Below are 518,180 nucleotides of genomic sequence, written 5' to 3' on the forward strand. Positions count from 1 at the left end.
AGGGGCATTGTGGGAAAAAATATTGTTTCCCCATCTCAGTTCTAGCCTTAGGAACAGACAATGACAGGATAGACTATGAACGAAGACTGTATTGAGTGACTGATCTGGTCAGTAAGCAGCAGAGATAAAAAGGGAGTTGTCCTATCAATGCTTTGTACACAAAGGTATACCAGTGCTTTAGCCTCCTGGTGGAGAAAGAGGTCCATTGCACCATAGCATACAAATCACAGTGATGGGTGAGTGATCTAGCGTTTGTATTAAATCTTAAAGCACCATGATACACTGTGTCCAGAGTTTTTAAGGTACTTGCTAAGGCCTGCATATAATATCACCATAATACAGCACTGCTTTGAACAAGATCCTTTCTGACTAACATTGAAAAACAACATTTATTCCTAAAATAGAAACTCAATTTCAACTTCAGTTTCTTGGTCAAGTTATCATGTGCTGTTTAAAATTCAGTTTTCAATCTAGCCAAATCCCAAGATACTTATAGGAGTTGAACCTATCAATTTGCTGGCATTTTATAGTTAAAATCTGCAAGTGACTCCATCTGTTTACTTTCAGAGAAGACAAAACCATACATTTATTTTTCTTGCATTAAGCACAAGATTCAATTTGAAAAGCTGCCTTTGAATAACATCAAAAGCCAACTGTAAGTCCTGAAAAGCCTTCTCAATATTAGATGCGCTAGAATAAATAATTGTGTCATCAGCATGTACATGGACATTTGCAAAGTTAACAGTCTTTCCAATATAATTTACACACAGTGGGAAAAGGATCAGACCTAAAATTGAGCCCTGGGGAACTCCTTTTGTAAGCCTTCGAAACTCATATTTTATAGCCTCCTGTGCTACACACTATGTTCTGTCAGAATTTTTGGCACTAAACAGTCTCCATATATACTTCCATTTACTTCTTCAACTGGTACCGGGGGACCATCAGATGAGTCTTGTGAGGCGTGTGGGCATCCTACAGCAAAACAACCGACATGTACAGTACTAGTCAAAATTTTGGACACATTTTTACTATTTTCTGTATTGTAGAATAATAGTGAAGACATCAACTATGAAACAACACATGTGGAATCATGTAGCAACCAACAAATCAAAATATATTTTATATCTGAGATTCTTCAAAGTAGCCACCCTTTGACTTGATGACAGCTTTGCCCACTCTTGGCATTCTCTCAACCAGCTTAACGAGGTAGTCACCTGAATTCAATTCAATTAACAGGTGTGCCTGACATAAAGGTCAGTCAATTTGGAACATTTCAAGAACTTTATTCAAGTGCAGTCACAAAAATCATCATGTGCTATGATGAAACTGGCTTTGATGAGGAACGCCACAGGAAAGAAGAACCAGAGTTGCCTCTGCTGCAGAGGATAAGTTCATTAGAGTTACCAGCCTCAGAAATTGCACCCCAAATAATTGCTTCACAGAGACCAAGTAACAGACATCTCAAATTCAACTGTTCAGAGGAGACTACGTGAATCAGGCCTTCATGGTTGAATTGCTGCAAAGAAACCACTATTAAAGGACATCATTAAGAAGAAGAGACTTGCTTGGGCCAAGAAACACGAGCAATGGACATTAGACCAGTGGAAATCTGTCCTTTGGTCTGATGAGTCCAAATTTTAGATTTTTGGTTCCAACTGCCGTGTCTTTGAGACACAGATAAGTTGAACGGATGATCTCCACATGTGTGGTTCCCACCGTGTGTCACGCCCTTATCTTTTTCACCTGACTTGTGCTTGTTTCCACCCCCCACCAGGTGTTTCCCATATGTCCCCATTATCACCTGTGTTTATAACAGTGTTTTCTGTTTGTCTGTTGCCAGTTCATCTTGTCCGTCAAGTCTTACCAGTGTGTTTTCCCGTTCGAGTCATTCTAGTTGCTGTTTTCTAATCTTCCTGGTTCTGACCATTCTACCTGCCCCGACCCTGATCCTGCCATTCTGTATCTCATTGACTCTGCCTTGGATTACTGACCTCTGCCTGCCCTCGACATACCCTGGTCTGTCCCCTTGTATAATAAACATTACGAGAACTGTACTATCTGCCTCCTGTGTCTGCATCTGGGTCATATCCTGAGTCGTGATACCATGAAGCAAGGAGAAGGAGGTGTGATGGTGCTTTGCTGGTGACACTGTCTGTGATTTATTTAGAATTCAAGGCACACATGACCCAACACACCTCGAGGCTGTGTAATGGCTATTAGACCAATAAGGAGAGTGATGGAGTGCTGCATAAGATGACCCGACCACTCGACTTTAACCCAATTGAGACAGTTTGGGATGAGTTGGACCGCAGAGTGAAGGAAAAGCAGCCAACAAGTGCTCAGCATTTGTGGGAACTCCTTCAAGGCGGTTGGAAAAGCTTTCCAGGTGAAACTGGTTGAGAGAATGACAAGAGTGTGCAAAGCTGTCATCAAGGCAAATGGTGGCCACTTTGAAGAATCTCAAATATAAAATATATTTTGATTTGTTTAACACTTTTTTGGTTACTACATGATTCCATGTGTTATTTCATTCTTTTGATGTCTTTACTATTATTCTACAATGTAGAAAATAGTAAAAATAAAGAAAAGCCTTTGAATGAGTAGGTGTCCAAACTTTTGAATGGTACTGTCATGCAAGTCTCACCTTTCCACATCATATTAGTGTGTAGCCCAAACAGTTCGGATGCTACAGAAGTTGGCAGAACGGCTGTACTGACTTCAGAACAGTACCAAGACGCTTGTGGGAGTCGTAGAGCAAAACGGTGTCATGTACTGTCATGTTGTGTCTTGTCTCTGTCCTTTCCCTTCACCCTGTCTCCCTCTGCTGGTCGTTGTTAGGTTACCTTTTCTCCCCCTCTTTCCCCCAGCTGTGCCTTGTCTCCTCCTAACCACCTCGTCACCCCTTTTCCCACCTGTTCCCTTTTTCCCTCTGATTAGGTCCCTATATCTCTATCTGTTTCTGCTCCTGTCCTTGTCGGATTCTTGTTTGTTGTGTTTCATGCCTGAACCAGACTGTCGTCATGTTTGCTGTAACCTTGTCTTGTCCTGTCGGAATCTGCCGGTCCGTCTGAGCCTACCTATGTTTGGTAATTAAAGAAGCTCTGTTTAAGTTAATTCGCTTTTGGGTCCTCATTCACGCACCGTAACAGAAGAATCCGACCAAGAATGGACCCAGCGACTTCGGATCCTCTCCACTCAGCCGTCGGGATCCAGGGAGCGATGCTAGGCAGACACGAGCAGGAATTGTCTGCTGCTCGACATGCCGTTGAGACCCTGGCCACCCAAGTCTCCAACCTCATAGAACAGGTTCACCATCTCCGCCTCGATCCACCGGCCACTTCCAGGGCTTTCGAATCTCCGGAGCCCAGAATCAATAACCCGCCGTGTTACTCTGGGGAGCCCACTGAATGCCGCTCGTTCCTCACCCAGTGTGATATTGTGTTTTCTCTCCAGCCCTACACTTTCTCCAGGAGCACTGCTCGTGTCGCCTACGTCATATCTCTCCTTATTGGACGGGCTCGTGAGTGGGGCACGGCAATCTGGGAGGCAAGGGCTGAGTGTACTAACCAGTATCAGGACTTTAAGGAGGAGATGATACGGGTTTTTGATCAATCTGTTTTTGGGGAGGAGGCTTCCAGGGCCCTGTCTTCCCTATGTCAAGGTAATCGATCCATAACAGACTACTCTATTGAGTTTCGCACTCTTGCTGCCTCCAGTGGCTGGAACGAGCCGGCTTTGCTCGCTCGTTTTCTGGAGGGTCTCCGCGCAGAGGTAAAGGATGAGATTCTCTCCCGGGAGGTTCCTTCCAGCGTGGATTCCTTGATTGAACTCGCTATTCGCATTGAGCGACGGGTTGATCTTCGTCACCGAGCTCGTGGAAAGGAGCTCGCGTTCTCCGTTGCCCCCCTCTCCGCATCACTACCATCTTCCTCTGCCGGCTCGGGTGCTGAGCCCATGCAGCTGGGAGGTATCCGCATCTCGACTAAGGAGAGGGAACGGAGAATCACCAACCGCCTCTGTCTCTATTGCGGTTCCGCTGGTCATTTTGTCATTTCATGTCCAGTAAAAGGCCAGAGCTCATCAGTAAGCGGAGGGCTACTGGTGAGCGCTACTACTCCTGTCTCTCCTTCAAGATCCTGCACTACCTTGTCGGTCCATCTACGCTGGACCGGTTCGTCAGCTTCCTGCAGTGCCTTAATAGACTCTGGGGCGGAGGGCTGTTTTATGGACGAGACCTGGGCTCGGGAACATGACATTCCTCTCAGACAGTTAAAGGAGCCCACGGCCTTGTTCGCCCTGGATGGTAGTCCTCTCCCCAGGATTCAGCGTGAGACGCTACCTTTAACCCTCACTGTTTCTGGTAATCATAGTGAAACCATTTCTTTTTTAATTTTTCGTTCACCTTTTATACACCTGTTGTTTTGGGCCATCCCTGGCTAGTTTGTCATAATCCTTCCATTAATTGGTCTAGTAATTCTATCCTCTCCTGGAACGTCTCTTGTCATGTGAAATGTTTAATGTCTGCTATCCCTCCTGTTTCCTCTGTCTCTTCTTCACAGGAGGAGCCTGGTGATTTGACAGGGGTGCCGGAGGAATATCACGATCTGCGCACGGTGTTCAGTCGGTCCAGGGCCACCTCTCTTCCTCCACACCGGTCGTATGATTGTAGTATTGATCTCCTTCCGGGAACCACCCCCCCCCCCGGGGTAGACTATACTCTCTGTCGGCTCCCGAACGTAAGGCTCTCGAAGATTATTTGTCTGTAGCTCTTGACGCGGGTACCATAGTCCCCTCCTCCTCTCCCGCCGGAGCGGGGTTTTTTTTTGTCAAGAAGAAGGACGGGTCTCTGCGCCCCTGCATAGATTATCGAGGGCTGAATGACATAACAGTGAAGAATCGTTATCCGCTTCCTCTTATGTCTTCAGCCTTCGAGATCCTGCAGGGAGCCAGGTTTTTCACTAAGTTGGACCTTCGTAACGCTTACCATCTCGTGCGCATCAGGGAGGGGGACGAGTGGAAGACGGCGTTTAACACTCCGTTAGGGCACTTTGAATACCGGGTTCTTCCTTTCGGCCTCGCTAACGCTCCAGCTGTCTTTCAGGCATTAGTCAATGATGTCCTGAGAGACATGCTGAACATCTTTGTTTTCGTTTACCTTGACGATATCCTGATTTTTTCACCGTCACTCCAGATTCATGTTCAGCACGTTCGACGTGTCCTCCAGCGCCTTTTAGAGAATTGTCTTTTTGTGAAGGCTGAGAAGTGCACTTTTCATGCCTCCTCCGTCACATTTCTCGGTTCTGTTATTTCCGCTGAAGGCATTAAGATGGATCCCGCTAAGGTCCAAGCTGTCATTGATTGGCCCGTCCCTAAGTCACGCGTCGAGCTGCAGCGCTTTCTCGGCTTCGCGAACTTCTATCGTCGTTTCATCCGTAATTTCGGTCAGGTGGCAGCTCCTCTCACAGCCCTTACTTCTGTCAAGACGTGCTTTAAGTGGTCCGTTTCCGCCCAGGGAGCTTTTGATCTCCTCAAGAATCGTTTTACATCCGCTCCTATCCTTGTTACACCTGACGTCTCTAGACAGTTCGTTGTCGAGGTTGACGCGTCAGAGGTGGGCGTGGGAGCCATTCTTTCTCAGCGCTCCCTCTCTGACGACAAGGTCCACCCATGCGCGTATTTTTCTCATCGCCTGTCGCCGTCGGAACGTAACTATGATGTGGGTAACCGCGAACTGCTCGCCATCCGGTTAGCCCTAGGCGAATGGCGACAGTGGTTGGAGGGGGCGACCGTTCCTTTTGTCGTTTGGACTGACCATAGGAACCTTGAGTACATCCGTTCTGCCAAACGACTTAATGCGCGTCAGGCGCGTTGGGCGCTGTTTTTCGCTCGTTTCGAGTTTGTGATTTCTTATCGTCCGGGCTCTAAGAACACCAAGCCTGATGCTTTGTCTCGTCTCTTCAGTTCTTCAGTAGCCTCCACTGACCCCGAGGGGATTCTCCCTGAGGGGCGTGTTGTCGGGTTGACTGTCTGGGGAATTGAGAGGCAGGTAAAGCAAGCGCTCACTCACACTCCGTCGCCGCGCGCTTGTCCTAGGAACCTTCTTTTCGTTCCCGTTCCTACTCGTCTGGCCGTTCTTCAGTGGGCTCACTCTGCCAAGTTAGCCGGCCACCCTGGCGTTCGGGGTACGCTTGCTTCCATTCGCCAGCGTTTTTGGTGGCCCACCCGGGAGCATGACACGCGTCGTTTCGTGGCTGCTTGTTCGGTCTGCGCACAGACTAAGTCCGGTAACTCTCCTCCTGCCGGCCGTCTCAGGCCGCTTCCTATTCCCTCTCGACCGTGGTCTCACATCGCCTTAGATTTTGTCACCGGACTGCCTTCGTCAGCGGGGAAGACTGTTATTCTTACGGTTGTCGATAGGTTCTCTAAGGCGGCTCATTTCATTCCCCTTGCTAAGCTTCCTTCTGCTAAAGAGACGGCACAAATCATCATCGAGAATGTTTTCAGAATTCATGGCCTTCCGTCAGACGTCGTTTCGGACAGAGGTCCGCAATTCACGTCTCAATTTTGGAGAGAGTTTTGCCGTTTGATTGGGGCTTCCGTCAGTCTCTCTTCCGGCTTTCACCCCCAGTCTAACGGTCAAGCAGAACGGGCCAATCAGACTATTGGTCGCATCTTACGCAGTCTTTCTTTTCGCAACCCTGCGTCTTGGTCAGAACAGCTCCCCTGGGCAGAATACGCCCACAACTCGCTTCCTTCGTCTGCGACCGGGCTATCTCCTTTTCAGAGTAGCCTCGGGTACCAGCCTCCGCTGTTCTCATCTCAGTTCGCCGAGTCCAGCGTCCCCTCCGCTCAGGCTTTTGTCCAACGTTGCGAGCGCACCTGGAAGAGGGTCAGGTCTGCACTTTGCCGTTATAGGACGCAGACTGTGAGGGCTGCTAATAAGCGTAGAACTAAGAGTCCTAGATATTGTCGCGGTCAGAGTTTGGCTCTCCACTCAGAACCTTCCCCTTAAGACGGCTTCTCGCAAGTTGACCCCGCGGTTCATTGGTCCGTTCCGTATTTCTCGGGTCATTAATCCTGTCGCAGTTCGACTTCTTCTTCCGCGATACCTTCGTCGCGTCCACCCGGTCTTCCATGTCTCCTGCATCAAGCCCGTCCTTCGCGCCCCCGCTCGTCTTCCCCCCCCCCCCCCCATCCTTGTCGAGGGCGCACCCATCTACAGGGTCCGTAGAATTTTGGACATGCGTCCTCGGGGCCGTGGTCACCAGTACCTCGTAGATTGGGAGGGGTACGGTCCTGAGGAGAGGAGTTGGGTTCCCTCTCGGGACGTGCTGGACCGTGCGCTGATCGAGGATTTCCTCCGTTGCCGCCAGGTTTCCTCCTCGAGTGCGCCAGGAGGCGCTCGGTGAGTGGGGGGGTACTGTCATGTACTGTCATGTTGTGTCTTGTCTCTGTCCTTTCCCTTCACCCTGTCTCCCTCTGCTGGTCGTTGTTAGGTTACCTTTTCTCCCCCTCTTTCCCCCAGCTGTGCCTTGTCTCCTCCTAACCACCTCGTCACCCCTTTTCCCACCTGTTCCCTTTTTCCCTCTGATTAGGTCCCTATATCTCTATCTGTTTCTGCTCCTGTCCTTGTCGGATTCTTGTTTGTTGTGTTTCATGCCTGAACCAGACTGTCGTCATGTTTGCTGTAACCTTGTCTTGTCCTGTCGGAATCTGCCGGTCCGTCTGAGCCTACCTATGTTTGGTAATTAAAGAAGCTCTGTTTAAGTTAATTCGCTTTTGGGTCCTCATTCACGCACCGTAACAAACGGAGAACACCATCGTTCGGACGCTACAGCCGATTTTGTGAGAAGATCCATTTTCGGGAAGCCTCATTGTCTGACAAACACCGCTCTAGCTCTGTCACCTTTCACCTCAGATGCGGAAGTGCGATATCTGCAGATGCAGTGAATACATTTTTTTTTTTTAAGATACTGTATCCCTAGCTTAAACTGACAAATTTATAAAGGGATTTTTTTAGTATGCTAATTGGATTTATATTGGGGCGTGGACATCGATCAGTCCTCAACTGGCAGCTTCCTTAAATAGTACCTGCAAAACACCAGTCTCAACGTCAACAGTGAAGAGGCGACTCTGGGATGCTGGCCTTCTAGGCAGAGTTGCAAAGAAAAAGCCATATCTCAGACTTGCCAATAAAAATAAAATATTAAGATGGGCAAAAGAACACAGACACTGGACAGAGGAACTCTTCCTAGGAGGCCAGCATCCCAGAGTCGCCTCTTCACTGTTGACGTTGAGACTGGTGTTTTGCGGGTACTATTTAATGAAGCTGCCAGTTGAGGACTTGTGAGGCATCTGTTTCTCAAACTAGACACTCTAATGTACTTGTCCTCTTGCTCAGTTGTGCACCAGGGCATCCCACTCCTCTTTCTATTCTGGTTAAAGCCAGTTTGCACTGTTCTGTGAAGGGAGTAGTACACAGCGTTGTATGAGATCTTCAGTTTCTTGTCAATTTCTCGCATGGAATAGCCTTAATTTCTCAGAACCAGAATAGACTGACAAGTTTCAGAAGAAAGTTCTTTGTTTCTAGCCATTAGAGAGCTTGTAATCGAACCAACAATTGCTTATGCTCCAGATACTCAACTAGTCTAAAGAAGGCCAGTTTTATTGCTTCTTTAAATCAGGACAACAGTTTTCAGCTGTGCTAATATTGGAAATGAGTTTTCTAATAATCAATTAGCCTTTTAAAATTATAAACTTTGGCACAACGTGCCATTGGAACACAGGAAAGTTGGTTTCAGATAATGGGCCTCTGTACACCTGTGTACATATTCCATAAAAAATCTGCCATTTCCAGCTGTATGTCTGATCAATTGGATGTCATTTTAACCTCTTGAAGCTAGGGGGCACTATTTTTATTTTTGGAAAAATAACGTTCCCAAAGTAAACTGCCTATTTCTCAGGGCCAGATGGTAGAATATGCATATAATTGACAGCTTAGGATAGAAAACACTAAAGTTTCCAAAACTGTCAAAATATTGTCTGTGAGTATAACAGAACTGACATTGCAGGCGAAATCCTGAGAAAAATCCAATCAGGAAGTGACTCTTATTTTGAAACCCCTGTCTTTCTATGCATCCCTATTGCCCATTGAAAGGGATATCAACCAGATTCCGTTTTCTGTGGCTTCCCTAAGGTGTCTACAGCCTTTAGATGTAGTTTCAGGCCTTTATTTTGAAGAATGAGCGTAAACGTCCACATTGCGTAAGTGGTCTGTTGTTGGCTCTCAGTGTGATTTTTGCGCAAAACAGTGAGGTAGCCATTTTTCCTCCCGTTCCTAGTGAAAAGCCAACTGTCCCGGTTGATATATTATTGAATAAATATTTGAAAAACACCTTGAGGATTGATTATAAAAAACGTTTGCCATGTTTCTGTCGATATTATGGATATAATTGGGAATTTTTGTCTGCGTTGTCGTGACCGCTAATTCCGGTGGATTCCCTAGGCATAACGCATCCAACAAACGGAGGTATTTGGATATAAAAAATATCTGATTAATTTGATTTCTTTTCGTGACCGCGTTACCAGCCGCTAGGTGTACATCATGTTTTGCTAGTATATCGATAAACTTACACAGATGCTTGTAATTGTTTTCGCTGTAAAGCATAATTTCTAAATCTGAGACGACAGAGTGATTAACAAAAGGCTAAGCTGTGTTTCGCTATATTTCACTTGTGATTTCATGAATATGAATATTTTCTAGTAAGATTATTTGACCGTTGCGCTATGCTATTTAGCGTAGTTGATGACAATTATCCCGGATCCAGAGCAAAAGATGTGCATTTCCTTCACAAACAAGGACATTTCTAAGTGACCCCAAACTTTTGAACGGTAGTGTACATAATTCTGACGATTATGTTGAAATTAGATCTGTTATCCAGGTTGTCATTGTATTTACAGTGCATTGGGAAAGTATACCCCATAAACCAAAACAGATTTGTAGAAATGTATGCAAATGTATTTAAAAAATACAAAAAACTGAAATACCTTATACAGTAAGTATTCAGACCCCTTTGCTATGAGACTTGAAATTAAATGTAGCTGAGGTTTATTCTGTTTCCATTGATCATCCTTGAGATGTTTCTACCACTTAATTGGAGTCCACCTGTGGTAAATTCAACTGATTGGAGATGATTTGGAAAGGGACACACCTGTCTAAATAAGGTCCCACAGTTGACAGGGCATGTCAGTGCAAACACCAAGCTATGAAGTCGAAGGACTTTTCTGTAGAGCTCTGAGACAGGATTGTGTCGAGACACAGATCTGGGGAAGGGTACCAAAACATTTCTGTAGCATTGAAGGTCCCCAAGAACACAGTGGCCTCCATCATTCTTAAATGGAAGAAGTTTGGAACCACCAAGACTCTTCCAAGAGCTGGACTCCCGGACAAACTGAGCAATCGGGGGAGAAGGGCCTTGGTCAGGGAGGTGACCAAGAATCTGATGGTCACTCTGCCAGAGCTCCAGAGTTCTGGATACTTATGTAAATGTGATATTTCATTTTTTTATGTTTTAATACATTTGCAGAAATGTCTAAAAACCTGTTTTTGCTTTGTCATTGTGTGTAGATTGATAAGGGGGAAAAAATAGTTTTTTATGCACGTGATGTTAGAACGTTCTTTCCATTCCAGAATGTGATTGTTACGCGACAGTACATTTAATCCACGCTGCCCTCAAACAAAGGCACGCAGCCTGTTTTTATTTGTAAGCGGTTTTCAACTTGTATATTTCAAATGATTTTCTAGCAAGTTTTTTATTTTCTAAGAACAGTTTGAATTGAGGTGTGTTCCTCCTCCTCATTCATTCACATAACAGTAGTCCTTTCTACTTTTGCGGACAATACATTTTTTAGACATTTCTGACCCGGAAAAGATTCTCCAAGCACTTCCCAATTGTTTGTGCATTTCAAGTCTGCAGACATTTGCGCATCTCCTGTCAGAATAGGATCTGCATACACGTGTTCACATTTTCTGTCTGTTGCCCACATCGCAGTCGTCATTTTCATTATCAGTAATAACTTTGGAAATGTGTGCGTTTCTATCAAAGTAAGGGCCTTATTACATTATAATAGTTTCTGTATGTCATGCTGTTTCTACTGTATCTCACTGTATGTATGGAGCATTATATATTTGTGTATATTCCTTATATTCGCGGACACGCGAGGTAACGTTACTCATTTCGTAACATTTATTGTGTTATATTCAACCGTGCTTCTTCCATTAGCTCTGTAAAACAATGCTAATTGCGTCAGAGAAGTATTAGCTTGTGTTGTATTTTGAAGCTAGTCTGGCCTTATGACTCCCAAGTGGCGCAGCGGTCTAAGGCACAGGATCTCATTGGTTTAAATTCAGGCTGCGTTTCTATCAAAGTAAGTCCCTCATTATCTTAATAGTTTCTGAATGTGAACTGTACGTCCAATTACAAAAAATACCTTGTTCAGTAATCATCTCACCTGTTAGTTGGTGGTGAACTATGTGGCCATTGAGGGAAACAGTGTCAATCAGATGGAAAAATATCTTGTTATACCACTTAGTCATTTTCTGAGTGCATTTCACAAAGCTGTTTATCATGTCCGCCTTATCTACTGCCCCCATTTTGAGGTTTTAGTGAAGGTGGTCCACCTTTAGTGAAGGTGGCCGACATGGTTGCTGTATGGACAGTGGAGAGGACATGGACGTCTTGTTTGTCATGCCACTTTACTGCCAACTGTTGACCGTTCTCCTTGAACTCCACCTCCCCTCTCTGCATCTTCCTGCATCTGAATGCCGGCATACCCTTCCTGTTCGACCTGACTGTGCAAAAAGGCCCCTGTGCCGTTGGAGAGCAGATGCTGGAAGAGTGTGGGACTGCTGTACCAATTGTCCACGTACAAAGTGTGTCCCTTGCTGAGATGAGGAGCCAGCATGGTCATCACCACGGACCCGGACACCCCAAGCCCCTCATAATGTTGGATGTCAGTGGTGGACCCTGTGTAAACTACACTGCTCAAAAAATAAAGGGAACACTAAAATAACACATCCTAGATCTGAATGAATGAAATATTCTTATTAAATACTTTTTTTCTTTACATAGTTGAATGTGCTGACAACAAAATCACACAGAAATGATCAATGGAAATCAAATGTATCAACCCATGGAGGTCTGGATTTGGAGTCACACTCAAAATTAAAGTGGAAAACCACACTACAGGCTGATTCAACTGATGTAATGTCATTAAAACAAGTCAAAATGAGGCTCAGTAGTGTGTGTGGCCTCTCTACAATGCCTGGGCATGCTCCTGATGAGGTGGCGGACGCCAACTCCTGGACAGTCTGTGGTGCAACGTGGCTGGAGCGAGACCTGATTTCCCAGATGTGCTCAATTGGATTCAGGTCTGGGGAACGGGTGGGCCAGTCCATAGCATCAAATCAAATCAAATCAAATCAAATTTCATTTGTCACATAAACATGGTTAGCAGATGTTAATGCGAGTGTAGCGAAATGCTTGTGCTTCTAGTTCCGACAATGCAGTAATAACCAACAAGTAATCTAACTAACAATTCCAAAACTACTGTCTTGTACACAGTGTGAGGGGATAAAGAATATGTACATAAGGATATATGAATGAGTGATGGTACAGAGCAGCATAGGCAAGATACAGTAGATGGTATTGAGTACAGTATATACATATGAGATGAGTATGTAAACAAAGTGGCATAGTTAAAGTGGCTAGTGATACATGTATTACATAAGGATACAGTCGATGATATAGAGTACAGTATATACGTATGCATATGAGATGAATAATGTAGGGTAAGTAACATTATATAAGGTAGCATTGTTTAAAGTGGCTAGTGATATATTTACATCATTTCCCATCAATTCCCATTATTAAAGTGCCTGGAGTTGAGTCAGTGTCAGTGTGTTGGCAGCAGCCACTCAATGTTAGTGGTGGCTGTTTAACAGTCTGATGGCCTTGAGATAGAAGCTGTTTTTCAGTCTCTCGGTCCCAGCTTTGATGCACCTGTACTGACCTCGCCTTCTGGATGATAGCGGGGTGAACAGGCAGTGGCTCGGGTGGTTGATGTCCTTGATGATCTTTATGGCCTTCCTGTGACATCGGGTGGTGTAGGTGTCCTGGAGGGCAGGTAGTTTGCCCCCGGTGATGCGTTGTGCAGACCTCACTACCCTCTGGAGAGCCTTACGGTTGAGGGCGGAGCAGTTGCCGTACCAGGCGGTGATACAGCCCGCCAGGATGCTCTCGATTGTGCATCTGTAGAAGTTTGTGAGTGCTTTTGGTGACAAGCCGAATTTCTTCAGCCTCCTGAGGTTGAAGAGGCGCTGCTGCGCCTTCTTCACAATGCTGTCTGTGTGAGTGGACCAATTCAGTTTGTCTGTGATGTGTATGCCGAGGAAATTAAAACTTGCTACCCTCTCCACTACTGTTCCATCGATGTGGATAGGGGGGTGTTCCCTCTGCTGTTTCCTGAAGTCCACAATCATCTCCTTAGTTTTGTTGACGTTGAGTGTGAGGTTATTTTCCTGACACCACACTCCGAGGGCCCTCACCTCCTCCCTGTAGGCCGTCTCGTCGTTGTTGGTAATCAAGCCTACCACTGTTGTGTCGTCCGCAAACTTGATGATTGAGTTGGAGGCGTGCGTGGCCACGCAGTCGTGGGTGAACAGGGAGTACAGGAGAGGGCTCAGAACGCACCCTTGTGGGGCCCCAGTGTTGAGGATCAGCGGGGAGGAGATGTTGTTGCCTACCCTCACCACCTGGGGGCGGCCCGTCAGGAAGTCCAGTACCCAGTTGCACAGGGCGGGGTCGAGACCCAGGGTCTCGAGCTTGATGACGAGCTTGGAGGGTACTATGGTGTTGAATGCCGAGCTGTAGTCAATGAACAGCATTCTCACATAGGTATTCCTCTTGTCCAGATGGGTTAGGGCAGTGTGCAGTGTGGTTGAGATTGCATCGTCTGTGGACCTATTCGGGCGGTAAGCAAATTGGAGTGGGTCTAGGGTGTCAGGTAGGGTGGAGGTGATATGGTCCTTGACTAGTCTCTCAAAGCACTTCATGATGACGGAAGTGAGTGCTACGGGGCGGTTGTCGTTTAGCTCAGTTACCTTAGCTTTCTTGGGAACAGGAACAATGGTGGCCCTCTTGAAGCATGTGGGAACAGCAGACTGGTATAGGGATTGAATGAATATGTCCGTAAACACACCGGCCAGCTGGTCTGCGCATGCTCTGAGGGCGCGGCTGGGGATGCCGTCTGGGCCTGCAGCCTTGCGAGGGTTAACACGTTTAAATGTCTTACTCACCTCGGCTGCAGTGAAGGAGAGACCGCAAGTTTTCGTTGCAGGCCGTGTCAGTGGCACTGTATTGTCCTCAAAGCTGGCAAAAAAAGTTATTTAGTCTGCCTGGGAGCAGGACATCCTGGTCCGTGACTGGGCTGGATTTCTTCCTGTAGTCCGTGATTGACTGTAGACCCTGCCACATGCCTCTTGTGTCTGAGCCGTTGAATTGAGATTCTACTTTGTCTCTGTACTGACGCTTAGCTTGTTTGATAGCCTTGCGGAGGGAATAGCTGCACTGTTTGTATTCGGTCATGTTACCAGACACCTTGCCCTGATTAAAAGCAGTGGTTCGCGCTTTCAGTTTCACGCGAATGCTGCCATCAATCCACGGTTTCTGGTTAGGGAATGTTTTAATCGTTGCTATGGGAACGACATCTTCAACGCATGTTCTAATGAACTCGCACACCGAATCAGCGTATTCGTCAATGTTGTTGTCTGACGCAATACGAAACATGTCCCAGTCCACGTGATGGAAGCAGTCTTGGAGTGTGGAGTCAGCTTGGTCGGACCAGCGTTGGACAGACCTCAGCGTGGGAGCCTCTTGTTTTAGTTTCTGTCTGTAGGCAGGGATCAACAAAATGGAGTCGTGGTCAACCGAAAGGGGGGCGGGGCAGGGCCTTATATGCGTTGCGGAAGTTAGAGTAACAATGATCCAAGGTCTTTCCACCCCTGGTTGCGCAATCGATATGCTGATAAAATTTGGGGAGTCTTGTTTTCAGATTAGCCTTGTTAAAATCCCCAGCTACAATGAATGCAGCCTCCGGATAAATGGTTTCCAGTTTGCAAAGAGTCAAATAAAGTTCATTCAGAGCCAACGATGTGTCTACTTGGGGGGGGATATATACGGCTGTGATTATAATCGAAGAGAATTCTCTTGGTAGATAATGCGGTCTACATTTGATTGTGAGGAATTCTAAATCAGGTGAACAGAAGGATTTGAGTTCCTGTATGTTTCTTTCATCACACCATGTCACGTTAGTCATAAGGCATACGCCCCCGCCCCTCTTCTTACCAGAAAGATGTTTGTTTCTGTCTGCGCGATGCGTGGAGAAACCTGTTGGCTGCACCGCCTCGGATAGTGTCTCTCCAGTAAGCCACATTTCCGTGAAGCAAAGAACGTTACAGTCTCTGATGTCCCTCTGGAATGCTACCCTTGCTCGGATTTCATCAACCTTGTTGTCAAGAGACTGGACATTGGCAAGAAGAATGCTAGGGAATGGTGCACGGTGTGCCCGTCTCCGGAGTCTGACCAAAAGACCGCCTCGTTTCCCTCTTTTTCAGAGTTGTTTTTTTGGGTCGCTGCATGGGATCCACTCCGTTGTCCTGTTTGTAAGGCAGAACACAGGATCCGCGTCGCGAAAAACATATTCTTGGTCGTACTGATGGCGAGTTGACGCTGATCTTATATTCAGTAGTTCTTCTCGACTGTATGTAATGAAACCTAAGATGACCTGGGGTACTAATGTAAGAAATAACACGTAAAAAAACAAAAAACAGCATAGTTTCCTAGGAACGCGAAGCGAGGCGGCCATCTCTGTCGGCGCCGGACAGAGATGGCCGGAAGCATCAATGCCTTCCTCTTGCAGGAACTGCTAACACACTCCAGCCACATGAGGTCTAGCATTGTCTTGCATTAGGAGGAACCCAGGGCCAACCGCACCAGCATATGGTCTCACAAGGGGTCTGAGGATCTCATCTCAGTACCTAATGGCAGTCAGGCTACCTCTGGCGAGCACATGGAGGGCTGTGCGGCCCCCCAAAGAAATGCCACCCCACACCATGACTGACCCACTGCCAAACCGGTCATGCTGGAGGATGTTGCAGGCAGCAGAACGTTCTCCACGGCGTCTCCAGATTGTCACGTCTGTCACATGTGCTCAGTGTGAACCTGCTTTCATCTGTGAAGAGCACAGGGCGCCAGTGGCGAATTTGCCAATCTTGGTGTTCTCTGGCAAATGCCAAACGTCCTGCATGGTGTTGGGCTGTAAGCACACCCCCAACCTGTGGAGGTCGGGCCCTCATACCACCCTCATGGAGTCTGTTTCTGACCGTTTGAGCAGACACATGCACATTTGTGGCCTGCTGGAGGTCATTTTGCAGGGCTCTGGCAGTGTTCCTCCTGCTCCTCCTTGCACAAAGGCGGAGGTAGCGGTCCTGCTGCTTGGTTGTTGCCCTCCTACGGCCTCCTCCACGTCTCCTGATGTACTGGCCTGTCTCCTGGTAGTGCCTCCATGCTCTGGACACTACGCTGACAGACACAGCAAACCTTCTTGCCTCAGCTCGCATTGATGTGCCATCCTGGATGAGCTGCACTACCTGAGCCACTTGTGTGGGTTGTAGACTCCGTCGCATGCTACCACTAGAGTGAAAGCACCGCCAGCATTCAAAAGTGACCAAAACATCAGCCAGGAAGCATTGGAACTGAGAAGTGGTTTGTGGACACCACATACAGAACCACTCCTTTATTGGGGGTGTCTTGCTAATTGCCTATAATTTCCACCTGTTGTGTATTCCATTTGCACAACAGCATGTGAAATGTATTGTCAATCAGTGTTGCTTTGATTTCACAGAAGTGTGATTGACTTGGAGTTACATTGTGTTGTTTAAGTGTTCCCTTTATTTTTTTGAGCAGTGTATAATGTCCTGGACAAATCCTGTCATCACTTCGCACATGGCAAAGAACTTGACCCCAAACTTGTGCCTTTTCGAAGGAATATATTGACGGAACGCCAGCCTACCTTTCCATAACATCAGGGACTCATCAGTGCATAGGTCTCTGTATTGCACAAAGATCCGACCAATTGTTGATGTCAGGCTGGTAAGAACATTTCCTATTTTGTATAATGGGTCATTTAGGATGCCAGTAGCATTGTTGACAAAATGCAGGCATAGCAGCAGAACTAGGAAGCGGTCTTGGAAAAAGATGGTGGCAAAGAAGGGAGTTAAGAACATAGGATCTGTGCTCCAGTATTCTCTTATGGAGTTCTTCTTTTACTATCCCCATGAGAAGGACTGTCACCAGGAAGGTATACATATCACTAATTGTGGTTTTATTTATTATTTTGGTTAGGTCAGGGTGTGACATGGGGGATTTATGTGTTTCGTCTGGTCTAGGGGTTTTGTATGTTTATGGGGCTGTTTCCTTTCTAGGTAGTTTTATATGTCTATAGTTGCCTAGATTGGTTCTCAATTAGAGGCAGCTGTCTGTCGGTGTCTCTGATTGGGAACCATATTTAGGCAGCCATGTTCTTTGGGTATTTTGTGGGTGATTGTCTTCTGTCTTTGTGTCATTGCACCAGATAGGACTGTTTCGGTTTTCACATTTGTTGTTTTGTATTTTGTAGTGTTCTCGTTAATCGTCTATATTAAAGATGTTGAACACTAACCACACCGCATCTTGGTCCTCTTCTCCTTCAGCGGAAGAAAACCATTACAGAATCACCCACCAAAACAGGACCAAGCAGCGTGGTGACAGGCAGCAGCAGGAGGAGCAGCGCAATCAGGACTATTGGACTTGGGAGGAGATACTGGATGGAGATGGACCCTGGATGCAGCCGGGGGAATATCGCCGCCCCAAGGCAGAGCTGGAGGCAGCCAAAGTGGAGAGGCGGCAGTTTGAAGAGGCAGCACGGAAGCAGGGCTGGAAGCCCTAGAGTCAGCCCCAAAAAATTATTGGGGGGCCACACAGGGAGTATGGCGAAGCCAGGTAGGAGACCTGCGCCAACTTCCTGTGCTTACCGGAGAGCGAGAGGGACCGAGCAGGCACCGTGTTATGTTGTGGAGCGCACGGTGTCTCCAGTGCGGGTGCATAGCTCGGTGCGGTACATTCCAGCTCCTCGTATCGGCCGGGCTAGAGTGGGCATCGAGCCAGGTAAGATTGGGCAGGCTCGGTGCTCAAGAGTTCCAGTGCACCTGCACGGTCCGGTCTATCCAGTGCCACCTACACGCACCAGCCATCCGGTGGCAGCCCCCCGCACCAGGCTTCCTGTGCGTGTCCAGAGCCCAGTACTCCCTGTTCCTCCTCCCCGCACTCGCCCTGAGGTGCGTGTCCTCGGCCCAGTACCACCAGTGCCCGCACCAGGCACCAGGCCTACAGTGCGCCTCGCCTGTCCAGAGCCGCCAGAGTCTCCCGCCTGTCCAGAACTGCCAGTCTGCAAGGAGCCACCAGCCTACAAGGATCCGCCAGAGCCGCCAGTCTGCAAGGAGCCGCCAGAGCCGCCAGTCTGCAAGGAGCCGCCAGTCAGCCAGGATCCGCCAGAGCCGCCATTCAGCCAGGATCCGCCAGAGCCGCCAGTCAGCCAGGAGCTGCCAGAGCCGTCTACCAGCCTGAGCTACCCCTCAGTCCTGGGCTGCCCCTCAGTCCGGAGGAGTTTGTTTAGTGAAGTTGGGCCCTTTAGTAGGGTTGCCAATCCTAGGTCGGCAGCGAGGGTCGCTGGTCCTAGGAAGAGACTAAAGCGGACAAAGACTATGGTGGAGTGGGGTCCACGTCCCGCGCCAGAGCCGCCACCATGGACAGACGCCCACCCAGACCCTCCCCTATGGATTTTTAGGTATGCGGCCGGGAGTCCGCACCTTTGAGGGGGAGGTACTGTCACGCCCTGGCCTTAGTTATCTTTGTTTTCTTTATTATTTTGGTTAGGTCAGGGTGTGACATGGGGGATTAATGTGTTTCACCTGGTCTAGGGGTTTTGTATGTTTATGGGGCAGCCATGTTCTTTGGGTATTTTGTGGGTGATTGTCTTCTGTCTTTGTGTCATTGCACCAGATAGGACTGTTTCGGTTTTCACATTTGTTGTTTTGTATTTTGTAGTGTTCTTGTTAATCGTCTATATTAAAGATGTTGAACACTAACCACGCTGCTTTTGGTCTTCCTCTCCTTCAGTGGAAGAAAACCGTTATAATTTGATCACTCACAGTGGGTCAGAAATGTACATATACTCAATTAGTATTTGGTAGCATTGCCTTTAAATTGATTAACTTGGGTGATGCGTTTCAGGTAGCCTTCCACAAGCTTCCCACAATAAGTTGGGTGAATGTTGGTCCATTCCTCCTGACAGAGCTGGTGGAACTGAGTTAGGCTCGTAGGCCTCCATGCTGACACACACTTTTTCAGTTCTGCCCACAAATTCTCTATAGGATTGAGGTCAGGGCATTGTGATAGCCACTCCAATACCTTGACTTTGTTGTCCTTAAGCCATTTTTCCACAACTTTGGAAGTATGCTTGGGGTCCATTTGGAAAACCCATTTGCAACCAAGCTTTAGCTTCCTACTTCAATATATCCACATAATTTTCCTACCTCATGATGCCATTTATTTTGAAGTGCACCAGTCCCTCCTGCAGCAAAGCACCCCCACAACATGATGCTGCCACCCCTGTGCATCACGGTTGGGATGGTGTTCTTCGGCTTGCAGGCCTCCCCCTTTTTCCTCCAAATATGTCGATGGTCATTATGTCCAAGCAGTTCTGTTTTTGTTTCATCAGACCAGAGGACATTTCTCCAGAAAGTATGATCTTTGTCCCCATGTGCAGTTGCAAACCGTAGTCTGGCTTTTTAATGGTGGTTTTGGAGCAGTGGCTTCTTCCTCGTTTTACTGTGGATATCGATATTTTTGTACTTGTTTCCTCCAGCATCTTCACAAGGTCCTTTGCTGTTGTTCTGGGATTGATTTGCACTTTTCGCACCAAAGTACGTTCATCTCTAGGAGACAGAACGCGTCTCCTTCCTGTGCGGTATGACGGCTGCATGGTCCCATGGTGTTTATACTTGCATACTATTGTTTGTACAGATGAACGTCGTACCTTCAGGCGTTTGGAAATTGCTCCCAAGGATGATTTTAATTTTCCCATGATGTCAAGCAAAGAAGCACTGTGTTTGAAGGTAGGCCATGCAAATACATCCACAGGTACACCTCCAATTGACTAAAATGATGTCAATTAGCCTAGCAGAAGCTTCAAAAGCCATGACATCAATTTTCTGAATTTTCCAGGCTGTTTAAAAGGTACAGTCAACTTAGTGTATGTAAACTTCTGAGCCACTGGAATCACCATCAGAATGTTTTTGTATTGTAATTATTTAAATGTGTACTGTTGTATTCACATGTTTTAAAGTACTATTGACAAATCATGTATTCCTGAAAATTGCATAGATTGTAATGGGCATAATATTACGTGTGTAAAACACAGTGCCTTGCAAAAGTCTTGACTGGTGTTTTTCCTATTTTGTTGCATTACAACCTCTAATTCAAATGGATTTTTATTTGAATTTCATGTAATTGGCAAAGTGAAAAAAATAAAAAAATGAATAAATAAATAAATTGTTCCAAGAAAATAAAAAAATAAAAAAATAAAAAAATGGTGCGTGCGTATGTATTTACCCTTAAATAAATTTGTATCCCTAAATAAGATATGGTTCAACCAATTACCTTCAGAAGTCACAATTAGTGAAATGAAATCCACCTGTGTGCAATTTAAGTGTCATATGATCTCAGAATATATATACACCTGTTCTGAAAGGCCCAAGGTCTGCAACACCATTAAGCAAGGGGCACAACCAAGCAAGTGGCACCATGAAGACCAAGCAGCTCTCCAAACAGGTCAGGAACAAAGTTATAGATAAGTACAGATCAGGGTTGGGTTATAAAAAAATATTTGAAACTTTGAACATCCCACGGAGCCCCATTAAATCCATTATTAAAAAATGGAATGAATTTGGCACCACAACAAACCTGCCAAGAGGGGGCCACCCACCAAAACTCACAGACCAGGCAAGGAGGGCATTAATCAGAGAGGCAACAGAGACCAAAGATAACCCTGAAGGAGCTGCAAAGCTCCACAGCGAGATTGGAGTATCTGTCCATAGGACCACTTTAAGCCGTGCACTCCACAGAGCTGAGCTTTACGGAAGAGTGGCCAGAAAAAAGCTATTGCTTAAAGGAAAAAATTAACAAACATGTTTGGTGTTCTCCAAAAGGCATGTGGGAGACTCCCCAAACATATGGAAGGGACTCTGGTCAGATGAGACTAAAATGTATATTTTTGGCCATCAAAGAAAATGCTATGTTGGCGCAATGCTATGTCTGGCGCAAACCCAACACCTCTCATCATCCCAAGAACACCATCACCATGTTTTTCATTGGCAAGGACTGGGAAACTGGTCAGAATTGAAGAAATTATGGATGGCGCTACATACAGGGACATTTTGGAACCTGTTTCAATCATCCAGAGATTTGAGACTGGGTTGAAGTTTCACCTTCCAGCAGGACAATGACCCTAAGCATACTGTTAAAACAACACTCGAGTGGTTTAAGGGGAAACATATACATGTCTTGGAATGGCCTAGTCAAAGCACAGATCTCAATCCAATTGAGAATCTGTGGTATGACTTAAAGATTGCTCTACACCAGCGGAACCCATCCAACTTGAAGGAACCAGAGCAGTTTTGCCTTGAAGAATGGGCAAAAATCCCAGTGGCTAGATTTGCCAAGCTTATAGAGACATACGCTAATAGACGTGCAGCTGTAAATACTGCAAAAGGTGGCTCTACAAATTATTGACTTTGGGTGGGTGAATAGTTATGCACGCTCAAGTTCTGTTTTTTTGTCTTATTTCTTGTTTGTTTCACAATATAACATATTTAGCATCTTCAAAGTGGTAGGCATGTTGTGTAAATACAATGATACAACCCCCCCAAAGTTATATTTAATTCCAGGTTGTAAGGCAACAAAATAAAGAGGTACCCAAAAATGTATGCAGCATTGAAGGCCCCCAAGAACACAGTGGCCTCCGTCATTCTTAAATGGAAGAAGTTTGAAACCACCAAGACTCTTCCTAGAGCTGGCCGCCCAGCCAAACTGAGGAATCGGGGGAGAAGGGCCTTGGTCAGGGAGGTGACCAAGAACCCGGTGGTCACTCTGACAGAGCTCTAGAGTTCCTCTGTGGAGATGGGAGAATCTTCCAGAAGGACAACCATCTCTGCAGCACTCCATCAATCAGGCCTTTATGGTAGAGTTGCCAGACGGAAGCCACTACTCAATTAAAAGTCACGACTGCCCACTTGGAGTTTGCCAAAAGGCACCTAAAGACTCTCAGACCATGAGAAACAAGATTTACTGGTATAATGAAACCAAGATTGAACCATTTGGCCTCAATGCCAAGCGTCACGTCTGGAGGAAACCTGGCACCATCTCCACGGTGAAGCATGGTGGTTGCAGCATCATGCTGTGGGGATGTTTTTCAGCGGCAGGGATTGGGAGAATAGTCAGAATCGAGGGAAAGCTAAACGGATCAAAGTACAACGAGATCCTTGATTAAATCCTGCTCCAGAGAGCTCAGGACCTCAGACTGGGGCAAAGGTACCCCTTCTAACAGGACAACGACCCTAAGCACACAGCCAAGACAACGCAGTAGTGGCTTTTAGACAAGTCTCTGAATATCATTGAGTGGCTCTTCCAGAGCCTGCAGATCCAACCTGACAGAATTTGAGAAGATCTGCAGAGAAGAATGAGAGAAGAGTAGAGGCTGTAATTGCTGCCAAACGTGCTTCAACAAAGTACTGAGTAAAGGGTCTGAATATTTATGCAATTGTTATGTTTATTTTAATTTTATATATACACATTTACTAAAATTTCTAAAAACCTGTTTTTGCTTTGTCATTATCGGGTATTGTGTGTAGATTGAGGGGGAAAAAAACGATTTAATCCATTTTAGAGCACCAGCTGTTCCAGATGACTTTGTGATCACAATCTCTGTAGCTGATGTGAGCAAGCCCTTTAAACAGGTCAATATTCACATGGCCGCAGGGCCAGACGGATTACCAGGATGTGTACTCAGAGTATGCACAGACCAAATAGCAAGTGTCTTCCCTGACATTTTCAACCTCTCCATGAACGAGTCTGTAATACCTACATGTTTCAAGCAGACCACCATAGTCTCTGTGCCCAAGATAGCGAAGGTAACCTTCCTAAATGACTATCGCCCCGGTAGCACTCACGTCGGTAGCCATGAAGTGCTTTGAAAGGCTGGTCATGGCTCACAACACCATCATCCTGGAAACCATAGAGCCACTCCAATTCAAATACCGCCCCAACAGATTCACAGACGACACAATCTCAATCGCACTCCACGCGGTTCTTTCCCACCTGTACAAAAGGAACACCTATGTCAGAATGCTCCTTCATTGACTACAGCTCAGCATTCAACACCATATTGCCCACAAGCTCATCACTAAACACCTCCCTCTGCAACTGGATCCTGGACTTCATGACGGGCCGCCCCCCAGGTGGTAAGGCTAGGCAACAACACATCTGCTATGCTCATCCTCAACACGGGGGCCCCTCAGGGGTGTGTGCTTAGTCCCTTCCTGTTCACACACACACACGACTGCGTGGCCAAGCACAACTCCAACACCCTCATTACATTTGCTGACGACACAACAGTGGTAGGCCTGATCACTGACAACGATGAGACTATAACAACGATGAGACTATAGGGAGGTCAGAGACCTGACAGTGTGGTGCCAAGACAAGAACCTTGTCTTGGCAACACAAAAGTTAAGTGATTTTGAACAAGCTTGAAGCATCATACCCAAAAAGGCTGTAATCGCTGCTAGGTGCTTCAATAAAGTAAACGATCGGAATACTTATGAAACTGTGATATATACAATACCTGTGTAACGGCTCTCGTTGGTGGTAGGAAGAGTAGACCAAAGCGCAGCGTGGAAAGTGTTCATGATTATTTCATTCAAAAACACTTCAACAAAATAACAAACGCGAAAATGAAAGTGCACAGTTCTGTCAGGCTAAGAAACTAAACAGAAAAAAAGATCCCACAACCTAATGGTGGGAAAAAGGGCTGCCTAAGTATGATTCCCAATCAGAGACAACGATAGACAGCTACCTCTGATTGGGAACCACACTCGGCCAAAAACAAAGAAACAGAAGACATAGAATTTCCCACCCGAGTCACACCCTGACCACTCCAATTTGCTTACCGCCCAAATAGGTCCACAGACGATGCAATCTCAACCACACTGCACACTGCCCTAACCCATCTGGACAAGAGGAATACCTATGTGAGAATGCTGTTCATCGACTACAGCTCGGCATTCAACACCATAGTACCCTCCAAGCTCGTCATCAAGCTCGAGACCCTGGGTCTCGACCCCGCCCTGTGCAACTGGGTACTGGACTTCCTGACGGGCCGCCCCCAGGTGGTGAGGGTAGGCAACAACATCTCCTCCCCGCTGATCCTCAACACTGGGGCCCCACAAGGGTGCGTTCTGAGCCCTCTCCTGTACTCCCTGTTCACCCACGACTGCGTGGCCACGCACGCCTCCAACTCAATCATCAAGTTTGCGGACGACACAACAGTGGTAGGCTTGATTACCAACAACGACGAGACGGCCTACAGGGAGGAGGTGAGGGCCCTCGGAGTGTGGTGTCAGGAAAATAACCTCACACTCAACGTCAACAAAACTAAGGAGATGATTGTGGACTTCAGGAAACAGCAGAGGGAACACCCCCCTATCCACATCGATGGAACAGTAGTGGAGAGGGTAGCAAGTTTTAAGTTCCTCGGCATACACATCACAGACAAACTGAATTGGTCCACTCACACAGACAGCATCGTGAAGAAGGCGCAGCAGCGCCTCTTCAACCTCAGGAGGCTGAAGAAATTCGGCTTGTCACCAAAAGCACTCACAAACTTCTACAGATGCACAATCGAGAGCATCCTGGCGGGCTGTATCACCACCTGGTATGGCAACTGCACCGCCCTCAACCGTAAGGCTCTCCAGAGGGTAGTGAGGTCTGCACAACGCATCACCGGGGGCAAACTACCTGCCCTCCAGGACACCTACACCACCCGATGTCACAGGAAGGCCATAAAGATCATCAAGGACATCAACCACCCGAGCCACTGCCTGTTCACCCCGCTATCATCCAGAAGGCGAGGTCAGTACAGGTGCATCAAAGCTGGGACCGAGAGACTGAAAAACAGCTTCTATCTCAAGGCCATCAGACTGTTAAACAGCCACCACTAACACTGAGTGGCTGCTGCCAACACACTGACACTGACTCAACTCCAGCCACTTTAATAATGGGAATTGATGGGAAATGATGTAAATATATCACTAGCCACTTTAAACAATGCTACCTTATATAATGTTACTTACCCCACATTATTCATCTCATATGCATACGTATATACTGTACTCTATATCATCGACTGTATCCTTATGTAATACATGTATCACTAGCCACTTTAAACTATGCCACTTTGTTTACATACTCATCTCATTTGTACATACTGTACTCGATACCATCTACTGTATCTTGCCTATGCTGCTCTGTACCATCACTCATTCATATATCCTTATGTACATATTCTTTATCCCCTTACACTGTGTACAAGACAGTAGTTTTGGAATTGTTAGTTAGATTACTTGTTATTACTGCATTGTCGGAACTAGAAGCACAAGCATTTTGCTACACTCGCATTAACATCTGCTAACCATGTGTATGTGACAAATAAAATTTGATTTGATTTGATTTGATTTGACTTAACAAAACATAGAGAATAATAAGGATATCTAAGGTCAGGGCGTGACAACTTAAAAAGTTTTAGAACACCTATTCATTTAAGGGTTTTTAATAATGTTTTACTATTTTCTACATTGTAGATAATAGTGAATACATCAAAACTATGAAATAACAGATATGGAATCATGTATTAACCAAAAAAGTGTTAAACAAATATAAAAATACATTTTAAATTTGAGATTCTTCAAATAGCCACCCTTTGCCTTGATGACAGCTTTGCACACTCTTGGCATTCTCTCAATCAGCTTCATGAATTAGTCACCTGGAATGCATTTGAATGAACAGGTGTGCCTTCTTAAAAGTTAATTTGTGGATTTGTTTTCATTCTTAATGCGTTTGAGCCAATCAGTTGTGTTGTGACATGGTAGGGGGTATATAGAAGTTAGCCCTATTTGGTAAAAGACCAAGTCCATATTATTGGAAAGAACAGCTCAAATAAGCAAAGAGAAATGACAGTCCATCATTACTTTAAGACATGAAGGTCAGTCAATACGGAACATTTCAAGAACTTTGAAAGTGCAGTCGCATAAACCATCAAGTGCTATGAAAAAAACTGGCTCTTATGAGGACCGCCACAGGAATGGAAGACCCAGAGTTATCTCTGCTGCAGAGGATAGGTTTCTTAGTTACCAGCCTCAGAAATTGCAGCCCAAATAAATGCTTCACAGAGTTCAAGTAACAGACACATCTCAACATCAACTATTCAGAGGAGACTGTGTGAATCAAGCCTTCATGGTCCAATTGCTGCAAAGAAACAACTACTAAAGGGCAACAATGATAAGAAGAGACTTGCTTGGGCCAAGAAACATGAGCAATGGACATTAGACTGGTGGAAATTTGTCCAAATTTGAGATTTTTGTTTCCAACCGGCACACTCAACCAGCATGGCTACCAGAGCATTCTGCAGCAATTAGTGGGACTATCATTTTTTGTCCTGTTTTTCAACAGGACAATGACCCAACACACCTCCAGGCTGTGTAACGGCTATTTTACCAATCAGAGGACCTGCATCAGAGGACCTGGCCTCCACAATCCCCCTGACCTCAACCAAATTGAGATGGTTTGGGATAAGTCAAACTGTATAGTGAAGGAAAAGCAGCCAACAAGTGCTCAGCATTTGTGGGAACTCCTTCAAGACTGTTGGAAAAGCATTCCAGGTGAAGCTGGTTGAGAGAATGCAAAAATGTGCAAAGCTGTCATCAAGGCAAAGGGTGGCTATTTGAAGAATAGCCATATTTTTGGTTACTACATGATTCCATATATGTTATCTCATAGTCAAAATAGTACAAATAAAGAAAAACCCTTGAATGAGTAGGTGTTCTAAACCGCCTATATTTATTTATATGTGTATATATATACACATTTGCAAACATTAAAAAACAAACAGTTTTTGCTTTGTCATTATGGGGTATTGTGTGTAGATTGATGAGGGAAAATAACAATTTAATCCGTTTTAGAATAAGGCTGTAATGTAACAAAATGTTGAAAAAAATCAAGGGGTCTGAATACTTTCCGAATGCAATGTATAGCGTGATCTATAATAGTGCTTTGGTCCGCAGTGTTTTATGCTAGTAACAAGCTGTAAAATACCCAGATGGCTTTTAGGGAAACATTTTTGACCTTCTCTCATTGAGTTAAGAAGAATAGCCAGCAATTACATTTTTCTGCGTCTGTAGGCCTACTCTGTCTGTGCTGGAAAGGTAGGTCTTAACTTTTGAAAGAACCATGCTCATATTCCTTATGATGTCTCAGATTTTATTGTTTGCAAACAGGGACAGTTTCATTGCGAACAAGACTCACTGATTTGGCATTGGAGTGATATGATAAGATGAACACATAGGCCTATCGCTCTGTCCATTCTTAGCCAGTAATTTTGATAATTTGTGTGGTATTAAAAAAAGATTCCGCTAATATGTAAAGTGACGTGGAATTGCATGACGTTTTTGTAAAATGCTATTTTCTTCTCAGCCCTCCAAATACAATGATAGATTCATGCAATGCTTTTACTATAAAGAAGATTTTTCCACCCCTACACTTGTCTATGGTTGGTCTGCGAACCCACAACCTTCGGGTCCGCAGCCCCGTGCGCTCTCAAAATTCCTGCATTGCCATGTAATGCTTTCAGGGTGAAAAACTGTTTCTAAAACTGCATATCTAAGGCTCTGTCTGTCTAAAAAGTGTGGGTAATGGTAGACGTGTTCTCTGCTATCTACTTTGTTTAATTATAATTTTGGGTACAGGGGAGGGTCACTTGTTTTTTTTAAGCGTTCAGGGAACGTTTAGGTCAAATATATTTTGCTGAATGGGAAGGCCATCCATTTTCATTTCAGGGAAGTCCGACATTCTCCATAATAATTAACATTCACTCCCTAATGTAAAACATCTAAAGTGTGGTATTCCGCAAGTGAGCTGTCACGGCTCTTTACTCTTCTCTATTTTTACTAATGAGCTACCACTAGCCTTAAACAAAACCTATGTGTCTATCTATGTACGCTGATGATTCAATATTATACACCTCAGCAACCACAGCAAGTGAAATCAGTTTTAGAATGGATAGCTGGTAATAAACTAGATCTGAACATAGCAAAAACTAAAAGCTTTTGTATTCGGTACAACTAATTCTTTATGTTCTAGACGTCAGCTGAGTCTGGTAATGAATGATGTAGCTGTTGAGCAAGTTGAGGAGACTAAACTTATTGGTGTCACCTTAGACTGTAAGTTGTCAGGGTCAAGGCATATTGATTAGAATGTTGTAAAGAAGGGGACTGCAGAATGGCGCGGGAGGGGATGCTGCTTCCGTTTTACAGGCTCCTAACAAACTTCTATTCTGTTTTTTTTTCTCGCGTTGCTTGTAACATATTGGTACATAATGTTTCTTCCACCATCTCCTATGACAATAGCTGACGGGCCTCAACCAGGTGGTAAGGGTATGTGACAACACATCTGTCACACTGATCCTCAACAAGGGTGCCCCTCAAGGGTGTGTGCTTATTCACCTCATGTACTCCCTATTCATCCACGACTGTGTGGCCATTGCACAACTCCAACACCATCATTAAGTATGCAGACAAAACCGGGATTAGGCCTGATCACCGATAACGATGAGACCGCCTATAGGGAGGAGGTCAGTGACCTGGCATTGTGGTGGCTTTGACTTGTCTTCCTACACACCTGGTTTCAATCCCATTCATTACCTGTTGTGTATTTAACCCTCTGTTTCCCCTCATGTCTTTGTAAGAAGATTGTTTTATGTTCAGTATTCGTGTTTTGTATTTGGTGCGCGACGGGTCCTCGTACCCACTTTGTTTCATTGTATTTCATGGTTTTGGAGTTATGTGTTTTAAGTTATTAAACTATTCCATTCCACCAAGTTTTGATTCTCCTGCGCCTGACTTCCCTGCCACTTATACACACGACTGTGACAGGTCAACACCTGTTGTATTCGGCGCATGTGACAGATAAAATGTTCTTTGATTTTGATTTGAGAGGTTTGTCTCAGCATATTTAACACCACAGTCTACCAAACAAGTCCTGCAGGCTTTTGTTTGATCTAATCATGACTACTGCCCAGTGATATGGTCAAGTGCTGCAAAGAAGAACCTAGAAAGCTGCAGCTGGCCCAGAACAGAGCAGCACGTCTGGCCCTTCAGTGTACACACAGCTGTCAACAGTAGGCATGCAAGTGTCTCTTGGCTCAAAGTAGAGGAGAGACTGACTGCATGATTGAGCCATGATCACATGGAAAACCCTTCCATCTCAAATTACTCAAGTAAACAACCAAATTAGCTTAAAAAAAACAAATAAAACAACACGTCACAGCACAATGCCTCTTCCCTATCTGACCTAAATAACTTGTAGGCATATGTATATTTATTGAAGTATGTATGCGTGTGACTGATAGATGCCACTGAATGTAAATGGAATATATGAAAATGTTATATATTCATGTATTTGGATGTAGGCCTAGAATAATGGGTATCTATATTTCTCTCAGTGCTGTGTCAGTAGGACGTTTGTTATTTCATATTTGTGTAGTTCAATCTTTGAGCTGTTCTTGTCTATTGATGTTCTGTATTATGTCATGTTTTATGTGTTTTGTGGATCCCAGAAAGAGCAGCAGCTGCTTGAACAACAACTAATGCGGATCCTAAGAAAATACAAAAAATACTTAAGGTTGAAGGAGGCTTTAACCCACCCATAAATGATGAGCCCAATGTTTGGTTTGTTTTTCTCCCGCACTGGTGGTGTTAGATCGGGGGAATGTAGCACCTCACTACCTCTCCCTCTCTCTCTTCCACTTCTTCCGTCCCTCCCTCTCTCTGTTTCCTGGGGTGTGTCTGTGGCAGCTCTTCTCTCCTCCACACGGTGTGTTGTGCGCTGCCCCCTTGTCTACGCTGCTGCTGCAGAGCTTACTCCCAGAATCTCTGCCTCCTCTTTCTTTCTCTCGCTCTCTCTCTCTCACTCTCTCTCGCCCTCACTTTCATTTAACAGTGATAGGGAAGGCAGTGTGGTCTCTGCCTCTATCTCGCTTTCACAAGCAAAAGCTTACAAGGGCGCACGCACGCAGTGTGTCGGAGAAGGGATGGGGCTGTTGTTGTTTGTCAGTCTGGAATCCTGCTGAGAGTGAAAGGGAGGAAAGCGCTGGTCGAGAGCCGTGGAGCCCACATCACTCACAGCGGAGTGAGCAAATCTTTCTATCTCTCCCAGTAGGCAGCCTTCAAGAACAGCAGCCGCATCAGTTTTTCAGAGCAGCACTCTTCCCCCTCCCCTCCTCTTTCTTGCTCTCTCTGTTTCCCTTGCTGTCGCTCACTCTCCCACTCTCACCTCCGTCGGCAATGTGGGAATGTAGCGGACTGATGTAGCAAACAAGCAGCCAAGGCTTTCAGATTTTTCTACCACAATGACAGGCGGTGGACAGACAGCTGGAGAAAGACGGACAGTCCAGGAGATCTGAGGGGAAAGGGATTGGATGGGGATCAGTTGGATTTACCCCCCCCCTCTTCCGCCCCACCAGCCACATCCAGACAGATCCTCTCCCCCACTCTCTCTCCAGTTCCACTGGCTCTCTTCATGCAGGATTACCGTTCACCACTACAGCTAAAACAACGCTGCACGGGGCTGCCTGGAAGGACAGCAAGGGGGAGGCTGACCCAAGGTAGGGAAGAATACTGTAGAGGAAGCCCCTGGACTGGAGCCTATATAAAACACCTGAGAAATAAAAAGAGGGCAACCCCTCAGAGCCACAGAGGAAAAGGAATCGAGGGCCGTGGATCAGAGTGCCATTGAGAAGCAGTGAGTTGGAGCCGCAGAGGAGGTTTGTTTCTCATTGACACACACACAGGATTTACAGCTATGGTCTGAAGCTTGCCACACCGTGAATCGATGTTCTCCTGCCTGCCTTTTTCATCAGCTTTTTTCCTCATACGGGAGTGAAGTATCTTGGGATTTACCGTTGTTTCGTTACCACCTAACTACAGCGTGGCTCGCCCCCTCCATTCAGCATCCTCACCTATCCATGTCCAACCTGTGTGTCTGTTTGTTTGTGTGTTTGTTTGTGTGTGTACTTAGCTAGCTCTGCGCCAGAGGGAGTGTATATTTGCTTACGTGTGCATCCTCGTGAGCTGCTTGGCTTGTAATTACTTGTACGTGTCTGTGGGTGCCTTCTTGTGTCTATGTGTGTGTGGGTATAAATGTAGACATTTTGTGTGGGTGCATTGGTAAGATGCCCACTGTTGGTTCTGTTCCCCATCCCCTGTCTCGTTTGTGCCCTTTTGTCATTGGGCCTCCGGTTTGACCCCTGAACTTTAACGGCATCGGCAGGATGAGTGAGCACTCAGGAACGAGCACTCTGGGGGCCATGACCCTGGAGGAACCCGGGGACGAACAGGCCTCCCCTCGGGCCCCGGGGCCTCTTCGCTGTGGGCCCTGTGCCGTGTGGTCCCGCCAGCAGACCTGGCTGTGTGCGGTGCCCTTGGTGATGGGCTTTGTGGGCCTTGGCCTCAGTCTAATGCTGCTTAAATGGATTGTAGTGGGCTCCATTCAAGACTATCTGCCCACGGACCTGGTGGATGCCAAAGGCATAGGGCAGGATCCCATCTTTCTCTATGAACCCAGCGCCCTGCCCAAACGACCAGACACTATGACCACGACTTCCACCACCAACCCTCTAGCGTCCGATGGCACGGCCCCAGCCCCGAGAACTCGATTTGTGCTGCCCTCCAACCACTCGGCCCCGCACCTCCACAACCGGATCGGCAGTGGCACCCACGTGATGGGCACCACCACCACTACCCGCACCACTCGACTTGTCCTGCCTGGGGGTAAAGAGATGACCCCGCACAGCACCACGGTACAGCAGAACGGCAACACGGGAAACAGTCGTAAGGATAAGGACCCCCCGAACTCACAACCTAGTCCAACATCTACAACTACCAAAGCCACAACCAAGGTGCAATCGCCCACTTCTCCACCACCTCCCCCAGCCAAGCCCACCGGGCGCTGGAACCCTGGACGCTCTGTGAAAGGTCCAGCCACACGCCCACACCACCGCTTCAGAACACGTAAGTCTGTTTTTCTTAAAGGGAGGGTGTGTTTGTGTCTGTGTGTGTGTGCAAATGGAACAAATGTTTCACAAGAGCTCAAGCATTTGTTCTAACTAGCAAATGGCATTGGAGTGCTCGTGGAGCTGGTGCCCAATTACCATACATTAATGTATTGCTGCTGAATAAGAAAAACCCCACAAAAGGCTACTTTGTATAAACCATAGTCTAAATATGTGCCGTATAAAGATTATCTCCTCTAACGGCATGAAAGGAGGCACTCATGCAACGTAATGGCATTCACACTGTGGCATTCATTAGCCAGTCCTTCCAGGATTTCGTGGGGATTTTCTGTGATATTTGCAGGCATAAATGCTTTATTTAGATGTGCCAATTCTGACATTTTGCATGGCAATATGCAATGATTTTGTCCAATTAGTTTGTTGACGTATGGCTTGAATGAAACATATTATGCAGTAAATGTGCAGAGCTCTCTTTTTGCGCTGCGATGCTGTAATATTGCACTTTTATGCTATAATATTGCAATGATTTTACTGGTTTATGCAGAAATAGTGTGGTGATTGGTAAAATGTCCAAGGCCTCGCACAATATGCAGGGAATTGTTGATTTAGCAAAAAAAAATAAAAAATGCCATCGCAGAATCCTCGAGGGACTGAAAAGAAATCTGGAGGCACTTGATTTCCTTCTCATCTTTATCTTTGACTTGTGCATTAACGCAATAAGAATTTCTCCTACTGCAGGCTCCACGCACTTGATATTAGTGTCATAAAAAAATGGTTGCTGCTATCTCTGTGACTCTATGATGGGTCCTGTGTCTCAGCTGAAAGCATCTTAGGCAAACGCTGTGACTGTGTACAACATATCCCTGTTTTGGAAAACAAATATGGAGGAGGGATAGAGGAGGAAACCGGGAAGCTCTCACCTCCTGTCTGCCTGTATCAGATAGTGAGGCAAAGATCCCATTTAGATAAGTGACGATATGAGCACTGCCGCAAGTGCAGAGGAGAGACTGCAGGACATACAATGGACAGAGAGAGGAGAGGGAGGAAAAGAGAGGTAGGGAAGATAGAGAGAGAGAGGAGTGGGAATAAGAGAGAGCGTTTGAGTGAGAGGGGAGGAAGGGAGAGAGGAGTGTGTGTGAGAGAGAGGGGAGGGAGAGAGAGGGGAGGGAATAAGAGGGACATACAGACAGAGAGAGCGAGTAGAGAAGGAAAGGGAGTTGGTGTCATTATTTAGGCTTGCATGCATATATTTGCTTTATTTTTGTGTCTATGCATTAATGTAGTTTCTTGCTTACTTTTCCTTTGATTGCATTTTGATATCCAGGACATAAATATCCTATTGGTTTATTAATAAAGCACATAGTTCTGTATAGTTTCACATAATTTACAATTAGTAGCAGTACACAAGATGGAATGGAAATGTATTACTAATTGATTTACAATTTGTCATGAAAAAGAGTGTTTGAGTTTATTCATGCAACAAGTAAATTATCAAACCCATCAGTGTTCTCTGTCAATATTAATTAATTATTTGAACGTCACAAGTGTTTGTCTGAATTATAGTTTGGCATTGAAACATAGAATATGATCAAAACACAGACGTTTACAGTAAGGCAACTGAACACCTTCATTTTGATGTGAACAACAAACCTATGGGCAAAACTGGTTAAATGGCGACAGTTTTGCTGTTGAAAATATATAATTTCAAAAAATGTTGCTTACTGGAAATCAATGATATTCATTCTTAATTGTTAGACACTGTGACGAAGTGAGATGAAGATCCGCTATCTTCACTGGCTTTAGTTGAATATAAAACTCCATTAATATATGTATAAATCGGGAGATGCTGTGCATGGCTGATGATGTCAGTTATGCAAGACATTGCGAATGAGGGGGCTGTCTATAGACTACATATTCTATGACATGGGTGGAGACTTCACAGAGAATAACATTTACCATTGATGAGACTAGGCTACCGACCTTACCATGACGAGGTGAGAACACGTCGGGTTGATGTGACTGATGTCATTTTGGCTGGTAGCCTAGTGGTTAAGAACGTTGGGCCAGTAACCAAAAGGTACAGCATACAGGAAAGTGTCATATTTGCACATAGATATATTAGCAGAACACTGCTTCTACTGTATTATGTGAAGTGTGGAACTGCCACACTTGAAAGTTATCAAAACATTTTGTTTAGAATATCTACATAAGTTTAGCAATTGCATTCTTCTCATATTACTCTGTAGGCTACTGACGATACAAAGCTTCCTCCTGGAGGAAGCTATGAATTGGTTAGTAGCGTACAGAGCAGTGGCGATTTTAGCATGTAAATCTTGGAGGTGCATACTCCCCCCCAAAATTGGGGATGCATGCCAGCAAACCCACTACACAACACAACACTAAACAATTAATTTGTTTCACTATAATGGTGACAAGCAGTGCGCACAAACTGTTTGGGCCTACATAAAGCTGTCCCAACAGCAGAGCTTTCTTTTCAGCACCATGAAGTGAATCCTTACCACCGCTAGACCTGGCTATCTTTAGAGCCTTGTCTGGCAGCGAAACAGTTAATTCAGCTTTGTTTACTGCCTTTTTAAAAAACATAGCTGATACAGCTGACTTGCTTAAACAAATGTGGTTCCTATGGAAATTTGAGATGTACAAACTATGGCATAAGGGAACAACGAGCGGATAAGAGGCATTCTGTAATTTCGATTAAGGCATTAATGAGCAAGCTAAGACGAAAGTAGTCAATATAACTATGTGTTCAGCACTTTTGAAATGTACATTGACAGAATGCAGAACATGGGCTGCTCTTACAGTATTTTCCCTGTACACCACGTCAGAACCGTAGGATAAATAAAGGGAGCATATAAGTAGACAATGAACGCTCTTACAATATTCGACGATGACATTTCTCAAAAACAGATTATAGGCTACATGTGCACCACCGAGTCAGAACAGTAACGTTAGGAAAAATGAAGAGCTGAAAATAGACCACATTTTTAGGGTGAAGCACATGGGCTACTAACAGCTTACTACACAACATACACTTTGTATTACTTTCTTAGATAGAGTATACATATCTTCCAGGCATATTACACAATTTATGCAGAAGAATATAAGATATTTTTGGACTCACTTGAACAGGAATGTGGCGTGGTGGTCCGTTGTGGACAAATTTTGTCATCAAAGAGAAAGAAGCCAGATTTACCATTCCGAGTTGGATGACCGTTCAAAACGTTTTTTTCCCAGTCTGAGCTCGTTTATTCCCGACTTCCCATTTGCAATTCACCGATTCCTTCCAAACCACTCACTGTTGAATTTGCGATTTCCAACTTGTTGTGTAACGTTTATGTCTAATGGCTGATGAGCACCGATATGTTTTATCTATCATTTCTCTTCATTATCTCTCTTCATATGACAAGCTTAAAAAGGATTTGCCAGTAGATTGTTTACTTGATTCATGATGATGACTGCTAGCTATGATTTTGAAAGTAAGATGTTGACATGATCAGTCCAGTCAAAGCTACTATATCTGTGGCCAAAGACCTTCAGCCTTCTTGGGCACTTGTATTATAACTATATGGCAGGATCCAAAGGGGTTACATTTTCAATGTCTACCCTTACATTTTCAATGTCCCCCTGACATAGTGTCCCCATGAGAGACAGAACACTGAGCCAATCACAGCGCAATGCTCACTTTTTTGCTCCTATTTTTCCCACCACCACAGAAAGCACTGAGCTAGGCTGAAAGACCTGCATTTTGGAGCTGCCTTACACAAGAAAACAAAAAAGTGACTATATTTGAATGCAGCTTTATTAACTCAAGGATATACAGTTGAAGTCGGAAGTTTACATAGACCTTAGCCAAATACATTTAAACTCAGTTTTTCACAATTCTTGACATTTAATCCTAGTAAAAATTCCCTGTCTTAGGTCAGTTAGGATCACCACTTCATTTTAAGAATATGAAATGTCAGAATAATAGTAGAGAGAATGATTTATTTCAGCTTTTATTTCTTTCATCATATTCCCAGTGGGTCAGAGGTTTACATGCACTCAATTAGTATTTGGTAGCATTGCCTTTAAATTGTTTAACTTGGGTCAAACGTTTCAGGTAGCCTTCCACAAGTTTCCAACAATTAGTTGGGTAAATTTTGGCCCATTCCTCCTGACAGAGCTGGTGTAACTGTGTCAGGTTTGTAGGCCTCCTTGCTCACACATGCTTTTTCAGTTCTGCCCACACATTTTCTATGGGATTGAGGTCAGGGCTTTGGGATGGCCACTCGAATACCTTGACTTTGTTGTCCGTAAGCCATTTTTCCACAACTTTGGAAGTATGCTTGGGGTCATTGTCCATTTGGAAGACCCATTTGCGACCAAGCTTTAACCTTTAAGACTGATGTCTTGAGATGTTGCTTCAATATATCCACATAATTTTCCTGCCACATGATGCCATCTATTTTGTGAAGTGCACCAGTCCCTCCTGCAGCAAAGCACCCCCACAACATGACGGCTTGCAAGCCTCCCCCTTTTGCCTCCAAACATAACAATGGTCATTATGGCCAAACAGTTCTAATTTTGTTTCATCAGACCAGAGGACATTTCTCCAAAAAGTACGATCTTTGTCCCCATGCGCAGTTGCAAACCATAGTCTGGATTTTTTGTTGCGGTTTTGGAGCAGTGGCTTCTTCCTTGCTGAGCGGCCTTTCAGGTTATGTCGATATTGGACTCATTTTACTGTGGATACAGATACTTCTGCACCTGTTTCCTCCAGCATCTTCATCAGGTCCTTTGCTGTTGTTCTGGGATTGATTTGCACTTTTTGCACCAAAGTACGTTCATCTCTAGGAGACATAACGCATCTCCTTCCTGAGCGGTATGACGGCTGCGTAGTTCATTGGTGTTTATACTTGCATACTATTGTTTGTGCAGATGAACGTGGTACCTTCAGGCATTTGGAAATTGCTCCCAAGGATGAACCAGACTTGTGGAGGTCTACAATTTTTTTTCTGCGGTCTTGGCTGATTTCTTTTGATTTCCCCATGATATCAAGCAAAGAGGCACTGAGTTTGAAGGTAGGCCTTGAAATACATCCACAGGTACACCTCTAATTGACTCAAATGATGTCAATTAGCCTAGCAGAAGCTTCTAAAGCCATTTCTGGAATTTTCCAAGCTGTTTAAAGGCACAGTCAACTTAGTGTATGTAAACTTCTGACCCACTGGAATTGTGATACAGTGAAATAATCTGTCTGTAAACAATTGTTGGAAAAATTGTTGGAAAAATTACGTGTCATGCACAAAGTAGTTGTCCTAACCAACTTGCAAGAACTATAGTTTGTCAACAAGAAATTTGTGGAGTGGTTGAAAAACGAGTTTTAATGACTCCAACCTAAGTGTATGTAAACTTCCGACCTTAACTCTCTCTCTCTCTCTCTCTCTCTCTCTCTCTCTCTCTCTCTCTCTCTCTCTCTCTCTATATATATATATATATATATATATATATATATATATATATATATATATATAGATATATAGATATATATATTATAATAATATAAAATATAAAAATGTGGGGCTCAAAACAGGTGGGTAGGAGAATGACGAGTCACCACTGCTACACAGTGGTATGAGAAGAGTGCCATTCTCCTGCATCACACATCTGCCTGTAGTTGCTGGTTACTGGCCTTTGCCAGCTGGACCAATGGGCCAAGGCAAACTCTGTCATATCCAGAATGAAGTGTCATGCACTCCACCGCTCCTGCCTCCATGGGTCCATAACCTGTAATACATTACATAGATTATATGGAAGGGACTTCACCCACTGGAGATTTGAAGACTTAACCTCACCCGAGAGCTGTGCATGTCAGTGTGTGGTTAGACAGCCAAATCCTTAAGATTTGGAAAATTTGACAAATAGAATGCCATTTAGATAGCTAAAGCTGTACCTTATTTTTATTTGCTTGGTACGTGTTTACATACTGTCTTTATAAGCACATTGATATGATATTTACAGCATAACATTTTTGTCTTTGTTACACAATCACACTCATAGATGTTTTTGTTTATAACACTCAAGCAGGATGATGTTTGTGCAATGTCCACATGTAGCCTACACCATATCAGTAGTTCTGGAATTTGTCCCCCGTGAAAGATCTAACACAAGACATAATAAGAGACGAGACGAGACAAAACTTGCCAGTTATAGAATATTGTGTTGTAGGACAACTGAGCTGACTCAAGACCAGGCATTCAACTCGCCGTTGATACCGTTTCCCTGTTAAGATGTCTTTACATGACGTGATGAAATATTGAAACTAAGTTGCAAGCTACTTTCATAGCAAGGTGTTGTAGAACGATTGTCTTATAAAACTCATTACAGGTGGACCAGCGGCCATCTTTGTGGTAGTACTTGGAAGTTAAAATTTCCATTCAATTTAAACTTCAATGATGTACCAACTAAATTGCAGCGGTATGAAGGGATATGTCCATTCTATACATTATATTTCTATGATTGAAATGACACCCACCCTGCATACAAGAGTATGCTGTGTCTCAAACTATGGTGGGCACAACACAAACACCTCAGATGGTGTAAATAGGATCTACGTGTATATTTATTATTTACATTAAAGGTAAACTATTATACTTCTCCATATTTTTTACATTGGATTTAGACATTAAATATACAAAGTGAGGAACAATACAGCAATTGTTTTTGTGTGTGTACAGAATGTATTTATGTTCAGGACCAATGCAAATTCCTCTGTGATTTCTATGACTGTTAGTGAATATAATGTTATATTTCTAGTACAAGGGCTCAGACCTCAGGGCTATGTGTTAATGCTCAAAATATGAGGTTAAATACATGTAAATATATATATATATATATATATATATATATATATATATATATATATATATATATATATGTGTCCTGATCTTTCTTATATCTCTCAGATATAGGAGAGACACTTCAAAACAAACTTAGTTTTAATATGTAGTAAATCTGATATTCAATGCGCTTGTAAGGCCCATTTTTTTTTCTCCATCAAATATATATTTTGGGGTGAATACTTCAAGGGGTCTTAACATTCTAAATTAAATAGCTAAAGGATCCATGGTATTACCTTCAATTCCATATAGCTTAGTAGAACCCCCCAACCCCCAGCCTTAGACTGTTTAGTGCCAAAAATAATGGGTTAAATACATGTCAGAAAAAGAGAAACGTTTTCTAATCTGTTTATGTCTCTCAGATATAGGAGAGGAACTTCAGAATAATCTTCCTTTTGATATTTTTTGGGGAGTATCTGTTGTTCTATGTAGTGAATCTGTTATTCAATGCGTTTGTATGGGCTAATAGCAGTAAGGCCCAAAAATATTCTTAATCAAAAAAACATTTGATATATTCTTTGATACTTCAAGGGGTCTTAACATTCTAAATCAAATAGCTAAATGATCCTTGGTATGATCTTCTAAAAAACATTCCATATAGCTTAGTAGACCCCCCTCCCCACCCCCCCCCCCAGCTTAGACAGAGTTTAGACTCTGATGGGTTAATTAATAGAAGGAACCATAAATTCTGCTCTGTGAGCTACAGCTGAAGTGCAGCTGGGTCATGCAGCAAGGCAATGATCAAAAACACACATCAAGTCTACATGAAAATGTTTAAAAAGCAACACATTTGACGTTTTGGAATGACCTAGTAAATGTCCTGACCTAATTCTAATTGAGATGGTGTGGCAGGAGTTGAAACAAACAGTTTATGCTTGAAAACCCACAAATTTCGCTGAGTTACAGCAGTTCTGCATGTAAGGGTGGGCCAAAATTCATCCACAGCAATGTGAGTGACTGATCAACCACTAGAGGAAGTGTTATGTTGGAGCCATTGCAGCTAAAGGTGTCACAACCAGTTCTTGAGTGTAAGGGGGCAAATACTTTTTCATACAGGGGCATTAGGTGTTGCATAACTTTGTTTATGAAATAAATGAAATAAGTATGTAATTGTTGTGTTATTTGTTCACTCAGATTTTGGTTGAAGATCTGATGACATTCAGTATCAATAATATGGCAAATTGGAGAAAATTAGAAAGGGGGCAAATACTTTTTCACGGCACTGTATCTCTATGGTGTCAATTGTTTGTTTATTGTTTCGGTTTGGACAATTTTGACTTATTTTGGACTTTAAAGAATAACAATAGCTTGCATATGTCTGGCTATCTTTCATTTGGACAGATGTACATTGCCGCAAACATATATTTTAGTTCCAAAACCATACTTTTTCTTGATATAATAGATGCTCGGTAGTGATGCTTCTTAAAAGGTTTACCAACTTGCTCACTCATTTTCTCTAAAATGTTTGCAGACAGACTACTCTGGAGAACGGTGCAATCCCATAATTTGGTGATATTTGTAGTGTTACTTTTATTTTGTGTGTTTCAGTAGTGATATCAATAGTGTTGAAATAAATACAAAACATTAGCTTTATTTTCGAAGATTAGGAGTCAGGGTTTTGGAGAGCCACCTACCTCTCAATACTAAACTGACTTTGTAAATTATGTTTGCTATTGCCTTTGATTGAATTAGAACATATCTGACACGATTCAGGAAACAAGGCGCATGTTGCAAGTCAGACTTCACAGGAGAGCCTTTTGAAACAGAATTAAATCTTTTTTTTTCAAAATGTGTTTTTTTGGCAAGAAATGCCTTCTTGAACGTGTTAACTTTCATGTGCCTTAATAACAAACTTGTATGCCATCTGTAAATACGAATTAAATTGTTAAATTACGAGCCTTGTTGGTTAAGCCACAGAAAAAGCTAGCAACCTTTCCACTAGCCATGATTGGCTAAGATAATGATTGGGCTGGACATGCTGAGAGAGGAGAGAGGATTTGTCTGCCATATTGAAGGCTGCTGTCTATTTGAGCTCGTCAGTTTGTGTTGGTAATCCTGTCGAACGTGGCTTTTAAAAAAAAATATTGTGTTGTGGAGCTTTCTGGAGGATCAAGATTTGAAATCAGCGGAATTAGAGTATGATAGCTAAAGAGATGAAGAAAACACCGGTCTCCGGATTACATCTTCAAACTAAGGGCAATCGTGGTATGGCATTCCTGAGAGGGAGACTCATCCATCATGCATGATGATGTATACAGGTAAGATAGTCTAGCTTCTAATTTCAAGCTAAAATGTACTGTTAGCTGGCTGGCTCCCTAGCTGATGTTATTATTTGTTTCCCAGAGCAATTTGCTTTTCTAGTTAGAGCCTAATGTTAGCTAGCTAACATTGGACATGGTGGGTTATCTCCCAGCACTGTGGCATTGTTGGCATTTTGTTCATTGTTGTTTAATTAGCTAACGTTAGCTGGCTGGCTCGTTAGCTAACGTTACGTGGCGTGTGTCCTCTTAAACATTGTTTACCTAGCTAGGTTCATTGTTTACCTAGATAGCTAGCTATATGTCTTAAGCTAAAGTGTACAGTTAACTAGCTAGCTAACATTAGCTGGCTGGCTCCCTAGCGGAAGTTATTATTCGTTTCCCAGAACTGTTTGCTTTTCTAGTTAGAGCCTAATGTTAGGCATTGTTGGCACTTTGTTCATTGTTGTTTAACTAACGTTAGCTGGCTGCCTCCCCACAGGAAAGACAAAATTAAGATAAGACCTCTTCTTAATCACATTTATTTATCCTAGACATGATTAAGCACAATTCAACACCGATATGAGATTTTGACTATTTTCTCATACTTCTCAAATACTGCTCCTGAGAAATAGTCAATCACTATGATCAAGCTATAAGATCTCAAAATGTCTCACAATGTTCATGGGGGGGGGGGTCTCATTCCAATGTTCTTAATGTTTCTCAAAACCTTCAAAGAGTGAGATAAACAGCCAGATCTAAAGATAAACTCTGTTGTCTCATTGGTGACTGTATCCAACGTCTCAAATATGTTTCAGTTATCACATCCAAGTCTCAACACTCAGATCTCTTACTCAGATCCAAATAGAAGATATTTTCTTAAACATTTCCTCACCCATTTATGACGGTGCAATTTCTCAAATATGTCTAACACTGTTTAATCTTCATCTTATTTGAATGATTTGTTTAATAAATCAAGATCTCAAAATGTTCTTATAAGTCTTATTTTGCATCAATGTAAAGTTTTGAATCAGATTTACTATATAAGGCAAAGTGGTGGTCATTTGCTCAGCTAGAATGTAATTTAACCAATTCTTTAAAATCATTTTTTTAATTATTTAAATAACAGCACAATTAACAACACATCCAATGTACAGTATAAAGATTTTGTGACGGTTGCTGCATCCCCAGAACCCCCCTGTGAAGTATCAGTCAATACAGCATGTTAATATAACTACTGAAATAGAAAACAAAACATCCTTGACATGAACAAATCAAGCCATATGTTTACAAAGCATTAATAACAAACAATAAAGAGAACAATGATGAATGACAAAGGAGTGTGCCGCCTTAGGCAGAACTGGCAATGCTGTTTTAATGACTTTAAAGCTTGTCACTTTCTGACCTTAGTTCCTTTATTATGTCTTTGTGTTAGTTTGGTCAGGGCGTGAGTAGTCTATGTTCTTTTTTCTATGTAGTATTTATGTGTTTGGCCTGGTATGGTTCTCTATCAGAGGCAAGTGTCGTTCATTGTCTCTGATTGAGAATCATACTTAGGTAGCCTGTTTTCCCCATTTTAGTTGTGGGTGATTGTTTTCTGTCTCTGTGTCTTCACCAGACAGAACTGTTTCGTTTTCGTTCGTTCTCCTTGTTATTTTGTTTTTGGTGTTCGATGTTAATAAATTATCAACATGGACACGTACCACGCTGCATATTGGTTCGATCTGTCATACTCCTCGTCAGAGGAAGACGAATTTCATTACAGAATCACCCACCACAACCGGAACAAGCAGCGTGGTAACCAGTGGCAGAGGGTTCTGGACTCCTGGACATGGGAGGAGATTTTGGACGGTAGGGGACCCTGGGCACAGGCTGGGGAATATCGCCGCCCCCGGGAAGAGCTGGAGGCAGCCAAAGCCGAGAGGCGGCATTATGAGGAGCTAGCACGACAGCGCAACAGGGACGAGAGGCAGCCCCAAAAATGTATTGGGGGGGGGGGGGTCACACGAGGAGTGTGGCTAAGTCAGGTAGGAGACCTGCGCTACATCGCAGCACCTCGTATCGGCCGGGCATCGAGCCCAGGGGTATATGGCACCAGCCCTACGCACGGTGTCCCCGGTTCACCAGCACAGCCCAGTGCGGTATGTTCCACCCCGCCACACTGGCCGGGCTACGGGGAGTATCCAGCCAGGACAGGTTGTGCAGGCTCGGTGCTCGAGACCTCCAGTGCTCCTCCACGGTCCGGTCCATTCGGTGCCTCCTCCACGCACCAGGCCTCCGGTGGCAGCCCCACGCACCAGGCTGTCTCTCCGTCTCTTCCCTCCAGGTGCTCCCTCCAGTCCAGTGCTTCCAGGTGCTCCCGCCTGTCCAGCGTTTCCAGAGTTTCCTCCTGTCCAGCGCTGCCAGAGTCTTCCTCCTGTCCAGCGCTGCCAGAGTTTTCCTCCTGTCCAGCGCTGCCAGAGTCTTCCTCTTGTCCATCGCTGCCAGAGTCTCCCTCCTGTCCAGCGCTGCCAGAGTCTTCCTCCTGTCCATCGCTGCCAGAGTCTTCCTCCTGTCCAGCACTGCCAGTCTTCCTCCTGTCCAGCGCTGCCAGAGTCTTCCTCCTGTCCATCGCTGCCAGAGTCTTCCTCCTGTCCATCGCTGCCAGAGTCTCCCTCCAGTCCAGCGCTGCCAGAGTCTCCCTCCTGTCCAGCGCTGCCAGAGTCTCCCTCCTGTCCAGCGCTGACAGAGCCGCCCGTCAGTCAGGAGCTGCCAGGGCCGCACGTCAGTCAGGAGCTGCCAGAGCCGCCCGTCAGTCAGGAGCTGTCGGAGTCTCCCATCTATTTGGGACCCGCTGCAAAGGTCCCCAGTCCGAGGTCGGCGGCGAGGGTCACCGCTCTAAAGGCGCCACTGAAGCGGGCAAAGAAGCGGGCAAAGACTATGGTGGAGTGGGGTCCACGTCCCGCGCCAGAGCCGCCACCGCGGACAGACACCCACCCAGACCCTCCCCTATAGGTTCAGGTTTTGCTGCCGGAGTCCGCACCTTTGGGGGGGATACTGTCATGTTCTGACCTTAGTTCCTTTATTATGTCTTTGTGTTAGTTTGGTCAGGGCGTGAGTTGGGGTGGGTATTCTATGTACTTTTTTCTATGTAGGATTTATGTGTTTGGCCTGGTATGGTTCTCAATCAGAGGTAGGTGTCGTTCGTTGTCTCTGATTGAGAATCATACTTACAGTGCCTTGCGAAAGTATTCGGCCCCCTTGAACTTTGCGACCTTTTGCCACATTTCAGGCTTCAAACATAAAGATATAAAACTGTTTTTGTGAAGAATCAACAACAAGTGGGACACAATCATGAAGTGGAACGACATTTATTGGATATTTCAAACTTTTTTAACAAATCAAAAACTGAAAAATTGGGCGTGCAAAATTATTCAGCCCCCTTAAGTTAATACTTTGTAGCGCTACCTTTTGCTGCGATTACAGCTGTAAGTCGCTTGGGGTATGTCTCTATCAGTTTTGCACATCGAGAGACTGACATTTTTTCCCATTCCTCGTTGCAAAACAGCTCGAGCTCAGTGAGGTTGGATGGAGAGCATTTGTGAACAGCAGTTTGCAGTTCTTTCCACAGATTCTCGATTGGATTCAGGTCTGGACTTTGACTTGGCCATTCTAACACCTGGATATGTTTATTTTTGAACCATTCCATTGTAGATTTTGCTTTATGTTTTGGATCACTGTCTTTTTGGAAGACAAATCTCCGTCCCAGTCTCAGGTCTTTTGCAGACTCCATCAGGTTTTCTTCCAGAATGGTCCTGTATTTGGCTCCATCCATCTTCCCATCAATTTTAACCATCTTTCCTGTCCCTGCTGAAGAAAAGCAGGCCCAAACCATGATGCTGCCACCACCATGTTTGACAGTGGGGATGGTGTGTTCAGGGTGATGAGCTGTGCTGCTTTTACGCCAAACATAACGTTTTGCATTGTTGCCAAAAAGTTCAATTTTGGTTTCATCTGACCAGAGCACCTTCTTCCACATGTTTGGTGTGTCTCCCAGGTGGCTTGTGGCAAACTTTAAACAACACTTTTTATGGATATCTTTAAGAAATGGCTTTCTTCTTGCCACTCTTCCATAAAGGCCAGATTTGTGCAATATACGACTGATTGTTGTCCTATGGACAGAGTCTCCCACCTCAGCTGTAGATCTCAGCAGTTCATCCAGAGTGATCATGGGCCTCTTGGCTGCATCTCTGATCAGTCTTCTCCTTGTATGAGCTGAAAGTTCAGAGGGACGGCCAGGTCTTGGTAGATTTGCAGTGGTCTGATACTCCTTCCATTACAATATTGTCGCTTGCACAGTGCTCCTTGGGATGTTTAAAGCTTGGGAAATCTTTTTGTATCCAAATCCGGCTTTAAACTTCTTCACAACAGTATCTCGGACCTGCCTGGTGTGTTCCTTGTTCTTCATGATGCTCTCTGCGCTTTTAACGGACCTCTGAGACTATCACAGTGCAGGTGCATTTATACGGAGACTTGATTACACACAGGTGGATTGTATTTATCATCATTAGTCATTTAGGTCAACATTGGATCATTCAGAGATCCTCACTGAACTTCTGGAGAGAGTTTGCTGCACTGAAAGTAAAGGGGCTGAATAATTTTGCACGACCAATTTTTCAGTTTTTGATTTGTTAAAAAAGTTTGAAATATCCAATAAATGTCGTTCCACTTCATGATTGTGTCCCACTTGTTGTTGATTCTTCACAAAAAAATACAGTTTTATATCTTTATCTTTGAAGCCTGAAATGTGTCAAAAGGTCGCAAAGTTCAAGGGGGCCGAATACTTTCGCAAGGCACTGTACTTTCTTGGCAAAAGCTGTAGTCATTGGACATTGTAGTCATTGGACATTCTGGAATAGAATTCCACAATAACATTGCCAAGTTTTACACTTTACAATTATTGGAAGAGACTGTACAAGACCAACAGCATGTACTATCTGAATAGGTATATATTGAGTGCCATGTATGATCCCTAGCAAATAGCAATTTTTGTCCTCAAAATGGAAACCTGAATGAGTCCACAGTGGCCCAAGGTCTCTAACACTGTCAGCTAAGTGAACAATTAGCAGCTTGGTATCTCTCACCATAAAGATTTTCTATCTGGGAGCAAAAGTTCAAGAGTAGTTTTTCAGCATGGTCAATCTGTTTAATTGATATGGAGTCCATCACGAGTATGAAAACTGCTTCAGTAAGAACTAGAAAATGGTTGCAATAGAAAGCACCAAGAAGACCCCTGAAAACAACCAGGTCAAAAAATAGCAAAAGGGACCGATATTCGGGTCCTTTGAAGAACATTATGTGTGATGTAACTGAGCAAGGACAACGCATCAGATTAGATGGTGGCAGTATATATTGTTACCGCTTGTCAATCTCACATGTCCCTTTGATCATGCTAAAAGGCTGACGAGAGAATTCAGTAGAAAGCCACAAAAACATTAGTAAGAGCATGACTCCAAGCAGTACAGAGTGTATGTAGTCAATGGAATTCACACAAATAAGGTCAAAACGTACACATTTACTGAGCCAAGTAGGACCCTTAACACCATGCACAGTGCTTTGAGTCTCAAAGGCAGATTATGCATCATAAATTAACTTGTCTTGTGTACACTGTGAGCCTTTTGGGTTGTCCTGCTGAAATGGGAAAGCATGCATATGTCCTCTCACTCCAGTTTTCACAGTCACTCCAGGCTGTTCACATTTGAGGCATTCAAACTGACCATTGAATTGCACAGTATTGGAGACCAATACCCCTGCAGGCCAAGTCACACGTTCCAGCGATGGTCAAAACTGTGCATAGAAAAGACTTTGAGGTCTTCCTGTATCTAACAAAAACACAATGCTCTTCAAGCTTATGTAAAGTGTTGCTTAAAGGCTTCAGGAATATCAACATGGAAGGTTTGGAGTCCCCAAACCAAAGTCCAGCTAAAATCATATTTTCCCTTTTATTGCGTTCACTGTAGCTCAACTCATTAATGATACAATAAAATGGCCAGACTGAGAATTTTGACGATTTAAAAATAGGCACTCCATCAGTGTTCCAGGTAAATTATATATTTCTAGGATCTCTTAATGGCCCACCGACAGCTGCATATTTTCTGTACACCTCTCCATCATATATATCCTCATTGTTATCTCTTCCCTTTTTCTGCCTCTTGAATCTGAAATTCAGTTTTTCTTTGAAACCCTCTTTTTGCAAACACCACCTGCAGTCGCTCCTCGATAGAAACTTCAATAAAAGAAGATGTTGCTTCCTCTTTCAGCACATTGGCACCACAAGATTGACATACGCTATCAACCTTCTCAACCAATACCAAATAAGGACTACAATACCTGTACAAGATATAGGACACTGCAGCAGAGTCGGGGGAAAATTCTCTGAATTTGTGTTATGCTGCTCAAACAACCTGTGGTATTAAATTGCTCTGGACAAAGCAACGTAATCAGTTTCAGTAATTCAATGAGGGCCTTTCCAGTGACTTTGTGACAATTTATATATATCATTATGATAAGATGGCACTCAGCAACAGTTGTAAGGGTATTGTCATAGAGTGGTTGTTCCACATTAATCACTGAATCATCCTTGCATGTTGAGGGAGCTCCATCTCTGCCAGCAACACTTTCAAATTCCTCATCCCAGTTTACACAATCATCAAAGGCAGACTCCTCCATGGTATCTTGAAACTCCTCATCCCAGTTTAGTCCATCATCATAGGCTGACTCCTTCATGGCAAGAGACTCCTCTTCAAAGACATGCCAATCTTCCTCAATGTGAATTTCCTCAAAATTTTGCTCTGTACATGAGGCTTCTGGTCTTGGGTTGGAATGCTCAATCTGTTGTGATGAATTTGTGAACAAGTGAAAACAATGTATAATGAAAACAACAAACTAAATACAATAACTAATCTTTACATCTACAAAATTGATAGATTAGGTCCAAAATATTAAGCTTTTCTTTTTGTGACAGAATTAATCTTTCTAATCATCTTGTAAATGTTGTTGCCATACAATAAAGCTATGCTGTATTTGTGAAAACCTGTGTGTGTGTAGCACATGTGCAACCATGCCTGTGGATGTGATACACCTGAGGTGCAAATGTGTTTTCACCATAATTTACTTGGGATCAGTAGGCTGTAGGCTAGTCCTAATAATGTAGCCAACCTGAACTTTGATTAGTGCTTTTCCCCAGGCTTCCTGAGTTATGCTCCATACCCAGCTGCATATACAGAAAAATAGAAGCAGGGATTATGAAAAAGTGGTTTGTTATGGTAAATATTCAGTCATGCGTTACCGAGAAACATATCATCATGGCAGTGTGCAAGGGGCTCTATTACTCATCACCTGTACATGTTCAGTACTATGCCGTCTATGTTGTTTCTCCAACGGCACGATGAGTCATGCCTTTCATCATTCTGGACACTGTAATTAAAATTTCCGAACAGCTATACCAACAACCATGGGGAAAATTGTAGTGTTAATAAGAAAATTATATTGGCATGCTTTAGGTAGCCTATACTTACAAGATAGTTTATTATTGTTGGAAATCTTTAGAAAGTTTTCTTGCGTCAGACTAAGAACAAATGAAAAGACAAATGCCTAGGAACATTAATTTGTTCCTAGATGAAACATAGAAAGTAAACATTTTGCCCTCTTGTTTTTGGTATTTAGGGATTTGCTCCTTAAATGCAGCGCCATATTTTAGACTCCCCTATTGGTTAAGTAAAAGCATGTAATCTATTCAACTTCATTGATTGGCGCCTGAGAGGTATGCAGACTAACGCTTGAGAAATGAGAAGCAAGCTACACTCGTGACTCCAAGTACTCAAACAACGTTAAACAAGGTGTGTATAACTGATTTGCATTTTTCTCCCATCAAGTAAGCACCATAATGTAGATTTAGCCGGACTAGCTATCAGCTAGCTAACGTTAGTTATCTTAGCTAGCTGATATTAGCTGTCTAACGCTAGCTAGTAACTAATTTATTTGGTTAATGTTACTAACGTTAGTGTTATTAGTTTGGGTAACTGGCTATGTGAGACGTGTTTTTATAAAGCCAGCCAACGTTACCTAACTAGAGCTTGTATTGAAAGCAGAAGTAAAAAGATAACTTTACAAATGTGGGTGCGCATTACAATTAGCTATCCTCTGCCACCTCTGCTAACTTCAATAGAGGCCTTTCTCAAACATTTGAACTGTGTGGTGGTTAACTAACCCCACAAGACCAAGCCACACAACAACCTAGTATGTGTTGGAGCTAGCTAATGCATCTGAAGTAGGATCATATACACTGCTCAATAAAATAAAGGGAACACTAAAATAACACATCCTAGATCTGAATGAAGGAAATATTCTTATTAAATACTTTTTTCTTTACATAGTTGAATGTGCTGACAACAAAATCACACAGAAATTATCAATGGAAATTAAATGTATCAACCCATGGAGGTCTGGATTTGGAGTCACACTCAAAATTAAAGTGGAAAACCACACTACAGGCTGATCCAACGTTGATGTAATGTCCTTAAAACAAGTAAAAATGAGGCTAAGTAGTGTGTGTGGCCTCCACGTGCCTGTATGACCTCCCTACAACACCTGGGCATGCTCCTGATGAGGTGGCGGATGGTCTCCTGAGGGATCTCCTCCCAGACCTGGACTAAAGCATCCACCAACTCCTGGACAGTCTGTGGTGAAACGTGGCGTTGGTGGATGGAGCGAGACATGATGTCCCAGATGTGCTCAATTGGATTCAGGTCTGGGGAACGGGCGGGCCAGTCCATAGCATCAATGCCTTCCTCTTGCAGGAACTGCTGACACACTCCAGCCACATGAGGTCTAGCATTGTCTTGCATTAGGAGGAACCCAGGGCCAACCACACCAGCATATGTTCTCACAAGGGATCTGAGGATCTCATCTCGGTACCTAATGGCAGTCAGGCTACCTCTGGCGAGCACATGGAGGGCTGTGCGGCCCCCCAAAGAAATGCCACCCCACACCATGACTGACCCACCGCCAAACTGGTCATGCTGGAGGATGTTGCAGGCAGCAGAATGTTCTCCACGGCGTCTCCAGACTGTCACGTCTGTCACATGTGCTCAGTGTGAACCTGCTTTCATCTGTGAAGAGCACATGGCGCCAGTGGCGAATTTGCCAATCTTGGTGTTCTCTGTCAAATGCCAAACGTCCTGCACGGTGTTGGGCTGTAAGCACAACCCCCACCTGTGGATGTTGGGCCCTCATACCACCCTCATGGAGTCTGTTTCTGACCGTTTGAGCAGACACATGCACATTTGTGGCCTGCTGGAGGTCATTTTTCAGGGCTCTGGCAATGCTCCTCCTTGCACAAAGGCGAGGTAGCGGTCCTGCTGCTGGGTTGTTGCCCTCCTACGGCCTCCTCCATGTCTCCTGATGTACATGCCTGTCTCCTAGTAGCGCCTCCATGCTCTGGACACTACGCTGACAGACACAGCAAACCTTCTTGCCACAGCTCGCATTGATGTGCCATCCTGGATGAGCTGCACTACCTGAGCCACTTGTGTGGGTTGTAGACTCTGTCTCATGCTACCACTAGAGTGAAAGCACCACCAGCATTCAAAAGTGACCAACACATCAGCCAGGAAGCATAGGAACTGAGAAGTGGTCTGTGGTACCACCTGCAGAACCACTCCTTTATTGGGGGTGTCTTGCTAATTGCCTATAACTTGTTGTCTATTCCATTTGCACAACAGCATGTGAAATTTATTGTCAATCAGTGTTGCTTCCTAAGTGGACAGTTTGATTTCACAGACGTGTGATTGACTTTGGAGTTACATTGTGTTGTTTAAGTGTTCCGTTTATTTTTTTGAGCAGTGTATGTTTATTGACCTACTAGCCAATGTCCTTCAGTTGTCTATATTGAGTTTGTTTTTGCAACAATATTTTCAATGTATATTCGGTATATAAAATGTTGAGGACTGAATTACACCACATAGGCTGTTAAAGGGGTGGGAAGTGTAAGTTAATTTTATCCTATGTTCCTCGGGTAAAAAAAAAGTTTGAACATGCAGAGAATCTATATGTCATGAGTTTCCGTCTCCAATCAGCTAGTGCATTTGAAGTGGAGGGGTTGGTACCAGTCTCCCAATTAGTAGCTAATAGCGTTACCCCATCCAGACAGTCGGTGTAATTCAGGCAAGTTGGGAGAAAATTTACTTACACTTTCCACCCCCTTTCAAGTGCTTGGTCTTCCAACATGATAGTGAGTCCCTGTCATGATTGGTAACCACACATCAAACATTCTGTGGCATGTGTAGCTATTCTTGTGGAAAACACTCTATACCATTGTCTTACTTATAGGCTCAATTTGCAGTACATTTTGCATCAGTGTTTTGATTGCATCACCCACCAGCCTGAAATGATCAAGAATGAACAAGCCTCTGCCAGCTAGAGAATTGCCAAAGAGACAACGCAAGCCAGCTCCTAAAGTGAGGGAGAGGGAGATTCTTCTCATGATGCTGATGACACAAGAGGTAGGTGCTGGCCACAACAGCTAATAGTATCTGTCAGAATTTCTTAAACTTGAGCAATTGTCTTTGTATTGGTTCTGAGCAGTGCATGGGATTGTTTTTTAAATCCCACAATGGTAATTTTGACTGCTTAGTTCTTCTAGTGTTAATGTATTTGTCTTTTCAGATCTGTTTGCCTTTGTGAGGTTTGAGGATGGATACTCAGCAAAGATTCTGAAGAAGATTCTGCTGCCTGATTTTATAGCAAGAATTTAGTACATCCTCTTCACTCTCATTCTTCCCAGCTTCACCTTCTATACCCCCCACCACACCAGGATGGTGCACACTCCCCCCCCCCCCCCCCCCCCTCCCCAAGCTCTAATGGGCCTACAGCCCCACCGCCTATTCTCCCCACCACACCAGTATGGAGCACACTTCCACCCTCCCCAAGCTCGACTCTTCTGGAGCTGGCCCAAGCTATTTCAACCTGGACCAGCAGGTTAACACCCCTTTGTTGAGAGATTTGACTCCCAGGGAGTCATTCACGGGCATGCTGCAGAGTCATTCACAGGCATGCTGCGGTCATCTGAGGAACCAGGTCCACTGAGTGCAGAATCCAGAGCTCCAACACCATTTTCTTCTGCTTTTGATGACACAGTTGTTATTGACCGCAGCTCACAGAGCGAATATGGGGAGCCCATGGAAGATGAACACAGACCATGGCAGCCATGCCAGATCTGCAAACAGCAAGTTTACAAACTAATGCAGGAAAATAGGAAAATGGAAGAAGTGCTGTTGAGCTTGAGTAAGATGTAATTTCATTATTTAACTTTGCTTGTCTGAGAAGCAGTAGATTATAGTTGTCATTGTCTCATAACACTCTCATGTAATGTTTTCTTACAGGCCCTGACCAAGTCAAAGCTGTGAGGGGCTTATATGACAGTCTTGAGAAATTCCAAGAGGCTGCATCCGACACATCTACTAGGATGGGCAAGCAGGAGCTGTATCCGGGCTGTGGTTTGTACATATCATAATTCAATCTTGCTGCAATTCATCAAACATCACAGCGTGACTGCCTCCACCTGTTCCATCTCCTGTTTGACCATTTTTTTCACTGACGAGTGTGTCAACGCTGTTGCCTTTGGATGGCATGGTGTCCTGAAGGCAAATCGATGCTGGACCAGGCCCGAGTGAACGCCATCCTGAGTAAGTTTAACCTTTGATAAACTAGAGAAACATACAAAATCCACCCATAGAACCTCACATCCATTTGGGTGAATGAGAGATGGGGGTACTGTTCAAAAGACTTGGTTTGAAATGTGATTCGGACATTTAAGGCTTTAGGTTTATACTCTAAACCAAACACTTTCTTAAACAACTTTATTTTCTCTGTTTATCAACTGCAGCTTATGTCATGCGTTATGCATCCATGGACGACTGGAAGGCGGTGGAGTCTGGTAAACTAAAGGCCTTCATTAACAAGTTCCAGACCGTGCTGAATAATCCAAACGTTAAAATAAGATAGGCCAGTTGGGGGATTGGGCTCTTAATTTAAGTATTGTCTTATTGTTTGTTATTTTAGATAATAACTACATTTGAGTAAGGATGACATTTGGTCAGTTTTTTTATTTGAAATGACCTTAGAATCTTCTAATTCTATCTGGGTTCTGAGTGATTCTGAGATATTAAGCATCAGAGTTTTCACATCTCAGCAAAACTGTTATTTAGTATATTAAACTTTTATTGCTCAACAAGGTCTGATGAGGCTGGTACCCTGAAGGTACCAAGTATCCACATTCTAGGACAATTTAGATATGCAAGTGATTTTAAAAATCTTAACTTCAGATTTTAGATCAACATCATGTCGATAACCCCCCCCCCCCCCCAAAAAAAAATGACAGAGTTCTAAGTTCACGTTGGTTAAGCTAAACTTGGTTATAAAAAAGGATACCTTAAGTCCATTTAAGCCCCTTGCACACTGCCTAAAAAACATCCCCAACAAATTCCAACAACCTCAAACATAAAACAGTGTTTGCTCAGTATTCAGCACCACATTTGAAACAGCTCTAGTTAAGCTAATTACTTTCTTTAAGCAACTGATTCTGGTCAGTGTTCCATTCTATTTCCCCATTAGCTTGTGCTGCGTCCAGTGTACTACAGTGCCTCTTGTGATACTATTGATCATAGCGTCTTAATTTAACAAATTGCTTAATTGGTTTCAACCTTAGTTGTCGATTAGGCAGTTTTGTGTTGGGTACTTGGTTTCAGCCTTACTGTATTCATCTTATTTTCCGTAGAAACAAGAGAACACTCATGTTCATTGTGTCTCTGTAGATCATGGGCACAACTTACAAGCGCTCAACATTAAGAACGTTACGCTACTGTGAATTCAGTGCTGTTACATTCAGCTTTGAAATGACATTTAATTGTTTCAAAAGGTGTGAATAAAATAATATTGTGCCTTTACATCACTGTCTCATTCATTCTCCATGTGTTGTCATGTAATTCTCAGGCTATTTCTCCACAAACAATTTTATGAGACATACAGTGGGGCAAAAAGGTATTTAGTCAGCCACCAATTGTGCAAGTTCTCCCACTTAAAATGATGAGAGGCCTGTAATTTTCATCATAGGTACACTTCAACTATGACAGACAAAATTAGAAAAAAAATCCAGAAAATCACATTGTAGGATTTTTAATGAATGAATACTTATTTTCCACCATAATTTGCAAATAAATTCATAAACAATCCTACAATGTGATTTTTGGGATTTTTTCCTCATTTTGTCTGTCATAGTTGAAGTGTACCTTTGATGAAAATTACAGGCCTCTCTCATCTTTTTAAGTGGGAGAACTTGCACAATTGGTGGCTGACTAAATACTTTTTGCCCCACTGTATCTGGATGGGAGAAATGTTGGGTTGTCTGAATTACAGTTGTACAGAACCTTTGGGAAGAAGTAAACTTGGTTAAAGGTTCTCTAGTGTCCTCGAGTTATTTACTCTGAAAAATAAGAACCTAACACTTCCAAACCATTCATTGTTGAATTTGCGATTTCCAACTTGTTGTGTAATGTTTATGTCCAATGGCCGATGAGCACCAATATGTACCAATAATTTTCTTCCTTATTTCTCTTCATATGACAAGGTTTTAAAAGGATTTGCCAGTAGATTGTCGTCTCAATTCATGATGATAACTACTAGCTAAGATTTTGAAGGTAAGATGTTGACATGATCAGTCCAATCAAAGCTACTGTACATATAACGTAATTTGACATTTTATCTGTGGCCAATGACCTTGAGCCTTCTCTTTCCCACCTGCCCTGAAGATGGGTTTTCACTGTATATTAAAGGTGTTGGCCAGAAGCCTGCTTCTCTGATAGGTGTAGTAGAGGGTTGGGGGAATCTTCCTTCACTGAAACATCATTGATATTCCAAGTATTCCTTCAAGGAGATTGGGTTAAGTTAGAAATGTAATTAACATGTAGCCCACCTGTGCGAAAGAGAGGCTATGAAGTCGCAGAGGCACAAAATGTCTTAGCTGATAACATGGAGTCTGAGCTTGCTAAACATATCCCACATTTTCTGGACCAGTTTCAAAGGCTTAGTAGACTAAAATGCAGAGAACTTGACTGAATTGGCACATCAAAACAACATCCCTGTCCTGGACAAATGGTCAAGAAATGGAAGGTTAAGTGATATTGAACAGAGAAATCTATCTGAATGTAGGCATACATTTAAGATATATAATGTACCACACCCACATTCCATGAACTAATGTTTGACCTACCACCACCATCCCCTGCCACAGGACCCCATCATCCACTTAACCCAATGTGGCTCAACTTACCATTTTCTAATACTCGAATTACCCCATACCTGGGGTAATTAGTGCCAAGACAACTTTTTTGGACAGGCTGTTTTCAAAACTGTTATGTTTATATGAATTCTGATTATTTTCAGGGATACACAACACCCTGAAATACTGTATATGTAGATATATTTGTTTGAAGGACTCCTGTATTTCCATTGACGTAGTGATGCGAAATGTTTAACATTTCTCAACTTACCCCACTCTCCCCTACATTGTGAAGTTATAAGCCAGCATTCTTTCCAAGTAGGAGAGAGCAAGTATCACACATAAAGGGAACGACAGATGGTGGGGACAACAGAATCTAATAAACACAGACAATGAGTTCAGACCACGGCACGAACACAGAGGTTTTCTGACACGCTGCTTTCATGTTCCCGGCTATGCATGTATCCCTGAGTAGGGGCAGTGGACCGTGTGTTAAAACACAAAGATACAAAGCCAGTTTGTTCTCTCTCCAGGGATGTCAGGCTTAGTCATGAGCTGCCTAGGCGCTGTGCAGATTCTCAGAGCTAAATACAGTACCAGTCAAAAGTTTGCACACACCTACTCATTCAAGGGTTTTTCTTTATTTTTATTATTTTCTACATTGTAGAATAATAGTGAAGACATCAAAACTATGAAATAACACATATGGAATCATGTAGAAACCAAAAAAGTGTTAAACAAATCAAAATATATTTTATGTTTGAGATTCTTCAAAGTAGCCACGCTTTGCCTTGATGACAGCGTTGCACACTCTTTGCATTCTCTCAACCAGCTTCACCTGGAATGCTTTTCTAACAGTCTTGAAGGAGTTCCCACAAATGCTGAGCACTTGTTGGCTGCTTTTCCTTCACTCCATGGTCTAACTCATTCCAAACCATTTCAATTGGGTTGAGGTCAGGTGATTGTGGAGGGCAGGTCATCTGATGCAGCACTCCATCACTCTCCTTATTGGTCAAATAGCCCTTATAAAGCCTGGAGGTGTGTTGGTTCACTGGCCTGTTGAAAAACAAATTATTGTCCCACTAAGCGCAAACCAGATGGGATGGTGTATCGCTGCAGAATGCTGTGGTAGCCATGCTAGTTAAATGTTGAGCAGTTGAAATACCGGGCGGTGATGCAACCGGTCAGGATGCTCTCGATGGTGCAGCTGTATAGCTTTTTTTTAGAACTGTAGAACAAATCTTTTCAGTCCCCTGAGGGGGAAAAGACATTGCCGTGCCCTCGTCAAGAATGTCTTGGTGTGTTTGGACCATGATAGTTTACTAAAAGCATTGTATTGGGACAAATCATTCACTAAACCCTAAACCTCAACTAAAACTTTTAATAAATCTTGTGGAAATTGAGCAAGTTGAGGTGACTAAACTGCTTGGAGTTACCCTGGATTGTAAACTGTCATAGTTGAAACATATTGATACAACAGTAGCTAAGATGGGGAGAAATATGTCTATGACAAGGCGCTGCTTTACCTTCTTGACAGCACTGTCAACAAGGCAGGTCCTACATACCCTAGTTTTGTCGCACCTGGGCTGCTGTTGCAATTGGTTCAGAACAGGATAGCACGGCTGGCCCTTGGATGTACAGAGTGCTAATATTAATAATATGCTTGTCAATCTCTCCTGGCTCAAAGTGGAGGAGAGATTGACTTCATCACTGCTTGTATTTATTGACATGTTGAATGCATCAAGCTGTCTATTTGAACTACTGGCGCACAGCTTGGACACCCATGCATACCCCACAAGTCATGCCACAAGAGGTCTCTTCACAGTCCCCAAGTCCAGAACAGACTATGGAAGGCGCACAGTACAAAATAAAGCCATGACAACATGGAACACTATTCCACATCAAGTAACTCATGAAAGTAGTAAAATTACATTTAAAAAAACAGCTGAAAAAAAAACACCTTATGGAACAGCGGGGAACCTGAAGCAACACAAACATAGGCGTATACGCACACACACACACACACACACACACACACACGATAGCATACGCACTATACACACACGTAGACATGGATTTTGTACTGTATATACAGTACATAAACATTCATACATATACACATATATATTAAAATACATACATATACATATACATTTAAAGAATATACCTTTATTATTCCCTGCAAACCCCTACCACCCCTCCCCCAATTGGAGTACAATTGGAATAAACTATAACACTTAGGCTTCTGCCTTCAGTTTATACATATTATACACATTTTACAGACACAATCTATTTTTACAATACTTATGTTGTAACTGGGTGGCAGATACCCTAGTGGTTAGAGCATTGGGCCAGTAACCGAAAGGTTGCTAGATCGAAATCCCAAGCTGCCAAGGTGAAAATCTGTTGTTATGCCCCTGAACAAGGCAGTTAATCCACTCACCGTCAATGTAAATATGAATTTGTTATGACTTGCCTAGTTAAATAAAGGTTAAATACAATATTTTATTTAAAATTTCTGAACCTATATACTTTTTACAGACCCCATATGTTTTACATTGGTTACCTTGATGTTATTAATCCCACCCTTCAGCTCCATTCAACCCCTCCCATATATCGCCGAACAACATCCATTTTGGATTTCTATTTGCCATATATTTTTCAACTGTGCTGTGATGCTTCACAAAAGTACTGAACCTTTCTTTTCTCGTAGCTTCTACAGATTGTAAATTTAAGATAAAAACTTTTGCTTAAATAATTCTTATATTATTGATTGACTATGACATTTCCAGTCACCCAGTATTGCTATCTGCAGTATTAGTTCTTGGTAAATGTTGCAATTCTTCAGCCATTCCTGGAACTGTGACCAAAAAGGAGCTACATATAGACAGTACCAAAATAAATGATCTAATGACTGCCTTCTCACAGCAAAATATGCAGCGCTGGGAAGATTGTATCCCGGTGATCCAGGTGAGATGATTACTGAACAAGGTATTTTTTGTAATTGGACGTACAGTTCACTTACAAATCACATACAGTTCCATTATGCAATTGTAGTGACAATATCTCACCCACCTACCCACTGCCTCATCATCCTCTCCCTTCCCCCATCCTCCCCACAGGTAAAGTAATTACCTACCAAAAGTACAGAGAAAACCTAATGAGAGACCTGCTGGAGGAGTACCACACCTCTCGGTGCCCATCCACTGGGGGCCGTCCTACTGCAGACAATCCCCTACTGCACATCATTTTCACTGCAAAGTCTGCCTGTCTGGCACCAAGAGAAGGAAGCAGAGGAGGTTGACAAAGTACATGTGTTTAGCTTGTGACACACCTCTATGTGTTTCACCATGCTTTGGGGAGTATCATATGCTCAAGCACTATTGAGTACATCTGCAGCAATTACTGACTGACCTGACAGGTGGTTTGACAGGTGACCTGCCCCCCCCCCCCCCCCCCCCCCTAGTAAAACAAGTTGTTGTTCAATCATCACCAATACTTCAATAAAATAGACGACTATTACATATTGGCCTATGTGTTTTCTTGCTGTTTTCATCCAGTAAAACTGTTAAGGAGTGTACGTTAGCATACAAAAGCTGGCCTCAATCTTCAGCTCGAAAGATGTCCAGCTCCAGTTATGATATTGGCAAATAATGTTTGTGGTTTCTGAAAGTACAGAATAAAGAATAATTATTAGTAATTAGAATACAATATCAGGATATAGCAATAAAACAATATTACAAAGATGTGACATAATAACACTTGCTAAAAAAAATCATATATTGCATTGACAAAAATCACACATATGAGTTATAACAGTAAGAAACAGTAACTGTTGAGCTCCACAAGGGCAGGGCAGAACAGTGCTATGCTAAATAGGCCAAATGAAAACAAACCATGGTCATAAGGTCAGGGTAGCTTCAAAATACAACACAAGCTAATACTTCTTTGATGCAATTAGCATTGTTTTACAGAGCTAATAGAAGAATGTAGCTAGCTACATAAGCACGATTGATTATAACACCGTAAAGGTTATATTCAATGAGTAACGTTACCTAACGTGTCCACGGTTATAAGGAATACACACAAATATATTATGCTCCATACATACAGTGAGCTACAGTAGAAACGACATAACACATCATACAGAAACTATTATAACACAATTAGGTACTTGCTTTGATAGAAACGGACACATTTCTAAAGTTATTATCATGTAGTAATGAAAACAACAATGAATGGGATGCGGGCACCAGACGGAAAATGTGAACACGTGTGTGTGCAGGTCCTGTCTTGACTGGAGATGTGCACATTTCTGCAGACTTGATTTGCGGAAACAATTGTTGCTTGGGGAAGTTTGTCTGGGTCAGCATGCCTAAAAAATGAATTGTCCGCAAAGTGAAATGGCCTACTTTTATGTGAATTAATGAGGAGGTGGAACACACCTCAATTCAAACTGTTGTTAGAAAATAAAAACTTATTAGAAAATCATTTGAGATTGTCAAATTGAAACAGCCTATAAATAAAAACAGGCAGCGTGCCTTGGAAAGGGGAGCGCTTATTAACGGCACTGTTGCGTAACAATCACATTTTGGGACAGTGAGCGCATTCTGACATCACGTGTATGAAAAAAACTCACGCTGGGGCGTCCGTTAGACATATTTGGAACTCACTTGTGAAAATGTTAAGAGAGTGTTGTGAAAATATTTTTGGGGGTTTCAGTGCATGTAAAGGGCCGCATCAAAACACAAAAACTGTGTTTCTCATACAATCAATGGTTTAGAAATGCAAATGGTTTAGAGTCTAAATATTGATTGATGATGAGGGCCTATGGAGAATATTTTTTTTGTGGAATTCCACCTTTATTTAGACAGATTAGAAACAGGATGGTCAGTAAAATGGGACATTTCGTTGGAATTTTACCCAGTCAACCACACAGCTACATAAATTATTCTGGGGTGGTTGTTTAAAAAAAATATATACATAATTTGTATTGTTTTTATTGTTTTTGTTATTTATTAAAACAACAACTATCCAACACAATACAATACAATGACAATATGAATGGTCGCTCCCATCAGTGGGTGCTCTGGTCAGTGGGTGCGCTCGATCCAGACACCGGCAGGGCAAATGACCCAGCCCAAATGTATTTACCAAGGACCGGAAGGACCAAGCCCTGCCCAACCCCTGGACAGGCATGGAAGTGAGCGCACCCATAACCAACATCTACTTAATAAAATGAATGCAAGTTGTGCAGAGGCCGTGGTCTAGCGGTAACGCACCCTGCTTAGACACGTCACCTCTCTCCCTACCGAAGACTGTGTTTAAATTCCCCACTCCAACCCTTCAATCTGTTTCTCCCACCTATCTGTATCCCCTTTGTCCTTTCATAATTGTCTCAATAAAGTGTCAAAAAACTGTATGCAAGTAATTTCAATGACAGTGTAAGAATAAATCAAATTTAATATGTTTCTCAAAATGTAAGTATCTTTCATGAGGATATCTAAAGACAAAGAAAACTGAGTGATTGAACTCATTGGAAGTCTTTGGATTTAATCACCTTGCATTTCCTATCTTTCCACGAGACTCTGTTTTTAGAGAATTGTGAGTAATTAAAAAAAATGCTTATGATTCTTTCACACAGTATTGTATGCATGTTTGAAGAAATAAACATCTATTTCTATATTAGTATTAAGCTTGTTGTACCATGAGGTGTATTGGATCATGATGAATGGATATCGAAACTGTCAAAAACATTATGTTCAATGAGAACAGCACGCATTCCCACATTCATGATTGTCAATGGAAGAGGTAAGTGCAGAATCCTCAAATCTTGTTCCATCACCAGTTATTTCTGGTGGTTTGAACACAGTTTGACAATTCCTTCCAAAACAGTATAAAATGGCAAATGATCAAATACATAAAATAATGTTGAACTTTAAGACACTTCATAAAAAGAGATCTAGGTCTGCACTAGACAGCATTCAAAACATCATAATGGTGTTTAGAAGCTTTAGAGAGAGGAAAAGACACCAAAAGAGAAGATATCTAAGTCTGCACTACACACACTCGTGCTAAGTAGAACCATACAGGGTTATTCATTTTGTCCCCATAGGGGAACCCTTTTTGGTGCTGGGTAGAACCCTTTGCAGAGGGGTTCTTCAAAGAACCCCCTGTATACAGTTCTAACTAGAACCCTCGATGAAGGGTTCTACCAATAAATAAATAACAAATTCATCTAAAGATTCTTCTTTTACCTTCTGTAAAGGGTTCTGCCCTTTTTTTCTTTGGTGGGTTGTTCCTAGAACCCTCTATGAACAGTTCCATAGAGCCTTTAACATTTAATTATTTATTGCAATACATCATGAAGCTTTTATTTGAGGGTAAATTATAACCTAACACAGTGGTGTTAGGCCTCTCCTGGTTTACAGGCCACATCAGGCTTGCAAAGTGATATATAATTCCTATTGGAATCCAGCCAATTGGGATATCCAACAAGTGGCATTGTTAGTCACCAGCAACCATCATTCAAAATGTCTGCCAGGGTCAAAAGTTTTTACTATTGAGACTACTTCAATTAAATAAACTGACACAGCCATCTCAATAACGGGTACAATAAATCCAATTACTAACAGATTGGATTAGCTTAGAAAACTGTGTTATTTATCTTCGTGTAACATAAAATTAATGCAAAAACACAGATATTCCAGTAAAACAAAATATTCAGAAAATCTCCCTGCAATAGAGCATGCTGGGAAATATTATATATAGTTTTATGTAGAACCCTTCTTGCCTTCCAAAGAATCATCAAATAATCCTTTCTTCCAAAAATGGGTCTTAGGATGTTAATGGTTCTAGGTAGAACCCTTTACCTTACAAATAAACATTGTCTTCCAAAAACTGTTTTTGTAAAAGTGCAGGACTCAAAACACCATCATCATGTTTTCAACCTTTTCCGGTAGTTCTCCCAGTCTCTGGCAAGGTGTTGCACATCTCTCGATTAACATATTAGGATGATGTGTTTCAATACTCAAGCAAAGTTAAGTGTTCATCTCCTTCAAGTTGGTGACAGCTCAGTTGACACTAGTTTTGGTGTTACAAAGCACTTCATTTTAACAGTGCTATAAGCTACCCAGGAAAGCGATAAAAAATAGCCCATATTAATATATGTACCCTCAATAACAAGGTTCATTAAACCAATAACTTGCTAACTTCAGATAACATTCATCCCTAATATTCACTTAGATAATTCATTTGACAATACATTATTAGCAATATCCATAGAAGAGACAGGAATAAATATGGTGAAGGTGTCGCTGTACATGTTCAAAGCCAAATTCCTGTGAAGCTCAGAGAGGATCTCATGCCAATAATAGGTCTAAAGCCTATTATTTTGGGGTGCTGCTATTGAGCACCAAGTGCTAACAGTCAGTATAATATGTGTGATGTTCACAGAGAGATCTATGTTCTGGGTGAGTTTAATTTCATTTTACCTTTATTTAAGTCAGTTAAGAACAAATTCTTATTTTCAATGACAGCGGGTTAGCTGCCTGTTCAGGGGCAGAACAAGAGATTTGTACCTTGTCAGCTTGGGGGTTTGAACTTGCAACTTTCCGGTCACTAGTCTAACGCTCTAACCACTAGGCTACTCTGCCGCCCCTGTTGTCATTGAGTTGTCTGCTCAAGAAGAAGCTGCTCACTGTAACTGTATTAAGGTTCAGGTCAGCCTACCAGGGTGTTTACAAATAGTACAGGAACTATATCATCCATGTGTATTGATCATATGTTTAGTAACACTGCAGAACTGTGTTCTAAAGCTGTATCCACACCCAGTGTGGCTGTATCCAGAAAAGCAAAAGTTCTAAAGGCTGGGCCTAACATAGTGTGTAAGAAATCATACAAAACGTTTGGTGGTGATTCCTAAACTGAAGATGTAAAGACGATTGGCTGTGTGTGTATATTGAGGAGCATCCAGATGCTGCACTTTATGCATTTATGAAATTGCTTATTTCAGTTATTGATAAGGATGAAACTGACTGTGAGAACTACTAAGGCATTGATGAGGAACAGAAAAACTGTATGGTTGAGCGCGATGAAGCAAAAGGAGTGGCTAATAAGTCTGGCTGTACATCGGATTGGGAAGCTTACTGTAAATGCAGAAGCTTATGTAACTAAACTGTACAAAAAGAAGAATCAGTATTATAAAATGTGGACAAATTATATACAGTAGAATATGATGGAAAAAGCTTGTGAGAACTTTAAATGAAATGATGGGCAGAAGACCGCCCTTTAATGAATCAGATAGGTCATTCATCATAAAATCCTTTGATGTGTCCAATTACTTCAACGACTACTTCATTGGCAAAGTGGACAAACTCAAGAATTAAATACCAACAACAAACTCTGAGCCAACATATTCATGCATAAAATACCTAAATATGAAAGAAATATATTTTGTAAAGTTAGTGTGGAAGATATGGAAAAATTATTGCTGGTAATCAATAATGAGCTCCCAAGTGGCACAGCTGCCTAAGAGGTGTTGCTACAGTCCCTCGTTCGCATCTAGGCTGTATCACATCTGGCTGTGATTGGGAGTCCCATAGGGCAGTGCACAATTGGCTCAGCGTTGTCCAGGTTTGGCCAGGGTAGGCTGTCATTGTAAATAAGAATTTGTTCTTAACTGATTTGTCTAGCTAAATGTAAAAAAAAAAAAAAAAAAAAACACCTGGTATTGAGAAATTAGATGGAAAGCTACGGAGGATGGTAGCGGAATATGTTAAAGCTCCTATTACTTGTATCTTTAATCTGAGCCTGAAAAAAAAATATTCTCAGACCTGGAGGGAAACTAAAGTCATTCAGCTACACAACAATGGCAAAGTTGTAACGGCTTTCTTTAGGTGAAGTAGAGGCGGACCAAAATGCAGCGTGGTGGTTATTCATGTTCTTTAATTTATAAAGACACTACACATGTAATAACTAACAAAAACAACAAACGTGAGAAAACCTAAAACAGTCCTATCTGGTGCAAACACAAAGACAGGAACAATCACCCACAAACACCCAGGCTACCTAAGTATCATTCTCAATCAGAGACAACTAATGACACCTGCCTCTGATTGAGAACCATACTAGGCCGAAATATAGAAATACCCCAAAACATAGAAAAACAAACATAGACTGCCCACCCAACTCACGCCCTGACCATACTAAATAAATACAAAACAAAGGAAATAAAGGTCAGAACGTGACAAAAGTGCTCTTTACTGGTTCTAACAGCTGACCAATCAGTCTACTCTAGGCTTTTAGCAAGTTTTGGGAAAAATGGTGTTTGACCAGATAGAATGTTATTTCTCTATGAACAAATTAACAACAGACTTTCACCATGCCTATCAAGAAGGCCACTCAACATGTACACTGCACTGACACAAATGACTGATGATTGCCTGAAATAAATTGATAATAAGAAAATTATGGGAGCTGTGCTGTTAAACTTCAATGCAGCCTTTGATATTATTGACCATAATCTGTTAGTGAAAAAACGTATGTGTTATGGCTTTACACCCTCTGCCATATTGTGGATCGAAAGCTATCTAATAGAACACAGTGTTTTCTTTCATGGAAGCCTCTCAAACGTAAAACATGTTGAGTTGGGTAGTAAACAAAGCATGTGTGTATATGTATGCTGATGATTCAGCCCTATACACGTCAGCAGCCACAGTAAGTGAAATCCCTGCAACTCTTAACAGAGAGTTGCAGTTAGTTTCAGAATGGGTGGTCAGCATTAAACTAGTCCTGAATATACACTAGATATACAAAAGTATATGGACACCCCTTAAAATTTGTGGATTTGGCTATTTCAGCCACACCCGTTGCTGACAGGTGCATAAAATTGACCACACCGCCATGCAATCTCCATAGACAAACATTGGCAGCAGAATGGCCTTACTGAACAGCGCAGTGTCTTTCAACGTGGCACAGCCATAGGTTGCCAACTTTTCAACAAGTCAGTTTGTCAAATTTCTGCCCTGCTAGAGCGTCCCAGGTCAACTATAAATGCTGTAATTGTGAAGCGGAAACATCTAGGAGCAACAATGGCTCAACTGTGAAGTGGTAGGCCACACAAGCTCATAGAACGGGACCGCAGAGTGCTGAAGCATGTAAAAAACATCTGTCCTTGGTTGCAACACTCATTACCGAGTTCCAAACTGCCTCTGGAAGCAACATCAGCACAAGAATTGTACGTCGGGAGCTTCATGAAATGGGTTTCCATGGTGAGTAGCCACACTCAAGTCTAAGATCATCATGCACAATGTCAACTACAGCTGGGGTGATGTAAAGTGCGCCACCATTGGACTCTGGAGCAGTGGAAACGCGTTCTCTGGAGTGATGAATCACACTTCACCATCTGGCAGTCCGACGGACAAATCTGGGTTTGGCGGATGCCAGGAGAATGCTACCACAGTGCCAACTGTGGAGTTTGGTGAAGGAGGAATAATGGTCTGGGCCTTTTTTATCATGGTTCAGGCTCCTTAGTTCCAGTGAAGGGAAATGTTAACACGACAGCATACAATTACATTCTTGACGACTGTGCTTCCAACTTTGTGGCAATAATTTGGGGAAGGTGTTTTCCTGTTTCAGCATGACAATGCACCCATACAGAAATGGTTTGTCGAGATCAATGTGGAAGAACTTGACTGGCCTGCAAAGAGCCCTGACCTCAACCCCATCAAACACCTTTGGGATGAATTGGAACGCAGACTGCGAGCCAGGCCTAATCGCCCAACATCAGTGCCGACCTCACGAAGGCTCTTGTGGCTGAATGGAAGCAAGTCCCCGCAACAATGTTCCAACATCTAGTGGAAAGCCTTCCCCGAAGAGAGGAGGCTGTTATAGCAGCAAAGGGGGAACGGACTCCTTTATTAATGCCAATGATTTTGGAATGAGATGTTCGACAAGCAGGTGTCCACATACTTTTGGTCATCTAGTTTATCTAAGACTATGAGCGTAGTATTGGGTACAAATCATTCCCTAAGAAGGTTTAGACCCTAGCTGGCTTTGAGCAAGTCGAGGAAACTAAATGACTTGGTGTTACCTTAGATTGTAAATGGTCATGGTCAAAGCATATTGATTCAAAGACCGTAAAGATGGCAAAAGGTCTGTCTGTGATAAAGAGACACTCAGTCTTTTTAAAACCCCATTCAACAGAACTCATACAGGCTCTAGTTGTATCTTATCTTGACTACTGCCTGGTAATATTGTCAGGTTCCGCAAAGAAAGACATAATAAAGCTACAGCTGGCCAAAAACAGAGCAGCTCGTCTTGCCCTGCAATGTTCAAATAGTGCTAATGTCAACAAAATGCATATTGTTCTTTCCTGGCTCAAAGTAGAGGAGAGATTGTCTGCATCACTTCTCATTTATGTAAGAAATATTAATGTGTCAATCTCCAAACTGTCTATTTAATCAACTAAAATAAAGCACTGAAAGACATTCATATTCCAAAAGACATGCAACCAGAAGTCTTGTCACAGTCCCTATAGCCAAAACAAATTCAAGGCAACGCACAGGAATACAGTGGCTTGTGAAAGTATTCACCACCCTTGGCATTTTTCCTATTTTGTTGCCTTACAACCTGGAATTAAGATGCATTTTTGAGAGGTTTGTAATCATTTGATTTTCACAACATGCCTACCACTTTGAAGATGCTAAATATGTTTTAGTGTGAAACAAACAAGAAACAAGACAAAAAAGCAGAAAACTTGAGCGTGCATAACTATTACAGCAATTACATCTCCAAGTCTATTGGGTATGTCTTTATAAGCTTGTCACATCTAGCCACTGGGATTTTGCAAAAATCTGCTCCAGCTCCTTCAAGTTGGATGGGTTCCGCTGGTGTACAGCAATCTTTAAGTCATACCACAGATTCTCAATTGAATTGAGGTCTGGGCTTTAACTAGGCCATTCCAAGATATTAAAATGTTTCCCCTTAAAACACTCAAGTGTTGTTTTAGCAGTATTCTTCGGATCATTGTCCTGCTGGAAGGTGAACCTCCGTCCCAGTCTCAAATCTCTGGAAGACTGAAGCAGGTTTCCCTCAAGAATCTCCCTGTATTTAGCATCATCTATCATTCCTTCAATTCTGCCCAGTTTCTCAGTCCCTGCCGATGAAAAACATCCCCACAGCATGATGCTGCCACCACCATGCTTCACTGTGGGGATGATCTTCTCGGGGTGACGAGAGGTGTATGAGAGGGGTATGCGCCAGACATAGCGTTTTCCATGATGGCCAAAAAAAGCGACATTTTAGTCTCATCTGACCAGAGTACCTTCTTCCATACTTTTGTGGAGTTTCCCACATGCCTTTTGGCTTTTGATTGCATATTTCTTTCTGGCCTCTCTTCCGTAAAGCCCAGCTCTGTGGAGTGTACGGCAACCTCTTGTAACTACCCATCCCGGATCCGAGAGCGTAATCATCAACTGACACTAATTAGCATAACGCAACGGACATAAATATTACCCGAAAATATTCCTATTCATGAAATCACAAGTGAAATATATTGAAACAGCTTAGCCTTTTGTCAATCATCCAGTCATCTCAGATTTTGAAAATATGCTTTACAGCCAAAGCAAGACAAGCATTTGTGTAAGTTTATCGATAGCCTAGCATAGCATTATGCCTAGCTAGCAGCAGACAACCTCGTCACGAAAAACAGAAAAGCAATCGAAAATTAAATCGTTTACCTTTGATGAGCTTCGGATGTTTTCACTCACAAGACTCCCAGTTAGATAGCAAATGTTCCTTTTTTCCAAAAATATTATTTTTGTAGCCGAAATAACTCTGTTAGTTCTTCACGTTTGGCTGAGAATTCGACCGGAAATTGCGGTCACGACAATGCCGAAAAATATTCCAAATTAGCTCTATAATATCGACAGAAACATGGCAAACGTTGTTTATAATCAATCCTCAAGGTGTTTTTCAAATATCTATTCGATAATATATCAACCTGGACAGATGGCTTCTTAGTAGGAAAGAGAGAAACAATGGCCGCATTTGTCCTTTAGTCACAAAACACTCTGAGAGACTTCAGCTGACCACTGACGCAATGTTGACGTTCAGGCTCATTTTTAAAAATAAAAGCATGAAACTATGAATTGTGACACTATATACATTAGGGAAGCCATAGAAAATGAATCTGGTTGATATCTCATTCACTGCTCAATAGGGACGCATAGGAACGCAGAGGTTTCTAAATAAGAGTCACTTCCTGATAAGATTTTTCTCAGGCTTTCGCCTGCAATATCAGTTCTGTTTTACTCACAGACAATATTTTTACAGTTTTGGAAACTTTAGAGTGTTTTCTAACCTAAGCTGTCAATTATATGCATATTCTAGCATCTTGTCCTGAGAAAATAGCCCGTTTACTTAGGGAACGTTATTTTTACAAAAATGAAAATAGTGCCCCCTAGATTCAAGAAGTTTTTAGTGGTCCCATGGACAGATACTCCAATCTCCTCTGTGGAGTTTTGCAGCTCCTTCAGGGTTATCTTTGGTCTCTTTGTTGCCTCTCTGATTAATGCCCTCCTTGCCTGGTCCGTGAGTTTTGGTGGGCAGCCCTCTCTTGGCAGGTTTGTTGTGGTGCCATATTCTTTCCATTTTTAATAATGGATTTAATGGTGCTCCGTGGGATGTTCAAAGTTTCTGATATTTTTTTATAACCCAACCCTGATCTGTACTTCTCCACAACTTTGTCCCTGACCTGTTTGGAGAGCTCCTTGGTCTTCATGGTGCCGCTTGCTTGGTGGTCCCCCTTCCTTAGTGGTGTTGCAGACTCTGGGGCATTTCAGAACAGGTGTATATATACTGAGATCATGTGACAGATCATGTGACAAACAGGTGGACTTTAATTAAGTAATTATGTGACTTACGAAGGTAATTGGTTGCATCAGATCTTATTTAGGGGCTTCATAGCAAAGGGAGTGAATACATATGCACGCACCACTTTTTCGTTTTTAACCTTTTAGAATTTTCTGAAACAAGTTATTTTTTTCATTTCACTTCACCAATTTGGACTATTTTGTGTATGTCCATTACAAGAAATCCAAATAAAAATAAAATGACAGGTTGTAATGCAACAAAATAGGAAAAATGCCAAGGGGGTGAATACTTTTGCAAGGCACTGTATATAAAGCCATGATAGCATGGAACTCCCTGCCATCTAAACCCCCCCCCCCCGAATAAAACAGCACATCACAGCACAACACCTCTGACCTAAATAGCTTGTCGCATTTCCCTCCCGAGCACATCCGGTGTTTGGGTTAAAGTTGAAGATCAGCTGTGCCCTTAGCATTAGAATATCAGGGCCTGCTAAGAGAAATCATTTGTAGATATGATACTCTTCTCAGCTCACTGACTAACTGATGTTGTGAGAATCTCTATGGTTTTTTAAACCCTCTTAAGGATCAGACCCTTTTTTTTCAATTTTTGTCTAAAATGACATACGCAAATCTAACTGTCTGTAGCTCAGGACCTGAAGCAAGGATATGGATAATCTTGATGCCATTTGAAAGGATACACTTTGATGTTTGTGGAAATGTAAAATGAATGTTGGAGAATATAGCACATTAGATATAATAAAGGATAATACAAAGGAAAAACATGCTTTTTTAAATCTTTGAAATGCAAGAGAATGGTCACAATGTACTATTCCAGGTTAGGCACACTTTCGATTTTGGCCACTAGATGGCAGCAGTGTGTGCAAAGGTTTTGACTGATTCAATGAACCATCGCCTTTCTGTTCAAAATGTTGTATCAGAACTGCCCAAATGTGCCTAATTGGTTAATTAATACATTTTCAAGTTCATCACTGTGCACTCTCCTCAAATAATAGCATGGTATTCTTTCACTGTAAATTGGACAGTTCAGTTAAATTAACAATAATTGAAGCTTTCTGCCCATATCAGATATGTCTATGTCCTAGGAAATGTCCTTGTTACTTACAACCTCATGCTAATTCTTTAGTCATCATACCTTGATCTGGTTTCATCCAAATATCATCACATTTTACGAAAAACATGATTTTGTCATTTCAGGATTTCTAAGGTTGAGAGCTGACACTTTATGAGACATAATTTTAACAGTTTTAGAAACTTTGGAGTATTTTCTATCCAAATCTACCAATATATGCATTCCTAGCTTCTGGGCCTGAGTAGCAGGCTGTTTACTTTGGGCACACTTTTCATCCGGACATGAAAATAGTGCCCCTTAGCCTTAAGAAGTTTTAATATAAGGAATTTGAAATGATTTATACTTTCACTTTTGATACTTAAATATATTTTAGCATCTCCCGGTCAACAAGGAGCTTGAGGACAGCAGCGGTGTTGCGGTGGACTTCAGGTGGACTTCAGGTAGGAAGGAAACCTATTCAACATCAGGAGGCTCCAAGCAACCACCAAGGTTTTGACGTAGCGGGTTCCAATTCAAAATTGGATCAAATTAGATCAAACAAGCATCATTGTGGTCCTCAGGAGACATAGAACCATGTTGTATTATTTCACTATTATACTGTGTTTGATCTTGTCTAGCCATCTTGTCTCAAGAGGACCACAATGGAGACTTTGTGTGTTATCCTCAATGATTTTATTAATATGCATATACAGCTTTTTCAAGTTGTATGTGTGCTTGTTTTTTTAAATAGTCAAATTAATAAACTAAACTAAAACTAAACTAAACTAAGCTGCCTTCGGAGAACTCAGACGCAAGGTTTTCCAAAACAGGGATCTCCACCTCCACACCAAAGTCACCGTCTATCAAGCCGTCTGCATCACCACACTTCTTTACAGCTGTGAAGCTTGGGTCACTTACAATCGCCACAACAAGCAGCTCGAGCGATTCCACGTAAGATGCCTTCAGCGCATCCTGGGAATCACCTGGTGCAACCGTGTGCCCCATGCAGAAATACCTGCTAAAACCAACTGCAAGAGTATCGAGGCCATAGCCACCCAACACCTACTGTGCTGGCTTGGGCATGTCATTAGAATATCTCAGGAGCACTTGCCGCGAAAGATTCTGTATTGCCAGCTACATCTTGTAGGGGGGCAGATACAGCGCTACAAGGACCAGCTAAAAGCATTGAGGAAGAAGTGCAACATCAAACCCACAGACCTAGAGGATGCTGCTGCCAACCGTTCCACCTGGCGGCAGCTCTGCCAGAGCGGTGTACAGAGGTGGGAGGAGGAGAGGAGCACAAAGAGATAGCAAAAACAGCTCAGGAGACATACAACCATGCCTGCCCCAACCAACGCAGACTGCATATGCCCCACCTGCACTAAAGTTTGTGGATCTTGGATTGGGACTTGGATGGACTACCATAGCTACTATATAAACAGATATACTTAAGTATCAAAGTAAATGTAATTGCTAAAATATGCTTGCTTGCTAATGGTAGTCCATCGTATTCGATGATGACTTCCATTTCTGAATTAACAGTGAATTATTTGGTGACTGTAGAGTCCCAATCCAAGATCCACAAACTAAGCAGTGTGTCGTTGCGTTTATCACTTTATCAGAAGTATGTCATCAATGGCATCGGAAGCTTCATCTGATCGTGTGCTTTTTTAAACCGTGTGTTGCAAAATGTGAAATCCCAATGATTTCACTGTGGTTCTGATGCTTTCTTCGATTCCAAGCTGCTTTCAAACACCGAACTGTACTCAACACCGTACTTATAAATGTTGTCAACTTTGTACAACTTTGTACAAAAAGATTCACCTGACCGGTAGCTTGGCAGGTAGAGTAGGGAACTATGGATCATTCCGGGAGATGAGGGTATGAGGTTGAATTCGTTGAAAGTAATTTTTTTTATTTTTTTTGAAACCACACTTTCTGCACTGTTGTTTAAATAATATGTTTCATTTAGTATAGTATAAGCTTGTCCTAAGCATCTTAAATAATGCCAAAAAGGAAGCATGATGTAAGATGCGAACCTGGTTTTCAAACCGAATATAAACTACTAAAGTTCCAGAGTTTTGCTGAAAACAGTGGTAAAAAACTCATATTTGATAATCACATGCTGCTATTTATTGTTGACCAGCAGTTGTCACTAATGTGCATTATGAAGGGATAATGAAGCGCTGAGTAAATAACCTTTTTTCAGCACAATTTGGCGAAAGCACCAAAGCCTTCAGAAAGCCTACCATTAACATGTGTTAAAAATACAACAGAACAGATTAATTGTAATGACATTTACACTCACAGTGGCCAAAATTAACTATCTGTATGCTGCGGCCTTCCTAAGCCACACTGTTATGCACATGAGTGAGGACCCAAAAGCGGTTTAACAAAAACAGAGTCCTTTAATGTCAAAACACAGGTAAGACATAGATCCTCTTCAAATGTATATGATGGCAAAATAAACAACCCGCAGAGAGGGCGACAAATGAAACAAAGTCCTTCTGAATATCACAGAAGAGTTCCCCTTCTAGCAGCAGAGGAGAATAGCTGGGTTGTAGAGGACAGAGGTACCTGATCACACGTAGCCTCAGATGAACAGGCAGATTCCGACAGGACAGGACAAGGTTGAAGCAAACAAGACGATAGTTTGGTTCTGGCATGAGAAACTCAAACGAGAATCTGACAAAGACAGAAGCAGGAACAGAGAGAGAAATAGAGACCTAATCAGAGGGAAAAAAGGGAACAGGTGGGAAAAGGGTGAACGAGGTAGTTAGAGAAGATGAGGAACAGCTGGGGGAAGGAGGGGAAGAGAAGGTAACCTAATACGACCAGCAGAGGGAGACGGAGTGAAGAGAAAGAACAGGAACAAGACATAATATGACAATACATGACAGTACCCCCCCACTCACCGAGCGCCTCCTGGCGCACTCGAGGAGGAAACCTGGCGGCAACGGAGGAAATCATTGATCAGCGAACGGTCCAGCACGTCCCGAGAGGGAACCCAACTCCTTTCCTCAGGACCGTACCCCTCCCAATCCACTAGGTACTGATGACCACGGCCCTGAGGACGCATGTCCAAAATCTTACGGACCCTGTAGATAGGTGCGCCCTCGACAAGGATGGGGGGGGGGGGGGGGAGATGAGCGGCGGCGCGAAGAATGGGCTTAACACAGGAGACATGGAAGACCGGGTGGACGCGACGAAGATATCGCGGAAGAAGAAGTCGCACTGCGACAGGATTAATGATCTGAGAAATACGGAACGGACCAATGAACCGCGGGGTCAACTTGCGAGAAGCTGTCTTAAGGAGAAGGTTCTGAGTGGAGAGCCAAACTCTCTGACCGCGACAATATCTAGGACTCTTAGTTCTACGCTTATTAGCGGCTCTCACAGTCTGCGCCCTATAACGGCAAAGTGCAGACCTGACCCTCTTCCAGGTGCGCTCGCAACGTTGGATAAAAGCCTGAGCGGAGGGGACGCTGGACTCGGCGAACTGAGACGAGAACAGCGGAGGCTGGTACCCGAGGCTACTCTGAAAAGGAGATAGCCCGGTCGCAGACGAAGGAAGCGAGTTGTGGGCGTATTCTGCCCAGAGGAGCTGTTCTGACCAAGACACAGGGTTACGAAAAGAAAGACTGCGTAAGATGCGACCAATAGTCTGATTGGCCCGTTCTGCTTGACCGTTAGACTGGGGGTGAAAGCCGGAAGAGAGACTGACGGAAGCCCCAATCAAACGGCAAAACTCCCTCCAAAATTGAGACGTGAATTGCGGACCCCTGTCCGAAACGACGTCTGACGGAAGGCCATGAATTCTGAAAACATTCTCGATGATGATTTGTGCCGTTTCTTTAGCAGAAGGGAGCTTAGCAAGGGGAATAAAATGAGCCGCCTTAGAGAACCTATCGACAACCGTAAGAATAACAGTCTTCCCCGCTGACGAAGGCAGTCCGGTGATAAAATCTAAGGCGATGTGAGACCACGGTCGAGAGGGAATGGGAAGCGGTCTGAGACGGCCGGCAGGAGGGGAGTTACCGGACTTAGTCTGCGCGCAGACCGAACAAGCAGCCACGAAACGACGCGTGTCATGCTCCCGGGTGGGCCACCAAAAACGCTGGCGAATGTAAGCAAGCGTACCCCGAACGCCGGGGTGGCCGGCTAACTTGGCAGAGTGAGCCCACTGAAGAACGGCCAGACGAGTAGGAACGGGAACGAAAAGAAGGTTCCTAGGACAAGCGCGCGGCGACGGAGTGTGAGTGAGTGCTTGCTTTACCTGCCTCTCAATTCCCCAGACAGTCAACCCGACAACACGCCCCTCAGGGAGAATCCCCTCGGGGTCAGTGGAGGCTACTGAAGAACTGAAGAGACGAGATAAAGCATCAGGCTTGGTGTTCTTAGAGCCCGGACGATAAGAAATCACGAACTTGAAACGAGCGAAAAACAGCGCCCAACGAGCCTGACGCGCATTAAGTCGTTTGGCAGAACGGATGTACTCAAGGTTCCTATGGTCAGTCCAAACGACAAAAGGAACGGTCGCCCCCTCCAACCACTGTCGCCATTCGCCTAGGGCTAAGCGGATGGCGAGCAGTTCGCGGTTTCCCACATCATAGTTACGTTCCGACGGCGACAGGCGATGAGAAAAATACGCGCAAGGGTGGACCTTGTCGTCAGAGAGGGAGCGCTGAGAAAGAATCGCTCCCATGCCCACCTCTGACGCGTCAACCTCGACAACGAACTGTCTAGAGACGTCAGGTGTAACAAGGATAGGTGCGGATGTAAAACGATTCTTGAGGAGATCAAAAGCTCCCTGGGCGGAAACGGACCACTTAAAGCACGTCTTGACAGAAGTAAGGGCTGTGAGAGGAGCTGCCACCTGACCAAAATTACGGATGAAACGACGATAGAAATTCGCGAAGCCGAGAAAACGCTGCAGCTCGACGCGTGACTTAGGGACGGGCCAATCAATGACAGCTTGGACCTTAGCGGGATCCATCTTAATGCCTTCAGCGGAAATAACAGAACCGAGAAATGTAACGGAGGAGGCATGAAAAGTGCACTTCTCAGCCTTCACAAAAAGACAATTCTCTAAAAGGCGCTGGAGGACACGTCGAACGTGCTGAACATGAATCTGGAGTGACGGTGAAAAAAATCAGGATATCGTCAAGGTAAACAAAAACAAAGATGTTCAGCATGTCTCTCAGGACGTCATTGACTAATGCCTGAAAGACAGCTGGAGCGTTAGCGAGACCGAAAGGAAGAACCCGGTATTCAAAGTGCCCTAACGGAGTGTTAAACGCCGTCTTCCACTCGTCCCCCTCCCTGATGCGCACGAGATGGTAAGCGTTACGAAGGTCCAACTTAGTGAAAAACCTGGCTCCCTGCAGGATCTCGAAGGCTGAAGACATAAGAGGAAGCGGATAACGATTCTTCACTGTTATGTCATTCAGCCCTCGATAATCTATGCAGGGGCGCAGGGACCCGTCCTTCTTCTTAACAAAAAAAAACCCCGCTCCGGCGGGAGAGGAGGAGGGGACTATGGTACCGGCATCAAGAGCTACAGACAAATAATCTTCGAGAGCCTTACGTTCGGGAGCCGACAGAGAGTATAGTCTACCCCGGGGGGGAGTGGTTCCCGGAAGGAGATCAATACTACAATCATACGACCGGTGTGGAGGAAGAGAGGTGGCCCTGGACCGACTGAACACCGTGCGCAGATCGTGATATTCCTCCGGCACCCCTGTCAAATCACCAGGCTCCTCCTGTGAAGAAGAGACAGAGGAAACAGGAGGGATAGCAGACATTAAACATTTCACATGACAAGAGACGTTCCAGGAGAGGATAGAATTACTAGACCAATTAATAGAAGGATTATGACAAACTAGCCAGGGATGGCCCAAAACAACAGGTGTAAAAGGTGAACGAAAAATTAAAAAAGAAAGGGTTTCGCTATGATTACCAGACACAGTGAGGGTTAAAGGTAGCGTCTCACGCTGAATCCTGGGGAGAGGACTACCATCCAAAGCGAACAAGGCCGTGGGCTCCCTTAACTGTCTGAGAGGAATGTCATGTTCCCGAGCCCAGGTCTCGTCCATGAAACAGCCCTCCGCCCCAGAGTCTATCAAGGCACTGCAGGAAGCTGACGAACCGGTCCAGCGTAGATGGACCGACAAGGTAGTGCAGGATCTTGATGGAGAGACCAGAGTAGTAGCGCTCACCAGTAACCCTTCGCTTACTGATGAGCTCTGGCTTTTACTGGACATGAAGTGACAAAATGACCAGCGGAACCGCAATAGAGACAGAGGCGGTTGGTGATTCTCCGTTCCCTCTCCTTAGTCGAGATGCGGATACCCCCCAGCTGCATAGGCTCAGCACCCGAGCCGGCGGAGGAAGATGGTAGTGATGCGGAGAGGGGGGCAACGGAGAACGCGAGCTCCTTTCCACGAGCTCGGTGACGAAGATCAACCCGTCGCTCTATGCGAATAGCGAGTTCAATCAAGGAATCCACGCTGGAAGGAACCTCCCGGGAGAGAATCTCATCCTTTACCTCCGCGCGGAGACCCTCCAGAAAACGAGCGAGCAAAGCCGGCTCGTTCCAGTCACTGGAGGCAGCAAGAGTGCGAAACTCAATAGAGTAATCTGTTATGGATCGATTACCTTGACATAGGGAAGACAGGACCCTGGAAGCTTCCTCCCCAAAAACAGAACGATCAAAAACCCGTATCATCTCCTCCTTAAAGTCCTGATACTGGTTAGTACACTCAGCCCTCGCCTCCCAGATTGCCGTGCCCCACTCACGAGCCCGTCCAGTAAGGAGAGATATGACGTAGGCGATACGAGCTGTGCTCCTGGAGTAAGTGTTGGGCTGGAGAGAAAACACAATATCACACTGGGTGAGGAACGAGCGGCATTCAGTGGGCTCCCCAGAGTAACACGGCGGGTTATTGATTCTGGGCTCCGGAGATTCGAAAGCCCTGGAAGTGGCCGGTGGATCGAGGCGGAGATGGTGAATCTGTTCTGTGAGGTTGGAGACTTGGGCGGCCAGGGTCTCAACGGCATGTCGAGCAGCAGACAATTCCTGCTCGTGTCTGCCTAGCGTCGCTCCCTGGATCTCGACGGCTGAGTGGAGAGGATCCGAAGTCGCTGGGTCCATTCTTGGTCAGATTCTTCTGTTATGCACGTGAGTGAGGACCCAAAAGCGGTTTAACAAAAACAGTCCTTTAATGTCAAAATACAGGTAAGACATAGATCCTCTTCAAATGTATATGATGGCAAAATAAACAACCCGCAGAGAGGGCGACAAATGAAACATAAAGTCCTTCTGAATATCACAGAAGAGTTCCCCTTCTAGCAGCAGAGGAGAATAGCTGGGTTAGAGTCCCCTTCTAGCAGCAGAGGAGAATAGCTGGGTTGTAGAGGACAGAGGTACCTGATCACACGTAGCCTCAGATGAACAGGCAGATTCCGACAGGACAGGACAAGGTTGAAGCAAACAAGACGATAGTTTGGTTCTGGCATGAGAAACTCAAACGAGAATCTGACAAAGACAGAAGCAGGAACAGAGAGAGAAATAGAGACCTAATCAGAGGGAAAAAAGGGAACAGGTGGGAAAAGGGTGAACGAGGTAGTTAGAGAAAATGAGGAACAGCTGGGGGAAGGAGGGGAAGAGAAGGTAACCTAATACGACCAGCAGAGGGAGACGGAGTGAAGAGAAAGAACAGGAACAAGACATAATATGACAATACATGACACACACCTCCAGTCTTCTGATCTGACCCTTTGGATCATAGCTCAATAATAACCCAACTAAGTGACCCAAGTGGCTGGGTCAAAAATAACCCAACATGTGTTCTGTCCACTATTTATCCAGTGCTGGGTTGGTTTTAATCCAGCATTTTTTAGAGTGTAACATAAATGACTTTCATTTTACAGGAGGTCCACCTGCCTGCAGGAGTGGTCGTTGCCAACTGGGTAGCCCCTTTCTTTCTCCTTCACAAATATTGTAATTTGCCAGAATAGGTTACATCTACACCAGCCAGAATATAGCATGAGCTTATGGTATGGCAACTTGGTATGAACTTTGAACTCTTATTCACTAAAAAAGCAATACATCCTAGACGTCGAGTTATCAGCAGCAGCTGTAAACATGTGTGGTCTAGGAAAGGATGGACAATTTCTTCAGATTGACAGGGTACTACAACGTATCCGTTCTACCACACGACGAAAGACTACAACGTATCCGCCCAGAAATATTATTCAAAGGACAAGGGAGTTTTCTGCTGAGCAACCCAGCCTTCCATCGTCGACCAATCTATCGAAGCGCAGCTCAGATAAAGACACAACACCCTGCTAGTTGGAGAGGACATCTGGGTGACACATGCAGAGAACAATATCAGGTATGAGTTTGATGTGACCAGGTTGCCTCATTCAACTGCAGTGGGGAGACTGTGGTGGATTTATATGCAGGTATTGGCTACTTCACTAACCCATACTTGGTGCTTGAGCGGGCCAGCTACTTTCATGCTTGTGAGTGGAACCCTGATGCCGTGGAAGCCCTGCAGAGAAACTTGGAGTTAAATGGAGTGTCACATCGCTGCACCGTTCACCATGGAGACAACCGCTCTCATTGTGTAACCTGGCTGACTGGGAAAATTTAGGCCTCATACCCAGCTCTGCAGATGGCTGGCCTGTTGCCTTTTGACTACTGAGGAAAAGCATGTTGCATATTCACCAGTCTGTTACCTCACCACCACATCATATTACAGACTGTGACACTTCCTCTGTCCCTGTCATGGAGAGAGTGGACATTTCTGGAGGAGACCAAGAAGAGGTGTCTCCTAAGAGGAGTGACAGAGAAGTTTGGGGTGCCTGGACAAAGGACAGCCATCCACATTGCCTCTCTGCTGCAGGACATCACTGGGGGACCATGGAGGACTGGCGTCCAGCACATTGAGCATGTCAAGTCATACGCACCTCACATTCACCATATAGTACTAGTCTTAGAATGCAGGCCACTCTGAGGAGACAATAGTCAGGGCAGGACTGTATGACTTTGTGTAGTCATACCAGTGGCGGACTGGGACCAAAATCTGTCCCTTTCTAACACACCAGACCCTTCTTTCCCATAGAGGCCCCCATTATTAGCAAGATAATGAGAATTTTGCAATAAAAACCCAAGTCAGACAGGCCACGAGGCTAAAAATGGACCAGTCCATCTGGCATACTCTGCCATTTGTGGTTATTAATAAATTGTTGCACACTAATTTAAATGATTCATAATTTAGTTTTTTTTTTAAGAAAAGCGTGATTTATAGATTTATACAATGTGAAAATTAAACTGTTGTTGACAGGTTGTTGAACTGATTTTACAAATGTTTATACATGCAATGACTGTGGCTGCTTTGTGTGATGTATTGTTGTCTCTACCTTCTTGCATTTTCTGTGCTCAATAATGTTTGTACCATGTTTTGTGCTGCTACCATGTTGTGCTGCTACCATGTTGTGTTGCTACTATGTTGTTGTCATGTCGTGTTGCTACGATGCTGTGTTGTCATGTGTTGCTGCCGTGCTATGTTGCCTTCATTGTTAATAAGAATTTGTTCTTAACTAACTTGCCTAGTTAAAGGTTAAATAAAAATAAATACATCTATAAAAATCTTCATCCCATAATATTGAAGGCGGTGACGCTATCTTCAGACATATAGCCAGTAGCCACCCAAACTAGGACTATATGAAATATGACAATGATCAATGAAATCACGAGGTACACTACAAAAAAAATAATGGGCTAAAAACAACCCAATTTGGGTTGTTTGGTAACCCAGCGCTGGTTAAATAGCGACAGATCACATGTTGAGTTGTTTTTACCCAGCCTGTTGGGTTGTGTGAATAACCCAACAAATTAGGTATTTAGCTATATTTTACTCTCATGCTGGTTGACCGAGAAGCTGGGTCTTTTTTAATATAATCCTTGGGTTATTTTTACAGTGAAGTCGGAAGTTTAGATACACTTAGGTTGGAGTCATTAAAACTAGTTTTTCAAGCACTCCACAAATGTCTTGTTAATTAACAAACAATGGTTTAGGCAAGTCGGTTAGGCCATCTACTATATGCATGACACAATTGATTTTTGCAACAGTTGTTTACAGACATAATATTTCCCTTATAATTCACTGTATCACAATTCCAGTGGGTCAGAAGTTTACATGCACTAAGTTGACTGTGCCTTTAAACAACTTGGAAAATCCCAGAAAATTATGTCATGGCTTTCGAAGCTTCTGATAGGCTAATTGACATAATTTGAGTCAATTGGAGGTGTACCTGTGGATGTATTTCAAGGCATACCTTCAAACTCAGTCCTTTGCTTGACATCATGGGAAAATCAAAAGAAATTAGCCAAGACCCCAGAAAAAGATTGAAGACCTCTACAAGTCTGGTTCATCTTTGGAAGCAAGTGCAAATCAATCCCAGAACAACAGCAAATGACCTTGTGAAGATGCTGGAGGAAACAGGTATAAAAGTATCTCTATTCACAGTAAAACAAGTCCTATATCGACATAACCTGAAAGGCCACACAGCAAGGAAGAAGCCACTGCTCCAAAACCGCCATAAAAAAAGCCAGACTACGGCTTGCAGCTGCACGTGGGGACAAAGATTGTACTTTTTGGAGGAATGTCCTCTGGTCTGATGAAACAAATTTAACTGTTTGGCCATAATGACCATCGTTATGTTTGGAGGAAAAAGGGGGAGGCTTGCAAGCCGGAGAACACCATCCCAACCGTGAAGCACGGGGGTGGCAGCATCATGTTGTGGGGGTGCTTTGCACAGTCACACTCAACCCCTTTCCCCCATAAACTACCATACACTCAGATGCTCAACAGTGATTCCATCCCAGAGCACAACTCAAGAAAGGCCTTGATTTACGAATGCATATACAGTTGCAGCTGTATGAGAAGGTATGCAAAATTTTAGCAAAAATGGGCAGAAATTGGGAGATTTAATTAACCATTGTCACGTCCTAAGTGATGGAGATCAGATACACCCCTTTCCCCATGGAACACCCACACGCGGTCCCCTGTTGTGACCATATTCCCAAGCATCTCTGTGCAGTCAGACCTTTTATGATTTTAATAATAATAATATGCCCCTTCTCTGAATGTTCGAGTGTGACCCCCTCCCCATGGGTTACTGCAGCTAGTGTTGCCAGCACTGCCACTGCCTGGGTGGGGGCACCCCACCAGAATCCCCACCAGCTAGGTACAAGGTTGTCAAGGTTCTCATTACCAGCTTTGAGAATTTCCTTGTATATTATGCTCTTCCATCAGGGGGATTTGGCTTTGTAGGACCAATCCTGCCAGGCAGGCTCAGAATCTTTAGGGGGCAATGCTGCTTTAGTAGGTCTCTGACCACATTCATCTTTCTAATTTGGCTGCGTATAGGCTACTTACAGTAGGCCCATAAAACAGATAAGGACTTCCCCTTAGTGTATGGGTCTCTCAGGTGGGTGTCTAGGGCATAGGGTTGGGGACCATTCCATCATGATAGGACAATAATTAAATAAATAAATAAATAAAACATATTTTAAAATGTTTATCCTATATCTGCACAAAATTGAAAAATCTCTCTTATAACCCCTGTTCACAAACACACATGGGCTCTGGGATTTGCAACCAGTATCCTTTTTCACTCACTTAACTTCACACTTTTCCAAACACAAAAACACACACCCCCACCTTCCATCACAATACATGTGCACACTTTTTGTATTTTATTGCTTTTCCATATATATATTTTTTATAACAATCCATACCATGTCGAGTATTGTATGTTCCATTATTTGACTCCTCTATGGGAAATTTTAAATATTTAGAATAGCCATGGAGTAGTCTTTGTGTCACTGAACATTTGGTTATCAATATACAGTTAATCGACTACGAGAGCTACACATTTCCCTTTCAATCTATTTTCCTTGCAGATTGGATACAGAACTTTGCGCCGTTCTGCTATTTCCTTCGGGAAGTGATCATTCATGCCTATTTTTTGCGCCTTCAAGTCTTGTACCCAGGCTTTCAACCATTATTTTATCTTTAAAGAAAGCACATTTGGCAACGATTGAGCATTCATGAGTCTCCCCTCTCTGTCCGAAACGGTGTACACGTTCAAGTTGGATTTTGTCGACAGCTTGGTGTGGGATCTGAAGCACTGTAAGGAGGAACTCCCTAACTACACCCTCAGGAACATCTCCTTCTTTCTCTTGGATACCAGTAAGTACCAGCGTTTCTCTCATGGAAGGCTTCTCTCAGAAAGATGTTCTCTTTTTTAAGTTCATCGGTTTCAATCTTATTGTTTCAATATTATTTCAATCTTATTGCACACTATTCCACTGATGCCTTGCTGTAGTCTACTTCGCCGATACACATTAAAGCTGCTGTTGCGAAACAACGCATTTAACCATGGAAAGTTGATTGGGAATATGGCCGAATATAAACAGTGTAGTTATTCCCTCCACAAGGCAATCAAACAAGCGAAATGTAGGTATAGGGACAAAGTGGAGTCGCAATTCGACGGCTCAGAAATGAGACGAATGTGGCAGGGTCTACAGGCAATTACGGACGACAAATAGAAAACCAGTCACGCCATGGACACCCAACTTCTTGCTTCCAGACAAACTAAACACCTTCTTTGGCCGCTTTGAGGATAATACAATACCACCGATGCGGCTAGCTACCAAGTGCTGTGGGCCCCCCCTCTCCTTCTCTGTGGCTGAAATGAGTAAGACATTTAAACGTGTTAACCCTCGCTAGGCTGCAGGCCCAGACGGCATCCCTAGCCGCGTCTTCAGAGCATGCGCAGACCAACTGGCTGGTGTGTTTACGGACATATTAAATCTCTCCCTATCCCAGTCTGCTGTTCCCACATGCTTCAAGATGGTCACCATTGTTCCTGTACCGAAGAAGGCAAAGATAACTGAACTAAATGACTATCGCCCCGTAGCACTCACTTCTGTCAACATGAAGTGGTTTGAGAGACTAGTCAAGGATCATATCAACTCCACCTTAGCTGCCACTCTAGACCCAGTTCAGTTTGTATACCACCCCAACAGGCCCAACTGCACACTTCCCAATCCCATCTGGACAAGAGGAATATCTATTTAAGATTGCTATTCATTGACTACAGCTCAGCATTCAACACCATAGTACCCTCCAAGCTCATCATTAAGCTTGAGGCCCTGGGTCTCAACTTCGCCCTGTGCAATTGGGTCCTGGACTTTCTGACGGGCCACCCTTAGGTGGCGAAGGCAGGAAACAGCATCTCCACTTCGCTGCGTGTGCGTGCTCAGCCTCCTCCTGTACTCCCTGTTCACCCATGACTGTGTGACCATGCACGCCTCCAACTCAATCATCAAGTTTACAGACAACACAATAGTAGTGGGCTTGATTACCAACAATCATGAGACAGCCTACATGGAGGAGGTGAGGGCAATCAGAGTGTGGTGTCAGGAAAACAACCTCTCACTCAACATCAACAAAAAAAAGGAGATGATCGTGGGCTTCAGGAAACAGAAGTCCACATCGACGGGACAGTAATGGAGAAGGTGAAACGTTTTAAGTTCCTCGGCATTCACATCACAGACAAACTGAAATGCTCCACCCACACAGACAGTGTGGTGAAGAAGACACAACAGTGCCTCGTCAACCTCAGGAGCTTTTTTGGCTTGTCACCTAAAACCCTGACAAACCTTTACAGACGCACAATTGAGAGCATCCCGTCCCGATCATCAAGGACAACAACCACCCGAGCCACTGCCTGATCACCCCGCTACCATCCAGAAGGCAAGTACAGTACAGGTGCATCAAAACTGGGACCAAGAGACTGAAAAACAACTTCTATCTCAAGGGCATTACACTGTTAAATAGCAATCACTAACTCAGAGAGGCTGCTGCCTACATACAGATTCAAATCATTGAACACTTTAATAAATGGCAATTTATTTATGCATTGAAAATGAATGTTAATGTCCTTATTAGTATTTGAGTGACCCAATTAGCATACAAGTAACAATTATGAAGTAGTTACCTGATTGTTTCCTACTAAAAGGCACTGTTACAGATGATTAGTCACCAATATGAATGTGTTGCAACACATTGTCATGAGACTCTGAGCACACCTTTATCCAAACCAAGAGCATGCCATGTGTAGCTCAGTTGGCAGAGCATGGCGCTTGCAATGCCAGGACTGTGGATTCGTATGCCAACGGGGGACCAGTATGAGAAAATGTATGCACTCACCACTAAGTTTCTCTGGATAAGAGTGTCTGCTAAATTACAAAAATGTGAAAATGTGAAACACTGTGAATTCTATATAAAATGTTCCTGCGGAACATCATAGGTGACACATCGTTCTCTCTTCCATTTGATGTACTTTCACTGAATCATTGATAGGACATCCTGAACAATCACGCTCTCATTCTTATAATACACCTGTCACTGGTAGACACAGAGTGAGTGGATGAGCAGTTTTGATCTGCCTAAGAGTCAGCAAAATGCACCAAAATGGGACCATATAAACTGCCAACAGAGAGCTGTCTGCTGTCATACCTGACATGCCACTCCCACGCTAGTACAAATCATTATGCCGTTTCAACACAGTTTCTCCCTCACTCACTATCGACCCAAGCATAATGGTCCTCATTCACTATCAGTACAAACACAATGGTCCCTAATTCACTATCAGCACAAATAAAATGGTACTCATTTACAATCAGCAGAAACACCATGGTTCAATATGCCATAAACTTGGAATTAAGGTCTCTCCAGATTATTATACGTAATACAAGGTTTTTGGGGTTCTAGGATCATTTGAAATCACATTTTTATGTAAGTATACAACTAAAATAATGTGTTGGTTAGGTACCTGTAGAATGCAGATTCATTTTAGATGAGATATGAGTGGGATTCCAAAATAAATTAAAGATGACCTCCTGCCAAAATGTTATTTTGATGATGTTCAATCCAATTGATCCCAAATTTAAAAAATTTACACAGCAAGATCTCCAATTTTTATTATTTCTATATTTTTTACACTTAGAGTGTTAGATCAATTCAGGAGGTGGGTTCAGGAGGTGGGATTATTAAGGGTATAGGTTGACATCACCCTAGTAACCAAGTACTGCCTAGTAACCAACATCAGAAAAGGCGTGGTTTATTTTTCTAGATAGCTACTCTACTGGCGCCAACATTTGACTGTGGGGTGTCAGCAACTACACTGAACAAAAATATAAACACAACATACAATAACCTCAATGATTTTACTGATTACAGTTCATATAAGGACATCATACATTTGAAATATATTCATTAGGCCTTAATCTATGGATTTCACATGACTAGGGGCACAGCCATGGGTGGGCCTGTGAGGCCAGGCCCAGCCAATCAGAATTTGTTTTTCCCCACAAAGGGCTTTATTACAGAAGGAAATACTCCTCAGTTTCATCAGCTGTCTGGGTGGTTGGTCTCAGATGATCCCACAGGTAAAGACGCCGGATGTGGAGATCCTGGGCTGGCTTGGTTACGTGTGGTCTGCGTTTGTGAGGACGAATGGATGTACTGCCAAATTCTCTAAAAGGATGATGGATGTTGGATGGATGCTTATGGTAGAAAAATACATTTAATTATCTGGCAACAGTTCTGGTGGACATTCCAGTCCCTCAAAACATGAGACATCTGTGGCATTGTGTTGTGTGACAAAATTGCATATTTTAGGGTGACCTTTTATTGTCCCCAGTACAAGGTGCACCTGTGTAATGACCATGCTGTTTAATAAGCTTCTTGATATGCCACACCTGACAGGTGAATGGATTCTCTTGGCAAATAAGAACTACTCCCTAACAAGGATGTAAACAAATTTGTTCACAAAATTTGAAAGAAATAAGCTTTTTGGAATATGGAATATTTCTGGGATCTTTTATTTCAGCTAATGAAACATGGGACCAACACTTTACATATTTTTGTTCTGTAGTATAATTAAAGGTTTACACTATTAATCTGGAAAATATACTTATATGTCTTCCCTTTCATCTGTGTCTGGTGTCAGCTAGTTATTGGCTAGCTAGGGCTTGTCAGCATGATACAAAAGGTGGAGAATGGTCATTCAAAACTGACGCTGCTGTGAACTGCATCACCAAGACATGGCAAATGGGAGATCTATATAATGTTTTACAACGTCATAGTTTCTATTTCAATTTTTTCTTTGAGGTGTTTTGTGTAACACCAAATTAGCTTGAGGTGACGCTGCCTAACGCTGCTCACTGCATCCAAGTTTCTTGACATACAGTGGCAAGAAAAAGTTTGTGAACCCTTTGACATTACTTGGATTTCTGCATAAATTAGTCATAACATTTGATCTGATCTTCATCTTAGTCACAACAATAGACGAACACAGTGTGCTTAAACTAATAGCACACAAAATATTGTATTTTTCTTGTCTTTAATTGAATAGATAATTTAAACATTCAGTGTAAGTTGTAAAAAGTATGTGAACCCCTAGGCTAATGACTTTTCCAAAAACTAATTGGAGTCAGCTAACCTGGAGTCCAATCGATGAGACGAGATTGGAGATGTTGGTTAGAGCTGCCGTGCCCTATAAAAAACACTCACAAAATGTATGTTTGCTATTCACAAGAAGCATTGCCTGATGTGAACTGTGCCTCGAACAAAAGAGATTTCAGAAGACCTAAGATTTAGAATTGTTGACTTGCATAAAGCTGGAAAGGGTTACAAAAGTATCTCTAAAAGCCTTGATGTTCATCAGTCCACGGAAAAACAAATTGTCTATAAATGTAGAAAGTTCAGCACTGCTGCTGCTCTCCCTAGAAGTGGTCATCCTGCAAAGATGACTGCAAGAGCACAGAGCAGAATGCTCAATGAGGTTAAGAAGAATCCTAGAGTGTCAGCTCAAGACTTAAAGAAATATTGGGAACAAGCTAACATCTCTGTTGACGAGTCTAAACAAGAACTAAACAAGAATGGTGTTCATCGGAGGACACCAAGGAAGAAGCCACTGCTGTCCAAAAAATACATTCCCGTTTGCTGTTCCACAGCGCTTCTGGCAAAATATTTTGTCGACAGATTAAACTAAGGTTGAGTTGTTTGGAAGGAACACACAACACTATGTGTGGACAAAAAAGGCACAGCACACCAACATCAAAACCTCATCCCAACTGTAAGTTTGTCCATCATGGTTTTGTCCTGCTTTGCTGCTCCAGGGCCTGGAAAGCTTGTTATCATTGATGGAAAAATAAATTCCCAAGTTTATCAAGACATTTTGCAGGAGAATGTAAGGCTATCTGTCAGCCAATGAAGCCTGGTTGCGTTTATTGCTGCCAAAAGAGGGTCAACCAGTTATTAAATCCAAGGGTTCACATATTTTTCCATCCTACACTGTGAATGTTTACATAGTGTGTTCAATAAAGACATAAAAACGTATAATTGTTTGTGTTATTAGTTTATGCAGACTGTGTTTGTCTATTGTTGTGACTTAGATGAAGATCAGATTAATGTTTATGACCAATATATGCAGAAATCCAGGTAATTTCAAAGGGTTCACATACTTTTTCTTGCCACTGTAGGTGTTTCAAAGAGCTGTCAGTCAAGCTGAGCTCATGAACATAAGCTCCCTGCCCAATCAGCCTGTCTTTTCTAACTTCCTGGTAGTTATCCATGAGACGAACACCCATAATTTGTTTTCATTTCGATCCCCCAAACAATATTATGTGTGATAGTTGAATCACTCAAAAAGCTATTTAACATGGGAATCAAAATGACTGTTCGGGACATTTAACACTATCATACATACAGTTGAAGTCGGAAGTTTACATACACCTTAGCCAAATACATTTCAACTCAGTTTTTCCCAATTACTGACATTTAATCCTAGTAAAAATTCCCTGTTTTAGGTCTGTTAGGATCACCAATTCATTTTAAGAATGTGAAATGTCAGAATAACAGTAGAGAGAAGGATTTATTTAAGCTTTTATTTCTTTCATCACATTCCCAGTGGGTCAGAAGTTTACATGCACTCAATTAGTATTTGGTAGCATTGCCTTTAAATTGTTTAACTTGGGTCAAACGTTTTGGGTAGCCTTCCACAAGCATCCCACAATACGTTGGGTGAATTTTGGCCCATTCCTCCTGGCAGAGCTGTAACTGTGTCAGGTTTGTGGGCCTCCTTGCTCATACACTTTTTCAGTTCTGCCCACAAATTTTCTATAGGATAGAGGTCAGGGCTTTGTGATGGCCACTCCATTACTTGACTTTGTTGTCCTTCAGCCATTTTGTCACATCTTTGAAAGTATGCTTGGGGTCATTGTCCATTTGGAAGACCCATTTCCGACCAAGCTTTAACTTCCTGACTGATGTCTTGAGATGTTGCTTCAATATATCCACGTAAATTTCCCTCTTCATGATGCCATCTAGTTTGTGAAGAGCACCAGTCCCTCCAGCAGCAAAGCACCCCCACAACATGATGCTGCCACACCCGTGCTTCACGGTTGGGATGGTGTTCTTCGGCTTGCTAGCCTACCCCTTTTTCCTCCAAACATAACGATGGTCATTATGGCCAAACAGTTCTATATTTGTTTCATCAGACCAGAGGACACTTCTCCAAAAAGTACAATCCTTGTCCTCATGTGTAGTTCCAAACCGTAGTCTGGCTTTTTTTATGGCGGTTTTGGAGCAGAGGCTTCTTCCTTGCTGAGCGGCCTTTCAGGTTATGTCAATATAGGTCTCGTTTTACTGTGCATATAGATACTTTTGTACCTGTTTCCTACAGTATCTTCACAAGGTCCTTTGCTGTTGTTCTGTGATTGATTTGCACTTTTCTTACCAAAGTACCTTCATCTCTAGGAGACAGAACGCATCTGGAAATTGTACCCATGGATGAACCAGACTTGTGGGAGTCTACAATTTTTCTCTGAGGTCTTGCCAGATTTCTTTTGATTTTCCCATGATATCAAGCAAAGAGGCACTGAGTTTGAAGGTAGGCCTTGAAATACATCTGCAAGTGCACCTCCAATTGACTCAAATGATGTCACTTAGCCTATAATTAGCTTCTAAATCCATAATTTTCTGGATTTTTCCAAGCTGTTTAAAGGCACAGTCAACGTAGTGTATGTAAACTTCTGACCCACTGGAATTGTGATAGTGAAATAATCTGTCTGTAAACAATTGTTGTAAAAATTACTTGTGTCATGCACAAAGTAGTTGTCCTAACCGACTTGCCAAAACTATAGTTTGTTAACAAGAAATTTGTGGAGTGGTTGAAAAACGTGTTTTAATGACTACAACCTAAGTGTATGTAAACTTCCGACTTCAGCTGTAAATATAAATACATGGATGAGTTAATGTCGTGCGGCATTGGCAAGATGCAGTAGATGGTATAGACTACTGTATATACATATGAGATGAGAAATGTAGGGTATGTAAACATTATATGAAGTGTCATTATTCAGAGTGACTAGTGATACATTTATTACAGACAATTTTTTTTTATTTTTTTATATTTCTTTAAGCAGGTAAGCTTGTTGAGAACAAGTTCTCATTTACATCTGTGACCTGGCCAAGAGAAAGCAAAGCAGTGTGACACAAACAACAACACAGAGTTACACATGGAATAAACCAGCATAGACTCAATATCACAATAGAAAAAAATAAAGTCTATATTCAGTTTGTGCAAATGGCGTGAGGAGGTAAGGCAATAACTAGGCCATAGTAGCGAAGTAAATCCAATTTAGCAAATTAACACTAGAGTGATATATGAGCAGATGGTGATGTGCAAGTAGAAATACTGGTGTGCAAAAGAGCAGAAAATTAAATAATAACAATATGGGGATGAGTTAGGTAGTTGGATGGGCTATTTATAGAGGGGCTATGTACAGCTGCAGTGATCGGTTGGCTGCTCAGATAGCTGATGTTTAAAGTTAGTGAGGGGAAAATAAGTCTCCAGCTTCAGCGATTTTTGCAATTCGTTCCAGTCATTTATTAGTGGGTAGAGATTTGAGGCAGTATGTTGGCAGCAACCACTCAATGTTAGTATTTTACTGGGTGACTTTTACTTTTAGTCATTTTCTATTAAGGTATCTTTACTTTAACTCAAGTATGACAATTTTAGTAATTTTTCCACCACTGGATGTGGCTGGGGGTTATAGCATTTCTTTCATATGACGCAATATTTCTGTTTCTGTTTACCTGGAATTTCCCCTTATTGTAGGCTACTACTTTTACCACTTTTAGTCTTAATCTTTACTACACTACTCACTGTTTAGCACATGACCTCACATGTGAATCCTTAAAGAGATGGGTGGGGCTGGCTAAAGATGGTGTGAACAATGCTGAATGGGTGTAGAATAAGAATTTATTCTTAACTGACATGCCTAGTTAAATAAAGGTTTACATTTTTTTTAAAGGTACCAAAACATTCAAAGGCCGTTTTCTCAAAAGTGTGTTTTTACAAGTTTATCAACTTTCAAAGCATAATTACTTTCCCATTGTTCCTCAAAAATGCAGTGTACGATATACGAATTTGGTATATCGAAGAATCTGAGTCTCTACTTCTATCCAATGTTAAAAACACAATTCCAAATTTTGCTACATAAGACCGATTTGAGCCGGTTGGTCACAAATTACTATACATTTCTCAGTGTGCAGACCTCAACAATCAACCTGATACCCCAAATAAACAATTTTGGATAAGCCTAAATCAATTCTGGACACGGTTGACCAGACCCCTCCCTCCCTCCCGGCACTCATCCTTCTGGCATTTCTTCGTGTTCTTCTTCAGATACTGTTTCAGTTCGTGCTCCCAATGGCACATGTTCAATGTGGATGGCCCTTAATAATGTCTCTCACCTGAGCCGCCACTGTCCTTTACAGTCCATTTTGTCTTGTCCATTTTACAACCAGTACACCAGCAAATTTGGATGTGATCTCTCTCCATACGGACTGATTCAGAGGGGTTGGCATTCAGCTGTACAACTGACTAGGTATCCCCCTTTCTGTTTCCCTTACCCATGTCGCACTCCTAAGAGAAAAGGGCATGAGAGAAAAGGCAGTTGATAGCTTTAGCTGGATGCTGTGTACAGGTTGCTGGCTAGGACTCAGGTCTCACGGTAAAATTGTTGCCATTGCGTCAGCCGGTTTGGGGGGGTTGAGATTCACACTGTTCATGGTCAAATTATCTCTTCCATGCATGTAGATATTTATTTTAATTATTTGTGTTTTCATGTTCCATTTAAATCTCACCCAATGTCTTTCTAGTGAGGGTGATCAGGCCTCACCAGGAAGTCAGAACAGAGGTCAGATGTCAGTCAGCCCTATTAAGTGAGTGTTTGTTTTCCTGTACCTCAGACATTATTTAAAGATATTTCAAACATTTCAAACATTTTGTGTATCAGGTTTACATTGGGGTTTTCAGTACATTTCTTCTAACCAAGAGAATTTACATGTGTGTACCCACAACTCTGTCAATAGAAACTTCAGAAAATGTCATTTGTGTACAGCATTCTAAAACCAAAATAAAAAGACCCACACAATAAATCAAACAGAGTATTAACCACTAACAAATATTCATTAACAGGTGGGTTGTGTGTAGGTGCAGGTGTGTATATAGTAAACATCGTAGGGTAAAAACCAAAATAAATGTCCAGGCCTTACTTAATTTAGGAGTCCGTTAGCAGCAGGATGCGGGTACCTCTAACTGCTCACCCAACGCTCTCGCCTTAGGAAGTTTTTTAAAGGGAGAGATACAGAATCATTGATAAACATGTAAAACCACGCTCTCACTTGGTAGCGGACATTCCATCAGTTGTATAAAGAATTATACTTCGGACACATCAGATGATACAGTGTCCCGACAAGCTGAATAGGCACCTTCCAAAGTAAACAATCCCAGAGCCTCTCTCTTGTAATCATTATCATTTTGACCTGTTGCATTGACATACAATTATGTACAAACTGTCACTGGGACATAAACTAGTCAAAATATAAAACCTGTTGTTAAACAAATCTGCTAGGACCTCTAAAACATTTAATTGGATCTACTTCATTCTGGACACAGTTCCATATGATGGAACTTACTTAAATCCCTGGTGCTACCCAAACTATAGAATTGAGTAGTAAATTGTCAAAACATGTCTTATACAATTATTCATGCCTCTGTTCCAAATTTCCTCACTATGTCTCTTACAGCCTGTTTGAGTTCAGTGTGTACTGGCGGCTATCTATTGTTCCACAGGAAGCTTATCTCTAACCCAAACAACAGATTACTTAAACATGAGAGCGGTGGACCAGGCCTTGAAGAGTGAGTGGCCTCATTTAATATCAGTCCCAATGCTCAATCCCACTGTCTGACTTCTTCAAATTACTATCTGAAAGTCAATTAACATTCACTTTGTTACTTTCAATAGTTTCCATATCTGTTTCCATCAACTGGGACTCCCTTCTTCCCAATAGGAAGACCTTCTCAATCTACTACTACTAAGACACATGGATCACTGTCAAACAACATTCTGCTTTTCCCTCTATTGCAAAGTTTAAAACAAAACAAAACAAACATGAAAACTTTCTCTGTGTTGGAAGGCGTTGTTTTCGTTTTAATTAACTTCTTGATGCTACCCATCCCATTAGCGGGATCATTTTCATCAGCAACCGCTGAATAGCATAGTACCACAGTCAAATAAAATTACTAAAACATTTTCATATTCATGAAATCACAAGTGCGATATTGCAAAACACAGCTTAGCCGTTTGTTAATCCACCTGTCGTCTCAGATTTTGAAATTATGCTTTACAGCATGAGCAATCCAAGCATTTGTGTAAGTTTATCGATAACATAACATTATGTACACTAAGCATTAAGTAGCTAGGTCACGAAAATCAGAAAAGCAATCAAATTAATCGTTTACCTTGATGATCTTTGGATGTTTTCACTCACGAGACTCCCAGTTACACACCAAATAAAGATTATTTTTATACCCAAAATACCTCAGTTTGTTTGTCACGTTATGTTCAGAAACCCACAGGAAAGAGCGGTCAAGACAACGCAGACGTATATTCCAAATAATATCCATAATGTCCACAGAAAAATGTCAAACGTTTTTTATAATCAATCCTCAGGTTGTTTTTAAAATATATATTCGATAATACACTGCTCAAAAAAATAAAGGGAACACTAAAATAACACATCCTAGATCTGAATGAATGAAATATTCTTATTAAATATTTTTTTCTTTACATAGTTGAATGTGCTGACAACAAATCACACAAAAGATATCAATGGAAATTTAATTTGTTAACCCATGGAGGTCTGGATTTGGAGTCACACTCAAAATTAAAGTGGAAAACCACACTACAGGCTGATCCAACTTTTATGTTATATCCTTAAAACAAGTCAAAACGAGGCTCATTAGTGTGTGTGGCCTCCACGTGCCTGGATGACCTCCCTACAACGCCTGGGCATGCTCCTGATGAGGTGGCGGATGGTCTCCTGAGGGATCTCCTCCCAGACCTTGACTAAAGCATGGAGCGAGACATGATGTCCCAGATGTGCTCAATTGGATTCAGGTCTGGGGAACGGGCGGGCCAGTCCATAGCATCAATGCCTTCCTCTTGCAGGAACTGCTGACCCACTCCAGCCACATGAGGTCTAGCATTGTCTTGCATTAGGAGGAACCCAGGGCCAACCGCACCAGCATATGGTCTCACAAGGGGTCTGAGGATCTCATCTCGGTACCTAATGGCAGTCAGGCTACCTCTGGCGAGCACATAAAAATAAATGCCAGCCCACACCATGACTGACCCACCGCCAAACCGGTCATGCTGGAGGATGTTGCAGGCAGCAGAACGTTCTCCACGGCGTATCCAGACTCTGTCACATGTGCTCAGTGTGAACCTGCTTTCATCTGTGAAGAGCACAGGGCGCCAGTGGCGAATTTGCCAATCTTGGTGTTCTCTGGCAAATGCCAAACGTCCTGCACGGTGTTGGGCTGTAAGCACAACCCCCACCTGTGGACGTCGGGTCCTCATACCACCCTCATGGAGTCTGTTTCTGACCATTTGAGCAGACACATGCACATTTGTGGCCTGCTGGAGGTCATTTTTCAGGGCTTAGGCAGTGCTCATCCTGCTCCTCCTTGCACAAAGGCAGAGGTAGCGGTCCTGCTGCTGGGTTGTTGCCCTCCTACGGCCTCCTCCACGTCTCCTGGCCTGTATCCTACTGGCTCTCTATACCTACTGGTATCCTACTGTACTCTCTACTGGCCTGTATCCTGGTAGTGCCTCCCTTTATTGTCAATCAGTGTTTATTCCTAAGTGGACAGTTTGATTTCACAGAAGTGTGGTTGACTTGGAGTTACATTGTGTTGTTTAAGTGTTCCCTTTATTTCTTTGAGCAGTGTATATCAACCGGGTGCGTAGGTTTTTCAGTAACACCGGGAGAAACAATGGCCGCTTTACTCTGCAGCACAAAACTCACTCTGAGAGCCCCCACCTATCCACTTAAGCAATGTGATCTTTCACTCTCATTTTTCAAAATAAAAGCCTGAAACTATGTCTAAAGACTGTTGACACCTTAGGGAAGCCATAGAAAAAAGGAATCTGGTTGATATCCCTTTAAATGGAGGATAGGCATGCATAGGAACAGAGGGGTTTCAAAATAAGAGGCACTTCCTGATCAGGTTTTCGCTTCAAATATCAGTGCTGTTATAATCACAGACAATATTTTTACAGTTTTGGAAACTTCAGAGTGTTTTCTATCCTAATCTGACTATTATATTATATGCATTTTCTAGTTTCTGGGGCTGAGAAATAGGCCGTTTCAAATGGGTAGTTTTTTTTTTGCCAAAAACGAAAATACTGCCCCCTACACGCAAAAGGTTAATCTACCCTACTCTTAATATTTTATTTCACATTTCTGTTGGTTATTCACTTTCTGCTTCAGACTTGTCATTGGAATGTTCTATCCATAAGGTTTCAAGCATCTGAAACAAAATATACTGTGAGGCAGTCTCAGACCCCCAGTCCTCCTGGGGGAGTGGTTCAATTTGCTTGCTTACTCATTGGTTTAATATCTCATCGTTCTTATGGCTGCAGGGGCAGTATTGAGTAGCTTGGATGAAAAGGTGCCCAGAGTAAACGGCCAGCGCCTCAGTCTCAGTTGCTAATATATGCATATTATTATTAGTATTGGATAGAAAACTCTAAAGTTTCCAAAATGGTCAAAATATTGTTTGTGAGTATAACAAAACTGATATTGCAGGCGAAAACCTGAGGAAAATCAAACCAGGAAGTGGCTTCTATTTTGAAAATGTTCCATAGCCTGCCTTTGCTCCATTTAAAGGGATATCAACCAGATTCCTTTTTCCTATCGCTCCCTCAAGGTATCAACAGTCATCAGACATAGTTTCAGGCTTTTATTTTGAAAAATGAGCCAGAAAGATAACATCGCGTCAGCTGTTCGCATGAGTTTTGCTCGTGCAACAGAGTTTGGGTAGCCATTGCCTTTCCCTCTACTGAAAAATACAGTTGCGGTTGATATGTTATCGGTTATATATTTTACAACCAACCCGAGGATTGATTATAAAAAATGTTTGACATGTTTCTGTGGACATTACGGAAACTATTTGGAATTTGTATGCGTTGTCGTGAACGCTCTTTCCTGTGGATTTCTGAACATAACACGTCAAACAAACGGAAGTATTTTGGATATAAAAATAATCTTTATGGAACAAAAGGAACATTTATTGTGTAACTGGGAGTCTCGTGAGTGAAAACATCCGAAGATCATCAAAGGTAAACGATTAATTTGATTGCTTTTCTGATTTTCGTGACCAAGCTACTTGATGCTAAGTGTACATAATGTTTTGTCGAGCGATCAATAAATTTACACAAATGCTTGGATTGCTTACGCTGTAAAGCATATTTAAAAAATCTGACACGACAGGTGGATTAACAAAAGGCTAAGCTGTGTATTCCTAATTTGCACTTGTGATTTCATGAATATAAATTTTTTTAGTAATATTGTTTGAATGTGGTGCTATGCAATTCAGCGGTTGTTGGTGACAGTTATCCCGTTAACGGGATTGCAGAGATAACAAGTTAACAGAAAAGCATGTTCAACATTCATTGGTTCTATTTATAGTTATATTGGTTAGGGGTAAATCAAGTCCTGTACAATGCTTTAACCTTATCATACCTCCAATGATCCATAAAGGGACCACTCTGAACATTTCTCAGAATACTTTTTCACCACTGGGTGTGGGTGTGCAAGTTGTATATTATTATATTACTTACTATTGATAATTGATAAAATCTCAACTAACCCATTATACCCAATATTATGTTACTTTATCTCCAGTAACCCATTATGCATTTATGTTACATCTCAAATTCCTTCTTTATACCAGTGTTCTATTCATACAGTGGTTTAAATATTCACTCTAATGTTCTATTCAACAGCATATTCCGGAATAATACTCTCTTTTTTCATATCTCCATACAGAGTATCCCTATATAACGTTATAAATCTTAAGTTATTCACGTCCACATCTCCGCAACGAACACAGCGCAGCAGCCCGAGAGGTACACGTAATCATGTTCTCAAATCTCAGTGTCCGGGGGCATCAATGGACTTCATTGTTCAGCCCTTACCCATCTCAGCTTACTCAGCTGTTCCCCTCTCAAACTTTTGAATGGCTTCTCCTGTCAGTGCTCGGTGTTGGACAGAACCCCGAGATAACGGTAAAGATCTAAAAACTCAGCTCACAGAACTGTCTGCGGTACCCATTCTTTCACGCATTCAGTAATCCTCTTTCAAACCATAACTAGTCCCCTGACAGCTCTCATTCACTCAGTAATTTTATGTTAAATTTCAATCTCATCAAATTTTCAATCAGATTTGTATCCAAATGTCAATCTAGGACTCCCTTCTTAATAGTTCTAATTTCAATCCAAATTTCTTAATATGTCATCTCTCACAATCTCACAACTTTCACTTCCACATTCACTTAGTACTATTTCCAAACACACTCAGTAGTCTCCCTCATTACCCCATGTGCATCTTCAACGATTCCTGTTGTTACTTGCTATGCATCATATGTATTTATACATATAAAATAAAATAAAATAAAATACATATAAATAACACCCTGTATTCAAAAACACCTTGCGCTTTTGTAGTGACTGCAGACCACATTGACGTTTCTTATACAGACAGCTGTCAGTGTCTGTATAAGACTAGTGAATAGCCTTCTATTAAGACGATCAAATCACATTTTATTTGTCACGTGCCGAATACAACAGGTGACATGCTTACTTACAAGCTCTTAACCAACAATGCAGTTTTGAGAAAACACCCCCTCCCCCAAAAAGTAATAGATAAGAATAGCAAATAATTAAAGCGCAGCAGCAAATAACAATAGTTGGGCTATATACAGGGGGTACCGTTACAGAGTCAATGTGCGGGGGCACTGGTGTCGAGGTAATATGTAAATGTAGGTAAAGTTTTAAAGTAACTATGCATAGATATTAACAGAGAGTAGCAGCAGCATAGAAGAGGGTGGGGGGTGCAAATAGTATGGGCCATTTGATTAGCTGTTCAGGAGTCTTATGGTTTGGGAGTAGAAGCTGTTTAGAAGCCTCTTCGACCTAGACTTGGTGCTCAGGTAACCAGTTCCTGTGAGGTAGCAGAGAGAACAGTCTATGACTAGGGTGGCTGGAGTCTGGCCATTTTTAAGGCCTTCCTCTAACACCGCCTGGTATAGAGTTCCTGGACGGCAGGAAGCTTGGCCCCAGTTATGTACTGGGCAGTACGCACTAACCTCTGTAGTGCCTTGCGGTCGAAGGCTTAACAGTTGCCATACCAGGTAGTGACTTAACCCGTCAGGATGCTCTTGATGGTGCCACTGTAAAAATATTTTGAGGATCTGAGGACCCATGCCAAATCTTTTCAGTCTCCCGAGGGGAATAGATTTTGTTGTGCCCTCTTCCTGACTGTCTTGGTGTGCTTGGACCATGTTAGTTTTTTGTGATGTGGACGCTAAGGAACTTGAAGTTCTCAGCCTGCCCCACTACAGCCCCAAAGATAAAAATGGGGTCGTGCTCAGTCCTCCTTTTCCTGTAGTCCACAATCATCTCCTTTGTCTTGATCACGTTGAGGGAGAGGTTGTTGTCCTTGCACCACACGGTCAGGTCTCTGACCTCCTCTCTATAGGCTGTCTCATCGTTGTCGGTGATCAGGCCTACAACTGTTGTGTCATCGGCAAATTTAATGATGGTGTTCAAGTCATGCCTGGCCATGGAGGCATGAGTGAACAGAGTGTAAAGAAGGGGACTGAGCACACACCCCTGAGGGGCCCCGTGTTGAGGATCAGCGTGGCGGATGTGTTGTTACCTACCCTTACCACCTGGGGGTGGCCCGTCAGGAAGTCCAGGATCCAGTTGTAGAGGGAGGTGTTTAATCCCAGGGTCCTTAACTTAGTAATGAGCTTTGTGGGCACTATGGTGTTGAACGCTGAGCTGTAGTTAATGAATAGCATTCTCATACAGGTGTTCCTTTTGTCCAGGTGTGAAAGGGCAGTGTGGAGTGGTATTGAGATTGTGTCCCAGTCCCTGCTGCTGAAAAGCATGCCCACAGCATGATGCTACCAACACCATTCTTCGCCTTAGGGATGGTGCCAGATTTCCTCCAGACATAATGCTTGGTATTCAGGCCAAAGCGTTCAATCTTGGTTTCGTCAGACCAGAGAATCTTGTTTCTCATGGTCTGAGAGTATTTAGGTGCCTTTTGGCAAACTCTGAAAGGGCTGTCATATGTCTTTTACTGAGTGGTGGCTTCCATCTGCCCACTCTACCATAAAGGCCCGATTGGTGTAGTGCTGCAGAGATGGTTGTCCTTCTGGAAGGTTATCCCATCTCCACAGAGGAACACTGGAGCTCTGTCAGAGTGACCATCGGGTTTATGGTCACCTCCCTGACCAAGGCTCTTCTCCCCCAATTGCTCAGTTTGGCCGGGCAGCCAGCTCTAGGAAGAGTCTTGGTGGTTTTAAACTTCTTTCATTTAAGAAAGATGGGGGCCACTGTGTTCTTGGGGACCTTCAATGCTGCAGAAATGTCTCGGAGCTCTACGAACATTTCCCTTGACCTCATGGCTTGGTTTCTGCTCTGACATGCACTGTCAACTGTGGGACCTGATATAGGCAGGTCTGTTCCACACCCACTAAATGGGCGCAAACATACTGTACTTCAAAGTCTGTTCAAGAATGTATAGGAACGTTTTGGGGAAATGTCATTCAGCACAAATCATTCTGCAACGTAACAAAGGTTCAAGAGAAGTGAAGGGATCTATGTGCGCTTTCTTCAATTCAAACCCAAAGCCTGGGTATTCATCAGAAAATATCTTGCTGGGAGTCCACATCAGCTGGTGAGTGTGTGTATGTATGTCCACATGTCTGTATGTACGTGTGGGTGAACAAATACCCGTTTGTGTGTGTGTGTGTGTGTGTGTGTGTGTGCAGGCATGGGTGGTTGAGTGTGTGTGTGCACTTGTGTGTATGAATAATGTACATGCACAAATTTGTGTCTCTGTGTGTGTGTGATTGCGTGTGCACATGTGTGTGTGTGTGTGTGTGTGTAGTGGGGCGGGATACCCGGGCCAGATGGGGCCAGCTGTGGATCTGGTGGCTTAGATAAGAGGATGGGTGACACTGGCCACCTTCATGTGGTGCCAGCAAGTTAGAGCCAGGGTTATAGCTTGGTGCTCAATGGTACAATATGCTCAGATACTCAAATAGCTCTCGCAGTCTCACGTCAGAATTAGACATTCATCCATGTTTCTCAAATGTAAAATGTAGAAGTTGTTGTTAACGTCAAATTTAGAAGTGTTTAAGGTTAAGTTAACTCTGAATGGTTAAAACCCATAGGGCCGGTTTCACAGACAGGGCTTAGATTAAGCCAGGAGTAGGCCTTAATGTGTATTAGTTAAACCAGGACATTTAAGTAGCTTTCATGAATGTGGCTTAAATTGGCTTAGTTAGTCAGAGACTATGGAGTCCCGGAGTAAGGTAAGTAAGCCTCAATGAGAACTTCTGGGTTAAGCCTGATTAGGTTAAGGATGGGCACATGCTGTTGGTCTAATGGTGCTCATAAAAACCCAGAATGGAATAGAAAACACCATTACTGGTGTGAATCTTGAGACAAAACAATGGCAGAGACAAAAATAATTTGTTCCAAAAACTTTGTAAGTCAGTTTGAGTTAAGACAGCTCAAACAGGCATTTTAGTCTGGGACTAGGCCTAAACCTTGTCTGTGAAACCGGCCCATAAGAGTCTAAGCCGACGGGGTTCTACTAAGCTATATGGAATTGTTTTAAGAAGGTCAGAATTTTAAGACCCCTTGAAGTATAAATGTAAAAAAAAAAAATTATGAACATTTTTATTTTTGCCTTACCACTATAAACCCATACAAACACATTGAATAACATAATCCCTACATGGAACAGCAGATTGTGCCAAGAAATACATGTAAAGGTTAATCTAAAAGTTTGTTCTGAAGTATCTGTCCTATATCTGAGAGATATAAGAAAGATCAGGAAACATTTGTATATCCCATATACTTCCATACATATTTTCAACTGGTGACATTCAGACAAGTTTTGTGAAGCCTGTAGGCATCCTTGAGCTAAACAACCAACATGTTCGTGTCCGTGAGAGTCTCACCTTTGGACTGAGGGGGTCTTCATATTTAGTGTGTAACACACAAACTGTTCGGACTCTACAGACAGAAGTTGTCAGATTGGCTGTATCGACCTTAGTGGGTTTTAAGGTAAGGGTTAAGGTTTGGGAAAGGCATAAAACAAACATCTCAAAACCAAATTTCTATTGCTGGATTCAAACTTGCAACTTTTGAAATCAGAGGCAGAACCTTATGCCCATCCACCATCCCCAATCCCCATCCTCAATCCCCAATCCCCATCCTCAATCCCCAATCCCCAATCCCCATCCTCAATCCCCAATCCCCAATCCCCAATCCCCATCCTCATCCTCGGCACCACTGAAACAGCACTCACTGTTGCCCCTAGTGGCTGGATTCCACGTCATCTCCCAATGTCCTCAGACATGGATGGACGTAGAACACTGACTTGTATCGCGGGTGACCTGGCTGCAGATACTACAGACCAGCCACCATTAAGCAGCAGCTGAATGCTCCAAATGCTCCAAATAAGGGCTGTGTTTAACACAACTGCCATAAGATGGTCCTGTGTGGCTCAGTTGCTAGGGCACAGTGCTTGCAAAGCCAGCAGTCATGGGTTTGATTCCTGCTATGACAAGAAAAAGTAAATTATGTGAACCATTTGGAATGACCTGGATTTCTGCATACATTGGTCATGAAATTTGATCTGATCTTCATCTAAGTTAAACTAATAACAAACTATTATACTTTTTCATCGCTTTATTGAACCCACCGTGTCAACATTCACAGTTTAGGGTGGAAAATGTTTGTGAACCCTTGGATTTAATAACTAGTTGACCCTCCTTTGACAACAACAAACTCAACAAAACATTTTCTGTAGTTGCGGATCAGACCTGCACAACAGTCAGGAGGAATTTTGAGCTGTGCCTTTTTTTCTCCACACATAGTGTTCCTTCTAAACAACTCAACTTTAATTTAATTTGTCCACAGAATATATTACAAGAAGCGCTGTGGAACATCCAGGTCCTCTTGTGCAACAATGTTTTTTTAGACAGCAGTGGCTTCTTCTGTGGTGTCCTCCCATGAACACCATTCTTGTTTAGTGTTTTATGTATCGTAGACTCATCAACAGAGATGTTAACATGTTCCAGAGATTTCTGAAAGTCTTTAGCTGACACTCTAGGATTCTTTTTCACCTCATTGAGCATTCTGCACTGTGCTCTTGCAGTTATCTTCGCAGGATGGCCACTCCTAGGGAGAGCAGCAACAGTGCTGAACTTTCTCCATTTATAGACAATTATTTTCCAGCTTTATTCAAGTCAACATTTCTTAATCTTAGATCTTCTGAGATCTCTTTTGTTCAAGGCATGGTTCACATCAGGCAATGCTTCTTGTGAATAGCAAACTCACATTTTGTGAGTGTTTTTTATAGGGCAGGGCAGGGCAGCTCTAACCAATTTCTCAAATCTCGTGTCATTGATTGGACTCCAGGTTAGCTGACTCCTGACTCCAATTAGGTTTTGGAGAAGTCATTAGCCTAGAGGTTCACATACTTTTTCCAACCTACACTGTGAATGTTTAAATGGTGTATTCAATATAGACAAGAAAAATACAATAATTTGTGTGTTATTAGTTTAAGCACAATGTGGTTGTCTCTAGCTTTGACTAAGATTAAGATCAGATCAAATGTTATGACTAATTTATGTAGAAATCCAGATAATTCCAAAGGGTTCACAAACTTGTTCTTGCCAATGTATATGAAATTGTATGCATTTAGTTTCTGCTAAATGGCATACAGTTCCTTCAGAAAGTATTCAAACACATCTTTTTCCAAGTGTTGTTGTGTTATAGCCTGAAGCTAAAATGTATTAAAATTAGATTTTGTATCACTGGTCTACACATAATGCCCAATAATGTCAATGTGGATTTATGTTTTTAGGAATTTGAGTCAATAAGTATTCAACGCCTTTGTTATAGCAAGCCTAAATAAGTTCAGGAGTAAAAATGTACTTAATAAATCACATAATAAGTTGCACAGATTCACTCTGTGTGCAATAATAGCGTTTAATATGAATTTTGAATGACTACCTCATCTCTGTAACCCACACATACAAGTATCTATTCAAGCAGTGAATTTCAAACACAGATTCAACAATGAAGACCAGGGAGGTTTTCCAATGTCTAACATAGAAGGGCTACTATTGGTCGATGGGTAAAAAATGTATAAGAAGACATTGAATATCCATTTGAACATGGTGAAGTTATTGATTACACTTTGGGTGGTGTATCAATACATCCCGTCACTACAGAGATACAGGCTTCCATCCTAACTCAGTTGCCGAAGAGGAAGGAAACCGCTCAGTGATTTCACCATGAGGCCAATGGTGACTGTAAAACAGTTGCAGAGTTTAATGGCTGTGATAGAATGAAAAGAAGGATGCCTGTACAGAATACAAATATTCAAAAACATGCTTCCTGTTTTCAAACAGGCACTAAAGTTAAACTGCAAAAAATGTGTCAATGAAATTAACTGTATATCCTGAATACAAATAATTATGTTCGGGGCAAATCCAACACAACACATCACTGAGTACCAGTCTTCATATTTTCAAGCATGCTGGTGACTGCATCATGTTATGCGTATGCTTATCATCGGCAAGGACTATGGGGGATAAAACTTTTTGGGGGATAAAAAATACCCCAGAATAGAGCTAAGCACAGGCCAAATCCTAGAGGAAAACCTGTTTCAGTCTGCTTTCCAATAGACACCGGGAGACAAATTCACCTTTGAGCAGGACAATAACCTAAAACACAAGGCCAAATATGCATTGTAGGTTACGAAGATGACATTAAATGTTCCTGAGTGGCCTAGTTACAGTTTTGGCTTAAATCAACTTGAAAATCTATGGCAAGACTTGAAAATGGCTGTATAGCGGTGATCAACAACAGCTTGAAGAATGTTTTATTTTTTTTACCCCCTTTTTCTCCCAATTTCGTGATTACGATCTTGTCTCATTGCTCCAATTCCCCAATGGGCTCGGGAGAGGCGAAGGTCAAGTCACACGTCCTCTGAAATATGACTTGCCAAACCGTGCTTCTTAACACCGGTTCACTTAACCCAGAAGCCAGCTGCACCAATGTGTCTGAGGAATAACAGTTCAACTGATGACCAAAGTCAGCCTACAGGCGCCCAGCCTTCCACAAGGAATCGCTAGAGCGCGATGAGCCATGTAAAGCCCCACCGGCCAAACCCTCCCCTAACCAGGACGACACTGGGCCAGATGTGCGCTGCCGCAAGGGACTCCCGGTCACGGCCGGTAATGACACAGCCTTGGATCAAACCCCAGGCTGTAGTGACGGCGCAACACTGCAATGCAGTGCATTAAGACTGCTGCACCACTCGGGAGGCCACTTTATATATATTTTTTTGAATAATGTGCAAATATTGTGCAATCCAGGTGTGCAAAACTCTTAAAGACTCTTAGAGACCCAGAAAGAGTCACAGCTGCAACCATTGCCAAAGGTGATTCTAAACTCAGCCAAGCCAAAGGGTCGCAAAATGCAACTAAATGGTCACATTCTGGAGCCGTGCCATGTGTAGACACATGTCTGAAAATGTGGGCACAATCAGAATGTGGACAAGATCAAGAGAAAATATGCATGTTAGAACCAGGTATAAATAGGGTTAGACAGTGGCCACCCCTGACCTTTCCTCTTTTTCTCTTTTAAATGGTCATCCTCAGAGGGTAGGTAAAGAGAGTGTTCCCCCTGAAGGGGAAAGGTGAGATTTGGGATTTCCATCCTCTGCCAAGGAACGGCGGGAGAGCCTCCACAGCCCAAGTGAAAGACAGATTGACAAGGAGGACTTTCATATTTTAGATGAAAACGTATTGCGGCTCGCCCTATCTATCCCGCTATCCTTCTCTCCCTTTCTCTCTCTCTCTTGGTAGTGTGAGTCTCTCTTACTGAAGGGTAGATGCCCTCGTCCAGAGCTTGCCGTTCTACACATTGTGACAGTTTAGCTCAAAGAGCGGAGGACATGAATGAGATGAATGGGGCCTCAGTGTGTCTTGGTGCAAGAATGTGTGTATTTGCACACATTTATGTGTTTGTGTGTGTGTGTGTGTGTATGCGCATATGAGTGTATGTGTGTTTGTGTCTTCAGTAGCAGGGGATAGAGCTGGGCCAGATGGGGCATGCATGTGTCTTGCCTGTTGTCTTTCTATCTACTTCTCAATCCATCAGTCTGTGTGTCTCTGTGTTTGACAGCACTGCATGAGAATGATCTACGAGCCTAGGTTAATTTCACTCTGTCCTGGAACCCACCTTTCCTTCTCGTCCTCGCCTAACTGTGGGCCACGGACATGTCATATTTAAAAATAAAAACGGTTTCTATTGCAATATTTGACCTGTGTCATATTTATCGTGTGTCACCTTTCATAGTGGCCTGATGCCCTCCATGCAGTCTTTTTCATTTTCTTTTAAAATCTTCACTGTATGTCTAATAGATCACTGTGTGTTTATTTCATAAAAATAACTCCAAATATATTTTTTATGATTTATTTCCCTGAACATCTTTTCATTGAAATGCTCAATCTGATCATACAGGCATGTTGAATTTTTTAAATATATATTTACATACAGAGCCCTGACTGGCGGACAAGATCGACTCTAGAGCCTACCCTGCTTACTCCTGCAAAGTAGGAGGGTACATATGCAAATAAAATATGACTGGTCAATGGTAAGAATAATCAGATCAGATTGTGATGCCATGTTGTGGGCCAAAAACTCCATCCAACCTGAACAGGCTGAAATTCCACCTCAAAAAGTATGAATAAAAGCTCTTACACTAAAAGGGCATTATGTCATTATTTAGACATCATAGTGTGGAAATATCATTACAAAAAACAGGAAAATCAATTTTGACTGCACTGCCCCTTTAAGACAATGGATTCACTACTGGAAATGGATGTGGGCTGTGATATATGATACATTTCCAACGGGCCTGGCAATTCGTAAATCCTGACTAAGAGGATTAGGTTTGACAAGTGCCCTCTCCATATTTGTGTGGTCTGGCCAGCATCTCTGGTGCCAGCAAGCTCCATGATACATGACAAGTAGTGATGGGGAAACTGAGTTTCCTGAATCATTGAGGCTTTCCAGCCAATTGTGTCAAAAATAGGTTTATTACTCGAGGCTTTGACCAACACAGTGTACACTATTGGCACCTGTTGGTCAAAATAATTTAGAGCAGCCAAATTATTATAGATGACATCCCACACACTATAGCATGTGCGCATAGTAGCCTTTTGGTTCTCTACCAAAACCAATGCCAAACGAATCAGGTGGTTGTTCGACAAAAGAAAGCTTCGGATGTCATTGAACACGTGCTTCTGATAAAGTGATACAGGCATCGGCAAACTGCTTTGAACTGAACTGCTTAGCGATTTCAACACATGCCTCACAGCTCCGGTATCAAATGTAACATCACTAATGACAAGCCTATGAAGAGACCACCGTGGGGCTCCCCTAAAGGCTTGGAGGACCATCTGCACCGGTAGTGGTCCTTTGTGGCTCAGTTGGTAGAGCATGGTTGTGGGATTGATTTTTGCTGGGGCCAACTATACGCGCATGACCACATCTGCTAAATGGCATATTTAATTATCATTACTATTATTAGGAACATCCTCAGCAGTACATCAGTGACAGACTGGCTATCATACTATCAAAATTAGTGAGAGTTCTGGCAAGAGCAAAGCCAAAACAACTTAATTAGCCATTTTCTTTCCAGGTGAAAAACCTGCTGTTTTTAAAAAGCTGTTTTGACCATCTATATGAAATTATTGTTTAGCAATGTCCTAGTGTTTCACTTTGCGGTTTGGAAGCGTAGCTTCCAGACAGCACCTTTCTAAAAGCTGAGAGACTACAAGCTGAGATACTTTTTTGTTCCATCTTAAGATCGGGGGAGGTCAAAAAGGTTGCAGGCAGGTTCGGTTCACCACAAGTGTTTTTCTCACCGTTCCTCCAAATCATAATGCGTACTATTTAAAATGCCATTCTCCGTTTACCTCTGGACCCGAGGCCTGGGGTCATTCTAGGTATTTTTGTTCACCTGACCTATAATCAAATCGAATTGTATTTGTCAGATGCGCTGAATACAACAGGTGTTTATTCACCTAACAGTAAAATTCTTACTTACAAGCCCTTTAAAAACTTCTTAGGGTTGCAATCCCGTTAACGGGATCGATATGACAACAGCCAGTGAACGTGCAGGGCGCCAAATTCAAAACAGAAATCTCATAATTAAAAGTCCAAAAACATACATGTATCTTATACCGTTTTAAAGGTAATCTTGTGGTTAATTCCACCACAGTGTCCGATTTTAAATAGGCTTTAATGCGAAAGCACCACAAACGATTATGTTAGGGCACCACCAAGCCAAAGAAAACTCTGCCATTTTTCACAAAAAGCACAAATAAAGATAAAATAAATCACTAACCTTTGATGATCTTCATCAGATGACACTCATAGGACTTCATGTTACACAATACATGTATGTTTTGTTTGATAAAGTTCATATTTATATAAAAAAAATCTCAGTATACATTGGCGCGTTACGTTCACAAGTTCCAAAAACATCCGGTGATTTTGCAGAGAGCCACATCATTTGACAGAAATACTCATTATACATGTCGATAAATACAATTGTTAGACATGGAAATATAGATATACCTCTCCTTAATGCAACTGCTGTGTCCGATTAAAAAAATAACTTTACTGAAAAAGCAAACCACGCAATAATCTGAGACGGCACTCAGAATATTTGTATTTTATCCGCCATGTAGGAGTCAACAGAAATCAGAAATAACATTCTAAATATTCCCTTACCTTTGATGATCTTCAGAATGCAGAATGCACTCCCAGGAATCCTAGTTCCACAATAAATGCTTGATTTGTTCGATAATGTCCATTATTTATGTCCAAGGAGCAAATTTTGTTACCGCTTTTAGTACAGTAATCCAAACGCTCGTGCAGGTCCAGCCGAATGTCGGACCAAAACTTCAAAAAGTTATATTACAGGTCGAAGAAACTTGTCAAACTAAGTATAGAATCAATCTTTAGGATGCTGTTATCATAAATCTTCAATAACATTCCAACCGGAGAATTCCTTTGTCTGTAGAAAAGCCATGGAACGCAGGTCGCTATCATGTGAAATGCGCATGACCAGGACCTGGCTCTCTGCCAGACCACTGACGCAAACAGCTTCCATCCGGCTCCACAACACAGTAGAAGCGTCATTCAAGTTTCTAAAGACGGTTGACATCTAGTGGAAGCCTTAGGAAGTGCAACGCAACCAATATCCCACTGTATATTCAATAGGGGCTGAGTTGAAAATCGACCAATCTCAGATTTCCCACTTCCTGTTTGGATTTCTTCTCAGGTTTTTGCCTGCCATATGAGTTCTGTTATACTCAAAGACATCATTCAAACAGTTTTAGAAACTTCAGAGTGTTTTCTATCCAATACTAATAGTAATATGCATATACAAGTATTAGCAACTGGGACTGAGGAGCAGGCCGTTTACTCTGTGCACCTCTGGGCACCTTTCATCCAAGCTACTCAATACTGCCCCTGCAGCCATAAGAACCAGCAATGCAGTATAAAGAAAAATACAAAAAAAAAAAAAGAAATAAAAGTATCAAAGAACAGCAGTAAAATAACAATAGCGAGGCTATGTACAGAGTCAATGTGTGGTGGCACCAGCTATACATGTGGGTAGAGTTATTAAAGTGACTTATGCATAGATAATAACAGAGAGTAGCAGCAGAGGGGAGGGTGGCAATGAAAACAGTCTGGGGAGCCATTTGATTAGATGTTCAGAAGTCTTAAGGCTTGTGGGAAGGAGCTGTTTAGAAGCCTCTTGGACCTAGACTTGGCGCTCTGACACCGCTTGCCGTGTGGTAGCAGAGAGAACAGTCTGTGACTAGGATGGTTGGACTTTTAGACAATTTTTAGGGCCTTGCTCTGACCTCGTCTGGTATAGAGGTCCTGGATGGCAGGAAGCTTGGCCCCGGTGATGTACTGAGCCGTACGCACTACCCTCTGTAGTGCCTTGCGGTCAGAGGCTAAGCAGTTGCCATACCAGGTGGTGATCCAACCCGTTGGTGCGATGGTGCAGCTGTAAAACATTTTGAGGATGTTGCCCAGTGACACGAGCATACCAGACGAGCTAAATAACTTCTATGCTCGCTTCGAGGCAAGCAACACTGAAGCATGCATGAGAGCATCAGCTGTTCTGGACTACTGCATGATCACGCTCTCCGTAGCCGATGTGAGTAAGACCTTCAAACAGGTCAACATTCACAAGGCCACAGTGGCAGACGGATTACCAGGACGTGTTCTCCGAGCATTCGCTGACCAACTGGAAAGTGTCTTCACTATCATTTTCATCCAGTCCCTGACCGGGTCTGTATTACCAAATTGTTTCAAGCAGACTACCATAGTCCCTGTACCCAAGAACACCAAGGTAAACCTGTCTAAATGACTTTTTACCTGTAGCACTCACGTCTGCAGCCTTTTAGTGCTTTGAAAGGCTGGTCATGACTCACTACACTATTATCCTAGATAGCCTAGACCCCCTCCAATTTGCATACTGCCCCCATACACCCTAGTCATAGACTGTTCTCTCTGTTACCGCAGGGCAAGCGGTACCGGAGCACCAAATCTAGGTCCTGAACCGCTAATCAAATGGCTACCTGGACTATTTGCAATGTCCCCCCCACCCCCATTTTTACGCTGCTGCTACTCTCTGGTTATTATCTATGCATAGTCGCTTTATCTCTACCTACATGTACATATTACCTCAATTACCTTGTTTAACTGGTGCCCCTGCACATTGACTCTGTCCCGGCGGATGCTGTATATCGCCTCGCTGCTGTTGTTTCATAGCTGGTCCTTAATTATTTGTTATTTTCCTATTATTATTATTATTATTATTATTATTATTATTATACTTTTTTTTTTACTTCAGTTAATTTTAGTAAATTCTTTCTGAAGTATCTTTTTCTTAAAACTGCATTGCTGATTAAGGGCTTGTAAGTAAGCATTTCACTGTAAGGTCTGTTTATACCTGTTGTAGTTGGCGCATGTGACAAATACATTTTGATTTGAAGTTAACGCATGTGGCACAATGGTTTACAGATTCAACACATCATCAACTATTGTTTATTTATTTTGTATGTTGACAATAAAAGATTACAAAGATGACACTAAGTGCAATTTAAACATATGTGGGCATAGTTAAATAAGAATGTGTTCTTAACTGACTTGCCTAGTTAAATAAAGGTTAAATAAAAAATTTAAGTTAGCTTGTTGTCTATATAGGGAGGTAGTGAGACGATCAAGTGACAGCGTCTCAAGAGAGGTACAATGTTGCCTCTAATCAACTCTAATTTTCTTGCCTGACAGACTAACTACAGAGTTGGCCAATGTTAGCTGATTAGTTACGTAGCTGGGACAGTTTCCAAATGAATTGCATCGGTAGAAAGAGGACAAAACAAGCAACTTGTTCGCTGGCAACTTAAAATATCAATATCACCGCAACTTAAAATAATATGAGCTCCACTGCACGGGCATCTACCCTAACATGACAGCTGAACTGTCAAATAATAGGAAAACAAGGAAATGTATAGCCTATATATATCTGTACCTAGCAAACATGACAAACCATGACCTAAACCCAACAGATAATCACAAATTACTCTAATCTCCATTTTGGTGGCTAGTTAGCTGGTTGTCTGTATGGCTAGCTGTGTTTTACACTTCGCAGCCCAAATTTAGCGCCGCACACAACTTTTCTTGCCTGACAGACTAGTTAGCTATGTCAAACAGCTTGAGACATTTAATTAAATTGGCAGAAACAACACAAAACAACCAATTAGTTAGCTTACTATACTTTATACAGCTAAACACTGCAACTATTTCCAGAGAGCAATCAATCAAGCTCTTGGTCCACCGCTGATGTGCTCGCCTGTACCAACCAAGTGATCATGACTTGCTAATCTGAGCGCTATTCCCCAAGTTTTGCAGCATCAAACATCGACAAACCTAAACATATATTTGCTGTTTACTTATTTCACTCCCGTCGACATCAGCGCTTTCAAAGTGCAAGGACGTTTCCGAATCCTTATCTCCAAGCAATGATACAGCCTCTTCCACAATGAAAAGTCGTGGTCGCTTGGGCGTCTCCATTTTAAGTAATGAAGTGTTTATTTATGTTTTAGTCACATCACAGCATACCCTGTTTCTGGTTTATGACAACAGCTATGCAAATATGACAACCAATAGGTTGTTAGCAAGTTAATTTTGTGATATTGACAAAGAAAGGCTGTTGATGGCCATTGACGGCCGCTATAGGTTTTTAATTATTGAAGCTACAAAAGTGTCTTTGCTCAACCTTCACATGTGATGACAATACAACAGAACAGATGAACCGGAATGACATTTACTCTCACAAGACTTGACCAGAAAAAGGATTTCCTTCTCATGGGCAGGTGGGACAACACCCGGTGAAATTGCAGAGCGCGAAATTCAAACTACAGAATTATAAATATTTAACTTTTATAAAATCACAAGTGTAATACTTCAAAATAAAGCTTGACTTCTTGTTAATTCAGCCGCTGTGTCAGATTTCAAAAAGGCTTTACGGCGAAAGCACACTATGCGATTATCTGAGGAAGGAGCCCAGCATACAAAAGCATGAAAAACATATTTCAACCAGGCCGGTGCGACACGAAAGTCAGAAATAGCGATATAATAATAGCCTTACCTTTGATGATCTTCTTCTGTTGGCACTCCAAAAGGTACCAGTTACATCACAAATGGTCCTTTTGTTCAATAATGTCCTTCTTTATATCCATAAAAACTCAGTTTCGCTGGCGCACTTCGGTCAATAATCCACCCATTTTCCCTCCCTCAAAATGCATACAAAATGAATCCCAAACATTACTAATACATTTTTCCAAACAAGTCAAACAACATTTATAATCAAACCTTAGGTACCCTAATACATAAATAAACAATAAAATGTAAGACAGAGAATTGTTATTGTCTTTACCGGAGAAAAAAAAACAAAGAACGTGCTCTCTTCCACGCGCTTGGAAACACTACAGCCAGAATGGGAGCCACCTAGAAAAACTACAATGTCTGGCTCATTTTTCCAAAAACCAGCCTGAAACTCTTTCTAAAGACTGTTGGCATCTAGTGGAAGCCCTAGGAATTGTAATCTGGGAGGATTTCACCTTATAATAAAAGTGACAGACATTGAAAGTAGTGGTAGGTTGAATTGCTGTGGATTGCTGTCGCAGGCATTGTCATTTTGCTGCAGTGGGCTTGGATGAGGCATCCTTAAGAAATGTTTGTAAAGACTGCATGCTTCTTAGAGTTGTGTAAACACAGACTGGAATCATTGGACAGACGTTTGCAATTTTTTACATACATTTGTGCGTCTCCAGGCCTTCTTAGTGGCGCAGCGGTCTAAGGCACTGCATGCAGTTCAAATCAAATCAAATCAAATCAAATTTTATTTGTCACATACACATGGTTAGCAGATGTTAATGCGAGTGTAGCGAAATGCTTGTGCTTCTAGTTCCGACAATGCAGTAATAACCAACAAGTAATCTAACTAACAATTCTAAAACTACTGTCTTGTACACAGTGTAAGGGGATAAAGAATATGTACATAAGGATATATGAATGAGTGATCCCAGGCTGTGTCACAGCTGGTTGTAACCAGGAGACCCATGGGGTGGCGCACAATTTGCACACCTTCGTCTGGGTTAGAGGACGGTTTGGCCGGTCAGGATTTCCTTGTCTCATCTTGAGCTAGCAACTTCTTGTGGCAGGCCGGGCGCCTGCAAGCTTAATCGGTCATCAGTTGGACAGTGTTCCCTCCAACACATTGGTGTGGCTGGCTACTGGTTTAAGCGAGCTGTGTTTCAAGAAGCAGTGAGGTTTGGCATGGTAAATTGGGGTATGAAAAAGGGGGTAAAGTAAAATAATATATATTAAAAAAAAATGTGTGTACCTGCATTACGCATGTAACATTGTGTTACAAATGCAATAAGACAGAAATTAAAGTAGTGAGGTTGGGTGGGTTGTCACGCTCGTTTAAAGATGGATTGGACCAAGGTGCAGCGTGGTAGGCGTGCATTTTCCTTCATTTAAATTACACCGAAAAATACAAACAAAATAAAAATACGAACGTGACGCTATATGCGGCGCAGAACGCAACTACACACAAACAAGATCCCACAATCTAAGGTGGGAAAAGGGGCTTCCTATGTATGATCCCCAATCAGAGACAACGATAAACAGCTGCCTCTGATTGGGAACCATACTAGGCCAACAAAGAAATAGAAACATTGATTCGCCTACCCAAGTCACACCCTGACCTAACCAAATAGAGAATAAACAAGGCTCTCTAAGGTCAGGGCGTGACATGAGTGTATGCACGACCGTCTACCAATCCTTTTTTTATACCTTTTTATTTGGCTTTTTATTACAATACAAAAACATACATCGACAAAAACAATAGACAACTTAACATTTACATACATACATTTCAACAAACATTAATGACGTCACATTTGCTCAGACCCACATTCCCACCGTATCCACACCCATCCTACCCTTCTGACAATAACATTTTCTCTTATTTCTCCTAACCACGCGTGTCAATTTTCCTCTTAATTCTCCTTTGTTGTTACCATGCAACAATCAACTGGGTCTCAGAGAAAGACGTATAATACTATATGTCTTCCAAGATGTATGATAAGTTGCTTCATCCAATTCGTATGATAATGTATGACTGGGTAAGAAGTATGATACTATACATACTCTATTGTATGACTGCTATTCCATTCATAACATAACCTAATTTAATATAAAATATACAAAATTGAGGGGTAAAAATTTGCCCTGAGGCCAGGTTGGTGAAATATGCCATTCAAGCCAATTCACAATGAAGGCTGCAACTCTAGAAAACATTTTTTAAGCACCTGTCCTGAAAAGAGAATGAATTCCTTTGCAGACTTTACTATTCCAAATCCTCTGTAAAATTGCCCCATCAAACAGAAAACATAATTATAGTAATAAATGTTTTGTTTTGATAACCGCTGTGCGATATTAGTTCATAAATCCAGCATAGGGGCGCCGTATCCCAAATAATTGCCCTTTTGAGAAAATAAGAGAGGCATTAGCAAAGAAAATTGGCACCTGCAGCTAAGTATTGATGCCTTACCCCCCAGCCTCTGCTCACCCTTTTTTGGGGAGGCAGATCATGCCTCTGTTTCCCCATCTATTTTCTATTTACTGCTTCAATCAACAAGTAATACAAACTCAAATCACCAATCACCCCCCGATGCCAATGTGATCTATCCATACACCATTATTGCTTGTGTGCTAATGATGATAGGCCTGCTATTACAGTAGGTGCTTATGGAGGTTATGAGCCCATTCAAGTGTCATCATTACAGTGCCGTTAATTATTGGGAGGACAATCAGTTAGATCTAAAAGCAAATGTTTTTCTCAGAATGTTTGGCTAAACAGCACCTCCCTGCCCTGACAAGAGAGAAGGTCTGCGTTCCAAATGGAACCCTTTTACCTATGTAGTGCACTACTTCTGACCAGAGGCCTATGGGACACAGCCAAGCAATCTTTTTCAAATGTCAGTAAACATCAACATGCTACATTAAGCATTTTATAGGGTCTTAGAGGGTGCAGAATATATCACTTGATCTAGTCTACACTGGCGTTTATAGGAGGAAATCAATCAAGATAGAAGAAACACTGGTAGGTTATTGCATTGTGTGTCCATAGCAAAGCAGAGGGCAAATCTAACAGACAGACTAGCATTAGCAGTCAAGGCACAATACAGAACCTTGTATAGGCTATGTTGCTGTGGTAAGGGTATGTTTTTCTGTTTACCAGATATTGACAGTGATAAGGAAATACTGTCTCTCCATGATGTCATGAACTTAGCTACCATGGAGCGTCTCCATTTCTATCTAGTCTCGAGGGGGAAGGGGTTACCATAGAATCCCTATTCCATCTCCATCAGACTGGAAGAACTCAGAACGAGAACAAAGTCTTGTTGTAGCAACCAAGACTTTGCACAGACTCCGCACACAGCAAAGCGAGAAAAGGAAAAAGGGATCAAAACATTTATTTTTATTTTTATACATTTCACCTTTATTTAAACAGGAAGGCTAGTTTAAAACAAGTTCTCGTTTGCAACTGCGACCTGGCCAAGATAAAACATAGCAATTCGACACATACAACAACACAGTGACACATAGAATAAACAAAACATACATTCAATAATACAGTAGAAAAAAAGAAATCAAAAAGTATATTTACAGTGAGTGCAAATGAGGTAAGATAAGGGATTTAAGGCAATAAATAGGCCATGGTGGCGAAGTAATCACAATATAGCAATTAAACACTGGAATGGTAGAAGTGCAGAAGATGAATGTGCAAGTCGAGATACTGGGGTGCAAAGGGGAAAGATAAATAAATACATACAGAATGGGGATGAGGTAGATAGATGGGCTCTTTACAGATGGGCTGTGTACAGGTGCAGTGATCTGTGAGCTGCTCTAACAGTTGGTCCTTAAAGCTAGTGAGAGAGATGAGTCTCCAGCATCAGTGATTTTTGCAGTTCGTTCCAGTCATTGGCAGCAGAGAACTGGAAGGAAAGACGACCAAAGAAGGAATTGGCTTTGGGGGTGACCAGTGAGATATTCCTGCTGGAGTGCGTGCTACATGTGGATGCTGCTATGGTGACCAGTAAGGCGGGGCTTTACCTAGCAAAGACTTGTAGATAACCTGTAGCCAGTGGGTTTGGCGACGAGTATGAAGCGAGGGCCAACCAACAAGAGCATACAGGTCACAGTGGTGGGTATTGAATTGGCGACAAAACGGATGGCACTGTGATAGACTGCTGTGGAAGGTGCCGGGCAGTTGACCGGGGTAGGGGTAGCCAGGTTGAAAGCAGGGCCAGCTGTAGAGAAATGCTAATTGAAATTCTCAATTATAGTGGATTTATCGGTGGTGACAGTGTTTCCTAGCCTCAGAGCAGTGGGCAACTGGGAGAACGTGCTCTTATTCTACATGGACTTTACAGTGTCCCAGACATTTTTTGAGTTTGTACTACAGGATGCAAATTTTTGTTTGAAAAAGCTATTCTCAGCTTTCTTAACTGCCTGTGTATATTTGTTCCTAACTTCCCTGAAAAGTTGCATATCACGGGGGCTATTCGATACAATTGCAGAACGCCACAGGATGTTTTGCGCTGGTCAAGGGCAGACAGGTCTGGAGTGAACCAAGGACATTATCTATTCCTGGTTCTACATTTTTTTAATGGAGCATGCTTGTTTAAGATTGTGAGGAAGGCACTTTTAAAGAATAACCAGGCATCCTCTACTGACTGGATGAGGTCAATGTCATTCCAGGATACCCCGGCCAGGTCGATTATAAAGGCCTGCTCGCAGAAGTGTTTTGGGAGCGTTTGACAGTGATGAGGGGTGGTCGTTTGATCGCAGACCCATTACGGATGCAGGCAATGAGGCAGTGATCCCTGAAATCTTGGTTGAAAACAGCAGAGGTGTATTTGAAGGGCGAGTTGGTTAGGATGATATCTATGAGGGTGCCCGTGTTTACGGATTTGGGGTTGTACCTGGTAGGTTCATCGATAATTTGTGTGAGATTGAGGGCATCAAGCTTAGATTGTAGGATGGCCGGGGTGTTAAGCATATCCCAGTTTAGGTCACCTAGTAGCACAAACTCAGAAGATAGATGGGAGGCAATCAATTCACATATGGTGTTGAGGGCACAGCTGGGGGCAGAGGGTGGTCTATTTCAAGCGGCAGCGGTGAGAGACTTGTTTCTGGAAAGGTGAATTTTTAGAAGTAGAAGTTCAAATTGTTTGGGCACAGACCTGGATAGTAAGACAGAACTCTGCAGGATATCTTTGCAACACCGCGCCCTTTGGAAGTTCTATCTTGGCGGAAAATGTTATAGTTTGGGATGGACATTTCAGGGGATTTAGTGTTTTTCCTAAGCCAGGATTCAGACACGGCTAAGGCATCTGGATTAGCAGAGTGTGCTGAAGCAGTGAGTAAATCAATCTTAGAGATTGGGCTTCTAATGTTAACATGCATGGAACCAAGGCTTTTACGGTTACAGAAGTCAACAAATGAGAGCACCTGAGGAGTGGGAGCTGAGCTAGGCACTGCAGGACCTGGATTAACCTCTACATCACCAGAGGAACAGAGGAGAAGTAGGATAAGTGTACGGCTTAAAGCTATACAAACTGGCCATCTAGCACGTTCGGAACAGGAGCAGGTTTCTGGGCACGATAGCATAGATTCAAGGCTTAGTGTGCAGACAAAGATAAGGTAGGATCTGAGTGCATTGGAGGTAAACCTAGGCATTCTCCTAGCCAGGAGCAGTCACCCAGGATTGCGGTTAGCTAATTGCGAAGATCCAGATGAAAAGGTTCAGAGTTTGCGGTAGGAATCTGGGGATATGGAGAGAAAAATAGGTCCGTTGTGCTTTGGTTTGAGTCACGTTGTAAGAACTGACAAGAGCTTTCAGAGCTAAAGGTTAGCTGATGACCGCTAGCAGTGGTTTGCTGGTTGATAGCTGGTAGCTAGTTAGCTTGCTAGATTCAGTTGAGGGATTCCAGATCCGAAGTAAATAGAAATACTTCAGGAAAAAAAAACAGATCCACGCCACATACAGGAGAGTATTTAGAAGTTGAGGTTGAGGAAAATATTTTTAAAAGATATACGATGAAAAATATATAAAAGATATATACATACAAGGGACACGACAGGTCAAAGATGTCTGACTGCTACGCCATCTTGAAACATTGAGTTTCCCTGCCAGTCAGATGTATTTTTAATCATACACCCAGTGTCGTTAACAATGAAGTGACCTCCCCTATCACATAATAATTTATATCTCACAACCCATCTTCTGGTGCCTATGAGGCTCCTGCAGTTGACCCCTTATCTGGAGGTCAGATCAGGGAATGCTGGAGCCCAAGAAGTGCTTTTCCATGTACACCATCTCCGGTTTTGAGTGAGAAGTTGTTGGCCACTCACCCTCCACATGAAAAATAAGCCCCAGGGTAAAGTGGAGAGGGTGAGAGAGGGGAAGAGGGGGAAAGGAGTGAAGGGATGGTTGGCATAGGTACTACTTATTTTTTATGATATCCATGAGATGGCAGCGATTCAATTCCAAGCTGCATTATTCCTTATAACTTTGTTCTAGATTAAGTGTCCTAAATGGTTGTTTTTCGTAAGATATTTTTATGGACACCACAATAACTTTTTAGCAAGCCAAAAACTGTCACGCACCTTTTCAATCAATTATCTGCCATCTTCCCCATCTTCTGATGATGAAAAGTCTCCTTCAAGTGACCTTGTTTTCAAAAGCAGTTAAAATGAAAAATAGGTCACTGTGCATATCTTCCTTTGAAGACCATCTGAGGAGGAATTTGAGATGTTGTTGATGGTACTGAGCTTGTGATAACCTTAAGAAGGAGCTTAGGCTGAGTTGCAAATGGCAACCTATTCCCTACATAGTGCACTAGTTCTGACCACATGGGCTATATAAGGAATATGAGTGCCATTTGGGATGGAGCCTTAGTGACTTTGTTGAATTCATGTTGGCTGACTCAGAGAATAATTCGCTTAATTCACTCAGAGTGATCGGGCCATCTATCTTCATCTGCATGATCCAGAATAATTTGAAAGACTTCCAATAGTAGAAAATGACTCCACCCATACATCTTTACTGTCTGAGGGCAAACAATGAGCCTATACCGTACCTGCACAAGCATTTCGCTACACCTGCAATAACATCTGCTAAACACGTGTCTGTGACAAATAAAATCTGATTTGATTTAAGTGTAGTTATTTGTAGTTTTGCATCATCATACAGTTTCAATTCGTCCTATAATCCAAAAAAGTAGATAGCACGGTGCTAACCCTGGCTGATGTGTGCTTTGAATCCAAAGTGAAATCATACACGAGCACTCAGCCTCTAACAATGGAGATCTCACAAAACCACAGCTGGTTGGATTTAATTCGATTTGCAATTCTTTCTGTCATGAATCCTAATTGGGCAGAATTTTACCTTCCCCTGTGTGTGTGTCCCTCTTCATATGTGGAATTATTACTCTCCTGTGTGTGTGCGTGAGTGAGAGAGAGAGAGAGAGAGAGAGTGTGTATGTGTGCGTGAGTGAGAGAGAGAGAGAGAGAGAGAGAGAGAGAGAGAGAGAGAGAGTGTGTATGTGTGGGTGAGAGACAGAGAGAGAGAGAGAGAGAGAGAAAGAGAGTCTGTCTGTCTGTCTGTCTGTCTGTCTGTCTGTCTGTCTGTCTGTCTGTCTGTCTGTCTGTCTGTGAGTCTGTTTGTCTGTGAGATTGAGGGTATGTGTGACTGAACTGATAAAACACATGCAGCATGGATGGTGGGAAGGCGGGAATGCAAAAATACCAGCAGAGATAGTCAATGGTAAGGTATTACAGAACAGTACAGTATTGTGAACAAACTGTAATAGAAACAGTGAGCAAAACGAGAGGAAACAATTTCTACCGTTAAACGTTCGAAAACACACATGCACTTTTTGTCTATGAAGCCATTTTGTAAAGAGATGCTACATAAAGGACTTAAAGACGCTGCTTAAAGATATCCTACTTAAAGGCCTACTACTGTTTTATATATATTTCCACACTAAGAAGTTGGAATAATACTGTGAAATTGTGAAAATTATAATAATGCACTTTTAGTGTAAGAGCTGTTTAGGTGAGATGGAGTTTTAGCCTGACTGGTGACGTCACCAGGCGGTAAATTAGTTAATAGACCATTAAGAAAGAGAGTTCCAAACCTCTCCTTAATTCTCAGCTAATTTTCTGTTTTCCCCTCCTCACTCAGACCACTCCCAGAGAGTCCTAGCAAAATTCTTGCTTAAGAAATTGCTCTTAGCTAAGAAGTATTTTTGTTGTCGTTGTACACAAACACCTGGCCCCCCATGTTCTGTTGAATGTAAAATGTCCCCCTCTTGCCTGGACTCTTCACATACATTTATATGGCGTGACACTGCCCAAGGTAAAATAACAGATCAGTATGTAAAGGAAATGTTTCAGATGGAAATCTAAATGCGCTCCTTGTTGAAGACATGTTTACTTCTCTATTCATTGTCCTCATGAGCAATGGGGTGAAGATAAGTGATGGGCTTACATGTGTGATGTATAGCGTAAATACTTTAACTGAAATGTAAGGTTATGTCTTGCATTTAAATAAAATTATGTGTTAGATATGTGTGTTGATATGTGTGTGTTTCCTCTTAACACTAACAGAAAACTGTAATGTATGTAAAATACTAAGAAAGTATTACACTGGAGCAAACTGTAAAATATGGTGAATTAAGGGAGAATGTTGTAGATGGGGAAAGAATTTGTGTATTTTGAATGGTACTGTAATTCCATCCCACAGAATACAGTACCGTATTGTATTTTTGGAGCACCAAAAACCCTTTGGCCACTAGTGGGTGCATGGTATTGTTGTTTCTGGCTCATTAACATATTCTGAGGCGTGTCTTGTAAGAGGCTATATTTGTTACAACTGTCAGTGAGCGTGCTGTACCAATTTAACTGGTATGTGGTAGTAGTGCCCCATCAAATAAGAATACATGTGGGGGACAGATTGGAGCAGCAACAAGTCTTACCCATTTAGGGCCTATTGCAACCATCGATGGCCACCAGGTTATTGCCAGCTGATATCTCATTAAACCATCAATACATGCTAAATTCACCCTCACACCTGATCTCAATTGGAGGTGGGAGTAGAGAACCTAGACACAGCTGTCTGACATGGCAACAACAAGAGATCAACTGATCTGCTGATTTATTCTTCTGGGTTTTTCATTGCAAGCAAGTTTGCATTTAAAACATGATTTTTTTTACTGGGACTCTGCACATTAATCAGTGTTTCAGTAAAAGTGCCAGTTTTAGCCAAACTGCTCATTTTCAACCGCAGTCCCTGGGCAGGCTTTAATCTCCCGTTTAGTAGCGTTTTAAAAAATCCAGCGAAAATGCGTAGCACAGTGCTACATTCTTCCTGTTAGTTGAAATGCGTCGTTAACGGTTGATCATTTTGCCATGTCCTTTTGGTCTGTTTTGATCTGTGGTTCCTGCCAGTTTAGAAGCCTTTGTTAAGGCCTTTAGAAGTGGAAGTGAAATAAAACACAAAATATTAACTGATATGCTGTGATATGTAAACACAATACATAAACATGATTCAGCCTGGGAGCCATTTTTCCAGTTACATAGAGCAGATTCATAGCGCATGCAGTGCACAATATGGATAGAGAATCCCATCCTGCAATCTGCATGTCACTCTGTGATGTACCCTTCTGCACAAGGCCACACACTCCCCCGGTTAGCAGTGGGTCTTTAAACACACAGCTCAGCATGGTCTCCGGTCAGCTATATACCTGAGATCCAATTTCTCTAGGTATTCATCGGTCAGTTCTCTAGATATTCATCAGTCAGTTCGTATACTCATACTACACACATTGACACACACACACACACTAAAGCATAGACACACTCTCTCTCACAGACTTGCTCACTATCGCATATTTAATCAACGGCTCTGCGCAGGTACTTCTGCACGTTCTTGAGTGGAGGAGCAATTACTGTCTGGGAGCAGAGAGCAATGCTCCTTGAGCATGTCCTCTCCGCTTTTTCATCTGCCAACTGAAGGCCTACCGCACATGATCCATAATTTAAGGCCTGGGAGAGAGGTCGAGAAACAGCAGCGCCACTCTGTAAAATCTATAACCTTGACTGATATTTTGCTCGATAGGTTAGATAAGCAATTATTGGTGGTAGAGGGTAGGTGGTATTGCAAGTCGAGATGAAATGTTCACGCCGCATGCAGCTGTGGTTGTCTCATTTGCATTGCAGTGGAATTTTTACAGCTGAAAAAGTTGACTTGTTACCACTGTGTGTTGTTTATTGTGTCTAAGTTTTGTTCAGAAGCCTCTTTTTTACAATGGTATTGCGAGTAGAAGCACAATAAAGAAACAAAAAAACACTAAAGCAGTGAGCGAAAGTAGGCATTGCACAGTATTGCACAGCTTTTGGAAGATTATGTTATGTTAGTTTGTTTGCAGCCATTTTGAATTTCATGTTGATCATTTGCAAAAAAAAAATATCCATTGGAGGCCTAGGGTGGTTAGCGGTCTAAACTGCTGCCTCTGGATAAAATAAACCACTATAGAAGGGGTTTGAATCCGGCCCTTCTCTACCTTAAAAGGTAGTTTTTTTCACCATTTAAGCATATAATCTCTTTGTAGATTTAGCAGAGGTGGAGTCATCTGACAGGAATAGTATATCAAGCCAAGTTGTATCCCAGCTGACATAAGGGGAGTTTACATTGCTTAAAATAAGTATTCACCCCCTTGGATTTTTTTCACATTTTGTTGTGTTACAAAATGGGATTTAAAGCAGAACTGACATCGATATTAGACCGAAACATTTATTCCAGTGCCAAAATTTACTAAAAAGTGCAAGTAGGTTAATTTTGGTCATAAAGTCAGCATTGTCCAAAACAACGTTTTTGGAGATTTGTGTACAAGAGTTTGTCATGACTTACTTGAGGATTGAGTTTTAATTTTGACAATTCCCACTTGCCCACTACCACGGGATGAACAGCTGTGGTGATTGCTGTCTATCCAATTGTATGGCAGAACACACAAACAGTGAGACACAACTGTCCAGGAGCACAGCAGATCGGACTTTGTTTACATAAGACAACACAACGCACATTTCTTTACTTGAGAAATACTGCACCAAACACCATAGCTTGATGTAAAATTACTCCTTGGCAAAAATGTTTAAATTAATTACAGATTTCTTGACTTGTCTTAGATTCATTCTATTTTGAGGAATTCATACTGGCTTTGTTCCTATGATGTCTCATGGGGAATGTCTCTTTTACACTACTGCTACTCTCTGTTCATCATATATGCATAGTCACTTTAACCATATCTACGTATCTATGTACATACTACCTGAATCAGCCTGACTAACCGGTGTCTGTATGTAGCCTCGCTACTTTTATAGCCTCGCTACTGTATATAGCCTGTCTTTTTACTGTTGTTTTATTTCATTGCTTACCTATTATTCACCTAATACCTTTCTTGCACTATTGGTTAGAGCCTGTAAGTAAGCATTTCACTGTAATGCTGTTGTATTCGGCGCACGTGACAAATACATTGATTTGATTTGAACAAACATCAGTAACTGCCACATCGAACTATACCCCCAATACTGAAATCTTGTTTTTCTTAATGAGCAACAGAAAAACATACGCAGAATCGATGCGTTCAGTCGCTTTTTAAATGCATTTAATTGGGATGTTTAGACGTTGATTTACACAAAATAGTCCGCAATGTCAAAGCAAATAGAAAGTTTTTATACATTTGTATACAATACGAAGAACTAAAATGGTTTATTTACTTTATTATGGCAAGCGCTTATTAGTTCAGGAGTAAACTTGTCCTGGCTTATTGTGACTAGGGGACAGTATTTTCATTTTCGGAAAAATAACATTCCGGTAGTAAACGGGATATTTTGTCAGGACAAGATGCTAGAATATGCATATAATTGACAACTTAGGATAGAAAACACTCTAACGTTTCCAAAACTGTAAAAAATATTGTCTGTGAGTATAACAGAACTGATGTTGCAGGCGAAAGCCTGAGAAAAATCCAATCTGGAAGTGCCTCATGTTTTGAAAGCGCTGCGTTCCAATGCGTCCCTATTGAGCAGTGAATGGGCTATCAACCAGTCCCTATTGAGCAGTGAATGGGCTATCAACCAGATTACTATGTTTTCGTGACTGCAATTTCCGGGCGATTTCTCAGCCAAACGTGAAGAACAAACGGAGATATTTCGCCTACAAAAATAATATTTTTTGAAAAAAGGAACATTTGCTATCTAACTGGGAGTCTCGTGAGTGAAAACATCCAAAGCTCATCAAAGGTAAACTATTTAATTTGATTGCCTTTCTGATTTCTGTGACCAAGTTAACTTGTCTAGCTTTGGCTGTAAAGCATATTTTGAAAATCGGAGATGACAGGGTGATTAACAAAAGCCTAAGCTGTCTCAATATATTTCATTTGTGATTTTCATGAATAGGAATATTTTCTAGGAATATTTATGTCCGTTGTGTTATGCTAATTAGTGTCAGTCGATGATTACGCTCCCGCATGCGGGATGGGTAGTCACTAGAGGTTTTAACAAATCACATGTTAAGTTACATAGACTCACTCTGTGTGAAATACTGTAATAGAGGTTGAGATGATTTTTGAATTGACTACCCCATCCTCTGTCCCCCATGCATACCAAAATCTGTAAGGTCCCTCAGTCAAGCAGTAGATGTTAAGCACAGGTTAAACTACAGGGACCAGGGAGCTTTTCCAATTCCTCAATAAGAAGGGTAGTGATTGGCAAATGGGTAACAATAACACACCAGACACTGAACATATATTTAAGCATGGTCTAGTTAATAATTAGGCTGTGGATGATGCATCAAACCACCCCAGACACAACAAAGATACTGTCATCCTTCCTAACTGAACAGACTTGCCTAGTTAAACAAAAATAAAATAATACAACTGAGCTGTAGGACAGAAAAGAAACTGCTCAGGGATGTCACCATGAGGCCAATGGTGAGTTTAAAACAGCTACAGGCTGTGATGGGAGAAAACTGAGGATGGATCAACAACATTGTAGTTACTCCACAATAATGACCTAAATGACAGAGTGAAAAGAAGGAAGCCTAAACAGCATACAAATATTCCAAAACAAGCATCTTGTTTGCAACAAGACCCTAAAGTAATACTGTGAAAAACACATTAAGGGATCAACTTGTTGATCTAAATGCAACGTGTTATGTTTGGGGCAAATACAACACAACACATCCCTGAGCAACTAATTTGAATAATTTCAAGCATGGTGGTGGCTGCATCATGCTATGGGTAAGATTGACATGGGCAACATTGGGGAGTTTTTCAGGATAAAAATAAATGTGAAGGTGCTGAGCACAGGCAAAATCCTAGAGAGAACCTGCTTCTGAGAGAGTCTGCTTTATATCAGACACTGGGAGAGGAATTCACCCTTCAGCAGGACAATTACCCAAAACACATGGCCAAATCTACACTGGAGTTGCTTACCTAGAAGACAGTGAATGTTCCTGAGTGGGAAAAATGTACAATCTATGGCAAGACTCGACATCGCCAACAACTTGAAAGAGCTTGAAGAAATTTGCGAAGATTAATCAAGCAAATATAGCACAATCCAGGTGTGTGAAGCTCTTAGAGACATACCCAAAAAGAGTCAAAGCTGTAATAGCTGACATAGGTTTTTCTAACATGTATTGACTTAGGGGTTGAATACCTATCTACTCAAGATATACGAGTGTTTTATTGTTCATTCATTAAAGAAATATAAATAGTTCAAGGACAAAAAACAATCACAATTAAATCAACATTAATTCCACTTTGTAGCACAATAAAATATGAAGAAGTCCAAGCGGGGTGAATACTTATGATAGGCACTGTGCACTGGATATATTCATCACAGCATCATCCCTCCCAATGCAAATATATATATATATATCCCTTTGTAAATTGTATATGTAAATCAACTTACACTCCAGAGTTTTATGTTTTAAGTTTATTGTATTTATATTGTATATTATGTGTGTTGACTATGTTAATTTTGTGTACAGTGTCTTCGAAAGTAAACAGACCCTTTGACTTTTTCCCAATTTTGTTACATTACAGCCTTATTGTAGAATTTATTCAAAAGTTTTTCCCCCCTCATCAATCTACACACAATACCCTATAATGACAAAGATAAAAATGTTCTTTAGAAATGTTTGCAAATTTATTAAAAATAAAAACGGAAATATCACATTTACAAACAGTGGCTTGCGAAAGTGGCATTTTTCCTATTTTGTTGCCTTACAACCAGGAATTCCCCCCCAAAAATGTTGTATCATTTCAAGATGCATTTTTTTTTATTGTGAAACAAACAAGAAACAAGACAAAAAAAAACTGAAAACAGAAAAAAGAGTGCGTAACTATTCACCCCCCTCCAAAGTCAATATGTTGTAGAGCCACCTTTTGCAGCAATTACAGCTCCAAGTCTCTGGGGGTATGTCTCTAAAAACTAGACACATCTAGCCACTGGGATTTTTGCCCATTCTTCAAGGCAAAACTGCTCCAGCTCCTTCAAGTTGGATGGGTTCCGCTGGTGTACAGCAATCCTTAAGTCATACCACAGATTCTCAATTGCATTGAGGTCTGGGCTTTAACTAGACCATTCCAAGACATTTTGATGTTTCCCCTTAAAACACTCAAGTGTTGTTTTAGCAGTATGCTCAGTGTCATTGTCCTGCTGGAAGGTGATCCTCCGTCCCAGTTTCGAATCTCTGGAAGACTGAAACAGGTTTCCCTCAAGAATTTCCCTGTATTTAGCATTATCCATCATTCCTTCAATTCTGATCAGTTTCCCCAGTCCCTGCCGATGAAAAACATCCCCACAGCATGATGCTGGCACCACCATGCTTCACTGTGGGGAAGGTGTTCTCAGGGTGATGAAAGGTGTTGGGATTGCGCCAGAGATAGCGTTTTCCTTGATGGCCAAAAAGCTCAATTTTAGTCTCATCTGACCAGAGTACCTTCTTCCATATTTTGGGGAGTCTCCCACATGCCTTTTTGCGAACACTAAACATTTTTGCTTATTTTTTTCTGTCCACTTTTCTGTAAAGCCTAGCTCTGTGGAGTGTATGGCTTAAAGTGGTCCTATGGATTGCTACTCCAATCTCCGCTGTGGAGCTTTGCAGCTCCTTCAGGGTTTTCTTTGGTCTCTTTGTTGCCTCTCTGATTAATGCCCTCCTTGCCTGGTCTGTGAGTTTTGGTGGGCGGCAGGGTTGTTGTTGTGCCACATTTTTACCATTTTTTAATAATGGATTTAATGGTGATCCGTGGGATGCTCAAAGTTTCGGATATTTTTTTTATAATGTAACCCTGATCTGTACTTCTCCACAACTTTGGCCCTGACCTGTTTGGAGAGCTTATTGGTCTTCATGGTGCTACTTACTTGGTGGTGCCCCTTCCTTAGTGGTGTTGCAGACTCTCGGGCCTTTCAGAACAGGTGTATATATACTGAGATCATGTGACACACAGGTGGACTTTATTTAACTAATTATGTGAATTCCGAAGGTAATTGGTTGAACCAGATTTTATTTAGGGGCTTCATAGCAAAGGGTTATATGCACGCACCACTTTTCTTTTCTTTTTTAAAATGTATTTATTGAAACAAGTTATTTTTTAAATTTCACTTCACCAATTTGGACTATTTTGTGTATGTACATTACATTAAATCCAAATATTGCAACAAAATAGGAAAAATGCCAAGCGGGGTGAATACATTTTTGCAGGCACTGTAAGTATTCAGACCCTTTACTCAGAACTTTGTTGAAGCACCTTTGGCAGCGATGGTAGCATCTAGTCTTCTTGGGTATGATGCAAAGCTTGGCACACCTGTGTTTGGGGAGTTTCTCTCATTCTTCTCTGCAGATCCTCTCAAGCTCTGTCAGGTTGGATGGGGAGCATTGCTGCACAGCTATTTCCAGGTCTCTCCAGAGATGTTTGATCGGGTTCAAGTCCAGGCTCTGGCTGGGCCACTCAAGGACTTTCAGAGACTTGTCCCTAAGCCACTCCTGCATCGTCTTGGCTGTGTGCTTAAGGCTGTTGTCCTGTTGGAAGGTGAACCTTTGCCCCCAGTCTGTGGTCCTGAGCGCTCTGGAGCATGTTTTCATCAAGGATCTCTCTGTACTTTGATCCGTTTATCTTTGCCTCGATCCTGACTAGTCTCCCAATCCCTGCCGCTGAAAAACATCCCCAAACCATGTTGCTGCCACCACCATGCTTCACCATAGTGATAGTGCCAGGTTTCCTCCAGATGTGACGCTTGGCATTCAGGCCATAGAGTTCAATCTTGGTTTCATCACACTAGAGAATCTTGTTTGGCATGGTTTGAGAGTCCTTTTGGTGACTTTTGGCAAACTCCAAGCGAGCTGTCATGTGCCTTTTTACTGAGTAGTGGCATCTGCCTGGCCCCTCTACCATAAAGGCCTGATTGGTGGAGTCCTTCAGAGATGGTTGTCCTTCTGGAAGGTTATCCCATCTCCACAGAGGAACTCTGGCGCTCTGTCAGGGTGACCATCAGGTTCTTGGTCACCTCCCTGACCAAGGCCATTCTCCTCCAATTGCTCAGTTTGGCCATGCTGCCAGCTCCAGGAAGAGTCTTCGTGGTTCCAAACATTTTCCATTTAAGATTGATGGCAGCCACCATGTTCTCGGGGACCTTCAATGCTGCATACATATTTTGGTACCTCTCCCCAGATCTTTGCCCTGGCACAATCCTTTCACGAAGCTCTATGGACAATTCCTTCGACTTCATGGCTTTTGCTCTGACACGCACTATCAACTGTGGGACCTTATATAGACAGGTGTGTGCCTTTCCAAATCATGTCCAATTACTTTAATTTACAATAGGTGGATCCAATCAAGCTGTAGAAACATCTCAAGGATGATCAATGGAAACAGGATGCACCTGAGCTCCATTTTGAGTCTCATAGCAAAGGGGCTGAATACTTTGTAAATAAGGTATTTCTGTTTTTAATTTGTAATACATTTGCAAAACTTCTAAAAACCTGTTTTTGCTTTGTCATTATGGTTGTATTCTGTAGATTGCTGAGGAGTTTTTATTAATTTAATCAATTTTAGAATAAGACTGTAACGTAACAAAATGTGGAAAAAGTCAAGGGGTCTGAATAGTGATTCTGATTCTGTGTCACCTATCACCTATCTCCATTAGGCATAGCCTACTACTGTACTTTCATACAGTGCTGACCTGCCATTATGGTGAATTCCTCCATATAACTTTAACCCTATTCTCAACCGGCTCCTAGAGCTTGTTTGACCAAATAGATTTAGAAGTGGATATGAAAAAAATCTTCACTTGAACTTGATTGGTCAACTCCCCCAGCCCTCCTGCATAACTTAACATAATTTGTATTATTTTGGGTTGCAGTAGTTCAGTTTTCACTGAGAGGGCAGTAAGACAACTCAAAAATCAGTCACCAAAGATATGGGATAAAAGTCAGGAATTCAGTTGGTGACCCAGATCACTGGTTGTAGCTGAAAAGGAGGAGGTCAAAAAGGGGATGCGTGTAACCTATGTGAAATGGCTAGCTAGTTAGCGGGGTGCGCGCTTATAGCATTTCAATCGGTGATGTCACTCCCTCTGAGACCTGGAAGTTGTTGTTCCCCTTGCTCTGCAAGGGCCATGGCTTTTGTGGAGCGATGGGTAATGATGCTTTGAGGGTGGCTGTTGTTGATGTGTGTAGAGGGTCCCTGGTTCGAGTCCAGGCAGGGGCGAGGAGACTGATGGAAGCTATACTGTTACACCAATGGTTAATATGTCTGGTGGTCAAGGATATAGGGTAAAACATATATATATTCTTGAATTGTTGACAGCACTATATTAGACAACATAAATTGGTTAAACCACATTTCATGACCCATGTGGTCAATTAATCAATATTCAGATTTAAGGTTGCCTATAGAATAATGCCTATAATAGTAATAAAAACTCCACTTTGTTATATAATTATCTAAAAATGTAGTCTGAACACATGAGAAACATGGTGGAAGAATCTGGATAATTTGAAATGTAAGAACCATTTTGAGTGACATTGCACAACACCACCTGAAAACACATGCATTTCAATGCAATTGAATATTCATATTTGGACATACAAAACTCCCATAATTTGTACTAATTTCAATAGAATTTAGTATTAATATTTGGACATACAAAACTACCATAATTTGCCTACCTACCTATGAAAGCCATTGAAGCAGACCTAAAGTAATTATTTTAATATTGTTGAGGTGAGTAAAAATGCTATGCAAATTGCCATTCTAATTATTATTATTATTGTTATTATGGCATTGCTCTTTTGACTTCTCAACCTTCTGGTAGGTTTCTGTTATTTCCAAAATAAACATCAAGTAAAAATGTAAGAAAATAAGACTATTGGAAGTTCTTATTTGAGTTGTTAGCAATTGGAATTTAAGGTGAAATACTTTTTTCAGCATGTTTTTCAAGAAGAGACAGTTTTTAAATGAATGTGAAGCCCTGCCAGCCCATGTGTGACCAGTCCATCTGCCACTCATGCTGACCAGGGACAGTTCTTCCCATGGGGGACTCACAAATCTGCTCAGCAATGCCTTCACGAGAACTGCCGATTTCCTGCACTAAGCTCATCGGAAGTGGTGAAAGTGTCCCTCCATGGCTCTGCGGCACTGGGAAACATGATGCTAATGTTACTGTCTGTTTGTATCAAGCCCTGGTCCTGGCCAATAAACCATCATCGTATACTTTTAAAAAAGCTTTAAATGGAGGGTTTGACCAAAAATATCAACATGTGATGTTTTTCCCAAACATTAATATGCAACACTTTTTTTTAAGTAAACATTTTAAAGTATTTGTCCAAAACATCAATATACAGTTGAGGTCGAAAGTTTACATACACCTTAGCCAAATACATTTAAACTCAGTTTTTCACAATTCCTGACATTTAATCCTAGTAAAGATTTGCTGTCTTAGGTCAGTTAGGATCACCACTTTATTTTTAAGAATATGAAATGTCATAATACTACTAGAGAGAATGATCCATCACATTCACAGTGGGTCAGAAATGTACATACACTCAATTAGTATTTGGTTGCATTGCCTTTAAATTGTTTAACTTGGGTCAAACATTTCGGGTAGCCTTCGACAGCTTCCCACAATAAGTTGGGTGAATTTTGGTTAATTCCCCCTGACAGAGCTGGTGTAACTGAGTCATGTTTGTAGGCCTCCTAACTCGCAAACGCCTTTTCAGTTCTGCCCACGAATTGAGGTCAGGGCTTTGTGATGGCCACTCCAAGACCTTGATTTTGTTGTCCTTAGGTCATTTTGCCACAACTTTGGAAGTATGCTTGGGGTTATTGTCCATTTGGAAGATCCATTTACGACCAAGCTTTAACTTCCTGACTGATGTCTTGAGATGTTGCTTCAATATATGCACATAATTTTCTTTCCTCATGATGTCATTTATTTTGTGAAGCGCACCAGTCCCTCCTGTATCAAAGCACCCCCACAACATGATGCTGCCACCCTTGTTGGGATGCTGCCACCCACGGTTGGGATGGTGTCTTCGGCTTGCAAGCATCCTCCTTTTTCCTCCAAACATAACGATGGTCATTATAGCCTAACAGTTCTATTTTTGTTTCATCAGACCATAGGACATTTCTCCAAAAAGGACGATCTTTGTCCCCTTTAGCAGTTGCAAACCGTAGTCTGGCTTTTTTATGGCGGTTTTGGAGCAGAGGCTTCTTCCTTGCTGAGCGGCCTTTCAGGTTATGTTGATACAGGACTTGTTTTACCGTGGTTATAGATACTTTTGAACCTGTTTCCTCCAGCATCTTCACAAGGTCCTTTGCTGTTGTTCTGGGATTGATTTGCACTTTTCGCACCAAAGTATGTTCATATCTAGGAGACAGAACGCATCTCCTTCCTGAGCGATATGACGGCTACCTGGTCCCATGGTGTTTATACTTGCGTACCATTATTTGTACAGATGAACGTGGTACCTTCAGGCATTTGGAAATTGCTCCAAAGGATGAACCAGACTGATTTCTTTTGATTTCCCCATGATGTCATGCAAAGAGGTACTGAGGTTGAAGGTAGGCCTTGAAATACATCCACAGGTACACCTCCAATTGACTCAAATGATGTCAATTAGCCTATCAGAAACTTCTAACGCCATGACATAATTTTTTTCTGGAATTCCAAGGTGTTTAAAGGCACAGTCAACTTTAGTGTATGTACATTTCTGACCCACTGGAATTGTGATACAGTGAATTATAAGTGAAGTAATCTGTCTGTAAACAATTGTTGGGAAAATTACTTGTGTCATGCACAAAGTAGATATCCTAACCGACTTGCCAAATCTATAGTTTGTTATTAACAAGACATTTGTTGAGTGGTTGAAAAACGAGTTTTAATGACTCCAACCTAAGTGTATGTAAACTTCCGACATCAACGGTATGACCAAAAAATGTATGACTGCCCAAACCACTGTAAATGCCCTAGACTATCAGTTAGGCCAAGGGATCGGCAACAGTGGTCCTGGAGGACTAAGAAAACTTTCTTCCAGGCCAGCACTGACAACTTACATTTTAGTCTTCGATTTTTTTTTATCAGGTCTGTCAGAGTTGGGCTGGAAGTAGGGTTGCTAAATTCCAGTAAATTCCCCCAAATTCCCAGGGTTTCCAGATATCCTGCTTAGAATATTCCTGGAATTACGATGGAATAACCAGGAAATCTGGGAATCTTCCAAACAGGATTTCTGGAAATCCAGGGAATATTGTGGAAGTTACTGGATTTTTTCAACCCTAGCTGGATCAAAAGCATGCACTGTGACTTCCCAGGATCAGATACACTCCCAACAGTGATTTATTGGCAACATTTACATCCCCACCAGGCTCTAACATCAGGACCAGTAAGCAGTAAAAACCAAAGCTGCTTGACTAAACTCATGACATCCAGTCATCTAGTCTGAGCGATTAACCAACATTTTGGTTATTTAAACTTCTTGTGACTAGCAATCCCGGATCCGGGAGCGTGATCATAGCCTCAAACGAATTAGCATAGTGCAGCGGACATAAATACCCCTAGAAAATGTTCCTATTCATGAAAATCGCAAATGAAATGAAATAAATATATTCAAACACAAGCTTAGCCTTTTGTTAACAACACCGTCATCTCAGATTTTCAAAATATGCGTTGCAGCCAATGCTAGACAAGCATTTGTGTAAGTTTATCATGGCAAAATGCTATGCTAGGCTCTGCTGGCAGCAGGCAACATTTTCACGAAAATAAGAAAAGCAATCAAATTAAATCATTTACCTTTGAAGAACTTTGGATGTTTTCACTCAGGAGACTCCCAGTTAGATAGCAAATGTTCCTTTTTTCCCAAAATATTATTTTTGTAGGCGAAATAGCTCCCGTTTGTTCATCATGCTTGGCTGAGATATCGATCGGAAAATGCTATCACTACAACGGCAAACTTTTTTCCAAATTAGCTCTATAATATCGACAGAAACACGGCAAACGCTGTTTAGAATCAATCCTCAAGGTGTTTTTAACATATAAATTCGATAATATATCCTTCGAGGCAATTGGTTTCTCATAAGAAGCGATTGGAAAAATGGCTACCTCCAGTATTTTACGCATGATTTTCTGCGGGAGACATCAGGTGACCACTTGCTAAATGTGGTCCCTTACGGCTATTCTTCAACATAAATGCGTAAGAAGACGTCACAATGCTGTAGACACCTTGGGGAATACGTAGAAAACGTAAGCTCATTCGTAGCTCATTCACAGCCATAAGGAGTCATTGGCATGAGGCGGTTTCAAAAAATGCGGCACTTCCTGATTGGATTTTTATCTGGGTTTCGCCTGTAGCATCAGTTCTGTTGCACTCACAGACAATATCTTTGCAGTTTTGGAAACGTCAGAGTGTTTTCTATCCAAAGCTGTCAATTATATGCATAGTCAAGCATCTTTTCGTGACAAAATATCTTGTTTAAAACGGGAACGTTTTTCATACAAAAATTAAAATATCGCCCCCTAGTCGTAAAAGGTTTTAAATATTTTTTAACAACTAATTGATCGATGTCGGTTGAATTTAATGAATCCCGTATAGTTATTTTTTTCCCGGTGAGCTCTATGCTCAATTTTTGTAGAAATAAATCAGATCAAGCCTGATCTGTGAGATGTATTAGGCAGTTGTAGTTTCCAACAGGCCGATAATCTACATAGTTTGAGATGGGGGTAGTAGCTGCATCCCAATTTGGCCACTGGAGTATGGGCGAGTAGGTGTGTCAAAAAGAAAGAAGTGGGCATGTGTACGGACTGGGTATGTCAAAAGGAAAGTAGTGGGTGTGTGGAAAGGAGTGGGTGTGTCGAAAGCGCTCTTCTATAGGTTAGATGGTTTTGATTTAGCTGTGTTTTTGTCTTCGGTTTCTTAACATGCAACTACTGTACATTGAGCTACCATACCACGAGTTTGGATTTCTGTTTTTAAGCCAGAGGATGAGACTGTCATATTTCACTGTTAGTTTTACACAAATAATTGTACATGTTCAGTTATAAAACTGATGATTGTTTATTTGTGATTTAAAGTATTGATGATGGGTGTACTGTTGCATCATGCGTTGTATGCGTGTGCTTACTGTGACTGTCACCCTGATATTGGCTACTAGGTAGCTACTTACCATTCCGGTTGCCGGACAGTAGTGCCTGTCCAGTGGGAGCGAAGGGCACTGTGTCCCGGTGTTGTTGCTGTTCATGCCCGCCCCATTGAGTTGTAGACTGTATGTACAATACAGTATATATCAACTCAATATATATAAACTTTATTTTCAGGAAACTTAAAACCTCTTAGAGCCAGGTGAGACGCCAGCGTCTCACCTAGCCAACAGGAAATGGAAGTGCGCAACGCCAAATGCTAATAGTACTCGATAAAACTAAAACTTTCATTAAAACACACATGCAGGGTACTGAATTAAAGCTACACTCATTGTGAATCTAGCCAACATGTCAGATTTTTAAAATGCTTTTCGGCGAAAGCATGAGAAGCTATTATCTGATAGCATGCAACACCCCGAAATACCTGAAGGGGACGTAAACAAAAGAATTAGCGTAGCCGGCGCTACACAAAACGCAGAAATAAAATATAAAACATTCATTACCTTTGACGAGCTTCTTTGTGGCACTCCTATATGTCCCATAAACATCACAATTGGGTCTTTTTTTCGATTAAATCCGTCCATGTATACCCAAAATGTCCATTTATATAGCCCGTCTGATCCAGGAAAAAACAGCTTTCCAAAACGCAACGTCATTTTTTTAAATTAAAAAAGTTGCCTATAAACTTTGACAAAACACTTCAAACTACTTTTGTAACCCAACTTTAGGTATTAGTAAACGTTAATAATCGATCAAATTGATCACGGGGCGATCTGTATTCAATAGCAGCTACTCTGGAAATCATGGTCCACATTCTTTCTTCCATTAACTTCCTGTTGTTTACTCAACGAGAGGAAGTGCCTATTTCTCATATCACCAAGGATTAACTTCAATAGAATTGCCAGTACTGGCGACATCGTGTGGAAGCTGTAGGAACTGTAAACTGACCGCTATCTATTTTCCCTTGCCATACAATTCAGAGACTGGCGGATGGATACTGTTTTTTTTTTTTGTGACCAGGTTTTTCTTGGGATTTCACTTGCTATTCACGTTCTGTTATAGTCACAGACATGATTTAACCCGTTTCAGAAACTTCAGAGTGTTTTCTATCCACACATACTAATCATATGCATATACTATATTCCTGGCATGAGTAGCAGGACATTGAAATTTTGCGCGATTTTTAACAAAATGTTGAAAAAATTCTAGAGCGCCTTCTGTGTAAATATTTGTATGAACATAACAAGATTCAACAGTTGAGACATAAATTGAACAAGTTCCACAGACATGTGACTAACAGAAATGAAATAATGTATCCCTGAACAAGGGGGGGGGGGGGGTCAAAATCAAAAGTAACAGTCAGTATCTGGTGTGACCACAAGCTGTATTAAGTTCTTCAAAGTAAATAAGGAATATTTTCATGACTGCTGAATACCAATGACTTAGATTGTGTATTTTCAGGTAGTGATACCTCGCACAGCAACTGCTTTCTATCCCTCTCACACATGCTCTCTTCTCTCTGTCAATGAGGTCCCCAATGTCTGCTCCACACAGACCGGACAAGCTGGTGCGCAATGTATTATTGTCATTGTAGTTAACTACCATGTTTTCTACACTCAACTATGCATATATTGGTAGCTGCAGCCCAATATGGTGATCGGAGTATGGTTGAGTTGGTTTATGGAAAGCGAATCAGCTAATTAGGCAGATTTGTTACTAAAATTGTCACGTTTCTTCAAAATCGAACCCAGAAGCAGACCAGGACAAGGAGAGTAGGAAGAAGGTGAGTATTTATTTACAAGTGAATGTGAATGGGTAGATATATCCAGTTGGCGTAGCGGGTAGCGGTGGTGAGTTGATGGGAGTAAATAGGTGGATCCAATGGGGAAGCGGAATCCTCCGACGACCAGGCGGGAATGGGGTAAATGATCCGGGTGAGTAACTGAAGACAGAACAAACGGAGATAAGTTCAAGGCAAGCAATACGTAACAAACAACAAAACAAATTCTATCAAACTTGAGGCTGATACTCTGGCACAACATACTGTTCATGGCTAACGATCCGGCAGGGAATGGATGTCAGGTCCGGGCTTATGAAGAGGAGAGATGATGATCAGGACCAGGTGTGCAGATAGCTGATGGGATACAGGTGCGGGTAATCAGAAACCCCAACTGGCTACATTGCCCGGCAACCAGACAGGGTGCGTTCCAGGACGCCGGAAAAAACACTCCAGGACAGAACATAGGCAAAAAACAGACTCAGGAAACGGGATTCGTGACAAAAATAGTGATTTTGTCAGACAGCATAGGCAGCAGCTCTATACAGATGAGATGACTTGGAATGAAATAATAGAGTAATCAAATAAAACCATTATTTTATTAAAGTAAATACATGTGAATAAATTAAGGTTAATAAGTGATGAACAGTAATGGACAGCCACTACCCTCATGGGACTTGTATTAGTTGTTTTATTCTATGTTGTTACATAATTAAGCACACATAATGCATAGTGCATTTAATGCCCCCCCCCCCCAAATAAATCTCAACCGAAATCAGAAACTGTGATTATTTTTTTTATAATCAAACCGAAACCAAACCAACCTAAGCACTACCAAGTGAATCTCACACTTGAACCAGTGGGAAATAGCCTAGTTCAGTGCATTAAGTATATTTTTTTCAAAGTGAATTTTCAACGCTTCAAATAGTGAGCTGCTGTGTTCACCATGAGTAATTGGATGAAATGACAGCCTGGACACACAGTGGATCTCCGGGATCGGTCTAGTGTGAATGAGAGGGAGTGTCCTTTGAGCACAGCTTGGTTCCAGGGGGCATATGACCCCCATGGGTGGGGTGCAATAACGAATGCATAGTTGAGGGAGCAGGTTCCCCTGTCTAACAGGTTCAATAAAATGTGTCTTGTGTACACAAGGTGCTGATGTGCTTCAGCGAGCGTGCTATAGCTTAGTAAGTAATGATGACATAGTAGTATAGAAGAGCACCCAATGCTCAAAATAGACAATACCACAGACACAAACACACACACACTAACACCATAAACCCCCAGCACCACACACAGACACATCCACATAGGCCTCCAAGTGCATGTATCACTATGCTGGGACACAGTTCAATTAGAACGGACGGATGGCCCTATACACAATGCATACTACAAAACATTTCCATGGCCAGCAAAGCCTCAGCGTCTCGTACGCTTCATCAACTACATTCAAATTGGCAGTGAAAACAGGTTTCTTCTATGGAGCAAAAATAATGATGGCGATGTTCTTTGTGTGTCACTTCTTCTTCCAATGGAGAAGGCACACTCGTCCCTAAAATGTCTGCTTTAGTTCACATATGTCGACAGTCCACCATACTCGTACTCATTTGTGTGCCACAAATGGAACAATATTCCCTATATAGTGCATTACTTTTGACCAGGGCCCATATGGCTTTGGTCAAAAGTAGTGCACTGTGCAGAGGATAGGGTGCCATTTTGGACACAAGTCTTTTCCCCATTCACTGCACGTCAGAGAGCTAGCAGGCAGTTCTAAAGTATAAAAGGACACACCGTATGTGCCAGTGTATTCACATGCACGCTTGCACACACACACCACACTCGCCACACTCACCACACACACACACACAAACACACAATTGTTCAGAAAGCACAACGTGAAAGTAGACTGCTTTGCTTGTGCTCTTAAAATAAGTTCAAGGTGAATCTTATCGACCCTCTGAAGGGGCAGAACCGAGCCATCTCATAAATTGTGAAGCAGGCTAGAGGTGAATAAATTGGGGAGTTGACTCATTACTCGCTGTGTAAAGTTGCAAAGAGAGCCTGGAGCAAGAACTGTAAACATGCAACTTACTGCAGTGGTGAATAGTGCACTCTGCTGAAGTGCTCAGTCTCTCTCTTGCTCTCTCTTTCTCTCTGCATTGTTCTCTCTCTTTCACACACACAACTTTACTCACTTCCTCTCTCCCTCTCATTTGCTGTCTCCCCCTATCTCACTTGCTCTCTCTATCCCTCTGTCTTGCTCTCTCTCACACACACAATTACTCTCTAGACTCTACCGTGCTTTCTGTCTCTGTCTGTCTGTCTGTCTGTCTGTCTGTCTGTCTGTCTGTCTGTCTGTCTGTCTGTCTGTCTGTCTGTCTGTCTGTCTGTCTGTCTGTCTGTCTGTCTGTCTGTCTGTCTCCTATTACTTGCTCTCTCTCCCTATATCTGACTCTTTCTTGCTTTCTCTCTTGCTCTCTTCCTCTTTATTTAGCTTTCTCTTTCTCCCTTTCCTACTTGCTCTCTTTCTATTTCTCTGTCTCCATCTTGAACACTGGCAACTGTAAAACATGCTTGGCATTTGAAGATATGGTGCGTGTTTCACATACGTCTCTCATTCTCATATCATCTGGGATTGATGCTATGACCCAAGGCATTCCATCTTTGATTGGCATTAGACATTTTTCCTGGATGACATCCTCTTTAGGTGGAGATTTCATGCCTATGAGAAGAGATAGAATGTAGTAGGATATATGTCTTATAAATTGACTCATATGAAAGTCAATCTTATATGATTATGGCCTACTTCTTATAAGAAAACAGAAGTTATATGATTATGGCCAACTTCTTACAGACAGAACATGTATGATACTTATACAATTCCTGTGTTCCCACTTATACACGTATTTGACAACACATATCTAAAACATGTGGTTATTGTAAGATGCCTGTGTATGATTTTGGCCTACTTCTTATAACACACTTTTTTTGTTTTGTCTAAGGAGTACCCATATTACTGTAAGATTAATTTTTTCATTTTTCTTTTATCTATTATTTGTATGTATTTTTATTAAAACGGCATTGTTGGTTAAGGGCTTGTAAGTAAGCATTTCACTGTAAGGTCTACTACACCTGTTGGTTAAGGGCTTGTAAGTAAGCATTTCACTGTAAGGTCTACTACACCTGTTGGTTAAGGGCTTGTAAGTAAGCATTTCACTGTAAGGTGAAATGTGACAAATACATTTGTATTCAATTTGATTATTACTATAGACTCTTTTCCACATGGGTTTATGAATAGCCACGAGCTGTTCTGAATCAAAATCAATGGATTTTGAAAGCATTAATAGTGTTATATGCATTTTTTGCATTACATTTGAAGTTATGCTATTGGTTTATGGGGATACGTCATACTGCCCATCTGCACATGTGCAGATCATTAAAAAAATATGTTGCCGAAGTGAAGCTGCATAATGGATGTCCTGCTGTTTATTTTCAGTGAAGTACACTTCCTGTGTCCTTCATGAATCAGGGTTGGGGTCATTTCAATAATTGAAGCCACTCAATTCAGTTAGTGATTTGAATTAAAAAAAAAAAAAAATGATTACAAATAAATAAATAAAAAGCTTCTAAACTGTATTGAGAAATCATTGAAAAAATGAAATTATTGAATTGGAATTGTAGATTACTTAATGAATTGACTTACATCAAATCCAATTAACCCCAATCCTGGACTACATTACTCCAAACCTTATCCTGAGCAACTATGAACCCATTATTACCTCTTAAATGGTCTTTATGCATTTATGAAGGCTTTTGTAAAGAACCATGAGCAGTAATAAATGTTATCTGGTGTTATGATGCAATATGGGGTGAATACATATATAGATATACATACTTTCTGCATTACACAGAGAAGGTCAACAAAGTGTGTTACCATATACACTCAGTGTTCAGTTTATTGGGTACACCGATCTAGTATGGGTTAGACCCCATTTGCCTCCAGAACAGCCTTAATTCTTTGGGGCATGGATTCTACAAGGTGTGGCATTCCAACGTTGCTCAATTGGTATCAAGGGACCTAACATGTGCCATGAAAACATTCCCCACACCATTACACCACTGCCACCAGCCTGTACTGTTGACACCAGAGAGGATGGAGCCAGCATGATGCAACAGGAACCAGGATTCATCGGACCAGGGGATGTTTTTCCACTCATCCATTGTCCAGTGTTGATAATCGCATCCCCACCGGAGTCATGTCTTCTTGTTTCTATCTGATAGGAGTGGGACCCAGTGTGGTCGTCTGCTGCAATAGCCCATCCGTGACAAGGACCAATGAGTTGTGCATTCCGAGATGCCGTTCTGCACACCACTGTTGTACTGTGCCGTTATCTATTTGTGGCCCACCTATTAGCTTGCGTGATTCTTATGATTCTCTTCCATCAATGAGCTGTTTTTGTCCGCAGAACTTCCGCTGATAGTTTTTTGCTTGTCGCACAATTCTCGGCAAACCAAAGACATTGTTGTGCTTGAAAAACCTAGGATGCCGGCCGTTTCTGAGATACTCAAAGTCGCTTAGGTCACTCATTTTGTCTGTTGTAGCGTTCAATCAAACAGTAACTGAATGCCTCAATGTCTGTCTGCTTGCTTTATATTGCAAGCCACATGACTCACTGTCTGTAGTGAACCATTTTCGTGAACGGGGTGGTGTACCTAATAAACTGACTGACATCTCATCTTGCTTGCTTGCTTGCAGTTACGAAGAGTTGACTTACTGCTTTCCCACTGGGATTTAATGTCTATTCGACGTTGGTTTAACGCAATTTCATTGAAATTACGTGGAAACCATGTGGATTCAACAAGTGTGTGTGCCCAGTGGGGCTGCAGTGCCTGTGTGTGATGTCTCTGACTTCATATCTGCAGGTACTCAGCAGCTTTGATGAAATAGGCCCTTTTAATTACAGCCAGCCATTAATTTGGAGATGGGATGTAATTAACTTATTCATAAGAATCCAGCTCAGCTCTGGTTTTACATCATTCCCAATTAGTTATGCTAGGTTATACTGTGAGTATTAGAGGGCTCCATCTGTTGAAGGTGTTGAAGTTGCCACAGGGAAACTTAATTCTATTAGCATACGGTGAAATGATTCAGCGGTTCTCACAAAAATGATTTCTTTGGTTATCCATCACCATTTCTGTTCCATTGTTTTTATACTGTGCAGCCAACTTAATATAAGGAGGCATCATTTACAATTTTCCTAGGCTAAGGAGAAGTGCGATTTGCATTTAGATTTAATCTGGAATTCCTACGCCACCTCAGAAGGTCACATACGACCGACCGGTGAAAGTTTCACACTCTTTTCACCCAAGATTAACACATTTAAATAGTGCCCCTTGGCTAGTGTAAAAATGTAGTCTTTCACCAAGATGACTTTTGGTCACAAGTTCACTGCCTTGAATTATATCGTATGCATGGCCAATTTTGTAAAAAACATCTGAAAGAAATCGTCTGTAAGAAAAAATAAGGCATCAGAATTTTAAGGTGGAGTGAAATGGGTTCCACAACAGATTTCAAATCTTTGGCATCCAAGTTAGTCATACGAATATGTCTTAAAGGGACAGTTCAACCCAAGTCGTCGTTGTCAGATGTATTCATGGATCAAAAATAGTCTTAAGTCGAGCTGAGTACACATTTGCTAATGCTGCAAATATTTCTCATTCATTTTGAATTGAGAGCGGCAGATTTCTCCTAATGCATATAACTGGATCTATGGAACGGATGTCGTTCGACTGTAATAACTTTAGATTTCCTCTAACTTTGAAACTATCCTCTGAAAGCATATTCATATGGCAAAGTTGGGCTCCTCATACTTTAAATCTTCCTTGCAGCATGTAAGATTTTGTATGCTGACTCACCTTTAAGTGCTAAATGTGTCACCCCTAAGGGCTTCTTGGAACTGTAGCAGTGGCTCTTCCTAGAAATCTACAATATTTCCTAGAAACTAGTATCAAAGGTCCCTGAAATGCCTTTATGTCAGAAAAGCTGGGAAACCTTGCAGTTAAAAGCGCAATAAGTAACTTTGTGGGCGACCAAACCGAATTCACATAAAAATGTGAGTTATAGATTTGTCATTCTCATTGAAACTAAGTCTGATATGCGGTATATTTGTTCTACAGTCCTCACCATATACAGTATATTTGGAGAGTGAAGGTCTGTAAACCGCATTTTGGATATGAGATCAAATTCAAAATTCAAATGTTTTATTCACCACTAGGTAGGTATCCACTGGTAGCCTAGTGGTAGCCTAGTGGATAGCTTGTTGGTTGGTACTTTATGGTGGTACTTTATGTTTCTAATCTGAATCATAAAATAATATTTTTCTTATCCTGAAATCAGTATTCTGTTTTTACTCTCAATATTACAGTTGTTCCTAGAGAAACATGATGTCCATGTACATGTACATAAAGGCCCAATGAAGCCGTTTTATATCAATATCAAATCATTTCTGGGTAACAATCAAGTACCTTACTGTAATAGATTTACATTCAAATGGGAAAAAATTTTTCTCATGAAAGAATTTTGCTGGGACTGTCTGGGAGTGGTCTGAGTGGGGAGGGGAAAATTGTAAACTTGCTGTTATTTGCAGAAAGGTTTGGAACTCTCTTTGTTATTGGTAATATTAACACTAGAACCGCTGGGCCTCGAGGGACCCCCCTTCAAGCTAATGAGCAGTCATTCAGTTTAATTAGTAGATTTCATATATGCTAGAGCAAAAATAATAATTTGGTTGTGTTTACTTAATTTAATACATCTGTTGTTATTTGTGTGAAATTAGTTTCAGTATAGTTTAGGTTCAGTATTGAAACAATTATCAGGGTGATTGTCAGCTGGGCACTGCAGTTTCAACTGTTGGAAGAAGGAGCGGAGCAGGTCCTACTGTCGGCATAAGGGGCAAAGGGGGAAAACCATTCAAAAAAATTACATCACTTTCTAAAAATGGTTATAACTCTAGTTCTGGTTGTGATATTAAGATTCTAACTGTATTTTCAACCAGAAACTATTAGGAAATAACACTGATAAAATGTTTAACACTTTTACAAAAACACAGAAAAAGCATAATTTTCACTGCACTTAAATGATATCAGAAGACAATTTTTGGGGTCTGGAAAAAACCAACACATTTTTGTGGAATTCCCCTTTAATTGCCATCTAGCAAGAGAGGAATGTGTTGGTCTAGCAATGTTCCTACTGCTGCAGCACATGTCAAAACCATTGCCACCTAATTCATACAAATATTCATGATATAGTTATTTCAGGTAAGCCTACTTTGCAGTTAACCATCTTGTTGTCAGTTAAATGTTATCATTAGCTTTGCTAACTGGCTACACCACACTGACAGACGGGAAATATTGCCGGAAACTAATTAGCAGATATTGTGTTATGTGTGGGTTTTTAAGCCAATAGTGTCTAACCAGGGGTGGGATAATGTCATTGTTGCTTTGATTGGATAGTAGCCTGGCGCTATATGTTTATGACAGTTTGTGATGGAACACATCAAAAAATGCATGTACTTTCAAATTGAATTGGTGAGCTACTCATAGGTGGGCTGCGAGCTACTGCTAGCTTGCGATCTAGCTGTTGGAGAACCCTGGTCTAAAGGTTTCTATTTGGTCCCACATGGTTTGCACCCAATGACTGAATCAAGCTTGCGGCTCTACAAACTTGTTGGGTGAATTTGCTGTTTGTTTTGGGACTTGTCTTTCCCAATAGTAGGGTCATTCCACGATTAGAGTACATTTTGCATTCCTTTGATATGTTAAGTAGAAATTGTGCACCAATATTGCATTTTTGTGACATGAGATCCACTCTACATACAGTAAAAAACCTCTGGGTCAAGGCCATTACATTATACAGCTTTACAGGGAATTAGTCATAGCACTGTCTTGTAAATGAGTAGAACTGTATTGAAAAGCAATAAACATAAGCGTGGATATTCTAAATGTGACTGTAGTTTATTAAGCAAAATACATCCAGGCTGCTGTTGACTGGTGACAATTTTTATTGACTTATGCCAATAAAAATAGTCAGACATGCACAGCGCACACAGAGATGCAGCACACTGCCGCACACGCACACACATGCCCCCCCCCCCCTCACACTCACACACACACACACACACACACACACACACACACACACACACACACACACAGAGAGGGAGAGATAAAGGGAAACACCTTCTCTCTCGCGCTCTTCATCCCCACGCACCACACACACGCACACAGACACACAAAATATGTACACCCACCACCCACACAATGAAGTTCCTCTTTATTGATGCTGGCACACACACAGCCAGGAGAGGTTGCTGCTTTATTTATCAGGGCTACAGCTCTGTGTGGAATATTCCACTGATGGTCCTTGCTATCCCAGGTCTTGGGACGTCCCTACCCCATTGAAGTGTATGTATTAAATTGTTAGGGTAAGGTAAGGGTTAGGTTAAGGTTGGGGTTAGGGTTTAGGGTAGGGTAGGGTCATCCCAAGATCCCATGTAGCACTAACCTTCCATTGAGTGGACACTGAATCTCACTACAGACACTCTGGTTCGAATCCAGGCTGTATCAAAACCGGCCATGATTGGGAGTCCCATAAGGTGGTGCACAATTGGCCCAGCGTCGTCCGGGTTTGGCCGGTGTAGGCCATCATTGTAAATAAGAATTTGTTCTTAACTGACTTGCCTAGTTAAGTGAAGGTTCAATAAAATAAAATTAAAAAGATACACAGGGTCTTTGATTTAAATCGGTTTGGTCTATTCACACTTTTCTGCTGCAGAGGCCCAGCCGGATATCTTAAAAAACAACATACCTCCATGCCTTGACATCAGAATGCCACAATATCTGCAAATCTTAACATTGTATACTTGAATGTCTAGATATGCTTGATATCTTATATCAGGGGGCTAATCCTGTTAGCAAATGAAAGACACTCCGAGATTCCGATCCCTCTGGGTGATAGAACGCAAGTTTTTCTGTTTGAAGCCGGAGTCCAAATCTCCAAGAGACAGAGGGAGAATGTTATTTTTGTGAAAATATATATAATTTAAAACTATTAATATTTCAGCATTCTTCAAATAGTGCTTCTTCTGGCTTGCCCTGGCCGAGAGAGAGTGCCTTTCAATCCCACACAAAGATGCTCTCAGAAATGCTTTATAGCATAAAAACCTTGGATAAAAATCTTATCAGTAAATTGTGTGTTCAGTAATGTGTGTTCAGTAATAGCTTCACAGTGAGACTTCAAAAGATAGTGGAAATAAGAAACAGCCAATGGGGATGTTGCGGCATCATCACAGTGAAAGTCAAAGCAGTCAGCCTACTCAGTACCGTTGTGACGACTGGATGACATGAAAATAGTGAAAATTATGACTTATTCCATAAATTATAGGTTTCCACTTCTAGTCACTCATAAGTAGTTTCAGTGGATGTGGCAAGCATTTCAAATGATTGCAGCATCTCTATGCATAAAGAGAGAGGCATAGCACTGAGAAAACCAGGAGCTGCAACTGTAAAAAAAAAAATCCTGTTTTTATATGAACTTATTGGTAAACAATTAATTAAGTTCATATAAACGGTATACTGTTACTATTTTTATGGTATACAATACTGTTACTATAATTAATTTTCAGTACCAATAATGCTACTGTAGTAATATTACGGTAACAAATATTCTTACTGTAAGGTCTAATTTACATATTTCCCAGTGCCTTGTCTTTCAATTGAATTGTAGAGTTACCACCCTTGACTATATTTGTTAGGGACAGAGACATGGTTGTTGAATTCCTTCATTTTCAGTCCTGTGGGCTTCACCAAGTAAGTTCCTAGGTGAATGTTATCATTCAAATTAAATTATTTATGACAATGCATTACATATCTCATAAGGCCTTATTTTGATACCTAGTTTGTGTCACGAATCCCGTTTCCTGAGTCTGTTTTTTGCCTATGTTCTGTCCTGGAGAGTTTTTTCCGGCGTCCTGGAACTGGTCTGGTTGCCGGGCAATGTAGCCAGTTGGGGTTTCTGATTACCCGCACCTGTATCCCATCAGCTATCTGCACACCTGGTCCTGATCATCATCTCTCCTCTTCATAAGCCCGGACCTGACATCCATTCCCTGCCGGATCGTTAGCCATGAACAGTATGTTGTGCCAGAGTATCAGCCTCAAGTTGGATAGAATTTGTTTTGTTGTTTGTTACGTATTGCTTGCCTTAAACTTACCTCCGTTTGTTTTGTCTTCAGTTACTCACCCGGATCATTTACCCCATTCCCACCTGGTCGTCGGAGGATTCCGCTTCCCCATTGGATCCACCTATTTACTCCCATCAACTCACCACCGCTGCCCGCTACGCCACCTGGATATATCTAACCATTCACTTTCACTTGTAAATAAATACTCACCTTCTTCCTACTCTCCTTGTCCTGGTCTGCTTCTGGGTTCGATTTTGAAGAAACCTGACAGAACGATCCGACCAAGAATGAACCCAGCGGACCTGGATTCCGTTTGCCATGCCATTACCCAGCAGGGGAAGACATTGGGACAACACAAGACGGCGCTACAGGAGATAGCGGTTGCAATCCAGAACTTATCTGCTAGCTTGACACAGATCCAGGATCAGCTCAGTTTGCTGGCGATTCATTCACCACCTGTTTCACCCATCTCACCTGCCGTGCCTGATGCGGTTTCCTTCCGTGAACCCAAGGTACCGACGCCTGATAAATATGAAGGGGAATTGGGAAGATGCCGTTCGTTTCTTATGCAGTGTGGGTTAGTGTTTGATCTGCAGCCCCATTCTTACACCACTGACAAGGCCTTTGTTATTGAACTGCTGCGTGGAAGAGCTCTGGAATGGGCTTCAGCCGTTTGGGAACGACAGGGGACCTGCATGGCTTCATACCAGGAATTCACGGGAGAGATGAGAAGGCTTTTTGACCATCCAGTCCGAGGTAAGGACGCAGCTAGACGTTTGTTCACTCTTCGCCAAGGAGCTCACAGTGTGGCAGACTTTATGATCGAGTTCAGGACTGTGTCTGTGGAGAGTGGTTGGAATGAGGAGTCACTACAAGCGGCTTTTTACCAGGGGTTGTCGGAGCAACTCAAGGACGAGCTGATATCCTATCCAGAGCCTAGTGACCTAGACAGCTTGGTCACTTTATCTATTCGGGTAGATAATAGAGCCAGAGAGAGAAGGAGGGATAAGCAGTGGGGCCCATCCAATCAATCAGCAACTCGGTTACCATTCGGTTCAGGAAGTGAACCAGAACGTATTGATCGTTATTCCCCACACGGGATTAGTGGAGGGGTCTTGCCACCAGAGCCTGAACCAATGCAAGTGGGGCGACACGGGCTAACTAAGGAGGAGCGCCAACGTAGACGTGAGACCAACAGCTGTCTCTACTGTGGTAGCTCAGGACATTACATCTCCGCTTGTCCACAGCGCTCGTTAAACTGCCCGGCTCGCTAGTTTTGGGAGGAATTTTAGCGAGCCAGATTCAACCTCTCAAGAATCCTGTCAGACCCCGTTTTCCTGCGACCCTTATGAATAAGGATCAGAGCTTAGAGATGAACGCTTTTATCGATTCAGGTGCCGATGGCAGCTTTATTGATGCTGACTTGGTGGAACAGCTGGGGCTTTCCAAGGAGCAATTGCCGGAAGCCATTGAAGCAACCACTCTGAACGGTAGTATTCTGGCACGGATCACTATGAGGACTGAACCGGTTAAGATGTTGTTGTCGGGGAATCATTCAGAGTTTATCTCCTTCTTCATTCTGTCCTCGCCCCATGTTTCTCTGGTTCTTGGTTACCCCTGGCTGCAGGAACACAATCCTTTGTTTGATTGGGTGACGGGTAAGGTAACTAGTTGGAGCATTGATTGTCATGCTAACTGTCTTAGGACTGCCTGTTCTCCTGCCATTTCCAGTCAGGTCAGTGACTCTGCTCCTCCTGATTTGTCCCTGGTTCCAGAAACATATCACGAGTTGGGTGAAGTATTCAGTAAACAGAAGGCTCAGTCCCTTCCTCCCCACCGACCTTATGACTGTGCGATTAATCTGTTTCCTGGAGCCGCCTTTCCTAAGGGACGGTTATACAGTATCTCTCGACCTGAACGTGAGGCCTTGGAGACCTACATCAAGGAGTCTCTAGCTGCAAGTCTCATTCGGCCCTCGTCATCACCTCTGGGAGCAGGATTTTTTTTTTGTGAGCAAGAAGGATGGCACTCTTCGACCGTGTATTGATTATCGGGGTTTGAATGATATTACGGTCAAGAACAAGTATCCCCTGCCCTTGATGAGCTCGGCTTTCGATTCTTTACAGGGTGCTACGGTTTTTACGAAGCTTGATTTACGTAATGCTTATCATTTGGTTCGGATCAAAGAGGGGGACGAGTGGTTGACTGAGTTCAATACTCCGATGGGACATTTCGAGTACCAGGTGATGCTGTTTGGACTGACCAACGCTCCTGCTGTGTTCCAAAGTATGGTGAATGACGTTCTGAGAGATATGATTGGTATTTTTGTGTTCGTTTACCTGGATGATATCCTCATCTTCTCGAATGAGCTTTCTAGCCACGTTCAACATGTCAAGCAGGTCCTGCAGCGGTTATTGGAGAACCGTCTGTTCGTGAGGGCTGAGAAGTGTGATTTTCACGCCCACACGACATCCTTCCTCGGTTACATTGTCTCCAGGGGAGAGATCAAGATGGACCAAGAGAAGGTTCGGGCGGTTCGGGATTGGGTCCAGCCCGGTACGAGATTGCAGCTCCAGAGATTCCTGGGGTTTGCAAATTTTTATCGGAGGTTTATCCGTGATTACAGCTGGGTGGCCGCCCCTTTAACTGTACTGACGTCTTGCACCAGAAAGTTCTGTTGGTCTCCTGAGGCAGACCGAGCATTTCTAGATATGAAGAGCCGATTCACCAACGCCCCGATTCTCTCTCAACCTGACACTTCCCGTCAGTTCGTTGTGGAGGTGGATGCGTCTGATGTGGGGGTGGGCGCCATCCTGTCCCAGCGTAGCTCCACTGATGGTAAACTCCATCCCTGCGCCTTCTACTCTTGTCGTCTTTCTCCAGCTGAAAGAAACTACGATGTGGGTAACCGGGAGCTTCTCGCTGTGAAGCTTGCCTTGGAGGAGTGGCGTCACTGGTTGGAGGGAGCGGAGCAACCGTTTGTGGTCTGGACTGACCACAAGAATCTGGCTTACGTGCAATCGGCTAAACGTCTCAACTCTAGTCAGGCCCGGTGGGCTTTGTTTTTTGGACGCTTCAATTTTTCCCTGACGTTCCGACCTGGGTCGAAGACCGGGAAGGCGGACGCCCTGTCCCGGATTTTCTCCAAGACGGAGGAGAGTGAGGCCAAGACTGAGACGATTCTTCCCCAGAACGTTGTCGTGGGAGCCGTTACATGGAGGATTGAGGAGGAGGTGATGGCGGCTCTTCGGACACAGCCCGGGCCCGGTAACGGTCCACCCGGTCGGTTGTTCGTGCCTGAGTCGGTTCGTTCTGCTGTCCTTCAGTGGTCCCATGCCAGCAAGATAGCTTGTCACCCTGGTGTTGCTCGGACTATGGTGCTACTGCGCAGACGATTTTGGTGGCCTGCCATGGGAGAAGATACCCGGAGGTTTGTTGCCGCTTGTCCTGTTTGTGCGCAGAATAAGAGTACCAATCGGGCCAGCTCTGGGCTTCTTCACCCCCTACCTATTCCCCGGCGACCTTGGTCGCATCTGGCCCTGGATTTTGTCACGGGGTTGCCCTCTTCTGTTGGTAACACGGTTATTCTGACGATTGTGGATAGATTCAGCAAGTTTGCCCACTTTGTTCCCCTCTCCAAGCTGCCTTCTGCCACTGAGACGTCCAAGATCTTGGTTAGGGAGGTGTTCAGGGTCCACGGGTTGCCCTGTGACATTGTTTCTGACCGTGGTCCTCAGTTTACCTCTGCTGTCTGGAAATCCTTCTGTTTGGCCATTGGAGCTACAGTCAGTCTCACATCTGGATTTCACCCCCAATCTAATGGTCAGGCGGAGAGAGCCAACCAGAAGATGGAGTCCACGCTGCGTTGTCTTGTCTCCTCTGATCCCACCTCTTGGTCATCTCAATTACCCTGGGTCGAGTATGCCCATAATACCCTTCCTTCATCTGCCACTGGGATGTCCCCCTTCCAATGCCTGTACGGATACCAACCTCCCTTGTTTCCTTCTCAGGAGAGGGATCTTTCGTCATTGCCACCGGACCTGGCATCGGGCCAGGAAGGTCCTCCTTAGAGTTTCTGACCGGTATCAGATCCAGGCGAATCGTCGCCGTATTCCTGCTCCCGCTCATACCATCGGAGATAAGGTGTGGTTGGCTAAACGGGATCTTCCTCTACGGACTGAGTCGAGGAAGCTGTCACCAAAGTTCATTGGTCCGTTCGTGGTGGAGAGAATCATTAACCCTGCTGTGGTCCGACTCAAATTGCCGGCAACGCTTCGAGTACACCCCACCTTTCATGTCTCCTGCCTCAAGTTGGTTCACCTCAGTCCTCTGTTACCCCCTCCTCCTCGTCCTCCTCCTCCTCGGATGATCGGAGGTGGTCCTGTCTACACGGTGCGCCGCATCATGGACTCCAGAGGGCGGGGTCGAGGGTTCCAGTATTTAGTGGATTGGGAAGGATATGGTCCTGAGGAGAGGAGTTGGATTCCTCGGCGTCAGATCCTTGACGATGACCTGCTTCGTGACTTTTACCGCCTCCACCCTGGCGCTCCGGGTAGTCAGCCCGGTGGCGTTCGTCGGAGGCGGGGGTACTGTCACGAATCCCGTCTCCTGAGTCTGATTTTTGCCTATGTTCTGTCCTGGAGAGTTTTTTCCGGCGTCCTGGAACGCACCCTGTCTGGTTGCCGGGCAATGTAGCCAGTTGGGGTTTCTGATTACCCGCACCTGTATCCCATCAGCTATCTGCACACCTGGTCCTGATCATCATCTCTCCTCTTCATAAGCCCGGACCTGACATCCATTCCCTGCCGGATCGTTAGCCATGAACAGTATGTTGTGCCAGAGTATCAGCCTCAAGTTGGATAGAATTTGTTTTGTTGTTTGTTATGTATTGCTTGCCTTAAACTTACTTTGTTTTGTCTTCAGTTACTCACCCGGATCATTTACCCCATTCCCGCCTGGTCGTCGGATTCCGCTTCCCCATTGGATCCACCTATTTACTCCCATCAACTCACCACCACTGCCCGCTACGCCACCTGGATATATCTAACCATTCACTTTCACTTGTAAATAAATACTCACCTTCTTCCTACTCTCCTTGTCCTGGTCTGCTTCTGGGTTCGATTTTGAAGAAACCTGACAGTTTGACCCTGAATTTACTGAAATTCTGATGGAAGGTTACCAGAATTCCTGCTAATTCTCTACTGTTTTCAGGACTATTCCAACTGGGATTTCTAGAAAACGTGAGAATGAACCAATATTTTGCAACCCTACCTACAGTACAAGTCACATTATGCAGGCTTGCAAAGTGATGCGTATGTTGGATATCCTAACTTGCATTCAGAATGATTGTCAGGGTTAAGAACATTGTGAGGAGACAACCTTAACCATTTTAATTGGAACAACCATTTCAATAAAGGGTGCAAATTATCTGAATACTTTCCGAATGCACTGCAAACTAGTCATCGGTAATTCCAAAAGGTCAAATAAAAGACACAAGAAAAAAGTACAAAATTACTTTTTCAGTACATAATTGAAGCGTCAAATGTTTTATATTTTATTAGCAAATGATCAAATGACAAAACATTAACAGGTCTTTCACATTTTATATTGATAACGTAAGACAGTTCAATGATCTGTAAATAATTTTTCAAATTTCTTCAAAATCAACAAATGTGACATTATTCTTGGTCAAAAATACAGGCATTGGCTGCTCATTTTAGCAGTAGAACTCATACAAATGTTCAGCCCAGGGCTCAATGGGATACACCAGTCATCCCTTATGCTAATATCCTGACCTGAGTCTTTTTATTCAGATGATGGTACATGGCATGGAAGGTTGTTCAGATGAATTGAATCACAGTACAATTGAGTTAGATTATATTGTTGACAGTTGGACGTTCAGTTGGCATTAGACTGGGATCCTGGTCTTGATTGGCTTGGGTTAGAATTGGCCAGCAGGTGGGTAACATAATATGTATGTATGTTTTTCCACAGGAAAACAGAAATGGCAAATAATAACAAATAATAATGACAGTAAATGGATGCATAATTTGTCTATCAAATGGTATAATATAATACATTGCTACATGAATAAAATTATTAAACATATCAATATCAATATGCAAAAAAAATATATACGTGATTAAGCTATGCAAATATAGCAACAAGATTGCATAGCAGTGTAGACATGTTTGTCGTTGTCCCATGTACATTTTTTATTTTTCGTATATTTTTGTATTTATTTCAATATTTTTCAATCTCTTTTTCCATTTTAAAATTAAATATACCTTCCGGCAACCCGCCTCACCCAACGGATCTGCTATTTTTTTAGACCTTTTAGCTAGAACCTCCATCAGCAGCCAGCCATTAGATGCTATCTAACCTGCTACTAGCTATTTAGTCATTGTTAGCCACTGCTAGCGGCCTTTACCTCTAGCTCAGACACCAGCCGCTTTTACCCTGGATAATACCCCCCAGTTTGCACAGCGCGATATCAACTCTGAGCATATCGGACTGCTTTTCTCTACCATTACTCCAGTTTACTCCATTACTGGACCATTACTCAAGATCATCACAGCTAGCTAGCTGCTACCGAGTGGCCCAGCCCCGAATCTAGACTTTGAGACAGGCCCATCTCCCTGCCTGCTCAGTGGACCCTATGATGACTCGGCTACACAGCTGAATCACCGGATTCCTGCCGTAAGCTCTGGAACTTTTCATCAGATCATCGCAACTAGCTAGCTGCTACCGAGTGGCTATAGTGGCTAACGCTCGTCCCGAAGCTAGCACCAGTTAGCCTCGAGCCAGGCGCATCTCCCGGCTAGCAAAGAAAATTACCTAAGCTACAATACCTCTTTTGCCAATTGGCCTGGACCCTTTGTTGACACGGAGCCCCGCCGATCCATCACGACTGGTGTGCCCTCAACCGGCCTCTGTCAGACGTCGGTGAAGGCGCTTCTGCTAGCCCCAGCCTGCTAACTTTATGAACGCTGTGTCTCCCGCTTGCTAGCGTAGTATCGACTTCCCTGTTTCATCTATTGCTGTTCTCTGGACCCTATGATCACCTGGCTACATAGCTGATGCCTGCTGAACTGTTCATTAATCATGGTACTCCATTTAGTTTATTTTGTTTATCTGTCGGCCCCATTCATCACCATTTTACATGTTGATGTTGTCTTACCCGTTGTTGTTTTAGCTAGCTCTCCCAATCAAAACCTGTGATTACTTTATGCCTCACTTTATGTCTCTCTCAAATGTCAATTTGCCTTGTATACTGTTGTTTAGGGTAGTTATCATTGTTTTATTTTACTGCGGAGCCCCTAGCCCCACTCAACGTGCATTTTGTTCCACCTCCCACACATGGGGTGACCTCACCTAGCATAACTAGTGCCTCCAGAGATACAACCTCTCTTATCGTCACTCAATGCCTAGGTTTACCTCCACTGTACCCACACCCTACCATACCCCTATCTGTACATTATGCCCTGAATCTTTTATTCTCTGTCCCCAACGCACTAGACGACCGGTTTTGGTAGCCTTTAGCCGTACCCTCATCCTACTCGTCCTCTGTTCCTCAGGTTATGTAGAGGTTAACCCAGGCTCTGTGTGTCCCCAGGCGCTCTCATTTGTTGACTTCTGTAAGCATAAAAGCCTTTGTTCATGCATGTTAACATCAGAAGCCTCCTCCCTAAGTTTGTTTTACTCACTGCTTTAGCACACTCCGCCAACCCTGATGTCCTTGCCGTATCTGAATCCTGGCTTAAGAAGGCCACCAAAAATTCTGAGATTTCCATCCCCAACTACAACATTTTCCGTCAAGATAGAACTTCCAAAGGGGGAGGAGTTGCAATCTACTACAGAGAGCCTGCAAAGTTCTGTCAGACTTTCCAGGTCTATGCCCAAACAGTTCAAGCTTCTAATTTCAAATGTATCTCTCCAGAAATAAGTATCTCACTGTTGCCGCCTGTTATAGACCCCCCTCAGCTCCCAGCTGTGCCCTGTACAACATATGTGAATTGATTGCCCCACCATCTATCTTCAGAGTTTGTTCTGTTAGGTGATCTAAACTGGGATATGCTTAACACCCTGGCCGTCCTACATTCTAAGCTAGATGCACTCAATCTCACACAAATCATCAAGGAACCCACCAGGTACATCCCTAAATCCATAAACATGGGCACCCTCATAGATATTATCCTGACCAACTAGCCCTCCAATTTCACCTCTGCTGTTTTCAATCAGGATCTCAGCGATCACTGCCTCATTGCCTACATCCGTTATGGGTCCGGAGTCAAACAACCACCTCTCATCACTGTCAAACGCTCCCTAAAACACTTCTGAGAGCAGGCCTTTCTTGTTAAGGTTTTCTTCTTCCTCCTCCTCCGAAGAGGAGGTGTAGCTGGGATCGGTCCAAAATGCAGCGTGGTTATCTTCATACATCTTTAATAAAGATAATGACGATACAATACAAAACAAATAAACGTAACGTGAAAAACCTAAACAGCCTTATCTGCTGCAAACAAACACAGAGACAGGAACAATCACCCACCAAACACTCAAAGGATATGGCTGCCTAAATATGGTTCCCAATCAGAGACAACGATAAACACCTGCCTCTGATTGAGAACCACTAGGCAACCATAGACTTACCTAGACAACTCTACTATACCACAATCCCATAACCTACAAAAACCCCAAGACAAAACACACCACATAAATAACCCATGTCACATTCTGGCCTGACCAAAATAATAAAGAAAACACAAAATACTAAGACCAGGGCATGACAGAATCCCGCACACCTAAACCCATAGGGGAGGGTCCGGGTGGGCTTCTGTCCACGGTGGTGGCTCCGGCGCGGGACGTGGACCCCACTCCAACAAAGTCTTAGTCCGCTTAGTCCTTAGATTGGCGACCCTCGCCGCCGCCCTTGGCCTAGTAACCCTAATCAAGGGCCCCACTGGACTGAGGGGCAGCTCCGGACTGAGGGACAGCTAGGGACTGAGGTAGCTCGGGACTAAGGGGTAGCTCAGGACTGAGGGGTAGCTCGGGACTGAGGGGTAGCTCGGGACTGAAGGGTAGCTCGGGACTGAAGGGTAGCTCAAGACTGAAGGGAAGCTCAAGACTGAGAGGAAGCTCAAGACTGAGAGGAAGCTCAAGACTGAGAGGAAGCTCAAGACTGAGGGGTAGCTCAAGACTGAGGGGTAGCTCAAGACTGAGGGGTAACTCAGTACTGAGAGGAAGCTCAGGACTGAGAGGAAGCTCAGGACTGAGAGGAAGCTCAGGCAGGTTGATGGCTCTGGCAGATCCTGGCTGACTGGTGGCTCTGGCAGATCATGGCTGACTGGCGGCTCTGGCAGATCCTGGCTGACTGGCGGCTCTGGCAGATCCTGGCTGACTGGCGGATCTGGCAGATCCTGGCTGACTGGCGGATCCTGGCTGAATGGCGGATCCTGGCTGAATGGCGGCTCTTGCTGATCCTGGCAGACTGGCGGCTCTGGCTGCTCCATGCTGACTGGCGGCTCTGGCTGCTCCATGCTCACTGGTGGCTCTGGCTGCTCCATGCTGACTGGCGGCTCTGGCTGCTCCATGCTAACTGGCGGCTCTGGCTGCTCCATGCTGACTGGCGGCTCCTTGCAGACTGACAGCTCTGGTGGCTCCTTGCAGACTGGCAGCTCTGGCAGCTCCTTGCAGACTGGCAGCTCTGGCGGCTCCTTGCAGACTGGCAGCTCTGGCGGCTCCTTGCAGACTGGCAGCTCTGGCAACGCTGAACAGGCGGGAGACTCTAGCAGCGCTGAACAGGCGGGAGACTCCGGCAGCGCTGGAGAGGAGAAAAGCTCTGGCAGCGCTGGACAGGCGAGGCGCACTGTAGGCCTGATGCGTGGTGCTGGCACTGGTGGTACTGGGCCGAGGACACACACAGGAAGCCTGGTGCGGGGAGCTGCCACCGGAGGCCTGGTGTGTGGAGGTGGCACTGGATGGATCGGACCGCGAAGGCGTACTGGAGATCTTGAGAGCAGGGCTGGCACCAACTGCCCTGGCTGGATCTTCACCCTAGCCCGGCAGATGTGAGGAGCTGAGATGTAGCGTACCGGGCTAAGCACCCGTACTGGGGACACCGTGCGTTCCACCGCATAACACGGTGCCTGACCAGTACCATGCCCGCCACGGTTAGCATTGCTAGGCGCACTGTAGCGCTGAGCTGGCTATGGAGGTGCACAGGCTAGGGAGGTGCAAGGCTAGGGAGGTGCACAGGAGGCCTGGTGCGTGAGGCTGGCACAATCTTCACCAGCCGACTAGCAGGCACCTCAGGACGAGTATGGAGAGCTGACCCAGGTGCCATCAAATCCCGACACGGTCCGTCGGGCGAATTCCGTGCCTCATGCACCAACATAGCAACTCCCTCATAACTCTCTCTTCCAATTTCCCCATGAACTCCTTCACAGTTTCTGCGTCGCTCACCTCCAACACCGGCTCTGGTTCTGGTTTCCTCCTTGGCTCCTTACGATAAACAGGGGGAGTTGGCTCAGGTCTGACTCCTGACTCTGCCACACTCTCCCTGTGCCTCCCCAATACATTTTTGGGGCTGACTCTCGGGCTTCCATCCACGTCGCCGTGCTGCATCCTCATACCAGCGCCTCTCCGCCTTCGCCGCCTCCAGCTCTTCTTTGGGGCGGCGATATTCTCCTGGCTGTGCCCAGGGTCCTTTACCGTCCAAGATTTCCTCCCATGTCCAGAAATCTGGATTTCGCTGCTCCTGCTGCCGCTGCCTGTCACCACGCCGCTTGGTCCTGTTGTGGTGGGTGATTCTGTTAAGGTTTTCTTCTTCCTCCTCCTCTGAAGAGGAGGTGTAGCAGGGATCGGACCAAAATGCAGCGTGGTTATCTTCACACATCTTTAATAAAGATAATGACGATACAATACAAAACAAATAAACATAACGTGAAAAACCTAAACAGCCTTATCTGGTGCAAACAAACACAGAGACAGGAACAATCACCCACCAAACATTCAAAGAATATGGCTGCCTAAATATGGTTCCCTATCAGAGACAACGATAAACACCTGCCTCTGATTGAGAACCACTCTAGGCAACCATAGACTTACCTAGACAACTCTACTATACCACAATCCCATAACCTACAAAAACCCCAAGACAAAACACACCACATAAATAACCCATGTCACACCCTGGCCTGACCAAAATAATAAAGAAAACACAAAATACTAAGACCAGGACGTGACATTTATAATCGACCTGGCCCGGGTATCCTGGAAGGATATTGACCTCATCCCGTCAGTAGAGGATGCCTGGGTGTTCTTTAAGTAATTTCTTTAAGTAATTTCCTCACCATCTTAAATAAGCATTCCCCTTTCAAAAACTTTAGAACTAAGAACAGATATAGGCCTTGGTTCACGCCAGTCCTGACTGCCCTCGACCAGTACAAAAACATCCTGTGGCGTACTGCACAAGCATCGAATAGTCCCAGCGATATGCAACTTTTCAGGGAAGTCAGGAAACAATACACACAGTTAGGAAAACAAAGGCTAGCTTTTTCAAACAAAAATGTGCATCCTGTAGCTCTAACTCCAAAAAGTTATGGGACACTGTAAAATTCATGGAGAATAAGAGCACCTCCTAACAGCTGCCCACTGCACTGAGGCTAGGAAACACTGTCACCACCGATAAATCCACGTTAATCGAGAATTTCAATAAGCATTTCTCTACGACTGGCCATGCTTTCCTCCTGACTACCCCAACCCCGACCAACAGCTCCGCACACCCTGCAGCTACTTGCCCAAGCCTCCCCAGCTTCTCCTTCACCCAAGTCCAGATAGCAGATGTTCTGAAAGAACTGCAAAACCTGGACCCATATAAATGAGCTGGGCTAGACAATCTGGACCCTCTTTTTCTAACATTATCCGCCGCCATTGTTGCCACCCCTATTACTAGTCTGTTTAACCTCTCTTTCGTATTGTCCGTAATTCCTAAAGATTGGAAAGCTGTCGCGGTCATCCCCCTCTTCAAAGGGGGTGACACTCAAGACCCAAACTGTTACAGACCTATATCCATCCTGCCCTGCCTTTCTAAAGTCTAACGTTTTTAAAAGCCAAGTTAACAAACAGATCACTGCACATTTTGAATTCCACTGTAACTTCTCCGCTGTGCAATCCGGTTTCCAAGCTGGTCACGACTGCACCTCAGCCACGCTCAAGGTACTAAACAATATCATAACCGCCATCGATAAAATACAGTACTGTGCAGCCATCTTCATCAACCTGGCCAAGGTTCTAGACTCTGTCCTTCACCGTATTCTTATCGGCAGACTCAACAGTCTTGGTTTCTCATATGACTGCCTCGCCTGGTTTACCAACTACTTCTCAGATAGAGTTCAGTGTGTCAAATGGCTCCAGGTAATCTATAAGTCTTTGCTAGGTTAAGCTCCACCTTATTTCAGCTCATTGGTCACCATAACAACACCCACCTGTAGCATATGCTCCAGCAGGTATTTCTCACTGGTCATCTCCAAAGCCAACACCTAATTGGCCACCTTTCCTTCCAGATTTCTGCTGCCAATGACTGGAACGAATTGTAAAAATTGCTGAAGTTGGAGACTTATTTCTCCCTCACTAACTTTAAGCAACTGCTATCTGATCAGCTTACCAATCTCTGCAGCTGTACATAGCCCATCTGTAAATAGCTCATCCAACTATCTACCTCATACCCATATAGTTTTTATTTACTTTTTTGCTCTTTTGCACACCAGTATTTCTACTTGCACATCATCATCTACACATCTATCACTCCAGTGTTAATTTGCTGTAATTACTTAGCTACTATGGCCTATTTATTGCTTTACCTCCTTACTCCATTTGCACAAACTGAATATACTGTACTTGCTCTCAACTGGTCTACCTGGTTAAATAAAGGTGAAAAAATAACAATATGAATGTCAAAAGTGGGATGCACCAACGTGGTGTGGTAGGCCAAAGCTATCCCTTGATCATGACTCTCAGTTCCATTACATTACACATCAGTCATTGGTCAAATGCATCTTCTATACAGGGGAGTTTTGTTAAGAGCCCTAACGCTCGGTCTGAACATTAAAACGCATCGCTTGTGGTACGGTTTTGGAAGCATAAGGACCTTATCTTTCATATCAGTGAGAAATAATTTTCTTAAAACATTTATAGGGTTAGGGTTCCCACACAGCCATATTTCCATGTTATTTTTTTTACTGTATTACATGTTGTTTACTTATCTCTGTATTGTACTTCGTGTCATTGCACAGTACTTGCTTGGAAAATGTATTAAGATTATGGTAGTGTACTGCAATATGCAAAACAGTAACTTACCACTAGTTGCCTGTAAGTTACTGTCAAATTCACAGCAACCACTTTACAGTGTATCCAGAGTTGGTCAGGAAGATGAGTTGGTCAGGAAGATGTGTCTTTTAATCGTCCCCACCTATCAAAAAATATGGGCACAATCAGAATGTTGACAGGATGAGGACAAAGGATGTATGTTAAAACAGCTATAAACAAGGTTTATACATTGAGTATACCAAACATTAGGAACACCTTCCTAATATTGAGTGGCACCCACCCTTTTGCCTTCAGAACAGCCTCCATTTGTTGGTGCATGGACAAAAGTGTTCCACAGGGATACTGGACCATGTTGACTCCAATGCTTCCCGCAGTTGTGTCAAGTTGGCTGATGTCATTTGGGTGGTGGACCATTGATACACACGGGAAACTGTTGCGTGAGAAAAACCCAGAAACGTTGCAGTTCTTGACCAAACCAGTGCGCCTGGCTCCTACAACCATACCCCATTCGAAGGCATTTAAATATTTTGTCTTGCCCGTTCACCCTCTGAATGTCACATATACACAATACATGTTTCAATTGTCTCAAGGCTTAAAAATCCTTATTTAACATGTCTCCTCCCCTTCATCTACAAAGATTGAAGTGTATTTAACAAGTGACATCAATAAGGGATCACAGCTTTCACATGGATTCACCTCGTCAGTCTGTCATGGAAAGAGCAGGTGTTCTTAATGTTTTGTACAATCAGTGTACTTCTAGCCTGTCACCATCAAGCCACAGAAAAACACAGCCATTTTTTCCAGCCAAAGAGAGGAGTCACAAAAAGCCGAAATAGAGACAAAATTAATCACTAACCTTTGATGATCTTCATCAGATGACACTCATAGGACTTGTACATGTATGTTTTGTTTGATAAAGTTCATATTTATATCAAAAAATCTAATTTTACATTGGCGCTTTACGTTCAGTAGTTCTAAAACATGCAGTGATATTGCAGAGAGCCACATCAATTTACAGAAATACTCATAATAAACAATGATAAAGATATGACTATTATACATGGAACTTTAGATAAACTTCTCCTTAATGCAACCGCTGTGTCAGATTTTTAAAAAAACTTTACGGAGAAAGCAAACCATGCAATAATCTGAGTACAGCCTTTAGACAACAAAGCAGCCAAAAAGATACCCGCCATATTGGGTAGTCAACATTACTCAGAAATAGCATTTTAAATATTCACTTACCTTTGATGATCTTTATCAGAATGCACTCCCAGGAATCCCAGTTCCAACATAAAATGTTTGATTTGTTTGATAATGTCCATCAGTTATGTCCAAATATCTTATTTTGTTAGGGCGTTTGGTAAACAAATCCAAAAGCGCGTTCAGGTCGCGCCGAACGTCGGACGAAAAGTTCAAAAAGTGCTGTTACAGCCAGTAGAAACATGCCAAACTAAGTATGGAAGAAATCTTTAGGAGGTTTTTAACATAAAACTTCATTAATGTTCCAAATACTGTTGACATCTAGTGGAAGCCTTGGGAAGTGAAACATAACTAATATCACCCTGTATGTTGAAAAACTACAAACCTCAGATTTCCCACTTCCTGGTGGATTTTTTTCTCAGGTTTTTGCCTGCCATATGAGTTCTGTTATACTCACAGACATCATTCAAACAGTTTTAGAAACTTCAGAGTGTTTTCTATCCAATACTAGTAATAATATGCATATATTAGCATCTGGGACAGAGTAGGAGGTAGTTCACTTTGGGCACGCTATTCATCCAAAAGTGAAAATGCTGCCCCCTATCCCAAAAAGGCTAGACCAATATGGCACAGGAGTGTTATTGCCTTGTAACTAGAGTGTTGATGGCTCGAGCCCCACTGCAACTACAGTACTTTCTCTTAATCGCTGCAATGCCTTTGTCAATGGTTAACCTGAATAAATGGTTAAACCAAAACCAGGGTTTGTGACTCAGATGCTGGCTGAATGTTTTTCACATGACCATTTTTGTCAGTATGCTTTTAATTATAATTTTTTTTTTTGTCTTAATCTTGTTTTCTGCAAAAGGATACGAGTGATGCCTCACACTTCGGTGTAGTATCTACATTAACTTGTCATTGTGACAGGTCTCTGAGATCTGTCAGTGATCTTTCTCTTTGTCAATCGGAACTTGCGGGATCCATCAGCTTTCTGGGTGTGCTGCCCGCGCAGATGTCCTTCTACACTCACACACATGGATGAATATTACTGCGTCACAAAATACATCTATTTTGGTCTATTTAACCATTCTGTAGCCAGGTTAGTCATATGAAAACCTCCAATGACAACCTGACTAAGATATGCTAGACAAAGAGATGTCATGCACCTCATTTCTTTGAGAGGGCACTGAAGGCCTATTCGATAGTTGAAATAAATGATGTGTGAAATACAATATCTTCTATATTTTCAGTGTTTAAATGGATAAAGAAAGGGAAAGAGGGATACCTAGTCAGTTGTACAAGGCATTCAACCGACAACAGGTTTCTGTGCGCCCTCAATTTCAATGGGCATGACTCTCCTGGAAATTAGAAATAACATTAAGGATAAAATGTACAAAAAAAGGTACATGAAGAGAGAGAAGATTTGTTGGTTTGTGTAAAATTATAATTATAGTATGTTGAGCGTCTACAGACGGACCATCAACGTATGTGCTACCACCAAGGAAATGTTATTTTCTATTGATGTTCTGTATTATGTCATGTTTTGTAGTTTTGTGTGGACTCCACAAAGAGTAGCTGCTGCTTCAGGAATACATGTTCTGTATTATGTCATGTTTTATGTGGACCCCAGGAAGATTATCTGTTGATTCCGCAAAGGACTCAGGTAGGATACACATGACAAAGCTTCGATGAAAGGTGGCTATCGAGGAGAGGAGGACACCCTTCCGTTCTCCTACTAACAAATTGACATCTACTCAACCACTCAACCAATTATCGGTTTCCAGGTCACGGAGGATGGAGGAGGGAGGGTGGAGGACAGACTTTTGCCCAAATGAGAAGAGGCCTTACTATTTTTATCTCTATCTTTTCACACACACACATGCATGCACACACGCAAACACCTACACAGACAGACACACACATACAGTTGAAGTTGGAAGTTTACATACATTTAGGTAATTAAAATCTGTTTTTCAACCACTCCACAGATTTCTTCTTAACAAACTATAGTTTTGGCAAGTCGGTTAGGACATCTACTTGTGCATGACACAAGTCATTTTTCCAACAATTGTTTACAGACAGATTATTTCACTTAAAATTCATTGTATCACAATTCCCGTGAATCAGAATTTTATATACACTAAGTTGACTGTGCCTTTAAGCAGCTTGGAAAATTCCATAATATGATGCCATGGCTTTAGAAGCTTCTGATAAGCCAATTGACAGAATTTGAGTCAATTGGAGGTGTACCTGTGGACGTATTTCAAGGCCTACCTTCAAACTCAGTGCCTCTTTGCTTGATATCATTGGAAAATCAAAAGAAATCAGCCAAGACATCAGAAAAAAAAATTGGAGACCTCCACATGTCTGGTTCATCCTTGGGAGCAATTTCCAAATGCCTGAAGGTACCACGTTCATCTGTACAAACAATAGTACACACGTATAAACACCATGGGACCACACAGCTGTCATACCGCTCAGGAAGGAGACGCATTCTGTCCTAGAGATGAACGTACTTTGGTGCGAAAAGTGCAAATCAATCCCAGAACAACAGCAAAGGACTTTGTGAAGATATTGGAGGAAACGGGTACAAAGGTATCTATTTCCAGAGCAAAACGAGTCCTATATCGACATAACCTGAAAGGACGCTCAGCAAGGAAGAAGCCACTACTCCAAAACCGCCATAAAAAAGCCAGACTACGGTATGCAACTGCACATAGGGTCAAAGATCGTACTTTTTGGATAAATGTAATCTGGTCTGATGAAACAAAAATACAACTGTTTGGCTATAATGACCATTGTTATGTTTGGAGGAAAAAGGGGGAGGCTTGCAAGCCGAAGAACACCAACCCAACCGTGAAGCACCGGGGTGGCAGCATCACGTTGTGGGGGTGCTTTGCTGCAGCAGGGACTGGTGAACTTCACAAAATAGACCAGGAAAGAAAATGATGTGGATATATTGAAGCAACATCTCAACACATCAGTCAGGAAGTTAAAGCTTGGTCACAAATGGGTCTTCTAAATGGACAATGACCCCAAGCATACTTCCAAAGTTGTGGAAAAATGGCTTATAGACAACAAAGTCAAGGAATTGGAGTGACCATCACAAAGCCCTGACCTCAATCCCATGGGAAATGTGTGGGCAGAACTTTAAAAGCATTTGCAAGCAAGGAGGCCTACAAACCTGACTCAGTTATACCAGCTCTGTCAAGAGGAATGGGCCAAAATTCACCCAACGTATTGTGGGAAGCTTGTGGAAGGCTACCCGAAACGTTTGACCCAAGTTAACCTCTCTAGGGTAGGGGGCAGCATTTGGAATTTTGGATGAAAAGCATCCCCAAATTAAACGGCCTGCTACTCGGGCCCAGAAGATAATACACAGTGCCTTGCGAAAGTATTTGGCCCCCTTGAACTTTACGACCTTTTGCCACATTTCAGGCTTCAAACATAAAGATATAAAACTGTATTTTTTTGTGAAGAATCAACAACAAGTGGGACACAATCATGAAGTGGAACGACATTTATTGGATATTTCAAACTTTTTTAACAAATCAAAAACTGAAAAATTGGGCGTGCAAAATTATTCAGCCCCTTTACTTTCAGTGCAGCAAACTCTCTCCAGAAGTTCAGTGAGGATCTCTGAATGATCCAATGTTGACCTAAATGACTAATGATGATAAATACAATCCACCTGTGTGTAATCAAGTCTCCGTATAAATGCACCTGCACTGTGATAGTCTCAGAGGTCCGTTAAAAGCGCAGAGAGCATCATGAAGAACAAGGAACACACCAGGCAGGTCCGAGATACTGTTGTGAAGAAGTTTAAAGCCGGATTTGGATACAAAAAGATTTCCCAAGCTTTAAACATCCCAAGGAGCACTGTGCAAGCGATAATATTGAAATGGAAGGAGTATCAGACCACTGCAAATCTACCAAGACCTGGCCGTCCCTCTAAACTATCAGCTCATACAAGGAGAAGACTGATCAGAGATGCAGCCAAGAGGCCCATGATCACTCCGGATGAACTGCAGAGATCTACAGCTGAGGTGGGAGACTCTGTCCATAGGACAACAATCAGTCGTATATTGCACAAATCTGGCCTTTATGGAAGAGTGGCAAGAAGAAAGCCATTTCTTAAAGATATCCATAAAAAGTGTTGTTTAAAGTTTGCCACAAGCCACCTGGGAGACACACCAAACATGTGGAAGAAGGTGCTCTGGTCAGATGAAACCAAAATTGAACTTTTTGGCAGCAATGCAAGAAGTTATGTTTGCCGTAAAAGCAACACAGCTCATCACCCTGAACACACCATACCCACTGTCAAACATGGTGGTGGCAGCATCATGGTTTGGGCCTGCTTTTCTTCAGCAGGGACAGGGAAGATGGTTAAAATTGATGGGAAGATGGATGGAGCCAAATACAGGACCATTCTGGAAGAAAACCTGATGGAGTCTGCAAAAGACCTGAGACTGGGACGGAGATTTGTCTTCCAACAAGACAATGATCCAAAACATAAAGCAAAATCTACAATGGAATGGTTCAAAAATAAACATATCCAGGTGTTAGAATGGCCAAGTCAAAGTCCAGACCTGAATCCAATCGAGAATCTGTGGAAAGAACTGAAAACTGCTGTTCACAAATGCTCTCCATCCAACCTCACTGAGCTCGAGCTGTTTTGCAAGGAGGAATGGGGAAAAAATTTCAGTCTCTCGATGTGCAAAACTGATAGAGACATACCCCAAGCGACTTACAGCTGTAATCGCAGCAAAAGGTGGCGCTACAAAGTATTAACTTAAGGGGGCTGAATATTTTGCACGCCCAATTTTTCAGTTTTTGATTTGTTAAAAAAGTTTGAAATATCCAATAAATGTCGTTCCACTTCATTATTGTGTCCCACTTGTTGTTGATTCTTCACAAAAAAATACAGTTTTATATCTTTATGTTTGAAGCCTGAAATGTGGCAAAAGGTCGCAAAGTTCAAGGGGGCCGAATACTTTCGCAAGGCACTGTATGCATGTAACTGGTCGATTTGGATAGAAAACACTCTAAAGTTTCCAAAACTGTTAAAATAGTGTCTGTGAGTATAACAGAAATGATTTAGCAGGCGAAAACCTGAGAAAAATCCATTCAGGAAGTAGTTGACTTAGGACTCCATTTACAGTTCTTATGCCTTCCACTAGATGTCAACAATCTTTAGAAATCATTTCAGGCTTGTATTCTTTTAAATGAGGGAGTAAGACCAGTCTGAATGAGTGGACCCTAACGTGACGCAGAGTTTTTTCAGGCGCGTGTGCATTTCTTGTTTACCTGTTATATTGACGACATTATTGTCCGGCTGAAAAACAACCTGAGGATTGAATATAAACATCGTTTGACATGTTTCTATGCAATTTACAGATACAATTTGGATTTTTTTGTCTGATTTGTTTTTACTGAGTTTGAGCCTGTGGATTACTGAAGAAAACGCTCTAACAAAACAGAGGTTTTTGGATATAAAGAGACTTCATCAAACAAAAGGAGCATTTATTGAGTAAATTAATGTCTTCTGATTGCCACCATATGAAGATCAAAGGTAAGGGATTAATTTTATCTCTATTTCTGAGTTTTGTAACGCTTCTGCTTGGCTGGTTACTGTTTGTAATAATTTGTCAACTGGGCTAGGTATGTTCTGGGCTAGGTATGCTTTCGCCGAAAAGCATTTTATAAATATGACACTGTGGTTGGTTTAACAAGAAGTTAATCTTTAAAACCTCTTACTCCCACCTGAGACGCAGACGTCTCATCTAGACACCTGGAAATGCAAATGCGCTACGCTAAATGCTAAATGAACTCGTTAAAACTCAAACGTTCATTAAAACACACATGCAGGGTATTGAATTAAAGCTACACTCGTTGTGAATCTAGCCAACAAGTCAGATTTTTAAAATGCTTTTCGGCGAAAGCATGAGAAGCTATTATCTGATAGCATGCAACACCCAAAAATACCTGAAGGGGACGTAAACAAAAGAATTAGCGTAGCCGGCGCTACACAAAACGCAGAAATAAAATATAAAACATTCATTACTTTTGATGATATTCTTTGTTGGCACTCCTATATGTTCCATAAACATCACAATTGGGTATTTTTCCCGATTAAATCCATCCATGTATGCCCAAAATATCAATTTGTATAGCCTGTCTGGTTCAGGAAAAAGCTCTGTTCCAAAACGCAAAGTCATTTTTTAAAATTATATAAGTTGCCTATATTCTTTGACAAAACACTTCAAACTACTTTTCTAACCCAACTTTAGGTATTTGTAAACGTTAATAATCGACCAAATTGATCACTGGGCGATCTGTATTCAATAGCAGCTACTCGAGAAAACGTTGTCCTTTCTCTCTCTTCCAAAAATCTTTTCCTGTATGCTGGATCTATTTGTCATTACACAAAGGATTTTTGTCAATGAAAATTACGTTTTTGGCGACATCGTGTGGAAGTTGTAGGAACTGCAAGCTCCCGGCTATATATTTTTGCTTGCAATAAACAATTCAGAGACTGGCGGATTAATCCTTTTCTGTGGTTTTTGTGACCAGGTTTTTCTTGGGATTTCGCTTGCTGTTCACGTTCTGTTATAGTCACAGACATTATTTAACCAGTTTTAGAAACTTCAGATCCACACATACTAATCATATGCATATACTATATTCCTGGCATGAGTAGCAGGAAGCTGAAATGTTGCGCGATTTTTAACAGAATGTTCGAAAAAGTAGTGGGTCGACTTAAAATGTTTTAAACCTATGTAAAAATATGTTTTGTTTTCTGAATTTTTATAATGAGCATTTCTGTAATTGAATTTGGTGCTCTTTAACCTCACTGGATGTTGGCCAGATGGGACGCTAGCGTCCCACATACCCTAGAGAGGTTAAACAATTTAAAGGCAATGCTACCAAATACTAATTGTGTGTATGTAAACTTCTGACCCACTGGGAATGTGATGAAAGAAGTAAAAGCTGAAATAAATCATTCTCTCTACTATTATTCTGACATGTCACATTCTTAAAATAAAGTGGTGATCCTAACTGACCAAAAACAGGGAATTGTTATGAGGATTAAATGTCAGGAATTGTGAAAAACTTAGTTTAAATGTATTTGTCTAAGGTACATGTAAACTTCCGACTTCAACTGTTCATGCTTCCTTTCTGTTTCAGCAGTGCCCAAGATCAGTAGTGCAGTCCCCTGTGGACAATAATATTATGCTGTGGCAGTAGAACCTGCAGAAGTCCCAATTGTCTACATATTGCCTTAGAAATATTAAAGGAATTCTAAAGAATGAGACTATACACCAGAGTTACAGTATACCACTGCAGCATAGGTCGAATCCCGCCCACTGCTAATTCAGCACACAATTTCCTCTCTATCTCTATCAAAGAAACCAAAAATATGTCCCACTCATTTAGAGTATGGTAAGTAAGGGATAATCAACAATGGTGTCACGACTTCCGCAGAACTCGTGTCCTCTCCTTGTTCAGGCGGCGCTCGGCGTCGCCGGTCTTCTGGCCATCGTCGATCCACTTTTCATTTTCCATTTGTTTTGTCATGTTTTTCCACACACCTGGTTTCAATTCCCTCATTTACTTGATGTGTATTTAACCCTCTGTTCCCCCCATGTCTTTGTGTGGGATTGTTTATTGTAGTGCTTGTGCATGTTCCCCGTGAGCGCACAAGGGGTTATTTTTGTGCCTATTTATCTTGTTGTTCTGGGTACCGTTGGTTTTGCATAATAAATCTCCGGTTATTACCCAGTTCTGCTCTCCTGCGCCTGACTTCACTGCCGCCAATTACGCACCCCACTATAAATGGTCATGATTAATTTTCATCTAGCTGCCTGCACAATTCGTCCGTGATTATTCAGCTCATGTTTTTTTCTTACACTTAAAAAATAATGTGCATTATTTTCAGTAAGAGTCATCATCAATACATTTTTTTGCCAGTTATGGAGCAGTAATGCCTTTTTGTAATGCAACTACTAAAACTGTGCATTAGCTTTAGTAAACGTGGCTATTACAAAATGAATGCACACCCTCTTGGCCAATCAGATTTGAGTAATTAACAAAGCTGTGCTGTAACAAATTACAGTTGCCTTCACTCAAATAATTGTTTTCTTATAGTGAAGATGCGAGAGAAAACGTTATACAATCTACAAGCTGCAGATAATAAAACCACTGGTTTGATTATTCATACACTCAACAGAGTAAGTTGACAAGACAACACAGCTGCATCAACAACAAAAAACACACAAGCTAAGCTGTCAAGTGACACTTAACTTCACTGTTGAAGTGGGCACAATAGTCCAACGTACACTGCCACTGCTCGCCATCACAATGGGCTGGCATGATACTCAGTGAATGATACCCTGGTGTGATTGGTGCTAATGTGTGTGGTCATTGACCCTGGAGTACTGTCCACACACATGTGGTGCTGAAATGCACTAACGTGAAGCCCCTTATTAGGAGCTCTGCCTCTCTGAGGCCATGAGGGAGTGGGAGAATGTGTGTGTGTGTATCCACTGGAAGCCTCAGTTGTGGCTCTAGGGCAGGAGTTTGTGTGTGTGTGTTGATTGGAAGCCTACTCAGCCTACTCTAAGGTAGGACTGTGTGTGTGTGTCACCTGGAAGTCTACTTAGTTGTGTCTCTACAGGACAGGAGTGTGCACTCACGCTTGTGTGTGTGCGCCTGGCAGTGTGGTGGATGGGTGAAATGTGTTAGTAATTCTGACGTGTGCTTGCCCCAGGTCCACATTTTTGGCCACTCCTCTAATATCTGTGATCCCAAGCAGGGCTGCTGACCACCGCCCAAAAAATCTGCTACTTACTGTATTGAAAGCTGACAAAATATCTGCTACTTAATGTAACGAAACCTGCCTTGTCTAGAAATAGATGGGATGCTCTAAATATAGCAGTGTCAGTCAGTCAGCTTCTTTCTAATTTTCCTTCCCTTTTGATTCAGTTAAATGTTCAGTGAAATGTCCAACATATATTTGTCCCTCATCAAGCTTGGCACACCTGTATTTGGGGAGTTTCTCCCATTCTTCTCTGCAGATTCTCTCAAGCTCTGTCAGGTTGGATGGGGCGCATCACTGTAGAGCTATTTTCAGGTCTCTTCAGAGATGTCCGATCGGGTTCAAGTCCGGGCTCTGGCTGGGCCACTCAAGGACATTCAGCGACTTGTCCCGAAGCCACTCCTGCTTTGTCTTGGCTGTGTGCTTAGGGTCGTTGTCCTGTGAGAAAGGTGAACCTTCGCCCGTGTCTGAGATCCTGACCGCTCTGGAGCAGGTTTTCATCAAGGATCTCTCAGTACCTCTGTGCTCCATTCATCTTTCCCTCGATCCTGACTAGTCTCCCAGTCCCTGTGCCACTGAAAAACATCCCCACAGCATGATACTCCCACCACCATGCTTCACAATAGCGATGGTGCCAGGTTTCCTCCAGACGTGACGCTTGGCATTCAGTTCAATATTAATGTCATCAGACCAGAGAACCTTGTTTCTCATGGTCTGAGAGTCCTTTAGGTGCTTTTTGGCAAACACCAAGAGTGCTGTCATGTGCCTTTCATTGAGGAGTGGCTTCCATCTGGCCACTCTACCATAAAGGCCTGATTGGTGGAGTGCTGCAGAGATGGTTGTCCTTCTGGAAGGTTATCCCATCTCCACAGAGGAACTCTGGAGCTCTGTCAGAGTGACCATTGGTTCCACCAGTCTAGGTTAATCCCTGGACATTATATGCATATAAAAAGTAGAAAATAAGCAACAAATAATGCCAGTTTACATAAATTACGTTTCAGAAGTGGGTTATCAAATGTATCATAGTAATGAAGTGGGTTACCTTCTGTATTTCTGCAAATGAGCCTGTGAAAGTTGTTGCCACTGACAGGTGAAGGTTGCTGGCCGGATACTTGACAACATGTGGCTGACTGTTCCATTCATGGGAATGCTCACAGTGAGTGCATGTGTGCATGATGGTGAAGAGAGACCCCTTTCTGGTCTTCTCTCTCCTGCATGTTCAGCTGCAAACTGGAAAGACTGAAGAAGGCAATCTTATGAGCTGGTGCTGCCTGTGACAGGGTGATATAATAGATAGTCCCTCCAGGATTTCGCAACCGTTTTTTGTGATTTCTGCGGCCAAAAATGCTTGATTTTGCGGCAGCTTTTCTGAAACTTTGCGATACATTTTGCGATGTTTTTTTTCACGTTAATTTCATATAAAGAAATAAAAAGTAATATGTGCTCAGTTTGAGGACGATTTTAAGCAGAATACATAATACAAAATCAATTACAAACACCTAAAGTGCTCAATTTAGTTTATTTTCATGAACAAACAGCTCTGTCATTTTCCACTCACACACACCTCTCCATCAGGCTTGGGGCTAGCTATCAACACGAGATGCACATCCCATTCCTTTTTTCTCTCTCTCTCTCTCTCTCTCTTTCTCTCAAAAAACAAAACAAATCGATTCAAAGCTTATCAAACGCTTTCAATTTCAGGATCAATATTTCTTTCTAATAACTTGTCTGCAAAATACTTGAGTTTGTGATTTTTTTCTGAAAGAGTCGTAAGGGAGATAAAGAACAGAAAACTTAAAAATAGACTATTGTGGTTGATATGTGCTATTCCATTTAAAAAAAATCCAGAAAGATTGTGCTTTCGTGATCCGTATCAAGTTTTACAGAGAGATTAAAGCTGTGGGAACTGTTCTAACATTCTCATATGCTTTGCTGATTCGAAGTGACTGTTGAATGTCGACTTTCTCTGGTTTCCAAAACCTTTTTGGAAATTTTCCGCACGATAATTAGCTGTTATTTTTGTTGGCAAATGAGATGGATTTCTATTCATTTTACTGCCTGTCAGTCATCAACAGTCACTCATCATCTTCGCACGTGAATACACTGACAGGCCAGGGGGGAAAAACTCTGTTGACGTGTGGTTGGATTGGGACATTTTCAACGGTAACAGTGCAGTAATTGGTAAAAATTATAAACCCACTTTTGATTGGACCCTTTTATGCGCTAAACGTGCGGGAATTGGTCAAAATTGCACGTTTTCGCATAATGTGCGCTGATTGGCTGATTTTGAATTGAATTATGTAATCGTGGAATCGCGGAATCCTGGAGGGACTGAATAAATAGCTAAGTGGTACATTGCATTTTGTTCTAAATAAAGGACAAAGCTTTTTGCTAATACATTTCACAATCACAATGATTTTACTAGTTGTATCTGCTTGGCTGGGGAATTAGCCTACTAGATTATCAAGCTGGATATTTTTCTATTCAACTTTTCACATTTCACATAACACACATTACCTATCATTGTTGTTGAAGCCGTCTGTGTCATCAGGGCATTAACTCAGGTCACTATCAGAGTCCTCATGTCCTTTTCATAGAAGACGAAGGAGACTCTGGCAACAATGGAGGTGTCACAAAGGTACTTGTGTCGCATTAAACTTTTATTCTTAGGTCTTGCCTGACAAGCTGTGAACATAGCAAGTGAACAGTGAATACAATTATTTTTGGAGGTTGCTAAACCATTGCTATCACATTGCTGGACATGTTATGATACCCATCTTTGCTCCTTCTGGTAGGTCCCGGAATCCGTTTATGACCAGGGGATCAGTCTGGCACCAAACTGTGCACTTTCTCTAACAGAAAAATAGGGTCAATGATTGTCATCATCCCTCAATTATAAACATAGCTCGAGAAATAACGTAATCTCATTTGGAATCTAATTCTATGCTTTTCAGATGTAGATTGACTGACTCAGATTGGATTTGACTCAGGCTGGTTATGCCTTTACACTATGCAATCAACTCTGACATGTTTTGCTATGGTCCTGGGATGGTGTGTTTTTTGTTGTTCTTGCTGCTAGTTAGTACAGTGTTGTAGTCAGACATGTGTTAGCTAATACCACCATAGCTGCATCCAATATTTATTTGTGCCCTAGGCATGGGTTGTACCTCTGACGCTAATGTGACTGTTTCATCTAAATTACACTAACTTATAGTGGCATGGAAATACGATGACAAGTAAGCAAATAATTAGAGGGAAACAACTCTGCCATATTATGTTGTCGGAAAATTTACTTCAGAGAGATGTCAATGTAGCCATTACTGTTACTAGCAAAGTTTGTAGAAATATCTAGCAATGCTAATGTTAGCTAGCTAAAATACGGTGGTTCCCTCAAACTTGGTTAGCTGGCTAAAGTTATACTGCAAATAAAATCCATCTAGCAACATCACAATCATGACAAAAGGTTTTCCTACTAATTATTTGCCTTCTTTTGAAATGTTATCATGTTTCCAAGTCAAATCTAAGTTGTATTGAGGTAGGCTAACATTAGCCAGCTAGCTAGCTAGCTAGCAAGTTAGTTGTGCTAGCGATGATAGTGATAATGATTATATATAACCAGACACATAACCATCAGTCTATGGTCTAGCTACCGATATACTCACCACCATTGGCAACCGATGAACTCCAACCACCTATTCCGCATGGTAGGGTACTAGGGTCGTTCGGCAGGGTATTCAAACCATAGTTTGCTGTGCATCCTGCTGGAAGCATGCATTGTCGACCTGGAGAGGCATGGTCAATCCGTATTAGTACGTGGAGTTTGGCAAAATGGGGGCATGAATTATTAACATAATTGTAATCCAAACCCAACCTTCAGGTCCCAAACTCTGTTTTAGACGAGACTGACTTTGACTAAAATCCTATTTACACTTTGTAGTCAATTTTACCAATAACACTTTATTTTGTACCTAGTGTCATAACATGTTATGACAAGGTCATAACTATGTCATAATATGTCATAACAGCTGACATAACCTGTCATAACCTGTCATAATATGGTGATTATATGGTTATTAACATTAACACATATATTTAGACATATCATGACATATAATGCATTATTATATGGCTTTTTTGACTACATAAAAGTGTCAAAGCTACATAACTACATAAAAGTGTCAAACTCCACAAAAACCTACCACACAAGGCAAACCATTCCATTACATCATGGCCTACTTGTAAACAATATGATTGTTATACAGTATAGCATTTGATGAAATTAAATTGTCAGACATAGTGCTCTGTTTATGATGAGTGGGATGAATGCAGGAGCAGATTTCAGGAGCAGGACAAGACGCCCTCTTTGTGACTGATGACTGACAGGCCTATCATGAACATTCTCTTCTGTCTGGCTTATGTGATTACGATGGTCATAATGCTTCTTGACAGTGTCATCAATTTCATTTTCTACAGGTTATTCAAAATACGATAAAACAACATGTAAAGAATTCATTCAGAGACCGTCGCCCAGGTGGCGACGCGCATCTCTGGCTGACATCTCAGCTTGGATGTCGGCCCATCACATCATGCTTAACCACAACAAAACAGAGCTGTTATTCCTCACAGGGCAGGCCTTCCCGCTTCAAGACCTCTCCATCCCGGTTGACAACTCCACAATGTCCCCTCCCAGAGTAAAAAAAACCTTGGTTAGACCCTGGACAACACTCTGCAACACTCTGCGAACATCAAAGCAGTGTCTCGCTCCTGCAGGTTCATGCTCTACAATATCCATAGTGTACCACCTTTCCTCACACAGGAAGCGGCACAGGTCCTAATCCAGGGACTTGTCAACTCCCATGTAGACTACTGCAACTGTCACGACTTCTGCCGAAGTCGTTGCCTCTCCTTGTTCTGCCGGTGCTCGGCGGTCGACGTCACCAGTCTTCTAGCCATCATTGATCCATTTTTCATTTTGTTTTGTCTTGTCTTCCCACACACCTGTTTTCAATCCCATTCATTACCTGTTGTGTATTTAACCCTCTGTTTCCCCTCATGTCTTTGTCAGAGATTGTTTATTGTCAGTGTTGTGTTTATTGGTGCGCGACGGGTCCTCGTACCCATGTTTGTTCATATTCTATTCTTATTAGTGTTATGGAGAATGTTACGTGGACATTCATTAAAAGTCTCCATTTTACACTCTGTTTGACTCTCCTGCGCCTGACTTCCCTGCCACCTATACACACGACTCTGACAGCAACACTCTTTTGGCTGGGCTCCCCACTTGTGCAATCAAACTCCTGCAATTTATCCAGAACCCTGCAGCCAGGTGTTCAACCTTCCTAAATTTTCCCATGTCATCCCGCTCCTCCGCACACTCCACTGGCTTTCAGTCAAAGCATGCATCATCTTCAAGACCCTGGTTCTTGGCTCCGGAGCAGCAAGGTGAACTTCCATTCAGGCTATGCAAAAACACTCCATCCCAACCCGAGCACTCCATTCTGCCACCTCTGGTGTCTTGGCCCTCCCACCCCTACGGGAGGGCAGCTCCCGCTCAGCTCAGTCAAAGCTCTTCTCTATCCTGGCACTCCAATGGTGGAACAAGCTTCCACAAAATTCAGGACAGCGGAGTCCCTGCCTACCTCTTTGAAGAGTATCTTAAATAATTCTCACGGCACACCCGATATCACTCGTTTTTCACTTGGTCAAAACACACAGGTTAAATTAATATTATACATCACAATTGCGACAAAACTCATCACAGTTTAGATAACATGGTTATCTCTAGATTTCAAAAAACGAAACCATGCTTATAAATGTTTAAAAACCTGAAAACAGGATGAATAACGAGACATTAACATTTTTCCACTAGGGTTGTCTTCCTGCTTCTCTTCTTCCAACTCCCGAGGCACACACCTGCATAGTTTGAATGTCTACCTCTAGTGGTAGCGTTAAAGCTGTCATATGTAACTTTCTGGGCGACCCGGAAAAAATCACATAGAAATGTAAGTTATAAATCTGTCATTCTCATTGAAAGCAATGTGTGCTATTTCTATGCTTACCGGTCTTAAGCTTAATTTTTCCGTCTTTTACTGTCGGTTTTGTACACAAGCTTCAACCAGCTGAAAATACTATGTGTATATATATATATATATATATATATATATATATATATATATATATATATATATATATATATATATATATATTTATATTTATGGAAATCTATTTCACAGAGGTTTAGATGGTACCTTGATTCTTTACACTCTGCTTGCTTGTTTTGTCACATAAAATGAAATTAGGCGAATAAGTCGAGTTTCAACAACCAGGAATTTGAGTGTATCTTTAATTATACATGTATATTAAAGAAAAATCATGGAGGACTACAATAATATTGTTGTGAAGAAACAAATTTGATTGCAAAATACGGACATTTATAGAATCTATCAACAGGACATTTTTTGTAATAATATAATCCAGATAGGCCTATCACGTGCATGACCATATGTCAGTCATGAGTCCCAAAGAGGGTGTTTGGTCCTGGTCCTGCAATCAGCCCTGTCATCAGCGACAGAGCATTGGGCTAGGCATATTTTTTAATCAATGTGTGTACAATTACAATGGTAATAAAATAGCACATTTTAGTAATTGTTATATAACATACTTTTTACAAGTAGAATGGAAAGGTTTGCCTTGTGTGGTATGATTTTTGATTCATGTAGGGGTCATAACCAGCCATAAATATTGCAATATATGTCAAAACAAGTCTAAATATATGTGTCATGACAGTGTTATGACCAGATTATGCCAGCTGTTAAGACTTATTATGACATGGTTATGACCATGCCGTAATGTGTTATGACGCTAGGTGTCAAATAAAGTCTTATCATTTTAAATAATAGAGTACATTTTTCTGACATATCAATGCCACATATTCAAAGGGATTAGTTCATTTTTAGGGGCAGTCGCTCTTTAATTTTTAGAATCTTTTGGCAAATGTGTGTGTTTTAGAAACCTTAGAACCTGCTCTTTTCGATAGGTTAGGAAATCAAAACGTCTTCCCTGCATGAAGGATAATTTGGAAAAATTGCTTTTTGGTCAACTCTGTTCCCTTTGTCAATTAACTTCATAATCAGTCTCTTCATTCACAAGGCAATTGATAATATTGTCAACCATCAGGCTGTCAATTTAATCTTGTTTTTAGGCTACATGGATTATTCTAGGCCTATGTGCGAAATTTTACTGAACAAAAATATTACCACAACATGCTACAACTTCAAAGACTTTACAGAGTTACAGTTCATATGAGGAAATCAGTCAATTAAAATTAATTAATTAGGCACTAATCTATGGATTTCACATGACTGGGAATACAGATTTGCATCGGTTGGTCACAGATACCTTAAAAAAAGGGGCCTCACAATGGGCCTCAGGATTTTGTCACAGTAGTTTTGTGCATTCAAATTACCGTCAATAAAATGCAATTGTGTTCATTGACCGTAGCTTATGCCTGCCCATACCATAACCCCACCAACACCATGGGGGCACTCTGTTTACAACATTGACATCAGCAAACCTCTCGCCCACACATCACCATACACACGTTGGAGGCAGCTTATGGTAGAAAAATGTACATTACATTATCTGGCAACAGCTCTGGTGGACATTCATGCAATCAGCATGTCAACTGCCAAACTTGAGACATCTGTGGCATTGTGTTGTGTGACAAAATTGCTAATTTTAGAGTGGTCTTTTATTGTCCCCAGCACAAGGTGCACCTGTGTAATTATCATGCCGTTTAATCAGCTTCTTGACATGCCACACCTGTCAGGTGGATGGATTACCTTGGCAAAGGAGAAATGCTCACGAACAGGGATGTAAACACATTTGTGCTCAACATTTGACAGAAATAAGGTTTTAGTGCCTATGGAACATGTCTGGGAACTTTTATTTCAGCTGATGAAGCATGGAAGCAATACTTAACATGTTGCATTTATATTTTTGTTCAGTACAGTTTAAGTGTAGTTTCAATGGGCTAATGTCAGATGGGTCATTGTCAGATGGAAGTTAACTGTCTGGTGAAGGACCTGCAGAGGGGAAAAAATGTCCACCTAAACTGTTTATAACACAAACTCTGTTTGTGAAATCCAAATTATAATAACAACAGTGTGTTGATTGAAAAGACTTACAGTGTATTCGGAAAGTATTCAGACCCCTTCAATTTTTCCACATTTTGCTACATTACAGCCTTATTCTAAAATGTATTTAAATAGTTGTTTTCCATCATACATTCTCACACAATGATAACAAAGTAAAAACAGGTTTTTAGAAATGTTTGCAAATGTATTAAAAATACAACTCAGAAACAGCTTATTTACATAAGTATTCAGACCCTTTGCTATGAGACTCAAAATTGAGCTCAGGTGCATCCTGTTTCCATTGATCATCCTCTAGATGTTTCTACAACTTGATTAGAGTCCACCTGTGGTAAATACAATTGATTGGACATGATTTGGAAAGGCACACACATGTCTACAAGGTCCCACAGTTGGCAGGGCACGTCAGAGCAAAGAGCAAGCCATTAGGTTGAATAATTGTCCGTTGCACTCCAATACAGGATTGTGTCGATGCACAGATCTGTGGAAGGGTACCAAAACATTTCTGCAGCTTTGAAGGTCCCCAAGAACACAGTGGCATACATCATTCTTAAATGGAAGAAGTTTGAAACGACCAAGACTCTTCATAAAGCTGGCTGCCCGGCCGAACTGAGCAATGGGGGGAGAAGGGCCTTGGTCAGGAAGATAATCAAGAATCCGATGGTCACTCTGACAGAGCTCCAGAGTTCCTCTGTAGAAACAGCAGAACCTTCCAGAAGGACAACCATCTCTGCAGCACTCCACCAATCAAGCCTTTATGGTGGAGTGGTCAGACAGAAGCCACTCCTCAGTAAAAGGCACATGACAGGCCGCTTGGAGTTTGCCAAAAGGCACCTAAATGACTCTCAGACCATGACAAACAAGATTCTCTGGTGTGATGAAACCAAGATCGAAATCTTTGGTGTGAATGCCAAACGTCACATCTGGAAGAAACCTGGCACCATCTCTACGGTGAAGCATTGTAGTGGCAGCATCATGCTGTGGGGATGTTTTTCAGCGGCAGAGACTGGGAGACTAGTCAGGATTGAGTGAAAGATGAATGGAGCACGCCTCCAACTAAATCATCAATTTTGCAGACGACACAACAGTAGTAGGCTTGATTACCAACAGTGATGAGAGAGCCTACATGGAGGATGTGAGGGCTCTGGGAGTGTGGAGCCAGGAAAATAACCTCTCACTCAACATCAACAAAACTAAGTGGATGTTCGTTGACTTCAGGAAACAGCAAAGGGAGCACCCCCTATCCACATGGATGGGACCGCAGTGGAGAAGGTGGAAAGCTCCTCGGCGTACACATCACAGAAAAACTGAAATGCTCCACCCACACAGACAGTGTTGTGAAAATGGCGCAACAGCACCTCTTCAACCTCAGGAGGCTAAAGAAATTTGTCTTGGAACCTAAAACCCTCACAAACTTTTACAGATGCACATTTGAGAGCATCCTGTCGGGCTGTATCACCGCCTGGCAATGGCAACTGCACCGCCCACAACAACTAAGCTCTCCAGAGGGTGGTGCAGTCTGCCCAACTTCCCGCCCTATTGGATACCTACAGCACCCGATGCCATAGGAAGGTCAAAAAGATCATCAAGGACATCAACCACCCGAGCCACTGCCTGTTCACCCTGCTATCATCCAGAAGGCGAGGTCAGTACAGGTACATCAAAGCTGGGACAGAGAGACTGAAAAACAGCTTCTATCTCAAGGCCATCAGACTGCTAAAGAGCCATCACTAGCACATCAAAGGCGGCTGCCTATAGACATAGATTAGGAATCACTGGCCACTTTTAGAAATAGATCATTAGCCACTTGAATAATGTTTCCTTATCTAGCTTTACTCATCTCATGTATGAACTGCACTCCACACTATTCTACAGTATCTTAGTTACTTTAATTGTGTGTAAATATTGTATCACCTATCTCATGTATATACTGTATTCTATACTATGCCACTGTATTTTAGTCCAATGCTGCTCTGACATACTGTATTCTTAATCCATTCCTTACTTAGATTTATGTGTATTTTGAGTAGATGTTGTGAAACTGTTAGATATTACATGTTAGATGTCACTGCACTGTCAGAGCTAGAAGCACAATGATTTCGCTACACCCACAATAACATCTGCTAAACACGTGTATGTGACCAATAAATTTGATTTTATTTTATTTTGAGAAAAGTACAGAGATCATTGATAAAAAAATGCTCCAGAGCACTCAGGATCTGAGACTGGGGGTTAAGGTTCACCTTGTAACAGGAAAACGACCCTAAGTGCAAAGCCTAGACAATGCAGGAGTGGCTTCAGGACACATCTCTGAATCTCCTTGAGTGATCCAGCCATAGCCCGGTTGAACATCTCTGGAGAGACCTGAAATTAGCTGTGCAGCGACGCTCCACATCCAACCTGACAGAGCTTGAGAGGATCTGCAGAGAAGAATGGGAGAAACTCACCAAATACAGCTGCGCCAAGCTTGTAGAGTCATACCCAAGAAGTCTCGAGGCTGTAATGGCTGCCAAATTTGAGATGTATACAAAACGAAAACGTTAAGAACATAAATCAATCAACTCTAATTTGCACATGTAGGACAGTATGCAAGTGTGTGTGCTAGGACTACAGATGTATTTATCACATGTGCAGCACATAGTACTTGTTTTACCATCCTTCTTTTGGGGGCAGAATTTCCTCCTCTTGCCTGCCCCAGCTACAGCCTCCGGTGGAACAGTTTTCATAAGAGCTGCAGAGGCTGCTGTGTGGGGGAGGCGCTCCCTTCTTTGAACTCCCTCCTCTTATTCTGCTTATCAGTCATCCAGATAGGGTTAATCTTGTTCCATATCACAAAGGCATTGTATGAGGACACATCAATGATGTTATGGAAGATGACCAGGGGCCAGCGGGCAGTCATCATCCTGCAGCTGAAGTTCCAATCACGTTGTCCAGGTTGTCCACGCATCCTTTGTTGTGGTATGTAGTCCAGGATGATGGCTGGCTTCCTGTTCTCACAATCACTGATCTCAGCCATTTGTGCAGTGTGCCCAGGAGCACATTCTTATTCCTCTTTGGGAGGTTAAACACTAGAGTGGTTGTGGGGGTGAAGGCAAACTTTGATGAGAAGGCCTCTCTCCCCCTTGTTGCAAGGAGTGCAGGGGGGAGCTCAGGCCTGTTCTTTCTAACTGTGCCAACCATGGTGATCTTCCTCTTCAGGAGGTACTGTCTGAGTTCATAAGAGGTGAAGAAATTGTCACGTGACATTGTGCCCCCTCAGTCCATCTGTAACATCAAGCACAACCCGCATCCCCTGGTTCTTCTCCGGGCCTCCACTGGTCGGCTTTCCTGTGTAGACTTGCATCTTCCAAGCATAGCTGGATTGTGCGTCACAGGTCACCCATATCTTGATGACATACTTTGCTGGCTTGCTGGGCATATACTGCCGGAAAGGACAGCGACCTTTTGACAAAAGAGACTACTATCAGTAATTAGTATCAGTGTCACAGAAAATAATCACATAAATCAATGATATTACAGCAATACATAATAAAATGAACAGTGAAAATCACTTACATTAAAGATATGAATATAAAAATGTACCTCTGAATGGAACCAGTTGCTCATCCACTGTTAATTCAGGCCCATGGTTGTAGAGGTATGGCAGATGCACCACCCACTTCTCCCAGACCTCTTACGGATTCCAGTTGTCTCTCACGTCTTGCAGGTCTTGACTCTCAGTTATCAAATCGTAGCATTCTTGAGAAAGTGGGAAAGACTTTCAGTGGCATCGTGGCACGGAAAATTGCTACATGTAGCCTTGCCACGGGACCTATACACACCCGCTAAGATTAGCAGCCCTATGTAGGTCAATCTCATCCATCCTTTTCCAATTGTCCCCATATTTACGGAAACGCTCCAAATTTGTCATTTTCCAATGGCTGGTGTGATGAACATGTAAAATGTTGAGGCAATGTCCTGGGCATGGGCAACTGCATGTCTTGTGTGCCATGGGGTCCTCCTTATGACATTTTGTTCTGCCTTCCTGCCCTGGTTGTCAAATGGTGACAAGGACCATGTTATTTTGCTGTTCTTTGACAAAAATGTCTCTCTTTCAGCTTGGGGGATTTCTTCATCTGAAGATTATGCATCGTGCTCTGGGTTGTATTCTTCCCCATCTTCTTCTTCAGATACCTCCTCCTTTTCAAAATCATTGTTCTCTTGTTCCTCTTGGACATCTGAAAAAAATCAGATCTACGACCTGTTGGGCACAGAAACGTGCACTCATGGCTTCAGCACAGAGAGAACTGGGGGGACTGTCATCTGCAGCACCTTTATAGCCTCTGACTGCATTCCCCATTAGTAAACCATGCTTTCAAGAAATATTTATTTTGTCTGAAATTGTTTTTATTTTGTCTGTGGACTTGAGTCATGTGTGGACTCGTGGAGGGGAGATGCTGCACATGCACAATAACTTTTTAGTTTTGTCTGAGTTCAATCAGTAGCACACGTAATCTCAATTTTTCATTGTGTGTGTGTGTCTGTCTTGTTTTTTGTTGTGTGTAAATTATTTTATGACTACCGTGTCAAAAATGACCCAAGGACAATCTTTGTACCCTGGTGGTGGAGAGCTTTCATTGAAATATGAGCAAAGGCGATGTTTCACTTTTTCTAATGTTGGTGTCACTCTAAGAAAAGTTATCACAATGAAGAAATATAATTTAGGAGGTTTTCTCTGCTGTTAAACTTAGTGGCGGGTCATATTTTACCCTGAAAACAACACAAGAGTTACCAGCCTATCACATGTGCAACCAGAGGGAAAAAACTCTAGACCACTTTTACTCCACACATAGAGATGCATACAAAGCTCTCCTCCACCCTCCATTTGACAAATCTGACCATAATTCTATCCTCCTGATTCCTGCTTACAAGCAAAAACTAAAGCAGGAAGTACCAGTGACTCGCTCAATACGGAAGTGGTCAGATGACGCGGATGCTATACAACAGGACTGTTTTGCTATCACAGACTGGAATATGTTCCGGAATTCATCCAATGGCACTGAGGAGTATTCCACCTCAGTCACTGGCTTCATCAATAAGTGCATCGACGACGTAATCCACAGTGACCGTGCGTACATATCCCAACCAGAAGCCATGGATTACAGGCTACATCCTCATCAAGCTAAAGGCTAGAGCTGCTGCTTTCAAGGAGCGGCACTAATACGGAGGCCTATAAGAAATCCCGCTCTGCCCTCAGACGAACCATGAATCAAGCAAAACTTCAATACAGGATTAAGTTTGAATCCTACTACACAGGCTCTGACAATTGTCAGATGTGGCAGGGCTTGAAAACTATTATGGACTACAAAGGGAAACCCAGACGAGAGCTGCCCAGTGACGCGAGCCTACCAGACGAGCAAAATATGTTTTTATTCTCTCATCGATGCAAGCAACAGTGAAGAATGCATGAGAGCACCAGCTGTTCTGGATGACTGTGTGATAACGCTTTCGGTAGCCGATGTGAGCAAGACCTTTAAACAGGTCAACATTCACAAAGCCGCAGCGCCAGGTGGATTACCGGGACGTGTAGTCAAAGCATGTGCGGACCAACTGGCAAGTGCCTTACTGACATTTTCAACCTCTTGAGTCTGAGTCTATAATACCTACATGTTTCAAGCAGACCACCATAGTCCCTGTGCCCAGGGAAGCAAAGGTAATCTGCCTAAATGAGTACCGCCCTGTAACACACGTCAGTAGCCATGAAGTGCTTTGAAAGGTTGGTCATGGCTCACATCAACAGCATCCTCCAGGATACCCTAGACCCACTCTAATTCGCATACCAACCCAACAGGTCCACAGATGACGTAATCTCAATCACACTCCACAGTGCCCTTTCCCACCTGGACAAAAGGAACACCTATGTGAGAATGCTGTTCATTGACTACAACTCAGCGTTCAACACCACAGTGCCCTTGAAGCTCAACACTAAGCTAAGGACCCTGGGACTAAACACCTCCATCTGCAACTGGATCCTGGATTTCCTGACAGGCCTTCCCCCAGGTGGTAAGGGTAGGCAACAACACATCTGCCATGCTGATCCTATACACCCCAGGGGTGTATACTTAGTCTCCTGCTGTACTCTCTGTTCACCCACAACTGCATGGCCAAACACGTCTCCAACACCGTCATTAAGTTTGCTGATGACACAACCGTGATAGGCCTGATCACTGACAGCGATGAGACAGCCTATAGGGAGGAGGTCAGAGAACTGGCAGTGGGGTGCTAGGACAGCAACCTCTCCCTCAATGTGAGCAAGACAAAGGAGCTGATCATGGACTTCAGGAAGAGGTGAGCCGAAAAGGCCCCCATTAACATCAACGGGGCTGTAGCGGAGCTGGTCGAGAGTTTCAAGTTCATTGGTAACCACATTACCAATGATCTATCATGGTCCAAACACACCAAGACAGTCGTGAAAAGGGCATGACAAAACCTTTTCACCCTCAGGAGACTGAAAAGATTTGTCATGGGTCCCCAGATCCTCAAAAAGTTCTACAGCTGCACCATCTAGAGCATCCTGACCGGTTACATCACCGCCTGGTATGGCAACTGCTCGGCATCTGTAGTCGGTAGTGCTTATGGCCCAGTACATCACTTTGGCCAAGCTTCCTGCCATCCAGGACCTAAATAACACCTGTCCAGCTGTATCAGGTAGCTTTAGATACAAGGCAAAACATATATATTTGCTAGCTATCCATCTTATTGATGAAGTTGAGAAAATGCCATTAACTAGTTTGCTAGGTTGACATTTCTGCGGGAAAGCTAGCTAATGTTAATTCCCACCATCAATCTGAGTTGAATTCACCTTAGCTAGCTAAATGGACTGTTGCTAGGTTTCTAGAAAATAACTAGCTATGTAATTGCTAGCTATATTTTAAAGAATAGTTACTGACTATTGAACACTTTTTTGGCAAACTACTTTGTTCCCCTGGGTGTTTATTGATGCATTGGAGAATAGTTCAATATAGCAATATAGATCAATGCCACTCCTAGAGTGTTTCATTAGTTAGCTTAGTTAGCTAAGTTACTGAATGACTAGGTTCATTCCTATTCATGTTGTTGTTGCATTTCAGGTGGAGAAGGAGTTGGATCACAGAAAGCAGCTGACAGACCAGGGCCCATATTCACAAAGCATCTCAGAGTAACAGTATTAATGGAATCAGTTTAGCCTTTTAGATCACAATGAATACACTGAGTGTACAAAACATTAGGAACAAATTCCTACTATTGAGTTGCATCCCCTTTTGCCCTCAGAACAGCCTCAATTTGTTGGGGCATGGACTCTATAAGGTGTTGAAAGGGTTCCACAGGAATGATGGCCCATTTTGACTCCAATGCTTCCCAAAGTTGTGTCAAATTAGCTGGATGTCCTTTAGGTGGTGGACCATTCTTGATACCAGTGGCGGTCAGTGCTGTTTAACATGAAGGATGACAATTATTTATTTTATGAGCATGGCCTTATTTCTATTACAGCGTTTTGGGTGACTGTCATTCATATTCCCATTCCCACTCCCACTCAATGTAACATCAATAGGTTTAGGCTATTACATGATACTCTAATTTTCCCTATACCCTTCATGAGGTTGCTATAACCTAGCCTACAAATGAAAGTTTACAACGTAGGTGCACAGGTCGAAAAAAATTTGAGTAATCAAGGTGACAGACATTCATTGTCGCCTTGCACACTCTTGCCTGCATCTAGCTGATCTAGAGTGTAATATTTTGTCCAGTAGTTTCAAACGAGAACTTCTATTGGACAAATTCAGGTATGTTTATCCCTGTTTCATTCGGTTTGCTCACATTTAAGAAAAGTTTTTCAACAAAATCGACGGCATGAATACACCACTGATCACATGCAAACACAGTTCACATTCATAGCAGCCACATACAAACAGCATGATCCCTTTGATCATTGTATACCTTCTCTCATCGACGCAATCTCCTCCTCTCACCTTTTCCTTTCTCTTGTGGACTTCAGTGCACAACATAACAGCTTTCTGTGACCAGGCGGACAAACCTTTCCAAGCCAAACCTTCATATCGGAACTGCTAATCACTACACACAGCCTACATTGTTGTCACCATATTAATGTTACAGTCAACATAGCTACTAGAACTAACGTATTGTACAGTCAGCAAGCAGTTTAGCAGTTACAAGCAGTTTAGCCAGCTAGCTAACAGTTAGCAGTTTAGCCAGCTAGCTATCTGTTTGAGATAGGTGTTTGAGTAAACTATCTAGCTGCATTTGCTAGCTGTGAAAGTGAAAGTGAAAAATAAATACATCAGAATCTCTCTCTCTTGTTCCTCCTTCAACTTTTAAGAAATGAATTTGTTAACAACTATTGTCTTTCTCTCTCTTTGAGTTAACTATTCACTACATTTTATGCACACAGTGCTAGCTAGTTGTAGATTATGCTTTCAGTACTATATTCATTCTCTGATCCTTTGATTGGGTTTACGCATGTCAGTTAATGCTGCAACAGTTTTGATAGGTTGGAGGACACCCTCTAGAAGTTGACAAAATTACTGTGTAAGTCTATAGAAGGGGGTATGAACTATGAGCCTCCTAGGTTTTGTATTAAAGTCAATTCACCCAGAGGGCTACACTATGGGTTCTACTCCAGAGAGTACTGGTGAGACTACTGTAGACCTTCATTGCAAAACAATATGTTTTCATAAACTATTTGGTGACGTGAATATATTTAGAATAGTTTTATCTAAAAATGAGAACATTTTTAATGTTTCACTAGTTAATTTTTTTAAAATTCACTGAGGAGGGTGGTCCTCCCCTTCCTCCTCTGAGGAGCTTCCACTGATGTGCAGTAAATGCTAACACGCCTTCTGTGCAGAAAGGTACATAATGCATTTATTGTCACCTCCCTATCAGGCCACTGCATGCTGTGACATCTGACTGGATGGTTACACACTTCTTCAAGCTGCCTGAGTGAATACTGGGGCCTTCAGTGCTACTGGAAGGAAGGGCCTTACCTAGGAGCACAGAAACAGTCTCTTTCTCTCACAGCCATTCTGTCAAAATGCATTGTATATAACCACTCAAATTCATATGAAGCACTACTGCAAAAGCAATGACTTATTTTTAACATTGTCAATTTAAGTTGATGTCTGATGTACATTCATTAAAATGTATTCACCCTGGACATGGGACTTACACTGATTTTAGACTTTTTGAATCATAAGCTATAAGTGCTGTCTTGATATTGTTACCACAGAAGTAAAAAAAAAAAAGACCAACGTGCCAAACATGCTATGAAAAAGGTATTATTTTCTAATCTAACAATAGAAAAATGAAAATGAGTTATTGCATTTGGTCATACCAAAAATGTGGTCATTAAAAGAGTTAGTTGGTTAGTTAGTTAGTGCATTCGGAATGTATTCAGACCCCTTAACATTTTCCACATTTTGTTACATTAAAGCCTTATTCTAAAATGTATTCAAGGATATTCAGAGACTTGTCCTGAAGCCACTTCTGGGTCATTGTCCTGTTGGAAGGTTAACCTTTCCCCCAATCTGAGGTCCCGAGTGCTCTGGAGCAGGTTTTCATCTTTCTGTACTTTGCTCTGTTCATCTTTCCCTCGATCCTGACTAGTATCCCAGTCCCTGCTGCTGAAAAACATCCCCAGAGCATGATGCTGCCACCACCATGCTTCACCATATGAATGGTGCCAAACAGCCTGCTTGGCAAACTCCAAGCGGGCTGTCATGTGCCTTTTACTGAGGGGTGGCTACCGTCTGGCCACTATCATAAAGGCCTGATTAGCGGAGTGCTGCAGAGATGGTTGTCCTTCTGGAGCTCTGTCAGAGTGACCATCGGGTTCTTGGTCACCTCCCTGACCAAGGCCCTTCTCCCCCGATTGCTCAGTTTGGCCGGGCAGCCAACTCTAGGAAGAGTCATGGTGGTCCCAAACTTCTTCCATTTGAGAATGATGAAGGCCACTGTGTTCTTGGGGACCTTTAATGCTGCAGAAATGTTTTGGTACCCTTCCCCAGATCTGCACAATCCTGTCTCTGAACTCTACGGACAATCCATTCGACCTCATGGCTTTGTTCTTGCTCTGACATGCACTGTCAACTGTGGGACCTTATATAGACAGTTGTGTGCCTTTTCAAATCATGTCCAATCAATTGAATTTGCCACAGGTGGACTCCAATCAAATTGTAGAAACATCTCAAGGATAATCAATGGAAACAGGATGCACCTGAACTCAATTTTGAGTCTCATAGCAAAGGGTCTGAATACTTATGTAAAGGTATTTCTGTTTTTCAAAAAAACCTGCTTTCACTTTGTCATTATGGTGTATTGTGTGTAGATTGATGAGGAAAATGTTGTATTTAATCAATTTTAGAATAAGGCTGTAAAGTAACAATCTGTGGAAAAAGGGAAGGGATCTGAATACTTTCCAAATCAACTGTAGTTAGTTAGTGAGTTGCATCCTTCCCCAGGGAACTGTGTCTGGATAGCTGACAACAGGGTGAAAGGTTTTTTGATGTGCTGCTCTCGAGTTCCATTCCCCAGAAGACTCACCTGGGGATTGGGGGATGGACACATGTTGATTTTTATAAAGGTATGGGAGACTTTTACAGGGAGGAGAGAGCATGAGTTTGAGTGAGTACATTAAATCCAACCAGTGGCCCTGAATAATATGCTATGTGATCACACAGGCAGACTGCCATGGTGAAGGAGATTTACAGAGTGTATCAAGTATACTATTATCAGTGGAGCTTACTTCTCTGTGCTCTGGAGAGATCGCAGGTAGTTGGTCAGAAGGCTCTGGAGGTCCTTGGATCATTCTGTCTCTGTAGCACCTGGAGAGCGATGGAGAGAGGTAGTGAGTGTGCTTGAAAGAGAGGCCTCATCCCCAACCTCCCAATGGCCAAGTGCCTCCTGCCTAACCCTCTAATCATAGTAATTCTGACAAGTAGTTACTCTAAGGATTATACAGGTGTATGGTACATAGGGCTTCTCCACTCATATGAGTGGAGTATTAGTATTATTTTAATGGTATCATGCAATGTAAAGGAAAACAATATCAAGACTGACACGAAGTGCTCCATGTTCCTGCAAGCCTCAACCTGGATGCAGATAAATGTCCTACCTTGTAGAATGGTGGCATCTATCTCCACCAGGCTCCAAGAAATCAGATGACAATCCTGTAGAGATTAATACATGAATCCTAAATGCAGGTACCATTTTCTTGTGTTAGTTTGCCTATTTCATGATTCATGTATGTAAATGACAAAAAATATGATATGCCATCTAACTGAAGTGTATAATGGCACCACATCTCATCTCACTGGCAAATGCTATCTCGACTTATTCTATCATGACAACATCATGCTCCTCCCTATTTTACTGTTAGCTAGATGCCTGTGACAGTTGAGACCTAATTTTGCAGCCAAACTGCTTCAAATATGGTGATGTCAGGAAAATTAGCCTAGGTAGCTAGATAGATAACTATCTAAGTGAGAACCCTATTAATTATATAAGTATCTACTTTATTGTTTAAGTAGGCCGAACCTTCGAGTTACGTTTGTAGACTATAGTTAGTTAGCTAATGGAATCGAACTAATGTGAGGTAGCTAGTAAACATGCATTGATTCTGACACGTCATGATCCTTCTTGCTTTACATCTGAAATATATAGCTACAATAGGTAGCTAGATAATAATGGTTTATGATATTTGATTTTAGTTCATCATCTAGATAGCTACATGTAAAGCTGACACAGTCTGGCTGTAAAACGCAACTAGTTACCTAGCTAGCTAACCAACAAGCTACCTAGCTACTGTAGCTAGTTTGACACTCACTCAGTAACATTAGCTTACCATGCTTTTCAGGACAATGTGATATTCCTCTTGCCAATCCTGGTCGAATCCTTCTTGCCTACTCTCTCGGTCTTCTTCTAGGTTCAAAACTATGTCTGTAGACAGTCCGGTGCCTTATTGTCAAAAAGAAGCCCCCTGGTGCAATGAAATGGCTCAGTGATCATAAGCTGTTCACCAGCACAGCAGCATCGCTTTAATCTCACATTTCCAATGTCAGAAAAAAATACTAAGTGACATAACATATTGATACATAGACTGTAAATACAAAAGTATGCGGACACCCCAAATTAGTGGATTTGGCAATTTCAGCAACACCCGTTGCTGACAGGTGTATAAAATCGAGCACACAGCCATGCAATGTCTGTAGACAAACATTGGCAGTAGAATAGCCTTGCTGAAGAGCTCAATGACTTTCAACGTGGCACCGTCACAGGAAGAAACCTTTCCAATAAGTCAGTTCATCAAATTTTTGCCCTGCTAGAGCTGCCCGGGTCAACTGTAAGTGCTGTTATTGTGGAGTAGAAACGGCTCAGCCACGAAGTGGTAGGCCACAAAAGCTCACAGAATTTGACCGCCGGGTGCTGAAGTGCATAGCGCATTAAAGTGTATGTCCCTCACTACCGAGTTCAAAACTGCCTCTGGAAGCAACGTCAGAACAATAACTGTTCGTCTGAAGCTTCATGAAATGGGTTTCCATGGCCGAGCAGCCAAATACAAGCCTAAGATCACCATGCGCAATGCCAAGAGTTATCTGGAGTGGTATAAAGCTCACTGCCCTTGGTCTCTAGAGCTCATGAAACTCATGATGGTGCCGACAGACATGGCAGCTCAGCTTCCAGCTCCTGTTATTTCTTACATTATTACCCCAGAATGTTTTTTTGTGTTATTACATACAGCCTTTCCAAAGGAACATTTGGATATCAGAGCGGCAGTAACACACCAGCATTATGACCAGGAATATGACTTTCCCGAATTGGATCCTTTGTTCGTACCCCCCAGGGCAATTGAAATTAACCCAGAGGCTGCTTCAAGACGCAGCTGGTGGAGAAGAGGTATTCGGAGTGGACTCCTAGTCCGACTCAGGAGTTTGTGCTCTCCATCCACTGCTTACGAGTATATTACTCGCTAATGTTCAGTTTCTGGTACACGAGCTCAGGGCGAGGATTTCCTTCCAGAGAGACATCGGGGACTGTAACATAATGTTTCATGGAATCATGGCTCTCTCTCGGATATTCTGTCCTCGTCCATACAGTCAGCTGGGATCTCAGTTCATCACGCAGACAGGAATAAAGAACACTCCGGGAAGAAGAAAGGCAGAGGTGTGTGATTGTGATAACATACAGAAACTCAAGTCCTTTTGTTCACCCGAACTAGAATACCTCACGATCAACTGCCGAACGTATTACCTCCCAAGAGAATTCTCTTCAGTTATAGTCACAGCCGTGTATATTCCCCCTCAAGCCGACACCACATAGCCCTCGAGGAACTACACTGGACTTTATGCAAACTGGAAACCACACAAAGCAAAGTTGAGGAAAACAATACCGAAAGTTCTTTAAACAAATTTACTAGTATTCGCAGTAGACTACTGCTACTCGCCTTTACGAGATGCCTACAAGGCCCTCGACCTCCCTCCGGCAAATCAGATCACGACTCCAGTTTGCTCCTCCCTTCCTATAGGCAGAAACTCAATCAGTAAGTACCCGTGCAAAAGTCTATTCAACGCTGGTCTGACCAATCGAATCAATGCTTCAAGATTGTTTTGATCACACGGACTGGGATATGTTTCAAGTAGCCTATGAAAATAACATTGATGTATACACGGACACATTGACCGAGTTTATCAAGAACTGTATAAGAGATGAAAACCTATCCAAACCAGAAACCGTGGATAGATGGCAGCTTCAAGCAAACCATCACATTTAACCATGGCAAGGTGACTGGGAATATGGTTGAATACCAACAGTGTAGTTATTCCCTCCTTAAGGCAATCAAACAGGCAAAACTAGTCACAATTTCCACGGCTCAGACACGAGACGTATGTGGCAGGGTCTACAGACAATCAGAGATTACAAATGGAAAACCAGCCACCGATGCATTACCTCAAATGCGGCCCACTCTCAAGGACTGTAGGCTCTCATTCTCCGTGGCCCATGTGAGTAAGACTTTTAAGCATGTTAATCCTCGCAAGGCTGCCGGCCCAGACGGCATCCTTAGCCGTGTCCTCAGAGCATGCACAGACCAGCTGGCTGGAGTGTTTATGGATATATTCATATACTCTCCCTATTCCAGTCTGCCTTCCCCACTTTCTTCAAGATGTCCACCATTGTTCCTCTACCCAAGAAAGGAAAGGTAACTGAACTAAATAACTTTCACCCGTAGCACTCACGTCTGTCATTGTGAAGTGTTTTGAGGATAAGGATCATATCACCTCTACCTTACCTGAAACAATAGACCCAATTAAATGTGCATACCCACCCAGTAGATCCACAGATGATGCAATCACCATCGCACTGCACACTGCCATATCCCATATCCCATCTGGACAAGAGGAATACAGGTGGTGAAGGTAGGAAACAACACCTCCACTTTGCTGATTGTCAACACAGGTCCCCCACAAGGGTGCATGTTCAGCCCCCTCCGGTACTCCCTGTTCCCTACTGACTGCGTGGACACGCACGCCTCCAACTTAGTCACCAAGTTTGCAGACGACACAACAGTAGGCCTGATTATCAACAATGACGAGACAGCCTAAAAGGAGGAGGTGATGGAGTGGTGCCAGGAAAACAATCTCTCCCTCAAAGTCAACAAAACAAAGGAGCTGATTGTGGACTTCAGGAAACAGCAGAGGGAGCACGCCCCTATCCATATCAACAGGAATGCAGTGGAGAAGGTGGACAGCTTCAAGTTCCTCGGCATACAATTCACTGACAATCTGAAATGGTTTACCCACACAAACAGTGTGGTGAAGAAGGCGAAACAGTGCCACATCAATCTCAGGAGGCTGAAGAAATTTGGCTTGGATCCCAAGACCCTCACAAACATCTGCAGACGCACAATTGAAAGCATTCTGTCGGGCTTCGTCACCGCCTGGTACGGCAACTGCACTGCCCGCAACCACTGGGCTCTCTAGAGGGTGGTGCGGCCTGCCCAACGCATCACCGGGGGCACACTGCCTGCCCTCCAGGAAATCGACAGCACCCGATGGGAGGCCAAAAAGATAATCAAGGACATCAACCACCCCAGCCATGGCCTGTTCACCCCGCTATAATCTAAAAGGCGAGGTCAGTACAGGTGCATCAAACCTGGGACCGAGAGATTAAAAAACAGTTACCATCTCAAGGCCATCAGACTGTTAAACAGCCATCACTAGCCGGCTACCACCCAGCTACTCAAACCTGCACCTTAGAGGCTGGAATCACTGGCTACTTTAATAATGGAATAATAGTCACTTTAAAAATGTTTACCTGTTGCTTTCCTTATCTCAAATGTATGTACTATATTCTATTCTACTGTATTTGTCACAGCCACTCCGACATTGTTTGTCCTAATATTTATATGTTTCTTAATTCCATTCTTTTACTTTTAGATTTGTGTGTATTGTTGTGAATTGTTAGATATTACTGCACTGTTTGAGCTAGGAACACACCCAAACGGGTTCACTGGAATGATGAATCACACTTCACCATCTGGCAGTCCAACGGCCGAATCTGGCTTTGGCGGATTCCAGGAAAACGCTACCTGACTGAATGCATAGTGCCAGTAATAACTGTAAAGTTTGGTGGAGAAGGAAGAATGGACTGGGGCTGTTTTTCATGGTGCGGGCTAGGCCCCTTAGTTTCAGTGAAGTATAATCTTAATGCTACAGCATACATGACATTCTAGACCATTCTTTACTTCCAACAATACCCCTGTGCACAAAGCGAGGTCCATACAGAAATGGTTTGTCGACATTGATGTGGAAGAACTTGACTGGCCTGCACAGAGCCATGACCTCAACCCCATAGAACACCTTTGGGAAGAATTGGAATGCTGACTACAGCCAGGCCTAATCCCCCAACATCAGTGCCCGACCTCACTAATGCTCTTGTGGCTGTATCGAAGCAGGTTGCGGCAGCAATGTTCCAACATCTAGTGGAAAGCCTTCCCAGAAGAGTGGAGGCTGTTATAGCAGCAAAAGGGGGACCAACTCCATATTCATGCTCATGATATTGTAATGAGATGTTTGATGAGAAGGTGTCCACATACTTTTGGTCATGAGGTGTATATGCACTACACATTATTGTTTGGGGGTGCTAATGTGAAACATGGCATTTAATGAAAATATAAATGAAATAACAAATGCTCCATCTTTAGTAATTCCCCGGTGGTACAATAACTACTGCGTACTAGGCTTAAAATCACCGCCCCAGTTTAATAAATACCTTTTTCACCTAATCCTGATTCATCCAAATAATCAATAAAAAAAAATTAAACGAGGAATTACTGCTGCTCCTAATCACATCATTTTAAATTTGTCTGGACAGATTCTTGCCGTTTACAAGAAAGATTATATACTGTACACTGGTAATAGTCTGGGAATGTAATGCTGGAAGAGAAAAACTAATAATTTTGTATATTTAAAAAATATAAAATGTATAGTAATACAATTGCAAAAACATGAACAATAGAGCACTTTCTCATAGTGCATTCTCCTACATTTATACATACAAATAGTCCCAGATCTGTTTGTGGTCTTGCCATCTCCATTGCTGTCATTGTCAAGCCAAACATGTTTTGCATGACAATTCCATATGGAGTTGACATAAGAGCAGAAACTGGCATGCTATGAAAAATCTATGTAGCATACAAATACCATACAATTTTAAGTGGTAGTGGTAAAGGAACTAAATTATATTTGAGAGAAAAATTACTTTGTTTGCAAAGTCACCTTTTAAAAACATAAACAAATGAGCCATAGGCTCTTAAATAGTTTCAGCTTTTTCTGCTGAGGTAAGACAGCCATACTAAGCTCATGAAAACATTGATAATCAAAAACGTATAGTATGACGTTAGTTGAAATGACCAATGGGCAGCAGGCTCTACTACAGATGCAACTTGGAACGAAACGGATGTGGGAACCTGACGAGGCGGGCGCCTTGGGGATAAGCCTTCCCACACAGCGCGCCTCTCGCCTGGGCCCTGTCATCTTCCATCGTCGCGCCCAGCTTGGAGTACACTGGGCTCATGGGCAGGTGGACAAGCAGACAAGGCAGAGGTGTCCCAGGAAATGGATTAAGAGGTGCTGAACCCACCACCTCCTGCTCCGATAATTTCTGAGTCTCCCCCTAGTTTACTCATCAGCCCCACAACAAAAGCAGCAAACAGATCTTCTCCAAAGGGCTCAAAGTAAGTTATTTTTTTCGCCATTAATATTAAATAGAGGACATGGAGGATGTAAGACGTTCAAATGATCAGGGTTCCACAGAGCGACTGAAAGAAATAGAGAAAGAAAAAAAGAGACAAAGCTGAAGTCTTAAGCCTTCTCAATCACGGGACCTCTTTGGTCCCCTCCAGCTAAATACTGAGTTGGTGACACACGCCCTGTAGCTCATGAATAATTAAACAGGCGATCTTCATATTTGTGAGAAAGTTGGGCTGTAGGTGATTATTATATCCACTATCTCGTGGCTAATTACATAATGGCACTGCGAAACGCCTCCCTCCCCACTGTATTTTCTCAAGGGGGTAAGGAGGATAAATGTCTCCCTATGATATCAAGAAGTAGCTACGAGCATTATGTACATACAATGAGTCCCAAATGGCACCCTATTTAGTGCACCTATTTAGTGCACTACTTTTGACCAGTACCCAAGGGGTGTGCAGGCCAATAGTATCACATTTTACCTTAATGTGGCTGGATGGTTCATGAGTGGCCAGATCTGATGTGTACCAAACAATGTATGATGATAATATACTTAGCTTTATGCCATTGTGACTTTGCAGTGCAGGTCGGTAGTACACTGAGTTTTACAAAAACGTTAATGTGCTGGATGTCTGATCATGAGTGGCCAGCTCTGATAAAGCGGTGTGTCTAATTAACACATCTGACAGCAGCACTGACTAGGCAATCACACTCTTCCAGATTATTAAAGTGGTTGGGGAAGTCACTCCGACCCTCCGGGGACTGGTAGTAATTTTTCACCCGCAAGTCGGATGATACGCCAAGAGATGAGGCGAGCCAAGTGTGACTGTCTCTTCCTCTGTCTCTATTTTCTCCCTCATTCCCACATTCACTTCCCAACCCCTTCTCTCAGCTCTCCCCTCTCTCCCTCTTTAGTTTCCCTTTGCCATCTCGCTTGACCCATCTCTCCCTCTCTTTTGTCCTTCATGGTCTGAAATATAATATATCTGATGTGCTTTTCCACTCCCTTTTTCATAGTGCCCAAAATAGCTCCACGGCAGGAAGTGCTGACTTTCCCCTTCCCACACCGCTTCTGTGTGCTAAACTGTGCCGAGCAAATTGATTGGTGGAGACAAGCCTGGGAGCTATGGGGTTTGATTGGCATTTGGCCAGCTGCGATTAACACAGTCTACACACACCCCTAAAAACATGTAAAAGCCACAAACACATTCATATTAGAGATGCAGACCCAGCTGTCGTATTTAGTGCCTGGCACATGGAAAGCGGCCGCGCTCAGAAAGCCAAACCACTTTCCCAATGATTTAGATGAATCACAATGGCTATTATTGATGTTGACCTTTTTTCTGAAGTGAAGTTCTCTGTAATGGAGGATGTGTGTTAGTAGGAAGATACACACAAGGGGCGGCGGAGGGATATCAGAAGTGAGAAAGCTTAATACCTCTTGGTCTGACAGCCTAGCCATTAGCTAATAACTTTTTGAGGAGGAGGTCCGTAACATTCTTGAGGCGTTTACAGCAACAAAGAGAGATGGATTTCATATTTTGCGGTGATTTCCAACAAAAGTATACCTAAGGACTCACTCAAAAATCACTTGACTCAGGAGTTCCCTAAATAAGATACTATTATATCCCATCTCCGTCTGACTATACAAATAAGATACTCTTCTATCAATGATATGCTGCTATTCTACCATTTTGAAAAAGCATTGGAAATAGCATTTTAATGCTAGGTTGTGAAGCTCCATAATCTCTCCAGTCTATACCTGCAAGGATCGCAGGATATTAGCCAGCCTTGTTATGTGCAGTGGGACTTCAACAGGACCGGAGGTGAAATGGAAACCACTCTATTTCCTGGCAGCACTCTCTTATAAGGGTGAGTACCAAATGCATCTTATTCCCTACAGTATGTAGTGCACTTCTTCAGGGCCCATATGGCTCTGGTCAAAAGTATTGCACTACTTAGGGAATATCATGTTATTTGGGACATATTTAGTCGAGAGGAATGTTTTTCACCAGGCATTGTTCAAGCCAGCAGAGTAGGGTGGGCTGCTGCACCGGCCACTGCAATAACAATCGTCCATCATAACAAATCGTTGCATTATCAAATTTGAAATAAAAAATCTAATCACATATAGGGGTTGCAACAAGGTTTCAAAATAAATGACAAGTGATAATGCAATGATTATGTAACAGTGGTCAAAGTACGCCGTAATTAATACATTTTATCAACATGAAAAGCTAACAGTATCACAGTTAATTACACCCAAACACTAACGTCTGGCCAATCTACCATAAAGCCCTGGTTGGTGGTGTGCTGCACAGATGGTTGTCCTTCTGGAAGGTTCTCCCATCTCCACAGAGGAACTCTGGAGCTCTGTCAGAGTGACCATCGGACTCTTGGTCACCTCCCTGACCAAAGCCCTTCTCCCCGGATCGCTCAGTTTGGCTGGGCAGCCAGCTCTAGGAAGAGTTTTAGTGGTTCCGAACTTCTTTCATTTAAGAATTATAGCAGCCACTCTTTTCTTGGGGAGCTTCAATGCTGCAAAAAAATGTTGGTACCCTTTCCCAGACCTCATGGCTTGGTTTTTGCTCTGACATGCACTGTCAACTGTGGGACCTTATATAGACAGGTGTTTGCCTTTCCAAATCATGTCCAATCAATTGAATGTATCACAGGTGGACTCCAAGTTGTAGAAACATCTCAGTAATTATCAATGGAAACAGGATGCACCTGAGCTCAATTTCAAGTCTCATCGCAAAGGGTCTGAATACTTCTTTATTTTACTTTCAATATATTTGCAAAAATGTAAAAAAAACTGGCATTGTGTGTAGATTGATGAATATTGTTTTAAATCAATTTTAGAATAAGGCTGTAACGTAACAAAATAAGGCAAAGGTGAAGGGGTCTGATAATGTTCAGAATGCACTGTACTTCATCTACACAAAGAGCTGCCTACCCCTCCTAGGGGGACAATATTAAATGAGAGATATGGGGTACTTGGCTCTACTTCCTTAAAAACCTCTTAAAGATCATACCCTAAAATGACATAACCAACTGCCTGTAGCTCAGGGGCCTCATTTATAAAAATGTTCTTCGATTTATACTTGAACTTTGTCATAAGATAATTTCCGAAGGTGTGCTTATGTTCGATTCATAAAAGATACTGAGGATAAAAAACCTTGCTTACGCAGGTTCTAAGAAGCCCATTTGTAACATACGCACGTGTGATCTGTAAATCTCAAATTCATTTAAAATTGAAGGCCCCTGCCCCTCAGCAGTCCAATTGTGCGCTCCACAACCGACCTTTGTGCGCCAAATTGTAGTGCATTTTCTCTGCTGTTCGGGATCGGCAAAGGCAGTGTGAAGCCACGTTTTCAGTGTATAGCGGCGGTCACCTAATAGGGTAAAACCGGTGTGTTACATTATTTTGCACGGTTAATAGGCTATTATACACTGGGGGAAAAAAATAACTCACCGAGAAGCCACCCGCCTCCACCCTCACCAGCTTCTAGACAGAGGCTTAGTCTGCTGTGGTGCAGAATGAATGAGTCGTGAGTAGACCCTGGCCACTTGGAGCATACATTGAGTAGTTGCATACGGGCATCACAGATAATCTGAACATTCAATGAATGGAAATTCTTCCTGTTAACATATACATGTTCATCCACAGATGGTGCATGTAAGGCAATATGCGTGCAGTCAACTGCACCTCTGACCCCTGGGAAATTAAATTAGATGAAAAACTCGGCTTTGACACCCGCCTGTTCGTCGGCTGTAAATTGGAGACTAATGTATCTCGTGGACAATACATGTAGAATCGCCTCGATCACTTGTGGCAGGATGCGGCTGAATGATGGCTGTGATATATACCCGACCTGTCACTCATTTTCCTCTGGATTGTCCCAGTAGCGAGGAATCCCAGAGTGGACAGTACTTAGACAGATATGGGTATGGCATGATTACAGCGTGTCTTCCTTTCCAGATTAGGGGCTAAATCCGTGCACAAATCGAACTGAACAATTCTTGGGAGATGATAGCGATTTATAAGTGCAAAAAAGTAATGTGCAAAAAAGTCATTCCGGTCTCTGAAAAATCTCTCCCTTCTAAAAGCATGGATTTCAATAACAATCCGTGCTTAAAAAAAAGCAATGTCTTCCAATAATGCACGAACAGCCATGGTTTATTTTTTTCTAATTTGACACACTATTTATAGAACACTGCATCCTGTTGATAATTCATAGCATCTTGCGTCTGGCAATTCATTCCTTACACCTTTAATTGATCATTCCTAACAAATTGTTCATATAGCTAATACAAAATTCAACACAGGCTTGGACGTAAATGCATCCCAAACTGCAATACACTACACTAACCAGCAGGAAAAGCACTTACAGTGCCTTCCGAAAGTATTCGGCCCCCTTGAACTTTGCGACCTTTTGCCACATTTCAGGCTTCAAACATAAAGATATAAAACTGTATTTTTTTGTGAAGAATCAACAACAAGTGGGACACAATCATGAAGTGGAACGACATTTATTGGATATTTAAAACTTTGTAGCGCCACCTTTTGCTGCGATTACAGCTGTAAGTCGCTTGGGGTATGTCTCTACCAGTTTTGCACATCGAGAGACTGAATTTTTTTCCCATTCCTCCTTGCAAAACAGCTCGAGCTCAGTGAGGTTGGATGGAGAGCATTTGTGAACAGCAGTTTTCAGTTCTTTCCACAGATTCCCGATTGGATTCAGGTCTGGACTTTGACTTGGCCATTCTAACACCTGGATGTGTTTATTTTTGAACCATTCCATTGTAGATTTTGCTTTATGTTTTGGATCATTGTCTTGTTGGAAGACAAATCTCCGTCCCAGTCTCAGGTCTTTTGCAGACTCCATCAGGTTGTCTTTCAGAATGGTCCTGTATTTGGCTCCATCCATCTTCCCATCAATTTTAACCATCTTCCCTGTCCCTGCTGAAGAAAAGCAGGCCCAAACCATGATGCTGCCACCACCATGTTTGACAGTGGGGATGGTGTGTTCAGGGTGATGCGCTGTGTTGCTTTTACGCCAAACATAACATTTTGCATTGTTGCCAAAAAGTTCAATTTTGGTTTCATCTGACCAGAGCACCTTCTTCCACATGTTTGGTGTGTCTACCAGGTGGCTTGTGGCAAACTTTAAACGACACTTTTTATGGATATCTTTAAGAAATGGCTTTCTTCTTGCCACTCTTCCATAAAGGCCAGATTTGTGCAATATACGACTGATTGTTGTCCTATGGACAGAGTCTCCCACCTCAGCTGTAGATCTCTGCAGTTCATCCAGAGTGATCATGGGCCTCTTGACTGCATCTCTGATCAGTCTTCTCCTTGTATGAGCTGAAAGTTTAGAGGGACGGCCAGGTCTTGGTAGATTTGCAGTGGTCTGATACTCCTTCCATTTCAATATTATCGCTTGCACAGTGCTCCTTGGGATGTTTAAAGCTTGGGAAATCTTTTTGTATCCAAATCCGGCTTTAAACTTCTTCACAACAGTATCTCGGACCTGCCTGGTGTGTTCCTTGTTCTTCATGATGCTCTCTGCGCTTTTAACGGACCTCTGAGACTATCACAGTGCAGGTGCATTTATACGGAGACTTGATTACACACAGGTGGATTGTATTTATCATCATTAGTCATTTAGGTCAACATTGGATCATTCAGAGATCCTCACTGAACTTCTGGAGAGAGTTTGCTGCACTGAAAGTAAAGGGGCTGAATAATTTTGCACGCCCAATTTTTCAGTTTTTGATTTGTTAAAAGTGTTTGAAATATCCAATAAATGTCGTTCCACTTCATGATTGTGTCCCACTTGTTGTTGATTCTTCACAAAAAAATACAGTTTTATATCTTTATGTTTGAAGCCTGAAATGTGGCAAAAGGTCACAAAGTTCAAGGGGGCCAAATACTTTCACAAGGCACTGTACATCAAGTCTAGACTTTGCGCAGAGATAAGATGAATCCACATCAAAGTAAGGTTTTATAATTAAAGCTTTAACAAACAAGAACAGGTTCTAACCAGTTTTCACAACTTATGTATCTAAGATTCATAAACCATGTCGTAGGCCGTTCTAAAACGACTAACTAGTCGACGACGTTAACCATTTGTTTACACTTGTTCTGTCATTTTAATTCATTGGCAAGCTAGCTAACAACCTGAGGGCTATACCACAAAGCAGAATCATTTAGTTAGCCATCAGCTAACTTTGATAAACCACCATAACTATTGATTTTCTGATTCATTAAGTAAGTTAAACTTAGATATGTGTTTTTGGTTGTTGAGTCAATTAGGCTATGCCCATTTCAAGCTTATACCTCTACAAAATAAAAAAGTTATTTTAGGATATTTAGGCAAGATAGCTGGCTAACTCATTGATCCGCTTTGTAGTATACTCCTCTGGTAACTTTACCAGTATATCCAAACATTTGGGGGCACAGAAAGAAAGGAAAAGGGATAGCTTCTTCAGGAGAGCAATGATCATAGCAATGAATAAATGACAATCTCTTGCGCATCGTTGTTTATTTATTTATTTATTTAACCTTTATTTAACTAGGCATCACAACTTTGTCATCACAAACCTAACGGTTTTAAATAGACAGTAAGTGGAACTGACACATTTGGATTTAATAACTGAATAAACGTAATACTTTTAGTCAAATCAATGTGAACAAGGAAGTACATACAGGCTTGGACTGCACGGAGACATCAAATCGTCAAAGTGAAATTATTTTAACCTAAAACAATGAATAGTTACATTTATAGTAAAAGGGGGAAAAGGAATGAGAGGGCAATCTTCTTTTTGTACTTAGCTGTAAAAACAAATAGCAGATAGATTCCATTACATCAGTGCCGTCATAGGTTTGTGAAACAAGTTTCTCCGACCATGACACTCAGACATCTCAGAATTCACAAAGTTAAATAGAGATTGGGCATCTCGCCCAATTGACACATCAAAGTAGCCAAAGGAACCTTCCTGAATAAAGCCCTGATCTTCCACATACCTAATGATAACTAATAACTGCGAGAGACAGCTGATGTCTATGGTTTCATCCAGCCAAGAAAAAAAAAATCTGAGTCAACATCCTTTTTAATCTAACTTTTAATGAATGATGCTATCGATGCTATCAAATCATTCTGAAATGATTACGACATCCTAGAGAATATAGTAGAAACTTCCATATGCTCAGAAAGTAAAGCAACTACCTCTGCAAACTCCTTGTAGTTGCCTTTGTTAGCGAAACTTTCCCTCTCATCATGCCTCCTTTCTTCGTACAATGTACAATGGCTCGTTGCGGGACGAAGCAACGTGCCCCCTAAAAGCCAACTCTTGCATACTCAAAAATGCAGTATCCCTGTTTCTTATTACATTCTTGTTGTGCTGCGCAGTTTGAATATGCAGACCTTTGTCCATTACATGATCGATGTGGCTTTTAACAAAGAATACACCACATTTCCATTAGCGTTAGCTAGCCAATATAGCAGAGAAAACTGCACTCTGGTAGATAGCGTGCTACTAAAGTTAGCAGGGCACATGTAAATAAAAGTAACTCGTAAAGTAAAGTTCTAAAACCAAGAAAACAATGTATAATCTACATCCTCCGTATCTTGTAGTTTGAAGAAACTTATTTGATTTGAATAATATCCTAAAAATGCTCAACTATCCCTATTCACTACCTCAATCTCTCCAACAAAGTCACCAACTTACCAAGCTTCTAAATCATGCTTGAGTAGTACTAGGTTCATTCTCTGATCCTTTATGTCAGTTCATAATGAAAAAGCTTTGATTGGTTGGAGGACATCCTCCGGAAGTCATCATAATTACCATGTAGGTCTATGGAAGGGGTGAGGAGCAAGAGCCTCCTAGTGTTTGTATTGAAGTCAATGTAGCCAGAGGAGGACGGAAAAAAGCTGTCCTCCATCTACACCATGGTGCTACCCTAGAGGGTGCTGTTCAGACTACTGTAGATCTTTATTGCAAAACAGTGTTGTTTAATCAGGTAGTGTGTGTGTGTGTGTGTGTGTGTGTGTGTGTGTGTGTGTGTGTGTGTGTGTGTGTGTGTGTGTGTGTGTGTGTGTGTGTGTGTGTGTGTGTGAGAGTGACAATCATCACCAGGATATCACTTATTCCACTTATCAAATCTAGCAGAGAATAATTCGGACTCTTTCTGTGAAACAACTCATACAATTTGACAGAATCTCTGTTCAATACAGTGTTTACAATAGTACCCTTCTAACAGTACTGAGCCAAGCCGTGCTATGCTGGCTTGATTATTCATACACCACAGTTGCTGAAGCTGTGTTAGATAACATATTGTGAAAAGAAAAGCGTGACTGCAGAACTGTTTGGTTCAGCACAATAGTGTGAAAAGGGTAAATATGACAGCACACATTTGGATATCTGATGTAGGTAAAACGTTCAGATTCATAGTGTCCAACAAAGGCAATATCCGGCTGCTTTTGCTACACAGTCGAGCATGTCAGGCTCCAGTTTCCCCTATTCCGACAAACGATACTCCATAATGTATTCAAAAATGTTTTGAAACATTTTCAATGGAATACATGAACAGCTCCATGCAATAGTTATTCTGTAGTTTAATGGGACAAAACATAACCTTCGTTACTTTGATTACCTTCCTACAATTTCTACGTCATCATGATAGGTAGGTCAGGGCAGGCTGAGCCATACGTCAATCAGGAATCCTTATACAGTACACTGGAGCAACTTGCGCCGCAGGCCATGAACCCTGGCAGAGCAGCTGTCTTCACCAACATTCGTGATGACATGAATGTCAGCTCAGGGAAGATGATGTGCTCCTCCAAGATGACAGCAACATTGATGATATCCTTGTAGAACGCATCTTCTCCAATTTCAGTCACAAAGAATATTCCGATGTCCACTCCCTTTCAAATCAAATGTAATTGTATTTGTCACATGAGCCGAATACAACACGATTTCACCTTACAGTGAAATGTTTATTTACAAGCCCTTCATCAACAATGCAGTTTTAAGAAAAGTAAAGTAAAAAAGTAAAAATAGATAAGTAAAAATTTAAAATAACAAATAGTCAAAGAGCAGCAGTAAAATAACAGTAGCGAGGCTATATAGAGGGGGTACTGGTACAGAGTCAATGTGTGGGGGCACAGGTTTGTTGAGGTAATTGAGGCAATATGTACATGTAGGTAGAGTTAAAGTGACTATGCATAGATAATAACCAGAGAGTAGCAGCAGCGTAAAAGAGGGGGTGCAAATAGTCTGGGTAGCCATTTGATTAGCTGTTCATTAGTCTTATGGCTTGGGGGTAGAAGCTGTTAAGAAGCCTTTTGGACCTAGACTTGGCGCTCCGGTACTGCAGGCTGTGCGGTAGCAGAGAGAACAGTCTATGACTAGGGTGTCTGCAGTCTTTGACAATTTTTAGGGCCTTCCTCTGACACTGCCTAGTATAGAGGCCCTGAATGGCAGGAAGCTTGGCACCAGTGATGTACTGGGCCGAACGCACTACCCTCTGTAGTGCCTCGCGGTCGGAGGCCAAGCAGTTGCATAACAGGCAGTGATGTTACCAGTCAAGATGCTCTCGTTGGTGCAGCTGTAGAACTTTTTGAGGATCTGAGGACCTTTTGTGGTCTGCTTTTCTGGACAGACAGGATAATACAACATAACCAATTACTAATGTGGGCATATTCAAAGCCTTAAGAGGCTCAGTTCCAAAACGTATGTTTTTTTTACAATAAGCTCAATGATTACTTGTCAATGTTGAGATTATAAAGCTTATTCACTTATGCATTTCCTTAGGTATTGTACAGCAAACAAGGAGTGTAAACTGGGAATCTATGGACTATGTCATGACTTTCCTGTGAGTATCCAGATGGGTCGGATCAGCTTTGCAGTGGATTACTTCGGCCAGACCCCCTCTCACCCGCAGAGGGGGGAGAAGGGAGCTGGTGGGGGATTGAGAGTTTACATCCCAGTGTAAATCAAGCTATCTCCCTCTCTATATTCACACAGGAATGTGCCTTTGTTTTACAGACATTTTCCCGCTGAAACTCTAACACGGTCTAAAGCAAGTACTGGAACAATATTTCTAACATAGAATGTGGGGAATGGTCAGAGGCGATCTAAAGAATAATAATGTAATTTCGGTTGTTATTTTGTGATGTCATTAAAAATGTTAAAGGAAATAGTGGAACTTGAAAAGGTATATGCATATACAAAGTGTACATCCTCAATGTTGTGTATGAAATATGAAAAATTATGAAAGTGTTTTTGTTAAAGAACCATTCTCGTAGTGCCCCAATTTCTAATGAGTTGTTACATGATGAATTTAATTGGGTGTCGTGAATTGACTATCATTAATGTGATGACTGGTATTCGTCGACTAATTTCCTACTATGTTTAATTATTACTCGATTAAATGAATCATGTAACAATTAACTCATTAGGAATTTGGGGCACCACGGGGAAAGTTTGTTTAATGAGTTACCTTTTCTCTAATTAACTCAAGAATATATCGATATCATACCAGTCATCAATTAATAATTTCCTCATATCAGTCACATTCTGAATGTCATTGACTTTGTAAATCTGCATGAACCCTAACCTAAGTGATGAATCAACGATACACAAATTGGCTTAATCTTGGAACTACCCATCCCGGATCCGGGAGAATTGTCATCAACTACACTCAACGCCGGAAAAAAAAATCTAATTATATCAATAATATTGACAGAAATATGGCAAATGTTTTTTATAATCAACCCTCAAGGTGTTTTTCAAATATCTATTCGATAATATATCAACCGGGACAATTGGCTTTTCAGTAGGAGTGAGAGGAAAAATGACTACCTCTGTCTTTTACGCAAGAATCACTATGAGAGCCCTCAGCTGGCCACTTACGCAATGTAGTCATTTACTCTCATTCTTCAACATAAAGGTGTGAAACTACGTCACAATGCTGTAGACACCTTAGGGAATACGTAGAAAAAGGAATCTGGTTGATATCCCTTTCAGTGACCAATAGGGGTGCATAGGAACACAACGGTTTCAAAACCTGAGTCACTTCCTGATTGGATTTTTCTTAGGCTTTCGCCTGCAATATTAGTTCTGTTATACTCACAGACAATATTTTGACACTTTTGGAAACTTTAGAGTGTTTTCTATCCCAAGTTGTCAATTATATGCATATTCTAGCATCTGGTCCTGAGAAATAGGTGGTTTACTTTGGGAACGTTATTTTTCCCAAAATAAAAATAGTTTCAAGAGGTTAATTATTTATTTACTAACTAACTAAATAATCACACAGAAATACATAAACACACACACAGTATAGGTTATTAATTACTAACATAATGCAATGAAAAGTCAATAGTGGACTAACCCAATATGATGGCTTGTAACACAATGGAAAGGGGGTGGGGAAAGATAAAGAGAGGGAGAGACAAAGAGAGTGGACTTGGCGTACATACATTTGGAAACTACGCCCTTCGTAAATTTGAATATTTAGCACCCTAACAAACCGCTCATTCGGATTAGAAATGCAACATATATTTACGCTTAGATATCTTTCTCTGTCGTCTGTGTTGAAACCTCTCGGTTCGTCTATGGGAAGTATTTCAATGCAAAACTCTGGTTGTTCACCAGAGGTCACAATGTCCTTAGTTGTAGGCTTCTTTTGTTCTGGAGTGTTCTTAGAATGCATACATCAGAGGTGTACCACACAGAGGTGTGAGGGATCTGATCTTCCGTCCCATCTTGGGTCAATTGTCCTAGACTACTTTACATGCCGAGTTGCAGACTTTGCATGTTTGGTCTAGTCTTTACCTTCGTCACTCGTCGAGAGTTTCAGAGGGTCTCACCATTTTACAAGTTTTTTCTGGTCTTGTAGTTTTAACCATTTCAATGTGTGGACCACGTCCTTAAGTTCTCTGGTCTGTATTTAAATTCTCAGCAAGTCCTTTTAAGCACTCTGGCCTTGGAGGGCATTCTGTCCTGTTGACACAATGTCTGTGCTCACATGGGCGTGGTTACTGACTGGGCCCAGGTTTATATGATAGGCCATTATCTCATTTAGAAGGCTAAAATCACCATTTCTATCTTTTCAAAAATATTCTTGTAGGTAATAATGTATTTTATACAACATTTAAATGCAAACCTGATAACTAGGACGTGTACACTTTCAGAGTTACAGTTTTCTTGTTATACAGTCTTTCTGATCATTTTAATGACATCACAAAATGGACATACTGTACATTTTCCATATTCCATCCCTCATCATCCCCAACTTTTGGATGTTGAAATATATTGTCACAGTGTTTGTTGTTTGATGTTGAAGTTTTTGGCAATAGTCTCTCTCTACACACAGCACATTCCTTTGTTCAATACTGCAGGGCAAGAGAGGGAAAGTTTACGACGGGTGTTAAGTCATAAAACAGGCCCAACTCCCCCCTTCCACTCTGGTGGGAGAGAGGAGACGGTCTGTCAGCCCTGTACCGAGCTGATCTGGCGCCTTTGATCCTCACCAAGAAGAGAGGGACATGACACCGGTAACAATTCAACATAGTTAGTTGATTAGATAAATAACAATCATCAGATTAGTTAAAGTAAAGTCACGACAGCTATGTGCGCCCTAGAAAAGACTGTATAGTAGTTACACACACCTCAGGTCTTCATGAAGTTGGAGGGATCCTCTCTCAGGAAGCGTGGAAGGAAGAGCAAAGCAGCAGCTCTTCTATTCTGGTTGGAGTTCTGCAATGATAGAGAGAAAGAGAGTGTGTTTGTCCATTACTTTTTACAAGACCAGAAGAGTTATTAATGCATACACGTACCTATCCAGGGATCCCGTTGAAGATCAGGAAGGAGCTTCCTGCCATTGAGTTATCCAGGAAGTAATGTATTTACACTGACTCCTGGTCCAGCTGGGAGGAGGACACCTGTTCTACTTACACACACTGATACATAAACGGGCAGGGACGACACTCACAAACACACTCGTTATGATGGGTTCAGGGATTTTGGTGTAGATGTGTGTAGATGGATGCAAGATTGTTTGTGTTTGAGTTATAAAGGTGTGTGTGAGTTATAAAGGTGTGTGTGTGAGTTATAAAGGTGTGTGTCTCACCTTTTTATAAGAGTGAAGAATAGAAGGTAGAGAGGATAGATATCCAGACAGCTGACCACTCCCACAGCCAGTCTCCACAATCACTGTTCCCAGCCTTGACACTGCCATAGACCTAGAATAGGACAAAACAGTCAGTACTGTAACATGCACATACACACACGGACACACTTCCCTCCTTCCCCCAATCCCCCTTTACATGTTGTTCCTATTGGCTATGAAGCTGTTCCACAGAGTGTTAGCAAGCAGGCTGGGCTGCAGTAGGTTCACAGCAAATAGGCCAGTGTTTCCTCAGTCAATTAAATCTATTTATACAGCCCTTTTTACATCAGCCAATGTCACAACGTGCTATACAGAAACCCAGCCTAAACCCCAAACAGCAAGCAATGCAGATTTAGAAGCACAATGGCTAGGAAAAACTCCTTAGAACCTTGGAAGAAACCTAGAGAGGAACCAGGCTCTGATGGGTGGCCAGTCCTTTTCTGGCTGTGCCAGGTGGAGATTAAAAAAGTACATGGCCATTAAGGCCAGATTGTTCTTCAAGATGTTGAAACGTTCATAGATGACCAGCAGGGTCAAATAATAAAAACGGTGGTTGTAGAGGGTGCAACAGGTCAGTACCTCAGTAAGAGTTGAAACAGCAGGTCTGGGACCAGGTAGCACGTCCGGTGAACTGGTCAGGTTTCCATGGCAGAACAGTTGAAACGGAGCAGCAGCACAACCAGGTGGACTGGGGACAGCCAGGAGTCATCAGGCCAGGTAGACCTTAGGCACGGTCTTTGTGCTCATGTCCTCCGGAATCGGAGGGAGAGAGAGAGAATTAGAGGGAGCATACTTACAGTTCGAGTTGGAAGTTTACATACATCTTAGCCAAATACATTTAAACTCAGTTTTTCACAAATCTTGACATTTAATCCAAGTAAAAATTCCCTGTCTTAGGTCAGTTAGGATCACCGATTTATTTTAAGCATGTGAAATGTCAGAATAATAGTAGAGAGAATGATTTATTTCAGCTTTTATTTCTTTCATCACATTCCCAGTGGGTCAGAAGTTTACATGCACTCAATTAGAATTTGTTAGCATTGCCTTTAAATTGTTTAACTTGGGTCAAATGTTTCAGGTAGGCTTCCACAAGCTTCCCACAATAAGTTGGGTGAATTTTGGCCCATTCCTCCTGACCGAGCTGGTGTAACTGAGTCAGGTTTGTAGTTCTCCTTGCTCACACACACTTTTTCTGCCCACAAATTTTCTATAGGACTGAGGTCAGGGCTTTGTGATGGCCACTCCAATACCTTGACTTTGTTGTCCTTAAGCATTTTGCGACCAAGCTTTAACTTGCTGACTGATGTCTTGAGATGTTGCTTCAATATATCCACATAATTTTCCTACCTCATGATGCCATCTATTTTGTGAAGTGCACCAGTCCCTCCTGCAAAAAAGCAACCCCATAACAAGATGCTGCCACCCCTCTGCATCACAGTTGGGATGGGATTCTTCGGCTTGCATGCCTCCCCTTTTATCCACCAAACATAACAATGGTTATTATGGCCAAACACTTCTACTTTTGTTCCATCAGACTAGAGGACATTTCTCCAAAAAGTATGATCTTTGTCCCCATGTGCATTTTCAAACTGTAGTCTGTTTTTTTAAGGGTGTTTTGGAGCAGTGGCTTCTTCCTTGCTGAGCGGGCTTTCATGTTATGTCGATATAGGACTCGTTTTACTGTGGAAATAGATGCTTTTGTACCCGTTTCCTCCAGTATCTTCACAAGGTCCTTTGCTGTTGTTCTGGGATTGATTTGCACTTTTCGCACCAAAGTACGTTAATCTCTAGGAGACAGAACGCGTATCCTTCCTGAGCGGTATGATGGCTGCGTGGTCCCATGGTATTTATACCTGGGTACTATTGTTTGTACAGATGAACGTGGTACCTTCAGGCGTTTGGAATTGCTCCCAATGATGAACCCGACTTGTGGAGGTCTACAATTTTTTTTTATGTGGTCTTGGCTGATTTCTTTTGATTTTCCCATGATGTCAAGCAAAGAGGCATTACGTTTGAAGGTAGGCCTTGAAATACATCCACAGGTTCACCTCCAATTTACTCAAATTATATCAATTAACTTATCAGAAGCTTCTAAAGCCATGACATAATTTTCTGGAATTTTCCAAGCTGTTTAAAGGCACAGTCAACTTAATGTATGTAAACTGTGTTGTGATAAATTGTGATGAAGTGAATTATAAGTTAAATAATCTGTCTGTAAACAATTGTTTGAAAAATGACTTGTGTCATGCACAAAGTAGATGTCCTAACCAACTTGCCAAAACCTTAGTTTGTTAATTAACAAGAACGTTGTGGAGTGGTTGAAAAACAAGTTTAATTGACTCCAACCTAAGTGTATGTAAACTTCCGACTTCAACTGTATATCCGTAGAAAACGGTTGCAGGTCGGAGGGTCATCTAACAAGTGCAGATCGGAGGGCTGTCATGCAAAACAGACCAATGAAGCATGGGTAAATAGCCTTTATGCCTGGGTAAATGGCCTTTCTAGCCTTTATGCCCTCTGGTGGTCAAACTAGCACTAACTAGCATTAATGGCAACAATGGCTGACACTTTATCTATGACTCTCTGAGGACTGGGTAGGGTAGGGGGCCTATGCCCTCCTCTTCTCCCTTCCCTCTGCGCGTGGTTCTGGGCCGGGAGGGTGGCTTCGGCTCTCGTCTGAACTCGGATCGCCACATCTCCATGTCACCTGGGTTGCGCCGACCAGCTCCATCTCCTCTTTCCCTGTTTGGCTTGGCCACATGGCGCACCCCCTTTCCCCGTTAGGCACGGACGCATGGCGCTCCCCAATAATATACTTAAATCCAAACTTGTTGGAGATTATAAGAGTACATGGCCATAAAGGCTAGATACTTTTTCAAGCTGTTCAAACATTCATAGATGACCAGCAGGGTAAAATAATATAAACAGAGGTTATAGAGGGTGCAACCGGTCAGCACCTTAGGAGTAAATGCCAGTTGGCGTCTCATAGCCGAGCATTCAGAGGTCAAGACAGCAAGTGCGTGTGCGAGAGAGAAAGAGAGAGAGAAAGAGAGAGTGAGAGAGAGGATCGAAACACACACAGTAACACATGGAATATAGCAATAAGAATGTCAGTTGAATATGCAGTGCAGATCACCTCCTATTAGCCTTCTCAGAGTTTTAAGAATTGTGTGTGTTCAATTATTTGTGACATTGTGGCATTTAAAGCAGATTAAAGATAGAGGCAATAGGATTTGAAGCAATAGACTACCCCTGTGTGATCAACTATTTCAGCACCGTTTTGCACTACTCTGAGACAAGCACGGGGACTTGATAAATCAAATAGATTATATTTTCACTGATTCTCCGTTTGAGGATTGGTTAGACTACAATTAGGGTGTGGAAATGTTAGGATTATTTTGCATTTAGCACTTTAGCCTACTCCCGAACGGTCATGTTGTACAGCGCCATATTTTCCTAACGGAAATCCTGAGGGTTTTGTTTTTAATTTTTCTTGGAATAGAAACACCATAATATTAATCAAATTGATGAAGCTACATTTCTGATAAAAATATATACTATGGTCTTACAAAAAAGGTTTAAAATTCTCTATTACAGCCAATATTAATGCCTGTCAAATGCTTCTCAAAGATGCCCTCTGGTGGTCAAACTAGCACTAACTAGCATTAATGGCAACAATGGCTGACACTTAAATAACATGCCATAAAATTCTGCAGCAGCTCACAAGGTGTGCAGCAGGCAGCTGTTCTAGCTTGCTGATGGACCGAAAACCCAGACAGCTGTATGTTATCCATGTCGTCGTTCAGCCACGACTCAGTGAAACATAAGATATTACAGTTTTTAATGTAGGATAGTCTTGATCGGAGCTCATCGATTTGAAATGACAATTATTTCACGTTGGCTAATAGGACTTACAATGAACCCCGACCTACGTCCCCGATATCTCCGTCTCTTCTTCATGTGAATGACAGGGGCGTCCGACTCATTAAAGAAAACATCTTCATCCAGTATGAGGTGAGTAATCGCTGTCCTGTTATCCAGAAGCTCTTTTCGTAAGAGACGGTGGCTGAGACATTATGTACTATGTATTATATACATTATGTAAAACTAATGTCTCTCACGGCTCCTAAAATAATGTCCATCTGAACAGAAGCACTTTCATTATTGTTCATGCACAACACATCGGATGGAAACTTCGTACACCTAGTGGGTATGCTTTCCAAGTTAGAGTATTTATTTTATAACATTTTTAATGTCACCATAAAATAACAACCAAAATTACATTTGTGTTCTTTAAATCGCCTCTGACTATTCCCCATGTTCAATGTTAGAAATATTGTTCCAGTATTCACTTAGAACGTGTTAGAGTTTCAGATGGAAAAGTCTTAAAACAAAGCACATTCCTTGGGGGAATTTGGAAAGGGAGACCTGAATCTTCTCTCTTTGATTTTCAACCGGGTGCTAGTTGTTAACGCCCACCAGTTCCCTCCTCCTCCCCTCTATGGGTGAGGGGTGGTGTGGTTGAAGTCATCCATTGCAAACCTGATCTGAACTATTTGAATCCTCACAGGACAGTCATGACACTATGATTTGTAGCTTTTGTGAATGGCTTGCTGGTTTGGTTTTTGCCTGGTAGGAGTGGTTATCTTGGAGCATGTGCATCTATTCATTGGTTAGCGTTGAGCTAGTGCCTAACTGTGACTTTTGTCAGTTGAGTAATTGGTTCTGTGTGGTGTACTGATTTTGACTATGGGTGTTCTGTGCAGAAGTAGAGGAGAGTTTGGGTTTTCTCAAGCTAACGAGGGATCATTAGGTCAGGTAGCAAAAGTGCTGACAGTTGAAATAGCAGACGAGTTGAACAAGTTAGATGTTGCAGTGCTTTTATGGGAGAAGTGGAGTAAGTTCTTGCCATCGGTTCTGGTGGATAGCAGTCAGGATGAAGAAAATACTTGTTGGAAATGACACTTTTGAAACAGCTGATGAGTGAATAAAGGGGAGAAAGTTTGTTTTTCCAATCGGTCAGAAAGTCTTGTCGCTAAACCGGTTTCCACCAGTGATCAGAGTGATTAGCTAGTTTCCCCAAGTGATCATGCAGGTTTGTGTAACCCCCTGTAAAACCCAGGTGTCCCAGGAGGCGGAGTGAGAGTTTTGAGGTATCCCCAGATTGTGAAGGTACTCATGTTAACAGATAAATAGCGGGGACGGTGAAGAGAAACACACACATATGCACAGACACACATGCTGACACGCACGCTAGAGACACATACATATGGATTATATATTGTAGATGTGGTAGTAGAGTAATGGCCTGAGGGCACACACTTAATGTGTTGTGAAAAGTGTTATGAAATGTAATGTCATGTAAAATGTGTCCCAGGATGATTAGCTGCTGCTGGGGATCTTTAATAAATACACATCTTCAAAGGAGTACAGTGCCTGCAAAAGTATTCATACCCCTTGGTATTTTTTCCTATTTTGTTGCATTACAACCTGTAATTTAAATGGATTGTTATTTGGATTTCATGTAAAGGACATACACAAAATAGACCAAATTTGTGAAGTGAAATGAAAAAAATAACTTGTTTCAAAAAATTACAAAAAATGTAAAATGGAAATGTGGTGCGTGCATATGTATTCACCCCTTTGCTATGAAGCCCCTAAATAAGATCTGGTGCAACCAATTACCTATAATTAGTTAAATAAAGTCCACCTGTGTGCAATCTAAGTGTCACATGATCTGTCACATGATCTCAGTATATATACACCTGTTGCCCCAGAGTCTGCAACACCACTAAGCAAAGGGCAAAACCAAGCGAGCGGCACCATGAAGACCAAGGGGCTCTTCAAACAGGTCAGGGACAAAGTTGTGGAGAAGTACCGATCAGGGTTGGGTTCTAAAAAATATCCAAAACTTTGAACAACCCATGGAGCACCATTAAATCCATTATTAAAAAATGGAAAGAATATGGCACCACAACAAACCTGACAAGAGAGGGCCACCCACCAAACTCACAGACCAGGCAAGGAGGGCATTAAGAGGCAACAAAGAGGCCAAGGATAACCCTGAAGGAGCTGCAAAGCTCCACAGTGGAGATTGGAGTACCTGTCCATAGTACCACTTTAAGCCGTACACTCCACAGAGCTGGGCTTTACGGAATAGGGGTCAGAAAAAAAGACATTGCTTAAAGAAAAAAAGAAACAAACATGTTTGGTGTTCGCCAAAAGGCATGTGGGAGACTCCCCAAACATATGAGAGAAGGTACTCTGGTCAGATGAGACAAAAGGTTGCTTTTGGCCATCAAGGAAAACGCTATGTTTGGCGCAAACCCAACACCTCCCATCACCCCGAGAACATCATCCGCACAGTGAAGCATGGTGGGGATGTTTTTCATCAGCAAGGACTGGGAAACTGGTCAGAATTGAAGGAATGATGGATGGTGCTGAATACAGTTAAATTCTTGAGGGAAACCTTTTTCAGTCTTCCAGAGATTTGAGACGGATGGAGGTTCACCTTCCAGCAGGACAATGGTGGTGGTGTGACGTTGTAATGTACAGTACGTGACGAGGTAATGACAATAATATTGTTCACTATGTTGTTGTTATGTTTTAATTTGTTTAATTCAGAATCTGTGGTATGACTTAAAGATTGCTGTACACCAGCGGAACCCATCCAACTTGAAGGAGCTGGAGCAGTTTTGCCTTAAAGAATGGTCAAAAATCCCAGTGGCTAGATGTGCCAAGCTTATAGAGACATACCCCAAGAGACTTGCAAAAGGTGGCTCTACAAAGTATTGACTTTGGGGGGGTGAATAGTTATGCATGCTCAAGTTGTCTGTTTTTTTGTCTTATGTTTAGTTTTTTTCACAATGTAATATATTTTGCATCTTCAAAGTGGTAGGCGTGTTGTGTAAATCATATTATACACCCCCCCCCCAAAAAAAAATATTTTAATTCCAGGTTGTAAGTCAACAAAATAGGAAAAATGCCAAGAGGGTGTGAATACTTTTGCAAGCCACTGTACTGATGCTAAACCAGTTAGGGAGGAGGATGATTTGTGTGGGGATTTAGAAAAAACATTATTTGTCAAACTAGACAGTGGTTCCCAGGAAATTATTCTCCCTAGTGAGGAAGGTGGTTCTTGTATCTCCAGCCGAGACCTTTGTGGCAGAGATATGTGATGTGGTGTACTCTCTGCAGCTTGAGTATGAGGTTGATTCATGTGTCAATTTAGAGGAGACGTTCTTTGTTGAGTTGAGTGACACTGAGCAACTAGGTTCTCTAAGTGGTCTGAGAAATGATTTGGTTACCCCATCAATCTGTTGGATTCAGAGCTCAAGCGTTTATAGTGGACATATTTTGTCTCTTCAGTTAGAGAAGTTTTAGGAAAGTAAATATATATAAGTATAAAAGTTAGGAAAATAGATATGGGTGACTATGTGGAATAGGTTAGGTAGTTTAGACAGCACACTACAGTTCATTACCACTTCCACACTCCATTCCCCCAGGGGACAGCAGCAGAAGCTTTGTCCATGTGCTGAGCCTGATTTCTAAAGACATCAGGTGCATCAGAGTGACAGGCAGTGCCAGCTTGGAGAGCCTGCTGGTTTTGTTTGGTGGCCATGAGGCCTCTCATTTGTTTTTTGAGTCTTTAGTTTGTGCTTGCCTTTGGTATTTTTCCATTTTGTACATCTATTTTTTTCATCACCATCTGGACAAATAATAATACTCTTGGACTCGCCGTTCAAGAGGTCAAGACGGAGCTGGCCCTGGACCTAAGGTAAGGTAGCTAAGGTCTCTCGGTACAAACATTTTTCACATAGGCTGCATTTAGACAGGCAGCCCAATTCTAATATTGACCAATCAGATCAGCTCTGAAAAATATCTGATGAGAAAAGATCTGATGTGATTGGTCAAAAGACCAATTAGTGGAAAAAATATTAGAATTGGGCTGCATGTGTAACACGCAGCCTTAGATGCACATCTTAACACAAGCCACAGACCAGTTAACTAGGCCTAAGAACCCTAGACTTAGCAAGTGCAACAATATTAGCAGAGTTTTCAATAAAATTGTAACGTCCTTAAGCCAATACTCTGAGCGACCTTGTCAAGAGGTACAAACCTCTTGGCTTAATGTTTAAAAAGACTTTGAGGTGTTATTGCATAACACCAAACGTGTTCATTCCCTAGTCTCTGCCAAGTCCCCAACAACTGAATGTTCTGGTTTTCAGGGGAAATGGAAAGAGAGCCTATGACATGACTTCCGATTTTGGACCTTAACAAGGCAACACTCCATCTTAACTCCTCCACATTTACCAAAACCATCATTAGGTTTTCCCGACGACATAGTGGTGGTAGGCCTGATCACTGGCGACGATGAGACAGCCTTCCAGGTGACTGCATCATGAAGCTGGTTGAGAGTATGCCAGGAGTGTGCAAAGCTGTAATCAAGGCAAAGGGTGGCTACATTAAAGAATCGCAAATCTAAAATATATTTGGATTTTTTTAACACTTTTTTGGTTACTACATGATTCCATATGTGTTATTTCATAGTGTTGATGTCTTCATTATTATATAACTTCCGCAACGCATATAAGGCCCTGCCCCGCTCTCCTTTCGGAAAAGCTGACCACGACTCCATTTTGTTGATCCATGCCTACAGACAGAAACTAAAACAAGAAGCTCCTGCGCTGAGGTCTGTTCAACGCTGGTCCGACCAATCTGATTCCACACTCCAAGACTGCTTCCATCACGTGGACTGGGATATGTTTCGTATTGCATCAAACAACAACATTGACGAATACGCTGATTCGGTGAGCGAGTTCATTAGAACGTGCGTTGAAGATGTCGTTCCCATAGCAACGATTAAAACATTCCCAAACCAGAAGCCGTGGATTGATGGTAGCATTTGCGTGAAACTGAAAGCGCGAACCACTGCTTTTAATCAGGGCAAGGTGACCGGAAACATGACCGAATACAAATAATGTAGCTATTCCCTCAGCAAGGCAATCAAACAAGCTAAGCGTCAGTGTAGAGACAAAGTAGAATCTCAATTCAATGGCTCAGACACAAGAGGTATGTGGCAGGGTCTACAGTCAATCACGGATTACAAAAAGAAAACCAGCCCCGTCACGGACCAGGATGCTCCCAGGCAGACTAAATAACTTTTTTGCCTGCTTTGAGGACAATACAGTGCCACCGACACAGCCCGCAACCAAAACATGCGGACTCTCCTTCACTGCAGCTGACGTGAGGAAAACATTTAAACGTGTTAACACTCGCAAGGCTGCAGGCCCAGACGGTATCCCCAGCCGCGCCCTCAGAGCATGCGCAGACCAGCTGGCTGGTGTGTTTACGGACATATTCAATCAATCCCTATCCCAGTCTGTTGTTCCCACATGCTTCAAGGGGGCCACCATTGTTCCTGTTCCCAAGAAAGCTAAGGTAACTGAGCTAAACGACTTCCGTCATCATGAAGTGCTTTGAGAGACTAGTCAAGGACCATATCACCTCCACCCTACCTGACACCCTAGACCCACTCCAATTTGCTTACCGCCCAAATAGGTCCACAGACGATGCAATCTCAACCACACTGCACACTGCCCTAACCCATCTGGACAAGAAGAATACCTATGTGAGAATGCTGTTCATCGACGACAGCTCGGCATTTAACACCATAGTGCCCTCCAAGCTCGTCATCAAGCTTGAGGCCCTGGGTCTCGACCCCGCCCTGTGCAACTGGGTACTGGACTTCCTGACGGGCCTCCCCCAGGTGGTGAGGGTAGGCAACAACATCTCCACCCCGCTGATCCTCAACACTGGGGCCCCACAAGGGTGCGTTCTGAGCCCTCTCCTGTACTCCCTGTTCACCCACGACTGTGTGGCCACGCACGCCTCCAACTCAGTCATCAGGTTTGCGGACGACATAACAGTGGTAGGCTTGATTACCAACAACGACGAGACGGCCTACAGGGAGGAGGTGAGGGCCCTCGGAGTGTGGTGTCAGGAAAATAACCTTACACTCAACGTCAACAAAACTAAGGAGATGATTGTGGACTTCAGGAAACAGCAGAGGGAACACCCCCCTATCCACATCGATGGAACAGTAGGAATACCAGTAGGAAGGACAGCATCGTGGAGAAGGCGCAGCAGCGCCTCTTCAACCTCAGGAGGCTGAAGAAATTTGGCTTGTCACCAAAAGCACTCACAAACAGATGCACAATCGAGAGCATCCTGTTGGGCTGTATCACCGCCTGGTACGGCAACTGCTCCGCCCACAACCGTAAGGCTCTCCAGAGGGTAGTGAGGTCTGCACAACGCATCACCGGGGGCAAACTACCTGCCCTCCAGGACACCTACACCACCCGATGTCACAGGAAGGCCATAAAGATCATCAAGGACAACAACCACCCGAGCCACTGCCTGTTCACCCCGCTATCATCCAGAAGGCGAGGTCAGTACAGGTGCATCAAAGCTGGGACCGAGAGACTGAAAAACAGCTTCTATCTCAAGGCCATCAGACTGTTAAACAGCCACCACTAACATTGAGTGGCTGCAACTCCAGCCACTTTAATAATGGGAATTGATGGGAAATTATGTAAAATATATCACTAGCCACTTTAAACAATGCTACCTAATATAATGTTTACATACCCTACATTATTCATCTCATATGTATACGTATATACTGTACTCTATATCATCTACTGCATCTTTATGTAATACATGTATCACTAGCCACTTTAACTATGCCACTTTGTTTACATACTCATCTCATATGTATATACTGTACTCAATACCATCTACTGTATTTTGCCTATGCTGCTCTGTACCATCACTCATTCATATATCTTTATGTACATATTATTTATTCCCTTACACTTGTGTCTATAAGGTAGTAGTTTTGGAATAGTTAGCTAGATTACTTGTTGGTTATTACTGCATTGTCGAACTAGAAGCACAAGCATTTCGCTACACTCGCATTAACATCTGCTAACCATGTGTATGTGACAAATAAAATGTTATTTTATTTTATTTTATTTTATTATTCTACAATGTAGAAAATAGTAAAACATAATAATAATAAAAACTTTAATGAGTAGGTGTGTCCAAACATTTGAATGGTACCATATATGGTGCCAAAAATAAGGGGTTAAATACATGTACACAAATATATATACAGTGCATTGGGAAAGTATTCAGACCCCTGTTGTTACGTTACAGCCTTATTCTAAATGGATTAAATAAAACATTTCTCATCAATCTGCACACAATACCCCATAATGACCAAGCGAAAACAGGTTTAGAAATTTTGGCAAATGAATAAAAAGTATTCAGACCCTTTGCTATGAAACTCAAAATTGAGCTCAGGTGCATTCTGTTTCCATTGATAATCCTTGATGTTTCTAAAACTTGATTTGAGTCCACCTGTGGTAAACTCAATTGACTGGACATGATTTGGAAAGGCACACACCTGTCTATATAAGGTACAGAACAGCAGACAGGCTCAGGGTCAGGTCAGACAGAATGTTCCGAACCTAAGAAACAGAACTTGAGAAAGCAGGGAGACGGGAAAATGTGCTGGTAAGACCTAACAAGACAAGACGAACTGGCAACAAACAAGCAGAGAAGACAGGTATAACTAGGGATTACACTGAGGATAATGAGGAAGATCGGCAACACCTGTAGGGGGGTGGAGACAAGCACAAACACATTGATGACTAAGGCTGTGTTTACAAAGGCAGCCAATTCTGATATTATTACACTAATTGGTCTTTGGATCAATCATATTAGCTCTTAAAAATATCTAATGTGAAAAGATCTGATGTGATCGGTCAATATATCAATTAATGGAAAAAATACCAGTCGGGCTGCCTGTGTAAACACAGCCTAAGTAATACGACCTACATAACTGTTATCTCATTTGGAAGGCAGAAGAGAGTTTTATTATGGACAAACTTCTCCCCATCTTAGCTACTGTTGTATCAACATGATTTGACCATGACAATTTACAATCCAAGGTTTAGTCACATCAACTTGCTCAATTTCCACATTATTCATTAAAATATTTAGTTGAGGTTTCTGGTTTAGAGAATGATTTGTCCCAAATACTTACTTATTCTTTGACACCCACCCAAACTAACTGCAGCTCTTTGATAAGTGTAGCAGTCATTTCAGTCACTGTAGTAGCTGACATGTATAGTGCTGAGTCATCCTCATACATAACACACTGGCATTACTCTAAGTGAGTGGCATGTCATTAGTAAAGACTGAAAAAAAAGTAAGGGGCCTAGACAGCTTCCCTGGGGAATTCCTGATTCTACCTGGAGAATTATGTTGGAGAGGCTTCCATTAAAAAACACTCCCTGTGTTCTGTTAGACAGGTAACTCTTTATCCACGGTATAGCAGGGGGTCTAAGGCCATAACACAAGTTTTTCCAGCAGCAGACTATGATTGATAATGTCAAAAGGATCACTGAAGTCTAACAAGACAGCTCCCACAATCTTTCTACGATCAATTTCTCTCAGCCAATCATCAGTCATTTGTGTAAGTGCTGTGCTTGTTGAATGTCCTTCCCTATATGTGTGCTTAAAATCTGTTGTCAATTTGTTTATTGTAAAATAGCATTGTATTTGGTCAAACACAATTTTTTCCAAAGATTATCAAGGGTTGGCGCAGCACTTCCTTGTTTGAAAATATCTCCTGCGAAGAATCTATGAAAAGAGAGACAAAATTAGCAAATCTCGAAGAATATACCAACAGATTGAGAATACAAATAAGCGATCTCAGGTAGCCAATGCGAGAAAAGCATTGAATGAAAGAAAAAAGGAGTCTGATCAGTCGATTGAGGCAGTGGCAGTACAGGTAGATGAGGAAAAGGGGGTACCGGGCAGCAGCGCGTTGAGACGCAAATTAGTTGAGACGAATATGCCAGCTAGCAGCGATCAACCAGCCAGCAGCCAGCCAGCCAACAGTGACTTTTATTCCACGTGTCACAAATAAACCAACTTGTACATTATTTAATTTGCCCTTAATTTGTCTACACACTGGACTGAAAATCACTATAGACCCCACCAACCAGGGATTCTGTAATTCTGTCATGATAGAATGTGCACACTGTGAAGGTGATCGTGATGCATTTAGGAGGAGTGTTTACACTTCCTCCAGGCTGCAGGAGTGCTCCAGTGGAGATGTGGCATTTGACATAAATGTGAGGATGGTTCTTCTAGCCCACGAACTTGGACTTGGTTTTGCAGCACTTAAGAAAATAAGCAAAGTCCTTGGGATTCCTTCCTTGCGTCTCAGCTCATATCAGAGACATGACAGGAGAGTGACAGATAAATAAAATGGGAGAGTAGCCCATTATTGTCAGGTGACTTGCTGTGTATAGATTTCCTTGCTCCAGCAAATGTATTCAAAGCGAATAAACAGAGTGATAGGAAAACATACAATGCGACTGTCACATAGGCCTATAGTGTCATAGGGCTGTAGCCTACTGTGATTACTGAGAAATTAGTTTTACACAAAGTAAATACATGCTGATATGCTAATATTTACATAGGGTAACATGCTGATATTTCGTCATGCAGATATGACTGTGTCGATAGACATAATAAGTATGTTTTCCCCCCACTTTAGAGATTCAGAGAGGGCTACACTCAATGGAGAGTATTGCAAAGCTAATTAGAAGAACATATGCAGAAATAGACCCAAACATAGTTGCAGATTTGCTGAAGGACGATGAGATGAGGATGCCATCACAGACAGTCATGTACAGTGCCTTGCGAAAGTATTCGGCCCCCTTGAACTTTGTGACCTTTTGCCACATTTCAGGCTTCAAACATAAAGATATAAAACTGTATTTTTTTGTGAAGAATCAACAACAAGTGGGACACAATCATGAAGTGGAACGACATTTATTGGATATTTCAAACTTTTTTAACAAATCAAAAACTGAAAAATTGGGCATGCAAAATTATTCAGCCCCTTTACTTTCAGTGCAGCAAACTCTCTCCAGAAGTTCAGTGAGGATCTCTGAATGATCCAATGTTGACCTAAATGACTAATGATGATAAATGCAATCCACCTGTGTGTAATCAAGTCTCTGTATAAATGCACCTGCACTGTGATAGTCTCAGAGGTCCGTTAAAAGCGCAGAGAGCATCATGAAGAACAAGGAACACACCAGGCAGGTCCGAGATACTGTTGTGAAGAAGTTTAAAGCCGGATTTGGATACAAAAAGATTTCACAAGCTTTAAACATCCCAAGGAGCACTGTGCAAGCGATAATATTGAAATGGAAGGAGTATCAGACCACTGCAAATCTACCAAGACCTGGCCGTCCCTCTAAACTTTCAGCTCATACAAGGAGAAGACTGATCAGAGATGCAGCCAAGAGGCCCATGATCACTCTGGATGAACTGCAGAGATCTACAGCTGAGGTGGGAGACTCTGTCCATAGGACAACAATCAGTCGTATATTGCACAAATTTGGCCTTTATGGAAGAGTGGCAAGAAGAAAGCCATTTCTTAAAGATATCCATAAAAAGTGTTGTTTAAAGTTTGCCACAAGCCACCTGGTAGACACACCAAACATGTGGAAGAAGGTGCTCTGGTCAGATGAAACCAAAATTGAACTTTTTGGCAACAATGCAAAATGTTATGTTTGGCGTAAAAGCGACACAGCTCATCACACTGAACACACCATCCCCACTGTCAAACATGGTGGTGGCAGCATCATGGTTTGGGCCTACTTTTCTTCAGCAGGGACAGGGAAGATGGTTAAAATTGATGGGAAGATGGATGGAGCCAAATACAGGACCATTCTGGAAGAAAACCTGATGGAGTCTGCAAAAGACCTGAGACTGGGATGGAGATTTGTCTTCCAACAAGACAATGATCCAAAACATAAAGCAAAATCTACAATGGAATGGTTCAAAAATAGACATATCCAGGTGTTAGAATGGCCAAGTCAAAGTCCAGACCTGAATCCAATTGGGAATCTGTGGAAAGAACTGAAAACTGCTGTTCACAAATGCTCTCCATCCAACCTCACTGAGCTCGAGCTGTTTTGCAAGGAGGAATGGGAAAAAAATGATAGAGACATACCCCAAGCGACTTACAGCTGTAATCACAGCAAAAGGTGGCGCTACAAAGTATTAACTTAAGGGGGCTGAATAATTTTGCACGCCCAATTTTTCAGTTTTTTATTTGTTAAAAAAGTTTTAAATATCCAATAAATGTCGTTCCACTTCATGATTGTGTTCCACTTGTTGTTGATTCTTCACAAAAAAATACAGTTTTATATCTTTATGTTTGAAGCCTGAAATGTGGCAAAAGGTCGCAAAGTTCAAGGGTGCCGAATACTTTCGCAAGGCACTGTATCCTTTGATGGCACTTGGCACAAGAGATGATTCACTTCCAACTACGGGATAGGTATGTGAATAGACATTGTAACAGGTCTAGTGATAGACTTTGAGGTGTTGTTTTCATACTGCCATGCATGTGTCATGAAAAGAAAATGTGGAATTAGTGGGGAGGAGTTCAGGGAATGGAAGGATTCACATGCAGATCACTGTACTCAAAACTTCTCAGGTTCGAGCAACGCAATATAGCAGGAAGCAGCTAAACGCAGCAGCCAGTATGACAGTAGCCACCTTCAATGAGGGAGCCACTGCTATATCAAATGTGATGGACAAATTGTAGCTTGACAGCACTTTGGTGACACTGGAAGCAATCAGAAAGGAGGATGTGAGGATTTTAGGCTGGGTTTCTGTACAGCACTTTGAGATATCAGCTGATGTACGAAGGGCTATATAAAATAAATTTGATTGATTGATTGATTGATGTGAGGAGTGTTGGGAAAGCTGATGCTGCTTCAACGGAGTGTGCCAAGCGTAGGCGCAGGTCCCATGTCAAGAAAGTAAAGCGGCACCAGCAACAACTCAAAGAGTGCCTTTCATATGAGGCAGGCATAGCTGATTAATGTTCTGCACAGTTCAACAGCCATACAACATCCTTGAATGTGACAAATTGAGCAAAGTGATATGAGAATTTGCCCAAAATGCATATTTTTGTAGTATACATATACTGTGACGTTTTGATTTTAAGTGTCATTTTATCTGTAAATATATGTCAATTTGCATCCGTCATACATGTGAATAGTGCTTTTTAAATAATTCCATGAAAATATAATATTTTGAAAGACTGATCTGTAAAAGTCTGAGCATTGAGTGTCTTATCAAAATAAAACCCACCCCCAAAATCTTCCTTGAAGCAATGTGTTGAAAAACAGATAATCGTAATATTCAAATTAGCATATTAGGAGGATTTGTCTCATTTGCTTATTTTAACATTAAAATATATAAAACTTGTAATACAATAATATGTTGTATTCATGTATAATTTCAACTGGTAAAGTTTCAGTCTGATGAGACTAAAGAAAAAAAATCCCTCTTAGCCTGTGGTGCCTGGCCTTAATTGACCCTCTGATAGGGGGTTTCTAAAATAAAATTAACATTTTAGTTTGTGACAGAGGAGGCAGTCGGCATGTCTATTTGTTCAATCCGCACAAGCCCTTCAAATCACTACTCAGCCATCTCGAAAATAACATATTTTCACACAGTACTGTGTATTGTTAACCATAAAGCGTTTGGTCACCCTTTATGCTGACAAGGTCCCACCGCTATCAGAATAACAATGTTGTGAATATGACAAACACGATGCACTCATGTTGTGACAGACACATTTTCATCATAACACAAGTGACACGTAGCATGTCCTCGCTATGTTTACCATTTCATAACACAATCGACATCATGTCAAATAAAGACAAGCTGTATCAACCATTAGCAACAATCAATGTCAATTCTGAACACACTATCCACCTATCCAAACTTTGTTTTTATCTTTGTCTATCCCTAAAGAGCACCTTCACAGAAAACTAGACAGACACACATTCATTTATGCATATTTGCCTGTGACATTCATTTGGTAAAAAGCCTTGAGCAGCTCAGCGAACACTTGGATGAAATGGGAGCTTGTATTGTGCATCATAATACACGTCTGAGCAGAATTTATTTGATTGATATGTCAGGTAGGAATGCTACACACCAGAAGGAAAGCATATTTTAAAAACACGACCATTAGTCGTCCACAACGCATTTGTCTGTCAGACATAAGGCTAGCAAATGTCCCCCAAAGAGGGCCAATAGGGAGAACCAAGATGAACCTGATTAATCTCAGAAGGACAGATTTATTTAACGAAATATGAAATACCATGGAATAACCATGTCACGGAAACTGAACCTTTACCAAAAAATACATCCTGTGCACTCACCTTGATTTGTAAGACATTTCTAGGAAATGAGACAATCTCACGTCAACACAGCTAATTTCAAAAGAGCCCATAGGAAGAAACAAAATACATTTCAAATATATTTTTAATATGCTTTTTTTAGGATACATGTGAAATATTTGAAATTGGCCAAATAATGTATTTGTTAAAAAAAATACATTTTAAATACACTCCAACATATATTATGTGTGTATGTGAAATGTACACTGGTCTTTCCATGACAGACTGACCAGGTGAGTCCAAGTGAAAGCTATGATCCCTTATTAATGTCACTTGTTAAATCCGCTTCAATCAGTGTAGATGAAGGGGAGGAGACAGGTTAAATAAGGATTTTTAAGCCTTGAGACAATTGGGATTGGATTGTGTATGTGTGCTATACAGAGTGTGAGTGGGCAAGATAAATTATTTAACGCTTTTGCTTTGCTGAAAAAATTGACATCCATTGTGGTATGGGTCAGATTGACCCGCACAGTTTAACCACACTCAAGACAGTCAAAGAATCAAGTAAAAACAGCCAAAACTTAATTCTGTCGTTAGACCTTTCAGAAAGAAGAAATACAAGAACATTTGATTTAAAAAACTTGATTTTTAAAAACTATTTATTAAACATGTTTCCTTCTCACGAACAAGCAGTTTCTGTTTCCCCAAGTAGGCATTTTTCTTGTATTTCCCAGTAACAGTAACACTTAGGTGTGATATGATCATATTGGTCAAAATTATCCCTTCAGTCTTTCGCTCCACATTTTGAACACAATGTACGTGTGTGCTTTCTGCAGATGTATTTATTGCATTCTACACAAGTGGTGCTGGTTTACCTATCTTGTCGAGGGGGGCAGAGCAAATCGTGTAGGCCCTGGAACAATTTTGATTATATTGGAAGCTGACAGTCCTCCTTGACTTTGTTGTGGTGATGGTGACCATTCTATATTACCATCTTTAGTCTTTCATATCCTCTCTTCTCTGGATGATGGTTGTTGCATGCTCTCTCCATCTGATGGAGGGGATAGTATGGCAGACTCCTCTGAATCTTCTTCACCAAAGAAAAATTCACAATCGTGATCTTCAACAGCATTGTCCTTTATCTCTGAAATGTGCTCTGTCACTGTCACAGTCCAGCATTTGTGATAAGGCTTCATTGATTGAACATATTTTGGAGCTCATTTTTGAATGTCTGTGTCAGAGATCTGCTGCTCTTGCACTGAGAAAGAGAAGCTTGGGAAAGCTCCTTTTCACCCAAACATAATTATAAAAATGCAACCAGAACCAGTCAAATACGCTTGTTTAATTTGGAACTGTGCAAATATCTATACACATGAAAGCCTCTGGGTCAAAATGACCCACAACATCATGTTAGTATACAAAATCTACTCATACATTCCACAACACATCAGTGCGTCCACGTTTTGAAATTAGGTTCATGACCCTAAATGAGGAAAAGTAATTTAATGAAGAAAAAGTGAGATTAACTAGAATATTAGACAACTCAAAAGTGGAAATGGGTCAAATTGACCCACAACATAATAGGAGTGCCTTTGAATGGGGTATGGTATTAGATGCCAGGCGCACCAGTTTGTGTCAAGAACTGCAATGCTTCTGGGTTTTTCATTCTCAACAGTTTGCCGTTTGTATCAAGAATGGTTCACCACCCAAAGAGCATCCAGTCAACTTGACACAACTGTGGGAAGCATTGGAGTCAAAATGGGGGGGAGGGGGGCACAAACTCAGTATTTGGCAAGGTGTTCCTAATGTTTTGGTATACTAAATATATATAATGTATGTTAAAGGCATCGGGAAATGTATTTCATGTATTTGAAAAAATATATTCTGAAACACATGGAACAATGTATTTTGGAATATATTTTCACATATATTTGTCAACATATTTGATAAATGTATTTTAAAGTTTCTTGTGATATACGTATTTTAGATCCAGCATAGGCTTCATAAAATCCATTTAAAAAAATTAAGAATTAAATAATTACATTTTGAAAATCTTCCTCTGATTTGCAATCCAAAGGGTCCCAGCTACAACATGCATGGTCATTTTGTTAGATAAAATCCTTTATATCCCAAAAAGTCGGTTTAGTTGGCGCCATCGATTTCAGTAATCCACTCGTTCAACATGCAGACAAAAGAATCCAAAACGCTACTGCTAAACTTTGTTAAAACAAGCAAAACTACGTTTCTAAACAGTCCTCAGGTACCCTAAAATGTAATTAAACTATAATATTCCATACAGAAAGAAGTATGTTAAATAGAAAAGTAAAATTAGCAAGTGCGCGTCCTCTTCATCGTGCGCCCACAGACTGATGTCCAAGCCTGAAACCTTGAACAAAGACTGTTGACATCTAGTGGAAGCCATAGGAATTGCAATCTGGGAGCTGGAATTGCGAAGGACCCATGGCGTTCCATTGAAAGAGAATAGGATCTAAAAAAAAAAAAATTCTGGTTGTTTTTTCTTGGATTTTTGGCTACCATATCAATTGTGTTATAGTCTCATACAATATTTTAACATTTCTTCAAACTTCAAAGTGTTTCTATCCAATGGTACCAATTATATGGGCCTCAGAAACAGGCAGTTTACTTTGGGCACGTCAGTCAGGCAGAAATTCTGAGAAAAGGACCCTAGCCCTAAGAAGTGTTAAAGGACTAATTTGATCATGACAATTCATGTAAGTGCTATTGTTATACTGAAGAGGTAATTAGTATGTATGTCTTAGGACGTAATCATGCACTGGTGTATGGATTTGTATGTATATTCACATGCAAGTATATAAAGCATGTGAAAGAATGTGTGATTGTGCATGTAAATCTGTGTACGTGTGTACAGTAAGTATATAGTATATTATTTGTGCATTGGTGTCAGTGTGTGTGTGTGCACACGTGTGTGTGTGTGTGTGTGTGTGTGTGTGTGTGTGTGTGTGAAACCTGCTGAGTCATACCTATAAATCACCCTGCTGCACTATTTAATGAGACCTGCCTCCATGTGGCTATAGCAGCACCCAGCCTACTCACTTCTCCCATCTCTACTCAGATGTCTATCTCCCTGCGCCCGGTCGGCAGACACAGCACACACATGGCAGGCTAAGGCGGAAATGCTAAACAGGCCCAGCACAGCACTGACTTACTGGTTGGCAGGCACACACGCACACCCTGCAGGGTGTCAGGGTTAAGTGGGATCACACTGATGCCAGTCCCAGCAGCCACCTCTGCGGGGCCAGTGACGGCCCCCGCCAGGGGAGGCCCCGGCCGTGACCTTTCTGTTGTTTTCCGAGTGTGTCACCGTGATTGGATCAGAGTTGTCTCGCTGGGCGAAAGAAGTTGGAGGTCAGAGCTTGTATTCCTTTTTCCACATTGTGCCCCTATATTTGTCGAGGGAAATTCACTGTGACTGTTTGAGATGTAGTGGCATGGTAAAGCACAGCCCCCAGGGAGGGATGGATGTTGGATGGTGGCGGCTAGGGATATTTTTCCTGAAAGTACAAGCAGGCTCTATTTGCCTGTAACATTGGGATTGGGAATCGATCTAGCCCCAACTTTCTGGTTTGTTTGTAGGGGCACTGTAATGTATTAAAAAAGCATAGCACAGGAAAATGTGTATTGCACCATTTGTTTTCACATAAAAGCACATATCGAGTAGAGATTAGAATAGATCACAATATTGCACAAATGTTGTTATTTCTGCTGTAACTGTACCCAACCTGACACATCACACACAACATGAAAGGCTGGGTGACACTTAACTGGCAATGTTGAAAGGGGCACAACAGAGCAACAACTCCTACATTTGTTTTCTTTCTTCCATTTTGTACATAGTTCCCTTGTTTATCACAAAAAAAACATCCACTGGCCCACACACAACCTGAGAATCTGTTTATCACAACAAAAACCCATCCACTGATTCTCACACGACCTGGCAACCCGTTTGCTCCAGCCAGAGGAGATAATAGGAAAGCGCCGCCTGGCCACATTGATCTCCCTGGTCACACTGGAGTAAACTGTGTCAGTGGGTCCTAATACCCAACACCCGAGCCATACCCATGCCCTCAGCGTCATATGCTGGGAGCAATGCCAAGAGGGAGGCAAGCACGCCGAGCGCCGTCAACTGCGAAACTGCAGATGCAGAGCTTTTCTCCCCATCCTCTCATGCATATTAAACTCCCCCCAGCCACCTGCTCGCCATACATCACACCCTACTTTCTTGTGCCCTGGAATTTTAATCAAGCCACAGACAGGAAGCACCGCCTAGCCTTGCGCTCTATGGTGTGCGCATGTGAATCATTTGCCAGCCTCTCGCTCTCAGGCTCAGGGCGGGAGTAAAAATGACTTCATTTCTCCAACTATCCGCTTGGAACAAATGGGAACAGTCACACAGAAATTAGAGGAAAAGAAGAAATGAAGAGAGAGAAAAATTGTCTTATCTCCCCTTCCTGGGGTAACACCCTGGCTTGTTATCTTTTTACTTGAGTTGCCGCAGCATGGCTCTTTCGCTCCCATCCTCTGAGGTCCCTAGTATCTTGCCCCAGTGAAAGTGATTTAGAGTAAGCCAAACAGAGCGCAAGAGAGCGAGAATAGAGAGAGAGAAAGAGAGAGAACAATAAGCGGGCGATCCAAATGACGGTTTTACTCAAATCTAATTTTATTTGTCACGTGCCGAATACAACAGGTGTACATGTACCGTGAAATTCTTACTTACCAATAAGCCAATAACCAACAATGCAGTTCAAGAAATAGAGTTACGAAAATATTTACTAAATAAATTAAAGTAAAAAATAAAATAAAAAGTAAGAATAAAATAACAATAACGAGGCTATAAACAGGGCGTACCGCTACCAGGTCGATGTATGGGGGTACAGGTTAGTCAAGGTACAAGTAGGTAGGGGTAAAGTGACTAGGCATAGATAATAACAGGCGTGATGCAATTGGTCAGGATGCTCTCGATGATGCAACTATAGAACTTTTTGAGGTCTGGGGACCCATGCCAAATCTTTTCAGTCTCCTGAGGGTGAAAAGGTGTTTTTGTGCCCTCTTCACGACTGTCTTGGTGTGTTTGGACCATGATAGTTTGTTGGTGATATGGACTCTCGACCCGCTCCACTACAGGCCCGTTTATGTTAATGGGGGCCTGTTCGGCCCCCTTTTTCCTGTAGTCCACGATCAGTTATTTGTCTTTCTCACATTGAGGGAGAGATCTGCCTGTCTCACCATTGTCGGTGATCAGGCCTACTACTGTTGTGTCGTCAGCAAACTTAATGATTGGCCATGCAGACGTGGATTACAGGAGGGGAATGAGCATGCACCCCTGAGGGGCCCCCATGCACCCCTGCGGGGCCCCAGTGTTGAGGATCAGCGTGACAGATGTGTTGTTGCCTACCCTTACAACTTGGGGGCGGCCCGTCCAGAATACAGTCGCAAAGGGAGGTGTTTAGTCCCAAGGTCCTTAGCTTAGTGATGAGCTTTGTGGGCACTATGGTGTTGAACGCTGAGCTGTAGTTTGAACAGCATTCTCACATAGGTGTTCCTTTTGTCCAGGTGGGAAAGGGCAGTGTGGAGTGCAATAGAGATTGCATCATCTGTGGATCTGTTGGGGCGGTATGCAAATTGCAGTGGGTCTAGGGTTTCAGGGATGATGGTGTTAATGTGAGCCATGACCAGCCTTTCAAAGAACTTCATGGCTACCGACATGAGTGCTACGGAGGTAGTCATTTAGGCAGGTTGCCTTCGCTTTCTTGGGCATAGGGACTGTGGTGGTCTGCTTGAAACATGTAGGTATTACAGACCCGGTCAGGGAGAGATTGAAAATGTCAGTGAAGACACTTGCCAGTTCTTTCGCGCATGCTCTGAGTACACGTCCTGGTAATCCCTCTGGCCCCGGGACCTTGTGAATGGTGACCTGTTTGAAAGTTTTGCTCACATCGGCTACGGAGAGCGTGATCGCACAGTCATCCGGAACAGCTGGCACTCTCATGCATGCTTCAGTGTTGCTTGCATCGAAGCGAGCATGAAAGGCATTTAGCTCGTCTGGTAGTCTCACGTCACTGGGCAGCTTATGTGGGGACGACGTCATCAATGCACTTATTTATGAAGCCGGTGAGTGAGTTGGGGCACCCATCCATGCCATTGGATGAATCCCAGAACATATTCCAATTCTGTATTGAGCGAGTCACTGGTACTTTAGTTTTTGCTTGTAAGCAGGAATCAGGAGGATAGAATTATGGTCAGATTTGCCAAATAGAGGGCGAGGGAGATCTTTGTATGCATATCTGTGTGTGGAGTAAAGGTGGTCTAGAGCTTTTTTCCCTCTGATTGCACATGTGACATGCTGGTAGAAATTAGGTAATACTCGACGATACCCATGGACAGGGCCAACCAGGCAGGATATAACTCCACCCAGTTTGCCAAAGCACAGCCCCCACACCACTAGAGGGATATCTTCAAACCACCAACTTACTACCCTGAGACAAGGCCGAGTATAGCCGACGAAGATCTCCCCCACGGCACGAACACGAGGTGGGTCGCCAACCCGGACAGGAAGATCACGTCAGTGACTCAACCCACTCAAGTGGGTTGATGGATTCTGTGCGCGTACCATTCAGAAGGTGAATTAGCAGGACAACATTTTTAAGTGACTTTGAACGGGGTATGGTAGCAGGTGCTAAGCGTATCGGTTTGCATCAAGAACTGCAACGCTGCATTTTTTTTCACGATCAACAGTTTCCCGTGTGTATCAATAATTGTCCACCAACCTAAGGACATCCAGCCAACATGACACAACTGTGGGAAGCATTGGAGTCAACATGGGACAGCATCCCTGTGGAACACTTTTGACACCTTGTAGAGTCCATGCCCAGACAAATTGTGGCTGTTCTGAGGGCAAAAGGGAGGGCAGAAACTAGGGTTGTGGCGGTCACAAAATTTTGTCAGCCGGTGATTGTCAAGCAAATAACTTTCAGTCTCACAGTAATTGTCCGTTAATTAATATAAACACTTTTTGTATCTCCTGGCTTCCACACTGATGCAGACCTTTGGAACATCTACGTTTTAAAATGTCTAATGAATCCATTTAATATAGCCTACACATTCTCAATGCATCCATTATTTATTTTAGACAGGTCCAAAGAAGCATGATATGAAGAAAATGTTGTCTATTTCAGAAGAACAGAATAGCATACTCTGAGTTGTCCTTATGTTAGGTCATGTTGTGGCTATGTCAAATGGCTGTGGGCTACACTAGTTCATTTAACAGACAAGATTTGCTTAGAATTCCGTGGCGTTATTTTATAGTATGAAGTATATAGTATATTTTCTCCAAACAATTTGATGGAGTGCGCACATGCAGCTATTCTGTGTTGAGCAGTTAACAAAGAAATATGTACTCCTATATTCTTAATTTAGAGTTACATTAATAACTTTAGTTGTTCTACAAACATTTAGCTATACAGTACCAGTCAAACGTTTGGACACACCTACTCATTCAAATGGTTTTCTTTATTTTTAATATTTTCTACATTGTAGACATCAAAACTATGAAATAACACATGGAATCATGTAGTAACCAAAAAAGTGTTAAACAAATAAAAAGATATGTTATATTTTAGATTCTTAGATTCTTTAAAGTAGCCACCCTTTGCGTTGATGACAGCTTTGCATACTCTTGGCATTCTCTCAACCAGCTTAATGAGGTAGTCACCTGGAATGCATTTCAATTAACAGGTGTGGAATTTCTTTCCTTCTGAATGCATTTGAGCCAATCAGTTGTGTTGTGACATGGTAGGGGTGGTATTCAGAAGATAGCCCTATTTGGTAAAAGACCAAGTCCATATTATGGCAAGAACAGCTCAAATAAGCAAAGAGAAATAACAGTCCATCATTACTTTAAGACAGTCAATTTGGAACATTTCAAGAACTTTGAAAGTTTCTTCAAGTGCAGTCGCAAAAACCATCAAGCGCTATGATGAAACTGGCTCTCATGAGGACTACCACAGGAAAGGAAGAACCAGAGTTACATCTGCTGCAGAGGATACGTTCATTAGAGTTACCAGCCTCAGAAATTGTAGCCCAAATAAATACTTCACAGAGTTCAAATAACAGACATATCTCAACATCGACTGTCCAGAGGAGACTGCGTGAGTCAGGCCTTCATGTTGCTATGTGCATAACAGCAAAATTAACCAGCATATTGGGATTGAGAACAATACGGCGGAGGCAGCAGCAGCAGAGACGAGGAAACAGCCCTTGCCTTAAACCCTATTCGGGCAGGATTAGTTTTACTGGTGGTGGTCAGGTAATGTAATGCACAAAACACCACATCTGTGGTGAATAACCTACTGTTATAATGCAATCCAAGCTGTTTATAATACAGCTTGGATTCAAACCAGGGACTGTAGTGATGCCTCTTACACTGAGATGCAGTGCCTTAGACCGCTGTGCCACTCAGGAGACCCATTTCCTGATGATGGCTCACTGCTCTTCGTACTTGGCGGCTTCAGCCTCCCAACATCTGCTTCCGATTAATTTACTGTCTAAACTCTCCTGATCAACACCATTGCATTATGCCTCTCTCTAATGTCAATATGCCTTGTCTACTGCTGTCTTGGCTAGTTTTTACTGTTTTGTTTCACTGTAGAGCCTTCAGTTATTCTCAAAATGCCTTAGATAGCTCTTTAGTCCCACCCCACACACATGCGGAGACCTCACCTGGCTTAACTTGTCCCTCCAGAGACGAAACCTCTCTCATCGTCACTCAACGCCTAGGTTTACCTCCACTGTACTCACATCCTACCATACCCTTGTCTGTACATTATGCCTTGAATCTATTCTACCACGCCCAGAAACCTGCTCCTTTTATTCTCTGTCCCCAACATAGTAGACGACCAGTTCTTATAGCCTTTAGCCGTACCCTTATCCTACTCCTCCTCTGTTCCTATTCCCCAGGCGCTATTATCCTACTCCTCCTCTGTTCCTATCCTATTCCCCAGGCGCTATCATTTGTTGACTTCTGTAATCGCAAAAGCCTTGGTTTCATGCATGTTAACATCAGAAGCCCCCTCCCTAAGTTTGTGTTATTCACTGCTTTAGCACACTCTGCCAACCCTGATGTCCTAGCCGTGTCTGAATCCTGGCTTAGGAAGACCACAAAAAATTCTGAAATCCCCAACTACAACATTTTATGTCAAGATAGAACTGCCAAGGGGGGTGGAGTTGCAATCTACTGCAGAGTTCTGTCATGCTATACAGGTCTGTGCCCAAACAGTTCGAGCAGTTCTACTTATAAAAATCCACATTTCCAGAAATAAGTCTCTCACTGTTGCCGCTAGTAAAAGACCCCCCTAAATCCCCAGATGTGCCTTGGACACTGTATATGAATTAATTGCCCCCCATTTATCTTCAGAGTTTGTACATCTCTAAACTGGGATATGCATAACACCCCGGCCGTCCTACAATCTAAGCTCGATGCCCACAATCTCACACAAATTATCATGGAACCCACCAGGTACAACCCTAAATCCGTAAACACGGCACCCACTGATATCACCCTGAATAACCTGCCCTCTAAATACACCTCTACTGCCTTCAACCAGGATCTCAGCGATAATTTTCTCATTGCCTGCATCCGTAATGGATCATCGGTCAAACGACCACCACTCATCACTGTCAAACGTTCCCTAAAACACTTCAATGAGCAGGCCTTTCTAATCAACCTGGCCCGTGTATACTGGAAGGATATTGACCTCATTCCGTCAGTAAAGGATGCCTGGTTATTCTTTAAAAATGCTTTCCTCACCATCTTAAATAAGCATGCCCCATTAAAAAATAAATACAACTAAGATCAGATATAGTCCTTGGTTCAGTCCAGTCCTGACTGCCCTTGACCAGCACAAAAACATCCTGTGGCATACTGCATTAGCATCGAATAGCCCCCCGCGATATGCAACATTTCAGGGAAGTTAGGAACAAATATAGTTAGGAAAGCAAAGGCTAGCTTTTTCAAACACAAATTTGCATCCTGTAGCACAAACTCCAAAAGGTTCTGTGACACTATAGTCCATGGAGAATAAGAACACCTCCTCCCAGCTGCCTACTGCACTGAGGCTAGGAAACACTGTTACCACCGATAAATCCACGATAATCGAGAATTTCAAAAAGCATTTTTCTACGGCTGGCCATGCTTTCTACCTGGCTACCCCTTGCCCGGTCAACAGCCCTGCACCCCCCACAGCAACTTGCTCAAGCCTCCCGCATTTCTCCTTCAACTAAATCCAGATAGCTGATGTCCTGAAAGAGCTGCAAAATCTGGACCCCTACAAATCAGCTGGGCTAGACAATCTAGACCCTCTCTTTCTAAAATGATCCTCCTCAATTGTTGCAACACCTTTCACTAGCCTGTTCAACCTCTCTTTCGTATTGTCTGAGATCCCTAAAGATTGGAAAGATGCCGTGGTCATCCCCCTCTTCAAAAGGGGTGACACTCTAGACCCAAACTGTCACAGACCTATATCTATCCTACCCTGCCTTTCTAAAGTCTTCGAAAATCAAGTTAACAAACAGATCACCGACCATTTTGAATCCCAACGTACCTTCTCCGCTATGCAATCTGGTTTCTGAGCTGGTCACGGGTGCACCTCAGCCACGCTCAAGATCTTAAACAATATCATAACCTCCATGGATAAAAGACAATACTATGCAGCCGTATTTATTGACCTGGCCAAGGCTTTCAACTCTGTCAATCACATCATTCTTATCGGCAGACTTAGACAGGCTTGGATTCTCAAATGACTGCTTCGCCTGGTTCACCAACTAATTCTCAGATAAAGTTCAGTGTGTCAAATCGGAGGGCCTGTTGTCCAGACCTCTGGCAGTCTCTATGGGGGTGCCACAGTGTTCAATTCTCGGGCCGACTCTTTTCTCTGTATACATCAATGATGTCGCTCTTGCTGCTGGTGATTCTCTGATGCACCTCTACGCAGATGACAACATTCTGTATACTTCTGGCCCATCTTTGGACACTGTGCTAACTAACCTCCATACAGCTTCAATGCTATACAACACTCCTTCTGTAGCCTCCAACTTCTCTTAAATGCAAGCAAAGCTAAATGCATGCTCTTCAACCGATCGCTGCCTGCACCCGCCTGCCCGTGACGGTTCTGAATTAGAATATGTGGACAACTACAAATACCTAGGTGTCTGGTTAGACTGTAAACTCTCCTTCCAGACTCACATTTAAGCATCTCCAATCCAAAATTATATCTAGAATCAACTTCCTATTTCGCAACAAAGCATCCTTCACTCATGCTGCCAAACATACCCTCGCAAAACTGACTTTCCTACCGATCCTTGACTTCAAAAATAGCCTCCAACACTCTACTCAGCAAATTGTATGTAGTCTATCACAGTGCCATCTGTTTTGTCACCAAAGCCCCATATCCTACCCACCACTGCGACCTGTATGCTCTCGTTGGCTGGCCCTCGCTTCATATTCGTCGCCAAACCCACTGGCTCCAGGTCATCTATAAGTCTCTGCTAAGTAAAGCCGCGCCTTATCTCAGCTCACTGGTCACCATAGCAGCACCCACCTGAAGCATGCGCTCCAACAGATATATTTCCTCCTCTTTTGGCTGCCTTTCCTTCCAGTTCTCTGCTGCCAATGACTGGAACGAATTGCAAAAATCGCTGAAGCTGGAGACTTATATCTCCCTCACTAACTTTAAGCATCAGCTGTCAGAGGAGCTTACCGTACATTGCTCATCTGTAAGTAGCCCACCCAACTACCTCAATCCCATGTTGTTGTTGTTTTTTTGCTCCTTTGCACCCCAGTATCTCTACTTGCACATTTATCTTCTGCACATCTCTCACTCCAGTGTTTAATTACTAAATTGTTATTATTTCGCCACTATGGCCTATTTATTGCCTTACCTCCCTAATCTTACTACATTTGCGCACACTGTTTATAGACTTCTCTATTGTGTTATTGACTGTACGTTTGTTTATCCCATGTGTAACTCTGTGTTGTTTGTGTCGCACTGCTTTGCTCTCTTGGCCAGGTCGCAGTTGTAAATGAGAACTTGTTCTCAACTGGCCTACCTCGTTAAATAAAGTTGAAATTAAAAAAAAATAATAATAATCTTTCCAACTCTCTCTTTCCCCTCCTTGCCTGTTTTGACCACACCCTTTCCCAGTCCCCTCACACTCACAAGGCAGGCAATACGCTTGACCTAATTTTTTACTAGAGGCTGTTTGCCAACTAATCTCACTGCAACCCCCCTCCAGGTCTCTGATCAAGACTTTCTTTTCTGTCTCCCTTTCCTCCAACCCTAGCCACTCATCCCTACCCAGATGGTCATGTGCCATCTCAATCTTCAATCTCTCTCTCTCACACTGCTCTCTCCTCTTCTATCTTATCATCTCTCCCTTTGCTAAATCCTGTCTTCTGATTCTGCCTCTTCGACCATACTATCCTCAGTTTCCACATCCGGTGACTCACACTGGTCTCTTTCCTCCCAGCCAGCTCAGCCCTCCAGGTCGCAGTTGTAAATGATGCTCCGTGGCTGAGTGACTCATTGCGAGCTTATAGAACAGGGCTGCGGTCAGCTGAGGACCTATCATCCTTTCACTCCCTCCTCTCTACCTTCTCTTCCTCTTCCTGTATCTACTGCTAAAGCCACTTTCTAGCACTCTGGCTTCTGTCTCTAACAAGCTTCTTCCTCTAACTCTAGGAAACAATTGTCCACTTTTTCCTGCCTCCTTTTAATGCCCCTCCCTCCTCCCTCTCTTTGGACGACTTTGTCAACCACTTTGAAAAGAAGGTTGATGACATCCAATCCTCATTCAGCCTTTTGAATCCACTGGTCCCACTCACACAGAACTACCCTACGCCTTGACCTCTTTTTATCCTCTCGCTCCAGATGAAATCCTGCAACTAATGAGGTTCGGCCTCCAAAAACCTTCCCGCTCGATCCCAATCCCCTCCTCCCTTCTCCAGACCATCTCTGGAGTCCTTTTTTACATTCCTCACTTCCATCATCAACTCATCCCTGACCACTGGCTTCATCTCCTCTGACTTCAATCAACAATCGACGACTCTGACGTCAAAAACTACAGACCGGTATCCCTTCTATTTTTTTCATTCCAAAACACTTCAGCATGCTGTCTCTGACCAAATCTCTCTCAGAACGCTCTTCTTGACGTTAACCAGTCAGGTTTCAAGACGGGTCACTCAACCGAGACTGCTCTTCTCTGTGTCACGGAGGCTCTCCACACTGCCAAAACTGACTCTCTTAGATCTATCTGCTGCCTTCGACACCATGAACCATCAGATCCTTCTCACCACCGTCTCGGGGCTGGGTATCTCAGGCTGCAAACTCTTGAATTGCATCCTACCTGGCAGGCGATATGAAGAGGATATTTTTCTGCACCACGTACTCTCCCTACTGTCATCTCCTAGGGCTCGGTTCTAGGCCCTCTCCTCTTCGCTCCATGCACCAAGTCATTCTGCTCCGTCATATCCTCACATGGTCTCTCCTATCATTGTTATACAGATGACACCCAACTACTTTTCTCCTTCCCCCGTCTGACACCCAGGTGGCACCATGCATCTCTGCATGCCTGACAGATATCTCAGCTTAAATGTTGGCCCACCACCTCAAGCTCAACCTCGATAAGACGCAGCTGCTCTTCCTCCAGTGGAAGGCCTACCCACTCAAAGACCTCTCCGTCATGGTTGACAACTCCATGGTGCCCCTGCCCAGAGTGCAAAGATCCTTGGCATGACACTGGACAACACCTGCTGTTCTCTGCTAAAATTAAAGCAGTGACTTGCTCCTGCAGGTTCATGCTCTTCAACATCCGTAGGGTATGACCCTACCTCACACAGGAAGCAGTGCAGGTCCTAATCCAGTCACATGTCATTTTCCGTCTGGACTACTACAACTCGCTGTTGGCTGAACTCCCGCTTGTTCCATCAAACCCCTGCAACTTATCCAGAAAGCTACAGTCCGCCTGGTGTTCAAACTTCCCAAGTTCTCCCATGTCACCCATTCCTCTGCACACTCCACTGGATTCCAGTTAAAGCTAGAACTGCCCTATGAGTGTTAGGCAAGTACCGTGGGCCAGTGCCATGGTCTTATTGTGGAAGTAAAGTCTTGAAATAGATCACTTTTGAACACCATGCCTTGGGAGTTTATTGAATTGATAATACATAGTATGTAGTCCATTGTCTTTTTAAACTCCTAAGAATGATGTCTTGGATGTCGAGGCTTTATTAGATATGCAAGCAGGACAGACACCTGGGTCCACTGAATATGAAACACATCCATATTTCTATTTTGGCGTAGGGCATTGCAAATGTGTAAAGAGGCAAAACAGTTGCACAGTAAGATTTCATTTGAACCACTGGCCCAATGCCCAGTGACAGGCATTCACCATGCTTGTATTGGTTGTTATAAGGATAGCACATCTTCTAATGTATTATCAATGCATACTCGAAGGCACTGTAAATGCAGTGATAAGTAAGTTATAATTGGTAACTTCCTCCATGTATTATTTTTTTAATAATAAAGTTAGGCAACACTAAGATGCTCTCATGTATTTTTAAACTGTGATTACTTTAGTAGTAACAGTATACTTACATAGTAATTAGTGCAAAATACCATACAAGGTTTATGAAAAATCATAAAAATAGTTATAGGTTCGCCAATATCTTCGTGTCCATCTGATCTGTCATCATCTTTCAAGGCCTCACAAAAGGCGTGAGATTTATCAATCAATACCCTGGAGCAACAGATTTATTTGGATGTTGTGGCACAACTAAGGGATTATTTTTCCCTAATTTAGAAATGCATCTCTTTCTCACATGGGATTGGTCAACCGAAGCACGAGGTGCTGAAAAAGTGATGATGCACATATGACAGGTTTAATGCTATGATGGGGTTGTGACAGAACAGAAAAGGCCCATAACAACAATAACAACAAAATGATCAAAGATGTATTCCAATTGCACTGCTAAATCTAAAGTAGGGGGGCAATATGCCAGCCAATCCGCTAGGCTTGTAATCATATTATAGCATGATGATATGACCAGGCACGTAAATATTGGAAACAGATCAATTTGACCCCTCTAATAATATATTATGAGGAATTTGATGGATTGAAAATGATATTCCCACGGTAGCTACTGGCTTTCTGTGGCTTTACACTACACAGTACTAGGCTACTCAATTCCTCATTTCATTATTGGATCCCCCCACCGCCAATTATCCTTGGTTTGGTACTAGTTTGTGCTTGGTTTGGTACTAGTTTGTGCTTGGTTTGGTACTTGTGGTTTGTGAAGGAGGCTTGTAAGGAGAATGGAGACAAAACAAAACCCTTAATTATGTGGGCTAACTTGTAACAAATAAAGAATTAAAGTCAAGTCATAAGAATTATTTTTTTCTAATTGAGAAGGATTCTATTGAAATGTGGCGGGCGAGAAACAAGTGATAATTGGCACTGGCTATATTGGGCTCAATTTTGTGAGTTCAAAGACAACTTTGGCAGTAACATGAACTTTGAAACAAGTGGTGTCTAGTAGGCTACAGAATTAGAGAAGGGTTGATTCTCTGAACATCAAGCAATAGGCTCAAGCAAACCTGTTTCTCTCCTCAGTCAGAGGCAGCCTGGCTGTCACAGACTCTGACCAGGAGCAGCAACCTATTCTCCTTATTTGTTTAGAAAAAAAATGTGTATGCCAAAAATTGTGGGGGAAAGCAATCATCATATTTATACAACCTAATAATAAACCTAAGAAGAACCACCTTTATATTTGATTTCAAATGAGAAAATCTGCAAATGTAATCTCTTTATTGATCGAGATGCGTGTGACGTTGCAAAGCAGTAAGCTGGTTTATGTATCCTTCATTAATTACTTCTTCTTGATTTCAATATGGAAGGGAAACCAGGGTAAAAGGTATTCTTATACCATATTTTAGTGTAACATTGTAGCAGTTCATTCAATTGGGATTGGTAAGGGTGGAGTGGTAGGATGTTCCCCCATGATGAAAGAGGGTCATGACTGAAAAGGTTTGGGAAGCACTGATCTAGCTAATGATTAGTACAAATACAGATGGGCATGTTTCACCATATTTATTTGTATCCACTATGCTGCTTCAGTTGGGCTACAGGTAATAATAATTATTGCTAAATAAAACACCAGCATGATAATGTTGTTAGATTCATTTATGGAGAGGTAGATTATATTGTATTGGTGTTCCCATCATTTTATTGTCACTAATTGTGGAGTAGAAAAGTCACAAGTTCTGCATTCAGTACAAAATAAATGTAATGCAACGTAAAGATTAAGTGGAAACTGTGCTGTTCTGAATAACCACTTGAAAATCGGAAAGAGGTTGGGTTGTGGGTTCAACATGCACCAATACCTTTCAAATACATCACTCATTGCTTTAAGCAATACCCTGCCACACTAACAAAACAGAGCAAATGTAAAGTCTGTTGAAAAATGTTGAAGAATGTGTTGTTTAGTGCAAGCCATTACGCAACATACAGTGGTTCCTCCATCAAAAGTTGCGAGCTTACGCCGCGGGACTTAGAGGTAATTTGTGGTTTAGTATGGTACCCTGCATCACCACTTCATTGCTTCAGACCAGCGCACATGGGAGTTAGTGCACTGATTATGCTTTTGGGTCCAACTGTGTCTCCTACTGACAATGAATGGGTGACATAAACCTAAATAGAAACGGATAATTGTGCATGACTTCAGTATTACTTACTAAAACTGTTGTCACACTAAGGTTTTTATTATTTTATTTTGTTAGGATTTGGCTCTAACTGTACTGCTGTAGGCTACTCCCAAGACACTGCATAGCAGTGCAAGCTGCGTTGCTACAGATGCTGGTTCAATACCTGTGCTGTCCTCGACTGGGAGACCCATGAGATATTTGTTGGTGTTTGATTTTTCTCCCTCAAAAAACAAAAAATAATCATTCTAAATGACAAACTGGCTTTATTTACAAATTAGTAACAATTTCTCACCCCATGTTTAAAAATGGCATTTTTCTCACTCATTTTATATTATTTGAATACGAAATCATCTCCAAAATATTTAAGGGGCATTGCACTAATAATGGCGCTGATGAGGGAAACGTTCCCTCTGTTCTTAGTGCCAGTCTGCACGTTCAAACTAAAACAGTGTAACTAATAATTGCATCTTTCTGCTTTCATTAATAAAATAATAATAAAAATACTGTTTATTTAGTTATGGCTCCATAACGAATTACTATGGGAATAAACATCACTGAATTACAGAAATATCCTCTATATGTAATTATTGGCGGAAAGTCACATCATATTTTCTGATATACTGTAGGCCTACCGTAGACGACACGAGTCTCACTAGTGTTGAGTAATGAGCTGTTAAAAGTGGTCTAGGTCTTATTTATTTAAAGAGCATATTTATTTAAAGAACTATTTCAGCATCATTTCACGCTGCTCTGAGACAAGCATGGGGACTGGTCTTGATAAATCAATGAGATTTTTATTTTCACTGAATCTCCGTTTGGGTATTGGTTAGACTAGAATTAGAAAATTAGGGTATAGGAATGTTATGCTCTTAGTGTGAGCTTTATTTAACTAGGCAAGTCAGTTAAGAACCCATTATTATTTACAAGGACAGCCTTCTCCTTCCTTCCTTTCTGTCGGGGAATTGAATCCCAGTCTCCCACAGAACACTGGATTCTTTAGCTATATTGCCCAGTACTCTACTCCCGACCGTCACCATATATTCCGTTCCATCCTAACAGGAACCCAGAGGGTTTTCGTTTTCCTCGGAATAGAAACACCATAATATTAATCAAATGAATCCCAAACTCTAAAAGTTATTGGAAAAGTAGACACTGTGATCACAATAAAGAATGTAAACAAGATGCTGTGTTTTTATTTACAGGGTTTCAAACACTTGTAGCCTGATTAGCAGGACAATAGACTCTTTATAGCCCGGCTACTGTAGGTGTGAACATCCCCCTACCTGCAATGTATTCGATGCTTAAGTACTCTGAAGTGTTACATTTCTAACTCAAAATAGCAGTACAGTATTTCTTCATCAACATCTTTATGCTTTCGTTAATAAAATAATGATGAAAATACTCTTTCAAAATGCTGATGTTTATTTAGTTATGGATCCATAATGAATTACTATGATAAAAAATATCAGTGAATTACAGAAATAATGGAACAAAGTTTTCTCATGAAGGTTAACAAATTGTTGCTTATTGGAAAATACACTTTCAAACACACAGTCATGTCGTACAGCGCCCTTATGGCTATTAGCAAGGATATATTTTGGCATTTATAGGCGGCACACAATTGGCACAGCATTTCTCTCCCTCTAAAAATAGAAATACATTTTTTGGCCTTTACAAATATTGACCTTTTATTCAGATTACCATCACTCTCCTTTGTTTTTTGAAAATGAAATAATCTCCAAAATATTGTTATATATTATCAAGTTGATGACACAGTCATATAGCCGGCACTTACATAAAGCTGAGTGACTCACTCATTCATTGTTTTGGATTGAAATAAATAAGTACCAACATTCTTTCTGATAGTCTTTAATAAATAAATGTTTTGGTTATCCTGACCTGGACACCATGTACAGTATTATAATGGCCCATTAGCAGGACAATATACCTTTACCAACACCTTTCTGTATTTTGATACTTTGTTCCGGAGTGGATGGGGGCAAAATGCAGTGCAAAATGCTTTGCTATAGATGCAGGTACGATACCCGTGCCGGCCGCCACCGGGAGACCAATGAGGATGCTTTTGGTTTTAATTTAGAATCCTCCAATCCTCTATATGTAATTATTGGTGGAGAGTCACGTTATAATTTTCGATATACTGTTGGCCTACCGTAGGGGACATGAGTCTCACTAGTGTTGAGTACTGTGCTGTTAAATAATTTGCAAAAAATTCATAAAAAATCATACAATGTGATTTTCTGGATTTTTTTTCTCATTTTGTCTGTCATAGTTGAAGTGTACCTATGATGAAAATTACAGGCCTCTCTCATCTTTTTAAGTGGGATAACTTGCACAATTGGTGGCTGACTAAATACTTTTTTGCCCCACTGTAAATACATTTGATTTGATTATTACTATGGGGATAAATATCACTGAATTACAGAAATATTGGAACAAAGTTGTCTAATGAAGGCAAACAAGTTGTTGCTTACTGGAAAATACTCTTTCAAACACACATGGTCACGTTGTACAGCGTCATTATGGCTATTAGCAGGGCTATATTTTGGCCTTTATAAAAATTATGTTGGCCTTTATTCAGATTACAATCGCTCACTGTCGTTAATTTGATAATGAAATCATCTCCAAAATATGCTTATATATAGCCTTCCCGCTTTGGACATATATTTTAGCACCGTTTTACGCTGCCCTGAGACAAGCATGGAGAAATGTAAATGTTCAAATATATTCCATGATATTCTTAAAATATATGTGTTGACTGAATATAAGCAAGTGATAATCAAGTTAGGTTTCTCCAGAAATAAATAATTCTAAATAACAAACGGGCTTTATTTACAAATTAGTGAGAATAATTGCCTTTTTGTATCTCACTCTAGGTTAAATCTCCAAAATATCGTAACTTTTTAAACAAAGCGATTATTATTATTATTAGTTCATTTAGAATTATATCAAAGCCGCTTAGATATTCTCACAGATCCTAATGGAAAATGCCCCTTAGATTTAGAATCCTCCAATCCTCTTAATGTAATCATTGTCGGCGAGTCTCTTCATTGAAAAAAGTATTTGTAGATATATTGTAGGCATACCATAGGCAAAATTAATCTTGGTTACACTACAATTAGGGTGTGGAAATGTTATGCCCCTTAGATAATAATTTAGAATCCTCCAATCCTCTTATGCTGTAGCCTACTGCCTACCATCACATCGTACAGCATAATTGTCACGTTCTGACCATAGTTCTTGTGTGTTTTCCTTGTTTTAGTGTTGGTCCGGGCGTGAGCTGGGTGGGCATTCTATGTTGTATGTCTAGTTCGTCTATGTTTGGCCTGATATGGTTCTCAATCAGAGGCAGATGTTAGTCATTGTCTCTGATTGGGAACCATATTTAGGTAACCTGTTTTGTGTTGGGTTTTGTGGGTGGTTGTTTCCTGTCTTTGTGTTTGTTGCACCAGATAGGGCTGTTGTTTTGTATATTGTTCTATTTTCATCTTTCATTAAAGATGTATAAAGATAACCACGCTGCATTTTGGTCCGCCTCTCTTTCACCAGAAGAAAACCGTAACAATAATATTTTCCATTCCATCCTAACGGAAACCCCGAGGGTTTCGTTTTTCACTTTTCTCAGAATAGAAACACCATAATATTAATCAAATTAATTAAGCCAAATTTCTTAAAATCAATACCATGTACTATGTTATTACAAAAAAGGTTACATTTCTCTAGTAATGCCAATATGGGAGACTATCAAATGCTTCTCAAAGTTGCCCTCGAGTGGTCAAACTAGCAGTAACTTGCATTAACGTAAAAAATGGCTGAAAATGAAGTAAAGTGCCATAGAATGCTGCAGCAGCCCGCAAGGTGTGCTGCAGTATGACGCAACTTTTAAAGGAGGAACATTGTAGCAAATGTTAAATCGAACTGAATGCACCCCAGAACTAACTTTCTCATTGTCGTTCTACAAACAAATTGTCAAGTATGATTACTTTCTGAACTGTTATAGCTAGACCAACTGTCGAAAATAATTAAGAAATGATTGGGATATAATTTGTGGTTGGGATATATTAACCCAATTAACAGGAAAGTATTGGATGTGTATTCCCTTCAAAATTCACCAGAAACAAGACGTGTGTGTGTGTGTGCGCGTGTGTGTGTCATGGTTGGGAATTAGGAATTTCTGAATTTAATTTGAATTGTCCACACCACACAGGAAGAAGATCTTTAATTGAATTTGAATTGAAGGAATTGAAGAAAGTATCATTTAGTTTAAAGCAATTCAAACCAATTAAACTGAGACGTGAAATATCAGTCTAATTAATTTTATCAAAAGGATATGCCACTCACTTATTAATGCAAATAATTACATATACCATTTCAAAGATGTCAAACAGTATTTATTTTTGTCATGAGATGTTAGATTGTTCCCTTCCATACTGCAGTGTTTGATCTAATACATTTTGGGAAATGTATTTTTTCTGATATTTAAAAACATTAAGGGAATTATTAATTATTATAGACAACCCAAAACATGATCTTATAATATTTCCAGACCACTACAAAAATACTTGATTGTTGTAGGAAAATCCGTTTTACAAATGAAATGTTTGAACCTTCTGCTACATGTTATTGGTAACCATACGTGATGTCAAAATAAAAATGTCTATGGTGTGTAGAATAAATAAGCAATTTTAATTTCATTGAATTAAATTCTACATTAATTCAAGAGCAATTCACAACTCAATTTAGAATTGACCCCAACCTTGGTGTGTGTGTGTGTGTGTGTGTGTGTGTGTGTGTGTGTGTGTGTGTGTGTGTGTGTGTGTGTGTGTGTGTGTGTGTGTGTGTGTGTGTGTGCAAACATGGCTGACTGTCTTTTTTGCGGGGGAATACCTGCATTGCAGTGGCTGTGCATAGCGGCCATGGCTCAGTCAACAGACAGAGCAGTGTGTGTGCAAAGCAGAGCAGGGCTTGTGCAGGGTCAGAATGAAAGAGCAGCACATGGAGGTGAAAAATGTCATGCCACAGCCATTTATTCTTACCCAATTCCAAATCAAAGCAGGTGCTTTCAATACTATCTAAAATATAAGAGAACCTGCAACAAATAACATGTTAAAATAACATGGATGAATGGGATGAATGATGTCAATAGGTAATGTGTGATTTGTTCAATTTGTTGGCCTATATTTATCTATCAACCTCCTTCACCCTTTTGTCAATTGTAACCAAAACACCTTTTTTTCACAGTATCCATATATGTTATGTACTATACATCAAACTTTTGAATTATTCTGATAATCTTTATAACAAAGCCTCATCAGAGTACAAATAATTAATTCCCATTCAACAAATGTGTAACGTGGTGTATCTGTACCTCACCTTACTGTAGATGATGTCTTCACTGTTGATGATTAACAGAAAGGAGTGGAGAGACAGCAGTGTTTACTTAGCTCCGCTCTGGTAGCCTATTGAACCTGAACCCCGTGTCATGACACCTGCTCCTGAATATTATTTATATCAAGTTAGCACCGCAAGCTCCTGAGTAGCCTTGTCAGTGTGAATGGAAGCTGTATGTATGATGATATAGGCCACGATCATAGAGCCAAGATATTTGGCAAAACCATCAAAAATCCTTACTGTTTATACAATAAGCCAAATCAAGTAGTAATCCAGGTAATTTTGACACATCTCTATCCCTCTGTCATCTTTCTTTCTTGGTAAACAAATGTTTTTTTTGCTGTGATTCTGAAGTTTATATGTTACCCAAAGAAAATGGTTCTTCAATAATGGTGTCTCTGTGACATCTCTCTCTCTCTTTCTAACAGTGGCCCCCACATCCCCTGGTCTGCGTTCAGAGGTCTTCAAGCCTTGCATCGATGACAAGGACCTGGCCTTCTGCCTCAACGAGGGCGAGTGCTCCATCATTGAGACAGTAGCAGGAGTGCACAGACACTGCAGGTGAGTCTCTCGGTGTGTCTGTGTCTGTATTAGTTCACTGTGTCTAACTTGTCCTAGCCTGAAGATTCAGACTTAAGGTCTGAATAATTGCATATTACCTGTAAGGTTTGAATGGCAGGCTGCAGTGATCAGGACACCGCGGAGCAGGCGCAAGAGATTGTGAGGAAAACGTACCTCAATCCAGGGACGGGAGATGGCGCTGTACTCATAATTATCCCATTATCCAAATTGATACATCGAGAAGATTGAAATACTGCTAGTTTTTAATTAACCGGATACTGCACACATACTTTTTTTCATAACAAATGTTTTGAAGATTTAAGCTTTCTGATAATGTAGCAATAATAAAAAATATATTTTCTACCCCCCCCCCCCCCCCCCCCCCCCCACACACACACACACACACACACACACAAATACGTTATTTATTTTTTTTGCCTCATGGAAATGCTGTACCATACGGGTACTAAAACACCAAGGAAAATCGGATATTTTCAGAACATTTATTAAGTCAAATATAGCAGAAACAAGCACTCTTTTCATAAATGGAAATGATTCTGGCGTCCATTCTTCCTCGCTGTCACTGTCCTCAAGCTCACTGTCCTCACTGCTCAATTAGGCTCCTTTAGCCCTGTCCATTGCCTGTGAATGTCAGTGGCTATGTTGGCAAAAACATTGACCAATGCATTAAATTGCCCTGACAAGTAGCCTAACTGCACAACGCTGCCCTGAGGCAACAAGAATAAAACTGCATTTTTTTAATATAAACTAAATATCTTCAAAACCTATCAAATATGCTTCATTAGAGATTCCTACAAAAGTACATACTTTTTATTGTCAAGTTATCTCTATATAAACATGCAAAATAATTAAATGTATCTTACCTTTCACTCACACCATGCGCTCACGTTGCTCTGCTTCCTGGAAGAAGGTTCCTACCCCAACTCATACATCATACCAACTTCTGTACCTCATTTGATTGTTTACAGGATTGTTACATGTCGTTGCATATTGTCATTTATAGGATAAAAAAATATATATATAATTATATAGGGGCCAAAAGGTTTTCTGTTGCACGAGGGCAACGATGTGCAGTAGAGGGTTAAACTGCCATTTTCGTCAGCATACTAGGCTAGCTAATTCTAAAGCATCCCATTGGATTCGACAACACTTCCGGTGGCTACTCACCCCAATGCTACCTGTCACATTTTCATGGAATCCAATGGGCTGCTATAGTATTAGCTAGCATGGCATGCTGGGGAAAACAGCAATTTAAATAAAAAGTAGCAGAATTCCAATCATCTTGATTCACCATTCAACATTTTGGGATAATTAGGAGTACAGCAACATATTCCATCCCTGGATTGAGGTAGTTTTTCCAGCCATATACCACGCCGGGCTCTGGCAGTTTACATTTTGGCATAGTTAAAACTTGTCATTGCTAATTTCAGAAGATGTTTCGGTCGACTTCTTTATGAATTAAAGAAGGATATTAAAGAAGGATATGGATATTGGGTGACCTGGTGGCACGACAAATGCACAACTATATAGTTAAATTATACCTAACTTCAATGTTGTGTTAGGTACATAAAAGCACTTTTAAAAACACACATAGCAGTGCAATACATTGACATAATTAAAAAGGGAACGCGTATACTGTCACCCAATACAATTGCATTATATTCTATGTATCAGACACATCTTCCTTGTTGTGGCAAAGTGGAGCATATTCTCTTCTCTCCTCTTCGCTTCTCTTCCCCACTAAGCACGGACTCGTCTTTTGGACATCTTTTTTTGGTACATCTTTTTTTGGTACATCTTTTTTTGGTGTGGTCTGGTCCACAGATGTATAATTTTAGTCCGGTCCAGACCAAATCTGAAACAATCATAGACGTCTATAATTGGTTCAGATTTTGTCCGGTCTGGCCTTGATTTGGCCCAAACTTAGACGTCTATGATTCACAAGTTTGGACAGCACAATACAGTACAGTAGAACACAGTACATTACCGTATAATAAAGTATAGATTAGTACAGTAGAGTATAGTTTACTCGAATGTACTCTATTCTACTGAACTAAACTGTACTGTACTCTACTGTACTGGACTGTGCCGTACTGTACTGTGCTGTTCAAACTCATGAACCAGCTTAGAAGTCTATGATTGGTTCAGATTTGCTCTGTTCTGGACCATACTTGTTTGGGGGCAAAACTAATTCAAATAATACCCAGCATGCTTTGCAAGTGTTAGTTTTTACATTTTGACCATTCAGCAGATGCTCTTATTCTTTTGCATTCAACTAAGTATATAAACAACAACATATCACAATCATAGCAAGAAAAAAACATACGTTATTGAGAATGGTATTGTAGTTGAAGTGGTCTGTGGTTTTCAATTACAGGGTGGACTACTTTGAACATCATGCCATATTTATGTTCAAACACTATGTTTAAACTTTCATTCAGAACTGAAAATGAATCAAATTTTCACTTCTGGAAAATACGTATTTTTAACTTTCATTCAGAACCTAAAATTTATATAACATCTACATCTGGAAAATATATATTATAGATGATTTTCTACATAATTTGCATACTGTGTCTCTTCTATTCAGCTGCAACAAAACACAATCTGCTAGTTTCACAGCTAAACCTACTGAACGTAATTGATGAGGGATAGGTGCAGTTGCTCAAAACATTCCACTTTTGTGACAGACCATCTCTCCAACCACACTCATGGGTATAATTAACGAAGGGATCCGTGGTAGAGAGGAAGGATAGGGGGGACTTAACCCGAGGACTAGTCCGCTTCGCAAGTGCCAGTGTTTTGAAGCAATGATTACAGGTTTCTCTCAAGAGCTTCTATTGAATGGTTATTTTTCTGAATTACTGGATAGTAAATGGTTCTAAATATATGGGACCGTGACGGAATAACAGCGGCTTTCTCACATATGGAGCTAAACTGTTGTACTATTATTGTTGTGAATTCCTGCTTTTGTAAATAACAGTAAAGAGGTTGGAAACATGATAGTGAAACGTGCCGGTGCCTATCACTGGATGGGTCTTCCACCAATCACAGTTTGGCCGCATCCGAGCATCTCTGATGACCATATACGGATTAAATCAGATAGTTTAATCAGGATGCCAATATCAACCTTTTCTCTTGTTTTCCCCGACCCTGTTTAAACGTGTGGGGATAGATGAAAGGCAATACTTTATTTTCTCTGGAATTACTTGATTTTGAAAAACATGGTCATTGTGGATGTTGTTTCAAACACAAAGAAATGGACAGTGCTTTCTAAGGTGATGATAATTCAAAACACCTGTATGCTTATGCATAGGCCTATATATGAGGCCAAGCCAAAAATGATTGTGCCATCATACAATACATAGCCTACCGCATATTACACAAGACAGAAAAACAGAAAATAATACTGATTTACGATATCTTTAATACACAATTAGCCTACAATTATAGTGAATTTGTATTTGGTTTTGAATCCCATAATGTGGAATATATATAATGTTTTTATATTTTCATAATTGATAGACTTACATATTACCATTAGCTCTAGAATATCTCACCACCGTGTGTTTCCACCTTCTCCCCTCTCTCCTTCAATCCAGAGAGAGGGGCTGTCAACAGTTTAATGAAACATGTTTCGTTGTGAAAACATGTTACTATAGATGTTACCAAGCAGATTTCACTTTGTTTCCCAAATGAAGCACTGGGTAGCTGCAGGAACAGGGTTGGAGAGCCCATGGCATACAGAGTGTGGGCGGAATATAACCTGTTGCCAGGTGAAATAACCGGAGTAGCCTACCAACATGAGTGAAACGAACCGGCAGGAAAGTGGCCTCCATTCGAGTGTATAACGATGACTTGTCTTTTTCCCCCTGCCCTTGTTCCTGCCATTTGATAATGGGCCATTCTAAATCGGGAACAATTTTTAAATATAAGTAAGGACAAGACTAAATTGAGAGTAGTCTGATGGGTGAAAATATGATCACTCGATGAGACAACAGCATATGCAGCCTGAGGCAAGAAATGTGCAGCCTGAGGCAAATCATCAATAACCTATGGTCGCATCATGCAGCCCATATATATTTTGATTGTTAAGGCATTCTATGGATTGTTTCTAGCGTATTGAACATGTTTCAAATTATCACTTTTACGCTCAACATAGCCACTTCATATGCGCACACTCTAGAAAGGGAAAAATATACTCCTTTCTATTTTATTCAGCTAAGTTCAATTATATTCTTCTTACTATTAATCATAAAATATAAAATAATGGCACAGAACTTATAAGCATATCTTGTCTGCTAAATTCTACAGCTTAGGGCATGGCGCATAGCTAGACAACATACCAACTTTTCTTCTTCTGAAATACAATTTCTTCCTATCATAATGTTTCTTTAGACCTGCCTAAAATAAATAATGGATTTATTGTGATGGTGCATATTCAGTTAAATATTATACTTTTTTAAATGTAGATGTTCCAAAGGCACGTATCAGCGCTTGTACGCTGCTTGTATGCGTGGAGGCCAGGCAATGCTAAACGTTTTTATGTTTGTGGTCATTTACTGTGAGACCGGCATTCTTTTGCATGACAATAACGCTGCCGACAAAATGTCACAGATCTAGTTCAGAGGCATAATTTGCTAACTGATCTCGTTTCCTGACACCCACATAATGAGTTTGATGGAACAGGTAGATGAAAGAACCCATCGTAACTGCATGCCGTCCTACACTGGCTTTAGATGAGAAGCTGCAGATATTCGTCAATATACATACTGTATTAGAAATTATATCACCAAAGGGTTATCTTGTACTATAGAGCTGTCAACTATGATGTCCATATTAGGACAGTCTCAGCTTTACAAGTAGTTGTGTCAGTCTCACAATGACACTACTCCTTGTGAGGTTGAGCCTGTCCTAATATGGACACCTTAGAGAACAGGAAGGGAGTCAATGTAATGTGATTACCACATTAAGGGTTTGAGAACGTCTAACACCGTACCCAAACCGTCTGCGTGCACCATCGTGAGCAAATTGATTTTGTCCCCCCACACCAAACGCGATCACGACACACAGGTTAAAATGTCAAAAACTCTGTACCAAATATATTAATTTGGGGACAGGTCGAAAAGCATTAAACATTTAGGGCAACTTAGCTAGCTAGCTTGCAGTTGCTAGCTAGTTTGTCCTATTTAGCTAGCTTGCTGTTGCTAGCTAATTTGTCCTGGGATATAAATGTTGAGTTGTTATTTTAACTGAAATGCACAAGGTCCTCTACTCCGACAATTAATCCACACATAAAACGGTCAACCGAATCTCTCCTTCTTCCAGGCATTTTCTTCTTTGGACTTTATATGGGGATTGGCATCTAACTTTCATAGTTACCACGGTGACCAACCGAACTCAGTTCATCTTTCAATCACCCATGTAGGTATAACCAATGAGGAGATGGCACATGGGTATCTGCTTCTATAAACCAATTAGGAGATGGGAGAGGCAGGACTTGCACTGCGTTTAGCCTCAAAAATAGAACTGACTTCTATTTTAGCGTTTGGCAACACAGTCGCTCGTTGGCGTGCGCGAGCAGTGTGGGGGCAATAATTCAATAACATGTATATTTACATTTATTTTTGCAACGCTCAAGCACGCAATGCGAGCAGTGTTGGTGTGCTCGTAATAACTGTCAACAATTGAATAATTGACCTGTCAGGTGGTTGGTGAAGGTATTACGTTGAAGCGACGGACATTCATTGGGATTGCAGATCTCTCCGTCTGCCTCCTAGGTTGTCTGGTTCACTCTACTGGCTTGCTTCATTGTGTTAAATATGAGGAATTTACATTTGACTTTTTTTTCGTACTGGTCCCCGGTGGGAATTGAATCCACAACCTTGGCGCCATGCTTTACCAAATGAGCTACACGGGATCACAGGTTTACTGTTCTCGGTCTATATGTCAAATCCTCAAGACACACAACAGCATAAGGAAGTTCTTTCCTTGCCATTGCTATGGTAACCTCTCTCTTCTCATTAGGCTGTCAGACCAACAACAGAGAACGCGTGTGCGCGCATACATTCACACACACACACACACACACACATACACACACACAAGCATGCTACGACATGCTGACAAAAGTCTCAGAATTCAACATTAAAACTGTGCTTGCTGTTTTACGAAACTCCCGTTTCATGGAGCAATGCACTCTTTGATTTTGAAATATGCCTCTATTCTGTTATCCATTCATCTCTGTTTTTATATGTGATAAATTGCACATCATTAAAATTATCCCAACATAATTTAATTAAATAAGTCTTAAATTAAATAATAGATTGAAAATATGCATATTCGATTGATTCATAAGCAATGTTGTCAAAGTGTATTAGGGCACCATAACGGAACATTCTTAAATTTCTATCTTCTCATTGAATTCATGAGGGATTCTAACTGAATATACTGACACCTACAGGAGACAGCAGTGCTGTATGGGATTGTGCTTTCGATACAGCACACTGTCAATGCATTTTGGTCTTATATTTTTAGGTTGAGCACTATGTTGCTATTCCAATGAATAAACTGAAATCTACTATGCAGAGACAAATGGGTATACAATTCTGTTGGCCAATACAATCCTAAATATCTTGGTGTGTGTGTATGTGTGTGTGTGTGACTACATTTATATGTGAATGGATCTTGGTGTGGGAGGCTGTACATATTTTATTTTACACATAAATCTACAAAGATTCAACAGTCACACTAATTTTGTCTTTAATTTTTCTAAATAGTTTGAACTTATAGTAGGAAAGAGAGTAAAAGTAAGACATTCTGAATATTTAGTGAATAAATAGTTTTCTGTTTTAAAACCCACTAACAACAACGGTGATGACAAATGACAGGGAAATAGATATAACACACAAACACACAGGCATGCATGCACACACACACACTTGCATGCACAGAAACAGACACACACTCACACAGAGGGATCCAGGAGCCCCTGACAGGTATTAACAGATCTTATATTAATTATATTAATGAAGACATCTTCACTTTTGTTCTTCCTTGCTTCTCTTCCCCATTCTTTCTGTGAGGATCCAGTTCCACGATTAAATTGTCACCGCACCATCAGACCTTGACAGCTGCACTAATCCATGTGGCTGTCGCTCCTCAACTCATCCGCCCTGAAAGAGGAAAGTGTTTGCCAGGCTCGGAGCCACTGCGAAGCCATACTCTTAGAAAAAGCTATCTAGAACCTAAAAGGGTCCTTCAGCTGTCCCGAAAGGAGAAACCTTTGAAGAACCCCTATTGGTTCCACATAGAACCCTTTTGGGTTCCATGTAGGACCCTTTCCACAGAGGATTCTACGTGGAACCCAAAAGGTTTCTTCCTGGAGCGAAAAATAGTTATCCTATGGGGCCCGCCGAAGAACCCTTTTGGAACCCTTGTTTCTAAGAGTGGAGTGGGCCATGCATAAGAGTGGAGTGGGCCAGCCACCATCTCTCCCCCACGCAATAAGACAGGGAACGTAATTAAGATTTGCGAGCAGCCGTATTACCTGTGAGCAATACCCATGACAACCCACCTGAGGCATTAGTCTCACAATTATATGATCTAATGTTGCAGCAGTGAGTGAGCCGGGGTGCTGTTTGAGTGTGGCTGAGTTTGATAGCCGGTGTGCTATAGGCCTCAGGAGTAGGAAAGTGCCGCAATCGGGCCATGAGTGGTGCTCAATTGTGATGCCACATGACTGGGAGTTGAAAGGCAGTGGAAGCGTGAAGGATTACATTTTCAATTTAGACGGATGATGTAGCACACTGGTCTCCAACAGTGTGTGCAAGCTTTTGTTTCAACGTAGCACTAACAGACCTATTTCACCTCGTCTTATCCAGTTTAATTGCATGATATGTTGCTGAATTGGTTGTGTCAGTGTTGAGCAGGAACAATCAATCAAATGTATTTATAAAGCCCTTTTTACATCAGCCGATGTCACAAAGTGCTATACAGAAACCCAGCCTAAAACTCCAAACATCAAGCAATGCAGATGTAGAAGTACCGTGGCTAGGAAAAACTCCCAAGAAAGGCAGGAACCTAGGAAGAAACCTAGAAAGTAACTAGGCTCTGAAGGGTGGCCAGTCCTCTTCTGGCTGTGCCGGATTGAGATTATAACAGTACATGGCCAAGATGTTCAAACGTTCATAGATGACCAGCAGGATCAAATAATAATAATAATCACAGTGGTTGTAGTGTGTGCAACAAGTCAGCACCTCATGAGTAAATGTCAGTTGGCTTTTCATAGCCGAGCATTCAGAGTTAGAGATAGCAGGTGCGGTAGAGATTGAGTCGAAAACAGCAGGTCCGGGACAAGGTAGCACGTCTGGTGAACAGGTCAGGGTTCCATAGCCGCAGGCAGAACAGTTGAAACTGGAGCAGCATCATGAGCAGGTGGACTGGAGACAGCAAGGAGTCATCAAGCCAGCTAAGGCATGGTCCCAGGGATCAGGTCCTCCGGGAGGGATAGAGAGAGAGAGAATACTAAAATTCACACAGGACAAGACAGGAGAAATACTCCAGATAAAACAGACTGACCCTTGCCCCCCCAACACAAACGATTGCAACAAAAGCCTGCACACCCTATATCTCCATGATTGGAGTTGGAGATTTAATTGGTAGACTAGATTAAGTTAAGAATGAAAAGACAATACCATATCTGTTTTTATCTGTGACTTTGGTGCATTTTTCAGATCTAAGTATAAAACTAAGCATTACACGTGTTAAGAACCTTTGATTGTGCATTCGTTGGAGATTAAAGCATCTTTCACCCCTGAGTCATTCATGCAAAATTTTTTTTTTTTATTCCATGAAAACATTTTGCTAAGTCACCAATTCATCAGATAATGTTTAGTCATTTTAACTAATATTTAAATCCAATAGCAAAAATACAAGATACAATTTTCAAAACAGATAGTTTTGAACGGCTTAATTGAAGGAATAGTAGAAGGTAACATACTTTCCCATCTAGTATTTGTCTAGAACATCACATGCTGCACTTTTTCAAGTTCACTGTACATTTTCTATCATTTGTATCCAAGTAAGGTTGTGAACATGTTGAGAAATATGTCTTACAGGTTCAGCATCCTTATACAGTACATACATAGAACAAATCCTCATAAATAAGGGTATTGTAAAGCAATAGACTACAGTTTGTGTATTGCAATAATGAAACATTGTACAAGATCCCCTTTTCTATGTGACTTGAAAACGGTCTCTCTGCTTGACAACAATCATCAGCTTACTGTGTATCAATGAAATTCAGATAATGTGTGGAATATACTGTTATATACAAAACAGGTTGTACATTGTACATGACACCATCATTTCTAATTATTGTACATAATAACCCTTTCAACTTTGTCCTATTGAAGCACACTGGCTGGAGTATCACGATGTAGTAGTTACAGCCACAGCATATGACTGTGCATTGTGAAAAGCACATACTTGAATACGTATGCAAATTGAAAGTACTTTGGGGAGTGAATTTTGTGAATTAATTTGTTGTACTGAGTCCATAGAAAAATGTAATTCGAGTTTTGAGATTTTTGTGCTAAAAGTTGTGAAAATGCACCACAATGCATCAAAAATGATTGCAAAAACCTGTTCCACTTAGTTTTTGTGGCCTACACAAAAACGTTCTGCCCTGAGTGCCATCACTACTTTACTTTCATCTAAAGGCATCCGCATGCATCCCATCCGAAACAGCTCGGAACAGTTTGTGTTTAAATTATGATGCAAAATTATGAAATTTTTGTTCTTTTGGCCATCGTCAACGTTTTTTTTAGCTGTTTGTGTACACAGCAAGCCGACCATTGGAAGCCAAAGTCAGTTATTGGCCAACAGTAGGGATTCTTGATTTAAGTGTTTGTTGTCATTCACTTAAGAAATACTGCACCAAACATCCCAGTTAGATGAACAATTGCATACGTGGACCTACATGCTTTGCTTAAGGGTTTGAAAAAGCATGCGATCAAATGGAGCTTTGGACATCATTGATGATGTACTTCTGATAAAGTGATACACGCATCAGCACACTGCTTCGAAGTTAGCTGTGTGCTGATGCAGTGTGCTGATGCGTGTATCACTTTATCAGAAGTACATCATCAATGACGTCCAAAGCTCCATTTGATTTGATTTTTTTTCGAGAACAATGTCATTATTACATATTATAACGAGTTATACCACCTTATTGCCTCCCAACAATGGGAATTACATAAGCTTTTAGGAAACTCATACACTTCTATAAGCCTGACATTTACTCTCCGGGGTGGCTAAAAATAACTATCTCAAAGCCATGCCCCTACTAAACTACGCCTCCAGTCTTCTGATTTGACCTGCTGAGTCATATCTCAATAACCCAACACCAATAACTAGTGATGTTACGTTTGATACTGGAACTCCGAGGTATGCGTCAAATCTCTAAGCAGCTAACTTCGAAGCAGTGTGCAGATGCGTGTATCACTTTATCAGAAGTGCATCATCAATGACGTCCAAAGCTCCATTTGATTGCATGCTTTTTCAAACCATTAAACAAAGCATGTAGGTCCATGTATGCTGATGATTCAACTATATACGCATCAGCAACCACAGCTAATGAAGTCACTGAAACCCTTAACAAGAAGTTGCAGTCTTATTTGGAATGGGTGGCCAGTAATAAACTGGTCCTGAACATCTCTAAAACTAAGAGCATTGTATTTGGTACAAATCAGCTGAATTTGGTAATGAATGGTGTGGCAGTTGAACAAGTTGAGGAGACTAAATTACTTGGTGTTACCGTAGATTGTAAACTGTCATGGTCAAAACATATGGATTCAATGGTAGTAAAAATGGGGAGTGGTCTGTCCATAATAAAGAGATGCTCTGCTTTTTTTACACCACACTCCGCAAAGCTAGTCCTACAGGTTGTAATTTGATCTTATTTTGATTATTGTCCAGTCATATGGTCATGTGCTAAAAATAATGACCTAGTTAAGCTGCAGATGGCCTAGAACAGCCCCACACGTCTTTCTCTTCATTGTAATCAGAGGGCAAATATTTTTTTAATTTACATTTTTTAATTTAACCTTTATTTAATTAGGCAAGTCAGTTAAGAACAAATTCTTATTTACAATGACGGCCTACCCTGGCCAAACCCAGACGACGCTGGGTCAATTGTGCACTGTCCTATGGGACTCCCAATCATGGCCAGATGCATGCCAGTCTCTCTTTGCTAAGAGTTGAGGAAAGACTGACTCTGTCACTTCTTGTTTTTATAAGAAACATTAATGTGTTGGAAATTCCAAATTGTTTGCATAGTCAACTTACACACAGCAATGACACACACACACTTACCCCACCAGACATGGCACCAGGGGTCTTTTCACAGTCCCCAGGTCCAGAACAAATTCAAGGAAATGTATAGTATTACACAGCCATATGTGCATGGAACTCCCATCCATCTTATATAGTGAACAGCAAACCTGGTTTCCAAAAACATTGCACAACGCCTCTCCCTCATGTCACCTACTTGTTGTGTGTACAGTATGTACTGACATGTATACTACATGACCAAAAGTATCTGGACACCTGCTCGTCGAACATCTCATTCCAAAATCATGAGCATTAATATGGAGTTGGTCACTCCTTTGCTGCTATAACAGCCTTCAGTCTTCTGGGAAGGATTTCCACTAGATGTTGGAACATTGCTGCGGGGACATGCTTCCATTCAGCCACAAGAACATTACTAGAGACTCAGATCTACAAAATGGTATATCATACACTGCATTTCTGAGGAACAATGGGAAAGTAATTCTGCTTTGAAAGTTGATACACTTGTAAACTCACTTTTAAGAAAATGGCATTTGAATGTTTTAGTGAGGTCGGGCACTGATGTTGGGCAATTAGGCCTGGACCGCAGTTGGAGTTCCAAATCATCCCAAAGGTGTTCAATGGGGCTGAGGTCAGGGCTCTGTGCAGGCCAGTCAAGTTCTTCCACACTGATCTCGAGAAACCATTTCTGTATGGACCTCGCTTTTTGTACGGAGGCATTGTCATGCTGAAACAGGAAAGGGCCTGCCCCAAACTGTTGCCACAAAGATGGAAGCACAGAATCATCTAGAATGTCATTGTAATGTAGTGTTAAGAATTCCCTTCACTGAAACAAAGGGGCCTAGCCCGAACCATGAAAAACAGCCCCAGGCCATTATTCCTCCTTCACTAGACTTTACAGTTGCCACTATGTGTTTGGAAAGGTAGCGTTCTCCTGGCATCCTCCAAACCCAGATTTGTCTGTCCGACTGCCAGATGGTGTGAAGCTTGATTCATTCTCCAGAGAACTGCTCCAGAGTCCAATGGCAGCAAGCTTTACACCACTCCAGCCGATGCTCGGCAATGCGCACGGTGATCTTTTGCTTCTGTGTGGCTGCTCGGCCATGGAAACCCATTTCAGGAAGCGCCGACAAACAGTTCTTGCTTCCAGAGGCAGTTTGGAACTTGGTAGTGAGTTTTGCAACCGAGGACAGACAATTGTTACACGCTACGCACTTCAGCACTCGCTTCTCCCATTCTGTGAGCTTGTGTGGCCTACCACTTCACAGGTGAGCCGTTGTTGCTCCTAGATGTTTCCACTTCACAATAATAGCACTTACAGTATACTGGGGAAGCTCATGCAGGGCAGAAATTTGACAAACTGACTATTTGGAAAGGTGGCATCCTATTATGGTGCCACATTGAAAGTCACTGAACTCTTCAGTATGGGCCATTCTACTGCCAATGTTGATTTTATTGAGATTGCATGGCCGTTTTTATTTTATTGAGATTGTATGGCCGTTTTTATTTTATTGAGATTGTATGGCCGTGTTCAGCTGCAATGGGTGCAGCTGAAATCTAGTAAGTTGAAGGGATGTCCACATACTTTTGGCCATGTAACGTGCATGTACAGTATATACAGCGCAGTCGGACAGTATTCAGAATCCTTGACTTTTTCCACATTTTGTTATGTCACAGCCTTATTCTAAAATTGATTTTTTTAAATTAAGTATCTCATCAACCTACAGACAATACCCCATAATGATGAAGAAAAAACAGTTTTTTGACATTTTTGAAAAATGTTTTAAAAATAAAAAACTTAAATATTACATTCATAACTATTCAGACCCTTTACTCAGTACTTTGTTGAAGCAACTTTGGCAGCGATTACAGCCTCAAGTCTTGGGCACAACTGTATTTGTGACTCACAACCTGGATTCGGTCTTATCTAGCAAAATTAGAAATTGTGTTTTTTACATTGGATAAAAGTAGAGACTCAGAGCTACAAATTGGTATATCATACACTGCATTTTTGAGGACCAATGGGAAAGTAATTCTGCTTTGAAAGTTGATACACCTGTAAACTCACTTTTGAGAAAACGGCCTTTGAATGTTTTGGTATCTAGTGAAGAGATCTTCTTTGTTTACACCCACTCAGCATTATTCTCACCCTCTTAAGCTTTAGCCCCACCCATCTTGATTTGCTCTCGGAGTGTTCAGAGTGCACACTTGACGCTTTGGTGGATGATTTGTTTACCTATGGATAACATGAAAACAGCCTAACCAGCTCTGCAGGCATCAATTTTATTACGCTTTTTTTGCAGTCGTTTACTGACACTGGCCATATTCAATGGGTGTTGTACCCTTTACCTTAAGACATGTAGCTAGCTAGGTAAACAATGAACCTAGCTAGGTAAACAATGTGTAAGATCACACACATCACGTAACATTAGCTAACGAGCCAGCCAGCTAACGTTAGTTATTTAAACAACAATGAACAGAGTGCCAAATCATGTTGTTACTACCCTGCATGAATATGCTGGGAGCTAACCAACTATGTTTGATGTTAGCTAACTAACAATAGGCTCTAACTAGCAAAGCAATCATCTCTGGGATGTGAATAACAACGTCAGCTCAGGAGACAGCAAGCTAATGTTAGCTAGCTAGCTAACAGTACACTTTAGCTTAAGACATGTAGCTAACTAGTTAGGTAAACAATTAACCTAGCTAGGTAAACAACATGTAAGATCACACACACATCACACAATGTTAGCTAATGAGCCATTCAAATAATGTTAGCTAGTTAAACAACAATTAACATATTTTGGTTAAGTCAATTAAGAACAAATTCTTATTTACAATGACGGCCTCCCAAATGGCAAAAGGCCTCCTGCGGGGGCGGGGATACTATATAAATATATAAATATATATAGAAATATATATATATATATAAATAGGACAAAACACATATCACGACAAGAGAGACAACGCAACACTACATAAGGAGAGACCTAAGACGACAACATAACAAGCCAGCAACACATGACAACACAGCATGGTACCAACACAACATGATAACAACATGATAGCAACACAACATGTTGGTAGCACAAAACATGGTACAAACATTATTGGGCACAGACAACAGCACAAAGGGCAAGAAGGTAGAGACAACCTTACATCACGCAAAGCAGACACCATTTTCAGTAAGAGAGAGTGCAGTGTGTGCAGTGATGTGTCCTTTAGAGCATTGGGGGAAAATCTGATAGCCGAATGGTAAAGAACATCTAGCCGCTCAAGAGCACCTTTACCAGCCCGATCTATAAATTATGTCTCTGTAATCTAGCATGGGCAGGATGGTCATCGGAATCAGGGTTAGTTTGGCAACTGGGGTGAAAAAGGAGAGATTACGATAAAGGAAACCAAGCCTAGATTTAACTTTAGCCTGCAGCTTTGATATGTGCTGAAAGAAGGACAGTGTACCATCTGGCCATACTCACAAGTACTTGTATGAGGTAATGACCTCAAGCTCTAAACCCTCAGAGCTAGTAATCACACCTGTGGTGAGAGGAGCATTCTTCTTACTAAACCACATTAACTTTGTTTTGAAGGTGTTCAGAACAAGGTTAAGGGAAGAGAAAGCTTGTTGGACACTAAGAAAGCTTTGTTGTAGAGAGTTTAACTTCTTGGTGACAGGGGGCAGTATTTTCACGTCCGGATGAAATGCATGCCCAAATCCAACTGCCTGCTACTCATCTCCAGAAGATAAGATATGCATATCATTAGTAGATTTGGATAGATAACACTCTGAAGTTTCTAAAAAAAGTTTGAATCATGTCTGTGAGTATAACAGAACATATTTAGCAGTCGAAACCCTGAGGACAAACCATTCAGATATATTTTTTTGAGGTCACCCTCATTTCAATGGATTTTCATTGGGAATCCAGATTTCTAAGGGACCTTCTTGTAGTTCCTATCGCTTCCACTGGATGTCAACAGTCTTTAGAAATTGGTTGAGGTTTCTCCTTTGTGTAATGAAGAAGTACGGCCATCTTGAACGAGGGTCACTTGAAGTGTACTGTTAGATAGAGGCGCGTGACCGGTTGGAACTGGCGTTTTTCTGGATCAAATGCTCCAAATAAATTGATATTTTGGATATATATCGACGGAATTAATCAAACAAAAGGACCATTTGTGATGTTTATGGGACATATTGGAGTGCCAACAAAAGAAGCACGTCAAAGGTGAGGCATGAATTATATTTTTATTTCTATGTTTTGTGTCGCGCCTGCAGGGTTGAAATATGGTCTCTCTTTGTTTACAGATGTGCTATCCTCAGATAATAGCATTGTTTGCTTTCGCCGAAAAGCCTTTTTGAAATCTGACATGTTGGCTGGATTCACAACAAGTGTAGCCTTATTTTGTCTCTTGCATGTGTGATTTAATGAAAGTTAGATTTTTATAGTAATTTATTTGAATTTGGCGCTCTGCATTTTCCCTGGCTTTTGGCCAGGTGCGTCCCACATATCGAGTGGTTTAACACAATCGAGTGGTTTAACACAAAATCTGGGGAGGGGACAGCTAAGTATATGACTATATAATCTGCATATAAATGGATGAGAGCTTCCTACTGCCTGGGCTATGTTGTTGATGTAAATTGTGTAGAGCGTGGGGCCTAGGACCGAGCTATAGGGTACACCCTTGGTGACAGGCAGTGGCAGAGACAGCAGATGTTCTGACTTTATACACTGCACTCGAGAGAGGTAGTTAGCAAACCAGGCTAAAGACCACTCAGAGACACCAATAAACTTTAGCCAGCCCACAAGAATGGAATGGTCGACCGTATCAAAAGCTTTGGCCAAGTCAATAAAAAAATATATTTAAAAAATATTGCTTAGAATCAAGGGCAATGGTGGCATCACTGAGGACATCAAGACATAAAGAAAGCCAGCCATCAAGAAAGCCAGTCAGTTGATTATTGACAAGTTTTTCCAACACTTCTGATAAACAGGGCAAAATAGAAATAGGCCTGTAACAGTTAGGGTCAGCTGATCTCCCCCTTTAAATAAAGTATGAACCATGGCTGCCTTCCAAGCAATGGGAACCTCCCCAGAAAGGAGAGACAGGTTAAAACCTCTTTATCCTACCCCCTCCTTTTTCGAACATTCTGTTAAAAATCGCGCAACATTTCAGCGTCCTGCTACTCATGTCAGGAATATAGTATATGCATATGATTAGTATGTGTGGATAGAAAACACTCTGAAGTTTCTAAAACTGGTTCAATCACGGCTGTGACTATAACAGAGCGTGTGTTTCATCGAAAAGCGCAAGAAAAACTGGTCACTGAAATCTGGAAAAAGTATCCATGCGCCCCTTTCATGAATTATTTAAAGGAAACCACATTTAATATGGAGACGGATGCAATTCCTACAGCTTCCACACGATGTCGCCAAAAATGTAATTTTCATTGACAAAAATCCTTTGAGACATTACCAATAGATCCGTGATTCCATCCAGCCTACCTCAATTGATTTTGAAAGATTGAAAAATGGACACTGTTTTCTTGTGTAGCTGCTATTGAATACAGATCGCCCAGTGATCAATTTGATCGCTTATTAACGTTTACAAATACCTAAAGTTGGGTTATAAAAGTAGGTTGAAGTGTTTTGTCAAAGAATATAGGCAACTTATATAATTTTTAAACATGACGTTGCGTGTTGGAAGAGAGCTTTTTTCGTGATGCAGACAGGCTATACAAATGGATATTTTGGGCATTCATGGACGGATTTAATCGGGAAAAAGACCAATTTGTGATGTTTATGGGACATATAGGAGTGCCAACAAAGAATATCATCAAAGGTAATGAATGTTTTATATTTTATTTCTGCGTTTTGTGTAGCGCCGGCTACGCTAATTATTTTGTTTACGTCGCCTTCAGGCATTTTGGGGTGTTGCATGCTATCAGATAATAGCTTCTCATGCTTTCGCCGAAAAGCATTTTAAAAATCTGACTTGTTGGCTATATTCACAACGAGTGTAGCTTTATTTCAATACCCTGCATGTGTATTTTAATGAACGTTTGAGTTTTAACGAGTACATTTAGCATTTAGCGTAGCGCATTTGCATTTCCAGGTGCCTACTTGAGACGTCTGCGTCTCAAGTAGGAACAAGGAGTTAAAAAGGTTGGCGATAGGCTTGGCGATGATAGGAGCAGCAACCTTAAAGAAGAAAGGTTCTAAACCATCTGAGCCAGATGTTTTTGGGGGGTCAAGTTTCAGGAGCTCCTTCAGCACCTCGGACTCAATGACCGCTTGCATGGAGAACGTTTGCAGCGGGGCAGGGGAAAAAGAGTGAGAAGCGTCAGGGCTAGTCGCATTACAAGGGGTGGGAGATGAGGAAATGTTGGTTGGGCAAGTAGGCATGGCTGAGTCAAATAAGAATCCTGACTTAATAAAATCAATCTTCTTAGGGATAGCACCCTTTTTTCAATTTTTGCTTAAAATTACATATCAAATCTAACTGCATGTAGCTCAGGCCCTGAAGCAAGGATATGAATGTACTTGGTACCATTTGAAAGGAAACACTTTGAAGTTTGTGGAAATGCGAATTGAATGTAGGAGAATATAACACAATAGATCTGGTAGAAGAAAATACAAAGAAAAAAAACTATTTTCTACCACCATATTTGAAATGCAAGTGAAAGGTCACCGTTCTAGCCATCATTCTGGTTGTAATTCCGATGGTGTCCACAAGATGGTAGCAGTTTATGTGCAAAGTTTTAGACGGATAACTTGAAGTATGAGAGTTCTCCATGACATTTAGTGTGAAGTCACCCAGGTACATATGGGAACATCGTGAAGGAGACAGTGGCGTTCATATTAAATTTTTCTGCAAGAATATTGTAAAATCTGTATACTTGGACTTTGATTTAGCTTTTCCAGTATTAGTAGCCATATTAAAAGTTAAACATTTTCAAAACAACCAGTTTTCATAACTCTGAATATTTGTACAATTGTTGTGAGAGAGGAAAATGCATGCTGTCGCAAAAGGTTAGCACCTACATTTTGCGACAGACACAGGGTTTCCGGATACTCCCGTAAAGCCCAGCTCATTGGTTATCTAGCTAACTTTGTTTGACCCCGATTGGTGCTTATTTGACAAAGTGACAGTGGTTCAAGCGAAGACCACCTGCATCATCGGCGTGCCATGAAGGCGGCAGTCTCTGACCAAATATGGTGTCCTATAGAATATATATTACACCCCTAATGATATTGTGAAGTCTTGTTACATTCTAGGATCTCTGAGGAATACATATGAATGTGATTTGACTCGTTGAAACAGCATTTAGTGTGAGATTTTCACAGATTCCTTTCTTTGCAAATTGAACGAGTGGAAATACAAAATCGATCGTGCATGCTATATGGACCTTTTTAGGATATGAAAAATTATTTTATCTAACAAAACGACACTTCATGTTATCTCTGGGACCCTTTGGATGATAAATCCGAGCCAGATTTCATTATATAAGTACACATTTCACCATCAGAGGTGAATATATCAAACCTATCACTGTGAAAAAAGTGCTTTGTTGTTAGGAGCTCTCCTCAAACAATAGCATGTCATTTTTTAACAGTAATGGCTACTTTAAATTGGACAGCACAATTATATTAACAAGAATTTAAGCTTTCAGCCATTATAACACACTTATATGTTATCTGTTGTTTCTCTAAAATCTGCAATCTTGAAATAAGGCGCTTTATGATTTACAACTGTCCCATTGACGGGAAATCTACAAAAAGAAGGTCCAAGAGTTTTCAACAGAGGGGATCAAGCTGATTCTGTACCATTTTACAGAGGCTAAGTCATGAAGGAAGGCTTGCTCATTAAAGTTTTTTTGCAAGTGTGTTTGGAGTCATACCTTGTGGGATTGGTAATAATCTGAGAATGATTTAAGGAGTCCCATTGCTTTAGGACTTGGTCAGGTGGTTTAACTTCTTATGACTGAGATACCGTTACCGGGAGCGATATAACAACAACCAGTGATAGTACAGGGCGCCATATTCAAAAGAACAGAAATATCATAATTAAAATTCCTCAAACATACATGTATTTTATATAGTTTAAGGTAGTCTTGTTGTTAATTCCACCACAGTGTCCAATTTCAAATAGGATTTACGGGGAAAGCACCACAAACGATTATGTTAGGTCACCAATAACTCACTAAAATACACAGCCAATTTTACCAGCCAAAGAGATAGAGAGAAAAAGCACATAGAGATAAAATGAATCACTAACCTTTGATAATCTTCATCAGATGACACTCATAGGACTTCATGTTACACAATACATGCATGTTTTGTTTGATAAAGTTAATATTTATATCAGAAAATCTGAGTTTACATTGGCGTATTAGATTCACTGGTTCCAAAAACATCCAGTGATTTTGCATAGCCACATCATGCAACAGAAATACTCATCATAAATGTAGATGATAATACAAGTTATACACATGGAATTATAGATATACCTCTCTTTAATGCAACCGCTGTGTCAGATTTAAAAAAAACTTTACGGAAAAAGAAACCCATGCAATAATCTGCTCAAAAGTAAAAACACCACATCTGCAAAGATGGCGTCAACATAAACAAGAAATTACTTGATAAATATTCCCTTACCTTTAATGATCTACATCAGAAAGCACTCCAGGAATCCCAGGTCCACAATAAATGTTTGTTTTGTTCGAAAATGTCCGTTATTTATGTCCAAATACCTTCTTTTGTTAGCCTCTCTGATCTCCCCATCCCGGATCCGGGATCGTGAATACAGACTCAAGCTCATTACCAACGCAACGTTAACTATTCATGAAAATCGCAAATGAAATGAAATAAATATGCCATCTCTCAAGCTTAGCCTTTTGTAAACAACACTGTCATCTCAGATTTTCAAAATATGCTTCTCAACCATAGGAAAACAATCATTTGTGTAAAAGTAGCTAGCTAGCGTAGCATTTAGCGTTAGCATTAGCGTTAGCATCCAGCAGGCAACATTTCAACAACAACATAAAAGCCTTCAAATAAAATAATTTACCTTTGAAGAACTTTGGATGTTTTCAATGAGGAGACTCTCAGTTAGATAGCAAATGCTCAGTTTTTCCAAAAAGATTCTTTGTGTATTGTATTAGAAATAGCTCCGTTTTGTACATCACATTTGGCTACCAAAAAAAAACGAAAATTCAGTCCTCAAAACGCGAACTTTTTTCCAAATTAACTCCATAATATCCACTGAAAACATGGCAAACGTTGTTTAGAATCAATCCTCAAGGTGTTTTTCACATATCTCTTCGATGATATATCGTTCGTGGAAGCATGGTTTCTCCTCTCTATCAAATGGAAAAATACTTGCACCTGGCGTTGCACACCAATTTCGACGCAGGACACCAGGCGGACACTTGGAAAATGTAGTCTCTTATGGTCAATCTTCCAATGATATGCCTACAAATACGTCACAATGCTGCCGACATCTTGGGGAAACGGCAGAAGGTCTAAGCTTATTCATGTCGCATTCACAGCCATATAAGGAGACATTAGAAAACAGAGCTTCAGAAATTCTGCTCATTTCCTGTTTGACGTTTCATCTTGGTTTCGCCTGTAGAATGAGTTCTGGGGCACTCACAGACAATATCTTTGCAGATTCTGAAACTTCAGAGTGTTTTCTTTCCAAAACTGTCAATAATATGCATAGTCGAGCATCTTGTCGTGACAAAATATTGCGCTTAAAACGGGAATGTTTTTTATCCAAAAATGAAATAGCGCCCCTATAGATCCAACAGGTTAACGAGTTTGGTATACATATCAAAACGCTAAGTCTGGTCAGACAAAAACTGTAAAAAGTGATATTACCGGTCGAAGAAACATTTCAAACTAAGTACAGAATCAATCATTAGGATGTTTTTAACATATAGCTTCAATAAAGTTCCAACCGGAGTACTCCTTCTTGACTTTGTGAGCAATGGAACGCAAATGACTACCACGAGGAATAAACAATGGCTGAATTCTGCTATCATTCACTCCCACAACATCATAGAAGTCTCATTATAATTTCTATTGATGGTTGACATCTAGTGGAACTCCTAGGCAGTGCAACATCATTCATATCTCAAGGGGATTTTATTGGGGACTCTGGTGAATACATACTGTACAAAGCTCAGATTTCTGACTTCCTGTTTTGATTTCAACTCAGGATTTTGCCTGCCAATATGAGTTCTGTTATACTCACAGACATCATTCAAACAGTTTTAGAAACTTTAGAGTGTTTTCTATCCAATACTAATAATTAAATGCATATATTAGCAACTGAGACTGAGGAGCAGGCCGTTTACTTTAGGCAACTTATTAATCCAAGCTACTCAATACTGCCCCCAGCCATAAAAGTTAAGCATGTCCCAGTTTAGGTCACCCAGCAGGACAAATTCAGACTTAGTGTAAGGGGCCAGGAGAGAGCTTAGGGCAGTTAGGGTACAGGCCAATGCTGATGGAGGGCGATAGCACCCAGCAACAGCCAACAAAGAGCTATTTAAAAGTTTAATGCTTAAAACCAGAAAATCTAATTGTTTGAGGACAGACTTGGTAGAGAAAACCGAGCACTGACGGTGATCCTTGGTAAAGATTGCCACTTCCACACATTTGGAAGATCTGTCTTGCCGAAAAAAGGTTATAACCAGAAAGGTTAACATCAGTTTTCAAAACACTCTTCCGTAACCATGACTCAGTAATTACCAACACATCTGGATTGGAGCTGTGAACCCACACTTTCAATTGATCCATTTTAGGTATTAAGCTTCTAGTGTTAATGTGAAAACCCATGCTTTACAATAACAGAAATCAGTGAAGCAGATATCGGAGCACAAGTCAGAAATGGGGTTAGCAACAGTAGATGGGCCAGGGTGTACATGCACATTTCCATATATCATCAACAGTAATACAATCAAGGCACGGCAGAGGACAGGGAGAGCTCTGCAGTGCTGATTTATGACATTTGAATGTGCATTAGATGGCAACAAGATCATATTGTACAGCAATTTCATCAGGTAACATGAATACAAAGCTGGTGAGAGGTGGCTAGAATAGGATGGGAGGACAAAAGTACATGTAACAAATAGAGAGTCAGAGTCCCGAGTGTGGGAACAAACAGTCTGTCCCACAGTAGGGTAAACAAGAACATTCATAGTCAACACAGCATGCAGGAGTCATGAGGCAAATAGCAAAATGCACAAGAAAAATATAAAATATATATATTGACTTGGGGCTAGCCATTGTAAATTCAGAGTTACTCGCCCCAACAGTGTGTGTGTGCTGGAGGCGAGCGAAAGCTCGGGAGAGAGGGGAGAGTGTGGTGGGGGTACCTGACCCAGACAGGGGGAGACAGGTCAGGGCAGATGGTGAGCAGATCGCCAGGTGGTATCCAACCAGCAGGGCAGCTGGCAAAGGAAATAGGTGTCATACCAACTTGGGAGAAGCTTTTATTTCAGGATGCAGATTTCTTGTAGAAAATGCCAGTGGATGCCAAATCATGTCGTTACTACTCTGCATGAAGAAGCTGGGAGCTAACCAACCAGGTTCAATGTTAGCTAGCTAACATTAGGCTCTAACTGGCAAAGCAAACAGCTCTGGGATAGGGTTAATAACGACACCTAAGGAGCCAGCCAGCTAACATTAGCTATCTAACAGTACACTTTAGCTTGAAATGAAACCACTTTTTGTCAAAATAAGAAACTTGTAATATCTGAAAATGTAGCTAGCTAACAATAGACTATTTTACCTGTACATCATCATGCATGACGGACGCATCTCCCTGTCATGGATGCCATGCCACTGTTGCTCTTAGTTTGAAGATGTAATCAGGAGACGGATGTTTTCTCCATCTCTTTCGCCATCATACTCTAATTCCACTAATTTCAAAAAATTATCCTCCAGAATGTGGAGAGCGACACTTATGCAGCTACACTACACGATACATTTACTGACCAGCTCAAATAGACAGAAGCATTCTATATGGCAGACCAATCCAAACTCCTTTCACAGCATGTCCCGTCATTATCTCAGCCAATCATGGCTATTGGGAAGGTTGCTGACTTTTTTTTGTGGCTTAAATCTCTGTTTAAATTGGCGCCTTACGTGCAGTAATGTTTTGATTCCAAAACATCCGGTGATTTTGCAGAAATACTCGTAATAAACATTGATAAAAGATACAAGTGTTATTCACGGAATTAAAGATAGACTTCACCTTAATGCAACCGCTGTGTCAGATTTCAAAAACACTTTTGCGGAAAAAGCATAATCTGAGAACGGCGCTCAGAACCCGAAACAGCCAGAGGAATATCCGCCATTTTGGAATCAACAAAGTTAGAAACACCATAAATATTCACTTACCTTTGATGATCTTCATCAGAAGGCATTCCCAGGAATCCCAGTTCGACAATAAATGACTGATTTGTTCCATAAAGTTCCATCATTTATGTCCAAATAGGCACTTGTTGTTAGCGTGTTCAGCCCAGTAATCCATCTTCATGAGGCGCAGGCACTTCATCCAGATAAAAACTCAAAAAGCTCCGTTACTGTCCTTTAGAAACATGTCAAACGATGTATGGAATCAATCTTTAGGATGTTTTTAACATAAAACATCAATAATGTTCCAACCGGACAATTGCTTTGTCTTCAGAAAAGCACTGGAACGAGAAGTAACTCTGTCGGGAGTACGCGTCATGAGACCAAGGCTCTCTGCCAGACCACTGACTCAAAGAGGTCTCATGAGCCCCTCCTTTATAGTAGAATCCTCAAACCAGTTTCTAAAGACGGTTGACATCTAGTGGAAGCCCTAGGAAGTGCAACCTCATCCATATCTCAATGTGTATTCGGTAGGCCAAGCTTTGAAAAACTACAAACCTCAGATGTCCCACTTCCTGGTTGGATTTTTCTCAGGTTTTCACCTGCCATATGAGTTCTGTTATAGTCACAGACATCATTCAAACAGTTTTAGAAACTTCAGAGTGTTTTCTATCCAATACTAGTAATAATATGCATATATTAGCATCTGGGACAGAGTAGGAGGCAGTTCACTTTGGGCACGCTATTCATCCAAAAGTGAAAATGCTGCCCCCTATCCCAAAAAGGTTAACAGATGACATATACGTTTGTTATTAAGGCACATGAAAGTTCACATATTCCAGAAGGCCTTTCTGTTAAAAAACACATTTTGATAAAAAATAAAAATAAACGTTAAAATGGCTCTCCTGTGAAGTCGTGACTTGCGACATATGCCTAGTTTCCTGAAACGGGTCACATTTGGGGAGTTTCTTCCTTTCTTCTCAAGTTCTGTCATGTTGGATGGGGAGTGTCGCTGTACAGCTATTGATGGTGATGGTGCCAGTTTTCCTCCAAGCGTGATGCCTGCCATTCAGGGCAAACAGTTCAATCTTGGTTTCATCAGACCAGAGAATCTTGTTTCTCATGGTCTGAGTCCTTTAGGTGCCTTTTGGCAAAATCCAAGCACGTTGTCATGTGCCTTTTACTGAGAAGTGGCTTCCGTCTGGCCACTCTACCACAAAGGCCTGATTGGTGAAGTGCTGCAGAGATGACTGTCCTTCTGGAAGGTTCTCCCATCTCCACAGAGGAACTCTGGAGCTCTGTCGGTGACAATCGTCTGCTTGGTCGCCTCCCTGACGAAGGCCCTTCGCCCCCGATTACACAGTTTGGCACGGCAGCCATCTTGGTGAGTCTTGGTGGTTCCAAACTTCTTCCTTATAAGAATGATGGAGGCCACTGTGTTCTTGGTGACCTTCACTGCCCCAGAATTTTTTTGGTACCTTTCCATAAATCTGTGCCTCAACACAATGCTGCCTTGGCTCTCTACTGACAATTTCTTCTACCTCATGGCTTGGTTTTTGCTCTGACATGCACTGTCAACAGTGGGACCTTGTATAGACGGGTATGTTCTTTTCCAAATCATGTCCAGTTAATGGAATTTACCACAGGTGGATTCCAATCAAGTTGTAGAAACATCTCAGGGATAATCAATGGAAACAGGATGCAGCTGAGCTCAATTTAGAGTCCATAGCATAGGGTCTGTATTCTTATGTAAATAAGGTATTTCTGTTTTTATTTTAAATTGTATTTTTTGCTCAAATTTCTAAAAACCTGTTTTCACTTTGTAAGGTATTGTGTGTAGATTGATAACAAAAAAATATGTAATCAATTTTAGAAAAAGCTGTAACATAACAAAATGTAGTAGAAGGGAAGGGGTCTGAATACTTTCCGAATGCACTGTATATTCACACAATATTAAATGAGGGTAAAAACAGTAGCTTGGACATTTTAGAATTACAGAAACAGTTTTAAGTCATCATTAAAGCCAATAATTGTGTTGAGTGTATTGAGCATATGCATCCATAAAGATTCAATTTTAAGTAAGTTCTCTCTCAATGTCCCCTCACCTGCATAACATCTTGACCATTTCAATCTCAATGTACAGTGCCTTGCGAAAGTATTCGGCCCCCTTGAACTTTGCGACCTTTTGCCACATTTCAGGCTTCAAACATAAAGATATAAAACTGTATTTTTTTGTGAAGAATCAACAACAAGTGGGACACAATCATGAAGTGGAACGACATTTATTGGATATTTCAAACTTTTATAACAAATCAAAAACTGAAAAATTGGGCGTGCAAAATTATTCAGCCCCCTTAAGTTAATACTTTGTAGCGCCACCTTTTGCTGCGATTACAGCTGTAAGTCGCTTGGGGTATGTCTCTATCAGTTTTGCACATCGAGAGACTGAAATTTTTTCCCATTCCTCCTCGCAAAACAGCTCGAGCTCAGTGAGGTTGGATGGAGAGCATTTGTGAACAGCAGTTTTCAGTTCTTTCCACAGATTCTCGATTGGATTCAGGTCTGGACTTTGACTTGGCCATTCTAACACCTGGATATGTTTATTTTTTAACCATTCCATTGTAGATTTTGCTTTATGTTTTGGATCATTGTCTTGTTGGAAGACAAATCTCCGTCCCAGTCTCAGGTCTTTTGCAGACTCCATCAGGTTTTCTTCCAGAATGGTCCTGTATTTGGCTCCATCCATCTTCCCATCAATTTTAACCATCTTCCCTGTCCCTGCTGAAGAAAAGCAGGCCCAAACCATGATGCTGCCACCACCATGTTTGACAGTGGGGATGGTGTGTTCAGCTGTGTTGCTTTTACACCAAACATAACGTTTTGCATTGTTGCCAAAAAGTTCAATTTTGGTTTCATCTGACCAGAGCACCTTCTTCCACATGTTTGGTGTGTCTCCCAGGTGGCTTGTGGCAAACTTTAAACGACACTTTTTATGGATATCTTTAAGAAATGGCTTTCTTCTTGCCACTCTTCCATAAAGGCCAGATTTGTGCAATATACGACTGATTGTTGTCCTATGGACAGAGTCTCCCACCTCAGCTGTAGATCTCTGCAGTTCATCCAGAGTGATCATGGGCCTCTTGGCTGCATCTCTGATCAGTCTTCTCCTTGTATGAGCTGAAAGTTTAGAGGGACGGCCAGGTCTTGGTAGATTTGCAGTGGTCTGATACTCCTTCCATTTCAATATTATCGCTTGCACAGTGCTCCTTGGGATGTTTAAAGCTTGGGAAATCTTTTTGTATCCAAATCCGGCTTTAAACTTCTTCACAACAGTATCTCGGACCTGCCTGGTGTGTTCCTTGTTCTTCATGATGCTCTCTGCGCTTTTAACGGACCTCTGAGACTATCACAGTGCAGGTGCATTTATACGGAGACTTGATTACACACAGGTGGATTGTATTTATCATCATTAGTCATTTAGGTCAACATTGGATCATTCAGAGATCCTCACTGAACTTCTGGAGAGAGTTTGCTGCACTGAAAGTAAAGGGGCTGAATAATTTTGCACACCCAATTTTTCAATTTTTGATTTTTAAAAAAAGTTTGAAATATCCAATAAATGTCGTTCCACTTCATGATTGTGTCCCACTTGTTGTTGATTCTTCACAAAAAAATACAGTTTTATATCTTTATGTTTGAAGCCTGAAATGTGGCAAAAGGTCGCAAAGTTCAAGGGGGCCGAATACTTTCGCAAGGCACTGTATCTCATAGAGCTAATAGGAAGTCCGGCATGTGCAAAATGATCAGCAACAGGGATTTTTGTCTCTCCTGTCTGTGTATTGCTGCGGTGCTCACTGATTCTGGTCTTGAGGCTCTGAAAGTGTTCCATATGTAGGACAAGCCACAGGGTTATTTCAACATGTAAACAACATTGGTGGACATGCAAGTAATCAGGCCTTTGATCATAAATCTTTGTCCTCTGCAAGGTTTGGGTGAATGAGTCACATTTGTGTGTAAAACTGCACTGAGCACATTGGCCACTTTTGTAATTCCCCTCTGGGACCTTGTCCAATAAGATTTCCCTTTTTTCTGGTGGGTAATCAGATTTGACCACAATGTCTCTCACATTTGTGGATCTTTTAAAGACCATAAGTGGGGGATGATTAAATATGGGTTTCAGTTGTGGGTCAGCGTCAACAATGTACCAGTGCTTCCTGAAAATGTCCTTAAATGTGAGAAGCACGAGGGGGCACATTCTGCTTTTTCTTTTACATTTGTGACGGACTGGCTCAAACCAGTCTTACTGTATGTAGCAAAATTTGAAATGGTGTTTTTTACATTAGATAAAAGTAGAGAGATAGAAAATTGTATGTCATACACTACAGTTTTGGAATAATGGGAAAATAATTCTGCTTTAAAAGTTGATAAACTTGTGATCTCACTTTTGAGAAAATGGCCTTTGAATATTTTGGTACTATTACTGGAGGGCCCTTCTTTGTCTACACCATTCAGTATCATTCACCCCATCTTAAGCTCTAGCCCCATCCATCTTTTTAAGGGTACAGTGCCTTGCAAATGTATTCATCCCCATTGGCATTTTTCTTATTTTGTTGCATTACAACCTGTAATGTAAATTGATATTTATTTGGATTTCATATAACGGAAATACAAATAGTCCAAATTGGTGAAGTGAAGTGAAAAAAAAATTACTTGTTTCCAATTTTTTTTTTTAAATAACAGAAAAGTGGTGCGTGCATATGTATTCAACCATTTTTCAATGAAGCCCGTAAATAAGATCTGGTGCAACCAATTACCTTCAGAAGTCACATAATTAGTTAAATAAAGTCACCTGTGTGCAATCTAAGTGTCACATGATCTGTCACATGATCTCAGTATATACAGTTGAAGTCAGAAGTTTACATACACTTAGGTTGGAGTCGTTAATTAAAACTTGTTTTTCAAACACTACACACATTTCTTGTTAACAAACTATAGTTTTGGCAAGTCGGTTAGGACATCTACTTTGTGCATGACAAGTCATTTTTCCAACAATTTTTTACAGACAGATTATTTCACTTATAATTCACTGTATCACCATTCCGGTGGGTCAGAAGTTTACATACACTAAGTTGACAGTGATTTAAACATCTTGGAAATTTCCAGAAAATGGTGTCTTGGCTTTAGAAGCTTCTGATAGGCTAATTGATATCATTTGAGTCAATTGGAGGTGTACCTGTGGATGTATTTCAAGGCCTACCTTCAAATGCAGTGCCTCTTCGCTTGAAATCATGGAAAAATCAAAAGAAATCAGCCAAGACCTCAGAAAAAAATTTGTAGACCTACACAAGTCTGTTTCATCCTTGGTAAGTATAAACACCATGGGACCACGCAGCCATCATACAGCTCAGGAAGGAGACGCGTTCTGTGTCCTAGAGATGAGTGTAATTTGATGCGAAAAGTGCAAATCAATCCCAGAACAGAAAAAAATGAGTGTGGACCTTGTGAAGATACTGGAGGAAACAAGTACAAAAGTATCTACAAAAACAGTAAAACGAGTCCTATATCGACCGCTCAGCATGGAAGAAGCCACTACTCCAAAACCACCGTAAAATCCCAGACTACAGTTTGCAACTGCACATGGGGACAAAGATTGTACTTTTTGGAGAAATGTCCTCTGGTCTGATGATACAAAAATATAATTTTTCGGCCACAATGACCATCGTTATGTTTGGAGGAAAAAGGGATAGGCTTGCAAGCCGAAGAACACCATCCCAACTGTGAAGCACGGGGGTGCTGTGCTGCATGAGGGACTGGTGCACTTCACAAAATAGATGGCATCACGTCTTGAGCTTGGTTGCAAATGTGTCTTCCAAATGGATAATGACCCCAAGCATACTACCAACGTTGTGGCAAAATGGCTTAAAATCTCTTAAGAATTAGCCCCTTTATTTCAATTTTCTCTTAAAATGACATACCCACACCTGTAACTCAGGCCCTGAAGCAAGGATATGCATATTCTTGGTATCATTTGAAAGGAAACATGTTGAAGTTTATGGAAATGTGAAAGGAATGTAGTAGAATATAACACAATAGATCTGGTAAAAGATAATACAAAGAATAAACCAACCGTTCTTTTATATATTATTTGTACCTTCATCTTTGAAATGCAAGAGAAAGGCTATAATGTATTATTCCAGCCCAAGTGGAATTTAGATTTTGGCCACTAGATGGCATCGGTGTATTTGTAAAGTTTGTGTACTGATCGAATGAACCATTGGAATTCTGTTCAAAATGTTGTATCAAGACTGCCCAAATGTGCCTAATTTCTCAATTAATAACTTTTCATGTTCAAAATTGTGAACTCTCTGCAAACAATAGCATGGTATTCCTTCACTGTAATAGCTACTGTAAATTGGACAGTGCAGTTAAATTAACAATCATTTAATTAAGCTTTCTGGCAATATCAGATATGGCCTGGAATATGTTCTTGTTACTTACAACCTCATGCTAATCGCATTAGCCTAAATTAGCTCAACCATCCCATGGAAGGGACACCGATCCAGAAGAAGTTGATGAAAAAAATAAGCAAACACGTTTGGTGGTACTCTGGTAGAAGGTACTCTGGTCAGATGAGACTATGGCTTTTTGGCCATCAAGGAAAATGCTATGTCTGGTGCAAACCCAACACCTCTCATCACCCCGAGAACACCATCCACACAGTGAAGCATGGTGGTGGCAGCATGATGCTGCGGGGATGTTTTCATCGGCAGGACTGGGAAACTGGTCTTGCTAGCTACTTCCAGACACAAATGAGAGAACAGCTCACTGAGCATTTTTCTCGCCCCAGCAGAGCTGGTTAGGCTGTTTTTATGTTATCCAGCGCTTTGGTGACGGCAACTAGGCTGCTGGCAAACAATTTGCATTTTTTTGCCAACATTTACTGACACCGGCCATAGTCAATGGTTGTTGACCGTTTGTAAATGTGTCAGTTACTCTGCTCTCTGGAACACTCAGACGAGACTGCTCTGAAATCGGAGTAGATAGGCAGAGTGAATTTACCAGCTACGTCTTTCAACAGTTTTCGCAATTACATCATTAACATTCTATTGAAATGGTTACTTGCATAGTGGAGTCATTTTTAAAGACGTGTAGCTAGCTAACCAGCTAAACAACCTAGTCCCAACTCATAACTTGAATCTGTAGGTAGCTAACCAACCAGGTTCAATGTTAGCTAGCTAACATTAGGCAATAAGTAGCAAAGCACATGGCTCTAAGATACGAATAATATTAATATGCAAATCATACACATAACATTAGCTAGCTAGCCAGCCAGCTAACATTAGCTAGCTTGCTAACAGTACACTTTAACTTTAATCTAAAACTACTTTCTGACAAAATTAGAAATGTGTAATATATGAAAATGTAGCTAGCTAACGCTTCTCACCCTCTGTCACAGATGCAATGGTTGCCCTTAGTTGGAATATGTAATCCAGAGACGGGTGTTTTCTCCATCTCCTTAGCTATCAAACTAATTCCACTGATTTCAAAACTCGGTCCCTCAGAAAATGGTGAGTGACACTTATGCAGTTCTACTACGCAATATATGTATTTTTAAGGATGCGTTAAATAGGATTACCTACACATACTAACTAACGATTTTATATGTATTTACAGATGGCATACACATTTATTATTTAAGCACTTGAAAGTTCACATGTTCCAGAAGGCATTTCTGCCCCCCAAAAAACACATTTTGCTAAAAAGCTCAAGTTTACGTTCAAATGGCTGTCCTGTGAAGTAGTGATTTGTGACATGCGCCTAGTTTCCTGAAAAATTTGGTTGAAGGCTTTCCAACTGCATTAGCCCTACAATAAGATCATTGGCATGTTTGACCCAATTGTCTTTGTACCCCCTTTCCTTAAACCTTTGTGTGAGCTTCAGTGCCTTCAGAAAGTATTGACACCCCTTGACTTTTCTACACTATTTTTCACTGTCCTACACATATTAACCCAAAATGTGAAAGTGGAATTAGGATTTAGACATTTTTACAAATTCATTCAAATGAAAAGCTGAAATGTCATGACTTAATAAGTTTTGTTATGGCAAGCAATAAATGAATTCAGGAGTAAAAATGTGCTTAATCTAACTTCATTGTCCAGTATACAGTAGCTATTACAGTAAAATAATACCATGCTATTGTTTGAGGAGATTTCACGGTTATTGAAAAGTTATTAATAAACCAATTAGGCCCATTTGGGCAGTCTAGACACAACATATTGAATAGAAACGTAATGGTTCATTGGATCAGTCTAAAACGTTGCACATACACTGCTGCCAACTAGTGGCCAACATCAAAATTGCAACTGGGCTGGAAAAATACATTATGGCCCTTCTCAAAGATGATGGAACACAAAAAATACAAGAGAACTGTTTGTTTTTGCATTATCTTTTATCAGATCTATTGTGTTATATTCTCCTACATTCAATTCACATTTCCACAAACTTCAAAGTGTTTCCCTTCAAATAGTATCAAGAATATGCATATCCTTGCTTCAGGTCCTGAGCTACAGGCTGTTAGATTTTGGTATGTCATTTTAGGTGAACATTTTGAAAAAGGGCGGATCCTTAAGAGTTTAACAAGTCACATAATAAGTTGCATCAACTCACTCTATGTGCAATAATAGTTTGTAAAAATATTTTTTGAATGACTACCTCTGTACTCCACACATACTGTAGAATAATCTATAAGGTCCCTCAATCGAGCAGTGAATTTCAAACACAGATTCAACCACAAAGACCAGGGAGGTTTTCCAATGCCTCGTAAAGAAGGGCACCTATTGGTAGATTCTGTCTTTGTAATATTCTGTTTTTGTAATTTTCCTTTCATTCAAAAATAGTAGGATCCCTAGGGAGTCTTTTGTAAATGAATCATCACCGAGTTCTTAGAATTTTCTTTCCATAGTCCTTTTCATTTTGCATCGCTATTGCACCTCCTTTGTCAGCAGGTTTTATAATGATAGTGGAGTCCTTGTTGAGTTCCATAAGGGATTCTTTCTCTGCTTTGCACATATTTTGGGATACCTTGTATTCTGGTTTCTAAGCCAGGAGATGATGTGTATCTTTCTCAACTAGTATGTTTCAAGAGCGATTTTTTTTGTTGTGCTTTTCCTCTTAAAATATATATTTTCCCTTATCATGTCCTCAGAGCGAGAATCAAGTTCATTGTCATTCAGGTTATCAATTAGGAAGAGAAATGATCACTATGTCCTGTCTGGTTATATTGGCAGGTGCATATGACCAACCCCATTACCAAAGAACTCTGTCAAGCTCAAGCTGAGGAAAAACGTTTGGAAGTCTATAACTGCATCAAAGTCCTTGGCATGTGATGTTGGGATGAGTGACAGTCAAATCAAACAAAATCACATTATTTGTCACATACACATATTTTGTTCCTAGCTGCAACAGTGCAATTCACACATCTAAAACTAAAATAATGGAATTAAGAAATATAAAAATATTAGAATCAAATCAAAGTGTACTTGTCATGTGTATGCCGAATATAACAGGTGTAGTGAAATGCTTACTTACAGGCCCTAACTAATAGTGCAAAAAAGGTATTATGTGAACAATAGGTAAGTAAAGAAATAAAATAGTAAAAAGACAGTGAAAAATAACAGCAGCGAGGCTATAAAAGTAGTGAGGCTACATACAGACACCGGTTAGTCAGACTGATTGAGGTAGTATGTACATGTAGATAGGTTTAAAGTGACTATGCATATATGACGAACAGAGAGCAGCAGTAGCGTAAAAGAGGGGTTGGCGGGTGGTGGGTGGCGGGACACAATGTTGATAGCCCGGTTAGCCAATGTGCGGGAGGACAGGTTGGTCGGCCCAATTGAAGTAGTATGCACATGAATGTAAAGCTAAAGTGACTATGCATATATGATAAACAGATAGTAGCAGCAGCGTAAAAGAGGGGTTGGGGAGGGGCACACAATGCAAATAGTCTGGGTAGCCATTTGATTACCTGTTCAGGAGTCTTATGGCTTGGGGGTAAAAATTGTTGAGAAGCCTTTTTGTCCTAGACTTGGCACTCCGGTACCGCTTGCCATGCAGTAGTAGAGAGAACAGTCTATGACTGGGGTGGCTGGGGTCTTTTACAATTTTTAGGGCCTTCCTCTGACACTGCCTGGTGTAGAGGTGCTGGATGGCAGGAAGCTTAGCCCCAGTGATGTACTGGGCCGTATGCACTACCCTCTGTAGTGCCTTGCAGTCGGAGGCCGAGCAATTGCCATGCCAGTCAGTGATGCAACCAGTTAGGATGCTCTCGATGTTGCAGCTGTTGAACCTTTTGAGTATCTCAGGACCCATGGCAAATCATTTTAGTTTCCTGAGGGGGAATAGGCTTTGTCTTGGTGTGTTTGGACCATTCTAGTTTGTTGTTGATGTGGACAACAAGGAACTTGAAGCTCTCAACCTGCTCCACTACAGCCCCGTCGATGAGAATGGGAGCGTGCTTGGTCCTCCTTTTCCTGTAGTCCACAATCATCTCCTTAGTCTTGGTTACGTTGAGGGATAGTTGTTATTCTGCCACCATCTGGCCAGGTCTCTGACCTCCTCCCTATAGGCTGTCTTGACGTTGTTCAGGCGTGTCGTGTCAGGCGTGTCGTGTCATCTGCAAACTTAATGATGGTGTTGGAGTAGTGCCTGGCCATGCAGTCGTGAGTGAACAGGGAGCACAGGAGGGAACTGAGCACGCACCCCTGGGGAGATCCAGTGTTGAGGATCAGCATGGCAGATGTGTTGCTACCTACCCTCACCACTTGGGGGCGGGCCGTCAGGAAGTCCAGGATCCAGTTGCAGAGGGAGGTGTTTAGTCCCAGGATCTTTAGCTTAGTGATGACCTTTGAGGGTACTATGGTGTTGAACGCTGAGCTGTAGTCAATGAATAGCATTCTCACACAAGTGTTCCTTTTGTCCAGGTGGGAAAGGGCAGTGTGGAGTGCAATAGAGATTGCATCATCTGTGGATCTGTTTGGGCGGTATGCAAATTGAAGTGGGTTTAGCGTTTCTGGGATAATGGTGTTGATGTGAGCCATTACCAGCCTTTCAAAGCACTTCATGGCTACGGACATGAGTGCTACGGGTCTGTAGTCATTTAGACAGGTTGCCTTTGTGTTCTTGGGCACAGGGATTGTGGTGGTCTGCTTGAAACATGTTGGTATTATAGATCAGGGACATGTTGAAAATGGTCAGTGAAAACACCGCCAGTTGGTCAGCACATGCCCGGAGCACACGTCCTGGTAATCCGTCTGGCCCCACAGCCTTGTGTATGTTGACCTGTTTAAATGTCATACACATTGGCTATGGAGAACATGATCACACAGTTGTCTGAAACAGCTGATGCTCTCATGCATGCCTCAGTGTTGCTTGCCTCGAAGCGAGTGTTATGAAACCCTTTGGCCCGGCAGTCTAGGGGGGATGGTAACGAGACCCGTAACATAACTCATGCAAAGGATAGTAGTGAAAAAGTAACAGTGAGAACGAAAAACCACAGACAACTAAATTACAGTCAAACACTCATGGTTTATTTTTAAACACAGGGTAAAGGGGAGCGGGAAAAGGGGCTGAGCTGGACCCAAGGAAATAAATAATAAGCATTCAAAAACACCCCTAAGCTAGTCTACCTGCTTCAACAACAGCTAGCTAACTAACCAAATGTACAGTTGGTGGACGGCCCAGTTCTAATTAGTGTATTTAGACAAAGTTTACCTACGGGTAGTGTATGCCCATGGGCAACTTGTCTTGGTACCCCCTTTCCCACCATCAAACAAACAGTCAAACACGATAACAAAACAATACTCACAGGATAACAGACAGTGAAATGTAGTTGCAAAAACCAAAAGAGAGATCTCTGTATACAAATAGAGATGGAGAGAGACATTGATGACTGATTGGGGAATGATGATTGCCACCTGTGAGGAGGGGAGAAGGAGAGAAAAGAAATACACACAGGATACACACACAGGATACCTGTATCCGTAACACTCCCACCCTTATTAAAAGAGCAACCCATGGGGATTGCGACCAGTCTTTACAAAACATACCAAAAATCATAATTTACACACGAGACAAAGCATCTGCTAATACATTATCAGAACCCTTTTTGTGGCAGATCTCCAAATTATAATTTTGCACAATAAGGGCCCAACGCATAAGGCGCTGGTTCTGGTTGTACATCTGATGGAGAAACACTAAGGGGTTATGGTCAGTACATACGATTACTGGTAGGGCACTGGAACCAATATATACTTGAAAGTATTGCAGAGATAACAAAGCTAGAGCTTCTTGTTCAATAGTTGCATAATTTCTCTGACATTTGTTACATTTTTGTGAAAAATAACAAACAGGATGATCCACTCCACTCTTGTCCTGCTGCAGTAGAACAGCACCAGCACCTCTGGCATTAGCATCTACCTCAAGTTTAAACGGTTGTTCAAAATCCGGAGCAGCAAGTACAGGGGTATTACATAAGAGTGCTTTAGCAATATCAAAAGCTACCTTACAATCAGGGGACCACTAACCGATCTTGCCCGCAGAGAATTTTTTACAGAAACTACGGTAGTAGCCAACCCTCCCCAAAAAGAGGCGTAGCTCTCGTCTGGTGGTAGGTGAGGGGAATGCAGTTATAGCCAAGACCTTGGCATCAACAGGGCACACCATGCCCGACCTCTTTTCCGAGAGAGGTAACAGTAGCCTTCCTAAACTCACACTTTGCCATGTTCAGGGTTAGAGAAGCAGTTGCCAAACGTTCACATACTACCCATAGAGAGTAAACATGATCTGACCACTCAAACGAATAAATCACTTGATCATCAAGGTAAGCACTAGGAGAAGGTGTGTCTTCTGATTGATGACTGATTGGGGAATGATGATTGCCACCTGTGAGGAGGGGAGAAGGAGAGAAAAGAAATACACACAGGATACACACACACACACACACCCACCCACAGGATGCCTGTATCCGTAACAGCGAGCATTGAAATGATTTAGCTCGTCTAGTAGGCTCGTGTCACTGGGCAGCTCGCGGCTGTGCTTCCCTTTGTATTCTGTAATAGCTTGCAAGCCCTGCCACATGACACGAGCATCGATGGTACGGATACTGGTATACATTCAATCTCTCTGTGTCTCAATCTCTCGCAATATCTCTCTCTCGTTATTGAGCTCTCTTTTGGTTTTTGCACCTACATGTCACTTTGTCCCCACCTGTGAGTATTGTTATTTTTTTATGGTGTTTGTTTGATGGTGGGAAAAGGGGGTACTAAGACAAGTCGCCCATGGGCATACACTACCCGTAAGACTACTTTGTCTAAGAACACTATGTAGAACTGGGCGGACCACCCCCTGTATTTTTGGTTAGTTAGTTAGCTGTATAGTAGTAGGCTAGTCTAGCTTAGGGGTATTTTGGGATATTTGTTTCTTTCCTTGGGTCCAGAATAAACCCTGAGTGTTTGACGGTAGATATTAGTTGTCTGTGGTTATTTCGTTCTCACCGTTACTTTGTCAGTATTACACTTTGCATGAGTTATGTTACGGGTCTCGATACCATCCCCCCTAGACTGCCGGGCCAAAGGGATTCGTAACAGTCGGAGATGGTGTAGCATGATTCAATCTTAGCCCTGAATTGACGCTTTGCCTGTTTGATGGTTTGTCGTAGGGCATAGCAGGATTTTTTGTATACTTCCGGGTTAGAGTCCCGCACCTTGAACATGGCAGCTCTACCCTTTAGCTCAATGCCAATGTGCCTGTAATCCATGGCTTCTGGTTGGGGTATGTACGTACAGTCACTGTGGGGACGACATCCTCAATGCACTTATTGATAAAGCCAGTGACTGATGTGGTGTAATCCTCAATGCCATCGGAAGAATCCCGAATGTTGCCTGTAATCCATGGCTTCTGGTTGGGGTATGTACGTACAGTCACTGTGGGGACGACATCCTCAATGCACTTATTGATAAAGCCAGTGACTGATGTGGTGTAATCCTTAATGCCATCGGAAGAATCCCGGAACTTGTTCGAGTCTGTGATAGCAAAACAGTCCTGTAGTTTGGCATCTGCTTCATCTGGCCACTTTTTTATAGACCGAGTCACTGGTGCTTCCTTCCTTTCATTTTTTCTTGTAAGCAGGAATCAGGAGGATAGAGTTGTGGTCGGATTTACCGAATGGAGGGCGAGGGATTGCTTTGTACTCTGTGTGTGGAGTACAGGTGATATAGCATTTTTTTCCCTCTGTTTGCACATTTAACATGTTGATAGAGATTTGGTAGAACTGATTTAAGTTTCCCTATATTCAAGTCTCCGGCCGCTAGGAGCGCCGCCTCTGGGTGAGTGGTTTCCTGTTTGATTATTTCCTTATACAGCTGACTGAGTGCGGTCTTAGTGCCAGCATCTGTCTCTGGTGGTAAATAAACAGCCACGAAAAGTATACCTGAAAACTCTCTAGGCAAGTAGTGTGGCCTGCAATTTATCACAATTTCCGGTGCAGCGTATATCCCACTGGCTGAATATCCATGTCGTCATTCAGCCACAGTTCCATGAAACATAGGATATTACCGTTTTTTATGTAGGATATTCGTGATCGTACCTCGTCTAATTTATTGTCCAATGATTGCACGTTGGCAAGTAGTATAGACGGTAACGGCAGCTTTCCCACTCACCTTCTCCGGGTCCTCACAAGGCATCCGGCTCTTTGTCCACTGTGCCTGCATCATTTCCTCTTGCAAATAACGGGGATGTCGGCCCTGTCGGGTGTTTGGAGAATGTCCTGTGCGTCCTGCTTGTTGTAGAGAAAATCTTTGTCTAATCCGAAGTGAGTGATCGCGGTCCTGATATCCAGAAGCTATTTTTTGCCGTGAGATACGGTTGCAGAAACATTGTGTACAAACTAAGTTACAAATAACGTGGGAAAAAAACACATAATAGCACAATTTGTTGGGCACCCGTAAAACTGCTGCCATTTCTTCCGAAGCACTTTTTCTGGGATTGAGCAATATCAGAGTAGCATTGACTAAAATACAGTAGAAGAGAATATAGTATATACATATGAGATGAGTAAAGCACTATGTAAACATTATTTTAAAATGATTAAAGATACTAGTGTTCCATAAATAAAAGTGGCCAGTGATTCCAAGTCTATGTATATAGGGCAGCAGCCTGTAAGGTGCAGGGTTGCGTAACCGTGTGGAAGCCGGCTAGTGATTGTTAATCAACAGTCTGATGGCCTTGAGATAGAAGCTGTTTTTCACTTTCTCGGTCCCAGTTTTGATTCACCTGTACTGACCTCGTCTTCTGGATGATAGCGGGGTGAACAGGCCGTGGCTCAGGTGGTTGATGTTCTTGATGATATTTTTGTCCTTCCTGTGACATCAGATGCTGTAGATGTCCTGGAAGGCAGGCAGTGTGCCCCCGGTGATGCGTTGGGCAGACCCTATCACCCCCTGGAGAGCCTTGTGGTTGTGGGAGGTGCAGTTGCCGTACCAGGCAGTGATACAGCTCGACAGGCCGCTTTCAATTGTGCATATGTAGAAGTTTATGAGGGTTTTAGGTGCCAAGACAAATTTCTTCAGCCTCCTGAGGTTGAAGAGGCGCTGTTGCGCCTTCTTCACCACACTGTCTGTGTGGGTGGACCATTTCAGGTTGTCAGTGATATATACACAGAGGAACTTGAAGCTTTCCACCTTCTCAACTGCGGTCCTGTCGATGTGGATATGGGCGTGCTCCCTCTGCTGTTTCCTGAAGTCCACAATCAGCTTCTTTGTTTTGTTGACTTTAAGTCCCTTACCTAAGTCAGATGAGCATCCTGTTGGACAAGTTTATTACTGTGTCTTGCTCCGTGTGAGTGGTTGAGGACTTCGGGTGTTGCAGTCTTCCTGCATGGTCCTCTCCTGCATTTCTTTTGGGGAAGCAGGGTGAGTGGTGGTTGTGATGACTGCCTATTCGATGACGTCGTACGTTGGGATTCACCAAAAAATACTACGTATTGGTCACTGGAGTCAGAGATGAAGGTGGAGGTTGATCGCCATATCAGTGGTCCTTTAGGAGTGCAGCTGGACTGGTGTTTACCCTTCCATCTTGATCGTGGGGGAGTGCCGATTGGCTGTCTCCGGCCATCCCTCCAGAAATACACCTTCTGCTCCTTGTAGTCCATAGTATCCCACAAAAACTTTTTCAGCTTGCTTGTCTTTGTCTCATCTGCAAGTTTGAATGTTTTCCACATTGCTCAGAATGTTCTCTCTTTTGTATTTGGCGGTGATCTTGCTTCCTAGATCAACTTCTAGCTGTTTCACTTGATCTCTGGTCATGCTCAATTGTTCTGTCACTTCTTGTATGGTCAGAGCCATTAATTCAAAAGATAATTTATTAAGAATCTTGCACCATCGGTCGTAAAAAAGAGGGGTTGTTCAAACCAAGAGAAGTTGCTTTCAGGAGAGGACCATCCAGGCTGCATCACATTCGGCCGTGATTGGGAGTCCCATAGGGTGGCATAGAATTGGCCCAGCGTCATCTGGGTATGGCTGGGGTAGGCAGTCATTGTAAATAAGAATTTGTTCTTAACTGACTTGCCTAGTTAAATAAAGGTCATATAAAGGTTAAATACAAAAATTAATACAAAAATAGTAATAATCTGTATTCATTATCTTGCTTTGGTCAGCAAGTTGAGTCTGCTATTTCAGCCATAATGTCAAAGGACAGGTAGACTCGTAAAAAATGAGTCTCAAAAAGGAGTGCTGCATCTTAGACAGTTCATGTTCAAAAGCTGAAGAAAACTGCAAATAAATAATGTTCCTATAGTTTTGCACATAACATATTCAATATAAAAGTATTACAATTATTTACATATTGTAACAAAGTGATAACTATCCCAACATTAGTATATGCATAGGCTTTTGAAGAACTCATTCACTTGTGAAAGCCTTATTAAAACTACAAAAGTTTGTTCCATTTTAACATCTGAGATTAACCAGAATGACATTCCCTCTCACAGGTGGACAACGATAACTATCTGAAAGCCACGCCCCTACTAGGCCACATACCTGAGCTGACCCGCTGGGTCAACCCAGCATCAACAACCAAACCGTGCTCTTTTTAAAGAAAACAACCCAACTAAGTGACCCAATTCCTAGTGATGTTACGTTTGATAGCGGTGCAGCTAACTTTGAAGCAGTGTGGCGATGCGTATATCACTTTATCAGTAGTGTGTTCAAACCTGGTGCGTTTTCCGATTCTAAGCTGCTTTCAAACACTTACCTCTACTGGACATTGTACTTACAATGTTTCTTCTAAACTGTGAGTGAAATATCAGCCCACAGAGAGAGGCATGAGATTAAACTTCACTTAATTTTCTAGAGCAGTGGTCAACAACCTATGGATCGTGTTTGACTGGTCGATCTCCAAGGCATTCCTAGTCGATCGCCATACATTTCTGTAAAAAACCCAACGATAAAGCTCATTGTTCCTTTTTTCTTTTTTTTGTCTCGGGCTGTTGGCGGTAAGTGCACCTGATTCAGCTAGCCAAACTGTTGCCATTTTAAACCATTTCATGTGTCTGAAGGTAAGCGGCAGGCCCTTCCCGGCGGGCCCTATAGGCCTACAGCAGGCCAATTCGATGGATCAGATAACCGTGTCTGAAGTAACATAGCAGGCATAAAAGAAAGCTACAGCAAAGTTGATACTGTGAGATTTCAAAATGTTTAAAACCATGACTATGTGTGGGTTCATGTTTAAGTACTCAGCACTGTCAACACCTTTGTATTCAACACTTTTATAATCTGTAAAATGTGTGTTCTTCCTATTTCCACTCAGCTCTACGACAAGAACTGCAGCAGTAATGAATGAGTAGGAAAGTGTGTCTATAGGCTTGTGTCTATAGGCTTGTGTTGTTGTTATTATTAGCGGCTTTTTAATATCAAGGAATATTTCACTTTCTCTGTTCATAGGAGTAACATGAATTTGTGAGTGAGGCAAAAATAATGCGGTACGACTGGAGTTTCACGATCAGCTGGAAGAGGTGTCACTTTTCGGTCTGTGTCAGTGGAGGAAAGGGAGAGAGGAGGGATGTTGAGAGGCTGACCCTCAGTCTGCAGCTCTCTCCCTCTGAGACTAACCATCAGACGCAGGCACCATCAACCCAGTAAAATAAAAATAAAAAGCAAATTATTTAAATGTATGCTCACTCAGCTGTGCTTCACAAGTAATATAACAACCAATCTATTACCGGTGTGATCATATAGCCTATCTCAAATGTTTTTAAATAATTGTAAAAATTGTCCTGAACAACAATGCATTGGCAGGGCATTTTAAGCAAAGCCAATATGCGTTGGTAATGTATTGGGCCTACAGCTTACTGCACAAACCTCATTGTTACAATACTGTTTTTAATTGGTTAATGTTGCATAGGCTTAAGTTATTTAAGTCATGTTAAAAAAATCTGAGCGCTAGATCTTGACTCAGAAAAGGTTGGTGAACACTGTTATAGTGTTGACAGGGAAATATCTATCAACATTTCTCTTTACTGTGGCAAGTGTGATCGAATCAACGCAATATTAACCACTTTCAATCCAATTTACCAAAACAAAACACACTATGCAAGATATGTTGTAGGCAGAACGCATCGGAGAAGGATTCTATTGCATTGATACAAACTACTCAGTGCATACTATACACAGATCAGTGTGGAATAAACAATCAGAGCTGCAGTAGCCCTACAGTTGAAGTCGGACGTTTACATACACTTATGTTGAAGTCCTTAAAACTTGTTTTCATCCACTCCACAAATTTCTTGTAAACAAACTATAGTTTTGACAAGTCAGTAAGGACATCTACTTTGTGCATGACACAAGTAATGTTTCCAACAATTGTTTACAGACATATTATTTCACTTATAGTTCACTGTATCACAATTCCAGTGGGTCAGAAGTTTACATACACTAAATTAACTGTGCCTTTAAACAGCTTGGAAAATTCCAGAGAATTATGTAATGGCTTTAGAAGCTTCTGATAGGCTAATTTACATCATTTGAGTCAATTGGAGGTGTACCTGTGGCTGTATTTCAAGGTCTACCTTCAAAGTCAGTGCCTCCTTGCCTGACATCATGGGAAAATCAAAATAAATCAGCCAAAAACAATTGTAGACCTCCACAAGTCTGGTTCATCCTTGGGAGTAATTTTCAAACGCCCTGAAGGTACCACGTTCATCTGTACAAACAATAGTACGTAAGTATAAACATCATGGGATCACGCAGCCGTCATACCGCTCAGGAACGAGAAGCGTTCTGTCTCCTAGAGATGAATGTACTTTGGTGCGAAAAGTGCAAAACAATCCCAGAACAACAGCAAAGGACCTTGTGAAGTTGCTGGATGAAACAAGAACAAAAGTATCTATATCCAAAGTAAAACGAGTCCTATATCGACATAACCTGAAGGACCACTCAGCAAGGGAGGAGCCACTGCTCCAAAACTGCCATAGAAAAGCCAGGCTACGGTTTGCAACTGCACATGGGGACAAAGATTGTACTTTTTGGAGAAATGTCCTCTGGTCTGATGAAACAAAAATAGAACTGTAGCAAATCTGTGGGCAGAACTGAAAAAGTGTGTGCGAGCAAGGAGGCCTACAAACCTGACTCAGTTACACCAGGAGGAATGGGCCAAAATTCACCCAACTTATTGTGGGAAGCTTGTGGAAGGCTTCCCAAAACATTTGACCCAAGTTAAACAATTTTAAGGCAATGCTACCAAATACTAATTGAGTGTATGTAAACTTATGACCCACTGGGAATGTGATGAAAGAAATAAAAGCTGAAATAAATAATTCTCTCTACTATTAATCTGACATTTCACATTCTTAAAATATAGTGTTGATCCTAACTGACCTAAGACAGGGCATTTTTGCAAGAATCAAATGTCAGGATAATAGTAGAGAGAATTATTTATTTCAGCTTTTATTTCTTTCATCACATTCCCAGTGGGTCAGAAAAACTCAGTTTTTATAGTATTTGGCTAAGATGTATGTAAACATCAGACTTCAAATGTATATGCAAATAGACCATTGCCATATATGGATCTGTGCCATTTACTTTGAACTGGACTGTGTTTACAGCATGAGTGATGGAAGTAGATGTACTTGTTTTGAGATCAAAGCGAGAGCTCCATGTAGTCACGTGTACACATTTTGTTCATATCTTTTGCTAGTTAGTGAGCTATTAACCCAGTTATAGATAATTTGTTGTCAGCAATAGGGGAGTGATTGCTTCCTACAAGAGCACAAAACATATACATTTTTAGACGTCTTTGAAAAGTGAGTCAGGTAAAGAGCTTTTGAGTCTCAAAGGGGCAGTGTTGTATTTTGAGACAGGCTTGAATAAGCTAAGTAGGCAGAGGGTAGCATCATTTGTCAGATTTTCTGTAATAATGGTGTGGGAATAATAATGCATTTTATTTTGTAAAGTGGTTTCTTGCATCAAACAACACAACAACATGTTCAGTCACCTCCTTGTTTAAAGGACAAGTGGATAAACAGGTTAACCTCTCTGGTGCTTCTACACCTGCATTGCTTGCTGTTTGGGGTTTTAGGCTGGGTTTCTGTACAGCACTTTGAGATATCAGCTGATGTACGAAGGGCTATATAAATACATTTGATTTGATTTGATTTGGTACAAGTGGGATGCTAGCGTCCCACCTCGACAACAGCCAGTGAAATTTCAGGGTGCCAAATTCAAAACAACCAAAATCCCATGATTAAAATTCTTCAAACATACAAGTATTATACACCATTTTAAAGAGAAACTTATTGTAAATCCAACCACAGTGTCCGATTTCAAAACGGCTTTACTGCGAAAGCACACCATGCGATTATGTTAGGTCAGCGCCTAGTCATAGAAAACCATACAGCCGTTTTCCAGCCAAGGAGAGGGCTCACAAAAGTCAGAAATAGCGATTAAATTAATCACTAACCTTTGATGATCTTCATCAGATGGCACTCCCAGGTCTCCATGTTAGACAATAAATGTGTGTTTTGTTCGATAAAGTCAATATTTATGTCCAAATACCTCTGTTTTGTTGGTGCGTTTAGTTCAGAAATCCAAAGGCACAGTGTGCACTCTCAACATCAAGCCGAAAAGTCAAAAAAGTACAATAAAAGTTAGTAGAAACATGTCAAACGATGTTTAAAATCAATCCTCAGGTTGTATTTGTCATAAATATTCAATAATATTTCAACTGGACAAAAGCTTCGTCAATAGAAAATGAGAATCAAAAAAGGCGCATTCCCAATCACGCGTAGGACTCATGTCTGGAAATTAATACTTATTTTCCACCATAATTTGCAAATAAATTAATTAAATATCCTACAATGTGATTTTCTGGATTTTTTTTCTCCCTTTGTCTGTCATAGTTGAAGTGTACCTATGATGAAAATTACAGGCCTCTCTCATCTTTTTAAGTGGGAGAACTTGCACAATTGATGGCTGACTAAATACTTTTTTGCCCCACTGTACCTATTCATCAGATGGACACACTTCCTCTCCCAGACCCCCACATGCATGTGTGTTTGAGCACCAACACACACGCACACCTCACTCCCTTTCTTGGCTTCCATGGCAACCCCGACGTGAACCTTTCCCCAATATAATCTTTCCCCCACGGGAACCACACCCGTTGGCAATCGCAACATTGTTTCAATAATATATAGAACTTTTCTCGCAGCTCTGGTATATAAAGCTTTTTTTGGCCTTGCTTCCAATTTATTCTGTCGCAGCACAATGACCAAACTATATACTTACTGTATGTGAGTCTCTTGACCATATCTTTGATCATGACACTGGTGAGGAGGAGAGAGTCCTTGTTAAACTTTGACACAATGTAGTCTGTGATAAATAGCACAGTAGGTTTCATCTGAGTATTTGTTATAGTCAAAATAATTCATAATTATGCTTTTTTAAACTCAAAAACGAGTTGTATGAGCTCAGGTCAATGAGGCCTACGGCCATAAATAGCAAATATAAGTTCTAAACTGGTAATGTTCACAATAACTTAAGTTGATAAAAAGATCTAACACAACATTAGGTGATGTGTTATTATGGATTTATAATTAGCTATAATGGGGTGGTCATTTTGGACCAGGAACACAGAATTAATTAACATTAAACGAACACAACAGGAGGGTTAACAAAAAAGTAGGCTATGTCGTACCCTCACATAGGCCTACCACCTCAATTTGAGCACTGGTTTTAACTTAACACCAAGTCCTTCACTGACACAGAGGAGTGTTGACACTATTGGAGGAACTCTCTCACAAATCTATGGACAGCCAATCATTGTGTCTGTCAAACAAGTAGGCCTACCTCACAAAGCACTCTTGTTGTTAGTTAATTCAAATTAAAATAATGACTGTTGAAATGTATTACTTGAATTAACCTAATTTCAGCACCATGTTCTGTCCACCTAGCGATTGATTGCGCCACAGCTGACGCTTCATGTCATTGAAGTTACTCAAATCTGGCTTATTGTGAGGTCAATATCTCTGATAAAAAGTTTATCGTGGGCAACGAAACATGTTGTTTCGTGGCCTTTGGAAAGGCAAATATCAATGGTGCCAGTGTGACGAATATGAGCCCGGAGCGAACGGCAGCAACCCATGTGAGTACTGTGGCATAGGCTAGTGTATAAGGAAAGTACCCCTTGACAGGGCTAGGATGGGATGAATTATAAATGAAAACCTGCAAAACAGCTCATGTAAAGCAGGAGGAAAAAAATGCACCACCCTCCCCTGTGCACAATAAAAATCCACATAACCCTACCCAAAGCAAAAAAAATTGTTACACCTCCCCTCCCCTATTTTGGACCCCCTCTCCCCCCAGTAATGTTCAAACTGTCCCAAATCAGTGATTGATTCAGACTTGGGACCACTGAGGTATAAAGAACTGGAGACTGCGTCCAAGATGTCCGACGTTGTTTTCATGTATGCATATCTGGGATGCATCAGGTTTACATGGACAAATATCACATGCGCACTACCACGTCATAACGTCATCCAAAAACATGGCAGACATTGGATGAAAATGAAATGTTAATATCCTGTTAGTGACAGGAAAAATATCAGCCTGAGCCACAATTATTTTAATAATTCAATTGATGTTTGTGGACAAAGGTGATGACTAAAGTGACTTACTTGAAATGTTAAAATCTTACTTCTCTATGTGGCCGTGTATGGAAATTGTCTTTCTAAGACGGGTTTCAGTTAAACTGCAGTACCGATGCAAGACAGTAGGAGCAGTCGAAATCGTGCCTCTAGACTGGAACCACGGCCCCCGATTTTCTTTCGATATCCAATTTTTTTCTGACTTTCCACATTGTTTTACATGTGACCCTTATCAGATTTGTGCATTTACACTAATGTTTCCTCAGAAGTAGCACACAGACGCAATGCTAATTTCCTTAAAATGTTGAGATGGTTGTCATGGTAACAGCAGGTCATGTGCAAAAGAAAATACATCAGAGTAAACAAATCTAATCTAGCAATCAGGTTTGTACCAGTATTGATATCCACATATGGAGCTGGTATGAATCGTAAGTCTTTTTTTGCTGTTTATATACATTAGGGAAAAGAACAGATAGGTATCAGATATGCAAATAATTGGCAAAAGATCTGAACTGGGCTGCCTTTGTAAACGCATCTAAGGTGTGTGGACTGTCTGACCAATCAGTGACATTAAATTAGACAAATGGACTAGCAGGATGGGAAAGGAAATACCAGCAGTGCAACGATCTTTGAAGCCCTTATTCAGTATCGCTGTAATAACATAGCAACATTGTGGTGAAATTCGAAAACAAAATTCACATTCACTCCCAAGTGCCCTTATTTGTTATTTGTCTGCGTTAGACCTTAGAACTTCATATTAGTGGTGGAGAGTGCTTGGTTATATCACTAACCTAACAATACCACAATATCATGGGCCTGACTACCAACCAACACCCAGACAGACATCACACGCACAGTTGCACACACAGAAATGCATGAGTAGATACATACTGCATGTATACATATGAATCTGTTTTTCTCTCTTTCTCTCCCACAGACATGGCTAAATATTCATGGGGTGTCTATTTTGATGTCGCTGTGGGTGCTTTGGCCATGATTGCCGATGGAGCACTGGCGGAATTGAATTTAAATCAAATGAGTGAAGTAAGGGAGAGAGTGATGGAAGGAGACAGAGAGAAGTCGGAGAGAGAGTGTTTTTCCCTCAAATTATGCAGATTGTCAGCGCGACGACTTGACCAGATTAATCTTCATAACTGTGCAAACAATAAAATGAATGGGAATAAATGGGCTGTTATCATAATAGATGGACGCTGTTTAAAGAGCCTGGACTAGGGAGGTTGCCTGGTCCCAGATCTGCTCGTGCAGTTTAGCCAGCTCAATGATCATAGGAGTAAGCAAGACAGCACAAACTGATCTGGGACCAGACTAGGGAGGTTGTGCAGTACTTTATGCTGCAAATCCCAATTTAGACAGAAGCACCGTGGGATCAGCTGATGGCTTCTTTCTTGTCCATAGAATCAAGACCAGTGTTGGGATTTGTTAACTGAAAAAGTAATATAAAAAATAACACGCTACATTACCATATTACTTTGCATTGAAAGTAACGCGTTATATTACTCGTCATATTACTTTGCTTTTATGACAAAAAAAAAATTATTGTCCCTAAAAATGTTATCAATAGGGGAGTTTTTCGACTGGGTGCGCAGCCTCGGGAGCACACACAGTTTCGTGATCGGACAACTTTTTACCCACTGTGTACATTCACTGGATATATTCACTGCAGTATTAAGCCTAATATTTAGCTAAAGAATGATGGGTTAATATGCATACGCTTCCAACTTAGGCTACACATCTCTAGCTTGTCTGTCTTCACTATTCTTTCACGCAATTACGCACCTGTCCTCTCTGCTGCTTCAACGATTCCTATTAAATCTTGCGGAGTCCCATGAGAGAGGGTGTTGGTCAGAACTTGGTATATCAAGCCGTGTTAGCTGGGGCTGGATAGTCTTTAACAATCCTTGGACAGTGTACATACAGACAGATGCACGCATGTACACTCACACCTGTTTGATATGATAACTAGCTAGCTTTATCCTTTATCTCGATGATTGGTGGCTTTTAATATAAGTTCCCTGCCTTGTCTGTCAGTGAAGCCACCAAGCATTGAAGGAAGGTAGCTAGCTAACTAACTAAAGCTACTTATTGGTAGCCCTTAATATAACTAAGCTGGCGAAAGCTAGGTAGCTGGAGTGATTGTCAGGTAACTTTAGTTACACCACCAGCACACGTATACTGTTGCAGCCAATCCTCTCCACACCCACATTGTCATTGTTCATTAATTCAATATTGTGGATAACATTAGAAAAATGTATTAATGCAGTCCAAATTATTATCCATCTTCATTGTTTAAGTTTGGATATTGATTGAACGAATGGTACACAGACGACATACATACTGCTTAATTAATTCAATTGAGGGCTCCCAAACTGTATACAGTCCTCAGTCCTAATTTCCTGCAGCAAGCAAAAAAACAACAAACCAAACTCTGTGGCTATTTCTAAATACCTGCTAATGAACCTCTGGATAGGCTCATGTACCTTGAATTGCTGTGTATAAATACAGCATCTACTACCAATTATCCTTTGTTAACGTTCAAAGTCCTGTAGTGCACTGAATATTCATCACTATGTACACGTTTGTCTTTTTTTCTTAACGTAGTGTAGTGTTGTCTGTTTGATAGGCCATCGTTGAAAATAGGAACACATCACAAAAGACTCGCCTAGTAAAAGCATGGTAGAAAATATTGCTGTGAAAAGATTCTAGGTCCCTAGAAAAAAGGTGTTTTGATTCAAATTACTATTTGCTTGTGACCTATTTTGTTAAATGATGATTTAAATGGTCTAAGCGTACTTTCACACCTGTGTGTTAATAAAAGAAAGAAAGCAACAATTTTCATTACCTTACAGTAAAAGAGAGACAGAGAAAGAATTAACAACCCTCGGCACAACAGGAGCATAATTGAGCATGTTACATGAATCTAAATAAAGGTTACAAGTAAAAAATGATATGTAATTAAGCTTTCTTTCAGCAGTCTCCCAGATTTACAGGGTAAACAAATGAAGGCCGATGATTTCCCCCCAGTTGTACTCTCCACGGACGCATACTTAGGGCTTTAGTCAAAGCAGCCATTACGTTTCACTCACAGTCTCAAGAGAGCACAAAATACCCCAAAATTGCAGACTTACATTTGGTTTTCTTTGCTGCTAAAATGCTTTGCATTGTCACCCTCCTGAATGTATTTAGTTATTGCTTAACAAGTCAAAAAAATAAGTTGCATGGACTCACTGTGTGCAATAATAGTGTTAAACAGGATTTTTGAATGACTACCTCATCTTTGTACCCCACACAGAATTATCTATCTCAGTCGAGCAGTGAACACAGTGAACACAGATTCAAACACAAATAACAGGGAGTCTTTCCAATGCCTCACAAAAAATGGCACCTATTGGTAGATGGATAAAAAATGAATTAAGCAGACATTGAATATCCCTTTGAGCATGGCCAACTTTTTAATTACAATTTGGATGGTGTATCAACACCGAGTCACTACAAAGATCCAGGCATCCTAACTTGCTTGACAGAGAGGATGGAAACCGCTCAGGGATTTTACCATGAGGCCAATTGTGACTTTAAAACAGTGACAGAGTTTAATGACGGTAACAAGAGAAAAGTGAGGATGGATCAACGACATTGTAGTTACTCCACAATACTAACCTAAATGAGTGAAAAGAAGGTAGCCTGTACAGAAAGAAATATTCCAAAACATGAATTCTGTTTACAATAAAGCACAAAAAAACAGCAACAAAGGTGGCAAAGAAATTAACTTTTTGTTCTGAATACAAAGCATTATGTTTGAGGCAAATCCAACACAACACATTGCTGAGTACCACTCCTCATATTTTCAAGCATTGTGGTGGCTGCATAATGTTATGGGTATGCTTGACATCCGCAAAGAATAAGGAGTTTTTTGTTGTTGAGCTAAAAGTAACTAATAGAGCTAAGAACAGGCAAAATCGAGAAGAAAACTTGGTTCAGTTTGCTTTCCAAAAGACACTGGAATACAAATTCATCTTGAAAATCTATGGTGCGACCTGACAATGGCTGTCTAGCAATAATCAACAACTAACTTAACAGAGCTTGAAGAATTTCTAAATAATAATGTGCAAATATTGTACAATCCTGGTGTGCAAAGCTTTTAGAGAAAGACTCACAGCTGTAATTGCTGCCAAAGGTAATTCTAACGTGGATTGACTAATGGGTGTGAATACATACAGTACCAGTCAAAAGTTTGGACACACCTACTCATTCAAGGGTTTTTCTTTGTTTTAATATTTCCTACATTGTAGAATAATAGTGAAGACATCAAAACTAAGAAATAACACACATGGAATCATGTAGTAACCAAAAAAGTGTTAAACAAATACAAATATATTTTAGATTCTTCGAAGTAGCCACCCTTTGCCTTGATGACAGCTTTGCATACTCTTGGCATTCTCTTAAAACCTCTTCAGTCTACCCCCTCCTTTTTCGAACATTCTGTTAAAAATCGCGCAACATTTCAGCGTCCTGCTACTCATGCCAGGAATATAGTATATGCATATGGTTAGTATGTGTGGATAGAAAACACTCTGAAGTTTCTAAAACTGGTTAAATAATGTCTGTGACTATAACAGAACGTGAACAGCAAGCGAAATCCCCAGAAAAACCTGGTCACAAAAACCACAGAAAAGTATTAATCCGCCAATCTCTGGGTTGTTTATGGCAAGCAAAAATATATAGCAGGGAGCTTGCAGTTCCCACAACTTTCACACGATGTAGCCAAAAACGTCATTTTCATTGACAAAAATCCTTTGTGTAATGACAAATAGATCCTTCATTCCGTCCAGCATACAGCAATCGATTTTGGAAGAGAGAAAAAGGACATTGTTTTCTTGAGTAGCTGCTATTAAATACAGATCGCCCAGTGATCAATTTGATCGCTTATTAACGTTTACAAATACCTAAAGTTGGGTTACAAAAGTAGGTTGAAGTGTTTTGTCAAAGAATATAGGCAACTTATATCATTTTTAAAAATGACGTTGCGTGTTGGAAGAGAGCTTTTTTCCTGAACCAGACAGGCTATACAAATGGATATTTTGGGCATACATGGACGGATTTAATCGTGAAAAAGAACCAATTGTGATGCTTATGGAACATATAGGAGTGCAAACAAAGAATATCATCAAAGGTAATGAATGTTTTATATTTTATTTCTGCGTTTTGTGTAGCGCCGGCTACGCTAATTATTTTGTTTACGTCCCCTTCAGGTATATTGGGGTGTTGCATGCTATCAGATAATAGCTTCTCATGCTTTCGCCGAAAAGCATTTAAAAAATCTGACTTGTTGGCTAGATTCACAACGAGTGTAGCTTTAATTCAATACCCTGCAAGTGTGTTTTAATGAACGTTTGAGTTTTAACGAGTACATTTAGCATTTAGCGTAGCGCATTTGCATTTCCAGGTGTCTAGATGAGACGTCTGCGTCTCAAGTAGGATCAAGAGGTTTTAACCAGCTTCATGAAGTAGTCACCCGGAATGCATTTCAATTAACAAGTGTGCCTTGTTAAAAGTAAATTTGTGGAATTTCTTTCCTTCTTAATGCGTTTGAGCCAATCAGTTGTGTTATGACAAGGTAGGGGTGGTATACAGAAGATAGCCCTATTTGGTAAAAGACCAAGTCCATATTATGGCAAGGAGAGCTCAAATAAGCAAAGAGCAAAGAGAAACGTCCATTATTGCTTTAAGAAATGAAGGTCAGCTAATGCGGAAAATTTCAAGAACTTTGAAAGTTTCTTCAAGTGCAGTCGCAAAAACCATCAAGCGCTATGATAAAGCTGGCTCTCATGAGGACAACCACAGGAAAGGAAGACCCAGAGTTGCCTCTGCTGCAGAGGATAAGTTCATTAGAGTTAACTGCACCTCAGATTGCAACCCAACTACATGCTTCACAGAGTTCAAGTAACAGACACATCTCAACATTAACTGTTCAGAGGAGACTGCGTGAATTGGGCCTTCATGGTAGAATTGCTGCAAAAAAAAACACTACAAAAGGACACCAATAAGAAGAAGAGCCTTGCTTTGGCCAAGAAACACAAACAATGGACATTAGACAGGTGGAAATCTGTCCAAATTTGAGATTTTTGGTTCCAACCTCCATGTCTTTGTGAGATGCAGAGTAGGGGAATGGATGATCTTCACATGTGTGGTTCCCACCGTGAAGCATGGAGGAGGAGGTGTGATGGCGTGGGGTGCTATAGTGATGACACTGTCAGTGATTTATTTATGATTCAAGGCATACTTAACCAGCATGGCTACCACAGCATTTTGCAGTGATACGCCATCCTTGGTTTGCGCTTAGTGGGACTATCATTTGTTTTCCAACAGGACAATGACCCAAAACACACCTCTAGGCTCTGTAAGGGCTAAACAACTGCTCAGCATATGTGGGAACAACTTCAAGCATTCCAGTTGAATCTGGTTGAGAGAATGCCAATAGTGTGCAAGGCTTTCATCAAGGCAAAGCTTGGCTACTTTGAAGAATCTAAAATATATTTTGATATGTTTAACACTTTTTTTGGTTACTACATGATTCCATGTGTGTTATTTCATAGTTTTGATGTCTTCACTATTATTCTACAATGTAGAAAATAGCAAAAATAAAGAAAAACCCTTGAATGATTAGGTGTCTAAACTTTTGACTGGTACTGTTTGTAAATTAGATATTTCTTTATTTCATTTTCTATAAATTGGCAAAAAAATCTAAAAACTTGTTTTCACTTCGTCATTATGTGGTATTGTGTGTAGATGGGTGAGACAAAATATAATTCATCCATATTGAATTCAGGCTGTAACACAATAAAATGTTAAGTAAGTCGAGGGTTATGAATTATTTTTGCATTTGGGACGCAAACATGGTATTCCAAGAAAAAAGCACTTGTCAAAGCAGATAATCAAGGGTTCACACCCCACAATGAGCAGTGTGAACAACTCAACATAATGAATACAATCTCGCATAGTTTATTACGGTCTGAGTTTACACATTCATCACAGAGAATATTCAGGCATGTGTTGTCTCACCTCAAGATGTGCACCGAAATACTGACTGGCACTGATATGACATCTGCTCATTGTGCTCTTGAGGAGCATGTATGTTCACATACACGCCTGTCAGGAAAGAAAAACAGATATGAAATTGTTTCAGAGAGACTCCATTGATGCTTACTGTTTGTTGTAGTGGGGCATGGCATTGGTATAATGGCTCCGATTCCTCTTCTTTTTCTGCCAATATCTTTCATTTTCCCTCCAAACAGCAGCCCTCTCGGAGCCAAGAAGAATATCCCACTTTAAAAGAGGAATTCTGCCAACCTGTGCTGCTATCACATTATTCTGTACACCAGGGAGAGACTACAACACCTTTTTCATCCAAGGATTGGGTGGGAGGTGGTGGGAGGATCGAGAAAAAAAACAGCCTTTTCTATCGAATCTTAATGACAGCACAAGGTCACAGCCATATTTCACCAGCATTGGGAGAATCAGTGAGTTGTGCAAAGCCTCCACCGTAGTCTGCATTGCTTATACATTCAGAGAAAGGTGGCTCAGCAGCAAGAGCAGCAACAGACAGGGAAGAATAACAATATCGTTCAGGTAGAACGCATCGCACCACAATGGCCCTTCCCTGCATGCTGTCAAACCCAGGGGCATGTTGCTCATCAAATCAGGACAGTAAGAGATGCATATCTTTTTTCATATTTTTTTTCCAATGAGGGTTATTTAGACAGTAAAATAAACTGGTGGGGATTGAACAAACCCTCGGGGTTGTAACATGTGAGCATACTGCTGGGAGTGTTACCACTAGGCCTTGCAAGCACCACAGAAATGCTTATCTTTAATCTGTGTCGACGAATAGGAGCTGGATCTTCTATTGCCATGCAAAACCCACCAAGAGACCCAATGCAGATGTGACATTGATGACAAGAAACTGAAGCTAGTAACGGATCCTAGACCTGCTAAGAGGCATCACCTTTTTCTTGACTGACGAATCCCCTTTTACACCATCACTAGTTAGCGAGCTGAGCTATGGCTTATATTCCATGATGATGCAGAACACTTTAGATGAGTGGACAGAGGTACTCTTAAGTAGAGCTCTCAAGAAGAGTTTGCACTGTTTCAAACAAACAAGAAATCCCCGGTATCTGAGCAGAGGGGAAATCTCCCTCAGCCCCGGATCAATCAAATTACAGTGAATGCTCAACTAAAAGTTTTGAGATTATGCTGAGGGATTTAGAGGTAATTTGTGGTTTAGTATGGTGCCCTGGGTCACTGTGTCACTGCTACAGACCAGCGCAAGGGGGAGTTAGAGCACCTATTATGCGCACTGAAAAATACTCTTCCAAAATTAATGGAAGAGGCAAGTGGAAGGTGGAAAAGACAGCATTCAGAGATTATGATTGACTGAGTCAAAAGCAGTATTGTCTCTTATCGATTGCGGTTATGATGTAATTTAGGACCTTGAGTGTGGCTGTGGTGCACCCATGACCAGCTCTGAAACCAGATTGCATAGCGGAGAAGGTACGGTGGGATTCGAAATGTTTGGTAATCTATTTGTTAACTTGGCTTTCGAAGACCTTAGAAAGGCAGGGTAGGATAGATATAAGTCTGTAGCAGTTTGGGTCTAGAGTGTCTCCCGCTTTGAAGAGGGGGATGACCGCGGCAGCTTGCCAATCTTTGGGAATCTCAGACGATACGAAAGAGAGTTTGAACAGGCTAGTAATAGGGGTTGCAACAATTTCGGCAGATCATTTTTAGAAAGAGAGGGTCCAGATTGTCTAGCCCGGCTGATTTGTAGGGTCCAGCTTTTGCAGCTCTTTCAGAACATCAGCTATCTGGATTTGGGTGAAGGAGAAATGGGGAGGCTTGGGCGAGTTGCTGTGGGGGGTGCAGGGAAGTTGACCGGGGTAAGGGTAGCCAGGTGGAAAGCATGGTCAGCAGTAGAAAAATTCTTATTGAAATTCTTAATTATCGTGGATTTATCGGTGCTCTTATTCTCCATGGATTTTACAGTTTGTGTTACAGGAAGCACATTTCTATTTGTAAAAGCTAGCCTTAGCTTTCCTAACTGCCTGTGTGGTTGAAAACAGCAGAGGTGTATTTGGAGGGCAAGTTGGTTAGGATGATATCTATGAGGGTGCGCGTATTTACGGATTTGGGCTTGTACCTGGTAGGTTCATTGATAATGTGTGTGAGATTGAGGGCATCTAGTTTAGATTGTAGGATGGCCGGGGTGTTAAGCATGTCCCAGTTTAGGTCACCTAGCAGCACGAGCTCTGAAGATAGATGGGGGACAATCAATTCACATATGGTGTCCAGGGCACAGCTGGGGGCAGAGGGTGGTCTATAGCAAGCGGCAACGTTGAGAGACTTGTTTCTGGAAAGGTGGATTTTTATAAGTAGAAGCACAAATTGTGCAGGCTATCTCTGCAGTAGATTGCAAGTCCGCCCCCTTTGGCAGTTCTATCTTGTCGGAAAATGTTATATTTAGGGATGGGAATTTCTGGGTTTTTGGTGGTCTTCCTAAGCCAGGATTCAGACACGGCTAGGACATCCGGGTTGGCAGAGTGTGCTAAAGTAGTGAATAAAACAAACTTAGGGAGGAGGCTTCTAATGTTAACATGTATGAAACCAAGGCTTTTACGGTTACAGAAGTCAACAAATGAGAGCACCTGGGCAATAGGAGTGGAGCTAGGCACTGCATGGCCTGGATTAACCTCTACATCACCAGAGGAACAGAGGAGGAGTAGGATAAGGGTACGGCTAAAGGCTATAAAAACTGGTCGTCGAGTACGTTCGGAACAGAGAGTAAAAGGAGCAGGTTTCTGTGCGTAATAGAATAGGTTCAAGGCATAATGTACAGACAAAGGTAGAGTAGGATGTGAATACATTGGAGGTAAACCTAGGCATTGAGTGAGTATGAGAGCGATATTGTCTATAGAAACATTTAAACCAGCTGACGTCACCGCATGTGTGGGAGGTGGAACAAAAGGATTGGCAAGGCATTATGAGCAGGACTAGAGGCTCTACAGGGAAATAAGACAATAATCACTAACCAGAACAGCAATCGACAAGACATTAGGGAGAGGCATGCGTAGCCGGGTCCAGTGGGTAGTTAAGCTGGCTGGAGACAGGGTGATTCAGACAGCTAGCAGGCCGGGGCTAGCAAGCTAGCAGAAAGGCCTTAGTAGGACCTCACAACGGAGGAAGTCTGGTATAGCCTCCTCGTGTTTTTAAGTCGATAGACCAGTCGTGATGGATTAGTAGGGTTCCGTGTAGCAAAGGGGTCCAGTCCAATTGGCAAAATAGTTATAGTGGCCCAAGAAATTGGCCGATGGATCTCTTCAGCTAACAGTCCAATATGCTCTAGACAGCTAGCGGGCCACAGCAGGCAGGCTAGCAGATGGGCATTCAGGGGACTTCGCGACGGAGGGGCCTTTTGGGGAAAAAAACCCTCGGGCAGATTACGTCGGTAATCCAGTCGTGATGGATAAGCAGGGCTTCGTGTAGTAAAAGGGTTTCAAGCCAATTGACAAGTAGGTATAGTGGCCCAAGAAATTGTCTGATGGACCTATTCAGCTAACAGTCCGATATGCTCTAGACAGCTAGCGGGCCATGGCTAGCAGGCTAGCAGATGGGCATTCAGGGGATGTCGCGACGTGGGAGCCAGTTGAATAACCCCCTCGGGCAGATTACGTCGGTAGTCCAGTCGTGAAGGAGCTCCGTACCGACAGTAAAAGGGGTCCAGGCCAATTGGCAAAATAGGTATTGTAGCCCCGGAGTGGCTGATGGACCTCTTCAGCTAGCCGGTAGATGGGCCTAGCATGGGTTAGCTCCAAGCTAATTGGTGCTTGCTTCGGAACAGAGATGTTAGCCAGGAGTAGCCACTCAGTTTGCAGCTAGTTAGTTGCGATGATCCAGGTGAAAAGGTTCAGAGCTTGCGAGAGGAAATCAGGGATATGGAGAGAAAATAGGTCCGGTATGCTCTGGTTTGAATCGCGTTGTGCAAACTGGCGAGAGTTTTCCGAGCTATAGGTTAGCTGATGACCGCTAGCAGTGGTTAGCTGACTACTAGCTAGTAGCTAGTTAGCTGGCTACCTCTGTTGGGGGATTCCAGTTCAGGAAAAGTACTTTAGAAAAAAGGCAGATCCACACCTCATTGGGTGAGGCGGGTTGCAGGAGAGTATTTTGAAGTTGAGGTTTAGAAAAATATAAAAAAAGATATGCGAAGAAAAATACATTAAAAGATATATACATGGGACATGACAAGACGAGCACAAAGACATCTGACTGCTACGCCATCTTTGAATACCAAATACCTGTTAAGGGTGTGTACTGGAGGCGAAGTCAGGTGCAGGAGAGCAGAGTGTAGTTAACAGGTGCACTTTTTATTCCGGTCCAAACGAAAGCATATAAGTACATAAAACGTGCCCAAAACACAGAACATAAACAAAAGTCTGGTGCGTAACAGTACCCACATAACAGCAACACAATTTCACACAAAGACATGGAAGGGAACAGAGGACTAAATACATTCAGTGTGATTAGGGAATGAAAACCGGGTGTGTATGGAACAAGACAAAACAAACTGAATATGAAAAATGGAGCTGCAATGGCTAGAAAGCCGGTGACGTCGATCTCCGAATGCCGCCCGAACAAGTAGAGGAGCCAACTTTGGTGGAAGTCGTGACAGTATCCCCACTGCAACCGTACAGGACCCCCCCTTCAGCAGTGAGGTAATGGGAACAGCCACCTGGCCAAAACCCCAGATAAATGTCCAGTAGTAATTGATAAACCCTAAAAATCGCTGCACCTCCTTTACCGTGGTGGGAGTCGGCCAATTACGCACGGCTGCAATGCGGTCATGCTCCAACAGTTGTCCAAGTACCCTGCGCACCAAGGACACATGCTCGGTGCGTGTAGCAGAGTATATCAGAATGTCATCGGTATACACCACTACACCATGCCCGTGCAGGTCCATGAAAATGTTGTCTACAAAGGATTGGAAAACTGATGGAGCATTCATCAACCTGTACGGCATGACGAGGTACTCATAATGCCCTGTGGTGGTACTAAATGCTCTCTTCCACTCGTCTCCCTCCCGGATGCGCACCAGGTTATACTCACTGCTGAGATCCAGTTTAGAGAAGAAGTGCACCCCATGCATTGACTCAATCGCCGTGGCGATAATAGGTAGCGGGTAACTGTACCTCACCGTGATTTGATTGAGACCTCTATTGTCAATGCCTGGGCGCAGTCCTCCATCCTTCTTCTTCACAAAAAAGAAAATCGAGGAGGCGGGTGAAGTGGAGGACCGAATATACCACTGACGCAGGGATTCAGAGACATATGTCTCCATAGCTACCGTCTCCGCTTGTAACAAGGGATACACGTGAGTCCTAGGAAGCGCAGCGTCTGCCAGGAGATTTATCGCACAATGCCCCGTCGATGAGGTGGTAATTGAGTCGCCTTCTATTTACAGAAGGCGAGAGCCAAATCGGGGGATGCGCATGGTGGAGACCTGGTCTGGACTTTCCACCGGGGTAGCACCAACGGAAACCCCTACACACCTCCCCGAGCAATCTCACAACCACCCTATGAGAGCCCTCTTTTGCCAGGAAACGGTGGGGTTATGATGAGCCAACCAGGGAAGGCCTAATACCACGGGAAACACAGGACATTCAATGAGGAAGAGACTGATTTTCTCCTCGTGACCCCACTACGTCTCCATGGCCAGGGAGATGGTTGCCTCCCTGATTAGCCCGGACTCTAATGGTAGACTATCCAGAGTGTGTACCGGGAAAGGTCTACAGGAATAATGGGGATCCCTAAACTAAGGGCTAGCGCTCTGTCAATAAATTCCCAGCTGCGCCTGAATCGACGAGCGCCTTATGCTGGGAATGCGGGGGAAACTCAGGGAAACAAACAGGTACAAAAAAGTGGTCAACAGAGTACTCTGGATGAGTGTGGTGCAGACTCACCTGGGGTGACGCCAGAGTTCCCTGCCTGCTGCCTCCACTCCCAGAGGGACCAACACGGCACCGACCGGCAGTGTGCCCTCTGCGGCCACAGATGGTGCACGTGATGGCCCCTCCTCCAGCCTCCCTACGCGCAGCCCCTCCTGACTCCATGGGCACTGGTGCGAGGGTGCTGGAAGATGGAACCGACAGAGCCCCCTCTGGACGTCCACGGGTGACCAGCAGGTTATCCAACCGGATGGACAAATCCACCAGTTGGTCAAAGGTTATGGTGGCATCCATGCAGGCCAGCTCACGTCGGACGTCCTTGCGCAGGCTGCATCGATAGTGGTCGATGAGGGCCCTGTCGGTCCAACCGGCTCCGGCGACCAAGGTCCGGAATTCCAGGGCGAACTCCTGGGTGCTCCTCGTCCCATGCCTCATGGCGTTTGCCCACTCCAGAGCTCTCCCCGCGAGGCATGAGATGAGGGCGGACACTCTCTCCCTTACCGAGGGAGCTGGGTGAACGGTGGCCAGGTAGAGCTCCATTTGTAACAGGAACCCCTGGCACTGTGCTGCCGTCCCATCATACTCCCTGGGAAGGGAGAGACGCATCCCCCTGGGACTGGCTCCGGCCGGGACGGGTAGAGGTAACCCCGGTTGCGCTGGTCGAGGCACTGGCGTGACTTCCTGTCTCTCCCAGTGGTCCATGGTCTGGACAACGCGATCCATCATGGCACCAAGATGATGTAACATTGCAGAGTGTTGGGCTATAAAAAAAAATCCTAAACTTTGAACATCCCAGAGAGCACTATTAAATCCATTATTAAAGACATTGAAAGAATATGGCACCACAACAAACCAAGAGAGGGCCGTCCAACCAAATATCACAGACCAAGCAAGGAGGGCAATAATCACAGGGGCAACAAATAGACCAAAGATAACCCTGAAGGAATCGCAAAGCTCCACATCGGAGATTGGAGAATTTGTCCATAGGACCACTTTAAGCCGTACACTCCACATAGCTTGGCTTTACAGAAGAGTGGCCAAAAAAAGCCATAGCTTTAAAAAAAAAAGTTGTTTGTTGTGGTGCCATATTCTTTCAATTTCTTTAATAATGGATTTAATGGTGCTCTGTGGGATGTTGAAAGTTTAGGATATTTTTTTATAGCCCAACCCTGATCTGTACTTCTCCACAACTTGGTGGTGCCCATTGCTTAATGGTGTAGCAGACTCTGGGGCATTTCAGAACAGGTGTGTGTGTATACAGTTAGGATCACCACTTTATTTTAAGAATGTGAAATGTCAGAATAGCAGTAGAGAGAGTTCCAAAAGGCACGTGGGAGACTTCCCAAACACAAGGACAATGCTATGTCTGGCGCAAACCCAACATCTCTCATCACCCCGAGAACACCATCCCCACAGTGAAGCAGCAGCATCAGCAGTGGTGGCAGCATCATGCTGTGTGGATGTTTTCCTTGGCAGGGACTCAGATTTGAAGGAAAGATGGATGTTGCTAAATACAGGGAAATTCTTGAGGGATACCTGTTTCAGTCTTCTAGAGACTGAACTCTAAACTAAAATTAGTATACGTTGGACAAATCCAGGTAGTGACTCCCGGTTTAAGTCAAATTAGACTGAATTAGATTTTAGTTACTGTCCCTTTTGATTAGACTGCAGGTAATAAAACAAACACTTGCTATTGTTGGCAAGCATATATACAGTTCATATCCTTATTATTAATATTTAATTAATTGATTGAAATAACGACCCCATTCTCAGTAGCCTATTCTATCTGGTTATTAGGCAACACAAAAGCTTATTACCTCGAAATCGCCTCGCTTTTCATGTTAAATAAATTAACCTTTCAATTTGAAATAAGCAAGCCGCTAAAACATAAAGTTGACATCTTAAAACAAACACTGGCTGCTGTATCTAGCTAAGAAAAGCATGTTAATAGTTGAAATCCAATCAGAAACCCAGATTTTAGTCAGTAACATATACCCAATGCTATTGAAATGAAAAGTAAATCCCGCAAGTAACCCAATTACAATGGTTTGTAGTCTTAACATCTGCCACATAATAATGACACAATTACCCAGAAAATAGCCTAGAAGTTCATCCAAGTGTTTCTTTGCAGAGATTTCACATGCACAAAGGGGATATAGCAGTCAACGAGTTTAATCGACATTCATTGATTTGGAAACTGGTGAGTTCTGGCGAGTTCAATAAAAGCTGATTATATTTTCCCCTGCGACATAATGAATTTCCTTTATTACATCACATTTACTCCCCCCCAAAAATGTTTAATGTCATTACAAGTTACATCTATGTTCCGTGTTAATTTGCTATGTATGGAAAAAGGGTTTATTCGATAAATAAAGCAACTCCTCTCGTACTGCAAAAAAAAAAACGAATTTTCAGGCCTTATGGGCAATTCTTAAAATGTATTACCCAGACGCAGAAAATCCCATAAGCGTTTATAGTTTCATTGCTTAGGGTAAGTCAATTCCTCATAGTTTTACCAAAAGTGGATAAACGGCAATCTGATTGAGACTATTTCCCCAACCCAATAGACAGTCATAAAATACTTCAACATTATCTTCATCAAATTATCCATAAAGGGACAAACTCAGAAAACAATTTCACCCCTTACGTATATCTATGTTTGTAAGTTTGTATATTATTTCCATTATTCATCGAATCTCCAGTAATCGATTATACACATACAATCACATATATAACATTAGAAATCTTAGGTACTCACATCAACCACTCCATGTGCGTTACCAACGACTCTCCATTGCCAAAATGCAGCTCTGCAAACATACTCCCAGCAGAACCTCAAAACCAGTCTGGTCTTCAAGGACTCCCAAGCCTCCCAGAAAAGCCTATATAATTACTGTTACTTCCCATACATCTAAAATAAACATCCCACACCCAATAACATCCTGTGATATTCTATTATGGGCAGTGATGGACGGAACCGTAAGATAACGTTATATATCAAAACTTATTATACACTATTTAAATCAGTTTATCTTAACTTCAGATTTACACTCCTTTCCACATGCACACAACTCTCATCACATTCACACAGTACTATTCCCAAAACACACATAATCAAGATTTTCATAACCTGCAGGGAGATTTTCTATTTTCAATATATTTTATTACACATGCATCTACTACTCACTAGGTTATACCATGTCACTGCATAGAACACCTTTTCTCCTTATTCCTAGGGTTCATAATAAGAGACCTATTTCTTTTCCAAACCTACTCCACGTCCCTCAGGAATTATTTAAAGACAATGCACACCCTTTTCACCTAACTGCCCACTTCTTACCTAAGTAAAAATAAGAGACCAAATTCTCTTCCCCAACCTACTCCACAACCTAGGATTTTAAAAGGTTAACATTTCTTTCAATAAAAAAATATACCATTAGCTACAGTGGTTCCTCCATTAAAAGTTAGAGGTACCGGCCTCCCGGGTGGCACAGTGGTCTTCAGCACTGCATCGCAGTGCTAGCTATGCCACCAGAGATTCTGGTTTCGAGTCCAAGCTCTGTCGCAGCCGGCCGCGACCGGGAGGCCCACGGGGCGGCGCACAATTGGCCCAGCGTCGTCCGGGTTAGGGAGGGTTTGACCGGCAGGGATATCCTTGCCTTATCGCGCACTAGCAACTCCTGTGGCGGGCCAGGCGCAGTGCACACTGACCAGGTCGCCAGGTGTACGTACGGTGTTTCCTCCAACACATTGGTGCGGCTGGCTTCCGAGTTGGATGGGCATTGTGTCAAGAAGCAGTGCGGCTTGGTTGGGTTGTGTTTCGGAGGACGCATGGCTCTCGACCTTCGCCTCTCCCGAGTCCGTACGGGAGTTGCAGCGATGAGACAAGACTAACTACTACCAATTGGATACCAATAAATTATATATATATCTAAAAAAGAGGTACCCAGTGTCACAGCTTCATTGCTCCAGACTGCCACATGGGGGAGTTCGAGAACTCATTATGCATTTGGGTTCCAAGGTCATATCATATTACATATATACAACAAATTGGATACAGTCTATCACAGTGCCATCCGTTTTGTCACCAAAGCCCCATATACTACCCACCACTGTGAGCTGTACGCTCTTGTTGCCTGGCCCTCGCTTCATACTCGTCGCCAAACCCACTGGCTTCAGGTCATCTACAAGACCCTGCTAGGTAAAGTCCCGCTCACTGGTCACCATAGCAGCACCCACCTGTAGCACGCATTCCAGCAGGTATATCTCACTTGTCACCCTCAAAGCCAATTCTTCCTTTGGTCGCCTCTCCTTCCAGTTCTCTGCTGCCATTGACTGGAACAAACTACAAAAATCTCTGAAACTGGAAACACTTATCTCCCTCACCAGCTTTAAGCACCAGCTTTCAGAGCAGCTCACAGATCACTGCACCTGTACATAGCCCATCTATAAATAGTCCAAACAACTACCTCTTCCCCTACTGTATTTATTTATTTATTTTGCTCCTTTGCACCCCAGTATTTCTACTTTGCACACTCATCTACTGTCTACCATTCCAGTGTTTTAATTGCTATATTGTATTTACTTCGCCACCATGGCCTATTTATTGCCTTTACCTCCCTTATCTCACCTCATTTGCTCACATTGTATATAGACTTATTTTTCTACTGTATTATTGACTGTATGTTTGTTTTAGTCCATGTGTAACTGTTTTGTTATACGTGTTGAACTGCTTGGCTTTATCTTGGCCAGGTCGCAGTTTTAAATGAGAACTTGTTCTCAACTTGCCTAGCTGGTTAAATAAAGGTGACAATATAAATACACTGCTCAAAAAAATAAAAAACACTTAAACAACACAATGTAACTCCAAGTCAATCACACTTCTGTGAAATCAAGCTGTCCACTTAGGAAGCAACACTGATTGACATTGAATTTCACATGCTGTTGTGCAAATGGAATAGACAGGTGGAAATTATAGGCAATTAGCAAGACACCCCCAATAAAGGAGTGGTTCTGCAGGTGGCGACCACAGACCACTTCTCAGTTCCTATGCTTCCTGGCTGATGTTTTGGTCACTTTGAATGCTGGCGGTGCTTTCACTCTAGTGGTAGCATGAGACGGATTCTACAACCCACACAAGTGGCTCAGGTAGTGCAGCTCATCAATGCGAGCTGTTGCAAGAAGGTTTGCTGTGTCTGTCAGCGTAGAGTCCAGAGCATGGAGGCGCTACCAGGAGGCCAGTACATCAGGAGACTTGGAGGAGGCCGTAGGAGGGCAACAACCCAGCAGCAGGACCGCTACCTCCGCCTTTGTGCAAGGAGGAGCAGGAGGAGCACTGCCAGAGCCCTGCAAAATGACCTCCAGCAGGCCACAAATGTGCATGTGTCTGCTCAAACGGTCAGAAACAGACTCCATGCGGGTGGTATGAGGGCCCGAAGTCCACAGGTGGGGGTTGGGCTTACAGCCCAACACCGTGCAGGACGTTTGGCATTTGCCAGAGAACACCAAGATTGGCAAATTCGCCACTGGCGCCCTGTGCTCTTCACAGATGAAAGCAGGTTCACACTGAGCACATGTGACAGACGTGACAGTCTGGAGACGCCGTGGAGAACGTTCTGCTACCTGCAACATCCTCCAGCATGACCGGTTTGGCGGTGGGTCAGTCATGGTGTGGGGTGGCATTTCTTTGGGGGGCCGCACAGCCCTCCATGTGCTCGCCAGAGGTAGCCTGACTGCCATTAGGTACCGAGATGAGATCCTCAGACCCCTTGTGAGACCATATGCTGGTGCGGTTGGCCCTGGGTTCCTCCTAATGCAAGACCTCATGTGGCTGGAGTGTGTCAGCAGTTCCTGCAAGAGGAAGGCATTGATGCTATGGACTGGCCTGCCCGTTCCCCAGACCTGAATCTAATTGGGCACATCTGGGACATCATGTCTCGCTCCATCCACCAATGCCACGTTGCACCACAGACTGTCCAGGAGTTGGCGGATGCTTTAGTCCAGGTCTGGGAGGAGATCCCTCAGGAGACCATCCGCCACCTCATCAGGAGCATGCCCCGGCGTTGTAGGGAGGTCATACAGGCACGTGGAGGCCACACACACTACTGAGCCTCATTTGACTTGTTTTAAGGACATTACATCAAAGTTGGATCAGCCTGTAGTGTGGTTTTCCACTTTAATTTTGAGTGTGACTCCAAATCCAGACCTCCATTGGTTGATACATTTGATTTCCATTGATAATTTGTGAGATTGTTGTCAGCACATTCAACTATGTAAAGAAAAAAATATTTAATAAGAATATTTCATTCATTCAGATCTAGGATGTGTTATTTTAGTGTTCCCTTTATTTTTTTTGAGCAGTGTATTTCGAGTGGTTCCAATGACGAATTTTGACGCAAGCCAACCATTCAAAGATGGCTTCCAAAACATTAGTGGAACCAGATGTAAGTTATAACGAGTCATGAAAAAAAAGTACAATTGAGAGGAATATGTTAGTTAATGTAGAGACAAACGTTTGTGCATATTATTTTGTCAAAGTTAATTTACGAAAATCGCTAGCTAAGATTAGCTAGCTAGCATTAGAATGATTTTGTAATTTGTGTTTGATGTTTAGGGACTCCTGAGAAAACCAGCAAACCAGGCTGTTGTCTTGTGAAACACTGGATGTAAAGAATCTAGCTAGCGAAAGCATTTACTGCGAATTGAATGTACAATGGTGTAATCTTGCCTTGCAATGCAGCTGAAGTAACAGTTAGCTAACTATTAATTGCTTATTGTGTAGTGGAGGATAAAAAGGACTGTATGCCTATGGATGTGTAGCTAGCTACAGTATTTAGCCGATCTGTGTGTGGACCCGAAAACGTTTGGTGTGATGATTAGTTAGTATGAAACTATGAACCTCAGGTATCAACTTCAAGTCTGAATGGCATTAATGAAGCCTATGGATAGAGTAGAATATATTAAATTTGTGCCAAGGATTCAAGTCCTACACACATGCACTGTAGTTATTACCACGCATGATATTCCATATTGTAGCCTGTACATTGAATATAGTTCACTGATCATGTACTCTTCCTTGGCAAATAAAGGTGCAGTTCAGGTATGAATCTCAGACATTCTTTTTCAGTCGAATCAAACTATTATTTGAATGATGCCGTGTCTGCATGTATGTATTACAATTATACACTTCAACAGTGTTTACCACTCCTGCTCCTGGGACATCAATGATTACACATTGTAAATATGCAATAGACTAGAAACATGATTGATTTGTAATTCATATATACAGGAAAAAAATACTATGCATATCTAACTCCCTTCATCTGCATTAATCTGAGGACACAGGATAGTATTTCAATGAGATACTTAATTTCAACCAGTGTTGAATGTGAAACGCTATATTATATGGTTATATATTATATAGTTCATTATCCAGGTGTTATAAATATATAAATGCATAATAATTATGATAATTGTAATATAAATACAAGTTCAATAAAAGAGGAAGATAGATGAGGTGGGGAGAGAGGTGTAGAAGCCAAAGGGAAAGAGGTAAGGACAGCAGCAGACAGCATATGATTCATGAATTACAGTGCTACCCTAATTTTCTCTCAGTTCATCACAATTGCGGTGTCTCCTAACCAGCCTTGGGCCCCCAGTTGGCCCGAAGGTTATCTTAAAAGCGGGTAAGGTAGCGAAGACGGGACTGGCTTCCTCTCACATCAAAACATACCTGCAGACAAGTGACAAGTGGATAGAGAGCAAGGTTATGCCTTGTTTTTTTTATTCTAACACGGTCAGTCATCTTAAATCAGGAAGTGAAATGCAAAACTGACCTTGGATCATTTGCTCTGGGACTACTACATCTGTCTGTATTTCAATGTAAAGCATTTTTAATAACACTTCCTGTTGACCCGACCAAGTGACATCTCACCTATGATCGTGCTGTGCCCTCTGTCAGCCAGTTCAGATGTGGGAGGGGTTCACCAAAACAGCTGATATAACCTAGAGGATTTAGAGAGAGGGATGAGGTGAAGAAGAGATACTGTCATTGCGTGTGTGTGGTCTCACCTGGTGTCCACACTAAGTGGCTACAGAGTACTTTATGCTGAAAAACAGACACGAGGACAAACAATAGAAGATAATGTCAATAGAAGATACTGTATGTGACGCAGAGGCCTATCGGAGTGTACCGGAAACATTTAAATATAGAGGGCTATGTGTCTCACCACTCGGTTATTGCAAGGCTAACCCCCAGGGAAATCATGACTTGGCAGCAACAGATCGTCCAGTGAAAATGGCTGTGTTTATGTGGTGTAAATCTTAAAATTAGTAGCTGACATTTTAAGTTTGTTTTAATTAATGCATGTGAGACAGGTTCCATGTACAACAAGACAGGCAGAGATGGAGAAAAAGGACGCAGAACAGTTTAATTACCTCTGGTTATGGACACTTGCCTGCAATAAAGCTTTCATGGCCTGTTCCTCGGACAGTGAACATCTGGCAATATCTACATTTAACCCCTTGCTCAGCTCGCTCTCTGAAGGTAAAGAAAACAATAACTGAGATTGACTGTTCAATCTAAAGCAGCAGATGACATTTTTAGGATACGTCAATACAGCCTAGTGCTGCTTACCTGAGATGCTATCTTCGTAGGTGTCCTCTGACTTCCTTTGTGTCGGGAAAAAAGTTGCTTTCAGAACAATTATTTTTGACTGACAATAAAATGTTTTACTCGACAAAAATACACAAATTTACCTCCATAGCATATAACAATTTGCATGTGAATAACCACACCTTCATACAAACGTGCTACTGTATGCAAAATTGACACACAACCAAAGTTGCTGCATTATCCTGCCAGCACACCCACAAGCGAGCCACTCAGGAGCAGAATGACGACAAGTGGAAGAAGGAAAGGAATGATATGGGAACAGCAATTTATTGCAAATTGAGGAGGAGGGCTAATAGCTGAACAATAAACTATTCAACCTTTACTAAAGAATAGTCTAATAGCCGAGCTAGGTGTGAACCCCCCCCCCCCCCCTCCTATTACAGACCAGATTTTCCCTAACAACCAAGGGGTACCTTGCTGCTCAATGTAATAAAGACTTTTCAAATAAGTCATCTTACACATTATGTTGGCTGACAATTTGTTATCTACATTGTCCTCATGAACTACGTAGCATATCATTACAGCAGTATGTACCGGTATGTTAGCTAGCTCCCTAACGTTAGTAGTTATACATCAAACTTGCCAGTATATTAACTATAGGCCAACTACCCAAAGTTTATTGACTTGATTATTCTCGTCATTCTTAGCTTAACTAAATGGTATAGTCGTTGTGCTTTCTCATGGACATGATATACTGTATATCTTTTATATTTTACCACTACAATCTGTTCGTCGGACGAAACTGGAAAAAACTACTTGTGTAGAATGTAAACATCCGTACCTCGATGGTGTCAACTGTGCTTATGTCTGTGTAATGTAAATGTAGTAATCGATGACAAACGAGCTCGCTGCCCAGACTTACATAATTACAAAGAGGAGATTTTCCTGATTAACATGGTGCCCGTGTAACAGTTTTGCTTCCATTCCTCTCCCCTACCTGGGCTCCTCTGCATACAGACAACAGCCACCCCCGAAGCATCGTTACCCACCGCTCCACAAAAGCAGCGGCCCTTGCAGAGCAAGGGGAACAACTACTTCAAGGTCTCAGAGCGAGTGACGTCACCGATTGAAACGCTATTAGTGCGCACCCCCATAACTAGCTAGCCATTTCACACCGGTTACACCTGACTTGAAAAAAATCTAAATGTACACATTGCAGGAAAATTGGTGAAAAAGACAGACATGCCAATATTTCCCCCATAGGAAACAATGGGAAGACAGCAGAGTTCCAATGTGTTGTTCATTACATTTTAACTATAAAACAACGTGAGCAGGTCTCATTGCCAACAATAGCGAAGCAGGCATTGTGGCGTTGAACAATAAGCTGGGAATAGAACATTCGGAAGGCGAGTTTGTCACGGTGCTCAATAGAATAATAGGAGCTGGCAGGGTGAAAAATGCATTAAGATAAGGCCTGTTTGTTCGCGATTACTTCAAAACGGTGGCATGCAGCTGGGAAATATGGTCATATTATGAAACTGGGCTTCACAGCAGAAGCAATGAACTAGTTTTTATCAGAATATATATTTTTTAAATGTCATGTGTCCAGCCTACTATCTACACGGATTTCAAAGCACTCTCGTCTGAGTGTACCAGAGCGCAAAATAATTACTTTACGAGCCCTCAACACCTGTTGAATGTGGCCCGTGTCCGTAAACATCAGGAAAAAAGCATTCAATTGTTTCCAGCAGCACATTTACAGTCACCAACACTCTGGTTAACACGAAAACTGCCTTATCAGCTCTACTAGGGCGAGTAAAATGGTCAGGGTGGTCTCATTTGTGTCTGGAAGTAGCTAGCCAACATTACAACGGCAGTCAAGTACCCAAGGTAAGGCCAGAATGCTCAAGCCAACCCTACTTATCGGCCCGAATGTCCAGTGTGCACTCCGAGAGCGAAACGGTCTGAATTTACAATCTGACAATTTCTCTGAATGGAAACACCATAATATTAATTAAATTAAGCCAAATTTCCTCAAATCAATCCCATATACTATGTTATTACAAAAAAGGTTTTACATTCTCTGGTTATGCCAATACAGAATACTATCAAATGCTTCTCAAAGATGCCCTCTGGTGGTCAAACTAGCAATAACTTGCAGTACCAGAAGAAAATGGCTGAGAATTCAATGACATGCCACAGAATTCTGCAGCAGCACACATGGTGTGCCGCAGTATGACGCAACTTTTAAAGGAGGAACCACTCTACGTGACATTTTGTCTTGCCCACTCAATATTTTTGCCTGAACTACCCACTCAACATTAACAATGTTCAATTAATGCTGTGCCCTTTCAAGCTTATTTATTAAAATCTGTTCGAAATGACGTATCCATCTGCCGAAACTCCCTCCAGGGTTTCCCCGAGATCTATCAGCAACAAAATTGAGTTAGTCACCCATATTCCTCGTCTCCAAAATTGTTGTGGAATATTTGATTCAAAGGATAGACTTTTAGATCTCTTCCAACATTCACACTTTAATATGGATTAATTATTGCAATAATGTAGCTGGTCGATCCCACACTCTGAAGTGTGACGCCGAGAGCTCAACGAGTAGAACTGAGCCACAGCATTTTATAACAAAGTGCATCCTCCTGAATGTTCATGACACACATCAGATGTGTAGAATTATACAAAGGTACATTGTGCTATCAAGCAACAGACAGCTAGATTTACATTGTGCCAGGTTTCTGTCTCTAGGTCATTACTGCTTGTTTATACTAGGTCCTTCCCTCAAATTATGAAGTCCGGTATTCATCTGCCATGTGGGAGAAAAACTGGAGGGAGAGTCTGCCTAGCACAGCGCCAACATTTCATGCAGACACTAATCACGGAATGGAATGCAGTATTTAGGTTTTATCACCAAGGCATCGTAAATCAACTGTCAGCATTAAGCCTCAGATGCTCCTCTCATAAGAACAGAGTGTGAAAGTACTTAATATAAGAATACATTCTAATATAAAGCAATGTGGATAACATGTAATTTCCACCACAATACTCTGCCCATCACAAGTGCCGGGGAAACAGCTGGTGGAGTTTGACACCCAAGTTTGTTTGGTTGACCCAACTGCTGGGTTGCAGTTGTGGGGAAGTTAGTTGGGTTATTTTCTTCAAAAACTGCTGAGTCAGCCTCCTGGGTGGCATGGTGGTCTAGGGCACTACATCGCAGTGCAAGCTGTGCCACCAGAGACTCTGGGTTCGCGCCAGGCTCTGTCGCAGCCGGCCGCGACCGGGAGGTCCTTGGGGCAACGCACAATTGGCCTAGCGTCGTCTGCGTTAGGGAGGGTTTGGCCGGTAGGGATATCCTTGTCTCATCGCGCACTAGCGACTCCTGTGGTGGGCCGGGCACAGTGCATGCTAACCAGGTCACCAGGTGCACAGTGTTTCCTACGACACATTGGTGTGGCTGGCTTCCGGGTTTGATGCGCGCTGTGTTAAGAAGCAGTGTGGAGGACGCATGGCTTTCGACCTTTGTCTCTTCCGAGCCCGTACGGGAGTTGTAGCGATGAGACAAGATAGTAACTACTAATAATTGGATACCACGAAATTGGGGAGAAAAGGGGGTAAAATTCATCAAATAACATTTTAAAAAACTGCAGGGTATTGAGATATGACCTTGCAGGTCAGTTCAGAGAACTAGAGTTGTGGCTTAGTAGGGGTGGGCCTTTCAGGTAGTTATTTTTGAGAACCCATGAGAGTAAATGTAATTCCGTTCCTAACAAAAAATAAACACAAAATGCAAGGTGATAGTCTCATGGTTCATGAGCTGAAAGAATATTCTAAAAATGTTCCATATGCACGAAAAGCTTTTTCTCTACATTTTTGTGTAAAAAATTTATTTACAGCCCTATTAGTGAGCATGTATCCTTTGCCAAGATAATCCATCCACCTGACAGGTGTGGCATATAGAGAAGCTAATTAAACAGCATGATCATTACAGTTGCACCTTGTGTTGAGGACAATAAAAGGCCACTAAAATGTGCAGTTGTGTCACACAAGTTGAGGGAACGTGCAATAGGCATGCTAACTGCAGGAATGTCCAGCATTGTTCCCAGAGAATGTATTGTTTATTTCTCTACAAAAGCCGCCTCCAACTTCGTTTTAGAGAATTTGACAGTATGTCCAACCAGTCTCACAACCGCAGACCATGCGTACCCATGCCAGCCCAGGACCTTCACATCCGGCTTCTTCACCAGTGGGATCATCTAAGACCAGCCACCCGGACAGCTGATGAAACAGAGGACTATTTCTGTCTGGAATCAAGGCCTTTTGTCGGGATAAAGTCATTTGAATGGCTGGGCCTGGCTCCACAGCTTTTGCCCTTCCAGGCCCACCCATTGCTGTGCCCCTGTCCAGTCGTGAAATCTATAGATTAGGACTAATAGCCTGGCGGGTAGGCGCATTGGTCCAGTAACCAAAAGGTTGCGATTAAGACAGCCCTCTGCACCTCTCAATCAGAGGGGTTGGGTTAAATGCGGATGACACATTTCAGTTGAATGCATTCAGTTGTACAGCAGACTAGGTATCCCGATTTCCCTAATTAATTGATTTAACTTGACTGATTTCCTTATATGAACTGTAACTCAGTAACATCATTGAAATTGTTGCATATTGCTTTTATATTTTTGTTCAGTATTAAGGTTGAAATCCGACAGTTGACTCAATGAGATCCTCAAGAGCAAATGTATATCCCAATGTTGGGATAGCTAAATAATTATGTGATTACTTTATTACGATGCGCAAACATATTCCAAGAAAATACATTTGCAGTGTACAAACATTAAATGAACAGGAAAGACATTTACTCTTAAGGTTTGCCAACAATTCTGAATACAGTACCATACCATATCTTTAAAGATTAGTTTTTGTAAAAATACATCAATAAAGACCCACAACGATACTCCTGCCTCCAGGGTCTTTATTGGGAGTTGTAAGCTGTCTGCCAAGCTTTATACTTACACATATCGTGAGAGCAGAACAGCAAAAAGACTACACGGCGGGCCCAGCCAAAGGAAGAGTGGATTCCTTCTACACGTCGCCATCCAGCCTCTTCAGCCATCAGACTCTACAGAGAGGTAACCCGGCACATTATACAACCAGAGGATCAAGGTAACACACCAGACATCCTTCAGCATCAAGACGTAGAGGACAGCACATACAACACGCCGGAGCTCCAGAGACTAACAAATCTGATCTAACGTCAGTTAGTGCTGAAGCAGCCAGATCTAAGTGCATTAGTTCTAGACAATCGAGACACTTGTGCAAAAGCAGATGCTGCACGTGCACTGACTTTTTTTGCAATATGGGCAGCTGACAAGGCTGCATAGAAGAGCATCATAGGGTTACAGCTGAAGTAGCTAGAGGAAATGCGGGGGTAAAGGCAGACTTCCATATGCTCAAGCAGGAGAAAGCTGCCACAGGAGCCATAGCTGCGGTTCTCAAAGCAGCTGCCGATGAAAACAGATGGCCATGCCATCTGATAGAAACCCAGATGACACCTCTCAGCGCAACTCAGTGCACCCGTGAGGATATACAGTCACACGGAACCATGTACACTAATCAACCACCTCGTGACACAAAGCCAAAGAGACCATTGAAGGTCCAGTTAGCAGCGATCAACATTGATACAGCCAGACGCTTCAATAAAGAACCAGACCTCCGATGTGAAAAGTCAAGAGACCTACCCGTCAGTCCCACGATATAATTTATCGACTTCAGAATACGATTATAGGCTACATAGGAGAAATGATCAGTGTAAGAGAACCATCACATAAGAGGGTCCAACCTAGCCCACCTGCCGTCTCGCCAGCCAGAGTCAAACACTGCGGCTGCCCACAGAGTTGATTCACCCAGACAGGACTTACCCGATATGTCAGGAGATACAGATATTACCAAGTGAAATGTGGAGTTCTGGCCTTCTGAAGTTTGATAACCACCCAGAAAACTATTGGACTAGGAAATCATTATTTCTTAGCAACACCCAAGACTTAAATCTGACAGCCAGAGAAGAGCTGGACCTACTCTCCAAATGGCTCGGGCCCAAGTCATCTGAGCAGGCCAAGAGAATCAGATTTGGTTATGTCCACAACATAATAGCAGGGCTCACAATGGTATGGCAGAGACTTGAAGACTGCTAAGGTTCACCTGAAGTAATCAAAAATGCACTTCTGAAGAAAATGGAAGATATTCCTAAAATAACAAACAAATACAACCAAACGGGGAGAGAGCTTGGGGGCAGCTAAAGCTGGTGGATACCTGCCAGGCCCCTGGTATCTGGACACAGCTCACAGAGCCAATCATATACTGGAGAAGCTTCCCCACAGCCTAAAAGAAAGATGGATCTCACAAGCATAAAAATACAAGATCATGGGATTGCAATCCCACCATTTTTTCCTTCTACGCCAAGTTCATCCTAAACAAGCAAAGACATACAATGATCCAAGCTTCGCCTTCTTGACCACAGGAGGCTCCAGCTCCGCAAAGACTGAGAAACCACCTGTGAAGGACAACAAAGAACACCAGTGTCCATAAGGAGTCTGAAGCCAACCACACTAGTCTATCAGGGAAGAAAGTAGAGGACCCATCTGCTGAGAAAATACCACAGCTTCAGGAGCAAGACACTAGATGAGCCTTAATCTTATTTTAAGGACAACTTTAAACTGTGCTTCAACCAGTCATCTCGCAAAAGACTGGGAAAGCGGTGCTGTGCACATCCGTCCGCCCCATGGAGAACAGAGAACCAAGGAAAATCATGGCAACGAGCAAAAGGAGTGCAACACATGCAGTAACCTCGAAGTGCACTGAGATCTGTGGAGATGCAGTCAGCTCTAGATCATGCTCCGAGATATGCTTAGTCAAATTCTTTCCGCAGGCCACAGAGAAGGCAGTCAGAATGTACGCTGTCCTAGACTAACAAAGTAACAAGTCTTTAACAAGAACCCGAGTTCTTCAACCTCTTTGCGGTCAGAGGCATTCCGTTCCATACACTGAAGACATGTTCAGGAGTTGTGGAGACATCCGGCAGGAGAGCATGCAACTAAACTCAGCAAAACAAATAAATGTCAATTTCAGGACCCTGTCTTTCAAAGTTATTTGGATTTTTATGTATTAACTTCACAGATCATTGTAAAGGGTTTAAACCAGGTTTCCCATAAACAATTAAAGAACATGCACCTGTGGAACGGTCGTTAAGACACTAACAGCTTACAGACGGTGGGCAATTAAGGACACAGTTATGAAAACTTAGGACACTAAAAAGGCCTTTCAACAATGTCGCCTATGGGCACAAATCCACCGTCACTGCACCAGACAGGACTGGCAAAAAAAGTGCTCTTTAGTGACGAGTAGCGGTTTTGTCTCACCAGTGGTGATGTCAGATTCACGTTTATCGTTGAAGGAATGAGCGTTATACCGAGGACTGTACTCTGGAGCGGGACTGATTTGGAGGTGGAGGTTCCGTCATGGTCTGGGGCAGTGTGTCACAGCATCATCGGACTGAGCTTATCATCATTGCAGGCAATCACAACGATGTGCATTACAGGGAAGACATCCTCCTCCCTCATGTGGTACCCTTCCTGCAGGCTCATCCTGACATGACCCTCCAGCCTGACAATGCCACCAGCCATACTGCTCGTTCTGTGCGTGATTTCTTGCAAGACAGGAACGTCAGTGTTCTGCCATGGACAGTGAAGAGGCGGATCGCAATCCCATTGAGAACGTCTGGGACCTGTTGGATTGGAAGGTGAGGGCTAGGGCCATTCACCCCAGAAATGTTCGGGAACTTGCAGGTGCCTTGGTGGAAGAGAGGAGTAACATCTCTCAGCAATATTTGGCAAATCAGGTGCAGTCCATGAGGAGGAGATGCACTGCAGTACTTAATGCTGCTGGTGGCCACACCAGATACTGACTTACCTGTTGAGATATAAGAATGTGAAATGTCAGAATAGTAGAGAGAATGATTTTAGGCTTTTATTTCTTTCATCACATTCCCAGTGTGTCAGAAGTTTGCCTTTAAATTGGTTAACTTGGGTCAAACGTTTTGGGTAGCCTTCCACAAGCTTGAATTCTGTCCCATTCCTCCAAACAGAGCTGGTGTAACTGAGTCAGGTTTGTAGGCCTCCTTGCTCCCACACGCTTTTTCAGTTCTGCCCACAAATTTTCTATGGGATTTAGGTCAGGGCTTTGTGATGGCCACTCCAATACCTTGACTTGGTTGTCCTTAAGTAATTTTGCCACAACTTTGGAAGTATGCGTGGGGTCATTGTCCATTTGGAAGACCCATTTGCGACCAAGCTTTAACTTCCTGACTGTCGTCTTAAGATGTTGATTCAATATATCCACGTGATTTTCCTTGTTCATGAAGCCATCTATTTTATGAATTGTACCAGTCCCTCTTGCAGTAAAGCACCCCCACAACATAATGCTGCCATCCCCGTTCTTCACGGTTGGGATGGTGTTCTTCAGCTTGATGATCTACCCCTTTTTCCTCCAACAAAACAATGGTCATTTTGGCCAAACAGTTCTATCTTTCTTTCATCATACCAGAGGACATTTCTTTAAAAAGTAAGATCTTTGTCCACATGTGCAGTTGCAAACTGTCTTCTGGCTTTTTTTAATGGCAGTTTTGGAGCACTGGCTTCTACCTTGCTGAGCGGCCTGTCAGGTTGTTGATAAAGGACTCGTTTTACTGTGGATATATTTAATTTTGTACCCGTTTCCTCCAGCATCTTCACAAAGTCCTTTGCTGTTGTTCTGGGATTGATTTTCACTTTTCGCACCAAAATACATTCAGCTCAAGGAGAGCTCTCCTGAGCGGTATGACAGCTGCGTGGTCCCATGGTGTTTATACTTGTGTACTGTTTGTACAGATGAATGTGTTACCTTCAATCGTTTGGAAATTGCTCCCAAGGATGAACCAGACTTTTTTCTGTGGTCTTGGCTAAATTTCTTTTGATTTTCCCATGATGTTAAGCAAAGAGGCACTGAGTTTGAAGGTAGGCCTTGAATTCCATCCACAGGTACACCTCCAATTGACTCAAATGATGTTAATTGGCCTATCAGAAGCGTCTAAAGCCATGACATTTTCTGGAATTTTCCAAGCTGTTTAAAGGCACAGTCTACTTACTGTATGTAAACTTGTGACCCATAGCGAGCTGATATAAGTGGGGACTTTACCTAGCAGGGTCTTGTAGATGACCTGGAGCCAGTGAGTTTGGCGACGAGTATGAAGCGAGGGCCAGCCAACGAGAGCATACAGGTCGCAGTGGTGGGTAGTATATGGGGCTTTGGTGACAAACGGATGTCACTGTGATAAACTACATCCAATTTATTGAGTAGGAAGTCGAGGATTGGTAGGATGGTCAGTTTTACAAGGGTATGTTTGGCAGCATGAGTGAAGGATGCTTTGTTACGAACTAGGAAGCCAATTCTAGATTTAACTTTGGATTGGAAATGTTTGATGCGAGTGTGGACGGAGAGTTTACAGTCTAACCAGACACCTAGGTATTTGTAGTGGTCCACATATTCTAAGTCAGAGCCGTCCAGAGTAGTGATGTTGGACAGGCGGGCAGGTGCAGGCAGCGATCGATTGAAGAGCATGCATTTAGTTTTACTTGTATTTAAGAGAAATTGGAGGCCACGGAAGGAGAGTTGTATGGCATTGAAGCTCGCCTGGAGGGTTGTTAACACAGTGTCCAAAGAAGGACCAGAGGTATACAGAATGGTGTCTTCTGCGTAGAGGTGGATCAGAGACTCACCAGCAGCAAGAGCGACATCATTGATGTATACAGAGAAGAGAGTCGGTCCGAGAATTGAACCCTGTGGCACCCCCATAGAGACTGCCAGAGGCCCGGACAACAGACCCTCCGATTTGACACACTGAACTTTATCAAAGAAGTAGTTGGTGAACCAGGCTGTCGCGTGGTGATTGACAGAGTCGAAAGCCTTGGCCAGGTCAATGAATACGGATGCACAGTATGGTTTCTTATCGATGGCGGTTAAGATATAATTTAGGACCTTGAGTGTGGCTGAGGTGCACCCATGACCAGCTCTGAAACCAGATTGCATAGCAGAGAAGGTATGGTGGGATTTGAAATGGTCGGTAATCTGTTGTTTATCAAGAGAGTTCTCATCTATATTATTTGTAGCCGTCTATTTACCACCACAAACTGATGCCTGCATTAAAACCATATGCAAACTATGAAATGCTCATCCAGAAACGTTGGCGCTCCTAGTGGCCAGGGACGTTAATGCAGGACAACTTAAATCCATTTGACCTAATTTCTACCAGCATGTCACATGCGCAACCAGAGGAAAAAACTCCATACCATAGTGCCCACAAAGTTCATCACTAAGCTAAGGACCCTGGGACTAAACACCTCCCTCTGCAACTAGATCCTGGACTTCCTGATGGGCCGCCCCCAGGTGGTAAAGGTAGGCAACAACACATCTGCCACGCTGATCCTCAACACTGAGGCCCCTCAGGGGTGCATGCTTAGTCCGCTTCTGTACTCCCTGTTCACCCACGACTGCATGCCAAGCAGAACTCCAACACCATCATTAAGTTTGCTGACGACATAACCGTGGTAGGCCTGATCACCGACAACGATGAGACAGTCTATAGGGAGGAGGTCATATATCTGGGCGTGTAGTGCCAGGACAACAATCTCTCCATCAATGTGAACAAGGCAAAGGAGCTGATCGTGGACTATAGGAAAAGGAGGGTGGAACAGGCATCCATTAACATCAACGGGGCTGAAGTAGAGCGGGTCGAAGGTTTCAAGGTCCTTGGTGTCCACATCACCAACGAACTGTCACATACCAAGACAGTTGTGAAGAGGGTCCCCAGATCCTCAAAAAGTTCTACAGCTGCAACATCAAGAGCATCCTGACCGGTTGCATCACCGCCTAGTATGGCAATCTGACCATAAGGCTCTACAGAGGGTAATGCGTACAGCCCAGTCCATCTCTGGGGCCAAGCTTCCTTACATCCTGGACCTATATACTAGCTGTTGTCAGAGGGTGGCCCCAAAAAATTGTCAAAGACTCCATTCACCCAAGTCATAGACTTTTCTCTCATCTACCGCACGGCAGCGGCACTGGAGCGCCAGGTCTACGACCAAAAGGGTCCCTAACAGCTTCTACCCACAAGCCATAAAACTGCTGAACAATTAATCAAATGGCCACCCAGACTATTTACATAGACAACCCTCCCTCCTTTGTTTTTTACACTGCTGCTACTCACTGTTAATTATCTATGCATAGTCACTTTACAAATGACCTCGACTGACCTGTACTCCCGCACATTGACTCGGTTGAATCAATGTTGTTTACATGTCATCTAAATTACGTTGAACTAACATGGAATAGACGTTGAATTGACATCTGTGCCCAGTGGGTTGTGTGGAGTAGTAACTTGATAAATTAGCATGAATGCAAAACATTTATTCATAAACTGGGTGGTTCATTGAAATTGATAATAACATTTCTTTCCATTGCCCATAGCAATACAAATACCAAACCATGTATTTCTTAACCGTATAATGTGTCTCCAAAGGATTATCACAAACTCACAGGTGAGCTATATAATAACGTATAATAATAACGTATAATAAAATATAAATTAGAAACAAATCTCATTTAGACTCCTGTTGCAATGCCGGTGTCAGGTAATTTCACCCCAAGAGTTATTGGAATGTACTGTTCCCACCTTCTTAATTTCACGTGACATAAGGCACAAACGACAGTCCATTACCAAGGGGATTTGACTCGTTAACCTCTGAATAGACTCATTTGATTCTGCTCTAGTTAGACAGAACAACAGAACAGAACAGTGGCAGGTAATTATGATTCTATAGAAAGGTTAGGAGAAATGTCCATTGTACAACGACACCTTCTGAGAGAGACAACTAATGCATTCTAATGCATTCTAAAGTCATGGCTATAAATCGTTAACACTTGACTTAAAGTCTTCAGTTAAGCACACAAGGCTTTAACTAAATTGTTACCTTTTAATCTTAAACTGACATGTCTTCAGAATAAAATGTATTTTATTGAACCTCAATTTTACCAGGCAAGAGGCAAAACATATTCTGTGGGGCTGAGGACAAGGATTAAAAGCATAATACAAATAAATAAAAAAAATTGTCACATATACATGGTTAGCAGATGTTATTGCGAGTGTAGCGAAATGCTTGTTCTTCTAGTTCCGACAGTGCAGCCATAACTAACAAGTAATATCTAACAATTCCACAACAAATACCTAATACACACAAATCTACGTAAGAAATGGAATAAGAATATATACATATGAATATTTAGATGCGCAATGTGAGAGTGGCATAGGCTAAGATGCAATAGATAGCATAGAATACAGCATATACATATGAGATGAGTAACGCAAGGTATGTAAACATTATTAAACTGGCATTATTAAAGTGGCCTGTGGTTACAAGTCTGTATGTAGGCAGCAGCCTCTCTTTGCTATTGATAGCTGTTTAGCAGTCTGATGGCCTTGAGGTAGAAGCTGGTTTTCAGTCTCTCGGTCCCAGCTTTGATGCACCTGTACTGTTCTCACCTTCTTGATGGTAAGGGGGTGAACAGGCAGTGGCTTGGGTGGTTGTTGTCCTTGATTATCTTTTTGGCCTTCCTGTGACATCGTGTGCTGTAGGTGTCCTGGATTGCAGATAGTTTGCCACCGGTGATGTGTTGTACAGACCACACCTCTGGAGAGCCCTGTGGTTTGGGTGATGCAGTTGCCGTACCAGGCAGTAATACAGCCCAACAGGATGCTCTCAATTGTGCATCTGTAAAAGTTTGTGAGGGTTTTAGGTGACAAGCCAAATTTCTTCAGCCTCCTGAGGTTGAAGAGGCACTGTTGCGCCTTCTTCACCACACTGTCTATGTGGGTCGACCATTTCAGTTTGTCAGTGATATGTACACAGAGGAACTTAAAACTTTCCACCTTCTCCACTGTTGTCGGTCGATGTGGATTGAGGTGTGCTCCCTCTGCTATTTCCTGAAGTCCACAATCATCTCCTTTGTTTTATTGACGTTGAGTGAAAGGTTGTTTTCCTGACACCACACTCTGAGAGCCATCACCTCCTCTCTGTCTCATCGTTGTTGGTAATCAAACCTACTACTGTTGTGTCATCTGCAAACTTGATGATTGAGTTGGAGGCGTGCATGGCCACGCAGTCATGGCTGAACATGGAGTACAGGAGGGGGCTGTGCACGCACCCTTATGGGTCCCCAGTGTTGAGGATCAGCGAAGTGGAGATGTTTTTTCCTACCTTCGCCACCTGGGGGCGGCCCTTCAGGAAGTCCAGGACCCAATTGCGCAGGGCGGTGTTGAGACCCAGGGCCTCAAGCTTAATGATGAGCTTGGAGGGTACTATGGTGTTGAATGCTGAGCTTTAGGCAGTGTGTACTGTGATGGCGATTGCGTCGTCTGTGGACCTATTGGGGCGGTAATTAAATTGAAGTGGGTCTAGGGTGACAGGTAAGGTGGAGGTGACACAATTCTTGACTAATCTTTCAAAGCACTTCATGATGACAGAAGTGAGTGCTACGGGGCGACAGTAATTTAGTTCAGTTACCTTTACTTTCTTGGGTACAGGAACAATGGTGGTCATCTTGAAGCCTGTGGAGACAGCAGACTAGGATAGGGAGAGTTTGAATATGTCCGCAAACACAGCAGCCAGCTGGTCTGTACATGCTCCGAGGGCGCGGCTAGAGATGCCATCTGGGCAGGTAGCCTTGCGAAGGTTAACACGTTTAATTGTCTTACTCACGTTGGCCACGTAGAAGGAGAGCCCACAGTCCTTGGTAGCGTGCCGTGTCGGTGGCACTGTATTATCCAGAAAGCGGGCAGCGGATGGACCTGTTGTGGCGTCGTCGGACAGCCCAGTTGCAGCTGCTAAAGTTGCGTCGTCGGACGGACCCATTGTGGCGTCGTCGGACGACCCAGTTGCAGCTGCCGAAGACGCGGTGTTGCCGGACCGACCAGTTGCAGCGTCGTTGGACGGGCCATTCCCGCTGTCTCCTGTAATCGTTGATTATTCCGGCACGTTGGTGCGTGTGAGTACCTGTGCTATTTGTTTTGGGGTTTCGTGCCCTTGTGGATTGCGCAGATTACGGGTCTCGTCCTGTGTGTTAATCATTGTGTGTGTGTGTATTTATTTGAGGTACTCCTTGGTGTTTTGTTGTTTTGTTCACGTGTTTGTTTGGTTTTCTTCCCCGAGCCTTACGGCAGCACGCCGTTATTTGGGCTGAATTTTTAAAAACTGTTACGCATTCCTGTGTCTGTCTCCTGATCCTTCATGCCAGTGTGACAGTTTCTTGCTATTTTGTTGGTAACCTGTTTGGATGAGGGGATTGTAAATATCAATTACAAATGTTTTAGACCTATTTTAGCTTATGATCGCTGGAGACAAATGTGAAACTAGTCATATGGCAGCAAAATTAAGCATATTAAGATATCACCTTTTCCAAAGTGAGGTTTATGAAATGCTGACATTTGGAGACCAAAGATATAAACTTGAAGCCCTGAGCAAATAACAGCATAGCGCCAAACCTACCGAGTTGATTTATGAATTCTAGAATGTTTTAATTATATACTCAGACTTTTCACTGTATTTTTTGTGTTACTATTTGTATGGTGTTAAATATAAATATTGGTAGCCACCATCAGTTATACCCACATACAACAGCAGTTTAAACCTGGAGCCTGGTGCACGGTTCACAATGACTGGACTGTTGTCATCACAGTTCAATGATTAGTGAGAATTATTAGGGTAGATTTATAGGACTACTGTTCAACCCCAATTGTAAACTTTTCTCACCTTTCAATATTTAATGGATTGAACAATTGAATATGGCAGCTTTCAGGAGGAATCAGACCACTGTATTCTTTATTCACCAATATATTGTGTGCATAAAGGCACTCAAAACCTGTTTTTTTATTATTCATAAAATGTCCTACTCTAAATCAAATCAAATGTATTTGTCACATACACATGGTTAGCAGATGTTAATGCGAGTGTAGCGAAATGCTTGTGCTTCTAGTTCCGACAATGCAGTAATAACCAACGAGTAATCTAACCTAAATAATATACATCAGAGTATTTTTCAATCTACCAATTGGTGCTGAAAGGAGTCATACAGTGGCTTGCGAAAGTATTCACCCCCTTGTTTTTCCTATTTTGTTGCCTTACAACCTGGAATTAAAATAGACTTTTGGGGGAGTTTGTATCATTTGATTTGCAAGATGCAAAATATTTTTTATTGTGAAACAAGCAAGAAATAAGACAAAAAAACAGAACTTGAGCGTGCATAACTATTCACCCCCCCCCCCCCCAAAAAAAAAGTCAACCCTTTGTAGAGCCACCTTTTGCAGCAATTATAACTTCAAGTCTCTTGGGGTATGTCTCTATAAGCTTGGCAAATCTAGCCACTGGGATTTTTGCCCATTCTTCAAAGCAAATCTGCTCCAGTTCCTTCAAGTTGGATGGGTTCCGCTGGTGTACGGCAATATTTGTCATTCCACAGATTCTCAATTGGATTGAGGTCTGGGTTTTGACTAGGCCATTCCAAGATATTTAAATGTTTCCCAATAAACATCTTGAGTGTTGCTTTAGCAGTATGCTTAGGATCATTGTCCTGCTGGAATGTGAACCTCCATCCCAGTGTCAAATCTCTGGAAGACTGAAACAGGCTTCCCTCATGAATTTTCCTGTATTTAGCACTATCCATCATTCCTGACCAGTTTCCCAATGCCTGCTGATGAAAAACATTCCCACAGCATGATTCTACCACCACCAGGCTTCTCTGTGGGGATGGTATTCTCGGGGTGATGAGAGGTGTTGGGTTTGCGCCAGACATAGTGTTTATCTTGATGGCCAAAAAGTTTAATATTAGTCTCATCTGACCAGAGTACCTTCTTCCATATGTTTGGAGAGTCTCCCACATGCCTTATGGTGAATGCTTTAAGCAATGTATTTTTTCTGGCCACTCTTCTGTAAAGCCCAGCTCTGTAGAGTGTACGGCATAAAGTGGTCCCATGGACAGGTACTCCAATCTCCGCTGTGGAGCTTTGCAGCTTCTTCAGGGTTATCTTTGGTCTCTTTGTTGCCTTTTTGCTTATTGCCCTCCTTGCCTGGTCTGTGAGTTTTGATGGCCGGCACCTTTCTTGTCAGGTTTGTTGTGGAGCCAAATATTTTCTTTTTTTTAAATAATGGATTTAATGGTGCTCCGTCGGATGTTCAAAGTTTTTAATAGTTTTTAATAGCCCAACCCTTTAGTTATCAAATTGTTTATAAAAAATGATTGGATGTAACATTGAATTTGGCATTACTGCTATTAGCCAATAGAAATGCATTGAATAAAATATTTAATACATAGATGGTCCCCCAAAAAATATTAAGGAAGTTTGCTCAAAAGTGTCTGTCCCACAGTAGCAGTCAAAAGTTTGGACACACCTACTCATTCCAATGTTTTTCTTTATTATTTTTTAAAACAATTTTCCACATTGTAGAATAACATTGAAGACACCACAACTATGAAATAACACATATGGAATCATGTAGTAACCAAATTTGAGATTTTTCACAGCTGTGCACACTCTTGGCATTCTCTCAACCAGCTTCATGAGGTAATCACCTGGAATGCATTTCAATTCATTTGCGGAATTTCTTTCCTTCTTTCCTTCTTGAGCCAATCGAAATTTGCCCAGTACCCAAAAACATTAGAGGGAACATTGCCAGTAAGAATCCTGGATGTCGCTGATGAACAGTTTTTTGTATAGAGATCTCATTAATGCAGTGTAAAAACATACGTGGTGAAAACAGTTTTCATGGGCAAACAAATCCAAAATAATAAAAAATTGAATACTTCTAACCGAAAGTCACCTTACCTTGATACTTAAAATATAAATCAATACTGTCATTAATGTGGTTCTTCAATAATTATGCATAATACTTGTTAGATGCACATTTGGTGTTGAGTTGTTTAATTACTCTGGGATATTTTCAAACATCTGCACCGATACATAAGAAACTCAAAATCACCATCTCCGGTAAAGGAGAAGACCAAGAAGGCAGAATCACTTTCATTAAATGTATCCATAATGGAAAGAAAATTGCCTTTGTTAATGTGTATGCTCCAAATTCAAATGATCTTACGTGTTTTGATTATCTGAACAGCATATTGTTAGAATTAACTAAATTCCATCTGGTTATTGGGACAGACATGACTGCCATTTTGGACATGCAGGACAAATATAATAAGACCAACTACAATCCACACTCAACCAAGTCTCTCCAGTATATTCTCTCTGATTAGAACCTCATTGATGCTTGGCGAGCATATACAGTGCATTTGGAAAGTATTCAGACCCTTTGACTTTTTCCACATTTTGTTACGTTACAGCCTTATTCTAAAATCGATTAAATTATTTTTTCCCCTCATCAATTTACACACAATACCCCATAATGACAAAGCAAAAACAGATTTTCTGAAATGTGTAAAAAATTGAAAACAGAAATTCCTTATTTACATAAGCATTCAGACCCTTTGCTATGAGACTCGAAATTGAGCTCAGGTGCATCCTGTTTCCATTGATCATCATTGAGATGTTTCTACAACTTGATCGGAGTCCACCTGTGGTAAATTCAATTGGTTGGACATGATTTAGAAAGGCACACACCTGTCTATATAAGGTCATAGAGTTGACAGTGCATGTCAGTGCAAAAACCAAAACATGAGGTCAAAGGAATTGTCCGTAGAGCGCCGACACAGGATTGTGTCAAAGCACAGCTCTGGGGAGGAAGGGTACCAAAACAGTTCTTCAGCATTGAAGGTCCCCAAGATCACAGTGGTCTCCATCATTCTTAAATGGAAGAAGTTTGGAACCACCAAGACTTTTCCTACAGCTGGCTGCCCGGCCAAACTGAGCAATCGGGGGAGAAGCACCTTGGTCTGGGAGGTGACCAAAAACTTGATGGTCACTCTGACAGTGCTCTAGAGTTCCTCTGTGGGGATGGAAGAACGTTCCAGAAGGACAACCATCTCTGCAGCACTCCACTAATTAGGCCTTCATGGTTGAGTGGCCAGGCTGAAGCCAGTCCTCGGTAAAGGCATATGACAGCCTGCTTGGAGTTTACCAAAAGGCACCTAAAAACTCTCAGAACATGATAAACAAGATTCTTTGGTCTGATTAAACCAAGAGGAATTTAAAAAAAATAAGTTGATGAACCCCGGATTCTGTGGGATGACACCAAAAGGTTTTAAAAACTTAGACAACTGCATTCGCATCTGAGTTGAATAAATCAAAATTAAAGAAGATATCAGAATTGGAAATGTTGTTAACTGCATTTAGTGCGTTCTCAACAAACACTATTTTCAGACCAGGCAGCTAATACTCTTTCTAAAGTCAAGACAGCATTTATTGATAACACGGAGAACAGAATTTTCCATCTATCATGTTAGTCTCAACCATTCATTCCATGGTAATCGTCCCAGTCCTTTTCTGGCCAACAATATATAAAGTAATGATCAATTAGCTGAAATAGCAACTATTGAATCTGAAACAGTGGAATTACGATCAGAACCCAAATTAATCAATCAAAGATTATCCCGTTGCTATAAAGAACCTCCGATTGTAAATCCACATCAAGCCAGATAGTCCTTTCGATAAGAATTAACAACTCCTCTTCTCTCAACAGAGGAAGCTTCCTCACTGGGAGCCCAAATCACACTCAGTGAACTCAAAAAGGCATTGGATAGAATGAATAAAGGCTAATCACCTTGATGGGACGGAATTTCTTCTGAGTTCTAATTTAAATGTTGGAATCAATTAGGTCCACTACTGCTCGAAAGTATTAACATAGCCGTTCACAAAGGTTAATTTGGGAGAGATGTGAATACAGCACTAATTTCCCTTTTATTTAAGGTCCTGAATAGTCATTCTGATTCCCATGTAAAATAGCCATTTGAGTGACTAAATATCACCCATAATACTTTTGGCGGATAGAAATGCAACAAAATATATTAAGTACATTTTCTCTCATGGCTAACTATCAGGAAGTTTGAAAAGACAGACTGAGTGGGTGGGGAGCTTATATTCATGAACTCTCCTTGACTGACAGCTCTTTGAAATGCCTAAATTAAGAATCTTGGATGCAGTGAGCAGTGTTGCAGTACTCATCTCAAGCAAATTTAGTGATACACAAAGCAACTCAAACAACATTGGAATTGCATCAATTATGTTATTATTTTTTTGAGGGGGTAAGAGAATAAGTTATTAGTGTATTAAAATTAGATTTAGGGTGATGTCATCCTAGCCCCTTAATAATCCCACATCCAAGTGTTTGATATGGGGAGTGGACCAGTAACTTTTCGATACAACTTTATCAATGTTGAAGTAACAATCATTTTTCATACATTGGTCATCATACTTTCATCTGGTTTCATTCAATTATCATCCAGTGTCATGAAAACATGATTTTGACTGTTCATGACTTTTAAAACAATGTAAGGATGCCACCAAGTGTTCTCATTATTGCCCCCTACTCATTGATAAACACAGATATTAAACTGTTTTCCAAAATGTTGTCGTCCCATCTTGAGACTTACTTACCAAAATTGGTTCACATGGACCAAAAGTGGGTTTGTCCATCGATTATTACATATCTTAAATGCATCATCAGAAAAAAAAAGCTCTATTGGGCTGTTCTATCTCTCGATACAGAAAAAGCTTTTTATAGACTAGAATGGTCATATCTCTGGTCTGTCTTGGAACACATGGGAATTGGCTCCAATATCATTAATATGATTAAAATGCTATATGTCAACTCCTCAGCTATAGTTATAACAGGAAATATCTGCTCCGCTCTGTTCAGAATCACTAGAACTAGGCAATCCAATATCTCATTTGCTATTTTTATTATGCCTGGAACCCCTGGGCCAGGTAATTAGTAAATCAAAGGAAATAACACCAATTTCCTAAAATCTACTGATCACTTCACCTCATTAAACACATAATGTTTTAGTATATCTATCTCAATTGCTCCCCAAATGCATTAAAGATCATAAAGAAGTTCAGCATAATCTCAAATGATAACATGAGTACGTACTGCCTCTCAATCTCTATTTATGGAACCCCAAAAATGTCCCTTTTTTAAATATTTTAGAGTAGATATTTAACCAGGCAAATCAGTTAAGAACAAATTCTTACTTAGAATGACAGCCTACCCCAGACAACACTGGGCAAATTGTGCACCGCCTTATGGGACTCCTAATCACAACTGGATGTGATACAGGCTGGATTCAAACCAGGGACTGTGGTAATGCCTCCTGCACTGAGATGCAGAGCCTTAAATTGGGAGCAATTTCCAAATGCCTGAAGGTGCCACATTCATCTGTACAAACAATAGTACACAACTATAAACACCATGGGACCACACAGCCATCATACCGCTCAGGAAGGAGACATGTTCTGTGTCCTCGAGATGAACGAACTTTGGTGCGAAAAGTGCAATTCCATCCCAGAACAACAGCAAAGGACCTTGTGTAGATACTGGCGGAAACAGGTACAAAAGTATCTATATCCACAGTATAACGAGTCCTGTATCAACATAACCTGAAAGGCCACTCAGCAAGAAAGAAGCCACTGCTCCAAAACCGTCATAAAAAAGACCACGGTTTGCAACTGCACATGGGAACAAAGATTGTACTTTTTGGAGAAATGTCCTCTGGTCTGATGAAACAAAAAAATAACTGTTTGGCCATAATGGCCATTGTTATGTTTGGAGGAAAAAGGGGGAGGCTTGCAAGCCGAAGAACACCATCCCAGCCTTGAATCACGGGGGTGGCAGCATCATGTTGTGGGAAATAAAGTGGTGATCCTAACTGACCTAAGACAGGGAATTTTTACTCTGATTAAATGTCAGAAATTGTGAAAAACTGAGTTCAAATGTATTTGGCAAAGGTGTATGTAAACTTCTGACTTCAACTGTACGTATATTACCATATACGTACAGCCTGGCAAATCCCTGAGCTGACAAGGTAAAAATCAGTCGTTCTGTCCCTGAGCAAGGCAGTTAATCCACTGTTCCCTGGGCACCGATGAAGTGGATGTCAATTAAGGCTGCCCCCCGCACCGCTCTGATTCAGAGCAGTTAAATGCGGAAGAGACATTTCAGTTGTATACATTCAGTTTTACAACTGACTAAGTATCCCCCTCTCCCTTTATATATACAGTACTACACAAACGTTTGGACACACCTACTCATTCAAAAGTTTTTCTTTATTTTTATTATTTTCTATATTGTAGAAGACATCAAAACTATGAAATAACACAGACTGTATGGAATCATATGTTGGTTGCTTTTCCTTCACTCATCCCAAACCATCTCAATTGGGTTGAGGACGGGTGATTGCATGGCTCTGTGCCACAATCTCCATAGACAAGCATTGGCAGTAAAATGGCCTTACTGAAGAGCTCAGTGATTTTCAGTGTGGCACCGTCATGGGATGCCACCTTTCCAAAATTGTCAGGTTTCTGCCCTGCTCAACTGTAAGTGCTGTTACTGTTATGTGGAAACGTCTAGGAGCAACAAAGGCTCAGCCGCAAAGTGGTAGGCCACACAAGCTCACAGAATGGGACAGCCAAGTGCTGAAGCACGTAATGAGTAAAACTCGTCTGTCCTCGGTTGCAACACTCACTACCGAGTTCCAAATTGCCTATGAAAGCAACGTCAGAACAAGAACTGTTCATCGGGAGCTTCATGAAATGGGTTTCCAAGGCCGAGCAGCTACATCCATCCAAGCCTCAGATCACATGCGCAATGACAAGCATCGGCTGGAGTGGTGTAAAGCTTGCTGCCATTGGACTGGAGCAGTGGAAACTGATTCTCTGGAATGATGAATCACGCTTCATCATCTGGCAGTCCGGCGGACAAATCTTGGTTTGGCAGATGCCAAGAGAACGCTACCTGCCACATACTACAATTATGAAGTTTGGTGGAGGAGTACCAATGGCCTGGGGCTGTTTTTCATGGTTCGGGCTTGGCCCCTTAGTTCCAGTGAAGGGAATCTGGCCCCTTAGTTCCAGTGAAGGGAATCTGCGTACAGTAAAATTCTAGATTATTCTATGCTTTCAACTTTGTGGCAACAGTTTGGGGAAGGCCCTTTCCTGTTTCAGCATGACAATGCCCCTATGCAGAAAGCAAGGTCCATACTGAAATGGTTTGTCGAGGTCAGTGTGGAAGAACTTGAGTGGCCTGCACAGAGCCCTGACCTCAACCCTGTCGTGTCTTTACTATCATTAATGTGATGACGATTATTTTATCAAATAAATTAAATATGTTTAATTATTATGATGATTAAATTAATGCTGTAACAATTAACTCATTAGCATTCTTGGGTTTAACACAGAAAACGTTTATTTAACGTGTTACCGTTTTCTGAATTAACTCTAAAAGATATAAAGATCTCTGGTTATGCACTCTGGAAAAAGGGGCGTTCCATGATGCCGACATAATGTCTGTGCTCATGTGGGTGTGGACTGGTTAAGAATTCATATGAAAAACTATTTTCTCATTTAGAAGGCTAACATCAAATTACATCTTCTCACAAATAGTTTCATATTTAATCATATACTGTAAGTTCCCCAACATTTAGATGTGAACCTGACAACTGGGAAATATACATATTCAGAGATACAGTTATCTTGTTTTACCATCCTTAATGAGATCCCAAAACAACAACCGATCTGACATAATTGTTCTTTAAGTACCCACGGATCCTTCCAACTATTTGGATTACAGAAATATTGTTTTATTATCCAATCTGTTGATGTTAAAGTTTGGCCAAGTGTCTCTCTGTGTACCACAGTCACATATTCCAATCTCGATACTGCAGAGCCCAAGATTTTATGACCGGTCATGACAACCCCACGCCTTTGGGATGAATTCAAATCAAATCAAATTTTATTGGTCACATACACATATTTAGGAGATGTTATTGCGGGTGTTGCGAAATGCTTTAGTTCTTAGCTCCAACAATGCAGAAGTTTCTAACAATTCACAACAGTACATACAAATCTAAAAGTTAAAGGATGGATTTAAGAAATATATACAGTATATATATATTAGATTGATTATTGTCAGAGTGGCATTGACTAAAATACAGTAGAATAGAATACAGTATATACATATGAGATTAGTTAAGCACTATGTAAACATTATTAAAGTGGCCTATGATTCCAAGTCTATGTATATGTATCTAGGGCAGCAGCCTCTAAGGTGCAGGGTTACGTAAACGGGTGGAAGCCGCCTAGTGATGGCTATTAACCTGTTTATCCACTTGTCCTTTAGACAATGTGGTGACTGAAAATGTTGCTGTGTTGTTTGATGCAAGAAACCACTTTACACAATAAAATTCATTATTATTCTGATACCATTACTACAGAGAATCAGACGAATTATGCTAACCTCTTGCCTATTGGCTACTTAGCTTATTCAAGCCTGTCTCAAAATACAACACTGGTCTTTAAGACAAATAAAAGCACTTTACCTGACTCGCTTCTCAAAGATGACTAGAAATGTTTACATATTGTGCTCTTGTAGGAAGCAATCACACCCCTATTGCTGACTACAAATTATCTATAACTGGGCTAATAACTCACTAACTAGCAAAGGATATGAACAAAATGTGCACACATGGCTACATGCAGCTCTCGCTTTGATCTCAAAACAGGTGCATCTATTCACGACCGCTCATGCTTTAAACACAGTCCAGTTCAAATTAAATGGCACTGATCCATATCTGGCAATGGTCTATTTGCATATAGGCCAGCTACAGCTACGATTGTTTATGCAGCACCATTCTGTGTACTGGCTGAGTAGTGTGTCAATGTAATAGAATCCTACTTCCGATGCATTCTGCCTACAACAAAATCTCTTGCGTAGTTCATTTCGGTATGTTGCATTGAAAGTGGCAAAAATTGTGTTTATTTGATCACAATTGCCACAGTAAAGGGAAATGTTAATAGTGTTAACAGGGAAAACTCTAGAACAATGGTCACCAACCTTTTCTGATCCCTTTGAATCAAAATTCAAGCCAAGATCTGCCTCTCAGATTTTTTGAACATGACTTAAAAATGTAAGCCTATGCAAAATTAACCAATTACAAACAGTACTGTAGCAATGAGGTTTGTGCAGTTAGCTAAAGGCCAAATACATGTATACCGCATATTGGCTTTGCTTGAATTGCCCTGTCATTGCATTGTCGTTCAGGCCGTGAATTATTTTTCAAAATTTGAGGTAGGCTATATATTTTTTATATATATTTTTTATTTCACCTTTATTTAACCAGGTAGGCAAGTTGAGAACACGTTCTCATTTACAACTGTGACCTGGCCAAGATAAAGCAAAGCAGTTCGATACATAGAGTGGGGAGAACAAGTATTTGATACACTGCCGATTTTCCTACTTACAAAGCATGTAGAGGTCTGTAATTTTTATCATAGGTACACTTCAACTGTGAGAGATCGAATCCAAAACAAAAATCCAGAAAATCATATTGTATGATTTTTAAGTAATTAATTAGCATTTTATTGCCTGACATGAGTATTTGATCACCTACCAACCAGTAAGAATTCCGGCTCTCACAGACCTGTTAGTTTTCTTTAAGAAGCCCTCCTTTTCTCCACTCATTACTGTATTAACTGCACCTGTTTGAACTCGTTACCTGTATAAAAGACACCTGTCCACACACTCAATCAAACAGACTCCAACCTCTCCACAATGGCCAAGACCAGAGAGCTGTGTAAGGACATCAGGGATACAATTGTAGACCTGCACAAGGCTGGGATGGGCTACAGGACAATAGGCAAGCAGCTTGGTGAGAATGCAACAACTGTTGGCGCAATTATTAGAAAATAGAAGAAGTTCAAGATGACCATCAATCACCCTCGGTCTGGGGCTCCATGCAAGATCTTACCTCGTGGGGCATCAATGATCATGAGGAAGGTGAGGGATCAGCCCAGAACTACACGGCAGGACCTGGTCAATGACCTGAAGAGAGCTGGGAGCACAGTCTCAAAGAAAACCATTAGTAACACACTACGCCGTCATGGATTAAAATCCTTCAGCGCACGCAAGGTCCCCCTGCTCAATCCAGCGCATGTCCAGGCCCATCTGAAGTTTGCCAATGACCATCTGGATGATCCAGAGGAGGAATGGGAGAAGGTAATGTGGTCTAATGAGACAAAAATATAGCTTTTTGGTCTAAACTCCACTCGCCGTGTTTGGAGGAAGAAGAAGGATGAGTACAACCCCAAGAACACCATTCCAACCGTGAAGCATGGAGGTGGAAACATAATTCTTTGGGGATGCTTTTCTGCAAAGGGGACAGGATGACTGCACCGTATTGAGGGGAGGATGGATGGGGCCATGTATCGCGAGATCTTGGCCAACAACCTTCTTCCCTCAGTAAGAGCATTGAAGATGGGTCGTGGCTGGGTCTTCCAGCATGACAATGACCCGAAACACACAGCCAGGGCAACTAAGGAGTGGCTCCGTAAGAAGCATCTCAAGGTCCTGGAGTGGCCTAGCCAGTCTCCAGACCTGAACCCAATAGAAAATCTTTGGAGGGAGCTGAAAGTCCGTATTGCCCAGAGACAGCCCCGAAACCTGAAGGATCTGGAGAAGGTCTGTATGGAGGAGTGGGCCAAAATCCCTGCTGCAGTGTGTGCAAGCCTGGTCAAGAACTACAGGAAACGTATGATCTCTGTAATTGCAAACAAAGGTTTCTGTACCAAATATTAAGTTCTGCTTCTCACAAATACTTATGTCGTGCAATAAAATGCAAATGAATTACTTAAAAATCATACAATGTGATTTTCTGGATTTTTGTTTTAGATTCAGTCTCTCACAGTTGAAGTGTACCTATGATAAAAATTACAGACCTCTACATGCTTTGTAAGTAGGAAAATCGGCAGTGTATCAAATACTTGTTCTCCCAATAAATAGTAAACAGTAAATACAATATAGCAATTAAAACACTGTAATGGTAGTTTTGACAGTACAATATGAATACACTGGTAATATATCTGTTGCTGTAGTATTTGTGAAGCACAGCTGAATGAGCATACATTTAAATTACTTGCTTTTTATTTTTATTTCACTGGGTTTTTTATTTTACATTTATTTATATGTATTGTTACTTTTCTCCCTTTTTCTCCCCAATTTCATGGTAACCAATTGGTAGTTACAGTCTTGTGTCATCACTGCAACTCCCTTACAGACTCAGGAGAGGTAAAGGTCGAGAGCCGTGCATCCTCCGAAATAAAACACAACCAAGCCGCACTGTTTCTTGACACAATGCCCACTTAGCCCAGAAGCCACACCAATATTTCGGACAAAACCGTGTAAGCGTGCACTGCGCCCCCGGCCTGCCATTGGAGTCGCTAGTGCGAGATGGGAGAAGGAAATCACTGCCGGTCAAGCCCTCCCCTAACCGGGACAACGCTGGGCCAATTGTGTGCCGCCCCATGGGTCTCCTGGTCACAGCTGGCTGCGACAGAGCCTGGACTTAAAACCAGAATCTCTAGTGGCACAGCTAGCACTGGGATGCAGTGCCTTAGACCACTGCACCCCTCGGGAGGCCTTATTTCACTGGGTTGACAGTGCCTGCATCTCAAACACTTGGGGTCAACATTTTGACATTTTTTTGCCAATCTGTCATTTGAGTAATGGAGACGGTGCAAAACATTGAACTGAATGAGCCCATGCCTTATACAAAATGATGAGGTGTGGATACACACTGTGTTGCTATATGTAATCGGGTAGCTTGCCAACCATGTCTTGCTCCCATGCAGATTTTGTATTTGCCAAGGAAGGCAGATTAATATTCTGTATTATGTTGTATAATCTGGAGATTGTTCCCTTCTGATACGTGTTAAAATCTAAGCACCTCTCGACTGGACACTTAGTAGGCTCAAGTGGAAGGGAAATGTTTTTTGTCAAAGCTGCGATTTTGCAGGTATCTAAAAAAGTGGGTACTGGGAATACTATGGTATCGAATGAGACTAATTTGTATTCAACAAATAGGTCACAAAAAAACCACCAGATCTTTCCTATGCCAGAACTGGAATGCTGTGTCAATCTGCGATTCTGGGAAGAGATTATTTGATGCTTGTAAGGCTAAAGTGATTTCGGAATTGCGACCAGACTTTAAGGGAGTTCTTGACAATGGGATTCAAAGCATGGGTGCCCAGGTTTATGGGCAGTGGGGAGCACAGGAGCGAGACGAAGTTGGACGGCTTGACCGTAACTCCATGATGGCCCAAGTTGGACCATCCTTTTTTTCAAATGTAGAAACGCAATAAACACATTTAGATATATTTGCTGACCAGTAGTAGTGTGGACATTGGTCTCTCTAGATATACCTTTTTTTAATTTGTGGATTTGACTTATTCCAAATGAAGTTTGAAATGTAGCTGTCCAGTTGTTTGAACAAATTTGGTACAAAAACCTAGGTAGTACAGTCATCTTAACAGAATTAATTCGACCTGCTAATGAAATGGGAAAAATGAACACCTTATGAAATCCTGCTTTAGTGCGCTCCAGTAGTGTTTTGAAGTTGTGTTTAAACAGAGCCTTAAATGAGCTTGTGACCTTTATCCCCAAATAAGTAGAGACCTGATGCTCCACCTTAAACAGGAAATTGGCATACCCAATACCTTCTGCTAACTGATTAATGGGGCGGAGCACACTTTTTGTTATTTTTAACTTACACCAGAGAATGTCCCAAAACCTTCTAGCATGTCCAAGTGATAGGGTATAGACTCCACAGGGTTAGAGATGTATAAAAGAAGATGGTCTGCATATGAGAACACCTTGGGAGTTATGTCATCCCTTAGTATTCCCGTAATCCTCTCCTCAAGAGGCTCAATAGCGATATCAAATACGAACGGTGATAAACAGCAACCTTGCCTGGCCCCCATGTGGAGAGGGAAGTATCTTCAGGTAACATTGTTACAAAAGTCACTGAGAACTAGTTAAAAATCTTAATCCAGGAAAGGAATGATGGGCCAAACCCAAATCTCGCTAGTACTGTAAATAGATATTCCCACTCAACCCGGTCGAAAGCCTTCTCAGCATCAAGAGGGATGACGATCTCTGGCTGTCAAATTGAGTGTGCAGAATAAAGAACATTAAATAGCCTGCACATATTATAGAAAGATTGCTTACCTGAGATGAAATCAAATATTATTGGTCACATACACATGGTTAGCAGATGTTATTGCGAGTGTAGTGAAATGTTTGTGCTTCCAGTGCAGCAATATCTAACAAGTAATCTAATAATTCCAAAACAACAACCTAATACACAAATCTAAGTAAAGGGAAGGAATAAGAATATATACATATAAATACAGTGCCTTGCGAAAGTATTCGGCCCCCTTGAACTTTGCGACCTTTTGCCTCATTTCAGGCTTCAAACATAAAGATATAAAACTGTATTTTTTTGTGAAGAATCAACAACAAGTGGGACACAATCATGAAGTGGAACGACATTTATTGGATATTTCAAACTTTTTTAACAAATCAAAAACTGAAAAATTGGGCGTGCAAAATTATTCAGCCCCTTTACTTTCAGTGCAGCAAACTCTCTCCAGAAGTTCAGTAAGGATCTCTGAATGATCCAATGTTGACCTAAATGACTAATGATGATAAATACAATCCACCTGTGTGTAATCAAGTCTCCGTATAAATGCACCTGCACTGTGACAGTCTCAGAGGTCCGTCAAAAGTTTAGAGAATGCTTTATGAAATTCAATAGGCAAGCCATCAGGCCCATGAGCTTTACCGCTCTGCATGGACTGGATTGCCCGAGTAGCTTCATCGTCACTTATTGAGGCATCCATGTTAGTTAATTAATCTGAATTGAGACAGGGAATGTCCAGATTGTCTAGAAATGCATGCATACAAGATGTGTCTGGAAGAGCCTTTGATGAGTAGAACAGAGTAGAATTGCTTAAATTGATTGTTAATTTCGTTGCGATTGGTAGAAGTTAAATCAGCTGCAACACAGATATCAGGTATGGTGCTGATATCAGCGGCTTGTCGAAGCTGGTGAGATAACAACTTCCTCCGTTTGTTTAGTGGAAAGATTGTCAAATTCTGATTTGTAGATTTCAGAAGAAGAGGCACAGCTGTTGTCCACGTCTAAAATGAGTTGAGATAGCACCGATAAGTGTTTAGTGCGCTGTTAGTTGTCATACGTGTATGTATGTGTATGCTTTTAACGACTAACACACAATAGAATGAGACACATCAGGGGTGCAGTTGAGCTGTAAAAAGACATTGATGTGAGTTGATATGTATTTTTTATAGGCACTACAGGATAGTAGTAGCTGGTCAAGTCGTGACTCAGCACTGTCGGGAAAGCGGATATTTAGCTAGACAGGGCTATGGTCTGAGATAAGGATGAAAAAAACTGCAAAAATTAACAAAATACCTAGAAGAAAACCTTGGACCCCTATGCTGGCCTTCCCCCTGTTGGAAGGCTGTATCTACCTCTCCTAAACTAGAGCAAAATACTACTATGTTAAACCGAACCTCAGTAGAGCTCTATCCATGGTGAACATAATCAAGCTTACACATACGGATTCTGAAGGGAACCACCTCAGTTCTCTAATGTATCTTATGCAATATGCATATTTGAAAGATAACTAAACAGATAGGTCAGTGAATAGTGACTCCACCTTAGCCAGCACAGTCTGTTCAGACTTAATGATAGCCGCCATTACCTTGGCTAAGTCGGGGGGATCAGAGTCTGTGGCAGTGTTCGGTGAGCCTGAGGCTTTATTAGAGGCCTGCTCTTTTGTGACCCGTTGCCAACATTTTATGATGAAAAGGCCAAAAATTTCAGGGGGAAAAATGGTTTGAGTCCTAACTAAATGTTACAAAATTAACGCGGTAGGGGAGGTATTGGTGAAGTATTAATAATTGTAATCCCTGGACAGGTGCACCGAGAAAACGCGTCTTCATAAGTTGCTGCTCAGCAGAGCCCCCCCCCCCAACGTTGTTTTTTTTTACAGAAATGTTTGGCAATTGACTAGGAATGCCTTGGAGATCGACCAGTCGAATGCGATCAACCGGTTGGTGACCACTGCTCTAGAAAGTTCTGGAAGTTCAATCTCGTGCTTCTCTCTGTAGGCTGATATTTCTGCACGGGTGCGCAGTTTAGAAGGAACAAGTGAAGAAAAGGTATTTGAGACCCAGCATATAACTCAAAGAAGCACTATTGATATTCCTTAAAGAACCCCTCTTGCTCTGCACAGTGTTTGAGTTTCGGACACCAATACTGTTAGTTCACCCTCGCCAACACCATCACTCTCTCATGTAAACAGTCCACACAGGGCCATCCATCAATGTCATTAGAAACATAAATTATGCTCGGCGCTCTCCCCCAACCCACTACTGCAATAGACACATATGAATATGAACACTACCATTCAACAGTTTGGGGTCACTTAGAAATGTCCTTGTTTGTGAAAGAAAAGCAAAATTTTTGTCCATTAAAATTATATCAAATTGATCAGAAATACAGTGTAGACATTGTTAATGTTGTAACTGACTATTCCAGCTGGAAACTGCAATGTTTAATGGAAAATCTACATAGGCATACAGAGGCCCATTATCAGCAACCATCACTCCTGTGTTCCAATGGCACATTGTGTTAGCTAATCCAGGTTTATAATTTTAAAAGGCTAATTGATCATTAGAAAACCCTTTTGCAAATATGTTAGCACAGCTGAAAACTGTTGTCCTGTTTAAAGAAGTAATGCAACTGGCCTTCTTAAGACTAGTTGAATATCTGGAGCATCAGCATTTGTGGTTTCGATTACAGGCTCAAAATGGCCAGAAACAAAAACCTTTCTTCTGGAACTCGTCAGTCTATTCTTGTTCTGAGAAATGAAGGCTATTCCATGCAAAAAAAAAATTCCAAGAAACTGAAGACCTCATACAACAGAGCAAACTGTCCCTACACCATTCTGTATACATCTGGCCCTTCCTTGGACACAGTGTTAACTAATCTCCAATCGAGCTTCAATGCCATACAACTCTCCTTCCGTGGTCTCCAACTGCTCTTAAATGCTAGTAAAACCAAATGCATGCTTTTCAACCGTTTGCTGCCCACACCCGCCCGCCCGACTAGCATCACTACTCTGGACGGTTCTAACTTAGAATATGTGGACAACTACAAATACCTAGGTGTCTGGCTAGACTGTAAACTCTCCTTCCAGACTCATATTAAACATCTCCAATCCCAAATTAAATCTAGAATCGCAATAAAGCCTACTTCATTCACACTGCCAAACATACCCTCGTAAAACTGACTATCCTACCAACTTCAGCAATGTCATTTACAAAATAGCTTCCAATACTCTACTCAGCAAACTGGATGCAAACTATCACAGTGCCATCTGTTTTGTTACCAAAGCCCCTTATAACACCCACCACAGCGACCTGTATGCTCTAGTCGGCTGGCCCTCGCTACATATTCGTCGCCAGACCCACTGGCTCCAGGTCATCTATAAGTCGATGCTAGGTAAAGCTCCGCCTTATCTCAGCTCACTGGTCATGATCTCAACACCCACCCTTAGCAAGTGCTCTAGCAGGTATATTTCACTGGCCATCCCCAAAGCCAACATGTCCTTTCACCGCCTTTCTTTCCAGTTCTCTGCTGCAAATGACTGGAACGAATTGCAGAAATCGCTGAAGCTGGAGACTTATATTTCCCTCACTAACTTTAAACATCAGCTATCTGAGCAGCTAACCGATCGCTGCAGCTGTACATAGCCCATCTGTAATTAGCCCACCCAATCTACCTACCTTGTCCCCATATTGTTTTTATTTACTTTTCTGCCCTTTTGCACACCAGTATTTCTACTTGCACATCATCATCTGCACTTCTATCACTCCAGTGTTAATTTGCTAAATTGTAACTACCTCGCTACTCTGGCCTATTTATTGTCTTACCTCCTCACGCCATTTGCACACACTGTATATAGACTTTATTTTTTTCTATTGTGTTATTGACTGTACGCTTGTTTATTCCATGTGTAACTTTGTGTTGTTGTTTGTGTCACACTGCTTTGCTTTATCTTGGCCAGGTCGCAGTTGTAAATGAGCGCATGTTCTCAACTAGCTTACCTGGTTAAATAAAGGTGAAATAAATAAATCAACTAACCAGAATAGAAAGTGGAGTGGGAGGCCCCGGTGCACAACTGAGCAAGAGGACAAGTACATTAGAGTGTCTAGTTTGAGAAACAGATGCCTCACAAGTCCTCAACTGGCAGCTTCATTAAATAGTACCCGCAAAACACCAGTCTCAACGTCAAAAGTGAAGAGGCGACTCGGGATGCTGGCCTTTTAGGCAGATTTGCAAAGAAAAAGCCATATCTCAGATTGGCCAATAAAAAGAAAAGATTAAGATTGGCAAAAAAACACAGACACTGGACAGAGGAACTCTGCCTAGAAGGCCAGCATCATGTCTAAGTGACCCCAAACATTTGAAAGGTAGTGTATGTATGGCAATAAGTAAGAAGACTGTGTTTGCATGACAAATAGCACCCTATTCCCTATATAGCACACTTCCTTTGGCCAGGACACAGGGTGCCGTTCAGGAAACAGGGTGCCATTCACAACAGAATGACACTCTTACACACGGTTGCACAAAAAGCGCTATAAGCGAATCACACTCCAAAATATTCTAATGAGCCGACGGCCCTACATTTTAATTATCACTAAAAGAAAATAAAACATTTCTGAACTGCAAAGGCACCCTTGAGAAACCCTATATTCTTAATGTGTACAGTCCTAGGTGACATGTGAGCCAAGTATAAATGTGCTATTATCTTCAGCTCAGTACTTGATAGATGGACCGTGTCCTAAACAGCACCCTGTTCCCTATAGTGCACCATAAGGTTAGAAAAGGGGATATATTGGAATGACTGCATGGCAGGAGGGGCAGCTGATTGACTGATCATCAAGCCCTTCCATTCCCAGTCCCATTCTCTCTTCCTCTTTAACCTCCCCCTTGCTACCATAAACCTTCATCCATTTTACTCAGTTGCTAATTAATGAGCTAGTTGGTAATTAGTCTCGAAGGAGTATTCCCCATCCCTGCTTCCCATGCCCAGACAAAGAGTTATATTTCTCCCCGACTCTCGCATGTGGTCGTAAAAGCACTATAGAAAGTTAACACTACGGCTCCAACAAATTGAAAATATTGAAAATACACTTTGTGTGATATTGTCTCGTCTGCACCACCTTGGAAATGTAATTAGCGTAATAAAAAAATCCATAAAAGTATGTTTGCGCTCGAGACATCTGCATCTGCGGTGGAAGGTGGCAGAGCTACAACGATGTTGTCAGACTAGGATTTAACCCAAAAATCTCTATTTTCACGAAAACGTCTGTAGTGTCTGAACCGTTTGGGCTGCATATGACCCCTCTATGGAAATATTAAATTCTCATGAACACGAGAGTGTTCTCCACTTTGCTCTACAACTCCCACAAGCATCACGGGACTTGCCGATATGCCAACTTCTGACTGTAGCGTCAGAACGGTTTGGGCTACACGCTAAAGACGTCTAAATACTAGGTTCAGTTTGCTCCTACCAGAACTTGGCTAGGCGTAGTGAATGTCTGTGCCTCGCATATTCCCTTGAAAATAAATTTGGTTATATTATTCTTTGTCCCTCTTGAGACGGCGTACACAACAACATACAGTTACACTTTCCCAATATAGTCCAGATAAATCAAGAGATCTGGCATTATTTTTGTCAATTTTGCAGAGAAGGTCATATTCGCAGAATTTTTACATCTAGGATGTTTGGTGCAGTATCTCTCAAGTGAAAAAATGTGCATGAAAACTAGTTGTCCGTCTGCTCGAACAGACTAAATAAAAACCTGCCGAACACCAAAACAAATTAAACTGTTTTGACTGGGATATGATAACCTCAATGAAGAAAAAACATTATTTTGCAATGGGATTGTTTTTTCTCCCGATCAATTTGGCCAGCAACAATTTTATTTATTGGCTTATTATTTTTTTTATCTACCAGAAGCCGTCAATAACCGGCAAACAGAACTCTCTCTCTCTCTCTCTCTCTCTCTCTCTCTCTCTCTCTCTCTCTCTCTCTCTCTCTCTCTCTCTCTCTCTCTCTCTCTCTCTCTCTCTCTCTCTCTCTCTCTCTCAAATATGCGCACAGACACACACATAATGATAGGAAATTATCTTTCTGAAAAACAATTAATTTCTCTGAGCTTTTAAAACAATGCACATTAGTGACATCTGCTGGTCATCAATAAATATAAATAGACGATATTCATCAAACTCCATGGCACAGTGTTTAGTCGCTGGTGTTAATAGCCTACAATCAGTTAGAATAACAGGTTTGTATTTTACATAAGGCCCAAAATAATTCATTTAAGTTGACTATTTTTGAAAAACTGTAATTCTATGGCATTATTCAGGTTGCTTAAAACAAAAGTTTATACAATACCATATAAAATAAAGAATTTCAACAATGGGCAGAAAGTGTGGTTTCACATAAAACTATCTCCGAATAGAGTGCCTTTACCAGGACTCGACCCCATATCCTGTCATCTCTGAGTGTCCCTGACTCTACCTGCTGTGCTACTGTTCAATGCAGTAATTTGAACAAATCCTAACTTGATTTCAAAGTACAGTATGGTGTCCAGTAGAGGTCGGTCTTTGAAAGCAACTTGGAATCGAAGAAAGGACCAGAACCACGGTGAAATCAGTGGTATCTCACATTTTGCAACGCAGTTTGTATCAACCAAAGCTTCGGACATTATTGATCACGTGATAATGTTACTTTGAAATGAGCATCGGTACATTGTATCAGATCAGTAGTGCTTTGAAAACTGCAACGGAGCTCCGGTATCAATCGTCCAATCACTAAACACACTCACGCACAGTCATCATCATGCACATCCTTTATCGTATTCAAGCACACAATCGACTTGCACATTCGCACAAATGCATTTGTCTACAAAGCATTGTTTGAATCTTATTGAAGGATGTCAGCTTGTTTCACAATGACACAGAGACAGAGACAGAGGGGGAGAGATAGAGACAAAACAAAAGGAGAGTGGAGATAAACAGATAGCCAGACAGACATTTGAGTTGTGACTCAGAATGCTAACGAGGCATTTCAGCATAGAGAGGGTAGGAAGGTGTGACTAGAAACAGGAAAATGTGAGACGCAAATACTCTTTCATGCCTCCTGGTGCCATGATAGCGTGCTTTATGTGTGTAACAAAAGCAATCTGGTAACACCTTTTTGTATAGTCTGCTAATTTGATGTTTACTTAAGTCATCCTTTTTTGTTTCTTTTCACTGAAATTCACTATAGTTTAATAGTAATACTGTACAAATAACCAATATGTTTGCGCTGTCTACCCAATAAAGATAGCCTGGAACCAGGCTATTACCATTACATTTAATTATTTGATTTAAGTACCAGAGAGTGCCCATTATATCCACAATATACCAGGTATATTTCATACCGGCCAGGTTCCTAACAATTGAAATGCCCTTTCACATTTGCATTCATGTGGAAAAACAGTCATTAAGCTTTCATCCAAAGCGTCTTACAAAACATTGACAATGACACATAATATATTCAGAGTGGCTCTGCAATATGCTCTAACCCACTGAGCCATTGGATCCCCAGTTCCCACCTCAGAAGCAGGCAGACCACTGAGGTTGGACGGTTGTCTGTCAAAACAAGACTAGAAATAAGTAGAAATTAGGCCCAAGGAAATTCCATCAAAGGTCCGAATCAAATCTTAGTTGAATCCAAATAATTTGTGTGGTACTTTTTGGGGTCAAAATCTAATTTGAGTTGAATCAAACAGACTGGTACGGCACTTTCTTATACACTTTGTTCTACATTAGTCGCAAATCAATGTTTGAAGGAGAGAGAGAATGTTTTCTCAAGTATCCAAGGTGAATGGAACTAAGATGCTGCCAATGATTTTGACTGGCCGGTCTTGTTAATGCATTGATTGTGCATGGTCTATGGCTTGACTGGGCATTTTTTAAATCGAAGATTAGGTACCCAAACCCATAAGAGAAAACCCATAAGAAATGTCACTGAATATGTTGATTGGGTGCCTCATTTGACGGACACAGTATACATGCAACCAACTGGTTTTCATTTTGTGGAACAAACACAATGAAAAAGAGATGCCCTTCAAATGCCTGTTGCCTTGAATTTCAAACAAATAGCTCTGTCTGAGGAAAATCCTTGCAGTGTCGCTAAGCATTTGGAGTTGGGGGTGAAGTTGGACCAACTGACTGTTAACACAAAGTGTGTCTGCTGCTCTTGAGGATGAGAATAGAACAGATACAGAGCATGCTCAACTAAGTCTACAGGCCATATGGGTGCTTCTGCTGAGCTAAAGGCGAACCTGAAATATAAATGAATGGAGAGAAAAAAACGATATCCAACACATCATCCAGTGCTGTAGATTTATTTGGCACAAACTTAGGAAAGTACAAAACTGTGTGTGTGCGTGTGTGTGTGTGTGTGTGTGTGTGTGTGTGTGTGTGTGTGTGTGTGTGTGTGTGTGTGTGTGTGTGTGTGTGTATGTGTGTGTGTGTGTGTGTGTCAGCATGTGGATGACGCTCAGGGAAAATAACAAACTCATTTATAAAACTGAATGTGTTGCGGTACTGAGCAACTTAGGTCATCATATGGGTGCTTGGCCAAAGGGTCGTCTAAAAATATGAACGTGTAAAAAAGACCAGAACTCATGGCATTGAGCTAAAATAGATTTATTTGACACACTCAGCGGAGGCATAGAACCGAAACATCTTGCTTGAGGAGAACCTAAAATCTCACAAAACTGAATCATGTGAAGTCAAGTGTCTCCTGAAGTGTCTCTCGTAGATCTAACAGCACGAGGCCTGCAGACCTGGGTTCAAATAGTATTTAAAAGTGGAACTCACAGCATTTTAGCAACATGGAATGTTTTAAAATCTGTTCATATACACCCCACAGGAAGAATATGACCTTTTTTTTCTGACAATCAGATAAATTAGATATGGTCATTTTCACGTTTTCATAAATGTATAGAATGTTTGGGATTGATGTATAGTAAGGCATTTGTGAAAATTCGATAGCAATATAGAATGGGAAAGCGGCTGTTCGTTTAGATAAGTAATAGACACTGCAGTAAATAAAACCACAACAAAAAAAACATATGGGTGTCTCATTTGACGGACACAGTATACATGCAACCAGGACCGGAGTCTACGCAGACCGGTGCACCATAGCCAATCAGAGCTACAGTAAGCCTATATGCAAATTCAGTGTATTCAGAAAGTATTCAGACCCCTTCACTTTTCCCTCATTTTCTTATGTTACAGCCTTATTCTAAAATGTCTTAAATCGTTTAGGCCCTTGATCAATCTACACACAATACCCCATAATGACAAAGCAAGAACATGTACAGTATTTTAAATTTTTGCAAATTTCTAAGATGCAAAAAAACAAAATTACATTTACATAAGTATTAAAAACCCTTTACTCAGTACTTTGTTGAATCACCTTTGGCAGCGGTTACAGCCTCAAGTCTTCTTGGGTATGACGCTACAAGCTTGGCACACCTGTATTTGGGGAGTTTCTGTCACGCCCTGGCCATAGAGAAGCTTTTATTCTCTATTTTGGTTAGGCCAGGGTGTGACAAGGGTAGGCATTCTATGTTCATTTTCTATGTTTTGGATTTCTGTGTTGTTTGGCCGGGTGTGGGTCTCAATCAGAGGCAGCTGTCTATCGTTGTCTCTGATTGAGAACCATACTTAGGTAGAATTTTCCCACCTGTGTGGTGTGGGTAGTTATTTTCTGTTTAGTGTGTTTTGCACCTGACGGAGCTGTTTCGGTTGTTCTTTTGTTACTTGTTGTATTTGGTGTTCAGTTTAATAAATAACATGAACACGTACCACGCTGCACCTTGGTCCTCACCTTCTTCCACCAACGGCCGTTACAGTTTCTCCCATTCTTCTCTGCAGATCCTCTCAAGCTCTGTCAGGTTGGATGGGGAGCATTGCTGCACGGCTATTTTCAGGTCTCTCCGCAGATGTTAGATCGGGTTCAAGTCCGGGCTCTGGCTGGGCAGCTCAAGAACATTCGTTGTCCTGTTGGAAGGCGAACCTTTACCTCTGCCCGAGGTCCTGAGCACTCTGGAGCAGGTTTTCATCAAGGATCTCTCTGTACTTTGCTCTGTTCATCTTTCCCTCAATCCTGACTAGTCTCTCAGTCCCTGCAGCATCCCCACAGCATGATACTGCCACCACCATGCTTCACTGTAGGGATGGTGCCAGGTTTCCTCCAGATGCAACGCTTGGCATTCAGGCCAAATAGATCAATCTTGGTTTCATCAGACCAGACAATCTTGTTTGTCATGGTCTGAGAGTCGTGTAGGTGCCTTTTGGCAAACTCCAAGCAGGCTGTCATGTGCCTTTTACTGAGGAGTGGCTTACTTCTGGCCACTGTACAATAAAGGCCTGATTGGTGGAGTGCTACAGCGATGGTTATCCTTCTGAAAGGTTCTCTCATCTCCACAGAGGAACTCTTGAGCTCTGTCAGAGTGACTATCAGGTTCTTGGTCACTTCCCTGACCAAGGCCCTTCTCCACTGATTCCTCTGTTTGGCAGGGCGGCCAGTTCTAGGAAGAGTCTTTGGTAGTTCCAAACTTCTTCCATTTAGGAATGATGGATGCCACTGTTTTCTTGGGGACCTTCAATGCTCCAGAAATGTTTTGGTACCCTTCCCCAGATCTGCACCTCGACACAATCCTCTCTCAAATCTCAATGGACAATTCCTTCGACCTCATGGCTTGGTTTTTGTTCTGACATACACTGTCAACTGTGGGACCTTATTTAGACAGGTGTGTACCTTTCCAAATCATGTCCAATCAATTGAATTTACCACAGATGGATGAAGTTGTAGAAACATCTCAACGATGATCAATGGAAACAGGATGCACCTGAGCTCAATTTCGAGTCTTATAGCAAAGGGTCTGAATACTTATGTAAATACGTTTTTTTTTTTTTATATATATACATTTGCAAAAATGTCTAAGAACATGTTTACACTTTGTCATTATTGGGTATTGTGTGTAGATTGATTACAAAAACATTTAATTTAATCCATTTTAGAATAAGGCTATAAAGTAACAAATTGTGGAAAAAAGGAAAGTGTCTGAATACTTTTCGAATGCACTGTTAGCCACTTGGCACAAGGGCCTGCCATCATTCACTTTGAACTTTACAGGCAGTAGCAACAGCGTGACTTCAGAACGCATTCACCAAAAGCCACAAAATACACCTGAATGGATTTCAGCAAATACAGTGGGGCAAAAAAGTATTTAGTCAGCCACCAATTGTGCAAGTTCTCCCACTTAAAAAAATGAGAGAGGCCTGTAATTTTCATCATCGGTACACTTCAACTATGACAGACAAAATGAGGGAAAAAAATCCAGAAAATCATATTGTAGGATTTTTAATGAATTTATTTGTAAATTATGGTGGAAAATTTCAAGGTCCTGGAGTGGCCTAGCCAGTCTCCAGATCTCAACCCCACAGAAAATCTTAACATTGATTGCTAGCTAACCAAATGACACCTGTGCATCTCTAACTGTAGCCAACAAAAACTGATATGAGGGGAGACAGTTGGTCACTCACCCACTCCTCCAATGACATGATATTCTCCCAGCAGCTATCTGGCCAATGTTAGGGACCATTTTTTTAGCTTGCTAAATAAAAGCTAGCTATATAAATAGATCCGCTATCCTAGGGTTGTCAATAAGTCAATCAGTGCAAGGACCATATTGTAAAAACTCTGAATTCGCGGGCCAGACATAGCCGATTTGCTTTTCGAAAAAAACATGCAACTGCGACCCTGTCACGATCGTCATAATAAGTGGAGCAAAGCGCAGCGTGATCTGGGTTCCACATATTTTATTACTAAGTGAAACCCACAGCAAAACAAAACAATAATCTCAAACAAACCGTGACACTAACATAGTGCTCACAGGCAACTATACAAAGTCAAGATCCCACAAAGCACAATGGTGAAATGGCTATCTAAATATGATCCCCAATCAGGGACAGCGACAAACAGCTGCCTCTGATTGGGAACTATGCCAGGCCAACATAGATATATAATTCACCTAGATAAACCACCCTAGTCACTGTCACACCCCAACCAACATAGAGCATAAACAGCTCTCTATGGTCAGGGCATGACAGACCAAAACTGGTCATTTGTTTAATTTGAAAAATACGTCCCTTTTTAATGTACAATTATGTACATAGGATGCTGTATACAGCATTTTAACATATAAACCAATAAATAATAATAAGATATACATAATATTGGCCAGCCTTTTCTGCTATGCTAATAGATATGTATAATATGCTGCGACCCAGATAAAAAAGTAAGTATTTAATAACTCCAAATAACAAAACATAGCAACATTTGAACTTAAAACACATTTTTTCATTGTGCACTGCATGAATCACCGGTGCGGTTGAATGCAACATTGCTGTGTGGTGCACTCAAATTGTAGCTATTGTACTTGAACAGCCAACATAGGCTTCTGCTCAAATGTTGCTGTAATAGGTCTACATATTTTTGTTGCATGGTGTTTTGTTGCAGGTTCTGTTTTTTGGTTATTAATTGTCAAGCTTTAAAAACCGAAGCCAGACTGCAACATTTTACTAGCCTAACTAGGACTGTAAGGATGTGTCTGTACACATTTCCTCTGCTGTGCACTGTAAACAGGACACACGATGCTCAATTGAAGTTGAATTCACCAAGCTCATCAGGCTGTAATTTCATAAAGTAGATAACTCAACTGTTGACTCATGTATACTCATTTGTATGTCCTATTCAGCCCGCGGGCCTTGTGTTTGATACATGTGTGCTAGCCTATTAGCCACGCTATGAATGACTTTTGATCATTGCCCTTGCTAGTTTGATTGTATTGACATTCCCAGCCTTAGTTACAGTTATCTGTTTTTGTTTAAAATATTGAGTAATTTAAACTGAAACGGTGCATCCCGAATGGGCTTTGGCAGCAAACAATATACCAGGCCAGCTGTGACCTTCTTTTGATTTTCCCATGATGTCAAGCAAAGAAGCACTGTGTTTGAAGGTAGGCCTTGAAATACATCCACAGGTGCACCTCCAATTGACTCAAATTATGTCAATTAGCCTATCAGAAGCTTCTAAAGCCATGACATCATTTTCTGGAATTTTCCAAGCTGTTGAAAGGCACAGTCAACTTAGTGTATGTAAACTTCTGACCCACTGGAATTGTGATACAGTGAATTATTGGAATTGTTGGAAAAATGACTTGTTTCAGGCACAAAGTAGATGTCCTGACCGACTTGCCAAAACTATAGGTTGTTAACCTTTCTGGCGCAGTCGTTCTGCTAGCATTCCACCTCGACAACATCCGGTGAAAATGCAGAGTGTGAAATTCAAATTACAGAAATAGAAACATTTAACATTCATGAAAATACAAGTGTCATACATCAAAATAAAGCTTAACTTCTTGTTAATCCAGCCGCTGTGTCAGATTTCAAAAAGGCTTTACGGCGAAAGCACACCATGTGATTATCTGAGGACAGCGCCCCGCATACAAAAGCATAAAAAATATTTTTCAACCAGGCAGGTGCGATATAATAAAAGCCTTAGCTTTGAAGATCTTCTTCTGTTGGCACTGCAAAAGGTCCCAGCTACATCACACATGGTCCTTTTGTTTGATAAAGTCCTTCTTTATAACCCCAAAAACTCAGTATAGCTTGCTTAAAAAATGAATCCCAAACGTTACCAATAAACTTCTCCAAACAAGTCAAACAACGTTTATAATCAAACCTCAGCTACCCTAATACGTAAATAAATTATACAATTTAAGACGAAGAATCGTTATTGTCTTTACCGGAGATAAACAACCAAGAACCTCTCAGCCTCTCATTTCCAATAACAAGCCTGAAACTCTTTCTAAAGATTATTTTAACAGTTATATAAACTTAAGAGTGTTTTCTATCCACATCTACCAATTACATGCATATCCTAGCTTCTAGACCTGAGTAACAGGCAGTTTACTTTGGGCACACTTTTCATCCGGACGTAAAAATACTGCCCCTTAGCTCAAAGAGGTTTTAACAAGAAATTTGTGGAGTGGTTGAAAAACAAGTTTTAATTACTCTAACCTAAGTGTATGTAAACTTCAGACTTCAACTGTATTCTGCCAACATTGCCTTACTGTACGTCATGGAATTTTGAGTCAAATAGAACCTATTTTTAAAACCTCTTATAAAGTTGGTTTTGAAGCATAAACTGCGAATTTTATATTTTTTTATGATATTGTTGCCTGTTTCATATCTGCAAAGTAGTTAAAACGCTGTAAGTTCACCTTTAAACGCTTGATTGAACCTGCCTGGAGTGTTTGAGCCTGCCTGGGTGTGCACATTTGGGACTATTCCATTGTTAACGTTGTGCCATATGAGCTCAATCAAGCGTAGATACTTGGAAGAAAACAAATACTTTTTGAACCCAGGTCTGGACGAGAGAGAGTATTTCCATCCCAGTCCTTCCAATACCTCCACTGGTACATGCCATTACTGTCAGGACTGTGCTATCAGTTGGTTGCAGGCACTGCTTAGGATGGGCCAAAACTGCCCTCTTCTTTTCTCTCTCTTTCTTCCCATCCTCATTAGCATACTCATCCTCCAATATGAGTTTACTCTCCATCTCTCCCTCCAGTCTCTGAATCTTTTCCCCAAAAATGTGAATCTTCTTTCTCTCCTTTGTTTCCTTTGAAGATGGACATACATATGCTACACATAAACTTGTACTTGCACGTATATTCTCTTCCTCCCTCTCTAGCACTGATTTGGCAGATAGTGGCTAGTTTTCAAGAAGGTTATGCTTGCAATGATCGTGAAATGTAGTTGTTTTGCCTACTTTAGTTGAATGCAATGATTTAGTTGCTCTGGATTCGAGTGCCTGGTAAATGACTAAAATAACTCAGACTCTACCCACTCTACTCACATGCATGTTGTGAGAGGGTGTTTTTCCTCAAAAGACCCTGGATATTGATCTCTGTTGTCTCTGTTGCAGGTGTAAAGAGGGTTACCACGGACTACGCTGTGACCAGTTTGTACCCAAGACGGACTCCATCTTATCTGACCCAAGTACATGTCTTCCTGTATTGATCCTGCAGAAAAGTTAAAACAAAAGAGTATTAGGGAGTTATCTGTCTTCTATTTTTTATTTTATTTAACTGGGCAAGTCAGTTAAGAACAAATTCTTATTTTCAATGACGGCCTAGGAACAGTGGGTTAACTTCCTCGTTCAGGGCCAGAACAACAGATGTTTACCTTGTCAGCTCGGGGATTTGATCTAGCAACCTTTCAGTTATTGGCCCAATGCTCTAACCACTAGGCTACCTGCCGGGGGGTGGCAGGTATGCAGGGGGGTTGGCAGGTAGCCTGGTGGTTAGAGCATTGGGCCAGTAACCGAAAGCATGTAGATTGAATCCCCGAGCTGACAAGGTAAAAATGTGTCATTCTGCCCATGTACAAGGCAATTAACCCACTGTTCCCTGGTAGGCCGTTATTGTAAATAAGAATTTGTTCTTAACTGACTTGCCTAGTTAAATAAAGGTTACATTTTTAAATATACCTTATTACTCTGGTCAAGATAAATACAAACTTATTGAGCCAGGCTTCACATTATCCCCTCCAGCAAAGGAGACATAAACTGTGTAGGCCAGAAGACACACAAATACATCAAATCCTTGTTTAACTTTATCAAGTCAAAGAAGAGAAAGTATCCTTGAGTTTACTTTCTCTTGTTTAAAAGTACTTCTAGCATTTTAGCTTGAGGTGTGTTTGTTTACCCCTTGAGTATACTCAGTGTTGCTGCAATGTCATTGAAATTATTCCAAATCTGATATGCCTAAAATATGTCATTCCCTTTCTCTGGAATGATGGATATTTTCATTACCTACCAATATCAACATTTGATTAGTACATTAGTAAATTTGGATTCAAATGCATTTATCTTTTAACCTGTCTACGATATTGGTTCCCAATTGGGAATCAACCCTCCCACGTTCAGCTGAAACGGCGGCGCATGGAACGCAAAAATATTCTTAAAAATATTTAACCTCCACACATTAACAAGTCCAATAGCTCAAATGAAAGATAAACACCTTGTTCATCTAGACAGCAAGTCAGATTTCTAAAATGTTTTACGGCGAAAACATAGCACATATATATGTAAAACCACCACCAGACACAGCTCATTTGAATAGCCAAAACATGCAATCAACAAACGCAGGATTAAAAAATAAATCGCTCACTAACCTTTTGAAAATCTTCATCAGATGACAGTAATATGACATGTTACACAGTACATTTTTTTTTTCAATAATATGCCATTTATATCCATAAATGTCCATTTACAGTGAGTTCACGTTCAGAAATTACTCAAAAATGCCCGCAGGAAATCTAGGTAGCGCGGCAAGATAACGTAAATAGACATCATAAACTTTTACTAAATATACATGTTCTACATATAGTTAGAAAGATACACTGCTTCTTTATGCAACCGCTTTGTTAGATTTATTTTTAACGTTACAGAAATCGCACACTATTCAATATGCTGAGACGGCGCTCAGTTCCAAGCTACATTTCTACGTAATGTTGGAGTCAACAGAAACACAGATTTAAGCATAAATATTCCCTTACCTTCGATGGTCTTCGTTCAGAATGTTCTGGAAGGCTTCATACTTACCCAATACATCGTTTGGTTTCAAGTCTTGCGTCTTTGTATTAGCTACTGTTAATAACATCAGCTGAAATGCACCCAAAACGTCCTCTGGTCCGGAAAAGTTGCGCTTCAAAACTTCAAAATTACATATTATATGTCGACTAAACAGGTCAAACTAAGTGCAGAAGCAAGCTTTATGATGTTTTAGACACGCAAAACAAACTTCAATTCAATCGGCCATCGTCTGCCCTTCTCTTGAGTGCTGGAACAAAGGAATGGCTGGGACCAATTCGCGCCCCTACGCACAGCCTATTTTCTCGTGGCACGCACTAATTTCACTCCCATAGGGTCAATTCTCGCGGGATTTGAACGATTCAAAGCTCTACTGAAAGAGGACATCTAGCGGAAGAGATAGAAAGTCTCCCCAGAATCATAACTGGTTGGGAAGGGTGGGGGCCATGACGTCAAAGTTGCTCCAACTTTCATGGCCACAAAAACTAGTTTGGAAGAATGCCTGCCCTGTGAGTTCTGCTATACTTACAGACATAATTCCAACGGTTTTAGAATCTTTAGAGTGTTTTCTATCCAATAATAATTTATTTTGCATATTTATTTGCATATATTAGCAATTTTTGACAGATTTTTTTTCAGTTTACTAGGGGTACCCAATCTCTCCAAAGGGGGCATATGTCTGCCATATCCTTAACAGGTTTTAAGTGGTATGAATTGCTTGAGTGTGTCCTTCTGTTGGAGAATTAGAATTGAGAAAGTAGATGTGGCCATCACACGAACATGAAATCAATATTAAGCTCATTACAGTTTAGTTAGTACCAAAGATTTGAACTGGTTCAGGGAACGGAACTATAACTACATTATTTGAGGAACAGAACTCGAAACGAAAGTGATCTATAGTGTTCTGCAACAGAACCGTTATTTTAAAATCATGGGACCTGGTTAATAATGTTATTTTACGTTCCGGGCATTTTTTTCCAGTCCCACAAAAATCCTAACAAAATGCCTAAGCAAAGCCCTCACTAAGTCACTTGGAAACTTATTCCAGCATCTGCCTGCTAGCTGAACATTTTTGTTAGTGGGTGTGCGTGTAAGCTACCTGCCTGTCTCCTCTGAAGAATAGGTTACTCTAGCCTAGAGACAACATTACAAGCATGATTCAGAAATTAGGGAGAGATGTTTAAAAGAATGGATTAACTTTTTCAATGCTACTGTAGTTAGGATACTATAGTTATTATGTTTCACGTTGAATTTATTAACTGTGAAAGGGTAAGACTTGTTTTTAATTCTAGTGTGGCTCTCCACACACAAGCGTGTTAGCTAGCTAATGTTAAACCAACTTGGAAGTTCAAAGACATTCAAAGTTCCTCCATAGAAGCCGTATAATTCTTTGGGCCTAATTCAGATAATGTAAGTCATAACAAGATGCCCAGCTCACAAAAACAAGCTTCCTCCACCCTCTCACGCCCTCCCCTCACCTGCAACATTTCAGTTTCATCTTGCACCCTACACTGTGACTGGCAGCACAGTGTGTGTGTTTGTCTTTCATTATGATTAAACCATGCTGTTACGGAAAAATACAACTTGCTCTTAACGACTTTCCTATGCAGTTTAAATCACTTACCCGCTCCATAGCAAGCTGCTCTATCCGCACTGATTGGTGAAGTAATGCAATGTTGAGCTAAGTGTAACAAACATTTTGATTTCAGAGGTTTAAAAAGGAACGGAAAGGAACGATATAAACTGGTACTTTGTTTTGGTTTGATCTGGTTAAGAAATGTACTTTGCTGGTCAGAACAGTGGAATGGAATGAAGAAAATAATGGTTCTGTTCAGAACTAAATTATTCACATTTTTCTTTTGTTCCAACCCCTGTTTAGAACATTCTAAAGCAGTGGTATTTAAAGTCGCGGTAATTGCAGTGGGGTAGCCATTTTTCTATTTTTTAAATGTTTTAAAATATATATTCTGTACAGTACCAGTCAAAAGTTGACACACCTACTCGTTCAAGGATTTTATTTGTACTATTTTCTACATAGAATAATAGTGAAGACATAAAAATTATGAAATAACATATGGGATCATATAGAAAGTGTTAAACAAATCCAAATATATTTTATATTTTATATTCTTCAAAATAGCCACCCTTTGCCTTGATGACAGCTTTGCACACTCTTGGCATTCTCTCAACCAGCTTCATCTGGAATGCTTTTCCAACAGTCTTGAAGGATTTCCCACATATGCTGAGCAGTTGTTGGCTGCTTTTCCTTCACTCTGTGGTCCAACCCGTCCCAAACCATCTCAACTAGGTTGAGGCCGGGCCAGGTGGATGCCAGGTAATCTGATGCAGCACTTCATCACTTTGGTCAAATAACCTTTACACAGCCTGGAGGTGTGTTGGGTCATTGTCCTGCTGAAAAACAAATGATAGTCCCACTAAGAGCAAACCAGGGATGGCGTATCGCTGCAGAATTCTGTGGTAGCCATGCTGGTTAAGTATGCCTTGAATTCTAAACAAATCACGACAGTGTCACCCTCAAAGGACCCCCACACTATCACACCTCCTCCTCCATGCTTCACGGTGGGAACCACACATGCAGAGATCATCCGTTCACCTACTCTGCATCTCACAAAGACATGGCGGTTGGAACAAAAAATCTCAAATTTGGACTCATGAGACCAAAGTACAGATTTCCACAGGTCTAATGTCCATTGCTCGTGTTTCTTGGCCCAAGCAAGTCTCTTCTTATTATTGATGTCCTTTAGTAGTGGGTTCTTTGCTGAAATATGACCATGAAGGCCTGATTCACGCAGTCTCTTCTGAACAGTTGATGTTGAGATTTGTCTGTTACTTGAACTCTGTGATGCATTTATTTGGGCTGCAATTTCTGAGGCTGGTAACTCTAATGAACTTATCCTCTGCAGCAGAGGTAACTCTGGGTCTTCCTGTCCTGTGGCGGTCCTCGTGAGAGTCAATTTCATTATAGCACTTGGTTTTTCCGACTGCACTTGAAGAAACTTCTTGAAATGTTTCGTATTGACTGACCTTCATGTCTTAAAGTAATGATGGACCATAGTTTCTCTTTGCTTATTTTAGCTGTTCTTACCATAATATGGACTTCTGTATACCACCCCTACCTTGTCATAACACAACTGATTGGCTCAAACGCATTAAGAAGGAAAGAACTTCCACAAATTAACTTTTAAAAAGGCACACCTGATAATGGAAATGCTAAATATATTTAGATTTGTTCAACACTTCTTTTTGGTTACTACATGATTCCATATGTGTTATTTCATAGTTTTGATGTCTTCACTATTATTCTACAAAGTAGAAAATATTTAAAAAATTAAGAAAAACCCTGGAATAATTATGTGTCCAAACTTTTGAGTGATATTTGGACACCCTTTCAAATTAGTGTATTTGGCTATTTCAGCCATACCCATTGCTGACAGGTCTTTAAAATTGAGCACACAGCCATGCAATCTCCATGAACAAACATGGGCAGTAGAATGGCCTTACTGAAGAGCTCAATGACTTTCAACGTGGCACCGTCATAGCATGCCACCTTCCTATCAAGTCAGTTCATCAAATTTCTTCCCTGCAAGAGCTTCCCGGTCAACTGTAAGTGCTGTTATTGTGAAGTGGAAACATCTAGGAGCAACAACGGGTCAGCCGCAAAGTGGTAGGCTACACCAGCTCACAGAGTGGGAACGTTGAGTGCTGAAGCGCATAGCGCTTAAAAATCATCTATCCTCAGTTGCAACACTCACTACCAAGTTCTAAACTGCCTCTGGAAGCAACGTCAGCACAATAACTGTTTGTCGGGAGCTTCATGAAATGGGTTTCCATGGCTGAGCTACAGCATACAATGACATTCTAGATAATTCTGTGCTTCAAACATTGTGGCTGCAGCAAGTCCCTGCAGCAATGTTCCAACATCATGTGGAAAGCCTTCCCAGAAGAGTGGAGGCTGTTATAGCAGCAAAGGGGGAACAACTCTATATTAATGACCATGATTTGGGAATAAGATGCTCGACGAGCAGGTGTCCATATATTTTTGGTCATATAGTGTAGTTTCCTTACAGACAATGAAGAATTACCAAGACGGCACCGTTCCGATTGATGAGTAAGTATATTAAAATTGTGACATTGTTTGGAAATATTTACTGTGTTGATAATGCATGGGTTATTTGGTTTATTTGAAAATAATAACTTTTTGCTGAGTTGATAATGGTATTGTCAAAGGCATGTAGGCACTACACTGTGTGCATATGGGAGTAGCCTAGTCTACAATAATAATGTCATTGGATGTGCTAGTATATTTATTTTATTTAATAATTACATTTTAAATGAAAATATACATACATGGTGATATAGGATATATAAGCCTAGTCTATATTTTACATTTTAACTACCCCTACACCCATGCCATTGTGGACTGGGGGTAGGGGACATTCACACCCACACTGAGTTGAATGGCTACTTCATTCAGTGATAACAATATTGTCGAATAAACTTTTATTCACTGTGTGTATTCAGGAGTAGCCTATTCTACAATTATGTCATTGGATGTACTAGAGTTATTTATTTTATTGGTGAATTACATTGTAAATGTAAATATACACACATGGTGATGATATAGGATATACACTGAGTACAACATTAGGAGAGCAGTTGAGGAGAGCAGTTGAGGAGAGCCCCCCCCCCCACACTTTTGCCCTCAATCCATTTCTCAATTGTCTCAAGGCTTAAAAATCATTATTTAACCTTCCTCTACACTGATGAAATTGGATTTAACAGGTGACATCAATAAGAGATCATAGCATTCACCTGGATTCACCTGGTCAGTCCATGTCGTGGAAAGATCAGGTGTTCTTAATGTTTCGTATACTTAGTGCATGTTACATTGCAATACATTGACCCTACAGGGGGGTAGAGAAAAGTATTTCACTGGCTGTAAATATTCACACTCTCACTGAGTTGAATAGCTGTAAACATTCACACTCTTATTGAAACTACTTAATTCACTGGCTATCTCTGGGAGCATGGTAATGAAGACTTTTCAGCTTTTGAAATGTGTTCATGTAGATTTAATTTCTAAATCTGCCTTTCTTTTCGTCAAGAACAGGTGGATGATTCACAAGGGTACAGTGCAATCCCCTGGAACAATTTGAGCTCTTCTTCAGTGCCAGTGTGGTCAGAACATTGAGTGACTACAGAAACAAACTGCGGACCGGAATATTGCCAATGGTGAAAAAAACAAAAAAACGATCAACCCCAAAGAGTTGTTCAAGTTTATTGGGATTGTTCTGTACATCGCCTAAAATGTGAATATTTTAAAAAGATGACACCCATTTGAAGTGTAATGAGTGTTATGTGAACCCCTCTGTGTCAATGTTGAAAGGAACTGCTCCCATCTCTGGCACATGTAGAAGTAGATGGCAAAAGAGAAATATGAAGGAAAGGGTGTGAAGAAGAAAAACACTTTGATCTAAAATGAGTGTGGGGTTCCCTCTTGTGTCCCTTTTTTGTCATTACTTATGAGAAATATATACTGAACAAAAATATTAACACAACATGCAACAATTTTAAGGATTTTACTGAATTACAGTTCAAATAAGGAAATCAGTCAATTGAAATAAATTCATTATGCCCTAATCTATGGATTTCACATGACTAGGCAGGGGTGCAGCCATGGGTGCTAGGCCCACCCACTAGGGAGCAAGGCTCAGCCAATCAGAATTTGTTTTTCCATACCAAAGAGATTTATTACAGATAGAAATACTCCTCAGGTTCATCAGCTCTCCGGGTAGCTGGTCTCAAACGATCACACAGGTGAATTCACTAAAACAACATAGGAGGCGGCTTATGGTAGAGACATTAACATTACATTATCTGGCAACAGCTATTGTGGACATTCCTCTGCAGTCAACATGCCAATTGCACGCTGCTTCAAAACTTGAGACATCTGTGGCATTGAGTTGTGTGACAAAACTACACAATTTAAAGTGGTATTTTATTGTTCCAAGCACAAGGTGCACCTGTGTAATCATGCTGTTTAATCAGCTTCTTGATATGCCACACCTGTCAGATGGATGGATTATCTCGGGCAATGAAGAAATGTTCACTAACAGGGATGTAAACAAATGTTTGCACAACATTTGAGAGAAATAAGCTTTTTGTGCGTATGGAGCATTTCTGGAATCTTTTATTTCAGCCATGAAACATGGGACCAACTCTACATGTTATGTTTATGTTTTTGTTGAGTACATATTGCTTTCAATGCTGACTAGAATAATGCAGTTGAAAAATAAAAATGTTAATTTTGGATGATTTGTTTTGTTCTGTTGAAAAATGGGTGTGGGAAGTAGTCCCAAAAATGTATATAATTGTTTGTTTCATTGATATTTGTGCCCCCAAATACTTGTGCCCCCAAGTACAGATATTCTCAACACCTGGGGCAACCACAACCGGGTGTTGGATATTTTGTTAATTATGGTTTGCAGTGCTTTTCACAATAAAAAATTAAGAATATCAACATGTGTTTTCGCCTTTTTTGCCTTTATGGCACATTATCATTAATATACAGTGCCTTGCGAAAGTATTCGGCCCCCTTGAACTTTGCGACCTTTTGCCACATTTCAGGCTTCAAACATAAAGATATAAAACTGTATTTTTTTGTGAAGAATCAACAACAAGTGGGACACAATCATGAAGTGGAACGACATTTATTGGATATTTCAAACACTTTTAACAAATCAAAAACTGAAAAATTGGGCGTGCAAAATTATTCAGCCCCCTTAAGTTAATACTTTGTAGCGCCACCTTTTGCTGTGATTACAGCTGTAAGTCGCTTGGGGTATGTCTCTATCAGTTTTGCACATCGAGAGACTGACATTTTTTCCCATTCCTCCTTGCAAAACAGCTCGAGCTCAGTGAGGTTGGATGGAGAGCATTTGTGAACAGCAGTTTTCAGTTCTTTCCACAGATTCTCGATTGGATTCAGGTCTGGACTTTGACTTGGCCATTCTAACACCTGGATATGTTTATTTTTGAACCATTCCATTGTAGATTTTGCTTTATGTTTTGGATCATTGTCTTGTTGGAAGACAAATCTCCGTCCCAGTCTCAGGTCTTTTGCAGACTCCATCAGGTTTTCTTCCAGAATGGTCCTGTATTTGGCTCCATCCATCTTCCCATCAATTTTAACCATCTTCCCTGTCCCTGCTGAAGAAAAGCAGGCCCAAACCATGATGCTGCCACCACCATGTTTGACAGTGGGGATGGTGTGTTCAGCTGTGTTGCTTTTACGCCGCACATAACGTTTTGCATTGTTGCCAAAAAGTTCAATTTTGGTTTCATCTGACCAGAGCACCTTCTTCCACATGTTTGGTGTGTCTCCCAGGTGGCTTGTGGCAAACTTTAAACGACACTTTTTATGGATATCTTTAAGAAATGGCTTTCTTCTTGCCACTCTTCCATAAAGGCCAGATTTGTGCAATACACGACTGATTGTTGTCCTATGGACAGAGTCTCCCACCTCAGCTGTAGATCTCTGCAGTTCATCCAGAGTGATCATGGGCCTCTTGGCTGCATCTCTGATCAGTCTTCTCCTTGTATGAGCTGAAAGTTTAGAGGGACGGCCAGGTCTTGGTAGATTTGCAGTGGTCTGATACTCCTTCCATTTCAATATTATCGCTTGCACAGTGTTCCTTGGGATGTTTAAAGCTTGGGAAATCTTTTTGTATCCAAATCCGGCTTTAAACTTCTTCACAACAGTATCTCGGACCTGCCTGGTGTGTTCCTTGTTCTTCATGATGCTCTCTGCGCTTTTAACGGACCTCTGAGATTATCACAGTGCAGGTGCATTTATACGGAGACTTGATTACACACAGGTGGATTGTATTTATCATCATTAGTCATTTAGGTCAACATTGGATCATTCAGAGATCCTCACTGAACTTCTGGAGAGAGTTTTCTGCACTGAAAGTAAAGGGGCTGAATAATTTTGCACGGCCAATTTTTCAGTTTTTGATTTGTTAAAAAAGTTTGAAATATCCAATAAATGTCGTTCCACTTCATGATTGATGTTGTTGATTCTTCACCAAAAAATACAGTTTTATATCTTTATGTTTGAAGCCTGAAATGTGGCAAAAGGTCGCAAAGTTCAAGGGGGCCGAATACTTTTGCAAGAAACTGTAGGTGTCTCAAAAGTTTGTTTTGACATTTTACGTCTTGTATCTGAGCGTGGACTGAATCCATAGCCATTTAGCACTTGATTTATACAGAGCACTGTAGAAGCAAACATGTTCATGACTTAGATCGAGGCAGAGGCAAAATACTGAGCTGACTACACTGACTGTGCTAGGGGCAGACCCTACTAAACTGGCATCCTGGCTAAAAGCCTGCTGCCTGGCCTGCACCCTATCTCATTACATAAGATGAGAGCACCCCTCCAACTAGGATGGAGCCCGCCACTCCTCAGCAGGCCATGCTTGGTCCTGTTTGTGGGTGAGTCCCAGAAGGAGGGTCAATTATCTACAAATGTAATCTTTTGAGAGGGGCAGAAAAAACATTTCAACCAGCGATTGAGTTTTGGTATTTTATTAGGATCCCCATTAGCTGTTGCAAAAGCAGCATCTGATCTTCTGGGGTCCACACAAAACATGAAATATAATACAGAACATTAACAGACAAGAACAGCTCAAGGACATAACTACATGTTTTATTTTTTAAAGGTACACGTAACCTACATATCAATACATTCACACAAACTATCTAGGTCAAATAGGGGGGAAGCGTTGTGCCATGAGGTGTTGCTTTATCCAGGGTTTTTATAACCAGGTTTGCGGTTCTTTTGAGCAATATGAGATGGAACATTGTTTGTTCTGGATTTGGGGACTGTGGGAGAAAAAAAACTGGTGGCATGTCTGGTAGGGTAAGTGTGTGTCAGAGTGTGTGTCAGAGTTGTGTGTAAGTTGACTATGCAAACAATTTGGGATTTTCAACACATTCATATTTCTTATAAAAAGAAGAAGTGATGCAGTCAGTCTCTCCTCAACACTTTGCCAAGAGAGACTGGCATGCATAGTATTTTTATCAGCACTCTGATTACAGTGAAGAGCAAGAAGTGGGGCAGTTGTGTGAGTCTGCTGTAGAGCTCATCACTCCACCTAACTGGGAGGTAGCCAGACATAATTACTCGATGACGACACGTCTCTCTAGTTAAGTTATACGCTAAAGCTATGTTGCGTTTGGTGACCTCTGACTGTTTCATCCTTATATCGTTGATGCCGACGTGAATAGCAATATCCCTTTACTCTCTACACTCACCAGGTTTAGCCTTGGCCAGCACAATCTTTAAATTAGACTTTACGTCGGTAGCCCTGCCCCCTGGTAAACAAAGTATGATCGTTGGATGATTCTTTTAACTGTAAGTTTAATATTGCGGGTAATGGATTTGCCAATGACTATGGTTGTCAATGTGTCAGAGCTAATGGTGGGAGGCTTCGGCAGCTCAGAACCAGTAACGGGTGGAGGAGAGACTTGTAGCTTATGCTTTGGGAAAACCGCTTGAACGTTTCTATCACCTGAAGGAGCGACACCGGTTGAGCATGCCAACAGCAATTCTTTCCACAAGCTGTGAGAAAATTGTCCGGCTGTGGGGGCTGTGCAGGGGGGATTAACACTTCTACCTGTACTTACTGGTGGCACAGACTTGGCCTCTTGAGTGCCGCTGCGGTCTAAGGCACTGCATCTCAGTGCTTGAGGTGTCACTACAGACACCCTGGTCGAAATCCCGGCTGTATCACTACTGGCCTTGATTAGGAGTCCCATGGGGTGGTGCACAATTGGCCCAGTGTTGTCTGAGGTTTGGCTGGTGTAGGCTGTCAGTGAAAATAAGAATTTGTTCTTAACTGACGTTTCTAGTTAAATAAAGGTAAAAAAAATGGAACAGATGCTGTTTCATCCTTTCCTACACATAAAATGCCCTTGCATAATGATTACGTCTGAAGCCAGGCTTGTAATATGGCTATCCTCACCATAAGGCGATAGTTCTCCTGTGTATTATGAATACAGCGACTGCAATGAGAAGGCATAATGTTACTTCGCTTTTTTGGCTGGTGGTTCTGCAGATCCGTGTCCGGGGTGAAAATGTTGAATTAAAAAAGTCTAGTGAGAACAAAACTAAGACGGTGAACTTGTTAATAAACGATTATTAAAAGGAAAAAAGAAAAGAGTTGGTAGCCAAGTAGCAACAAACAGCACAGCAGCACGGACCCTGCTGACCACAGCTACTGACCATACAACTACTGACCACAACTCCAAAACTACTGACAAATCCTACTGATCACTAATGACCACAACTACTGACCAAAACTATTGACCACAACCACACATCTACTGACCACAAAATTCCTGAACCACACAACTTATTACTATAACAACACAACTACTGATCACAACTACTGACCACAACCACACAACCACACAACTACTAACCACACAACTACTGACCACAGCTGCACAACTATTAGACCATAATTACTGACCACAACTCTGATCTGCACTAGCTCTGGTCCAGGTCTGGTCCTGGGCATAGCTAGCTAACTCTAGTTCACACTAGCTCTGGTCTGCACTATAAATTAGAAAGCGTAGCCAGTTCAGAAGGGGAACCCGAGTGTAGTGGCATCAGCGGATATTGTACCAATTGGATTCATGCTCTAATAATACTACTACTAATAATACATTTTATTTAGAAGAAGCCTTTCAGGGTACTCAAGGTCTTCTTACATTAAAAGTAGGCTTAAATAAAAGCAAGTGCAGTTCATAAAATCAGTTGCATCAATCAAAGGACCAGACAAAACAGGACAGATAAAATGAGGATGGAGGGGTTGGGTAGAGCATATGAACCAGGTTTAGGGGGTAGGGTTGTGAATAGGATACAGACATGGTTTAGGGTAAGGGTGTGGGTTGGGGACACACATAGGGATACATAGGTATGCTGAGAATGTGGGCAAGGAGACAAGCAAAGGAGGAGCTGAGTTCTGCACATGCTTCCTCAATGCCGGATGTCACGCGTACGCATGAGTTGGTGTCTCTTGCTGACGTGCTGCTGTAATTAGCTGTTACTCACTATGCTTGCTGCAATGATATCCCACCACCACCCCAACCTCCAACTGTGGGTTCTGTGTTTATTCCTTCAGGGGTTTTGCTATAGCATATCGTGCTCACTGCCTGTAGTTATATTATAATTTTCATATGACGCTTCGCTCTGGCAGTGAGCTACCCTGAAGGAGCAGAGCCCTAACGCCAAGACTATACATTGTTATCTTTTCTAATAAATTGTTAAATGTACACTTGGTGTTTCCTTTCTGAACAACTTTTATAATTTAGCATATAATACCGACAAACAATAATTGTAACTCTTGAACCGTTCAAGCTAGAGGCAGTGAACTAACTTTCACATGTTCAAGCTGTCATATCCTATCAACCAATATTTTCATCTACCAATTTTTTAAAACTATAACCAGTCAATTTAAAACAAGCTAGCAAACAACCCACCATTTCTTCAGTGGTCACTGTAAGCCTAAAAAGTGTATTTATAACATACAAATACAGCTAGCTATCATATCAGTAAGTCTACATACAAACCTGTTCTACATAGTTCTTGAACTACCACACAAATACTTTTAAAGAGCTGTCACCACTAGATGCACCATATTTCCAACCCCAAATAATAGCCCACAACTTTCTAATCATTATGTCATCATTCAACTAAAATGTACACTAAATTACACTTAAAATGTACAACTTAATTTACACTGAACATTTTACAAATGTAAATCGTGCATCTATTTATCTGAAACCCACAGCATGATTGATTCAGAGTATCTTTGTTTTTCTAAGAGTTTTTCCTTAGAGCTTTTTATTCCCATCTTCTGACAGAATATCGCTTAGTCCTATGTCATTCTTCTTTTAGTTTTCACATGCAACAACTTGAGTTTAGACATTTGTGTGATCTAAATGACCCACAATCCAAATTAATATGGTTGATTTAGCAATCTATGAAAGTAGGAAAAATATTTTACTACATGTATTGTAACTCTGGCTAAACACTACCGAAGTTCTAACAACACATTGACTATAGACACCAACGTCTTGCTTCCGGACAAGCTAAACACCTTCTTCGCCCGCTCTGAGGATAACACAGTGCCACTGACGTGGCCCGCTACCAAGGACTGTGGGCTCTCTCTCACCATGGCCGACGTGAGTAAAGGTAACATGACTATCGCCCTGTAGCACTGACTTCTGTAATCATGAAGTGCTGTGGAGGCTAGTTAAGGATCATAACATCACCTCTACCTTACCTGACACCCCAGACCTACTTCAATATAATTACTGCCCCAGTAGATCCACAGACGATGCAATCGCCATCGCACTTCACACTACCCTATCCCATCTGGACAAGCGGAATGCTGTCCATTGACTATAGGTCAGCATTCAATACCATAGTACCCTCCAAACTCATTATTAAGCTTGGAGCCATGGGTCTGAACCCCGCCCTGTGAAACTGCGTCCTGGACTTCCTGACAGGTCACCCCAGGGGGTGAAGGTAGGAAACAACACCGCCACTTCGCTGATCCTCAATACAGAGGACACACAAAGGTGCGTGCTCAGCCCCCTCCTGTAGTTCATCTTCATCCATGACTGCATGGCCATTCACACCTCCAGCTCAATCATCAACTTTGCAGACGACACAACAGTAGTAGGACTCATGACCAACATTGACGAGAGCCTACAGAGAGGAGGTGAGGTCAGTACAGATGCATCAAAGCTGGGACCGAGAGACTGAAAAACAACTTCTATCTCAAGCCATCAGACTGTTAAATAGCAAGCACCAGCCGGCTTCCACCCGGTTACGCAACCCTGCACCTTAGAGGCTGCTGCCCAAAATACATAGACTCGGAATCACTGGCCCCTTTAATAATGGAACACTGGTCACTTTAATAATGTTTAAATAATGTTTACATACTGCTTTACTCACCTCATATGAATATACTGTATTCTATTGTATTTCAGTCAATGCCACTCCGACATTGCTCAATCTAATATTTATATATCTCTTCATTCCATTATTTTACTTTTAGATTTGTATGTATTGTTGTGAATTGTTAGATACTACTGCACTGTTGGAAATAGGAACACAAGCATTTCACTACATCGCAATAACATCTGATAAATATTTGTATGTGACGAATAACACATGGTTTTCCATTGAAAGGAAACATGGCGCCACACATAGCTGGCAATAAACTGATCGAAACTCAAGCAAACTTTACCATGTTTTTTTTAAAAAGCATTTTGTTTCGGGTGCTTTTATCTGCTCCACCACACACATCTGGTAAGGTTGAATACTGCCTCTCCTACTTAGCCTCCTGAAAAAGCTTCTCCCAATCGGGTGTGACACCTACTCCCTTTGCCTGCAGCACTGCTGCTTGGATCCCACCCAGGGATCTCCTCCCCGTTTGCCCTGGCCTGTATCCCCCTCACTGGTATAGCCCGCCACACTCTCCCCTCTCTCCCAAGCTTTCACTCGCCTCCAGCACACACGCACATACACAGACACCGCAGACTTTGGACTGATCTGAATTTTCTGTGGGCTAATTCACTTATGAAGCTTATTATGTGAGCTTTATTCAGAAATGCTTTAATTAACTAGTATAGGCCTACTATTTATTTGATCTCAGAATTGTATAGCCTACTGGACTCATAGAGAGCTACTGTCTCAAGTTATTTTGTTGGGATGGTTGACTCTGAACTTAAAACGGCTAACCCCAAGCCATTTTATTTTTTTCTTGTGCTTTATGCTATTTGCTCCATCACTCCTGAGCACTTTGTTGACTATGAACTTACTAATTTACCCGAATGCGGGACAGACAATGTTTGTTCCCACACTTGCGACTTTGACTCTCTATTGGTTACACTGACTTTTGGCCTCCTATCCTATTCTAACCACCTCTCGACGACTTCGTATTCATGTTACCTGATTCAATTGCTGTACAATATGATCTTGTTGCCATCTGATGCACATTCAAATGTCATAAAAAATAAAAACACTTTCAGTGCTCAGTTGTCTCCACCAAGTCTGTCCCCAAACAATTTGATTTGATGGTTTTAAGCATTAAGATTTCAAATGGCTCTTTGTTGCCTGTTGCTGGGGTGTTATCGTCCACCATTAGCACCAGTATGTACCCTACCTGCCCTAAGCTCTCTTCTGGCCCCTTACACAATGTCTGACTTTGTCCTGCTAGGTGACCTAAAACTTCCTGACCAAGTCTTAAAACAATGGGACTCCCTAAAACTCTCTCAGATTATTACCAATCCCACAAGGTATGACTCCATATACCCAGAAAAGGCTACTCTGCTTGATGTTATCCTCACAAATAATTGTGACAGATAACAGTCTGGTGTTTTCTGTAATGACCAAACTGATCACTGTTTTACAGCCTAGCGTCCCAGCTGGCCAACATCCGGTGAAAAAAGGCTTTACGACGAAAGGACACCATGCAATTATCTAAGGACAGTGCCCAGCATACAAAAGTATTGCATACATTTTCCAACCAAGCAGAGGCATCACAAAAGTAAGAAATTGCGATAAAATAAATCACTTACCTTTGAAGAGCTTCCTCTGTTTGCAATCCAAAGGGTCACAGCTACATCACAAAAGGTCCTTTTGTACGATAAAGTCCTTCTTTATATCCCCAAAAAGTCAGTTTAGTTGGCGCACTTGACTCCCTCGTTTCCCTCGTTCAAAATGCATACAAATGAATCCCAAAAGTTACCAATAAACTTTGTCCAAACAAGTCAAACAACGTTTCTAATCAATCCTCAGGTACCCTAATATGTAAATAAATGATCAAATATAAGACGGAGAGAAGTATGTTCATTACCGGAGATAAATAACCCTCATCCATGCGCGCCACAACACTACAGCCAACACTACAGCCAAAATGGGAGCCACTTACAAAAACTACAAATTCTAGCTCATTTCTCAAAAACCAAGCCTGAAACTCTTTCTAAAGACTGTTGACATCTAATGGAAGCCCTAGGAACTGCAATCTGGGAGGATTTCTATTGATTTCCCCATAGAAAGGCATTCCCCCCCCAAATATTCCGGATGGATTCTCCTCGGGCTTTTGCCTGCTATATCAGTTCTGTTACATTCACATACATTATTTTAACAGTTTTGGAAACTTTAGAGGGTTTTCTATCCAATACTTTAAATTATATCCATATCCTAGCTTCTGGGCCTGAGTAACAGGCATTCATCCAAACTTCCGAATACTGCCCCCTATCCCTAAGAAGTTTTAAACAACCTGTCATGATTTGTCATAGATGCTTGCTAAAAAACTATAATGAGCAAGCCTTCCTTCATGACCTGGCCGTCGTTCAGGCAAATGATAAATAAGTGCTCTCAGGCTATCCAGAAGACCAAAGTTAGTTACTTTAAAGAGCAGGGGCTGGATTCACAGATACACTACATACAAAAAAACATAAGTTTCTTAAGGAAAAAAAAGAAGTTCATAAGATAGTTTGTAAGTGCAATTCTTCAAAATGTTCTTAGGAAATCATAGTTTTCTTAAGAACTTCATAAATATCTTTCTTAAGAACTTTGTAAATAGTGTAGCAGTTTCAGGGGTTGTGATGTGTATGGACGTTATGTGCCTGCGAGGTTTATTTGTTTTTTGGCTGCCAGGACCACAGACATCAATGCCAAGCATGCCCCAGAGGCAGGACCACAGACAGCTCAGGGGACACTTCTGGACTGCAGCAGAATAGCCACGTGTCTCCAGTTGTAATCAGAGCCAAACTGCAGACAGGTGAAACCAATCAGTTCCTCTACTTAACCACGCCCTGGGTTTTCTTTCATTGTCTTTTTTTGCATACAGGGGAGAAGGAGGTTTTAAAGAGGAATAGGAAATATGATTTTCAACAAGGATTGAGCACCCAAATACAAGCTTGGAGGACCTTCCACTGGCGGGCGAAGGGTGTACTTTGTTTGTTTTGAATCTCAAGAACGCTGCCAAAGCCTGATAGTAATAATCCGCTCTAGTAATAAACTCTTCACTTGGACAGGTGTTGTGTGTTTGTATGTGTAAACCCTGCCTTACAAAGAACCCGGCGCCGAAAACGCAACAATATCTTCTTGTGTGGCACTGACATTAGTGTTGTGGTTGAAACCAATAAATAAGCCTATTTGACAGGAATGATATGATTTGGCCCGCTATAATAAAGTGTTGATATTTAAATTGTATTACATTTATTTACTTGCTTTATGTCTCGAGAATAAAATGTTTTATTTGGTTCGCAAACTCTTTATACACACACACAGAAAAATGAAATGTTTTAATACATTAAAACCATTAGACTAGCTATATCAAAACCAAAAATGGATTAACAAGGAAAGTGCAATAAAAACTTCAGCAAACAAGAGCTTGAAGTGATGGTGGAGGAAATAGCAGCCAGCAAAAGGTTGCTGTTGGGGAGACTTGATATCTGTGGGGTCACTGCAGAGACCAAAAAGAGAGGATGGGTGAGAGTGGATGAGTCTGTCTCTGCCATCGGGGAATGGCAAGGGACAGTGATGCCATAAAAAATAAGTAGTCCAACATCAAGTCGGCTGCTAGGAAAAAGGGAGCTGAGAGAAGCAGGGAGTTGAAGAAGACTGGGAGGGGGGAGGGGGGGTGTATCGACCATTCATGTGGACCAGCTGGAGGAGAAGGTGTTGTTCATGATAGGAAGGACGGTGGTAGAGGGACTGCAGTTGGACATCGACTCGGACAGCATGACCGGTAAGTTAGCTAGCTAGCTAATTAGCCAGACATAGCTAACGACGTTGAAGTTAGCTAAGTTAGCCAAGTTTTTTTTTTGCAAATTGACAAACGAACTAGCTATATAACACTTCTAGAATATTGTAATAGATTGTTAATTACTAGCTAACTAGATAATGCAGGTTTAATTCATTTTCTTGCTGTATTTAAATGTCCGGTAGCCAACTGTGTCTGAGGCAGTGTCGCAAGAAAACTTTCATGGTTGCAAAAGTATCCAGTTGTGCAGCTAACGTTACACTTGTTTACTTCTCTCATCATGTCGAGCCTACAGCTCTTGAAACATTGTTGTCATGCTGACACAATGTGTTTGACCTTCCAGAAATAGCACTGGACCTCATCCATATGCCCCTGTGCCCGGATGCGGGAGCCATGGATCATCATGATCATATGACAGAAGAACAAGCAGAGGTAGGAGATTGTTTGATTTCTCATTTAATACGTTTATTATTATTCTATAATAGGCCTAGAACACATATCATTCCCAAAACACATTCATTGTATTTTCTCAACAGATCATTACTGAAGACAAAGGAGATGCACCTGTCTCCGATCTTTATCCATCATGACACCCCAATGGACGAGCCAGTGCCACCCCGGGCAAGGAGGTTTGCTGGTGTGGAGGAGATGGTGGCTCTCCAGAGGACGCTCCTAGGGGTGCTCACGGCCCTGCACAAGGTGCAAGAGGAGCTGCTGAAGGTGGAAGGCGAGAGATTAGCCCTGGAGAAGGAGAAGCTAGCACTGGAGAAGGATACGTTTTTCATGGAGAAGCGAAGAAGACTAGAAGATGAATATTCTAAAATAAATCTGTTTCGATATCATAACAATCTTCTTTTTTTGTCAGGTGAATCTCCTCCTTATGAGGTCATTCCTTGCTTGTAGGCCAGCTTTTCATCTACCAGTGACGTGGGGGTGGCCTGTCAGGAAGTCCAGGACCCAGTTGCACAGAACAGGGTTCAGACCTAGGGCCTGAGCTTAATGATGAGCTTGGAGGGTACTATGGTATTGAAGGCTGAGCTTTAGTCAATGAACAACATTCTTACATAGGTATTCTGCTTGTCCAGATGGGATAGCGCAGTGCGATAGCGATTGCATCGTCTGTGGATCTATTGTGGTGGTATGCAAATTGAACTGGGTCTAGGGTCTCAGGTAAGGTGGAAGTGACATGATCCTTTTAACTAGCCTCTCAAAGCACTTCATGATGGCAGATGTGAGCACTACGGGAGTGATAGTCATTTAGTTCAGTTAACTTTGCTTTCTTGGGTACAGTAACAATGGTGGTAATCTTGAAGCAAGTGGGGGCAGCAGACTGGTATAGGGAGATATTGAATATGTCAATCCAGCCAGCTGGTCTGCGCATGCTCTGAGGACGCAGCTAGGGATGCCGTCTGTGCCGGCAGCCTTGCGAAGGTTAACATGCTTAAATGTCTTACTCACCTCGGCCACGGAGAACAGTCCTTTGGAGCGGGCTGCGTCGGTGGCACTGTGTTATTCTCAAAGGCGGCGAAAAGGGTGTTTAGCTTGTCCAGTGGCAAGACGTCAGACAAGCTGGATTTCCCTTTGTAATCTGTGATTGTCTGTAGATCCTGCCACATTTGTCTTGGGTCAGACACGAGACACCTGAATTTGTGTCCAGTGACACAAATTCCCACGGTGGCAAAGGTCCAGATGGATATGGTCCTTTATCGGCACTGTGGTACAGCGAAGTAACAAACATAGGCGTCTACGACTTAGGAAATATGTTGTTATTTTAAATGTACACTAAATACATTAAATTAGACTAAGAATCTGATTGAATTACAACTTATTTTGAATGTAAACATGTGCAACACTGCATCAACATTGCTAAAGAACAAAAGTGGTTGCATAATTGTCTATGCAAATAGTGTACTGTGAACCATTGTGCATGGGCTTTGAATATATATATATTTTTTAAATGAAATAAAGTGCATGTTTTCCGGAGAACAAAGGAGAGTTGAAGAAAAATAATAATCTGAATGCACAGAACGTCACTGTGTCCCATGCAATCTTCATGTATAAGTCACTCTGGGCCTTGCCCTGCATTAATGAGAGAAATTACACTTTCCATCTCTTGCCAATGCTTTGAACTGTGGCACAAATGGTGTGTGAGCAACTCTGACACACTGGTTACAGGTGTTCATTGGTGTGCCTTGTGCAATATTTGTTTTTAATAAAGTTTATTGTGGGGAAGGCTGATTCACAGCTGTATGTGGAGCCAAATATGGTCAGGATGTATAGTGCCAGTTTCTTGAACAGGACATCAGCTGCAGTCACCATCTTTCCCCCGAAAATGACAGGGTCACAATCACCAGCCTGCTCCTTCAAAGCCACATTTTCTTGCAGCTCAATCCACTACATTTGCAGTGATGCAACCTATCTGAAGATCTGACAACTTTGTCACATTTGTGACCAAGAAGGGGTTCTAGATGAGCAGCAGCAGTTCTCTTCCAACAAGTCATGAAAGCAAGCCTTGGATGAAATCAACATGGTTTGTCTCCCTGCGTTTGCATCAGAAGATTGGGGAAGTGGACAAGTTCTCCCTGGAGATTATTTTTGAAAACCAAAGATTTCTTCTGTAAAGCCTGGACTGCTGTTAGCATATCGCACATTGTGTTGTTCCATCCCTGCAGCTTAACATTCAGTTGATTAAGGTCTGATGTAATGTCTGTCAAAAATGCCATCAATTCCATATTCTCCTCATCTTCCAAAAACTCAGAAAACTGAGTTGCTTTGTCACTCTTTTGCTCTGATAAGAAATCTTTGATTTCCTCCTGAATGTCCCAAAAGTGTTCCAAAACCCTGCCTTTGCTGAGCCATCTCACATTGTTGTGCAGTAGTAAGTCATCAAAACTGTCATTGGCCTCTGGCAGAATGCCTCATAGCGGGCGGTGTTGTAGGGATGATGTTGCTCTCAAAAAGTGTATCAGTTTCCATCATCATTGTCATGACCTCCGAATACTATTTTCCCAGACTGGCACACAGGAGAGATTGATGGATGATGCAGTGATATAATGTCAGGTTAGGGTGGTCCTCTTTCAAATGTGAAACCAGTCCCTTCCCTCTTCCTATCATGGCTGGAGCTCCATCTGTGGTGATGGAGACCAGTGACTTGAGATCTCTTTTTGTCAGCATCCCTTTGATGGCCTCGTGGATAACCTGTCCCCGTGTGTGTCATTATAGATTTGTTAAGACCAACAGCCACTCACAGAATTCCTTCTTTGTTTCGTTAAAATATCTGACAAACATCAGAAGCTGTTATCTGTTGATGCATCCATAGCTAATGAAATGCTTGGTGCATTCTGAATGGCCTCATCAAGTTTTGAAATGAAATCTTCAGCTAATATTTCAGTTCTCCTCATTGCTGTGGAATCGGACAGTGGGATCTGTTTGATCTTTTCTCTGAGCTCATCTTTATCAATAAATTAAATAAAAAAATGTTCCTCAACAATTTACACACAACACCCCATAATAACAACGCGAAAGCTTTCACGACTGGCTCACTTGGAGAGAAAGCGGGTCTCTAATTAGGGTATTTATCTGTCAAGGTATTAGGACTGTGTAGGCAGCAGCAGCTAGCGGTAGCCAGAACCAGGCTCCCTCTCACCACCAACTAAAGGAAGGATTAAGATTTGATTCACTCCTGCTATTATTTCCCCAGCGGCACAGATTTGTTCTTCGTAATCACCACCAAACGACTAGAGACGTGGAGCATGGCCTCCTCATATTCTCCATGGTTACTCAAGGTTCCACATGATGGCACAAATACCTCCCAAGGGTGCCTTGAGATGCCAGAGCAAAGGATGGGGGGGCTTTGCTTCATGACTGTACACATTTTCCAGACCGATGCCAGAGGAACAGATGTGCATCAGTGCTTAATGACATCATCTGTGCAGGCGATGACAGTAGAGCGATTAAAGGAGATAAAAGTTGGGTTGTTGTGGTGGGAAATCGGTGGGTACGCGTGAATCGGCAATACTGAACTGGCAGCATCAATAAGAGACTGTTCCGGGCCTGTCAAAAGTATTTTCACCGCAATGGTAAAAACTTTGTCTCAAATGTCACAACCACCTCTCACGATTGTCAATGGCAGAGCTAAAATCTGCAATCATGCCTACCCCTGTCACTACCATTTCTCCCTCTTTTATCTCATTCAAATTAATGCCATTCTCTGGAGACCACTTTAAACTAAATGGGAGCATCACTGGCAGCTAATACTGACTCATTCAGTTTGCTTGCCTATATATCCAGTGTGTTTTAATAGTTTGGCCATTTTACATTTTTGTCGCAATTTACATGAAGGTACCCTTGAGTACCCTTTATAAAGGGTTGTAACATACATAGTTTTCTGTGAAACCAAGGTATATTATGGGATTATGACTCGTATGACATTGACACATTTGCCATGATACTGTCAAAATGCATCTCCTAACATATGATTTTCACGCTGTTTGGAGTTTTGCTTCTCCCTTCTTTCTTGACTGTGGCCACCAAATAATCTGTAACCAGGACCTGCAAGCCGCATTCTATTTTCAAACCCAGACCACCTCTGTCAGTTAAGGAATTAAGTGTGAGGGTTTAATTTAAATTTAAATTAGATTCTATTACAGTGACGTCAAAAGGGAGGAGGAAGATGAAGGATGAAGGGAACATGAGTGCTCCTCTTTATCTATCGCCCCAGCTCTGGGATTGTGGAAAAATGCTTTAATGCATGGAGAAAAGGCGCACACGGTCTCTGTGTGTGTGTGTGTGTGTGTGTGTTTAAGCCTACATCAGTCTGTGTATGTGTGTCTGTCTTTACTGACAGTCTTGTGAGCAGAAGAACTGGGATAACTAAGTAGAATATTGAAACAAACATAAGGTTGGGGTCAGAGAGGTGGTGAGCGAACAATTATCACTGCAACATAGGTACTAGTTTTATTGTCTGGACTTGGAACATGAAAGGCATTTTAGGTCTGTCTCAATTCTAGTATAAATTTCTATGTTTGAAAAAAAATATTCAACAGAAAATAAAAGGGATTTTGGGGAGGCAAGTCAACCAAAGTCCAGGTTCTTGTATTGTAGATGCAGTGCTCCAATGGGTAAAGCCTGAGTGAGTGTTATGACTGTGTTTCATATAAAATGCTGTTCAATAACGCTGTATTGTCTTCCCACTCTTTTCTCTCCCCTTATTCTTCCCATCTCCTCTCTCTGTACATTGCTCTCCCTCACTTTTTCTTAATCTATTCCCCCTCTCTCTGTCTCAATCCCCCTCCCCCTCTCTCACTGTATCCATCACTTTTTCTCTCCCTCTCTTATTCACTGTGTCCTTGGATGGAGCAGCGGGTGAACTGGGCATCGAGTTCATGGGTAAGTAAACTTTTAATTTATGCAGTAAATCTCTCTTTATTTTCTCTCAACCTCTCAGAAATTACCTTGCTCAAAAAACACAATCGAGCAAACCCTCTGCTCACCTGGGAAAAGATGAACATTCTCCGGTCACCATGGATGCATAGGTGCATTCTATCTGCATGGAAGCTAGTATTGTCTGCAATCGAAAGAAGGACTGGTTACATTGTGTGTGTGTGTGTGTGTGTGTGTGTGTGTGTGTGTGTGTGTGTGTGTGTGTGTGTGTGTGTGTGTGTGTATTTTTGTGTGTCTGTTTGCAAATGCATTGTCCAATGTTGTGTGTGTGTGTGTTTGCACGTTCTCCTGTGTGTGAATGCGTATATACACTACATGACCTAAAGTATGTGGACAAATGCTTGTCAAACATCTCATTCCAAAGTCATGGGCATTAATATGGAGTTGATCCCCCTTTTGCTGCTATAACAACCTCCACTATTCTGGGAAGGCTTTCCACTAGATGTTGGAACATTGCTGCGGCGACTTGCTTCCTTTTAGCCACAAGAGCATTAGTGAGGTCGGGCGTTCCAATTCATCCCAACAGTGTTCGATGGGGTTGAGGTAAAGGCTCTGTGCAGGCAAGTCAAGTTCTTCCACACCCATCTCGACAAACCATTTCTGGATGGACCTCGCTTTGTGCACAGGTGTCAAGATGAAACAGGATAGGAAGGGTCTTCCCCAAACGTTTGACATAAAGTTGGAAGTTCAGAATCATCTAGAATGTTATTGTTATTGTTGCGTTAAGATTTCTCTTCACTGGAACTAAAGGGCCTAGCCCAAAGCATGAAAAACAGCTCCAGACCATTATTCCTCCACCAAACCTTACAGCTGGCACTATGCATTGGGGCAGGTAGCGTTCTTCTGACATCTGCCAAATCCAGATTTTGTCCATAGGACTGCCAGATGGTGAAGTGTGATTCATCACTCTAGAGAAAGCGTTTCTACTGCTCCAGAGTCCAATTGCATTGAGCTGACGCTTGGCATTGTGCGTGGAGTTCTTGTGCTGACGTTGCTTCCAGAAGCACTCAGTGGTGCCGTTCTTTCAGCTTGTGTGGCCTACCATTTCACAGCTGAGCCGTTGTTGTCTCTAGACGTTTCCACTTGACAACAACAGCACTTACAGTTGACCGGGGCAGCTCTAGAAGGGCAGAGATTTGATGAACTGACTTGTTGGAAAGCTGGCATCCTATGACGGTGCCACATTGAAAGTCACTGTGCTCTTCAGTAACGGTACCACATTCTACTGCAAATGTTTGTCTATGGAGATTGCATGGTTATGTGCTCGATTTTATACACCTGTCAGCAACGGGTGTGGCTGAAATAGCCGAATCCACTCATTTGAAGGGGTGTCCACATACTTTTGTATGTATATTGTATTAATTTATTCATATTTGTGTATGTGTCTGTATCCCTGGAGTGCATTCCTCGCTGCACACTGTGTTCTCATTTAAATGATTGTAAATGTCCCATGGGCATGTACACCATATTTAATGTCATCAAGCTATACCCTAAATCCCAAACCAACGCCTAGCACATACCTCTACTGCATATAGGCACTTGAGTCGATGTGAGCGGAGTGGATAGGTCTATGCAATTTAGTGGTAGCTCAATTTTGCCTCTTGTCACAATATTGATTATGCGTTATCAAATGTCTTGCTTTTTGGTAGCGTAGTTGTCAAGAGGGCAATCAAGTGTGTTTGTAAGGCAAAGGTCCCGGGTTCTAATCTCAATATAAACTGGTGTGATAGGAAGTGGTAGGCCCACAGTACGACTATGCAACCACAGTGACATCCGTCACACCTATCCAATCCTCTCAAATCTATACTGGTGCCTCATGGAAAGGGCTAGGGGTTGACTTGGGATTCACACACAGTAACAGTGGCGTTAGCAATACAGTCGACAATATGATGTTTTGGGGCATCCGAAAGAAATATACACTCTTTGGTCCGATTTACTTGACACAGAATCTACAATGAACATGCTTTTCAGTTCAGGACTACACTTAGGCTGGGATTTATTTTCAGAGGCGCCTTTTAAAGGCATTTTCCCCTTTTTAAAGTAAAGTTCAATGTTCTGCTCTATAAAGCGGCTTGGATTGAATCCTGGCCTAGGCTTATTCTGTGTCCAGGAAACCAGCCCTATGAGTCCCGTCAACTGAATTGTCACGTCAAATGTGCGTGTTCTCTGTCATGAACATCCCCAACTCGACTGGGAATAGTTTCATCCATCCACCTGCCCTTTCCCACATGCAATGACTAGTGAATAAATTCAACCTGTTGCTGCATATTTTTCCATTAACACCTTCACACGCTGGCTTCACTTCACACACTTCCACTTATAGAATAAATAAAAGGGAGAGGGTAGAGATGGAGACAGTGGAAAGAGAAGCGAGACAGCGAGGCAGACGAATCTCTCTTCAATTCAGTGATTTTAATCTGGGTGGTATATGAGTTAAACAGCAGTTACACTGTGAGTGGGTGTGTATTTGAGAGAATGAAGGGAAGATCGGTGAGAAAGAGAGAGAGATCGACATCAGAGAAGGATTTGATAGAGGTCTCTCCATCTATCACATCCTCTCTGATGTCGATCTCTCTCTCTTCCTCACAATCCTCCCTTCTTTCTCTCAAGCACACGCCCACTCATAGTTTGTGTAGTGACTGCGATTGAACTAATTTACCACCCAGATTTAAAATCACTGAACTGAAAAAGCGCATCTGCCTCGCTGGTTGGTGACAACTGTTAACACTATCAACGTTTCCCTATACTGTGGCAATTGTGAACATATAAACACAGTATTAGCCACTTAAATGCAACATACTGAAACAAAATTAACTATGCAAGAGATTTTGTTGTAGGCAGAACACATCGGAGTTGGATTCCATTAGATTGAGACACACTACTCAGCTCGTACTCTACACAGACTGGTGCGGCATAAACAACCAGAACTGCAGTAGGTCTATATGCAAATAGACCATTGCCATATATGGATCTGTGCCATTTACTTTGAACTGGACTGTGTTTACAGCATGAGCAGTTTTGAGTAGATGTGCTTGTTTTGAGATCGAAGCAAGATCTGCATGTGCACATTTTGTTCAAATTCTTAGATAATTTGTAGTCAACTATAGGAGAGTGATTGCTTCCTACAAAAGCACAAAACATATACATTTCTAGAGATCTTTGAAAAACTAGTCAGGTAAAGAGCTTTTTTTGTGTCTTAAAGGGACAGTGTTGTATTTTGAGACCGTCTTGAATAAGCTAAGTAGCCAGTAACCAGAGAGTAGCATAATCTGTCCAATTCTCTGTAATAATGGAATGGCAATAATAATGCATTTTATTTTTTAAAGTTGTTTCTTGCATCAAACAACACAACAACATTTTTAGTCACCTCCTTGTTTGCAGGACAAGTAGATAAACAGGTTAATGTCAAGACCTGCATGTTTCATGGAATGTAGGCCTACATTTAACACTACACATTGGCTGATAGAACAGCTTTTTCTCCATTGTTTTTTATTGTAAGCCACTCTGGTACACCTACATTGTGATCAAATCGCCACAGTAGCCTACATGGCCACTGTTAAAGCTGTAATGTAAAGCGGGCACAGCCTCAGTGTTCACAGTAAACGTGCCCTGGAAGTTGCACAGAATTTTCACAACGTTCAAGGGGGCTCTGAGGTACCAGAACACATGAGAAAATGTTACTTTTATAATAAAGCATTGCATGCATATCATCACATTTGTGTAGTGGCATAGAGAAGCAGAGTAGAGAGGTGCTAACAGAAATTGCACACATGGGAACATTTTAGTAGCCTAGCCCACTGGGAACAGAATTCAGATCAATGTCTAGTTTTGATTTACATTTGGTTGAGTTGTCAATTAATGTAAATTCAATGTGAAATCAACCCAAAAATTAACATAATTGGATTTAGGTTAAAAGTTGTGTGAAAAAAAAAGACGAAACGCCCTTAAATTGATGACTTTTTGCAAATCCAATGAGCGTTCCAAGTAGATTCAACGTCTTCACATAGACTTTTTTGGTTGAAATGATGTGTAAACACTGTGGAATCAACTAGCTTTTGCCCAGGGGGAGGGGCCACATTTTTTGCCTTTTATAAATCCATTTCATGCAGTTCAAACTCATTTTACGTGACTGGAGACTTTGGCAGAATCTTTTATAATACAGCACAAATTATCAAAATGACAGGCTACTTTGACATTGACGAACATAAGAATTTGAGATCAATAAAAACTACCTCAGACAAATATATTAGTTGGTTAAGGTAAGGTTTAGGCTAAGGGATTATAGGGCTGAGGGAACATACACATGATTTCCATATGACCACATCACAACGTACAATGCATTTCCTCTTCAGCAGGAACAAATCACTTTTACAAAATAATAAGAATTGGAACAAAAACGCAGGTAATTTCACAAAAACATACAATAGATATTTTATTTTTATTTAGAAAAGTTAATTTACAAGTGTGCACTGCGGGCATCTACAATACAATGCAACATACTACAAAATCACTACATTATTTAGCCTAAGCATACAATGTGTGACGTCACAAAATTGCCATTTGATTACCACAGAAGAGTTAATTATCTATAAATAAGCTTTCTTGAAATTAGGCAGGTTTCCATTGACCCAGGTTTATTCTACAATAGTGACCTGTGATCACACAGTCGTCCAGAACAGCTGATGCTCTCATGCATGTTTCAGTGTTACTTGCTTCGAAGCAAGCATAGAAGTTATTTAGCTCATCTGGTAGACTTGTGTCACTGGGCAGCTCTCAACTGTGCTTCCCTTTGCAGTCTGTAATGGTTTGTAAGCCCTGCCACATCCGACGAGCATCGAAGCCGGTGTAGTGCGATTCGATCTTTGTCCTGCATTGATACTTTGCCTGTTTGATGGTTTGTCGGAGGGCATAGCAGGATTTCTTATAAGCTTCCGGGTTAGGGTCCCGCTCCTTGAAAGCGGCAGCTCTACCCTTTAGCTCAGTGAGAATGTTGCCTGTAATCCATGGCTTCTGGTTGGGGTATGTACGTACCATCATTGTGGGGACGATGTCATCGATGCACTTATTGATGAAGCCAGTGACTGATGTGGTGTACTCCTCAATGCCATCTGAAGAATCCCGGAACATATTCCAGTCTGTACTAGCAAAAAAGTCCTGTAGTTTAGGATCTGCTTCATCTGACCACTTTTTTATAAACTGTCACTGGTGATTCCTGCTTTCATTTTTGCTTGTAAGCAGGAATCAGGAGGTTAGAATTATGGTCAGATTTGCCAAATGGAGGGCGAGGGAGAGCTTTGTACGAGTCTCTGTGTGTGGAGTAAATGTGGTCTAGAGTTTTTTCCCCCTCTTGTTGCACATTTAACATGCTGATAGAAATGTAAGTTTCCCTGCATTAAAGTCCCCTGCCTCTAGGAGCGCCACCTCTGGATGAGCGTTTTCCTGTTTGCTTATGGCGGTATTCAGCTATCCTTATGTGAGTGTCAAGCAGAGACACATTGGGTCCTATTTTTACAGTCTTTGGTATGACTTGCTGGGGATTGAACTCCCAACCTTCCAATCTCAGGCGGAACACTAACCATAAGGCCACTGGCTTGGTTTTATCTTTCAGGTCAACATTCACAAGGTCTCATGGCCAGACGGATTACCAGAGCATGTACTCTGATTATGCGCTGACCAACTGGCAAGTGTCTTCACTGACATTTTCAACCTCTCCCTGTCTGAGTCTGTAATACCAACATGTTTCAAGCAGACCACCATAGTCCCTGTGCTCAAGAACACTAAGATAACCTTCCTAAATGACTACCAAACCATAGCACTCACGTCCGCTATTGTTACTTACTGCTGCTCTTTAATGATTTGTTATTCTTATCTTTTACATATGATGTATTTTCTTAAAACTGCATTGTTGGTTAAGGGCTAGTAAGTAAGCGTTTCACTGTAAGGTCTACCTACACCTGTTGTATTCGGTGCATGTGACAAATTCAATTTGATTTGATTCATTTTTTTAAATATATAGATTGGCGGTAAGGCCATGCAATAGACTAGCATCCGGGTGTGTGCTTGTACATCAAGCTTCATCGCGATAAACAACAGGAGATAGCCTCCTGCTCCTGAGACATGAAATGGATAGGTTGGTAGCGCATACAGGCTGTCGCCCCTATATTAATGAGCAATTTATAATGGAAACACTTCAACACATTTATTAGGCATTCTATCTTTTTGCAACCAATTTTTTGTTGTTTGATGTCATTATGTCCAGCTGTTTTTATCGACACAAGACAGTTAAATCGAAACACACCGTGGCAGCCAATTGTTGCATCTACTTTCTATGCAAACTTTCTAAATCTCAACAAAAAAATCACTGGACAAGTTAATGTAAACCTAGCTACAGACAGTTAGCATAACAGATTGATTAATCACTTTCATATACAGTAGGTTTGGGAAGTCACACATTAATCTTATTGGCAGATTTCACAACCAGACATTACTGGTTTAATTTATCGACTGTAATCAGTTGGATTGGATATCAATTACTCTCTGTAACATGCAGAATATAGGGCACAAACCCATAATTCTGTGGTAGTGGAAAGCAATGTGCCTTAAAAAATGTTTTGCCACTGAGCAAATTTCAGGTCTGCTGAGCAGCTGCTGCTGAGCCACCACCACAGAATTATGGGTTTGTGCCCTATATTCTGCATGTTACAGAGAGTAATTGATATCCAATCTAACCTAGGTGTCAGGCTAGACTTGTGAAATTTCTGTGCACGTTTTCTGTGAACACTGAAGCAGTACCTGCTTTAAGTCATAGTTTTTACAGTTGCCTTCTAGGCTACTGTGGCTATTTGATCACAATGTAGGTGTACCAGAGATGCTTACAGTACAATCAAAAACAATGGAGAAAATGTATCCCTTAACATTTTAACATGGAAATAGCAACACGTTAAATGCCATTTGCCAAACTTGTATGCCATCAGTACATTTTGGGGCTCCCGAGTGGTGCCACGGTCTAAGGCACTGTATCTCAGTGCTAGAGGTGTTACTACAGACCCTGGTTCAATTCCAGGCTGTATCACAACCGACTGTGATTATGAGTCCCATAATAGGGCTTCGTTGGACACTGTGTTAACAAACTTCCAAACAAGCTTCAATGCCATACAACACTCCTACCGTGGCCTCCTACTGCTTTTAAATGCTAGCAAAACTAAATGCATGCTCTTGAACCGATTGCTGCCCGCACCCGACCGCCCGACTAGCATCACTACTCTGGACGGTTCTAACTTAGAATATGTGGATAACTACCTAGGTGTCAGGCTAGACTGTAAAATTTCCTTCCAGACTCACATTAAGCATCTCCAATTAAAAATTAAATCTAGAATTGGCTTCCTATTTCGCAAAACAAAGCCTTCTTCACTCATGCTGTCAAACATACCCTCGTAAAACTGACTATCCTACCGATCCTTGACTTCGGCGATGTCATTTACAAAATAGCCTCCAACACTATACTCAGCAAACTGGATGTAGTTTATGTTAGTGCCATCCGTTTTGTCACCAAAGCCACATATACTTCCTCCCACTGCGACCTGCATTCTCTCGTTGGCTGGCCGTCGCTACATATTTGTCGCCAAACCCACTGGCTCCAGGTCTTTGCTAGGTAAAGTCCCACCTTATCTCAGCTCACTGGTCACCATAGCAACACCCACCCGTAGCACACGCTCCAGCAGGTATATTTCACTGGTCATCCCCAAAGCCAACACTTCCTTTGGCCGCCTTTATTTCCAGTTCTCTGCTGCCAACGAATTGCAAAAATCACTGAAGCTGGACACTCATATCTCCCTCTCTAACTTTAAGCATCAGCTGTTAGAGCAGCTTACCAATCAATTTACCTGTACACGGACAATCTGTAAATCTTAATGCTCTTTTGCTTCCCAGTATCTCTACTTGCACATCATCATCTGCACATCTATTGTTTCGCACTGCTTTGCTTTGTCTTGGCCAAGTTGCAGTTGTAAATGTGAACGTGTTCTCAACTGGCCTACCTAGTTAAATAAAGGTTAAATAAAATAAATACAATTAAGAGGTGAACGATGGTGAATGGGTGAAGACAAAGAAGAGCTCTCCGGTACATGTACCAAAACATTGAATGGCCATTTTCTCAAAAGCGGGGTTACAAGTTTATCAACTTTCAAAGCAGAATATACAATTTTATAGCTTGGAGTCTCTACTTTTATCCAATGTAAGAAACACAATTTCAAATTTTGTTACATAAGACCGAATCGAGCCGGCCGGTCACATGTTTTGTAAATTATATAAACACAGGTTTTATGATCACACCGGTAATAGATCCGTCGTTGTATTACTTGTGAAGCATAGCCGAGTGAGCATACATTTTTAAATAATTTGATTCTTATTTTACTGGGCTGATGGTGCCTGCATCTGATGGTCAATCTGAACGGAGGAAGAGAGCAGCAGGCTGAGGGTCTGCCTCTCAACATACCATGCCCTTTCCTCCACTGACGGAAAGAAGGGACATCGTCTTCCAGCTGATGGCGAAACTCCAGTCGCTCCGTATTATGTCTGCCGCACGCACAAATTAATGTTGTTACTCCTATGAACAGAGAAAGTGAAATATTCTTCCATATTAAAAAATAACCAAGCCTCTAATAATTACAACACAAGCCTATAAACACTTTCCTACTCATTCATTATTGCTGCCATGCTTAATGTAGCACTGGGGGTGGAAATAGAAAGAATGCACATTTTATGGCTGTGTTGAATAAAAAGTGTTGACAGTAAGAACTTAAACATGAACTCACTCATAAAAACAGCATATCTTTGCTGTGTTCGTTGACAGTCTCTCTCTATTCATGGTTTTAAATGTTTTGAAATCTCACATCAACATTGCTGCAACACTCTTTTATGCCTGCTACATTACTGCAGACACGGTCATCTGAGCCATCCAATTAGCCATCGGTAGGCCTATAGTGCACTTGATTTGCTATCTGGACGCGCCAGGAAGGCAGAGTCTTTACCTTCAGACACATTCAGTAGTGGTTCATTGGTGACCACTACTCTAGAAAGTTGAGTGAAGTTCAATCTCATGCATCTCTTTATGGACTGATATTTCTGCATGGCAGTCCCGGGGAGCTGCACTGCATTCTTGGTTTAGATGGAACATTGCTGCTGACCACAATCACACAATTACTGTTAATACAACAACTGACCACAACAACAAAACTTCTGACCACAACCACACAACTGCTGACCACATCTAGTGATCACAACCACACAACTAATGAACACAACCATACAACTTCTGACCACAACCACAGATCAAACACACAACTACTTGAACATTGAACAAAACTACTAACCACATCTACTGACCACTACACAAATACTGACCACACCTACATATTGCACAACTACATAATTACACAACTACTGACCATAACCACAAAACTACTGACCACAACTACTGTCCACAGACACACAACTACTGACCACAACCACAATTTTACTGACCACAGTACTGACCACAACTACACAACATCTGAACTCAACCACACAACTACTAACCACAACCACAAAACATATGACCACACAACTACTGACCACTCAACTACCGACCACAACGACTGACCTCAACCACACAACTTCTGACCACAACAATACAACTGCTGACCACATCTAGTGACCACAACCACACAACTTCTGACCACAACCACACAACTTCAGACCACACCACTATTGGCCATACATTTGATCAACATAACTACTGGCCATTGCAACTACTGATCACAACTACTGACCACAACTACAGAACCACAACCACTGAACAAAACGACTCACCACCACTACTGTACATAACCACACAACTACTGACCACACCTTCTGACCTAACCTACTGACCACAACCACACAACTATTGACCACAACTAATGAACCACACACCTACTTACCAAAACTACCGACCATACTGACAACAACTACTGACCACAGCTACTGACCACACAACTACTGACCATAACAACACAACTACTGACCACACATCTAATTACCATAAATACTGACCACCACAACTACTGACCACTACCACCTGACCACAACTACTGACCACAACTACTAACCACAATTACTGACCACAACCACACAACTACTGACCCCAACCACAGAACAGTTGACCCCAACCACACAACTACTGAACACAAATACTGAAATCACTATACTGACCACAAAGCATCTGACTACAACTACTATCCACAACTACTGATCACAAACCACACAACAACTGACCTCAACCACTGAACAACACTACTGACCACAACTATTGGTCACAACCACACAACGACTGACCACACCTACTGACCAAAATTTAGAGGTTCAACAAGTGGCTATCTAATGACAGCTAGCAGGTCTCTGTGTCATCATTAAGCAGCCCAAATGGATACCAACCGATTCTATGGATACCAACCGATTCATAGGGCAAAAATGGAGACGAGGGTGAAGAGTGACCACAATTACTGACCAAAACCACACAACTACGGACCACAACAAATGACAACAATGACTGATCACCACAACATAACTACTGACCACACAACTACTGACCATAAATCTTGACCACAACCAATACAAAAATTTTCTGACATTTGTATAAATAACTCACCAACAGTAACCCTTGAACTCTTGAACAATAAAACAACTAATGGCCACAACTATTGGCCATAACTACTGACCACAACCACACAATTACTGACCATACAACTACTGATCATAACCACACAACTTCTGACCTCAACCACACAACTGCTGACCACATCTAGTGGGCCACAACAACACAACTAATGAACACAAACATACAACTACTGAACCCACATCTAATCACGATAACTACTGACAACCACGACTACTGAACACCACCATCTAGCGACAACCACAGAACCACAATTACTGACCACACATCTACTGACCACTACTGACCACAACTACTAACCACAACTACTGATTACAACCACACAACTAATGAACACACCTAATGACTACACAATTACTGACCACACAACTACTGGCCACACATCTTATCAATATAACTACTGGCCACAAGCGCACAACTACTGACCACTCAACTACCAACCACAAAAACTGACCACAACTTCTGACCACAACCACACAACTACTGGCCACAAATCGTATCACCATAACTACTGACCTTCACAACTGCTGAACACAACCACCTGACCACAATTACTGACCACAGCTACTGACCATAATTACTGACCATAACCACACGACTACTGACCGCAACTGCACAACTACTGACCGCAAGACTGCTGACCAATACTGACCACAACTACTAACCACAACTGCTGTCCACAATCATTGAACAAAACTACTCACCACAACTACTAAACATAACCACACAACTACTGACCACATCTTCTGAACCATACAACTGACAACAACCACCCAACTACAAGTACTGACCACACAACTACTGATCTAACCTACTGACCTAACCTACTGACCACAACCACACAACTACTGAACCACACACCAACTTACCACAACTACCGACTACAACTACTGACCACAACTACTAACCATAACCACACAACTACTGACCACAATTACTGAATACAATTACTGACCACAACCACACAACTACAGACCACAAAGACAAAACTACTGACCACAACTACTGCCCACACAACTATTCACCATAACCACACAACTACTGACCACACATCTAATTACCATAAATACTGACCACCACAACTACTGACCATAAATCCTGACCACAACCAATACAAAAAATGTCAGACATTTGCATAAATAACTCACTAACAGTAACTCTTGAACCACAACACAACTAATGACCACAACTAATGGCCATAACTACTGACCACAAGCACACAATTACTGACCACACAATTACTGACCACACAACTACACAACTACTGAACTAGCTGACATTAACCTACGGACCTAACCTACTGACCACAACCACACAACTACTGAACCACACACCTACTTACCACAACTACTGACCACAACTACTGACCATAACCACACAACTACTGACCACACATCTAATCACCATACCTACTGATCACCACAACTACTGACCACAAACACCTGGCCACAACTACTGACCACAACGACTGACCACAATTACTGACCATAACCACACAGCTACTGACCACAACACTTCTGGCCACTACTGACTACAACTACTATTCACAACTACTGACCACAACCACACAACTTCTGACCTCACAACTACGGACCACAACCACTAAAGAACACTACTGAACACAATCACACAACTACTGACCCCACCTACTGACCACACAACTACTGAACCACACAACTACTGTCACAGTTGTTTGACAAAGTTTAAAGGTACAAAAAGTGACTAGCTAACATCAGCTTTTAGCTCTCTGTTTCATCATTGAGCAGCCCAAACAGAGCTATTGCTATGCAGGATGCAGAAGGAAAACATTGTGACGAGGGCAGAGTGACCACAATTACTGACCATAACAACGCAACTACAGACCATAACTCCTGATCACAACCGATACAACAATTTACCTGCATTTGCATAAATAACTCACCATCAGTCACACTTTAACTAATGACCACAACTAATGGCCAGAACTACTGCCCACAACCACACAAATACTGACCACACAACTATTGGCCACAATTGCTGAACATAATTACTGACCACAACCACACAAGTACTGACCACAACCAATATAAAAATGTACATACATTTGCATAAATAACTCACCAGCAGAAACTCTTGAATCGTTCAAGCTACAGACATTAAACCAAGTTTCTCATGTTCAGGCTATCCTAACTTTAAATCATTAAACTTACAGTGAGGGGGAAAAGTACAAAATCAGCAGGGGATCAAATACGTTTGCCCACTGACAAAGAAATGATCTGTCTATAATTTTGATGGTAGGTTTATTTGAACAGTGAGAGACAGAATAACAACAACAAAAATCCAAAAAAACGCATGTCAAAAATGTTATAAATTGAGTTGCCCTCGGAAAGGGAGTGCTCCCAACCTCAGTTTGTTACCTGTATAAAAGACACCTGTCCACAGAAGCAATCAATCAATCAGATTCCAAACTCTCCACCATGGCCAAGACCAAAGAGCTCTCCAAGAATGTCAGGGACAAGATTGTAGACCTACACAAGACCATCGCCAAGCAGCTTGGTGAGAAGGTGACTACGGTTGGTGCGATTATTCGCAAATGGAAGAAACACAAAAGAACTGTCAATCTCCCTCGGCCTGGGGCTCCATGCAAGATCTCACCTTGTGGAGTTGCAATGATCATGAGAACGGTGAGGAATCAGCCCAGAACTACACGGGAGGATCTTGTCAATGATCTCAAGGCAGCTGGGACCATAGTCACCAAGAAAACAATTGGTTACACACTACGCCGTGAAGGACTGAAATCCTGCAGCGCCCGCAAGGTCCCCCTGCTCAAGAAAGCACATATACATGCCCGTCTGAAGTTTGCCAATGAACATCTGAATGATTCAGAGGACAACTGGGTGAAAGTGTTGTGGTCAGATGAGACCAAAAATGGAGCTCATTGGCATCAACTCAACTCACCGTGTTTGGAGGAAGAGGAATGCTGCCAATGACCCTAAGAACACCATCACCACCGTCAAACATCAAGGTGGAAACATTATGCTTTGAGGGTGTTTTTCTGCTAAGGGGACAGGACAACTTCACCGCATCATAGGGACGATGGACGGGGCCATGTACCATCAAATCTTGGGTGAGAACCTCTTTCCCTCAGCCTGGGCATTGAAAATGGGTCGTGGATGGGTATTCCACCATGACAATGACCCAAAACACGGCCAAGGGAACAAAGAAGTGGCTCAAGAAAAAGCACATTAAGGTCCTGGAGTGGCCTGGCCAGTCTCCAGACCTTAATCCCATTGAAAATCTGTAGAGGAAGCTGAAGGTTCGAGTTGCCAAACGTTAACCTCGAAACCTTAATGACTTGGAGAAGATCTGCAAAGAGGAGTGGGACAAAATCCCTCCTGAGATGTGTGCAAAGAAACATCTGACCTCTGTGATTGCCAACAAGGGTTTTGCCACCAAGTCATGTTTTGCAGAGGGGTCAAATACTTATTTCCCTCATTTAAATGCAAATCAATTTCTAACATTTTTGACATGCGTTTTTTCTGAATTTTGTTGTTGTTATTATGTCTCTCACTGTTCAAATAAACCTACCATTAAAATTAAAGACTGATAATTTCTTTGTCAGTCAGCAAATGTACAAAATCAGCAGGGGATCAAATACTTTTTTCCCTCACTGTATATCAAGTATACTTATATAAATTAACTAGAATTACAGTATATAAACGTGAACACATTTGCATAAAATAACCCACCAATAATAACTTTTGATATATTCAAGCTAGACACCATCCAACTTTCACATATTAAGGGTATCCTAACTTCCAATTCATAAAAATTAATAAATACAAATTATACACATTTGTATAAATTAGCATTAAATAACTCACTAATAGTAACTCTTGAACCGTTCAATCTAGAGACACCAAACCAACTTTCACATGTTAAGGCTATCCTATCTCCAAATTCGTAAAATATTTTAACAGCTATAGCTATATAAAATGTGCATAATTAGCATAAAATAACTCACCAACAGTAACCCTTGTTTCATTCAAGCTAGAGAAACCAAACCAACTTTCACATTCTTAAAAACTTTTATCAATAACAACTATATAAATTTGTAAAAAATAACTGACCAACAGTAACTCTTGAACCGTTCGAGCTAGAGACACCAAACTAAATTTCACATGTTTCGGCTATCCTATCATTTCAATTAATCAATCATTCACAAGCTAGCATGCACACCACATGTTCTTCAGAAATGTACTTTTCGTAGTTATTATTATGTTTCTTTTTCTGCTGTTTTGATGATGAAAAAATGTCTAACCACACAAGGTCTGAGAAGAAAAGAAAAGACAAAATAACACTTCTAAATCATCGTTCAGCATACAGCTTGGCACACCTGTGAGCAAGGTAGGCTAACCAGTCGGAAGTCGGATGGGGCGGCAGGGTTAGAGCGTTGGACTAGTAACCGGAAGGTTCTAAGTTCAAATCCCCGAGCTGACAAGGTACAAATCTGTCGTTCTGCCCCTGAACAGGCAGTTAACCCACTGTTCCTAGGCCGTCATTGAAAATAAGAATTTGTTCTTAACTGACTTGCCTAGTTAAATAAAGGTTAAAAAAAAAATACCATCTGTGAGTTGTACCAAAAAAAGTGTTAAACTTCAGTGATGATTGAATCAAATAAAGTTGTGTGTTTTGCCATTTTGGCAGTGTTATGTTTGTTGGTGTGTACTGTTGTGCACTGCATGCTAACTACCTAGGTAGTAACTAGCTAGCTAGCTAACATCAGTTAACATCAGTTAACATCAGTTAACATGATCAATTGTGCGTGGGTGGTTGTGCAAAATAGTCTTTGTGTCTGATAATGGTAACAGTTGTATCTCAGTTTGTTATACCTTTAACTTAGTGAGTAATGTTAGTGTCAGAGGCCTTATTACTAGAGGCCATAATACTGTAGCTTAGATAGGCTACTCTTGCCGTATTATGAAGGGAGCTAGCGTTATCCACTGACAATATAGCTAGTAGCTAAATAACTATGTTAGCAACCTACCTAACCAACTAGCTAGCTAAGTAATGGTGTTGTACAACTATACTCAGCAATGTGACTTTGTGCTAGCAGCACAACAGATATTGAGACAAGAGTGAGGCAAGACTTAGCGCTCACATAGTCACACACAGCATCTGCGCATGTGCGCAATTGGTTAGATGGTAGCTAGCAACCTTAATCTTAGCTGGCTAACTAGCTACGTTTAAACATAGCTGCCTGATGTTTGTTCACGTTGCTTAGGCCTACAGTCTGTTTTAAGTGTATTTGCAACAGACCACCAAACCTCATGTTGGCATAGGGCACTAATCGAATTGAGGTTAGTGAAACTGCACACTCGTTTCTAAACCTAAGGTTCACATAACATTTAAAGTGGGTCAGATGAGACTGCTGTCAGCATGTTGTTACACTGAGAACTGACCTATGTGAAACTAGCCACAATAACCATTAGCCAGCCACAATAGTTGAGTTTGCGGTTTGCCTTCAAAATAAAAGTCCCTCAATGAAACTGATGCAAACTGATTAGAATTGTGGAATCGTGCCATATTTAATATTTAAGCCAATTATCTTAAACAAGATTGGAATGCTGTAAAATAATTGTGTATGTGGGTTTGACTATGTGCAATTATGTATGTATGTGAAAAAATTCATTATGAAACACTATCAATACTCCTAAAGCACATCTTCAGGTACTATTGACACTTTTGCCATCTTAACTTCTCAACTCACTTCAACATTTACCAACAATGAATAACAGTACTTAACTTGATCCCCGGGAATGCTGTTTGCAGCTTTAATTATTATTATTAATATTACGTCACAGAACATTTACATGCAAAGATGATACGGTGATAAGGCCTAGGAGGGTACAACTTGGCATAATAGTACACTACAGTACATGACCAAATGTATGATTTCAACAAACCATTTCTGTATGGACCTCGCGTTGTGCATGCGGTCATTGTCATGCTGAAACAGAAAAGGGGCTTCCCCCAACTGTTGCCACAACATTGGAAGCCCATAATTGTCTAGAAAGTCATTGTATGCTGTAGAGTTAAGATTTCCCTTCAATGGAACTAATGGACATAGACCAAAGCATGAAAAACACCCCCAGATCATTATTCCTCCTCCACCAAACTTTATAGTTGGCACTACGCATTCGGGCAGGTAGTGTTCTCCTGGCATCTGCCAAACCCAGATTCATACGTCGGACTGTCAGATGGTGAAGGGTGATTCATCACTCCAGAGAACGCGTTCCACTGCTCCAGAGTCCAATGGCAGGTTCCAAAGGCAGTTTGAAACTCGGTATTGAGTGTTGCAACCGAGGACAGGTGATTTTTACACGCTTCAGCACTCGGCAGTCCCGTTCTGTGAGCTTGTGTAGCCTACCACTCAGCACGCGGCTGAGTCGTTGTTGCTCCTAGACGTTTCCACTTCACAATAACAGCACTTACAGTTGACGGGGTAGCTCTAGCAGGGCAGAAATTTGATGAACTGACTTGTAGGAAAGGTGGCATCCCATGACTGTGCCACATTTAAAGCCACTGAACTCTTCAGAAAGGCCATTATACTGCCAATGTTTGTCTATGGAGAATGCATGGCTGTGTTCTTGATTTATACAACTGTCAAAAACGGGTGTGGCTGAAATAGCCAAATCCATTCATTTGAAGGGGTGTCCACATACCTTTTTATACTGTATATAGTGTATATGCTCATAGTCCACACCCTCATGCAATGCCATGCTAATTGGTCACATGGTGGTGCTTTAACAAGTGATTGTAAATGCAAACTTTGAAAGCTCACACCCCTCATCCTGTGTGACCTACTGTAGAGTCAGTAAATTCAGTACATACAGTTGAAGTCGGATGTTTACATGTACTTAGGTTGGAGTTATTAAAACTAGTTGTTCAACTACTCCACACATTGCTTGTTAACAAACTACAGTTTCGGCAAGTCGGTTATGACACAAGTCATTTTTCCAACAATTGTTTACAGACAATTAGTTCACTTATAATTCACTGTATAACAATTCCAGTGGGTCAGAAGTTTACATACACTAAGTTGACTGTGCCTTTAGACAGCTTGGAAAATTCCAGAAAATGATGTCATGGCTTTAGAAGCTTCTGATAGGCTAATTGACATTATTTGAGTCAATTGGAGGTGTACTTGTGGATGTATTTCAAGGCCTACCTTCAAATGCAGTGCCTTTTTGCTTGACATCCTGGGAAAATCAAAAGAAATCAGCCACGACCTCAGAAAGATATTGTAGACCTCCACAAGTCTGGTTCATCCTTGGGAGCAATTTCCAAACCCCTGAAGGTACCACGTTCATCTGTACAAACAATAGTATGCAAGTATAAATACCATGGGACCACGCAGCCGTCATACCGCTTAGGAAGGAGACGCGTTCTATATCCTAGAGATGAACGTACTTTAGTGCGAAAAGTGCAAATCAATCCCAGAACAACAGCAAAGGACCTTGTGAAGATGCTGGAGGAAACCGGTACAAAATAATCTATATCCACAGTAAAAACTAGTCATATATAGACATAACCTGAAAGGCCTCTCAGCAAGGAAGAAGCCACTGCTCCAAAACCACCATATAAAAGCCAGACTACGGTTTGCAACTGCACATGGGGACAAAGATCGTATTTTTTTGGAGAAGTGTCCTCTGGTCTGATGAAAGACAAATAGAACTTTTTGGCCATAATGACCATTGTTATGTTTGGAGGGAAAGGGGGTGGCTTGCAAGCCGAAGAACACCATCCCAAGCTTGAAGAACAGGGGTGGCAGCATTATGTTGTGGGGGTTATTTGCTGCAAGAGGGACTGATGCACTTCATAAAATAGATGGCACCATGAGGATGGAAAATTATGTGGATATATTGAGACAATATCTCAAGACATCAGATAAAGTTTGGTCGCGAACGGGTCTTCCAAATGGACAATGACCCCAAGCATACTTCCAAAGCTGTGGCAAAATGGCTTAAAAGGACAACAAAGTCAAGGTCTTGGAGTGGCCATCACAAAGCCCTGACCTCAATCCTATAGAAAATTGGTGGGCAGAACTAAAAAAGCGTGTGCGAGCAAGGAGGGCTACAAACCTGACTCCGTTACACCAGCTCTGTTAGGAGAAATGAGCCAAAATTCCCCCAACTTATTTTGGGAAGTTTGTGGAAGGCTGCCCAAAACATTTGACCCAAGTTAAACAATTTAAAGGCAATGCTACCAAATACTTATTGAGTGTATGTAAACTTCTGACCCACTGGGAATGTGATGAAAGAAATTAAAAGCTGAAATAAATCGTTCTCTTTACTATTATTCTGACATTTCACATTCTTAAAATAAAGCGGTGATGCTAACTGACCTAAGACAGTGACCTTTTACTAGGATTAAATGCCAGGAATTGTGAAAATCTTTGGCTAAGGTGTATGTAAACCTCCGACTTCAACTGTAGGTCATTTTACTCACAAGGAACAACATTTTCCGCCATTTAGAATTTTGTGAAAAACCCATAAAAAACAACTTTTTTTTACACAAAATGACCAATCTACAGAAAACTTGATATATACAGTGGCAAGAAAAAGTATGTGAACCCTTTGGAAATACCTGGATTTGTGCATAAATTGGTCACAAACATTTATCTGATCTTCATCTAGGTCCCAACAATAGACAAACACAGTTTGCTTAAACCAATAACACACAAACAGTTATACGTTTTCATGTCTTTATTGAACACACCGTGTAAACATTCACAGTGTGGGGTGGGAAAAGTATGTGAACACTTGAATTTAATAACTGGTTGACCCTCCCTTGGCAGCAATAACCTCAACCAAACGTTTTCTGTGGTTGTGGATCAGACCTGCACAATGGTCAGGAGAAAATAGCTTCTGGAGAAATCATTAGCCTAGGGGTTCACATACTTTTTCCAACGTACACTGTGAATGTTTCATGATGTATTCAATATAGACAAGGAAAATACAATAATTTGTGTTTTGTTGGTTTAAGCACACTATGTTTGTATATTGTTGTGACTTAGATGAAGATCAGATCAGCTGATGTCACAAAGTGTTGTACAGAAACCCAGCCTAAAACCCCAAACAGCAAGCAATGCAGGTGTAGAACCACGGTGGCTAGGAAAAACTCCCTAGAAAGGCCAGTACCTAGGAAGAAACCTAGAGAGGAACTAGGCTATGAGGGGTGGCCAGTCCTCTTCTGGCTGTTCCGGGAGGAGATTATAACAGAACATGGCCAAAATGTTCAAATGTTCATAAATGACCAGCAGGGTTAAATAATAATAATCAGAGTGGTTGTAGAGGGTGCAAAAGGGCAGCACTTCAGGAGTAAATGTCAGTTGGCTTTTCATAGCCGATCATTCAGAGTATCTCTACCGCTCCTGCTGTCTCTAGAGAGTTAAAAACAGCAGGTCTGGGACAGGTAGCACGTCCGGTGAACAGGTCAGGGTTCCATAGCCACAGGCAGAACAGTTGAAACTGGAGCAGTAGCACAACCATGTGGACTGGGGACAGCAAGGAGTCATCAGGCCAGGTAGTCCTGGGGCATGGTCCTAGGGCTCAGGTCCTCCGAGAGAGAGAAAGAAAGAGAGAAAGAGAGAGAGAATTACAGAGAGCATACTTAAATTCACACAAGACACCGGATAAGACAGGATAAATACTCCAGATAAAACAGCCCCCCGACACAAACTATTGCAGCATAAATACTGGAGGCTGAGACAGGAGGGGTCAAGAGACACTGTGGCCCCGTCCGACGATACCCCTGGACAGCGCCAAACAGGCAGGATATAACCGCACCCACTTTGCCAAAGCACAGCCCCCACACCACTAGTGGGATATCTCCAACCACCAATTTACCATCCTGAGATAAGGCTGAGTATAGCCCACAAAGATCTCCCCCACTGCACAACCCAAGGGGGGACGCCAAACCGATCAGACAACGGTTATTAATATCATAACAAATAATGTATGTACATGGTCTAAACACTGTCAAGACTCAAGCACTTTTAGATCAACCAAGTGGTTGCATTATAATGGGCACATGTTTCTATGGGTCTTACATGTTTATATCTCTTGATCTGTTTGACTCAGAGTGATGGCACAAATTCTTGGCACAAATTCCTGTAAAGTATGGTTCTGTTTGGCCGCATGGGGGCGCTGTTTCGCAGGAAAACCATTAATGCAAGCTCATTGGCTTATAGAAGCCATATTGTTTGACCTAGTGTCTTGGAAAATGTTGCAATTGGAGAGGTGCATTCATAGGTGCCACATACCAAATTTGGTGCCAATCGGTTCAGTGGTTCAGGAGAAGAATACATCATAAGCATATTGTATGATCTGGTTGATTTTGAGTTGTGATATTTGACAACCGTGGTAAAGAGTACAGAAGTAGCTCATCCTAAGGAGAATTGTCCAATTTGTCCTCATGGTGGCACAGTGGGCCCACAGCTTGAACCCCGACGACGCTAATTGCAGCTTTAATTTTATTTTAGGGGTTTTAAAGGTGGAAATCCATGACATATTTTTGCATTATTAAATGTGTTTCCATCAAACCTTTTATGTGAGTAAAGTACATGTCGGATAAAACAACGTCATGACAGGCCTGACGGAAACAGAAAATGTTTGTGTAAACTTTCCAAATGTCGACAAACCTAAATACACCAGACAAAGTGGGATCTTTTTGTATCTGTAAAACTAATTATGAGAGTAATTTTAGTGACATGTTTTGTGGTCCTCCCACCATGAAAGCATGCAAATTATTAGGCTTCAGATTAAATGAGTGCCCTGTAGCACTCACTTCTGTCATCATGAAGGGCTTTGAGAGACTAGTCAAGGATCATATCACTTCCACCTTACCGGCCACCCTAGAACCACTTCAGTATGCATACCGCCCCAACAGGTCTACAGACAACTCAATTGCCATCACACTGCACACTGCCCTATCCCATTTGGACAAAAGGAATACCTATGTAAGAATGCTTTTCATTGTCTACAGCTCAGCATTCAACACCATTTTACCCTCCAAGCTCATCATCAAGCTGGATGCCCTGGGTCTCAACCCCGCCCTGTGCAATTGGGTCCTAGACTTCGATGGGCCACCCCCAGTTGGTGAAGGTAGGAAACAACATCTCCACGTCGCTGACCCTCAACACTGGGGCCCCACAAGGGTGCATGCTCAGCCCCCTCCTGTACTCCCTGTTCACCCATGACTCCGTGGCCATGCACGCCTCCAACTCAATGATCAAGTTTGCAGATGACACAACAGTAGTGGGCTTGAATACCAACAACCATGAGACAGCCTACAGGGAGGAGATGAGTGCTCTCAGAGTGTGGTGTCAGGAAAACAACCTCACAACACTCAACGTCAACAAAGCAAAGGAGATGATTATGGACTTCAGGAAACAGCAGAGGGAGCACCCCCCCTATTCACATCAAAGGGACAGCAGTGGAGAAGGTGGAGAGTTTTAAGTTCCTTGGCGTACACATCACAAACAAACTGAAATGGTCCACAGTGCCTCTTCAACCTCAGGAGGCTGAAGAAATTTGGCTTGTCACCCAAAACTTTTACAGATGAATAATCGAGAGCATTCTGTCGGGCTGTATCACAGCCTGGTACGGCAACTGCACCGCCCTCAACCGCAAGGCTCTCCAGAGGGTGGTGCGGTCTGCACAACGCAGACAAACTACCTGCCCTCTATGACACCTACAGCACCTGATGTCACAGGAAGGCCAAAAAGATCATCAAAGACAACAACCACTGTGTGTTCACACCGCTACCATCCAGAAGGCGAGGTCAGTACAGGTGCATCAAAGCTCGGACCGAGAGACTGAAAAAAAGCTTCTATCTCAAGGCCATCTGACTGCTAAACAGCAATCACTAACTCAGAGAGGCTGCTGCCTCCATTGAGACCCAATCACTGTCCACTTTAACATATTGATCACAAGTCACCTCATACAATGCCACTTTAAATAATGCCACTTTAATAATGCTTTCATATCTTACATTACTCAAATCACATGTATATACTGTATTTTATACCATCTATTGCACCTTTTCTATGCCGCTCGGCCATTGATCATCCATATACTTATATGTACTGTACATATTCTCATTCACCCCTTTAGATTTGTGTGTATTAGGTAGTTGTTGGGGACTTGTTAGATGTTACTGCACTGTCTGAACTAGAAGCACAAGCATGTTGCTACACTTGCAGTAACATCTGATAACCATGTGTATGTGACCAATAAAATTAGATTTGATTAGATTTGACTATGAACTTCACAGGTTGGTGAAAGTGCAAGGTGATGAGCTTGATGCTCCCTTCGTATAAATATCAAGGGTCTTATTCTGGTAACAGGATCATCGATGCCATATGACAAATAAAAATAATCTTGCTCGTTTGTACATAATAATCCCATCATGTAGGCTATACCCACACCGTATCTGCGAGCTGTTAACTACAGAACAAGTGCCAATGCCAGAGTGGGTACTCTCGCAATATAACAAAAAAATTTCTTGTGAGAAAACCAGCAGTAGTGCTGCAAAATTAAATGGAAATCCATGTAAGTAGTATTTTTTTACTTGGTACATGGGAATTTAACCATAAAAAGAAAATGAGCACTACACATCTTTGGTGGAAAAATGTGCATGTTGTTTTTAGGTGAATTTTAGAATATTGGCACAAAAATATGTCGCCATTTGGATGGAAATCTATGCAACAATGTCAACGATTTTACTGAGTTACAGTTCATATAAGAACATCAGTCAATCGAAAAAAAAATCAATTAGGACCTAATCTATGGATTTCACATGACTGGGCAGGTGCGCAGCCATGGGCCTGGCTCCCAAGTGGCCTGGCTCCCAAGTAGGCCCACCCACTTGGGAGCCAGGCCCACCCACTGTGGAGCCAGGCCCAGCTAATCAGAATAAGTTTTACCCCACAAAATGGCTTTATTACAGACAGAAATACCCCTCAGTTTCATCTGCTGTCTGGGTGGCTCGTCTCATATGATCCCGCAAGTGAATAAGCCGGATGTGGAGGTCCTGAGCTGGTGTGGTTACACGTGCACTGTGGTTGTGAGACCGGTTGGACATACAGCCAAATTCTCTAAAATGATGCTGGAGGCGGCTTATGGTATAGAAATTAACACTCAATTCTCTGGCAACAGCTCTGATGGACATTCCTTCAGTCAGCATGCTAAATGCACATGCCCTCAAAACTTGAGACATCTGTGGCATTGTGTGACAAAAGTGCCTTTTTAGAGTGGCCTTTCATTGTCCCCAGCACAAGGTGCACCTGTGTAATGATCATGCTGTTTAATCTGCTTCTTGATATGCCACACCTGTCAGGTGGATGGATTATTTTAGCAAACGAGAAATGCTCACTAACAGAGATTTAAGCAAATTTCCACACAACATTTTAGAGCTTTTTTTAAGCTTTTTGTGCGTAAGGAACATTTCTGAGGTCTTTAATTTCAGATCATGAAACATGGGACCAACACTTTTTGTTTATAATTTTGTTCAGTGTATTTATTGAGACAATTATGAAATGATAGAGGTGATACAGGCAAGTTGGAAGGGCTGGAGAGGGGATTGAACCCTGGTCTGCAGAAGTTATGTGTGTCAAAACCGAGGAATGATATAGCTTGACAACAGACTCAAAAGTGTGTGCGTTTGTGTGTTTCTTTGTCTGTGTGTATCTGTCACGGTTGCCGTAAGAACGGGACCAATAAATCAAATAAACAAACAAACAACGTAACGTGACTACGTTGTGCACAAACACAAAATATAATATCCCACAAACACAGGTGGAAAAAATAGCTACTTAAATATGATCCCCAATTAGAGACAACGATTACCAGCTGCCTCTAATTGCGAATCATACAAAACACCAACATAGACAATATAAACTAGAACACAACACAGAAATATTAAACTAGAATACCCCCTAGTCACACCCTGACCTACTACACCATAGAGAAACAAGGGCTCTCTATGGTCAGGGTGTGACAGTATCACATGGTAAGGATTTGTGTATGTCCATCTGTCTGAGTCTGTTTGTGTGAATAAGCACGGCTTTGAAATCATCCGTACAATGGATTTATTTAGTTCTAACTTCATTAGTACTCTCACTTGTGGCCAACAATCAGAGATGATTGCCAAACAACACTTTTGGTCCAATACAGTGTCCATATGAGGACAGCCTCAGATTGAAACAAGTCCTGCTGAGACTGAGAATGTTGTAATATGGACACGTAGCACTAGGCAGCCACACATTACATGGCATAAACCCTGTTCCAAAGCAAGTAGAATAACCTATATATTATTTTCAAGTTAATTTTCATTTCATTTCGTTCACATGCCAGATGTCAATGGACTGAGCCATGCGTTTTGCGTGATTAAATGAGGCACTGTGCTTTTAACAGTATTTCCAGCATTATACGGCTAGTGTCGCTGCAAATAGAAAATCCTAGGAAATGTTCTGTAGTTATTACAAGGTGTCTCCAATCAATCAATGTCTGGTTGTGCTCATGTATTTTGGCAGGTCGCCTAGCAAACGGGAGGCGTAGCTTTGCGAATCTGGATCGCATAATGTAGATCATTTATTTATCTACTATTTGTAGATCAATGACTCTACACCTCACTTTGCACAAGCTGATCCTCTCCAACTGACTCAATATCTGGTCATCGGAATTTGTAAAAATGGGGCAGTTAAAGTGGAGTCGGGGAATCCAACCATGGAAGTACAAAAATGTTTTTGGAAATCCAAGATCTGAATAGCGCTTGGGGAAAAAGTGCTTCAATACACTGCTGGGACACTTGTTACAGATGACAAAAATACATTCTGCAAAACCTGCAACAAAACCTGCGACATAAGAAAATGTGCAATAGACCATCTGAAATCAAGAAATAAAAAAAGCTTGTCAAAAAACAGCATCTCCATAACAACAGATGAATCCACTGATAAGAGAGAAGAGTTCTTCATATTTTGTTTGCCTTGCAAACGAGAGCTGGCTGAAGAAGTAAAAGTTGACTGACTGATACAGTGTATTGACAAGTGTCGGAAAGTTCTAAAACATATTAACAAAACGTTGAGGTTTATTTAAAAAGCAAGCTGGTTGTGTGTCAGACAATGCAAGCTAAATGGTCAAAGTATACAATGATTCTGCAGGACTTGTTGCCAAATTCATTGCATTTGGCAATTAATATCTGGCAAAATTATTTCCCAGAGGTCAACAAGCTTGTTGAAACCATCAAGAAAAATATTCAACCATCCCGAACCATTCCGAGTAGGCTACAGGCACTATTATGCACGTTATGTGGTGGCAAAGAAGCATATCTCTCCACATGTGAGCTTGACTGAATTCTGGAAAACTTGAACATCTCCACAGAAATAACTATCAACATTTTGAAAATATATACAGTAAGGAAGTCACAAACAAAAGAGGTTAACAAATACAAAACGCAACATTCAAATAAAAATCAGTCAGTAAATATGTAGTTGTAGTTTCACAAACATACTCTATGTCATCATCCAAAGCAAAAGAGTCATCATCAACAAAAACAAATGATGATGAGCAAATAAATGCAAGATAGATTTCTGGTTTACACAGCATATAGATCTTTCTTACATTGCAAACACAACAGTGGTCAAAAATGTTTTTGTGAATATGACATTTGTGACTTCACAGAAAACATTTGTGAACTGCATCTTACATTTGTGACATGCATTGCATTTGTGAGTTGACTCACATTTGTGAGTTGCTCCACGTATTTGTGAGTGTCCTCCCTCCTGTTGGATGTTGAGCCCCAAAGCAGATGGCAAATCACTTTGGTTCAGTAGTACTTAGGGTTGCATTTATATTTTACTCCATTGTTTTTGTTAGTGGCACATCTTTGATATCATCCCACTCAGCGTTGTTTCTATTTCTTTTCAATGAAATTACGATGAACCAACGTGGAATAGACGTTGAATTGACATCTGTGGCCAGTGGGACGCTGCCTTCAGAAAGTATTTATACCCCATGACTTTGCAACATTTTGAATTAAAAATTGATTTAAATGTAGATTTGTCACTGGCCTACACACAATACCACATAATGTCAAAGTAGAATTATGTTTTCTGATTTTTTTTTACAAATGAATTAAAAATGAAAAACTGAAATGTCTTGATTCAATAAGTGTTCAACTCCTTGTCATGGCAAGCCTAAATAAGTTCAGGAGTAAACATTTGTTTAACAAGTCACAAAAAAAGTTGCATGGACTCACTCTGTGTGCAATAATATTGTTTAAGAGGATTTTTGAATGACAACCTTCTCTGTACCCCACACATACGTATGTATGGTCCCTCAATCGAGCAGTACATTTGAAGCACTTTCCAAAAGGCCCTGGGAGACAAACTCACCTTTCAGCAGGGCAATAACCACAAGGTCAAATATATACTGGATTTGCTTACCAAGACAACATTGAATGTTCTTTAGTAGTCTAGTTACAGTTGAAAATCCATGGCAAGACATGAAAATGGTTGTCTAGCAATGATAAACAACCAACTTGACAGAGCTTGAAGATTTCTTTAAGGAATAATGTGCAAATACTGTACAACCCAGGTGGGCAAAGCTCTTAGAGACTTACACAGAAAGATTCACAGCTATAATCACTGCTAAAGGTGATTATTTTTATTTAACTAGGCAAGTCAGTAAAGAACATATTCTATTTACAATGGCAGCCTACGCCAGGCCAAACCCAGACAACACTGGGCCAATTGTGCACCACGCTATGGGACTCCCAATCACAGCCAGATGTGATGCAGCCTAGATTTGAACCAAGTACTGCCTCTTGCACTGAGAAGCAGTGTCTTAGACCACTGCGCCACTCTGGAGTCCATTCTAACACATATTGACTCAAGGGTGTGAATACTTAAAATGTGATATTTCTGTATTTAATTTTCAATAAATTTGCAAACACTTCTAAAAACATGTTTTCACTTTGTTATTATGGGTATTGTATGTAGATGTGGGAGAAAAATAATAATTTTTAATCATTTTGAATTCAGCCCGAAAACAACAAAATGTGGAATAAGTCAAGGAGTATGAATACTTTCGTGAAGGCAGTTAATGCACATCTTACAGTGTGGCTTTAAAATGCTTCTTGTCTGTGTCACGAGATCGACCATTACTATTGTGTGTGTTACTATCGAGGATTTATAATTTTTGAGGGTGGCTCACTCTGATGGTACTCTACATGCATATCGAGTGTGTCTCTACAGAGAGCCACAACACCTACAATTACTATTGTGTGTGTTACTAACTCCATTTCATGGTACTCTACATGAATATACAGAATGTGGCTTTAACATCATATGTTTTGCCTGTGTCTCCACAGAGAGCCGTGAGACTTACCAGAGACAGGTGATGTCCATCTGCAGCATCGCTTCAGGAATCAGTTTTCTCGGAGTGGCGTGCATGGCTCTCTATTGCCGCAACAAGTGAGTGATTGTCACACCAGGTAGCTAAGGATGCCACCAAACAACAGAGGGACAATTGTATCATCATTGGACCTAAACTGTAAGATACAAAAGCATGAACCAGCCTTTTATTTTATTTATTTAACCTTTTAAATAACCTACTTAACTAGGCAAGTCAGTTAAGAACAAATTCTTATTTACAATGACGGCCTACACCCGCCAAACCAGAACGACGCTGGGCCAATTGTGCGCCGTCCTGGTTGTGAAACAGCCTGGACTTGATCCAGGGTGTCTGAAGTGACGCCTCAAGCACTGAGATTCAGTGCCTTTGTCTGGGGAGCAGCGGTCTGCATTAGCATAGGAAGGTAGAGGTGCAGCCCTGGGACCTTATTTGTACATTTTGCATATGCACAAAAAATGGTTGCTCCAGTTCACGCAAAAGTGGAGATTTAAAAAAAACGGAACTTGAATTGAGAATGTGCTTATCCTCGTCCTTTAGACCAGTGTTTCCCAAACCTGGTCCTGGAGTACCCTCAACAGTGTACAGTTTTGTTGTAGCCCTCGACAAACACACCTCATTCAACTCATTGAGGGATTGATGATTAGTTGAATCAGTTGTGCTTGTTCAGTTACAATAAAAATGTGTACTGTTCGGGGTATTCGAGGATCAGGGTTGGGAAACACTGCTTTAGACCATGCATATATACAATTTCTTATGGTTTAAGTATTTGCATTGCAAGAAGGCATAAGTGGCTTATGCCAATGGGGAATAAATTATGACACTTATTCATAACAATAAAAAACAGGTAGCTAAATATAAAAACAATATTCAGTAATTTGCCATTAGTGAGAAGAGTGAAAATCTATTTTTTATCTTTGCATCTATTTCCTATTATTTATTTAATTTCCCTTTTCTGACTGTGAAGATGTCATTCTCATGCTCATACCTGCCTACAACAGGTTAGGATAGGGCACCATTTGTCCGATCGCTCATTTAATCACACTGCACCAAATACCCTAGTACACCTCTGAAGGCTCTACCCACTTCCATGCCAGTCAGAAGAACTTAGGTGTTTTATCTATGAACACTCAAAAGCTGGTTTCTCCACCAACCAGTGGGAACCATGGGGTGTTAACAACACTTGAGATGTTTTTTAACCTTTATTTAACTAGGCAAGTCAGTTAAGAACAAGTTCTTATTTTCAATTACAGCCTAGGAACAGTGGGTTAACTGCTTTGTTCAGGGGCAGAACAGATTTTTCAGCTCAGGGATTTGATGCAACCTTACGGTTACTAGTCCAACGCTCTAACAACGAGGCTACCTGCCACCCCGGACAACACATATAGAGATAACACATATGGAATCATGTAGTAACCAAAAAAGTGTTAGACAACTAAAAATATATTTTGTATTTGAAATTCTTCAAAGTAGCCACCCTTTGCCTTGACGACAGCTTTGCACACTCTTGGCATTCTCTCAATCAGCTTCATGAGTTAGTCAACTGGAATGCATGTCAATTAACAGGTGTTCCTTGTTAAAACGTCATTTGTGAAATTTCTTTCCTTCTTAACCTCTCTGGGATATGTGGGATGGTTGTGTCCCACCTCACCAACAGCCAGGGAAAGTGCAGGGCACCAAATTCAAAACAACAAAAATCTCATGATTAAAATTCCTCAAGCATACAAGTATTTAACACCATTTTAAAGATAACATTCTCATTAATCCAGCCACAGTGTCCGACTTCAAAAAGGCTTTACAGCGAAAGCACCACAAACTATTATGTTAGGTCACCACCAAGTCACAGAAAAACACAGCTATTTTTCCAGCCAAAGAGAGGAGTCACAAAAAGCAGAAATATAGATAAAATTAATCACTAACCTTTGATGATCTTCATCAGATGACACTCATAGGACTTCATGTTACACAATACATGTATGTTTTGTTCGCTAAAATGCATATTTATATCAAAAAATCACATTTTACATTGGCGCGTTACGTTCAGTAGTTCTAAAACATGCGGTGATTGTGCAGAGAGCCACATCAATTTACAGAAATACTCATCATAGATGTTGATGAAAATACAAGTGTTATGATGGAACTTTAGATACACTTCTCCTTAATGCAACCGCTGTGTCAGATTTCAAAAAAGCTTTAAGGAAAAAGCAAACCATGCAATAATCTGAGTACGGCACTCAGAGACCAAACAATAAAGATAAAGATATCCGCCATATTGTGCAGTCAACAGAAGTCAGAAATAACATTATAAATATTCACTTACCTTTGATGATCTTCATCAGAATGCACTCCCAGGAATCCCAGTTCAACAATAAATGTTTGTTTTGTTCGATAATGTCCATCATTTATGTCCAAATTCCTCCTTGTTGTTAGCCCGTTCAGCCCAGTAATCCAACTTCATGACGCACGAGCAGACGAAAAGTCCATAAATTCCATTACAGTCCATAGAAACATGTCAAACGAAGTATAGAATCAATCTTTAGGTTGTTTTAACATAAATCTTTAATAATGTTCCAACCGGAAGAATTCCGATGGAACAGAGCTCGCTCTCACGTGAACGAGTGTCACGAGCTCAAGGCATTCTGGCAGACCTCTGACTCATTCCCCTCTCATTTGCCCCCACCTCACAGTAGAAGCATCAAACAAGGTTCTAAAGACTGTTGACATCTAGTGGAAGCCTTAGGAAGTGCAACATGACCAATATCCCACTGTATCGTCAATAGGGTATGAGTTGAAAAACGACCAACCTCAGATTTCCCACTTCCTGGTAGGATTTTTTCTCGGGTTTTTGCCTGCCATATGAGTTCTGTTATACTCACAGACATAATTCAAACAGTTTTAGAAACTTGAGTGTTTTCTATCCAAATATACGAATAAGATGCATATATTAGCAACTGGGACTGAGTAGCAGGCAGTTTACTCTGGGCACCTTATTCATCCAAGCTACTCAATACTGCCCCCAGCCATAAGAAGTTAAAATGTGATATTAAACCTAACCATAACATTAACCACACTGCTAAACTTACACCTAACCCTAACTTTCATTTTATTTATTTATTACGATATAGCCAATTTTGACTTTGTGGCTGTGGTAACTAGTGGAAACTGTTGTGCGTGTTGTTCACACTCATAACTGCCCTCTCATTGGCTAGAATGGTGCCACCTCATCTTGCCTCCTCCTGACTGCCTTCCATTTTGAAGACATTTATAATAATTGTTAGAGTGGCCCCCAGAGTATCTGGTCAATATAATGTCTCGTCTGTGAACTAGTGTGTCACTCCCAATGACTCAATATGGTAGGTCCAGCAGAGACGAAACAGGACGTGAGACATTTCACTTGCTCCTTTTTTTCTGGTTCATTTAAAAGTAGACCCAGCTGCTATCACATCGGTATTTTCTGGAACTGTGACTATTTTTAGTGGGGCTTTCAAAGCAAAAGTCCCCATTGTACATCTTTGACGTACTTCTTGTTGTGGATCTTGGCAAAGCAAAAGCCCTGACTTAAATCTTAAACATACTTCTGACTTTTATTATTATTAAGCACGCTACTCCTCTTACAGCATTTAAGATAGAAACGCAGATCAAACTTTAAAATGTGTAGACTGGCCAGGACAACTGTAACTTTTTGATACCTTTTATACTTTTAAAGTTATTTTATTTGTCCTTTTTTCTCAACATTCTAAATCTGCCCATTGTTACATCATCACTTCCAACATTCCATTCACTGTAACTGCAACAATGCAACTTTTTACACAAATCGTCTACTTTGTTAACAACTTATACAAAAAGTTAGCGCAAATGAAATCTTCCTCTACTTTTCTGCTTTTCAAATCTAACCTTGGAACGAAATGTATTATTCTGATAAAAAGTTACAACTGTTTTAGTAACCACATTAACAACACTCTAACTCTTTATAAAAATCAGACATTTTTTCCACTTCCCCAACAAGTTAGACAAACAGTGAGAGAGTATGACATCATCATCTACTTCTCTGCTATTCAATTCTGTTTGCAGAACTAACTGCTACGTATATAACGATACAGCTGTTTCAGTAACTGCAATAACACATTAACACATTTCCCACAAACTATTTCCAATTGACTGCCAAACTCCCCCAACAAGTCAGACAAAAACTTGGAGCGTATGACATCTTACTTTCAAAACTGAAAGAATTAGGAATAGCTTCAACCAATCAATAGATAGAGCTGTTTAAGTAACTCATCAAGTGCCGTCTTTTGCATTAAGTCATGTCAGAAGCTAGAAGATTAATTACTGACCACAGTTAGTGACCACAAACATACAACTACTGACCACATAACTATTGGCCACAACTATTGACCACAGCTACTGCACACAACTACTGACCAAAGTACACAACTGCTAACCACTACCACAACTGCTGACCACAGCTAGTAACCACAACCACTAAACTACAGACCAATACAATTACTGAACCATTAAATTACTGACCACAGCCACACAACTCCTGACAACAACAACACATTTACTGACCACCACCCACTTTAATTATAACTACTCAAATGTGCATATATAAGCATATAATACCCACAACAATAATTGTTCCTCTTGAACCGTTCAAGGTAGAGACACCATGTCACGGGCGTTGTAAGAAGCGGACCAAGGTGCAGCGTTGTGAGCGTACATTTCTGTTTTTATTTGTTAAATGTCGCCAACAAAACAAAGAAACAACAGTGAAGCTTAACTTAGGCTATGATGCCTCTAACAAAGTCAACTACCCACACTGAAGGAGGGAAAAACGGCTTCCTAAGTATGATTCCCAATCAGAGACAACGATAGACAGCTGTCCCTGATTGAGAACCATACCCGACCAAAACATAGAAATAAAGAAACATAGAAAACAAAACATGGAATGCCCACCCAAATCACACCTTGACCTAACCAAAATAGAGACATAAAAATGCTCTCTCAGGTCAAGGCGTGACAGTACCCCCCCCCGCCCCCCTAAAGGTGCGGACTGGCCGCAAAACCTGAACCTATAGGGGAGGGTCCGGGTAGGCATCTATCCGCAGCTCTGGTGCGGGATGTAGACCCCGCTCCACCTCTGGCTCACCCCACTTTGGTAGCGCCTCTGGTGTGGGGACCCTCACTGCCGACCCAAGACTGGTGACCCTCGTTGCGGGCCCCGGACTAGCGCGTCTGGTGTGGGGACCCTCGTCGCCGACCCCGGACTGGGGACCCTCATTGCGGGCCCCGGACTAGGCACCCTCGCTGCGGGCCCCTGACTGGGGACCCTCGTTGCGGGCTCCGGACTGAGGACCCTCGTTGCGGGACATGGACTGGGCACTCTCGTTGTGGGCCCCGGACTCTGCACCCTCGCTGCGGGCCCCGGACTGGGCACCCTCGCGGGCCCCTGCCTGGGGACCCTCGTTGCGGGCTCCGGACTGAGCACCCTCATTGCGGGCCCCGGACTGGGCAGCCTCGTTGCGGGCCCCGGACTCCCATGTCCAAGATGTCCTCCATTCTCTCCTCTCCCGGGCCCAGGATCCCTGCTCCTCCTGGCCATGCTGCTTGGTCCCTTGGTGGTGGGTAGTTCTGTCACGGGCGTCGTAAGAAGCGGACCAAGGTGCAGCATGGTAAGCGTACATTTCTGTTTTTATTTGTTAAATGCCGCCAACAAAACAAAGACACGACCGTGAAGCTTAACTTAGGCTATGATGCCTCTAACAAAGTCAACTACCCACACTGAAGGAGGGGGGAAAAAAAGGGCTACCTAAATATGATTCCCAATCAGAGACAACGATAGACAGCTGTCCCTGATTGAGAACCATACCCGGCCAAAACATAGAAATAAAGAAACATAGAAAACAAAACATAGAATGCCCACCCAAATCACACCCTGACCAAACCAAAATAGAGACATAAAAAGGCTCTCTCAGGTCAGGGCGTGACACACAAAACCAACTTTCACATGTTCAGGCTATCCTATCAACCAACCAATCAATCAATCATCATCTACCTACTTTCAACAACAACCAGTGAAAATATCAATGAAATATCAATCAATGAAAATATCATCTACCTACTTTCAACAACAACCAGTCAACACAATTACTACTGCAGGTATTATCACTACTATAACATTTCAAGCTTGCAAGCACACCACGTTTTCTTCAGAAAATATACTTTTCCATGATCACTGTTAGCCTAAAGAGTTTATTTATTATATATAACTACAACTAGCTATCAACCTATTCTACATAGTTCTTCAACTACCACAAAAATACTTTTTGTCATCACTAGATTCACCATCATATTTCTCTCCCCAAATAATAGCCTAAACATCCCAATCATTATATCATCATTCAACTACAATCAAACTTAATTTACACTGAATGTTTTACTAAAGTACATTGTGCATCAATTTAAACCCACAGCATGAATGATTGAGTTGCTTTGCTTTCCTAAGTGTTGTCCACATGATCCTGCCTTTTATTCCCATCTTCTGACAGAAGATCGCTTTGTCCTTGTTATGCTCGTTGTTTGAAGGATCGGACCAAGGTGCAACGTGGTAGGCGTACATCATTCCTTTATTAATGAACACCAATAAAAATAACAAATACAAACGAACATAAAGCTCTGTAGCGCTAAACAGCAACAATACAAAAACAAGATCCCACAATCTAAGGTGGGAAAAAGGGCTGCCTAAGTATGATCCCCAATCAGAGACAACGATAGACAGCTGCCTCTGATTGGGAACCATACTAGGCCAACAAAGAAATAGAAACATAGATTTTCCACCCAAGTCACACCCTGACTTAACCAAATAGAGAACAAAAAAGGCTCTCTAAGGTCAGGGTGTAACAGTACCACCCCCCCAATGTTTGGACTCCGGCCGCAAACCTGAACCTATAGGGGAGGGTCCGGGTGGGAATCTCATCTCAGTGAAGGCTCCGGTGCGGGACGCAGACCCCGCTCCGCTTGAGGCTCCCCCCACTTGGGTGGCACCTCTGGTGCGGAGATTGTAGCCGGGGATTCCGGACCGTAGATTGTTGTCGCAGACTCCGGACCGTAGATCGTTGTCGCGGACTCCGGACCGTAGATTGTTGTCGCGGACTCCGGACTGGGAACCGTCTCTGGAGGCTCCAGACTGGGGACCGTCGCTGCAGGCTCCGGACTGGGGACCGTCGTTGCAGGCTCCGGACTGGGGACAGTCGCTGGAGGCTCCGGACTTGGGACCGTCGCTGGAGGCTCCGGACTTGGGAACCCCCGCTGAAGGCTCTAGGTTGCAGACTGTCGCTGAAGGCTCCGGACTGGGGACCGTCGCTGGAGGCTCCGGACTTGGGACCGTCGCTGGTGGCTCTGGACTGGGAACCCCCGCTGAAGGCTCTAGGTTGCAGACTGTCGCTGAAGGCTCCGGACTGTGGATCCTCACTGGAGGCTCCGGACTGTGGATCCTCACTGGAGGTTTCGGACTGTGGATCATCACTGGAGGCTTCGTGCCATGGATCATCACTGGAGGCTTTGTGCCATGGATCATCACTGGAAGTTTCGTGCCATGGATCATCACTGGAGGCTTTGGGCCATGGATCACCACTGGAGGCCGGATGCGTAGAGCTGGCACAGGACACACCGGGCTGGAGAGACGCACTGGAGGCCTGGTGCGTAGAGCTGGCAGAGGGCTTACCAGGTTGGGAAGACGCACAGGAGACCGGGTGCGAGGAGCTGGCACAGGATATACTGGGCCGTGGAGACGCACCAGAGGTCTGGAGCGCAGAGCTGGCATAACCCGTCCTGGCTGGATGCTCACTTTAACCCGGCAAGTGCGGGGCGCTGGCACAGGACGCACTGGGCTGTGAAGGCACACTGGCGACACGGTGCGTAGAGCCGACGCTGGATACACTGGGCCGTGGAGACGCACTGGAAGTCTGGAGCGCAGAGCTGGCACAACCCGCCCTGGTTGGATCCTCATTCTAGCCCGGCAACTATGGGGCGCTGACACAGCACGCACTGGGCTATGGATGCGTACCGGAGACACAGTACGTGTAACAGCAAAGCACGGTCCCTGAAGGGTCACACACTCCTCAAAGCGACTGTCTTGCTCCAGACTCCAACCCCTCCAAACTCTTTCGTCCCTCTCCACTGCCAACCACTCCTCGCTCAAACGGTCCAAGAATTCCTCCTCGGTCTCGGACTCACCCCTCAGCACCGACGCTCACGTCATCTGCCTCCCCCAAAAATTGTTTTGGGGCTGCCTCTCGGGTTTCCTCGTGTCCTCTCCTCCTGACCACGCTGCTTGGTCCGTTTGTGGTGGGATCTTCTGTTACGCTCGTTGTTTGAAGGATCGGACCACGGTGCAACGTGGTAGGCGTACATAATTCCTTTATTAATATACACCAAGAAAAAACAACAAATACAAACTAACGTAAAGCTCTGTAGTGCTAAACAGCAACAATACAATAAAAAGATCTCACAATCTAAGGTGGGAAAAAGGGCTGCCTAAGTATGATCCCCAATCAGAGACAACGATAAACAGCTGCCTCTGATTGGGAACCATACTAGGCCAACAAACAAATAGAAACATAGATTTGCCCACACCCTGACCTAACCAAATAGAGAATAAAAAAGGCTCTCTAAGGTCAGGGTGTGACAGTCCTATTTCTTTCTTCTTTCAGTTTTCACACGCAACAACTGTAGTTTAGGCATTTTTGTGATCTAAGTGCCCCACAATCCAATGTAATAAGGTTGATTTTTGTGGTTGATTTGTGTATTTATACACTTATGTGATGATGCTGTGCTGTGGTTTGTTGAGATGCAAGACAAATTTCCCGAAAGGGATACAAAATAAAGAAGAATTACGAATATAGTAATCTGTCAAAGTAATGAGACCAATTATTTTACTAAATTTAACTTTGACTATTTGTAACTCCTTTGCTTTATATTGTAAAGTCAAACTTTTTAAACTTCTTTCCATTACCACAAAAATACTTTTCAAGAACTAATGTAAGTCCCATAACTTTAGTTGTAAAGTTACCATCTAGTTTCAATTGTGAAAGGATTGTGTAAGATGTATAAGACATCCACCATCTTTGGCTCTGGTTGCACAGATCTGCAATTATCTCTCAAAGTAGGTATTGGTAATTCTACATAAAATATATCTGCCTCACATATTCTTTTTTGACAATTGGCTGAAGAAAAAAAATCTGTAGCTATCATGTCAAATCGAAAGGCAAACGTTCTCAAACCCAGGGCTTGGCCCATGAAAGAGTGTGGACACTGCCACATACTTTTGGGAAAGACGGCATACTATGAACAGCATTTCATAACCATGTACTGCAACGTCAGAATGAAGTTCACAAAACGCAAGGGAGTATGTGGACACAGGCGAAGACCAAGACAGAGAGGAAACAATCAAATCACATGAAACTGTATTGGTTGCATACACATACAGTGGGGCAAAAAACGTATTTAGTCAGCCACCAATTGTGCAAGTTCTCCCACTTAAAAAGATGAGAGAGGCCTGTAATTTTCATCACAGGTACACTATGACAGACAAAGTAGGTATTTCCACCATAATTTGCAAATAAATTCATTAAAAATCCTACAATGTGATTTTCTGGATTTTCTTTTTCATTTTGTCTGTCATAGTTGAAGTGTACCTATGATGAAAATTACAGGAATCTCTCATCTTTTTAAGTGGGAGAACTTGCACAATTGGTGGCTGGCTAAATACTTTTTTTGCCCCACTGTAAGTAGCAAGTCACAAACAAAAGAGGTTAACAAATACAAAACGCAACATTCAAATAAAAATCACAGTCAGTAAATATGTAGTTGTAGTTTCACAAACATACTCTATGACATATTTACATAAGTATGCAGACCCCTTGCTATGAGACTCGAAATTGAGCTCAGGGGCATCCTGTTTCCATTGGTCATCCTTGAGATGTTTCTACAACTTGATTGGAGTCCACCTGTGGTAAATTCAATTGATTGGACACGATTTGGAAAGGTACACACCTGTCTATATAAGGTCCCACAATTGACAACGCATGTCAGAGCAAAAACCAAGCCAGAAGGCCAGCATCCCGGAGTTGCCTCCTCACTGTTGACGTTGAGACTGGTGTTTTGCGGGTACTATTTAATGAAGCTGCCTGTTGAGGACTTGTGAGGCGTCTGTTTCTCAAACTAGACACTCTAATGTACTTGTCCTCTTGCTCAGTTGTGCACCGGGGCCTCCCACTCCTCTTTGTATTCTGGTTAGAGCCAGCTTGCGCTGTTCTGTGAAGGGAGTAGTACACAGCGTTGTACGAGATCTTCAGTTTCTTGGCAAATTGTTGCATGGAATAGCCTAAGCACACAGCCAAGACAATGCAGGAGTGGCTTCAGGACAATTCTCTGAATGTCCTTCAGTGGGCCAGCCAGAGCTCGGACTTAAACCTGATCAAACATCGCTGTAGAGACCTGAAAATAGCTGTGCAGCAACACTCCCCATCCAACCTGACAGAGCTTGAGAGGATCTGCAGAGATGAATGGGAGAACCCCCTCAAATACAGTTGTGCCAAGCTTGTAGAGTCATACCCATGAAGACTGGAGGCTGTAATTGCTGCCAAAGATGCTTCAACAAAGTACTGAGTAAAGGGTCTGAATACTTCATTAAGTACATGTAATATTTCAGTTTTTTATTTTTAATAAGTTAAATGACCGTGTCTGCAGTAAAGTAGCAGGCATAAAAAAAAGCTACAGCAAAGTTGATACTGTGAGAATTGCATTTTGACTCAAGGTGATCTTCACTCAGAAAATAGTTGGTTAACACTATCAACGTTTCCCTTTACTGTGGAAATTGTGATCGAATCAGCACAATATTAGACACTTTCAATGCAACATACCAATACAAAACGAACTATGCAAGAGATGCTGTACTAGGCAGAATGCATCGGAGCAGGCCTGAAATTTGCTCAGTCCTGAAAAAAAAATTAGAGGGAACATTGGTTGGCAATTTCATTTTTTCTAGCTAGCTAAACTGTGCAGCCAGCATTTTGTCTAAATCAATCCTATAACAATAACGAAACGGTTGGATAAACAAATAATTTGTGAAATCACTGTACTGCAGCAGATGACATGGGGTTAGTTTAGAATACTCAAACAATATGACAGAAGCAGCTTCACTTTGATTGGCTATTGCCTGGAATTTTGTTTGTGCTTGAGTTGCTTCATGTAGCAGAAAAATTTGCTTGAGATTATGTCACATGCAGCCTGCAACTATAACTAAAATTGTGTGCAAGTTGTGTTGTGTAACTGCAGCCTTAGGTTCCAGTTCATTGATGCTGTACTTAGAAATATGACAAAAGAGAGCATTCTTGTGTTTTGAAATGTACGTTTAATCAAAGTGATGTACTCATCCTCAACAATAACCATAGGTACATTCTGATGCATTATATCTGAGTTTTTCTATATATTTTATTTTATGCAGTTTGTAAACTGCTGTTAACACAAGTGCAGTTGGAAACCAAAAAAGGTTTCAAACCAGTGTATGTCTCTTTCTGTCAATTCACATCGCTCACTACCTGCCACTACTTTATCACCAAAATCTCCCATCATGTGATTTTCTTCCGAAAAGCATGCACAACAGCATTTTAGTGGTAGCCTATCCAGCAGTGTTACTGTTAAGCTGCTTAAGCTGTCTACTCAGTTATCATAAAGTCGCATTGCTGAAATTTGCATGAGGTTGGATCTTATCAATGGGATACCAACATATTCAAATGATGATAATGATTGACATTTTAATTAAAAACGTTATTTTGAGAAATGTATTCATACTAATTCATCTTTCCACAAGATATAGTCTTGGGTTACAAATCTAGGGTTGCTACCCAAGCCGACTGGTCATTCGTTCTATCGGTTCGGTTGCAAGAGTCGTTCAGTCTCTTTGTTCTGTATCTATGGACGCGACCCAGTCGTTCGTTCTAAATGTTCAATTACCATACTGAATGGCAGCGTTCTTATCCTTTGCTTGCTAGCTAGCCAATTACAGTTAACAGTCACGTCCACCAGAATAACAGCAAAGTAGCTGCATTTGCATTTGTTTAAGCTGTTTTCTAGTGACTTTACTTGGATACATCCAACATAACAATGAGCTAATGAGGTGCTGTTGTTCAGAGAAGGAGCTAGTCAATAAACCCAGCTAACACAATCATTTCAAACTGAAACTGGACAAATTGAAAACTAGCTGCACTTCATTTCATTTTACCTTTTTTCAATTGACATTTATTTGTATACATCCATAGAAATTATGCCTGGCTGAGCTGAGAAACTCTGTCTGCCCAACTTCCAACACGTTATTTACTATGGGACAGCTGGAGATAGAATTTAAATATTGAAACAATGTTGCAAATGTCAGAGACAGAGAGCAAGTTTTATACAAATCTCCGCTGTTGAAAACAAAATGTTAGTCTAAAGGAAATGTAAGATAATGTCTAGATGCTTTTTATAGTGTAGATCAAATTTATAAATTGCTTGGCTGGGCTGATGAGAGAGTGGATTGAGCAGTCAGACGGAACAAAGTAAATAGGCATTTTAACGTCATAGATTTAGCCGGTGGTAACTTGTGGAATAGACACTGGCTGGAATGCGGTTTTAACCAATCAGCATTCAAATTTCACAGCACGGTGTAAACAAATGCCTGTGTGCCTAACATAAGTTTTATGCAACATCACTTTGATTAAACCTTCACTTTACTGCTTCTTCCTCTCCACTCCGAGCACCTTTCCTTCGCCACTAACCTGGCTCGCTGCAATTATTACAATGTAACAATAGTATAACGGCCATTACTGGCGTTGGAACATTGAAGGGTTTGCCTTAAATCGTCCAACACTATAATCCATTGGCTGCTTGATTACAAATGATTTAACATGGCTGCAAAATAATTGAGCCTTGTCATGGGAGGAATGAACAGGATGAATATTACCATAGTTATTGACAACATTCACCATGTAGCAAAAGGGGTGCCGTTTAAAGCAGTGTTAACAGTTCAATAGAAATTATTACACACATTTGATTTGCACCCTGTGACTGTGCGTACAAAGAGCTGGATAATCTGGACCACAGAATCTCATCAAGCAGTGACGAGGCACCTGTAAGACATGAATGCAGCTCAAAGACAGTGGATCAGTGTACAAGAGCCAGGGACACAAAGCTCTAACCCAGAGCAATATACTGTGCAGTAGGCATACTGTATCTGAGGATCATGAAAGCTGAAGGGGGGGCTTTGTATTTAACTCGGTATGGCCTCTCTCCCTCTGCAGGAGACAGAGGGAAAAGCTACAGACGCAATTCTCTGAGAGCTGGAACCTGAGGGAGTGTGGAATCAACTCCTCTGGGCAGATGTCTAAATCTTGCTCCAGGCCTCAGTGTGGCCTGCAGCTTCAAAAGGTGAGATTAAAGAACCAGCCTTTCTTATTGTATTCTACCTTGATGTTTAAATACAGTTGAAGTCAGATGTTTACATACATCTTAGCCAAAAACCTTTAAACTCAGTTTTTCACAATTCCTGACATTTAATCCGAGGAAAAATTCCCTGTCTTAGGTCAGTTAGGATCACCACTTTATTTTAAGAATGTGAAATGTCAGAATAATAGTAGAGGGAATGATTTATTTCAGCTTTTATTATTTCATCACATTCCCAGTGGGTCAGAAATTTACATTCAATTCATGTTTAGTAGCGTTGCCTTTAAATTGTTTAACATGGGTCAAACGTTTTGGGTTGCCTTCCACAAGCTTCCCACAATAAGTTGGGTGAATTTTGGCCCATTCCTCCTGACAGAGCTGGTGTAACTGAGTCAGGTTTATAGGCCTCCATGGTCGCACACGCCTTTTCAGTTCTGCCCACAGATTTTTTTATAGGATTGAGGTCAGGTCGTTGTGATGGCCACTCCAAGACTTTGATTTTGTTGTCCTTAAGCCATTTTGCCACAACATTGGAAGTATAGTATGCTTGGGGTCATTGTCCATTTGGAAGACCCATTTGCGACCAAGCTTTAACTTCCTGACTGATGTCTTGAGATGTTGCTTCAATATATCCACATCATTTTCCTTCCTCGTGATGCCATCTATTTTGTGTCGTGCACCAGTCCCTCTTGCAGCAAAGCACACCCACTACATGATGCTGCCACCCCCGTGCTTCACGGTTGGGATGGTGTTCTTCGGCTTGCAAGCCTCCCCTTTTTTCCTCCAAACATAACGATGGTCATTATGGCCAAACAGTTCTATTTTTGTTTCATCAGACCAGAGGACATTTCTCCAAAAAGTACATTCTTTGTCCCCATGTGCAGTTCCAAACCGTAGTCGGGCTTTTTTTATGGCGGTTTTGGAGCAGTGGCTTCTTCCTTGCTGAGCGGCCTGTCAGGTTTTTATTTTTTGTTATTTTTATTTTACCTTTATTTAACTAGGCAAGTCAGTTAAGAACAAATTCTTATTTTCAATGATGGCCTAGGAACAGTGGGTTAACTGCCTTGTTCAGAGGCAGAATGGTTATGTTGATATGTTGACTCATTTTACTGTGGATATAGATACTTTTGTGAAGATGCTGGAGGAAATGGGTACAAGGTCCTTTGCTGTTGTTCTGGGATTGATTTGCACTTTTTGCACCAAAGTACGTTCCTCTCTAGGAGACAGAACGCGTCTCCTTCCTAAGCGGTATGACGGCTGCGTGGTCCCATGGTGTTTATACTTGCGTACTATTGCGTACAGATGAACGCGGTAAATTGCTCCCAAGGATGAACCAGACTTGTGGAGGTCTACAATTTTTTTCAGAGGTCTTGGCTGATTTCTTTTGATTGTCCCATGATGTCAAGCAAAGTGGCACTGAGTTTGAAGGTAGGCCTTGAAATACCTCCACAGGTACACCTCCAATTGACTCAAACGATGTCAATTAGCCTATCAGAAGCTTCTAAAGCCATGACAACATTTTCTGGAATTTTCCAAGCTGTTTAAAGGCACAGTCAACTTAGTGTAACTTCTGACCCACTGGAATTGTTATACAGTGAATTATAAGTGAAGTAATCTGTCTGTAAACAAATGTTGGAAGAATGACTTGTGTCACAATGTAGATGCCTTAACCGACTTGCCAAAACTATAGTTTGTTAACAAGAAATTAGTGAAGTGGTTGAAAAACTAGTTTTAATGACTCCAACCTAAGTGTATGTAAACTTTCGACTTCAACCGTATATTTAAGATAAGTACACTATTTGTCAGGGGTGAGGGGTATATGTGTAACCATTTTCACCAAATGATTATTTGCATATCAGGAAGGGTTCTTTACTGCTGTGATGGTTATGAATAACCATCCTATTTTTCCTCTCTTCATCATGTTTTTCTTTTATGCCATGAAATGCTGCTCATTAGGCCTGTTTCCTCTTATTTATAGACTGTGTGGAGATACACTGAGTGTAAAAAAACATTAGGACCACCTTAGCTTTCCATGATATAGGTTGACCAGGTGAATCAAGGTGAAAGCTATGATCCCTTATTGATGTCACTTGTTAAAGCCTCCATTTCATTCAGTGTATATGAAGGGGAGGAGACAGGTTAAAGAAGGATTTTTAAGCCTGGAGACAATTGAGACATGTATTGTGTACGTGTGCTATTAAGAGGTTGAATGGGCAAGACAAAATATTGATGTGCCTTTGAATGGGTATGGTAGTAGATGCTAGGCACACTGGTTTGAATGTGTCAAGAACTGAAACGCTGCTGGGTTTTTCATGCTTAACAGTTTCCTGTGTGTTTCAAGAATGGTCCACCACCCGAAGGACATTCAGCCAACTTGGCACAACTGTGGGATGCATTGGAGTCAACATGGGCCAGCATCCCTGTGGAACGCTTTCGACACCTTGTAGAGTCCAAGCCCTGACAGTTCCCAAAAAGGTTGCAAGTTCAAATCCCCACACAGCAAATTTGTAAGTGTTAAAATCTTGGCTCTCAGGTCAAAAGAGTTGTGAGTGTTGATTCTACACACTCAAAAAAAGGGTTCCAAAGGGATCTTCGGCTGTCCCCAAAGGAGAAACCTTTTTTGGTTCCAGGTAGAGCCCTTTTTGGTTCCAGGTAGAACCATTTTGGGTTCCATTTAGAACCCTTTGTAGAAAGGGTTCTACAAATCATTTGATAAAATATTGATTTAGGCATTTTACTACTAAAGCCCATAGAAATGCATTGAATGACACATTCATAATGTCAAAAAGGACAGTAAAACATGTTTACTTAAGAAACAAGGTCTTGAAGTATCTGTCCTTTTTTACACATACAGTATTTAACCCCTTTTTGGGGTAAGCACAAAACTACCTTCATACTTTCATTCGTTTTTTTAAACCTGTGCCGGTTACCTTCAGACAAGTCCTATGACACTTGTGGGTATTTTAAAGCAAATTGCCATCGTGTTCGTGAGTCTCCCTTTCCACAGAGTGGTCATAATACTTTGTAGGTCCAACCGTTTGAACGCTACAGATGTTTTTTGGGATGTCTCATGGTCTGACAAACATCGCTCTAGGTTTGCCACCTGGCAAATGCAATGGATTTGGAAGCATCAAATGCAAAAAACCTTGATATCTCTTGCTTAAACTGACAGATTTTGTTGATGCTTTTTTTGTTATGTAACTAGGGGGTTAAACACTATTATTACACACAGAGTCCATGCAAGTGACTTGTTATGCAAATGTTTTCTCCTGGACTTATTTATGCTTGCCATAACAGAGGTTGAATAATTGACTCAAGACATTTCAGCTTTGCATTTTTTATTAATTTGTAAACATTTCAAAAACATTATTCCACTTTGACATTATGGGGTATTGTGTGTAGGCCAGTGACATAACATTGCAATTGAATCCATTTTAAATTCAGGTAACACAACAACATTTTAAAAAGGTGTGTGACCATGTTCTGACAACACTGTATGATAATAAAGGGTTTAAGTTTAATTCAAACATAATCACTGAGGCAGTGACTTGGTGAAGGCTTCATGACTAGAAGTTATTGAATGCAACAATAATATCTTTGTCACTAATAAACACAATCATGGGTGATTATATTTCACATTCACTTGAAAGGCATGCTGGGAAATATGCAAATACAGCTTTACAACATACAATGATAAACCCACACCCAACTCAAATAAAGTGTTCATTTAAGTTGTAATTTGCAACACCCAGTTTGTGAACACTTTGAAAAGTGTTAGGTTAACACTATTTCGGTGGGTCACATACAGTATAATGTCTAAAAAAGTGTTGAATTGAATACTGTCGGTCTTAGAATTCTGATCTCAAATTTGATGTGCAGAGCATTTATGCACACTTTAAATCAAGTGTTGCTTAGCACTTTTATTTTGATGTTGGTTTTGTCCGAAAATCGGATAATTATTGACTTCATTCTGGGACACTTTTAGCAATGTGCAGAAACAGATTGTTGCCAATAAATCTCTGTTATGGCTAATCGCTGTTATGCCAACAGACCTGGTGTCGGTTTTTTTTATACATTTTTTTTATTTATTTGAATATCCAAAACATACAATATACTTGCAGTGAAGCCTCTGAACAACAACACCACCAGTCATCCAACAAACTCCTATTTAGAGCAACACACAGAAGCATCCATGGTCAACTCCCTGCTCAAGGGCACGTCGACAGAACTCCAACTAGGTCAAAAAAAAATGGACGCGAACCCTCCAAGATCCCCCTCACAGTTCCCCACAGCTGTCCCTCAATCATCTGAGACCCCTACCAAAGTCACCCCCCAGAACGACATTTATATATATATACATATAAAATGAATTCCATTCCCCACCCCCAAGAACTATCCCCAATGCACCAACAACCAAGAAAATGAACTCATCAGAAAAAAGTCAAAAGAAAACAGAAAACAACAATGCAAAAAAACAAGGTACCTCAAGGACAACTAAAATCATAACAGCAAGGCCAACTGTATATGTTTGAGTGCACGTCTGGCACTATTTACAGTGGCCTGAAAAAGTATGTGAACCCTTTGGAATTACCTGGTTTTCTGCATAAATTAGTCATAACATGATCTTCATCTTAGTCACAACAATAGACAAACACAGTGTGCTTAAACTAATAACACACATTTTATTGTATTTTTCTGGTCTATGTTAAATACATCATTAAAAAATCTACAGTGTAGGTTGGAAAAAGTATGTGAACCCCTAGGCTAATGACTTATCCAAAAGCTAATTGGAGTTAGGAGTCAGCTAACCTGGAGTCCAATCAATGAGACGAGATTGGAGATGTTGGTTAGAGCTTCCCTGCCCTATTAAGAATACTCACACATTTTGAGTTTGCTATTCACAAGAAGCATTGCCTGATGTGAACCATGCCCCAAACAAAGAGATCTCAGAAGACCTAAGATGAAGAATTGTTGACTTGCATAAATAAATCCTCTCTGGGATAGGGGGCAGTATTTTCACGTCCGGATGAAAAGTGTGCCCAAAGTAAACTGCCTGCTACTCAGGCCCAGAAGCTAGGATATGCATATAATTAGTAGATTTGGATAGAGAACACTCTGAAGTTTCTAGAACTGTTAGAATAATGTCCGTGAGTATAACAAAACTGATTTGGCAGGCGAAACCCCGAGCACAATCCATCCAGGGAAAACATTTTTTGAGGTCACTGTGTTTTCCAGTGGTTTTCTATGGGAGACCTGATTTATTAGGGCCCAGATTGCAGTTTCTATGGCCTCCACTAGATGTAAACAGTCTTTAGAATTGTTCGATGTTTTTCTTTTGAGAAATTAAGAAGTAGGGCTGTTCTTTGTTGGTGTCACTCTGAAGGGCTTTAGTCTTTTGTTGCGCGTGAACTGGAGCGCGCTTCACATTGTTTTTATCCGGTATTAGAAACAGTTTATTCAGTCTTAAATGTTTTCGTTTATTTACATTTTAGGATACCTGGGGTTGGATTAGGAACGTTGTTTGAAATGTTTGAACCAAGTTTTCAGGTAACTTATTACATACTTTGTAGTCATGTTGGAACCAATGTATTTCTGAATCAAACGCGCCATATATATAAATATAGATATAAAGAAGGAATTTATCGAACAAAACGACCATTCATTGTGTCACTGAGACATTTGAGATTGCAAAAAAAAGAAGATCTTCAAAGGTAAGGCATTTGTTATATGGCTATTTCTGACTTTTGTGTCGCACCTGCCTTGTTGAAATATGTTTTTCATGTGTTTGTATGCGGGGCGCTGTCCTCAGATAATTGCATGGTTTGCTTTCGCCGTTAAGCCTTTTTGAAATCTGACACAGCGGCTGGATAAACAAGAAGTTAAGCTTTATTTTTATGTATTACCCTTATATTTTTGTGAAGGTTAAATATCGATATTTCTGTAGTTTGAATTTGGCGCGCTACAATTTCACTGGATGTTGACAAATCAATCCCGCTAACGGGATTCTAGCCGAATTCGCGCTTAACCTGTAGCGACACCCCATCCCGTGAACGGGACCGTTGACTAATTAGCATAACACAACGGACATAAATCTTCCTAGAAAATATTCCTATTCATGAAAATCACAAGTGCAATATATTGAAACACAGCTTAGCCTTTTGTTAATCAGCCTGTCATCTCAGATTTTCTAAATATGCTTTACAGCCAACGCTAGACAAGCATTTGTGTAAGTTTATCATAGCCTAGCATAGCATTATGCCTTGCTAGCAGCAGGCAACCTTGTCATGAAAATCAGAAAAGCAATCCAATTAAATCGTTTACCTTTGATGAACTTCGGATGTTTTCACTCACGAGACTCCCAGGTAGACAGCCAAAGTTCATTTTTTCCCCAAATATTATTTTTGTAGGCGAAATAAATCCATTTGTTCTTCACGTTTGGCTGAGAAATCGCCCGGAAATTGCAGTCACCACAACGCCGAAAAAATATTCCAAATTAGCTCCATAATATCGACAGAAACATGGCAAACGTTGTTTAGATTCCATCCTCAAGGTGTTTTTCTAATATCTATTCGATATTAGAATTTGTTTTTCACTAGGACCGATTGGAGTAATGGCTACCTCTGTATTTTACGCGAGAATCTCTCTCGGAGCCACCATGTGACCACTTGTGCAATGTGGCCGCCTACGGCTATTCTTCAACAGAAATGCGTAAAACTACGTCACAATGCTGTAGACACCTTGGAGAATACGTAGAAAGCGTAAGCTCGTTGATGGTACATTCACAGCTGAATAGGGAGTCATTGGAACGAGTCATTGGGGCACTTCCAGATTGGATTTTTCTCAGGCTTTCGCCTGCAACATCAGTTCTGTTATACTCACAGACAATATCTTTACAGTATTGGAAACGTTAGAGTGTTTTCTATCCAAAGCTGTAAATTATATGCATATTCTAGCATCTTTTCCTGACGAAATATCCCGTTTAAAATGGGAACTTTTTTTTCCAAAAATGAAAATACTTCCCACTAACACCAAGAGGTTAACCTCTCAAGGGTATGTGGGACGCTAGCGTCCCACCTGGCCAACATCCAGTGAGATTGCAGAGCGCCAAATTCAAATACAGAAATACTCATTATAAAAATTCAGAAAAGATACAACTATTTTACATAGATTTAAATATGAACTTCTTGTGAATCCAACCATGGTGTCAGATTTTAAAGAACATCGCCCAGCAGACAAATCATTACAAACAGTAACCAGCTAAGTAGAAGAGTTACACAAGTCAGAAATAGAGATAAAATTAATCACTTACCTTTGATGATCTTCATATGGTTGTACTCAGAAGACATTCATTTATTCAATAAATGTCCCTTTTGTTCGATAAAGTTTCTCTTTGTATCCAAAAACCTTTGTTTTGTTTGCGCGTTTTCTTCAGTAATCCACAGGCTCAAACGCAGTCACAACAGGCAGACAAAAACCGAACTTGTATTCGTAAAGTTCATAGAAACATTTCAAACGATGTTTATATTCAATCCTCAGGTTGTTTTTAGCCTAAATAATCGATAATATCTCAACCGGACAATAACGTTGTCAATATAAAAGGTAAACAAGAAAGGCACTCTCGGTCGCACGCATGAAAAAGCTCTGTGACACGGCAGGGTCCACTCATCCAGACTGCTCTTACTCCCTAATTTTTCAGAATAAAAGCCTGAAACAATTTCTAAAGACTGTTGACATCTAGTGGAAGGCATAGGAACTGTAATGGCATTGAATAGAAAAAAAAAATCAAAAATCTTACTTATCTGACTGGATTTTTCTCAGGTTTTCGCCTGCGAAATCAGTTCTGTTATACTCACAGACACTATTTTAACAGTTTTGGAAACTTTAGAGAGTTTTCCATCCAAATCTACAATTATATGCATATCCTATCTTCTGGGCCTGAGTACAAGGCAGTTTAATTTGGGCATGCGTTTCATCCAAAATTCCATATGCTGCCCCCTACCCTAGAGAAGTTAACCTCATTGAGCATTCTGCACTGTGCTCTTGCAGGACGGCCACTCCTAGGGAGAGTAGCAACAGTGCTGAACATTCTCCATTTATAGACAATTTGTCTTACCGTGGAGTGATGAACGTCAAGGCTTTGTAACCCTTTTCAGCTTTATCCTCTTATGGATCCCTTCTTAAGGTATAGGGGGCAGCATTTTCACTTTTGAATAAATAGCGTGCCCAATTTCAAATTCCTGCTTCTCATGCCAAGAATAAAAGATATGCATATTATTAGTAGATTTGGATAGAAAACACTCTGAAGTTTCTAAAACTGTTTGAAACATGTCTGTGAGTATAACAGAACTTATGTAGCAGGCAAAACCCAGAGGACTAACCGTTCATAATTTCTTTTTGAGGTCTCTGTCTGTTCAGGGGATTCTCATTGGGAAACAATATTTCTTAGGAACTTGTTTTCAGTTCCTACCGCTTCCACTGGATGTCACCAGTCTTTTGGAATTTGGTTGAGGTTATTCCTTTGTGCAATGAAGAAGTGCGGCCATCTAGGAACTGTGTAACACTGTTGAGAGTTGCGCAATACTTGAAAAGTAGCTTGGTTTGATGTCTTCCTCTATTGAACACAGATAGACCCGTCTTCAATTTGATTGATTATTAACGTTTAAAAATAACTAAAGTTGTATTACAAAAGTAGTTTGAAATGTTTTGGCAAAGTTTACAGGCAATTTTTGAGACATTTTGTAGTGACGTTGTGCAATTTGGAAGCTGTTTTTTTGTGGATCAAACGCGCCAAATAAATGGACATTTTGGATATATATGGACGGAATTAATCGAACAAAAGGACCAATTGTGATGTTTATGGGACATATTGGAGTGCCAACAAAAGAAGCTCATCAAAGGTAAGGCATGTTTTATATTTTATTTCTGCGTTTTGTGTAGGGTTGAAATATGCTACCCTCTTTGTTTACTGTTGTGCTATCATCAGATAATAGCTTCTTATGCTTTCGCCGAAAAGCCTTTTTAAAATCTGACATGCTGGCTGGATTCACAACGAGTATAGCTTTAATTTAGTATCTTACATGTGTGATTTAATTAGTTAGATTTTTATATCATTTTATTTGAATTTGCCGCGCTGCATTTTCCCTGGCTTTTGGCCAAGTGGGATGCAAGCGTCCCCTATACCATAAGACGTTAAGAAGTATCCTAGAGTGTCAGCTAATGACTTACAGAATTATCTGGAACATGCTAACATCTAACATCTAACATCCTAACATTGACGAGTCTACAATACGTAACACACTAAACAAGCATGGTGTTCATAGGAGGACACCACGGAAGAAGCCACTGCTGTCCAAAAAAAACATTGCTGCACGTCTGAAGTTCGCAAAGGAGTACCTGGATCTTTCAAAGCACTTCTAGCAAAATATTCTCTGGAAGGCACAGCACAACAACATCAAAACCTCATCCTAACTGTAAAGTACGGTGGAGGGAGCATCATGGTTTGGGGATGCTATGCTGCCTCAGGGCCTGGACAGCTTGCTATCATCAACGGAAAAATACATTCCCAAGCTTATCAAGACATTTTGCAGGAGAATGTAAGGATACCTGTCCACCAATTGAAGCTCAACAGACGTTGGGTGATGCAACAGGACAACTACGCAAAACACAGAAGTAAATCAACAAGAGAATGGCTTCAATGGAAGAAAATACGCCTTCTGGAGTGGGCCAGTCAGAGTCCTGACCTAAACCCGATTTTAAATACTGTGGCAGGACCTCGAGAGCAGTTCACACCAGACATCCTAAGAATATTGCTGAACTGAAACAGTTTTGTATAAATGAATGATCCAAAATTCCTCCAGACAATTGTGCAGGTCTGGTCTGCAGCTACAGACAACGTTTGGTTGAGTTGATTGCTGCCAAAGGAGGGTCAACGAGTTTTTAAATCCAAGGGTTCACATACTTTTTCCACCCTACACTGTGAATGTTTACACTGTGTGTTCATTAAAGACATGGAAACATATAATTGTTTGTGTGTTATTAGTTTAAGCAAACTGTCATTTTTTTTTATTTAGATGAAGATCAGATCACATTTAATAACCAATTTATGCAGAAAACCAGGTAATTCCAAAGGGTTCACATTATTTTTCTTGCCACTGTACATACAGTGGGGAGAACAAGTATTTGATACACTGCTGATTTTGCAGGTTTTCCTACTTACAAAGCATGTAGAGGTCTGTCATTTTTATAATAAGTACACTTCAACTGTGAGAGACGGAATCTAAAACAAAAATCCAGAAAATCACATTGTATGATTTTAAAGTAATTAATTTGCATTTCATTGCATGACATAAGTATTTGATACATCAGAAAAGCAAAACTTAATATTTGGTACAGAAACCTTTGTTTACAATTACAGAGATCATACGTTTCCTGTAGTTCTTGTCCAGGTTTTCACACACTGCAGCAGGGATTTTGGCCCACTCCTCCATACAGACCTTCTCCAGATCCTTCAGGTTTCGGGGCTGTCGCTGGGCAATACGGACTTTCAGCTCCCTCCAAAGATTTTCTATTGGTTTCAGGTCTGGAGACTGGCTAGGTCACTCCAGGACCTTGAGATGCTTCTTTACGGAGCCACTCCTTAGTTGCCCTGGCTATGTGTTTCGGGTCATTGTCATGCTGGAAGACCCAGCCACGACCCATCTTCAATGCTCTTACTGAGGGAAGAAGGTTGTTGGCCAAGATCTCGTGATACATGGCCCCATCCATCCTCCCCTCAATACGGTGCAGTCGTCCTGTCCCCTTTGCAGAAAGGTATCCCAAAGGAATGATGTTTCCCTCTCCATGCTTCACGGTTGGGATGGTGTTCTTGGGGTTGTACTCATCCTTCTTCTTCCTCCAAACACAGCGAGTGGAGTTTTGAGCAAAAAGCTCTATTTTTGTCTCATCAGACCACATGACCTTCTCCCATTCCTCCTCTGGATCATCCAGATGGCCATTGATCGAGGGAGATTATCAGTAGTCTTGTATGTCTTCCATTTCCTAATAATTGCTCCCACAGTTGATTTCTTCAAACCAAGCTGCTTACCTATTGCAGATTCAGTCTTCCCAGCCTGGTGCAGGTCTACAATTTTGTTTCTGGTGTCCTTTGACAGCTCTTTGGTCTTGGCCATAGTGGAGTTTGGAGTGTGACTGTTTGAGGTTGTAGACAGGTGTCTTTTATACTGATAACAAGTTCAAACAGGTGCCATTAATACAGGTAACGAGTGGAGGACAGAGGAGCCTCTTAAAGAAGAAGTTACAGGTCTGTGAGAGCCAGAAATCTTGCTTGTTTGTAGGTGACTAAATACTTATTTTCCACCATCATTTGCAAATAAATTCATTAAAAATCCTACAATGTGATTTTCTGGATTTTTTTTCTCATTTTGTCTGTCATAGTTGAAGTGTACCTATGATGAAAATTACAGGCCTCTCTCATCTTTTTAAGTGGGAGAACTTGCACAATTGGTGGCTGACTAAATACTTTTTTTCCCCACTGTATCTTTCAACTATGCTGTTATGTTTAAAGTTCAACTTCAATCTATCTAATCGAATAGAATCCACAGATTGCGAGATGAAGATAAATACTTTTACTAAGAGTATTAGTAATTGACTGACCCGGTCTCTCCAGATCTCTTAAAATTGGGGGCAGCATTTTCACTTTTGGATGAATAGCGTGCACAGAGTGAACTGCCTCCTATTCTGTCCCAGATGCTAATATATGCATATTATTAGTAGTATTGGATAGAAAACACTCTGGCGTTTTTAAAACTGTTTGAATGATGTCTGTGAGTATAACAGAACTCATATGGCAGGTTAAAACCTGAGAAAAATCCAACCAGGAAGTGGGAAATCTGAGGTTTGTAGTTTTTCAAAGCTTGGCCTACTGAATACACAGTGTCTATGGAGTCAAGTTGCACTTCCTACGGCTTCCACTAGATGTCAACCATCTTTAGAAACTTGTTTGAGGATTCTACTATGAAGGAGGGGCTCATGAGACCTGTTTGAGTCAGTGGTCTGACAGAGTGCCTTGGTCTCATGACGCGCGGTCACGAGAGAGTTAGCTCTCGTTCCAATGCTTTTCTTCAGACATAGGAATTCTCCGGTTGGAACCTTATTGATGAGTACATCGTTTGACTTGTTTCTATGACCTGTATTGGAACTTTTCGAGTTTTGTCTGGATGAAGTGCTGGCGCCTCATGAAGATGGATTACTGGGCTGAACACGCAAACAACAAGTGGCTAATTGGACATAAATGATGGACTTTATGGAACTTTATGGAACAAATCAGTCATGTAATGTCAAACTGGGATTCCTGGGAGTGCCTTCTGATGAAGATCATCAAAGGTAAGTGAATATTTATAGTGTTATTTCTAACCTCTGTTGACTCCAACATGGCGGATATTTCTCTGGCTGGATTGGGCTCTGAGCGCCGTTCTCAGATTATGCTTTTTCCGTAAAGTTTTTAAAAAATCTGACACAGCGGTTGCATTAAGGAGAAGTCTATCTTTAATTCTGTGAATAACACTTGTATCTTTTATCATTGTTTATTATGAGTATTTCTGCAAAATCACCTGATGTTTTGGAATCAAAACATTACTGCACGTAAGGCGCCAATGTAACCTGAGATTTTTGGATATAAATTATCAAACAAAACATACATGTATTGTGTAACATGATGTCTTATGAGTGTCATCTGATGAAGATTATCATACCCTTACAAAGGTTGGTGATTCATTTTATCTATATTTCTGCTTGTTGTGACTCCTATCTTTGGCTGGAGAAATGGCTGTGTTTTTTTGACTAGGCGGTGATCTAACATAATCATATGTTGTGCTTTCGCTGTGAAGCATTTTTGAAATCGGACACGATGGGTAGATTAACGAGAAGTTTATCTTTCATTTGCTGTATTGGACTTGTTCATGTGTGAAAGTTACATATTTCTATTAAAGAAAATGCTATTTTTATTCCTCTGCAAGTTTTGATCCTTTAAATTGGGCAGACAGACCAGTTTCCTACCTCTTCCCACTGCCACCTGCCTCCTCTATTTTTGGGGTAATGCTGTAATCAATTGGTAGTACACTTGGATTGAGCAGGAAGATAACTGATAACTCCATGAAAGAAATAACTCTACCATTCAAATTTACAATATAATTTAAGAACCCTTTTCAAAAATTTTCCCATAAATACAGGTCATTTATCAACCAGCACATTTGAGTTCAACCCATAATATTTGCTGTAATATTTGTTATATATTTTCAGGGGGATGAAATTTAAATTGTAGCCAGCTCTGCAATGCTTGTTTGAAAAAGAGAGATACTTTGAAAAAAAGTATAATTTTCAATTAATCGAAAAAGAGACATGGCAATCTGCACAAAGGCAAAAATACAATGGATGAGCTTTTCTTAGTAATCTACTTGATAACCATTTAGGATTCAAGTAAAACTTTTGAATAAGTGAAGCTTTTCGAGAAAGATTTAGTGCTTTTATATTTAATAATCTCAACCCACCCAATTCATATTCATATTCATTAAAATATTCATATTTTGTCTGGTTTAGCGTCCCAGATAAAGCAAAATATTTTCTGCTCATGTGATTTGAAAAACGAATCATCAGGAGTAGGCAGTGCCATAAGTAAGTGAATAAACTGAGATCTGACTAAGGAGTTAATAAGGGCAATTTTTCCCATAAATAGACAGGTATTTACCTCTCCATGGTTGCAGGATCTTGTCTATTTTTACACGTTTTCTATTGAAATTCATTGTGGAGCGCTTATGTATATATTTTGTGATATGAATACCAAGTATGTCTACTTCACCGTCAGCCCATTTTAGAGGTAAACTGCAGGGTAATGTAAAAGTTGTATTTTTAAAGATCCAATACGTAATATTGTACACTTGACTTAATTAGGTTTTAGTCCAGAGAGTCCAGAAAAGTTATCTAGATCTTAAATGAGACATTGCAGGGGTCTAGCTTGCGGACTTAATATAAAACTTAAGTCATCGGCATACAAGAAAACCTTCATTTTAAAGCCTTGGATTGTTAATCCTCTAATGTGGTTATTGGATCTGATTTTAATAGCTAGCATTTCGATGGCCATAACAAATAGATATGGTGACAGCGGACACCCTTGTTTTACTCCTCTTGACAATTCAAAACTCTCTGAGAAGTAGCCTCTATTTACTATTTTACACCTGGGGTTGCTATACATTACTTTGAACCATTTTATAAGAGAATCACCGAAATTGAAAAATTCCACGCATTTATAAATAAGATCTAGTCTGACTTTATCAAATACCTTTTCAAAATCCGTTATAAATACCAGGCCTGGCTTCTTAGATGTCATTATCTATTCTATTATTTCTAGTAGATGTCGTATATTATCTCCAATGTATCATACATGTCAAAAAACAGTCTGATCAGGATGAACAATACCTGGTAAAAACCCTTTTAATTCTGAGTGCTATCATTTTGCTAGTATTTTTGCATCATAACATTGAAGTGTAAGGGGCCTCCATTTTTTTAGATAGACTGGATGTTTATATTTTCCATTTTAATAATAGAGAAATCAGACCTTCCTGCTGATTACCTGACACACTACAATTTCTATAGGAGTAGTTAAAACAATCTAACAATGGAGCTTTTAGCAAAAAAGGCTTGATATACCTCTTCCGGTATGCCTCAAGCCCTAGGGTTTTTCCAGACTGAAAGGATTTAATAGCCTCAAATGTTCTTCCTCTGTAATTTGGCCTTCACACTGATCCTTCTGTACATTTGTTAATTTCCATGTTTTTGTATTATTTGGAAAGAGTTCCTTACCATAATCTTCCTTCAGTGGGAGAGGATGAGATGGAAAAGAGAACATCTGAACATCTGTCTCTTTAGCCAGAAACTTTTGTTATTTATGAATATGGAATTGAATGACCTCTGAAGGTACTTGTAAAGGTATCCCAAACAATAAGTGGATTTGCTATTCCTATATTATACTTTAATTATTCAGTTATAAATTATTTTGTCTTAGTTAAAAATAAGTTGTCCTCCAGTAAACTTTGATTAAATTTCCAATATCCCCATCCACGTGGATATTCTATAAGAGTTATGTGAAGGCCAATTAGAAGATGATCCGATCGCATTCTGTCTCCTATTGAAACTTTTTTAACCTTTGATGCAGGAGAAAGAGACAAGAAAGTTGCCAGCATTTCCATAGCAATTGACGTTTCACATGATCATGAAAGAGACCTGTAATTGAGTACGTGTGTGTTCATATCCACTTCATAGTGTTTAGATATTTTTACATTTCCCATACTTTATTTTGTTCGTAACCTAAAGTTCCTGTAGAATTTAGTAAAGCCATGGTTTTATGGATCTGTCTCTGAATAGCTATCCGTCTGTAAAGAGTTTGTCCACAATGAGAAAGGCACGCTTACCCCTCTCCCTCTATTGCCTCGTTTGTTTATTTCCCATGGAAATTGGTCATTGAGCCTGAATTTGGTCCCTTTAAGCTCCCTTCGCCTGCTTTTGATCAGCTCCTTTTGTTGGTAGTGTTCAAATCAGTCAGGGACCCTTGGTCTTGTCGCTCCGAGCACCAAGTCTTGTTTACAGTCTCTAGAGGAAATTTCAAGGCAGATTGCATGAATTCTCTGATCACGTCCTCTGGCTTATTCCCAGAAAATATTATATTTTCACGCATGCTACGTCATTTTTAATGTCTAGCAGCGACTCCTTCAGCACCCTGTTTTCCGTGAGTAGACAATCCATTTTAGAATCGTGAATTTTTACCTTGGCTGTGAGTGCCTTGTTCTCTCCTTGGAGCGTGAGAATTTCACTCTGGCTAAACTCCAAACTCCCCCTCAGCCCTGCTACCTCCTCACACAACTTTTACAGTGTTGCATGGATTCCAACCAGAGCACTAGCCTCTACTTCAACGGTAAGTATGTCGTCCGTGTCTGTAGATGAATCTGTTTTTCTTTTATTTTGTCGGGTTAGAGTTCTTTTGTGAGGTAGTCGGATCTTTCCATGATGGAGTATGTTGTTCCTCCATAACGCAAAGCTGTTGGTACTCGTCAATTTCCCTCAGGATCTCCTTAGTATCCAGGTTGGCTCTTACTGCAACCAGTTGTTTTTCAAAAGTTTTAAACGCGTCTTTCCCATGACAACGACTGGTGTCTGTAGTACAGCCACCTAGCACTGTTGTTGGCAACCAAGAGGCTGTGATTTCAAATCCAGGCTGAGGTTGAGTCCCAAGTGTGTTCACAGTAAATCATTTTACTGTAATACATATCCTATAAAATTACAATAACTTACTGGGTCCTGAGTTGCTACGTATATATTGGCACCCTAAATAATATTGTCACTTTTTCTAAATAATTCCCTAATTCTTCTAAAATAAGTAAAACAATACAAAATCATTTTGAACTTCATTTTTGAACCAATTTTATTTCTGTAAACGTAAGGTTTTAATTTTAATTTAGATAATAAAGACAAATGATATGGACAAAATTATTGGTAGTTGGCTGCACAGCCTTTGGCTAAGATAACTGCCAACAAAATCTTCTTGTCACCATCAATAAGATTGGTGCACATTTCTACTAGCAATATGGCCAACACTTCAATGTTTGATTCAGGTTTAACCCTAAACCTCACCCTAACCCTGCTGATTTCATGAAGTCTTGCACACATTCAAGGACCCACTACCAGACACAGCAAAACATAGGAAGAGTCCATTTCTGAATGAGACACAAGAAAGCCTGAGTGAACTATAAAAATAATAAACAAGCCTAAATCCATGGGGAAATGTTCTGTGGACCAATGAAACAAAATTAGAGCTCTTTGGCAATACAGATTATCGTTGTGGTTACTGACGACCAATGAAAAGTACAATCAAACAGGGGAGGATTGATAATGCTGTGGGGTTGCTTTGCTGTCTCTGGTACTGTAAGGCATCATGAAATTAACAGATTATTAGGTGTTTTGGAGTCCAATGTTCAACCTAGTGTCCAAAAACTGGATCTCTATTGAAGGTTGTGGATCTGCTCTAGAGTGACCAGCGAAGAGTCAAAATCTGAATCGCATCCAAAACTTACGGCGAGATCTGAAAACAGTTGGTGGAGGGCACCCCTTAAACATTGAAGAATTAGAGCAGTTTGATGCTAGAAAATGGGTCAAATTGCCAGAAGAACGGTGCAGCAAGCTCATTGCTGGCTTAAAGAAGCTTGTGCTTTTAGTTATTTTGGCCAAAGGCTGTGCAACTAAGTACTAGCTCCAGGGTGCCAATAATTTTGTCCATGCCATTTGTCTTTATTTTCTGAATAAACATTTGTGATAATAAATCATATTTATTGACCTTCTGAACCTCTCTGTGGATATTTTAGGCAGGATGAACCTGTTACTGAAGCTCCTACTGTGTTGCATTAGAGTGCTGTGGAGTGGGTGTGCGTCATTGTCCATGATCATGTGTGTTTTAGCTTGTAGACCTCTATGAACATGCCATGCATTGACTCTAGACTGCATCTGATTGTAGCACTTTATTTCTTTATGATTTTACCCCCAAAAATAATGTCATTTTTTTCTATTTTTTTTTAAATCGGGAACTATTTGAGAAAAGTGCAAGGGTGCCAATATATTTGGCCGCACCTGTATATACTGTATATGTCAATAAAAACACAAACAACAACAAAAACTAAAATGTGACAGACTGTTTAAGAGAGGAGGTTCCACAACTGGCAATTACAGAAGTCTCCAGCGAAACATTTCATCTCATAGTTTTACGACATCCTGGTCATGTTTGCACTGACAGACTCCGAAGACACCGATTGCAATCCTGCCTTCTCATGTCACATTCCTCTTAAGTCCTGTTCCCCAGCCAAGTTTGTGATGGTGGTCAAAATTATCACATTTTCCTGCACCGGAGGAGAACAAGCTGTAACAGGTCCCTAATGGAGTCAAGGGTGTGAAGGGAGAGAAGAGTGAGTAAGCGTGTCAGCAATGAGAGCTCTGAAAAACTCCCCAAATGGAACCCTATTCACTAGTGCACTACCCTATTCACTGTGCATGATATAAGTAGGGAATAGGTTGCAATTTGAGACACAACCTAAGTCACATCCAATCGCTTTAATAATGAACCGTAAGGACGGAGGCTGACAAACATAAGAACTTTAGTCACTGGAATAACACCATTATCTGCTATTATTCTCTGTGTTCATGAGGCTTTGGGGCATTAAGGATCCCAGTACAGGGGCCCTTGTGAGATAATGGTTCTAATTTTGATAGAGGAAAAAATAGAGAATTGAGGCAAAATTCTTTAGGAATCCATTAATGTAATCTTGTCTGGGATTAATTTCTGGCCTCTGTAGATAGTCGTGGGAGAGCCGCCATGGAGTGTAATCAGAAAGTGTTGACTTAATCTGCAGTTTAATTAAAGGGACTGCCTGGGCTGGGAGGGCCATATATCACGGGGGAACATCTCCTACATTGACTCAGGACTATTGCGGCTGCATCTGCTGAGTGTATATCGTGTTATTTTAGGCTATTGTGTATGTGGGCTTGTGTGCGTACGTGTATTCATTATGTTTGTATATGTCCACAAACTGTATGGGGTCCTAATATCTACTTTCCAATTTCCTATTTTCCTGAAATCATGTCCTTATTTGGCCTTTGTTTTCTTTCACTGCAGTGTTGCAAATCTCATGGGTCCTCCCCTCCTGAAGGGGACAGCAGTCTGCCAGCTGGCGCACCCACAGCAGCTCCACCTATTCTCAACAGAGCACTCTCCAAAGGGAAGCGCTTCAGGTACTTGTACAGTAGAAATTCTTCTCTCGTTCTTCCCTCACCTCTAGTTTAAATGGGCCGCTCCAGTTACAGAAGTGGATGCAGCCAGGTAAGACATTTAATCAACCCCAAATTGGCACAATATGTTATTGAAAAAAATAAACAGTGCTTTCATGGAATGTAAAAAAAGATTTATGGTAATTGTAATTGGTAATAAACATGTTACTATGCATTTAGGCTCCGTTGCAAGGCACAAAGGCCCTTATCTGCATCAAAAGCCGTCTGAATCGGGACATTTCCATTTGATTTACAGTTCTACGAAGTTAGCGGCTAGCATGAAAATCACACTGATGGCTTCACAACAGATGGGGAATTGTAAACGTCCTCTCTCTGTCAACTGCATTTATTTTCAGCAAACTTAACATGTGTAAATATTTGTATGAACATAACAAGATTCAACAACTGAGACATAAACTGAATAAGTTCCACAGACATGTGACAGACAGAAATTGAATAATGTGTACCTGAACAAAGGGGGAGTCAAAATCAAAAGTAACAGTCAGTATCTGGTGTGACCACCAGCTGCATTAAGTACTGCAGTGCATCTCCTCCTCATGGACTGCACCAGATTTGCCAGTTCTTGCTGTGAGATGTTACCCCACTCTTCCACCAAGGCACCTGCAAGTTCCCGGACACTTCTGGGGGGAATGGCCCTAGCCCTCACCCTCCGATCCAATAGGTCCCAGACGTGCTCAATGGAATTGAGATCCGGGCTCTTCGCTGGCCATGGCAGAACACTGACATTCCTGTCTTGCAGGAAATCACGCACAGAATGAATAGTATGGCTGGTGGCATTTTCATGCTGGAGGGTCATGTCAGGATGAGCCTGCAGGAAGGGTAACACATGAGGGAGGAGGGATGTCTTCCCTGTAACGCACAGCGTTGAGATTGCCTGCAATGACAACAACCTCAGTCCGATGATGCTGTGACACACCGCCCCAGACCATGACGGACCCTCCACCTCCAAATCGATCCCGCGTCCAGAGTACAGGCCTCGGTGTAACGCTCATACCTTCAACAATAAACGCGAATCCGACCATCTCGGCTAGTGACAGTGGGTTTGTGCCCATAGGCAACGTCGTTGCCTGTGATTTCTGTGAGGACCTGCCTTACAACAGGCCTACAAGCCCTCAGTCCAGCCTCTCTCAGCCTATTGCGGGCAGTCTGAGCACTGATGGAGGGATTGTGCATTCCCGGTGTAACTCGGGCAGTTTTTGTTGCCATCCTGTACCTGTCCCACAGGTGTGATGTTCGGATGTACCGATCGTGTGCGGGTGTAGTTACACGTGGTCTGCCACTGCGAGGATGATCAGCTGTCCATTCTGTCTCCCTGTAGCGCTGTCTTAGGCGTCTCACAGTACGAACATTGCAATTTATTGCCCTGGTCACATCCTCCTTGCAGCATGCCTAAGGCACTTTCACACAGATGAGCACGGACCCTGGGCATCTTTCTTTTCATGTTTTTCAGAGTCAGTAGAAAGGCCTCTATAGTGTCCTAAGTTTTCATAACTGTGACCTTAATTGCCTACCATCTGTAAGCTGTTAGTGTCTTAACGACCGTTCCACAGGTGCATGTTCAGTAATTGTTTATGGATGATTGAACATGGGAAACAATGTTTAAACCCTTTACAATGAAGATCTGTGAAGTTATTTGGATTTTTATGAATTATCTTTTGAAAGACAGGGTCCTAAAAAAGGGACGTTTCTATTTTTGCTGAGTTTATATTTATATATTCAAATAAGATTGCAATTGCAATAGAAGTTGGTATATGAGGTGTTCATGTGCCATGTATTTCTTTACAGTTTCCTGTTTGTGATATCCTAGAAGGCATAACAGTCATGCGCCTTTGTCTTTATCTTGTCGTGTCCCGTGTATATATCTTTTTTTCTTCGTATATATATTTTGTATATATTTTTTAATATTTTTTAACCCAATGTGGTATGGATCTGCTATTTCCTTTACATTAGGAACCCCGAAATGAAGCTAGACAGATAAATAGCTACTAGCTAGTAGTCAGCTAGCCACTGCTAGTGGTCATCAGCTAACCTTTAGCCCGGTCAACTCCTGCCAGGCTGCACAGCGCGATTCAACCAAGAGCATACCGGACTTCTTTTTCTCCAGCACATCTCTGGATTCCTACAGCAAGCTCTGAACCTTTGTACTTGGATCATCGCAGCTAACTAGCTGCTATACGAGTGGCTACTAATGGCTAACGTCTCTGTCCCGAAGCAAGCACAAGACCAGTTAGCCTGGAGCTAGCCTATGCTAGGCCCATCTCCCAGCCAGCTGAAGAGATCCATCAACCACTCCTTGGGCTACAATACCTATTTTGCCAATTGGCCTGGACCCCTTTTACTGCTGACACGGAGCCCCGCTGATCCATCCCGACTGGTCTACCGACGTATTCAGCCCAAGGGTGGTTTCAACAGGCTCCTCCCTCGCGATGTCCCCTGAGTGCTCATCTGCTAGTCTGCTAGCCGCGGCCCACTAGCTGTCTAGAGCATATCAGACTGTTAGCTGAAGAATTCCATCAGCCAATTTCTTGGGCTACAATAACTATTTTGTCAATTGGCCTGGACCCTTTTACTGCCTACATGGAGCCCTGCCGATCCATCATGACTGGTCTACTGACGTAACCGCCAGAGGGGGCAACAACAGACTATTCCGTCGCGACGTCCCACTAAAGCCCTTCTGCTAGCCTGCTAACCCCGGCCCACTAGCTGTCTGAATTGGCGTGTCTCCAGCCCGCCTAGCTACTCACTGGAACCTATGATCACTCGGCTATGCATATCTTTCCCTAATGTCAATATGCCTTGTCCATCGCTGCTTTGGTTAGTGATTAGTGTTTTCTTTCACTGTAGAGCCTCCAGCCCTGTCCAGTATGCCTTAGCTCGCCCTTTTGTTCCACCTCCCACACATGCGATGACCTCACCTGGTTTAAATGGTGTCTCTAGAGACAATACCTCTCTCATCATCACTCAATGCCTAGGTTTACCTCCACCTTTGTCTGTACATTATGCCTTGAATCTATTCTTCCGCGCCCAGAAATCTGCTCCTTTTACTCTCTGTTCCCGAACGTACCAGAGAACCAGTTCTTATAGCCTTTATCCTACTCCTTCTCTGTTACTCTGGTGATGTAGAGGTTAATCCAGGCCCTGCAGCGCCTAGCTCCACTCCAATTCCCCAGGCACTCTCATTCCCCAGGCACTCTCATTTGTTGGCTTCTGTAACCGTACAAGCCTTGGTTTCATGCATGTTAACATTAGAAGCATCCTCCCTAAATGTGTTTATTCACTGCTTTAGCACACTCCGCCAACCCGGATGTCCTAGCCATGTCTGTATCCTGGCTTAGGAAGGCCACCAAAAATCCTGAAATTTCCATCCCTAACTATAACATTTCTGACAAGATAGAACTGCCAAAGGGGGCGGAATTGCAATCTACTGCAGAGATAGCCTACAGAGTTCTGTCATACTATCCAGGTCTGTGCCCAAACAATTTGAGCTCCTCCTTTCCAGAAACAAGCCCCCAGCTGTGCATTGGACACCGTATGTGAATTGATTGCCCCCCATCTATCTTCAGAGCTCGTACTGTTAGGTGAACTAAACTGGGACATGCTTAACACCCCGGCCGTCCTACAATCTAAGCTAGATGCCCTCAATCTCACACAAATTATCAATGAACCTACCAGGTACAACTCCAAATCCATAAAGACAGGCACCCTCATAGATCATCCTGACCAACCTGCACTCCAAATACACCTCTGCTGTCTTAGAGATCACTGCCTCATTGCCTGCGTCCTCCGTAAAACCCTTCAGCGAGCAGGCATTTCTAATCGACCTGGCCCGAGTATCCTGGAAGGATAATGACCTCATTCCGTCAGTAGAGGATGCCTGGTTATTCTTTAAAAGTGCTTTCCTCACCATCTTAAATAAGCATGCCCCATTCAAAAATTGTTGAACCAGGAACAGATATAGCCCTTGGTTCACTCCAGACCTGACTGCACTTGACCAACACAAAAACATCCTGTGGCGTACAGCATTAGCATCAAATAGCCCCCGCGATATGCAACTCTTCAGGGAAGATAGGAACCAATATACACAGGCAGTTAGGAAAGCAAAGGCTAGCTTTTTCAAACAGAAATTTGCATCTTGTAGCACAAACTCCAAAAAGTTCTGGGACACTGTAAAGTCACTGTAAAGTCCATGGAGAATAAGAGCACCTCCTTGCAGCTGCACTGAGTCTAGGAAACACTGTCACCACCAATAAATCCACGATAATTGAGAATTTTTCTATGGCTGGCCATGCTTTCCACCTGGCTACCCCTACCCCGGTCAACAGCCCTGCACCCCCCACGGAAACTTGCCCAAGCCTCCCCACTCCTCCTTCACCCAAATCCAGATAGCTGATGTTCTGAAAGAGCTGCAAAATCTGGACCCCTACAAATCAGCCGGGCTAGACAATCTGGACACTCTCTTTCTAAAATGATCTGCCACAACTGTTGCAACCCTTATTACTAGCCTGTTCAACCACTCTTTCATATCGTCTCAGATCACCAAAGATTGAAAAGCTGCCGCAGTCATCCGCCTCTTCAAAGGGGGAGACACTCTAGACACAAACTGTTACAGACCTATGTCTATCCTACCCTGCCTTTCTAAGGTCCTCGAAAGCCAAGTTAACAAACTTGACCATTTCCAATCTCACCATACCTTCTCCGCTATGCAGTCTGGTTTCCGAGCTGGTCATGGGTGCACCTCAGCCATGCTCAAAGTCCTAAACGATATCATGACCGCCATCAATAAAAGGCTATACTATGCAGCTGTATTCTTCGACCTGGCCAAGGCTTTCGACTCTGTCAATCACCACATTCTTATCGGCAGACTCAACAGCCTTGGCTTCTCAAATGACTGCCTCGCCTGGTTCACCAACTACTTCTCAGACAGAGCTCAGTGTGTCAAATCGGAGGGCCTGTGTTCTGGACCTCTGGCAGTCTCTATGGGGGTGCCACAGGATTAAATTCTCAGGCCGACTCTTTTCTCTGTATACATCAATGATGTCGCTCTTGCTGCTGGTGATTCTCTGATCCACCTCTACGCAGACGACACCATTCTGTATACTTCTGGCCCTTCTTTGGACACTGTGTTAACTAACCTCCAGACGAGCTTCAATGCCATACAACTCTCCTTCCATGGTCTCCAACTGCTCTTAAATGCAAGTAAAACTAAATGCATGCTCTTCAACCGATCACTGCCCGTACCTGCCCGCCCGCCAAGCATCACTACTCTGGACGGTTCTGACTTAGAATATGTAGACAACTACAAATACCTAGATGTCTGGTTAGACTGTAAACTCTCCTTCCAGACTCACATTAAGCATCTCCAATCCAAAATTAAATCTAGTATCGGCTTCCTATTTCGCAAACAAAGCATCCCTCACTCATGCTGCCAAACATACCCTCGTAAAACTGACTATCCTACCGATCCTTGACTTTGGCAATGTCATTTACAAAATAGCCTCCAACACTCTACTCAGCAAATTGGATGCAGTGTATCACAGTGCCATCCGTTTTGTCACCCATATACTACCCACCACTGTGACCTGTATGCTTTCGTTGGCTGGCCCTCGCTTCAATTTCGTCACCAAACCCACTGGCTCCAGGTGTCAGCGATTGGGTGCTGAGTGAAAGTGGAGTCAGGCGCAGGACACAGGTATAGAGTAATCCAACTGAGTTTACTCAAAGAATAAAGCAAAATTCCAAAATAGGAACATACAACACAGCTCTAACACAAACACAACCACAACCACTAATGACATGAACAATCACGGACAGAACATAAATGTACGTCAGATGGTTAAATAGGGAATGTAATGAGGGAATGTAAAACAGGTGTGTGTGTAATCAGACAAAACAAAACTAAACAGAAAAATGGATCGGTAGTGACTAGAAAGCCGGTGACGTCGACCGCCTAACACCACCCGAACAAGGAGAAGGGCCGACTTCCGCGGAAGTCGTGACACCAGGTCATCTATAAGTCTTTGCTAGGTAAAGCACAGCCTTATCTCAGCTCACTGGTCACCATAGCAGCACCCACCTGTAGCACGCGCTCCAGCAGGTATATTTTACTGGTCACCCCCAAAGCACATTCCTCCCTTACTAACTTTAAGCACCTGCTATCAGAGCAGCTTACTGCACCTGTACATAGCCCATCTGTAAATAGCCCATCCAACTACCTTATTTATTTATTTTTGCTCCTTTGCACCCCAGTATCTCTACTTGCACATTTATCTTCTGCACATCTATGACTCCAGTGTTTAATTGCTAAATTGTAATTACTTTGCCACTACGGCCTATTTATTACCTCACCTCCCTACTCTTACCTCATATGCACACTGTATATAGACTTTTCTATTGTGTTATTGACTGTACGTTTGTTAATTCCATGTTTAACTGTGTTGTTGTTTGTGTTGCACTGCTTTGCTTTATCTTGCCGAAAAGAGTCAGCTGAAGAGAAACTACAGTGTGGGAACTACAGTGTAGCCATTTAAGCATCTATAACCAATGATCCAATTGTTATCCATTTGTGAACCTTTTTAATATTTTGACCAATGTTTTCTGTTTCTGTCTTACGTATACTTCAACATGGCTCGTCCCAGGAGTAGCTCCCTGTCCCTCAGTCCAGTCCAAAGACACTGGGACACTCATCACATGAGGACCCCGCCCATCTCTCGAGGACCAAGGGTTGCTAGCCCCGCATATAAGCACCTGGAGGAGGTGGAGCCTGCAGAGATGGAGGCAGAGTCTTTAAGAGGGTATGTAAGGGTGGGAATCAGAAAACCAGTCAGTATTTGGTGTATTTGTATTTATTATGGATCCCCATTAGCTGCTGTCAAGGCAGCTCCTCTTCTTGGGGTTCAGCAAAAATAAGGCAGTTTATACCTTTTTAAAAACATGAAAATACATTCACAGATTTCACAGCACACATCTCCTTCACATAGAGTTGATCAGGCTGTTGATTGTGGCCTGTGGAATGTTGTCCCACTCCTCTTCAATGGCTGTGTGAAGTTGTTGGGAACTGAAACACGCTGTCGTGCACGTCAATTCAGAGCATCCCAAACATGCTCAATGGGTGACATGTCTGGTGAGTGTGCAGGCCATGGAAGAACTGGGACATTCTCAGCGTCCAGGAATTGTGTACAGATCCTTGCAACATGGGGCTGTGCATTATCATGCAGAAACATGAGGTGATGGTGGCGGATGAAAGGCATGACAATGGGCCTCAGTATCTTGACATGGTATCTCTTTGCATTCAAATTGCCATAGATAAAATGTAATTGTGTTCGTTGTCCGTAGCTTATGCCTACCCTTACCATAACCCCACCGCCACCATGGGCACACAACGTTGACATCAGCAAAACACTCGCTGACACGACGCCATACACATGATCTGCGTCTCTGAGGCCGGTTCTGCTCTATTCTCTAAAATGACATTGGAGGTGGCTTATGGTAGAGAAATTAACATTAAATTCTCTTGCAACAACTCTGGTGTACATTTCTGCATTCATAATGCCAATTGCACGCTCCCTATAAACTTGAGACATCTGTGGCATTGAGTTGTGTGACAAAACTGCACATTTTAGAGTAGCTTTTTATTGTGCCCAGCACAAGGTGCACCTGTGTAATGATCATGCTGTTTAGTCAGCGTCTTGATATGATACACCTGTCAGATGAATGAATTATCTTGGAAAAGGAGAAATGCTCACTAACAGAAATGTAAACAAATTTGTGAACACAATTTTAGAGAAATACACTTTGTGTGTTTGTAACATTTCTGGAGAAAAAAAAATTCAGCTCATGAAACATGGGACCAACATTTTGCATGTTGCGTTTATATTTTTGTTCAGTATAATATTCAAGAGTATAAATATTCTGTTTACCTTGAACTAACTTGAACTAAAATTTACTTAAATTACTTATTGCTGCAAAATGTAACTTTTTGGGCTACCCAACAAAATTCACATAGAAATGTGAGTTATAGATTTGTCTTTCTCATTGAAATCAAGTCTAATGAATGGTAGATCTGTTCTATTGCTATTTCTAATGATTCTATGAAGTTCCGTTTTCGTATCTTTTACTTTCGGTTTTGTACACAGCTAAAAATACAATATTTGTGGTTAAGGAAAATATATTTCACAGTGGTTTAGATGGTACAATGATTCTCTACACTACATTTGCTTGTTTTGTCAAACATACAGAAGTTAGGTGAACTATTAGAATTTTAGCAACCAGGCAATGCCGGAGTGATTATTGCATAGTGCATTTTTAACACAATTAAGGTTATGTACTTCCAAAGTATTACCTTGGTCAATTTTTTGTAACTCAAAGATGGTCTACGAAGTGCTAGATAGACAGTAAAATAGGGAAAAGTTAGAAGTGCAACCATGCTTGTATATTTTCCTTTTATTCTGAATATCGAGAAACCTATTCCTTGCTGTAGCACTATTCCACATTTGTCATCATTGCCTTTCCAAACACTGCGTCGGTGGTGAAAAATATAGTCACTCCTTTGCAGCAGATATTCAGCACATGCCAAGCCAAAAGCATTAACCATGACTCTGCTCTATTGGCCCTGTCTTCAGAATGCATTCAGTCTGGGATATTGACAACACAGCGTCTTAACAGTTAGCTCTGTTTGTGATTTAAATGCCCGCCGCTATTGAAAACACATTCTAATACTGCTTACTGGCAGCGATTAAAGAAAGCATCTCAGCCATTCAATTGCACCGAGAAGTCCAAAATTAGATTGAATAGAGCAGTCAACATGAGACGAAATCCGGCTGGCACTTTCTTTGCAGAGGAGTATCCAACAAATGTTCTCACAAGACGGTGGGCACCTGATGCAGCATTATGATGACATGATTAGGGAGCAACCCTAGAGAGCGGTCAGTGGTGTCAAAATAATTTATTGATTATGCTTCAGAAAGAATAAGAATAGAGGAGATACTCAACTGTACTGTACAGTACTATACTGATTGTCAATTATTGTGAGAAACCCCTTACACACACACACACACACACACTAAGAGGCTTCAGTGGTTAAGTGCCTTGCTCAAGGGCACAATGGCAGGAGATGGTACCTGGGATCAGAGTGATGCATCAGAAGTTGAGGCTTGACACTGTCTCCATTGTGACAATATATTATTTATTGTAAATCCAAGGTTAGAAAAAAAAACGTTTCGGTCAGAGACCTTCATGAGACAGATCTCTTTGAACACAAAACCCCCTTTTATGGGATCCGAGAGCAGCCAGCCCTCCGGTGGCCAGTTCACTTCCCACTTTATTGGGAACTATTTATTCTAAAGTTCAGTGTTTCCTTTTAGAAAATCTTTGTTAAAATGTGAATTTACACATTCCTCCACACGTTACTACAGTACAATGCACCCAATATCCAGGTAAGGGACCAATCATATTAATCATGACCAATCATGCTAATGCTGAATGAAAAACTGAGAAAGGGAGCGCAAGCTATGATACCCTGATTCAACTGCTGAAGTTAGCAAAGGAGGCACTGTAGTGAGTGTGAAGGAATGACGGCAGCGTTCAAAGCGCTAAATGACATCAAACTGTAGCCTCACCAACATTGTGCACGTCCGCTAGTGTGTTAAATTTGACATACCAAACGATACAGCTGATACACCAGCAAAAAAGGCCTATAAAAGAATCATACCATGTCCAAAGTCATACTCTAAAGTAAGCTATTCCTATTTAACCAAGGAGTCTTTGTGCACGTCTGCTATTGTTTTGAATTCAACATACCAAAAGATACTGCTGGTTACCATTATTCTCTATTTTTTCTTAGTAAATGCCAGACAAACACCAGTTAAAAAGGCCTGTAAAACAAAGCATTGCCCAATCATATCTCCATGTCACTGACATTACTGACAACACTATTCTTATTTTACCAAGGAGGTTACGTTAGCATAATTTGCTGACAGCTTGGAACTTGAGTGACGATGTGATAATGTAAGATGTCTGTCATTATAGCAATCCCAAATATATCCCAAATGACACCCCTATTCCCTACATAGTGCACTACTTTTGACCAATGCCGTATTCATGGTTGCACCTCCATAAATCGGTCGCGTAACACCAGTTATGAGCATTCTAAAATCAAATCAACGTTTATTGGTCATGTGCACAGGGTGAAAACAGTAATGTAAAATGGTTACTTGCAAGCTCTTCTCAACAGTGCAATAAACATTAATATAAAAAACATATAAAAAGTAGTACAAAATGTAGTACAAAAAGTAGTACAAAACAAAATATACGGTTGAAGTCGGAAGTTTACATTGACTTCGGTTGGAGTCATTAAAACTCGTTTTTCAACCACAAATTTCTTGTAAATAAACTATAGTTTGGCAAGTCGGTTAAGACGTCTACTTTGTGCATGACACGTCATTTTTCCTATAATTGTTTACAGACAGATTATTTCACTGTATCACAATTCCAGTGGGTCAGAAGTTTACATACACTTATTATATATTAGAATTAGAATGTGTTTTCAATAGCGGTGGGCATTTAAATCACACACTCTTAAAGTAAAGTGGTGATCCTAACTGACCTAAAACAGGGAAATTTTACTAGGATTAAATGTCAGGAATTGTGAAAAACTGAGTTTAAATGTATTTGGCTAAGGTGTATGTAAACTCCTGACTTCAACTGCATATACAGTAGACTATGAAATGTGCTAAAGTTAGTAGTTATATGGATGAACAGCTTAAATAATAATAAATTGTAGCAGCAATTGTGTGTGTGTGTGTGTGTGTGTGCGTGTGTGTGTGTGTGTGTGTGTGTGTGTGTGTGTGTGTGTGTGTGTGTGTGTGTGTGTGTGTGTGTGTGTGTGTGTGTGTGTGTGTGTGTGTGTGTGTGTGTGTGTGTGTGTGTGTGTGTGTGTGTGTGTGTGTGTGTGTGTGTGTGTGAGAGAGAGAGAGAGAGAGAGAGACCCAAAAGTTGAGTGGTGTCCAGTCAATCTTAACAAGGGTTAATTATTGTTTTGGAAATAAGATTGGAAAATTAAATTAAGCAAATAATTAGTAGGAAACAACTTAGTCATCATTACGATGATGGCAATGTTGCCATTAGCTAGCAAACTTTGTCAAAAATACCTAGCAATGCTAATGTTAGCTAGCTTAAATCCAGTGGTTTTCCCTAAATCTTAGCTAGTGAACTAATGTTAAACCAAATCTAAAGTCAATCTGACAACATCTCAATGATGACCAAAGGCTTTTCAGCAAATTATTTGTACAACGTTCAGTCAGTCTTCAAAATAATGTTCAAAACAATATTGTGCTGAAACGTGCATCCAATGAGTAGACCCTGGCCAAAAGTAGTGCACTTGAATGCAATGAATAGGGTGTCATTTGGGATGTAACCATAGCTCTCCCAGAGCATATTTTGCACTTAAAAGTCCCTGGCAGTATTCTTATTAACATGCCAACCTGATTGAGTATCACAGTGACTTGTAAGATACACACTGCTGTCAAACTCTTTATATATGACCTATTTCCATAATTAACATTCTTAAACAGTGCAGCATGCAGGCAGCTCAGCATATTCTTTCAACGGCTGTGAGAAGATCTCCTCCTATAGCACTGCACAAACACACGCAAACACATACAGTATGCAGACTAGTATGCATGCATACACACACTATGCACACGCACATTCAGTGTGCAGATTTTTCACACATTACACACACACACACACAGTATGCACGTGCACATGTAGAGTATGCACATTCCGTCACGTGTCCGCACACATACACACACACACACAGTATGCATTCACAAACAAACAAATACACACACACACACACAGACACATGCAGAGAGAGAGAGAGAGAGAGAGAACTAACTAGGATTTTTTTTTTAAAGCCGCAGAGGAGGAATCTATTGCCATAGGCAATTATTGGTAACATGAGGCTTGCAAATGCTCGGGGAACGAGTGGTATAAGAGGTTTTTTTTCTTCACCGACGTGCAAAGATTGTGACCGATTTATTTGACTAGTTGAACAAATTAACTATTGATAACCCGTTTACAGATCCATCCGCAAAGCAAGGCCAATGGAAGTAGGATTGACCTATTTCTATACTTAACATCCATACAACACTAACATCCCCACCCCCCTTGTTGCCATGGAGACACCCTCTCTCCTGGAATGAGGAATGAGCAGTAAAAGATGGAGAGAGAGTGAGAGGGAGCGAGAGAGAGAACAGAGACCGAGTTAGGGAGTGAGAAAGAGAGTGAGAGAGTGAGGGAGACAGAGAGAGGGGGGAGGAAGAGAGAGAGAGAGAGAGAGAGAGAGAGAGAGAGAGAGAGAGAGAGAGAGAGAAAGAGACCAAAGAGAGAGAGAGAAAACAAGAGTGGGAAAATGGGCATGAGAATCACCTGTGTTTTCGTTTTTGGCAGTAAATCCCCATAGAGCATTGCCAGTTTCATTAAACACTGTCAGATACACATATTTACCATTCACATATGAAGAATGGATTGAAACCTAATTTGTCATTAGAGTTATTTTTAGATATTTTACAATGCCCATGCTTCCACCTATAATACAGAAGAACAGGGAAAGTAATTAAAAATGTAAACTCAGTTATGGTACAAACGGTCTCTGAAGTCAGACATTAAAAGACAATCTTTTTTGATTCTTGTTCACTTGTTTCAGTCCAAAAACATCCCAAACACTTAAGCATAGAGATGGGGCTGGGGAAATGTAACCATTCTCAAAATCATAGCTGGAGCAATGGATACAAGGACCGACAGTCCACGAGAATGACATGAAAATTCAAAACTAGGATTCAAATGACAACATAAACATAATCGAGTAATTTAACTTTAACTTCGGTTTCGGAAGAATAAGACAATTGTACTAAGCTCCCAAAACATTTATAAGTTATATTCTTCGAGAATAATATTGCAGGAAATACCCCAGATTGTGCCTTTAAAGCCAGATAGCCCTATGGCATTATTTTACATTTTACTGTCAAATAGCATCTTTAACTCTGCAACACTTTCGGTTCTTCAGGCAACGTTCCTTGATTCATATGCACTCACCAATCTAATCCTAGGCCTAATTTCAACATTTCTGCTATCTGGACATTCAGGTATTCTTTCAGGAAGGTTTTCATATAGCCACTCAAACCCGGGTCAGGCATACCCCAGCTTTGATGCTAAAGCCTTAAATCTCTGATAAGGTTGTCACAAGATAAATCATTTTCACTTAAACATTTAAGCAGCCAGAGTAGACTGTCCATGCCGTAGATTATAAATAACTACAAAAGATTATGAATTCCCAGATTTAAAAAAACATATTTAACCAGTGTAGACAGATGTTTTTTAGGCTTTAATTGTATGGTAAGGATTTCTCTCTCTCTTGAAAATTTGAAATCATGCAATAAAGGTCTGGGAACAAAAGGTCATAATCTCCACCCATTTTTTTTCTGTTCTCTGCATCCCTGCAGGTTTGACACTGGAAGGGGTGGAGGTGACGATCGCCAGCACAGCGGGTTCCCAAATATGCAAACCATGTCTCGTTCCGCAGAGAAGAAGGGATGGAGGGATGTTCCCTGCACCCGTCTTGACAGAGGAATAACACCCGCTCCTCCCTCTCTCCGCACGCACTCCGTCCCCATCATCCCCTCTCTCCAGGAACACGACCGCGAGAGGGGTCACGTGGACGGGAGCAGGGAGAGGGTGTCGCATGGAGGTCTTGCCGGGCCAGGTTACATGGCGCAGGCACCTGCCGGTAGCAGCAGCCACACCCCCCCTAACTCCTCCACCTCTGTGTGTGTACTAGAATTAGAGGACAGACCCAGTCATATGCGTCCCTACAACATCAAGACTGCACTGGTGTCAGAGACAAGCCCTATTCACACGCACCAGGGCTCCTCTGAAACTCTAGTAGGGCCAGGGGACCTGTTCCAACACTCTAGCCTTGTGGCCTCTGGGACAGCAGAATCCGGATCAGGTGTTGCCGGGTTGAACAGCACAAACACTTTTATTGCTGTGACCGTGCTGGAGTCCAAGAAAAAGAGCATGCGGTACACACCCAGACTGCTCTACAGCTTTCCCAAGAGCAGGGGTCCTCAGGCAGGTGTCCAAAGAGAGGCCCAGGGGCTTGGTAAACAAAACATTGCCCTGGTGAATGGAGGGGCAAACAGCTTCCTGTCAACAGTGGTGGGAAAAGGTGCTGGAATTTCTTGTGCCAAACTTTCTGCCAGCTGATTGGATAATTTCTCGCCAACTTGCAAGGAGAGACTCCGCCAACCTGCATCGATGACACGGGAGGGGATAGGACCACCTGCTTAACTAATTGGCCCCTAGTTTCTGTAAAAGAGCCACAGCAGCCTGGACTGCAGAGAGGAATTTATTTATACATTTAAGACACTGAAAACACACACACACATGTATGTGAATAATGTGAAACAATGCAGACAGACATAAAGACCAGTGGGAGCTTGATATAAATGTGTATTTGAAAAAAATATAAATGATTTATATGCACTATTTAAACAAAGCTTCTACTTAGAAATCAAAATAGTGTGTCATATCTATGTTGTTTCTCTATTGTAAAGAAATCAAATTATACATGTCATATGTCCTATAAACATATATTTGACATGACGACGTGACAAAATAAAGACTACAGTGTTAAAGGGTGTGTGGTTGATTGAATTTCTGAAACATATTTCAGATTAATCTTTGTTGTCTGTGTCTCTCAAGTCGGTGTGGGTATAGCCTAGTAAATTGTATAGCAAAATAAGTTTATCCTACATGACACATTATGTCAACAGGTGCTGCCTATGGGATTATTCACTGTGCTGAATGAGGTCTCTCTACAACATCTTCTTCCATCGAAAGATGAATCAAGTCACACCCAGAGCATCTCATGCCAGACCACGGCGGTGTTCCTCCCTGGTAAAAGCAAGGTCCTCCATTTGATAAAGAGCGTCAGACGGATTGAATCATTTACTTGTTTATCTCTTCCCCAAAACAGCCTCCTTAATTAAAGTGCCGGTCTCATTATTTTTGCATCAGCTGTTTAGAAAAACTGTAGCGAGGAGAGCAGAAAAGTTTTTAACTAGCCAATCTTCAGGTGAGAACATTTATCAAGAGGAATTAATCAGGCAAAAGATGAAAGCACCGGCGCATGTCCCTGGTCCTGTTCACAACAAAGTAGATCAACACAGAGGGAAAATGTTGTCTTTCCCTCCATATTAGTAACACTTTTTTTCGGTTCAACTGTTTTTTATCAGTTCTACAAGCAGCAAAATGACTGTGCAAAATGTACCAGTTACTAATGAGTGGGAAATGGGATGGGAGGATTGCAGAGGGTGAGTAGCCTAATCATACAGAAAGAGCAAAAACTATTTTAAACGCCATTTTGATCAATCAAATCGAATTTGTCACATGCTTTGTAAACAACAGGTATAGACTAACTGTGAAATGCTTACTTATGGGCCCTTCCCAACAATGCAGAGAAAAATATAGAACAAATAATAGCACAAGAAATACATACACAATGAGTAACAAGAACTTGGCTAGATACACAGGATACCAGCACCGAGTTGATGTGCAGGGGTACGAGGTAATTGAGGTAGATAAGAACATTACAGACGTGACGATGGTCTCGTCTATATTAGGTTTTGATTGGCCAATGCATGCAAGTGAGTTTTTCCCCTCTTTTCCCCGTCAATACTCCATATTCCTGAACAACATTTGGGGCCTCAGCTGAGAACTTCATTCCCTAAATGGACACCAGGTGGCACTGCGATCAGTTCGCAAATTTTCTAAGAAAAAGGGTTTTTAATTTATTAGCATTATCCAATAGCCATTTTTTTAAATGACCTCCAATATATTCCACAAAGTTGTCAACACTGACACTCGAATCACAGAGAACGATTAATTATGATCACCTCCTTCCGTTCGAATACTCGAGAAAGATGTTGTTAAAAACAATATTTTTCTCTGCATCTTTTACAGCAAACAATGATGGAAAGCTAACTAATTACATGGCGCTAACTGGCTAATACTTTACTTTTGTTAAAGGAGAAACAGAAAAAGATAAACAGAATTAGGATTACAAATCATACGTTATAATTCAAAGTGAAAAATGCAGAATTTCCTCATTGGCGATCTATTTGTTCTATGTATCGCGCTTTGAGGCAAAACTGAAACCTAGCCACTCTCTTGTACTGTATCTTAGCAACAGGAGCTAGCTAGCTTGCTACACACATTTTTTTGCTAGTTAGCTAACGTTATATCCCAACAACATTGACATTCAATATATTTATTTCTCAGCCATATATAAGCCATATTCAAAATTGAAATCAACCAGGATAGCCTTTGTTGAAATTGTTAGTTGACTTTGTAACGTTTGCCAGGCTCCCGGGTTTGCAGCATCGCATTAGTGGAAACTAAGACTGTTCTCGGGGCAGGTTGTGGCTAGATATTTTTGAGTCGTGTTGGGAGCAATTTTAGCTAACCCTAAACCGTGTCATAACCGTAAACTAATTATCCTAACCTGCCATGTTAATTATCCTAACCTGCTGCTTAAATTCTCCTAACCTGTGCTACGAAAAGTCAAACCTGCCCTGATAATAGTCTTGGTTTCCACTAATGGAATACAGTCCAGGGGTTCACGTTTCATCCTAGCAGCCCAGCTATAGCACAACTTGGCTAGCTAAATCGTTTTACCTTGACAAGTTTGACCCTGTTTTGTTCAATGATCTCAGCCACATTCACAATTAAATTCAAGGCAGATTAACTATTTAGCAGGAATGAGCTCAGATGGGCTGGAAACATAGATTTTATTGTATCAAATCGACCTCTCCACCGTAGGTAGCTAGCTAGTTAGCTACATTGGCCACTGAAACCACTGCTCAAATTTCAATCAATAGAATAATGCCACGACAGTTTCATCAAACAGAAGTAGAATGTTATAGCTATGTCTATTCTTACCTTGATCGTCAGTATTAGCTACTCTTTGCCCATATCTCCAATATTATTTTGAGGCTCACCCTAAATAATACATGTCCAGGCAATGTTCTGCACTAAGATGGTTGTTGACTGATGTTTCAGCATCTTAGCCTGACTTATACTGACTTTCTGACAATTGTGTAATTCATAAACAACATACAGTGCCTTGCGAAAGTATTCGGCCCCCTTGAACTTTGCAACCTTTTGCCACATTTCAGGCTTCAAACATAAAGATATAAAACTGTATTTTTTTGTGAAGAATCAACAACAAGTGGGACACAATCATGAAGTGGAACGACATTTATTGGATATTTCAAACTTTTTTAACAAATCAAAAACTGAAAAATTGGGCGTGCAAAATTATTCAGCCCCTTTACTTTCAGTGCAGCAAACTCTCTCCAGAAGTTCAGTGAGGATCTCTGAATGATCCAATGTTGACCTAAATGACTAATGATGATAAATACAATCCACCTGTGTGTAATCAAGTCTCCGTATAAATGCACCTGCACTGTGATAGTCTCAGAGGTCCGTTAAAAGCGCAGAGAGCATCATGAAGAACAAGGAACACACCAGGCAGGTCCGAGATACTGTTGTGAAGAAGTTTAAAGCCGGATTTGGATACAAAAAGATTTCCCAAGCTTTAAACATCCCAAGGAGCACTGTGCAAGCGATAATATTGAAATCGAAGGAGTATCAGACCACTGCAAATCTACCAAGACCTGGCCGTCCCTCTAAACTTTCAGCTCATACAAGGAGAAGACTGATCAGAGATGCAGCCAAGAGGCCCATGATCACTCTGGATGAACTGCAGAGATCTACAGCTGAGGTGGGAGACTCTGTCCATAGGACAACAATCAGTTGTATATTGCACAAATCTGGCCTTTATGGAAGAGTGGCAAGAAGAAAGCCATTTCTTAAAGATATCCATAAAAAGTGTTGTTTAAAGTTTGCCACAAGCCACCTGGGAGACACACCAAACATGTGGAAGAATGTGCTCTGGTCAGATGAAACCAAAATTGAACTTTTTGTTAACAATGCAAAACGTTATGTTTGGCGTAAAAGCAACACAGCTGAACACACCATCCCCACTGTCAAACATGGTGGTGGCAGCATCATGGTTTGGGCCTGCTTTTCTTCAGCAGGGACAGGGAAGATGGTTAAAATTGATGGGAAGATGGATGGAGCCAAATACAGGACCATTCTGGAAGAAAACCTGATGGAGTATGCAAAAGACCTGAGACTGGGACGGAGATTTGTCTTCCAACAAGACAATGATCCAAAACATAAAGCAAAATCTACAATGGAATGGTTCAAAAATAAACATATCCAGGTGTTAGAATGGCCAAGTCAAAGTCCAGACCTGAATCCAATCGAGAATCTGTGGAAAGAACTGAAAACTGCTGTTCACAAATGCTCTCCATCCAACCTCACTGAGCTCGAGCTGTTTTGCAAGGAGGAATGGGAAAAAAATTCAGTCTCTCGATGTGCAAAACTGATAGAGACATACCCCAAGCGACTTACAGCTGTAATCGCAGCAAAAGGTGGCGCTACAAAGTATTAACTTAAGAGGGCTGAATAATTTTGCACGCCCAATTTTTCAGTTTTTGATTTGTTAAAAAAGTTTGAAATATACAATAAATGTCGTTCCACTGCATGATTGTGTCCCGCTTGTTGTTGATTCTTCACAAAAAAATACAGTTTCATATCTTTATGTTTGAAGCCTGAAATGTGGCAAAAGGTCGCAAAGTTCAAGGGGGCCGAATACTTTCGCAAGGCACTGTAACTATTGAAATGCAAGCAGCAGGTGATGAGACTAGTTACAGAAAGTATTACAATACCAAAACATAAAAACCATAATATTTCACTCAAGTCAACCTTAACAACATGATTGTAATACAGTAATCAGTACTATCGTCACATCCTGATCTGATTCTGCTGTCTTGATCTTGTCCCCACCCCCTCCCAAGTGTCTCCCATTTTCCCCATTATTCCCTGTGCATTTGTACCTGCGTTTTCTGTTTGTCTGTTGCCGGTTTGTCTTGTCCAGTCAAGCCCTAACAGCGTGTTCCCATGTTTTCTGTGCTCTAGTTTTAGTTTTTCTTAGTCTTCCCAGTTCTGACCTTTCTGTCTGTCCTGACCCTGATCCTGCCTGCTCTTCTGTACCTGCCTGACTCTGATTTGGATTAAAACACTTTGCCTGCCTTGACTTACCTTTTTCCTGTCCCTTGTACAATAATAAACTCTGAGACTCATACTATCCACCTCCTGTGTTTGCATCTGGGTCTTAGCTTGACTCCTGATAGTAAGAACTGACCATGACTGACCAGCAGACTCGGACCAGCCCCGCAATGCCGTCTCCTCCCAAGGATACACCATTGGAAGACACAATGGCTTACTTCAAGGTCTTATGGAAGGATTCCAGACCTTGGCGGAATGCAATGACCGTGCCTTTAATACATTGCTGTAGCAATTCCGTGGATTGTCTGTTAGGCAGCCAGCCTAACAGTAACCTCCCAGTAACCTCTCAGTAACCCCGCTGTCAGCTGCACGTTTCTCCAGCCCACCTCGGCTTCCTGAGAACCCCGCTTACCTCCTCCGGAATGCTTCGCTGGAGATTCAGGAACCTGTCTGAAGTTTCTCTCCCAGTGCTCCCTCATCTTTGAGCTACAGCCCTCATCCTTTCCCTCGGACCACTCGAAGATAGCGTATGTGCGAACAACAATCTGCCGTGTGCTGCAGGCTGAAGGAGTTTGTGGCGGAGGTGAAAAAAGGTTATAATTTCTCCGTTGTCCGGGAGAGAGGCTGCTCGGAAGCTATTCCTGCCTCGTCAAGACTACCGTAGTGTAGGTTTATTTCCGCACGGTGGCCACCAAGAGGAGGTTAAAGACAAGCTACCAGCCTGAGAGCTGCCCACGGATCTTGATTCACTCATCTCCTTGACCATTTGGATCGATGGGCGGCTACGGGAACATAGGAGGGAGAAGAGGTCTGACTCCCACTCGATCGCCCAAGGATCCCACCTTGCCACCGAGGAATCCCAGAAGTTCCCGGCATCTACGTGACCGAGAGAATCCGAGGTTACCTGAGTTCCCCCGGGAATCTCAAAGATCTGCCGACTCACCTCTTCCGGAGCCTATGCAACTCGGCAGAAATAGATTGTCTCCTGCCATACGTTTACGCAGATTTAACACCAAGAGTTGTCTGTATTGTGGCACTACAGGTGCCGTGTCTACCTGTCCATTAAAAGATCAGGCCCATCAGTAGGTATGAGTATGCTGGTGGGCCATACAGAGAATTTCCCATCCCTCTCCATTCCATCCTGCTGTGGGGCGACTAGTCGAAATCTCTCCGGGTACACATTGACTCTGGGGCCGCCGAGAATTTTATGGATACTACCCTGGTGTCAGAGCTGGGTATCCCCACTCAACCCCTTTCCATTCCCATGGAACGAGGTGACATGAGAGGCTGCCCGGAAGTTACTCCAACTTCGACAAGACTCCCGCAGTGTGGCAGACTATGTCTTGGATTTCTGCACATTGGCAGCTGAGAGTGCCTGGAACCCGGAAGCGCTGTTTGACATGTTCCTGCACGGAATATCGGAGGAAGTAAAGAACGAGCTTGCATACCGGGAACTACGGACGCATCTTGACTCGCTCATCGTCTTCACCATTCAGATCGATGGGCGACTACGGGAACGAAGGGAGGAGAGGAGATAAGATTCCACCTCGCCTCCGAGGCATCCCGGAAGTCCCCAACGGCTCCGTTGCCGAGAGAACCCAAGGCTATCCAAGTTCCCCCAAGAGGGCAAGGCTGCCGATTCACCTCTTCCCAAGCCAATTGAACTAAGCAGAGCAGGGAATACTCCCCTTTGAGTATTCCCTGGGCTATTAGCCCCTGCTCTTCCCTGAGCAAGAGGAAGAGGTTGGCATACCTTCGGCCCAGATGTTTGTCCGCCGCTGTCGTCATAACTGGAAGAGAGCCTTGTCAGCCCTTCTCAAGACCACCTTCAGGTATCAACAACAAGCAAATCAAAAATCATAAAAATTATGGATATTAAACATACATGCATACAAGTAAGTGTCTTATATCGGTTAAAAGCTTAAATTCTTGTTAATCTAACTGCAATGTCCGATTTACAATAGGCTTTACAGCAAAAGCATGCCATGCGATTGTTTGAGGACAGCGCCCCACATCAAAATATTTTTCAACCAGCACAGGCTGGTTGTCAATGGACAAGCTAGAAGAAAAAGAAACGCACACCTATTTAGGTGAGGTGCTGGCTAGCGGAGTAGAAAACTTGAAAATAAAAGAGAGCCGCACACTCTAGGAGCTCAGATGCAAAAATTTAATTACCAATGTTTCGACAGCCAAGCTGTCTTCATCAGGGTATAATCACAAACACTGCGGGATGACTCGTTTATGTAGTGTCAAAAGACACAGGTGTCTGTAATCATGGCCAAAAGTGGCCTAATATCATTGGTTAATTATCAAATATTAAAATGGCATACAAACAACAGCATACAAACAACAAATGGATAGCATACGATCATAAATTAATTTTACTACACAAGCTTACAAACTATTACAATGGCAAAGTCACAATAATCACAAGAATGGCTTCAGATCAAAGTCTACGTTGAGACCGAAGGGAGCAAGGGTCTTTAAATTAAAGATCCAGGCAGCCTCTCGTTTTAACAATAAGTAAATTATCAAGGTCACCCCCTCTCCTAGGGAGGGTGACATGTTCGATGCCAATATAACGCAGAGACGAAATCGAGTGGCCTGCCTCCAAGTAGTGGGCCGCAACTGGGTAAGTAAAGTTATTACACCTAATGGTGCTACGATGCTCTGAGATACGTACTTTTAATTCACGCTTTGTTTTACCCACATCATTTACCCACATCATCAAGTTATAAGATAAATCACTTCCTTAGTGGAGCACATAATGACACCTTTGATTGGGATTGATTTCCCTGTTTGTGGGTGTTTGAAGGATCTACATTTATAAGTGCCATTGCATTGAGCACAGCCATTACATTTGTAATTTCCATCCAGTAGGGGCGCAAATAGACGTTGTTCAGGAATGTCTTGGGGTGGTAAATCAGAGTGCACCAATTGGTCTCTGAGATTTCTGCCCCGCGAGAATACGACCAAGGGAAGGTCCGAAAACACATTACCGAGACTATCATCGGATTTTAGAATGTGCCAATGTCTGTGAACAATTCCCTTAATTTGTTCAGAACGCTTTGAATAGTGGGTAGTTAGAACACAAGAATGCATCTTTTGCGAGACTGACCTTGAAAAAGCTCATGTCTCATTTTGTTTAGAATTTTCTCAATGGCAATATTAATCTGATCATTTTTGTAGCCCCTCTCCTTGAACTTTCTTTGCATCTCAGCCATATTTCTGTCGAAATCTGATTGTTTTTTGCAAATTCTTTTGATTCGACAGAATTGGCTATAGAGCAAACTATTTTTCATGGGAAGTGGGTGACAACTATCAGCCCTCAAAAAACTGTTACGATCAGTAGGCTTCCTGTAAAGATCAGTGTATAGAACATTATCTTCACACAAGATCAGAAGATCAAAAAAACTGATTTGACGTGTATCAGATTGCATAGTAAATCTCAAATGATCAGAACAGGAGTTAAGAAAAGCATGGAACGCCTGGAGCTGTTTTGCATCACCCCTCCATAGAACAAAAATATCATCAATATACCGTTTCCAAATAATGATGTTAGGCAATAATTTTTTTTTGAGAGGATTGAAAATAGACTGTTTCTCCATGTAAGCCACATACAAATTAGCATAGTTAGGAGCCATGGGGGATCCCATAGCAGTACCCTTCATCTGAAATAAAGAAATAATTTAGAAACATGAAATAGTTGTTTGAGTACTATTTCAGCCAATGTTATAATGCATGCACTGGAAGGTAGTCAAAGGACAAGCACCTTTTTCCCACTCCTATTGCTCCCCATGGAACAGCTTGTTGCCTTGTGGCCTTAGACATACAGTGAAATTCTGAGATTATTCAGACCCCTTCCATTTTTTTCCACATTTTGTCAATTTACAGCCTTGTTCTAAAATGGGTGAAATATTTTTTTCCCTTATCAATCGACACACAATACCCCATAATGACAAAGCGAAATAGTTTTTTTAAATAAATAAATAAATAAATATATATATATATACCTTATTTGCATAAGTATTCAGACCCTTTGCTATGAGACTCGAAATTGAGCTCAGGTGCATCTTGTTTCCATTGATCATCCTTGAGATGTTTCTACAACTTCATTGGAGTCCATCTGTGGTAAATTCAATTGATTGGACATGATTTGGAAAGGCACACACCTGTTTATTTAGGGTCCCACAAATGACAGTGTATGTCAGGGAAAAAAGCAAGCAATGAAGTCAAAGAAATTGTCCATAGAGCTCCGAGACAGAATTGTGACGAGGCACAGATCTGGGGAGGGGTACCAAAAAAATTATACAACATTGAAGATACCCCAAGAACATTATTAAGACGTTTGGAACCACCAAGACTCTCCCTAGAGCTGGCCGCCCAGCCAAACTGAGAAATCTGGGAGAAGGGCCTTGGTCAGGGAGGTGACCAATAACCCAATGGTCATTCTGACAGAGCTCCAGAGGTCCTCTGTGGAGATGGAAGAACCTTCCAGAAGGACAACCATCTCTGCAGCACTCCACCAGTCAGACCTTAATGGTAGTGACCAGATGGAAGCCACTCCTCAGTACACAGGCACATGACAGCCCGCTTGGAGTTTGCCAAAAGGCACACAAACGACTATCAGACAATGAGAAACAAGATGCGGTGGTCTGATGAAACCAAGATTGAACTCTTTGGCCTGAATGCCAAGTACCTGGCACCATCCCTACGGTTAAGCATGGCAGTGGCATCATCATGCTGTGGGGATGTTTTTCAGCGGCAGGGACTGGGAGACTAGACAGGATCAAGGGAAAGATGAACAGAGCAAAGTACAGAGATATCCATAATGAAAACCTGCTTCAGACTGGGACAAAGGTTATCCTTCCAACAGGGCAATGACCCTAAGCACACAGACAACACACTGAATGTCCTTGAGTGGTGCAGCCAGAGCCCGGACTTGAAGACGATCGAACATCTCTGGAGAGACCTGAAAACAGCTGCGCAGTGACGCTCTCCATCCAACCTGACAGATCTTGAGAGGATCGGCAGAGTAGAATGAGAGAAACTCCCCAAATACAGGTGTGCCAAGCTTGTAGCGCCGTACCCAAGAAGACTCCATGCTGTAATTGCTGCCAATGGTGCTTCAAGAAAGTACTGAGAAAAGGGTCTGAATACTTGTGTAAATGTGATATTTAAGTTTTACATTTTTGTACATTTGCAAACATTTCTTAAAACCAGTTTTTGCTTTTTCATTATGGGGTATAGTGTGTAGATTGATGAAGGGGAAAAAACAAACTTAATCCAATTTAGAATAAGGCTGTAACGTAACAAAATTTGAAAAAAGTCAAGGGGTCTGAATACATTCCGAACGCACTGTATAAGCCATAGAGTGGTTTTGGAACCTGTAGCCCTGGTAATTTGACTGTTAATTAAAACTTGTTAGGTCTAGGGTCCTTTTTTCAGAATTTCCGCCAGACTGACGTGCCCAAAGTAAACTGCCTGTTACTCAGGGCCAGAAGCCAGGATATGCATATAATTGGTATCATTGGATAGAAAACACTTTGAAGTTTGTAGAAATGTTAAAAATAATGTATGAGACTATAACACAATTGATATGGTAGGAGAAGATCCGAAGACAAACCAACAGGATTATTTATTTATTTTGAGATCCCATGCTCTTACAATGAAAAGCTATGGGTCCTATGCAATTCCAGCTCCCAGATTGCAATCCCTATGGCTTCCACTAGATGTCAACAGTCGTTGTTCAAAGTTTCAGGCTTGTTTCTTCCCAAACGAGGAAGAATTTTGAGCTTTGGTACAGTCGGAAATCAGTCTGTGGGTGCGCGACGAAGAGGACGCGCACTTGCTATTTTTACTTTTCTATTGAACATACTTCTTTCCATTTGAAATATAGTTTAATTACATTTTAGGGTAAAGAGAAACATAGTTTACCTTGTTTTAACTAAGTTTATCGGTAGCTTTTTGGATTCCTTTGTCTGCATGTTGAATGAGTTGATTACTCAAATCGATGGCGCCAGCTAAATAGACATTTTGGAAGGATTTTATCTAACAAAATTACCATGCATCTTGTAGCTGGGACCCTTTTGGATTGCAAATCAGAGGAAGATTTTAAAAAAGTAAGTGATTATTTAATCGCTATTTGTGATTTTATGAAGCCTGTGCTGGTTGAAAAATATGTTGATGTGAATTTAAGCTTTTAACCGATATAAGACACTTGTATGTACCAAGATGTTTAATATCCATAACTTGTATGATTATTTATTAGAATTGCATACCCTCCAATTTCGACAGGTGACCCACTTAAGGGATGCCTAGCCCTTTAAACTCATGGGTAAATTAGCAATGGCTTCCAGTCTTGACCTGAATGAGGACTGCCATCTATGGATCATGTGTCTATGATTTGTTCCGGACTGTCAGTTTGTCTTTTGCAAATTTGAAAATACAATCATGTGAAAAATGCACAGTTTTGAAAGCAAATTATGTCCTTACTAAATGTGTAATTTCATAGGTATTTAAAACATTTTACCAACCATTTTTTTAAATTAATTAAATATTTACTCAGTTGTCTTCCTCAAATGAAGGGGATGATGACACAATCTTTGCCGGGGGGGAAGGGAGGTAATTTGATTTAATTGGTCCTCAACTCTAGGTTCAGAAACTTCATTAAGCATAAATGAAGTTAGCTCTGAGTTAGCTTGCCACAGCTACCATGTAAGCAATTCTACCACAGCTACCATGTTATTTTGGGGAAGCCCATTTGATTTTGAGTTCGGACATATAAAGTTTGTATATGAAAACTATTTTTAAGATGTACAGTATAGGTCTACCTCCAGTTTTTCCGAACTCATTTCACCCGTGCATAAGCATAGAGAGGCTTGCACTGCTGGTGCTGAAACACACGCAGATCAAATACGCCGCTGCAGTTGACGTTGGACAGTTACGCAGCCTCACAAGGCAATCGCAGAATGTGATGACAGAACAGAAGCAAATCGTACAATCTGGCCAGGTTGATATCAAGATTTTAATTTGTGACTAATTTCAGAAAACTAGGCGTATGTCACTAATTCACAGGAGTGCCATTTGAACAGAAACTTTTTTTTATCCAAATTCCTTTTTTGGCAGAAATGCCTTCTGGAATATGTGATCTTACATGTGCCTTAATAACAAGCTTGTATGGCATCTGTAAATACTAATACAATTGTTAAATTACGAGCCCAGTTGGTTTAGCCACGGAAAAAGCCCGGAACCTTCCCACTAGCCATGATTGGCTGAGATAATGGATGGGCTGGACATGCCGAGAGATGAGTTCGGATTGGTCTGTCACACTTCTGTCAAAAACATGAGCTTCTCAGTATGTGTAGGTAATCCTTTCTAACACTGCAAAAAAAATAGATATCACGTAGTAGAACTGCAAAAGTGTTGCTCTTCACTAACTGGAGGACTAAGCTTTGAAATCAGTGGAATTCCCAGTGGAATTAGAGTATGATAGCTAAGGAGATGGAGAAAATGTGTAATATTATTTGTATCTCGAAGCCATTCGCATTGCTAGTTATAGCCTAATGTTAGCTAGCTAACTAACATTGAACCTGTTTGGTTAGCTACCTGTAGATTCATACAGGGTAGTGCCGATATGATTTGGGATTATGGTTAATTGTTTAGCTAGCTAGATAGCTACATGTCTAAACCAAAGACTCCAGTATGCAAGTAACCATTTCAATAGAATATTCATGATGTCACAGCGACAACTGTCGATAGACGTAGCTAATAAATTCGCTCTGGCTATCTACTTCTATTTCAGAGCACTATTGTCTGAATGTGCCAGAGAGCAAAATAACTGACAAATTTATGAAAGCTCAACACCCGTTGAATATGGACGGTGTCAGTAAACGTTGTCAAAACAAATAATAAAATTGTTGCCAGCAGCACAGTTATAGTCTCCAACGCTCTGGATAACATAAAAACAGCCTAACCAGCTCTACGAGGGTGAGTAAAATGGTCAGAGTGAGCTGTTCTCTCATTTGTGTCTGGAAATAGCTAGCAAGCTAGCCAACGTTAGCCAATTAGCTTGGGTGCTTTAATGCTGCTCGGATCAACCCTACATCTCGGCCAGAGTGTGCAGTGTGCGCTCTGAACGATCCAAGAGCGAAATGCTCTGAATATACAAAGGGACAATCTGAAAATGCTCTGAGTTTACGAACACCCTGAGCGCACTCTGGTACTCCACACTGAATTTACAAACACACCCATAGCATAAACCAGCCTTTAGTCTTGAAATATTTGGTTGTTTAGTACATGGTCTTACATGTGAATCCTTAAAGAGAGGGGTGGGGCTAAGGCTTAAGAGGGTGCGAACGATGCTGAATGGGTGTAGACAAAGAAGAGCTTTCCAGTAGGTTTACCAAGAGATTCAAGGTCCATTTTCACAAAAGTGAGGTTACAAGTTTATCAACTTTCAAATCAGAATTACTTTCTCACTGTTCCTTAACTGTAGTGTATGATATACCATTTTCTAGCTCTGAGTCTCTACTTTTGTCCAATGTAAAAAACAACATTTCAATTGTTGCTACATTAGACCGAATCGAGCTGATCAGTCACATTTGGAAACCTGATATTCGTAAGAGACTGAAGCCAATGTGCAGTCTGCAAAGGACGTTAGCATCACTGTAATAAGAGTACTGTAGCATGAGGTCATAAAGTTGATGGAGACAGATGGAGACGTGCTCACCTCTATTGTACCTTGCTGTACCTCTTCCATTTTTTTGCTTTGCTGGTTGTGCCCACTCCCGAAAGAGAGGTTTCATTAGAATCCATTGAAAAACAAGGCAGACCAGTTTAGTACATTATCCTCCAGCAATCTCTAATAATGGATGACATTGTTGGACCATATGCTACTGTTATGCAATCTGCTACATTCACTTGTAAAACTGTTCACTACATTAGACTAACTCTGACAATAACAAAGGGGCTGAAGTCTACATCATCCCATACTACATCATCCCATTAGGCCCCCCATGTGCTGTATTTTCTAATGTGTTGGTGGATTACAGGTGGATATACTTTTTTTATGTCATATCAGGTATGATATGCTTTATAAATGATAGAGATTTAATCATAGAATTGGAGGGTTTTAAATGCTAACATTAATTAGCTAGGTATCTAACTAGTTATTCTACTCATCAAAGCCTTATAAAATAGGATGTCAACTCGTCTGTTTACAGCTAGTGTTAGACAACTAGTTAGGAATCATAGCTAAGACCTGATTGTCTCTCTGGTTGATAACATTAACTAGCTAGCTAGGGAAAAGCAATGTGTAGCCAGATATGAGTATTTCTGGCATAGTCATGAATAGCTAGCTAGCTAAATAACTGGTAGGTATCAAACGTCATAACTTTTAGAACTTAGACGTGTTCGGTGACAAGAAAAAAATCATATTGGTAACATCAGCTAACAGGATAGCCTCTCCGCTCCAGGAACTAGCTAGCTATCATTGTTAAAACGTTACCTAGCTAGCTATCTAGCTAATGTAGCTAGCTACTGTAGGTGGCTAGCTAGTCTCTAGCTATCAACGTCTAACGTAAACTCACCCCATTCCGTACAAATGTGTGCAACCGCGACACTCAAACGAGGCTGCAAAGAAAACTAATTGGACTGTAGCGACTGTGTTGACTTCAAAATCTGGGGTGTGAACTACGTTTCTATTCAAGCGTCGATCGACATGGTAATGGCTCTATAGTATTGGAAAAAAGTTTTAAAAAACTGAACCTCCATTACATCGTGATGTGTCATGCCGTAACGTACAGCAATCATAAAGAAACTATTTCTGTCTTACAATCTCTCTCCACCAGGTGTAGCACTTCTCTCATCGTTTAAAAACAAGAAATGGACAGTGACGGGAGTAAGGAAGGGATACCTAGTCATTTTTTGCGTCATCACTGTAAGCGATCATAACTCTCAAAGCCGCTGTTTACTTCTGAAGATCACTTTAGCACTGCCCTAAAAACCCGATTCAAATTCGACATAAACTTTCAAATAGGTATGTAATGACACATTATATAAACTCTTTAAAGTGTTTTATTTACATTTTAGAGGCGAAAAGTTAGACAGATCGAGTGAAAAAAGGCCGTTTTCCCACACATCTTCTCTCCTTCTCACTATCACGCATTAGTTTCACTTCCCCACCCGCCATTTTTAAAAAGACCCGACGGAGCTCATTGCCTTCTTGAATTATGCAGAAACGGGCAGCTTGGAGGTCATGCTATACATTTTGTTGGAAAGGGGAGAAATTGTTCTTTACAATGGTATTGACATTACAGTTGATCTGGAAGTATTACGTTGTTTGGGGCGCTAAAATAAGGTAGATTGTACGGACCAAGGCGATGTACAAAAGTGAGTGAGTTTACGTTAATGTTGTTTGACACTAACAGAACGGTGAATGATTTGCAGAAAAAGTTACACAAGGTAACTTTTAACCAAGGTCCCCTTTGGTATGTTTAAACTAACGTTAGCTAGCAAGCTAAACTAAATTAAAGTAAGAAAAACAAACAATAAGAATAACAAAACCCTCCTACCTAATCCTGTACTACTAACACAAAAATGCACCTTACTAACTTCTAACAAACCCTCACCTCACTCCTCCAAATCCCTTCCACAGTGCTTGACTTGGACTGAAATAGGTGCCGGTATTCATGTTGGGCACCGTTACTGTTTGTATTTAGGTGAAGGGAGCTCCACAATACTTTTGAGCTAATATTCTATAAGAGGACAGGAGCTCAAGCAGTAGAAAATGTTAAAGGTGCCGGTACTCAGCTCCCTTGAGCTCCTGCCCAAGTCAAGCACTGCCCTTCCACCCCCATCCCCGTCCAACCTCAATTACCCTAAACATCAATATTTCCCTCTGTTCCACATACCGGTTCTTACAAAAACACATCAGCACATGCTTCACTGTTTCATCAACCACAAATACAAACCATTCACATGCTTGCCAACCAGATGTATTGACGAGTTCAATGTACAATGTACTAGGAGTACACCAGAGCAAACAACACCTCTTCCTTCCTAATCTGACCTTTGAATCTTGGTCAACCGATGGCCAATTTGGATGGATATTTGGATGGCATATAAATGCCGGCCCTTGGGCTCGCTGTCCCACCCCTAATCTTACATTTGGCCTCACCTACCTCTCTGGTCATGCTGTCTGAACAAACTTGATTGTGTATCAGGGTTCCTGCAGGATGTATTTTGACCCGCGGGTGATTTTATTTGCCACCCCAAGTGTTCTGAGCAAAAAAATACAAATGATTTTTGAATCTTCATTGTTGTACATGAAATACTAAAGGTTTCGGAATGTAATCAAGGTTCAAAATTATGTTTTTGTGAAATATTGTCCGTTATGCCTCCTTTGCCGTGTACAAATTATTTAGAATTATAAAACAGGTTGTTTGGATCCTGGATGCTGATTGGACATGCAATGTTCTGAGCCGTACTGTAATGGCCCGTCACAGGCACACTATGCCGTCTAACAGTTCCATCTAAATTATCAGTGTGCCTTCATAAGAATATCATGTTCATGTTGCTGTCCAAATCATCTATTGTAGTTATCTCAACTCACATTACTTCCCCTTATTTCTAGCCTAGCATTTGGTTTGGTACAACGGGTTAATATACGCTAGTGCTGAGCGATTTGTGCTTTTTGAAGTCAGGTTCGGTTTTGGGTTAGATTATAAAAAAATGATTTCGGTTTTCAATTTCAGTTTAGATGATTTGGGTTGAATGCTGTAACAACACAGAATAAAACAATGATTAAAGTCCCAAGATGGTAGTGACTGCCCATTACTGCTTATCACTTAGTATCCATCATTTATTCACAAAACTTTACTAAAATAATTTCTGTTATGTATAATACATTTGTTTTATTTAATGACTATTATTTCATTCCAAGTCATCTCATCTCTATAGAGCTGCCGCATATGCTGTCTGACAAGATCACTATTTTGTAGTTCTTCAAAATAAATAAGGCATACTTTGACTGCTGAATACCAACTATTATTCACTTAGATAATGTATTTTCAGGTAGATTTACTGTAGAACGCTAAACTGTCCTCCATTGTGGATGCTCTTTCATGTTTTATAGTTAGCTTATGTATAATTTGCTGAGGTGGGTAGAGTACTGAAAATCTGTACTTAAATAAAAGTACTGTTACTTAAATTGTAATTTACTAAAGCAAAATTAGCCTTCTTAAGAAGCTACTCAACTAAGAGGTAAAAAAGTAACTGGTCAGAAAATGACTTAAGTACTCCAAAAATTCAAATACATTTGACATTCATTTATTATTAAAGCCTGCCAGCACCATCTTGCAGATGTCCCCCCGCACAGATACTCTGTGGAGATTGACACAAACAGAGTCTGTAGGCTGTGCAGTTTCAATTACTGTCATTCATTGTTGACTTAATATCTATCAATGTGCGCAATTCCATAAAAAGTTATATGGTACTCGAGACACTGGAATCATTTCACAATTTCAATAGCATAATGAAAATTAATTTCACAATATAATTTCAAGTACATGTTAGGGTGAATGCATACAAAAAATACAGAAAGTACATTTGACAAAAGCTGTATCCCTTCTAGACAAAACCGGATTTACTCTCCATCCTCCTTCTCTTCCAAACCTTTCCTTTCCACTTTGAAGGGTATTTTATTTTCTTGGATGGCCCATTCTCCTTCCCCCTCGATTGTGTTGCTACAAGCTGTAAATAAATAGAGACTTTCTACATTTCTACATGGCATAAAAAGCTTACTGAGATGATACACTGACTGTATGACAGAGGTGCTTATATGCCTTAGAAACACAGAGAGAGAGAGAGAGAGAGAGAGAGAGAAAAAAAAAAATGAAGACTGGTTTTGACGGACAACTTTGAGACCAATCGACTTAAAGAGTTTTGATGACAAGCTATTTTTAATACATTTCATTAGTCAAGGGGTTGAGAAACATTCGTACGGATCTAAAGGGGAACCAATAGTATCGATTCATGTAAAAAAATGAAAATCACAACATTTTGTTGGAAAGTTTTCATCCTACAGCGACAATATAATAATATAAAACTATGTAACTAAAGTGATTTTGTAAAATGTAACAGAGTAAAAAGTAGTTTACTTCCTTCAAAAAATACTTCAGTAAGAGTACAAGTACAGCCCACAGAGAGAAACAAGAAAAATACTAGTTCCTCCAAAAATTCAAAGGCCATTAGTGGACCAGATTCCAACCTATGCTTGCTCTGGCATATATACATACAGGCCTTTGATTTTGCCTATTGGTTGCCTTGAACATATAACAATTGATAAAAAAAAAAAATTCCCCTACAAATATTTTCAATTTATTACAATCCACATAAGAATTCACATGAGACATGCTGTAGCCTGCGCACAGCCTACATAGGCTACTTGAACTGACGCCCAGGACCTGCAGTCTAAATATTGTATAGCCTATGTCGTCTCTTTGGCATCATTCAACTGAAGACTGTTAGTTTATCAAATCAATTCTCTGTAATTATTATTATGTGATTATTCTAATCATGTAAATGTAATTAACTAGGAAGTCAGGGGAACCAAGGAAAATATTCAGATTACAAAGTTATAATTTTCCTAATTCAACTTTTCAGATATTTTAATATCTGATCAATTAGTCTTCTAATTAATGAATTATTCTTTACCTCACATTAGTTTCATTCCAAACGTCGTAAATGTCCCTCTCTCTCACTCTGCCGTGGTTAGGATGGATAGTTCAGAGTAACATTCAGCAATATTGTTACAGAATAGATGTTTCGGCGGTTGTCAGCCTTCGCATTCACCGGTACATAAATTCTATCTGCAGACTAGTAATTAGTATCAAAGAGTAGCTCTTCTTCTGTCGAATCAATAGTCTCAGAGTGTCAACAACCATTACAACCTTAGCTAACAATCAGGTTTATGGTCTCGACTCAAACCTTGGCCCTCTCGGTTATCGAGGTAAGCTGGTCTGAAGGGAATTCCTCCCGGTGGGGGTTATATTCGTAACAGTAGAAAGGGTCTGTCCCGTGACGCCAGATCAATGTCTGTGCTCATGGGGCGGGCCAATGATTTAGTCAAACTACGAAGGGAATTGGAGTTTCCTTCATTAAACAGTTTAAAATCACATTACATCATTTCACAAATAGTTTCATCTTTACTCATTAATTTTATACAACAATTAGATGCAAGCCTCACAACTGAGACTGTTGTATAAACAGAGTTATGGTAGTGTGGCTGTATTGTCTCTCATGAGTTTCACAAAATTGTACAAAATGGACCAGTTCGTAGCTGGCTACTTCACCGACTGTTTATGCATTCTCATGAATATAGTTCAGTTCTCAAGTTCTGTGATGTGGAAGAAGTTCCTTTTGTTCTTTCTATGAAAACTCACTATCTCGCATACTCTGGCCATGAGGAGAGAACTCATCTAGGAATGTATGACCTGCCTAACAGAGCCTGTTGGTAGGGGGAAGAGAGAGAGAGGTGGTGAGAGAGAGAGGGGGATGGTGCAGAGAGAGGGGGATGGTACTCGCTATCCCCAAAGAGGGCAACATCATGACACTTACAAACACCACTTCCAGCTGCCCCCTGGCGTTGATTCTAAATAGATATTCAAATCCTCCTGCTGCAGGATTTTTTTCCTCCAGCGATGAAATGGGTCATATTAAGATCCGACATCTGTAAGGTGACTAGGCAACAGGATAGATAATAAACGGTAGCAGAAGCGTATGTGATGAGTCAAAACAGTTAGTGCAACAAGGGTCAAATGGAGATAGTCCCAGTAGCAATTTGGTTAACTATTTAGTAGTCTTATGGCTTGGGGGTAGAAGCTGTTCAGGGTCCTGTTGGTTCCAGACTTGGTGCTTCAGTACCGCTTGTCGTGCAGTAGCAGGAAGAACAGTCTGTGACTTGGGTGCCTGTAGTCTTGGGTGGCCGCAGTCCTCTGATACCGCCTGGTATAGAGGTCCTGAATTGCTGGGAGCTCGGCCCCAGTGTAATACTTGGCCGTACACACTACCCTGTGTAGCGCCTTGCGATCTGGTGCCAAGCAGTTTCCATACCAAGCAGTGAAGCAGCCAGTTAAGATGCTCTCAATGGTGCAGCTGCAGAACTTTTTGAGGATCTGAGGGCTCATGCCAAATCTTTGAGAGCATTGGTGCTTTGGCATACATTTTATTTAGTGGACTTTCAGGACACTCAATAACATCTTACATTAGAAGTAGGCCTACATAAAATCAAGTGCAGTACAGAAAATCAGAAAATCAAGTGCATCAATAAAAGTGCAATTTAAAATCAAAGGACCAGACGAAACAGGACAGATAAAGAGGGAGGGTTTGGGTTTAGGATAAATGTTTAGGGGGTAAGGTTGGGAATAGGAGGATTTGAGTTTGGGGGATATATACACACAGAGATAAATACACCCTTACAAAAAAAAGGTGCTAAGTAGAACCATATAGGGTTCTTCGGTTTGTCCCCGTAGGAGAAACCTTTTTGGTGCTCGGTAGAACCCTCTATGAAGGGTTCTTCATTGAAACGTCTGTTGAAGATGCTTTTCCTGTTGTGAAGTGATATAGAAAATATACTGTAAGTACAGTAAAGTTAATACACTAAAGGGTAAGAAAATGTATTTTGAGCAAAATAGTTCAAACTTCGAGTAGGGCATTCAAGAAGTGGGTTTGATGGGAAGTGGCAATGTCATCTGCCTCCCCCTTGCTTGAGGAAAACTAGAGGAGCAATAGAAAACAAAAGAAGAAAGCCCCCCACACACTTGTGCAATTTCATCTCTTACCTGGACCACCTATTGAGATGTGTCTTTTGTTAAGTAAATCAGGTGTTAAATGATGTGAAAAGGAGACAGGTGTGCAACTTTTAATGGTTATACTTAATTAGAACCATCCATGAAGGGTTCTACCAAGAACCCTTTTATATTTGAAGGGTTCCTCCTAGAACCCTCTATGAACAGTTCCACCAGCAAAATTAGCCTTTAAAATTAAACCGTTTATAACAAAATTACATATATCACCAGGTCTTTCTTTGATGGCCTAGTTATGCCGTAAGGGCATTTTTACACAGGTTTGTTTGCTTTAGTTCGAATCAGAATTTGGTCATCTGTTACAATGTATTTTCTTCATTTGGTCTGGTTAATTTCACACTGCCACATCTCAAGCGCAGGGCAAGCTCACCACAATTTGTTAACAAAGCCATGTGTTCGTGCAGGTCGTTCATTTATTGTACAGAAATGTGTCAGGGAGTCCCAAATCACAACAGTCATGGATCATCAGATGTGCTGTGTTGCGACCCTCTCGCTATTACTTTTACATTTGGTGCTCCAACCAACATAGAACACAGCTGAGCAATATGAGCGCTTGTCCCAACTACGTGCAGTTTATAATGTGGTGCTTCACTATCACACCATTAGATGCACTGCTTGTACCAGACAAAGAAGGCTAGTACTGATGAGTTCTTTCAATTGTATAGCGACCCTGGACATTTTCCATGCAAGATCCATCAGGTAATCAGTCATGAGCTGATGAAACAATCAAACTGCCCCATTGAGCAGCCCAGGCAAATTGTGTACAAACAAGAGGAATAGGCTAAATTGAATATTTATATTATGTTTAGGCCATTCAAAACAAAATAAAAGCATAATTAGACTAAAATATAGTTATAATACAGCAATAGTGAATCAAGATTATCAATCAATCAATAATTTATGTGAATCAAAATAATCTGATGCAGCCTAGTCTACTAAATGTATTGTTCCCAATTGGAGACACATTCTTTAGCCTTGAAAGAATACTTTCACCTACTGTCACAGGAGATTCTGGGCACATCCCCATTCATTTGATTAGTGGCAGTGTCACGATCGCCGTAGTGACGAGACCAAAGCGCAGCGTGATGTGAATACATATTTTTAATGAAAGACAGAAAACATGAAGTACATTAAACAAACCGCTATCAAAACTGAGTGCAAACATGCAACATCACATAGACAATAACCCACGAAATACCCAAAGAAGATGGCTGCCTAAATATGGTTCCCAATCAGAGACAACCATAAACAGCTGCCTCTAATTGAGAACCAATCTTGGCAACCATAAACATACATAAACACCTAGATGGAAAAACAACATAAATCTACAAAACCTCTAGACAGTTCAAAAACAAATACATCTCGTCACACCCTGACCTAACCAAAATATATAAAGAAAACCAAGAATACTCAGGTCAGGGTGTGACAGTACCCCCCCACAAAGGTGCGGACTCAGGCTGTAAAAACCTAATCTAAAGGGGATGGTCCCGGTGGGCCTCTGTAAAGGCAGCGGCTCGGGTGCGGGACGTGGACCCCGCTCTACCTCAGTCTTGGCCTACTTAGATGGTGCCTCAGGAGCGGGGACCCTCGCAGCGGGCCCGGACTGAAGATCATCGTAGAGAGCGCCACTGGACGGAAAGAAGCCTCTGGACTGAGGAGCGACTCTGGCGGCTCAGGACAGACGGGAGACTCTGGCGGCTCAGGACAGACGGGAGACTCTGGCGGCTCAGGACAGACGGGAGACTCTGGCGGCTCAGGACAGACGGGAGACTCTGGCGGCGCTGGGCAGGAGGAAGGCTCTGGCGGCGCTGGGCAGGAGGAAGGCTCTGGCGGCGCTGGGCAGGCGGGAGCACCTGTAGGGATGAGACGGAGAGACAGCCTGGTGCAGGGGGCTGCCACCGGAGGGCTGGTGCGTGGAGGTGGCACTGGATAGACCGGACCGTGCAGGCGCACTGGAGCTCTTTAGCACCAAGCCTGTCCAACCTCACCTGGTTGAATGCTCCCGGTAGCCAGGCCAGTGCGGCGAGGTGGAATAGCCTGCACTGGGCTGTGCTGGCGAACCGGGGACACCATGCGTAAGGCTGGTGCCATGTACGCAGGCCCGAGGAGATGCACTGGAGACCAGATGCGTAAAGCCGGCTTCATGGCACCTGGCTCGAAGCCAACTCTAGCCCGGCCAGATACGAGGAGCTGGAATGTACCGCACCGGGCTATGCACATGCACTGGGGAGACTGTGCGCTGCACGGGAAGTTGGCACAGATCTCCTACCTGGCTTCACCACACTCACCGTGTGCCTCCCCCCAAGACATTTTTGGGGCTGCCTCTCGGGCTTCCAGCCACGCTGCCGTGCTGCCTCCTCATGCCGGCGCCTCTCTGCTTTTGCTGTCTCCAGCTCTGCTTTTGGGCGGCGATATTCCCCTGGCTGTGCCCAGGGTCCTTAGCCGTCCAGAATCTCCTCCCAAGTCCATGAGTCCTGCGTTCTTTGCTGCTGCTGCTGCTGGCCGTTACCACGCTGCTTGGTCCATTGTTGGTGGGTTATTCTGTCACGATCGTCGTAGTGAGGAGACCAACGCGCAGCGTGATGTGAATACGTTTTAATGAAAGACAGATAACACGAAGTACGCTATCAAAACTGAGTGCAAACATGCAACATCACATAGACAATAACCCACGAAATACCCAATGAAGATGGCTGCCTAAATATGGTTCCCAATCAGAGACAAGGATAAACAGCTGCCTCTAATTGAGAACCAATCTAGGCAACCATAGACATACATAAACACCTAGATGGTAAACAACCCCATAAAACTACAAAACCCCTAGACAGTACAAAAACATATACATCACCCATGTCACACCCTGACCTAACCAAAATATATAAAGAAAACAAAGAATACTCAGGTCAGGGCGTGACAGGCAGCACATGAGTGACAACTCAACTGACAGAAAGGCTCCTCAATTTCAGGATGAGAAGAGATACCTTCCTACAACTGTGTGAAGATCTTCGGTCCAATTTGACTAACCACAATACTAACTGTAGACATGCAGTCCCTGTAGATATACGAGTGGCATGGAGTTATTGTGATAAATGGAGGTTTCCACAGTGTACAGGTGCTATAGATGAGACCCATATTGGCATCCTGGCTCCAACTGACAATCTACTATAAGGTGTAGTGGACAACAACTTGAAATATCAGCTGGCCAGGAACAGTCCACGATGCCCGGGTTTTTGCCAATTTATCTCTGTACCAGCAAGGCCAGAGAGGCACACTGTTGCCGGGATGGACTGAGATGTGATTTATTTATAGTTTTTTTTACCCCCCAATTGGTAGTTACAGTCTTGTAGTTAATTGTAGTTAATACATGTCATATATGCCATCGCAAAAATAATCATTTGGTTGCGTTTATGAAGGTAACAGAAAAACGATTTTTATTTATTTAAATATCACAACAGCATTTTGATGAGGGAGGAGGATTATTTTTTTGTATGAGGATGGCCTTATTTCTATTACAGCATGTCATTCACATTCCATTCACCCAGCTCAATGAACATCGAGAGGTTAAGACTACTACATGATAGTCACATTTTCCCTGTACCCATCATGAGGTTGTTACAAGCCTATGAATGAAAGTTTACAACGTAGGTGCACAGGTCAAGATACATTTTAGTAATCAAGGTGACAGACATTGACACATTCAATACCGCCTTGCATAATCTTGCCTGCATCTAGCTGTTCTATGGTGTAATCATTAGTCCAACAGCTGCAAACAAGAGTTTATTTTAGACAAATTCAGGTATGTTTATTCCAGTTTTGTTCCGTTTGCTTCCATTTTTCTTTTCAACAGAATCAGCGGAATGAATACACCCCTGATCACACGCAGACACAGTTCATAGCAGTCAGATCAGATTATTGTATAATTCCTTCACGTATCTACTAGCTCAACTTTTCCCTTCACTTGTGGACTTCAGTGCACAAGCGGAAAAAAACTTCCCAAGCCACACCTTCATATCATAACCGCTAACCACTACACACAGTCTACATTGTTGTCACCATATTAGCTAACATCATGTCAACAACATAACTACTTCAACTAACGTGTTAGTAAACCTGCTATAATCATGCAGTACAGTGTAGAGTCAGCAAGCAGTTACACTTGTGGAACCAGTAGCAATACATTTATAAAACCAAAAACTTACCTTGACTTAGAAGAGTTCCAATGTTGGATAGCCATGGTCAGCTAGGTAACATAGCATCCCTCTGTTTGAGCCAGGTGTTTGAGTAGGCTAAACTAGCTAGCTGAATTCGCTAGCTAAGTAAGTAAAAGTTTAATATATATATATAAATATATAGTTAGCTCTCTCTCGCTTCTTCATTTTTTAATACATTAATTTGTTCAAGTATTGTCTTTCTCTCCGAGTCAACTACTCACCACATTTTATGCACTGCAGTGCTGACTAGCTGTAGCTTATCAAATCAAAGTTTGTTTGTCACATGCGCCGAATACAATAGGTGTAGACCTTACAGTGAAATGCTTATTATCAGGCTCTAACAAACAGTGCAAAAATGGTATTCGGAGAACCATAGGTAAGTAAAGAACTAAAAACAACTGTAAAAAGACAGTGAAAAATAACAGTAGTGAGGTACCGGTTAGTTGTGCTGATTGAGGTAGTATGTACATGTAGATATGGTTAAAGTGACTATGCATATATGATAAACAGAGAGTAGCAGCATCGTAAAATAGGGGTTGGGGGGGGAACACAATGCAAATAGTCCGGTTAGCCATTTGATTACCTGTTCAGGAGTCTTATTGCGTGGGGGTAAAAACTGTTGAGAAGCCTTTTTGTCCTTGACTTGGCACTCCGGTACCGCTTGCCATGCGGTAGTAGAGAGACCAGTCTATGACTGGGGTCTTTGACAATTTTTAGGGCCTTCCTCTGACACCGCCTGGTATAGAGGTCCTGGATGGCAAGCAGCTGTCATGACGTTGACCTGGGGAATAGGTTTATGACAGTCAAATACCTCTTCCCCCCTTTTTCCTCTCTCTAACCTAAAACCCTTGGTTAACATAGAGATTCTGGGAACATCAGAATGTGGGGGGTAATGAACTATATTCTGGTAATCCGAACAATGGAACATATGCGGTGGTACTTAATGAATATGATGTCAGTTCGGTTGTCATCTGAGACATTCTCATCAATGATAAGATGACCTAAACTCTACAGTGGAATTGTTGTTCAATTTAAATGTTTGAATATAAAATTATTTGTGACGGGATGAAATGGGATTTTAGCTTCTAAAATGTGAGATGTGGGTTTTCATAAGTAAGGGCTGCTCACTCAGTGGCACGCCTCTGTGAAGGGAAATGGGCTATAAAACTTTTCAAACACGCCCTCTTCTCCCTTCCTATATAAAGCCTTGACGACAACATAACTTCCTGTTCCGAGGAGGTAGGATGACGATCCTATGTCAGAATGGTTCAGAAAATAAAAACTACAGAACGAAGCCAACATCAGCATGAGCTTTGGTTGCAAATGGTATGAACTTTGAACTCTTACTCACTACAGAAGTGATACCTCCTAGCCGTTGAGTTAGCGAGCGCAGCTGCAAACGCAGGATAGGAAGGAACAGACAGAGTATCCCATCTACCACACAATGACGTTACTACAACTTATCCAAGTGACCACCAGAGACATTCTAAGGACAGAGGACTCGGTTTGGCAACACGGTCTTCCATCTACCACCAACCTACTGAAGCGCAGCTCAGAGTAAATATTTATTGCAATTTCCTTTTCCAAATGTGCGGCAATTTAGAATGCATAAGATACTGTATTTACGATAGCACAGCTTTTACGATAGCACAGTCTTCCCACTCTTTCACTCAACCCAGCCCCTTTTCCTTTGTGTAACAAGCTGTCATATTTGTTACGCCCGCTAGGTACGTTTTCCTATGACGTAATTTGTAATCAAGTTATGATTTAATTATGTGTATGTGAATTCTGTGTGATTAGTTAGGTATTTAGTGAATAAATTATTAAACCCAATTTTGTATTGCTGATTCAAATTGTTAGCCAGGGTTCGTGCAGATAAAATAATTTACAACTTTCAGATGAGACTAAATTGAGGTGACGATTGATATTGACTGCTATGGATGTAAAATATTACTAGGTCTTTAAGAGTTTATTCGGAAGAACAGCTCTATAAATATTATTTTGTGGTGCCCGACTCTCTAGTTAATGATATTTACATGATTAGCTCAATCAGGTAATAGTAATTACAGAGAAATTATTTTATAGAATAGTAGGTCATATCACTTAATCCGACATAGCCAAAGACACGACACAGCTTAGCCCCAGTGATGTACTGGGCCGTACGCACTACCCCCTGTAGTGCCTTGCGGTCGGAGGCCGAGCAATTGCCGTACCAGGCAGTTATGCTTTCAGTGCTAGATTCATTCTGTGATAATTTGGGTGGACAACATGTCGGTTCATGCTGCAAGAGCTCTGATAGGTTGGAGGAAGTCCTCCGGAAGTAGTCCTAAATACTGTGTAAACCTATGGAAGGGGTGAGAACCACGAGCCTCCTAGTTTTTTATTTTTATTGAAGTCAATGTACCCAGAAGAGGACGGAAAGTAGCTGTCCCCCAGCTACACCATCGTGCTACAGAGTGCTGTTGAGGCTACTTGTCACGTTGTATAAATGATTGGAGACAGGTGCAGGAATTCGTAATGGGGGGGGGGGGGGGGGTTTAATACTCCACCCCAAATATACAACATGCCATGAAAAGGCACGAGGACGAAGCCCAAAACAAACACGTATACAAAAACACAGGGATGTAACCCAAACAAAAGAGCGAGGTAAAACCTCTAATTACACGGGGCAAGACCCGCAATACCAATACACGGGATGAGACAGTAAATATCAAGTGCACAACAATACACGGGACGAGACCCATACAAAACAGTGTTTTAATCAATTATTTAGTAGTAGTTTTATCTAAAAATTATAACTTTAATGTTTCACAATTTTTATGAAATTCACTGCGGATGATCCTTTGCTTCCTCCTCCGAGGAGCCTCCACTATTAGCTATACTCTGAGTGTACAAAACATTAGGAATACTTTTTTTGCCCTCAAAACAGTCTCAATTCGTCAGGCATGGACAAGGTGTCGAAAGCGTTCCAAGGGGATGGCCAATGTTGACTCCAATGCTTCCCACAGTTGTGTCAAGTTGGCTGGATGTCCTTTGGGGGGTGAACCATTTTTGATACACATAGGAAACTGTTGAGCATGAAAAACCCCTCAGCATTGCAGTTCTTGACACACTCAAACCGGTGCGCCTTGCACTTACTACATTACCCCATTCAAATGCACTTAAATATTTTTTCTTGCCCATTCCCCCTCTAAATGGCACATACCTATAAGGGCACAAGGCGAGACCCAGATGCAGACACAGGAGGCAGATGGTTTGAGTCTTTGTTGTTTATTTATAATCCAAAAGGAGTAGGCAAGAGAATGGTCATGGACAGGCAAGAGGTCAAAACCAGTCCAAGAGGTAAAGAGTGGCAGACAGGCTTGATGTCAGGTCAGGCAGGCGGATACGGAGTCCAGAAAAACAGGCAGATTCAAAACCGGGAAGACGAGAAAAATATAATAGAAAACATGCTGGTTGACCTGAAAACGTACAAGACGAACTGGCACAGAGACAGGAAACACTGGTGAAAATAAGTGACACCTGGAGGGGGTGGAGACAATCACAAGAACAGGTGAAACAGATCAGGGCGTGACAATACCATTCATGTCTCAATAGTCTCAAGGCTAACCTCTCTCCTCCCCTTCATCTACACTGATGGAAGTGGATTTAACAAGTGACATCAAAAAGGGATCATAGCTTTCACCTGGATTTACCTGGTCAGTCTATGTCATGGAAAAAGTAGCTGTTCCTAATCTTTTGTACAGTCAGTGTATGTAAAAACAGAAAACCACAAGGGAACAAAAAATGATAGTGTTCATTAAATGTTATTAGGGGACTGCCTTTGTTACAACTATGACACAGAAAGCATATGTTGGAACACGTTAACAGCTTCTTTTTATAACCACCACAAAAAAAGAATACCCTAACCACCAAGACACACAAACATCAGTAGCCTAAACATCATTATACGTGCCAAGTGTGCTTGATAAATTGTGAAAAACAGCACAAAAGCAACAATGGCATTATAATGAATGTGTCGTTATGACAGTAGTCAAAAATCGTCAATTACTTATATGTTGGATACACATTCGATTTTGCAATGATAAATCAACACAAAGAGTTAATTTTAACACTATCTGTACTCTGATTATAGTCTTACATTATGAGTGTTAATGTAACCCTTCATAGTGTAAAAAATAAACACTGCATTGCACTGGCAAGTGTTACTCAAATTTAACACTATGGTGTAATTAAAACTGTGTGGTGTAAAGCTTCATTTGCATATATTTTTATTGTGCCTTTTCTTTTCAAGTGAATTGTAGAGTTGCCACCCATGGCTATTTGTTACTGACAAACATGGTTGTCAGCCTGTGGCTTTCACCTAATGAGTACCTAGGCGAATTGTCACGTTCTGACCTTAGTTCCTTTGTTTTGTCTTTGCTTTAGTATGGTCAGGGCATGAGTTGGGGTGGGCAGTCTATGTTTGTTTTTCTAGGTTGGTTTTTGAGTTTGGCCTGGTATGGTTATCAATCAGAGGCAGGTGTCGTTAGTTGTCTCTGATTGAGAATCATACTTAGGTAGCCTTTTTCTACCTGTGTTTCGTGGGTGTTTAGTTTCTGTTTTGTGTGTCATCACTAGACAGGACTGTATCGTTTGTTCGTTCTTCCTAGTTGTTATTTTGTTTAGTGTTCAGTTTTGATTATATTAAAAATCATGAACATTTACCATGCTGCACCTTGGTCCTCACCTTCTTCCACCGATGACGATCGTTACACGAATGTAATCATAAAAATTAAACTTTATGACAACACATTACATATTTCATATAGCTTTACTTTGGTGGCCTGGTTTTACCCTAACAAAGTGGTGTTAGGACAGCGTTTCCCAAACTTGGTCCTGGGGAACCCAAGGGGTGTACTGTATGTTTCGTTTTTTGCCCTAGCACTACACAGCTGATTCAAATAATGAACTCTTCATCAAGTGTTGATTATTTGAATCATCTGTGTATTGCTGGGTCAAAAAACTAAATGTGCACCCCTTGGGGTACCCACGACCAAGTTTGGGAAAGGCTGTGTTAGAAACTCCTAGTGTACAGGATGTGACATTTCTTTTTGAGTCCAGCCAGAGTTAGGACAGTTGGAATTTGTATTCCCCCACAATCTGCATTCAGAATGACAGTCAGGGTTTGGGACATTGGCAAAGGAGACTACCTAAACTATTTAAACTGGAACAACCATTTCGGTAATGGGTGCAATACATCTAACTGATTGAATTAGTTTAGAAAAAAATATGTTATTTATCTTTGTGTAGAATAAGATAAATGAATCAATCAATTAATCAATGTGCATGCAAAAACACAGACATTAAAAACAATACTAAAACATCTACCTGCAATAGAGCATGCTGGCAAATATGATGGGGGTGGTTTTGATGGTAATGTTCTACTCGCCACAGAGTAAAAATTTACACAATCAAACCCTCACCCTCAACACTGGGTATTAACACCAACATTAGGGTAATTGTATACCACTGAGTGTTAATTTCACACTTACAGAGTTAGTTTGAACCCTGAATCAACACTATACATTTTACACTGAAAATCCACACTAGGTAACACTGGCTAATGTGCTGTGTACCATGCCGAATTTGTCTGTTTCCGGGCAATGCATTATCGTTTTGTCCAAAGAAAGGTATCCTATACATGTCTGACCAGAATACACAGAATACACATTTCCACAGAATGCTCCATTGACATACAGGATTGGAAAAAAATGCTTCCAGCTCATCAACAGAGATCCCAGGCAGTGTCTCAGTACAGCCACAGTACAGTCCCTGATGTGCTGTAGCTTACCCATGTCACATAAAACAACGAAAGCTGGCGTTGCTGATGTGTTCTTTGATCTCTCAGTGATAATCGGCCTGTAGCATTGTCACCGGTTTGTTCTATTCAAACAGTGCCATCCCTTGGAGGGGTAGGTTCAAGCTGGGATTCAGATTCAGAAGCATAATCATCGGAGATGTCATGACTAATTTCTTTCTTCATGACTCATTTTCATTCAGATCTTGTAGCAGCGCTAACGCAGCTTGTACATCCATTCGTCTTCGTCTTCTTGCCATTGTAAATTACGCGCACTCTCACTGTGTACTCAAGTAGGCCAGAGTAGGCTGATAAGACTAATTGGATTTGGTTGACTAATATAGGGTACATACCATTTTGAGATTATGCTAAAAATATACTTTACCAATACAATAGAATGGCCCACGCTGTTCTTCATACACAATTGCCGATTACATAATTTCGCATCGTTCGCTTCCCCTCGCTCATCAACTCACCCATTGTCCCTCTTTCTCCCCATCATACTTTTACTTAATTTACAATACATGAACAAAAGTATGTGGACGTCTGCTCGTCAAACATCTCATTCCAAAATCATAGGCATTAATATGGAGTTGGTCCCTCCTTTTGCCCCTATAACAGCCTCCACTCTTCTGGGACGGCTTTCCACAAGATGTTGGAACATTGCTGCAAGGACACAAAAGCATTAGTGAGGTCGGGCACTGATGTTGGGCAATTAGGTCTGGCTGGCAGTCAGTATTCCAATTCATCCCAAATGGGTTTTATGGAGTTGAGGTCAGGGCTATGTGCAGGCCAGTAAAGTTATTTTACACCGATCCCGTGTCTGTATAGACCTCGCTTTGTGCACAGGGACATTGTCATGGTGAAACAGGAAAGGGCCTTCCCCTAACTGTTGCCACAAAGTTGGAAGCACAGAATCGTCTAGAATGTCGTTGTATGCTGTAGACTTCACATTTCCCTGCGGTGAACTAATATATTTTATACACCTGTCAGCAACTGGTGTGGCTGAAATAGCTGAAATCCACTCATTTGAAGGGGTGTCCACCAGTGGAGGCTCCTCAGAGGAAGAAGGGGAGGACCATCCTCCTCATTGAAATTTCATAAAAATAAAAATAGTGAAACATTAAAGTTATCCTTTTCAGATAAAACTATACTAAATATATTCATATGTCACCAAATACACACTGTTTTGCAATGACGGTCTATGGTAACAAAAACAGCACTCTCTGGTGTAGCACCATGGTGTAACCGGAGGACATCCAGCTTCCGTTTTCCTCTGGCTACATTGACTTCAATACAAAACCTAGGATGCTTGTAGGCCTCACCCCCTTTCATAGACCTGCATGGTTATTATGACCACTTCCGGAGGACGACCTCCAACCAATCAGTTTTTGAAGTATGTACTGACATGTTTTCCATCTAATCATAGGATTAGGATCAGAGAATTAACCTAGTGTGTCGTATTGGGATTGTGCAGCAGAACGTTATTGGGGGGTTCAATGTGTTGAGCATTTTGGGGGGATTGGGGGATTCTATGTGTTGAGAAGCTTGGTGAGTGTGACAAGTGATATTATTCAATTCAAAATAGTTTCTTAAATTACAGGAGACAAAGGTGGTAGATTATAAATTGTATTATTGGTTTTAGAACTTTATTCTTGTGTCCAGTAAAGGCACATTTATTTCAATTTGCCTTGCTAACTTCAGTAGCAAGTAGCAGTAGCTAGCCAGCGCAGGTGTGCAGTTTGGCAGAATGACCAACGCTACCGAGAATTTTGTGGACTTTTTGTTGAAGAACCCCTTTCATTCTCTGAGGTAAACGGAAAATGTGCGAATTAAGACTGAGGGTTGACCTCTGCCTGAGATCAGTTTCATGAAGAACGATGAAAAGATGAAGGAGTTCATATTGATTGGTGTGAAAAGTTAGCTGGTTAACAGGGAGACTTTCATCAATCCGCCTGTACAGGCAGGCAAGTCTGAGCCATGGGCGAATAAAAATAAATAAATGTACCCTTTATTTAACTAGGCAATTCAGTTAAGAACATATTGGGATTATTTTTCAAACAGCACCTAGCAACAAATGTAGCTACTTTTAAAATGTATTTGTAACTTTTAGCAACTGTTTAAAAGTGACTCAAACACTAAAATGTGCGCATTTTCCCTCTAGGTCATTAGTATGGTAAAATCCGAAACCATCATTTCGAAAACAAAACGTTTATTCTTTCAGTGAAATACGGAACCGTCTAAATAAGTCTAAATATTCCTGTTACATTGCACAACCTTCAATGTTATGTTATAGTTACGTAAAATTCTGGCAAATTAGTTCGCAAGGAGCCAGGCGTCCCAAATTGTTGAATATACCCTGACTCTGTGTGCAATGAATGCATGAGAAGTAACACAATTTCCCTAGTATAATACTGCCTGCTAACCTGGATTTCAGTTATGCATTAGAGGGCGCTATTAAAATCTTTGGATGAAAAACGTTCCCGTTTTAAACAAGATATTTTGTCACGAAAAGATGCTCGACTATGCATATAATTGACAGCTTTGGAAAGAAAACACTCTGACGTTTCCAAAACTGCAAAGATATTGTCTGTGAGTGCCACAGAACTGATGTTACAGGCGAAACCCAGATAAAAATCCAACCAGGAAGTGACGCATTTTTTGAAACCGCCTCATGCCAATGACTCCTTATATGGCTGTGAATGAGCTACGAATGAGCTTACGTTTTCCACGTATTCCCCAAGGTATCTACAGCATTGTGACGTCTTTTTACGCATTTCCATTGAAGAATAGCCGTAAGGGACCATATATAGCAAGTGGTCATATGGTGTCTCCCACAGAAAATCTTGCGTAAAATACTGAGGTAGCCATTTTTCCAATCGCTTCTTATGAGAAACCAAATGCCTCGACGGATATATTATCGAATATATATGTTAAAAACACCTTGAGGATGGATCCTAAACAACGTTTGCCGTGTTTCTGTCGATATTATGGAGTTAATTTTGAAAAAAGTTTGGCGTTGTAATGGTAGCATTTTCCGGTCGATTTTTCAGCCAAGCATGATGAACAAACGGGAGCTATTTCGCCTACAAAAATAATATTTTTGGAAAAAAGGAACATTTGCTATCTAACTGGGAGTCTCCTGAGTGAAAGTATCTGAAGTTCTTCAAAGGTAAATTATTTAATTTGGTTGCTTTTCTTATTTTCGTGAAAATGTTGCCTGCTGCCAGCAGAGCATTATGCCATGATAAACTTACACAAATGCTTGTCTAGCGTTGGCTGTAACGCATATTTTGAAAATCTGAGATGACAGTGTTGTTAACAAAAGGCTAAGCTTGTGTTTGAATATATTTATTTCTTTTCATTTGCGATTTTCATGAATAGGAAAAGTTACTAGGTGTATTTATGTCCGCTGCGTTATGCTAATTCGTTTGAGGCTATGATTACGATCCCGAATCCGGGATTGCTCGTCGCAAGAGTTAACTAAATATGCAGGTTTAAAAAAATATGCTTCTGTGTATTGATTTTAAGAAAGGCATTGATGTTTATGGTTAGGTACATTCGTGCAACGATCGTGCTTTTTTCACAAATGCGCTTTTGTTAACTCATCGCCCGTTTGGCGAAGTTGGCTGTCTTTGTTAGGAAGAAAGTCTTCACACAGTTCGCAACGAGCCAGGCGGCCGAAACTGCTGCATATACCCTGACTTGCACAGAACGCAAGAGAAGTAACACAATTTCCCTAGTTAAAAGAAATTCATGTTAGCAGGCAATATTGACTAAATATGCAGGTTTAAAAATATATACTTGAGTATTGATTTTCAGAAAGGTGTTGATGTTTATGGTTAGGTACATATTGATGCAACGACAGTGCTTTTTTCGCAAATGCGCTTAACAGGCTTAACAGGCCTTAACAGGTGAATGTGCTTAACAGGCACCACATCGATTACATGCAACGCAGGACAAGCTAGATAAACTAGTAATATCATCAACCATGTGTAGTTAACTGGTGATTATGTTAAGATTGATTGTTTTTTATAATTCTATGCTGCCAATGACTGGAACGAACTGCAAAAATCTCTGAACCTGGAGATTCTTACCTCCCTCACTAGCTTTAAGCACCAGCTGTCAGAGCAGCTCACAGATCACTGCACCTGTACATAGCTCATCTGTAAATAGCCCATCAAATCTACCTCATCCCCATACTGTATTTATTTATCTTGCTCTTTTGCACCCCAGTATCTCAACTTGTACATTCATCCTCAGCAAATCCTACCATTCCAGTGTTTAATTGCTATATTGTAATTACTTTGCCACCATGGCCTATTTATTGCCTTACCTCTTTTATTCTACCTCATTTGCACATGCTGTATATAGATGTTCCTACTGTATTATTGATTGTATGTTTGTTTATTCCATGTGTAACTCTGTGTTGTTGTATGTGTCGAACTGCTTTGCTTTATCTTGGCCAGGTCACAGTTGCAAATGAGAACTTGTTCTCAACTAGCCTACTTGGTTAAATAAAGGTAAAATAAATAAAATAAGATACGTTTAATGCTAGCTAGCACCTTACCTTGGCTCCTTGCTGCACTTGCATAACAGGTAGTCAGCCTGCCACGCAGTCTCCTCGTGGAGTGGAATGTAATCGGCCATGATCGGTGTCCAAAAATGCCGATTTACCGATTGTTATGAAAACTTGAAATCGGCCATAATTAATCGGCCATTCAGATTAATCGGTCAACCTCTAGTATACACACACTCAATCACCCTGTTTTGTTGTATGATTATTTTAATTTAAAAAATGATTCCTCTCTCTTTTAGATCTGACACCCCTACCAGTCTTCACAGCTGCAATTGTCTGCCCCTGCATCTGCTACACTGGCCACGACAGGTGATACAGGTAATTATCGCATGTATACACACACTCCCACACTTGGAGCTCTATTCAATCACGCCCGCTTTAGCCGACATCCACTTAGTGGTTGTTTTGGCGGTGTCTGAGGTGGAACTGTGTTAGAGCTGTCAAATTCACAAGCGGCTCCTGGCATTATACCAAAAGCGGACATTGCCATTGGCCACACGGAGTCGCATTAACAGAAATCTCATGCAGCCCTGTTTACAGGTTAGAGCACTGGAATTTGAGATGTAATCTACACCTCGATTAGGCTGATTGAAATCCTCATTATCTATTTGAATGATTTTGAAATTGAGCGGCATTATTTCTTTATAACCTACACTTTCTCATTCTGAACTTGTTACAAGTTGGACGGCTGTAGTTTTGCGACAATGGTCAAGAGCTGCTGCTTACTGATTTGACAGATCCAACGCAGTTACACCTCACACACTGCCAAAATATCAGCTATGCGGGTGTTGGCTATCGCCGGTTAACGCTTGATCTGATTGAATCAAGGCCTTACACTCAGTCAGTCTATTTAGTTGTATGATTGTTGTCAGTTAAGAAAATTGTGCCTCTCTCTTTTAGATCTGCCACCCCCAGCAGTTCAGCTGTAGTCACAGCAGTCCTCTGCTGTGGTATTTAATTTACCGGCTGCACCAGTTCCTACTACACTGGCCGTGGATGGAGAAACTTTTGAGGATTCCCAGATGGATACAGGTACTTCAGAATTATATTACATATGCTCACTCACACCAACAGATGTGCACACAGACATGTTGTTGAGCTGATTACTTACTGTCACTTTGTGCATCTCTCTTTCAGATCTGCAATGCACTCCACCACTGCCCGACAGCCTCACACAGAAGTGCATACACTGGGCCTGGCGAGACTGACAAAGCAGAGATGGGTGGCTGACAAGGAAAAATAAAACATGCACTCACACACATTATCCACAATGTAAATAAGTTGTAATTACTTGTTTATTTCATGTTTTCTCCATTTTATTTTAGGATTGGAGATATCTACTCCTTCATAGCCATTCTCAATATCTACATAAGTACTCTAAATATCTATCAAATCAAAGTGTGATTGATAATATTGTAAAAGACTATGGCTTAAAATGGTTACAGTTTGAGGAAATTCTGTGTGCTTTTTTCTGAGTTAAAAAACATGTCTCACTCTCACACACAAGACCCAATGTAAATAAATTGTAATAACCTGTATGCTACATTTTATTTGAGGAAAATATCTGAAATAAAGTACATTCACTGTTAAAGTAATGTCTTTGGTTTATTGGATATTTCTCGGAATACAATGTGTGGCCAGAAGGAAGTTGGCAGACCTGCAACCATTGGACTGTAGGTTTTGTCATCTGGAGCTGAAAAATAGAGAGATGGGGAGAGATAGGGAGGGAGGGAAGGAAATGTGCAATTTAAAGGTTTATCATTAACTGACACAATTCAATGATGAATACATATTAGAATAATAATACATAAGAGTGACCAATAGTTACTGTATTGTGATTATTTAGTGTTCAATTTAATCAATCAAGTAGTGCCATGCCGTTTCTTAAGAGCAGCAGAAAAGGTCAAATTAGTTCACCAAAATTTATGTTACGGCTATACATGACTGGCCCCAGCGCACGATACGGGATTCTTTAGCTACAGTGCCTTGCGAAAGTATTCGACCCCCTTGAACTTTGCGACCTTTTGCCACATTTCAGGCTTCAAACATAAAGATATAAAACTGTATTTGTTTGTGAAGAATCAACAACAAGTGGGACACAATCATGAAGTGGAACGACATTTATTGGATATTTCAAACTTTTTTAACAAATCAAAAACTGAAAAATTGGGCGTGCAAAATTATTCAGCCCCTTTACTTTCAGTGCAGCAAACTCTCTCCAGAAGTTCAGTGAGGATCTCTGAATGATCCAATGTTGACCTAAATGACTAATGATGATAAATACAATCCACCTGTGTGTAATCAAGTCTCCGTATAAATGCACCTGCACTGTGATTGTCTCAGAGGTCCGTTAAAAGCGCAGAGAGCATCATGAAGAACAAGGAACACACCAGGCAGGTCCGAGATACTGTTGTGAAGAAGTTTTTGGATACAAAAAGATTTCCCAAGCTTTAAACATCCCAAGGAGCACTGTGCAAGCGATAATATTGAAATGGAAGGAGTATCAGACCACTGCAAATCTACCAAGACCTGGCCGTCCCTCTAAACATTCAGCTCATACAAGGAGAAGACTGATCAGAGATGCAGCCAAGAGGCCCATGATCACTCTGGATGACCTGCAGAGATCTACAGCTGAGGTGGGAGACTCTGTCCATAGGACAACAATCAGTCGTATATTGCACAAATCTGGCCTTTATGGAAGAGTGGCAAGAAGAAAGCCATTTCTTAAAGATATCCATAAAAAGTGTCGTTTAAAGTTTGCCACAAGCCACCTGGGAGACACACCAAACATGTGGAAGAAGGTGCTCTGGTCAGATGAAACCAAAATTGAACTTTTTGGCAACAATGCAAAACGTTATGTTTGGCGTAAAAGCAACACAGCTCATCACCCTGAACACACCATCCCCACTGTCAAACATGGTGGTGGCAGCATCATGGTTTGGGCCTGCTTTTCTTCAGCAGGGACAGGGAAGATGGTTAACCTTTCTGATCTCCCCATCCCGGATCCGGGTTCGTGAATACAGACTCAAGCTCATTACCATAACGCAACGTTAACTATTCATGAAAATCGCAAATGAAATGAAATAAATATGCTAGCTCTCAAGCTTAGCCTTTTGTTAACAACACTGTCATCTCAGATTTTCAAAATATGCTTCTCAACCATTGCAAAACAAGCATTTGTGTAACAGTATTGATGGCTAACGTAGCATTTAGCATTAGCATTCAGCTGGCAACATTTACACAAAAAAACAGAAAAGCATTCAAAAAAATCATTTACCTTTGAAGAACTTCAGATGTTTTCAATGAGGAGACTCTCAGATAGCAAATGTTCAGTTTTTCCTGAAAGATTATTTGTTTAGGACAAATCGCTCCGTTTTCTGCGTCACGTTTAGCTATGAAAAAACCCCTGTATCCAGGATTGTGTAAATCTATCAGCAAGCTCATTAGCATAACACAACGTTAACTATTTATGAAAATCGCAAATTAAATGAAATAAATATGCCATCTCTCAAGCTTAGCCTTTTGTAAACAACACTGTCATCTCAGATTTTCAAAATATGCTTCTCAACCATAGGAAAACAATAATTTGTGTAAAAGTAGCTAGCTAGAGTTAGCATTTCGCGTTAGCATTTAGCGTTAGCATTAGCGTTAGCATCCAGCACGCAACATTAACAAAAACATAAAAGCCTTCAAATAAAATCATTTACCTTTGAAGAACTTCTGATGTTTTCAATGAGGATACTCTCAGTTAGATAGCAGATGCTCAGTTTTTCCAAAAAGATTCCTTGTGTATTAGAAATAGCTCCGTTTTATACATCACATTTGGCTACCAAAAAAAATCCATAAATTCAGTCCTCAAAACGCAAACTTTTTTCCAAATTAACTCCATAATATCGACTGAAAACATGGCAAACGTTGTTTAGAATCAATCATCAAGGTGTTTTTCACATATCTCTTCATTGATACATCGTTCTTGGGCACATGCTTTCTCCCCTGAATCAAATGGTAAAGTAGAAGCAGCTGGCAATTGCGCACCGAATTCGACGCAGGACACCAGGCGGACACTTGGAAAATGTAGTCTCTTATGGTCAATCTTCCAATGATATGCCTACAAATACGTCACAATGCTGCTAAGACCTTGGGCGAACGACAGAAAGTGTAGGCTCATTCGTTGCGCAATCACAGCCATATAAGGAGAGAATGGAAAACAGAGCTTCAGAAATTCTGCTAATTCCTGGGTGATGCATCATCTTGGTTTCGCCTGTAGAATGAGTTCTGGGGCACTTACAGACAAAATCTTTGCAGATTCTGAAACTTCAGAGTGTTTTCTTTCCAAAACTGTCAAGAATATGCATAGTCGAGCATCTTTTCGTGACAAAATATCGCGCTTAAAACGGGAACGTTTTTTATCCAAAAATGAAATAGCGCCCCTAGAGCTCTAACAGGTTAAAATTGATTGGAAGATGGATGGAGCCAAATACAGGACCATTCTGGAAGAAAACCTGATGGAGTCTGCAAAAGACCTGAGACTGGGACGGAGATTTGTCTTCCAACAAGACAATGATCCAAAACATAAAGCAAAATCTACAATGGAATGGTTCAAAAATAAACATATCCAGGTGTTAGAATGGCCAAGTCAAAGTCCAGACCTGAATCCAATCGAGAATCTGTGGAAAGAACTGAAAACTGATGTTCACAAATGCTCTCCATCCAACCTCACTGAGCTCGAGCTGTTTTGCAAGGAGGAATGGGAAAACATTTCAGTCTCTCGATGTGCAAAACTGATAGAGACATACCCCAAGCGACTTACAGCTGTAATCGCAGCAAAAGGTGGCGCTACAAAGTATTAACTTAAGGGGGCTGAATAATTTTGCACACCCAATTTTTCAGTTTTTGATTTGTTAAAAAAGTTTGAAATATCCAATAAATGTCATTACACTTCATGATTGTGTCCCACTTGTTGTTGATTCTTCACAAAAAAAATGAGTTTTATATCTTTATGTTTGAAGCCTGAAATGTGGCAAAAGGTCGCAAAATTCAAGGGGGCCGAATACTTTCGCAAGGCACTGTAAATGGCCCAGAACTGTAGCCTACTCCCGATTGTCACGTTGTACAGTGCCACATTTTCCATTCTAGCGGAAACCCAGAGTTCTTTTTCCTTGGAATAGGAACACGATAATGTTAGGCAAAATTTCTTAAAATCAGTTCCATACACTACATTTTTTTTTACAAAAGAAGGTTTTAAAGTATCTAGTACAGCCACTATTGAAGGCAATCAAATGCTTCTCAAAGATGCCCTCTGGTCGTCAAACGAGCACTAACTAGCAATCATGGTACCAGTGGTTGGCACTTAAATAACATGCCATAGAATTCTGTGGTACCATGCAGGCTGTGCCGCAGTACGCTGCAACTTTTAAAGGACGAACCACTATATGGCAACTGCTCGGCCTCTGACCGCAAGGCACTACAGATGGTAGTTTGTACGGCCCAGTACATCATTGGGGCCAAGCTTCCTGCCATCCAGGACCTCTATACCAGGCGGTGTCAGGGGAAGGCCATAAAAATTGTCAAAGGCTCCAGCCATCCTAGTCATTGACTATTCTCTCTGCTACAGCATGGCAAGCGGTACCAGAGTGCCAAGTCTAGGTCCAAGAGGCTCCTAAATAGCTTCTTCCCCCAGACCATAAGACTCCTGAACAGCTAATCAAATGGCTACCCAGAGTATTTGCATTGCCCCCCCGCTCTGGAACACTGCTGCTACTCTCAGTTATTATCTATGCATAGTCACTTTAATAACTCTACCTACATGTACATATTACCTCAATGCAGGTGCCCCCACACATTGACATTGACTCTTCAAATTGGACAAGGAGTTCTTCTTCAACGAGTCGGATGCAAGGGATATACTACGGACACCTGACCAGGCCCAGATCCCCATGTTTCGCTGGTGAAGGAAATGTAGGTTTCACGGAAAGAGATCAGGATGCCTCGTGAGGATCAGGCAACAAGTGGCTAATCTGCCCTTGCCTTCCATTCTGATAGCTAATATTCAATCGGCTAATGTTCAATCTGTCCTTGATATAGTCTTGATATGTTCGTCAAAAGAGAGATCAGGGTCCAGAGTAACACCGAGGTCCTTCACAGTTTTATTTGAGATGACTGTACAACCATCAAGATTAATTGTCAGATCCAACAGAAGATCTCTTTGTTTCTTGGGACCTAGAACTAGCATCTCTGTTGTGTCCGTGTTTAAAATGTAAAAATTTGCCACCATCCACTTCCTTATGTCTGAAACACATGCTTCCAGGGAGGGCAATTTTGAGGCTTCACCATGTTTAATCGAAATGTACAGCTGTGTATCGTCCACATAGCAGTGAAAGTTAACATTATGTTTCCGAAAGAAATCACCAAAAGGTAAAATATATTGTGAAAAAAATAGTGGTCCTAAAACGGAACCTTGAGGAACACCGAAACTTACAGTTGATTTGTCAGAGGACAAACCATCCACAGAGACAAACTGACATCCTTCCAACAGATAAGATCTAAACCAGGCCAGAACTTGTCCATGTAGACCAATTTGGGTTTCTAATCTCTCCAAAAGAATGTGGTGATCGATGGTGTCAAAAGCAGCACTAAGGTCTAGGAGCACGAGGACAGATGGTCTGACACCTTGGTCTGACGCCATTAAATAGATCATTTTACCATCTTCACGAGTGCAGTCTTAGTGCTATGATTAGGTTTAAAACCAGACTGAAGCGTTTCGTATACATTGTTTGTCTTCAGGAAGGTAGTGACAGCTTTTTCTAACATTTTTGAGAGGAATGGGAGATTTGATATAGGTCAAAGTTTTTTTTGTTCAAGAGAGGCTTTATTACTGCCACTTTTAGTGAGTGGTGGATAGGGAGCTGTTTATTATGTTCAAAATAGGAGGGCCAAGCACAGGAAGCAGCTCTTTCAGTAGTTTAGTTGGAATAGGGTCCAGAATGCAGCTTGAAGGTTTAGAGGCCATTACTATTTTCATGAATGTGTCAAGATATAGGATTAAAAAAAACTTGAGTGTATCCTAGGTCCTGGCAGTGTTGTGCAGACTCAGACAACTGAGCTTTGGAGAAATACGCAGATTTAAAGAGGAGTCCGTAATTTGCTTTCTAATTTATCACTGCTGAAGTGAAAGCCATCCTCTCTTGGGGAATGCTGATTTTTAGTTAGCTTTGCGACAGTATTAAAAATACATTATCCTCAATTAAGTTGGAAAAATAGGATGATCCAGCAGCAGTGGGGACTCTTCGATATTGCACAGTACTGTCTTTCCAAGCTAGTCGGAAGACTTCCAGTTTGGTGGAGAGGCATTTCCGTTCCAATTTTCTGGAAGCTTGCTTCAGGGCTCGGGTATTTCTGTATACCAGGGAGCTAGTTTCTTATGACAAATGTTTTTTGTTTTTAGGGGTGCGACTACATCTAGGGTATTACACAAGGTTATATTTAGTTCCTCGGTTAGGTGGTTAACTGATTTTTGTACTCCGACGTCCTTGGATAGGTGGAGCGAGTCTGGAAGGGCATCTAGGAATCTTTGGGTTTCCGAGAATTTATAGCATGGCTTTTGATGTTTCTTGGTTGGGGTATAAGCAGATTATTTGTTGCGATTGCAAACATAATAAATTGGTGGCCCGCTAGTCCAAGATTATGAGGAAAAACATTAAGATCCACAAAACAAAACTAGGTCCAGAGTATGACTGTGGCAGTGAGTACATCCCGAGACATGTTGGACAAAATCCACTGAGTTGATGATTGCTCCGAAAGTCTTTTGGAGTGGGTCTGTTCCATGTGAATTTTAAAGTCACCAACAATTTGAATATTATCTGCCATTACTACAAGGTCCGATAGGAATTCAGGGAACTCAGTGAGGAAAGCTGTATATGGCCCAGGAGGCCTGTAAGCAGTAGCTACAAAAAGTGATTGAGTAGGCTGCATAGACTTCATGACTAGAAGCTCAAAAGATGAAAATGCAGTCATTTTTTTTGTAAAATGAAATTTGCTATTGCAAATGTCAGCAACAAACCCGTCTTTGCGGGATGCGCGGGGGATATGGTCACTAGTGTAACCAGGAGGAAACGCCTCATTTAACACAGTAAATTCATCAGGCTTAAGCCATGTTTCAGTCAGGCCAATCACATCAAGATTATGATCAGTGATTAGTTAATTGACTATTGCCTTGGAAGCTGCCTTGGAGGGATCTAACATTAAGTAGCCCTATTTTGAGATGTGAGATATCACAATCTCTTTCAATAATGACAGGAATGGAGGTCTTTATTCCAGTGAGATTGCTAAGGCGAACACGGCCATGTTTAGTTTTGGCCAACCTAGATTGAGGCACAGGCATGGTCTCAATGGGGATAGCTGAAATGTGCTAGTGACAGACTCCACTAAGCTGGCAGGCTGGCTGGCTAACAGCCTGCTGCCTGACCTGCACCCTGTCTCCTTGTGGAGCTAGAGGAGTTAGATCGCTGTCTAAGTTCATGGAAAAGATGAGAGAACCCCTCCAGCTAGGATGGAGTTCGTCTCTCCTCAGCAGGTCAGGCTTGGTCCTGTTTGTGGGTGAGTCCTAGAAAGAGGGCAAATTATCTACAAATTCTATCATTTGGGAGAGGCAAAAAACAGTTTTTAACCAGCGATTGAGTTGTGAGACTCAATCACTCCCCCTAACTGGGAGGGGGCCAGAGACAAATTCTCGATGCCGACATCTTTCTAGCAGATTTACACGCTGAAGCTACGTTGCGCTTGGTGACCTCTGACTGTTTCATCCTAACATCGTTGGTGTCGACATGGATAACAATAACCCTATACCCTCTACACTCGCCAGTTTTAGTCTTAGCCAGCACCATCTTCAGATATAGCCTTTACGTCGGTAGCCCTGCCCTCTGGTAGACAGTGTATTTTTACGTCTAATACTGCGGGTAATGGAGTCGCCAACAACTAGAGTTTTCAATTTGTCAGAGCTAATATTGAGAAGCTTTGGCGGCGGAGGAGAGACCAGAGAAGGCTTGGCCTCTGATTCCAACTCGTTGCGACAGCATTTCCTTCCAGAAGCCATGAGAAAATTGTCCGGCTGCGGGGATTGTGCGAGGGGATTTAAATCCCCATCTGTACTTATTGGTGGCACAGACACGGTTTCATCGTTTCCTACACTTAAATTACCCTTGCAGCATGGCTATCCTCACCATAAGGCGATAATAGTTCTCCTGTATAATATGAGTACAGCAACTGCAATTAGATGGCATAATGTTAATGTTACTACTTAGCTTCGGCTGGTGGTTCTACAGGTTGCAGCCTGCTAGGATACTTGGTTTTCTTTCCCTTGACATATGTGCTTGTGTAATTATAAACGCACATGTACAATGGAACATTTATTGGGGATTTATGATAGGATCACTTAAGGCTTTGAGCAAAATACCAGCCTTGGTAAAGTTGAACATGTACCCTGAGACCTTTGACCCTACAGCTACATGAATCACTAGTTTCTCACTAGAGGTCCATAGGTCATCCCAGTAGACAATCTAAAGCTGGTGCCTTACTTACAGCTGTAGACTTATCATGTAGTTATCAACTTAGGATAGTGCCCTAAGCAACACACCGCTAAGTAGAATCGTCCTAGATATGGCATTAGACAAAATGCCATGATCAAGTAATTTAGCCAAGAAAGTGGACGTACATAAAATAGAGTCCATTTAGATGATTAAGGTGTGGCAACTATATTTTGTTGGTTTTATTCTTCATTTTATTTACATTTTCTTTGACACTTAGGAAGTGATTGAGCCACAAACAAGTTCCTCATACAACCACCAGTTAGTGCCAAAACACTGCCAGTTTGGGGTAAGAAATGCAATGATGTATTGCGTGAGTGTTGTGCATTATTAAAGTCTGTCTAAGTTGCTGCCTAGATCCACATGCCTGGACAACTGGACAAAGGGTCCGGAACAACGATCCATAACCAGAACATCCCCTTGCCATTCTTGTGGTGGTCTGCATCTTGCAGAAATCCTACCACGGTAAACCACCAGAGGGGGACTGCTACGATGATCCACAAACCAGGATATCCCGTGGTCATTTTTGTGGTGGGTTGCAACTTGCAGAATCCTTCCAAGATCGAACCCACCAGAGGGGGACTGTCATGACTGTCATGACTGTCCTGTGAGGATCCGAATGGGTCAGATTAAGTTTGCAATGAGTAACTCAACCAAACACTCTCTCCCCCACAGAGGGGATGAGGGAACTACTGAGGGGGTTGACGGCTCACACCCTGTTGTAAAATAAAGGAGAGGAGAGAAGAGGAGAGGAGAGGAGAGGAGAGGAGAGAGAACATCCCTCCTTCCTTTGTCTACACAGACAGTCTTCTAAAGCGAAAACTGGAACAAATATACAGTGGGGCAAAAAAGTATTTAGTCAGCCACCAATTGTGCAAGTTCTCCCACTTAAAAAGATGAGAGAGGCCTGTAATTTTCATCATAGGTACACTTCAACTATGACAGACAAAATGAGAAAAGAAATCCAGAAAATCACATTGTAGGATTTTTAATTAATTTATTTGCAAATTATGGTGGAAAATAAGTATTTGGTCACCTACAAACAAGCAAGATTTCTGGCTCTCACAGACCTGTAACTTCTTTAAGAGGCTCTTCTGTCCTCCATTACCTGTATTAATGGCACCTGTTTGAACTTGTTATCAGTATAAAAGACACCTGTCCACAACCTCAAACAGTCACACTCAACACTCATTTTGTCTGTCATAGTTGAAGTGTACCTATGATGAAAATTACAGGCCTCTCATCTCTTTTTAAGTGGGAGAAGTTGCACAATTGGTGGCTGACTAAATACTTTTTTGCCCCACTGTATATACAGTGCCTTGCGAAAGTATTCGGCCCCCTTGAACATTGCGACCTTTTGCCACATTTCAGGCTTCAAACATAAAGATATAAAACTGTATTTTTTTGTGAAGAATCAACAACAAGTGGGACACAATCATGAAGTGGAACGACATTTATTGGATATTTCAAACTTTTTTAACAAATCAAAAACTGAAAAATTGGGCGTGAAAAATTATTAGAGGCGACTCCGGGATGCTGGCCTTATGGGCAGAGTTGCAAAGGAAAAGCCATATCTCAAACTGGCCAATAAAAACAAAAGATTAAGATGTGCAAAATAACACAAACATTATACAGAGGAACTACTGCCTAGAAGGCCAGCATTCTAAAATGGATTAAATGGTTATTTTTCCTCATCAATCTACACACAATACCCTATAATGACAAAGAAAAAACATGTTTACATTTTTTTTACAAATAAAAAGCTGAAATATAACATTTACAGATGTATTCAGACACTTTACCCAGTACTTTGTTGAAGCACCTTTGGCAGTGATTACAGCCTTGAGTCTTCTTAAGCCCCATAGCATGATGCTGCCACCAACATGCTTCAACATATAGGGAAGGTGCCAAGTTTCCTCCAGACGTGACGCTTGGCATTCAGGCCAAAATAGTTCAATCTTGGTTTCATCAGACCAGATAATCTTGCTTCTCATGGTCTGAGAGTCTGATAGGTGCCTTTCAGCAAATTCCAAGTGGGCTGTCATGTGCCTTTTACTCAGGAGTGGCTTCCGTCTGGCCACTCTACCTGATGGTGGAGTGCTGCAGAGATTGTTGTCCTTCTGGAAGATTCTACCATCTCCGCAGAGGAACTTTGGAGCTACTTCAGAGTAAACATAAGGTTCTTGGTCACCTCTCTGACCAAGGCCCTTCTCCCCTGATTGCTCAGTTTGGCCGGGCGGCCAGCTCTAGGAAGAGTCTTAGTGGTTCCAGACTTCTTCCATTTAAGAATGATGGAGGCCACTGTGTTCTTGGGGACCATCAATGCTACAGAAAGGTTTTGGTACCCTTTCGCCAGATCTGTGCCTTGACACAAGGATTGACACAAGGATTGGTTTTTGTTCTGACATGCACATTCAACTGTGGGACCTTATTTAGACAGGTGTGTATCTTTCCAAATCATGTCCAATCAATTGAATTTACCACAGGTGGACTCCAATCAAGTTGTAGAAACCTCTCAAGGATGATCAATGGAAACAGGATGTACCTGAACTCAATTTTAGTCACATAGCAACGGGTCTGAACACTTATGTATGCAAGGTATCTGTTTTTTATTTTATATAAATTTGCGAACATTTTTAAAAACCTGTTTTTGCTTTGTCATTATGGGGTAGTGTGTAGATTGATGAGGAAAAACATTTATTAAATTTACAGCCTTTTAGAAAAAGGCTGTAAAGTAACTAAATGTGGGAAAAGGAAAGGGTTTCTGAATTCTTTCCAAATGCGATGTATGTATGTATGTATGTATGTATGTATGTATGTATGTATGTATGTATGTATGTGCAGTATATACACTAAACAGAAATATAAAAGCAGCATGCAACAATTTCAAAGATTTTACTGAGATACAGTTCATAAACTCAGCAAAAAAAAGAAACCTCCCCTTTTCAGGATGCAGTCTTTCAAAGATAATTCGTAAAAATCCAAATAACTTCACAGATCTTCATTGTAAATGGTTTAAACACTGTTTCCCATGCTTGTTCAATGACCCATAAACAATTAATGAACATGCACCTGTGGAATAGTCATTAAGACACTAACAGCTTACAGATGGTAGGCAATTAAGGTCACAGTTATGAAAACGTAGGACACTAAAGAGGCCTTTCTACTGACTCTGAAAAACACCAATGGAAAGATGCCCAGGGTCCCTGCTCATCTGCGTGAACGTGCCTTAGGCATGCTGGAAGGAGGCATGAGGACTAGAGATACTGTGAGATGCCTAAGACAGCGCTACAGGGAGACAGGATGGACAGCTGATTTTCCTCCCAGTGGCAGACCACGTGTAACAACAACTGCACAGGATCGGTACATCCGAACATCACACCTGCTTGACAGGTACAGGATGGCAACAAAAACTGCCCGAGTTACACCAGGAACGCACAATCCCTCCATCAGTGCTCAGACTGTCCGCAATAGGCTGAGAGAGGCTGGACTGAGGGCTTGTAGGCCTGTTGAAAGGCAGGTCCTCACAGACATAACCGGCAACAACGTTGCCTATAGGCACAAACCCACTGTCGCTGGACCAGACAGGAACGGCAAAAAAAGAGCTCTTCACTGACAAGTCATGATTTTGTCTCACCAGGGTGATGGTCGGATTCAAGTTTATTGTCAAAGGAATGAGCATTACACCTAGGCCTGTACTCTGGACACAGGGTCGATTTGGAGGTGGAGGGTCCGTCATGGTCTGTGACAGCATCATCAGACTGAGCTTGTTGTCTCAACGCTGTGCGTTACAAGGAAGACATCCTCCTCCCTCATGTGGTACCCTTCTGTGCAGGCTCATCCTGACATTACACTCCAGCATGACAATGCCACCAGCCATACTGCACGTTCTGTGCGTGATTTCCTGCAAGACAGGAATGTTCTGCCATGGCCAGCAACGAGCCTGGATCTCAATCCCATTGAGCACGTCTGGGACCTGTTGGAAGGTGAGGGCTAGGGCCATTCCCCCCAGAAATGTCCAGGAACTTGCAGGTGCCTTGGTGGAAGAGTGGGGTAACACCTAACAGCAAGAACTGGCAAATCTGGTGCAGTCCATGAGGAGGAGGTGCACTGCAGTGCTTAATGCAGCTGGTGGCCACACCAGATACTGACTCTTACTTTTGATTTTGACCCCCCTTTGTTCAGGGACACATTATTCCATTTCTGTTAGTCGGATGTCTGTGGAACTTGTTCAGTTTGTGTCTCAGTTGTTGAATCTTGTTCTGTTCATACACATATTTACACATGTTAAGTTTGCTGAAAATAAACGCAGTTGACAGTGAGAGGAAGTTTATTTTTTTGCTGAGTTTAAAAGGAAATCAGTCAATTGAAATAAATTCATTAGGGCCTAATATATGGATTTTATATGCCTGGGAATACAGATATTTAAAAAGAAATGTAGGGGCGTGGATCAGAAAACCTGAGTAGCTGGTGTGACCACCATCTGACTCATGAAGCACAACACATCTCCTTTGTATAGAGTTGATCAGGCTTTTGATTGTGGCCTTTGGAATGTTGTCACACTTCTCTTCAATGACTGTGCGAAGTTGCTGGATATAATACAATTGTGTTCATTGTCCGTAGTTTATGCCTGCCCATACCACAACCCCACCACCATGTGGCACTCCGTTCACAACATTGACTTCACACCTCTGCCATGTGTCCGGTACAGTTGAAACCGGAATTAATCCTTGAAGAGAACACTTCTCCAGCATGAGCATTTTCCCACTGAAGTCGGTTACATTGCCGAGCTGCAGTCAGGTCAAGACCCTGGTGAGGACAACGAGCATGCACATGAGCTTCCCTGAGGTGGTTTCTGACAGTTTGTGCAGAAATTGTTTGGTTGTGAAAACCCACAGTTTCATCAGCTGTCAGGGTGGCTGGTCTCAGACGATCCCGCTGGTGAAGAAGCCGGATGTGGTGGTCCTGGGCTGGCGCGGTTGGACGTATTGCCAAATTCTCTAAAACAATGTTAGTGGGGTATTATTGTAAAAAATGTACACTCAATTCTCTGGCAATAGCTCTGCTGTACATTCCTGCAGTCAGCATGCCAATTGCACGCTACCTGAAATCTTGAGACATCTGTGGCATTGTGTTATGTGTCAAAACTGCACCTTTTAGAGTGGCCTTTTATTGTCCCCAGCACATCAGCTTCTTGATATGCCACACCTTTCAGTTGGATGGATTATCTTGGCAAAGGAGAAATGCTTACTAACAGGGTTTTAACAGGGTAAACACATTTGTTCACAAAATTTGAGAGAAATAAGCTTTTTGTTTGTATGGAACATTTCTGGGACCTTTTATTTCAGCTCATGAAACATGGGACCAACACTTCACATTTTGCGTTTATACTTTTGCATAAAGTAAGTAACCCAATGAACATTAGTCATACGTCGAGTCCCCTCCGGCGACCACCCCATTATCTCCTCAAATGTATACAGATGAAATCATCTGCTCAGACAGTGGTGAGTTTTCGCATACAATAGTTTCCTGCTGAACTACCATTTTGCTTAAAGATATTTTGTTTTGGCATTCTTTGTTTTGGTTGTGAATGTATGGGGAAAAATGAAGAGGCTCTTCCTGAATTACCATTCATATCTATTTATTGAGTGCATATAATCTATGGACTTGGCTAGTTGGCTTCAGCAATGCTAAACAGACAATAATATGCATGGTACAGAAATGTAGGCTACAAACTACAGTCTGAATCAGGTCGTTAGGGACAACCATTAAAATAATTTTAATTCAATGACAACACAGTATGAACAGTAATGTACACATTATGAACCAGTCTGCTAGCCCACAGCCATTTAACACTAGAACTGCTCATTCGGTATTTTTGACTGCTCATGAAAAAAAGATATACAGTGCCTTGCGAAAGTATTTGGCCCCCTTGAACTTTGCGACCTTTTGCCACATTTCAGGCTTCAAACATAAAGATATAAAACTGTATTTTTTTGTGAAGAATCAACAACAAGTGGGACACAATCATGAAGTGGAACGACATTTTTTGGATATTTCAAACTTTTTTAACAAATCAAAAACTGAAAAATTGGGCGTGCAAAATTATTCAGCCCCTTATTCAGCCCCTGAAGCCTGAAATGTGGCAAAAGGTCGCAAAGTTCAAGGGGGCCGAATACTTTCGCAAGGCACTGTACATATTTTACAGACACTCTTATCCAGAGAAATGTACTGGAGCAATTAAGGTTAAGTGGCATGCTCAAGGGCACAGGCAGATGTTTCGCCTAGTTGGCTTGGAGATTCAAACCAGCAATCTTTCAGTCATTGGCCCGATGCACTTAACCACTAAGCTACCTGCCGCCCTCTAGGTTAGGATCAGTGAGTACCCAGAGGATCCTTTCAAACACAAATATTTAGGAGATATATCCTAATATAATATGAATTTGACATAAAGGGGTTTGCACAATTTCTCTCATATCTTGAGAATTGAGACACCTAGGACTCATGACCTGTTCAGAGGACCTCAGCTCAGACTCCCCTGGGGTAAGTGAGATGGTGAAATGCAGGGCACAGTTCAAGACACTGTGGGAAAGGAGGCAATTCAGTCTAATTTGCGCTCCATAGTCAGGCCTTCTGAGCTTTGGCGAGTCTGGAGCATCTTCTGGACTAGTTGTCTGAGATCTCCTGAGCCCCGGTCAGGATGGCCAGAGAGGGAAGGGCCACTGCTGCCATGGTTCGCTACACCAGCTCAATGCGGTCTTCATCCATGAGGATAGAGGCTGCGTTGCACTGAGCAGCGGCTCCTTCTGGTCCTCCTTCTCTGCCAATTATAAAGTCATGCCTCCCATCCTTGACTTTTCCTAAATAAGTCTATATAACAGACTGCCATTGTTAGAATCTTAATATCATAAACAGAGTTGTAATTATAACCAGTTTTAGAAGGGCATGCCATTTTTTGAAAGGTTTTCCTCCTCCTGACCCTAGGGCCTGCTCTGCTCTTTCTCCCAACAGTGGAAGGTGCCGTGCCAAGTTGATAATCACCCCGGTAATTGCCAAAAAAACAGAACCTAAATTATACCAAAACGGATTTTACACATATAACAGATGAAATACACTATATATACAAAAGTATGTGGACACCAGTGGAGGCTGGTGACTTGAACAATATAGGAGGAGGGGAGACCCACAGTATTGGCGCAAAATGCATGTAGATGGCAAAGCATGTTTAAAAAATAGTCAAAGACAGATTATTTTAACCTCAAGCATTTAATAAAGGCATTTATAGCACAGTATTATGGGGAATGGGAATGAGAGCGCTACTTACAGTGTTGGGAAGGGATCACAGCAGTGATTGAATGAGGGTATGAGTTGAGGTGTTCAGAGGTTCGACTTCAGTGAAGGACGGGGGTTGAGGTGTTCATAGACTTTAGTGCAGGACAGGCTCATCATGGATGGATGGATGGTGTTTGGAGAGAACTCAACTCTTCCACTGAGGGCAGGACAGGATTTGACTGGGAGGACAAAAAACAATAACACAACACAGTTAGACAAAAGAGCTAAGAATGAGTTATTTCAAGCAAGAATTAAAATCATTGATGTGTAATAATATGATTATGTTTGTATGTGTGATTGACTCTACATACAGTAATGAGAGAAAATGTATAAGTGTACTCACAGTGCTTGGACAGGAAACATTCAACTTGCCAGTGAGTGAGCGGGCAAATGAAACGTGGCTTCAGTTCATGTCCGGAGGGAGATGACAACAATAGCTGAGTGGTCATCATCTCTTAATAAGGATCAGACCCTTTTTTTCCAATTTCTGCCTAAAATGACATACCCAAATCTAACTGCCTGTAGCTCAGAACCTGAACCAAGGATATGCATATTCTTGATACCATTTGAAAGGAAACACTTTGAAGATTATGGAAGTCTGTGGAAATTTGAAATTAATGTAGGAAAATATAACACATTAGATCTGGAAAAAGATAATACAATCATTTTGAAATGCAAGAGAAAGGCCATCCATTGATATAGGATTGTAGGTGTGAATTTAGATGTTGTCCACAAGATGGCAGCAGTATGTGTGCAAAGGTTCAGACTGATCCAGTGAAGAATTACATCTGCCAGGAGTTTGCCCAAATGTTCTGAATTGGTCAAATTAAACATTTTCAAGTACATAACTATAGAGAACATACAAAAATGATATGGTAATAAAAACATTTATGTTTACAAGCTCCCAGGAATGTCATACATGATGGATCATTAGCTTCCCTACAGAAAAAACACCTACCTTCACACATCTAGATGGCCGGGCAGGATGTGTGTGGAGCCAGGGACAGCAGTGGGGTCAAACTGTAGAACCCAGTTGCTACATTTGAATAAAAAAAAATGTATTTAAAAAAATAATAATAATCACTACATTTTATCTCTGGGACCCTCAGGATGACAAATCAAAGCAAGTTACTGAATGCGAGTACATTATTTATCTTCAAAGGTGAATGTACCAAACCAGTTGCTGTGATAAAGTGTTTGTTGTTGTAGACTATCCTCAAACGTTTTATTGCTGTAATAGCTACTGTAAATTGGACACTGCAGTTAGATTAACAAGAATGTACGCTTTCTGCCCAAATAAGACATGTATTTTTTTTAACCAGGCAAGTCAGTTAAGAACAAATTCTTATTTACAATTGCAGCCTATCCCAACCAAAGCTGGGCCAATTGTGCCCCACCTTATGGGAGTCCCAATCACAGCCAGAGTGATGCAGTGATGCAACTACTGCAGTGACACCTCTTGCATTGAGATGCAGTGTCTTAGACCACTGCTCCACTCAGGAGCCCAGAAAGTTGGCTGTTGCTTGCAATGTCATTCTAGTCACATTATCGCATATTGAACAACAACTGTCCCGGTTTAGGGACACTGATCCCATAGAGGTTTTAACTTCACAAGCATGTTGACATTTATTGTCATTAGTCTTGTCCTGGAGGCAGAACTGAGTGATTTTCCCTTAGATAGGCCAGCTGGCTATATTGGAAAAATGTAGGGTTAGGGTTAGGCATTAGGGTTAGCAGTGTGGTTAGGTTTAAAATCTGATTGTATGAATTTGTGGTTGTGCCAGCTACGGGCCACTCTGCAGAGCTGCCTCCAGAACAAGATCAATCACAAAAAAAGGCTAACCTGCAGTTCACAATTCCAGACTCGGTAACAATGCACAAACAGTTTATTTTCTGAGAATTGATCAGCTCATTTTACCAGCATTGCGCCGCGAGAAAAATTGCTTTCTAATTTGGCTTTCTGTATACTTATAATGTCGTTGACGCTTACAGCCTGTCTGTTTTCCCTCATTGATTCCCATGCATTCTATTTCCAGCGTAAGCATGCTTGTTCACGCAAGTAAAAAAAAAAAAGTCTCTATGTGTGATTTGGGCTTTACCCATAGTGAATCAGCCGTTCCCAGTTCACTCCCTAACTCTGTCCCTTGGCCCTAACCATTAGATGCTTTTATACAGTGGGGAAAAAAAGTATTTAGTCAGCCACCAATTGTGCAAGTTCTCCCACTTAAAAAGATGAGAGAGGCCTGTAATTTTCATCATAGGCACACTTCAACTATGACAGACAAAATGAGGGAAAAGTATTCGGCCCCCTTGAACTTTGCGACCTTTTGCCACATTTCAGGCTTCAAACATAAAGATATAAAACTGTATTTTTTTGTGAAGAATCAACAACAAGTGGGACACAATCATGAAGTGGAACGACATTTATTGGATATTTCAAACTTTTTTCACAAATAAAAAAACTGAAAAATTGGGCGTGCAAAATTATTCAGCCCCTTTACTTTCAGTGCAGCAAACTCTCTCCAGAAGTTCAGTGAGGATCTCTGAATGATCCAATGTTGACCTAAATGACTAATGATGATAAATACAATCCACCTGTGTGTAATCAAGTCTCCGTATAAATGCACCTGCACTGTGATAGTCTCAGAGGTCCGTTAAAGGCGCAGAGAGCATCATGAAGAACAAGGAACACACCAGGCAGGTCCAAGATACTGTTGTGAAGAAGTTTAAAGCCGGATTTGGATACAAAAAGATTTCCCAAGCTTTAAACATCCCAAGGAGCACTGTGCAAGCGATAATATTGAAATGGAAGGAGTATCAGACCACTGCAAATCTACCAAGACCTGGCCGTCCCTCTAAACTTTCAGCTCATACAAGGAGAAGACTGATCAGAGATGCAGCCAAGAGGCCCATGATCACTCTGGATGAACTGCAGAGATCTACAGCTGAGGTGGGAGACTCTGTCCATAGGACAACAATCAGTCGTATATAGCACAAATCTGGCCTTTATGGAAGAGTGGCAAGAAGAAAGCCATTTCTTAAAGATATCCATAAAAAGTGTCGTTTAAAGTTTGCCACAAGCCACCTGGGAGACACACCAAACATGTGGAAGAAGGTGCTCTGGTCAGATGAAACCAAAATTGAACTTTTTGGCAACAATGCAAAACGTTATGTTTGGCGTAAAAGCAACACAGCTCATCACCCTGAACACACCATCCCCACTGTCAAACATGGTGGTGGCAGCATCATGGTTTGGGCCTGCTTTTCTTCAGCAGGGACAGGGAAGATGGTTAAAATTGATGGGAAGACGGATGGAGCAAACTACAGGACCATTCTGGAAGAAAACCTGATGGAGTCTGCAAAAGACCTGAGACTGGGACGGAGATTTGTCTTCCAACAAGACAATGATCCAAAACATAAACCAAAATCTACAATGGAATGGTTCAAAAATAAACATATCCGGGTGTTAGAATGGCCAAGTCAAAGTCCAGACCTGAATCCAATCGAGAATCTGTGGAAAGAACTGAAAACTGCTGTTCACAAATGCTCTCCATCCAACCTCACTGAGCTCGAGCTGTTTTGCAAGGAGGAATGGGAAAAAAATTCAGTCTCTCGATGTGCAAAACTGATAGAGACATACCCCAAGCGACTTACAGCTGTAATCGCAGCAAAAGGTGGCGCTACAAAGTATTAACCTAAGGGGGCTGAATAATTTTGCACGCCCAATTTTTCAGTTTTTGATTTGTTAAAAAAGTTTGAAATATCCAATAAATGTTGTTCCACTTCATGATTGTGTCCCACTTGTTGATTCTTCACAAAAAAATACAGTTTTATATCTTTATGTTTGAAGCCTGAAATGTGGCAAAAGGTCGCAAAGTTCAAGGGGGCCGAATACGTTCGCAAGGCACTGTATTTGCAAATTATGGTGGAAAATAAGTACGTTATTGTCATTCATCAGCCAGTAAACTTTAGCATTAACAGGACACGTCTTACCATTTGAAATTAATGCACTGCTGAAATATGGGTTGGGCACCAGTACATTCAACTCAATATCAAATTAGAAAGATGATGTTGTACTTACAATGTTGCAAGGGGCAGCAATGGCTTACTGTGACGACCCTCCCACTCTGCCTGATGAATTATTTCTGGGTGGGTGGAGCCGGGAGGGTCGTCAGTGAAATGAGACACACCTGGGCTCGGGTGTGTCCCAGGATAAATGCACCTCTTCCCCTTTCATTGAGGAGACTCTCTCCATGCAGACACACAAATTTTGGTTGTGGCATTTTTTGTGGCTATTTGGTTTGTTTGCGTTGGCACCTTTCAACATCCCTCATTATCACATGTATACACGTGACCACTCACTTACACTACTGACTAAACACGCACCACTGTTAATTGTATTTACTTTACTTCAGTTAATAAACATATTTTGTTATTCTTTATCTCCACATTATCTCCCTTTTTGTTACGGGCTTCGAGCCGATTCGTGACACTTACAACATCAAATCAAATGTTATTTGTCACATACACGTGTTTATCAGATGTTATTGCAGGTATTGTGAAATGCTTGTGTTTCTAGCTCTAACAGTGCAGTAAAACCTAACAATTCCACAACAATACACACAAATCTTAAGTAAAGGAATTAAGAATATATAAATATTGGCCGAGCAATGTCAGATGAGTAATGCAAAATATGTAAAGATTATTAAAGTGTCCAGTGATTACAAGTCTAGGGCAGCAGCCTCTAATGTGATGGTTATTTAACATAATTTAAGTCTGAGAGCCTTGAGATAGAAGCTGTTTTTCAGTCTCTTGGTCCCAGCTTTGATGCACCTGTACTGACCTCACCTTCTGGATGATAGCGGGGTGAACAGGCAGTGGCTCGGGTGGTTGTTGTCCTTGATCTTTTTGACCTTCCTGTGACATCAGGTGCTGTAGGTGTCCTGTAGGACAGGTAGTTTGCCCCTGGTGAAGCTATGGGCAGACCGAACCACCCTCTGGAGAGCCCTGCGGTTGCGGGCGGTGCAGTTGCCTTACCAGGCGGAGATACAGCCTGACAGGATGCTCTCAATTGTGCATCTGTAAAAGTTTGTGGGTTTTAGGTGTCAAGCTACATTTCTTCAACCTCCTGAGATTGAAGAGGTGCTGTTGTGCTCTCTTCACCACACTGTCTGTGTGGGTGGACCATTTCAGTTCGTCGGGGATGTGTACGCCGAGGAACTTGAAGCTTTCCACCTGCTCCACTGTGGTCCCGTCGATGTGGACAGGTGGGTGCTCCCTCTGCTGTTTCCTAAAGTACACGATCAATTCCTTTTGACATTGGGAATTTGTCTTTTTTTGTTGTATTTTATTAGGATCCCCATTAGCTGTTGCAAAAGCAGCAGCTACTCTTCCTGGGGTCCACACAAAACATGAAACATAATACAGAATGACATAATACAGAATATCAATAGACAAGAACAGCTCAAAGACAGAAAATACATGTTTTTTAAAGGCACACGTAGCCTACATGTCAATGCATACACAAACTCTCTAGGTCAAATAGGGGAGAGGCGTTGTGCTGCGAGGTGAAGTCCAGGACCAAATTGCACAGGATGGGGTTCAGACCCAGGGCCTCAAGCTTGATAAGCTTGGAGATTACTATGGTGTTGAATGCTGAGCTATAGTCAATGAACAGCATTCTTACATAGGTATTCCTCTTGTCCAGATGAGATAGGGCAGTGTGATGGCAATTGCATCGTCTGTGGATATATTTGGGTAAGCTAATAGTCATTTAGTTCAGTTACCTTTGCTTTCTTGGGTACAGGAAGAATAGTGGACATCTTGAAGCATGTGGAGACAGTAGACTGAGATAGGGAGAGATTGAATATGTCCGTAAACACTCCAGCCAGCTGGTCTGTGCACGCTCTGAGGATGCGGATAGGGATGCCACCTGGGCCGGCGGCCTTGCGAGGGTTAACATGTTTAAATGTCTTATGGTGGCCATGGAGAAGGAGAGCCCA

The 518,180-nt window shown here is 41.7% G+C and overlaps 1 protein-coding gene, 5 long non-coding RNA genes and 1 pseudogene across 6 annotated transcripts; 2 read left to right on the forward strand and 5 right to left on the reverse strand.

Annotated features, from left to right (window-relative positions):
* The first annotated feature begins 30,318 nt into the window (after positions 1 to 30,318).
* Positions 30,319 to 460,269, forward strand: nrg3b (neuregulin 3b). Its single transcript, XM_021565559.3, has 9 exons — positions 30,319 to 32,551; positions 249,100 to 249,232; positions 361,086 to 361,159; positions 384,989 to 385,015; positions 413,178 to 413,280; positions 426,556 to 426,682; positions 445,404 to 445,519; positions 452,212 to 452,367; positions 459,076 to 460,269. Exons 1-9 carry the CDS (start codon positions 31,813 to 31,815, stop codon positions 459,836 to 459,838), a joined length of 2,238 nt encoding a protein of 745 aa, XP_021421234.2. The 5' UTR covers positions 30,319 to 31,812; the 3' UTR covers positions 459,839 to 460,269.
* On the reverse strand, positions 136,972 to 137,425 carry LOC149976632 (uncharacterized). Its single transcript, XR_016487569.1, has 2 exons — positions 137,243 to 137,425; positions 136,972 to 137,140 (listed from the first exon to the last, which is right to left on the reverse strand). It is a non-coding gene; the product is annotated as an uncharacterized LOC149976632 (long non-coding RNA).
* LOC149976633 (uncharacterized) lies at positions 169,928 to 176,371 on the reverse strand. The gene is made up of 5 exons (XR_016487039.1): positions 174,223 to 176,371; positions 173,334 to 173,412; positions 173,078 to 173,245; positions 171,603 to 171,799; positions 169,928 to 171,488 (listed from the first exon to the last, which is right to left on the reverse strand). It is a non-coding gene; the product is annotated as an uncharacterized LOC149976633 (long non-coding RNA).
* LOC149976634 (uncharacterized) lies at positions 187,139 to 189,826 on the reverse strand. Its single transcript, XR_016487040.1, has 2 exons — positions 189,494 to 189,826; positions 187,139 to 189,291 (listed from the first exon to the last, which is right to left on the reverse strand). It is a non-coding gene; the product is annotated as an uncharacterized LOC149976634 (long non-coding RNA).
* Positions 362,699 to 369,294, forward strand: LOC149976635 (uncharacterized). Its single transcript, XR_016487041.1, has 2 exons — positions 362,699 to 366,882; positions 367,885 to 369,294. It is a non-coding gene; the product is annotated as an uncharacterized LOC149976635 (long non-coding RNA).
* On the reverse strand, positions 382,125 to 382,897 carry LOC149976636 (protein ZBED8L-like; annotated as a pseudogene).
* A 36,273-nt stretch (positions 460,270 to 496,542) lies between the features above and the next one.
* Positions 496,543 to 499,669, reverse strand: LOC149976637 (uncharacterized). Its single transcript, XR_016487212.1, has 3 exons — positions 498,973 to 499,669; positions 498,543 to 498,604; positions 496,543 to 496,958 (listed from the first exon to the last, which is right to left on the reverse strand). It is a non-coding gene; the product is annotated as an uncharacterized LOC149976637 (long non-coding RNA).
* Positions 499,670 to 518,180: the final 18,511 nt, after the last annotated feature.

Source organism: Oncorhynchus mykiss, chromosome 16 (genome assembly GCF_057628025.1).
Source record: "Oncorhynchus mykiss isolate SJ-2025 chromosome 16, ASM5762802v1, whole genome shotgun sequence".
Classification (NCBI taxonomy): Eukaryota; Metazoa; Chordata; class Actinopteri; order Salmoniformes; family Salmonidae; genus Oncorhynchus; species Oncorhynchus mykiss.

Bases quoted from the DNA above. Each gene is read 5' to 3' on its own strand.
- nrg3b (XM_021565559.3), top strand. From the start codon at position 31,813: ATGAGTGAGCACTCAGGAACGAGCACTCTGGGGGCCATGACCCTGGAG. The intron at 249,233-361,085 runs GTGAGTCTCTCG...TCTCTGTTGCAG, and splicing joins GGAGTGCACAGACACTGCAG to GTGTAAAGAGGGTTACCACG. The intron at 426,683-445,403 runs GTGAGATTAAAG...CTTTCACTGCAG, and splicing joins GTGGCCTGCAGCTTCAAAAG to TGTTGCAAATCTCATGGGTC.